The sequence below is a fragment of the Corythoichthys intestinalis genome, chromosome 7 (genome assembly GCF_030265065.1).
Source record: "Corythoichthys intestinalis isolate RoL2023-P3 chromosome 7, ASM3026506v1, whole genome shotgun sequence".
Taxonomy (NCBI): domain Eukaryota; kingdom Metazoa; phylum Chordata; class Actinopteri; order Syngnathiformes; family Syngnathidae; genus Corythoichthys; species Corythoichthys intestinalis.
Genome location: NC_080401.1, coordinates 30,130,558 through 30,612,500, shown reverse-complemented (window position 1 = coordinate 30,612,500; position 481,943 = coordinate 30,130,558). Strand labels below are relative to the sequence as shown.

The 481,943-nt window shown below is 39.3% G+C and overlaps 13 protein-coding genes, 1 long non-coding RNA gene and 1 other non-coding gene across 35 annotated transcripts in view; 7 read left to right on the top strand and 8 right to left on the bottom strand.

Annotated features, from left to right (window-relative positions):
* Nucleotides 1-127,664, top strand: part of fryl (furry homolog, like) — a 135,355-nt gene extending 7,691 nt beyond the window's left edge. Inside the window, exons 1-63 of one of the 8 annotated variants that reach the window (XM_057840272.1) lie at nucleotides 19,087-19,686; nucleotides 24,032-24,097; nucleotides 46,330-46,541; nucleotides 51,965-52,018; nucleotides 53,532-53,671; nucleotides 53,737-53,833; nucleotides 56,274-56,353; nucleotides 58,144-58,224; nucleotides 58,354-58,522; nucleotides 60,947-61,039; nucleotides 61,156-61,254; nucleotides 61,762-61,863; nucleotides 65,516-65,560; nucleotides 67,128-67,231; nucleotides 67,322-67,430; nucleotides 67,502-67,588; nucleotides 67,843-68,014; nucleotides 68,093-68,225; nucleotides 68,303-68,410; nucleotides 70,107-70,344; nucleotides 70,411-70,584; nucleotides 70,696-70,782; nucleotides 72,388-72,656; nucleotides 72,733-72,943; nucleotides 73,033-73,157; nucleotides 73,239-73,296; nucleotides 73,869-73,960; nucleotides 74,143-74,315; nucleotides 74,410-74,570; nucleotides 74,636-74,746; nucleotides 75,214-75,368; nucleotides 75,451-75,550; nucleotides 77,068-77,236; nucleotides 77,319-77,587; nucleotides 77,662-77,802; nucleotides 77,873-78,038; nucleotides 78,113-78,197; nucleotides 81,170-81,282; nucleotides 81,356-81,506; nucleotides 84,298-84,401; nucleotides 84,474-84,656; nucleotides 84,726-84,936; nucleotides 85,142-85,263; nucleotides 86,702-86,889; nucleotides 86,967-87,061; nucleotides 87,131-87,744; nucleotides 89,409-89,677; nucleotides 89,754-89,894; nucleotides 90,868-91,068; nucleotides 91,136-91,297; nucleotides 91,374-91,448; nucleotides 91,552-91,728; nucleotides 93,760-93,960; nucleotides 95,803-96,003; nucleotides 104,559-104,911; nucleotides 111,172-111,379; nucleotides 111,453-111,602; nucleotides 111,671-111,769; nucleotides 118,672-118,740; nucleotides 118,922-118,939; nucleotides 121,786-121,896; nucleotides 124,071-124,264; nucleotides 126,382-127,664. In XM_057840272.1, the coding sequence (XP_057696255.1) occupies nucleotides 19,395-19,686; nucleotides 24,032-24,097; nucleotides 46,330-46,541; nucleotides 51,965-52,018; nucleotides 53,532-53,671; nucleotides 53,737-53,833; nucleotides 56,274-56,353; nucleotides 58,144-58,224; nucleotides 58,354-58,522; nucleotides 60,947-61,039; nucleotides 61,156-61,254; nucleotides 61,762-61,863; nucleotides 65,516-65,560; nucleotides 67,128-67,231; nucleotides 67,322-67,430; nucleotides 67,502-67,588; nucleotides 67,843-68,014; nucleotides 68,093-68,225; nucleotides 68,303-68,410; nucleotides 70,107-70,344; nucleotides 70,411-70,584; nucleotides 70,696-70,782; nucleotides 72,388-72,656; nucleotides 72,733-72,943; nucleotides 73,033-73,157; nucleotides 73,239-73,296; nucleotides 73,869-73,960; nucleotides 74,143-74,315; nucleotides 74,410-74,570; nucleotides 74,636-74,746; nucleotides 75,214-75,368; nucleotides 75,451-75,550; nucleotides 77,068-77,236; nucleotides 77,319-77,587; nucleotides 77,662-77,802; nucleotides 77,873-78,038; nucleotides 78,113-78,197; nucleotides 81,170-81,282; nucleotides 81,356-81,506; nucleotides 84,298-84,401; nucleotides 84,474-84,656; nucleotides 84,726-84,936; nucleotides 85,142-85,263; nucleotides 86,702-86,889; nucleotides 86,967-87,061; nucleotides 87,131-87,744; nucleotides 89,409-89,677; nucleotides 89,754-89,894; nucleotides 90,868-91,068; nucleotides 91,136-91,297; nucleotides 91,374-91,448; nucleotides 91,552-91,728; nucleotides 93,760-93,960; nucleotides 95,803-96,003; nucleotides 104,559-104,911; nucleotides 111,172-111,379; nucleotides 111,453-111,602; nucleotides 111,671-111,769; nucleotides 118,672-118,740; nucleotides 118,922-118,939; nucleotides 121,786-121,896; nucleotides 124,071-124,264; nucleotides 126,382-126,604 (9,660 nt within the window). In that variant the 5' untranslated portion in view covers nucleotides 19,087-19,394 and the 3' untranslated portion in view covers nucleotides 126,605-127,664. Of the gene's footprint in view, nucleotides 1-19,083; nucleotides 19,687-24,031; nucleotides 24,098-35,131; nucleotides 35,601-46,329; nucleotides 46,542-51,964; nucleotides 52,019-53,531; nucleotides 53,672-53,736; nucleotides 53,834-56,273; nucleotides 56,354-58,143; nucleotides 58,225-58,353; nucleotides 58,523-60,946; nucleotides 61,040-61,155; nucleotides 61,255-61,761; nucleotides 61,864-65,515; nucleotides 65,561-67,127; nucleotides 67,232-67,321; nucleotides 67,431-67,501; nucleotides 67,589-67,842; nucleotides 68,015-68,092; nucleotides 68,226-68,302; nucleotides 68,411-70,106; nucleotides 70,585-70,695; nucleotides 70,783-72,387; nucleotides 72,657-72,732; nucleotides 72,944-73,032; nucleotides 73,158-73,238; nucleotides 73,297-73,868; nucleotides 73,961-74,142; nucleotides 74,316-74,409; nucleotides 74,571-74,635; nucleotides 74,747-75,213; nucleotides 75,369-75,450; nucleotides 75,551-77,067; nucleotides 77,237-77,318; nucleotides 77,588-77,661; nucleotides 77,803-77,872; nucleotides 78,039-78,112; nucleotides 78,198-81,169; nucleotides 81,283-81,355; nucleotides 81,507-84,297; nucleotides 84,402-84,473; nucleotides 84,657-84,725; nucleotides 84,937-85,141; nucleotides 85,264-86,701; nucleotides 86,890-86,966; nucleotides 87,062-87,130; nucleotides 87,745-89,408; nucleotides 89,678-89,753; nucleotides 89,895-90,867; nucleotides 91,069-91,135; nucleotides 91,298-91,373; nucleotides 91,449-91,551; nucleotides 91,729-93,759; nucleotides 93,961-95,802; nucleotides 96,004-104,558; nucleotides 104,912-111,171; nucleotides 111,380-111,452; nucleotides 111,603-111,670; nucleotides 111,770-118,671; nucleotides 118,741-118,921; nucleotides 118,940-121,785; nucleotides 121,897-124,070; nucleotides 124,265-126,381 lie in introns of those variants that run through there. The other 7 variants (XM_057840274.1, XM_057840273.1, XM_057840269.1 and 4 more) reach the window with 7 other exon arrangements.
* A 2,795-nt stretch (nucleotides 127,665-130,459) lies between these two features.
* zar1 (zygote arrest 1) lies at nucleotides 130,460-132,386 on the bottom strand. The gene is made up of 4 exons (XM_057841719.1): nucleotides 131,640-132,386; nucleotides 130,892-130,984; nucleotides 130,759-130,833; nucleotides 130,460-130,692 (listed from the first exon to the last, which is right to left on the bottom strand). Exons 1-4 carry the CDS (start codon nucleotides 132,315-132,317, stop codon nucleotides 130,549-130,551), a joined length of 990 nt encoding a protein of 329 aa, XP_057697702.1. The 5' UTR covers nucleotides 132,318-132,386; the 3' UTR covers nucleotides 130,460-130,548.
* Nucleotides 132,387-138,390: 6,004 nt separating this feature from the next.
* slc10a4 (solute carrier family 10 member 4) lies at nucleotides 138,391-143,787 on the bottom strand. The gene is made up of 3 exons (XM_057841678.1): nucleotides 143,286-143,787; nucleotides 139,681-139,891; nucleotides 138,391-139,609 (listed from the first exon to the last, which is right to left on the bottom strand). The coding sequence occupies exons 1-3, from the start codon at nucleotides 143,699-143,701 to the stop codon at nucleotides 139,073-139,075; spliced, it is 1,164 nt and encodes a 387-aa protein (XP_057697661.1). The 5' UTR covers nucleotides 143,702-143,787; the 3' UTR covers nucleotides 138,391-139,072.
* Nucleotides 143,788-158,200: 14,413 nt separating this feature from the next.
* Nucleotides 158,201-185,889, bottom strand: slain2 (SLAIN motif family, member 2). 4 transcript variants are annotated; one of them, XM_057841305.1, is made up of 10 exons: nucleotides 185,098-185,889; nucleotides 180,699-180,841; nucleotides 173,255-173,425; nucleotides 169,786-169,959; nucleotides 168,378-168,710; nucleotides 168,178-168,309; nucleotides 164,722-164,793; nucleotides 163,752-163,790; nucleotides 163,237-163,453; nucleotides 158,201-159,919 (listed from the first exon to the last, which is right to left on the bottom strand). In XM_057841305.1, the coding sequence occupies exons 1-10, from the start codon at nucleotides 185,547-185,549 to the stop codon at nucleotides 159,859-159,861; spliced, it is 1,794 nt and encodes a 597-aa protein (XP_057697288.1). In that variant the 5' UTR covers nucleotides 185,550-185,889; the 3' UTR covers nucleotides 158,201-159,858. The 4 variants fall into 4 exon arrangements, with proteins under 4 accessions (XP_057697288.1, XP_057697290.1, XP_057697289.1 ...); XM_057841307.1 differs by lacking the exon at nucleotides 164,722-164,793; XM_057841306.1 differs by lacking the exon at nucleotides 163,752-163,790 and having other exon boundaries at nucleotides 185,098-185,886.
* Nucleotides 185,890-186,064: 175 nt separating this feature from the next.
* Nucleotides 186,065-200,725, bottom strand: LOC130918973 (gastrula zinc finger protein XlCGF52.1-like). Its single transcript, XM_057841309.1, has 2 exons — nucleotides 200,282-200,725; nucleotides 186,065-189,354 (listed from the first exon to the last, which is right to left on the bottom strand). Exons 1-2 carry the CDS (start codon nucleotides 200,475-200,477, stop codon nucleotides 188,468-188,470), a joined length of 1,083 nt encoding a protein of 360 aa, XP_057697292.1. The 5' UTR covers nucleotides 200,478-200,725; the 3' UTR covers nucleotides 186,065-188,467.
* Nucleotides 200,726-211,902: 11,177 nt separating this feature from the next.
* Nucleotides 211,903-249,545, bottom strand: LOC130919145 (zinc finger protein 600-like). 3 transcript variants are annotated; one of them, XM_057841617.1, is made up of 4 exons: nucleotides 248,291-249,542; nucleotides 230,174-231,769; nucleotides 225,373-225,612; nucleotides 211,903-212,900 (listed from the first exon to the last, which is right to left on the bottom strand). In XM_057841617.1, exons 1-4 carry the CDS (start codon nucleotides 248,733-248,735, stop codon nucleotides 212,176-212,178), a joined length of 3,006 nt encoding a protein of 1,001 aa, XP_057697600.1. In that variant the 5' UTR covers nucleotides 248,736-249,542; the 3' UTR covers nucleotides 211,903-212,175. The 3 variants fall into 3 exon arrangements, with proteins under 3 accessions (XP_057697600.1, XP_057697601.1, XP_057697602.1); XM_057841619.1 differs by lacking the exon at nucleotides 248,291-249,542 and adding an exon at nucleotides 242,726-243,057 and having other exon boundaries at nucleotides 211,904-212,900; XM_057841618.1 differs by lacking the exon at nucleotides 225,373-225,612 and having other exon boundaries at nucleotides 248,291-249,545.
* LOC130919146 (uncharacterized) lies at nucleotides 227,874-232,158 on the top strand. The gene is made up of 2 exons (XR_009063894.1): nucleotides 227,874-228,287; nucleotides 228,767-232,158. It is a non-coding gene; the product is annotated as an uncharacterized LOC130919146 (long non-coding RNA).
* Nucleotides 249,546-251,217: 1,672 nt separating the features above from the next.
* On the bottom strand, nucleotides 251,218-260,897 carry LOC130918429 (gastrula zinc finger protein XlCGF57.1-like). The gene is made up of 3 exons (XM_057840119.1): nucleotides 260,484-260,897; nucleotides 254,423-255,844; nucleotides 251,218-253,395 (listed from the first exon to the last, which is right to left on the bottom strand). The coding sequence occupies exons 1-3, from the start codon at nucleotides 260,659-260,661 to the stop codon at nucleotides 253,373-253,375; spliced, it is 1,623 nt and encodes a 540-aa protein (XP_057696102.1). The 5' UTR covers nucleotides 260,662-260,897; the 3' UTR covers nucleotides 251,218-253,372.
* Nucleotides 260,898-264,212: 3,315 nt separating this feature from the next.
* On the bottom strand, nucleotides 264,213-291,455 carry hdlbpa (high density lipoprotein binding protein a). 2 transcript variants are annotated; one of them, XM_057842142.1, is made up of 28 exons: nucleotides 291,363-291,455; nucleotides 285,370-285,441; nucleotides 282,693-282,808; nucleotides 282,432-282,610; nucleotides 279,997-280,212; nucleotides 279,673-279,879; nucleotides 279,391-279,606; nucleotides 279,107-279,313; nucleotides 277,826-277,933; nucleotides 277,642-277,746; nucleotides 277,489-277,567; nucleotides 277,080-277,219; nucleotides 274,240-274,344; nucleotides 274,053-274,166; nucleotides 273,890-273,976; nucleotides 271,370-271,501; nucleotides 271,064-271,282; nucleotides 270,758-270,979; nucleotides 269,393-269,611; nucleotides 269,173-269,311; nucleotides 268,381-268,520; nucleotides 268,186-268,290; nucleotides 267,984-268,118; nucleotides 267,766-267,909; nucleotides 265,698-265,877; nucleotides 265,502-265,618; nucleotides 265,291-265,431; nucleotides 264,213-264,909 (listed from the first exon to the last, which is right to left on the bottom strand). In XM_057842142.1, exons 3-28 carry the CDS (start codon nucleotides 282,766-282,768, stop codon nucleotides 264,817-264,819), a joined length of 3,825 nt encoding a protein of 1,274 aa, XP_057698125.1. In that variant the 5' UTR covers nucleotides 282,769-282,808; nucleotides 285,370-285,441; nucleotides 291,363-291,455; the 3' UTR covers nucleotides 264,213-264,816. The 2 variants fall into 2 exon arrangements, with proteins under 2 accessions (XP_057698125.1, XP_057698126.1); XM_057842143.1 differs by lacking the exon at nucleotides 291,363-291,455 and adding an exon at nucleotides 290,701-290,871.
* A 5,985-nt stretch (nucleotides 291,456-297,440) lies between these two features.
* Nucleotides 297,441-341,062, top strand: farp2 (FERM, RhoGEF and pleckstrin domain protein 2). Of its 5 annotated transcripts, none has more exons than XR_009063825.1 (29): nucleotides 297,441-297,570; nucleotides 297,693-297,928; nucleotides 299,026-299,242; nucleotides 311,485-311,589; nucleotides 311,939-311,981; nucleotides 312,054-312,132; nucleotides 312,255-312,352; nucleotides 313,151-313,265; nucleotides 316,265-316,412; nucleotides 316,485-316,580; nucleotides 316,650-316,813; nucleotides 316,928-316,996; nucleotides 317,097-317,154; nucleotides 320,098-320,353; nucleotides 327,010-327,206; nucleotides 330,279-330,368; nucleotides 330,457-330,590; nucleotides 331,382-331,463; nucleotides 331,531-331,768; nucleotides 331,889-332,019; nucleotides 332,132-332,200; nucleotides 332,489-332,578; nucleotides 332,664-332,684; nucleotides 332,821-332,903; nucleotides 332,966-333,084; nucleotides 335,171-335,334; nucleotides 335,967-336,100; nucleotides 337,031-337,138; nucleotides 337,227-337,246. XR_009063825.1 is itself a non-coding variant. In XM_057840749.1 (29 exons), the coding sequence occupies exons 3-29, from the start codon at nucleotides 299,045-299,047 to the stop codon at nucleotides 339,860-339,862; spliced, it is 3,180 nt and encodes a 1,059-aa protein (XP_057696732.1). In that variant the 5' UTR covers nucleotides 297,443-297,570; nucleotides 297,693-297,928; nucleotides 299,026-299,044; the 3' UTR covers nucleotides 339,863-341,062. The 5 variants fall into 5 exon arrangements, 4 of the variants coding, with proteins under 4 accessions (XP_057696732.1, XP_057696733.1, XP_057696730.1 ...); XM_057840749.1 differs by lacking the exon at nucleotides 335,171-335,334 and adding an exon at nucleotides 339,760-341,062 and having other exon boundaries at nucleotides 297,443-297,570; nucleotides 337,227-337,378; XM_057840750.1 differs by lacking the exon at nucleotides 335,967-336,100 and adding an exon at nucleotides 339,760-341,062 and having other exon boundaries at nucleotides 297,444-297,570; nucleotides 327,010-327,158; nucleotides 337,227-337,378.
* A 139-nt stretch (nucleotides 341,063-341,201) lies between these two features.
* Nucleotides 341,202-362,652, top strand: boka (BCL2 family apoptosis regulator BOK a). 2 transcript variants are annotated; one of them, XM_057840751.1, is made up of 5 exons: nucleotides 341,202-345,725; nucleotides 356,470-356,598; nucleotides 356,652-356,720; nucleotides 361,317-361,480; nucleotides 361,577-362,652. In XM_057840751.1, exons 1-5 carry the CDS (start codon nucleotides 345,515-345,517, stop codon nucleotides 361,700-361,702), a joined length of 699 nt encoding a protein of 232 aa, XP_057696734.1. In that variant the 5' UTR covers nucleotides 341,202-345,514; the 3' UTR covers nucleotides 361,703-362,652. The 2 variants fall into 2 exon arrangements, with proteins under 2 accessions (XP_057696734.1, XP_057696735.1); XM_057840752.1 differs by lacking the exon at nucleotides 356,652-356,720.
* A 2,195-nt stretch (nucleotides 362,653-364,847) lies between these two features.
* On the top strand, nucleotides 364,848-377,476 carry atg4b (autophagy related 4B, cysteine peptidase). The gene is made up of 13 exons (XM_057840940.1): nucleotides 364,848-364,931; nucleotides 365,935-366,036; nucleotides 366,108-366,179; nucleotides 366,244-366,342; nucleotides 366,412-366,513; nucleotides 366,583-366,655; nucleotides 369,467-369,546; nucleotides 369,611-369,801; nucleotides 370,378-370,456; nucleotides 370,529-370,674; nucleotides 370,748-370,804; nucleotides 370,882-370,975; nucleotides 375,426-377,476. Exons 1-13 carry the CDS (start codon nucleotides 364,922-364,924, stop codon nucleotides 375,497-375,499), a joined length of 1,179 nt encoding a protein of 392 aa, XP_057696923.1. The 5' UTR covers nucleotides 364,848-364,921; the 3' UTR covers nucleotides 375,500-377,476.
* On the bottom strand, nucleotides 373,188-386,238 carry dtymk (deoxythymidylate kinase (thymidylate kinase)). 2 transcript variants are annotated; one of them, XM_057840942.1, is made up of 6 exons: nucleotides 386,120-386,238; nucleotides 385,297-385,427; nucleotides 385,123-385,231; nucleotides 383,534-383,624; nucleotides 378,224-378,421; nucleotides 373,188-378,156 (listed from the first exon to the last, which is right to left on the bottom strand). In XM_057840942.1, exons 2-6 carry the CDS (start codon nucleotides 385,424-385,426, stop codon nucleotides 378,046-378,048), a joined length of 639 nt encoding a protein of 212 aa, XP_057696925.1. In that variant the 5' UTR covers nucleotide 385,427; nucleotides 386,120-386,238; the 3' UTR covers nucleotides 373,188-378,045. The 2 variants fall into 2 exon arrangements, with proteins under 2 accessions (XP_057696925.1, XP_057696924.1); XM_057840941.1 differs by having other exon boundaries at nucleotides 385,297-386,225.
* Nucleotides 386,239-386,311: 73 nt separating this feature from the next.
* Nucleotides 386,312-465,636, top strand: LOC130918832 (glypican-5-like). Of its 2 annotated transcripts, XM_057840939.1 has the most exons (13): nucleotides 386,312-386,381; nucleotides 388,065-388,127; nucleotides 391,870-391,964; nucleotides 402,687-402,848; nucleotides 412,421-412,965; nucleotides 415,997-416,179; nucleotides 419,931-420,109; nucleotides 420,291-420,350; nucleotides 420,435-420,557; nucleotides 429,858-429,978; nucleotides 442,343-442,484; nucleotides 462,126-462,217; nucleotides 462,442-465,636. In XM_057840939.1, exons 3-13 carry the CDS (start codon nucleotides 391,913-391,915, stop codon nucleotides 462,544-462,546), a joined length of 1,764 nt encoding a protein of 587 aa, XP_057696922.1. In that variant the 5' UTR covers nucleotides 386,312-386,381; nucleotides 388,065-388,127; nucleotides 391,870-391,912; the 3' UTR covers nucleotides 462,547-465,636. The 2 variants fall into 2 exon arrangements, with proteins under 2 accessions (XP_057696922.1, XP_057696921.1); XM_057840938.1 differs by lacking the exons at nucleotides 386,312-386,381; nucleotides 388,065-388,127 and having other exon boundaries at nucleotides 391,650-391,964.
* Nucleotides 386,513-386,584, top strand: trnap-cgg (transfer RNA proline (anticodon CGG)). The gene has a single exon. It is a non-coding gene; the product is annotated as a tRNA-Pro (tRNA).
* Nucleotides 465,637-481,943: the final 16,307 nt, after the last annotated feature.

The following is a 481,943-nucleotide window of genomic DNA, read 5'->3' as shown; positions in this document are numbered from 1 at the left end:
TACAGACCGGATTCATATGCAGAGATTAGTGAATTGCAGAAAAAGGTTTGTTTTAATATGATACATTTTCACTGCCAGTCTCTCACAGTCAATATGGTCCTCTAGGTTGAAATTCATTGGATGTCTATCATTGTCAATGGCAACCAATGACTGAACATGACAAATTTAATGTTTTAAAGTGTTAATTTATTCATAATTTGTTTGACTTCCAAATTTGGCAAAACAACGAAGCGCAAATAGGTTAAATTTTCACCATGTTTCAATGATTCATAGAGGTGAAATGGCCATACCATTGCAGTGTGTTTTTCCTTTAATCTGGTAAGACATTAATGGCATTGAAGCGCACACAGTTGAAACATTTAGCTCTGTGAAATGTCCAGACTGTGAGCACTCACCCCACCTCTAAGCTGGCCTGCATGGATTAATAGCAAAGTCAGCACTACAGACGGAGCGTAAAAATCTCTTCAAACGCTCGCGTCAAATCAAAACACATACATTTTTGGTTTTGGCCGGCATTTTCTATGTGCCTTCTAACTTAACAATTAGAAACATCCTGCTCATGCATCTGTTGGTGGCGTTGCGCCACGGCAACTGCGTTGACACTGCTGTCGACTGAGCAAATATTTGGGCTGATGAAGGCCATTTAGCACCTGCTCTGATGGCCGTCACCTTTATTCAGCATACTGGTCACCTGTTTCAACATGGGCAGCAGCTTTTTATTCACGGTTTTTAAGTTTGATTTTGAGGCAGATGGATGATATCCAGATATACTACATCCAATATGAAATCGTAATGGTATATAAAGAGTTAAATTCTTTGTTACCAAAAGAATAACCTGTTCAATCAAACGGATTATCCCCAATAAAATGTTTTTTAATTTTGTTTAAAAAAAAAAAAAAAAAACGCGCTCTTGTGTATAAAAGCATAATAGAACATGAAATAACACGTAAAAAGTAATTAACTGTTTTGAAAAGAGTATTTACAGTTCGTTCTATTTTGTAGCGGTCATGGTTGAGTGTCTTAAAAGGTGTGGCTTTGTGTGTGACCTCAGGAGAGTTGCAGTCCTACAGGAGATCCTTGTACTTCTATTTAGGTCTTTGACTGTGAATGATGGCAATAGACATCCAGTCAATTAAGCTAAGGGGGATTGCAGTGAATGAACATGTTTCATCGCCATTGACAGTGATAGACGTCAGTTCATTTGAACTAGGAGGACCCCCAGTCCAAATAGACTGGATTCTGTCATGGTCAATGGCATCCACTGAGTTCATGAATTTACAGTGCTGCTCGAAAGTTTGTGAACCCCACAGCGATGGTCAGATTTTTTGTAAAAAAAACTAAAATAACCTTATTAAATGTTAAGTTATACCCAAATCCACAATACTGACATTCCAAATAATGGACTGAAACAAAAGAAATAGTTATATTGTCATTCTTTATTTAACAAAAGTGGTTGATTTAAGAAAAACTCAGATATCATGTGTGCAAAAGTATGTGAACCCCTTCAGTTAATAGGATATTGCGCCTCCTTTTGCAGAGATTACCTCAACCAAACGGTTTCTGTAGTGACTAATCAGCCTCTCACATCTACTTTGGGGGATTTTTGCCCATTCTTCCTTGCAGAACGCAGTCAGTTGAGAGAGGTTTGATGGGCGTCTGGCATGAACTGCTCGCTTCAGGTCCCGCCACAGCATTTCAATGGGATTTAGGTCAGGACTTTGACTGGGCCAGTCCAGAACACGAATCTTCTTCTTTTTCAGCCATTCCTTGGTTGTATTGCTGGAATGCTTTGGATAATTATCATGTTGCATGATCCACCTTCTGCCAAGCTTTAACTTCAAAACAGATGGCGTCAGGTTATGTTCTAGGATTTGACAATATTCCTCAGAATTCATGATTCCCTGGACTATGTGGAGTTGTCCAGGTCCTGAGGATGAAAAGCAAGCCCAGATCTTGACATTCCCACCTCCATGCTTCACTGTTGGGAGAAGGTTCTTTTGGTGGTATGCAGTGTTGACTTTTCGCCAGACATGGCGGTTTTGGTTGTGACCAAACAGTTCAATTTTGCACCTACATCAGTTGATGAAAACTCTTTTTAATTTAGTCTCGACAACACAACTGTTAAAAAAACAAAAAAAACTACTGAATTGATTGATTAGGAAATCAGGTTGAAATAATAGAAAATTCCAAAATGTTGAGGGGGTTCACAAACTTTTGAGCAGCACTGTATCATGTACTGATCGTACATGGTATCCCCTACAAAACTATTTTTGTTGCGTCAAGTTGTATACTTTGTGTAGCGTAAAAGTACTCAGAACTTTGTGAGCTCTCGACATGTTTATTTTTTCTTTCACCCAATTGCATAGAGCCGAGCAGGGGAGCTGGAAATAAACTATAATTGAGCCCTGCTGAGGAAGATTATCCCGAGCATCGGGAGCAAGGCTTTCGGATCATAATTGATGTTTGGGAAGGAACGCTCCCTCTTTTTTCTTTGCAAGAGAAACTGTAGAAGTCTAGGAGTGTTTTCACTGTATTGGGTTGCATTGCTACTGAATAAACCATTCCCGCATTTCAACGTGAGCTTGAAAGAAAAATTAAGCGGAATGTCTATGCGATAACGTCCCTGCACTTTGTTCATCCGGTCATGCTGCTGCCGAAGGACGTAGTGATTACACCCGGGCCTAGCCCTTCAGTTTTAGTTGGTTTTAGCCGCATATAAATAAGCCCTTACTGTATTGTTCAACACAATTTTTGAGTTTGTATAGCTGTTACAGCTTCCTATAGATGTAAAAATACCACTGCAGAAATGTGCAGCGTAACCTCAAAAGCTATAGGTCTTGCCTGAACCGCAGCTCTGCCTCGGTTTTGTTTGGAGTTTTTAACTTTGAACACATCTGGTTCAAACCTATGCAATGCAAATAAAGCCCCTTTCAGACTTATATCCCGTGAATTCCCGTGTATGGTGACGCAGAATTTACCATGGGCATGCATGGGCAGATGTCTTGGGTATAACCCGGGTCGGACACTTTCAGACTTGTCCTGTGTTAGCGACTCGGCGCTCTCTCTGCGGGGAGGGTGGGGGACAGGATTTTACAACCCGGACATTACGTCATTTTTGCTCGACATCAGCAACAAAATAAACCACACTTCCAACGATGGATGATGGACTGTGTCTTCCTTGGCTCTACGGTCCAGCAGCAATTTCATTTCGTTATGTTTGCTGTTTAATTTTGCGATCTCCAGGTTGCCATATTGATAATTGCAATGTTTGTTTACCGCTCTTAGTCTTACTGCGAAGAAAGAGGAAATTACAATCGACCCGCCATGATATTTACTTCATTAGCTTTCGCGCTGTGACCCAAGAAATAAATGGCTCCTTTCACAAGTGCAGCTTCCCGGGTTAGTCCCAGACATTTTACTAGGACGCGACCCAGTAAATGTCCGTGTCAGGTGACCTGGGATATTGCTTTCAGACATAAGGGCTCTAGCCATATAAATCCCAGGCATAGACTTCGTAATATTTTGTAATCGTGGGGCCGATTAATAGGGGGCCTATCTCCGTCAAAGCTGACAGTGGAAACGCAAACAAAGAACTTTTTACGTTGAAAATTCTTGTGGATAAATGGTTAATTAAATACCTGAATTCTTTATAGATATGAACTTAAAACAGTCTCGATTCTTGGTTAAAAGCAAAAAACGGGCAGTTAGCATTTATTTTACATAAATATTGCAAATTTCTCCCATTGATTTTTTTTCACAACGTTACAAAATGCATGCATTGTACAAAAAATATAATAATTATCTTGAATCCTCGAACAAATAACTCCTGAGACCATCCTTCCTGTTTGTATGCGGTACAGCTTTCGTATTTTTTCAACCTAAATCTGACGTTGGATGGAGTGTGGGACGGCCCCCTACTTGAAGGTGTGGCGCTGTGTCTGGGGAATGTGTCCCATTAACATCATTATGAAGTCTATGTCCCGGGATTTAAACTGAGTTCAGTATGTCTGAAAGGGGCTTAAATCTGCATAAGTGTGACAAACAGTATTGATGTGTCTTAATTAAGGGTGTAACGGTTTATGTGTATGTATTGAATGTTCGTTTAATTTGAGTGGTGTTGTAATGGTTTAAGTGTTTGCATTTAGTTTGATTGAGTTGGGTGTATATACTGCCCTCTAGTGGCAACAGTGAATATGCCATAACTCGTCTAACATGGCTGAATCCCGCTGCTCCCTGTTAGGACCGACATAAACTAAGTTTCTGTTTGAGCTAATATGTTTGTTTATGTATTCAATATGTACTTTAGAAGTATATTTATCTTTTTTTTAGGGCTGTCAAAATTATTGTGTTAACGAGCGGTAATTAATTTAAAAAATTAATCCCGTTAAAATATTTGACGCAATTAACGCTCAAATGCCCCGTTCAAACAGATTAAACTGAGAGCACAGTGAAAGGTGTACTTGCTGTGTTTTTCGGAGTTTTGCCGCCCTCTGCTGGCGCTTGGGTGCGACTGATTTTATAGGCTTCAGCACCCATGAGCATTGTGTAAGTAATTATTGACATCAACAATGGCGGGCTACTAGTTTATTTTTTGATTGAAAATTTTACAAATTTTATTAAAACGAAAACATGAAGAGGGGTTTTGATATAAATTTTCTATAACTTGTCTTTTAAGAACTACAAGTCTTTCTATCCGTGGATCGCTTTAACAGAATGTTAATAATGGTAATGCCATCTTGTTGATTTATTGTTATAATAAAGAAATACAGTACTTATGTACCGTATGTTGAATGTATATATCCGTCTTGTGTCTTATCTTTCCATTCCAACAATAATTTACAGAAAAATATGGCATATTTTATAGATGGTTTGAATTGCGATTAATTACGATGAATTAATTTTTAAGCTGTAATTAACTCGATTAAAAATTTTAATCATTTGACACCCCTACTTTTTTTTGTGGTAAGATGTGTTTGAACCATTTGTTAAGTGCATTGTTTTTAAAAAAAATAAAATAAAAATAAAAATTTAGCATTTTGTAGCTTTTAAGCCAGCGGAATTTTGCTGTGAATGTTAGCCAATTGTTCTTTTGTTGTACTGAAATCCTCATTTATTTATTTATTTATTTGTATCGTTTGAAGCTAATCTCAGGTATTTTAATGTATTTGTGTGTATTCGTGTGAAATGAAATTTTGAGATTTAATGCTCTTTTGTAAGTGTAATCTTAGCAAGCCAAAATAAATATTATTGCAAGCATAAAGACTTGATTTGCTTTACATATCCTAAAATTGATTCTGCAATGCATTAAATAACATTTAGCGTAACATTGCCTTCTTTCATCGGCTGAATGTAAGCAGAGCTGTATGCACGCCAGCCAAAGTGGGCAAAGCTCATGTGCATTAATTTACAAGTGACAAGACTGTGGGTATAATGAAGGCAGAAGTGCACACAAGCAGTTGTGGGAGAGAAGGTTTGAGGTTAACGGAAGAAATTGGCAATTGGTAACTGGCATTTTTTGTTAAAAACAAGTTACATGGCCAAAATCCATCCCTTGTTAGTGAAAACACGGCTGTTATTTCATTTAGCACCGTGCGTAACCCCTGCAAGATGAAATTGATGGTGTTTCTACCCAAAAGACTGTGACTCTCTGCCTTAGAGAGAGTCTGTTTCAACGCAGGCAGGCTGTTGCTAGTTTTCAGCTGAAAAACATTTGGTTCTGGGTTCAAACGGGTGTCATGATTCTATCTTCTGACACCACAATACTGAATCGTTACTCCAAGTTTCGCGATTTCGGTTTTAATACGCGTATCGTGACCGGCTTAATGCCTGGGAGTAAAAAAAAAATTCAGCCTGCAGAATCAGGAATTGCTCTCCTCAGAATTCAAGATTGTTCTCCACGGAATCAACACTTTTTTGCTGCTGATTCCTGGGGGCGACTAATGAAAGAACAGATTAAGATAGAAGCCAATGTGTTTTTCCTGGTGAAATAAGTAGTCATATTTTTACATAACATAACCGTCTACTGGTCGAAAACTGCTGGAAATACGGAGATCTGCTTTGAAAACACATGGCACTGAATGAGCTCTAGTGCAGTCCACAATGTAAACGCACAGTTATGTGATAACAAATATGAAATTTTCCAATAAACTATAGCGATAGTTTTTTTTTTTGTATTGTATAAAGTAAAAATTCATCCAAAAAGTAAAAATGTTCCTGAGACCTCTGTCCTCTTCAGTGCTTCCCCATTGCTTTGCACTTAAGCAAATTGAAGGTCATATCATTTGAGGTCGAGCTAATGATTGATTAGATACTTTTCGTTCCACTGACCTTTAGCCACCCCTGTCCTGTAATCCCCTAACAGTTGTAGTGGTGCCCAAACACCGTTCAAAGTCATTCATCCGGTTGATGAGTGGAGGACATGGTTAAATATTTTCATGGACATCAGAGAGAGGCTTTGAATGTGATAGCTTTACTCTGACTCACTTTTTGGTCTGAAGTGACTGCATCGTAGCAAGAAGTCTCGTAATGGGTAACTAAAAGGTCTCTCAGTGTGCGAAAGCAGCACATTATGCTTTTTTTTTGTGGTTGAGGCATGGCACGTCACTGTCATGGGACTTCTAGGCCATAGATGTGTTTTTTTTGTAGATATCATTGCACCGGTGACCTTATTCTCACATCCTTTTACTCAGTTCTGTGGGAGAAGTTCTCACATACGAACAACTACTGTCTGTCTGGCTGCCAGGTGACTCAGTGACTGGCCTTCCTTTGCATCTTGATAATGGTTAACCGTAGCTGTTGACTAATACCGTATAAAACCTGAAGGTGGTGTTTATTTGGCAAAAATGAAGAAGTCTACCGTAGTAGAAAATGACAAGTGAATGAGTAAAGTGAAAGTACTGTACTAGGTCTAGTATCCTAAATTGGCTTAACAGAGTAGCTTGAAATATATTATAAAAATCTTGGCAATAAAGACAAAATCCTGCGAAAAATTACGTGGTAAAAATGTCATAAACTTGGATAAAACTATAAGCAATATCTGACCAAAAGATGACAAAAAATTGGAAATGTTGTGTTTCAAAAAAGAACAAACTAAATCTACAAAAATGCTGAATAAAAAATGACACATTGCGCAAACAGATGAAAAACGCTTTCTTTGACTGACATGAACCCAGACAGTAAAAAAATAAAAAAAATAAAAAAATACAGGGGGGAAAAAAAATTAGGGCAGAATATCAGGCCACATCTGAAAAATCTAACACAAACTCGCACAAATTAAATAAAATTTACAAAATGACAAAAAACACTTGCAAAATGTAGTGGTACCTCTACATACGAAATTAACTCATTCCAGGACCTTGTTTCTAAGTCGAAATGTTAGTATGTCAAGCAGGATTTTCCCATAAGAAGACATAATTCCATTAATTCGTTCCGCAGCCCGAAAAGTTACACTAAATCCTTAATAAATACTGCTGTTACTATTGCAAATAGCACTTTCAAAGAGCAAAACAAATGCATTATGAATAAAAATCGGAATAATAGTAATAATAATAATACCTGTAATAATGTAGCAAATCGGGTTCTAGTGTGGCAGATGTATTTTGCGAGTAGCTGAACGCACCGCGGACCAGACGCCAGAGTGAGGGAAAGTGCTGTTGAGATATTACTTTCTCTTTTAACATCCTGTTGTTGCTGGCTGGCGTCAATTTTCGGCGGACAATTGGCGTGTTGTGTTGCACAAGTTCTGAAATAAATGATTAAAAACCTGACGAAGCTGGCGATATTTTTGGCGATGGTGCCACAATTATAATTGTCACTTGGGCTGAACAATATAGGAAAAAACTTACAACGCGACTTTTTGGGGGTTTGCGATATATTGCGATATACACTCACCGGCCACTTTATTAGATACACCTGTCCAACTGCTTGTTAACACTTAATTTCTAATCAGCTAATCACATGGCGGCGACTCAGTGCATTTAGGCATGTAGACATGGTTTCAGACAATCTCTTGCAGTTCAAACTGAGCATCAGTATGGGGAAGAAAGGTGATTTGAGGGACTTTGAACGTGGCATGGTTGTTGGTGCCAGAAGGGGCTGGTCTGAGTATTTCAGAAACTGCTGATCTACTGGGATTTAAACGCACAACCATCTCTAGGGTTTACAGCGAATGGTCCGAAAAAGAAAAAATATCCAGTGAGCGGCAGTTCTGTGGGCGGAAATGCCTTGTTGATGCCAGGGGTCAGAGGAGAATGGCCAGACTGGTTCGAGCTGATAGAAAGGCAACAGTGACTCAAATAACCACCCGTTACAACCAAGGTAGGCAGAAGAGCATCTCTGAACGCACAGTACGTCGAACTTTGAGGCAGATGGGCTACAGCAGCAGAAGACCACGCCGGTGCCACTCCTTTCAGCCAAGAACAGGAAACTGAGGCTACAATTTGCACAAGCTCATCGAAATTGGACAATAGAAGATTGGAAAAACGTTGCCTGGTCTGATGAGTCTCGATTTCTGCTGCGACATTCGGATGGTTGGGTCAGAATTTGGCGTCAACAAAATGAAAGCATGGATCCATCCTGCCTTGTATCAACGGTTCAGGCTGGTGGTGGTGGTGGTGGTGTAATTTTGTGGGGAATACTTTCTTGGCACTCTTTGGGCCCCTTGGTACCAATTGAGCATCGTTGGAACGCCACAGCCTACCTGAGTATTTTTGCTGACCATGTCCATCCCTTTATGACCACAATGTACCCAACTTCTGATGGTTACTTTCAGCAGGATAATGCACCATGTCATAAAGCTGGAATCATCTCAGACTGGTTTCTTGAACATGACAATGAGTTCACTGTACTCAAATGGCCTGCACAGTCACCAGATCTCAATCCAATAGAGCATCTTTGGGATGTGGTGGAATGGGAGATTCGCATCATGGATGTGCAGCCGACAAATCTGCACCAACTGTGTGATGCCATCATGTCAATATGGACCAAACTCTCTGAGGAATGCTTCCAGCACCTTGTTGAATCTATGCCAGGAAGAATTGAGGCATTTCTGAAGGCAAAAGTGGGTCCAACCCGTTACTAGCATGGTGTACCTAATAAAGTGGCCGGTGAGTGAATATTGCAATATCAAAATTAGAATAATTTTCACCAGATGACTTGAATAGCTTTGTTTGGGAAGACATTGATTGACTCACCGTGACCACATTGTATTCATATAACACAGTTTACTCCAGGCTAAGGGGATTCATCTACGAATTAGGAAGAGGCACAGTGGGGAGAAGAAGTATTTGATACCCATTTTCCCATTGACAGTGTATCAAATACTTGTTCTCCCCACTGTATATATATCAAGGAGGCCATGTCTCTGCACAATTGCTCTGCACACTTGATTTTATGAAGCAAAACAAAAATTTACATGCCCCCCCCCCCCCCCCCCCCCCAAAAAAAACAATTGCACCTCCTGCGATAGGACTATTGCGCATGCACATATCGTGATGGCGATCTTCAAACAATATATTGCGCAGGCCTTATTGTCACCTTAATTTATAAAGACTGGTGAACGGAGGTCTGAGGAGTATTGTCAAGCAATTTACAGACGTGCACCCCACGCATCAATGGTAAGCCTCACCTTTTTTGTTTTTTCACCGCCTGCTTTAACATTCTTGGAACTAGAGGCTTTCCGAATTTCCGATTCTTATATTATTCGTGATTCGGCTGTGGACGATTCGAGAAGGATTCACAAACATCCAAATTCCGATTATTGAAATATGTCAAGTAAAGCGAAACTAACAGCGTGGTCTTCGGGTGGCAATGAGGAATGAACCGAGAGTAAAATTCATGCTTGTCATTACCCAGGTAATGACAATGCTCAACTCACAGCTCTGGCTCAACTGATGCAGCTAGATAAAAAACAAAACAATAATACCTGACTGCTGCCAACAGCCGCTACAAACTACGTCCACATAATGCTATAGTAGATATCACATTTATAAAGAACTAGACAGGGATTCCCCTATATTCAACAGATTGTGGCGCACCGCCACACTAAAATGAAAGCCGCCACGCCTGGCAAATGAGATGTATTTTATTTATTTATTTAAATAAAAAAAATTTTTTTAAGGCCGCTTCAAACTAGCGGCAGCCGAGTGGGAGGAGTTCAGCGGACACCTATTCATTGTGTATTGTAGCCTAATGTTCGTAACTATGCAGGCCCCCCCTTAAGAGACGCAAGGGGAACGAGTAGGAAGAATGGGAGAACGAGCGAGATAGCGAGAGATAGCGGTCGCATGTTGTAGCAGCCCGCTGTTATTTTGTTATTGTTTTTCTTTATTATTGTTACCACAATAAAGTGGGTAAGCAAATACAGACTTCTCTCCTTCTTGCCCATATCCGGGGCATTACAATAATTTGGATCGGACTTTTCGGCGAAAGTGAGCGGTGGACGGCCGTCTTGGACGGAAAGCAAACTTTGACTAACTTGCGCTGAGAGACTGCGGAGAGGCGGGGCCCAAAATAAAGCCTTGCTCTATTTTCAGAGCGTTGGTCACTGTAAACGATTTATCAGTTCAAGCAGAGTAAAATGATACATATTCACGGTACAAGAACGTCGTTTCTGTGTCCATCGATTGGTAAGAAAAGGCTGTATGTACGAGTGACGTGTGGGCGCTCCCGTCAGGGGGGACATTTCACGTGGAGTGGCTATTTTTCGGCACAACACCGGCGCGCCAACTTCAGACAATTACGGCTGACGAAACTTTGATAAATGCGGCCCCCCACCCAAATTTCGCGAGCTCTGGGACACTCGAAAAATGACTCTCATACCTCTCCTTGCTAAGTTAATGGTACCTCGACGTGCCTTTGTGTGGAAATTTAGTTTACGAACAACGGGGAAAAAACTATTCACCTTTTCACCGAATCAAGTAAAACTCTTTACACGGCTATTAGAATTCCCCCAGTGCTCTAAATGGGTCAGTTAACAGAAGGACTGTTATTGTTGTGGTAATGTAGTACTTATGAGGGTCAAATAAAAGGAAAAAGGAGGACTACGACGGTGGTCTGCAACCCCCGGCTCTCGGGCCGCATGCGGCTCTTTAGCGATGCTTCGGAGCTTTTTTTTTTTTTTTTTTAATGGAAAAAGATGGGGGAGGGAAATATATTTTTTTGTTTTAATAGGATTTCTAGGAGGACAAACATGACACAAACATTCTTTCAATTCATTAATATTGTAATGAAGTTAAACTTGTGGTGGCATAGTACAACAGAGTAGTCACGTGGTGCGTCATTCTCTATAGGATCCACTGCAGGGAAAACAAACATTTAATCATGAAGGCTAATTACGTATTTCTATAGTAGGCTAATATAGCTAGTATCGATAATTATAAGGCTTGTAAAAGGCTTTTAATTTTTTGTGGCTCCAGACATACTGTATCAGTTTTTTTTGTGTTTTTTTGGGGGTCAAATATGGCTCTTTCAACAGTTTGGGTTGCCAACCCTGAGTCACTACGAGATGTAAGTCGTACTATTGCCACGAGAAAAAAAGTCGCATTAGTACATCGGGTAACGTAGCTGTAATCAGCTACGCATTTTACATACATGTACTGTAGCTGAGAGGTACAACATTAGCCTGGCTAATGAAATATTTCAAATATATCTTTGTTATGGTTCTTCTTGGGGGAAAAAATGAAGAAAAAAAAATTCGCTGTGGCACGACATGGTGAGGCTGTCCGACTCCGATGCAGCCCACCACCACAGCTTCAAAAAATCCTAGGGGAAACACTGCTAGATGCAAATGACAGACTCTGCGGCGTTCGCAGCACATGTATAGAAAACTAGAAATGACAGACTTGCCGGTGTTCTGTCAAAATTTGCTCCCTTAGAAAATTTTGCTCCCAAAGCTTTTGTGGTGGTGAATAAGCCCTCTTTTACATTCAGTTGGACTCTCAATGTTATGCAAAGGTGCCAAATAAATTAGTTACATCATAAACATGCATGTTCAACATGAAAATGGCATAAATTAATGCTTATTGACACGGCGAAGTCGTTAACAGTGAGAGAGCGGGGTTCAGTTGTTGTGTGCAGCTAACATGGTAGGATGTGTCTGAGGTGAACTTATGTACATGTTCTTCCATGATCAAACTTAAGTAAATATTCCTTTCTTTAAAGAAAGTTTGTAGTGTTTCCTTTGGAATCGCTGCATTCGCGGCCATGTTTAATATTACGTGCATGAGAAGAACCGCAAAGTTGCAATTTTTCATGGGTTGAAAAATTTGTCACCACCGGCGTTAGTAAACAGCCGCCTGCGTTAGTGAAAAGCCGCCATCTTAAACTTATCTGGAAGGCTGTTGTAGCAAACCTTCCAAGTGGACCTCATGAACATTTTATCTAAAATACTCCTAAATCAGCAAAATCTTGACTTGGATCTATCTTTAAAACAGTTTTAAAACTTTCACATTTCGAAAGTAGACAGAAGGGAAATTATGGAATAACGGGAGCAATTTTAACAACTTTCACGGTTGATTCATAACATTGAATTCATTGAATGTAGTCTAAAGCTGCTCATACAGAATGGGGACTTGAGTATTTTATTTACTGTTTTGAACTGTTAACTTGATACTGAAATAGTTGTTTAAGCCTGAGAGGCTTTTTGTACAATTTTTGTAAGTAATGTACGAAACATAAAAAGTATCTAATGGCTTGGGGGGTAGGGTGGGGTCATCAATAATCGATTTATAATCGAATCGTAGCCTCTGAATCGTAATCGAATCGTTAGGTGCCCAAAGATTCCGACCTTTACTTGGAACTAGAGCTGAAACGAATACTCGAGCAACTCGAGTAACTCGAGTTTAAAAACTGATCCGAGTAATTTTATTCACCTCGAGTAATCGTTTATTTTGACAGCTCTAAGCATCACGTTTTGCTCGGACTACTTTTAATGCGGGACAACGCGCTGATGTCACGTGCGTAGAGGAAGAAGCAAAAAAAAAAACTTACTGCAGCCGACAACCGCTACAAACGACGCCGACGTTGCTAAATACTAGCCCGCTCATGCTACGTTAGTTGCAGGTGGCGTCCAGTGAGTCTCATAGAGATCACATGTATGTTGAACTAGATGCGCAATGACAGACTAGGCCGCGTCTGGGCAGCGTTAGCAAACAGCCGCCATCTTAAAGCAGTAGAGCGCTAAGCGCTAATAAAGAGCGCTAAACGCTAATATACTGTATAAGATTAACGTTACTGTCACTACTAGCTCACCTTACGTTAGCACTGCGGAGGGCTAGGTTTCAATTAATTAAGACCGCTTTCGATGCGTGGCTAACGTGTCTTACATACAGGCTATAACATAACATAGCGTTGTGGAGTGATGAGCATGTCAAATAAAAACTCAATAATGCTAACTATCAATTTTAGCTCAGTAATCATTGCTGGATAAAACACCAAGTAGCACTAGTCCCTGATGTGCTCCAATACAGCCTGTATCATACATTTATTTTGAACAGTGCAAAAACTTAAATCCTATCAGGACTTACAGTTTAGACTAACTTAAAACTTAACTAGAACTTAAAAATGGCTTGACACAAATAGAAATTTAATTGAAAAACGTAGGAAAAAATCCTAACTTTTAAGTGATGTGTGTTATCAAGCGTAAAGGCATTTTTAGGTGTGTTTATATATATATATATATATAAAAATAAGATCTAAAGTTTTTTTGAGTGAAAGCAGTGAATTAGTCATTTTTTAAAATTCTAGTTACATCTGAGATGCAATTGTTGGCTGTTTTCAACAATATACATCAAAAATAAAGACATTGATTGACTGAAAATGATAAAATGTCTTGTTTTCTCATGTATATCTATAATTGCTCTTCACCTAAAAATATATTTGTTTTATCCGATTACTCGATTAATCGATAGAATTTTCAGTCGATTACTCGATTACTAAAATATTCGATAGCTGCAGCCCTACTTGGAACCCATGTTGATTTCTCTCACAATAAAATCCAACGTGTGTCCGTCCTGCGGGAAAACTATGACATTGCGACGCTGTCATAAATCGTTGTATTTCGAGCATTTCGTCGGATGTAGAAACAAATGGGTCAAATTTTATGTCGGATGTCGAAAACATCATGTGTCGAAGCGATCGTATGTCGAGGTACCACTGTATTACCAAACAAAAAATCATTACCATATTCTATATAAAATGTTAAAAATAAACCTAAAAAAAAAACCTGACAAACTGGCAAGAGTGTCACACCACACTACGGCTCACTCTGTGTTTTTATGAAACCTGCATAATATAATGGCCATAGTGGTAACAGAACTCCGTGGTAAACTGAGAACCCCGTAAATCACAACCTCAGGTAAGTTCTGCTGTGGAGGTTACACGTTGGTTGATATTAGCGCACTGAATTTAATGACTTTATTTATTTTTTAATCAGCCTCGCTGATGCTAAACTAGGAGGAAAGTACTTTTAGGACGCTGGGGATAAGTTATGTAACGGCTTGATGTCGAAGGGTAATCTTCAGATTATTCCGCCGCTTCGGGAGTAGGTTTTAATCCGGTGCCGGCCTAAAGCTAAGCAGAGCACGACCAAACTATCCATTTGCCAAGAGAATGGAGTGATCGTTAGTCAATCGCAGGGTGCATATAGGCAGAGGAAGAGAGAAGAGAACAATTATGAGACTGTGCTAAATGTGTAATGCGGAATTTTCACACGTAAGAGGTTTAAATTTGGAGAAGCCTCCGCTTTTGTGGTCACGACGTCCGTTGTACGTGTGAAACATGTCGTTTCATGGCGTGTGTTGTCGTTGAGGTTTTCGTAGCGGCTGTGAACTAAGTACTGTGGGAACCAAGCGAACTGGGCGTAGGTATTAATCTCTTTGTTTGTTTGGGCCGATTGTAAAAAGTGCTAAGTTGGCTTTTCTTCCTTGCCTTTTGTTTTTCATCCCTCAAAGCTTGTGTAGCTTTTCATTGTGTCGCAACAACACTGGACAGATGACCGATGTGTTTCACAAAGTCATGCACTGGCAGTAGTTCTTCTAATAGGGGCTCTGATAAATGCCGTGCTTCAGTTAATCACCGCCTGCGTCATCTGCTCCTGTTTCGCAGGAAACATCTTGACTGCGAAAGTATTTGAACATTAACCTGACTCAATTACAATACACACTGTATTGAAACATATGTGAAATACAGTGGTACCTTGTCTGAGTACCTGGCAAAGAGTAGATAAAAAGATGACAAAATAACTTTGACATAGGCAGATTAGGGTATTACAAAAACTTGATTAAACTTGAAAAGTATACCACAAAAACTTACAAATGTACAAATATCTCCAAAACTGTTCGAAACACAAAATGAGTATTGCGGATTTCTGGAGAAATTTGTCCAAAAGAACATATCACCAAACTTGCACAAAAATTCAGCAACACCTGCAGGAAACCTAAAAAATGCATAATCTGGATAAAAATATAGCTGTAAAAATATGACTAAGTGTGTACAAAAATTTGGCAACACATGGTAGAAAATTAGAAAAATGTACAAAATCTGAAGAAAATGTACAAAACAAAACAAAGGAATAAATTGGTAAAAAAATAAAAACATCTAGCAAAAGCTAACGAACATAGCAAACATTGCAAAAGCATATACTGTAAATGACCAAAACTTGCAGAAAGATTACAAAAATGGGGGGGACCCTGACAGGAGAATTGTGGTGAAATTCTGAACAAAAGAATAGTCAAAAACAGACAATAATGTGACAAAATGTATGGAATATACTGTAGTTATCAGGCAACACCTGATGAACTTGGGAAAATTTACTCTTTCAGTGTAATTGACAAAAATAGACATCAGTCATGTGGCTCTTTTCATCCTACTAATGGATGTCTATTGTCGTCAGTGGCAGACAATGTGGTAATAATGGTGAAAATCAAACAAAAAGCGAAAAACTGACAAAAAGCTGACAAATATTAAAATGTGACAAAATCATTACAAAACAAAAACAGAAAACCTTAGAAAAGGAAAACAATTGCAAACAAAATGAAGCCATTTATTTACAAATACTATTTTTACCATTTTATACTATTTTCTTTCTTGACTGGCATAGAAAAGAGTTTTGATGAAGGGTCCCGTCCGTCCGGTCAGGTCACATTCTTCAGCCAAGCAAGTTCCCCCCACGGGTCGCCTCACGGCTGTCGTTCTGGCCTGTGACCAAACCAGCCGGACTTCTTTGTCTGCGCGTCTAGAACTTGAACATAGCCTTGCTTGTTCTTGCTCGCTGCGAGTCCCCTACTTGTAAGGCTGCCACACATCTCTGAAAAGTCCAAACGGACAAAACAAAGTGGCAGTGAGCATTTTTGCGACCGCAAGAACAAAGACTGGCTTCCTCATGCGCTGAAGGTCCAAGGGACCAACTGCTGGACGCCAAATGCGGCCCTCAGAAAGTGAGATTTGTTTTCTCCTTATGAATGCCCTTTCAGAAAATACAGTGCTTAGTGCATTTAGTACACCCCCATTTAGCACACATTTTTCTGTCCTGGAATGTGAGTCAAAAACTATAATTTGACTTTTTTTTTTTTTTTTTTTCTTTCTTTTCAGGTGTCCTTTGTAACAGTGTTATGATCTTACTGTTTCACGAGTCCATTACTATTTGATTCCCTAGTTGTTCTATGTTTGCCTAATTTCTAGTTTTTGACACATTTTTAAAAAGTGACAGGTTTGTTTTTCGCATATTTTATTTGTTAAATTCCTTTGACTATCAGTTATGTATATTACTGTCTAATTTTCTATCAAGTTTTTGACAGATTTTTATTTTTGCGACAGGTTTTTGTCGTTTTCTCTTAGATTTTTGTCATGAGTTAAAATTTTGTTCAACAGACTTTTGTGGGGTTTATTTTGTGATTTTATTAGATTTTTGCCCTTTGTCAAATTTCTGTCAGTTTTTCAAAGATGTGAAAAAGTTTCATTTTTCTGAATTTTATATTGTCAAACACCTTTATACAGTCCGTACATCTATATTATTGTTCGTTTTTATTATTTTTTAAAACTTAAATAAATTAATTAAAAACACTAATTTTAGCTTAAGTTGTGATTATGCCTAATTCTGGTCAGGTTTTGTGACAGTTATTTTTGTAACTCAATTCAATACTTTTTTTAATTGGCTTGTCAGATTTTATTTTTTTTCTTCAATTTTGTTAAACTCCTGTCAGATTTTCAAAGATATGCAGCAGTTTTATTGTGTTAAATTTTTTAATTTTGTATTTTCACTGTAAACACATACATAATCCTGTTCGCTTCTTTTGTGGATATTTTTTTTTTCCGGTCAGGTTTTGGGCACATTTTTGTGGGAAGTTTGTTTATTTCTCAGAGATTTTTTGTCATGATTTTGCAATTTTATTCAAAAGACTTGGTATTTTTTTCTTAAATATTAGTATATAGTTTTTCCCCCAAAAAAATTCAAAGGTGTGTAATTGTTTTATTGGCCTAAATTTGTTTATTTTGTACGTCCACAGCCACACTAATAGAGTTCCTTTTCCTTTAACTTTCTTTTACCATCAGGGGGCAGTGTAACTTTGTGTTAAAGCGCAGCTGTGGCTGCCTGGCAGGTCAAATAAGTGCAAAATCTTGCTGCTCAACATGACTGTACAGTATCAACAGTAACCCCCCATCAACACTGACAGAACAGACTTTGGTCTCTGGTCCCAGCCTGTGAGTTTTCCTGTTTTCTTCTGCGTTTGAAAGCAGAACAAGGCAGGGGGGCAGAGGGGTGGGCTGGGTACCCAGAACGACATGGGGAGCGCTGCACATTGTTTCTGGAGCTTCCTCTTTCGCATTCCTTGGCTGATTGGGATCTTGGTCCCCTGTACAATCACCATTGTTCTTGCTTTCCACCGACCATAAGACCAGAACCAACTAAAACTGCCCTCATGGCGGCCGCTGTCACTAAGGTTTATGGACATAAACTAGGCTGAATAGGAAACTTAAATGTACTTTTTATTTTGGTATAGATTAGGGCTGGGAGATTTTAAGATCGAAATCGAAGCTCTAAAATGGAATTATTTAGTTAATTATCCATTTACTTGCATGGTCAATTTTTCTCGCAGACGCCATCGTACCATTTGACCTCACAGATCAAGGTCACATGCATACGTGATTCTCATTTGAAACGAGCTAGAACTATAGACAATGGATAGTAAATGCCTCAATGAATTGGATTTGCCAGACAAACCTACAATCATCATAATCTCGCAATTTTTGTTTTAACTGATTTACACACGGTTGTTATAAAGGTCAAATGTGTAAAATAAACACCACATATAGATGAAATAAACAAAAGAAACAAAACGTTACATTCAAAAAAATGTACATTTGTCCGAAATAAGTAATCAATGAAAGCCTCACCCAAAAAACTGCACTTGGTCGCTATGTATGAGGAATTGTATAGCCTGTAGAGGGCAGAGTTTTGCATTTACAGTATTTGCACGAAGCATGGAATTGAAGTAATGTTAAACAGTGATATCATAGTCATTCTATTTATCCTGTTTAGTGACGACAAACTAAGATAGTAACCATATTGGAACAGTCCCTTTTTTATTTTTTGCCTTTAATCCATTTGGCATGCATAGTGAAGCTGTTACATCACCTCACGTATATGCTGCATTAGAGCAGAATGAGGGGGGGTATGACTGTTTTAGATTATATTTACACTTCATGTCATCAAACATGTTTCAAACATAGGCTGCTATTGACTGTGATGAATGTCCAATTTAGCTGGGAGGGATGGCTGTCATTGCTAGTTAAATGTTAAACCCTTTGGTTTATTGTAAAACTGAATATAAAACCAAACAGTTACACAAGACACTGTAGTGTTTGAGATTTTCTATATCATATTTTCTGTCTGTCCCAAGATGAAGATGGTCTCACTGTGCAAGCTTTGTTTTTGTTGTGTTTACATGGAAGTAGACGACATTTGAGTGAAGTGATAAGGGCTATCAGTTCACACAGGCGGACGAGTTTTGCTCACTTCTTGATGCCTTCCTACTTCTCACGCCTCATGTCAATCTCCCCGCTTGCAGTCTTTTTTGACTGGTCGAGCAGCTCAAGCCAGCCAGGGCGTGGCCTGCCCAGACCTCAGGCATTATCTCCCATGCAACACGTCTGGGTCCCACCCGAGATAGTGCCCACTCGCCGTGACATCATCAGCCTGTTTGCCTTCCGACAGGTAGCAGCACAGCGAATTGCTTTGCTTGGTTCAAGTATGTCAGCAACTAGTCAGTCCAGATAGACAACTTTTAAGGGAGCACAGCATCAAGCCTGCCTTTTTTTTTTTTTAACCACACATGGCCTTCAGCTTTGTGAGCACGGACGCTCCTGGTGGCGTTCTGGTACATTAGGATGGGTTGACGATGGCGTGGCACAAGCTGCTGGACGGTGCATCCGATCGCATGGGCGCCAAGTTGAACACGGAGGTCCTCAAGAACATAGTGCCAGGAGGTGGCCTGTTTTCCAGTGGTCAAGGCATTCCTCTGGAGCATGCGGTCACCTCACTACAGGAAGCAGGCCCGCAGGTCATCCGCATGAGGAGGATGGGCCTGCTGATCATGGGTGACACTATTGTGGAGGAAGACAGCACGGTTGATGGCGAGCAGGCCGCGGCCTTAGCCGGGCCGGTCCGCAATAGAAAAACTCACTTCAAAGGTATGACTGACTTTATCAGATGCTGTAGATTGTACTGATTTTGTTTTTGGAGAGTCACCAGACTTTTTTTTTTTTTTTTTTTAAACCCTTTTTTTTTTTTAACCTGTTTGGCAGCTTTGTCTTGAGGTTTTCATGTAATGATGGATCTGAATGTCTTATTTTTGTTTGTTTGGTTTTTTTGTTTTTGTTCTCGGTTAGCTTTGTTAGTTGAGTTAGAAACTGTACTTAGTGAACCCCCCCCCCCCCATTAATACGTTCCATTCTAGACCCACCCGCATAGGTGAAAAGCCAGGCTTTTGATGGTAAAAGGCCATGTAAATTAATAAACCATTGTTTTACCCCTAACATGCTTCAAACACAATTCACCCTATTAAAGAACATTTCTTTAAGTATTCCTTATTGACTTTTCTCACTCTCACTGTCATCAAAATGCTAAGCTTCAGGCCTTTTTAACACTGGCGAAAGCCTAGTGTGAAAGGGTCCGGTGGCAATGCGGCACGAAAGTGACAACCTACCTGTCAGCATGATCACATTTGGAAATGCTGACGTAGCAGCACTCCTGGAAGTCTAAGCAAAGCTTTCCGTTGATCGGGTCTACAGTCCACAATGTAAAGAGATCCATATTTCATAGGTTACATAAGAAAGCCATGACTTTGCTCATTTTGAGGAAGGGGAGCCTTGAAAAGGAAGGCCCTCTACTATTACACACTCTTGAAAAGGACATCTTTTCTATTGTGTGCCCTCCCCTTCACACAAATGTATGCTTATTCTTTACAAAACAGCGATCCTTTGGGAAAGCACTGCTCCCTCATCACATATACAATGAATCTGTCAACATTACGATGCACTTTACGAAGTACATATTTGCAAAAAATGTCTTTATTGTGTCATTTTGAAGCCCTCGGAATAAAGGCACTATATCAGGGATGTCCCAATCGCATAATAACAGTACGTCCTCTTCCGCTTTTTCCAGGAGTGTTGCGGGGTGTAAAACATATAATTGACAAGCACAGAGGTTGCGCTAGACATTTTCGTTGTCTGTCATTTTGACTGACAGGGTCATAAAAATCCGGTCATAATCTATTTTTACCGGTCACTTAAATTTTTAAAATGATAATGATGACATATTCAGTTTTCATTCATTTGTAATTAATATTGTAACGCTTGCTTGGCGGCGAAAAATTAGACACGGAAGTGGTTGTATTTTTCACCCTCTTTTTACTCTGCTTACCGCCAACAACACCAACAAAACAACAACTCCGCCCCCAAAGAAAAAGAGGCAACTATATAGACCCCAATCACCAACGTCACACAATGATCTTAATTGTGGTTGTCAGCCCAAAATCTTCTAAATATATATTAAATGCATCTTACCAGATATAAAATGACTACTACATAGTCTGTGGTGGTCGTTTGGTGCCCAGATTTCTTGTCGAATTACAGCAGTCCATCTCGCTCTCCTCTTCGGGTCTCTCAGAACACGATAGAACTTCAAGTCTCTCCGTCTATCTTCTCTGTTACTGCAACCAACCGCCACACACGCCTTCACCATTTTGATTATTAATGTTAACGAGCAGAAAAACACGCCGTAATAGGAGGCATGTACGTAGCGGTAATGTGTAAACACGACGAGCTGACGGACAATATGGTGGCTCCAGTCAGGGGGGCGGAGTTGTGACGTCATGTGATTGGGGTCTGTACACAGGCGGCAATCTAGTCCACCAATTGGATGACGCGCTGGCACACCGGGTGCACCAATAAGAACCTCGCGTTGATGTGTCAATCACGGTGCCGCCGCCAGACCCCGGTGACGCTACAATATTCTGACTGAATAGCCAACGACGTCATGCATTAAGAGAGACGATAGCTAATTAATATGCTCACTCGCCACCCTGTGGTCTGGGGTGTGAATTGCAACCTGTCAAAATGACGGACCTACTTCAGTTTTTTCCGTCACCGTTTTAAAAAACTGGTCAACGACGGAAAATATTCGGTTAACACGACCCCTGGACAAGCAATGCCATTGTATTTCTGAATTATATTGTTACTTTTTAGTCTTTAAAAAGTAAAAAAAATATATAAATGAGGCCTGAATGATATCGGAATAAACGATCATTGCGGTTTTTTTCGGGGTGGAGGGTGCTATATATTGCGATATTATATTGCGATAATAAAACTAGAAGACTTTTCACCTTGAATGGCTCTGTTTGGGATAGGCCTGGACGGTATTGGAAAAAATTAACATTGTGATATATATTGCCGAGGCTCCACAAAGCTACAAACCTGTCAAATCATTGTTAACTTTTTAACTTTAAGTACCAAACGCCACCTGCACTGGTAACCAAGAAAATGGTTTGAGGCACTGCTTAGGGAAGGTGAGTAGCTGTGGTGCTAAAATAAAAATAATGAAAAACCCGATCCTATGCACCCGATTCCGATCCTCTGAAAAATGGTGCGATCAGCCCGATTTCTGATCGCATGATTGGATCTCTACACTGTATGCTTACTTCAGATTACTGAAATTCGCAACCAAGCTATATAATGTCCTCTAAAACCATGTAAATCTTAATGCAAACATATGGAAAACAATTAAATATGATCTACTTATAATGTTGGTGACTTTACCACACACAGAGCAGTAATGGTAAATGGTGTTATATAGCAACACATAGCATACAACAAAATGGAATTCTTTGACCACCAAAATGTAAAACTTGGGTGGGGGTGTGCTATGTATGTACTGTACTAGTATATCAGTTGATAAAAATTAGAATAGTTGATATGGAAACTATAAAACTTGAGACAATTGCTACTCTAAAAGAATACTATTTTGCTGTATTTTTACTACACCCCACTGCTGCCTAGCATATTATGTAAAAATGTGGTATCAGACTGAAGGAGTATGAATAAATTCGCAAAGGCGGCTTACTGTACATTCACTGTGGTTATTTTTTGTGATGGATGACTTGAAAATTGCAAATCCCCCCTTTTAAGGAGGGTACAAAAATACTGGTAATGGGAGCATATTTGAGCATTTTCCAAGTCAGCACAGAGGTGCTTATCAGATGTCTGTGAAAGATTATTCTGAGCGATTATCCTGTCTTGAGATGTGTTAAAAGTGATATATTAAAACAAAGTAATTGCACCCATTATTTACATAGAAGTACAGATACCCGACAAGACACACAAAAACAAAACTGGTGAAAATATGGTAGAAGTACTGATTGAACATGTTTGTTCTCCTCTTATTTGTTTTGCTGTGAGTAAAAGTAAAATAAAGTTCAGACACTTGAAAATCAATTTTAACACATTTACAGTGTATTTCCTCATATTCTTTTGACTGAATGAGAGCGAACTACACAATTAACTTTCTCCTCAGCCTTATTTTAAGTTTTGTTCCAAGTTATTAGAGCATGAACACAATTTTAAGGATAAGGGCTCGATGTGGGTATTTTAGTCGTACCTATAGCGGCCCGTATCTGTTGCTATAAAATAGACCTGTTTGAAAGGTCAACAGAGAAAGACCGTTTGTGTTACATCTTTATTTGCTGATAAGACATAGGACACACGGAAGAGGAAGTGGCAGCCCAGATATCCGCTGCTTGCTCATCCTAATGATGACATACTTGACTCTCCGACCTGCCAAATCCAGCCGCAGTCATGTCTGACGGGACTATTCCTGTCGACTGCACTTAGAGAAGCACGCTTCATCTTCACCTCCTGCAATTCCTCAACTCGCCCTTATGTTATGGGTTTAACCTACTGTTTTACAAGCATTAAGAACTATTATAAACCATTTTAGGCAGGTACAGGAGTATTTTGGCCCATGAGTTCCCCCAGTTGAAACCTGCATTTTGAGCAGCCACTTATAGCTGTTATATTAACAGCTAATCTGCTGACCAATGCACACATCAGCCACACCAACATTTTTATACCTCATCAGGTCAGGCCCCACCTTTTAAACCTAAGCGTTATATTATTTAAAATAGATCATGCAGTTATGAAACAGATTTTTTTTTTTAAATAAAAGTGTTTTAATCAATCCCATTTTCAGAGATTTATAATCCAATTAAAAAAAACAAATGGACTTGAATTACCACAGATTTTTTTTTAAACTCTTGTCTGTTTATGCTTTAATTCAAATAAAGAAAGATAAATCCCATGCTAATATGCTAATATTTCGTGAAGATTTTCATCAATCCTCTAATCCAAAAGCCGGAGGTGCAACCCGTTTAGATACATATTGTTTGTTTGTTTTTCTTTCTTTTGTGTATGTTCATGTTCAGACACAATCATTAATTTTAGAGCTAATTTCAAATCACATTTTTTGTGTCTTTCCGACCAGGAAACATCCGCCGATTGCGAAAAACCTCCTTTTTACAGCATGCTCGTCGTGACCGGGACCGTGAGGGTGAGTTATATTTCTATAAAGAAAAAAAAAAGTGATGTTTTGTTTAATTGAAGACACTCTTAGTAATGTTTTGTGTTCATACCAAAGGATAATTTGCCCTGTTGTGATCTGAACGCCACTCCCTTCCACAGAACTGGCTTGGCCTGAGTTGGCTTTTAAATTGGTGCAACCTTCCTGCTGTCATTCGTCTTACTTTGTGAAGACATGCTGCCACAAAATCTTTTCGTTTTTCATTGCTATTGTAGAGTAGACAATGTTTGATGACAGCGTTTAATTAATAGGTAGTACAGAAGCATGCTTTGCTTTTGTGACAGGGGATTTGTTGTACCTTTCTATATGCGATTCCACTCTAAACAGTATCTACATTGTGTTGTCTCAAAAGCCTCGATGTTAAATGACGAATCACTGAAGAATCCCCGCTATGATACATTAAAGTGCGGTCGGTGTGAGAATTTACATTGATCACTGCTAGCCCCTTTCAGTTAAAATGAATTGCCTGTCTTTGTCAATGGCAGCCAATGAGTTAATTGTTTAAACCAGGGATCCCAAAACTATTTTACATCAGGCCGCAGTGGGTGCAGGATTTCTTTCTAACAAAACAGGACGACACCTTTGCACCAATCTGGTGTCTTACAAGTGTAATCAGTTGATTGTAGTCGGGTACTGCTTGTTTTAGCAGAAACCTCATTGGTTAAACGGTCAGTGCTAGATCGGTAGGAACATTGGCAAACCAAATTTGAAGGTGCATTACCGCCACCAACTGATACCAATGTTGATAAATGGCAGCAGTCTGCTGCAGGTTTGTTGACTTCACTTAGATGCTGTGATCAAAAATTTTTCGATGAAAGATAAAAAAATAAAAAAAATTTAAAAAACTTGATTACTTAATGCTCTATTATTTTAAAGGATATTGGTAAACAGTTTAATTCAATGTCTGTAGTAGCCCCGTCAAGATCTGTATGGTGCGTCCTCTGCCAAATGGGCACCACTAGAGCGGAGGTCGAGGATCAAATTGCGGCTCGGATCGATTCTTGTTCCCTGTGCTGCCCGCCAGACAGGAAATACGTCCTCCAGCCTCTGTGGGCTTCTGAAAGGATCATATCCTGCTTTAATTGGGGGTATAAATACTCTCATAATAATGCAATCAAAGTCTACAAAGGCCCACTTGTCACATGTCTTCAAATGATTATCCTGAGGTCCTTTGGTTTCAGCTGTATCATGGATTTTTTGACAATGGCTTGGAGCTGGTTACATCCATGCTGATAATCAGGCCTGATTTGAGCATTTTTCAACCTTCCGGGTTGACTAATTGATGTCTCCAAGAGATTATCAAGACCGGTTATTATAATTATTATTGTAAGACATGTATGGTGTAGTAAGAAATTTATCCTCTGCAGTTTTAACAAGGGCTAAAGTGAGGTACACATATTCTTTTAATGAAACAGAATTTTACAATTTTTAATGTTTTTGATTAGTATGGTCAATGACATTGAATCACCATAGCTTCATAATGTATCACTTCGACATACTTTTTAGACACTAATTCGTGTCTTGACTTTTTAGACACTGATTCCTGTCTTGACAGGGCTTGAACGGTGTCCTGTAGCATCGTATCCTTATTGTGACATAACTGCTGTGATTTTAAAATGTGTGCTCCCTCCAACTGTCAATCACAATCGGTATGCCTGCTTTATGAATGGAACCACGGTCATCAGAGATGTGCATTCACAGAGATGTGCATTCACATGATATATTTGATCTAGTCGTGCAACGATTAATCGATTAAATCAAGTAATTCGATTAGGAAAAAAGCTTCAAATTCAAATTTGCAACTTCGATGATTCATTTGATTAGAGTGTCGTTGTACCGCTTTGTTTTGAAAATTGTGTTTTAATTGTATTGGTTTGCGAGGATACACTGGCCTCTGGTGGCAACAGTGAATACAACAACACTCACATCGAAACTCTTCCTGTGAGCATTTTTGCAATCTCAGCATTAATGGTTGTGCAGGTCAAAATATGTTTTATTGCAAGCAAAAACACTTGTTTCTTTGTTTTACATCTCCTAAAATTATTCTGCAGTGCATTAAATGGTATCCGATGACTCGTTTAATTGTACTAATTAATGGATAGATTAATCAGTTACTTAAATAATCCATAGCTGCAGCCCTAATTTGATCAAGGAGCCTTTTTACCCTCCCACCTCTGCTTCACCAGAAGTCGACACCGCCGAGCTGTAATGTTCCCAGTGAGAGACGATGTTGTCGGTTCCTCCTCTACATTCCTCAAACAAGCGAGCCGAGTTTACACAAAACAGTTCCTCCCGAAGTCTGGCCACTTTGTTGATAACGCCGCTTCTAATGCGATGTCCTGAGTTTCTGGTTCACTTAGAAACACACACATGACATTGCCCTTGTTTTGCTCAAGGAGGGAAGTATTTGCTGGAGTGTTAGTGGTGTCACAATACTGGTATGTTGCAAGAGGGCATTACTTGGCTTCTTTAATTGGACGATAACCAAAAAGAACGTCAAGCCTACAGCGGCTATATAGACAATCGTGGCAAGTTTGGAATTCGAAGCACCCGATTAGTGCGCTGCATGTGCCAAAGTGACAGATTTGAATGCTGGCTATCACTTTTAGCCCTTATCTCATTATCTCTAGCACCTGGAAGCTGTTTTGCATTTTGAATTCTGACAGCAAACGATGTTGATGGTAAAGGTGGAGTCACGGTTTAGATCTCAATTTCCAAACATTTTTTGATCAGTGTAAATATCCTGAAACGCGGCATGGTTTAAACAAGAACAAATTGAACAGTGACATGTTGTCAAAGAACTACATTAAGTCAATGCTTATTTAACTGAAGTATTGCTAAACTGAAGATCTGTTGTTTTTCGGATGTTCTTTTCAAACCAAACTCTTCTTCCTTTCCAAAAAAAAAAAAGACGTTCTAAGCTTCAGCAACTGAACTGCACTTTAAACGCCAAATAATTATGTGACCTAAAATGCATGTTTTCCCACAAAATTGTTTCACTTTGTTCATAATATATGCTTATGGTATAGTTAAAAAGCTTTTTCATGTCAGAGCACATATCTACTCTCATAGCTATTACATAAGGTGTCAAAATTGTAAGATTAAACTTCTTCACTGAGTTCCTCCATTCATGTCCCCCTCCCTCCTCCACCTGCATTTCAAATCCGAGACGGGGTAAGGCGGGTCCTGAATGGAATGCAGGCCTAGCAAATTAATTAGGTGAATAAATCAAGCTAGCTGTCACTCAACAGGAATGTCAGTACCGACATCGCAGGTATGCAGTACTATTGTGTTACATTTTTGTCGAATCGTTGCGTTTTGAAAACTCAACAATAAACTAAAAATTTGCCTTTCATAATGATAAAATATGTGTTGATCCTCCTCCCTCCGCCTCACCCTCCTTTGAGAAGATTCATAACTGTGCAGCTCATAAACTGATACTCAGGAATTAGATTGGAATTTCTCTCCTAGAGTGCATATACTGTATGTCATTGTGTATTGCCACACCTCCAAAGTGAAACACAAATTGATGATCATTTTTAACTGAGTGAGTTGCTAATGAATGATCGTTATTTATTCCATCGCCGGCAATTGAAGCCAATGAGTTAAGGCAGTGGTCCTCAACCTTTTTTGCACCACGGACTGGTGTGATGTGAGCCTTTTTTTCACGGACCGGCAATGTGTGGCAGAACATTACAGTAGATATAAAATAAAACGACGGGGCTAAACAAAAACATTAAGTGCAGGGAAAATGCAACTCACCATACGATGAATCAACCTTTTTTAACTGCGGCCTCTCAAAAAAACTTGACGGCAAATATCTCTGATCGCAGGCATAATGAGTTCTTATCCGATCGTGAAAGATTTTAGCAATACGCTGTGGCATGAGGTATGATGCCCTCGGTGCATTCTCTTTTGTTGCGTCGTTTGCTATCTTTTAGGTGCGTATTGTGCAGAATGGACTTGGTTGTAGGCTCCTCTTCTGGCTCAGCAGGTTGCCTTTTCCACGTCGTCGCCTGCAGCACACAGCTAAGAGCAGCTAACGTTCCTGTTTACATTGACTGATGCTGGGCTGCTATAGGTGTGCAAACACCCCCAGCAATGGCAGCCAACCACTAGAGGGCGACATACACGACTCTCTACTCGGATTAGTCAATAGAGTAGACAGGTATATTGATGTGTGAAGAGGCACAGGCCAGATTGCTGTCGTTAACAAATTATTATTTCCGGTATCGGTCCCTGGCCCGGTGGTTGGGGATCAGTGAGTTAAGGTATTATAATGCCAACATGCTTTAGCAAAGAACTGTACAGCTACTGATTCTATTTTAGCCGATTATTGAAGTGAACAAACAGCTAAACAATTTCCCCAAGACAGTTTTGCTCAACAATTTTACAAAAACATTTTTGCTGATTAAAAAAAAAAAAAAATAGTACGGCGATCAAAAGTTTACGTTTGTGATAATAAAAAAGACAGCATATGATCAGAATGAAATAATAAAAACATTGAAATTCTTGTGAAATGGGAATTGGCACACAACTGCACTCAATTGAAGTGCTAATGAATAATGGCGTACCGCAAGCAACACGTCACTTCCGCTCATTAATATTCATGACATTAGCTACTGTTGCTAAGTAAGGACAAGCCACCGTTTGTCCCTAATAGGAAATGAATGGAAATCGTGTACGAGGAGATGTTTACAGAGCCAAACCTACCAATTCTCTCCGAAAATGATGTGCCTGGTGCCAAATTGACTGGCAAAGATGTTGAAGAACATAAAAATGTTCAGTTAAAGAGATGGCTTCAGTGTCGAAGGCTGAAAAAGACGAAAAAAACGAGCCGACCTAAGCATAGCTTTAGCTTTTTTATCGAGGCAACTGACAATGACATTCTCCTGTTTCAACAAGCTATCCTTTACCATCAGCCCTGCCTTTCTTATATATCCTCTGGTTGTTCTTGGGGGTAATTTAGTTAGCTTTGTGTAGCAATCGCAAATGCTACTCAGTGACGGCCAACGAACGCTTTTAATTTTTTCACACATCTTAATCCTATAATGTATTTACACTTCCGCCTTACTAAAGTTGTTTTTTATATATATACAACAGAAACTGTAACAGTAGCAGCCAGATACCATTGTAATTCTTTTCAGGGCATTCATTGTCAGACAGAAGCACTACGGCACAATGTTACGCTAAAAAAAATAAGTTAAAAATATAAAAATGGCTTACCTCTTTGTCCTCTGAAAGACCATGTGAACCCAACATAATGTTTGCTGCATATGAAACGTGAATGGATTCGCCGGGCTGGTGTTAAAGTCCGCGCAAGTTGATTCGGTCTTCACATTTTTTCCTCCCGAGTGTTTGGTTTCCGGAAACGTATGAAGAAAACATCCTTCATGGTTGTAATGTCTAGAGTCGTTTCTACACGTTCCAAAAAAGCAATGCGTGATCGGCATGTTCGTTTTCGAAAGATTACCGGCGAAAAGTAGCACTAATTGCGTTGTGTCTATGCGAGGGCGGGTCGACAATGTCCAACTTCGGCTTTACTTCCGCTTTACGATGCGACGTCACGGTCTAAAAATAGCCTGCGTGCGGTACGCCATTCCAAACAAGTCCAGATGTTATAGTTGTTTTTTCCTGACATTTCCTCATCTTGTAACATCTAACTCCGCATTTGTAGTGTAGTAAATGTCACAAAGGTCACTAGACAACAAAGCTTCCCTGTTCATCATGTTTTTGTAAGGATTTGTTTTCAGTTTTTTATAACTCATTATAGCCTTGCATAAAAAAATGACAGATTGCCGTTAAATGTCCAAAATCCTGTCTCAGTGGATCTGCTGTCAGCCACAGGATTTGATTTCCCCTCAAGCGGATAATTGTATATTTTCGGCAAACACTTATTTCCTGCGGCGAACCATTTCGACATATTTATCAGTATGTTTAATTGGAAACCCGCCGGCCGTTAGAAGTCACCGTTAATTCAGAAATTTGATTTGTTGCTATTTCCTAAAACGGCCATATCCAGCATATAAAATCATTATGTAATTTGTGGTTAAAGAATCTCTCGCTCGTCCATTGAAATGCACCAGGGTGGCACCACAATGTGACTGCTTGTGTCGATTGTTTACACTGGGCTCTGCCTGGTTTTTGCATAACTTGTGTAGTGGAGGGCATGTGACACAGCGAGCGACCGAGAGATGAGAAATCTACCAAACGGGTGGGGAGCACAAAGACTTTTTGTCTGTCACAGCCCTTCCCCTCCTGTCATTTCCTTGGATATTTTGTTAACAAACATAATCCACTGTTTAACTGCAAAATGACTCGATGTCACGCGGATTTGCTTGGAGTTTCTGGAAAGACAATCATCAACACAACATTAGAATGTTAGATCAATCAACTGTTTTATTATCATTGGATTTAGGATTTTTTCCCATCAATGTAGGGTATGCAGAACAGTCTTATGTTGAGACATGACTAATTTTTTTCATGACCATGCTCGGAACTCAAAACACATGCAATTCTCTCACAGGTTATTTGTATCAGCACTCCTGTATAAAAAATAAATAAATAAAAATAGCTAAAACACCTGCAGTGCATTAAGGGCACCAATGATTCCAGTTGTACCTAATGAAGTGTCCTGTTGCACAACAGGAGACTGACTAGATTTATTAAGAAGCTGTTATTGATTCCTGCAGTAAAATTACAAGAGGAAATGACTGCGCAGGCCTGTGAGCGACGTAAGCGTGCGTAAGCTTTCTGCATCATTCAGTGTGTGTGTGTGTGTGTGTGTGCGAGACAGCGCGAGTGTGCAACTCTGCCTTATTAATGGTGCTTTGGCCAAGCCATCATCAGTGTTGTCAATAACGGCATTAAAGTATAACGCCGTTACTAACGGCATTTTTTTTTTTTTATTAGTGACTAATCTAATTAATTACTTTTCTCATCTTGGCAACGGCGTTAGGCCCGTTAGCGTTACTGAGGATGGAAAGGCGTGCGTTACCATGCGTTACAACGTTGGTTGAATGGCGCAAGAAATGTCAGTGACACGGACTCACGGATACGAGATAGCAGAGCGGGAGTGGGGAGGAGGGAGGGAAGGGAGTTGTGACGCCGTTGCAAATGCGACACTAGATGGCTCCAATTATACCTGACTGTAGCTGATAGCCTAAGAACTACACCCACATGATGCTACGGTAGATATCACATGTATAGACCCTACTCACCAACGTCACAGAATGACGTGTCACTAGCCACGTTTACATGCTGACTTTTATTCATACCGATTCAAATCATTCCGAATGGAAATTTCACATCAGCTGTTTACATGTCACTTCATCTATTCCGATCCAGCGTTTACATGTGACTGCCTTTATTCCGAAAGGACGTTTGACAACTGCCGTCTGACATGCGCAGATTAATCAAAACAAAGCGTCACGTTGCAAAACATGGAGATCGATCGTCAGATCAGCTGCTGTTTTAACTTTTCGAGTGGAAACAAAACTTCAGAATGATACGCCGTTCATTTAAAAAGTTGTGTGGGTGCGCTGTGCGTGTGCTTGGAAGCCATGTTGCAAGTGACGTTACTTACGTCACCAAGTGACGTCACCACGTCAGTACGGAGCATGCGCAGAAAGAACGCAACCAGATACCATTCCGCTTCCCTGTTTACATGATATAATTTTACTTCTAATCGGTTTGGGAAAAGGAATATTCCACCCCTGTGAATCGGAATGAAATTCCATTCGGTTTGGGCCTGTTCATTCCGAATGAGGTGTTTATATGGAACACATTTATTCGGTTTGAACAAATATTCCGATTGTAATTGGAATATTTGGCTCCATGTAAACGTGGCAACTGTATCCGGCCGCCATATTGCCCGTCATTGTTTATCCGTATTCTCAACGGTCAATTTGTCGTGCAATTTATAGTGCAATTCATGGAAGCCCCGGTGCTTTCAGACGCTGTAAACTCATTGGATGCGTTGCATAAAAGGCGTTATGTGGAAAAGTTTCAGTCTATCCATTTGCCACATCCATATTTGATGCCTAAATCGATATTTTTCGACCCACTGTCTTCGCCCTCTCTACCTGACATTTGCTACCCTGATATCTACAACTATCTTGTCCACACAAAATCAGCCTATTCTCACGAAACTTTGAAAAACTGTAAGAGCAGCACTCTAAGCAACATTACCCCGTGTGATCCTTTACTTCCAATTTTCTAAATGGCGACAATCAATAAAAAAAAAGTTGACTGCGATGGCCGACGCTTCAAGAATAGGTGGATATTGGACTATTTCTTCAATAAAACACGCAACAACTGTTTCTGCCTCATTTGCAAAGAGACAGTCGCTGTTTTCAAAGAGTTCGATGTGACGCGATAATGATATTACCGAACAAGACACGCTGACATGTATGACAACATTACAGGGAAGATACGCAGCAAGAAATTATGGCAACTTGAAGCTAGTTTAATTTCACAGCAGCAGTATTTCGCAAGAGCCTGAGTGTCGAAAGAGAACGCCACAAAGACGAGATTGTTATATGGTGTTATACTTATATAGCGCTTTTCCACCTTTCAAGGCGCTCATTGAAATTATGAATTAGAAAAAATAATAAAGCAAATGTGACACACGGAAGGGCTTGCTAAAATTTGTTTAAATATATTGTTCTATGTAAATCAGCCAAGGTAGCCCCCCGCATTTTTACCACACCAAATCTGGCCCCCTTTGCAAAAGGTTTGGACACACCTGTTTAACTGATGATCCGTAGATGAGGCCAGCTTCTTTCACTTGGTACCAGCTAAATATTATACAAAATATAATGATGGTGGAAGAAATAAGCATCTTGAATTTGAAACTGTATGTTGTCCGCGATTAGCCTCGCAGTGATCTTAATTGTGGTTGTCAGCCCAAAACCCGCTAAATATATATTAAATGCATCCTACCAGATATAAAATGACTACTACATAATCTGTGGTGATCGTTTGGTGCCCAGTTTTCTCGTCGAATTGCAGCAGTCCATCTCGCTCTCCTCTCCGGGTCTCTCGGAATACGGTAGAATTTCAAGTCTCTCCGTATATCTTCTCTGTTATTGCAACCAACTGCCACACACGCCTTCACCATTATGATTATTAATGTTAACGAGCAGAAAAATACGCCATAATAGAAGGAATTTACGTAGCGGTAATGCGTAAACACGACGACCTGACGGACAATATGGCGCGGAGGCGTGGTTGTGACGTCATGTGAGTGAGGTCTATATAGAACTCGATGGGAAATGACAGACACAGCGGCGTTAGCACACGTATAGAGAACTAGATGCAAAATGATAGACTTGCCGCCGTTAGTAAACAGCCGTCATCTTAAAGCAGTAGACTTCTCAGGAAGGCTCTGTTGTAGAGAACCTTTCTAGCGAACCTAAGTAACTTTTTATCTAAAATACTCCTAAATCGGAAAAATATTGACTTTAATCTATCTTTAAATGAGTTCAAACAGTTTTAAAACTTTCACATGTCGAAAGTAGACAGAAGGGAACTAATGCAATAACGGGAGCAATTTTAACAACTGAAACGGTTGATTCACAACATTAAATGACTTCCAAACATAGCAAAGGTTACTTTTTTTTTTTTTTTTTTTTTTTGAATGGGAAAAAAAAAAGCATGAAAGGCAACACCAGTTACTTTGCCAAGTAACTATTTACTCTTACATTCAGGTAACTGAGTTACTAACGCAATTACTTTTTGTGAGAAGTAATTTGTAACTGTAATTAATTACATTTTTAAAGCAAGATTAACAACACTAGCAATCATGCGTTAAAAACGGGTTTTTCCATGCTAGAATTCTTTCGGGTGCCAGCCTGTTTTTACCCTGTGTAGTAGGTCCATTAATAAAATTGAGGAAAAAATTCAGAGAGTGTAATATTTTATTTTGTCGGAGAAGTTGTGTCTCTGTCCTGGCTTTGATACAATCCCGGATGGCAATGATCTGCCATTTTCAAGTAGACTACAAAGAAAAAATATATGAAATTGTTCATGAGGCGCTAATTTGCATAATGGCATAAGGATACACACCGCGTTACTGCCTTAATGATTTTGATATGATTGACTTGATCCGCTTCGATTGTTTAAATGGCCCACAATTGTTCTTCAGACCAATATTTACTGTAATTTTGACTTTACTACTGCGCTAGCATAGGCTGACAATAACTGAGTGTTACACAACAATGCGCTCTTTATAAACACAACTCCAGTGCTAGCGCTAGCATAGATTGTCACTTGCCATTTTGTTAGAGAAGTGCTACATCCACGGGTGAAAATGTCATCCATGCTTTTACAAAAGGTGTTTGTGTTTGTTTCCCAACATTTTTGAGAGACTGGACGTGTCGTCATGTGTGCAAAAGCTTTCAGTTAAAGTGGGTGAGGTGAAAAGTGGCTTTTTAACAACTGGCTGATGTGGGTGTTCTGTAGTTCATCTCTTGTTATATTTAGATACCTGAAAACTGCTCTAAATTGTGAACAAAAATGCATGGCGGCTTTTATTAGATGGTTTTGTAATAGCGGAGTTGTATTGTCTCATATATTTATTTTCCAAAGGCGTAGTCCCGCTGGTAATGTTGTGATGGTGCGACCCTCCCATTGTTCCTTTCCCTCCCACAACAGTCAGCAATGACGCATCACTTATTGCCGTGGTGCTTGACAGGAAGTGGCGTTTCATAGGCCAGCAGCCTTGGTGGGGGTTAACTCACACAGTAGCCGTTCTGTCACCGGCAGCATATTGATGACATCACCACCATGGAGCCCACCCTTTCTGTCTCTCTGCTGTCCTGCCTCCTTCTGCTTGCTATCGAAACAAGTTCGCTCTGTCGTTCTCTCGCTCTCATTTGGTGTGTGTGAAAGAACGACGCTCGGGAAGGGGAGGAGGCTGCCCGTGAGCAAATGGGGAGGGAGAGCGCTTCAAGGGGGGTGGGGGTGTGGAGCTGAGGAGGGGGGTTGTACTAGCAGGCTAGTACTGGCACATTCACACACAGGAAGAGCAACGGAGAGGAAATATCACTGTGCGTTGATCATTTTCCCCCTTTGCACTATTTTTGGGGCTTTTTACCTCCTTATTTAGAGACAACAAGTTTCAGCCACTTTCTGGATTTCCATTCCATTCCAAGCATGAAGGAGTCGGTGGATTGGCACTGTGGTGGATTGCTCCACTAGACTAGCACCCACAAAACTTGGAGCCAATGACCAGGTGGCACCTCTTCTAGTATGCTCATCCAAGGGCACGACTTTTGGTTGCTACCTGCAAACGGTTTTATTTGACGAATGGCTTGCGAGACTAGCGGTCAAAGTGAGAGGAACCGTATGAAAATTGTGCCTTGCTGGATCATGCCAAACTTTTGAGTCTGTGTCGCCATGCTGAGTCTGCAGGATTCGGTCTTCTTCGAGATCAGCATCAAATCTCTGCTCAAGTCCTGGAGCAGCAGCTGTGAGTACCTGCTGTTTACATACCAGAATCTTATCGACGCAGCATTGTTGCATTCGGCTTCTCCCAATCTACAACCGGTGTAAGGATTATTAATGGAGTGTCAGGATGACTGATTGTATTCTGTCCACAGTCGAGCTTGTGTGGTGCAGGTGGATGCATCCAACCCAACAACCCAATCTTTCACTCTCACTTCCTCCTGTAAATCCTGGCTGCTGTGCTCACCTACCAATTTAAATACCTTCCAACAATCATTACAAATTCCATTAATCCAAGTTGGCAATTGGCCGTATTATCGGATGGCTTTAAAATATGAATAAATATTTCTTGCTCCTGAATCTGAGCTCTGTGAGTTTGAGTGTGGGCCAATACCGAATCGAATCGGATATCTAATCAAATGCAACCAATAGGGTGCAGGTTTTGTTGACCCCAAATAATTCACACCCATTAATCTTATATTAAAAATTAGTAACGTTACAAGTTGTTGATGTCTTTGTAGTGTTTTCTAACATAAAATGAAATCCGCACTTCAAATGCTTCTAGAATCCTCTTTTACTCATTGCCTGCCATTAACGGCGCTGGACGTCCAATCCATTTGAACTGAGCCAATCAACCACTCCCAGTTCAAATGGATTGAATGTCTACATGATAATTCACGGAAATAACACCCAAGTTAGTAAGTAAATGAGCTGTTCTACTGTTATTCTCACACTCAGATGATGGGCTAACTAGCATCCATCCTTTTGGGCAATGTGAAGTTAATGTTTAATTTTGATGTGTCAACCAGTAGAACACCTTGGGATTTTGGCCCCTAAAAGCTTATTTGTAGTTATTTTAAACTGAATAGTCTGCCAGGTTGAGAAGATGTTATGCGAGGAACATATACAATTTACTTTGTTGAAAAAGAAAAGGGATTTTTTGGGGGGTGGGCGGGTAAAACAGCTTGGTAGAAGAATGATATACTAATGTGCAAACAAACATTTGGTTGCCAATCATTAGCTTGGGAAAATTCAGTGTAATGTTAATATATTACTCCAACACTGTCTTGAAATTAATGTTTGTAACCAGCTAAGAGTGTTGGGGTGAATAGCTTACAGTACATCATCAGTTCAGTATAGCTTACATCAGTTCATTTCTGCTCTGACCATTTTGCCTTTTAGTATAATTTAGAAAAAAATTTATTATTTATATTTTACATTGACTAACGTACTTAGAGAATATTCAATGGTAAAAAAAAAAAAAAACTCGCAAACAATTAATTATTATGTATTATTATTATGTAATTAATTATTACATCTATTATTATCATCTGTGTTAAGTTAAAGCTTATCACACCATCAGAATTTACTTGGCAATGCATACTTACAAGCTAACCGGAAGTACCTGTAATCATTCCGGTTTCAGTCGCTATCAACTGTTTTAGCACCCAAATCTACTTTGTTGACTTCATTTAGCAGCACTCAACGCAATCTCAGTCCCCTCAAGCAACCCCCAACCCCACGCCAGCTTTTATAACCCTGTACTCCATCCCCTCCGGGGCAGCTAATGTTTCCCGACTATCGATCTGTCTTCCGCCTCTGTCCCGTTATTAGATTCCCAACGTTTACTCCAAGAAATCCAAAAAGCACTCGTTCCTCAATCCGGCCTGTAGATTATGGACTAATGGAGACATTGGTGCTGTTTTATTGCTGTAAGCGTGCAACCTCTGGGGCAAATCGGAGATGAATGTTTTTTGCTCTGCCCCACAATCTTTATTGGACCCTGAGCACCAAGTCGGTCCATTATCTCAGCTTTGTTCGTAGACATTGATAGCATGATTCAGGCCATACAGGCAATCATGCGGGGTTCAACATTAATGCATAGCGATACATATACTGCACAATAATGACCTTTGAATGAAGTTTTAAGCACACTGATGACTCATCATTTTTGTGTTGTTACTGCAGAGCGTAGTGTCACGCAATTGTAATTAACATGCAGCCACAGTATGGTATAGATTTACTCTGCCACTTGGAACTTGCTTGCTTATCATTTCACGGGACAGCGCTCAAGAGATGACACAGCTTGTATAACAATAGCAATTTACTGTCCCCTCAAAATATTGCCATCAATGGTCACCAATGAGTTAATGTCTTGTTCGTCTCATAACTTGGTTTTAGGTTACGTTTAATTGATATTTTGTACTGTGAGGGAGTAAAATCTAAATCTAAACCTCTTAATGAAATTTAAAAGTAATAATCCTACTGCGAGTAGTTAGCTGGGATAGCTCCAGCACCTCCGCGACCCTCGTGTGGATAAGCGGCATGAAAAATGAATGAATGAATTAGGGCTGCAGCCATCGAATATTTTAGTAGTCGATTAATCGATAGACTAGTTAGTTCAAATAATCGAGTAATCGGATAAGGAACATGAAAAATTAAAATACCTGAGCTGAACCTCAAACGGTATCAGTTTATTTTAAAAAATGAGGATCTATGTAAAACAAAAGAACAATTGGCTTACTTAAATAGAAAAAGTCAGCTAGCTTAAATGCTACAAAATGCTAAAGTTTTTTTTACAATGCTCTAAACAAATGGTTCAGACACATATTCCCACAATAAACGGCTAACTATACCTATAAACTAAATTATGAATGCATTTAAAAACATTAGCTTAAACAAAAACTTAACTTACGTTGGTCTTAACTGGGAGCAGTTGGATTCAGCCATGTAAAGAAGCAGACCAGAGGGCTTTGTATCCACCCTAATCAATAAAACTAAATGCAAACATTTTCAAAATAAATTTACAAATTACAACGCCACTTTAATTAAACGAATACTCGAGGCAACAAAATTTAATTCGAATATAATCGAGTACTCGAGTTAGTGGATTAATCGTTGCAGCATTAGAATGAATAAGTGAATTACCATACAAAAAGAACTTTATTCTTAATGTTGCATTTATAGTTGTATTTAGCCAAGTAAATGCCCAAAAATCAATAGTTTGTGTCATTTTTGAATTTGTTAGGACAGTGTGAATGATTATACTTTTAATTACACAAATGTTTGTTATTGCTCTTGGTCTATCTAAATGTCCCATTAAAATGCAACTTGTGCTTACATATGCTAAATGCTAATTCATTTTTTGAGCAACACTGCTCATCACGAGTGCAGAATTGTTGGCGTACATACCTGTGTAATCCCAAACAAAACTGCATTGCGATCAATATTGCAACAATCAACCCCCCCACCCTCGAATTCAATGCCACCCCCCACTCTGGTTGACAGTTGGGCCTCCTCCCCAAAAAAAACAACAACAAAAAGGGCACCATCAATTTAAAAAGCCACAGAGCAGCACATTCTCTTTGTAGCCGTTTGGATATCTTTTCCCTTTTTATAAGCACATGAAATGTTTTTTTCTGAGTTAAAAACAGTTTTCCCTTTCATATAATGGTGTATTTGCTAATAGCTCATCACTCATCAACCCAAAATAAGTCCTGGATTATCTCTTATTTAGTTGTAACTCGTCGCACCGTGAGCATGTTAGGACACAAAAGCACATTTGGCACTGCCAAGCCACATAAACATTAGCAGCGGGTCTTTTGTCTGGTTTAAAAAAAAAAGGGACTCTCAGGCAGCCCTGCATTCCAGCCGTATGTGTGATTGTGCTGTTGTTGCTGGTTGTCCTGACAGTGGAAGTGAGCAGGCCGCCGGGAGTTGTTTTTTTTTTCTTTTCAATTTCAACTGTGACAAGGTGGAGTCGCTGAAAGTTGTGTAATCCTATTTCCTAAGTGAAAGCGGGGCTCGTGTACAGTGTATGCCTCAAGCAAGAGTTAATTTTTTTTTTTTTTTTTTTTAGATGAAGATACATTAAAAATAACACATGGTTTCTTGCAGGAAAGTTAACCAGCAGCTTGCCAGCTGGATTGTATAACAACCTTTAAGCAGGCCCAAGATGTTTTGGACTTAAAATTTTTCAATTTATGAGCTAGGTCATTGGTAGATGAGGTAAAAAGTACATTTTCATATATGTAAAATTGTTTTACTATATTCACAAATTATTCAAATACACACAAAATGTTAATAAATTACTCTTGAACTTTGAGTGCTGAGCTGGATGTGTGTAAATCCTGAATTTGTTTTAATGATCATCATGGCTGAACCCCACATTGCTCCTGGTGCTGCGTCACCAGTAGGTAGATGGTGATGTAGTGTAAAGCGCTTTGAGCGCCTTGAAAGGTGGAAAAGCGCTATATACAGTGCCTTGCAAAAGTATTCGGCCCCCTTGAACCTTGCAAACTTTCGCCACATTTCAGGCTTCAAACATAAAGATATAAAATTTTAATTTTTTGTCAAGATTTAACAACAAGTGGGACACACTCGTGAAGTGGAACAAAATTTACTTTTTTAACAAACAAAAAAAACTGAAAAGTGGGGCGTGCAATATTATTCGGCCCCCTTGCGTTAATACTTTGTAGCGCCACCTTTTGCTCCAATTAAAGCTGCAAGTCGCTTGGGGTATGGTTCTATCAGTTTTGCACATCGACAGACTGACATTCTTGCCCATTCTTCCTTGCAAAACAGCTCGAGCTCAGTGAGGTTGGATGGAGAGTGTTTGTGAACAGCAGTCTTCAGCTCTTTCCACAGATTCTCGATTGGATTCAGGTCTGGACTTTGACTTGGCCATTCTAACACCTGGATACGTTTATTTTTGAACCATTCCATTGTAGATTTGGCTTTATGTTTTGGATCATTTTCCTGTTGGAAGATAAATCTCCGTCCCAGTCTCAGGTCTTGTGCAGATACCAACAGGTTTTCTTCCAGAATGTTCCTGTATTTGGCTGCATCCATCTTCCCGTCAATTTTAACCATCTTCCCTGTCCTTGCTGAAGAAAAGCAGGCCCAAACCATGATACTGCCACCACCATGTTTGACAGTGGGGATGGTGTGTTCAGGGTGATGAGCTGTGTTGCTTTTATGCCAAACATATCGTTTTGCATTGTGGCCAAAAAGTTCAATTTTGGTTTCATCTGACTAGAGCACCTTCTTCCACATGTTTGGTGTGTCTCCCAGGTGGCTTGTGGCAAACTTTAAACGAGACTTTTTATGGATATCTTTGAGAAATGGCTTTCTTCTTGCCACTCTTCCATACAGGCCAGATTTGTGCAGTATACGACTGATTGTTGTCCTATGGACAGAACAGACTCTCCCACCTCAGCTGTAGATCTCTGCAGTTCATCCAGAGTGATCATGGGCCTCTTGGCTGCATCTCTGATCAGTTTTCTCCTTGTTTGAGGATAAAGTTTGGAAGGACGGCCGGGTCTTGGTAGATTTGCAGTGGTCTGATGCTCCTTCCATTTCAATATGATGGCTTGCACAGTGCTCCTTGAGATGTTTAAAGCTTGGGAAATCTTTTTGTATCCAAATCCGGCTTTAAACTTCTCCACAACAGTATCTCGGACTTGCCTGGTGTGTTCCTTGGTTTTCATAACGCTCTCTGCACTTTAAACAGAACCCTGAGACTATCACAGAGCAGGTGCATTTATACGGAGACTTGATTACACACAGGTGGATTCTATTTATCATCATCGGTCATTTAGGACAACATTGGATCGTTCAGAGATTCTCACTGAACTTCTGGAGTGAGTTTGCTGCACTGAAAGTAAAGGGGCCGAATAATATTGCACGCCCCACTTTTCAGTTTTTTATTTGTTAAAAAAGTTTAAATTATCCAATAAATGTTGTTCCACTTCACGATTGTGTCCCACTTGTTGCCGATTCTTGACAAAAAAATTAAATTTCATATCTTTATGTTTGAAGCCTGAAATGTGGCGAAAGGTTGCAAGATTCAAGGGGGCCGAATACTTTTGCAAGGCACTGTAAGTATAACACCATTTACCATTTACTACTCTCATGGATTGCCAGCATTTTTCCCAGTTGGAGGTCATGCTTTGGAAAGGAATAAAGGTTTGGAATGCCACAAATGACCGGCATGTCCTAGAGAGAGAAACTCATGAGGGGAGGTGGTATCGGCACGCCGCTTTTATTGTGTTTTCTTCTTTGTTGTTGTTTACAAGTGCAGCACTGGCGCGTTTGTGTCCAGCTGGCCTCAGGCAGAAGAAAGATTAGGATGCCCGAAGCGCTGATTGGTTATTAGGGGAGAGGCCTGCTGCCTGACATCATGGCAGCACAGTAAACAATGAAGGAGATGGCTTGAAAGGCTCTCTGTGCTGCTGGACAGCATGACCGCTGTAAACTAAGACACGCTATAGTACCACATAGTGTGCTCAACATACCAAGAAAATCCAAATAAAATATTCTGAATTATGGAAAATGTGCCCATTATGTCCTTTTTGAGCTGTTTTCCCCAAAACGTCTTTATGAGGAAGCCAGTGTGACGTCACTTTTTGGTTTATTTTGGGCGTTTCGCCATCCATGACTGTCATCTCTTGAGTCATTTCAAGTTTGGATTTGTATAATTAGTGGTCAACCCAAGCAAATGGATGTGCTTCTTTGGTATGAAGTGCAGATGTTTATTCTCATTAAATTTATTCTCTTGACAAAAATATGAACTGTAAATGACTACAAAGCTAAAGGCCAAATTATACCGGCCGCGTCTTTGGTACGAATCCGCCAATCTCCGTGCTCCGCAGTTCATCAAAAAACATACCGGCTGCGCATAACTGCAGTCTAGTAGATCCAAGTCGTCGTGAGCTCTCGTGTGATCGCGCATAATAATGTGGCATTAAACACGACAAACGCGAGTCTGTACTCAACAGAGAAGCAGAGAGAGAGGTGGACTTGATTTGACCAAACATTTTTTTCCGATTTTTTTTTTTTTTTTTTTTGCTTTTACCATGGGTTTGTGAAACTATTTGATTACTGTTTTAAATTACTTACATAACTTGCATAAAAACTCACCGTCCATCCTCAAAGCTTCTGCTATAGCGTTCCATGCAGCTCCCATTTTAATATTGTCCTCTTATAAAAGATCTGCTGCATCATGAATTACTTTGTGACTTTCCACCTCCATGATGAAGCGTTCTTTGTTCATGTTCTCTGGTGTTTAAACCGTGAATAAGAACCTGGCATGTTGACTCCAGGCCTGGCTCCGTCAAAAACAGAAAATAACCAGAAACCATCCAGCGGGCTCCGGCACGTCAGAGATGGTCCGCAGTCCATTCGTAGCGCTGACACGGCCGGTATAATTTGAACAATAGGATAGAATGGACACGGATTGGCTCCGGCGCTATATCTTGCCGGATCCGGACAAAGTGTGACAAAAAAAAAAAACGGATTGTTCAAGAAATGGCAAAAGTGTAATGCCTGATGAAATCAAATCAAAATCAGCAACAACAAAAGAAAATCTAGAAAAAATTAAACGGGGACATTATTAGATAGGAATAAGTTGAGATAGGAATAAGTTGACTGTACAAAAAAGGTTAAAAAAATACTTTTTTTTTTTATTTTTTTAAACCTGAGAAGAATCATCTCGACAAAACCAGAATTCTGATTAAAATGTGCAAAATGCTGACAAAAGTGGAAAAATCAGGACAAAATGACAGAAATACAACAATGAAATATTTTCTTAAGGCATTTTTAGTATGTTATGTCTGTATGCATTCAAACAAAACATGCTGAGAGCGCACGGTAGCACTTTAGGTGTCAAATTTGCCTTTTGTAGGACGTTTCGCCGGTGTATTTTGGCAGAACACAGTTTCTTTTTCCCTACTCTCGTCTCGTCTCAGCCGGTCTATCCTGTTCATTTTGCTTTTGCTGCTCGTTTTGTGCAATATCGACAGTGCTGTCATTCTCATTAATGTTTCTCTCGGGTTCAAATTCAGTGGTTTGAACAAATGACATGTTAATGTCGCTAGAGTCGTACTCTGGAAGCCCGGCAGAATAACCATGTGACGTCACCGCCCTGCGACGTCAACAACAATGGCCACCTACTAGTTAAAGTAATTTTGCAAATTGTATGAAAACGAAAACCTTGAGGGGTTTCAATATTAAATTATTTTTAACTCATTTATCCTTTAAGAGCTGTAAGTCTTTCTATTTGTGGCCACATTCTCCAATAAAGAAAAAAATTCAAGCAAAAATCAGTCTAATGCACCAAAGGAAAAAAACACTCAAAAACCTCAAATAAATTTTTTTTTAAACCCAGATTTATTTAAGTTTTATACAAAAATGGACAAAAAACTGACAAAACATAGAGAAAGAGAGTCTAAAATAAAAATGGAATAAAAGAATTGGCAAAAAGATGACCCAAAAAATTGAGACAAAATGTTTTCAAAAATATTTTTTAAATAACACTTGAGGCAGACATTTACAAAACACCCCCAATACAAGCACTAGGAATTAGCAAAAATGTACCAAAATTGTAGAAAGAAAGAAACAAACACAAAAGACAACCCCACCTCAAAAATCACACACAAACAGAAAAAATACGACAAAACAGCATTGACCTTAAAATCAGGCCAATGATGATCAAAATATTACATTGGCCTGAAAAAGCTTAGGAATACCCACGTTGCCGAAAGTTATCAATGCCACAGAGACGGACAAAAGATTTGTCAAGCTTCACATGTTTGTATGGGAATGTTTTATCCAGAGTTTTTCTGGAACAAGAGGCAAGAAACAGAAAAGCAGAGTTTTCTTGCCAGGGGAAGTACAAGCTTACTCGTTGTTACTGCCATCCGCTCACATTGTGGGTCCTAACTGCAAGTTCTGCCACGGCTGTCACATAATTCTTCACACCATTCAAAGTTATGATTGCGAACTGGCCGCGTGACAATGCGTTTCGTAAGGGTTAGCGCTGTTCTCCCTCCAGTCTATTGAATAGTCAATAGCCGCTGTTGCTGTTCTTGCTCGGGTCAAGTCGCATGTGGGCCTTTGTCAGAGTTTCATCACAATGTTATCGCATATGAATTTGTTTCCCTGTAAATCTTTGACCTTAAAGTTTCCTGCAATGTGATTAGGCCAAATGAGATAATACTTGACAACCACAAACGGTCGCCTGATGTCCTTGATCTTAAAAACATCCAGGTTTTAACGAACAAACTGTTGTCAATTGTTTGCATAAAAGATGGAGGCGACATGCAAAATACGCACATTTGCTCACCTGGTAAGTCCCACTTAAAAGAAATCGATTACTTATTATTTTCCCGACATTTTAATAGGAATTATAAGTGGACGAAATATGGCAACTGCTGACAAAATGACTGCAAAATAAATTACGAAAATGTCTAATCATAAAAAAGGAGACAGAAATATAACAAATAAATGACTCTAAATAATACGTTTTTAAAAAATCAGTCAATGAACAAATAAAACAATATCAAGGACAAAAAATGACTGAGAACATGTTTTGTGCCACTGTAAAAAGGGAACTAAACAGTGAGCAAATACAAATTTGACAAAAAAAACATCCAAACTACTGTAATATAACGTGGCATTAATTGAATATACAAAAATAAACTGCCAAAAATGTTGAGATCAGACAAATATTTTGAAAATAGGAGTTATTTATTTATTTAATCTAGGGCTGTCAAAATTATCGCGTTAACGCGCGGTAATTAATTTTTTAAATTAATCACGTTAAAATATTTGACGCAATTAACGCACATGTCCCGCTCAGAAAGTATTCTGCCTTTTGGTAAGTTTTACAGCAAGGCTTTTTGCGCTGTCCAACAGCGAACTCTTGTGGTCGCTTTGCGACATGGTTTATTGTTTCCTTGCCAGTTCATTATGTCTGCAAGACGTCTCGGGCTGATAATGTTGTGCTTATATGATCCTTGGACAAGATTTGTCCGTAAGTATGTTTGTTGTAAAGAATGTACATATTATGTTAGTAAGCGAAAGGTTATATTTTTTGTATGAGACGCTTTTTGTTTATGTTTAGTGAACCTGTATAGCGTGCTAAGCTAACGTTGTTGCTAATGCAATGCTTGTGTACTTTTTTTTTTGTAGTTTTACGACGGTCTAAAGAGGACAATGGTTTGAGGCCATTTTATTAATAAATCAGATGAAAAAGGAAGAAGTCTAATTATTAAGGTGTCGTTCACTAGCTGTCTAGCTTTGGAAAAAGTAGACGCTTCGGAGTGAGGACAGCATAGACAGATTTAAATGACAGTAGATTGAAATGCCCACTACAGTCCTTATGTACCGTATGTTGAATGTATATATATCCATCTTGTGTCTTATCTTTCCATTCCAACAATTTATTTTACAGAATATATATATAATTTACAGAAAAATATGGCATATTTTATAGATGGTTTGAATTGCGATTAATTGCGATTAATTACGATTAATTAATTTTTAAGCTGTAATTAACTCAATTAAAAATTTTAATCGTTTGACAGCCCTAATTTAATCTTTACAAACCTGAAATAATTTTAAAAAATGTTTTGGTAATAGGGTAAAAACCTGAACTTCAGTCAGACAAAATCAGACATTACTGATGCAGAAAGTAGACAAAAGCAGGCAAAAAAATAAAAATAAAATGGAGCGCAAATATGGGGAAAAATAGAAAATATGACTGAGTGAACAGTGAAGACGTGTGACAAAAATTCCAAATCTTTCAAAACTGACAAACCTGGAAGTAACCAGAGATTAATGTGTTTAGATCAATAGTGTTTTTATAGTTTTCCAGACAAAAAAATGTTGTTTCATATTTTTCTGCCCATGTCTTACATCAGAATCATTTATGTCCTTCCCTGACCCTTGACATCTGCCTTTTTGCCCTGCAGCTTCAGCGCCGGTCAGCAGCAACAGCGTGAATAGACGGCGTGTCCTAGCCTCGGCGACTTCCCCTCCGTGGGAAAAACACAACCTCGCGGCCATGTCAGTCATAACCATCGACCCCGAGCTCAAGCCGGGGGAATTCGTCATCAAAAGTCTGTTCGCCGAGTTCGCCGTACTGGCTGAGAAGAAGATCGAGATGGTGATGGCCGAACCACTGGTAAGTCACCGTTTTGACGACCTCGCCGATGCCTCATAAATGCCCGAGACGTGCGCGGCGATCGTTAGCGGTAGCTCGTTAGGTTTATGTGATAGAATTAATGTTTAACACACTGCATTGATTGTCTTTTAATTTGGTCCCTTTACTTGATGACATTTCTGTCATAAGGTGCAAAACGGTTCATTTTCATAATAAAATAATAATACTCATTTTAAAATGGTATGTTTTATAATTCTTATTGAGTAGTCGGTTATTTGAAAAAATAATTACAAATTTGTTAAAAAATGCAGTGTATTTATTTATTTATTTATTTAATTATATACAATAATTCATTTAACCACTAAAACCTAATTCCTAAAAATAATAATAAATACAAAATTCAGAATTTCAGTTCAGTTTATTCACACATCATTCAAAGTATGCAATACATGTCATTTACAACCAGAAACAGGATATGTTTATACAATTAGATGTGCAAAACAGACACTCCAAGGAAGCTATTTAAAGCTTTTAGTAGGGGCCCGGTATCCACAAATACAGTGCCGTCCATAATTATTGGCACCCGTGAAAAAGATGTGTTTTTTAGCTTCTAATATATTTTTTTAATTGAAATCATATGGGACCTTAATAGAAAAAAAGAGAAAAATCCAACCTTCAATACAATAAGTGCATTCATTCAGTGGGGAAAAATCCCACAATAAGAAAAAATTATTTGACATCAAATAATGTGTGTCACAATTATTAGCACCCCTGGTGTTAATACTTTGTACAACCCCCTTTTGCCAACAAAACAAGGTCTGGGGACTGAGATGGCCATGGGAGGAGCTTGATTTTGTGTCTGGTGAACCATTTCTGTGTAGATATGGCCATGTGTTTAGGGTCATTGTCTTGCATAAAGACCCAGTGATGACCCATCTTCAGCTTTCAGGCAGAGGGCCACAGATTTTGATTTAAAATGTCCTGGTATTTCAAAGCATTCATGATGCCATGCACCCTATAACAAGGTTCCCAGGGCCTTTGGAAGCCAAACAGCCCCACAGCATCACTGACCCACCCCCATACTTCGCATTGGGTATGAGGTGCTTTTCAGCATGCGCATCTTTCGTGGCACGCCAGACCCACTTAGAGTGTTTGTTGCCAAAAAGCTCAATCTTGGTCTCACACAAAAATACACACGGTCCCAGGCTTCAACTGGGACCGTGTGCTTTGGTCAGATGAGACCAGGGTTTGCGATATATTGCGATATACTTAAGCCTGTCGCAATATGCAATAATTCCATTTATCGCGCGATATATAAAAAAGAAGGCGGTAATTTTTCCGCTGCGATTTATCGCCTCGCGTGCACGTGCGTGCGCGCGTGCGGCAGACGTGCTGTTAAAAGTTCGGATTCCTCGTTACCAACTGCGCAAAATGCATCTTCGTTCCAGGTCCGGCAAAAACTAGCGCCGGAGCCAATCGTTCCCATTATATCCTATTGTTCAACGTATACCGGCCACGTCGGTGCTCCGGAGTGACTGTGGACCATCTACCTGTTCTGTTGACGTGTGGCCACTCCCATCAGGAGTGACATTTCACGCGGGGCGGTTATTTTTCAGCACAACGCCGGATATTTACAACAAAGTCCGCCAAAACATTGTTACCGACTTGGCTGCGACGAACAACATCGCTTTGACAACGAACAGCTGCGAGAAATTAAGAGCGCTGTGCTTCCAACGCGTCCTGTTTATGAAAGTCGATTGTCAAATGCTGGTTGTGAGTAGTAATGAGCAGAGGTGACTTCAGCGGCGGTTGCTAACTTTTTCATTGCGCCCACACACTAGATATCATGAAATGGCAAACTAGATGTGCTACTTCCCATGCCATTGGCTACGTGAGCCCAGAGTGATTATGGGACACGTAGTCCATATACTACATCGATGAATTCTAAACTGTCATGACTGAATGGAAGTTAAGAAGGCCAAATCAATCCATACCATTGACTATAGATAATGTCGCAAATATTGTTAATTCAGTACGTGACACAGATGGATTCGGACCACAAATAGGATGTCTTGCTCATGTAGTAAACCTAGCTGCTAAGAGAGCTGTAGCAATCAACAGTGTGCCCTGCCTCACTTTACAAACAGTAAAGATTGTTCTCAGCACTTTTATATAAATTTTTTTCATATCAGTAAAAAGTAAGCACAGAAATATTATGCACTAAAATGCATGTTTATATGATGGCAATTTAATTTTTGCTCGTTAGCAAAAAAAAAAAAAATATATATATATATATATATAATTGTTAGTTTTTTACAGAGCATTAAATGTATTGAATCGGATCCAAAATCGTGTCCCCCGTATCAAAAATCATACCGAACCTTGACTTAACTGTATCGCTGCATCCCTATGGAACACCATTGCAGAAGCTTTGACGGGAAAAGTTTTCATTTGCCTAAATGCTTAAGTTATTAAGTGCAATTTTTTTTTTTTTTTTAAAACACATTTTACTTATTCTGTGTTTCTGTGCGGTATCAATATTGTTGATTTTTACTTAAGAGGGATGGTCTATTGTTTTAGTTGTGATTTCTTTAAGAGTATTTTTGAATTTGAGAGTAAATATTTATCGCATTTAAATTGGTGTACCTAATCTATTAATATATACTGTATTCTCACTCTGTTATTGTAAATTGGTTAAAAAAAATATTGGGGGGGCGCAATAATATCGCATATCGCAATAATTTATGAGAATAATTATCGCACACTAAAATTTGTTATCGCGACAGGCCTAGATATACTGTATATTGCAATATTAAAACTAGAATAATTTTCACCAGATGACTTGAATAGCTTTGTTTGGGAAGACATTGGTTGACTCACCATGACCACATTGTATTCAGATAATACAGTTTACTCCAGGCTAAGGGGATTCATCTACAAATTAGGAAGATTTATGTATATGAAAGGGATCCAGGAGGCCATGTCTCTGCACAATTGCTCTGCACACTTCCTGCTTTTATGAAGCAAAACAAAAGTTTACATGTTCAAAAAAACAATAAAAAAACAACTGCACTTTCTGTGATAGGACTATCGCGCCTGCACATATCGCGATCTTCAAACGATCTATTGTGCAGGCCTATTAGACATACATTGCCTGGCACGGCCAGACTGTTCTCCCTTTATTTTTTAAACACCGGGAGAACAGTCTTGGACCCAGCTCCTTATTGGCCTTTCGAGTCCGAACAAAAGTAACCGTGCAATAAGATTTGTTTATTTGCGTGACGTGTTCTTAACGAGCAACGTCACTCTTGCGCGTCGGAAGTCGTCTCCACAACAACACAGATGGCGAACGGGAGAGCCAAATATATGTTCCAATCCATGAAAACATGTCAACAAAGCACATGGATTACTGGAACCATGTCCTGTGGTCTGATGAGACAGACGGGCTTTCTTGTGTACTTCAGAAGAGGCTTCCTCCTGGGGTGACAGCCATGCACACCAATTTGATGTAGAGTGTGGCGTATGGTCTGAGCACTAACAGGCTGACCCCCCACCTCTTCAATCTCTGCAGCAATCCTGACAGCACTCCTGTAACGAGTCACATGACAATTTGGAGGGAAAATGACAAGCAGTACTCAATTTGGACATTTAGGGATGTACGTAGTTTCTAAGGGGTGTACTCACTTTGGTTGCCAGGGGTTTAGATATTAATGGCTATATTTTCAGTTATTTTGAGGGGAAAATGAATTAACTCTATTATAAAAGCTGCACACAGACTAAAGATATACTTATCTGCAGAAACGTGAGGGGTGTACTCACTTTTGTGATACACTGTGTATATTTATGTTTTTCCCCAAATTATTTAAAGAAAAACATATCTTATATGTACCTCTTGCCACTGCTGTTAAATCCAAATAAATACATTGAGCATACACACACACACAAAAAAAAATGTTAATAAGCGCCGCCTCTACTTTGAGGATTTTTGATTTTCATGTTTTACCTCAATTCTCTTTTTTAATGACCCAAATTTAGTAAAGTCTCACTTATCCAGGAAGTGTTTTGCTTGTACACCAGTATTGTTGGTTATTATTGTATTGTTTAATATATTTTTGGCGGCACAGTGAGAGTGGTTAGCACGTCCGCTAGTTCTGAGATTGATGATTCAATCCCGGCATTGCATGTTCTCTTTCTGTCTGCGCGAGTTTTCTACGGGTCCTCTGGTTTCTTCCCACATCCCAAAAATATGCATGGTAGGCTGGTTGAACAATCCAAACTGTCCATAGGTGCGAGTGTGTGTGGGTGAACGGTTTTCTCCATGTGCCCTGTGACTAGCTGGCAACAAGTTTAGGGTGTCCCCTGCCTCTTGCGCGTTACTACCTGGGATAGTCTCCAGCACCCTCGTAACGATAAGCAATTCAGAAGTTGAATAATATGATTTCATAATAGTTATTATTATGTTATATGTGTTTTATCAATAAAATTTTAACACATACAAAATTAATAAATGAGAGTAGAAATAAACCCTGGTTATGGCCCCAAGTCAGGAAGCTCATATAAAGGGTTCATTGGCTGCCGTTGACTGTGACAGATATCCATCGCAGTCAGTGGCACTGAAACATGATCATTTATGTCAGTCCAATTGAATTGGATGTCTATCACCATCAATGGCAAACAATTGGGCAACATGTATAATGATGTTATATTCAGTGTTTTTAATAACGGCGTTTGAATATAACAGCGTTACTAACGGTGTTATTTTCTTCAGTAGTGAGTAATCTAATTAATTACTTTTCACATCTTGGCAACGCCGTTACCGTTACTGAGGCGGGAAAGGCGTGCGTTACTATGCATTACGATATTGGTTGACTGACGCGAGTAAAGTCTGAAAAAGACGGATTCACGGCGACTACAGAGCAGAGCAGGAGGGGGGAGGAGGCAAGGGAGTGTGATGCCGTTGCAAACGTGATGCTACTATGCTAGGTGGCTCTAATAATACCTGACTGTAGCCGATAGCCTACAAACTACGCCCACATGATGCTTCGGTAGATATCACATATATACAGAACTAGATGCAAATGACAGACACGGCGGCTTTAGCGACATGTATAATAAAGAACTACATGCGTTAGTAAACAGCCGCCATCTTAAAGCAGTAGACTTCTCAGGAAGGCTCTGATGTAGAGAACCTTCCTAGCGAACCTAAGTAACTTTTTGTCTAAAATGCACCTAAATCGGCAAAAACTAATTACTAATTACTCGTACATTCAGGTAACGGAGTTACTAACGCAATTAATTTTTGGGAGAGGTACCGTAATTTGTAACTTTAATTAATTACTTTTTTAAAGTAAGATTAACAACACTAGTTATAATGGTTTACATACAAATTGTGAATTGTATGACTGGACTAGATTGAATTGAATTGTAACTTTTACATGTTCCAGGAGAAACCTCTGTCCCGGTCGCTTCAAAGAGGAGAGGATGCACAATTTGACCAGGTGAGTGTGGCAGTGTGTCTGCTTATGCGTCACTTCGCTCTCCGCCTCCCCTGCTGCCAAGTTCCATACTGTACTTGTGCGCACTATTTGAAGCCCCCCAGTTGCGGCCAATCAATGCTCCATTCAGCGGCCCTTGATGCGTACAATGGGGCCCGCCGCAGAGCTTTGTTCACAGAAGCACAAGGCTGATGAGGAGAATATACAGCCTGGGGAAAGTCAGCCGGCGTGGAAACGCTGTGTCATCCTCGGCGCTAAAGCGGTCACTGGCCAGAGGGCGCAAGCACATGAACGTGCATACTTCCCTGCTTGTGTGGGTGTGAGATTGGGTCTGATGTTTCTGTTTGTGTGTGTCTTTGTTTGCGTGTGGCTGTATGTGTGTTGTTGTTTCTCTTTTTCTGTTTGTATACAGTATGTGTGTGTCTGATTCTCTATTTGTGTGTATTTTTCAGGTAATTTGGGTTGTGGGTGTGTTTTCTTTGTGTGTATTTTTGTTTTTGTGGACACGTTGGGATTTTTTCTTGCAAGTGTGTGTCTGTATTTCCTTTTATTGTGTCATTGTGTTAATCTTTTTGTGTGTGTTTTGCTGTCTGTCACTTTGTATGTGGTTGTGTGTATCTGTTTGCGTGAGTGAATGTGTGTTTGTCTGGTTTTCTCTTTGTGTCATTCTGAGTTGTGTGTATGTGTCTGCCTCATGTTTGTCTTATTATATATTTTTGGTTCTCATTGTGTGTCATTGTTTTTGTTTGATTCTGTTGGTGCACTCGCATGTCTCCATATGTATCTGTGTACGTGTGCATGTGTGTCTGTTTCACTTTCCCTCTGCCTGTGTCTATGTATGTCTTTGTGTATCTGTGTGTGAGTGTGTGCGGACGGTAGCCTGGCGCCACGAGGGGCAGCAGTGGGCGTGACGCTTGCGTAACTCCTCTGGCCGTCATCCACGGTCGACGCCCTTCATGCCCAATGACCGACGCCACGTCCAAGATATTTCAGTGTGTCGTGTGTTTGTTGTCACTGATGTTCCAAACAATGAGGGATGTAGGATTTATGTTTCTCTTTGGAGGTTTTGCTTGTACTGTCTTCTGTTAAAGATTCTTATTATAATCTCTGACAGATTTGATAATTATACAAGCTGGGGTTGATTAAAGAAAAACATCTTGAGATTCTTTCACATTATAAGAGACTTGCATTCAATTGGAAAAAACGAGAATGTTTCTGCTGATAAAAAGTGTGAAATATGTCAGTGCCTTGAGAATGGAATGAAAACATTCAACATTTCAAGAATGTACTTTTAAATCACTTGAGTTTGACCAAAATGTTGATTAGATAAGAATTCATGGTCCCGACCTCAACCCTATTGAGAACCAAGAAACGTGAACCATCTCACTGCAGGTTATTGTATTACCGAAAATATATGTGACTTTTTTTTGTATGATGATATATGAGTGTGGACTTTTTTTGTCTGTATGATGATGTACGAGCGTGTTCATATTGTTTTTGTGCTCCTGTTTTCCAGTTAATAAGCTCTATGAGCTCCATAGCCGAACACTGTTTGCCCTCCCTGCTGCGTACGCTTTTCGACTGGTACCGGCGGCAGAGTGGTACCGAAGACGAGTCATACGAGTACAGGCCTCGTTCCAGCACAAAGTCCAAAGGGTGAGAACTAACAAGTTTATTTTTGTAAATGTTTCCATCTTGTGACTTTTATTTCCTCCCTCCAGAGATGAGCAGCACCGGGATAAGGACTATCTTCTGGAGAGGAGGGACTTAGCCATAGATTTTATGTTTTGCCTTGTGTCCGTGGAAGTTCTCAAACGGGTGAGAATCCTGAATTGTTTTGACTGACTGATTCTGATCATTCCAACTACAAAATATTTGCGTATTCATGTATTTATTAGAGGTGCGCCAACAATTTGGTGGCTAAAAAATAGGCTAAAATGTGACTAAAAATGTTGTTTCGGTATAAAACAATTTTTTCACTAAAATAACATTACCAATACTCAAGGCTGTGTTGGCACAAGCAACTACGTAGCGTGAACTTCTCTCACTACTAAAAAATTGAATGAATGTGTGTTGGCCTGGTGCAGCTATTGGTACTCACAGTGAAAGGGCACGTACACTCATCACACTCACTCGTCGTCCTCTGAGCAAAGAAGTTGAGAGACCAAAAAATTAAAAACAATGAAAACAAAGCTATTGGAGTCTTAGCGCATCTTCCACTGAGGTCTGTTCGGACCCTATGTAATTCGTAATGACTTAACCTGACCCGCGTTATTAAGACAGTTACTTGGATGTGGGTTTTAAGAAAGCCTACCCAGCAAGAGACAGTGCAGTAGCTCATGTTTCGATGAGAGAAGGAACAGATGTCACGTCACTGTGATAAAGCAGCTGAACTAATTTTCATTTAAAAAAAAAAAAAAAAAAAAATCAAGAGGTAAAATTGAATTTTCTGAATGAGTACATAAAGTGGTATGAAAAAGTATCTGATCCTTTTGGAATTTCCCACATTGCTGCAGAAAATCTTTGTCAAAATCACACAGGTGAAAAAACTGTCTGCTTTAACTAAAACCACCCAAACATTTATGGGTTTTCATATTTTAATGAGAATAGTATGCAAACAATGACAGAGGGGGGAAAAATAAGTAAGTGAACCATCCCATTTAATATTTTGTGGCCCCCCCCTTTGGCAGCAATAACTTCAACCAGACGCTTTCTGTAGCTGCAGAGCAGTCTGGCACATCTATCAGTGCTAATCTTGGCCCATTCTTCTCTACAAAACTGCTGTAGTTCAGTAAGATTCATGGGATGTCTGGCATGAATCGCTGTCTTTAGGTCATGCCACAACATCTCAATGAGGTGGCCTGGCCACTCCATAACGTGTATTTTGTTCTTCTGGAACCATTCTAAAGTTGATTTACTTCTGTGTTTTGGATCATTGTCTTGTTGCAGCATCCATCCTCTTTTTAGCTTCAACTGTCTGACAGACGGCCTCAGGTTTTTCCTGCAAAACATCCTGATGAACTTTTGAATTCATTCTTCCTTTATTGATTGCAAGTTGTCCAGGCCCTGAGGTAGCAAAACAGTCTCAAATCATGATGCTCCCTCCACCATGCTTCACGGTGGGGATGAGGTGTTGATGTTGGTTAGTTTTTCCATTTTTTTCTCCACACATGATGTTGTGTGTTACTCCCAAACAATTCAACTTTGATTTCATCAGACCACAAAATATTTTGCCAGAGGCAGAGGGTTCACTTATTTATTTTTCCCTCTTCTGTCATTGTTTGCATACTATCATTATTAAAATATGAAAACCTATAAATGTTTGGGTGGTTTTAGTTAAAGCAGACATGGTTTTTTCCATCTGTTTGATTTTGACAAAGATCAGATCACCTTTGATGGTGATTTCATGCAGAAATGTGAGAAATTCCAAAAGGTTCAAATACTTTTTCATACCACTGTATAGAAATAACATCAAAAAATAAAATTCTGAATTATTATATTTAGCATATCCAAGAAAAGTATAATAATAATAATAATTGTTTTTGGCTTTTGGTTATCAGCCTGGGTTTGCTCATATTCGGTTTTGGCCAACAATTTTTCTTTCGATGTATCCCTAGTATTTATATTGTCAAAAAATCCCAATTTTTTCCAAGATAATCTGCATTTTTTTTTCTATTCTACTGAAATTCCCAGTTTTAGAAGTATTCGAACACGATGATGTAGCTTCAAAATGCCTGTCTCAATTTTTTTAGATTTCGGAAGCTTAACTCATTCACTGCCCTTGACGTCCATTCCTTTTTGACTTGGTGGGTTTGCAGCGATCATTGTGTGAAGATTTTAAGTATCTGTAAAGCAGGAAGTTTCTGACTGAATTTTATCTATCGAGTCAATCTTGTTCATGTCATTAATTATATCTCATTATGAATTTTATCTATCAATAGCTCACATAATAATTGACGTATTCTTATTTCAAAGCTTAATTGTTTTCGAAATAGTCCCTACTGTTTTCACTGAGGCCTTTCCTCAAAGGGGTGCCTCATAAATCAACACTTCCACCATTTCTAGCCTTGGTACGCGGCCAAAGTAGACGGTCCAAATTTTGAAGCAACATTCCCAAAGCCGTACCCCCGGGAGACAGGCTCAAACTTGCCTTTGGCTGTGCTCCCGAAGGAAATGAAATGTCGCAATGCGAAATAAAAAGAAGAGAAAAATGTATTAATGCTGACTAATAAGGGTAATTTTCTTGTGTTTGCCACAGATTCCTCTTCATCCAGTGCCAGACGCTTTAGTACATGAAGTTCTAAACCTGGCATTTAAGCACTTTAAACACAAAGAGGGGTGAGTAAACACAGAGATAAAACAAGTTAGATGAGTTGATTTGATTCAATTGTAAATCAAAGGGCACAATTTTATATTGATGTATAACAGTTATCAAAACATTTACCATTACTTTAATTTTTAGACTTTAGGACACAACCGACTATTATCCCTCTTCATATAGAAACTAAAATGGACTATAAGATGTGGGATATTTACACCAAAAGACACACAGCTCATTACACTGTAAAAATCCATTAATAAACCTCATTGGACTCTAAGCCACAGGGTTCAAAGCTGGGAAAAATGTTAGCCTTTTTAGTCCAATTGCGAATCGATTATCAAATTAATCTTCAACTGTTATTCAATAAATTCTTAAGGGACATAGTTTTACCTAAAAAAGAATGGTCCGTTTCCTCTTCTTTGGGCCTTTTAACTGGTAAATGTAGTCCTCGATGAAAGCGACTGATTATAAATTTGCTGCAGTAATGCAAGCAGTTCTTCATAGGTAGTTTTGGGGTGTTGAATCTGGCCAGGTGATGGATAGAATCTATATAATATATATACACCAGTGTATATATATAATGTGTGTGTGTATATAATATACACATTTTGCAGCATATGGCTGTCACCAACACCCCGGGCCCCTCCCTTCCAAAAATAGCCCCCAAGTAACAATATATAGCAAAACAATACCTGTTGTGCTGTATTTTACAAACTGCAGACAAAGGAGACCAACAAAAATGTGTGACAATCTGACATGTGCAGTACTGCACTCTTTCATAAGGGATCCAATATGTGAAAATTATTCAAACATGACAAGCTAATGTTGACAATAATTCAGAAAGTTGTTTATAACAATGTAAATGAATGAAAAGTCCAACTGTTATGAATAATCTATATGGAAAAAAATACTAGTTATGTATGAAAATAAAAAATGCTTTTTGCTTAAAATTAAAAGCATATAAAATAACATCAGATTTTAAACCAGCAACCAAAAATTGTATAGATTCAGTATTTTAAAAAAAAAAGTTTGTGCAACAGAAAAAAATCTGATTTCTAATCAAAATGAACATGCCAACTCAGAGTCCTTAGGCGTAAGTGACTGTAGATTTTACAAGACTCTATTTGTTTATGTATAAACCACACTGGCCAATAAGCAAGTACATTGCACATTTAGTGCAACAGATGCCAGGCATTGTACATTGCACTCTGGGATATTTACACCAAAATACATGCAGTTTAATAACTTGTAAAAATCCACAAATTAGCCGCACTCAACTACAAACCAAAAGGTTCAAGCGGGGGATGAATAATGGCTTATAGTCTAAAAATTACTGTACGGTTATCATTTGTGTCAGCCCTAATCTCAAATCATCTTTCCACGTTGAAATGAATGGAAATGGAATTGCTCTGTCATCGCGTCAAAAGATTTCTTTTTCCACAAGTTGTATTCAACATTGCATACAAGTAGTGTTTTATTAGTCCTTCTCATTTACTGTGGGGAAAACACACAATATTAGAGGAATACAATCAAATATTTATTAATTTTAAAGAGGACTTTAAGTTAAATGAATTAAATTTAATTTTAGGACTTATTTATTTAACTCATTCCATCAACTAACTTGTAACTAAACCGTTTCTTTTTCCTCGAAAATAAAAACTTACCTATGGCAGTGAAGGCTACACAAGATGTTATGGAAGAGCTTTGGTGTCACTGACATTGCAGGAACATACAGTATGTGAATTATGATTTTTGTGGTAATTATTTTGATTGACGTGATTGTCTGATACTTTTGTGTCAAATGCAGATACTGCGGCCCCAATACAGGCAACGTGCACATCATCGCAGACTTGTATGCCGAGGTCATTGGTGTTCTCACACAGTCAAAGTTAGTCATTGAACTAATTCCCTGCAAAAAAGAACTAAGATGAACGAGAGCTAGACTCAAAAACAGAAACTTATGTAACTTTGCACCTGATTGGGCGTTTTAACTTTTATTTAATGTTTTTTGAAAAAGGTTTTTAGCAGTGACGAAAAAGTTCAACACCGAGCTGGACGAGCTCCGTAAAAAAGAGCAGAGTCCCTACATCGTGCAGAGCATCATCAGCCTCATCATGGGCATGAAGTTCTTCCGGGTCAAAATGTACCCTGTGGAAGATTTTGAGGCTTCCTTCCTCTTCATGCAGGTGAGCAATTGACATCTAGAAAGCTGTTATTTCATAAAAGGCGTACCGCTACATGAATTTTAAGTGAGCTATCAAGGATACCAAAAAAAATGTTCAAACGGTTTTCTCCTTGCACGTTGTAATGTGGCTGATAAGATTGTTTGCTAAATCACACCAGACGTTATTCTTTTTTATTTTTTACGACTTCGCCGCTCTGTTCAAAGCCGGTAGCGCCTCATAAAACGCGATGAATAACAGCCGAAGGTTTTGCCAAGAAGTACGTGCATGTGTCTTCGTAAGATTCCCCATTCATCTCTTCGCAGAGCCTTACTGGTTGCCTCGTAAGCGCCTTTAATGAAGCGTGTGGTGGTTTATGTCCTCATTTCATCCTGCTGCAGTTTTGCAACGGCCTTCAGTTTGAGCTGTGTCGCGAATAAATAGCTATTTTTTTTACACACAGATTATTAAAGAAAGTCAGAACTCACTTTGAGACACTTACCCCTCAATGAATCTATTCAACTCTTAAGTAATTCATGAAGTGAGAAAGGCTTTTTTAGGATTATACAAGCACTGGTATATTGTTAACATTCTTAACCACTGTACAGTTGTAAATCCAGGGTAATGAAAGTGATATAAATGAGTAGGATTACTTATAAAAAGAGAATGTAAAAATAGTTAGGATTATTTAGTTAGGTGTGATGAATGTAGAGTGGGTGATAATTTTCGTCATGTTTTACCATTCTTAGCTGTCGAAATAAAGTTTTATTGCATGAAAATAACTATAAAAAGTAAAATTCAAATAAATACTATTTGACCGCATGACGACGATCGTTTGATACTAAACAGTAAATATAATTTAAATTTGAATAATAACTTTAAACATTTAAAAAATATATTTCTATATCGTATGTCATTTAAAAAAATCCTCCAAGCTCTTGATTGATGGATCTATCCTCATTACATGTAAGGCCGAGACTTGAATGGAACAACACTTCTTTATTCATTGTGCTTCTCAGCACCGAAACATCACAGAGATTCCTTTTATACTGTAATACCACACCCACATGAAGTGCACACTATGGCAACAGCAGTGTGACATAAATATGTCACATCTCCTCCCCCCTTACATAACATGTCCCAGAAATAAACACAAAAATACCTCCTGTTTTTCCCTTATTATTTAAAAATCCAATCTATCAGGCGGGTCGCCTGTCGCGTGCAGGATAACGACGTTCAACAGTCTCTTCCGATTTTCCACTTGTGGAAACAGGTTCCGATACCGTTTGAGGTTCCGTATGTGCATTGGTTGAATATGACACAATTACAGCAGGATTGTTTGGGTTTGGTACATCCGGTAAGCTAGACATTTCTGGTATTTTTGGCACATCCGGTAAGCTAGACATCTCTGGTATAATTACACTGCTAGCATCATCACAATCAATAGACAGTTCTGGAGTAGTGTCTGGTCTTCCCAACAACTGATCCACATGGCGACGCCAAACACCTATAACACCATTTACCATTAATAAAATAGGAAATTTTTAGTATATAATAAATATTAGTATAATAAATTGTAATTTGAATTTATTTTTCTATAGTTTTAGTTGAATATACTGTAATTCAATTGTTTTTTTTATTGGGGGGGGTAATTAAAATAATAAATGAATATCATAAAGAAATCAAAATGATTTTATTTTACATGTGTTTTAAAAGGGGACTAAAGCTCGTCCATCAAAGCACTTAGTGGTCAAAACACTAGGTACACTTGCACTGTTTAGTAGATTGCAAGCCTGGAGGTATATTTAAGTTAGGGCTGTCCCAAACGACAAATTTTCTCCCGATTAGTCAGCCGACCATTTTTATGATTAGTCGACTAATCTAATAATTAAAAAAAAATTTTTTTTTTACTAATTTAGCAATTCAATTTTTGTTGACGCTTACCAATTTACAAAAACCCTATAACACTAGTTAGTTAGATGGACTTACTCCTGTCGTCTTCGAAAATTACATGAAAGGTGTTTATTCACGGCCGACTTGCAGTCAAGCTTGGCATTGAAGAGAACACACAACAGCGTACCCTCCTTTGTTTCTTTGAAATAAGTCAAGATTTCCAGCTTTCCCCGCTTGCATACCGAGCGTCCGACATTCTGAATTTTCCACGCATATATTTTTTTTAACCCTTCATTAACAGTTGGCGGGATGTTGTGCTTGTCGACGGATTTACGTCATCTATGACGTCTACTAGTCGGGACAGCTCTAATTTAAAATATTAAAAAAAAACAACTACTATGCGAAACACAACTCAAGTTTTGAGAGATGTTATTCAAGCATATGGTGAAGAATGGTGTGAAAGTTGGGCCTGCTCAGCATTTGAATGCTGCGTGTTCACATCAATCTCCCTGTGTAGTCATTACTTGTCTTAAGCGTGACCTGCTGTCTTGGTAGGAGTGTGCCCAGTACTTCCTGGAAGTCAAAGACAAGGACATAAAACATGCACTTGCTGGCCTTTTTGTGGAGATCCTCATCCCTGTCGCGGCTGTGAGTAAAGCCAGTTCCTCCCTTTTGTTCTTTACTCTCCATACAAAAGCCTCTCTGAGTGTAATTGTGTTATTTGGATCCACGTCCTGCTTAATATATTTGTCTTTGTCCTCTAGGCAGTGAAAAATGAAGTCAACGTGCCGTGCCTGAAGAACTTTGTGGAGAAGCTCTACCAGACCACGTTTGACCTTAGCTCCAGAAAGAAGCATTCTTTGGTCAGTATGACACCTGACTTTTGTCCAATATGTGATTGCATGTCTATTAGTGCTGCTACAAATGATTATTTGGATAGTCAACTTATCACAACTTATTCTGCGATTAGTTGACTAACAACTTGCATATAAATGTTATTTATTGGTATATTATAGTCATTGTTTCCCACAGCATAAGCAGATGGTTGCGAATATATCATTGTGACTGGTTGTGAAGATACCATTCTGCTGTCATTGAGGACTACAGAAATCCATACTTTTTCTCCCCTGTTTATTTAATTAAAAAAAAAATGAAACACCGCTCATTTGATGGCTGCTAGCCCTCCTGTTCGAATGGATTTGACATTTATTGTTATCGATGGCAACCAATGAGTTAATAACCTATAATAATTAAAGAGTATTCGAACAGTTTGTAGGTCAACAATGTCTTTATCAGAATTGTTGTATATTAATTGAATAGTTGATTCATTTTGAATTATTCGATTAATCGTGTGTTATTGTCACAACCAGGCCCTGTACCCCTTGGTGACCTGCTTGCTATGTGTCAGCCAGAAACAGTTCTTCCTCAACAACTGGCACATCTTCCTGCAAAACTGCCTCTCGCACCTAAAGGTAACGCCCCGAGGTTCGCTATCCTCACACAAAGACCTCATGGTGTTGGGCACTGGGCTCGACAATGTCTAATTCATTTTAGAGTCCTCATGACTGCTGTTACGTAATCCCGCGCTGGTATTTTGGTGATAGAACGCAACAGCGTGACTCTTTTTCTTTCATTGTTGTGATGGTTAACTCGATGCTGCTGATTGGATTAGAGGGTTTCCTTGGTTGTGACTGGTGTGTCCTGTGGTTCTGTCTTGAAGATCATAATGTTCTTACCCTCCCATTGTCAAGCAGTAGATCTGGACAGGAATAGCACTTGATTAAATTGGCTAATAATAAGGTCGTTGTTCATAGAGAGAAAACGCATGATTCAATGCTCTAGGTACTAAAGTCAACTAAATTTAGCACAAGTGGAGTACTCACTCAATGATTTTTAACTCATTTGCAGCCTTTGACAACGATAGGCTTTTATCGCCATCACTGGCACCGAAAAATGAACATTTATTGCTAGTAACAAATAAAATCTTTGCATATTTGCTACTTAAGATTGTATTTTCAAGTGCTGTTTCTCCTGAATGCCACTAAGAAATCAATGAAATCAAGTTTCCTCCCGTCAATATCAGTGACCTTTGTTCCAATCATACCACAGTCGATCCTTGTGGAGATTGTTTAGTTGTGTCAATGTGCCGCCAATTGTGATCTTTGTAGTTGTCTCTAGTTTAAAATCAGTCGATTTGGGTGCTGATTATGGTTTAGGATTTGGGATCATTTCAAGGGTTGTTGTCATTTTATGTCCGATTTTCCCATCTTTTAATTTTTATTTATTCATTTATTTCTCTTTAACTCTGTGGCATCACAATTTGCTTAAAAAAAGATCAAAAAAGGTCTAAGTGACACACACACACCTTTAGCAGTATTTTTTATGTTGAGAATAAGTTGCTAGCCAAAACATGTGGAGTAGCATGCAAAAGGGATACAGTTGCAACAACATACAATGGCTAAAAAAGTTTCTGATCAGTGGTACAGACCCAAAGTATTGTGTTATTGTCGCGATGAAAGCCACACTCGACTTTATAGGTGGAAAGGGCTTCCGTGAATAATCAACAACTTATTGATTATGCTTAATAGCCTATTAACAGATAATCAATTATCATTGAGACATTGTTAACCATAAAATTGTCCAAATTGTCTTTTTTTAAATCTCTTAATGGTAAATATTTTATTTAATTTGATATTTTTTAAATTAAGCAAAAGTGAAAAAAACAGTAAATATCATTCTTTATTATTTCTAGTTTTATGAATTAAAAAAATTGATATACAGTGGCACATCGGCATACGATCGCTTCGACACACGATCTTTTCGACATCCAACGTAAAAATTTGACTCGCCATTTGTTTCTGAATCCAACAACATGCTCAAAATACAACAATTTATGACAGCGCCGCAGCTTCTTTGTTATCCCGCAAGACGGACGCACAGCTGATTTTCTTATGAGAGAAATCAATGTTAGTCCAAGTGGTCAAAAAAGGGAAAAGGTGACGCTTTCCATTGAAATGAAGATGGAAATGATAGCAAAATATGAGCGTGGTGTGTACGTCCGTGAACTGGCTTGACAATATGGCCGTACAATGTCTACGATCTCGACGGTCCCCTTCCGACCTCCGTTCGCCATTCTTGATAAGTTAACGTGACAATTATTATTATTATTATAAGATCGCCAAAGAAATTGCCAGCTTTGTCAGGTTTTTAAACATTTCATAACTTGTGCAAGACAACACGCCGACTGTCTGCCGCAGCTGACGCCCAACAACAGAACATGAAAAGTTACAGTATATCTCTAATGCACTCTCTCTCACTTTGTCGTTAGCCACGCGTTGCCTTCAGGTACACCACGCGAAACACATCCGCACGTTAGAACCCAATTCGTTACAATATTACAGGTATTATTATATTATTATTCCCATTTATATTTATAATTTATTTGTTTTGATCTGTGTAATCGCTATTTGCAATAGTACCAGCAGTATTTATTAAGAATTTAGTGTAGGTTTTTGGGCTGTGGAACGAATTAATGGAATTATAATGTATTCTTTTGGGAAAATCCTGCTCGACAAACGACCGTTTCGACTTACAAACAAGGTCCTGGAACGAATTAACTTCGTATGTAGAAGTACCATGCATTTTGCAAGTGTTTTTTGTCAGATTTTGTAAATTTAATTTAATTTGTGTGAGTTTGTGTTATATTTTTCAGATGTGGCCTGATTTTCTGCCCTAATTTGTTTTTTCCCTGTTTTTTTTTTAATTTTTTTTATACTGTCTAGGTTCATGTCAGTCATAGAAAGCGTTTTTCATCTGTTTGCACAATGTGTCATTTTTGATTCAGCATTTTTGTAGATTTAGTTTGTTCTTTTTTGAAACACATTTCAATTTTTTTGTTGCCCTGTCAAGAAATTTTCAAATAAAGGATTATAATCCAGAAAATATATAAAATTAAATACAGTGATCTATATACGAGCAGATCAGTCGATTAATCGCAAAAATAATTCATGATTAATCGACTGTCATTATATTTGTGGCAGCCCCAGAGGTGGTTGGAGTGAGCAATGGCTTATATGCATGAGATAGGACCACACCTCACCAAACAGGCCAAATCAGCAATTTGCCCCTTTTTTTCAGCAACATGTTAGTTTAGTTTCGTGCCAAACACATGAGGGCATCGGGACTGCCATTGTTTTCTCATGCCAGGATGGAGGGAGGAATTTTGCCTCTGCAAGGAACGGAACGGAATGGAGAACAAAGGCGTCATTTGTCATAAACTCAAGTGCTCCCTATAAAATAACTCATAGGTCAAGTAGTAATTGCCTTTTCACTGCCCCGTCCCACATCCTTATCAGTGTCAGGCAATTGGTCCAGCTTTAAATTTGCCACAGAGTTAAAATGGAACACTTGGACGACTGAAATCTTGTCGCTTTGTGGCTGAACACTTTGCCGATTTTGTTTTGTTGCCTTTCCTTTCCATCAAATCACCCATTTCCGTTTAATTTTTGATGTTGTTTTTTTTTTTTTTTTTTACTGTGGAACCTCAAAGTCTGAAACACAGCACATCAATCAGCCCCTTAGTAGTTAAAAGCCTTTAAAACTTAAAAAGTTATTTTGACTTTTGAGGCTTATTCGACTCCAAAATCGTTCTACTTTGGGTTTTCCACTGTACTTAAAATTCCATCTCCCTGTTGTGTTCACATCACTTCCACTCTGTCTTCTGCCGTCTGTTCATGTGACATATTAAATTGCAGGCCACAGCACATCACCAACTCATTAGTTTTTAAAGCTCTTTGCATTTTTATGTAATATACACTACTCACAAAATGTTAGGAATCTTTGACTTTGGGGTGAAATTTCAGGATGAACTTTAAATGCAATATAAAATGAATAGCCTACAAATGTTCAACTGTATTTTTGGTCCATCCTGAAATCATACCCAAATGCTAAATATCTATCATTTCTGCGAGTATTGTAGCATGCTAAGTTTTATTTTCGTCTCTTTTTTTGTTTTTGTTTGTAACTTGCATGTTTGTGTCTCTGTGCTCACTCTCCCCACCAAACTTCATTCTTTGCCTGCTGTCACGTTATCTTTACCCCTCCTCTCACATCCACCCGCTCCAGATGCCGTCTAACAACAGCATCCGAAAGCAGATTGAGACATTGCAGGTGAGTTGTTTGGCGCCATGCTCTTGTCACGGCTGGTGAAAGCTTGCTTTTACTGGGACGAGAGTGGGGATGGGTTCTAGAACTTATGAATCGAAAAGAACGTTGTTGCTCCTGTCTGCCAAACCAGGTTGACATTTGCATGATGAAAGCGCCCAGTGGAAATATGCGCATGAAAGCACAATGATGAGTGTAGTCATGCGCGGTCCGATCTCGGGTCTGCCGCGGTACGTCCGTCTTGAAAGCTTCTTTCAAGTCGGATTAGCCGAGCTCCTGCCAAGGAGCATTTATTAGGGTTTAGTCCTTTTGATATGTTTGACGCTGATGCTGTCGCTCCTCCTCTTTTTTTTTTTTTTTTTTTACGCTCAAGCCGAGCCGGATGTCTCGCTTGTAAATTCAGCAAAGGGGAGAAGCAAATAAGGTCATTAATTAATACCCCCCAAAAAAAGTTTTTAAGACATAGTGGAGCTTCAAAACCCCATGTTTGGTTTTTGTATTTTGTTAAAAATTTACCCAATTTTTGGGGAGAGTAGGGATAGGTTTTTTGTTCTTTGGCAGATTTTGTATTGGGAGGCACCAGGTTGTATTATTCATGTTATTTCTGAAGTTTTGCAGTTTTTTCCCCCCCACTTCGATCATTTTCTTGGGTTCATTTTTTTATTGCAGATTGTCCTTTTTTTTTGTGCCAGTAGCCTTTTTTTTTTTTTTTTGCAACATAAACCCTATTCGTACACTACATAAGTCAGAGCATGCCATAGTTTAACACTGACCTATATATGTTGTTTTTTGACATATTTTTTGTTCTGCTTTTGTAGATTATGTTGTTGAATTATTGTTCTGCTTTTGTAGATTGTGTTGATGCGTTTTTGCCTCATTTGTATTTTTCCCCCTTATTTATAACTTAACCCCCCACTGTATTTACACCAAACGACATGCAGCTCATTTGGTTGTAAACATCCATATATAAGGACTATAAGGCACAGAGGTCAGAGTTGGGGGGAAAATAGCGGCCTATTGTCCGAAAATTACGGTAATAATTTTGCGAGGTAATGAGATTTTTTCATACAATTCAAACAAGGGCCAGTATTGACATGTGTTGGTTTTTCCTATTTGTACGTATTTTTTTTTTTGGTCCTATTTATGTTTGATTATTGTTTTATTATTTTTCATTCATTTTCATTACCATCATCTTATGCCATTTTTTCTATATATTTTGATATTTGTAATATTATTTAATTTTTATGACTTAACTTGAATTTGTATATGCATCACAGCCTAAATATAAACCTATTGCATTATTTACACACCCCCATCCCCAACATTTGTCACATTTATGTGAGGTTTTATCAGTTTTTGGCTTGATTCTTTTTTTTCAAAATTTTTTTTTTTGTTACTAATAATTGTGTAAAACAACATGACTTTGTGAAATGGAAACTCTAATCGGAAAAAAAAATACAATCCGATTTGGGCATATATTCTGGATAAGGAACTAGGACCCGCTGTGTGACTCCATCCAAAATTTGCACTCTAATTCCCCCGCTCATATGCTTTTCTCTTTTTATTCCTGCAGAACAAAGACCCCAAAATGTCTCGTGTGGCTCTAGAGTCGCTTTACAGGCTGCTGTGGGTTTATATCATCAGGATCAAGTGCGAGAGCAACACTGTTACGCAGAGGTCAGTACTACCCTTTATCCTAACAAGAAAACAATAGTATGAATTATGCATCACGCACGTGTTGTTCTTTTTCCGCCTTTTTCCTCCTAGTCGACTGCTCAGCATCGTTTCAGCACTTTTCCCCAAAGGCTCCCGCAGCGTGGTGCCCCGGGACACACCCCTCAACATCTTTGTCAGAATCATCCAGTTCATTGCTCAGGTAGCTCTGAACTGACAAAAAATATCTAGATTTTTTTTTGTCCCTTTGCTGTAAACTGATTCTGTTTCTAGGAAAGACTGGACTTCGCCATGAAAGAGATCATTTATGACCTCCTGTGCGTGGGGAAGTTTCACAAAACCTTCACGATAAATCCAGAGGTAAAACATCCTCAATAAATTGATTTTTACTCATTGCCTGCCATTGATGCTGATAAACGTCCAATTGTGGCTCTCTTCCTCCTTCTGTGGATTTAAATGAGTTTATCATTAGTAGACGTCCAATATTACTTCATTCACCACCACCCTCCCACTTCAGTTGGATTGAACATCTAGCAGTGTCAATGGCTGCCAATGAGTTTTAAAAGAATGCATCGTCATGTACTTCATTTTCACCCGTTGTCTCCTCCACCCAGAGGATGAATATCGGCTTGCGAGCCTTTCTGGTAATTGCCAACAGCCTTCAGCAGAAGGACAGCGAGCCCCCAATGCCCACCACCAGCATCATCATGCCATCTGGGAACACGTTGCGCGTTAAAAAGATCTTCCTCAACACAACTCTTACTGACGAAGAGGCCAAAGTCATAGGTATGGTTGAACCATGAGAAATTTTTGCCAATTTTGCTCAGATAGAACATTATCAGTGGTTATATTTGGCACTCCCAGGCATGTCCCTATACTACCCGCAAGTAAGAAAGGCCTTGGATAACATCCTGAGACACCTGGACAAAGAGGTGGGACGATCCATGAGCATGACGAGCGTCCAAATGTCTAATAAGGAGCCAGAAGACATGATCACGTATGTTCCACATCCCATGCCAATTTGTGTGTTTTTTTCTTTTTCTTTTTTTTGACTGGACTGTACTTTATCCTCAGGGGAGAAAGAAAGCCAAAGATTGACCTGTTCCGCACGTGCGTTGCTGCCATTCCCAGACTGATACCAGACGGCATGAGCAGACAAGATCTTATAGAGCTGCTTGCCAAGTGGGTCTCATATGACTTATGAGGTTTTCTAGCTTTGAGATGTTGTTCTATTTAAGTTGTTATTCTGGACCAGGTGTCGCCTAACTATTCCACACAGGGCTGCAGTGGTTGCAGCATTTCATTCCAACAAAACAAGACGACACGTTTTCAACAATCTGGTGTCCTACAAGTGTAATCAGTTCAGCATTCAAGTGCTGCTTGTTTTTAGCAGAAACCTCATTGGTTAAACCAGTCCTTCTCATATAGTGCGGCGGGCCCCCCCAGGGGGGCGCAGAGCGATGCCAGAGGGGTGCATTTGACCCCTTGGAACATACTGTTTTGCCATACTAGAAAAAAGTGAAATTGCACATCCACTCAGTGGATGGCAGTGGCGCTCTCACAGCAGGAGCTAATATGAACAGCTAAAACAAAGAAATATGACATATATGGCATTTGGTTTTACTTTTAATGCAGTGACAGACAAGGAAAGACCTATGTTTACTGTGTCTAAAAAATTTGGCAGTGGACAGCATGAAGCCAAATCAATTAAGACCTTACTTAAAAACATTAGACCCCCATCATATTGATAAACCGCTTCATCTTTAGCGATAACGTGCCGAATAATTCTAATAGTCGTCTCGCTTTGTGAGTGTTACATCAGTAAACCAGCGAGCCCTGTTAGCATCATATAAGGTGGCATACCAAGGTGCTCAGTGCAAAAATAACCTCACACCATAGCAAAGCAGCTGATAACAGCCTGCAGGCAAAATGAAAATTCCCTCTGTCCAATGACACTGTCATTTTTGTTCTGTTAATTTTTGTTTTTTCGGTGAAATTGTTTGTTTGTTATATTTCTATGTTGTTATATATATAGTTATTGTTGCTAATCAATGTGAATTTATTTGCTTTTTCAGTATCTAATAGTAAAAAAAATACCTTGAGTGTGTTGAGTTTGTCTTTTTTTTTTTTTTTTAATTCATTTGTAATAATCTAATTATTATTACTAGAGAGAGAGAGAGAGAGAGAGAGAGAGAGAGAGAATGATGTATTTCTCTGTTTACAGTGGCGGCAGAGAGTGGGGTGGGGGGTGCGAAACGTTTGCATCTTCCTGAGGGGGTGTAACAGAAAATAATTGAGAGGGACTGGGTTAAAGTGTCTCTGCTCGATCGGTCGGAACCAGGACCCACAGCGAGAATGAGAATGTTTACACTTTGTTCCATTTTTTTCTGTTATTAAACAATTTACGCTAATTGAAGAATAATATGGATATATTTACCATAAAAGGTTGAACAAAGACAATTCTGACCATTGATGTGCCCTGATTACATTTCTTGCTGAAATGAAATCGAAATTTCTGTAGTCCTCGATCCATTGTTTTTTCCCTATTTTTTAAATTATTTTCTTAAATAGAAACAAAGTGTTGAATATGTAAAAAAATAAAGATAATATTTTGCCTTTTTTCTCCTTTTCTCTTAATTAAAAAAACTAAATGAATTATCCCCTTTTTCTCAAATGCAAGATGTAAATAGATTTTTAAAAATTGAATATTTCCTATCAAAAGCTTGAAAAAAGTGGATTTGGCCAATTTTTAGGCAGACAACGTCCCTCAACAAATTCACTGATCGATGTTTAATCCTTTTTAATTGCCAGAGTTACAATGGCAATTATTTAGTTAAACTCATAAGTGAACAATCACACCTTCTCTACTTTTCCTCAGGTTGACCATCCACATGGACGAGGAGCTCCGCGGCTTGGCCTTCACTTCCCTCCAGGCACTCATGGTGGATTTTCCAGAGTGGCGTGAGGATGTTCTGTCAGGCTTCGTGTACTTCATCATGCGCGAGGTGACCGACGTGCATCCCACTCTGTTGGACAACTCTGTCAAAATGCTCCTTCAGCTCATCAGCCAGTGGAGGCAGGTGGCACAGAGCAACAACAGGAGCCATGATGTGCAGGTCGGTCAACAATTAAAAGTAAATTTTCATAAATATGTTGCTGTTAACGCAAACTTGTGTCCACAGAGTTCAAGCAGCAGCCATTCTCTCTCAATGGAACGTTCGTTGCTGGGTGTGTTGCATGTGGTGGAAGGTTTAGCCATTGTGGTTCTATGCAGTTGTCGCCCTGCCACGCGCAGGCTGGCTGTCAACGTCCTGAAGGAGGTCCGCGCACTGCACACTGCTCTAGGTGTCGGCAAGGTAATAAAAATAGTGCCCTTTTTTCATTTTATTATTATTGTTTTTTTTTTAAATCCCAAAGAAGTTTTGTGATTATTGTTAAACTTTTTTTTCCGTTCCCTTTTTTTTTAGGGTGATGAGGAACTCGCAATCGATGTCATGGACAGATTGAGTGCATCAGTGTTGGAAAGCTTCATTCATCTCACTGGTGCTGATCAGGTAAACACACGGAATATGCACATATTTGAAACCGAAATGGTGAAAAACGGATAAAATCTTTGTTTTTGATTATCAATTGGACCAACAACACTGGTACAGTTTAACGTTGACAATTGTGGTGGGATTTGTAGAGCCAAATATTTCTTGAGTTAGTACTTTGTGTAAAAAAGCATGAACCACTGCTTTCAAAGTCCAGCATGATCATAAAAATCTTTGTGGACATTGTACCAATAATTGCTGCCAGCCCTAGCAGTCAAAATGGATTGGACGTCTAGTGCCGTCAGTGGCATTGAAAGATGAGCATGCACAGCCAGTCCTCCAAGTTGAATTCTTTCACTGCCAGCCCAGGTCACAGAGTACATGTTGTGATGGTTAGTCAAAGAAGGAAATTGATATTGAAAATGCCCATTGATGGCAATGGATGTAACGTCTATTGCCGTCAAAGGCAGCCAAAGAGTTAAATGAATCGGACATCTATCGTTGTCAATGGCAGACTATGTTTTAATAAATTAATTGACAACTAATCCATTCTAAAATTATTTGACAGCTAGTTTGATATTTTATCATCTTTTTGACCCGTTTGCTAACTTAACATGGTGATAAATGCTAATTCTCGCATTTTGGGCTCTCAACAGTACATATTTTTTCAATTTATGTAGTCCTTAATGTGAGCACTTTTGCAAACATCAAGGACAAACACCTGTTTTTTGAGGGGGGAAAACGATAAATAATTTTTTCCCCCTATTTTCTGACATATTACAGACAAACCCGGAACTAAAGCTGCATTAACATAGAAGAGCGTGATGCCCTATTTGGATTTCTTTATCTATTCCGATTTTTTTGGTGTAGCCGCCTACATTGCAAAAACATATACGACTTCCTTGTGAATGTAACACGACAGTGACATTGCATGGATGCGCTCTGTTACATGTCGTCACATGTTACATTGTTTTTGGAAGTACAGCGAGGTCTCCACCATCACGCTTTTATGGCAGTTTTGCGGATTTTATTCTATCAGAGCCAACATTTTTTTCACGTGTTATCTTCCCTAGTGTTTTCAAGAAGGAAAAGGTATTTTCTGCGCCTTTGTCCGCCATTGCTTGTTCCCGTCTGTGTTGTATGGTTTGTCAAACATTGGTATCAACGGATAGCATTCATACTAAAGAAGACTCTGATTGATATACGTCTTGTATCCACATACGATTAGGGGGGAAAAAAATCGAATTGGACTGTTCACACTGTATGAAAACTCTGATACATGTCACATATGGGCAAAGAAATCGGAATTGACCTGCTGTGTGATGTAGCCTTAATCTTCATCACTTCATGAAAAAAATGATAGTCAATCTAATCTTTTGCAATAATCATTCACAGCTGCAGTTTAAATAACCTCTAAATAACATGAACTGTAGTTGAACACCAACCAACCTTAGTGTTATTTGCTTACCTTTCGAGTCTAGTATCTCAGAAATAGCCATCAGTTTCAACAACATTTGCCGAATGAATAGTTATTCGTGATTCTTTAACCAAATAATCTGTAGAATCATTTAAAATATTCGATAGTGACAGCAGAAGTTGATGGTGTTGTCTGGACCTCCTTTCCAGACCAATCTGCTGTACTGCCCTAGTGGCATTGACCTCCAGTCGCTGGCAGAGTGGAGCTCTTCGCCCATAAGCCACCAATTCGACGTGGTGAGCCCATCGCACATCTGGGTGTTTGCGCACGTCACGCAGGGTCAGGACCCCTGGGTCATCAGCTTGTCCAGCTACCTGCGCCAGGAGAACCTCCCTAAGCATTGCCCCACCGCTCTCAACTACGCCTGGATGTTCGCCTACACTCGCCTGCAACTGCTGTCTCCTCAAGTCGACATCAAGTATAGTCGCTGCGAAAGTGATGTCTATCAATTAGACTGATATCATTGTGACGCAACATCTGTTTACCACATGTAGCAGCCCTATTAATGCCAAGAAAGTAAACAGCCTGAGCAGCAGTGACTCCTACGTTAGCCTCTGGCGGAATTACCTGATCCTATGCTGCAGCTCGGCCTCTTCGTCCTCCTCGCCTGCATGCTCCTCCTCTTCCGCCTCAGGCTCCGTCCGCTGCTCCCCATCCGAGACGCTGGCGTCCACGCCGGACAGCGGCTACAGCTACGATTCCAAGGTTTGGAAGAATAGCTTACTGCTCCTGACCTTTTCTGTCCTCAATTTTCCATATCAACATCCTGAGGTCTTGCTTTTTTCTTTTGCCAGATTGTGGGCACACCCTCCCCTTCCTCATTGTTCAAACACATAGTTCCCATGATGCGTTCCGAGAACATGGACATCACAGAGTCTCTTGTTTTGGGGCTTGGCAGGACCAACCCTGTAGCCTTCAGGTACGAGTGACAATCCACAATGAGCACGGTCTGTCTACATTGTTGTGACGCGTGCTAATGCAGCAACTTTCACTTCAACAGAGAGTTGATAGAGGAGCTAAATCCCATCATAAAAGAAGCTCTGGAAAGAAGACCTGAAGTAAGTAAGGGGCAGGGTAACTTGCATATGTGCAAGTCACAAGTGAGATTCAAGCCAAGGTTTTAATATTGGGTATATCATTATAGTTTTATTCTATTGAGAATCGTTTTCTTTTAATTCAATTACGTAGTTTTTAGAGTAGATTTGCAAATTTTTATCAGTTTTCATTTTGGGGGGAAATTATTATAGTTTTATTTTTTTAATGAATTGGGCTTTTGTCAGGTCTAGGATTCAAAAGGAATAAAATAAAAAAATTGAATGGACACTTAAAATAATGTATTCTGCCATTTTGAATTTTGTCGTTTTGACGTGTAAATATTGCTTATGGGTATGAAATACAAGAAAAAAAAAGATTTTGTGTGTTTCAACATGTAGTAGTTTTGTGAATACAAGCATTTTCACTCAGTTATTATTTTTTCATTTAAGTATACTGTAGTTATTTCAGTTAACAACGTAATTGTCTTAGTCGTAGTTTTCGCAATTTTGTTTATTTGTTTTTCAGTTAACGATAATAACCTGGATTCAAGTTACTGGTAAACCTTTCCCGTCTGAAATAATTTTTTGGTTCGCAGAACATGAAACGACGCAGGCGGCGTGACATCCTCAGGGTCCAGCTTGTCCGGATTTTTGAGCTCCTGGCTGATGCTGGTGTCGTCAGTCAGACGTACGGAATTTATAACACAATGCGTAATGCCAGGGGTTCTCAGAAGAAACATTTTTTCTAAGGAAGAAATAAGTTTTTCAAAATTATTTTGTCCATTGACACCATTTGAGAACTCCTGCTCAGCACTAATTGAACATGAGGCTTTCAAGTTATGTTATATACCTGTTCTTCCGCTCTTACAGAGCTAGTGGGGGTTTAGATGGTGAGAGTCACTCTCTGAACGGCACGCTGCTAGAGTACGTGGACCTAACCCGGCAGCTGCTGGAGGCGGAAAACGACAAGGACTCGGACACGCTAAAGGATATCCGTTGTCACTTCAGCGCTTTGGTGGCAAACATCATCCAGAATGTTCCAGGTATCAGTCACCATTTTGGTTTGAGAACCCCATCCTCGTTTTTGTATTTAAAGTTGAAATGAATCAATTATTTATTTCTATTGGTTACTTTTAGTTCACCAGCGACGAAGCATCTTCCCGCAGCAGTCACTACGACACAGCCTCTTCATGCTATTCAGCCACTGGGCCGGTCCGTTTAGCATCATGTTCACGCCGCTGGACCGCTACAGCGATCGGAACATGCAGATCAATCGACATCAGTACTGCGCGTTAAAGGTACACGTGGAGACACAGGGACAAAAAAACTAAAGCTCTAACATCTTATTGCGTCATCCTCCCAGGCTATGTCTGCTGTGTTGTGTTGCGGCCCTGTTGCCGACAACGTTGGCCTGTCTTCTGATGGATACCTCTACAAATGGCTGGACAACATATTGGATTCCCAGGATAAAAAAGTGAGTGAAGTCAAATCCTTCAGCATCACTAATGTTGAACCATTTCCCCACCCTTCCCATAAAGAAAGCAGTTTTCTAACACGAGATGGACAACACAGTGGAAAGTCCTTAATGCTACTGAGACCATAGAAGCAAAACTATCACCGTCGAAATTGAAATAAACAGGCAAAAAAAAAAATTATTTTATTTTTTAAATGTTTTTAACCATATTTTTCTTTTTTTTGTTCATCTCACTCCTCTCTGTACTATATCTTTCAATGAATAGAATTGTCTAAAGAGTAATGTGGTTACATAATGCATTCTAACTGCATAACATAGGTGCTATGTCAATGAGTGTGTCTGTTTTGCTTGGCCTAACCCATGAAGTTGAGGTCATTCCACTGGTAATGTGCAAATAGAGCCCTCTAGTGTTGTACAGGGGTACAGCTAAGTCTTTTCAGCTCAAGATTTCAACCTGACAATTTCAGGTTCATCAATTGGGCTGTGAGGCAGTGATGCTGCTGCTCGAGTTGAACCCAGACCAGAGCAACTTGATGTTCTGGGCCGTGGACCGCTGTTACACAGGTTCACGTCGCGTGGCTTCCGGATGCTTCAGGGCTATCGCCAACGTCTTTCATAACAGGTTCGAGACTTTGCTTATATTTTATAATGTGACTGTTGTTGTGTTTTCTGCCTCAGTTCCACTTTGTTTCTTATGTTTTCAGGGATTATCAATTTGACACTGTGGTGCTGCTAAACCTGATTCTGTTCAAGGCAGCCGACTCCTCCCGAGATATTTACGAAGTGGCCATGCAACTGTTACAGGTATGAAAGAGTTGGTTTGAAATCAAATCTAATTAAAATACAGTGGTACCTCTACATACAAAGTTAATGCGTTCCAGGACCTTGTTTGTAAGTCGAAATAGTTCAGCAGCAAGATCCAGCAAGATTTTCCCATAAGAATACATTGATTCCATTCATTTGTTCCACAGCCTGAAAGCCTACACTAAATCCTTAATAAATGCTGCTTGTATTATTGCAAATAGCAATTACACAGAGCAAAACAAATAGATTATGAATAAAAATCAGAATGATATAATATTAATAATAATACCTGTGCTTGCATTTAGTTGTATTGATTTGTGTGGATACGGTTACACTGGCCTCTAGTGTGCATCATTTCACATGGCTGAATCCAGCTGCTCTCTGTTAACACCAACATAAGCTAAGTTTTTCTTTGAGCGAATGTTTTTTTAATGCATTTCTAATTTAGTTTATAGGTATGTGTTTGAACCATTTGTTAAGAGCGTGGTAAAAAAAAAAAAAAAAAAAAGCATTTTATAGCGTTTAATCTAGCGGACTTTTTGCTATGTAAGTTAGCCTATTGTTCTTTTGTTGTACATAGATCATTTATTTTTTTTTATACCGTTTGAGGCTCAGCTCAGGTATTTTAATTTTTTATGTTCCTTATCCAATTACTCGATTATTCGAACTAAGTAGTTGATCAATTAATCGACTACTAAAATAAATGATAGCTGCAGCCCTAATGGTAAGCCTCACCTTTTCCTTTTTTTCACCACCTGCACTAACATTCTTGTCCACCGTGCGCCCGTCTTGCAGTAAAACAAACTGTGGCGCTGTCATAAATTGTCGTATTTCGAGCATGTCGTCGGCTGTAGAAACAAATGGCGAGTCAAATTTTACATCGGATGTCGAAAAGATCGTGTGTCGAAGCGATCGTATGTCGAGGTATCACTGTATGTATTTTTATTTTCCTATACTTTGGGCCCCAAGTATTTTCATGAACGTTTTAAAAACAAAAAACAAAGAGAAGTATACCTTGTGTGTTCAATCCAACATTACATTTATTCTGCAAAGGTTTGCTAGGTTAATGCTCACATACAATTTAAAATGTGGTAGATGGACTAACAAGTCATATCAATGTTGCAGTATTGACTGACCATAAAGAAATGTATGTTTGAACACAAGTAGCTACACATAAATAAAGAGAATTAAGTACTGACATATATCCTTTAGCTTTTTCAAAAAATAAATAAATAAAGTAAAATTTCATTGTTGAAGTTCAGCTGAGATGTCTTTTTTGTTTCATTATCCATGGTGTATGTCTGTGTTGTTATACTGCCTTCTGGTGGCCTAAGGTATGCTCACAAGAGGGATCACTGTATGGGGCTGTAAAATAAATGTTCTGACAATTTTATCTGCAAAAATAAACTGGGTTGCAAGGGTCTAAAATAGGAATGGCTAAACAACTTTTATTAAAGTAAATTACTGAATTAGTGGTGCCTCTGACCTAATTCTATTTATTTTTTGCACATTTACAGATTCTTGAACCCAAGTTCTTCCGATATGCCCACAAGTTGGAAATCCTGCGAACGGACGGCATCCTGGCGCCACCATCGCCGCTGCCGCACCTCTACTCTGTGTCATACTACCAGCTGTCCGAGGAACTGGCTAGGACATACCCGGAACTCACGCTGCCCATCTTCTCAGGTCACGACACTTAAAAATACTGCTTTAAGTGCGAGACTTGCTGGGATTGACTTCCAAATATTTCCTGTTCATGTGCATGCAGAGGTGAGCCAGCGTATCCAAACGGCGCATCCCGGCGGTCGTCAGGTGATGTTGCACTACCTCCTACCCTGGATGAACAACGTGGAGCTGGTGGATTTCAAGCCCGCCACACGTCGTCCGGACGATCCTGGTAGTGGCGAGGAGGATGAAGACTCGCAGGACGGGGAAATGATGATGGTCAACAGCCGACGCTGGCTGCGTGGGGAAGGATGGGGCTCGCCCCGGGCTACCACCATGGTGCTCAACAACCTCATGTTTATGACGGCGAAGGTAGTTAGGATTCAGAGTACAATTTAAACAGGAGCATTTCCGATTGAACGCCACTATCTTTTGTTCATTGGCAGTACGGGGACGAGTTTGCCTGGTCAGAGATAGAGAACGTGTGGACGACCTTAGCAGACAGCTGGCCAAAGAACCTCAAAATAATACTGCACTTCCTCATAAGCATGTCTGGAGTCAGCAGTGAGCCCAGCCTGCTGCCCTATGTCAGTCTACTTATTGCATCTTGCACTATTTTGGTCACGTGACCCCTGAAACAAGTCCCTTGTGTTATAGGTGAAGCGAGTAGTTGTGTACCTGGGCCGAGACAAGACAATGCAGCTTCTGGAGGAGCTGATGAGTGAGCTGGAGTTGACCGACCCAGTCAGCTCGGCCGTCGCCCACATGGACAACCCACCTTACTATCGTATCAGCTCCAGCTACAAGATCCCCTCGGTCGCAGGTAAGCCACGAGTCTTTGACTTACAGTTCTCAGAAGTCTTTAGGTTAAGTCACGTTATGTCTGTTATTTTGCAGGCACAACGTCCAGCAGCAACACAATAATGCCAGGGCACGACAGTCAACATGACGGAAAGGTCAAAGATTCAAACTTGGAGGAAAGGTATGAAACTTCCATTACAGCTAGATTTTAAACGCACAGCTAACTTGACGTCATTATAATATAGAAAAGCCCCTTTCACATGCTCTGGTGCACATGCGTTGGCCACCTTGGAGAAATGTAATATAGTACATATTTAAGGATCAACTGTACATTTCATTGAGGTGCCTCCTCTTTCAGCTCATTAATTCGGCAGTAATGTTAGTCATTCTGTGTAGTCTATAGAAAGTAGGGGTGTGACAAAATATCGAAATGGTGATATATCGTGATACTTTGTATCCCAAAAGGTTATCGATATGTTCCTGCCAAGAATCGAGATATTGTTTTTTAAAGTGTATGTCAACACCTGGGGAAATGCTAATATTCCATCATTTATCCATAAACGAATTCCTTTTGGATTCATATCATGTCACTTCGTGTAATTACACACATCGCAACACCAAGAAAATGAGAGAAATTTGGGTCAATTTCAAACTAAAAAGACCCGCCCCGAGATCCCGGAAATCTGGCAGATTGTGTGCGTGACATCAAAACAAGGAAACAACCGGCTCAGTGCTTTAGGACTGAATGGCGGCGATGATGGCGGACAATTTACGTTTCTAGTTGCAGCGACGAATCCGACGTAACGAACATTCTTCTAATGGTGACAAGGAGAGTTATGAACCTTTCTTTGGTGTTTTGTGTTATCAATTTGAGCCCAAACGAAAGCCAATGCAGCCTAATGAAAGGATCATTGAGGGGAGCAATCACACTGATAAAACCCCGACAACAGTTCGTGTGGGAAACACCAAATGGTATGTTTTGCATTTCTTTTTGTGAAGCTGATACACCGTGACCGCAAAATAAAGTAATGTATAGAATAATTATCATTTAATATGCTATCATCGGTTTCGCTCTGCCAACCGGCACAAATATGAATGGGATTAGAACAGGGGTCCCCAACCTTTTTTGCACCACGGACCGGTGTGATTTGGGTCTTTTTTTTTTCACGGACCGGTGTCCCTCTTTTATATTCAGTTGGACTCTCAATGTTATTCACTGGTGCTAAAAAACTATTTACATCACAAATATACATGTGCAACACGGCAATGGCGTAAATTAACGCTTAACGACACGGCGAAGTCGTTAAGTGAGAGGGCTACGTGCAGTTGTTGTGTGCGCCAAACATGGCAAACGTAAGTTAATATTCCTTTCTTTAAAGAAAGTTTGTAGTGTGTACTTAGGAATCGCTGCATTCGCGGTCCTTTTTAACGTTATGCGCATGCCAACTTTGTCAGAACACCGGCAATGTGCGGCAGAAAAATACAGCAAATATAAAATAGCATTTGTTTTTAGCCCCGTCGTGTTAAGTGCAGGGAAAAAATACAACTCACCCGCTGAATCAGTGGGAGGGCTGAGTTTGTTTCGTTGAGACGAGATGGGAGAGTGAGAGAAGCTAGCATCAAGCTAGCGATGTTGGAAATTGTAGCACAGTTTTCAGCGCGCTCCAAGCGATGTCGGGATATTCCGAAATGAGTTTAATCCAGAACTTCGGTAGAGTTGTTGTCTCAAATGTACGTTTAAGTCGCCGTGATTTGCGATCTCTACAAGCTGATATTCCTGTTCCACAGACATGCTCGAATCACTCGATTTATTCACATACGGGTCACGAATTCACTCCTTCACAGTTCGTGGGTCTTTAGTGATTGGGAAGTAGCATAAATTTTGTTTTCTTTGAGGTTGTAGGCACATCTTCTGGCTCGTCAGGTTCCCGTTTCCCTGTAAAATTGCAAAATTTGCCCTCTTAGCACTGACGAACTTTACTCATTGTCTGCGTAGTCCAGCTCTTTTTCTCGCGTTCGGGAACTCATGGGTACTACATTGCGACAAATGGCTATTTGTAAACCACATAGCATGACAGGTTTGAACCATTTTAGCGATTTTTTTGATAAAACACGAACGCAACTCTCTCATCGATAAACAACGATGGCACCTGCCTCGACCTTTTGTTTCCTTGATATGACGTCTCCGCCCCATTCGGCTGTTTCCGGAACACTTTCGGAAATGTTCGTCATTTTCGATCTATTTTCGATAATTGCTCATTAATGTGATTGATTTTTTTGTTAACTTTATCAATATTTGTTATCTTGGCACATAACGGTTCTATTGATGTCTCACACCCCCTTTGCGTTTTCATACCCTTTAAAAAGGTGTCAGTGTCTAAAGAAAATGAATAAAAAGGAGCCAACAAGTTGCTACCAAAATCTTCCACCATAATAGTGTCTCAGTCAACTCTAAGGCTGCATTGATGGTGCACGACGCCCAATCCATTTAGAATGGGGGTTTTCAGGGCATTTACAGGTCACTTGCGGTTCATTTTAGGGCATTTATAAGTCATTTCCTGTTGAGTTTGAGTCACTGCCTATTCATTTAGGTGATTCCCAGGTCCCTTCCTGTTATGTAACTCAAAATCAACAGGAAGTGACCCATAAAGTACCCCAATATCAACAGGAACATCAACAGGTTAATGACCTTAAATGGCCCAAAATTACCTCATTGCCTGGCATTGGCTGCCACTGACGGCCATAGACATTCAATCCGTTTGAAGTGGAAGGGATGCCTCCCATTCAAATGGATTGGACGTCATAGATGCTCATGGATTGGACGTCTACTAATGATAAACTCATTCCAATTCACAGCAGAAGTTTGATTTTCTGTTAAATAGTTGTTGGTCAGAAAATCATTCTAGGATATTCTACAAATGTATTGATAACCGTTGTATCGCCATATCATCAGATCATCGTTATTGTGAGCTTTGTATCAAATCGTATCGTGAGGTACCAAGAGGTTCCCACTCCTAATCATGATGGAGTGCCAATTTTTCTGTCTACATTTGTTTAATCCATTAAAGAGTAAAGACCATGTAAAGTTATTTAAGCGGGCACAAATGAGCAGCTTGGTGCCGAAAGGTTTAATGAAGTTTGCACTTACTGCAGTTACACGCACCTTGACATCTACGGTGGTCTGAACACCAACTTGAACCGCCAGCACCACCGCCTGGAGTCTCGTTACAGCAGCAGCTCTGGTGGCTCCTACGAAGAAGAAAAATGTGAGCACAAACTCACAAGACCGTCAACGCAAAAAATTGCCTGATCTCACTTTAATTGCTCATTTGCATCTAGGTGACTCCATGCCGCTTTATGCCAACTGGCGCTTAAAAGTGATGGATCACAGCCGTCCGGAGCCGCTCCCTCTGCCCCCGACGGGTGGTTGCTGGTCCCCGTTAGTGGATTACCTGCCGGAGAACAATGCCCCCGCTGTAGCAATGCACAGGTAGGACAAGAAAATGATCAAAAATAAACAAAGGTGGGGAAAAACTACTATTTTTCTCAGGGGGGGGGGGGGGGGGGGGGGGGGGGAGATAGATTTACAATTTTCCTGATCCTGCCTACTTTTTAAAGGGAACAACAGTAAGTACAAAAAAAAAAAAAAAAAAAAAAATTTTTTTTTTTCAAAATGCGGAACAAGTGTCTCAAATAAAATGTTAATGGCTCTCTTCTCCCCTATTTGTTCTGTCAACCATTTAAATATAAGCGATAACTACAGAAACAAACGAAGGCAAACCCATTCTCATGAAACAATGTATTAATGACTTACTCATTGTTAGATTTCCATTTTCTCACCTGCACTTGAATTTTGTTAGATACACTTGAAAACTTTGTTACTATCAACATCAACTGCCTATTCTTTGTTTTTCACGTGCAGGTTTTTTCTTGCTGTCTATTTACCCTTTTACCCTGACAGTATTGAGTAGAGTTGTCAGAAGTATCGATACTGTAATGCTGTTTCCAGATACGATATTTGATGGCAAAAGTATTTATATTCAGCTCATCTGAACTGTTGTGTAATAATTATTTTTAATCCATCTAACATTGAGTTTGTTGTACAGTATTACCTCTAAATGTTGTTCTAATGGGTGACATTTTATTTGTTTTTGCACTACCAGAAATTCACAAAGTCACCAGAAATTTGTTGTCATCAGAGGCATTAATTTTTGTACTCTTCTTGTTAGTAAATAGTAATGAAGAGTATTTTTGCATTTCCTTTCTAAGTTTAAAAAAAAAAAAAAAAAAAAAAAAAAGTTTTTAATTTTGTATCCTTTATTTATGTAGTATCTAAAATGCTTTAGAGTATCGTTTAGAGCAGGGGTGGGCAAACCGGTCCTCGAGGGCCGCAGTGGGTCCTGGTCTTTGTTGCAACTGACCCAGCACAGATAGTTTAACCAATGTGGTTTCAGCAGAAATGAGAATCGACTGATTGCACTTGTAAAACAGCAGATTGGTGAAAAGGTGTCCTCTTAATGGGTTGCAACAAAAACCCGCACCCACTGCGGCCCTTTGTGGAATTAATTGCCCACCCCTGGTTTAGAGCCAGATTTCTCAATTAGCGGACCGCAGTCCACGACCAGACCACAGCACACCTCTCTGCAGACCCATGGACGAACGAAAAAAATCGAGAAAAAAAAACTTTTCAACATATATCATTTGTATGAATCGCCGCTCTATCGCTATGCGCTACTATTCTATCGCTAAATTCTGTTTTATTTTCAGTCAAATATCTTCCATGCTCTCACTTCTATTGTCAGCTCTATGACAACGATGCACTGATTGGCTGAGAGAGCCTGCGTGTATTAGCTGATTGGCTGAGAGAGCGTGCATGGATGCGCTGATTGGCTGAGGGAGCCTGCATGCTACTAACTAGCGTGGACGGACTGCAGCAGTGTCAGCAACCTCAAACACGAGTTGCACCCGTCACTTTGCAATCTGTTTGTACATGCGGTCGTGTACTTTTTTTTAATTCAAGAACGTGAGTCATACTGTGAGCAAACGTGATTTATTTATTTCCCCATGTTACCCTGGCACTCTCGCTGCATGCGGGAAACGTTCAAGATCACAACGTTAAGCGACATTCACTAACACCACACATGCCACCAGTAGAAGACCAACATGCTCAAAGTTGACCAAGAGAAGAAAAGTGGACAACCAAAATTGCCGTTTCAATGAGGAATGGAATGAATTGAAGATAAGTTTCCTCCTAAATCAGAATCGAGAAGGCAATAAATTAACAGAATGAAGCAGTCATATCAAGAGTCACGCAACAAGGTTATTGTTAAATCTATGACACAACAACAAATTGCAACGTAGTGCTCACTCACAGTGTCGTGGGTTGGCCAAACATAAGAAGCCGTTCTATGACGGAGAAATAATAAAAGAGTGTGTGACTGAAGTGATGACAGCAATGTTCAAAGGGAAAGAAAAGAATTTTTTAAAATTAAACAAATCTCACTCTCAGATTTATCAACCACAAGACGCAGTGAAGTACTGGCTGATGATGTGAGTAAACAGCTTTGTGACCCCCAAATGCCATTTCTCTCATTGAGCAGTTTTTTACAGTTAAAGTTACTCTCAATAATTGTTATGTTTACACCTTAATGACAGAGCTTGTCATTTATGTTCTGAACAAGTGAACATGTACTGTACTACTTGCACATTCTTTTTTGTCCGGCAGTGTTTTACAATTACAAAATGTACTGTCAATATTGTTTTCACCTTAATGAGAGATCTTGTCAATTATTTAGTGTACATGTGTAAACATTGAACTTGCATGGTTTTTTTTTTTTTAAAGTAAAAAAAAAAGTTCATTTATTTTTATTTAATCAGAATCTACATTGTATTTTTGTTTGGTCAAAAGAAAACCACCTTTACCACCTTTGACCTGCCTTGTACTTGACCGACATTAATAAATGGATTCATGCTTGAATGAAAAAAATAATTGTGGACCTTCAAGAATTGTATTTGAGGACCCCTGGTTTAGAGTATCGATATAGGTTCGAAAATTTTAGTATTGTGACAATACCAGTATTAAGTGCCTGCAAAAAAAAAAAAAAAAAAAAAAAACACTATTTATTTGGGGGGGGCAAAAACTATATTGCTCAGACCTAACACTCAGCACCGAATGATTAAAGTTGACCTTTTGCCTCTTTAAGATTTTATGACTAATGTGAAATTGTTGAATAATTATACAAAACGCTTCAAGAAGATCAAGTTTGCTTGCTGTTTTCCAGATGTAACATTGCCGTCATCCTCCTAACCGACCTCATTGTGGACCATGGCGTCAAAGTAGAATGGAGTGCCTATTTACATCTCTTACTGCATGCCATTTTTATTGGTAATTTTCTTGCCACTTTTTGACCTGCCTGGCGTTCCTCACAGGTGCTAACGCTGCTGTTTCCCTCACCAGGGTTCGACCACCAGCACCCGGAGGTTTACGAGCACTGCAAGCGCCTCCTGCTGCACCTCCTCATTGTACAGGGTGCCAACAGCAGCGTTCAGGGTGTGGCTATGGTGCTTCTCCGTAACAGGGAGTTTAACGAACCTAGAGTGCTCACAGTTAAGCCACCGGCACCAGAGTTCCACTTCACAGGTATAAAAATCACTTGAGACTTTGTGTGTATTTATAAATGGAATTAACTTTGCACTTTTGTGGATGTAGGCGTGCAAGAGTTGCTGCCTGATTGTCAGCCATCGCCAGTGACCGACTCAGGCCTGAGCTCTAGTTCCACATCATCCAGCATCAGCCTTGGTGCTGGTGGGTCCTCACTGTCCCACCTGTCCCATACATCCCCCTCATTCCTCAGTGAAGTGGACACCAGTGCCGAAAAGGATGAGAAAGTCAAAGCGCTCATAGACTTCATTACCTCCAGGTGAGATGAGAATGCCAGTTTCATCAATTATGGTGTCCTTGGTTTGCCAATTTTGGTCAAAATTAAGCACTACTGCCCTCTGGCGGCCATGCGGGATTCATAGAACCGTGGTTACATTTCTAATTACAGTTTTCTTTTTTAAAGGGCAAATTTACAAATTTAGCAGACAATCGGACAATGATTACCCCATCTCTTTATCGTACAGGAAACGTGGACCACTCTGGAACCACGAAGACGTGTCGCCCAAGAACCCCAACATCAAGAGCGCTGAGCAGCTGAGCCCATTTGTCAGACATGTCATGACAGTATTTAAACTTTCCCAGCCAGGTGCCTATTCTTTTTTTTTTTTTTTTTTAAACAACATGGTCGTAAAAAGTCTTAAAGCTTAAATTAAGGAAACTTGATAAAGAGTCTTTAAAGAGACTATACAGGATTTTTAGAGTGAATTTAAAAAGCTTTTCTACTCCATGCATGCTCCACCAATGCCCTGATGGGTACACAGAGCCCTGACATTTTAACTGAGACTGCCCAAAAATGTATTTTTTCTTCCTTCAATAAAGAGTGTTTCGGGTCAAACACTGAGCAAACACGCCAATGTGCACGTCCATGCGCATCCCTACGGCAGCAGTGCTGTTTCACTGAGCCTCTGCCTAGTCTCTGCTTGGCAAAAACACTTGCTAAAAACAATAAAAAATCACTTTTGCTGTTTTTACATTTCTGGTGCTCATCTGATAGGCCAAGCACTCGTTGCTTTATGTTCGTACTCGTACAAGCATGCATGCTATGCACACGCTAACACAGGCTGCAGTTACGCTTTAGACTGGAGGTGGCAGTCGCAAGTAAAGTGACAAGCTATTGATAGTCCCTTTAAAACATTTAATTTAGTAAGTTTTACACTTTAATTTGCGCTGCATCATTGCATGACATTCTGGGATTAACTGATTTTTTTGGCCAATGCTGGTTGTGAAATTTTCCCCGGAATTTCCATTAAATATAAGTCGAATTGGCCTTAAAAAGCTCTTTAAAAGTCAATTTCAGTTGATAAATTTGAACCCTGTGTCTATATTTATAGTTTAGAATTTAAGCTTATAACTTAGTAATAATAGTAATTTCATATTGTACTTTTGGTATGAAGTCAACTGCATTATGAAATTATGGTACGAAAGGATTGCCCCTAATTGCAATATAGAAGAATTTCTGTCAACTGTTTTATTTTTTTGTCAGGCTTATGTTATTTGTGATAATTTTTTGTTTTATGTAAGAGTTTTGTCAAATAGTACCCCTTTTGGGCACTTTTAATCATTTTTTTTTTTCAATTCTTTTTCAAATTAAATCCATATTTTTGCTTTTGCTTGATCCTGAATTCTGTCCAGATATTGTCCTTTTGGGGGGGTTGTTTTTTCCCCGATATTTATTTATTTTTTATTTTTTTTATTTATTTTTTAAAATCCAGACTTTGCCATTTTTGTCAGATTCTTGTATTTAGAATTTTTTTTAAAATTCTGAATGTAAACTACTTTAGTTTGGGTCACGGTCTATCCAGGTTTTTCAATGTTTTGCCATTTTACCTTTATTTGGTAGAAGACAGCCTCCAGGAACTAATTCTGAGCCACTTTTGCCCTTTTGTGTCTAATACTGTATACTAGTTTTTTTTTGTTGTTGTTTTTTTTTTTTTTTTTTTTTTTTTTTTTTTTTTTTTTACCATTCTGAACAATAGTTGACAATTGCACAATTTCCTTGAATATCAACTTCCTGTTTTGTTCAGGTTTTCAACTGGACTCTCTGCTTAGCGACGTGGCCCTGCAGACAGCGCTCTCCTGTTCCTCTCGCCACTACGCTGGCCGCTCCTTCCAAATATTCCGGGCGCTCAAGCAGCCACTCACTCCCGCCACCTTGTCTGATATCCTCTCCAGACTGGTGGAGACTGTAGGCGACCCTGGAGAGGAGGCTCAGGTCAGGACTTTTTCTGTGAAAACGCAAGCGTTTTCACTGATTGATCAGGTCAAATAATCTGTTTTTGGTTTCGTCAGGGTTTTGTTATCGAACTTCTTCTCACACTGGAGTCTGGCATTGACACACTGGCAGAAACGGTTAAAAACTACGACCTCCTCACCGCCTTAGTGCAGTACGTCCCGTCGCTCTTGTATATTTTTGTCAGGTGCAATCTTGTAGCTCATTTGTTGGTTTGTTTTAGAACCTCCACTTGCGATCACCTGCTGGGGCCCAAGTTTGCAGCCAACAGGAAGAGCACTGGCCAGTTGAACCTAAGCAGTGGCGGGCTGTTCCACTACGCACACAACCGCAGCAACTCCCTGCGAGCCAGCCTGATGGGCGAGCGCAAGGCAGACCGGCGACGTAGCAACACTCTAGATGTGGCCGACCGCTTGGGCGGCAGCCACGGCAACCTGGCGCGCACCCGCAGCTTATCAGCGCTGGGCGGAGGAGGTGGTGGGAGTGGCGGTAGTGGACCGGGTAGAGACAGCGACCCCCCTGTTGACCCCGCCAACCTCATGGCCACTGTTTTCTGGATCGCTGCCTCATTGCTGGAGTCTGACTATGAATTTGAGTACCTGCTGGCACTGCGGCTGCTCAACAAGCTGCTGGGCCACCTTCCTCTGGAGCGTGAGGACAACAGGGAGCATCTGGAGAGGATACAGGCCAAGCTCAAGTGGTACAGCTTCCCGGGGCTGCTGCAACTCTTCCTCAAGGGCTTCACCTCCACCGCCACACAGGAGCTCACTGTCCAGCTGCTCAGCAAGCTCATCAGCGTCTCCAGGCATGCGCTTGTCGACCCTTCACAACTGGCAGGCAAGTGGCATTGAGCATGTGACCACCCATCTACTTATCTATTCACCAGGTTTATAAAGTGCAGTCTTATTTTGGTCTTGTCATTTTTTAAAACTTTGCAGATAGTTTCTTGGGTGGGCTCAGTTTTTCATCACGCTTTTTATAATTTTTCATGTGTTTTTTTTTTTTCTTCTCTCCAATCTACCAGATGTTTATCTGTCATGTTTTTTCAGTTTCAATTTAGTTAGCGTTATTTTTTTTTTTTTTTGTCCAGAACGTCTTTTTTTTTTTTTTTTGCCTGACATCTTTTTGTGTTTGTCAAACTCTTACCTTTTTCTGTCACATTATGTCAGACTTTAATTTTTTTTAGCCCTATTCCTGTCCAGGTTTTACCATTTTACAGTAAATAACTTCTGCCAGTAATGTCTTCTTTCCAAGTATTAGTAATTCGACAGTTATCGGAACGGAAATCCTACGACAAACCAAATTATTATGCCATGTGGAAGGCATTGTAGTCTTATCACAAACCTTCAATAGCACATTGTTAATTATGATGAATATTAGGGGTGTGCCATCTAAGGCATCCCATGATTTGATTCGATTACGATTCAGGGTGCTACGATTCGATCATTGAATAATGAATGATCGCGGTACTGATGATGATGACGATTATCACGATTAACGATATGTCATACAGTATTATTAAAGTAGCCAAACAAATATATGTCCATTATTTATTTGAAATACCGTAATGATTCAGCAGGAACGATGGAAACGTGGCCATGCGACAAAAAGTTGCCCTTAAGCTGTTTTTTTTTTTTGTACAAGAAAGTGCAAAATCATTAACCATTTCAAAGGCAGTACATATTTCTCAACATGCCTATACAACACAAAGCTGACCTTAAGCTGCTCTTTTTCATAAGAATGTGCAAAAACATTAGCTGTTTAAAAGGCAGTTCTTATTTCTTTCATCAATACAATAAAATTTACAATGGTGGAATGATATCGATATTTTATGGAAACAAACAAAGTGCATTTAGAAATAAGACTTCTTTCAACCAAAATACGGTACTTTGTTTTTACAGATTTCTGTACTGTTTCGCATGTTTTTAGTGTTACCGCTGTACTGAATCGTGGTTTTACAAATTCTGCATCTGGAGTAACTTTTGTACACCACCACATAACGCACAAATAGACATGGAAATACACGTTAGCGAATTCGCTAATTAGCATAGCAATCGGCGCTAACTCGTAACATATTAAAAAACAACAACGATAAAGGCTAAACAGTACAAGAGGGTTCGTGTACTCACCTCTTATTGACGCATAGTATAAGAGGGCTCATGTACTTGCTTCTTATAGACGCACACGGGACTTAGCAACACACTAGGGACATTTTCCAATTAACACGACTTGAACTACTGCTGGACAACTGAAAGGCAAGGAGCAATGAACTCTCTCTCTTCCCCTCTCGCTCTAAAAAATAACTTGCCCACAGAAGAGGACCCAAAGCGCAACCGCCCGGTTCTTGCCTGTCTCATACACAAATTTATTTTCAAGTCTTTTGAACAGGAGTAAATCTGTGGCTCAGTAACTTCCGCTGCAGCCATCCTAACCTTCTGTAGTTCCTATAGCCAAGCCTCAGTATCTGTTTGTAGTAACTACCGATACTGTTCCCATGACAGGCTTCCCGCTGAACATCTTGTGCCTGCTGCCTCACCTCATCCAGCACTTTGACAGCCCCACGGGCTTCTGCAAAGAGACAGCGGACAAAATCGCCAAGCTGTGCGCCGCTGACAAGTCGGCCACGCTCTCCAACCTGGCACATATGATGAGCCTTTACAGCACACACAGCTATTCACGTGACTGTGCCAATTGGATCAATGTGGTCTGCCGCTACGTGCACGACGCCTTCGCAGACATCACCCTCAACCTGGTCACATACTTGGCCGAGGTTTGCTTTGAAAATTTAAGAATCCATCCATCCGTGACTGTGTGGGTTTTCGCTTAACCAAGTTTTTTGTTGACAGCTACTGGAGAAAGGTCTTCCCGGCATGCAGCAGTCCTTGCTGCAGATCATTTATAGCCTGTTGAGTCATATTGACCTGTCAGCTGCTCCAGTCAAGCAGTTCAACCTGGAGATAATGAAGATCATAGGCAAATATGTTCAGGTCAGCTTCTTCTATATGACAGATGACACATGTATTGTCTCAAGGGAAATGTTTCTATTAAGTGTTTAAATCCTTTGTCCCAAATAACAGAAAAACAAGAGTAATTGACACCCCACGCCAATTAATGTTTATAATGGTCTATACTGATAGTTTACATTTTAAACATACCACATACTATGAACCCAAAACAATTTACTGTAATATCATTTCAAAAATCAACTTTTTGTAAGAATCGGTATGAAATTACTGTGTGAAATAATTACTTCCAAATTCAATATAATTTTTTTTTTTGTCCTGTTTTTGCACGTTTTTTTTTTTTAAAAGGGACAGGGGGTTAGATTTCTCATTTTGGCAGATTTAGTCAGGTTATTTGTCAGTATATTGTAATGTTTTTGTCTTAATTTTCCTCAAGATTTTTACCACTTTAGGTCAATTTCTTTCATTTTTATAAGTTTTCCTAGGTATTGTATTTTTTTGTCATGCATTTTGTCCCCACTTAATTTTTCAATGTTTTGGCAGTGAAATTTGTTTTGTTGCCAGTTTTTTTCTGCTTTTGCTATACAATCAACTTTTTGTCAGGCTGTTTTTTTACTTACCGATTCTGTTGGGTTTTGTCCTGATTTTTTTTTTTTTTTTTTTTTTTTTTTTTTTTATAAAGTAATAATTTTAGTAATTTGTCAGCATGACAAATATTTTTAACTTTTTCTTGTCATTATGCCTGATATTTGCTATTTTTCAGCAGCTGTTTTCCAATATTTTTACATTCCTGCACACAGCGATGACCTCCGAAAACTAATTCTGTACTAGTTTTGCCCTACTTTGTCTAATCTGCCAGTTTGCTTTTTTAACAGCTCTGAGCCAGGGGCAGGGATTGGCAAAAATATTTCCCTTTTCATTCCCCCAAATTAAATTCCACCCAAAACTGCTCACCTACCCTTAACTCAACCTTCACTCTCTCACCGTTTTCTAATAGAGCCCTCACTGGAAGGAGGCACAATACATTCTGAAGCTTGTGGTGTCACGCTCGGCCAGCCTGGTGGTGCCCGATGATGTGCAGCGCTCGTATAGCAGCGAGTCTTGTGGTTCGCCAGAGATCGCTTTTACGCGCATATTCAACAATTCCTCTAAGGAGCTTCCTGGGAAGACACTGGACTTCCACTTTGACATCTCGGAGGTGAACAATTTTATCTTACGCGATAATAGTGAGTGCAGGACTTACTGATAACCATGTGACTCTCTAGACGCCCATCATTGGACACAAATATGGTGATCAACGCACAATGGCCGGTCGGAACGGGAAACAGCAGATAAACGCCGTCACTAGGAGTACATCCTCCACGTCTTCCGGATCCAATTCCAACGGCCTAGTACCGGTGAGCTGGAAGAGGCCGCAACTTTCTCAGGTATAACAAAGTGAAAAGTAGATATTTATCTTTCTTGGTATTTGAATTTTAAATGTTTTCCTGTTTTTCTTTGTAGAGAAGAACTAGAGAGAGACTCATGAATGTTCTGTGTCTATGCGGTCCAGAGGCTGGCATTCCCAAAAATCCATCTGTAAGACTTCTCTTTAATTGCCATTGACGGTGATAGACATCTAATCGATTTTGACTGGGGTACTCGCAACGATCATATTCCCAAATTGTCCTTTGTGAAACAGGTGGTGTTCTCGTCCAGCGAGGATCTGGACTCTGCCGACCAGCAGACCAGCCTGATACCGACGGTGGAGGAGGTGGTGAGAGAGGAGGAGGTGCCAGCAGAGGAGATGGGCAGCGAGCAGCAGTTTGGAGTCTTTAAGGACTTTGACTTCTTAGATATTGAGCTGGAGGATGCAGAGGTGAGAAAATGCAAAGTAAAAAAAAAATCTAGGCTCCAAGTGGAATTTTTTTAATGTAGATGACGCTTAGCCTTTTTGTTAAGGTCAAGCTGAGTCGTTTAAATTAAATATTGACGTATTCTTATGATACTGATATACAGGGTGATTCAAAAAGAATGCCAAAATCATCAGGCATTTAATCATTTTCAAATAATTGAAATAGACTGAATCAATTAATGATGATGATGATGAATTAATTAATGATTCATTAATTAATTTGATTAATTAATTTAAAAAATAATTTAAATTAATTAAGTAATCAGAATTGAAATTCTTTTTAACATCTAAGTAATTTTATGAAATATATATATATATATATATATATCTGCTTGATGTACGTGCCGCTGTTTGTGGTCACATTGAGCACTTGTAAAGAATGAAATAAAAACGTGAGGTTACATGCAATACTTGTATCCAGCTAGTATTGTATTTTTTTTAATATGCCGTAATAGTTATGGCACATTCTTTTTGAATCACCCTGTATTTTTGGCATTTTTTGGGTGTAATTTGTATTCATACAAATATTTTTGTTTGTTTTGAACTTAGGTTTATGTTAGATTTTTTAATGTTAATTTTTGTTCTGTTTTTTGTATATTTTTATTATACTATAACTAGGGCTGCAGCTATCGATTATTTTAGTAGTCGATTAATCGATGAACTAGTTTGTTGAATAATAGAGTAATCGGATAAGTAACATGAAAAATTGAAATACCTGAGCTGAGCCTCAAACGGTGTAAAAAATTAAATAAGGATCTATGTACAGCAAAAGAACAATTGGCTAACTTAAATAGCAAAGGTCCGCCAGCTTAAATGCTATAAAACGTTAACTTTTTTATTTTATTTTTTTTACAATGCTCTCAACAAATTGTTAAGACACATATTCCAACAAAAAACGGCTAAATATACCCATAAACTAAATTACGAATACATTAAAAAAAAACATTAGCGCAACATGGAGGAGCTGGATTAAGCCATGTGAAATGAGGCAGACTAGAAGGCAGTGTATCCACTCACATTAATAAAACTGATTGCAAACACTTTCAAAATAAACCATGACATCGCCACAATAATTAAACGAATATTCGAAGCAGCAAAATTTAATTCGAATCTTTTTTTCTAATCGAATACTCGAGTTAATCGAGTAATCGTTGCAGCACTAACTAAAACTGTATTTTACATTTATATTACATACAATTATTATCCCCATTTATTCTTTTAATTGTATTGATTTGAATTGGAATTTATATTAATAACTATAATAATACAGTACATACACACATAAAATAGGAATAAAACCAAAAAGGGTTATACAGAAAGATTTATATTAATTATCTGTCAAATGTTTTGTCTATATTTTAAACCAGAATTGGACATAGACCCGTCCCCCCTACCTGATTTTTTTCAGAAGATTAACATTAAATAAATTAAACTTGTAATACAAATTATACCCAAACTATGACAGTAACGACATCTTCAAAAATGATAGCTGGATGAACAGACAGACAGTCATTATGATTGTAGACAATGGCAAGGAATGAGGTAAATAAAATATAAAAGAATTTCCTTCTATTTTTTTCTCGGAATTCAGTGCATCCAATGACCCTTCATGGTGCCTCACTCCTTGCGTCATTATGTTTAATCTTCTTATCCCACACGAAGAGCGTGTCTACTTGTGTGTCTTAATTGTCCAGAGTGTCTAATAACACCTGTGTTCCTTCTCTTTTATTGCCACAAGGAGTTGCAGGTAAGTCAGGGAGGAGCTTAAGAGTGGTCCATACATGCCTTCTTTAAAATCAGTGTGTGTGTGTATACCCTATTTTTGATGTCTTCTGCACGGCATCTGTGCCTCACAGTTTTGTTCAGAGCCATGCTTCTGTTCATGTTTATTTTGTTAGTTTCTTGTGTTTGTTAGCCTTAGTGAAACACCGATGGTATCCAACCGCTTCCTATTTTCCGCCCGGCCTCACTGTTGTGTCCAACACCTTCCTACAGGGGGAGAGCATGGATAACTTCAACTGGGGCGTCCGGCGGCGCTCCCTAGAGAGCATGGATAAGGGGGACACGCCGTCTCTTCAGGAGTGCCAGTACACCGGCAGCACGCCCAGTCTCAATCTCACCAACCACGAGGACACGGACGAGTCGTCCGAGGAGGAGGTACTGAGCGCTAGCCAGATTCTCAGCCGCTCCGGCCGCGTAAGTCGCACTCTAATTAGGGTCCATAAAAACAATCCTCCTCTACCCCCCGCCGTTCCCCGATCCGCCATGCTCCTCACACAGTCTGCTGTGTATGTGCGTGAGAGTGCTGTGTGGGCGCGAGGGGCTTGGTGCTTGCTTCTTGGCTGGTGCTCCCCCTTCTATCAACCTCTGTCTGCTGCAGCGGTTGTAGCTCGCTACTCTTTAAGCTCTCTTGCACCCTTTGTCCTCGGTAAGTAAAGCTCTGAGAGCTTGAAAGTATGTTAATCAGTCTTTACGTGTGAAAAATTCCGAAATCAAGCACTTATTTATACAGTTATTATCGCTGAAACAAAGTGCAGTCATAAAACAATTCAATATTAATAATAAAAAAAACACATCAATACATCAATAAACAGTTTTGTCAACAACCAGCAGTGTCATCAGTGAGCTTTTTTAAGATATGAGCCTTTGTTGGCCCTTTTTTTAACCGTTATCGTTCATTCAGTTGATTACATAATTCACTAATTATTCAATCTTATGTTTTATTTGGTTTATTTGTGGATCTGTTTTTTTAAATGAAAAAAATATTTTGAGTTAATTTTTATAATTTATCTACAAAGTATGAATCAATAATCTAAAATAGGGACGTCCCGATCGCATATTTTTGCGTCTGAGTCACTTAATTTTGAGAATCTGCCGATTCGATACCGAATTTTTTTTTTTTTTTTTTTGAACAAAAGTTCCATACATGTTACATTACTGTACTGTTTACAGTACTTCCTCTTCCACTTTTCCCGGCAGTATTGCGGATTATCAAACACATATTTTTGGTTCTTTCGGCAATGCAATGGTATTTCTGGATTATTTTGTTAGTTTTTAGCCCTTAAAAAATATACATGTATTTTTAATTAAAACCCCGATCCTTTTCACTCGATTCCCAATAACTGAAAAATGGCCTGATCCGCCTGATTTCTGATCACCTGATTGGATTGGGGACATCCCTAATCAAAAAGATGTATCTTAATTAATAGACTCGTTCATTTTAATGACAATTTAGCAATTCTCATCTTCATCTTTGTTTAGAATTGTTTTTCTTTAAATTGTATGAAAGTGAAAATCTGTAGGTAAACGATATAAAAGGTTCATTTCAGTAAAATATACATTTCAGTGCTATATATAATTACATTAATTCATTGAGCGTTTATCAAATAAAGAAATTTATGTTCATGTGTAATACTACTAGTATGTATATTATTTGCATAATAAAATAGTGAACTGTTATTTTTTTGTAATTAGATTAAAAATTTAACTTTATTTGTCTTTTTTTGTATTGTGTACAATATATGAATGAAATAATTACTTGACTCATTGGCTGCCATTGATCGTAACAGACAAACCAGAGTTGCTGTAAAAATTAATCCCACAGTAAATTTGGCATATTGCCACTTCCAACACTCAAACAAAGGAAACAGATCAACAGCCTTTCTACTGTTCTAACAGCAATAATGATTTTTCATTAATTAGGTAATTGGCTGCCATTGACAGTGATACACGTCCAATCCATTTAGACTTGGAGGATTGGCAGCGATCATTTGCTGCTTGCTTCTCCCAGTCTAAACGGATTGGATCCCTCTATCCGTCAACTGGCACTGAAACGTAACTCTAAATGATATCTCAAATAAATTTTTAATAAAACTTACTGACTTGGTGTCGCAAAGGTCTTCTCTGAAGAGCTTATGTGCCATGTTTCCTTTCCATGACTCCTCCCTGTGGTTAAAAACGCCTTGTTTGAATACCTTTTTGCTCGTTTATAACACAGACAACTAACCTTCCGTTTAAAATGTCCTTTGCTTCGGCCAGCTAAACAGCGACTCTGCCACGGACGACACGGCGTCCAACCACGTGGACTCGCTGCAGCAGTCACAGGAATCATCAGGCAGTGCGGCGGCTGAGGAGGCCTCAGCCTTGGCGCCCCTCCGCCGCCTACCCTCCTTCCCCCGGCCGGATAGCCCCACGTTGGAGACGGCCCGCTCAGACAGCACCGGCAGCCAGCTGCCTGAGGTGCGATCATTGGGGAGCAGTGATAAATTGTGGTGCTCTTGGGGTGCCTTCTAGCTTGGCTGTTTTTTGATTTAGGCCTTCAACTTTTCGCTTTAACTCTTCTCCCTCATGATAGGGCCGGGCGGGAATGTGCTTGGCTACTCATTTCTTTCAGCTTTTACTGCTTTTTAGAACTACTACTTTCTGCTTTGTATGCTTGTGGTTTAGCGCCCCTTCGCTACCTTTTTCCCCCCCCCGTCGGGGTGTTAATGATTGTGGTGGGGCTTTTGCGTTTGATTCGGGAGAGGGATCCAAAAAAAGACTCACCTCAGGTCAGCTGTAACTGCTTACCTCCAATAACCACTAAAAAACAAAAATCCTCCCACTTAAACACTCGTGAACCGGACGCCGCCGCCGTAACCGCCACGGAACGTATGCGTGAGTATGACATGCGGACTCCACAGAGTCCACTCACTTGCTAACAAACATTCAACTGTCATTCACACTGCTAGCCCATGAAATATGGTCACATGTACTAACCATGATGAGATTTTACTCACTGTGTTCTATTTCGGTCTGTCCTACTCTTTGGCTGCCGTTGACTGTGCTAAAGGTCCAATTTTTGACTGGGTGAAGCTGGCAGAGAATGTTTACTGCCAACCGTCCAAGTCAAAATGGATCGGACGTCTAGCAGCGTCCATGGCACTGAAACATAAGCATTCACAGCCATTCCTCACAGTTTAAATGGATGTGATATCAATTATTGACAATGGCAGGCAATGAGTTAATATTTTGTATTGAAGGTTGTAACGTTACTATTACTCTTTGACTGCTGTTGACGATGATAGACGTCCATACCATTTGGACTAGAAGGGTTTCCAACAAGTTCAAATGGACTGATGGTCTATTGCCCTTACTGGCACTTGAGTTAATTGCATTTCATAAAGGAAAACCGGCGTATAAATGTTAGCCAACTGGTTTATTGAAGTGTTGAAATTGAATTTCATTTTAATTTTAAGGCTAATTTTGGAAATTTTCATTAGGCTAATTTTTAATACAATATTTCAAAAAATGTTATTTTGTCTATTGAATATGTAAATCAAAGTGCTAAAAAGAACTCTTAAATTGTCAGCATATTTTTTTGTAAAATATTACATTTTTCCATTGTGTTTATACTCAAATTTATATTTTTTACAAAATAGGTAAATACTAGGGGGGGTGTATTGCCACATATCTGGCAATAAGATTTGTATCACGATTCACTGGTCACGATTCGATCCCAATTAATCCCAATGCTACATTTGAAGATGATAATTACGATATTTCTATTTCACTTTAGAAAAAATACAAATCAAAATGGACATAAAAGCATAGGTGGAGTTTGAATTTTGTGGGTGAGGGGGAGGCATTACATGAAACAAAGAAATTCCAAATATCCTTTTGAGTCCTCGGGTGTAGTTTTGGCTAAGCAAAGCAAAGGACCGTCTATAAGGGGCCCTTTACATGGGGACTCTCCGAGAATACGAAAAATTTCAAATGTGTGTTAAATTTCAAATTAGTGCACGGGAGTAGAAGTGCAACCACTGGATTGTTTTTCACTAAAAATCACACATGTAAGGATCGATACAGACGGATTTTGAATCGATACGTTATATCACAATATATCTCAGAATCGATTTTTTTTTTTAAACACCCCTATTAAATACTTTTAAAAGTAATAATGTTAGAATATAAAATAGCAATTGATTTATTTTCATTTTTAATTCCATTCAATTTTTTTAATCCAATAAAATGGAAAACGTATTTTAAAACTACTTACTGACATTACATAGTTATTTAATGAGAAATTGTGATGAACCAATTCCATTTTCATGAACCAATTTTAGAGCGGGGAAATACTTACAAAAAAACTTATAAATACAAAATTATTATCTCACAATTTGAAATGGGTCACAATAAAATGTCTCCAAGGTCCAAGGTTGGGATACAGTTACATACAGTGCCTTGCAAAAGTATTCGGCCCCCTTGAACCTTGCAACCTTTCGCCACATTTCAGGCTTCAAACATAAAGATATAAAATTTTATTTTTTTGTCAAGAATCAACAACAAGTGGGACACAATCGTGAAGTGGAACAAAATTTATTGGATAATTTAAACTTTTTTAACAAATAAAAAACTGAAAAGTGGGGCGTGCAATATTATTCGGCCCCCTTGCGTTAATACTTTGTAGCGCCACCTTTTGCTCCAATTACAGCTGCAAGTCGCTTGGGGTATGTTTCTATCAGTTTTGCACATCGACAGACTGACATTCTTGCCCATTCTTCCTTGCAAAACAGCTCGAGCTCAGTGAGGTTGGATGGAGAGTGTTTGTGAACAGCAGTCTTCAGCTCTTTCCACAGATTCTCGATTGGATTCAGGTCTGGACTTTGACTTGGCCATTCTAACACCTGGATACGTTTATTTTTTAACCATTCCATTGTAGATTTGGCTTTATGTTTTGGATCATTGTCCTGTTGAAAGATAAATCTCCGTCCCAGTCTCAGGTCTTGTGCAGATACCAACAGGTTTTCTTCCAGAATGTTCCTGTATTTGGCTGCATCCACCTTCCCGTCAATTTTAACCATCTTCCCTGTCCCTGCTGAAGAAGAGCAAGCTCAAACCATGATGCTGCCACCACCATGTTTGACAGTGGGGATGGTGTGTTCAGGGTGATGAGCTGTGTTGCTTTGACGCCAAACATATCGTTTTGCATTGTGGCCAAAAAGTTCAATTTTGGTTTCATCTGACCAGAGCACCTTCTTCCACATGTTTGGTGTGTCTCCCAGGTGGCTTGTGGCAAACTTTAAATGAAACTTTTTATGGATATCTTTGAGAAATGGCTTTCTTCTTGCCACTCTTCCATAAAGGCCAGATTTGTGCAGTGTACGACTGATTGTTGTCCTATGGACAGACTCTCCCACCTCAGCTGTAGATCTCTGCAGTTCATCCAGAGTGATCATGGGGCTCTTGGCTGCATCTCTGATAAGTTTTCTCCTTGTTTGAGAAGAAAGTTTGGAAGGACGGCCGGGTCTTGGTAGATTTGCAGTGGTCTGATGCTCCTTCCATTTCAATATGATGGCTTGCACAGTGCTCCTTGAGATGTTTAAAGCTTGGGAAATCTTTTTGTATCCAAGTCCGGCTTTAAACTTCTCCACAACAGTATCTCGGACCTGCCTGGTGTGTTCCTTGGTTTTCATAATGCTCTCTGCACTTTAAACAGAACCCTGAGACTATCACAGAGCAGGTGCATTTATACGGAGACTTGATTACACACAGGTTGATTCTATTTATCATCATCGGTCATTTAGGACAACATTGGATCATTCAGAGATCCTCACTGAACTTCTGGAGTGAGTTTGCTGCACTGAAAGTAAAGGGGCCGAATAATATTGCACGCCCCACTTTTCAGTTTTTTATTTGTTAAAAAAGTTTAAATTATCCAATAAATGTTGTTCCACTTCACGATTGTGTCCCACTTGTTGTTAATTCTTGACAAAAAAATTAAATTTCATATCTTTATGTTTGAAGCCTGAAATGTGGCGAAAGGTTGCAAGATTCAAGGGGGCCGAATACTTTTGCAAGGCACTGTATGTAAACAAATTAGCATTTTGTATACAAGTTTGGCCTACTTGACTCAAAATGTGATGTCAACATATGTGGGTGCCAGGTCTTAATTATAATGTTATTAATCAACATTTTTATAAAAAACAACATATACACTCCCCGGCCACTTTATTAGGTACACCTGTCCAACTGCTCGTTAACACTTAATTTCTAATCAGCCAATCACATGGCGGCAACTCAGTGCGTTTAGGCATCTAGACATGGTTTAAGACAATCTCCTGCAGTTCAAACCGAGCATCAGTATGGGAAAGAAAGGTGATTTGAGTGACTTTGAACGTGGCATGGTTGTTGGTGCCAGGAGGGCTGGTCTGAGTTTTTCAGAAACTGCTGATCTACTGGGATTTTCACGCACAACCATCTCTAGTGTTTACAGAGAATGGTCCGAAAAAGAAAAAATATCCAGTGAGCGGCAGTTCTGTGGGCGCAAATGCCTTGTTAATGCCAGAGGTCAGAGGAGAATGGCCAGACTGGTTCGAGCTGATAGAAAGGCAACAGTGACTCAAATAACCACCCCTTACAACCAAGGTCGGCAGAAGAGCATTTCTGAACGCACAGTACGTCGAACTTTGAGGCAGATGGGCTACAGCAGCAGAAGACCACGCCGGGTGCCACTTCTTTCAGCTAAGAACAGGAAACTGAGGCTACAATTTGCACAAGCTCATCGGAATTGGACAATAGAAGATTGGACAAACGTTGCTTGGTCTGATGAGTCTCGATTTCTACTGCGACATTCGGATGGTAGGGTCAGAATTTGGCGTCAACAACATGAAAGCATGGATCCATCCTGCCTTGTATCAACCGTTCAGGCTGATGGTGGTGGTGTAATGGTGTGGGGAATATTTTCTTGGCACGCTTTGGGCCCCTTGGTACCAATTGAGCATCGTTGGAACGCCACAGCCTACCTGAGTATTGTTGCTGACCATGTCTATCCCTTTATGACCACAATGTACCCAACGTCTGGTGGCTACTTTCAGCAGGATAATGCGCCATGTCATAAAGCTGGAATCATCTCAGACTGGTTTCTTGAACATGACAATGAGTTCACTGTACTCAAATGGCCTCCACAGTCACCAGATCTCAATCCAATAGAGCATCTTTGGGATGTGGTGGAACGGGAGATTCACATCATGGATGTGCAGCCGACAAATCTGCACCAACTGTGTGATGCCATCATGTCAATATGGACCAGACTCTCTCAGGAATGCTTCCAGCACCTTGTTGAATCTATGCCACGAAGAATTGAGGCAGTTCTGAAGGCAAAAGGGGGTCCAACCCATTACTAGCATGGTGTACCTAATAAATTGGCCGGTGAGTGTATATGATATGTAAAAGTAAAGCTTACACTTAGCTTATCGCCCAAAATAACTATCTAAAGCCGATTTATTTTTTAAAATGTCATATTATTTAACTTGCTGCCTGCCGTTGAAAATGACAGACATCCAATTCATTTAAACTGGGCCGACTGGCTATGAATGCTCGTATTTCAGTGCCATCGACAGCGAATGATCGTCTAATCCATTTGAACTGGGAGCACTACCATCCCTCCCAGTCAAAAAGAATTGGACGTCTAGTGCTGTCAATGGCAGCCAATGAGTAAAATGAGTTCCTGTAAATAAGGTTTTCCTCTTCAAGTAATCTCCATTTTTGAATATGAAGGCTTGAATGAATTTGGAGTACTGGTCTTCCTGGATAGAATCTCAACTTTTTCCTTTTTAATTTTCAATTGAGCCAAGGCTTTCAATGTCACTTGAAGGACATGACAGCTGCAGCTCTTAGTGTAATGAGCCCCTGGATAAAAACCATCAATACTCAGGCTCGTTCCCTTACAAGACGGCCACATTCTAAAAGCTTTTCATAATACAACGGCCCGTCTCTCCTCCGTGATGTACTGGCCGTCTGCCATGTTGGCCCAGCTCAATGCATTAAGACCCCCCCAAAAAAACACTTTAAAACAAGCGCTTTGATTTGATTATTTAAAAGAATTTGCCTTTATTGCCATGTTTGTTAAACAGTCACGGCTTGGAATGGAAATGTGTTGCTTTATCACCATCTTAAATAAGGGACACATGCTGCATAGTCTTGCCATTGACAGCGATAGACATTTAATTCATTTGAACTGGGAGGGCTGGTAGTGCTCCCAGTTCAAATGGATTAGACATCTATCGCTGTCAATGGCATTTAATGATTTGATGGAGCTGTCTTTAAATGCCACTCACTGTCAGCTAAGGACTACCTTTGTCTACCCGAAGCTCTTCAATTCACTTCAACATAGATGACCTATGTTGAAGTAAGTTGATATACAGTGGGGCAAAAACGTATTTAGTCAGCCACCAGTTGTGCCAGTTCTCCCACTTAAAAAGATGACAGAGGCCTGTAATTTTCTTCATAGGGGTACCTCAGCGATGAGAGACGGAATGAGAAAAAATAAATCCAGAAAATCACTTTGTGTGATTTTTAAATAATTTATTTGCAAATTATGGTGGAAAAGAAGTATTTGGTCACTCAAAAACAAGCAAGATTTCTGGCTCTTACAGAGCTGTAACTTCTTTTAGAGGCTCCTCCGTCCTTCACTCGTTACCTCTACTAATGGCACGTGTTTGAACTCATTCTCAGTACAAACGACAACTGTCCACAACCTCAAACAGTCACACTCCAAACTCCACTATGGCCAAGACCAAAGAGCTGTCAAAGGACATACCAAAAACAAAATTCTAGATCTGAATCTTGCTGGAAAGACTTCATCTCTAATAGGTAAGCAATTTGGTGTGAAGAAATAAACTGTGGGAGCAATTATTAGAAAATGGAAAACATGCAAGACCACTGATCATCTGCCTTGATCTGGCGCTCCCTACAAGATGTCACCCTTTGGGGTCAAAATTATCCCAAGAACAGTGGGCAAAAATCACAGAATCACATGGGGGGAGCTCGTAAATGACCTGGGGAGAGCTGGGACCAAAGTAATAAAGGCTACTACCAATACCACACTCCGCCACCAGGAACTCAAATCCTGCAGTGCCAGATGTGTCCCCCTGCTTAAGCCAGTACACGTCCAGGTCCATCTGAAGATTGCTAGAGAGCATTTGGATGATCCAGAAGAGGACTGGGAGAATGTAATATAGTCAGATGAAACAAAAAATGAACTTTTGGTAGAAACACAACTTCTCGTGTTTGAAGGTGAACGAATGCTGAATTGTATCCATACCTACTGTGAAGCATGGGGATGGAAACATAATGCTGTACCTCATTTTTTCTGCAAAGGGACCAGGACACCTAATTCGTGTAAGGGAAAGGATAAATGGGGCCAAATATTGGTGAGATTTTGAGTGAAAACCTCCTTTCATCAGCAAGGACGTTGAAGATGAAACGTGGCTGAGTCTTTCAGCATGACAATGATCCGAAACATATTGCCCAGGAAACAAAGAGTGGCTTCGTAAAGAGCATTTCAAGGTCCTGGAGTGGCCTAGCGGGTCTCCAGAGCTCAACCATATATGAAATCCTTGGGGGGAGTTGAAAGTCCAGGTTGCCCAACGACAGCCCCAAAACATCACTGCTCTCGAAGAAATCTGCATGGAGGAATGGGCCAAAATAACTGCAACAGTGTGTGAAAACCTTTGAAGACCTACAGAAAACGTTTCGACCTCTGTCATTATAAATTAAGGGAATATAACAAAGTATTGAGAGAAACTTTTGTTCTTGACCAAATACTTATTTTCCATCATAATTTGCAAATTCTTTAAAAATCAGACAAAGTGATTTTCTGGATTTTTTTTTCTCATTCTGTTTCATCGTTGAGGTACACCTATGAAGAAAATTACAGGCCTCTGTCATCTTTATAAGTGGGAGAACTGGCACAATTGGTGGCTGACTAAATACTTTTTTGCCCCACTGTAGAAATGGGGAGAACCAGGAGTGGCCCAAATAAATACTGTAAATGTTTTTGTAAATATGTAATTATATTTAAAGATTTATGCTTTTCTGTGTATTTCAATGTTTGAAACTGCCCTAAAATGGTGAAACACCGAACCAGACAAGTATCAAATAAAAATTGCAATAAATAAATAAAAACAGTAAAACAATGTAAATGCATAAAGTGAAATTAAGATGTACAAATTTAAATAAAATATAGAAATACTGTATAATTACAGTGGGAACAATTTGAAAAAAATCTGTTGCGTTAGATATTTATTTTAAAACTAAAATTGGAATGCTAATTCCAAAATTGCTATGTTGTTACTGTTACGGTCATATTTAAAGTTGCCATATAATTTGTAAAATCATAATAGTGTTAAATAAGCAGTAATGCCTGTTTAATATTTCATTGTCATTTGTATGTTAAGTACAGCATTTCGTATTTAAAGAAAAAAGGGGAAAAAGACGTGGATCCTCTCGTTTAAAAATTTGATTTGATTGAGAAAAACCAAGCTCAGCTTTCGATTCTGCACCCAAGAATTAGTTGAAAACAGCTGTCAGACCTAATTCAACAAAAAAAGTTCCCTGTGTTATTCATTTACTCATTTGTATGTATTTATTTAATTTTGGCACAGCACTTTCTCCATATAGATCATAGACCATTATGAGGACTAGAAAATGAAGGGAAGTAATTCAGTAAATCACATAAAAGAGAACCCATTCATCTCTTCTTTCCCGCCGGTCGTTTCCTCATGTGCTTTATTGGCACGAGGGTGCAATTTCTAATGGCGTTTCAGTAATAGATGAATATTGCCTCATGTTTATTGATCCTTATTCGTTTTCTTGAGTTCCCTGTGGGAGACATCAGTGTGCAAAGAAAGTAAAATGGTTACTTTAAGTTCCCTCTTGGATAATAGACATGATACAGTTTCTTAAGTGAAGGCCTTAATGAGGGTACGGAGTGGACCGCCTGTCTGTTGATGTACGATGTGCTGACGTTGCAGGACTGCGTCGGTGCGACTACCGTAGCCGACGAACTGAGCAGCAGCGTCAGTGAGGACACAGGTTTTGGCAGCGCCCCCCCTCATCCCCCTGAGGAGAACCCCGAGCCTCGGGAGGACCCTCCGCCGCCGGCCATAGACTCCCCGCCGGGGTCCCTCTGTGAAGAGGAACCACAAACAGCCCTGCCTCTGCACCCTCAAGCGGAGACTAAACTGGATGCAGAACCAGACCTGTATCCTGACCCGGATCCAGACAGCACTTGCGGTTCCGTGTGGGAGGAGGATGTAACTCAAGCCTTAAAAGAATTGGATGAGCGCTGTGAGGAGGAGGAGGCTGACTACTCTGGTGTTTCAAGGTGAGTCCTTTGGGTCACATTTTATATGTCAAAGGTGTCAAACTCATCTTTGTCACAGGCCACATTGTAATTATGGTTTCATTCAGAAGGCCGTCTGCATATTAGAGCTGCCACAATTAATCGACTAATCAACCACTAACAGTTTATCACATGAATTGAAAACTAATTTGATAGTTGATTAATCGCTAAGAGACATTGTTGACATAACATAGTTCAAATTGAACTTTGATCGCCCGGCTTCCTAAATGTCTCATCTGCCCAGAGACATGATAATCCCACCCGAACACAGCACATGCCCTCTACTGGGTAATTTGGGACATACAGGCAGCAATAGGTCTGCACTTCATCAGCCCTGGGACACAAAAAAATTAAAATGGGGCTCTGAGGAACAACGCACTATACATGCCTAGAATATACCTACCAAATTTCAGTCTGATCTGTCCTCAAATAACAGAGTAGCCATTTTGATAGTGTCCGGACCAAGAAGCCCAGTAAATTGAGTGAGATGTGGGGCATTTCCTTCGAGTGGTTTAATCTAATTCATCTTCGTACCGCCCATCTTCACAAGGGTCGTGGGGGTACTGGAGATTTGAATTGTTGTTGTTTTTAATAGGGAAAGAAACTCACTACTTACTTAATTGAATACTAGAGAAGTCAGAGAATCTTTAATTTTTCATTGAGGACTTTAGAAATTTGAATTTTCTTTTTTTTTTTTTTAATGTGAGAATCTTCATGTTGATGCATCGGCTGACACAGAGATTACGCGGACATTTCGCGGGTTGCAGCTTAGTATCATGTCGGAGACTTTCCCGGGAAGCGGTGTGCATGAAAGCAGGGGTTAAATACCCGGGTCGCAGCACGATGGCTGATGACGTAAATATCATGTCGGGTCGATCGTCACTTCCTTTACTACGATACTTTCGCTGCTGCGGAAACAAGGTTGTAGTTCAAATCAGAAAACAAAGGAGGGATGCGTTCAAGGGTTTATTAAACACATATTTGCAACTCCCACCAAGATCTGCATGTGGCTTCCGTGCGCACCGCGGCCGCCTTCCTACTCGGCGGGGCCTGAGGCGAGGGGAGAGAGCGAGCCTCTTCCCGCCGCTGCCCCGCAGCGTGGAGACGGGATGGAGGGATGCGTTCAATGGTTTATTTAATAAAAAACTACATGCAATCACTGAAAATGGGAAATTACACAATGCGTCCGTGACAGTAAAACCGAGGAAGAGAGTCCATCGTCAGTCTTTGGAAATGTGTGGTTTATTTTGTTCCCGATGTTAGGGTCCGCTACTGCGGAAACAAGGTTGTACTTCAAGCAGAAAACAGAGGGTTGTTTTCAATGGATTATTGAATACAAAAATACACGCCATCACTGAAAAGGGGGGAAAAACACAATGAGTCCATGACAGTAGGTTGACGGGGATAAAATACTAACCTAAGTGGTAGGCAGAGAGCCAATAAGACAACAAAACAAAGCCAGGGGGATTCTTCATTACACTCTTCTCTTGGATGGCCTAGGCTTAAATACAGTCTTGATGAGCTTGAATTGGCTGCAGTTACGACGACACGGGACAAGTGTGTGAAAGTGTCCAACCCGCGTCATTCTCGGGGCATCTCTACATGCGTGAAAGCAATGACCTTACACGGTAATTTGCCTGGGTGTTAAGGATGCAACAATACTCGGTTTTATATTGAACCGATCGATACGCCCTTTTTGATTCAATAGGCAAAAACATTTCGATGTAAATGAAAAACTCCCAAAATGTATTTTCCAAATTTATTTTTGTCTTCTCTCTCGCTAAAATGTCCGCCGCAGCTTTGCCTTGAAAAAACAAACTCTGCCGCTAGCAGCCACCCTCCTCCACACCTCCCCCAAACTGCATAAAAGCTGAGAGCTGTGGCGAACGAGGATCATTGCTTGTGAGGATAGACAGAAATTTACAGATCCGTTGATTGGCCGCATTTTGGGTGAGCTGATATGCTATCCCCACTCGTATATATTAAACAAAGACTGTCTTTACGGATACATACAACAAAGTCCGACAATATATTGCTGCCGACTTGTCTGCTATGAATACCTATCTATGACTACAGACAGGTTAAGACTGTGGGTCACAGAGAGCTAATTCACGGTTACATGATGAAAAATGAGTGGCAAATTAAGAGCGCTGTACTTCAAACTCGTCCTATTTATGAAAGTCGATTGTCAAATGCTGGTGTTGTGCAGTAATGAGCAGACGTGACTTCTGTGGCGTTTGTTAACTTTTTTAATGCCCCGACAACACTCGCGCGCGCACACACTAGATATTATCAAATAGCAACCTAGATGTGCTACGTTAGATCCCCCCCAAATCCCATGCCATTGGCTGCATGAGCCCAGAGTGATCATGGGACGCATAGTCGATATACTACATCGATGAATTAAAAACCGCCATGACTGAATGGAAAATAAACAGGCCAAATCAGTCCATACCAGTGACTATTGATAATGCTGCAAATATTGTTAATTGAGTACGTAACGCAAACACACACCACAAATAGGATTTTTTTCTCATGTGGTAAACATACCTGCTAAGAGAGTAATAGCAATCAACAGGGTACCCCGCCTCACCAAACAGTAAAGATTGTTCTCAGCACTTTTATACAAAAATTCTTCAGATCAGTAAGAAGTAAGTACATAAATTTTATGCACGATAATGCATGTTTATATGATGGCATTGTTATTTTTGCTGGTTAGCAAAATAAAAAAACATAAAAAGAAAAAAAAACACTTGTATTTTTTTCTTTCAGAGCATTAAATGAAAATCGTGTCCCTCGTATCGAAAATCGTATCAAACCGTGACTGCATCCCTACTGGGTATGAGCGTGAAAAGGGCTTATGTGTGCTAAACTTGAGAAGAAAATATTAAAGAATGCTAAAGTTTTTGTAAACAAAATGCATATAAAAACTTGACCCATGACAAAATTGTAATCGTTTCCAACACTTTTCTGGAGTTAGAGCTCCTAACTAAACTGTACCATAGAAGTAAAAATCGAAGAAAAAAAAGTCTATTTTGAAGAAGTGCTCCCTTGAATAATGGAAATTAATGTTTTAAGACTCTGGTTAGAGTTGAGGCTCCCCCGGCTTTTACTGTCATTGTTCTGGCACTGCAACTAATCTCCCCTGGCGTGATTCCATCTCTTGTGGGCCCAAGTGACAAAGGCTCCCTCAAGGTTGGCCAAATCTGCCTGGAGGACGCTCATCCATTTGGGAATTTACACCAATGGTTAACAACACAAATGAGCTGGCGGGACATCCGCGTCGTGTGACGTCTGTCACTAAACCATATATGATTGACGGCCATGCGTGTCGGGTGCACTTTGAGTGATTGTGCGCTGAGCAGGGGCACTAACCGTTGAGCACACGGCCATCTGTGAGGATTAATGCGAGATGCACCGAGCGAACACGCGGAGGCTGTCTGCACTGCGCTAGCGCTACCAGACGAGGGAGGGAGAGAGAGAGAACGAGAGAGAGCGGGGATGAGGACGGAGACGCTGTCTGCGGCGGTGGGCATCAGATACTTGTATTCCGTGTGTTTCTTCAGGCTCTTTGGTCCCACGGGCCTGTGAGTACTGGATATATACTCTGTATTGTAATCTGTGTTGTATGTGAGAGAGAAAGAAGAAGAGAGCAAGAGAGGGAGAGCGATGCTTGATGCTAAGTGGCTAATAGCTCATGTTGTTGTGCTCGGGCACTGCAGCAAATCCATCAGGAAGTGGGCCAGCGTTTGTTTACATTAGAGTTTCCTAATCTTCACAGAGATAAGGCGGCTACTGGACTGGAAGATAAATCTCACGGTCAATAGCAACAACCCAAAGTATAATGCGGCCGTTGCGCAGTTAGCAGCTTGAGTTGTCCTGGGGCGGAGGGTTAGTGGTTCAATTCCGGGCTACGACTGCCCACGATCGAAGCGCCCTTGGGCAAGGCACTGAATCCTAATTTGCGCCCTAGTGGGTTGGCACTTGGCAGTGCCTTACATGGTGTACATTGGTGTGTGATTGGGTAAATTTGAAATTGTTAAAATACCTTGTGACTCTGGTCTGAAAAAGTGATTGGGGAAATTTGAAAATGTTAAAACACCTTGTGACTAGAGCTGGGAATCTTTGGGCACCTAACGATTCGATTACGATTCAGGGGCTTCGATTCAATTATAAAACAATTATTGATGCACCCCCCTCCTTTTTTTTTTTTTTTTTTTTTTTTAATGTTTTGTACATTAGTTCCAAAATTGTTTAAAAATCCTCTCAGGCTAAACCAAACTACTATTTCAGTACCAAGGTAACATATAACAGTAAACAAATATACAAAAATAACAGTAAATAAAAAACTCCAGTCCCCATTCTGTGTCAGCAGCTTTAAACTACATTCAATTAATTTAATGTTGTGAATCAACTGTTACAGTTCTTAAAATTGCTCCCGTTATTCCATAATTTCCCTTCTGTCTACTTTTGTCAAAGTTTTAAAACTATTTCATCATTTAAAGATAGATTCAAGACAAGATTCTGCCGATTTAGGAGTATTTTAGATAAAAAGTTGATTAGGTTCGCTACAACAGCCTTCTAGAGAGGTCTACTGCTTTAAGATGGCGGCTGTTTACTTACGCCGGAAAGTCTGTCATTTCGCATCTCTGTTCAATAATACATGTTCTAACACTGACGTCGTCTGTCATTTTGCTTCTAGTTCTACATATATATGATAGCTACTGTAGCCGTATGTTTGTAGCAACTAGCAACTGGGCGTTGTTTGTAGCGGCTGTCAGCTGCAGTCAGGTACGATTGTTTTTTTTACCTAGCGGCATGAGTTGAACATGATATTTACTCTTGGTCCGTTCCTCATTGCATCCCAAAGACCGTGCTGACTGTGTTTTACTTCCGCTTTACCTGGTATGATTCAATAATCGGAATTTGGGTATTTGTGAATCGTTCTCGATTCTTCCACGGCCGAATCGCGAATAATCTAAGAATCAGAAATTTTGCATGCCTCTACTTGTGACTCTGGTCTGAGAAAGGAGCTGTATACTGTAAATAAAGCTTGCTTGCTTACTTACTTACTAAGTTAGTCAGTTAATGGTTAAAGGTAATTTAATTATAATAACGCATTTATTAATTATCACAATAATCATTTGGAGCAGCCCTCCAGTGAGTCTTTGTTTCAGCCCAAATGACAGCGATATGTGCCTAGTCCATTTTGACTCACTGTCAGTCCCGCGGAGTCAAATGTGTTAACTCAATGGCGGGACATCCAATCCATTTTGACTGTCCAATCCAGCAAAAAAAAAAAAAAAAATCTTTCAAGTGACAGACAGCAGAGGGATTAAATGAGCCACATGCAGCTCTGGAGCCACATGTTGCAGGTCCCTGCTTTTCAATAACATTAGGAGGGTTAACATACCTGCAACCCAACTTTGGAGTAACTCTTTTAGTTTTTTGCTTTGATATTAGAGTTTAAAAAATGCTATTAGTTATGTTTAGTGATAGTGACATCAATTTACATCACAAACAGCATCAGGTCGGCAGATTACAATTAGTGTAAAATACATAAAAAAGAGGAAGACATTTGAATTTAATCCAAAAAATCGCTAAGAAGTTTTACCGAAGGACTGTATTATAGTTTTAATTTAAACTTTAGAATAAACACATTTGCTATTTTTGCTGCAACAGATTAATTGAAATTTCTACTTACTCCAATGAGGGAAAATGTTTTGACTCAGTTACAAGCATGGTCACCAAACATATTTAATCATTTGAAGTGGGGTTGATTAAATACCCGCGTATATGAAATGAGGGATTCTGTCCTGTTATTCACTAGAAATTTCAACTACCCACTATTTTTGTGGTCGAACCAAAGGTAGGCCTAGTTTACAAAATATTCATTTGGAGCTAAGGAATTACATTGAAGAGAAATGGAGCTTCATCTGCTAAAAAGAAAAAAAGGGGGTCTAATTTGTGGCATCCAATAAACAATTTTCTGGTGGAAAATGAGGAACATGAGATTCGTTATTATTATAAATATGTTGAAAAACACAAGGAATTCATGTCTTAGTTTCAGTCCGGGCGAGGAACATTATTACTGATTGTGACACATAAAAGCATGAGGCACTCTCATTTGTTCAATGAGAAAATGGACCACTATAGAGTATAGGGAAAAAAAACAACTCACAGGTATACTCCAATGGGTGGAAGATTTCACAGTATCACTTGTCTTTATCTTGTGGTTCCAGCCAAGATGAAGGCGACGCCGACTGCTTTCCCGAGACCCAGACGTCGCCGCCCCCGTCGCCTTTCCTCTCGGCCATCCTGGCGGCATTTCAGCCCGTGGCCTATGACGACGAGGAGGATGCCTGGCGCTGCCATGTCAACCAGATGTTGTCTGACGCCGACGGATCCTGCGCCGTGTACACCTTTCACGTCTTCTCGCAGCTGTTTCAGGTAGAATTTACGGATTAGCTTAATTACATTTTCCTTTTACCTTTCCTCAACGTGCCCTTTCCTTCATTTCCAGAACATTCAGAGAAAATTTGGTGCCATCACGCACGCGTCCGTCCACTTTCTTGGAGAGAAACTTCAGCGCATGGGCAATCAGTTCCTCAGCTCTCTGGAGGTCATGACTTCACACTCGCGGTGCCCCACCGTGTTATTGGACGCTGAGACGGTACTGCCGCTGCCATCCATGTTTTCTTCTTTCCGATAAGTGTTCACATTTGCATTTCTCTGTCCTAGCTGGTCTCGTGTGGACTGCTGGAGACGCTTAAGTTTAGCGTGCTGGAGTTGCAGGAGCACCTAGACACGTACAACACTAAACGAGAAGCGGCAGAGCTTGTAAGAATACCTGTTTTATCTTGGGGTAAAATATGGATATAGAAGACCATCTATACATATATATATATATATATATATATATATATATATATATGTACATATTAAAGCTGGAAAAAAATATCATCTGGGGGTATATCGCGATCCTTTATATCAGGATCCGAGTATCGATACTAATCAATATTACTTCTATACTTCTAATGTACTGCGCCGGCTACAAGCCAACAAACTAGAGATGTCCCAAACCCATCATGATCCCTCCTGCTGCTTTTCTTGCTCACCTGTTCACTGCCGTTTGTTGTTAAAGTTAACGATGAGTGACAGCCAGTGAGGCTTTGATGTTGCCAGAGAAGCCTGGGAGTGCTATACTTGAAAGACGCTGCATTGTTGAACTTGTTTAAACACTTGTGTTGGTGTCAGTGGCAACTCATTGTGCGTGTATCTTGTTTGAAAAAAAATCAGTGAGACAGTAACATGATTAAAACTTTTTTTTGGAGGGGGGAACAAAATTTTTTTTTTTTTCCGGCTCTGATCGGGACTCTGTACAAAATGTGAAGTGTTTTAAATAGTTCTATTTTGCACAGGAACAGTTAATGCACTTTTCAGTGTAAATAAAAGAATAAACCCTTGTGAGGAAAAAGCGGCATGGAAAATGAATGAATGAATGTCAAATGGCATCTAGGTTTAACGGAGATACATGCCTCTGTGTTTTTATAAATTTTGAAAGATGGTATATGTTGCCATAGTTGAAGTATCGCAATACGTATCGGATCACCACACAGGTATCGGGATACGGATCGGATCGTGACAAAAGCGGATTGTCCCAGCCCTAATATACATCATTTAAAAGTATTTAAACACACACAAAAATGAAGGCAAGAAACTTATAAAAAACGCTGTACGTAATGATTTGTTTGTATTTTCCGTGAATGAATAACAAAAATTGCAAAGTTTTAGAATTTTTTAGTAATCGTGAGCTTTTTGACAGCGGCCACCGCTGTTTGTTGCGACGTGTCTTAAACATTTTTAAGAGTTAAAAAAAAAAAAATCACTCTAATGTACACAAACTCAAGCAGGGCAACGCTTACAAAATTTTCATCGTGATTGATATTACAAATTCAAACCCAAGGGGCGTGATTCGGCCTTTCACATCATTTTTTAGGCTCGTAGAGGCATATGACATGTTTGCATGCTAAAACAAGATTTAAATAACATTGCTGTAGTCCTTCATCACCTTTTTTTATTTAAAATAAATTTTTCAAAAATTGAATATTACATATATGATTGGCCTTATTTTTAACTAAAAAGAAAAAGAAAGTGAATATTTAGATTCCCCCCTTTGTTTTTATCAAAAATAGAAATTGATTTTAAAAATGATTTTTTTTTTTTTTTTTTTTGGGGGGGTAATTATTTGCGGTTTCTTTTTTGAAGAGAATATTTAATCTTTTTTCCCCCTTATTTAAATAAAAAATGTAAGTTAATTAAAAAACAGGACAAGATTAACGCTGTAGTGTTATAAAATTTTGAATTTATAAATCCACCAGCTAACTCATGTTTACGAGTTATAATTTTTATCAACAACATCCACATCGAAGTGTTAAGTCATTCGCTGCCAGCCTGTCCCAGTAAAAATAGGTTGGACGTCTATCGCCGTCAACCATTGAGTTAATAATTTTTTTAAATCATATTTTTGTCAAGACTTATCAACTTATTAGCTTCGCCCCCAGCATTGCACCCCAAAAACAAAAACATCCAATTCGATGTAGCGACGGGCTTTATCTTTAGTAGTGCGTCAGTGCTAACATGACGTCAGCAATGGCGACTTCCCCTTCTGAGTAGCTAAAAATAACTCCCATGGTGCTCCTAAATCAGTTAAGAGCGGGCCAGGCGGGAGGATTTTGCGATGGACGAGGCGCTTGGGAGATGAGATTGCAGGGGTGTTTGGCTCTGGCACACATTGCAGCTAATTGAATGAGAGAACCACACTACCCGCATGGTCGAATATTACACAGCTACTCCTGTTGTCTTGAATAGGAACAGGCTGTTTTTTCTTAATAAGTCAAGCAGAACACACTTATTGAATTTGATCAGCTGTTATGATGTTTGTAGGAAATAAAAGTCCAGTGTCGCCAATGTCCCTCCAGAGGACAGTATTTTTAGGAAAAAATATAGTAAATTTACTACTTTCGTAATTTCATTCTATTGTCACTATCATGATTTATTAGGCATGTAAGTTGCTGTATGTACAGTGGGGAGAACAAGTATTTGATACACTGCCGATTTTGCTGGTTTTCCCACTTGCAAGCCATGTAGAGGTCTGTAATTTGCATCATAAGTTCTCTTCAACTGTGAAGGATGGAATCTAATACAAAAATCCAGAAAATCACATTGTATAATTTTTAAATAGTAAATTTGTACTTAACTGCATGAAATAAGTATTTGATACATTACCAACGAGTAAATATTTCGGCTCTTAGTTCTTTTTTAAGAACCGCTCCTGTTCTCCACTCATTACCGGAAGTAACTGCACCTGTTTGAACATGTTACCTGTATAAAAGACACTTGTTCACATGCTCAAAAAAACAAACTCCAACCTCTCCACAATGGCCAAGACCAAAGAGCTGTGTAAGGAAATCAGGGATATAATAATGGACCTGCACAAGGCTGGGATGGGCTAAAGGAAAATAAGCAAGCAGCTTGGTGAGAAGGTAACAACTGTTGGAGCGATTATTAGAAAATGGAAGAAGTTCAAGTTGACGGTCAATCTGCCTCGTTCTGGGGCTCCATCCAAGATCTCACCATGAGGAAGGTGAGAGATCAACCCAGAACTACATGGCAGGACCTGGTCAATGACCTGAAGAGAGCTGGAACGACAGTCTCGAAGAAAACCATTGGAAACACATTACGCCGTCCTGGATTAAAATCCTACAGCGTACGCAAGGTCCCGCTGCTGAAGCCAGTGCATGTCCAGACATGTCTGAAGTTTGCCACTGACCATCTGGATGATCCAGAGGAGCAATGGGAGAAGGTCATGTGGTCGGATGAGACAAAATGGAATTTTTGGTCTGAACTGGGCTCGTCATGTTTGGAGGAAAAAAAAGGATGAGTACAACCCCAAGAACACCATCCCAACCATGAAACATGGAGGAGGAAACATAATTTTTTGGGGCTGCTTCTCTGCCAAGGGTACAGGACGACTGCACCGTATTGAGGGGAGGATGGATGGGGCTATGTATCACCAGATCTTGGCTGACAACCTCCTTCCTTCAGTGAGAGCCCTGAAGATGGGTCGTGGCTGGGTCTTCCAGCATGACAACGACCCAAAGCGCACAGCCAAGGCAACTAAAGAGTGGCTCTGTAAGAAGCATCTTAAGGTCCTGGAGTGGCCTAGCCAGTCACCAGATCTGAACCCGATAGAAAATCTATGGAGGGACCTGAAAGTCTGTGTTGCCCGGCAGCAGCCCCGAAACCTGAAGGCTCTGGAGAAGATCTGCATGGAGGAGTGGGCCAAAATCCCTGCTGCAGTGTGTGCAAACCTTGTCAAGGACTACAGGAAACGTTTGGTATCTGTAATAGCAAATAAAGGTTTCTGTACCAAATATTAAGTTCGATTTTTGTGATGTATCAAAAACTTATTTCATGCAATTAAATGCAAATTTATTGTTTAAAAAGCATACAACATGATTTTCATTTTTTTTGTATTAGATTCCGTCCCTCACAGTTGAAGAGAACTTATGATACAAATTACAGACATCTACATGCTTTGCAAGTGGGAAAACCAGCAAAATCGGCAGTGTATCAAATTCTTGTTCTCCCCACTGTATGTTGATCTGTGTTGGTTTTGGCAGTCATTGTAGTTCAGTCTTTTGGTCAAAAATACTTATTAGTCTTTAGTTGTTTCTAAACGTTTGTCATAGTCTAATTTTAGTGGACAAATATTCAAAAAGCTTTAGTCAGTAAAAATTTAAAGAATTTACCGATAGTCTAGTTTTTGTCTTTAAAACAACAACAAAAAAATTAAAGGGAAACACAGCCAGAAAGACTTGTAGTTCTTAAAAGATAAATGTTAGTATGAGTGATAATAATCTGATATTCAAAGACTTGTAGTTCTTAAAAGATCAATGTTAGTATGAGTGATAATAATCTGATATTCAATTGCCTCTTAATTTTTTCTTTCTCATAAAATTTGAAAAATTAGTTTAACTAGTAGGTCGCCATTGCTGTTGATGACGCAATGCGGTGACGTCACTCGGCAGCGCTGCCATACTTCCAGAGTGTCACTCGTTAGCTACATAAACATGTCATCTGTTCTGCCCTTCCAATTTGAACCTGAGCAGAAAAGTGATGAGCAGGACAGCACTGTCGATATTTCACAAAACGAGCAGCAAATGCAATTCAATGAAAGTCTCCGACGGGATTGGAACCCGCGTTTTTTGTGCAACAGACGAGCACTTAAGGCTGAGTCATGCTTCTGCGGCAGACCTACGCACTCAAGGCAGACCCGTTTTACCACCCTCCGCGTAGCCTGACGTGCAGCTCCACAAAATTCTGACTACGCATCGCGTCAGCGCGTTGTGACGTGACGCAAAAGGACTGATTGTTCCGCTCTGACTGTTGTTTCCGGTTCAGCGCAAAATCACCGCCATTTACAAACATTCTTGCGCTAACGACCACCTCTGCAACAGTCTTCTGTGTCACCTGTGTCTCAACATTTGTTGTTCAATGTTGATGAGCTGAAGAACCACAATCAAGCGTTCCATCTTCGTTGGCATTGTTGTGTAACTGGAAGAAAACTAGAAGAAGTCGACACGAGTCCCCCAAAACCGTACAAACATAATGCCACACCCCTCTAGTGGCTTGGTGGTGAATTAGAGAGCAACACGTTCCCTTGCCGCAGAACTATCAAATGGTCATAAACGCCGTAGTCGCTACGCCGTCACCGCAATGCAGAAGTATAACTCGGGCTCTAGACCACAGGACTATACTTCCGCGTGATAGTCATGATTTTCCTTAAAAAGCAATGGCAACCCGCATGCTCTGTTTGTTGTAAAACCTAAAGGGGGAATGCAACTGAAAAGAAAGTGCGGCTGGCTTGACCACGGAATTAAAAAACATGGCTATTTCTAGACAGCAAGTAGACAACAAGAACATAGGGATTGCATAAAAGGATCATTGAACACACAAAAAAAACGAGATTGCAAAAAGGGAGACACAAAAAGGATCCGTGTCAGTAGGTCCAAAAAAAAAAAAAAAACGAGGGAAAACAGCCGTGAGAGGCAGACACACGCAGAAAAACAAGGCAATGATACAACTGGCAACAAAGGAATATACAAACTGTCAAATGGCAGCAAGTCAATACAAGCCGCCTATGATCGGTTTAAAGACACTGCTGATGAGCTGGAATTGGATGCAGTTACGACATTGGGAACTCATCCCACAGCTCTGTAACAAAACAATCTGACCAGCAGAAGAATGTGACAAAATCATGCCAGTCGTCATACTAGCTTCGCTTGCAAGCTAACACAGCTTTTCTGCCAGTCCAGGCCAACCATCATCATCACCCCCAGCGTGCATTGCGCGCGTAAAACATGGCGCCCTCCGTAAGTCAAAACATATTCTAAATATCACAGATTTTTAAATCACTGGCAATAATGTTTTCTAAAAACATATTTAGTAAAAGAGAACACTTGTTGCTTATTAGAGCCGAAGTGTCTTTAAGTCCGAGGTTCCCTTTCAAGCATACAGTGGGGCAAATAAGTATTTATTCAACCACCAATTGTGCAAGTTCTCCTACTTGAAAAGATTAGGGAGGCCTTTAATTGTCAACATGGGTAAACCTCAACCATGAGAGACAGAATGTGGAGAAGAAAAAAAAACAGAAAATCACACTGTTTGATTTTTAAAGAATTTATTTCCAAATTAGAGTGGAAAATAAGTATTTGGTCACCTACAAACAGGCAAGATTTCTGGCTGTCAAAGAGGTCTAACTTCTTCTCATGAGGTCTAACTCGTCTAATAAGGCTCCACTCGTTACCTGTATTAATGGCACCTGTTTTAATTCATTATCAGTATAAAAGACACCTGTCCACAACCTGTCAGTCACACTCCAAACTCCACTATGGCCAAGACCAAAGAGCTGCCAAAAGACACCAGAGACAAAATTGTAGACCTGCACCAGGCTGGGAAGATTGAATCTGCAATAGGTGAAATGCTTGGTGTAAAGAAATCAACTGTGGGAGCAATTATTAGAAAATGGAAGACATACAAGACCACTGATACTGGTACATAACAAAGTATGGTGAGGAACTTTTGGTAGTGACCAAATACTTTTTTTTCACCATGATTTGCAAATAAATTCTTTGAAAATCAAAAAAACGTGATTTTTTTTCTGGGGGGGTTTTCCACATTCTGTCTCTCATGGTTGAGGTTTACCCATGTTGACAATTACAGGCCTCTCTAATATTTTCAAGTGGGAGAACTTGCACAATTAGTAGTTGACTAAAAACTTTTTTGCCACACTGTATGAAATGTGACCAAACATGGCTACGTCTGACAAACTAGCAAAGCAATAAGAAAATAATGTCGGACATTTTGGACATCCAACAGAAACTACTTTGCATATTTGTGCTGTCTGGTTATGTTAAAGTAATCCAAGACGTGTTAAGCTCGTTATCGTCCCATCATTATCATGAAAAAAGGGGAAACAATTGTTATTATTTTTCAGATTTTTTTTTTTTTTTTTTTAAATAAAAGACCACTGCAAGTCAACATAGCAATTCCAGCTTCAATTTCAACACAAACCCTCATTTCTATATGGTGACTGATGCATTCAAAACTTTTCAAAATCTTCAGCTGCCATTTACAGTGGTAGTAATGCTACATGTTTCAATATCCTTTATCTGTAGTGGCTGGAAAACTGCAGGAAAACCTTTGGGGACAAAGAGAGCTGCAAGCGGCTCAACACTCACGCGCAGGTAAATCTTTCAAACTGCAGACATATATTCTCTCAATTTGAACTGTCAAACTTGGGTTTTGTGAAGGTGCTGGCCGAAATATCTCATCAACCAAAGGTGTTCAAGCTCAGTTCTTTTCGCAGTGAATTCCAACTAATTCTTTCCTGTTTTCTCTTCTTGTCCTTCTCAATGTCTTGCTTAGCACATGGAGAGTCTGGCAGTAAGTTGTACTCCTGTTTCAATAGACAACATTGACCATCTTCATCCCGCTGCCCTGATTGGCCACGTAACACGGATCACCCTCATCCAATCATATCGTTATCCCCCCCAAATGGCAAAAATAAATCATTTGTTTTCCCTGAATTCCAATGTGCGACGCTCCAAAGGAGAGACAGAGTTATGTTTGTTTTGGTTTTGCATGATTTTTGTACCATCTGCTTTTCAAATGATTTCTGTGCCCTCCCAGATTAATACAGGGGGGCCTCAGTTTTCGTTTCTATAGGGGCCATGTTACCCCAATTTGTAAGTAAGAATGCACCTATTGGTAACCTTTTGCCTGTTTGTTAGGGGTTTTATGGTATGATTATTAGTTTGCGTTGGTTGTTGTTGTTTCAGTGCATTTGACAACTTTTAAAACATTGTCAAATTTATTTGATCCCTTAGTTTTATTTATATTAATTTATTGCCTTGTTTTGTTTGTCGCGGTATTGGTAGTATTTTTGTTCCATTTGGGTTAATTTCAAGTTTTCTTTTTTTTTAAAAGAGCCATTACTGTTTCTGACATGATTTGGTTGATTTGGGTATTTTTGTTAAAGTTTTGTGATATTTTTTAATTTTGTCAGTTTTTGTCATACCGGTAATTTGAAAGTTTTTCTTGGATCAGAAAATTCTCATTCCTGTCCTTTCCTTCATTTGATTTTGGTAGATTTGTATGTTTTTCCTAGATTTATGCCTTAATTTTGTTAGTTCTTTGGAGTTTTGTTCTTATTTGTATCAATTATCTGGGTTTCTTGTCTTTTTGACAGTTTTTCAACCATTTTTTGTTTATGCTTTGTTTACATTTTTTTTTTAATTATCTTTTTTGCCAGGTTTTTTTTTTGTTTGTTTGTTTGTTTGTTTTTTTTTTGCAAAGTTTGCATAAGATTATTTATTTATTTTTGCTTTAGGAAGTCTTGTTTTAACAACAGTAATCAACAGTAATGTATCAAAGTTAGAATGCACCCATGGCCAAAGGTTTTGAGACTGAATGAGAAAGTGTCTAAACTCTAAAGGGTGGACGTACTTTATTACTGAACCTACTACTATATACAGTTGTGGTCAAAAGTTTACATACACTTGTAAAGAACATAATGTAATGGCTCTCTTGAGTTTCCAGTTATTTCTACAATTCTGATTTTTCTCTGATAGAGTGATTGGAACAGATACTGTTTTGTCACAAAAAACATTCATGAAGTTTGGTTCTTTTATGACTTTATCATGGGTGAACAGAAAAAAATTGATCAAATCTGCTGGGTCAAAAATATACATACAGCAGTGCTAATATTTGGTAACATGTCCCTTGGCCATTTTCACCTCAATTAGGCGTTTGTTTTAGCCATCCACAAGCTTCTGGCAAGCTTCTGGTTGAAGCTTTTACCACTCCTCTTGACAGAATTGGTGCAGTTCAATTAAATTTGATGGCTTTCTGACATGGACTTGTTTCTTCAGCATTGTCCACAAGTTCTCAATGGGGTTTAAGTCAAGACTTTGGGAAGGCCATTCGAAAACCTTAATTCCAGCCTGATTTAGCCATTCCATTACCACTTTTGATGTGTGTTTGGGGTCATTGTCCTGTTGGAACACCCAACTTATCTTGAAGAATTTGAGGGTAATCCTCCTCCTTCATTATCCCATTTACTCTCTGTAAAGCACCAGTTCCATTGGCAGGAAAACAGCCCCACAGCATAATACTACCACCACCGTGCTTGACGGTAGGCATGGTGTACTTGGGGTTAAAGGCCTCACCTTTTTTCCTCCAAACATATTGCTGGGCATTGTGGCCAAACAGCTCGATTTTTGTTTCGTCTGACCACAGAACTTTCCTCCAGAAGGTCTTATCTTTGTCCATGTGATCAGCAGCAAACTTCAGTCGAGCCTTAAGGTGCCGCTTTTGGAGCAAGGGCTTCCTTCTTGCACGGCAGCCTCTCAGTCCATGGAGATGCAAAACACGCTTGACTGTGGACACTGACACCTGTGTTCCAGCAGCTTCTAATTCTTGGCAGATCTGCTTTTTGGTGATTTTTGGTTGAATCTTCACCCTCCTGACCAATTTTCTCTCAGCAGCAGGTGATAGCTTGCGTTTTCTTCCTGATCGTGGCAGTGACAAAACAGTGCCATGCACTTTATACTTACAAACAATTGTTTGCACTGTTGCTCTTGGGACCTGCAGCTGCTTTGAAATGGCTCCAAGTGACTTTCCTGACTTGTTCAAGACAATGATTCGCTTTTTCAGATCCATGTATGCATATTTTTGACCCAGCAGATTTGATCACTTTTTCTGTTAACCCATAATAAAGTCATAATAGAACCAAACTTCATGAATGTTTTTTGTGACAAAGAAGTATCTGTTCCAATCACTCTATCGGAGAAGAATCAGAGTTGTAGAAATAACTGGAAACTCAAGAGACCCATGACATTGTTCTTCACAAGTGTATGTAAACTTTTGACCACAACTGTACATACATATAGACATGCCAATTAAAAAAACATAAATACAGTGATAAGCATTCCTCATGTGCTGTACGTCCATACACTCTCACACCAACTTGTAACCTTTCACTTTGGTCCCACGACAAACCGAGGCCCTCCCTGTAATTAGTGACATCGGCCGTGCATCCCGACAGCCACTCTGTGACGGATCCTTTTCTAATCGACTAATTGAGCTAGTGATAGACTCAAGGCCCGACATCCGGATGACTCCGCTCCTGGCCTCGTTAACCCTTTCACCCCGCCCAGTCGTGTCCTGGTTCCATTTACCGTCCTTCTCACCGCCGCCTTTTTCGTTTTTATTTTTTTGTGTGTGCTCAGGAGCTGGAATTGTGTCGCCGCCTGTACAAGCTGCACTTTCAGCTGCTGCTGCTCTTCCAGGCCTACTGCAAACTCATCAGCAGAGTGGACACCATAAAAAGGGAGGCTGAGGTAAGCCACAACCATGGATATGACAGTGCACCTTTCCCCCACAACGTTTAAAACTCTGGATGTGCCGATCACGTTTTTATATGTGAGTCCGACTCACCTGATTTTGAGAATTTGCTTATACCGAGGGGAAATAAGCATATCTAAGCCCGCCCAAAATTTCAGCAAACATTATAGACATATTAATTGGTTATTTTATGCTCGTCACTTATGCAGCACAAAATATGGTTGCCAACAAATTATGTTCAAATATTTTGTTTTTACATAAAGTTGGTCAAAAAAACGTGTTGTACATATTGCTTTTTTTTATTTCTGCCCCCCCCCCCCCCCCCCCCAAATACCCTGATACCTCTGGATTGGAATTTGTTGCTTCTGGCCCTTAAAGGGCAGCTGAATAGGTTTTCGGATTTCAGTGTAATTTTACTAATATAAAGTTTGGGCGAGTTCGTCAAAACAACCATGTCATCTTTAACGCTTTTTTTTACCCGGAAGTGTGACGTAAATTCCAGAACACAACAGAAGACTACACAAACACCAACGATATCAGTGATATTTCCACCAAAAGTAACCATTATCTCGTGACGCTAACGATTGGAAAAGCTCCCAGGAAAGATTATCGACAATTAATCCCTACATGTTTGAACCTGAGGTGTCAGATGACAACGATTTACTCTGCACGGCAGACATTGGTGATGACACTGGTTGGCAGCTCGACACTTCACGAAAGGAATAGTGGTAGTCTTCTAGCAACGTGATTTCTCTCTGACCATTCTTTACCCCAGTCATTCCGTGATATTATCAGTAATTGCAAAAACAAACGAGTGGTTTTATAGATCTTCTAATAAATGTTACGAATCGGGTTGTAATGTAGCAGGTGTATTTGCATGGGTTCCTAAACGCACCGAATGACTTAAAGGAGTGAAGAAGGTACACGGAGCGACTCTTTGTCGACGTTACAGTATCAAATTGATTAGAATAGACAACCTGTCGGCTGTTTTATGACAGGCAAGCAACAACAACAAAAAAATAGGTCACGATGAAGTAATAAACATATCAAATTGCCAGTAAGGTTCTACTTACGTCTTTGAAAAACCAAGGTTGTATGATCCGCCCAGGCTTTCAAAGCTGTCGTCGCTGAAATGTTGAAAACAAAGACTCGATCGTGGAGCCGGGGAGAAGTTCTTCCGCTTGACTCTCCTAAAAGATGTCCAAATCCTTGCAGGTTTTTTGGGCCACTCATATAGTCTCCAGCCTTCGTGTGAGCAATTCATCGCTACACATCGAGATGGCATGACGAATCTCGTGGGTAAAGCCAAGAGAATGTTTGCAATATATGGCGAGGATAATGTGGTCCTATAATTTCGTATTACAGTGCTGGTGAGGTCTTCAGAAATTTACGTCATCAGTTAGCGGCCGGCAGCGAGCTGCGTCCTTTGTTGCTAAGGTGTTGCTATGGCAGTAATTCAAAAACTATGCTTTCAATTTTAAAAAAAAAAAGGTAATGTAAGTTTTAAGACTGCGAATGATGCATTCAGTACAATTTAACCGAGTAAAACGCTATTCAATTGAAGTCTTCGGCTGCCCTTTAACACATTTGACATTCCCTGCCATTCACTAGCATTGAGTGATCATGTTTGACTTGTCAAATTGGATTCGAAGTCTATCACCGTCAGTGGCAGACAAATGAGTCAATACATAAAATGGATAAATACGTTTTTATAAACCTGCTTTTTTTCATCCAATTTCGATCCTCTGAAAAAGATGGGCTTAATTTTCCGATCAGACATCCCACTTGAAAACCAAGGTGTGAATAGAACAGTGTTTTAGTTGGTCCGTTTTTGGCCCCTTTCCCAACTTTTGACAGTAGAAAAGCAACATCATTGGGGGGAAAAAAAGCCTGGCTAATGGAAGTGTCCCACTTGACGAAAAGAGCGCAGAGAGTTGCGTGCTGACTGCAGCACGACTATGCTGCTTCTCTATCCGGGCTGCATCTTAATGCACCTTTAAGTGGATTACACTACTGAATGAAATTGAATGATTTCTTATGGGGATTGATGGGGTCAGCTGCCGTTAGCGTTCAAATTCAATCAAGATGTTTATTGGGCAGCCCTCTCCTGCAGTCTTCTACGCACTCACGTCGTTCCCGTCTATCTGTCTTCCATCTGGCCGTCGCCTAGGTGACCAACATGTCAGATGAGCTCGGCGCCTTGGAGAGCTGCTTGAAGGCGGCCGAGAGGGGAAACGACGGGCGGGAGGACGCGCGCGTGCCGGACACTGCCCACACCGACGCCGAGACGGCCATTCAATCGCTGGTGGAGACGCTGAGAGCGCGAGACTTCTGTTCGGCACTCGCTCAAGTCAAAGTCTTCAGGTAGCACCAGCCCAATGGCCTAATCTTTTGCCCATTATGTCCCCACCGAGCCAACGATTGCTGCCACCCCTCCCAGTCAACATGATTTGGACCTCTTGCCATTAAAGGGAACCTCGAACTTTTAGACTTGTAGGCTCTAATAAGCCACAATTATTCTCTTTTACTAAAATATGTTATTAGAAACACATAAAATATTGCCATTGATTTAAAAATCTGTAATATTTAGTGCATGTTTTGACCTATGGAGGGTGCCATGTTTTATGCGCACAGTGGAAGCTCGGGATGACGACGTAGTCTCTCACAAGAGGAACACTACCGGTCTTCTGCAATTCCTTCTACGCGGCGAGACATCCAACACATGCGCACATCAGTTAAAAGTGGCGAGTTCTTACTATTTGCGTTTTTATTGAGTCTTTTATTACCTTTTCATTTCCTCAAAATACTTTTTGCATGCGTTTTCCTCTCATACTTTTAAGCATTGTGTTTTCTTGTGGTAGCTTTAAAGCAGATTGTTGATCTGTTGACCACATTAGTGACGTAGCGTATTTAAACCACGCTTATTTGATATTACTACATTTAAGATGTTCTGTCTTTATGCATCTAAACAAAACAAGCTTAAAACACACGTCGTACTTTGGGTGTCAAATTCGCCTCTTGTAGAACGTTTCGCCAGTGTAGCACATTTTAGCCGGTTTTGTCATACTCTCTCGTCTCATCCCGTCTTTCCTGTTCATTTTGCTTTTGCTGCTCATTTTGTGAAATATCGACAGTGCTGTCATGCTCATTAATGTTCCTCTCGGGTTCAAAGTAAAAGGGTTGACCAGATGACATGTTTATGTCACTAGTCATACTCTGGAAGCCCGGCAGCGTAACCAAGTGACGACACCGTCCCGTTAACGTCAACAATGATGGCGACCTACTAGTTAAACTAATTTTACAAATTGTATAAAAACGAAAACATCGAGAGTGCTTTTAATATCAAATTATTTTAACACATAATAACATATTTTAGGAACTACAAGTCTATCCTCTAATGGCAGCCAATGAGTGAATGACATTAGGTACTCCTCCACCCCTCAATCAATGACGGTGGACTTCCAATAGAGATTGGCGATACCAGTTATTTTGGATTCGATCAGATACCAAGTAATACCAAGGCCAAATATTGCGATCCCGATGCGATATCGATACCGAAAGTTAATATTATATAATATAAAACAACCCTGCAGTGTTCTCAACCATTCTGATGATATCGAATGTACAACTGCATCAAGCACTCAAAAACTATTAAGTCTCTTTGTGTCAAATATGCTTTGCAATGGAAAACTGCTGCTTTTAATAACGAGCAAAGCAGTTTCCCTCAAACTCACAAACCAATCCATCAACAACAAACTGATTAGTCAGTCTCACTCTGTAACCATAACCCTTAAATTGACAGAACATTTCCCTGCTACATGTTGTATTTAATCAAATTTTAATCTACCTAAATTAAATATTTTTTATCTAATTAAAGAACGAATTAATAGTAGCATGTTACCGCCCTCAAATGGTAGATCACTAAAATCCAATAATCAATAGTCACTTGCCGCTTTTGAATTTTATTTTACTAACACAATTTTCAAACAGATTTTGAAATATTAAAAAAATAATAAAAATAAATAAATTTTTAAAAAAACTGATCTTGAAATAATTGAAACAGACCTTTAACAAAATAAAAATAAGTAGCAGAGTAGCGGAGGAAAAGCATGCTGTTCGACACAGAATAGGGACGTGAATGGGGACGGGAGCACACGCCGGTGCACTGCTTATATGTGTGCACTGCTTACGTGCGTGTAGAATGCGAAAGGGAAAAGTAGTACAAAAAGTGTGCACAAAAATACACCCAAAAATTGACAAAGATAATATATTAATGCCAGATTCGATACTTTTGCTTGGGGATCGATACCTAAAATTTAACGAGCTGGATCGAAATATCAATATTTTGGTATCGATCCGCCCATCCCTAACTTCCAATCCATTTGGGATCGAGTGATGGCTACAAGCCCCCCTTCCCCCAGTTGCATTGGATGTCTATCGCCATCAATGTGCAACTGTTAAACTGTCTCTTTTGTCATCAGGTCACTGTGGCCCAACGACATTTTCGGCAGCGACGGTGATGACGCCGTTCAGACGCTGCTGCACATCTACTTCCGCCACCAAACCCTGGGCCAGACAGGCTGCCTAGCTGTGGTGGGCCCCAGTCGCGACCTCTCCCAGGCCAGTGGACGCCTCATGGAGCTCAACCTTCAGATCCGAGAGGCGCTGAGTCGGGCACAGGCTCCCGGCGATGGAGGACCGTGAGCGGCGACGGGCGCGGCGTACAAAAGGGCTACAAAAGGATGTGTGGGAAGAAGACTTCTAGTATCACGCTGGACGGACGCTCGGAGTTAGATTTTCTTCGTGAAAAGGTTGGAGCGTCGAGGTTTTGGGGTGACATTTTATCCCCTAACGTTACCTCAAATCCCCAAATTCCACCTTTTTTCTTCCCATGCTCTATAAATATTAAAAAAAACTCATGCAAGATTCCGTTTGCAATAAGTCATACACATTGGCGTGCCTGGCAAAGCAGTGGGATGAAAGATTTTGGTTTTATTTGTGCTTTTTTGCATTTTTTTTCTTTCCCTGCACGCCAATTGACAAACGCATGCTTGAAAGAGATGAAAAGCAGAGTATTTTTGGGGGAGAAATGTATTTTTTATGATTCAGAGCTTAACCTCCTCGGTTGTAAATGTTGGGGTATTTAACGCGTGAGCGCCTGTGGGGAAATCCTCAGGGAAGTCAGTGTAAAAAGAGAAACCTATATAGAGATCAGAATATATATATCCGCCCCCTTTCAAGGCGTCCTTACTGGCTATTAATCGCCCGTTTAACCAAATACGCAGCTGCCTTTAGAGGCTGTGTGACGCATAGATATCCACACGCACACAGCTCATAACTTATTTTACTCTGTATATATTTTAAAAAGTATTTTGGCCCTCCATCCTTGTACTTTATGCACTGCAGAGGACGCCACGCTCATGTGATGAGTCATTCACAACCTTTTGTTTTATATTCCCGGTGGGACGAGCTGCCTTTTTTTGTGTGCGTGATGTCATGACCGAGAAGAGGGAGAGGAGGCGAGGGCTTTACTGTAGCATCCATATCCCACCGCACGCATTCCTTCTCGGAATCCAAAGATGAGCGAGCAGAACTCTTCCCTGACAGTCACTGCTTGTCTGGTACATTCTGAATGCTGTTCATTATTTAAAGATTCTTTCTTGACCTGGGAGAGCTTTTATTTTAGAGGTGCATTTCTTTTGTTCACTCACATACCAGCCTTCTCTCTGGATGAATAAAATTAAAATCATATGATCGAGACTTACTGGAATGGTTTGTCCTTTTTTACTCACTGATAGCAATAAACAGGTCAAATGGATTGGACGTCTTTTGCTTTTTATGTAGCGCTGCCACAAATAATTGTTTTAATAGTTGACAAATCACATCTTATATTACAGCTATGTATAAAGACTAAATAAGGACCTTTACAGAAATCAGCCCCCCTTAATGTAACATTTCGATATAAATTTTCAATGAAAAAAATTAAAAATTTACTGTTTTAAGTGATTTGACCTTTAAGATCAGTAAATGAAAAAAAAACATTTTGTCATTGTACTTTGCAAAAACGGTCTCTGCAGGGTTAAAGAAGTTGACTTTAATACCATAATGAATCAAATTTAAGAATTATTTCACATCGAAACTGGCAAAAAGATTTAAAGGAAAATTGGAGGCCCGGAATTACTTGCAAAGTATATAAATTTATTCCCAGATCTTACACACCGATAGAAATTGCTTAACCAAACCAAAAATGTCATTTGCTGCTGGCATTTCATGATCACCATGTGCTTTTCAGATAAGCAATGGGGTTCCAATTTCTTGATACCCAATATTCCAAGTTTTAAATTTTTCTTGCAGAAAGTGCTTCACACGAGTTTTCCTCCACCAGCTTCAACCATGCGCTGAACTGCACTTTCCAGCCAGAAATTAAATTTGCACTAACCTATGTATGTAACTACTGTAAAAGTTTTTTCCGCTATGACTATGCAAACTAAGCTGGCAACGCACATACACGGCAAAACCTGCTTTTGTTCGGTAAAGTCTGACCAGGCAGAAAAGGTAGTTCACTTTGTAGTTACGTTTTAGCATCTTCGAAAATCGAAACATTTCAGACCTCATTAAAACGACATTTTAAGGCCTTAATTCAAGACCCCGCGTTACCCTGGATAAAATCACATTGCTCATAATATACATGTATCAAATGTATATGGCCACAAGGTTAAGGAAATAACCTAAAAAAGGTACTTTTTTTAGGTTAACTTTTCAGGGTCTGAAAAGGTTCCAAGCACAGACTTCAACTCACTGGCTGCCATTCATAGTCCAAGTAGATTGGTAGTCTAGGTGGGAAGGCAACGTCAGTCAAAACCGATTGCCCATCAAAGGCACTGGAACAAGATTCAATGCCAGCCATCCAGGTTTAATCCGATTTGATGCGTATAGATGTCAAAGGCATTGAATGTTGCCTGGAATGTCTTAAAATGCCATCAAGTTTTAATTGTTATGCATTGCATGAAATAAAGTATTTTTTGGACATACTGACATTTTTGCGAGGGCTGCTAAATTGACATCAAATTCTCTTCTACTAGTCCTTCTCAAAAAAATAGCATATTGTGATAAAGTTCATTTTCTGTAATGTGCTCAGTAGCACTTAACTTTCATATATTTTAGATTTATTACACACAACTGAAGTAGTTCAAGCCTTTTTTTGTTTTAATATTGATGATTTTGGCAAAAAAGTCAAGAAAAACCAAAAATCCCTATCTCAAAAACTTGGCATATTTCATCCGACCAATACAAAAGTCAACCTTCAATTAATTATATCAGCTATGCACTTAATACTTGGTCGGGAATCGTTTTGCAGAAATGACTGCTTCAATGTGGCGTGTTATGGAGGCCCAGGGTGCTTCGATAGTGGCCTTAAGCTCATCCACGGTATTGGGTCTGGTGTCTCAACTTCACAATATCCCACAGATTCTCTATAGGGTTCAGGTCAGGAGAGTTGGCAGGCCAATTGAGCACAGTAATGCCACGGTCAGTAAACCAGTGGTTTTGGCACTGCGAGCAGGTACCAGGTCGTGCTGAAAAATGAAATCATCTCCATAAAGCTTTCCAGCAGATGGAAGCATGAATTGCTCCAAAATCTCCTGATAGCTACCTGCATTGACTCTGCCCTTGATAAAACACAGTAGACCAACACCAGCAGCTGACATGGCACCCCAGACCTTCACTGACTGTGGGTACTTGACACTGGACTTCAGGCACTTCGGCATTTCTTTTTTTCCGGTCTTCCTCCAAACTCTGGCACCTTGATTACCGAATGACATGCAAAATTTGCTAACATCTGAAAAAATACTTTTGACCACTGAGCAACAGTCCAGTGCTGCTTCTCTGTAGCCCAGATCAGGCGCTTCTGCCGGTTTCACACACGCCTGTGCACGGTGGCCCTGGATGTTTCACCTCCAGACTCAGTCCACCATTTCTGCAGGTCCCACAAGGTCTGGAATTGGCCCTTAATCTTTCTCAAGGTGCGGTCACCTCTTCTGGTTGTGCAGCGTTTCCTGCAACACTTTTTCCTTCCCACTGTGGTTGCCTTGATACAGCACTCTGGGATCAGCCTATTTGCTCAAATTTCTGTGTAAGCCTCTTGCTTGAGAGTGTCAATGATGGCCTTCTGGACAGCAGTCAGGTCAGCGGTTTTGAGTAATGAACCAGGCTGGGAGTTTTTAAAAGACTCAGGAATCTTTCGCAGGGGTTTTGCGTTAATTCAGATTAGCAGCTTCTTTAGAGTACCTTTTCATGATATGCTAATTTGAGAGGGATTTTTGGTTTTTCTTGACTTTTGCCAAAAAAATAAAAGGCTTGAACTTCTGTTGTGTGTAAAGAATATCAGTAAATTACAGAAAATAATGAACTTTATCACAATATGCTAATTTTTTGAGAAGGACTAGTAGGTAGTCTTAAGTTGAATTTTGCTTGACGAAACTTGGCCACACAACTATCAAAATAATTGCGGTAACCATGGCAGCCCTAATAGTTCACTTGACTGCAGTAAGACAAAAAGCGTGCAAGGTAGACATTTTATTAGTGAACATGCACGGCGATGCCATCACAGCAACAAAACATGAACCAAAATACTGAAACAATACAGTATATCAAATGATATACTTGAAGCTGAAGGTGCTGTCGCAGGAGAGTCGCTTGCCTTTGCAGCGGCCACACAAGTCCTGCCTGTGTGGACGTTTGGGGTCCACGTGGCGTTGGGGTAAAGCACAGCAGCAGCGGGCTTTGTTGCAGGTCTGGAAATTGAACGACAGCTTAGTGAAGACCAACGAGCTTTATAATTGGACTTTTGAGTTGCTCACGTGACATGTGATGTCCTCCACTCTGTATGGGTTGAACTCCTTTTGGCATTTTCTGCAGTATTGCTTGAAGTAAACCTGATGAGAATCAGTAATTAGTTTTTAAAAAGACACCATTCTTTTTTCAAGTCCTTACCTTGTTGGTGCCCTGAACACACCATACATAGGCGCTCTCCCATCTTAGATTGCACTCTCGACAGTGGTAATAGCCATACTTCTGCTCCAGAAACTGAAAGAGTCAAGCGCACCACTGAAATGACATCATGTGTCACGAAACCTAAGTCACACTGGGCCAAATACAGACCACTGACGTGCCATTCCAAATGGCCCAGGAGTTAACTCAGGATCGTCACTATTTGAGACTAGTGCAAATATTGACTTCCAGATTTCACTACAATGGATTGATAACAGACTTAAACCTTAAATTAAGATCCAATTTCACTTTAAAATTACTCTATTGGGAATGAGTGGAAAGATGTCACCCAATATACTAAATGAGCAACTTTTATGAGTCCTAAAGTATAAAAATGGCAAATTTCTTAAACTTCTGACAATGAAGAAAATGTTTTTAAAAATTACACTTCACGGGCAGTCATTTTGTGATGTCAGTTATACCCACTCACGCTCAAGTGCAGGTGCATGCGATAATGACTTACTGAGAAAGTGGTTAATTGAGGGTACTCTTATTTGATAGACGAAAACAGTACGGGAATTGTTAGGTTGCCACTTAGACATTTTTTCTCAGCTATTACACAGAAAGTTGTTCAATTATTAAACACTTTTTCTGGGATGCATTTGATTTTAAAAAAAAAACACTATTACTTACACTAATTACTACATACTAAAAAATTCCCGCCAACACTGAACAAGATTGCAGAACCTACCTGGAACCGCACTCTTGCTTGCCCCTTTGAAGCCTTTTCTATGGCTGCTGCCGTGTCGTTCTTCGGCTTTTTTGACTCGTCCGGCTTATCCCGGCTCTCCTCCCCTTCCTTCTGCGCGTCGTCGTCGTCTTCGTCGACGGTGGCGTCCACCGCAGCGGCCTCATCTTCGACCTCCTCTCGCCCCTTGGCCGGGGGAGTCTCCCCCGGCGGCGACTGCTGATCCTCCGCCACAAAGCAGGTAATGTTACGGTAGGCGACGGGCGAGTAGAGCGCCAGGGTCCGCGGGTACCGCACGATACCCTTGGGGCTTCCACTCTGGCCGGACGCCGCTGAGCTTTCGGAGGTTTTCTTACGCCGGAAGTCTCGCTTCATGGCGACGAGTGTTCGCGGGCCGAGGGAACACTGCGCCGAGGCGTCCTGCTTGGGGTTGACCTGCACGGCTACATCCTTGGTGTTGGCCTTGCGGAGCCTCGGCGTCAGCTTGGGGTTGATCTGGGAAAGGATGGACTTAAGTTGGGCCCGCTGCTGGTTGTTGAAGGCCTCTGAGGCGTCGCCATAGTGAGATAGGTAACTACTTTTGTACTTCCACGGAGCCTCCCTTGGCCGGTATCTGCCCACGTAAGGGTTGTAAGTAGAATAGTAATAGCGATCGACTGGTTCGTCATCGTATGTTGCCATTTTGTTTTTGTTTTTTATCTTTTGTATTGCTCAACCAGCTAAGGCGGGCAAGTGACGTCATTTAAATTGCAAGCTAGCCTGCCAATTAGAACTGATTATACCCAGCTGTGTTCCCGCCAGAAAGCAGTGGGCGTGTCTTTCCAAGTCACTCGGTTTAAAGATTCCATTTTGTTTCTAGTTTTGGTGTTGAGGCTCAACATTGGTAGGGACGATATGGCATAACCTGCATGTACACTTTTTGCTGGGGACGGGGCGTTCTTAATGATCAATGCAAAAGTAAATCTGTATTGGTTTATACTAACTTTTATGTGTATTGGTTCAGCCTACATTCAAACATTTGTTTTCAAAAATTACTAAAGAAACATTTTGACAACTTCCAGGAAAAATGTCCGGATTTTATGAGCAAATTTAAATTGCATTATTTGAACATAAAATATATTAACATACAAAAAAATACAAGCTTTTTAATCTTCTCTTTGCAAAAAAAAAGCATTTCTCTTAAAACCCCTCAACATTGTCTAAATAACGAAATTAAATATAACTGAAAAAAATGTCTTTGTCAGGGAATAACAAAAATAAAAATGAACATAAAAAAAAAAAAAAACATACAGGATGACACCTCTCAGCAGCTACCTACTCGAGTTTTGCAGGTTAGCAAGTTCACACAGTTTAATGTTAAGCTAACTTGGATGCAGGTTGGGCTTTCAGTAGCAAAATTTGTGGTGTGTTTCCCATTTCCATAACATTGACGTCTTTTTACATTTCTTACAGTGGCTGCTGCTGGGCGTAATAAAAATGTCTAATATCCCTGATAGCTAATGTCTGTGTTTGTGTGTGTGTGTGCGTGTGTGTGTGTGTGTGTGTGTGGTGGTAGTGGGGGGCGGGGGGTGTCCAAGTCATCAGCCAATCGTGTGTTTAGGAGGAAAAAATGGACTGGCACATTCAGCAAGTGAAAAGAGGTACATCTAAGTCTGAACATAATGAAAATAATTCTCTTAATAGTTGGTGGGGTCAATTACAACAATTAAAACATATGGGAAGACAATCTAAATGGCCTATATAACTGAAGTCATTATATAATGCACATAAGGTTGCTTAACAGTTGGTGAGGACAATTTGAAGGTCCTGAAAGGTGGTGGTGCTTTGTCCCTACTGTCCCTATGCAAATCTATGCCCTTGTGTTTAGGGACTTTTTTTTTTTACCTTGTTTAACCACGTCAACAGTTTATATGACAAGTGACTAGTTTTGGGCATTTAATAAGAAAACGACTTCATCAAGATTTGGGGTTATGTAAGCCACATTTTTAACATTTGGTGTCATACAAATGTGGCCTACATGGCCCAAAATATGATGTCCACCTATGTGGATGCCAGGTTTCAATTAGAGAAAAGGCTTGTTCAGCAACAACATTTTTTAATATATATTTTTTAGGAATATATAAAATTATAAATTAATGGAAGCAAAATTAAAATGAAATAAGCAACACTCAGGTGATGAACCCCAATAACATTCTATAAGTAGATAAATAACATGTGAAAAAATTCCCTTTTTTGTTTGAAAAAATTATTTAAAAGTTTTTCATTTTTCAACAAGAGATTTTTTCTTTTTTTATTTAAGCTATTTAAAAATAAGTGAACATTTAGATTTTTTTTACATATGAACAAAAAGAGACCATCAATAGCAGCTAATAAGTTAAATGAGTGTCCTATAGCAGTGTTTTTCAACCTTTTCTGAATCACGGAACGTTTTTACATTGGAAAATATTTAATGGCACACCACAAACCAACAATGTTCCAAAATTACTTTCTGTGCAGTACACAGTGCGGAAATTAAGTATTTGAACACCCTGTGATTTTGCAAGTTCTCCCACTTAGAAATGATGGGCAGGTTTGAAATTTCGTGGTAGGTGCTTGTCCACTGTAAGGGACAGAGCCCCGGCCCCCATCATGCTCTCATTCTACAGGGGCACCATCGAGAATAGCCTCACCAGCTGCATCACCGTGTGGTATGGAACCTCTACTGTGGCCTGCCGCAAGACCTTGCAGCGCATCGTGAGAGCAGCTGAGAAGGTCATCGGTGCCCCCCTCACGCCCCTCCTGGATATCTACAACTCCCGCCTCATCCACAAAGCCACCAGGATTGCGGGTGACCCCACCCACCCATCCCACAGCCTCTTCAGCTTGCTGCCGTCGGGGGAGAAGACTGTGGAGTCTTCGGGCCAGAAGCAGCAGGCTCAAGGACAGCTTCTTTCACCAGGCTATCAGGGCTCTGAACTCCCTCCCTACACTACCCCTCCGTACCCCTCAACCTTCTGCCAAATAAGGTAACCCCCCCCTTCCATCAACCCCTGCCGTCCAATGCACTAGCGTACTTTAATATTCACTCAGCACTGTTATATTCAGCTGCTATTTCTTTCTCTCTTGAAAATGCACTACCTAACTTCAAGCCACTTTTGTACACATTTTTGCACCATATTACATATTTAAATTATATTCATTTTGTTTGTACATAGTCCAGTTGTTATTTTATTTATTATTATTTTTATGGATTATTATTATTTCTTTATTTTTTTATGCTCTGTGTTTTTATACGCATGTTTGCACGTGGGCAGAGAGGAAAGCAATTTCATCTGTGCTGTATGTTCTACGTGTATGCATATTTGACAATAAAGCTGAACTTGAACTTGATCTAAAGAAAAAAAAATCCAGAAATCACAGTGTCTGATTTTTAAATAATTTTTTTGTATTATACTGCTGCAAATAAGTATTTGAACACCTGTCTATTAGCTACAATTGTGAGCCTCAAAGACCTGTTAGCCGCCTTTAAAAAGTCCAACGAATGAGTGAAGTTGAGGTGGACTTTTTGAGTCTGACTTTTTGACCTGTCTGAGGCGGTTAGCTGCATATAAACACCTGTCCACCCCATACAATCAGGAAGACTCCAATTCATAACATGGTGAAGACCAAAGAGCTGTCTAAAGACATCAGAGACAGAATTGTAGACCTCTACAAGGCTGGACAGGGTTACGGGACAATTGCCAAGTAGCTTGGTGATATAAGATCCACCGTTGGAGCAATTGTTAGAAAATGAAAGAAGCTAAACATGACTGTCAATCTCCCTCGGACTGGGGCTCCAAGCAAGATGTACGTCGTAGGGTCTCAGTGATCCTAAGAATGGTGAGGAATCAGCCAAGAATTACGCAGGAGTAGCTGGTGAATGACCTGAAAGGAGCCAGGACCACCATTTGCAAGGTTACTGTTGGTAATACACTAGTACGCCTTGGTTTAAAATCATGCATGGCATGGAAGGGTCCCCTGTTTAAACCAGCACATGTCCAGGCCCGTTTTAAGTTTGCCGATGACCATTCGGATGATCCAGAGGAGTCATGGGAGAAAATAATGTGTCAAATAAGATCAATTCCACTCATAATTTTTGGAGGAAGAAGAATGATGAGTACCATCCCAAGAACAGCATCCCGACTGTGAAGCATTAGGGTGGTAGCGTCATGCTTTGGGGCTGTTTTTCTGCATATGGGACTAGACGACTGCACTGTCATAAAGAGAGGATGACCAGGGCCATCTATCGTGAGATTTTGGGGAATAACCTCCTTCCCTCAGTTAGAGCATTGAAAATGGGTCCTGACTGGGTCTTCCACATGACCATGGCCCGAAGTAGACAGCCATAATTACCAAGGAGTGGCTTCGTGAAAAAGCATATCAAAGTTCTGTAGGGGCCTAGCCAGTCTCAAGACCTAAAACCAATAAAAAAATCTTTGGAGGAAGCTCAAACTCCATGTTTCTCATTGACACCCCAGAAACCTGATTGATCTGGAGAAGATCTGTGTGGAGCAGTGGTACAAAATCCCTGCTGAAGTCTGTGCAAACCTGGTGAAAAGTTAAAGGAAACGTTTGACCTCTGTAATTGTAATCAAAGGCTACTGTACCAAATATTGACACTGATTTTCTCAGGTGTTCAAACCCACCCATCATTTCTAAGTGGGAGAACTTAACTGCTCGGATTTCTAGCCATCGGCCACATTGCTGTCAATGTGCTGGAATAAAAAACGGGGAGGATCGACGGTCGTCAAGTTTGGATAAAGTGGAAAGGACACTTTCTTGTATGTCGACACTTGATGAGTCTAATCAAATGATGTTCAGTAGACGACCACGTTGTCGTGGACAGCAAGGTGGCTGTTCAGAATGAGACACGAGCAATGCCTCGCTTATCTGCACACGACCTATACTGAAACCTACCTACTCCTTTCTTCCTACTGCAACCCCGCCCGATGACGTGTGGGGTTGGTCGTGCGTCCCCTCTTGCTACCCCTGAAGGCCGGTTGATGGGTGCGCGGGTGGCCCGGGGGACCACCCTAGATTCCGGGCGGGGGGGGGCTGACGATGGCTCCTTTACTGGGCTGCGGGAGGAGGGTGGGCTGCGCTGCGCTGAACCCCGCCCTCCCTCCTGGCTGGCTGGCTGGGTGGGGGCCGTGGCCCTGGGTTGGCGTCCGCATGGCGTCTCCGCTCGTCGGCGTGGCTGTCGTGCGCTTGGTGGGGCTCGCGTGCGGCTGGATGTGATAGGGTGCGCTCGGGTGGGGGGTCTCGGTGCCGGGAGTGGAGATGGGGCGGCGTAGGGTCGGTCACCAACAGGCTTACACTCACAAGGTATCCACACGATTACTGGGTTCTAGATCCCAGAGTTGATTTGTGTACACTCTACCCCTTTCATTCACTTAGCTTATAGACTCCTCCACCCCTGTCCCCCTCTTTCCCTGGCCAACAGGCCCCCCACATGGTGTCAACCGGAAATACATATATCTATCTGACGATAGCACCAATATATTAGTAGTTAGTGTAGACGTTCAATGTATTTCTTGTATTTGTTTGTGTTTCTTTTCTTTCTTCTCTTGTGTTTCTTTTCCTCTGTTCCCCCATAACCCCTTCCTGTTCACTGCTTTGTCATAATAAACGAGGTATGTTGAATGATCACAATGGGAGTATGTCATACTCTCAATGTGAAACATTAAAACTGTTCAGACCAACCGGGCACTTAGACTTCCATTCTCAGTGTCAAACAGCTGAACAGGACAGTTTAAAAAAAAAAAAAAAAAAAAAAAAAAAGAGAGAACGAGACACGAGCAATACCTTGCTTATCTGCACACGACCTAAATTGAAACCTACCTACTCCCTTCTTCCTACTGCAACTCCACCTGATGACGTTGAAAAAAAAAAAAAAAAAGCGATATTGGATATCTTGCGGCACACCTTACGATCTCTTACGGCACACCGGTTGGAAAACACTGTCCTAAAGAGCAGAACCTTTACACCACGGACTGGTGTGATCTGGGCCTTTTTTTACACGGACCGGCAATGTGTGGCAGGAAATTACTGTAAATATAAAATAACACGACAGAGCTAAACACGAACATTAACAGCAGGGAAAATGTAATTCACCATACGATGAATCAACCTTTTTTTAACAGCGGCCTCTCCTAAAACTTGACGGCAAATATCCCTGATCGCAGGCATAATGAGTTCTTCTCCAGTCATAAAACATTTTAGCAAGACGGTTCGCCAGGAGGTAGGATGCTCTCGGTGCATTAGCTTTTGTTGCTTCGTTTGCTAGCTTTTAGCCACATGTTATGTAGAATGGACTTGGTTTTAGGCTCTTCTGGCTCAGCAGCTGGCCTTTTCCACGTCGCGGCCTGCAGCACACAGCCAACAGCAGCTAGCGTTCCTGTTTACATTGACTGACGCTAGTGTGCAAACACCCCAGTAATGGCGGCTAAACACTAGAGGGCGACATAAACAACTCTCTACTCATATTAGTTAATAGAGTAGACAGGTATATCGATGTGTCAAGAGGCACAGGCCAGATTGCGGTCGTTAACAAGTTGTTCATTATTTCTCTGCTGCCCGTTAGCAAATGCGCCACGGACCGGTACCGTTCCCCGGCCCGGTGGTTGGGGATCATTGCTATAGAGGGTTAAAGTTTTAAAAGATAGGGGAAAATAATCTTGAAAACATGTAAATGACAATTTTAAAACCTCAGCCAAAAAGACATTTTACTCCTGTACAGTTTTATTTTCTCCATACAATTTTTTCATATACACATATTATACATTTGTTCACACACTAAATGGCTGATTGTTACATTCACAGACTGATGTGTTGTCACGCATGTTTTTTTTTTTTTTTAATTGATAAACAGTGAGAATCCACGTTTAGGTTTCGACACCTTCTTCTTAAAATAATCGCTTTTCAGTTTTTTCAGAAAGCACAAAAATGTATCCATTTATATTTTGTTTAATATATGTATTTTCTCACCATTCTTTATAAAAAATGACATAGGCAGTTATTTTAATAGGGTGACATTTTTTTTCCACCTTCAAATGGCAATTGAAAACTGAAAATGCGACTGTTTATTTTGCCACAGAAATAAGCCAGATTTTAAATATTAATTTCACACTCAGAAACAGAATATTGGACTGAATTTCATTTCAATTCAGAGTGTCTGTACTTACCCAACTGAAAGACAAAAATCCCTTACTAATTGCCTATAGATGCCACAAGATGGCAACCAAACATGACTTCTGGATTAGGCAAGGCTGTGGCATGTGTAACAAAGCTTCAACATCGTTCTTCAGCACCAGATGCTCACATTTTCAATTTTCTTTTCACAGTTAAAAATCGAAATTCTTAGATTATTAAGGCCCTCCATGCACCAGCCCATTTTGTTTTCTTATGTTTATCTTTTGTCAGACAGGCGTAGGGTCCGGCGGACAGGGGTCCAACATAATGCTGTTTGGGTCACTGACGGTCACGGCGCCGTACGACCCGTCAAAGTCGTCGTCGTCATCCCGGAAGCGCTGGTAAGTGATGTCCGTGTCCTCACCGTCCCGTCGGTCCGGCGGCTCCTCCTTGCCCAGCACCCGCCGGCGGTAAGTGCGGTACACCAGGATGAAGACTCCGGCCTCAGCCGCCTGGAAGAGGGCGTAGAGCAGGGGGAACATGTACATGCCGCCCATCAGCTGCGGCGGGAATGCCAGCTTGAGGATGGCGGTGCACAGCTGCACGTTCTGGCAGCCTGTCTCCAGTGAGACGGCGCGCCGGCTGTTGGGCGGTAGCTTGAAGAGCGTGGCCAGCCCGTAGCCCGCCGCGTAGCCGCACATGGGCATCAGGAGGGCCACGATGTACACAGACGCCGGTATGGCCGACAGCAACTTGGGGCCCAGCATGGCCGCAGTCAGGATGAATAGCAACACCAGCGTGATGAGCAGAGACCACAGCGAGGCCTGAGGAGACACCAGATGGGTGAATTCACATTTACCGCCGCAATACCAGGGTAGATCAGCAAGCGCCTTACTTTCAACACTTTGTCGGCCACACGGGTGTAGCGGTAGCGCAGCATGACGCCTAGTCCGATGGGGATGAGCGTACTACACAGCGTCAGGATGATGGCACCAAAGGGCAGGAGGCTGACCACGGGCGTGTTTATCCACGCACGGCTGTAGATCCACAGGCACAGCGGCATCAGCACCAGCGCCAGCAGGGTGGACGAGATGGTCATGATAATACTGCAATAGGGGACACCAAACGTACCAGTTTATTAGACCACATAGATTGATTTTGATAATCGATTAATCACAGATTATTCTTGCGATTAATTGACTAATCGAGTCATATACTGTATATATCCCATGTTATGTTACCCTGGACTTAACATTTTTGCTAGAAATGTGCATTGGAATCAAAAATGCGTTGAGAAAAAGTGGATTATGATCATCATGTTTGCAATTATCTCATTTTGGTTAATTACAAAGATAAGCATCTGATGTTATCAAGAAATACAGAAATCAGTGAATATTTTAGCGCCCCCCCCCTTCCATTTTTGTTCAGTAAAAAAGTTGAAAAGTTTAAAATGAAAATTAAAACAAGAATATTACCCTACAAGTTTTTTGCTTATGTTTTTAATTTTAAATGGAATAATAAAAATATTAAATTTGATTGAATTTAATATTATATTAAAAATATTTATTACTAAGGGCTCAAAGAAAAGGATTTGGACAATTTTTAGGTCCAGATATCCAAACGATTACTGTAATTTTCGGACTATAATCCGCTACTTTTTTCCCTTATTTTGAATCCTGTGATTTATAGTCCAGTGCAGCTTCTTTCTTGATTTATTTGGGTCAATAGGTAACACTCTATTTGACAGCGGATGATAGATGCCATGAAGTGTCATCCGGCAAATTTTGTCACTAACTAATTTTTGTCTATATGTCCAGCTTGGATATTTTAGATCCATTCAAAAGTGAGATAAGATGTCTCTCATAAGCATCCAGTAATGCTCTTGTCAGTGTCATTTCATAATTCTGAAGATCTTATGACGCCGCGGTCAAAAAAAGTGTTACTTTTTAATTAGGCCTGTCAAACGATTAAAATTTTTAATTGAGTTAATTACAGCTTAAAAATTAATTAATCGTAATTAATCGCAATTAATCGCAATTCAAACCATCTATAAAATGCCATATTTTTCTGTAAATTATATATATATTCTGTAAAATTGTTTAAGAAAGATAAGACACAAGATGGATATATACATTCAACATTCGGTACATAAGGACTGTATTTGTTTATTATAACAATAAATCAACAAGATGGCATTAACATTATTAACATTCTGTTAAAGCGATCCATGGATAGAAAGACTTGTAGTTCTTAAAAGATAATTGTTAGTACAAGTTATAGAAATTTTATATTAAAACCCCTCTTAATGTTTTTGTTTTAATAAAATTTGTAAAATTTTCAATAAAAAGATATACTAGTAGCCCGCCATTGTTGATGTCAATAATTACTTATACAATGCTCATGGGTGCTGAAGCCTATAAAATCAGTCGCACCCAAGCGCCAGCAGAGGGTGGCAAAACTCCATAAAACACAATTAACAAGTGGGCATTTCACTCTACTGACATTTAAATCTGTGTGAGCGGGACATGTGCGTTAATTGCGTCAAATATTTTAACGTGATTAATTTAAAAAATTAATTACCGCCCGTTAACGCGATCATTTTGACAGCCCTATTTTTAATATCTTTTGGTGTAAATATCCCATAATACATTGAGGAAAGATGCGGCTTATAGTCCGGTGCGGCTTATTTGTGAACAAATGCCGTTTTTTTTGTCAAATTTGGTGGGTGGCGGCTTATAGTCATGTGCGCCTTATAGTCCGAAAATTACGGTAATCGACTGTCAAACTACTTTCCATTAATTTGATCATCGATTTGGTTACCAATTACTCGTAGCAGCCTTGCACTCTGTTTGGCAACTCATGTATCAAATCAAATTTTCTAGGGGTGTAATTAGTGCTGCAACGATTAATCAATTAACTCGAGTATTCGATTAGAAAAAAAGGATTCGAATTAAATTTTGCTGCCTCAAGTATTCGTTTAATTAACGTGGCGTTGTAACGTTTATTTTGAAAGTGTTTGCATTTAGTTTTTTTTCTGACTCCAGCTGCTCCATGTTAAGACCAACATAAGCCAAGTTTTTGTTTGAGCTAATTTTTTTTTAATGCATATGTAATTTAGTTTATTGGTATTTTTTTTTGGGGGGGGGGGGGGTGTCTGAACCACTTGTTAAGAGCATTGTAAAAACAAAAAACGTTAGCGTCTTATAGCATTTAAGCTAGTGGACTTTTGCTATGTAAGTTAGCCATTATTCTTTTGTTGTACATAAAGCCTTATTTATTTTTTTATGCCGTTTGAGGCTCAACTCATGTATTTTAAATTTTCATGTTCCTTATCCGATTACTCGATCATTTGGCCTAACCTGTTCATCGATTAATCGACTACTTAAATAATCGATAGCTGCAGAAAAACATTGTGCTTTTTTTAAAGTATGCTGTTCCTATTTTTTTTTTTTTTAAAGAAATTTTTCATTCAAATTTGTGCAATGTTTCACAACTAAATTGTCAAAAACATCCAAATTACTTTGTATTTTTTATGGCTTTTGGCTGAAATATAACTCAAATGTGCACATAATATAATTCGAAACACATATAGACGAATATCGGCAAATATCGTATCGTCAAAGAATCAAAATCTTATTGTAATGAAATTACTGATTTTCCCTGATTGTGACATAACTGTCCTCCGCCCTTCCCTTCTAATTATTGATGAGCGTAAATCATTCCTCTTTGGTCTTCCGTGCCACCCTTTCCACAGACTTCATCTCCACAAAGGCATCCTCTGCGCAGTAATTACATTATCCAGATCTCTGACATATTTACTGGCTTGTTTCCAGTCCTCTGCCCCTGCATTGATGTTAAAAACGTTTTTTCTTCAAACCAACATGTTCCTTCATTTATCTGAGACTTTCATTATCTTTGGAACCATTAGAGAACTTTGATTTTGTTCGTGGATGATACTTGATCTTGATTTGCAAGAAAAATGCCAATCCTTCTCAGGCTAAATGGATTGGGCGTCTATCGCCGTCAATGGCGGCCAGTAATTTAATATTTGGTTTGGGGGAGGTTGATATTCTGAACGTCCATTAATGATGAATTAATAATCATACAATTAATATGAATTTTAAATATATTTGTAAATGTGACTATATAGATTGTACACTTTTCCAATAGATTTATTTAAAAGTAGATGTTTTAATATTTTCTGTCATCAATTCACCTCATTGACATCGTTAGATGTCTGATCTGTTTGACCTGCTGCATGGGAGAGGCTGCAACTTCAAACGGATTGGGCGTCTATTGCCGTCAATGGCAATTAATGAGTTAATTTGTGAACGTTGATCGTTCAATTCTTTTCTATCTACTCCTGCGATTGGTCGGCGACAAATCCTGGGTGTACCTGGACCTCCAACTCACCTGAGACCAATCCATTAACAGCCCCGCACAACCAACTCTTGCGTAAAAGTGACTTTTCTAAAGGACCAAAAAGCAGACGCCAAGTACCTGAGGTTCATCTCGCCGTGCACCAGCAGCGACATGATGTTGGACAAGTTTCCCCCGGGACAGCATCCACAGAGGAGCACGGCCATGGCTGCCACGTCGTCCAGCGAAAAAGCCAAGGCCAGTAAGAAGGCTACCAGCGGCATGATGACGAATTGGCAGACGACAGCCAGCAGCACCCCGATAGGTCGCCGGACCTGCTCGCCCAACTGGCCGACGTCCACCGTGCAGCCCAGACCCAACATGGTGAAGCACAGCACCAGACCCACGAACACATTGATGCCGTGGCTCAGCGGGGAGTCCCAGAAGGCGGGCACCAAGCGGAGGACGTCGGCGCCAGAGTTGGGGGGCTCCGTCGGGGCCAAAGCCGCCGCCGTCAGCTCCCAGCCTCCCGGCGTGACGCTCGCGTCGGCCGGCATGGCCGCGGTCACAGTCTCCTCCTCGTTTTTACGCACGACTCGCTACGGCGCCATGGTGGGGGTCCACGTCAAGCGACATCCAGAGACGAAACACCGAACCCTCGCGTCCCGGACGCTCGTTTTATAGCGTCCCCGAACCACCGCATGCGTTTGCGTGCGCGCGCAACCGTCACTGCGCCACAGCGTCATCAACAAGTAAATGACGAGTTGGCAGAGATGGGCAACTGTACAATAAATGCACAATTTGTATCAGATCCAGTTGAACTGGTTGAACCTTTTTACATGTGGTACCAGAGTGCCGAAACATTTATGATGAGAGAAGACAAGAACAACCGAGTTTTTTGTTTTTTTAGAACAATTTTTGCGTCATTGTTCAAAGTCAACACTTAATTTCATATGTAGTACCATGGTCTTTACACTCGCAATGACTGGCGTGAAACATTTTGGTATCATTCCCTGAGCTTCTCACCAGTGAAGGCACAGATTACTTGAAAAAGTAATTTAATTACTGATTACTCCTCAAAAAAGTAATCTAGTTACTGTACTCATTACTTTATTATCAAAGTAACTATGTTACTTTAAAAGCAATTTATCGGTTACTTTTCACCAATTTTTCTCTTTGCCGCCTCAACATAATGACAACCAGGGGCGTTACCGGGGGGAAGTGCCCACCCACGGACACGCTTTGCCCACCCAAAGAAAACTGGATGTAGCACTAACGGCAGTCTGGGCACCACGTATGGTATCCCATTCATATAGTACTGATGTGTTCTAAGTTTTAACCTTTGCGTTGTTACCTTCTCTTTCACCTCAAAAAAAAAAAAAGAAAGAAAAAAAACAAAAACAAAAAAAAGAAATGAAATGTTGGTTTTGTTCCTAGGGGGCGCTACACAAATTTACGCGCATATATATATATATATATATATATATATATATATATATATATATATATATATATATATATATATATATATATATATATATATAATATATTTCAAAGTTTTCACCAGTGTTCACCTGGCTGTTGAGTTTGGTGGGTTTTGAAGCATTCTGAGGGGGTCAAAGTAGGGCTCAAAGCGTCGGCGGGACAAAGAATGACTGCTAGGGGGCGCTACATAATGTATGTGGAATTTTGTCTTTACACGGTTATCAAAGAATGCACCTGTCTTGACCTGCCTGCCGATTTTGGTGCATTTTGAAGCATTCTAAGGGAGTCAAATTGAGCTCAAAGGGGCTGCGGAACAAAGAATAACTATAATAATAAAACCGATGAACCACAATAGGTTGCCTAAAACATTGTCTCCTGCATGTCCATACTGTTCAGTTATGGATGTGTTCTAAGTCAAATAAAATAAAATCAACTTTTATTTGTTTAGACCAAATCACAACAATGGTTATTTGTAGGAGAAAACAAAACATGTTTTAAGGTGCAGTAGCCCTACACTGGATTTCAACCTACTTGAGCATTGAAGCTTTTTTTTCCTATTTATTTATTTATTTATTTAGCCCCCCACAGGTAAGACTAATGCCCACCCACACCTGGCATCCTGGTACGACCACTGATGACAGAAATATGTCATCGTATGTAATTGACTTTCCGATAATTGAATTTAAAGGGGAAGATCAGAATTTTTCACATAAAGCTTAATCTGCGAGTTAGCAGGGATTTAATTACTCAATGGAGTTTAAATTCAACCACCTTTGACTTACGCTAGCTTAGCAACTCCGGAGCCCTGGAAATAACAAATAACTGACAAACTGCATGGAATTTGTTGAAATCAACTCCACCGACGAATTAAACCTCTGCTTACTTGAAGATTAAGCCTAATGTCAAAACTTCGGGTTAGGGTTTAGGAGTTAACACATACCAGTGCCAAGTGTGTAAAACAATGCAAATTGACTGCACAATCATCAACAACACACAAATGAATTGCACAGTGCAATAAACACAAAGATGGGGGCGAGCGCGCATGCGTACACACACCCGGTGAATTTGGCCACAAAAGGTGGCGGCAACTAAGCACTTTACACTCATTGGACTTACAACACATCCCAAAGATGCTAAACGAACACGTCACCTCACGGCATAAATGTGCAACACGAATATGATGTAAAAAATGCTTGCCGACTTGGAGTGAATATTACCCGCCGTTGAAACGGCAAAGCTACGAAACGGCCTCATCCTATCGCTGGAACCCTCCAGAGTAAAGGAAAAATAAGTTCATTCAAGGACGCACACAAATCAACATTCCCTCGCACATCTCAACAGGTGGCTGCACTCGGCTCGAATCTGCACTCGCGCTGGCACACACCTTTCTGAGTCCCAAATCACCAAAACAGGAAGTAACAGTGAGCGGTTACCATGGAAACGAACCCATCGTGAGAAGATGCGGATTTCAAACATTTTCTATTCGAAATGTTCTTCATGCATAACTACAATATTCTTCATTCTACATACTGGTTTGGAAAAATGAATGCGTTAGATTGCTCGTTACTGAAAGAAAATAATCAGATTATAACTGACAACACTGCTTCTCACAATAGTTGTCAGGGGGTCTTCCCATTATTCTTCAGTCGGACTGAGATCAGAACTTTGTGATGGTTACTCCAGAACATTTGACCTTGTTCTAAGCCACTTTGTTGTGGCATAACGCTTTAGGTCATCCTCAATTTCTAAGAACCATGCATTTGTTTGAAAAGATGTCACTTCCCAATTGGTGTTTTGAGTTGCTGCTTCAGTGTTTCCATAAAATTGTCTGCCCTCTATTTTGGCAAGTACACCAGTCCACTCTGAAGCAAAACAACCCCACGACCACTGGCAGTGGTTCACTGTCACCAACCTTATTTCACAGGCAGTTAGAAACTTGGTTGTCATGTTTGTAAGCTTGCAAGCATACTAATTTCTTAAGAATAATTATGTTTATCATGGGCAAATTTTTAAAAAATATATGGCGGAAAACACAAACAAGGCTGAAAAAGCAGTTTCTGCTCTTGCACTCCTCTTGAAAATAAACTGTATTTTAAGCCAAAAGAACTGTTGTGTTTGATAGAATCAATATGTCTACATGCTGCCATAGCGGATTCATGGCGCATTAAGTCCCCGAACTATTTTTAATTTGTCCGCTTTACCCTGGAAACCGCCGTTTACACACGTCGCACAACCGCTTTTTCTTTTCAACCTAGCCATAAAAAGACTGTCAGTAATCGTATTTATTATTCGAAAAGTCATCATTTTTAGCTTGGAATCATTAAATGATCTCTAATATTTAGTTTAAAAAAAATAGCAACTTTTAAAAATTATTCACTCGCATATTTTAAACTTTTAAACAAATTACGTAACAGTAAAAAAAAATTGCATCTGTAAAAAAGTCACGGATATCTACATCATAACTATCGCTTTATTGTATTTTTTTTTTTCGTTACTATCGCATTTTCCCCAATATTATAGATGATAATCAATCCAAACAAAGAAAAATTGAAAACTAACGTTTAAAAGGGTAAATATATGAAAATGAAAATCTCAACCACTCCTTGATGTCTGCGATTTCTGCATCGCAACTCTTCTTATATTACCGTGTTTAACCAGTAATATCCCCCAAAAATCCGGCTGTGGCCATTCACATCTGTGTCTTGACACTCACTGATATATGCTACATGGAGTTTTTGGATAGAAACAAGGTAAGTACGCGATAATATCTCGTTAAAATCATGGCATCTTTAATTATACTCTTGTGTGCTCTCACCTACAGTTAGGGTTTTGCTGTTTAAAAAAAACAATTTTTTTAAATGTCCTCATGTTCAAAAATTTTCTTCCCCCAGAAAATTGAAAATTTAAGCTTTCCAATGATGTATCACACATGCATAAAGGACAATATTGAAATGTGGCCAAATTTGGGGTCTCAGAGTGGAACTTCAGGTCACCTGAGTGTTTTCCGCCATTTCAGGCTTCAAACATAAAGATATAAAATTTTAATTTTTTGTCAAGAATCAACAACAAGTGGGACACAATCGTGAAGTGGAACAAAATTTATTGGATAATTTAAACTTTTTTAACAAATAAAAAACTGAAAAGTGGGGCGTGCAATATTATTCGGCCCCCTTGCGTTAATACTTTGTAGCGCCACCTTTTGCTCCAATTACAGCTGCAAGTCGCTTGGGGTATGTTTCTATCAGTTTTGCACATCGAGAGACTGACATTCTTGCCCATTCTTCCTTGCAAAACAGCTCGAGCTCAGTGAGGTTGGATGGAGAGTGTTTGTGAACAGCAGTCTTCAGCTCTTTCCACAGATTCTCGATTGGATTCAGGTCTGTACTTTGACTTGGCCATTCTAACACCTGGATACGTTTATTTTTTAACCATTCCATTGTAGATTTGGCTTTATGTTTTGGATCATTGTCCTGTTGGAAGATAAATCTCTGTCCCAGTCTCAGGTCTTGTGCAGATACCAACAGGTTTTCTTCCAGAATGTTCCTGTATTTGGCTGCATCCATCTTCCCGTCAATTTTAACCATCTTCCCTGTCCCTGCTGAAGAAAAGCAGGCCCAAACCATGATGCTGCCACCACCATGTTTGACAGTGGGGATGGTGTGTTTAGGGTGATGAGCTGTGTTGCTTTTACGCCAAACATATCGTTTTGCATTGTGGCCAAAAATTTCAATTTTGGTTTCATCTGACCAGAGCACCTTCTTCCACATGTTTGGTGTGTCTCCCAGGTGGCTTGTGGCAAACTTTAAACGAGACTTTTTATGGATATCTTTGAGAAATGGCTTTCTTCTTGCCACTCTTCCATAAAGGCCAGATTTGTGCAGTGTACGACTGATTGTTGTCCTATGGACAGACTCTCCCACCTCAGCTGTAGATCTCTGCAGTTCATCCAGAGTGATCATGGGCCTCTTGGCTGCATCTCTGATCAGTTTTCTCCTTGTTTGAGAAGAAAGTTTGGAAGGACGGCTGGGTCTTGGTAGATTTGCAGTGGTCTGATGCTCCTTCCATTTCAATATGATGGCTTGCTGCTCCTTGAGATGTTTAAAGCTTGGGAAATCTTTTTGTATCCAAATCCGGCTTTAAACTTCTCCACAACAGTATCTCGGACCTGCCTGGTGTGTTCCTTGGTTTTCATAATGCTCTCTGCACTTTAAACAGAACCCTGAGACTATCACAGAGCAGGTGCATTTATACGGAGACTTGATTACACACCGGTGGATTCTATTTATCATCATCGGTCATTTAGGACAACATTGGATCATTCAGAGATCCTCACTGAACTTCTGGAGTGAGTTTGCTGCACTGAAAGTAAAGGGGCCGAATAATATTGCACGCCCCACTTTTCAGTTTTTTATTTGTTAAAAAAGTTTAAATTATCCAATAAATGTTGTTCCACTTCACGATTGTGTCCCACTTGTTGTTGATTCTTGACAAAAAAATTAAATTTCATATCTTTATGTTTGAAGCCTGAAATGTGGCGAAAGGTTGCAAGATTCAAGGGGGCCGAATACTTTTGCAAGGCACTGTATATTTGCCAAATCATTGATTGTAAAATTGTAAAAAAATACAGCAAAGTAATGTAAAACCAAAATTGTTCTTTTACCATATTAAAGACACTCTAACTGACAAATTGAAGAACTGTGCAGGAAAACCATGTTTTATTTTTTTTTCCCTCCATGTTTTTTTTTTGTTTTTTTTTTGTTCATTTTAAAGATTTGCAGATAAAGTGATTAAGCGTAAATTTAAAGGGGAAGTTCAGAATTTTTGACATAGGCTTAATCTTCAAGTTTGTGGGGGTATAATTAGTCAGTGGAGTTGATTTCAACCAATTTTGTGCAGTTTATTAGTTATTTGTTAGTTTCAGGGCTGCCGGAGTGGGTAAGATAGCACGAGTCAATGGTGCCTGATTAGCATGCAAATAAAAAACAACATACAGTATGCATGCATGAGAATCACCGATGACCCATGCAATTAATGGTGTCGGCTGTATTTTCAGGATAAAGTTTTTAAAAATTACCATTGCATGTCAATAATTGTAGTATTAACAGCAACATTTGTAATCCAGCAGCTCTGCAGGGAACAGGCTGTGTAGGCAAGCAGGGTGGGGTGACATCACATCGTTTTTTTTTTTCACAGCTGATATATTTGGTATTCAGGGGACTAAAGGGTTAATGCCGACTTACGTGGAAATTCGGGTTATGTCGCCAATGTAGGAACGGAAATCATTCATAACCAGGGGACTACCTGTATCTAGAATCGAGTCATAAAGATTTTTATAACTGAAAATTTCGAAATAAATGAGGAAACCATAGAACAGCACAATAATGGTTAGGTTTACAGTTTTTTTTTTTTTTTTTTTTATAAAAATGGTTTCAAATTAAATTGCTTTTGATATTTATTGCGTAAATTACTGCAAAATGTACAGCATCTTTTTTTTCTTTTTTTTTTTTTTTACAATTGGTGATTAAAAAGTGATTTGTTCATTTCACAGTTAACAGTTTTCCCCCTTTTTTTAAAATAAATTTGACAGGGTCCTATTTCAAGTTCATTTCTTCAAAATCAACTTTGATGTTAACAAAAGGGTGTTTTGTCCAAGCATTGAAATCTCAGCGCCTCATCAGGGTTGCGGCGTATCTGACATGTTTGTTTGTGTGTCCGCAGATGACATCCTGCATTATCAGGTGCTGACATCGCGCACAGGAAATAAAAGTAGCGACGTCTCGCCAGGGAGAAGATGAGGAGGAAGAGGACGAGGGTGACTCAGGCCTGTCATCAGCCTTCTCCAACAAAACCATTCAACTAATGGCCAGCCGACTCATTTCGGGTATGTCGTGAAAGAATGATGTTCTCTGGTGTGCGTCATATACGGGAAGCCATTGGAGAGTTTATTCCTCATCCTTGAGAGGCTGGCTGCCATTGATGGCAATAGACATCCATTCCATTTTGACTGGGAGGGCTGGCAGTCAAAATGAAATGGAAGTATAATGCAGTCAATGACAGTGAATGAGTCAAGTTAATGACTTAAGTACCGTAATTTTCGGACTATAAGGCGCACCTGACAATAAGCCGGCACCTGCCAAATTTGATACAAAAATGGAATTTGTTCATAGATAAGCCGAACTGGACTATAAGCCGCAGCTGCCCTCACTGTTGTATGGTATATTTACACCAAAAGATATTAACCGGTAACACTTTATTTGACAGCGGCATCATAAAACTGTCATAAGACCAAACGAACCACCATGAAGCTTTGAACTAATTAGCTGCAAAGCTTCATTTGGAGTCAACCTCTGCTGCCACCTGCTGTCAACATGGTTGTCGTCCAACATGCCTCCTCGCATGCATTGCAGTGCTACGGATGTAAATTACAATCAAAATTCATGTTCTGTGCTCCAGGGGTTGGACAAAATATTGGAAACACCTTAGAAAAATCAACAAAAACCTATTTAATATGGTAGGTCCACCTTTTGTGGCAATTACCGCTTCAATTCTCCGAGGTTTTGGTTCATGCAACTTGTGAATTGTTTCCGAAGGAATTTTAAGCTATTCTTTAGTTAGAATACCCTTTCTCTCCTTTTCTCTCCTTTAGTCTGGGTGACATGGCATCCCAGTTTTCCATAAAGAACTTGTGAATTGTGATTCGGCCGATCACAGAACAGTTTTCCATTTTGCCACGCTGCCATTTTTAAATGACCCCTCCTGCCCCAGAGAAAACATTCGTTCATTCGCCCCTGCCATTCCAAATGGATTCGACGTCTAGCACCATCATTAGCGACCAAATATGACTATTCACAGCCAGTCCTGCCAGTTTAAAATATATAATTGGAGGTTTATTGTGCAAGCTACAATTAATTCATGAAATTGACACATACACTCACCGGCCACTTTATTAGGTACACAATGCTAGTAACTGGTTGGACCCTCTTTTGCCTTCAGAACTGCATCAATTCTTCGTGGCATAGATTCAACAAGGTGCTAGAAGCATTCCTCAGAGAGTTTGGTCCTTATTGACATGATGGCATCACACAGTTGGTGCAGATTTGTCAGCCGCACATCCATGATGCGAATCTCCCATTCCACCACATCCCAAAGATACTCTATTGGATTGAGATCTGGTGACTGTGGAGGCCATTTGAGTACAGTGAACTCATTGTTGTGTTCAAGAAACCAGTCTGAGATGATTTCAGCTTTATGACATAGCGCATTATCCTGCTGAAAGTAGCCATCAGAAGTTGGGTACATTGTGGTCATAAAGGGATGGACATGGTCAGCAACAATACTCAGGTAGGCTGTGGCGTTCCAAAAATGCTCAATTGGTACCAAGGGGCCCAAAGAGTGCCAAGAAAATATTCCCCACACCGTTTACACCACCACCACCAGCCTGAACCGTTGATACAAGGCAGGATGGATCCATGCTTTCATGTTGTTGACGCCAAATTCTGACCCTACCATCCGAATGTCGCAGCAGAAATCGAGACTCATCAGACCAGGCAACGTTTTTTCAATCTTCTATTGTCCAATTTCGATGAGCTTGTGCAAATTGTAGCCTCGGTTTCCTGTTCTTAGCTGAAAGGAGTGGCACCTGGCGTGGTCTTCTGCTGGTGTAGCCCATCTGCCTCAAAGTTGAACTGTGCGTTCAGAGATGCTCTTCTGCCTACCTTGGTTGTAACGGGTGGTTATTTGAGTCACTGCTGCCTTTCTATCAGCTCGAACCAGTCTGGCCATTCTCCTCTGACCTCTGGCATCAACAAACCTCTGACCTCTGGCATCACTGGATATTTTTTCTTTTTCGGACCATTCTCTGTAAAGCCTAGAGATGGTTGTGTGTGAAAATCCCAGCAGATCAGCAGTTTCTGAAATACTCAGACCAGCCCTTCTGGCAGCAACAACCATGCCACGTTCAAAGTCACTCAAATCCCCTGTCTTCCCCATACTGATGCTTGGTTTGAACTGCAGGAGATTTTCTTAAACCATGTCTACATGCCTAAATGCACTGAGTTGCCGCCATGTGATTGGCTGATTAGAAATTAAGTGTTAACGAGCAGTTGGACTGGTGTACCTAATAAAGTGGCCGGTGGGTGTAGGCCCCAAGGCCTATGTGTAATTCATGAAATTGATTTATCCCCAAAGTCTACTAGTTTCAGCAACAAAATTGTTTAAAAAAATGGCCTTGTAATTTTTATTACTTTATCTGAAATGTAAATGATTATGTGAAATGTGTACAAGATATAGTATTGAATCGACCAAATGCCCTTGAATATATAATCTTGGCACACCTTGTAATATCAGTGAATATTGTATCATTCTAAAGATATCGTATCATCACGAAATTTGTTACGCACCTAGAGCTGTGTGCTCGTTGCATCATAATTTATTCATTTTCATGTAGCTTTTATATATATATATACATATACACATATACATATATTAGGCCTGTCAACAATAACGCGTTAACGACCATGATTAATCTGGAAATATTAACGCATTAAAAAAATAAAAAATAACGCAATTTACCGCTCACACTAAGCTTGGCCACAACTGCCTTCCGTAGTCCCACACGCTGATGTTTACATTCTCCACGTGGCAATGCAGGACATAATGCAGCCAGCCACGATGAGTGAGGATGACGACCAAATTCCCTTTTAAAAAGCTGCCTAATGGAAACCTGGATAAAACCAAAGTTGTGTGCACATACTGCTGTGATGTACTGTCGTTCGATCGAAGCTCAACCAGCCTAAATACCAACTTCGGGCAAAGCTAGTGTTAGCAATGATGCTAACACTGCGGGAAACAAGCCGCAGTCATCAAGCTACACTGGCAGAGTGTGGACTCGGACTTGCCAGCAAAAGACAACAATAGGTTGACTACTGCTATCGCTACATGGGTAGCCAGAGACTGTAGAGTGTAGACCCATTAACATAGTCGAAGACGAGGCCCTTGAAAATCCAATGACAACAAACAACAACAACCAATGACAAACCACTAGACAGGTACAAGGCAGTGCCAGCATGGACTCATGTCCACTACAGTGGTGGTCTGCGCACAATAGTGCCCACAGTAAGCTGGCCCACCTTGCAAAAAAAGTATCTGGTCACACCTGCCTCCTTGCGAGAGACTGTTTTCTTTACGAGGGTACATTGTTCAAAAGAAAAGGTCTGCTCTGTTATCTGAAAATGTCAACAAGCTAGTTTGCCTGAGAAGTTGGTTAAAAAAATAAATAAATAAGAGTATGGCTAACTTAAGCAGTGTTTCTAAACACCTTTACACACAGTTTAGTGTAATGTTTTTCAGTTAAGTGTGTGAATTTTTTCTTCTTCTTTTTTTTATATACCTCACACAGCTTTCTTGCCATTTAGTTTAAAACTGCAAGTGCTGCATTTATTTGTTTTCAAATGTTGAATTTAACAGACAAGTTGTTTCCACATTTTTTGAAACACTAGCTATTGTTACCGTATTGTGCTTGTCTGCTCTTTAAATTGGGAGTCAATTTTGGGTAATATGCCAAACGGTACTTGAGCCACATTGTTAGTCTGAGGCACTTTAATCTGTTAAAACTCTTTGCTGTATAATACAGACATTTTATTTTTTATTTTATACGAGCTGAGTTGTGAAATAAAATTTTAAAACTCTACTTGGTTAATTATTAATCCATTCATTCACACATCATACATTTCATCTTAAAACAAATTTTAAGTCAATTATAGTATTTTCCTAGATTTTTTTTCCTGAAGAGCAACTTTATTCATCCGGAGGGAAATGTGATTAATCATGATTAATCACACAATTGACATATGATTAACTAGATTAATTTTTTTAATCGTTTGACAGCACTAATATATATATATACACATATATATATACCAGGGGTCGCGTTAACCGAATATTTTCCGTCGTTGACCAATTTTTTAAAACGTTGACGGAAAAAACTGAAGTCCATCCGTCATTTTGACAGGTTGCAATTCACACCCCAGACCACAGGGTGGCGAGTGAGCATATTAATTAGCTATTGTCTCTCTTGATGCATGACGTCGTTGGCCTTACTCTGAAAAATGTCAAGGCAACTGAGTGTCCGAAGTTTCTTCAAAAAGCCCCAAAACGACGATGGTGTTGATAAAAGAGGTGAAAAAACAGGGACTGCACAAGCGGGCACGCAATTCAAGTCCATGCGCACCAGGAGGAAGGTGTGAAACTACGTTCAGGCCACAGCAGGTGAACTGTTAATTTCATTGTTCTATATGCTACATATGGTAGGCTACCTACCTACTGGGGCCACAGTCAGCTGTTTTTGTCACTGTGGAGAAAAAGTTACATATTAATCTGCTTGATGTGTGATGGCACGGTGTGGATTCTCTGTTAAGCTTGTTCGGACAGAATATTAATTTAAAATGAATGAAAACTAAATACTATTGAATATGTTGAAGCGGTATGCAATGTTAAGAGTCTTGTTAGCTCGAATTTTCTGTGTCCAGCCGCTGTAGCTCTGCTGCTCTCTGTGAGTGTGAACTCTATTCAAGCCGGAACGCGCGCGGCTCTTAAGTGTCTCTGTCACGTGACTGTGTCGTAGCCGCTAACGCGCTCGGCCAAATGGACACACAAGTACGTAAGGTGAATTATGCCAAACGAAGGGTCACCACAATGTCATTATCATCATTTTAAAAATTTAAGTGACGGGTAAAAATAGATTATGACCGGATTTTTATGACCCTGTCAGTCAAAATGACAGACAACGAAAAAGTCTAGCGCAACCTCTGATATATATACACACACATATATATATATATATATATATATATATATATATATATATATATGGCGGAAAGCACAGAAAAGACTGAAAAAGCAGTTTCTGCTCTTGCACCGCTCTTTAAAATTAACTGCAGTATTTTAAGCCAAAACAACTGTTGTGTTTGGTCGAACAATATTTCTATATGCTGCCATAGCAGATTCATGGCGTACTAAGCTCTGAACTACTCTTTAATTTGTCTGTTTTCCCCTGAAAACCCCCATTTACAGACATTGCACAACCACTTTTGTTTCAACCTGGCCATAAAAAGATTTATGTTATTATTATATTATAAGGTAATTATATTTTTTATATTTAATATTCAAAATGTGTCATTTTTAGCTTCGAATCATTAGTTGATGTCTAATATTTAGTTTAAAAAAAAAAAAAAAAAGACTTTAAAATATTATTCACTCGCATATTTTAAACTTTTAAACAAATTACGTCACAATGAAAAATTTGGCATCTGTAAAAAAGTCACGGATATCTACCTCATAACTATCGCTTAATTGTATTTTTTGTGTTACTGTCACATTTTCCCCGATATGTTAGATGATAAATAATCGATCCAAACAAAAAAAAATTAAAAAATAACGTTTATAAGGGTAACTATATGAAAAAGAAAATCTCAACCACTCCTTGTTGTCTGTGATTTCTGCATCGCGACCCTTGTTATATCACCATGTTTCACCCATAAAATAAAAAACAAATCCGGCTGTGGCCATTCACAGCTGTGTCTTGACACTCGGTGATACATGCTACATGGAGTTTTTGGATTGAAACAAGGTAAGTACGCAAACATATCTCCTTAAAATCGTGGCGTCTTTAATTCTGCTATCGCATGCTCTCGCCTCCAATTAGGGTTTTGCTGTTTACATTATTTATTCTTTTTTTTTTTTAAATGCCCTCCTGTTCAAAATTTTTGTTCCCCCAGAAAATGGAGATTTTAAGCTTTCCAATGATGTATCCCACATGCATATAGGACAATTTTGAAATTTGGCCAAATTGGGGGTCTCAGAGCGGAACTTCATGTCACCTGAGTGTTTTCCGCCATATATATATACAGTGCCCTCCATAATTATTGGCACCCCTGGTTAAGATGTGTTTTTTAGCTTCTAATTTTTTTTTTATTCAAATAATATGGTACCTTAATGGAAAAAATAGAAAAATCCAACCTTCAATACAATTGCATTTATTCAGTGGGGGGGGGAAAATCCCACATAAAGAAATAATTATTTGACATCAAATAATGTGTGTCACAATTATTAGCACCCCTGGTGTTAATACTTTGTACAATCCCCTTTTGCCAACAAAACAAGGTCTGGGGACTCAGATGGCCATGGGAGGAGCTTGATTTTGTGTCTGGTGAACCATTTCTGTGTAGATTTGGCCATATGTTTAGGGTCATTGTCTTGCTGAAAGACCCAGTGACGACCCATCTTCAGCTTTCGGGCAGAGGGCAACAGATTTTGATTTAAAATGTCCTGGTATTTCAAAGCATTCATGATGCCATGCACCCTAACAAGGTTCCCAGGGCCTTTGGAAGCGAAACAGCCCCACTGCATCACTGACCCACCCCCATACTTCACAGTGGGTATGAGGTGCTTTTCAGCATGCGCATCTTTTGTGGCAAGCCAGACCCACTTAGAGTGTTTGGTTCCAAATAGCTCAATCTTGGTCTCATCTGACCAAAGCACACGGTCACCACAAAGAGCTTTTTATGTTGAAAATTTTTGTGAATAAATGCTTAAATCCGTGAATTCTTTATAGATATGGACATACAGCAGTCTCCGTTCTTTGTTAAAAGAGCAAAGAACCGTGCAGTTAGCATTTATTTTCCGTAAATATTGCAAATCATGACGCCAATGCTGTAGCGGTTAATTTCTCCCATTGATTTTTTTTTTTCAGACTGTTTCAAAATGTATGCATGGTACAAAAAATATAATAATTACCTTGAATCCTCAAACAAATCACTCCTGAGAGCATCTTTTCTGTTTGTATATGGTACAACTTTTGTACTTTTTCAACCTAAATCCAGCGTTGGATCGCTAATCGTGTTTGAGAATAACTGCAACCGACTCCGACCAACTGAAGTGGAGTGTGGGACGGCCCCCAACTTGGAGGCGTGGCGCAATGTCTGGGGAATGTGTCCCGTCAACATCATTATGAAGTCTATGATTGTACTTTATATTTATAGCATGTAATTGATATATAACAAAAGAAGGAAACTGACAATAGTTTACTATAATTTATGGAATTATACATTATATTGTCATATCAGCTAGCACTACATTAAAAAATGTTTATGGTTTATCGAACACTAAGTTGTCTCTGATGTGTGTGTATTTTTAAAAACTTGTTGGCATTCTTGCTGCTCTCCATTCTCAAAAATTCCATCATTACTATTCTCGGTACACGTTTCATTAAATAGCAGCGTCCTCACTCACTGGATTCAAAGTCACTCAAAGGACAAAATGTTCACTTTGTTGGGGGCCATTAATATATTATATTACATAAAAGCCAACCCCAATCAAGATTTAAAAAAAAGATAACAATGTCCAGATGAACTTTGACTCATTGTGTTAACTCTTTTACGGTCATTGACAGCTATAGTCGTCCGATTTGACTTGGGGCTTGCAGCGATCCTTCCCATTCAAAATGGATTGGACGTTTGTCACTGTCAGCTAATAAGTTAAAACCCACGAGGGGGAAAAAAAGAAAACCCCAAAAATACGATTTTAGCACTTTTATTTGAAATGTGGCTTGACACAGGAAAACACAACTCATGTCATGTTTGTGGCTTTTAAAAAAGGTCAAATAACAAAAAAAAACTGTTACACAAAAGGTGTGCTCTTTTGCTTTTTTTGCAACATTCTAACTTCACCTTTTCCCCTCTTTTGAATAAATAACTTTTAATTTATACAATAGATATAAATATCAAAGCGCATTCAAACTTTTTTGTCTTCCTCAAAAAAATTATAACAAATGTCATTTCCATTACAAAAATAGGCAGGCAGGCAAATTAAAAGCTTTGCAAAACTAAATTGGCACCAAAAAAAATACAAAATTATAATATGAGACTTTAAAATCAGAGGCACTAGTTGATAAACGAACCACCACACCAATAAGTACCAACACTGGCACACAATAGAATCATTCGGATACATGTTTTTTTCCCCTCTTTCATTAAAAACATATTCACTGCCATCGACAGATATGCACGTAAATTTGAGTTTTACACAGGGAGTGATGGCTCTTGTGTACAGCTTTAGCGACACACAACTGCCACAATTTTGAATTTTTCATGGACTTTGAAAGAAATCACGACATTTTGATGAACTCATGATCTGCTGTGGATTACTAAAAAACGGAAGGTAGAATTATTTTTCCTTAATTGTGAAAGAAGACGATGCTTTCATTTGCTATATAAATCACAGAAGTCTGTGGGTCTTGACATCATTCAAAATTCCCAAAATTGCTGTCTGCGCTGGCAGCGAATTAAATTTCCATAACGTGACTCCTTCTATGTTCATTGGCTAAAATGCAAAAACAAAAATCCAAAATTGGCACAAGCTAACGAAAGGCCTCCTTGCGCTTTTTGTTAGCCAAAATGGCTGACTTTGGCCAATGTCAGTAAAACAATCTAGGCTGTCAAGGAAGGCGCATCGTGGCGTCAGTGCCAGAGTTTGACACCTTCACTGAAACCAACATAATCAAAGCACTTCATGATCTTATTATGAAAAAAAAAAACTGCAAGTAGAGCCTTTGGAAATGTAAAAAATGCTTTGGAGCGTTAGCTATGCAAATTAAGGTTCAAAACATTATAAAACATTCGAACAAAAGAAAATACTGATACGGATATGTCACGTCTTTTTCTAATCGTTTCAATAAATAAATTTGTGCATTTTTTTCTTGGTGCTTTTTTTCTTACATGAGGAAACTTTTTCCACAAACTGTCTGCTGTTAATGGCTATAGACATCCAATCCATGTGGACTGGGAGGTCCACATGGATTGGACATCATGGCCATCAGTGGCAGACAATGAGTTAGTATGGCTTCCATCGCGAAGGATGCTTGCTGACGTTTTTCGCTGAGGTTTCTCGCCGTTTTTTGTTTTGTTTTGCGGAAGCTCACCGAAGTTTCTGACAAAGGACACTCAGTGTTGTCATCAAAGCGAGTTTTCTCTTGCGGTGTCCATTTTAGAGAAGGCCGCATTTGTTCTTTGGCGTTCTCGTCGGCCTCGCTGGACAAATTTTTGAATCGTTTATATATTTTTTTGATTTACTTGTTACAACATTCCTGGTAACAGTTCAGCATCATCCAGGTAGATAAAGTGCCATGCGGTGGGACTCCGAGATTGACGGTTTGAGTGGAGCGCCCTCTGTTGGACTAGTAGCTTTCCCTCAGGTTGTCTCTGGTGCCGCTGTAGACGCGAGGAGCCGGTAGACTTCTGGAAAATGCGAGAGTAATAAAACTGGGTTATAAAAATCATGAAATCAAATTGTAGATGAAAGTATTTTGTTCAAGAAATCACTTTAACAACTGAAGACGTGTGCCTCAGAGCCAAAAATATGCATTTTTGGAGATGGTGAAGCTTTAAAGTACGTTTTGGTTTTCTCATTTTGGAGTTTTTATTCACTCAAAAAAACTAAAACTCAAATGTTGGGCTTGTGATAGTGATTCAGGTCTTGTACATGTCCAACAGTGACGAAGTAGTACGAAGTACTCAACCCAGCTACTAGAATAACTTCCAGATTCTATTTGAATAACTTCAAAAATTACAGGCACTTCTAACTAGGGGCGTCCCTAACTGATTATTTTAATAATGGTAATCGCTTAATATATAAATTCACATGTTTTTACTGTTATATTACACTATTTCATTAGTAAATATGCATTGGAAACCAAAAAACAACAAACTGATTAAATTTTTTTTTTTTACTAAATACTATGTAGCCAGGCTCTATATAATTGTTTTCCAACGTAAAAAAAAAGATGTTTGCAAGCATCTTATTTGGATTCATTAATAAATTAACCTGTGTTGTTAATCTTACTTTAAAAAAGAAATTAGTTACAGTTACAAATTACTTCTCCCAAAAAGCATTTGCGTTAGTTAACTCGGTTAAGTCATTGTAGGAGTAATTAGTTACTTAGCAAAGTAACTGATGTTACTTTTCATGTTCTACACATTATTACATTACACATTCTATAACATCTTTCACAGCAAAGATGTTTATATTAACTGATTGAACAGATTTTTTTTCATTCAAAAAAAATTAAATAAAAAACATGTAGGGCACACTTTATACATATATTTTTTTAATTGCAGTGTAATATGGTATACAGACTAACTTTCAAATGCTGAGGAAAAAAACAACAACTTGTTTTTTCCTGAACCCGCACCGAAACGTGACCCCCGAACCCAAACTACGTACTGAACCGTGACTTGTGTGTATCATCACACCCCTAAGAAATATATATTTTTCAATATGCAGGTGAGGCTCTGAATCTTTTGCCTCTCCTATCTTTGGCTCTAGTCGTTTTAATTCAAAAACATCACACGAGGTTCATGCATACGTTATTCAAGAAAGGTTTAGGGCAAGTGGCTATTTTTGGTAATAAAAAACAAATTATTATACTGTAGCATCTTCAAGGACAACGCTTACTTGGTGATCAGAATGCACACTCAGGAGAAAAAAGGTACATAATAATAAATAGTGGAAAGAAAAAAAAATTGCCCGAGAGTTTAAGATGAGGCTCACCACTCTAAATGCTAATGTTAACGAGAACGTGAATGTCATACTGACGCTCTGAGCCACCTAGCCAATCATCATCTCATTTGCAATGGTGTAACCCCCCCGCCTTCCCGCTCTGCTCTCTCCCAGGAAGCTGTGACAAAATCAGACAGCTCGCGGTTCATTCAACCAAACTGTAGTAACACGCCCCTTCACATCCTTTGTAACGGTTACGGCGTTGTAAAGATGGGAAAAGTAATTAATTAGATTAGTCACCACTGAAAAACATAACGCTGTTAGAAACGCCGTTATACTGCAACACCGTTATTAACAATACTGAAGTTAACACTGGGCAACAATAATTTTAGAAAAATCAGTTGTTTTATGTCGGACATATTTTTTTGGGTGTGGAATACAAAAATGATCTCCATTTTTCTCTATCAGGTCAAATTTTTTTCTCCAAACTTTGCTTATTTAACATGTTGTTAATAAATTTACATAACTACCCATATTTTTTTTTAAAACCATATTATTTTTAAACATTGCAGTCATGCCTGTTTCTTTTATATTCCAATGGACATCAATCTTACATTTTTTAATAAAATAAGCACGTACAGTATGTTAAGTACAGAATTGTTAATTTTTTTTTTTTTTTTTAAGAAAATGGTGAGGCTCTATTTAAAATGAGAGACCCATTTTGTTTTCGTCAGCTAAAAACGTGTCTTGCGAGACTAAAACATAACGAGATGGATGGCAGTTATCGTTTGACGAGACGAGATCGAGATAAAAATTCACCATAGTTTCCGTCATAAGTTCACAATGTGTGATATTTTCTTATCGTATGTGTAGTTAGCACGCATCTTACCAGTGTTTGCTCGTGTGCTCCTGCGCCTAAAACGCCCCCCCCCACACACACACACATGTGCGTGACCATGTGTGCCCATTCCAGGCTCCTTTTGTGAAACGTGTCAGATGCTGCACGGTAAGTTTTTTTTTCTTATCTTGGCTATGCCATGTTGCTTTAGCCTTTAAAGGTCTGTGCTGAGAGACATTAAAATAGCTTGTAGCGCTAGCATAGCGTTTGTGCTAGCATAACATTCGCATTAGCATTAGCACGGTGTCGTCTTACACTCTAGGAAAACTTTTTACATACAGTTCGTGGCGTCCAGGTGATTTTAAATAATTGCAAATAATGTGCGGTTTTCCTGCTGAGTGTGTATTATCATGAAAACGTAGCTGTCATTCGAGACTACAATTATGTGCTCGCCTGTCAATGTTCATTCGAAATTGTTGGAAACCTTTTTTTTTTATTTTTTTTATTATTATTTATTTATTCATTCACGGACTAAAACTTTTGAGAATTATTGACTAAAACTAGACGAAATTTTTCTGAGTTTTCATTAACTTAAACTAGACTAACACATTTTGAAATAACTAAAATATTATTAAGACCAACAAGTATTTTCATCCAAAACACTGAGACAAAAATTGAAAGGGCTGCCAAAAACAACACTGTGAGAGACATTAGTCTTGGCTTCCGAACCCAAAATTTAGTAAGAAACGACAATCACATCTAAAACAATAAAAATTGCTTTGCATAGTGGAATCGGTTTTCATTGAAGACAACACAAATAAGGAGAATATTTACAGTTAAAAGGCTTGAAGGATAATTTGGACCGTTATTAGGTAAATAAAGGTCTCTAAGCAATTATTTGACTATAAGAATAATTAATAACCAATCTGATATTGAATTAGTTGTCGATTAGTCAATAATGGCAGCGGGCAAATCCTAATAAATGGGCACCAAAGATTACACAGAAAAAAAATAAGTGCTGTTGTTCTAGTGCTACATGAAAATACAGCACAGACAACATATAATTTTCAAAATAAATTAGTAGTTTTGACCACCAAGATTTACACAGATGCAACTTGATTCAGAGTGTTAAAGCGTCAACTCGAATTTTAAAAAATGGCACTGGAAAGAAAAGGCCAAAAACTAACAAATGTAAATATTCACAAAGAATTTTCGCACCTTCGCACAGGCTGTGCCAACTTGCTGCGAGGTAAAGGGATGCCCCCTCCTGCTCCACTGCCCGCCGGGGCACTGGGGCGGGGCAGGCCACTACGGGGCGGAACCAGCGAGCGCCCTGGTGTGGCGACGGGGTTGGCGCCCACGGCGGTTTTGACGGGCTGCCTCAAGGCCAGTGGCGAGGGTGCGGCCGGTGTTCGCAGCTTGCTTGATGGCGGAACTGCGAGAAACCGTTGAATAGTCTCAAAAAGGATGTGACATTATTTACGCTAAACATTGGCATGAGAAAAAATAACGGAAATTCAAGATGCAAGCGTGAAAGATGTCGGAAACAAAAAACACCATGTTTACAATGTTGAGCCATGAAAAAAGATTTAACCTATCATTCTAATTTACAATATTTACATGAATTCCTCTCAATTTGCACTCATAGTTCAAATGCGGAGAGAATGAGATGCGTAACACGGTCACACAACAACAGAACAACAAGAGAGGCAAGCCGTCAGTGAAATACTCACTGAAGTCACCTTCATCGCCGAAGCAACACGAGAGCGGTACTGCGCCAGGACAACAAACAAAATAGACAACAAAAGGTCGGTTGAGTTAAAAGCTCCTGAGACGTGCGGTATTGATCCAAAGCAACTCGGTTCCTTTGTGGTGGAAGATTGATTGTTAGTTACAGACACGAACAAAGAAGACTGTTGGTGAGAATCGTTTTGAGTTCAAATCTCCACCAAATCACAATACGGAGCCATAAGCTCATTGTCTGCTATTGACGGCGATTGACCTTTTTAATTTATAATTGGACACACTAACAAACTACCTTCAAGTCAAACTGATTTGCGAGATGAAGTGCAGCCATCAAGACACAATAGAAATTGCCAAAAGTGCTACATACAATTATACCAAAAGTGACAGTTAAATTTTAGTAATCATGATGTAGCTGAAGATATTGATTGTTCTTTGGTTGCACCAGGTTATATGTTACAATATTACCAATAAATTCATATTATTTTAAAAATTGAGTTTTATTTTTGTTTCTAATTGCACGCTATATACAACGCTGTAAGATTAGTCACCAATTTGTAAGGGCATACGTCACTATTTGTAAGATTGCCAACGGCCTCGGGTTGACAGGTATGTATAAATGCCCTTAAAACCTGACAGAATGACCGTTAATGCTCTGGTTTCTAAATGGATTGGGTGTCGAGCACCGTCAAGGCAGCCTTAGAGTTAACTGAGACACTATTATAGCTATTATGGTGGAAGATTTTGGTAGCAATTTGTTGGTTCCTTTTTTTTGTTTGTAGACATTGGCACCTTTTTAAAATGATATCTCGATTCTTGCAGGAGCATATCGATAACCTTTTGGGATACAAAGTATCACGATATATCAACATTTCGATATTTTGTCACACCCCTAATTAGGTTCCTTAATAATGAAACTTCTATGAACCACCATATTGAGTACTGGCTTGAGCCCGTTACCTCGCCGGGCCGTCGGGCTTTGGAGGTGCTGTTGGGTTTTGGGGGTGGAGTGTCTCGGGATCTGAGGTGCTGCTGTAGACACACACACACACACACACATTTGCGTCACTATCACGCTGAGAGGCCGGTTTTGCAATGTGCTCGCATGCCTATAGAGGGCGCCGCAGCCAAGCATTTGCCTGCCCAGGAGGGAATCGGCACCCATGCCAAAGCCAAAGCATTCTAGGATTTGCAGCGTTAAATGAAGGTTTCCACAGGAAGCATTTTGCTCAAGATGAAGCTTTAAAACCCCTGACAAGATAGAAGCATGTTTAATATAGTGCAGCTTGCCCTTTGACCTCTTGCTTTGCCACTTGTAACTGATAGACGGATTAAGAGCGATCGGATTATCAGCGATTCTGTTAACTTCATCCCATGTTTCAGGATTACATTACATGGAGCTCTTATGGGGGGGTGCTGTAATCGCTCCAAGTACTTCCAAAAACCTCACAGAGAAAGATTGTGATAGCATTTCAGTGCCGCAATAGACGCAAAATCCAATTGAACAGCGATAAATACGTCAGGCATGAAAATGGGTCAGGGGTTAAAAAGGTGAGAAGGGTGTGGAGGAAATATGTTCCAGCGTTCTGCCAAAATGTCCTCTGTCAGCGAAACGTCCTACATGAGGCGAATTCACCTATTTTAATTTTTCACATAAGGCTTAATATTCGAGTCAGCGGGGGTTTAATTAGTTGAAGGAGTTGATTTCAACCACCATTGACTCGCGCGAGCTTTGCCACTCCAGAGCCCTGAAACTAACAAATAACTGGCAAACTGCACAGAATTTGTTCAAATCAACTCCAACGACTAATTAAACCCTGGCTAACTCAAAGATTAAGCCTCATGTAAAAAATTCTGAACTTCCCCTTTAAAATAAAGACCATTGAATATGGCCATCAAAATGTTGTCTATAAAAGTTTGAGAGCAATAAAACAAACAACAAAAATGAATGAAATGGACAAGAATCCTTCAAAGTATTTCATCATGGGTCCAAATTATTTTTCGAACAGATCATGTGATTATAACACCTTAGAGACAGCCGTTTGCTTTGCTTAGCCAAAACTACAGCTGAGGAGGCAAGATGGATATTTAGAATTTCTTTAAACCTAAGCTTTCAAAACCTTCAACAACAACTGAGCTTGAACCGAGGATTGAGCACGAGCAGTATCAAAAAGTCCTGGCTGTCTTGTTACATGTTGTGCTGTAATTCCAAGTGGTGCTTGAATTGGATGCTTTGAGCGGGCGACAGTCTTTTTGAGCCAGCGCAAAGTTCGCAGCGCACGGAGATATTTTTGTCATCTTTACTGGACAAAAATGTGAAGTAATGGCTGTGTTTCCAGTGTGCAAATGCAGCCGTTTGTAGTATATCTCCTGCCTATTTCATTTCATCCTGGCGAGGGAGTAAGGCTATGTTGTTTTGGCCGCAAACTCCCAGCACTCACTGCTCACGCAACATGTGACCCGTTTTTTTTCCATCCCCGATTAGAAAATGTGACATATGATGTCACTCCCATGACTACAGTATTCTTCATTCTACATACATTATGGAGCAATAACAAAATAGTAACGCACAGGCATCAAGGAAAGTAACTTTAATCAGATTACTGATTTAGAAAAATGAACGCGTTGGATTGCTCTTTACTGAAAGAAAGTAATCAGATTAGAGTTACGCATTACTCACATAACGCGTTACTGACAACGCTGCTTTTATATTGCCGTTATATACACAAGCTTGACGCTAACTTCAACGGGAGCTATTTTTTCACCGGAGATTTGGCTAGCTCTGGCAGTGTTCAACGCAAGCTGCAACGAACGGCAGTAACTTTGTCATACCGCAAAATATGAAAACGATTGAAACCATTCCTCACCAAATTCAATATGCTGGCATATGCATTCATCTAAAAAAAATTGGGAGTGAGACCTCCCCTTGTCCAGCGAACGTGAATCTGTGCTTAGGACAAGATTATCTGTCGCAATTAGCGATCTCTGACGCTCCCCCCCGCATTCAAACTTGTTTCTCTCTCAGCGGCTGTGATTAACCTCAATGAAGTTGCTCTCCTAGCTAAGCCTTGCCTATCATTCGTCTTTGTAAGTTTTTAGTAACTTTGTGTATTGAATTTGAAAGGAAAATGTGTGTTTTGTTTTTGGCGAACTTTTTTCATGAAGCTAAACTGTTGAAGCTACTCACACGTGGAAAAATACGATTGTACAACGTTTTAAATGTATTCATTTGGTATATTTCAGTTACCACGATTTGAGAGATCAATAAATTGAATGAAAGTACGCCTTGTGTTTGGAGTGTTTGTTTTTGGGTGTGCTGGAATAGCGTCACTGACACACGCAGCATCAAACAAGGGAAGGGGTAAGCGCTGCCGCGCCAAGCCACTTCTGGCTGCATTTTTGACACATGAAAAATAACGAATACGTACTACTGTATGACGGAAATTTTTAGTTTTGTAACCGCGACGTTTTCATAGCATGGTAAACCATGAAGGTAACCGGCACTTGCCTACACCCGACCCCCACCCTCCTTAAAAATGTCCTCCTCTGATCTACACGATTCACGTAGGTCATCCTTTCTGACTTCAAAACGGCGAATTTTGCCGAAAGGTGAGAGATTTTCATGCCTGATACGTGAGTCATAGATCCAGCCCGCCACATCATTTTGTGTAGCCCACGAAAGCAAATTGTGTACATTGACTTATGTTTCTTGCTAAAATAATTTTTCTGTAGCCCTCCATTGCTTTTGTCCCTTCTATCTCAAATAAATATTTTTCAAAAAAGGTACAAAAAAAAAAGATAATTTTTACCTTTGTTTTCCCGATTAAAAAATGAAGCAGTGAATATTTAGTTTTCCCTCTTTTTTTATTAAAAAAATGTAAATGAATAAAAAAAATACATACAGCAAAATATAAAAAGAGAATATTTAATGGTTTTCCTTTTTCACTTAAAAAAATGAAGCAAATATTCAGTTTCCCCCATTTTATTTGTTTATTAAAAAATTAAATGAATAAAAAAGAAAAAAACAATAGAGAATTTTCCTAACCTTTTCTTGATTAAAAAAATATTTTTTTGTTTTAAATATTTACAAAGAGTACATATTTAAAACAAAAATTAAACAGCTGTGGTAAAAAAAAAAAAAATTCTATAAAAAGGCTGAAAAGAGGATTCGTACAAATTTTAGGTTAACAATCTCTCAAATTAAGTTATCAACTATCAAAGTAGTTGACCATCAATTTGATAATTTATTAGTCGGTTAATGGCCGCCCTACTCGGGAAACAATGTGGCCCCTGCTAAAAACAGTTTAACACCAGTGCCCTAAAAGGCTTGAGGTTGCTAAAAGATGTTTAAAGAAGAAAGTTTGCCAGGAAGGAGTTCATACAAACATGCAGGAGTTTTGTGTGTTTGCTACTCACAAGCTGATTGGCTGTAGTGTCTGGGCGAGCCTCCATTTGGCATCTGAATGTTGGATTCGCATCCTCGGTTGTTCTTGATGGTCTCTGTGGCGTTGGAGCGTGTGAGGTTGGGGAGACTACGACGCAGCTTTTCTGCACAGGAAGAAAGAGTTCAGGAAACGGCTAAAGACATGTTTAATGCCACGATCGTGCAAACTAACCTTCGTTTTTGACCGTGTCAGTCTGCCCGGTGTGGCCTTGCAATGAGCGACGCGGCTGCTGAAGGCGTCCGACGGTGGGCTGCGGCGAGGCGCGGCCGTAGTCCGGGGAGCGCGATCGCGGAGAGTCGCGCGGAGATGCTCGCGGCGAATGTCGTGGTGATGGACTGAAGCGGCTGACGGGCAGACGGAAAGCAGGGTGCGCTGCCGCTTCTTCGTCGTCTTCCAAACTGTGCGCGTCCAGCTCCTGGTCGCTGAAGCCGCCGCGACGTAGCGAGTGGCAGGACGAACCCGAGCTACGGCGGGAGGCTGAGGCGGCGTAGTCCTGTCTCAGACCTGAAAATGTGCACGTTAGCTGCTACGGGTGGGAAACAGAGTGCCTCACAATAAGATATGATTTTTGATACAAGGCTCGATAATGAATATCTTACGATATAGCAATACAACAATTATCAATACACGGGTTGGGAAATCAACGTGTGAATGCTCATCTTTTAGTGCCATTCACGGTGCTAGAGGTCCAATCCATTTTCAGTGGGAGTGGCAAAGAATGTTTATTCGCCCTTCCCAGTCCAAATAGATTGGACGTCTAGCATTGCGAATGCCAGCCCAATGAGTTACAAACCCTAAAAATCTAGGATAAACAATTTTGAGGACAACAATATCTCTAAACCAGGGCACTTAACCTGGGTTCAATCGCACCCCTGGGGTTCGGTGAGTCAGTCTAAGGGGTTTGGCGAAGGTTACACACTCTTTGCATACACTGACTAAAGGCAAATAGTTGTTTTTGACTAGGTTTGGACTGGTTTGCCTCCAATTTATAGGCTTTATTCCATATCTTTCAACTGCTAGCTCTCTATCTAATGGGAGGAGAAACTGGTTTGCTCAGTGGAAGGTACTCACGGTATGAGGAATTATAACAGACCTACAGACTGTGCAAATAATTTGTCATTCTACACCATGAAATTAGTATGTGAGGTAAGGATGTGACAATAAAATAAGAATGAAGACATGAAAACAAAAAAGGATCTGTGTGAAAGGAAATGAGTTTCATTCTTCAACGTCAAAGTCAACAGGAAAAGGCAACATTTGAAAGAAATTTGAACGAGAATACACTGGGGGGGGCAGCCTTTCATTCGCCTCTCACACTCTAAATGGATTGGATGTCTAGCGGCGTCAATTGCAGCCAATGAGTTAACTTAGACACTTTTGTCATGCAGAATTTCCGTAGCAATTTGCTGATTCATTTATTAAACAGTGACACCTTCTTAAACGATATATTGATTCTTAGGAGCATATCGATAACCCATAACCCCAAGTATGAGCAGATATCACCCTATCGATGTATTGTCACAACCCAATTAGCCGCTGTTTGGCGGCATCCGTTCAGCGCACGGGTAGCGCCACTTACTCTCTTCCTGCATGCGTGCCAGAATCTGCACGTCATTGACGTTGTTGAGCTTGTAGGTGGTGGAAGAGCCCACCGAGTCGTCGTCCATTTCCGAAGTGCTCAGCTCGCTGTCGGCCGATGACTGTGGGCTGATGGCGGGCGGGTTTCTTTCCGTCGCCATGTTGCGCTGGTGGGCTGAGTGGGAAATATTGAATATGAATTGAATGAAAGCTTCCGTTACTTTATAGTAGCAACAAACAAGGACAAGACACGAACCACGGTTAGAAAAATACTACCGGTATAATAACATACTTTTGAAACCCTAACAATGTCCTTAAAGGGGAAGTTCAAAGTTTTTGACATTAGGCTTAATCTTCGAGTTAGCTGGGGTTGAATTAGTTAATTTATTTATTGAATTAATTAATTGAATTGTTGGTTACAACACATTCCATTCAGTTTGTTAGTTATTTGTTTGTAGTCCTCAAAGACAGCTACTAGGCCCCATCTATTGCCGAAAATTAGCTTAACAAATGAGCATGTTTTTAAGAGAAATTCAATGACGTATAAAACACTCATGACTGCAATGTTAATACGTTTTTACAAAGGACATGGCTAGTTGTGTGCATGTAGTAACAACATAAGTAAGCTGTAGAGAAAAACCGAGGACAGTTTTGGATTCCACACCCAAAAACGAAGCAGTTTTCAAACTTAAACCAAAAGAATTTACCGTAATTTTCACACTATAAGACGCACCTGACTATTAGCCGCTACCCACCAAATTTGACACCAAAACTACATTTGTTGATAGATAAGCCGTGGCTATTCTCACTGTTTTATGGGATATTTACACCAAAAGATATTAATCGGTAACACTTTATTTGACAGTGGCATCATACGACTATCATAAGACCAAATGAACCACCATGACGCTTTGAACTAATTGGCTACAATGCTACATTGCTTCAAGAAGCTTCATTTGGCCATCACTGCTCCCTATGGGGAGACAGTCAACCTCTGCTGCCACCTGCTGTCAACACTGTTGTTGTCCAACATGCCTCCTAGCATGCATTGCAGCGCTACAGATGTAAATAACAATCAGTATTCATGTTGTGTGCTAATTATTTCTTCAGTTGCTGTTCCAGTTGTTTCATTAATTGCTAGTTATGGTATTTGGTAACACTTTATTTGACAGTGGCGCAATAAGACTTATTAGACAATTATAATTATGACACAACACTGTCATGAGCATCAATGAATGTTTATAACAGATGTCATTTAGTGTCATGCGGCAAATTATCTCACTTTTGAATGGATGTAAAAGTCCGAGCTGGACATAAATGGAGTTAGTAACATAATTTGCCGGATGACACTTAATGACATCTGTCATAACTCATAAGCATTTAGTAATGCCCATGATAGTGTCATGTCATAATTTTGATGGTTTTATGACAGTCTTATGACACCAATGTGAAATAAAGCGTTACCTATTAACCCAAAAAAATCAACAAAAAGCCGCACGGGACTGTAAGCCACAGGATTCAAAATGAGGAAAAAAATGTAGCGGCTTATAGTGCGAAAATTATGGTAATCATTTCTTCAGTTACTGTTCCAGTTGTTTCATTAATTGATAGTTATGGTATTTGGTAACACTTTATTTGACAGTGGAGCAATAAGACTGTTATTAGACAATTATTATTATGACAAGACACTGTCATGATCATTAATTTCTAGGGTTGTTCCGATCATGTTTTTTTTGCTCCCTATCGTTTTAGTTTGAGTATCTGCCGATCCCGATATTTCCCAATCCGATTGCTTTTTTTTGCTCCCGATTCAATTCCAATCATTCCCGATAATTTTTCCCGATCATATACATTTTGGCAATGCATTAAGAAAAAAATGAATAAAACTCGGACGAATATATACATTCAACATACAGTACATAAGTACTGTATTTGTTTATTATGACAATAAATCAAGATGGAATTTACATTATTAACATTCTTTCCGTTAGAGGGATCCACAGATAGAAAGATTTGTAATTCTTAAAGGATAAATGTGACTTTGTATATTGTGACTAAATATTGCCATCTAGTGTATTTGTTGAGCTTTCAGTAAATGATACTGTAGCCATTTAACTCTTCTGCCCAAATGCATGATGGGAAGTGCAACCATGACTGTGCGTAGTGGCACCAATTGATATATCTTCTCTGCGTTGGGAATTAACATAGGGTGCTAAGAAAAAGATCAACTACTACCTTTCTTCCCCACATTGCTTCCCACGATATTTGTAACTTTTGAGAGAGGGATTGTTAGGCTTTAACCAATTAAAAAAAGGTTCCAAAGACTGCCAAAATCCACTCTACTCATTTTACGCTGCCTTTAGCCCTATATATAGGTAAAACGGCACCATAATAGATTTAACGCGACAATACGTGAGTGGGTCGTGCAGCGCATACGTTAATTGCGTCAAGTATTTTAACGTGATTGATTTTTTAAAAATTAATTACCGCCGTTAATGCGATAAATTTGATAGCCCTACTTTAAGCAAAAACTAAAGACTCTGGATGAGTGTAAGACATTTTGTCTGTAACGTTAAATACAATTACAAAATGATTTAATTAAAAAGAAAATATATATATATATATATATATATATATATATATATATATATATATATTTAGAAAAGGCATATCCGATATTTTTTTGCCGATTCTGATACTTTGAAAATTACGTGATCTGACCCGATTAATTTCATTTGGTGTCATGCGGTAAATTATCTCATTTTTGAATGGATGTAAAAGATCCGAGCTGGACATAAATGGAATTAGTGACATAATTTGCCGAATGACACTTAATCTCTCACAAGCATTCAGTAATGCCTATTATAGTGTCATGTCATAATAATGACGATCTTATGATGCCCCTGTCAAACACAGTGTTACCTGTTAATTTAAAAAAAAAAAATTTTTTTTTAAATTAAATCAATAAATAAGCCGCATTGGACTATAAGCCGCAGGATTTAAAATGAAGGAAAAAAGTAGCGGCTTAAAGTCCGAAAATTACGGTAATCTTCATGTTTTTGCCCAGTGTAAACAGTCTTCATTTCACAAAGTACTATAGAAATGAGAGATAACTGACTTTAATCGGCTTTTTTTTTTTTTTAAAGAATTTTTGATCATTTTAAGTTAAAAACATTTTGGAAACATTAAACATATTAATTTATACTTGTCAATTTATTTGAAAATCGATTAATGTCCGATTACTGAATTGTATTTTGCATCTCGAACTGTTTTCCAAACAATGCTTTAAAAATAATCTTTCAAGCTAGTGTTAGGACTAGCTAACTAAGACTTCAAAATAATGTTTCTATGTACAGTCCATTTATCATCTAGAGTTCAGGTTTCAAGGTCAGGTCTCCAACAAGGATTTAAGGTCAGTGTTATAGTTTCAAGTTTGTATTAAAAACTTTGTGGCGTTTCTATGGCATTACCTGCGTTACCAGGCATTAGTGGCTGCCTGACGACGGGCACCTTGCTGGGTGTGGAGCATGGGGAGTTGAAACCGCTGCTGTAGGGACTGTTGGCAGCATTGGGGCTGTACGGGCTTCCGTAACTCCCCTGCTGGTTGTAGCAGCTCCCGTACAGGCTGCGGCGCTTGTTTGCTGTAAGTACACGGACACTCAGTTTATTATCATATGGAGCAAATTCCTCAGACACACTCCAACATCTTCACTTCTGTGCGGCGCAACAACAACACGGACAGTGTTTGCTCGCAGTCTGCTGCGGGCTCCATTAAAGCGAATGGTGGGCGCCTTTCAATAGAACGCATTCAAGCGACGACACAATGCGGGCGAGTGTGAGCTCTCCAGTCATAAGGTCGATTGCAGACTATGAGCACGTCCTGTTCTCGTCCTTGCTTTCATGCTCTATACTGAATGAACTGTTGATTTCCTGAAGCGCCATTGAAAGTTATTACTAGTAGAATTAAATCTCGAGATTCACATTTAAAAAGAAAATGAAGAAACATGCACTGATTTAACCTGAAATTCAACAGTAGGTAAGCCATTTGGGATGGATTGTACACTAGAATTTAAGTTTCACAGTAGTAGCTCACAGAGGCAGGGGCGTCCTCATACAAACTGCCAGCCAACAAGACCAGTTGTCCGAGGAATTTACGAATCAGCCGTGATGGGTGTCGCTTCGGAGAACGCGTGGCTGTTTACGCGGTCACGCCACACAAGGACAAGAAACGCCTGAAGCGACTGGACGGAGGAGCTCGGCTCAGTGCTACTTTTGTTGTTAAGTCAGACACAAAGGAAAGGAGGCCACCATTTGTGGATGGGCTTAAGAGTGTAAATCTAGCGGTTTACCTCTTCATGCATTATGATTTTTTAAATATTTTTTATTTTTTTTAACTTTACAGAGCACCCATTTAACACACTGACTGCACCAGACGTCCAATCCATTTGACAGGAAGGTGTGAATGAATAAACCCTCCCAGTCAAAATGGATTGGACATCCAATGCCGTCAATGGCACTGAAACATTAGCATTCAAAGCCAGTCTTCCCGGTTTAAATGAATTGGATGTCTATCACCATCAATGGCATGAACCAAGTTAAATACGATGAAAAAAAAAAAACCTTCAGCGTGTTACTTGCAGTCTTCACCAATGTATATTCATTTGAATTTTATTAATTTAGTTTTTAATAAATTGCGAATTCTTTAGCTTGTATTTTGTGCACTTTTCCAAATTTTGGGGGGGGGGGGCGTGAGCTAACCTGTTATGGAGGGCCAGGAGTACAAAAATTCAATAAATACACAAATCATTAAATGTGTCATTAAAAGTCTTTTATTTCAATATTTATGTATTTCAATTTGTATTATTTCAATTTCCATATATGGCGGAAATCACAGACAAGGCTGAAAAAGCAGTTTCTGCTCTTGCACCCCTCTTTAAAATAAACTGTATTTTAAACCAAAAGAACTGTTGTGTTGGATAGAACAATATGTTTATATGCTGCCATAGAAGTTTCATGGTGCATTTAGCCCCCGAACTATTTTTTATTTGTCCGTTTGACCTTGGTGACCCCCGTTTAACAACCGCTTTTGTTTCAACCCAGCCATGAAAAGAAAGTAATTATATTTATTATTTGAAATGTTTATCATTTTTAGCTTAGAATCATTAATTGATGTCTAATATTTAGTTTAAAAAAACAACTTTTAAAAAATTATTCACTTGCATATTTTTACCTTTTAAACAAATTACGTCACAATGAAAAAAACTATCTCCGTAAATAGGTCACAGATATCTACCTCATAAATATCGCTTAATTGTATTTTTTTTTTTGTTACTGTCGCATTTTCCCCGATATTTTAGATGATAAATAATCGATCCAAGGGTAAATATTTGAAAAAGAAAATCTCGACCACTCCTTGATGTCTGCAATTTCTCCATTGCAACCCTTGTTGTATTACCGTGTTTCACCCATAAAATCCCTAAAAAGTCCTGCTGCGGCCATTCGCAGCTGTGTCTTGACACTCGGTAATACATGATACATGGAGTTTTTGTAAAGGAAATGAAGTTAGTATGCGATAATATCTCGTTAAAATCATGGTTATCTTTAATTATGCTCTCTCATGATCTCACCTTAAGTTAGGGTTTAGGTTTTTTTTTTTTTTTTTTTTTTTAAATGCCCTCCTGTTCAAATTTTTTCTTCCCCCAGAAAATTGAGATTTTAAGCTTTCCCATGATGTATCACACATATGGGACAATTTTGAAATTTAGCTAAATTCAAAATCATGGGAAAGCTTAAAATCTCAATTTTCTGGGGGAAGAAAAATTTTGAACAGGAGGGCATTTAAAAAAAAAAAAAGTTTTTTTAAACAGCATAACCCTATCTGGAGGTGAGAGCACGCGAGAGCAGAATTACAGACGCCATGACTTTAAAAAGATATTATCGCGTACTTACCTTGTTTCGATCCAAAAACTCTTATGTCACATGTATAACTGAGTGTCAAGACTCCGCTGTGAATGGCCACAGCTGGATTTTTGGGGGTTTTTATGGGTGAAACATGGTAATATAACAAGAGTCGCGATGCAGAAATCGCAGACATCAAGGAGTGGTCAAGATTTTCTTTTTCATATATTTACCCTTTTAAACGTTTTTTCATTTTTTTTGTTTGGATCGATTATTTATCATCTAACATATCGGAGAAAATGAGACAGTAATAAAAAAAATTTTTTTTAAAAACAATTAAGTGTTAGTTATTATGAGGTAGATATCCGTGACTTTTTTACAGGCACCATTTCATTGTGAAATAATTTGTTTAAAAGTTAAAAATATGTGAATGAATAATTTTTTAAAGTCGTTTTCTTTTTTTAAAACGAAATATGAGACATCAATTAATGATTCTAAGTTAAAAACGACAGACATTTTGAATCATAAATATAATTAATTACTTTCGTTTTATGGCTGGGTTGAAACAAAAGCGGTTGCGCAACGTCTGCAAACGGGGGTTTTCCGGGTAAAACGGACAAATAAAAAATAGTTAGGGGGCTTTATGCGCCATGAATCTGCTATGGCAGCATATACACATATTGTTCTATCAAACACAACAGTTGCTTTGGCTGAAAATACAGCAGTTTTTTGTAAAGAGGAGTGCAAGAGCAAAAACTGCTTTTTCAGCCTTGTCTGTGTTTTCCGCCAAACATATATTTCAGTTTTTATTCAAGTATTTCACTTTTTATGTATTTATTTCAATTTATATTCATTTATTTCAATTTTTATTTAATTATTTCAACATGTATTTCCATTTTTATTTATTTATGTATTCCAATATAAATTTATTTCAACAAATAATTATTTTAACATTGATTAATTAATTCCAATTTATTTATTTATTTCAACATTTATTTATTTCTTGCACTCTTGTTCCCCTTACACCACATGAAATATTTTATCTGTCATTGGCTCATCAAACTCCGTGGGTGGGCGTGAACTTGGTGGGGTTTGAGTTGAGGGAGTCAAACTACATGGCTCTGAAGTCAAGCTATTGCTCCTTCCTTCCCAACATGGCAGCGTGGCAGCGATTGCTGAGGTTCTGCATGAGCTTTCTTGGGATTTAATAATGGATATGTTATACTTAGCAGAACACGTTGACGCAGGAAATTCGGACCCTGAGCCTGTGGCTTACAAAACACAGCGGTTTATCGCAAGAGACTTCAAGAATGAAATGAATACAAATTTAAATAAATGTTGAAATGAATAAATCATGAAATACATAAAAATTGAAATAAATAAATACATGATGAAATAGTGTTAAAAATAATTAAATAAAAATGGAAATAATTCAATAAAAATTGAAATAAATAAATGTAGAAATAAATTAATGTTCAAATAAATGATAAAATAAATAAAATTGAAATAAATGTTGAAATATTTAAATAAAAACTGAAATAAATATAAATTGAAATAAATAAAAAGTGAAATATATAGATAAAAATTGAAATAAAATATAATTTGGAATAAATAAAAATCGAAATAAATTAATATGGAAATAAATATTGAAATTGAAGCATTTTAATGACACATTTAATAATGTATTTAACTGTGTATTTATTTATTTAATTTTTGCACTCCTGGACTGGTCCTCCATACCTTGTTGCTTCTTTTGTGAAAAAGGTAATTGATGGTCATGATATTTTTTAAGCCCAAAAATTCTTGAATAAAGCAATAAAGCACCATTAGTGGTTGGTTTTCCCTAAAAACAAATATACTGTTTTTTGTTCATTTTACATTTAAAATATATAAAACAAACCACAAATATGTATGCAAGGGTCAACTATATGACCACACTTGATAGTACTTTATTGTATAAAAAGAGCAAAGCAAATAATTCCAATTGTGTGGCTGCCAGGCGTCCTCAAAAGGTAATCAGTATGAGTCTACTTTTATTTAGTTTCATGTTTCAGCACACACCGTATATGACAGTTAGGAATATTAGAGAGAATGTTCGCGCAAAACAAGTATCGACTCACACCCTCGAGGTTCGACTGTGGCAATTATCTCCAACACGTCTCCTCCCTGGAGTTATGCAACTCTGAGGCCTGGCTCTCTGGGTGTGTGCATGTGCCTGGTTTGTGTAGAATAAACAGATCCCGGCTTCCCCACGGCCTCCACATTCCCGTGCCTGACGTGCATAGCAACAGCGTTTCCAGGCGCTTGTTTAAGCTAGCGCATGTGGAGGAGTGTGTGCTTGCGTTTTGTGGAATAGGTGGCGACACGAGGGATGAGTCTCCCTGAGGGTGACGTGAGCTGACTTCCACACCTCTGAGGATGAGCTCATAGGCCGTTATTTGGAGCCTTAGTCATCAGTCAGCAGCATACTGTGTTTAGGCTGATGTCAAGTTTTGTCTTGTAAAATCTAATTTGATACAAATAAGGTAGCATTATTATTTCAAATTTATTGGAGAACTACACATGTGCTTAAAGGTATTAGTGCCCATCTTTAAAAGAAAAGTACTCTGTCCCGACTATGAAGCATGGATGTTATGTTATCTCAAAAGGTAGCTGAATAAATAAAAATACACTGTAGAGCAGAGCGGTAAACCGAAAATTTACCGGTACCGAAATTCTTTACGATGACCGACGTCATTTTGACCATGACGGTAAATTCGGTAATTTAATAAAACAAGAAAATATAGTCTTTTCATCCCGCTTTGACTCTTTGTTGTTCAGCTATGTTCATTCCCCTTTAAGAAAGCAGACAGTGTGCTAACGGATGGAGTCACGTGGTTATCAGGAAGCCAAACAAACGAGCCCGGTAGGCTAACGCTAGCGGCTAACGCTACAAGCAAACGTGATGGAGTGTTGCTTAAGGGAGGTTCGCCAAACTTTCACCTGACATTAAATAGACTCTTGGCGGCACCCAGACGGGCTTTCACCCGCTGTCCTCCCTTGTTCTCACGATTTCCAAACAGGATGCTTTCAATGCTTTCTACTGGTAGCCCAGCCACAGGCTAACGCTAGTGGCTAACGCTAGCGGTTAACGGTACAAATGAACGTGATGGAGTCGGATAGCGGCTCTAAATTTGTCGAAACAGCTGAACTTAATGAGTGGATTGGTCTCGGACTGCATCTAGCAATTATTGCTGCGTTCCAGAAAAGTGGGATGTCGGACTTTTCCGACCTTCGAGTAGGAAAATATCATTGGAACGCCACTCGAACTGGGAGGTCCAAGTCGCGCAGTCGGAGAAAAAATAGCTACCCCAACTTCCAAGTTGTTTCAATCTGACGTCACTGGACAAAATGGCGCTCATGAAAACGTATTGAATGATAACACAATAATGAAGTAAATCAAGTTTATTTGAGACGCCATGTATTTTTTTCTCATACAGTGAATTATCTTTGTTGTGCTATGTTTTTATATTGACGATCAGCAAAGGATGTAACTAAAAAAAAAGGCAGTTTACAGTGTGGGCAATAACGCAGCCGTTGTTTTTCCTCTCCTATTTGATCGCTTATAGAAAGCGATTACATTAATACATTAATCTGTATTTCATGCACTGATTCAGATTTTCAAATTATATAACAGTCTGCTTGGGTGAATTTATCGTCATTTATTGTTATCGAGGTAAATCTGCTCAATTTATCGTGATATGTGCTTAAGGCTGTATCGCCCAGCCCTAATACACTGTATTTCGGACGCGTCTCATTGTAGTGGATGTCCAGGCAATCAAATGCTCCACAGATCATGTGACAGAGAGCCGATCTCAAAATGCGCATTTAGGAATGGAACAGTGCTCAGTCCGACGTTCCACGAGCACATAAGTACGCCCAGCAACGTATATAGAGAAACAGCCTAACCGCCTAACTGGCCGTCTGGTGAAATGAATCGGCTATCGATGAGTTTTTCTTGGTTACCCATTAAGCGGATTTTAAGGGGGGGCAGGCCCCCGCTGGTGGCCAAAAAGTGTCATTGCATGAAATTGACTTTCCTATATATATAAAAGTTGGAAAGCAATAAAACTGCAACAAAAATGAATGAAATGAACAAAAAAATATATTTATAATTGGTCAAAATTATTTTTCGAACAGATCATGTAACGCACCTTAGACGGTCATTTGCTTTGCATATAATTTAAAAAAAAAAAAAAAAAGGTGAGGGCAATTTCATTTTTCAAATGATGTTTTTCTTTGATTGAAAATATTTTTTTTGATTGAAGCAACTTTTTGGGGGATTCAATGATTTAGACACAAATGTCCTACCCATAAATAGCCCAAACACAAAAAGGATTGCTTCAATCAAAGAAAAGTTTTTCAATGAAAAATTAAGTGTTCAAATGCAAATTTTTCAATCTGAAATATTTTTTCGCATTCAAAAACGTATTCATGCTTCACACAGCCGCTGGAAACATAAATGTTGTTTAATCCATCTGCAGGCGACCGGGAGATTGATTTTTGATTGACTGATGATTTTACGACACTTTGCGGGTGTGCGCTGGTTCTCATGGGAAATGCGGCATCGGTCCTCATGGTAACCGCAGTCTTCCTTAAGGCAAAACACTACCGCTTTTGTCCACTGGCGCCGTTAAAATCGCCAAAACTAAAACATTACGAAGTGTTTCTTTGAGTGATTTACTCAGAAGTTCAGAATTCAATTCACCCATACATAAAATGAATGCTAAAACACTTTAACCCAGTGACAGCTAATAACTGTAATAATTCCTTAAATATGGCCACTTGTAATGCAAAGCACCACTGTCGAAACTCCACCACAACAGTCACATGACGCATACCTCCATCAAAATGGAAAGTCTCAGTTTAGCCACTTGTAGGCGTGCCTCCCCCTCCAACCTCCAAGTTGAGGGGCACACTATATTTAGCCCCGGTCAAAGCGCACAATAGTAACGGCGGACACACGCCGAGGCTTACCTGACATCGTGAGATCCAGTCTGTGGATGAGGGAACGCTTAGCTAGCTCCATGTCCGGACTGGGGTTGTCCAGAGCCTGGCGGCACCACACCATGGGGCTCAGCGCCTTTTGAAGGGGGCTGTTCAGCTTGGCCTCATACAGCCTGGAAAACACACAAAAGTTCAACTTGAAGAATGTATAAATGGGAAAATCCTGATTCAAAGACACCCTCCTCAAATAGAAGAGCTTTTTCTTTTTGTTTCAAACACAAAAGGGGTGTCAGGACCCTTTTAAACAACAGCACAAGAAGAAAGGGGAGTCTCCATTCCTAAGACGAATTATAGTCAGCAGCTGTCAGCTCGCAGTCGTTACAGGAAGTCCCTTGTGATGAAAGGCGAGATCTTCCTCAACACGACTTTTCAAGTAAGACGAGGCAGAAGTTGAAGAGATTATCCGAAATTCAATTTGCGGATAATAGCCAGATTAAAGGAGACGGTTAATACCAGATCACACCCAGAAAACAGACCACAGAATATTGACTTAAATAAAGAAACATCCTGTGATGAGATCCCCAGGAAATACATCTACATTCCTTTCTCTATATCATGGATTTTCATCAATTGTGCACGTTTCAGGACAATCCTACATTAATTTGATACTAAGACTCGTATTTAATCACATTTTTTCGCTGGAAAACTCAGCTGACTCGTGAATTTGTTTGGCTAAGGGGAATTTTGAGTAGGAATGTAACCATGGCTGCAGGGCTGGAAAACAGTTCTCGGTCACTGAGGCGCTGCTGGAACAAGCCAAAAGAAGTGATTGTTTAAAACAAGCCGTAATTAGTAAGTCATTTTGTGTTGGGCTAATTTTTTATTTTAGCATGATGATGTCACTTTATGACAGGAAAATTTTAGGACGGCCAATCTATTTTAAGTGAAAGTCCTGGCAGTGAATGATCATGTTTCATGTTCCAGTGACGACGATAGACGTCCAATCCATTTGAACTGGGAGAGCTGCCGTTCGGGGCCTCCGTATTGGCCAAATTCAGGTGACTCGGACTCCAACGAGTGCAAAAACATGTGATTGGGACAACCATTAACATCAATTGGGCGAGCTAAATTCAGATCGGAGTAATATACCATTTACCAATATACTATTCACCAATACGATCACAGGATCGGGAATCCACCCCAATCACATCATTTTTAGAAGATCAGAATCGGGTGAAAATGGTCAGGTTTTATAGTCGTTTTTAAGGGCTATAAAGCAACCAAATAATCAAGCTGTACAAGGTTATCGTGAAAAGAAACAAAAAGTTTGTTTTGTACTAGTCCCTGTGTGTTCCTACAGAGCCTCTAAGAGGACATGGAAGAGGAAAAAAAAGACAGAGAGGGGGAAAAAAAAAGTTGACGTAAAAAAAAAAAAAAGTGACACGGAAGTAAAAAACAAAACAAAAAAAGTTGTTTTTTACCTCGGAGCAAAAAAAACTTTTTCCTTGTAGCAACTTTTTTTTAATCGAAGCATTTTTTTTTTTACTTTGAAGCAAAAAAAAAAAAAAAAAAAAAAAAAAAAAAAAGGAAAGAAAAGAAAAAAATAATTACAAAAAAACCAGAATTCTGCTATTTTAATTGTGGATTGTGTGGTTCAATTTCCAGGCAAACAATGGCAACAATGGAGCGTGTTCACCCGTGGGGCAGGTTAATTGAGTTTTACTTTGAAATAGGCCTAAAATATGATGACATAAGCTCAATTCTTGATATTAAGCACTGTTTCCAAAACAGCAGAAGACATTTGAAGCGAGTCTTAAACTCAACCGAACATTTTCGTCGGAAATACTTAATTAGCAACCAATTGCTATACTTCGGACAGCTACATGGTTACCGATGAATGTCCAGCAAATGCAGAGAACACGGACTCCATGTAAGAAAAGAGGACGTTCGTTTCGTTATTATCTTCCAAGATTTTTTTTTTTTGCTTCGATGTTAACTTTTTTTTTCCCTTTTTTTTTGATTAAAAAAAAATTGCCTCAATGTGACAAAAAAAAAATTTTTTTGTTTCCTTCGATGTAAAGAAATTTTTTTTTTTTTTTTGCTTCGACCTCAAATTTTTTTTTACTTCCGTTTTTTTTTTTTTCCTGCTCATTTCATTTCAGGCAGTTACATTCATCTTCACGAATACAGTTCTTCGGTGCTGATCACAAGAAACGAAATGGGGCCCGATCACATCATTTTCAGAGAATCAAAATTAGGTGAAAAAGATTGTGTTTTCAATATAGTCATGGACAAAATTATTGGCACCCCTGGAATTTTTCCAGGAAATACACAATTTCACCCAGACATTAATGCAATTACAAATGTTTTCAGTATGAATGTATTTATTTTTGGAAGGACACAAAAAAGCTGAAAAGAAGCCAAAATGTACACAATTTTACACAGAATGCAAAAAAATGGGCTGGACAAAATTGTTGTCACCCTCAACTCAATATTTGGTTGCACATCCTTTACAACAAATACCAGAAAGCAATCGCTTCCTATAACCATCAACAAGTTTCATGCACCTCTCAGATGGAATTTTGGACCACTCTTCTTTTGCAAAGTGTTCCAGGTCTCTCAGATTTGAAGGGTGCCTTCTTGCAACAGAAATTTTGAGATCTCTCAATAGGTGTTCAATGGGATTTTGATACGGACTCATCAATGGCCACCTCAGAATTCTCCAGCATTTTGTCTCCAACGATTTCTTGGTGCTATTTGAGGCACGTTTTGGGTCATTGTGCCGTTGGAACACCCATGACCACTGACACAGACTCAGTTTTCTGACACGACATCCTACATTGCGACCCAAAACAGTTTGATAGTCACCGGATTTCATGACCCCTCGTACATTGTCAAGGTACCCAGTGCCAGAGGCAGCAAAACAACCCCAAAACATCATTGGACCTCCACAATGTTTGACTATAGGCACTGTGTTCTTTTCTTTGTAGGCCTCATTCTTTTTTCTGGTACTAGGTGCCTTGACAGTGTGGAAGGAATCATGAAACCTGGAGACTATAAATTGTTTTGGGCCGCAATGTTGGGTGTAGTGTCAGAAAACTGGGTCTGCATCAGAGGTCATGGGTGTTCCAACAGCAAAATGACCAAAACATACCTCAAATAGCACCAAGAAATGGTTGGAGACAAAACGCTGGAGAATCCTGAGGTGGCCATCGATGAGTCCGGATCAAAATTGAACACCTATACAGAAATCTCAAAATTGCTGCTCCATGAAGGCACCCTTTAAATCAGAGAGACCTGGAACAGTTCGAATAAGAAGGTGTCCAAAATTCCATCTCAGAAGTGCACGAAACTTGTTGATTTTTATAGGAAATGATTGCTTTCTGTTATTTTTTCCGAAGGATGTCTAAAACTGAGTTGATTTTAGCTTATCTTTTCAGCTTTTTTTTGTGTGTGTTTCTCCAAAGCACATCCAAGAAATAGACACATTCATACTGAAAACATTTGTAATTGCATTAATTTCTGTGAGAAATTGTGTATTTTCTGGAAAAATTCCAGGAGTGGCAATAATATCGTTCATGACAGTATATTATTTTTTTGTTTACTGCTTTATATCTTTTTAATGGTTACAAAGCAACAACTAAGACATAGGATGATCAAGATGTAAAAGGAAATAAATAATAAAAAACTTCCCAACATAGCTGGAAACAGCGGAAATGGGAATGAACACGTTACTGTTGGTAGAAGTTTACGATTTATAGCATCATGCAAGAGGGATCGTGTCTGAATTATGAAAATATTTTACATTTTGTGCTTTTCTTTCTCCTTAATACATTTCCGAGGTACAGGTCTCCATAACTGGCTATATATTTCAATCTACCTGCTTTCTATTCCTCTTGTGCTTATCTCCATTGCTGATTTCAATTATTATTAGTAGTAGTAGTTTTTGTTTTATTTTTATTTCTGTTTTATTTTTATTTATTTATTTTTATTCTATTTGTGATTAAAGGCGATCTTTTGTCTTGGTTTTTACGTTGTATTGATTTAAATGTGATTTTTATGATCTTCATGTGATGTAAAACACTTTGAATTGCCTTGTGTTGAATTGTGCTATATAAATAAATTTGCCTTGCCTTGCCTACAGATTGGTACTCGATTTTGGCAGATCCTCAAAATCAGGTGACTCAGACTAATATGTGATTGGCACAACCCTATGATTTAAAAATGATAGATTTTATTCATGCTTGGTTTTAAGTGCTTTAATAAAATTCATTTGAAAAGTTTCCCTAAGAAAGAAAAACTTTGGACCCTTACCGGTTTCATCTGATCCAAAAACAACAGGTTTCACAACGGCGGTCGTGTTAAACCAAGGGATGTCAGGCTCACGGTGCGTTCACGGACAGCTGCAACCCACAATCCTTCCACTTACCAGCTGTCGTCGTCTTCGTGCAGACAGTCCATGTCCTCCAGGTTCAGAACGTCCACTTGATCCAGGATGGAGGTCTCGCGGTCGTCGTTGTCGTCTTCCGAACAGCGCGAGTTCCGGGCCGAGCCGGAGGTGGCTGCCGAGGCGCCCTCGCCTTCGAACGGCCTCCGAAAGCTGACGCCGTCGTAGGAGAGCCGTGGGCTCCGGCAGCGACGGTTCTGCAACAGGTCGCTGTAGCCGAACCCCACCCCGGGGGCCATGTCGCCCCCCGATAACAGCGAGGACGACGACGACGACAGGGACTCGTAGCCGGCGCTGTGGGGTCGGTGGTGGGCCGCCGACATCATCGCCGAACGACCTCGGAGCTGCTCGTTCTGCTTCTCCAGCTGCTTGACCAAGTCCTGGAGCTTCCGCACCTCCAAGTCGGCGTTGATATTCGAGTTAATGTCCTCCATGGCGGCTGCCTCTCTCGCTCGCTGGGCGCCCCCTCCCCGGAGGGGGAAGAAAAGGCGCTGGTCCGGCCGGGGCGTTAGGGATTCGCTCGTCGGTTAGTCGGAACTAGCTCAGGGCGACCTTCGAAACTCGTGGTTTGTTCGGCGGAGTTAAAGAGCTTCACATTGTCTTGCGGGTAGGTCCCTCCGTCTCTCCTCGGCCATTTCCACAACACACGTCACAACGTTTGAGAGACACAAGACGAGATCCGGGCAGTTGACGTCATCGCGACGGGAGCGCGCACGTAAACCAACACCTATATGCGCGTCCACGACAGGGAAAGGGGGCGGGGGCTACTGTTTGCGCGACTTTTTACGCGATACAACGCCATTTAAATTATTATTAATAATTACTTGAGTATGAAATAACGGATTACATAATGAAGTGTAAAATAAGTATAAATAAAAATACTAATGTATTATCAATTGTGTATATGTCAGGGTAAAATTGATAAATGCTTTATTTTCATACTGGGGAACAAATTTTTTTGCAATATATTTATTATATTTGCAAACAATGGTTTGATAATCATAATACAGTGCCCCCCAAGTGCTTCAAGGATTTGAGTGAAAAAAATTCATATATTTTATAAAAACTTTTAGTTAAAACTAGAGTTGTCTAATAATGACTTTTTAACCGATATTCTCCAACTCCAAAAATCCAAAATCGACATCAAATCGATACAAATATATGCAGTCGTGGACTTATTCATTACTTAACATTCATTTACTGTTCATTTAATTTTTGCATTATGAATGTAAATGGTCTGCTCACATAACATATCCCAAGCATTTTAGTTTGGAGACATCTAATGGTCAATAAGCGTAACTGCTGTGCTAAATTGTGACCAGCACTCGTACAAAGGCAGAAGGCTTCTATATTTATTATTGGATGCAACATCCATATTGACCAAAAGCCGGCAATTTAAAAAATGTCGATATTACCCAATATCATTTTAAAATGCTTTTATCGGCTAACAAATAATATCGGACAACTTTAGATAAAACTATATTTCCTTATTAATGATTTTTAAAAAACATGATGGGCCTCTGATGGCCATCTCGACCACTAGGATTTGGGTTTTCTGGGGTAAACCTTTCTTGACAACCAAGATTTGAGTTTTCTGAGGAGTACCTTAGAATACAGTGGTGTCTAAACTACGGCCCGTAGCCCAGTTTTTATTGGCCTGCAGCAGATTATTGCTGTACGACAATATACATCGTTATGTTTACCAAATTAACCTTGACGGATTTCAAGTTGGACCTTGCATCTGCAATTTTTCTGAAGCAGCCCTTCGGTAAAGAGGTTGGACACCCAGGCTGTAATATAACCATACATTTATATAATAATAATAATTTATTTTTTAGCTTGGCTTTGCATATTTACCCACTATCAATGACAAAATCACATGCAGTTGCAGTCTAAACAGACAATTTAATAAGACCTAAATGCTAGCAGCAACAGGATCAGAGTTGACATAATCAGAACAGCAAACAAAGTGATCCATTTTGTCAAAATAATATTGTCATCACTTGAAGTATTTTACTTGACAGCCTACAAACAAGGAAAAAAAAAAAAAAAAACCATTGAAAACAAAATTGCTGCTTGCCGTTGCAACTAAATGCAGCGCTTTGGGAAACTTACTGCGCGTTTGCTTCATTTTTTTTTTTTTTGCAGTTTCAAAACTCAGAAGTAACATGTAATGATTGTCATTAACCCAGGTCACAACTACAGTCGACTGGTTAAGCAATGATCTAATTAAATCGATGAAAACACAAAACATTGATCAACATAGTCATCGTTTGGATATGCCTTTTTGTTAAATTCTTTTACATGTCTGAATGGCAAAAAAAACATACCAAAAATTGTTTTTGTATTTTTTTTTTTTTATGGCTTTAAGTGAAATGTGACAGCGTTAAATGCATACATTGACTCGAATCCTAGCAGACTTCATAATATTGGCAAACACCACGTCTGTGTCGAACGTATCTATATATCATATTGTCATAAGATTGGTGATATACACCCTTAGTTTTAACTAAAATGTTTTTTTTTTAATTGTGAACTCAAATATTGAAATGGTAAAAAATTCCCAGTATAATATTCAAGTTATTTAGCACAAGTTTATCTTGCTCTTAAGGAGTCATTTTACTGACTGTAAAAACAGGGTGCTGCATATATTCAAAAGGAAAAAAAAAAAAAAGCTAACTATTTAGAATATGCTTCTACCCTGCAACAAGGATTGCTACTAATGATATCATTTAGTCAGACTTGAAAAAATAATTCATACACCTATTTCATTTTAAATTGACATTGCTGATTATACACAGAATTAAAGTTCAGTTACTACCACAGCTTATACTATGTAAATGCATATACATGGGCTTGCAGTGAATGAGTTAATATGGCAACGACACATTATGTACACAGAATCATCTAATGACAGCCAAAGAAATGCTCAAAATAGAACGCAAAATAATGATTTAAAAATAACACAATGCAAAGAGCACTAATATTAAAGAACGGTCAATTATTATTTTAGTTTCTTTGTTGTTATTGTCGTTTCCATTTTAAAATATTTTTTATGGAATACTTTTAGAACACTTCTTTTTGCATCTTATTTTTTTGTCTTTTAAAATGTATATTATTTATAGGTTGTTGTTTTTTTTAACAATAACTTTAGAATGTAAGGGAAAACATGGGGGGGGGGGGGGGGGGATACATAAAAACCCTACAAAAATATTAATTTACATTCACTGCCAGCCCTGCCCGGTTGAAATAAATTATGACTTCTTTCACATGAAATTTTTTCCCCACTGATTTAAACCAAATCTCAGAGGTTTAATTTATTGTCGACCTATGTTCCCAAAATATATGTCAATTAGCTGTCGATTAATTGGTCGAGTACCACACATTTGTGATCTCGGACGCGTTCTTTGCGTGCGAAGCATTTGTCGCAGACGGCGCATCGGAAGGGTTTCTCGCCCGTGTGCGTTCTCATGTGTCTCTCCAGGTGGGATTTTTTGGCAAATCCTTTGGTGCAAAACAAACACGGCATAGCCTGCTCTGATGAACGGGCTGCCTTAACAGCTTTCACTGGGACATCCACCGTGACAACAGGAGTCCTCTTCATGGCTTCAACGGGGACATCCTTGAAGTTGCCGTGCGTGCCCATGTGTCTCTTCAAATGGTGACTTCGGGAAAATGTGTTACCGCAAACGTAGCACACGAAAGGCCGGACTCCCAGGTGAGTCAGCATGTGTCGGTTCAAGTTTCTTTTGATGCTGAAGGTTTTGTCGCATTTGGGGCAGGAGAACGGCGCCACGCCGGGGCGCGTGTGCGTGCGAATGTGGCGCCTCAGGTTGCGGGTTTTGCCGAAAGCTTTGCCGCACTGAGGGCAGCTCAGAGACTTGCTGTTGACGGGTTCCTCGTCGGGAGGGAGATCGGGGGCGTCCGTCTGGGAGGACTCTGATTCTTCAATGTCGGATATAGGAGCCATGATATTGGAGTCATCGCAGTCTTCTCCCACGGGTTGGTCTTGAAGTCGCGAGGACCAAGCTCCGTCGTCTTCACTTTTTAAGTGGATGTCAGTCAAAGGGAGCAAGTCCATGGGGATCTGTGCCTCCTGGTCAGCCTGAGTAGTCCAAATGTCCTCCACTTCTTCTTTAATGACTGGAGAACCCCTTGTGCAGTTCTCTTGCTGAATCTCCTCCTGCAGCTGCTCAGAGGGAACCTCTACTGGATTCTGCACCAACACCTGCTGCACGTCTGCAAGCAAACACAGACCCAGTAAATAATAATAGCCCCGATCCGCACAAGGCATTAAAATGCAGGCATCTGTATCGGCATGTACTAAGAAATAACAAGCGCATGCTATGCAATACAGTATGCACTCCTCAATATTTACTAGTATTTTACACCTGCCGGTTGCTCCACCGAAAAATGGCCACTCGTTACTAAGGGTGTAACGGTACATGTATTGAACCGTTTCGGTACGTGGTGCTCGGTTCGGAATGGAGGCGTACTGAACGAGTTTTTGACGTAATGTAACCCTTACTTTTCGAGGCTGTGAGTCAATCGGGTTACAGTTTGTGTAAACTACTGTATATTTACTCCGCATTCTCTACTATAATGAGGACCAACACAGTAGGACAGTACAACCCAGAAACGTCAACGGCGCGACAACGTGGCCTCCGCGAGAACGCTGTGAAACGCTGGTGTTTAAAGTCAATCAGCCAATGCCTACCAGTCGCAGTGCGGCCGCGTGTTAGACGCGTCCCAGAAGCGGCTCAAAACGACACACGCGAAAAGAACGGCAGAGTTTATAATTTGACGCGAGACGTGACCCTCTACATCAATACTACTACCGGTAGCTAAGATCGGGCAGACCGGAAGTAACTCGTGTAAAAACGCGGTGGATCCTGTCGATTTTTAAACTAATATGCAATCGTAACCCACTTTTTGAGTCCGTCAGATCTCTTGAGTTGTAGATCGGGGCACAGTTGACTTGTCTTTGTTGATTTACTGCTGTCTTCTCTGCTATAATAATAACCAACACGGCCCTGTGTTCAATACAAAACTCTCCTACCTCTGCTATAATAATAACCAACACGGCCCCGTGTTCAATACAAAACCCTCCTACCTCAACAAAACAAGTAGGAACTAATATTCACATAGGAACTAAAGTTATACAACATAAAATATTCAATATAAATGAATTAGGGGTGCACGATATCCATTTTTTGAAACCGATATCGATAACTTCCTGCTCCTCAAAGCCGATACCGATATCGATAACCGATAATATACAATTTTTTTAATGTATATTCACCCGAGTTTTTGAACACCTGGAGGTTTAAAAAAACAATGGTGGATTCAACATAGATTTGTCTTTGATCTCACCAGAATTTTCATAATGACATGAACATTATTATAATGAACAAAACAAAGACAAGAACAGTCTTGACTTCAAATAAAGCGCCAATATTTATTTTTTCAAATAAATATAATTTGAGTCAATCACAATCAATTAGTCAATATAATTGAAGATGTGTTTCCTGAACAATGAGCACTGAACTAAAACATAAACCCAACAGGTATTGTGCTTTGTCATCAGATAAAAATATTTGGTGCTACAGGAGACTGTTGTGGTCTTGGTCCATGAAACAACTTTCTTAACCTGGGAGACAGGTTAAGACAGCAAGCCTATCAATAACCAAAAGGCCTCTCAATAACTTACTAACTTATAACTAACACTGTCAACATTATATAGTAAGATTTATCACTCATTCCGCATAACAAAAATATGGTAGAACAAAAATGATTAATGGCTTGCCTTATTAAATAATCAATATAAACGGCAGTGAGTGAACTAGACATGTGCCGGTTACCGGTTTCACGGTTTACCGTGGTGTGAAAAAGTCGCGGTTTCAAAACTACTAAAATTTTCCGTCAGACCGTAGTACGGTATTTGCCATTTTTCATGTGTCAAAAATGCAGCCAGAAGTGGCGTGGCGCGGCAGCGCTCACCCCCTCCCATTTGTTGCTGTGTGTGAAAGAGACTATCGGCTAAACAGCCAGCAAACCCTAAACAAATACTCCAAACATAAGGCGTTCTTTTCTTCAATTTATTGAGCTCTCAAATCGTGGTAAGTGGAATATACAAAATGAATACATTTAAAACGTTGTACAATTGTATTTTTCCATGTGTGAGTAGCTAAACAGATTAGCACTATGACAAAGTTCGCCAAAAACAAAATACATATTTTCCTTTGAAATTCGATATACAAACTAACTAAAAGCTTAAAAAAGACGAATTTTAGCCTAGACTTAGCTGAGAGAGCAACTTCGTCGAGTGTTACAGCCGCAGAGTGAGAAAACAAGCTTGATTCGCTTGAATGAAGGAGGGGGGGGAGGCATAGCATCAAAGATTGTTAATTGAGGAAAGATGATCTTGCTCTAAGCACAAATCCACGTTCGCTGGATCAAGGAGAGGTCTCCCTCCCAATAAATTTTTTTTTTTTTTAGATGAAACCTTTCCACAACAATATTTACATTTTATCTAACTTATACATTTTTAACTAACTTATTAACTTTTGAATTCTTTGTTCTTTCTAACACAAAGGCATGACATCATGTAGACTAGAGTTGACACAGTGGCTGAAAATGGCGAAACTTCACTTGAGCTTTTCAATCCTCAAAAAAAAAATTATGCAGTATAAATTTTTAAAAATTTTATTCAGAAGAGTTTTTACTTTTTTTATAGAAATTATTTTGTTCTTGCTCTAAACTTGAGCAACTTGAGCTGTGGGTATAGTCTATATATATTTTTTAAATAAAATTAAAATATAACGTATATTTTTAATGATTATTTATTTTAACAATACATTCATATTCCAATTTGCAACTATGTTCTGAAAAAAAACCCTGTTCAATGGAAATTTTTTTTTTTTTTTTTTTTTTAACCCATACATCTCAAAATAACACATTTTGGACCTATAATTTCAATACCGTGAAACCGCGGTATTTTTGCTCACGGGTATCGTACCGTCAAAATCTCATACCGGCACATGCCTAGAGTGAACCCATATTCAATAAAGTATGAGGTTTATTCTCTGCATAATATAAAATCCTACCAAGCATGCTGACAGGACTAACATTACACGACAACTATTATATGTATGTATAGCATAGCACACTAGCTTGAGCTACTAGCCTTAAGCATTGGCTGGCTTCTATGACACAACAACTTATGAAGTTCTGTACATATGACCTTCACCAACGAAGTAAACATATATTGCACATCCATATGTTATAGTAAACATAAATACTTACATTTATTCCCGAGGCGAAAATATAAGTAACAGAAAGCATTCACGATTGTCAATGCTAACGCTAGACACAGCACTGTGTAAAGTGAATGAGTTTGTGGGCCAAATTATAGATGCAGCGAATTATTCTGACCGGCAGGTGGCAGCAATGCCCCGCAAATGGTCAACTGATTTCCCAGCCGGCGAGCACAGTTCATACTGTATTATCGGTCCTATTAATTATGTTATTGGATTTATTGGGATGACGTCATAATTCCTATTATCTGACCGATAATTATCAGACCAATAATTATCGTGCACCAGTAAAATGAATATATTTTACAAATGTGATGTAGTAAACACATAATAAAATAGCCAATTTAAATAAAATAAATTGAAATGGGCTAACGCACCTGTAATTAAATAATAAGAATAATACACAGATCCTGCTTACACAATTAAAATCCACCAATAAAGCTTCTGAAAATCGTTCATAAGAAAAAAAAATGATGCATTGAGGCATTTCATTTGTAAAATACATGTTAAAATCTGTCATTGGGATTGCTTTTCTCTTTAGCACAGGACTTCTTTTTTCATCTTTCTTCCAGAAAGAAAGCTGACCAATACGCGGGGTCTAAAAGGCAAATTGTTGCTGGATTATCTTTAAATACCCGCTACTTTTTGAGCAGAATTCTAGCTTTGTATAGGCTAAAGTTCCTATTGTTGAAAGCACAAAGGTGTGTAATAAACAACTAGCACATTTATATTTTGCATTTTTGTTTTCTTAATGTAAACGAAAATGAACTGAACAGTGACCTCAAAATCGAGGTACGTACCGAACCAAGATTTTTGTGGACCGTTACACCCCTACTCGTTACAAACACCGCTTTTAAAGAAGCAGCGCTTGTCCTCCTTTCAGTGATGGCCATTGATTACAAGTTTACGCTGCGGAAGAAGCAGCAGCAACAGAAGAGGAGAATTATTAAGTAGTAATGTCCAAATACGATCACATCATCAGAAATCAGGCCGATCACACCATTTTTCAGAGGATCGGAATTGGGTGAAAAGGATGGGTTTTAAAAAAATTTTTTTTTAAAGATTAAAAAAAAAAAATTAATAGCTAAAAAAATAACAAAATAATCCAGAAATACAATTGCATTGCCAAAATAAACAAAAATATATACATTTTATCTAGATGGACGTTTGAGCACCAATTGTTTTGTGTCGGAGTAGTGAGGCACAATGATACATTTCTCAACCGATACAGATAACAGACCGATAACCTCCTCCTTTCAGCCGATAACCATATAATGTCAAGCCGATAATTCGATTAAAAGATACATGTAAAATTTTAAAGTATATACAAGAGCAAATGTTACTGCGCAAAAATACAATTTATTGCTACTTTTTCCCCACATCAAAGGTGAACAAGTAGTAAATTCCAAAATCTAACATTGTCTGACAATGTATAATAGTAAGCTTTTGGCAAATATTACTTAGAGTAAATACCTAAATTGCACAAAAATGCTTTTAAAAGTAAGCCATTTCTAACATATATAACATTACTACGCTACAAAAACACACTTTCTCATGAAGGAATCAGACCTTCCAGCAAGACAGCCAGAATCACGCCAGCCATGGCCGGCGGGACCCAACAATCCGGCCAAAAGGCCAAACTCCGTGCGTTCACCTTAGACTTACCCCTTTGTACTGACTCCATTTTGAAAGGTTTAAAGAAGGCTCGCCGAGAACAAGTTGACAATTTATTCGGGTCGACAGCGATCAAAACGGCAAGGCGAAACAAACACTCAGGCGAGGAGGCAAACTTGTTCCAAGGTCACCATATCAGAAGTCAACAAAAGGTTCCAGAGAAAAATGACAACGCTTAGTTAAACATTCAGTCTTTTGATGGCTCTCGTGGGGCGGGCCGTAGGCAGGAAGAAGTGTGTGTTTGGGATTGTTGTCTATTTTGCGGATTGGACAGGAGGATTCGGGAGTTACTGTCGTCCGGGCAAACAGAGTTGTGGATTTTGCTAACTCAGCGTCAAAGGGGCTCTTGGAGTCTTGTCAGTCATGTTATCAGTTGGATATCGGGTGTTGGTTTTCATTGTGTCGGGACAGGGCGTCCCTTCATTTGTTCTGGACTGTCCGGGAGAACTGATTGCGAGAGTTGGTGCGTCAGTTGCATGACGCACGCGCTGGGCTTCCGTAATAAGAAGGCGTAGGGTATCTTTTATGCCCTATATTCTGCTTTTTATTTTATATTGGGTGTGTTAAAGAGTAATACAAACAGTCAAACAGTAAATACGAGAAATGATACTATTACCTGATTGATTATATTAATTGTGTTAGGGTAATGCAAACAGACTGTGCCTACGAGAAAAGGTACAATTTCCTTCACTTAAAACTAGTTGAATTCCCTTGTTTTCACTGTAAATCTATTAGAAACGAGTGAAATTATCTGCCAGTGCTTCAAGTAAATTTCTCAGATTTCTTGAACTAAGAAAAATAGCTAGCTGAAAATAAGCTTAACAGCCCTATTTTAAGCAATAAATTATTTAATCTTAAAACTTTTTTTTTTGTCAGAAATGTTCTTTATTGAAGAATAGATAAGATATGGTTCAAAACATTTGAAAGCAAATTTTTTCTTGATTTAGGTGAAAAATGACCAATTTTTAAACGTATGAGCTTTATAAGAACAAATAGTAATATTTACTTCAAGTGGAATAATCTGACTCATTCATCTGCTCACTAGTCTTTAACACTCAAAACAAGATGGATAAAATTATTTGACTAAATTTAAGAAAAATAATCTGATTGTTACAAATTTGCAGTGTACCAAGTGCATTACTTGCCTCTGTTGTGTGTGACCCAGGTAGTTCTGAGTGGAGTGTGGTTTGGTGCATGTTGACATTATCACCTAACCACTGTGCAGTCATGTTAACTCATTTGCTCCCAGAAACGTATAAAGACGTTCTATTTTTAAATGCTTAACTTTCCCACAAATGTATTTATACGTCTTTTGCGTTTTTTTGTACAAGAAGCATCTAGAGCTTCCGATCTATCGCCGAAACAAAAAACAAGCCTTAAAACCAATTTTAAAGCAATAAAACTGGCCACTGGAGGGCAGTAGCGCATTTGTTAAGACCTCACAACCCAATTCAAACAATACAACTTTATTAGGGAAGTTAGCAGAGCCCCTACGCAGCTTGCTGCTCAGGTCTACCGCACGCTCGAGTGTCCTGCACGGAAACACGCACGGCCAAACCAGTTCCCCCCCAGGAACATAAGTTCCCCAGGCAAACGAGACAGTGGTCACCACAAAAAAAGACTAAAAAAAAAAATCCATCTTTACGAGACAGTCGGCAATGAGGGAAAAGTTTAACCGCTGTCGCAGCCACCAAACGTCATCTCTCAGTTAGGTAAGTGTGAATAAATTGTTACTTTGCCATCAAAAGCTCTATTTGGCTGGTTGTTCATGTTATTTTGTAAAAGGAAAACATTATTCAGATGTTTGGGATGTCAGTTGCCACGTTTACATGGAGCCAAATATTCCAATTACAATCGGAATATTTGTTCAAACCGAATAAATGTGTTCCATATAAACACCTCATTCGGAATGAACAGGCCCAAACCGAATGGAATTTCATTCCGATTCACAGGGGTGGAATATTCCTTTTCCCAAACCGATTAGAAGTAAAATTATATCATGTAAACAGGGAAGCGGAATGGTGTCTGGTTGCGTTCTTTCTGCGCATGCTCCGTACTGACGCGGTAACGTCACTTGCAACATGGCTTCCAAGCACACGCACAGCGCACCCACACAACTTTTTAAATGAACGGCGTATCATTCTGAAGTTTTGTTTCCACTCGAAACGTTAAAACAGCAGCTGATCTGACGATCGATCTCCATGTTTTGCAACGTGACCCTTTGTTTTGATTAATCTGCGCATGTCAGACGGCAGTTGTCAAACGTCCTTTCGGAATAAAGGCAGTCACATGTAAACGCTGGCTCGGAATAGATGAAGTGACATGTAAACAGCTGATGTGAAATTTCCATTCGGAATGATTTGAATCGGTATGAATAAAAGTCAGCATGTAAACGTAGCTACTGAAGCAAAAAATAGCCGTGTTAAAAGTCAAAGTTATGTTTGAAATTTTTGCGTTTACAAAAAGCTCATTTTCTCTGTTTTTTCATCAGAAATTGGAAAATTGCTCAAACTAAGCAATTTTCTAATGCTGATTTCCAAAGAATGGAAAAAGATATGAACTTACTTTTTTTTCTGCTGAAAGAAGAGAGTCTAATCTTTCTTTTGGTGGGTTCCATGTTTATATAGTAATAGAACAGAATTTTTTGTGGGCCTTGCAAAATCAGTCAAAATCCAGTAAAAAGGCCGGGAGCGAAGGGCCTTGCTCCGGTGAAAATGGCTGGGAGTGAATGAGTTAAGCATGCTTACTTGACTGACATAACTTGTCCAAATGTCAGCATGTATTTCTCGAAGAATTGTGGTCGTATAAGGCAGGTAAGCACGCATCCTAAGACTTGCGGCGGCTCGGTATCTGGTAGCGGGGCTCTAGATGCAGCAAAAGCAGCCAAAACCCCATGTCCTCAACGACTGTAAACAGCTGGTCACCGAAGGCTATAAACTGAATTATATTTCCATCCAAGTCTTTGGCTCTCGGGTCACTTCGGTCAAAACGTCTCTGCCTGTCAAAAGAGACTCCGATCCTCACTAGTCCCGTAAATTCCCATTATTAGCTTTAGCCTCCTATTCTTTCCACAAATCTTTGTGATGCAGCTTTAAGTGGGTTATCAATGAAGTGGTGTTGAATTAGCACGCTTTATAAAGGCTAAATCAGGTGTATGATTATTAGGTTGCATTATCGGTTGATTTTTTTTTTTTTTAAATCTGGATTATCTGTGTGACGACATCATTGCCATTATCGGCAGATAATTATTGGTAACCGATATTATCATGCATCTTTAATTACAAGTTTAAGCTGCCGAGGAAGCAGCAGCAACAGAAGATCCCCAATGCGGTCACTTGATCAGAAATCGGGCCGATCACGCCATTTTTCAGAGGATGGGAATTGGGTGAAAAAAAAAAAAGTTTTTTCCCTTTTTAAAAAAAAAAAAAAAAAAAAAAAAAAAAAAAAGATACTCAAAAAATAATACCTAACAATAACAATCCAGAGATACAATGGCAGTGCCAAAAAAACAACAACAATTTATACTCCGCAACACTGCCGGAAAAGTACGGTAAACGTACACTTCTGTAACATGTTTGGAACTTTTGTTCAAATAAAGAGGGGACAAAAAAAAAAAAAAAACTTTTTATTCGGTATCGGATCGGGACGCTTATCAACAGATTCTCAAAATCAGGTGACTCTGACTTGAGTGCAAAAATATGCGATAGAGACATCTCTAATATAAAGTATTTTTGAGCCGAGTAGAATTTTTTATCTGGTAAGTGTTGTTGAATGTGCTCATTTAGCAGTCATTTTTCAATGTATAGGCCTACACTTTAAACTGTGGATAAATGTACATGTTAAACAGTAATACCAGCCAGGATTTGCTGTTTAAAGAACGCTGACATTGACATGAACATCTATAAAGATGTGAGCTTTGTTACAAGGAGGGAAAACTGGAAAAAAGTAGGTTAGCTAACTTGTGCCCTGAGCGTGCATAAGTGATTAGCACATGAGCTAAGATACGGTGGCATATGGCACTGACTGTGGATTCGAATATCAGGCTTGATACCATATTGAACAAGCATTTAAAAAAAATTTAAAAAGTGATTTAATCTTTAAACTTTACAGTTCATTCATTTATTGTCACCCATACCAGGTGGGCACAAAGGTTGTTAAGCAGTGTCTGACCAAGCCATGACAGCAATTATTTTACATTCAAGCGATGCAGTAATTTGTCCCTAAAATTCAAAATAAAACGTGTTAAGGGTACAGTATCAGCTAGGCGTGTAACGGTACACAACAATCTCGGTTCGGTACGTACCTCAGTTTTGAGGTCACAGTTCGGTTCATTTTCGGTACAGTAAAAAAAAAAAAAAGCAAAATATAAATGTGCTAATTGTTTATTACACACTTTTGTTCTTTCAACATTAGGAACATTAGCCTATACAAAGCTAGAATTCTGCTCAAAAAGTACCGGGTATTTAAAGATAATTCAACAATAATTTGCTTTTCAGCACAGAAAAAAGTCCTGTGCTAAAGAGAAAAGCAATCCCAATGACAAAGATTTTAACATGTATTTTACAAATGAAATGCCTCAATGAATCTGTTTTTTTTCTTATGAACGGTTTTCAAAAGCTTTATTGGTGGATTTTCTCAAGTTGAAGCGCCACACAGAAATTAATAAATGTAATTGTGTAAGCAGGATGTGTGTATTATTCTTATTATTTAATTAGAGGTGTTTTAGCTCATTTCTATTTATTTTATTTAAATGGGCTATTATTTATTTTATTATGTGTTTATATTTTACAAATGTGATGTAGTATTGATTTATATTGTATATTTTATGTTGTATAACTTTAGTTCCTATGTGAATATTAGTTCCTACTTGTTTTGTTGTGGGAGGAAGGCCGTGTTGGTTATTATTATAGCAGAGAAGACAGCAGTAAATCAACAAAGACTAGTCAACTGTGCCCCGATCTACCACTCAAGAGATCTGATGGACTCAAAAAGTAGTTTACGATTGCATATTAGTTTGAAAATCGACCGGATCCACCGTATTATTACACGAGTGACTTCCGGCCCGATCCTAGCTAGTAGTTTTGATTCAGGAGGGCCGCGTCTCGCATCATATAATAAACTCTGCTGTTCTTTTCGCGTACGTCGCGTTGAGCCGCTTCTGGGACGCATCTAACATGCGGCTGCACTGCGACTGGTGTGCATTGGCTGATTGACTCTAACGCCCGCGTTTCACTGCGTTCTCGCGGCGGCCACATTGTCGCGCCGTTGACGTTTCCTTATACTGTCCTACTGTGTTGGTCCTCATTATAGTAGAGAAGACTGAGTAAATATAATCTACACAAAGAAACTGTAACCCGATCGACTCACAGCCTTGAAAAGTAAGGGTTATATTACGTCAGAAACTCGTTCGGTACGCGTCCGTTCCGAACCGACTACCACGTACCGAAATGGTTCAATACTATTACATGTACCGTTACACCCTTAGTCTCGGCATAAGCCGATAACACATAGTGGAATCGGGAGCCAAAAAATGGTATCGGTGCAACACTAGTAAATACTCTCTCATTTTATTTTTCACATCCGAAACAAATTAGAAACTTTAAAAAATGTATAGTACAGAATAGAAGTATAGTATAGAATAATTATTTCTATATTATAAAATGTATTCATTAAAAGCAGTAAACAAAAAACAAAATCAGTAGATGTCCACATGTACTAGTATATTTTGGGTTAATTAAAAAAGAAAACAGAAAATATTCTCTAATTTTTGTAGTCCTCGATGAAAGCAGTTCATTATCGAAATTAAATATTTGCCCACATATTTTTGTTTTAGTGATCAAGACTACAGTTGGATCACAATCATAGCCCACTTGTCTCAGTGGATCGTTTTTGCTTCCAACGAATACTTCAAACTGTAAAGCCCTGAGTAATATAACAGTAAATAACTCTTGATTCATATATGAGCCGATTAGTGGATTTATCGCAAAAATAATCGGTCATTAACTGACAATCAAAATAATCATTTGTGGCAGCCTTACTTGATAATTTTACGATTGCATTACTTACTCATTTGTTGCCAAATAAGGATGATTCTGGTTCAGAACTTAATTCAAGACCAAGATTTCAAATTTTTTAACCTCAGGATAAAAAAAAAAAAAAAAAAAAAGTCCACTAACCTGCTTGTTGTTGTAAATCAGCATGAGACTTTAAAACGGCGTCCAATAGCTCGCCTTGTCGCTCCTTCTCCTCTTTTATACGACGAAGTTCCTCCTCATACTCCAGGATTGTTCTTTCAAAAAGTTCATATATTCCTTCCACGGCGACGTTTAGTCGCTGCTTCATTAGTTCTCTCAACATTGTGACTTTACACATCTCAACACGATTTTGTGCTTAGCGATGTGCAGCTAATTTGAATCGTCTCTGTAGCTCAGGGTCGCTAAACGTTTGCGCTAAAATGAAACGGTCAGAACTAGACTTTTAACCTTTACGTTGAAGCCTTGACAACGATTTTCTTATATCTCACGTCAAACGTTTGATCGTAAAACAAAGACAATAAGAAAACAATAGACTTGACTAGCACGCGCAGTCGCTCCACTGTGACGTGTTGCTAACTTCCGCGCTATTCTTCTCCACTGGCAGCTTTTAGTAGCCAACGTTCACCACGACACATTGCTGCCATCTTGCGGAAATTAAACAAATGAATAAACCGAAGCATGCATTTTCTTTCTTTTTACATTTTATTTGGTCATAGACAATTTTGTACCCTGTCTTTTGCTTATTTTTTTCCCCCTGTTTGTCTAACTTATGTCTCACGAAATTTATTTTCATATTTTGCACCATATATTTGAAGGGTTTCTTTCTGTCAGATTTGTTATTTTCGACATTTTAGGGGTTTGTCTGAAAACAACAACAACTTAATAATTAAGGGAAAAAAATCACATTTTTGTCCAATATTTTTTCCCAATTTCTCTCAGATTATTTGCCTTGTCTAATTTTGACCGTTTTCAACTTATTGACATATTGTTATTGTCATCAATGGAACATTGTGACCAACAAAATTGGACGTGGCACTCCAGTATAAGCATATGTATTTATTAAAATAGAATTTAAAAAAAAAAAAGAAAAATATATGCTCTAGAGCAGTAGTTCTTAACCTTGCTAAAGGTACCATACCCAACAAGTTTCACATGTGGATTCACTGAACCCTTCACACTTAGATAATAAAGCGTTTTTTTCAAATTCAAAACCGATATACAGTGGGTCAAATAAGTATTTAGTCAACCACTAATTGTGCAAGTTCTCCCACTTGAAAATATTAGAGAGGCCTGTAATTGTCAACATGGGTAAACCTCAACCATGAGAGACAGAATGTGGGGGAAAAAAAAAAAAACAGAAAATTACATTGTTTGATTTTTAAAGAATGTATTTGCAAATCATGGTGGAAAATTAGTATTTGGTCAATACCAAAAGTTCATCTCAATACTTTGTTATGTTCTCTTTGTTGGCAATAACGGAGGCCAAACATTTTCTGTAACTCTTCACAAGCTTTTCACACACTGATGCTGGTATTTTGGCCCATTCCTCCATGCAGAGATCCTCTAGAGCAGTGATGTTTTGGGGCTGTCGTTGGGCAACACGGACTTTCAACTCCCTCCACAGATTTTCTATGGAGTTGAGATCTGGAGACTGGCTAAGCCACTCCAGGACCTTGAAATGCTTCTTATGAAGCCCATCCTTTGTTGCCCTGGCTGTGTGTTTGGGATCATTGTCATGCTGAAAGACCCAGCCACGTCTCATCTTCAATGCCCTTGCTGATGGAAGGAGATTTTCACTCAAAACCAATAATGAGTTAAAACAGGTTTCATTAATACAGGTAACGAGTGGAGCCTCGTGAGACCTTGTTAGACCTCGTTAGAAGAAGTTAGATCTCTTTGACAGCCAGAAATCTTACTTGTTTGTAGGTGACCAAATACTTATTTTCCACTCTAATTTGGAAATAAATTCTTTAAAAATCAAACAATTTGATATTCTGTTTTTTTTCCACATTGGGTCTTTCATGGTTGAGGTTTACCCATGCTGACAATTACAGGCCTCTCTAATGTTTTCAAGTAGGATAATTTGCACAATCGGCAGTTGACTAAATACTTATTTGCCCTACTGTATCTAAGCTAGCAAGCTAATAAATTCCCATTCAAAATTTTCATTTTGACAGCAGGTTTTATAATCGTGTCAAAATTTAAGACTACGCTGCCCATTGGTCTGTTGTATACCCTCATACCAAGTGCGAGTCAACCACTGAGCAAACCGGTTCCTCCTCCCATCAGATTAAGGACTAGCAGGTATAAGAAATAAATTAAGCCAGTAAATTGGGAGCAAACCAGTACAAAACCTAGTCTAAAACGCCACTTTACCTAGATTTAATCAGCGTAGGAAAATAGGGCTCTGCGTTTTTTTGCCTTCACCGAACCCGTTGGGTTCGATCGAACCCCAGTTAAGAACCACTGCTCTAAAGCTACAAGTGAATAATTATAGCTTGCTTAGACTGAAATACCCGCAAGACAGAAATAGTGCAATGCGGTTCTGATTTAGCAGCGCCGTTTGCGCAACCCCAAGAATAAAATATAAATTAAAAATGTCTATAAATAGAAAAGTGGTCCAAGTGATGTGCAGGTTCACAGCTTAGTACAAGTTACAAAAACAAGTTCTGAGGAGTTCATAGTTTTGTGTTTAAAGTAGTAATGGCTCTGGGAAAGGAGCTGTCTCTCAGCCTGTTTGTCCATGTTTTGTGGGACCTGTAGCTGGAGGGCAGCAGGTAAAATAGGTGGTGGCCGGGATGAGAAGGGTCCTTAATAATGTGAGCAGCTCTTCTATGATAATGAGAGCCGGCGATGTCCTCCAGAGTGCGGGAGAGGGCAACCGATGATCTTCTGGGCTGTGTTGATGACTCTCTGTAGGGTTCTCCGGTCTGCTGCTGTGCACCCAGCATACTACAGAGTTATGCAGTATGTCAGTATGCTCTCCACAGCAACTCTGTAGAAAGACACCAGCAGCTTCTGTTTGAGTCAAGTTTCCGAGGTACTTCCGCTTTACTTCCGCATTTCTGATCACGCCTTCCGTTTGACACGTTTTTCTCAAACCAAAACAATGGAGCTTGGGTGGCGTCACTCATAAAAATCCCTCAAAAAAATTTGGAAATACCGCATCTATCTACCATCATCACGACATGATGGACGGCTGAATCTGCTAAGAGTCACCACAACCAAAATAATTTGAAATTTTATTGATATAATGGCAGCAATTTAAAAGCTCCAAGGCATCCGCTACATGCACAGCAAGAAAGTTGAATGTGTCCTAACACATGAAGATGGGAATTTAGTCTTCATGAAGGCAGATGTGGAACCAAAACACAAAGCAATATAATGGGTGCTGTTAAAGGGTTCCACAGATAGAAAAACTTGTAGTTCTTAAAAGATATTATGAGTTAAAATAACTTTATATTGAAACCCCTCTTGATGTTTTTGCATTTATACAATTTGTAAAATTAGTTTATCTAGTAGGTCGTCATTGTTGTTGGCAGTGACTTCACATGGTTATGCTGCCTGGCTTCCAGAGTATGAATCTAGCGACATAAACATGTCATCTGTTCAACACTTTCAATTTAAACCCAAGAGGAACATTAATAAGCATGACAGCACTTTCGATAATTCACAAAACGAGAAGCAAAAGCAAAATGAACAGGAAAGATGCAATGAGACGAGAGTAGGGGGGAAAAACCAGTGTCATACCTGTCAACCTGTACGTTTTTGCCGTACAAAGTACGTTTTTTGTGCAATTTAAGATATGTACGGCGTACAAGAAAATCTGTACGGAAAATCGCCAATTTGTCAATTATGGGTACCAGTCAGTATGCATCGAATATCACGTAACGGTAAATCAAAAGAGTTCACCGCGGTAGCCTCCATTCCGTATTATTTTTTCGGCGCAAACGAAGCGAGTGGTTTCATGCTACTGTGTGGATGCGTTTGCCGCCTTGGTTTTTCCCATAGCATCATTCCGATTACGAGTGAACAAAACGAAAGCACAAGTGCAACGTAGTTTTAAACCATTTTTTGGATACAATTATCAAGTCGCAATGTCTGAACCTGAATCAAAACGCTGTAAGGTAAATGGAAGAGGTAAACATTAAAAAGAATGGGAGCAAATGTCAGGACGATACGAGGGACTAATACAAGCTTCGAAGAAAGGTGTGGAATATTCTTATTGTGTCGCTTGCAAAAAGGACGTGAAAGTGGCTGCCTCCGGTTTCTATGATTTAAAGACTCATTTTGATACTAAGAAGCACGCTGAAAACGTAGCCGTCTCGAAAACCTACAGATCAATGGATGTTCATTTTGCTCCTAAAAAAGAACCAGAAGATTCCTCAACAGCTGCAGAAGTGATGTTTTGCCATTTCATCGCAGAGCACAACGTACCTCCAACAGTTGCCGACCACTTCACATTGCTTGTGAAAAACATGTTTCCAAATTACAAGGCTGCAAAGGTTTGTAGGCTTTTCTGTCCCTTTTATGAATTTTTTTTTAAAAATATCAATGATCAATATCAAATAAAAATATCAATGATATTTTACCTTGGATTAATATATAAAAAAAAAAAATGCTAACGATTTTTTAAAATCTCTCTTCTTATTTAAAAATTCAAATTACAAGCATTATGGATTGATATTTTAGTTCAATTTTAAAAAATGTTACAGAATTTTTTTCCGAAATATTTGTTTATAATTTTATAGCGTACTCGTATTAAAGTTTCTTAGTCACAATGAGCTTGGTTAAAATAATCAAATATAAATTTGTACTAATTCATGTTTATTTTTTAATATGTTTTAGGAATTTGCCTGCAGGCGAACCAAGACCACCATGATAGTTAAAGGCTGCCTTGCCCCTGCCTTCACTGATCCGGTTATTGAGAAGTGTAGAACACAGGCTTTCACACTTATGATCGACGAAAGCAATGACCACAACTGCAACAAACGACTAGTTATTCTGGCCCGTTTTGTTGATGGGGAAGCCGTGGTGACCAGGCTTCTTGATCTACCAGCCCTCAAGTTGGGAACTGCCTCAACTATTTTTCAAGTTGTGGAAGATTATGTGACCAGCAAGAACATTCCATGGAGCAACATTGTAGGATTTGCGAGTGATAACTGCAACACCATGGTGGGCTCGAAGGATTCCTTTTTAACAAGACTAAAGGAGAAAAATCCAAACATATTTAGCATTGGCTGAGTTTGCCATCTAGCTAGCCTGTGTGTAAAAGATGGTGTTATGCAGATACCATTTAAGGTGGACGACTTGTTAGTGGACATTTTTTATTTTTTCCATCGCAGCTCAAAACGTATTGAAGAATTTAAGGAATTTCAACAATTTGCTGAGTTCGATGTGGAAAAAATTCTAAAACATTGCCCCACTAGATGGCTCTCCCTTGAAAAAGTGGTTGACAGGAGTATAAACCAACTGCCTGCCCTGAAAAGCTAATTTGCCAGCCACAAGGATGTTGAAAAAGCAGGCAAAGTGAAGACCATCAACGAGAGGCTGCAAGATCCAATGACTGATTTGGTGCTGCACTTCCTGTCCTTTGTCATTCCCCAAATGAACAAATTCAATGTAATTTTCCAGGCAGAGAAATGTGTAATAGGAGACTTACTAACAGAAATGGACAGACTCCTCCATGTCTTCTTAGTAAAGTTTGTGCAAATGCCACACATCAAGAGCTGCACAAAGTTGACAGATGTTGACTTCACAAACATACAGTGCCTTGCAAAAGTATTCGGCCCCCTTGAATCTTGCAACCTTTCGCCACATTTCAGGCTTCAAACAAAGATATGAAATTTAATTTTTTTGTCAAGAATCAACAACAAGTGGGACACAATCGTGAAGTGGAACAACATTTATTGGATAATTTAAACTTTTTTAACAAATAAAAAACTGAAAAGTGGGGCGTGTAATATTATTCGGCCCCTTTACTTTCAGTGCAGCAAACTCACTCCAGAGGTTCAGTGAGGATCTCTGAATGATCCAATTTTGTCCTAAATGACCGATGATGATAAATAGAATCCACCTGTGTGTAATCAAGTCTCCGTATAAATGCACCTGCTCTGTGATAGTCTCAGGGTTCTGTTTAAAGTGCAGAGAGCATTATGAAAACCAAGGAACACACCAGGGAGGTCCGAGATACTGTTGTGGAGAAGTTTAAAGCCGGATTTGGATACAAAAAGATTTCCCAAGCTTTAAACATCTCAAGGAGCACTGTGCAAGCCATCATATTGAAATGGAAGGAGCATCAGACCACTGCAAATCTACCAAGACCCGGCCGTCCTTCCAAACTTTCTTCTCAAACAAGGAGAAAACTGATCAGAGATGCAGCCAAGAGGCCCATGATCACTCTGGATGAACTGCAGAGATCTACAGCTGAGGTGGGAGAGTCTGTCCATAGGACAACAATCAGTCGTACACTGCACATATCTGGCCTTTATGGAAGAGTGGCAAGAAGAAAGCCATTTCTCAAAGATATCCATAAAAAGTCTCGTTTAAAGTTTGCCACAAGCCACCTGGGAGACACACCAAACATGTGGAAGAAGGTGCTCTGGTCAGATGAAACCAAAATTGAACTTTTTGGCCACAATGCAAAACGATATGTTTGGCGTAAAAGCAACACAGCTCATCACCCTGAACACACCATCCCCACTGTCAAACATGGTGGTGGCAGCATCATGGTTTGGGCCTGCTTTTCTTCAGCAGGGACAGGGAAGATGGTTAAAATTGACGGGAAGATGGATGCAGCCAAATACAGGAACATTCTGGAAGAAAACCTGTTGGTATCTGCACAAGACCTGAGACTGGGACGGAGATTTATCTTCCAACAGGACAATGATCCAAAACATAAAGCCAAATCTACAATGGAATGGTTAAAAAATAAACGTATCCAGGTGTTAGAATGGCCAAGTCAAAGTCCAGACCTGAATCCAATCGAGAATCTGTGGAAAGAGCTGAAGACTGCTGTTCACAAACACTCTCCATCCAACCTCACTGAGCTCGAGCTGTTTTGCAAGGAAGAATGGGCAAGAATGTCAGTCTCTCGATGTGCAAAACTGATAGAAACATACCCCAAGCGACTTGCAGCTGTAATTGGAGCAAAAGGTGGCGCTACAAAGTATTAACGCAAGGGGGCCGAATAATATTGCACGCCCCACTTTTCAGTTTTTTATTTGTTAAAAAAGTTTAAATTATCCAAGAAATTTTGTTCCACTTCACGATTGTGTCCCAGTTGTTGTTGATTCTTGACAAAAAATTAAAATTTTATATCTTTATGTTTGAAGCCTGAAATGTGGCGAAAGGTTGCAAGGTTCAAGGGGGCCGAATGCTTTTGCAAGGCACTGTATATACAGCATGCAGATGACAGGCTTGCAGTTGGAATGGCTGTCAAATCCCTCCTAGCCGACTGTGAAAAACATGACATCACACCTTCTATACAAAAGAAGTTCTTTGATTGTGTAAGATCATTCTACGAAGCAACAGTACGAAAAATGCTACCAAAATTTCCATTTGAGGATGAAGTGCTACAGGATTTAGTAGTGCTGGATCCAAAAATGACTGATGCACTGGATTATACTTGTGTTGTCAGGCTGGCAGAAAAGTTTGGATGCAATGTTGATTTTGAACAACTGAAAGAGGAATGGGATGATCTGCAGTTTATGACCAAACCAAATTCCGTGCAAACTGACAGCTACTGGACAGGTATTCTAAAGCAGACCACATCACTGGGAGTGCAGAGATTTCCTGAGTAATGGAAAGTCTTCCATTTTGCTGTGCCTCCCACATAGCAATGCAGATAGTGAGAGGGTGTTCTCACTCGTGAGAAAAATCAACACAGAATACAGAAAGAGCATGTCAGAAGATACACTTGTTGCATATTTTCAAGTGAAGATGAACTACTGTATGATGGCAAATGTTGTGACTTTGTCCCATCAAAAGATATGCTAGTTTCAGCAAAGAAAGCAACAGTAGCATACAACAAACAGCACAGTAGTAGTTAAAGAAACACTTGTTTACGTAATTTATTAAGCAAGTAATTTGTGTGTATAGAAGATCATAATGACGTTAGTGTAAAATAGAAAAATGTTAATCTGGTTGTAATTAATAATGTCCAACTATGTACATAAATAAACGCCTTTGAAAAAAAAAATGGTGTAAGGTTTTTTTGTGTTTTGTAAGGAAAAATACGGCGGTTTGTAAGGCCATGGAGCCTTGGAGGTTGACAGGTATGCAGTGCTCTGCCATAAAATGTCAATGATGGCGACACCCATGTTTCGCTCAGGAAACTTGTCTTCAAATGTGTGTTCTTTTTTCCCCCAAATTTGATTCTTTGCCATTTTTATCTGATTTGTGCACCCCCCAATTTGCTTTAAAATTTCAATTAAAAAAAAAAAAATTGTCAGATTTCAGAAAAGTTTTTAAAATGCTTACGAGTTACTACAGTAACAACCTATAGAATTTACTCAATAAAAAAGAGGTAACAATTTTCACTCAGTTTGATAGTGTAAAATTTAACCAATTTTACTTAGTAAATATTACCTAAATGCGTCAACAATAGTATACTCAAATAATTTGGGTAAGGTTTACTTAAACTTTTGAAACAGATATAACTTAATACCTATTAAAATTGAGTATTATTTACTCACGATTGTAGCGTATTTGTATTGTATATTATACTGAATGTTTTTTTTAATAAATATTGAAATATCAACTTAATTATTACTATTGTAGACAAGATTTGCTTAAGTCTAAAGTCATTGCACACAAGAGAAACTTGATTGGCAACTTGCTCATTAAACATTTAACAAATGGTCTGCCAAATATAAATTGCATGCAATCATTTTTTCCTCATAGTATGAGTTCGAGTACAGTACAGTACAGTATTAACTGATGGATGAAGAAAACAAGCAGAGGTCACCAACTCCAGTCCTCCAGGGCAGTCTACTTTCCAAGTTTCCCTCCTCCAACACATCTGAATCAAATAATCAGGATCATTATCAGGCTGTTTGCATCAGCTTGCTGATGAGTTGTTCCTTAATATTGACTAATCAGAGTTGTGGTGGCCTCTAGTGGTTGCCGCCATTACTGGGCTTACACGCCTCAGTAGCAGCCCAGCATCATTTAATGTAAACAGTAACGTGAGCTGCTGCTAGATGTATGCTGCGGGCGGCACACCTCAGCAAATGGCCGACGAGGTACTTCCAGTCGGGGGCTGCGAGGGGACGTGCCACTCAATTATACCGAAGTGCAAAACATTTGACAATACTGTACAGCGTAAATGAAAAGCTTATTAGAAAATAAGGGTAATGGTTCAAATTGAGCCACATTAATACCAGCAACTCATGTTGCTATGATCTAAAGAACATTCTTCGCTAGCTATCCGGAAAGGCTGTCGAAAGCCAGGAATAAAATATACAAATATTTTAGCTATAGGGGCTTCTTAATTTACACGCTGCATACCAGGCTTGTTAATGTTTTCGCATTGTCAATTTTAAAAGAAACAGTAAGTTCAAACTTACCTGCTACTGTACAATGCCATCCAAGTTGGAGTTTCCCGCCAAATGCAATGGTCTTCCTTTCAGGTTTGTATAAAACTCATTTGCGCATGCGGAACCTTGAGCACACACCTAATATTTTTGGGTAGCTATTATCTTGTTTGTTCAAGTTGAAGTTTTTATTTATGAAAATTAGGTAAAGAGAGTTAATTTTCACCAATTTAATACAGTTCACTTGCTTACCTAAATACTTTTAATATAATTTATACACAATTTATATGGATCATAATTACTACCCACAAAATATATATATTTTTTAATAGTGTTGGAAGTTGTAATGTACTGGCATGCAGAAAACTTTTTTGGTTTAAGGCGTATGGCGGGGTACATCCACACTGGCGCTTTGTAGCTGGTCCGTGATCAAAACATTCCACTTCCATATATACAGTATATAGGCGCATCCAGTTCACACAAACACACACAGGACAGAAAGTGCCGGAGCTTAATCTACGTCGAGATGAATCCATTTTTGGAGATTCCGTGGGTTCCGATGGTGTGATTTTTTTTTTTTTTTTTTTTTTAAACTTTGTCTAGATACAGTTTACTTTAGCTGCACTTGTTTTTCTAAACCAGAAGTTCGTAGCAAAAAATGTCAATGATGGCGCTGCCAGTGTTTCGCCTGGGAAACTTCAAATGAGTTTTTTTAGTTACGTGGTGCTGAATCCATTTTTGGAAATTCCATGGGTTTCGCTGGTTTGATTTTGCTATTCAACTTTGTCTACACCCTGCTTACCCAAGTCGGACTTCATGTTGTTCTAAACCAGAAGTCCGTAGCAAAAAATGTCAAAGATGACGCCAACAATGTTTCGCTTAGGAAACTTGTCTGTTCAAATTTGTTAATTTTTCCCAAATTTGATCGTCATGTTTGTCTATTTTATGCCCCCACTCCTCCAATTTGCATTACAATTTCAATTAAAAAAATGTTGGCGGAAAACACTCAGGTAACATGACGTTCCGCTCTGAGACCCCAAATTTAGCCAACAATCAAAATTGTCCGATATGCACGTGTGATACATCATTGGAAAGCTTAAAATCTCAATTTTCTGGGGGAAGAAAAATTTTAAACAGGAGGGCATTTTAAAAAAATAAATAAAAATTAAGCATCAAAACCCTATCTGGTGGTGAGAGCACGCGAGAGCACAATTACAGACGCCATGACTTTGACGAGATATTATTGCGTACGTACCTTGTTTCGATCCAAAAACTCCATTTAGCATGTCTCACTGAGTGTCAAGACACAGCTGTGAATGGCCACAGCTGGATTTTTGGGGGATTTTATGGGTGGAACATGGTCATATAACAACGGTCGCGATGCAGAAATCGCAGACATCAAGGAGTGGTCGAGATTTTCTTTTTCATATGTTTACCTTTTTAAACGTTTTTTTTCTCTCCAATTTTCCTTTTGTTTGATTATCATCTAACATCAGAAAAAATACAACAGGAACAAAAAAAATACAATTAAGCGATTGTTATGAGGTAGATATCCGTGACTTTTTTAGACACCATTTTTTCATTGTGACGTAATTTTAAAGATTAAAATATGCGAGTGAATAATTTAAAGTCTTTTTTTTTTATATAAAAATATTAGACATCAATTAATGATTCTAAATGACATTTTGAAAAATTAATATAATTAATTAACTTCGTTTTATGGCTGGGTTGAAACAAGCGGTTGCGCGACGTCTGTAAACGGGGGTTTTCAGACTAAAACGGGCAAATTAAAAATAGTTCGGGGGCTTAATGCGCCATGAATCTGATATGGCAGCATACAGACATATTGCTCTATCAAACACAGCAGTTATTTTGGCTTAAAATACAGCAGTTTCTTTTACAGAGGGGGTGCAAGTACAGATACAGCTTTTCCAGTCTTGTCTGTGTTTTCCGCCATCGTCTTTTGTCAGATTTCAGAAAAGTTTTTAAAATGCTTCTCATGTACACGAAAAAATTATCAGTTGCTTGTCATTTTCCCCAATATAATCAAATGTGTAAACCCTTACCAATTCATTCTAACCCAGTAGAAAGTTGCAATTATACTGGCATGCAAAAAACCTTGTATTTCATAGAAAAAAACAAAAAACAAACAATTCAGTCAATAAAGGGAAGGTGCTATATTTCAATTTCTTGCCAATTTTATTTTTTATATCAAACCAACATGGTAAATGCATTTATAAAAACACTTGAAAAGGCCACTTTGGTCAAAACATAAAAGTAAAACTAAGCAAAATGATAGAAGAAAAAAAAAAGTTTTATAATAACAGAAAAAATTCCGTATACCTTTAAAGTTTTTTGGGTTTTTTTGGTAACCAAAATGTTCAGCAGCACATGATATAATCAGTAATGTATTAAAAAAATGTTAGGGGGAAAACTGGGTAATTTTCCCTCAAAACAACAAACGCGTCGGTTTGCCAGCTATCCTATTTTTCCACAGACTCAGTTTTTATCATCGCCGATACATTTGTGTGTTTTAATAGCGGACTTAAAATGGAATCTCTTAGAACAGACACCACACTGGTAAGGTTTCTCCCCAGTGTGCAATCGCATATGCTGTCGGATGTAATATTTGTTGGAAAATTGTTTGGCACAAACAGGACACGAATACATCTTGTGTGGCTCGTCGCATTTTGTCTCTACTTTCTCTGAACCGATTGAGTCATCGCGAGGCGAGTGCCCGGGAAGATCGTCATTTGCATGCGTACTTATGTGCTCCTTGACTTGCGACGGACTCATAAAACACTTCTGACAAACTGGACATTTGCAGCCGCTGTGCGTCAACATGTGTCTGGTTAAACATTCCTTCAAAGTGAAACTTTTGTCGCAGACGTAACAAGCGAAAGGTTTTTCGCCGGTGTGGTTTAACATGTGTCGCCTTAAACCGGAACTCCAGCTGTACGTTTTATTGCATGTCAAGCAACGATAACGGTCTGACTTTGATCCCAGTTGCACTCGACCCTGGAAACTTTTTGGACGGGAAGAGCCTCGAAAAGCTTTCGGGCTTTTTTGGTGTGTTTTCATGTTGCTCCTCTCATTTCCAGTGGAGAATCTTTTCCAACGAGAGGAGGAACAGAAAGATGTCTCCTGTTGGCAATTCGAGTCTGTGTCCATGTCTGATGTTGAAGCATCTTCTGTGACTTGCCTCCCTGCAAGCTGCTTCCTGTCTGCAACACCAAAAGACAGCAAACCATAATAAACGGCATGTTTCATTTCATCTAAGTAGAATAGGAATAAGTATTTTTACATTCCTTGCTTTGGTGTGAATTCAATTAAAAGTGTCTTAGGCAGCTTTACTAATAATTCAAAGCTTTAGGATTAATGATGATTTTGGATCTTTCACTTTGAGAGCAGAAACAATGTGTCCAATAAATTTTCAGTTTCAAATAGAAAAAAATATTTCGACGGAAACGGGAGCTGTTAGCATGTTTTGTTTACAACTTCCTATCAGTGAAACAACGATTCAGAAACTCATCTTGAGTTATTTTCCTGTTTCTGATTGACTGATTGATTTATTTCAGGTGTTAAGACAAAATAATCCACACAAAAAATATTATTTGAAATAACAAAACCATCTGAAAAGGAGTGAGAAGAAGCATAGCTTATAAGGTCCCCACCCCTACACATTCAAAATACAATGAATTTTATACATAAGACGTACCTCCATATAATTCAAAACTGTACACACTGAAAAAAATAACTCATTGCATGAACACAAATAAATTTTGGGCAGGATTTCCATCCATTAAATTTATGTAGCCCCAACTCAAACTAAGTACCTCCTTGTAATATGATAAAATTGAGTTCGTCAAACTCATTTTTATCAAATACAGCCAAAATAAAATTAGTACTTTAACTGGCCTCAACTTATTTACATTTGTTTAACTCAAATTAATATAGTCAAAAAAATTTTTTTTCATACTTTATTCGACCCTCATATCAGACAGAACACAAAATCTGGTTAGTGTTTTTATTTAAAACAAATAAAAACGCATCCCAAGTTACAGTATACCTATCATCAACATGAAACTCATCAAAATAATGATGAAAAACATTCTCTTAAGTTTTTTCCTCTATGATGAAGACAGTGCATGACCTATCACATTTAGAAAAGTAATCTGTTGACTTCAAAAGTGGTTCAAACAAAGTAGCACAAGTACTAGTACAATATTTGCAAAGGCTAAGGCATGATATAACCAGCTCCAATCAAACATGAAACCTTACCATAAAGTGCAATATGTAACGCCTGCAAACACATACTAAATATATATGCACAACACACATGTAGAAGTACAAAACAGAACCTGAATAACATTTAAATTTCTTTGAGTCCAGTCAGCCTATCCATATGCCCTCAATCACAATTCCCACGTCCTCTGGCTCCTCATGTCCATCTCTTCTGATTGTGTAAATCCCCATGACTGTGGTGGCGATGTCCCTTTCTGCATCCTCAGCAGCAGATGACTGAACACAGAAAACAAATTTAAGTAAAACACTAAACAACAAACAGAAAATCATAAACAAAATATAAATGCACAGTTACATTTAGCCCCACGATATAATAGATTATGCAAGGTGCAAGAGTGCCGATGCCATTTGTCGCATTCCACAAGTTATATAAACTCTCCCTCGTGTAGTTTAGCTAGCTAGCTAGCTAGCTAGCAAGCCCGCAATGTCTGACTTCATTAACGGTGAAATTTGTCTCACGGTCTTTTCACAGCAAGCTTTTAAAAATATTACATAATCGCGTACTCACCAATGAGTGGGATTACAGCACCTTTGAGCGTCTCTGTAAAGTATAACTCCGCAGCAGTGCCGAAAGAAGTTGTCGGTGAAAAAGCAAGTCCAGACGGGGATGAACAGAGGCTGAGCGCGCGTTGCTTTGCACATGCGCAATGGGCGGTCCCAATTCAAATGAAACGCATTCATTTTGAGTTCTGAATGTGAAGATAAAATTATTAAGTTGACACTATGAAATGTACATATATTTCGTATTTAATAGATTTGTTTTAGCAAATCAAACACAAATTTGATGTGTTACATCAAATAGGGGCTTGGATCAGTTTTTTGAGTGCATATCAATATAACAAAATAAATCAATAAGTGAATAAACACAAAAAGATAATACAAACTTCAAAACCATCATTGCACAGGCTCACACATGTAACACTGAAATATTGACTGTTTAAACATTCTCTTGAATTGATATTTTGACTTTCTTTTAACTCGACATTCAGAGTATTCCATAGCCTTACTCCACAAACTGATATGCCGAAACCTCTCATTGTTGTTCTGTTCTTAATCCTTTTAAAATTAAATGTCCTTCTTAGATTATAATGCACGTCTTCTAAATTAAACAATTGTTGAATATTACCTGGGAATTTATTATTTTTTGCCTTGAACATAATTTGTACTGTTTGGTAATCAACCAAATCAGCTAATTTTAAAATCTGAATTAAAAAAAGAAGTGAATGAGTATGGTCCACATATCCTTTCTTATGAATAACACGTATTGCTCTTTTTTGAAGAATAGTTAGAGATTGCAGTGAAGTTTTGTCAGTATTTCCCCAGACTTCCACACAGTAAGTTAAATAAGGAAGAACTAAAGAACAGTACAAAATATAGAGAGAATCAAAATCTAAAAACAATTTTGCTTTATTTATTACTGAAATACTCCTTGATATTTTATTTGGCAAATATTTAATATGTGATTTCCAATTTATTTTTTCATCAATGATGACTCCAAGAACTTTGATTTCAGAAATTCTCTCAATGTCCACACCTTCAATAGAAATAAATGCCTGTGAATTACTTTTATTATTACCAAACAACATGAATTTTGTTTTTCCTAAGTGTAATGATAATTTATTATAATCAAACCAAATTTTCAATTTACCCATTTCATTCATAGTATCTCCCTGAAGTTTCTTTAAATTCTCTCCTGAACAAAAAATATTTGTGTCATCTGCAAAAAGAACCAATTTCAATAACTTAGACACATTGCAAATGTCATTAATATACAGAACAAACAATTTGGGCCCCAACACCGACCCTTGTGGTACCCCACACACAATATCCAGGTGAGAAGAACAAGGATCCCCTAGTTTAACAAATTGTCTCCTATTAGATAAATAGCTCCTAACCCAATCTAATACTATTCCCCTAATACCATATTTATCTAATTTGCTGATTAATAGTTGATGATTAATGGTATCAAATGCTTTTTTTAAGTCAATAAATATTCCTATAGCGTGTTGTTTCTCATCTATGGATTTTGTGATTTCTTCTGTTGTTTCTATCAGTGCCATTGTTGTTGATCTATTTGAACGAAAATCATATTGACATTAAGCAAGAATATTGTTTTTATCAAGGAATGCATCCAACCTTTTATTAAAGACTTTTTCAAGTATTTTGGAGAATTGTGACAATAAAGATACAGGCCTGTAATTTGTGAAGTGACGTCTGCTCCCACTCTTGAACAAAGGTATAACTTTAGCTATTTTCATTTTATCAGGAAAAATACCTGTCTGAAATGAAAAGTTACATATATAAATTAATGGTTTAGAGGTTAAAAAATTATTCCTAAACAAAAGTGTAATCCGCAACATGGAAGCACTTGCATGGTTTCTCACACATTACATGATTATTTTTTGGTAATACAGTGATCCCCCATTTTTCGCAGTTAATGGGGACCAGAACCAGCCGCAATAAGTAAAAAACCGCGAAGTAGCGCCGCAAATTTTTTTTTTTTTTTTGGGTGTGTTCAATGTATTTATTCAGATTTAGCATTGGAAAGATATATATATATATATATATATATATATATAAGACATGTTTTTTTCACTTTTGTTCCTGTCAAGGAATATATTTTATTCATACTTATAAAATACATTACTGGTGTGATACTATATTAATATGTTAGGCTATTCATCCAGGTTCATGTGTTAGATTTCTTTGAACATAATACAAAGAGGTTCAGTTAACTGTGTTATCAAGTTTTCCCTCCCTTTTGTTGCCAGCCACAGTCGTATTCTCAAGGTCATAAGCTGTGGAAAAACACCAGAGTTGATACTTCAGTTTCACTCTCATTTCGAAGCATCCAGTTTTGAGAAACAACTCCAAATACTATTGCAAAAACTATTGCTATTCTGAACTTACCAATCACTGCACGCCATGTACTCACTTTCTGCATATTCATGTGTTACCATGCATAGTCAAGTGATATTGTCAATGAAAGGGGTGCACGATGAAAAATAGAGTCGGAGATCGAATCCCCGTGCATGTAAAAGAAACTGGATTTGAATGTGAGCTTTTTCTCCTTGCAGCTATCCTTAGAATAGAATACTGGTTGTGTTTTATTTCCTGACAGTTCCCAAAGTATAATTAAAAAATATATATGGCGGAAAACACTCAGGTGACTAAGTTCCGCTCTGAGACCCCCAATTTGGCTAAATTTAAAAATTGTCCGATATGCATGTGTGATACATCATTGGAAAGCTTAAAATCTCAATTTTCTGGGGGAAGAAAAATTTTGAACAGGAGGGCATTTAAAAAACAAAAAAAAATTTTTCAAACAGCAATTCCCTAACTGGAGGCGAGAGCATGCGAGAGCAGAATTAAAGACGCCACGATTTTAACGAGACATTATCGCGTATTTACCTTGTTTCGATAAAAAAACTATGTAGCATGTATCACCAAGTGTCAAGACACAGCTGTGAATGGCCACAGCCAGATTTTTATTTTGTTTTATGGGTGAAACATGGTTATATAACAAGGGTCGCGATGGAGAAATCGCAGACATCAAGGAGTGGTTGAGATTTTCTTTTTCACATAGTTACCCTTTTAAACGTTATTTTTCCATTTTTCTTTGTTTGGATCGATTATTTATCATCTAACATATCGGAGAAAATGTGAAAAAACAAAAAAAATACAATTAAACGATAGTTATGAGGTAGAAATCCGTGACTTTTTTTACAGACGTCAAATTTTTCATTGTGACGTAATTTGTTTAAAAGTTTAAAATATGCGAGTGAATAATTTTTTTAAGTCGTTTTTTTTTTTTAAACTAAATATTAGACATCAATTAATGATTCTAAGCTCAAAATGACAAACATTTCGAATAATAAATATAATTGTTTACCTTCTTTTTATGGCTAGGTTGAAACAAAAGCGGTTGCGTGACGTCTGTAAACGGGGGTTTTCAGGGTAAAACACAAATTAAAAATAGTTCGGGGGCTTAATGCGCCATGAATCTGCTATGGCAGCATATAGACATATTGTTCTATCGAACACAACAGTTGTTTTGGCTTAAATACAGCAGTTTCTTTTAAAGAGGAGTGCAAGAGCAGAAACTGCTTTTTCAGTCTTGTCTGTGTTTTCCGCCATATATACTGTATATTAGTGCTGTCAAACAATTAAAACATTTAATCTAGTTAATCATATGTCAACTGTGTGATTAATCATGATTAATCACATTTCCCTTGGGATAAATAAAGTATCTCTTCAGGAAAAAAAATCTTGGAAAATACCATAATTGACTTGAAATTTGTTTTAAGATGAAATGTATGATGTGTGAATGAATTAATACTTAACCAAATAGTTTTAAAAATCTAACAACTCAGGTCGTATAGAATAATAAATAAAATAAATTGTCTGTATTATACAGCAAAGAGCTTTAACAGATTAAAGTGCCTCAGACTAACATTGTGGCTCAAGTACCGTTTGGCATATTACCCCAAAAAATTAACTGCCAATTTAAAGAGCAGACAAGCACAATACAGTAACAATAGCTAGTGTTTCAAAAAATGTGTAAACAACTTGTCTGTTAAACTGAACATTTCACACAAATAAATGCAGCATTTGCAGTTTTACACTAAATGGCCTGAAAGCTGTGTGAGATATAAGAAAAAAATTAATTGTCAATTTTCACACACTTAACTGAAAAACATTACACTAAACTGTGTGTAAAGGTGTTTAGAAACACTGCTTAAGTTAGCCAGTCATAATATTTTTTTTTAACCAAAGGCTCAGGCAAACTAGCTTGTTGACATTTTCGGATAACAGAGCAGACCTTTTCTTTTGAACAATGTGCCTTATCAAAGAAAACAGTCTCTCGCAAGGAACGGTTGTGGCAGGTGTGACCAGATACTTTTTTGCATGGGCCAGCTTACTGTGGGCACCACTGTGCACAGACCACCACTGTAGTGGACATGAGTCCATGCTAGCACTGCCTTATACCTGTCTAGTGGTTTGTCGTTGTTGTTTGTTGTCACTGGATTTTCAATGCCCTCGTCTTCGACTATGTTAATGGGTCTACACTCTACAGTCTCTGTCTACCCATGTAGCGATAGCAGTAGTCAACCTATTGTTGTCTTTTGTTGACAAGTCCGAGTCCGCACTCTGCCAGTGTAGCTTGATGACTGCGGCTTGTTTCCCGCAGTGTTAGCATCATTGCTAACACTAGCTTTGCCCGAAGGTGGTATTTAGGTTGGTTGAGCTTCGATCGAACGACAGTTCATCACATGTATGTGCACACAACTTTGGTTTTATCCAGATTTCCATTAGGCAGCTTTTTAAAACGGAATTTGGTCATCATCCTCACTCATCGTGGCTGGCTCCATTTTGTCCTGCATTGCCGCGCGGAGAATGTAAACATCAGCGTGTGTGACTACGGGAGGCAGCTGTGGCCAAACTTAGTGTGAGCGGTAAATTGCGCTATTTTTTTAATGCGTTATTTCCAGATTAATCGTGGTCGTTAATGCGTTATTGTTGACAGGCCTAATATACACTCACCAGCCACTTTATTAGGTACACCATGCTAGTAACGGGTTGGACCCCGTTTTGCCTTCAGAACTGCCTCAATTCTTCGTGGCATAGATTCAACAAGGTGCTGGAAACATTCCTCAGAGAGTTTGGTCCATATTGACATGATGGCATCACACAGTTGGTGCAGATTTGTTGGCTGCACATCCATGATGTGAATCTCCCGTTCCACCACATCCCAAAGATGCTCTATTGGATTGAGATCTGGTGACTGTAGAGGCCATTTGAGTAAAGTGAACTCATTGTCATGTTCAAGAAACCAGTCTGAGATGATTCCAGCTTTATGACATGGCGCATTATCCTGCTGAAAGTAGCCATCAGAAATTGGGTACATTGTGTTCATAAAGGGATGGACATGGTCATCAGCAATACTCAGGTAGGCTGTGGCGTTCCAACGATGCTCAATTGGTACCAAGGGGCCCAAAGAGTGCCAAGAAAATATTCTCCACACTATTACACCACCACCACCAGCCTGAACTGTTGATACAAGGCAGGATGGATCCATGGTTTCATGTTGTTGACGCCAAATTCTGACCCAACTATCCGAATGTCGCAGCAAAAAAATCGAGACTCATCAGACCAGGCAACGTTTTTCCAATCTTCTATTGTCCATTTCGATGAGCTTGTGCAAATTGTAGCCTCAGTTTCCTGTTCTTAGCTGAAAGGAGTGGCACCCGGCGTGGTCTTCTGCTGCTGTAGCCCATCTGCCTCAAAGTTCGACGTACTGTGCGTTCAGAGATGCTCTTCTGCCTACCTTGGTTGTAATGGGTATTTATTTGAGTCACTGTTGCCTTTCTATCAGCTTGAACCAGTCTGGCCATTCTCCTCTGACCTCTGGCATCAACAAGGCATTTCCGCCCACAGAACTGCCGCTCACTGGATATATTTTCTTTTTCGGACCATTCTCTGTAAACCCTAGAGATGGTTGTGCGTGAAAATCCCAGTAGATCAACAGTTTCTGAAATACTCAGACCAGCCCTTCTGGCACCAACAACCATGCCACGTTCAAAGTCACTCAAATCACCTTTCTTCCCCATATTGATGCTCGGTTTGAACTGCAGGAGATTGTCTTAAACAATGTTTACATGCCTAAATGCACTGAGTTGCCGCCACGTGATTGGCTGATTAGAAATTAAGTGTTAACGAGCAGTTGGACAGGTGTACCTAATAAAGTGGCCGGTGAGCATATATATATATATATATATATATATATATATATATATATATATATATTTTTTTTTTATGTTTTTAAGCACTTCAAATGTAATAATTATGCTAAGTTTTAAACATGCTACGTCCTACTAAATCATTTTAAATAAAAATAAAGTACTGTAGTAGAAAAATGCTTGGCTTTATTAAGTGCTTCACTGAGTGACTCAAATCCTCTCACACACAATGAGTTGCCAGAGCAACTGTTTAACAAATTAAACGATGATTGACACATGCGCCGCTTTTGAAGTGCCCCTGCTGGCAAGATCGAACACAAACATCTGTCAACGTCGTTAACTTTAATAAGCAACTCCAGTGCAGTGCCACAGTGGCTGATGAACAAAGAGCAGGGAGAGGGAGGGAGCGACAGGGAGGCTACATCTACACTAGGACAGATAATTTTCTCCAGGGTATTTTGCCGACTTTTTATACCTTCCACACTTATGTTTGAGCACCCACATCAATTCCGGTTCCAAACAATTCTCGATTCAGATTCTTTTAATAGGCAGGGTAAAAAAAAAAATTGCATACTTAAATTAACTTCTCAATTATTTTTTAAAATTATATGAACTTTCAATTAACTATGAATTTCTCACAGGGCTATTTTTAACTTGTATATAAATATCAGTCTTTGAATTTGAATATGACAGTTTCTTTTCCACAAGAGCACCTTCACAAAGATGTTTTTTTTTTCAAAAGCTCACGGAGAAAACATTTACACGTATTCTTTTGCCTATGTTTTGTATACTGCAGCCATTTTTACATGTTATTGAGCTCCCACTAATGGGCTAACCTGGTACAGAATATTAAACAAACAAACAAAAAAAGACAACAATTACTAAGACCCAGTCCAGATTAGCAGCAGGTACATTAAGTTTTTGTTGAGGAAAATGGTCATATCTGCTTTCTCAGGCAGTGTGAGTGTTCTGGACAGATAGTGTCTCCTGCAGTGGAGAACACACGTTCACTGGGTGTAGATGAAGCTTGAACGCATAAATATGAGAACGCGAGAAAAAGTCGCAATTACGTAAGGGTAAGGTAGCTGTAAGCCGCTACGCACCTTACATACAACCTAGGCCTGTCGCAATAACAAATTTTAGTGTGCGATAATTTATCTCATAAATTATTGCGATATTATTGCACCCCCCCAATTTTTTTTCAAACCAATTTACAATAACACAGTGAGAATACAGTATATATTAATAGATCAAGTACACCCATTTAAACGCGATAAGAAATCACAACTAAAAACAATAGACCATGCCTCTTAAGTAAAAGACAACAATATTAATACCGCACAGAAACATAGAATAAATAAAATGTGTTTTTCAAGAAAAAAAAAAAAAAAATACAATTGCAGTTAATAAGTTAAGCATTTAGGCAAATGAAAACTTTCCCCCTCATAGCTTGTGCAATGGTGGTCCATAGGGATGCAACGATACAGTTTAGAGCTGTCCCGACTAGTCGACGTTGTCGACGTCATCGATGACGTAAATGCGTCGACGGGCAAAACATACCGTCGACGGGTAATGACGGGTTAAGAAAAATTACATGCTGATAAAGTTTAGAATGGCAGGCGCTCGCGATACAAGCGGTTGTTACTGGCACCCCCAAGGGGGCCGCTGTTATTTCAATGTGACCGGCGTTGTCAGATTGAGCAAAGAGGAAGAAAGTGGGCGAGCGAGCAAGAGAGAGAGAGCGAGATCGGCGAGTTGGAAAAGTGAGCGGGTAGCGCCGAGTTGAGTGACTTCATCCCCCACGTTTTTGTTTTGGTCAATAAAAGTATCCTTAAAGAGCCATCCGACGCCTCTCGGTGTTTTTATGCACGCCGCCGCCTTCCCGAGGAGGAAATCGGACAAACCCAGACGAACCGACGACAACGAGCCAAGTGAATCGCCGGTAAGTAGTTGAAAACACCGCCAATTTCCAAAAAGGGCAGAGATGGTAACACGTGAAAGCGGCATAAAGCCAAAAAAGCGTACCAGAATAGCCAGAGCCTGGAATTATATCAAGGAAAATATGGAGGGTGCCACTGTGTGTACTCTTTGCTAAGCTAAGCCCGCATACCACGGTAGCACGTCGGCTATAAACGAACACTTGAAGCGCCGTCACCCAAGTATAATTTTCGAAGACAACAAGAAACAACAAACTAGCGGATTGTAAGTCCATACAACTCTCTAACAATTTTTTAAATGGAAGTTGACTTTATGTGCGTCGTATCAACGCGCATTTTTATTTAATAAAATAATTAATATAATTATATATATTTTTTTAAAATTATTATTAAATTTATTAGGATCATGGAAGCTCCCACTTGGGGAAAATATATACATATATCCTGTATATACATAATATAATATAAAAAATATATGGAAACAGCACTGGCCTGCTTACTGTAATCCATGACTGCACTAATGTTAGTTATTTAATATTATGAAGTTTTACATGTAGTAGTATACTATAAAATTAATACTATATACTTCATTTTTGTTACTGTGGGTATGTGTGCCTTTCATTCAAAATAATTGTGGTAATATTTCAGTGTGCCCTCTGCGTTATCTTCAGGTTAAAACAAACAAAAGTTGAACAGTTTTTCCACTCCCCAAAAAATGCGGAATGCACAAAGTATTCTGAAAATGATTGTCCGGGACATTGCAATTCATTTTAACATTTAGAACAATATGGACAATGACATACCGCAAAAAGAGTAAGAATTGTTTTGACTCCTGTTAAAAAGGTGAAGTCACAGTGTTTCCGTTTACATTTTTTTTTCAGCAGTTAATTCCAGCAGCATTTGACCTCATTGTTTGTGATTTATTATTGATATTTATGTTATTTATTTATACATTAATAAAGAATTTAGGTGTTCCAAAATGTTTTTTTGTGAATTAATAAGCTTTAAACACATATTTCATTATTAAATTAGTAAAAAAAAAAAAAAATTATAATTATTATTAGATTAGTCAACTAATCGTAAAAATAGTCAGCTGACTAATCGGGAGGAAATTAGTCGTCTGGGACAGCCCTAATACAGTTAAGTCAGTGTTTGGTATGATTTTCGGTCTGATTCAATACATTGAATGCTCTGGGAAAAAAAATAACTATTTTTTTGTTTCGTTTTTTTTTTTTTTTTTTTTTGCAAACGAGCAAAAATTAAATTGCCATCATATAAACTTGCATTTTAGTGCATAATATCTATGTGCTTACTTCTTACTGATCTGAAGAAATTTAGTATAAAAGTGCTGAGAACAATCTTTACTGTTTATAAAGTGAGGCGGGGCACACTGTTGACTGCTACAGCTCTCTTAGCAGCTAGGTTTACTACATGAGCAAGACATCCTATTTGTGGTCCAAATCCATCTGTGTCATGTACTGAATTGACAATATTTGCAGCATTATCTATAGTCACTGGTATGGATTGATCTGGCCTTCTTAACTTCCATTCAATTATGGCGGTTTATAATTCATCAATGTAGTATACGGACTACGTGTCCTGTAATCACTCTGGGCTAACGTAGCCAAAGGCATGGGACGTAGCACATCTAGTTTGCCATTTCATGATATCTAGTGTGCGCGCGCATTAAAAAAGTTACCAAACGCCACAGAAGTCACATCTGCTCATTACTGCACAACACTAGCATATGACAATCGACTTTCATAAACAGGACGAGTTTGAAGCACAGCGCTCTTAATTTGCCACTTAAATATTCGGTGTTGTGCCGAAAAATAGCCGCCCCGCGTGAAATGTCACCCCTGACAGGTGCGCCCACACGTCAACAACACCGGCACGCCTGAGATGGTCCGCAGTCAATCCGTAACACTGGCGCGGCCGGTATACGTTGAACAATTGGATATAATGGGAACGATTGGCTCCAGCGCTATTTTGCGACCTGGAACGAAGATGCATTTTGCGCAGTTGGTAACAAGGAATCCGAACTTTTAACAACACGTCTGCCGCACGCGCGCACACACGTGCACGCGAGGCGATAAATCGCAGCGGAAAAATTACCGCCTTCATTTTTATTTATCATGCGATAAATGGAATTACTGCATATGGCGACAGGCTTATATGTACCTTAGCTGGGAGTTACGATGAAGCATTAGTACAAATTCTTCTATTGATTATAATTTGATGTAGAATAGGCAAATTAATAAGGTTTCCTTTTATGTAAAGCCGATTCTGTTGTGTTTACCGACACATGCAATGTTTATTTTGTGACAATACCAGTTAGGCCACTGAGTGGCGCTGTAAGTGTGTACGTATAATGCGTTGAAAAAGAGATGAGAGAGTTTGGCTAGGATGTGATGTGATGTCTGCATGTGCCTGCTACGAGTTCATTAAAAAAAGTAATCGAATGCTTCATATGGCTACTTCTTTCGAGACAAGCAACACAACAGATTCTAAAACAAAAGATGCTTTTAATACTGTTGATTTTAACGGAGGCAGCAACGCACTATGTAAAGTACGTAGTTGCTTATATAACTACATAAGCCCAATGTAATATTATGACATTCTCGTACTATTCCATCCATCCATCATCTACCGCTTAATCCGGGGACGGGTCGCGGAGGGAGCAGAAGACAGACGTAATTTGTTGTTTTACTTACCCGGTTCTGACTGGTTAGAAGACCGGCGCGTGTTAAATACGTTGGCACTCGGCACTTCTATTCCATGAAGCTGGAGGTGTCTAATCATATTGGACGTGCAGCCAGTTTTGCGTGATACAGCTGTGTTGCAAATGTTGCATTGAGCTAACTTGTCATTTTTCTTTGTGAAATTGAGCCACACTTTTGAGCGCCGCCGCACCATGTCCATGGTTGAAATGGTTTTTCCGCCAGCAGCAGCCACTGTAAGTAATATAAGAAGATGTCAATGTTGTGAAGGTGGGGAACACATCACTAATTTTGCTACTGAAAGTTCGACCTGCATCCGAGCTAGCATAACATTTATTTAGTTTAACGCACACTGGATTGTAAAACGTAAGATATTACGTTGGAGTCAGATTCTGAAATGTGTGTGGGCCTCTTCATTAAACCTTTTGCTTATTGTTTGACCGCACCCTGAGATTCTCAGTCTTTGTGTGTCGACTCAGTTTTGTCTTAAAGCCGCCAGAAAATAGAATGATCGTGCGGCGTCGTGGGTGAGATGCCAAGAGAAAACGCCAACATAATCAAAAGACAGTACTCACTCGGCCCTATCACACCCCCATCAGTCCTATCTTCCCACTTCCTATTATTATGATCACTACAGCGCCTTGCAAAAGTATTCATCCTCCATTACATTTTATCTTTTATGTTGGATTCCAACCAGTAATTTAAATATTTTTCATCTGAATATTTATCTGAATCCACACAAACTAATCTTAAATTGAAGTAAAATAGAAATTACATTAAAGAATATTTTAAAGAAATAAAAAGTCTAAAATTGGCATGTGTATATGTATTCACCCTCTTTGCTATGAAGCACCTTAAAAAGTGTGGATGCACACTCACAAGTTACATACTGTATATAGTTAAATGAAGTCCAACAGTGTTCAAATGCCGGATGACAAACACAGCTTTTCTGAGAGGCCTCAATGGGCTAAGCATCACATCATGAAAACCAAGCTCTCCAAACATGTGAGGCACAATGTTTTAGAGAAAAACAAGTCAGGGCTGGATTAGAAAAAAATATCCACATTTTTGAATAGTCAAATGTAAACAAAATGAGACCACAGCAAACCTGCCAAAATATGGCCGACCACCACAACTCACAGACAAGGAAGAGGGCATTGATCAGAAAGACAAAAAGCAACTCTGATGGAACTGCTGAGTTCTATAGAAAACACAAGTGTGTCTGTCCATAGTATCACAATTAGCCGTACATGCCAAAGAGCTTGGCTTTATGGAACCGTGGCCAGCAAAAAGCATTTACTTAGTGCAGGGGTGTCCAAACTATTCCACATCGGCTAGGTCTTAATACACAAATGTGAATTTTTCGTGTTTTTCCCGACTCGAGTTAGGCATTAACTTGACGGTCTGGACGTGACAAGTCACATAGAAATGGACCATTTCAAACCACATTTGGGTCACTTTCGTATGTTGTTTAAATCCGATCTGGGCCACATTTTTCAAGAATGTGGGGGCGGTATAAACTGTCACTGTCAAGCCTCCCAAATCGGAATTTAGGCTCAATGGACAAAGGCAGTCTGAACAGGCATGCAAAAAAAAAAAAAAAAAACCATACAGTGGGGCAAATAAGTATTTAGTCAACCACTAATTGTGCAAGTTCTCCCACTTGAAAATATTAGAGAGGCCTGTAATTGTCAACATGGGAAAACCTTAACCATGAGAGACAGAATGTGAAAAAAAAAAAACCCTGAAAATTACATTGTTTGATTTTTAAAGAATTTATTTGCAAATCATGGTGGAAAATAAGTATTTGGTCAATACCAAAAGTTCATCTCAATACTTTGTCATGTATCCTTTGTTGGCAATAACGGAGGCCAAACATTTTCTGTAACTCTTCACAACCTTTTCACACACTGTTGCTGGTATTTTGGCCCATTCCTCCATGCAGATCTCCTCTAGAGCAGTGATGTTTTGGGGCTGTCGTTGGGCAACACGGACTTTCAACTCCCTCCACAAATTTTCTATGGGGTTGAGATCTGGAGACTGGCTAGGCCACTCCAGGACCTTGAAATGCTTCTTACGAAGCCAATCCTTTGTTGCCCTGGCTGCGTGTTTGGGATCATTGGTCATGCTGAAAGACCCAGCCACTTCTCATCTTCAATGCCCTTGCTGATGGAAGAAATTTTTCACTCAAAATCTCCCGATACATGGCCCCATTCATTCTTTCCTTTACACAGATCAGTCGTCCTGGTCCCTTTGCAGAAAAACAGCCCCAAAGGCATGATGTTTCCACCCCCATGCTTCACAGTGGGTATGGTGTTCTTCAGATGCAATTCAGTATTCTTTCTCCTTCAAATACGAGAACTTGTGTTTCTACCAAAAAGTTCTATTTTGGTTTCATCTGACCATAACACATTCTCCCAGTCCTCTTCTAGATCATCCAAATGCTCTCTAGTGAACCGCAGATGGGCCTGAACGTGTACTGGCTTCAGCAGGGGGACACGTCTGGCAGTGCAGGATTTGAGTCCCTGGTGGCGCATTGTGTTCCTGATAGTAGCCTTTGTTACTGTGGTCCCAGCTCTCTGTAGGTCATTCACTAGGTCCCCCCGTGTGGTTCTGGGATTTTTGCTCACCGTTCTTGTTATCATTTTGACGCCACGGGGTGAGATCTTGCTTGGAGCCCCTGATCGAGGGAGATTATCAGTAGTCTTGTATGTCTTCCATTTTCTAATAATTGCTCCCACAGTTGATTTCTTTACACCAAGCGTTTTACCTATTGCAGATTCAGTCTTCCCAGCCTGGTGCAGGTCTACAATATTGTCTCTGGTGTCGTTGAACAGCTCTTTGGTCTTGGCCATAGTGGAGTTTGGAGTGTGACTGACTGAGATTGTGGACAGGTGCCATTAATACAGGTAACGAGTGGAGCCTCGATTGAAGTTAGACCTCTTTGACATTGATAGCCAGAAATCTAGCTTGTTTGTAGATGACTAAATACTTTTCCCCCCCTCTAATTTGGAAATAAATTCTTTAAAAATCAAACAGTGTGATTTTCTGTTTTTTTGCCCCACATTTTGTCTCTCATGGTTGAGGTTTACCCATGTTGACAATTACAGGCCTCTCCAATCTTTTCAAGTAGGAGAACTTGCACAATTGGTGGTTGACTAAATACTTATTTGCCCCACTGCAAGACAAAAATTGGTATTGTGCATTAAGACCTCCAGGCTGAACGTGGCCATAGGGTCGCGGTTGGTGAAGGATTTCATTCCAACACAACAAGATGACCTATTTCACCAATCAGGTGTCTTACAAGTGTAATCAGTTTAATTGCAGTCAGGTGCTGCTTGTTTTACCAGAAACCTCATTGGTTACACTGTCTGTGCTCGATCTGTAGTAACAATAACTAGGACCCACAGCAGCCATTGAGGGCCGGTTTGGAGACCCCTGTTCTGGAGCAAAGCCTTTTTAAATCCGCCTGCGATTTGTGACTGGGACGAAGGTTCGCCTTCCAGCAGGCCAATAACCCGAAGCATACTGATCAAGCTACACTTGAATGGTTTAAGGAAAAGAAGTTAAAAGCATTCATTAGAGTGGCTTCATCAAAGCTCGGACCCCAATCCAATTGAAAATCTCTGGTTTGACTTGAACACATACACTCACAAGTGGATACCATTCAACTCGGACGAGTTGGAGAAGTTTTACCATGAGGCAAAAATCCCAATTGCAAGATGTTGCAATAAAGACTCATCAGACGTGACTTACAGTTGTAATCGCTGCCAAAGATGCCTCTACAAAGTACTGACTTTCAGGGGAGTGAATAATATTGCACATTGAAGTTTTTGTTTGTTGGCCTTGTTGTTTGCTTCACAAAAAAAAAAACAACAACAACAACAAAAAAAACCAATGAATGTTTCTAGTGCTGCAATGATTAATCGATTAACTCGAGTATTCGATTAGGAAAAAAAAAGATTCAAAATGAATTTTGCTGCTTCGAGTATTCGTTTATTTAAATTGGCGTTGTGATGGTTTGTTTTGAAAGTGTTTGCATTTAGTTTTATTGAATTGGGTGGATACACTGCCTCATTTCACATGGTTGAATCCAGCTGCTCCCTATTAAGACCAATATAACCCATAACCTAACCTAAATTTTTGTTTGAGCTAATTTATTTAATGCATTCGTAATTTAGTTTATAGGTATACTTTTCCTTTTTATGCGGGAATATGTGTCCCAACCATTTGTTAAGAGCAGTGTATAAAAAAAAAACAACAACTGCGTTTTATAGCACTTAAACTGGCAGATTTTTGCTATGCAAGTTAGCCAATTGTTCTTTTGCTGTCCATAGATCCTTGTTTATTTATCTTTTTATAGCGTTTGAGGCTCAGCTAAGGTATTTTGATTTTTCATGTTCCTCATCCGATTACTTGCTTATTCGAACTAACTAGTTTCGACTACTAAAATAATCGCTAGCTACAGCCCTAAATGTTTCACATCTAGAGTTGTTGCCATGTTCTGTACATGAAATGCTGCAAATGCTCAAACGATACAATTTAATACCAGTTTCTGATTCTTTTAAACACTTGCTCTTTTTTACATAAATGAAAATAATAATTAAATCAATGGCTGCCATTTATAATGATAGACGTCCAATCCATTTGAACTGGGAGGGCTGGCAGCCATAATGACAAACTATTTAAGAAAGAGCAAAAGAGCCACATGATTGGACATCCACCATTGTCAATGGGTGCCAGTGAGTTAAAAATAAAACTTTTCGGGGTGAACAAGGTTAGTTATTTACTGTACCTTTCCATTTCCTTTTGGTCTTCAAAGGCACTTCATTCTTGTCACCGCCATCCACGTCTGAATCGTTGTCTGTATCTGATTCAGAGCGCCGATTGTCATTGTTTTCTCCTTTGGCAGGGGAGTTGCTTTCATCGTGCACTCTCATGTGAGCTACCAATCGCTCTTGACTAAAGAAGTTTTTCCAACAAAGTTTGCAGGAAAAAAATTTGGGACTCTTGTGCAGTTTCTCGTGTCTCATCATGTTGTGCTTGTAGCTAAATCTTCGATCACAAACGGAGCAAGCGAAGCCTTTGTCTTCCATGTGGATGATCTCGTGATTACTCAAACTCAGCTGAGTGGGAAACACTTTCCCACATTGGGAACAGTTAAACGAGACATCATTGGGATGATTGAACATATTTTTGGTCTCCAAAGATTGAACATGGCGGCCGTTGACGTCAGAAGAGTTTGACTTCTGATCTTGACTGCGCGCGCTGTCAGTTTGTTGTTTGCATGCTTTTTTTAGGGAGCCCCGTAGCACACTCTTCGGTAAGACTTTTCTCTGAACTGAGCTGTCTTGCTTGTTATGTAGTTCCTGGTGTTTCAACATATGACGCTTGAGGGAAAATTTTCTATCGCAAACCTGACAAGCAAAACCTTTGTGCATTACCATGTGGGCAAAAAATTTGCGTCTGGTGAGAAAGATTTTCCCGCAATGAGTACATTTAAACTCTTTTGCATGAATTAGCATGTGTCTCTTCAGGTGATGCTTCCATTTGAATTTCTTATCACAAACTGAACAAGCATTCCCATGTGATAACATGTGACTTTCCAAAAGAGTTTTGCTGTGTAGTATACTCTCACATATGGAGCACTTGAATACAGACCTTTTGACATCTACAGTTTTACTTTTTGGTTCTTTGGCATCGCTTATATTCGACGGCAGAGCTGAGTTGGCGTCAGCTTCGTCATTTTCCTCGTATGTTTGCTTCACAAAATCCTTCAAGGAGTATCTTCTAACAGAGCGAGGAGCAAGTTTTTCTTCCGCCACGTGTGTTAGCATGTGATTTTTCAAACCTTTTTTGCTGTAAAATGTTTTCTCACATTGCAAGCAGTTAAAATCATCGCAGTCTTGGCTTGACCTCTGATCAACATCGAAGTTTTCATCAGTTTCCGCAGGTTTTTTGGCTTTGTCGGAGTGGACAATGTCATCGGTATGCGGTTTTTCACTTCCTGAGTTCTTATTAATCCTCTCAGTGTCGCAGTTTTTATCACTTTCTGCAGGTTTTTTGGCGTCGTCCCTCTTGACCGCTTCATCGGCATATGTCGCACCACCTATGGGGCCCCCTTTTGTCCGCTCTTTGTCATTATCGTCGCTGTCATATGTTTCGGAAGAGTCCGATGTTATATCGTCCGGTTCCGATAACGGCGCAAAGAGGCTCTCTGGTTCCGAATGGACATTTTCACATTCTTCTTTTTTCACATGGAAAACGGCGCTATCATTTTCTTCACTTTGATTGCGCCCTGAGAATGGAGGAAGCTGCTCAGCTTCGTTACTGCATTCCACTTCCTCTTCTTCCTTTTTGATGAACAGCGGTGGCACTTCCTGTTGCATACCTACACCACACAGAAAGAAAATAAAAATTGACACTTTTGAAATGCTGATCCTGTAAACATTGTATACGGAAATTAATAAGGTGACCAAATCTGAACAGGACTTTTTGAACAGGACAAAAATGTTCCTCTTAGATATCTCATGATATCGAGTCCTAATCTGATATCTCGGAAATGTATTATGAGGTAGGAAAATCCCCAAAGATTTGAAGAAAGCTATTTCAACATTATAGCCACATAAAAAGGCTAAGGCTCTTAGACTAGTATAGCATTGTTTTCAACGAAGCGAAAAAAAAAACACAACATCCTTTTTTTTTTTCTCAAATCAGTTATGCAGCACAAAATAGGGTTGCAAACAAACTACGTTTAAATGATATTATTGTAAATATTTTCAACACAATTACCCAATTGCCCCGCCCTTACAGCGCACCCATTGAACAAGAAAAAAACTATTTTAATTTTACTTGAGGCCACAACCAGTATGTATTTGTTTTTATACATTATTGATTTCATTAATTTAGCTTTTACTAACATTGTAATAATATAATACTCAATGATATTAGAAAATAATCTAAAAAATAATGATATTTGAAATAATAATATTTATATATACGCATATTTTTTTTAATGACCAAAAATAGCTCTTTGCCTTTATAGAGTTAAAAATCATAATTGTCAACTTTTGAATAGTTGTCCATAGTAGTGACCACTGTCCCTGAAAGGGTTAAAGTACCATTTAAAATTAAGTCCCGGCTAGGCCTGCACAATATATATCGTTTGAACATCACCATCGCAAAGCGTGCACTGGCAATAGTCCCATCACAGGAAAGGCCTGGGCGATGGGACAAAAACTGTTATCACGATAAAAAAAATTAACAGACGATATCGATAATCATCACGATAATTATCACATATTTTTCTTTCAGATTTTAAATCCAATTTTTCCCCCTGAGTGCAAGTTGACAAAATGAGAGACAAAGATGCATAGTGACAAACTACTACACAACATTTCACACATATGAGAAACATTGCACAAGATTAAAAGTTAGCAAAATGCAGAACATTGCACATGAGGTAATCAAAATGCAAAACGTTGCACAAAATCTGGGGTAGACATGCAATTGCCAAAAATATTAAATAACCATAAATAAACTAATTTTAAATTACACTCAGCAACATGTTAAAGCCTCTGTGCATCAAGTCTTAAGGGGTCTGACAATGTCAACAAAATAGACAAAAGAAAATGTTCAGTTCTAAAAACGTTACAAATAAAAAAGCAATACACTGCTTTAAAGGTTGCGGGCCACAAAAATAAGTATGTCTTTAATGCTGCTCTGTGAGAGGTCACGATCCCGTACTGAATACCTTCTCAAAGAAAATTCTTCTAGTTTTAATATCGCAATATTTCTCGCAAAATATCCCAAACCCCCCAAAAGTTGAAAAAATATATTTTGAGAACACAATGATACATTGTGTTTTGGAACAGATTGGAGCCAAGGCTAAATAATCATTGTTGTCTTGTAAACCAGGTGTTTTGGAAACATTCTGGTCATTCCAACAATTGTTTCATTATGACAGTGGGGCAAGTAAGTATTTAGTCAACCACCAATTGTGCAAGTTCTCCTACTTGAAAAGATTAGAGAGGCCAGTAAATTGTCAACATGGGTAAACCTCAACCGTGAGAGACAGAATGTGGAAAAAACAAAAAACAGAAAATCACATTGTTTGACTTTTAAAGAATTTAATTCCAAATTAGAGTGGAAAATAAGTATTTGGTCACCTACAAACAAGCAAGATTTCTGGCTGTCAGAGGTCTAACTTCTTCTAACGAGGTCAAACGAGGCTCCACTCGTTATCTGTATTAATGGCACCTGTTTTAACTCATTATCGGTATAAAAGACACCTGTCCACAATCTCGGTCAGTCACACCCCAAACTCCACTATGGCAAAGACCAAAGAGCTGTCGAAGGACACCAGAGACAAAATTGTAGACCTGCACCAGGCTTGGAAGACTGAATCTGCAATAGGTAAAACGCTTGGTGTAAAGAAATCAACTGTGGGAGCAATTATTAGAAAATGGAAGACAGACAAGACTACTGATAATCTCCCTCGATCTGGGGCTCAATGCAAGATCTCACCCCGTGGCATCAAAATGATAACAAGAACGGTGAGCAAAAATCCCAGAACCACACGGGGGGACCGAGTGAATGACCTACAGAGAGGTGAGACTCAAATACTGCACTGACGTGTCCCCCTGCTGAAGAAAGTACACGTCCAGGCCTGTCTGCGGTTCGCTAGAGAACATTTGGATGATCCAGAAGAGTGGGACTGAAGACTGGGAGACTGGGAGAATGTGTTATGGTCAGATGAAACCAAAATAGAACCTTTTGGTAGAAACACAGGTTTTCGTGTTTGGAGAAAGAATACTGAATTGCATCCGAAGAACACCATACCCACTGTGAAGCATGGGGGTGGAGACATCATGCTTTGGGGCTGTTTTTCTGCAAAGGGACCAGGACGACTGATCTGTGTAAAGGAAAGAATGAATGGGGCCATGTGTCGAGACATTTTGAGTGAAAATCTCCTTCCATCAGCAAGGGCATTGAAGATGAGACGTGGCTGGGTCTTTCAGCATGACAATGATCCCAAACACACAGGCAGGGCAACAAAGGAGTGGCTTCGTAAGAAGCATTTCAAGGTCCTGGAGTGGCCTAGCCAGTCTCCAGATCTCAGCCCCATAGAAAATCTGTGGAGAAAGTTGAAAGTCCGTGTTGCCCAACGACAGCCCCAAAACATCACTGCTCTAGAGGAGATCTGCATGGAGGAATGGGCCAAAATACCAGCAACAGTGAGTGAAAAGCTTGTGAAGAGCTACAGAAAATGTTTGGCCTCCGTTATTGCCCACAAAGGGTACATAACAAAGTATTGAGATGAACTTTTGGTATTGACCAAATACTTATTTTCCACCATGATTTGCAAATAAATTCTTTAAAAATCAAACAATGTGATTTTCTGTTTTTTTACCCACATTCTGTCTCTCATGGTTGAGTTTTACCCATTTTGACAATTACAGGCCTCTCTAATATTTTCAAGTGGGAGAACTTGCACAATTAGTGGTTGACTAAATACTTATTTGCCCCACTGTAAGTCATTCCTTGTTCCTGTAGTCTTTCCCTTTGGATTAATCAATCAAGAAGGAATAATGCCATGACAGCACACAAAAACAAAACAAAAATATTTCGATGGATCTGCAGATACTCAGAGGCTGTTCCTGGAGTATATTAACCCATTCACTGCCATTAAATTGGTATGACTGACATTGACATCCAATCCACTTTGACTGGGACTGCCAGCCAAATTGGTTGGCCTATCACTGACAATGGCAATTAAGCCTGCAATGACTAATCGGTTAAGTCCATTAATGAATTAGTTGCCAACTAATTTGATAATTGATTTCTGCCGGCAGCTATGAGTAGTCCCATTTGGGTCCTTGTTTCTGTGTAATGTGAGGCTGCTGATAATATTTTTGGCACGGTGTCTGATTGGCATGTGTGCGTTTGTTTCAACTTTGGTATTTTCTAGAGGCCGTATTTTTCCTTTACTGACTTAGAAACTTTACCATGGCAATTAGCAAATGTTTGCATTTTACAGTGTTATGTTTACAAGTTTTTGAGAGGCCTTTTGGTTATTAATAGGCTTGCTGTTCGCTAATTGCCAGGTTAAGAAAGTTGTTTCAAGGACCAAGACGACAAAAGTCTCCTCTCCTGTTGCACCAAATGTTTTACATGCTGACAAACCAAAATACCTGTTGGGTTTATGTTCGCTTTAGATCAGTGCTCATTGTTCAGGGGAACACATCGTCAATGATATTGACTGATTGATTGTGATTGACTCAAATTATATTTATTTGAAAAACTTAATATGGGCACTTTATTTGAAGTCAAAACTGTTCTTTTCTTTGTTTTGTTCATTATAATAATGTTCATGTCATCATGAAAATTCTGGTTCGGTCAAAGGCAAATCTATGCTGAATCAACCATTAGTATTTTTGACCTACAGGTAGGTGTTGAATATTAGGGCTGTCAAACGATTAAAATTTTTAATCGAGTTAATCACAGCTTAAAAATTAATTAATCGTAATTAATCGTAATTCAAACCATCTATAAAATATTCCATATTTTTCTGTAAATTATTGTTGGAATGGAAAGATAAGACACAAGACGGATATATACATTCAATATACTGTCCATAAGTACTGTATTTGTTTATTATAACAATTAATCAACAAGATGGCATTAACATTATTAATATTGTTAAAGCGACCCATGGATAGAAAGACTTGTAGTTCTTAAAAGATAAATGTTAGTACAAGTTATAGAAGTTTAATATTAAAATCCCTCTTAATGTTTTTGTTTCCAGAAAATTTGTAAAATTTTCAAACAAAAAATAAACTAGTAGCTCGCCATTGTTGATGTCAATAATTACACAATGCTCATGGTGCTGAAACCCATAAAATCAGTCGCACCAAGCGCCAGCAGAGGGCGAAAAACACCAAAAGACAAGTAACAAATGGGCATGACACTGTGCTGTCATTTTAATCTGTTTGAGCGGGGCATGTGCGTTAAATGCGTCAAATATTTTAACGTGATTAATTAAAAAAATTATTACCGCCCATTAACGCGATAATTTTGACAGCCCTAGTGAATATACATTGAAAAATTATACATATATATATATATATATATATATATATATATATATATATATATATATATTATCGGTTATCGTATCAGTATCTGCCTTGAGGAGCAGGAAGTTATCGATATCTGAATCAGTTTCAAAAAATGGATATCGTGCAACCCTAATATGAAGCCAATTGTATTGTTTGTATTCTTTGTTGATGCTAATTAGCACGGAGTGCGAAGCCAGTTAGCGATTAGGCGAATTAGTGTCTTAAGTGTCTGTTTGTATTGTGTTCTGGAGGAGCGTATTAGCATTTGAGTTATTGTTAGATAGCAAAGTTGTCTCATTTTTTTATATAAAGAAACCACACACATAAACGCATTCATATAACAGCTTAGTCTCAACACAAACTCAAACTGTAACTTGTCATACGAGACTGTGCTTTGTAACTGGATTTGGATTGTATTCATGAACAACTGTTTGATTAGGGAAAACATTCATTCCAGTCTTATTCGATTTTGTTGTTTCATTTGTAATAAAAAAAATATTACCCACAAGAGGAAAAAAATGTTTTTTTTTTTGTGAATAGGACTTTTGTCTGATTTGTGAACTGAGAAAATATTTTTATGTTTTATACTCAAAACTTGATTTAAAAACTAATAGGTTTTATGTACTTAAAACAGTTGTAGACTATAGCTAAGTCAGGGAGCTGTAATAAAATATTTTTGAAGGAAATATTCATCCATTTGGTCTTCATTGTTACTTAAAACAGGCCTAAAACAACTTCAAGTTTAATTGTGAAGGTAATTGAAAAAAGTGACATTTATCCGATTAATTGTTTAATTACTCCACTATAAAAATAATCGTTAGTTGCAGCCCTAATGGCAATCAATGTTTGACATCACTTCACAAATTACAGGCCTGTATCTTTATTGTCACAATTCTCAAAAATACTTGAAAAAGTCTTTAATAAAAGGTTGGATGCATTCCTTGATAAAAACAATATTCTTGCTGAATGTCAATATGATTTTCGTTCAAATAGATCAACAACAATGGCACTGATAGAAACAACAGAAGAAATCACAAAATCCATAGATGAGAAACAACACGCTATAGGAATATTTATCGACTTTAAAAAAGCATTTGATACCATTAATCATCAACTATTAATCAGCAAATTAGATACATATGGTATTAGGGGAATAGTATTAGATTGGGTTAGGAGCTATTGATCTAATAGGAGACAATTTGTTAAACTAGGGGATCTTTGTTCTTCTCATCTGGATATTGTGTGTGGGGTACCACAAGGGTTGGTGTTGGGGCCCAAATTGTTTATTCTGTATATTAATGACATTTGCAATGTGTCTAAGTTATTGAAATTGGTTCTTTTTGCAGATGACACAAATATTTTTTGTTCAGGAGAGAATTTAAAGAAACTACAGGGAGATATTATGAATGAAATGGGTAAATTGAAAATTTGGTTTGATTATAATAAATTATCATTACACTTAGGAAAAACAAAATTCATGTTGTTTGGTAATAATAAAAGTAATTCACAGGCATTTATTTCTATTGAAGGTGTGGACATTGAGAGAGTTTCTGAAATCAAATTTCTTGGTGTCATCATTGACAAAAAAATAGTTGGAAATCACATATTAAATATTTGCAAAATAAAATATCAAGGAGTATTTCAGTAATAAATAAAGCAAAATTGTTTTTAGGTTTTGATTCTCTCTATATTTTGTACTGTTCTTTAGTTCTTCCTTATTTAACTTACTGTGTGGAAGTCTCGGGAAATACTTACAAAACTTCACTGCAATCTCTAACTATTCTTCCAAAAAGAGCAATACGTGTTATTCAAAAGAAAGGATATGTGGACCATACTCATTCACTTTTTTTTGATTCAAAGATTTTAAAATCGGCTGATTTGGTTGATTACCGAACAGTACAAAATATGTTCAAGGCAAAAAATAATAAATTGCCTGGTAATATTCAACAATTGCTTAATTTAGAAGACGCGCATTATAATCTAAGAAGGACATTTAATTTTAAAAGGATTAAGAACAGAACAACAATGAGAGGTTTCGGCATATCAGTTTGTGGAGTAAGGCTATGGAATACTCTGAATGTCGAGTTAAAAGAATGTCAAAATATTTATCAATTCAAGAGAATGTTTAAACAGTCAATATTTCAGTGTTACATGTGTGAGCCTGTGCAATGATGGTTTTGAAGTTTGTATTATCTTTTTGTGTTTATTCACTTATTGATTTATTTTGTTATATTGATATGCATGTACAGTTTTGAATTATATGGAGGTACGTCTTATGTATAAAATTCATTGTATTTTGAATGTGTAGGGGTGGGGACCTTATAAGCTATGCTTCTTCTCACTCCTCTTCAGATGTTTTTGTTATTTCAAATAATAATTTTTGTGTGGATTATTTTGTCTTAACACCTGAAATAATCCATCACAATCACAATGTTAATTTATGAAATGAACAATTAAGCTGTTGGAACAAAAGAAAGGTGATTGACTGTTTACTGTGTAAATGGAAATACGCCTAAATTACAAGTGGTCAAAGTAAAAAGGTTTCATTTTTAAAGAAAACTTATGTTCGTCTACTGCCTTCGACAAAGTGTTACTGCCACACAAAGAAAGAAAAAAAGCAGGCCCAGGAGAATGAAGTCCTCATACTAAGGAATTGAAATACAGTGGTACCTCTACATACGAAGTTAATCCGTTCCAGGACCTTGTTTGTAAGTCGAAATGGTCGTATGTCGAGCAGGATTTTCCCATAGGAATACATTATAATTCCATTAATTCGTTCCACAGCCCAAAAACCTGCACTAAATCCTTACAAAATACTGCTGGTGCTATTACAAATGGCAATTACACGTAGCAAAACAAATAAATTATAAATCAAAATTGGAATAATATAATAAAAAGAACAATAATAATTCCTGTAATAGTGTAACGAATCGGGTTCTAATAAGGCGGACGTTTTTTTGTGTACCTGAACGCACCGCGGCGCTGACGTGCCAGAGACGGACCGGTGAGCTTGAGTTTCACTTTCACTTTGAATGTTCTCTTGAGAACACCGTCAATTGCGGCAGACAGCAGGCGTTTTGTGTTGAATAAGTTGTGAAAGAAATGATGAAAACGTGGCGAAGCTGGCGATTTCTTTGGAGATGTTACCACAATAAGAATTGTCAGCTTAACTTATAAAGACTGGCGAACGATGGTCGGAGGAGGACCGTGGAGATGTATTGTTGAGCCATTTCACGGATGCCCACCCCACGCTCATATTTTTCTGTCATTTGCATCTTCATTTAGAAGGTAAGCATCAACTTTTTCCTTGTTTCCCCACCTGTATCAACCTTTTCTGAAACCTGTGTTGATTTGTCACACAAGAAAATCCGCCGTGCATTCGTCTGCGGTGCTGCCATTGTCGTCGTATTTCGAGCATGTCGTCGGATGTAGAAACAAATGGCGAGTCAAATTTTACGTCGGATGTCGAAAAGTTCGTGTGTCGAAGCGATCGTATGTAGAGGTACCACTGTATATGAAACTGTAGGATTGTTGAGGAGCTTGAGTTTGCTTTTTTTTTTTTTTTTATTGGTTTATTTATTTACTTTTGTTATATATTTTCTCTACTTACGGTATGTTACTTTATAACTTTCTTTTCACTTACATTTTCTGTGTGATAGTAATTTCAGATGTATGATTTATGGTTATTCATCAGGCTTGTCTGTTATGCTTAAATTTAGACAACAATGTACCATGCCGATTATGTTGTATATGTAAATGTATAATAATAATAATTTAAATTAAAAAAAAAAAAACATCGCAATGGGTTGGATGTAATTATTAGACTGGGTTTTTTTGCTTAAAATTAATTTACAAACTCTTGCATTGCTCCAAATTGAGGAGCACATGCGATGGACGAGATTTCAGACAATTATTTTTCCTGCATTGCCATGAATGCATTTAAAAATGAATCAATGCGGTTGGCCATGGATGCTTTTTTTCTACAAACGTGGTGGTTGGACGTAATTATTTTTTCTGGGTGTATGAGGACAGGATCCTTCGTTGAAAAAAAAAAAAACTTCTAGGTGCCCAGATAGCAGACCGACATTGAATAAACGTTGATTTTCCATCAAAATCATCAGTATGGTTGACATTGAAATTTTCGACGTCAAGTGACGTTGAAACAACATTGTTCTATAGTATGTCATTCGATAGTTAGGTTAACATTGTTTGATAGTTGATGAACTAATGTTGACAAATTGTTGATTTATGATTGACCGGGTAATATGACTGAAAAGTAATTGAATTATGGATGAGCAGGCAATTTGGTAAAAAAAAAATAACATTGATTCAGTGTTGTTCCAATACTATTAATTATCGAAATGACGTTTAGGTTTCGTAAGGATTTCAACGTTGAAACAACATTAAGGGTGCAAAAGTGACGTTAATTTAACGATATAAGTTCAACAGCGGGATGTATATCCAACATCTTTTCAACGTTGGTCTGCAATCTGGGTGTAGACATGGCCATAGATTAAAACAACATTATAAACTACTTTAATGTCACCTTTAGAAAAAAATCCTTATCAAAATTGTGTAATGAAATTTCAATTTAAAAAAAGAAAAACAACATATGTGGTTTAAAATATTAAGAATCCACTATAATTGATCCTAATTTTGATCACAAACATCAATGGACATTTTTATTGGGTCAAAGGGGCAAATAATATTTCACAATCCCCCACTGACCGTCAATGGTTCTACGCCCCCTTGTAGAATTAGAAATGAGAAAATTTATTGAAAAAGATAACTTTACAAAACTTTGTAATTTTTTTTTGTACAATTGCCTATTTTGCATCGTGGGAAGTGGCGTCACAAGTGGGTGGCCAGGGGTGGCCACGGCCACCCCTATAAATTGGTTGGCCACCCCACTGGCCACCCCGCTTGCCAGTATATCGTAAGATTGTTGTAGCATCAGTTATGCATTTCTTCCCAAATGAATGCCTTTGTTTTGTTAAATGTAGGGCTGTCAAATTTATCACGTTAACGGGCGCTAATTAATTTTTTAAAATTAATCACGTGAAAATATTTATCGCAATTAACGCATTCGCGGTTCGACTCATTCACGCATTGCCGCAAACAGCCTACAATGGTGCCGTTTTACTTATATACAGAGATAAAAGAGTGGAGTAGATACAAGCATTCATTGGGGCCGTGCTTTTAATTGGCAAAAGCTTTTTCATCTCTCCCACAGCAGCTATAAATATTGTGAGAAGCAACGTGGGGAAAAATGACAGTTGATGATCTTTTTCTTAACACCCTGTAGTGTACCCAACGCAGAGAAGATATAGCATTTGCAGCCACCACACACAGTCATGGTTGCACCAATTCCCATCATGCATTTGGGCAGAACAGTTAAGTCGCTACAGTATCATTTACTGAAAGCTCAACAAATACACTAGATGGCAATATTTAGTCACAATATACAAACTCACATTTATCCTTTAAGAATTACAAGTCTTTCTATCCGTGGAGCCCTTTCACAGAAATAATGTTAATAAAGTTAATGCCATCTTGTGGACTTATTGTTATAATAAACAAATACAGTACTTATGTACAGTATGTTGAATGTATATATCCGTCTTGTCTTATCTTTCCATTCCAACAATAATTTACAGAAAAATACGGCATATTTTAGAGATGGTTTGAATTGCGATTAATTACGATTATTTAATTTTAAGCTGTGATTAACTCGATTAAAAATTTTAATCGTTTGACAGCCCTAGTTAAATGTACACTTTATGCCTAATATATACATAACACAATAAAACAGAATTGTGAAACTCAAAATGTTGACTGGACAGTTATGGACTATGCACATTAAATCATTAGTAACATCAAATATTTACACAATACGCCAAAGTATATCAGTCGCCGTGTCCTTAAGCCTTTCTGATAGTTTTCCCCTGACCTTTTTACTGCAATTATATAATGAAAACCTGAAATTATGGGTTTTAGTCTTGGCCACCCCAATATTTTAAGTAGCCCCATCTGGCCACCCCTATGAAAAATTTCTGGAGGCGCCACTGATCGTGGAATTTTTAACGTCGGATTCGACGCAGCATGCGGAGGACAGCGAATATTTATGACTTAGCGGGAACAGGCCAGAGAGCGCTCTTACTGGTCTCGAATTTTTCGTCTTGGCCAACTTTATGGAATTAGTTCAAAAGGAAGAAAAGAATACAAACGTTTGTATAGCCGAACTCGAAGCTCTGCGATCGCGTCCACAAGTTCGTTTTGTCGTCTCTCATGATCTTCTTTGCTTCGGCAAAGTTTCTCCTCGTAGTCTGCAATTGTTATCTCGAATAGTTTAAATATCTCCTCGGCGGCGACGTTTAGTCTCTCCTTCATCAAATCCTTCAACATTTTGACTTTGCTCATATCGAAAGTCAAACAAACTTCGTTGACCTGTTTCTAACGGTCTCGAGATGGGTCTGGCTAGTACAGACTGCACTTATCTTGACTGTCCCACCAGTTTTCTCCTTCTGTGTTTACATTGCGGCTTGTAGAAAACATGTACAATACCGCCGTCTACTGGTGTGGGGTATAGCATGCGTCTTCCACAGGACAGCGACAATTTAGAAATTGAATCAACAATTTCATTGTAAACTAAAAGATGACGAAGACTACAACTTTCTGAAGGAATTGATAGTATTAATAATGATAAGAAGAATTTTCAGATTCAATTTATTTTTATTGCTACTTATTTTTTTTCACCCACCTCTGCAGAACTTGTGCTCAGCTGTAGTGCAGCTTCCTAACCAGATTGTCACACAGTTCGTTAGAATGCTTTCTATAGGACAGAAGTAAAAGTTTACCACCACAGCTGAAGACAGCTGGTTCTTCCTAAGTGTCCTCAGGAAGAACAGGCACTGGTGAGCCTTCTTGATTTAGCTGGAGGTTTTACTTTATAACTGTGTACACTAGGTTATTATGCCGGTGTCAAAATAACAGACAAATTGATGGTAAATCTTTAAAAACCTAGTTTCTTACCATTCACAGCTCTTTGTTCGGTCTCTGCCATTTTGAAAGGTAAAATGTAGTTTAATCTCGGAAACTCGGGTGTCAAAATAAGTTCCCAATTCTCCAGTAGATAATACGATTTGACCGGGCAGTCGCTTGCAATTTTTGACTCAACAAACTATTTATCATAATTACAGCACCACATGAAGGCAGCATTAATTAATCAACCTTGAAACAAAAAAAAATAAAAATAGGTCTCCAAGGATCAATATACATACCTACCAACTTTCACTGTGACCTGTCCATGAATAACAGAATAGATAAAAATTGATAGTGTACAATACCCCAAAAACAACAACGACATGAGCAGCGACTTCACAAGCTTTTTATTTCTAATAATGATAATAATAAAATCTTTGAAGATGAATGTAATTCTTTAAGGTTGATTGATTACAGTCTGTCACAGGTGTCAAAATCAAGGCCCGGGGGCCAGATCCGGCCCGACATGCATGGCTTACGAAAAGTAATAAGTGCATCGACTTCTTTAAAACTTTTTTTAAATGACAGCATTTTAATATAAATTTTCAATTAAATAATATTTTTTTCTTTTTCAATTAAACACAATTTAAATATTTTTAAAAATCAAAAACAAAACTTGAGTATTTTCCCCTGCTTTTCAATATTTTAATTAAAAATGAAAATTATATAAAAAGAGAAAATTAACTGTTTTATTACTTTTCATTTTTATATAATTTTTAGATTAACTAATTAACTTATTGGTTGCCATTAACGGCCCTAGACGTCCAATCATGGGCGGCTGCAGACATATTTCACTGGGGCACGTGCCCCAGCATTGATCTGCAGTGGCTAACTAGAAGTTTCACAGGTAAAAAAATAATAATAATACCGGTAATACAAAAATACTTATAGTTTTTAATCTTCAGCGCATTATCTACAGAATGTGTCTATTTAATATGGTAATATTACTCTATTCACTCCATACACACAATCTGCACATGGCTCCTTAATATGGTAATTTATGCAGTTAACTTTGGCTGTGATAGGCATATGTGTTGATACTTCCAGGAAGCAACTTTGGGAGATATCCTGCGTTCATGTGTGCCAGGAGATCTGAGTTGGAAAGTCGTTCTGATGTGTTATAAAGTCATAATGTGGGATAAAAAAATGGTTGGTTACAAAGAAGAGTAACCCATTTTAATGCTCCAACGATACATCACAAGTTGAGTGACTGTTTGGCACTTTTTATAGACAACATTTAATAGAAAATCATTTTTTCAATTACTCCAACAACACGTGAATGAAGCATCAATATTACGGTGAGTGTGCCAATCATTCAGTCGAGAGTGCAAATTACATTTCCCACCCGCTTTACAGGTTAGCGGCAGATAAACTGCCCATCCTTGTTGTTCGTTTTTACTTCCGTGTTGATGTTTGTTTGGTCGCCTATTCCCATGAATTGTGAATTTAAATGGTTCAACTTTACGTATCAGGCAGTTAACTGCGGTAAAATACTCTGGTCACATATTGAAGTATCTGATTAGCTGCCGTCTTTTAGCTAACCGGCTATGAATAGAATGACAATCAAATGCGATTTGAGTGCGAGCCTCTCGCTCAAGAGCTTTGTTTAAGGCCATGTCTACAAGTAGCCGGGTATTTGGCAAAAAGAACAACTTTTTCTACGGTTTGGCCTATCCACACACACACCCACACTCTAACAAGGGTTCTTAAAAACTGCGTCCAAAGTAAAGCTGTGCGAATTCTGCGTTTGTGGCGCCATCATGTGGACACTGATAACCGAAGATTTAACAGCGGAAATGTCACAGACTGTGGCAAACTTTGAAATGTATCAAGACTGATGCTATTTTTTGCTATTTGTTTATAGGACCAAACTGAATATAATCAATCTGTATGAATTAATTGCCTATCTTTGGGATATAACTTTTAACAATTTTGTATGTGTGCTCATCATAATTTCCAGCTGTTTTACAAGCATTTTATTTGTTGCTGCATTCCCTGTAATCCGTAACATGATTACAGTATTACTTTTTATTTCTATTTAACTCAAACGGCATTACTCTTGCATATGGATATTAGAAAGTTATTTGCTCACAGTAAGGATAAATCAAGCAAGGAGGAATGAGAGAGGTAAGTTAGGTAACCCACCTAGGCAACATAAACCACTTCTAGGTCAGTGCCTACTAGTTGAGTAACACTGATTAATTGCATAACACTTCCAGTGATATTTCCCCATTTCTGTCTAGACAAAGTAGAGCGGCATAGTGTAGGAAGAGGTGAAGGACGGATGGAAGTTGATGAGCAAAGTTGAATAGCGTACCGCAAGATGCTATTTTTAGACCTTGACGTCACCATCGTAAACCGGAAGTGGGTCAACATAAAAGCACCCTCGAATACAACCCGTGATAGTACTGCTTGTTTTCTGCCGGTAATCTTTCAAAAAAGAACATGCATAGTAAACAGTGCTGCTATGGAACTTGTAGAAACGACTCTAGACATTACGACATATGAAGGATGTTTTCTTCATACGTTTCCCGAAGCCAAATAAGATAATAAGAAAGACGACATATGGTCGTAAAGAATAGATTTTTGAAACAGGAGAATATCATTTTCAACGGCGTAAGGCAATGCACTCAAGTAAAAGGTGTGGATAAAAAAGCTACCTCTGGATCAGGTCGGCTTTTTCCCGTCTTTTTCAACCTTTGACACTCAAGCCAGCTCTTTAATTGAACATTTGTATGTGAATTTGGCATCAGGAACGTCATTTTCGGACAGAATTGGTAGGTTTACCTCAGTAAACATCTCGTTCGTACACTCTTTGCATGCATTTAGCATTAGAGACAAACGCCAGCTTGACCCTCCTAGCAACAGTTGCTAACATCATGAATAGTAATGAGCAAAAGTGATGTGTTGCGTGCGGTACGCCACCAGTGTTGTTAATAACGGCGTTACAATATAACGGCGTTATTTTTTTCAGTAATGAGTAATCTAATCAATTACTTTTCTCATCTTGGCAACGCCGTTACCGTTACTGAGGCGGGAAAGGCGTGCGTTACTATGCGTTACTAATTTGGTTGAATAAAAAAAAAAGTCTGAGAGAACCGGACTCACGGGGACGAGAGCAGAGCAGGAGTGGGGAAGACGCCGTTGCAACCGCGATGGTAGGTGGCTCCAATAATACCTGACTGCAGCCATAGCCGACAAACTACGCCCACATGACACGGTAGATATCATATTATAGAACTAGATGCAAATGACAGACACTGCTGCATTGCCAACATGTTTTAAGGACTACATGCGTTTGTAAACAGCCGCCATCTTAAAGCAGTAGACCTCTCAGGAACTTAGGAAGGCCCTGATGTAGAGATCCTTCCTAGCGAACCTAAGTATTTTTTTTTAATCTAAAATGCCCCTAAATCGGCAAAATCTTAACTTACATCTATCTTTAAATGATGAAACAGTTTTAAAACTTACACATGTTTAAAGTAGACAGAAGGGAACTAATGCAATAACGGGAGAAATTTTAACAACTTTAACGATTGATTCACAACTTTAAATGACTTCCACATATAGCAAAGGTTACTAGCTAGTTATCGCAATACCCTTGTGTCTAGTTAAGTGGAGGGTAAAGAATTGGGCTAGGGCCAATTGTCCCCCAAACCCTTTAAGCTTCATATTGTGTGACCTGTGTGTTTTTTTTGTTTGTTTTTTTTTGAGGAAAAAAAAAAAAAAATCACTAGTTACTTCGCCAAGTAACTAATTACTCTTACATTCAGGTAACTGAGTTACTAACACAATTACTTTTTGGGAGAAGTAATTTGTATCTGTAATTAATTACTTTTTTAAAGTAAAATTAACAACACTGCATGGCACTAAATGCGTTAGTAGACAGCCGCCATCTTAAAGCAGTAGACTTTTTAGGACGGCTCTGTTGTAGAGAACCTTCCTAGCGAACCTAAGTAACTTTTTATCTAAAATACTTCTAAATCGGCAAAATCTTGACTTGAATCTATCTTTAAATGATGAAACAGTTTTAAAACTTTCATATGTCGAAAGTAGAGAGAAGGGAACAAATGCAATAATGGGAGCAATTTTAACAACTTTTAACAGTTGATTCAGGGTAAAGGGTAAATTTGGGTAAAGAATTGGGCTCGGGCCAATTGTACCAAAAACCTTCACAAAAAACTTCACATAGTGTGGCCAATGTTTTTTTTTTTTTTTTTTTTTTTTTTTGAGGGGGAAAAAAAAAAAAGTAATTATCACCAATTACTTTGCCAAGTAACTAATTACTCTTACATTCAGGTAATTGAGTTACTAACGCAATTACTTTTTGGGAGAAGTAATTTGTAACTATAATTAATTACTTTTTTTCAGTAAGATTAACAACACTGTACGCCACTACCAACAAGGGATGTCCAAATTTTAATTTTGAATACTGATAGCTGAAAAACAACAAAAACTTTTCCTTTTTTTTTTTTTTTTTTACAGAAATTTGTATTTTGGTTTGATTATACATCATTTAAAGCGTTATTTCTGACTTTTTATGATAGATAAGGGCTAAAAAAAAAAAATAATAATAATAAATTTCTCGCTCGCCTTAGGTCTAGTGACGCCCCTGCGTTCAATCCAGTTTGACCAGGAAAACCTGGCAGCGCCCTCTAGTCTGAATGGATTGGACGTCTAGCGACCATTCAATGCCATTCCTTCCAGTTCAAACGAATTGGAAGCCTACTGTTGTCAATGGAAGAACTTACGGAAATTGTGGTCCTCAGTCTTTAATCCTGCTGGTTGATTAGAAGACGGCTTTAACATGGCCCTTTCAAAACAGAGACTGTTCCGTTGCATGAAGCGGTAACACCACGATGCTCCTCCCACAAAGTCCTTTAAATTCATTGCACTGGCAACCTCCGCGGCGTGTAAACGTAACTGCGCTGTCGACAATAATATCCCGACGGCTCGTTGTTCCAGCACCCATACGTAAAGTCGCTTCTCCAGCTGTGGCCATCTTGCCTTTTGCCCACGATTGGCTTTCCTCGTTTTCTCCATTGCAGTAAGGAAAACCTCTGCTTTCCGCCAGTCCCTTACAAGTTTCTCGTTCACTCCAAAAGTCCTTCCTGCAGCTCGGTTACCCTTCTTGGTTGCATATTTCACTACCTGCAGCTTGAAAGCTGCACAGTATGATTTTCTTTTGGGGGGCATTTTTTCGTGTTCAGTCTTTCAGAATTGTCTGTTATGGTAGATTTGTTTTTAGCGGTACAGGAAAAGCAGATACCGGTAGTTAACACAAACCTAGAGCGCCCTCTCGCGGCTCGTTGTAAGTGATGCCGGTTACTGTGAAATAACAGGTACAGTTTTTAATACACTGAAGTCGCACTCGAGTGCAAGTCAAAGAGCCAGTCAAAATATTTAAAAAATAGTCCGAAAAATACAGTACTTGTATTTTAATTTCATGACTGCTAGCTTACCTGCCGTGACTTTGTTATGACCTCATTTCCTGTATTTGTCGTGGCCGATAAAATACTGTGCACTGCGCAGTACTTCCGGCTAGCATCAGAACTGCTTTTCTTTTTATTATTTACCAACGCAACAAGAAAATAAGAGGTGATCTTTTTTTTTTTTAATACTTCTTTTGTCGGTACTTTCCATTCGGAAGTAGTTTCCCCAATCTTTAAACCTCGAATTTTAATCTATGAAAATAATACTTCAAAGAATGTTGTCAGTGTATTTTTTTAAAGGTTTGTTTTATTTTAACCGAATGTAAAAACGTAGGTTCATTTAGTTTATTTACAGTTGTGACCATTTTTTACAGCTAATTCCTAGCATAAATGGTGCGCAGCAGATGTTTGAACGGTACACACAGAAAAACTTAATATTTTGCTTACTTGCAGGCAATATGTCTACTGTTGTGACCATTACTAATGTAACATACTGATTTTCACACATGAATGATGAGAGGTCATCATTCAACATGCAGCCGTGAGGAACAAGGTGTCACTTCATGGCCAGAAATTCAGGTGTTTAAGGCTCCAGGCTCTACCAATGTGATAAAACGACTCCCACCACTCATGAAAGTGTGGGACAGCATTGGTCAAAGCATGTTTTGTAATAAAAAAACAACAACAACAACAACAACAACTTCAAATAAAACTAAACTTATTGTTTTTTTTTTTTTTTTTTTAATAAACCAAACATGTTTTCAACGTACACCACTGGAAAAATGACAAAATGATTTGTATGGAATGAAATTATGGTTTTAGAAATTTGGCAAACGTACTTAGACTACTACTTAGATTATATACAGTGGGGAGAACAAGTATTTGATACCCATTGGCAGTGTATCAAATACTTGTTCTCCCCACTGTATACATACATATATATATATATATATATATATATATATATATATTAGAGCTGGGAATCTTTGGGCACCTAACGATTCGATTGCGATTACGATTCAGAGGCTCCGATTCGATTATAAAACGATTATTGATGCACCCCCCTCCTTTTTTTTTTTTTTTTTTTTTTTTTTTTTTTTTAAATTAAATGTTTTGTACATTAGTTCCAAAATTGTTCAAAAATCCTCTCAGGCTAAACCAAACTACTATTTCAGTATGAAGTTAACATATAGCAGTAAACAAATATACAAAAATAACAGTAAAAAAAAACTCCACTCCCCATTCCTCATTCGATTGTGTATCATATTGCCTCTGCAAAGCCCTTTGAGACAACATTGTTGTGATCTAGGGCTATACAAATAAAACTGAATTGAATTGAATTCTGTAACAGCAGCTTTAAACTACATTCAATTAATTTAATGTTGTGAATCAACCGTTTAAGTTGTTAAAATTGCTCCCGTTATTCCATAATTTCCCTTTTGTCTACTTTCGACGTGTGAAAGTTTTAAAACTATTTTAAAGATAGATTCAAGTCAATATGTTACCGATTTAGGAGTATTTTAGATAAAAACTTAATTAGGTTTGCTTGGAAGGTTCGCTACAACAGCCTTGCAGAGAAGTGTACTGCTCTAAGATGGTGGCTGTTTACTAACGCCCGCATCTAGCTTTTTGTAGATGTGCTGCTAACGCTACCGAATCTAAATTGCATCTAGTCCTATATTAATGATATCTACCGTAACATGTGGATGTACTTTGTAGCAGCTTTTCGGCAGCAGTCAGGTATGTTGTTGTGTTTTTTTATCTCGTGGCATGAGTTGAGCATTGGCATTACCCGAGGGGCCGGGTAATGAGAAGCATGATGTTTAGCTACTCTCGCTCCGTTCTTCCTCATTGCGTCCCGAAGACCGCGCGGCGTGCTGAGTGTGTTGTACTTCTGCTTTACTTGCCATATTTCAATAATCAGAATTTGGATGTTTGTGAATCATTCTCGAATCGGAAATTTTGCACACCTCTAATATACAGGACTGTCTCAGGAAATTAGAATACACAATATTCTAATTTCCTGAGACAGTCAGGAAATTAGAATATTGTGTATTCTAATTTCCTGAGACAGAATACACAATATTCTAATTTCCTGAGACAGTCAGGAAATTAGAATATTGTGTATTCTAATTTCCTGAGACAGTCCTGTATATATACACAGGACTGTCTCAAAAAATTAGAATATTGTGTATTCTAATTTCCTGAGACAGTCCAGTATATAAATATGGTCTTGCACCCTTCATTAAAATAAACTGCTGTATTTGAAGCCAAAAGAACTGTTGTGTTTGATAGAACAATATGTCTATATGCTGCCATAGCAGATTAATGGCGCAATAAGTCCCCGAACGATTTTTAATTAGTCCGTTTTACCCAGGAAACCCCCGTTTACAGATGTCGCGCAACCGCTTTTGTTTCAACCAAGCCATAAAAAGAAGGTAAGTAATTATATTTATTATTCGAAATGTCTTATCATTTTTAGCTTAGAATCATTAATTGATGTCTTATATTCCGTAAAAAAAAAAAAAAAAAACTTTAAAAAATCATTTACTCGCATATTTTAAACTTTTAAAGACATGACGTCACAATGAAAAAAATGGTGTCTGTAAAAAAGTCACGGATATCTACCTCATAACTATCGCTTAATTGTACTTTTTTTGTTACTGTCGCATTTCCTCCGATATGTTAGATGATAAATAATCGATCCAAACAAAGGAAAAATTGAAAAAAACATTTAAAAGGGTAAATGTATGAAAATCTCGACCACTCCTTGATGTCTACGATTTCTGCATCGCGACCCTTGTTATATTACCATGTTTCACCCATAAAATCCCCCAAAAATCCAGCTGTGGCCTTTCACAACAGTGTCTTGACACTCGGTGATACATGCTACACTGAGTTTTTAGATCCAAACAAGGTAAGTCTGCGTTAATATCTCGTTAAAGTCATGGTGTCTGTAATTCTGCTCTCGCCTACAGATAGGGTTTTACTGCTTTAAAAAAAATGTGTTTAAAAAATGCCCTCCTGTTCAAAATTTTTCTTCCCCCAGAAAATTGAGATTTTAAATTTTTCAATGATGTATCACACATGCATAACGGACAATTTGGAAATTTGGCCAAATTGGGGGTCTCAGAACGGAACTTCAAGTCACCTGAGTGTTTTCCGCCATATCATACACATATATACACAGGTATGTATATAAGCTTAACCCTTCCAAGGACAGTCGTCACTGCAGTGGGAAGCTATTCAAACATTAACACGTGATATTGACTTTAATGGGAATGTCGGCTCTACTAACATGGTTGAAATGAGTATCACTAGTCATTTGAAGTGGTTGGGTGGTAGTGAATTGTCCTGGGGGAAGTGGGTGAATGTGATTAATGAAAACCAAGTTCTGTAGATTTGTTGTCAGGATGGATTGGTTTTGAACTACCTGGTGGAAAGCAACGTTGTGCGGCCAAGGAGATACTTCAGGCTTTTTCACAAGTTACAATGTTTATTCAACAAGGCTCTGCTGCAGAAACCTGTGTCCATAAATTTGGGTGACTATACCTAAAATTAAACAAGTAAAAATACTGTATTAAAAAGGCTCAAGTAAAAACTATAAAATCACTAAAACGGAAAGACGCTGAAAGTGGGCGCCACAGTGGTGGAGTCCAAATGTATGTTGTGAGGGCCTGCAGTGACAAAACAGTGACATCAGTCACTACTGTTGCAGTTTTCAGCTCACTCAGCTGCGTGTCATGATTATTTTCCTATATGAACAGCCCAGGCAGAGCTTCTTGCCCTGCCGGTGCTTCGCAATGTGACACTCGTCCGACAAGGCCTCAATGTGGTCCATGATGGGTCTGCCTGACCATTGTTGCTTCTACCCTCTCCTTTGCTTTTTCCTCCCTCTGTATGTTCATCCACCCAGTGTCGCCAACTCTCCAGTAAGAAAAGTAGCTATTGCCCGTCCTAAAACTTGCTAGACGACGCCATCACCTAATTTGCATAATTGGCAATTTGCATGTAATTGTAATGGACGCTGTAGGAGAGAGGAATAATGTCATTGGAGAAGCAAAAAGTGAGTCAGAAAAGCACCCTTAATATGTTTAGAAAATGAACTTTTTTAACATTGCCGAACTAAATGGACCAGAAATACAATACGTACAGTAAAATAGAAAAAAAAAGGATGGTAACTTGCCATTAGCTTTTGACCCAAATAAAGTCGCAAATTTGGCAACACTGCATCCACCTGTGCCTCATCCTGTAGGATCGTTCCACCGTCCCGCCTGTGTCAGCCTCCGATTGGCTTAAATGATCCAGTCCTTGTTTTCCATTGGATTGTTCATCTGCCTGTTTGAAATGGTCCGAGGTTCGAATCCTACAGGTCCGAAGGAATTAGTGCGCTGATTGGAGTCAATTATGAGGGAAGTCGAAAACTAAACACGACAAATGAAGCACAAAAAAAAGCAAATTAACTCAACATCACACAAAACCAAAGAACAATAAAAAATAATATTGCAATACTGCCATAATGTGACAAATAGATGGATTGGACATCTAACGCTGTCAATGACAGCCAATGAGTTAAAATCATCTTTCAGTGCCATTGACTGCGCTAGACGTACAATCCATTTGGACTGGGCGAAGGCGAATGAACGCCCCTCCCATTCCAAATGGATGAGACGTCCAGCACTGTCGATGGCAGTCTATGTCAAGGCAAGGAAAATGCAAAAATATCCTTTTACTATGAAGAGTAGTAAAAAATCAAATTTACTCTATGACAACAACTTACTGGTGACCTGTGGTCATGCAAAAACAAATAAGTGGGTATCGATACTTTCGTAATTAAATATCATATCCGGATACAACATTGCGGTATCTGCACTTCTAGGTTTCGTAACTTTTGACCACCCTACTCCAAAGGCTCTTTGGCTAGCTCACTGCGATCCGTGTCGGAAGAGCATGACATCACGTCATCCATATCAGATAGCGGCGCTAGTTCTGCTCCCGTCACATGTTCGCCAGTACCCAAAGGATTCTCCTCGGCGTGCGAATTCATGTGCGCTATGAGACATTCGACGCTCGTAAAAGAGTTCGTACAAACTGCGCATGTGAACGTCTTCTCCGCTGTGTGCATTCTCATGTGTATCCTCAAATACGAGCGACTGGAGAAACCTTTGGTGCACACGGAACACGTGAACTGCTTCTCTGCCGCGTGTATTCGCATGTGCTGTCGTAGATAAGAGCGATGCGAGAATTTTTTAGGGCAGATCGGACACCCGTACGGTTTCTCCGATGTGTGCGTGCTCATATGCAGCGTCAGATAGTTGCTACAAGAGAAACTTTTAGCGCAAAGCGAACACGCGAAGGGCTTCTCAGAGGTGTGGATTCTCTTGTGTCGTTTCATCTCAAACTCCACGTAGAATCGTCTGTCGCAAACTGGACATGAGTACGGTTTCTCACCCGTGTGGATGGCCATGTGGCGCTTCATGTTTTGCTTGATGGAGAAACATTTAGCGCAAACTGGGCAGGCAAAAGGTTTCTCTCCGGTGTGCGTCAACATGTGAGTTTTTAAACTTCCTTTCTGCGCGAAGGTTTTCGCGCAGACGGAACAGGTGAATTGTTTGTTGTCGGCCGGTTGCGTTGCATCGTTTACAAAGTTTTTGTTGCTTTCCGAAGGTTCATTGGCGTCGTCGGAAGACTCTGTTTCCGACATCAGGATCGGTCCGACATCATCGCCGTCCACTTCCGTTGGTATGAGTTGACCGGAGCTGCTGGAGGTGGAAGGTTTCTCAGCCGAGTGCTTATTCAAGTGCATCCGTAAGTGCGAGCTTCGGGAGAAAGTTTTAGCACAAACCGAACACGAGAAAGGCTTGTCGGCAGTGTGGGTTAACATGTGTCGCTTCATTTCAAATTTATCATAGAATCTTTTGTCACAAAAAGAACAAGAGTGAGGTTTTTCTCCCGTGTGGATGGCCATGTGTCTTCTCATGTTCTGCTTGAAGGAGAATCTTTTGTCACAAACAGAGCAAGCGAAAGGTTTCTCTCCGGTGTGCGTCACCATGTGATTTCGCAAAACGCTTTTGTTAGTGAAGGTTTTGTCGCAACCGGAGCAAATGTAAAGTTTGCTCTCACTGTCATAAGTAGCGTCTACTTTGAATTTCATTTTCTTTCTGGAAGGTTCTTTGCCGTCGTCGCTGTGAGCCGTGTCTGAAGATTGCGTCATAACACATTCCAAATCCGACAAAGGGGCGTCGTCGTCGGCTTGTTCATCTCGGGGTTTTTCTGCGTGAATTTTTTCATGCTCATTCTTAGCTGCCTCGTCTGGGAATCTTCTATCGCAAAAGTAGCAGGTGTAAAACGGTTTCTCTGCGTGCACTCGCATGTGCGTCTTCATGTGATGCTTCAAGGAGAACCTTTTATCGCAAACCGTGCAAACAAACGGTTTCTCTCCGGAGTGTGTCACCAAATGGTTCTTCAAAACGTTTTTGTTGGTAAAGGTTTTGCCGCATTCCGGACAATCAAAGTGTTGCGTCACGCGGTGTTTTGACTTCTTTTTGGTCTTGTGATGTTCTTTGGCACCGTCACTGCGGTCGGTGTCGGAAGAGCGGGACGTTGCGTCGTCCATATCTGACAACTGAGCAATGTTGTCGCAATCTTGATTTAACTTGTCCTTGATTTGACTTGGATAAAGCTGTGCCGACTGACCATCATCTTCACTTTTGACATGGACGCCGGTCCATGTGAATTCGGTCACGTCGGGTTCTCCAAACTGACTGCTCCATAAGTCCTCTTCCTCCTTAATTGGCTTTGTTGGCTCCACTTGATTCTTAAAAGGAACATCCTCTTCTACTTCTCGAGTCTCCACAGACACCTGCTGCAAGTCTGGGGCACACAAGGAAGAAATAGTAAAGCCTTGTGTATTATTACTTCATTATTTTGAGAGTCAATTGAGAGAGAGTCTATTTGAAGCACAGATTATTTTTTCTTCTATACAAATCACATGCTATTTGCTGTTGTATTACTCTTGGCTTTATATTTTAGTTGTACATGTGGAATTAGAACTAAAAATGATACGCTGAGAAAGTTGGACTATAACTATCATGTAACCATCATCGTTTTCAAAAGGAATAGCAGATGCTTTCAAATTAAAAAAAATGCTTTCATCGAAGACTACAGAACTCAAAATTTACTATTTTCTTGTTTTTTTTTTTTTTTATTAATTAAAATAGTTTTCAAAAACATTAAATTAAAAATAACATATATACAATTAAAATACTTTTTTCATTGTTTTATTTCTAAAAATTAATAAAAATGGGACTATTTAATTTTTTTGCTTTAAAAAAAATGTTTTAAGGAATAAAAGTTCTAAAAACAAAAATACATTCAAAAAACACAATATTTTCTGTTTTTTATTTTATTTTGAATATTTTCCTTATTTAAATAATATGTAAAAATGATTACAATTAAATATATAATCCTACCATTTACTTTTAGATTTGGACAATTTTAGATCTATGTCTCGATGATTGACTGACGTAATATCAAAATAGTTGTCAATTAATTTGATAATCAATTAGTCTATTAATCATGGCATCCCTAATAGATGTCCAGTTTAATTGGACGGGAAAGGAGTCCCCCTTCCAATTCAAATGGATTGGACTTTCATTCCTGTCAATGGCAATGAAACACTATCATTTACTGCCAGATCTCCCAGAAGAATAAATTCATTTCCGAACGTTTGAATAGTTGAGATCTTCGATGCGGTTGGTAAAAATTCAAAGCAGGTATGTTTATATTGACAACTGCATTCGGATTAAAAGATTCGTCGGAATAAAAATGCTTCCTTTGGAATATTCTAACCCGATCCAGCCCATTCCAGCCCGATCAATATTCTATTTAAAACGAGAGGGGTGGTTTATGTCGATTGATAATCCAATTGGGGCTTGTAAACATTTTATTCCAAAATTTTGGAACAAACCGTCCTTACCTGTGACATCAGTATATGCGTTTCTGTTATCCCCGGAAGCTAGTAGAAGCCGAGCGAGCGGAAGACAGGATAGCCGCAACTTGCGCAAAGCTAAACTGGTCTATATATGAGACGAACACGCTGCAGATATTAAAACATCTTAAAAATGTTGAAAGACTTTATGGTGGAAAAACAAGTAAAAATATACGAAATAACGCTCACGTTATATGTCTAAATGGACAGAACGAAGTTTTTTTGGCATGGAACTTGGAAGTCAGTAGGGCTTCCTCTTCTTATGCTATTTTTTCTGGTATATTTTGCCTATATTGGCTAAATGCTGCCTTCTCATGTTGTGGGAAAGTTGAACCTAACCACACTGGTAAGTACTCGTACATGCTGTTCATGTGTTTTTGTTGCCATAGCAAAAACACATAGCAGACATGGACTTCATTTTAGGTTGTTGCATTGGGGAAAAAAAGTTTTAGACCTATTAACTCATCCACAACAACAAGAAGCGAATGTATCAAAGTACAAACGGTATATTTTTGTTTGTAACTGAGCATTTTAGTGAACACTTGGTTCAAAACGTGTACACTACGTTATTATGCTGGCATCAAACACAATGTGCAAATTAGCGTTAAATCTTTTTTGAAAACTTAGCTTCTTACCATATTTACCATAATTAAGACAGTACAACATCTAAACTGCATTACCACATTAAACAGGATATGGTTACATGTTAACAGCAATAAATTTGATTGTCTTGGTGACGGGGTAGTTGGCCGAGACGACCCATCCAGCCTGCCAGCTGCTTCTCTAAGCAGATGTGAAATGGATTTTTCCTTAACTCTGGGAGAAAAAAAAAAACAGAACAAAAAAACGCACGTGACGCAGATTTTCCCCCGTCGCTCAGAGACACGTCACCTTCCTCTAGGTCAGGGGTGCCCAAGTCTGGTCTTCGAGAGCCCCTATCCAGCTGTTTTCCATGTCTCCCTCCTTGAACACACCTGAATCAAATGATCAGCTCATCAGCAAGCTCTGCAGGAGCCTGATAATGATCCTGTGGCCTATACTACGAAGCCAGTTTTCTGGCTTAGCAGGGTAACTTCGAGAGTAACTTCATCACGTGCGACCTAAGTTCGCAGCTCAGCGAGACTACGAAAGGTGGATATGTTGGAACCGAGAAGTGTTGCCATGGCAACACACGCCAAACCTGGTCGTCTCAGAGTTAGATCTTGCTTAACCCCAGAATTCTAATTAACCACGCTATAATTAAACAGCACTCCTCCGCGGACGTGTCCTCCTGACAATGACAGCGTACCTGGACGACCCATACGACATTGGCGCGCGGATTGTGAGGGGCTCTCTTCGGAGTGCACGGGTTTTTGGAGACCGCCAGAATCCACTGGCGTATCCGGAAGATGTTCTCCATGAAAGATGTAGATTTTCAGCTGAGGGAATTCTTTACCTGTGCCAACTGATCGAGGCGGACGTCACTATAATGTAACCCGCCGAAGTCAGGCCCTCACAAACGGGCAGATTGTGTGCCTCTCCGTGCGCTCTATGGCCAGGGACAATATATGCATTCCAATGGTGATGCTGAATATCTGCGTAAGAACACTGTATGCCGTGCGATTCGAAGTGGGGTATGGAAACGCTTCAAATTGATCGTTGAAATTGCTGAATGTAAACGAATGCGGAGCTTTGCTCTCATATACAAGAAATATATTTAACGGACTTTTCCAGCGTTATTTCGTTGTGTAAATGAGTTAATAATAATCATAGAAATATGTAGACTATTTAAACATTGAGAAAACTTGCGTTTTTTTCTGCCAACTCGAAGAGATTAAATTAAATGTCAAATCCACTGATAGGACAGACGCACAAATATAAAAGATATAAATGTTTATTGAATACTCATCTTACAGTCTTGTTTAACTGTGAAAATTCGTTACAAAAGACGGGCTTCAATTCACGCAACAACGCATGGCATCCCCGCATTTCCTTCTTCTCCTGAGTCCTCACAAAGATAACATAAAATTTTGGAGGGGGGGGGGGGGGGTTGGGTCGGGCTCGGGCCTGCAAATCAAGTTAATTGATCGGGCTCGGGTCGGGTCGGGCTTGATTTTTTTAGGCCCAAACTAAGGAAAAAAAAAAAAAGGACATACGTATTCATACAGTCAATGGGACTAAACATACAATTATCCTGCTTCATGTGGTGATGCGCGATAAATTATTTCTTACTGTTAACGTACCAAATCTTATTTTATTGTCCTGACAGCAGGCTTTATTTCTTTGCATGGACATAGGTAAACTGGCATATTGACACATTCACAAATCACACGATCTGTAAATTCGCTGTCAACAGACCCGTTGCGCTCTACTCGCTGAAACGGTGTTCGATTTCATGGTGAGGGTGGATTTTAATTCCTCATAACTCCGCATGATCATCGCGCATTCCTCCTCCGTGAAGTAAGGTGCCCGTGCCATCGTCACAAGTAGTGTTTGACTCTGGTCTCCGCCCCCTTTTATGTGAACGCGCAGTAACTCTGACTGGGTTGACACAGGTTCGACTAATCAACCTCATAATCAGCGTCGTAGCACCGACTGACCACAAACTAGACAACCAGGTTTTGTCAACTCTGGTTACCCGCTGGTAAACTGGATTACTTCTGGGGAGGTTGAACTCAGTTCGTGGTATAGGCCACAGGTTATTTGAGTCAGGTCAGGTGTGTTGGAGGAGGGAGAAATGGAAAACAAGCTGGATAGGGGCTCTCGAGGACTGGACTTGATCACCCCTGCTCTAGGTAAACTAGGAGTAATCAGCTATCAACTACTATTGGTGTTTGGAAAGCCCTCCCAACCCAATTTGATTGACAGATCATTCCTTTTAGTAAAAGGAAAGGCACAAACAATTGCGAAAGAGACAATGAAAAGCTAAATAGAAAAGGCGAAGAAAAAGATTGCCATCGTTTTTTCAATGGAAAAAGAAAGTATGCCAATGACAGAAATTGTCAGTTTCTTCCATTTGTGATTTTCAATGACAACAAGCAAAACTCAATGACAAAACATTTAATATTTTCATTTATTTCTTGTTGTACTTATTTATTTATTCTTTCATTCATTTTTATAATTTTGGCACTCCTGTGATTCCATAGAATGCTGCATCAATCTGCGCACGTCAAATTAATTTGTTCCGACTGACAATATGATGCATGAACACGCAAATCCTAATCGGATCAATATTTTTAGTGCCCTGATCGGATTCAAGAATTTTGTCCATGTAAACATACCCAATGACGCCCCTTTCCAACTCCACATTTGAACCAAATGTTTAATTTGAGACAACAAAAATTACCATTTTAGTTAACTCTTTCATTGCCATTAAGATCAATATCCAATCATCCTTCTGCTGTGAATTTTAAAGTTTTTATCACTAGTTCATCACTAGTAAAAGTCCAATTCATTTGAACTGAATGAACATTAACTTATTCGCTGCCAATCCTCTTACTTCAAATAGATTGGATGTCTATCGCAGCCAATAAGTGGACAGACCTGAACTCGGAATATAAGAAGTCCTGAAACCATCTTCCCGTCTCTCGTGTTCTTCTTTGCTCCGACAAAGTTGCTCCTCGTACTCCGCTATGGTTCTCTCGAATATTTCAATGACCTCCTCGACGGCCAAATTGAGTCGCTGCTTCACCAACGTCTTGAACATTTTGACTTTACACATGTTTGTTTTCCTCAAACGATGTATCTCCTCAGTTAGCAAGCGATGCTAACTCGAACAACTCCCAGATTCACTTTCATGAATCGCAACAGAAAGCGTTGGAATTGAATATTTGGCTCTTTAAGACGAAAATAAAATGTAGACAGTAAAGTTAACCCAATTAAAACAAAATTAATGCTTTCAGAGTTTCTTTTTTTGTTAATCAGGGTGCTAGCTAACTTAATCTCTATTCTTCTATGTCTTCCTCGTCTTCTTTAAAAAGCAGTAGCAAACCTTCTTTGGGTGCATTAGCGCCACTCCAGCGGCGCAACACTGATTTTTTTTTATTTATTTATTTATTTTTTTAAATACTTTGTATATTTTTGTAATGTAATTTAGTGTCTAACAAAACTGACCTTCAAATGATTTACTTTAATTGTCGTAGTAACAGCAAATTGCTGCATTATGGTAAGCATACATCGTTATTTATGCACAAAAAAAAAACAAAAAAAAAAACATGACGTTAGAAGTTGAAACAAGTGTTAAAAATGTAGTTTTCATGAAAAAAAAATCTGAAGCTTCATCTACATGATGAGGTCATACAGCACATTTTAGCGTGGTACGCATTCAAAGCCGTTGACGACGATCGATGTCCAACGAGTTCGAAAACACATCATCCATATGGGCTGCTTGTTTTCCATCAGCTTCTGCCGTCGAAAATCCAGAAGGCGCTAGATTCGTCTCTCAATATATCCTCAAGTGTTTTCTTCGATAAATGCTACTTCACAAACTTTTACCACAAACCAGACAAGAGAATGGCTTCTTCCCAACATACGTGATCACGTGTTAAGATGCAGGTAACTTTTAGCACAAAGTGAACATTTTAAAGGTTTCTCCACAGTGACCACGTGTTGTCAAAGACACAAACTTTGCGAGAAACTTTTCACACAAATCGGACATGGGAACAGTTTCTCCCCAGTGTGCATTCTCATGTGAACTCCCACATACGATCGATTAGAGATATTTTTTTTAACAAAACGGAAAAAGTAAACGTTTTCTCTTTGGTGTGCGTCACCATGTGATTTTCAAATAGGACCTATAAGAGAAACCTCGACCACAAACTGAACATGTAAACGGTTTCTCCGAGTTGCGTCTTTTCATGTGTTGCCTGAGATACGATCTATGACAGAAATTGAACTGAGAAACAGCTTTTCATTGGTGTGCGTTAGTTTTTTTTTTTTTTAAACATAATTATCGGTAACACAATTTCATTTCACATTTTTTCAGCTGACCACTCATTTTTATCACCAGCGGTACAAAATGATGTAATAAAATAATTCAATACTTATTTCACTTTTGACGTACAATGTATCTCTATTTCAATATTTATACTTAAATTATTTCCTTAAATGTGTAAGTATCAAGTTATTAAAACATGTAATTATAATATAATTAAATGTGAATTTGTCCAAATAATAGGGTCTAAACAAGGGTGTAGGTTTGCATCGGGACGGTATGGACACAACACTACAAACTTTTCAGGATGCTGAAATTCTCCCCACCAACTTTTCAGGAACCTTATTTGCATTATATAATGGCTTCAGTTATATTGGTCTTTTAGATTGTCTTCCCATATGTTGTAAGGATAGAACTGACCCGACCATTATTAAGTGAAATAGAGTACTTTAATTATATTCAGACTTAAATTAACCCCTTTCCACTTGCTGAATGTGCCAGTCCATTTTTCCCCCTAAAACGCACGTTTGATTGGCTGATGACTTGACCCCACCCCCCACACACGCATTCACAGCCCGATAAAAATACAACATGCCGCCTCCTCCACCCCCTTCGAAGACGAGGGATGTTAGAAGTTTTTTCCCGCCAGCAGCAGCCACTGTAAGTAATGTAATAAGACGTCAATGTTGTGGAGGTGGGGTACACACCACTAATTTTGCTATTGAAAGTTCGACCTCCATCAGAATTCTCAAACTCGAGAAGGAAACAGTGTTGACAAATATTCTCTTGCATGTTTTCTACTGTTAACGTTAAACTGTAAGAAATGTAGTGATGTAAGGATTAACCCTTTGTAAATAATTGATCAACAAGTTTGTATTTTTTTGTGTATGTTAACAGAATTTGTGTTCAAATATTGCAATTTAAATTTGCTAATAAAATCCAGACATTTATTCTGGAAGTTTTCAAAATGTTTTAGTAGTTTTTCAAAACCAAGGTTTCAATCGAACAGTGTATCACCTGAACCAATACACATGAAAGTATAAATCAATAGATTTATTTTGCATTAATTATTTAGCCAATCGATTAGATTCATATTGGTGAAAAATGTAGCCCTGACCCGTTCAACCAGTCTGTTTGGTTTTATAAATGTCCTGTTCCCAGCAAAAAGTGCACATGCAGGTTATGCTGTTATATCGTCCCTACCGATGTTGAGACCAAACATACGCCCTTGAATTATATGGCTTCTCTTTCAACTTGATATCTTAATGACATCAATAAATGTAATCAAAATGACATTTTATTTCAATAAACATTTGTGCATGAAATAATGTCATTCTCCAAACTTGGTGGGAGTGAACTGGGTGCCCCCCCCCCCCCCCCACAGCAGATGCTGTAGCTTTTTCTTTCAATTTTGGCATTCCTGATTTAAGGTTTTAATTTTAGTGAATAATGGCAAATTTCATCAAAACTGAAAACAGTCATTTGTCTTATGAAGTATAATAGCTTAAATTCATTTAGCTGGATTCATTCTAGTGATTAAAAAAATTAAAATCAATTCCACATTTAAAAAAAATTAAAGTCAAAGATACTGTACCTATAGGCCTAGTTGAGGGGAAAATGCAAATATAAAAATATTTTGATTTTGCCTAAACATGTATTTCAGTACTTTCATTAAAACAAAAATTAACCTGAAATAAACACTGATCAGGTAATTTCTTTCACCAGTTAACATTTTAAAGCCTTTCATGCATGAATTATAACCTGAATCAGGATTTAAGTGCTTCTACAACTCTTTATACAAGATCAAAGATTAAAACCTAACTGCCCACTAGAGATTACTATCCCTGAAAGGCATCAAACTTTTAAAGGAAACATTTCAGTAGTTTCATTTAAACCAATATTAACCTGAAATAAACATTGATCAGGTAATTTCTTTCACCAGTTAATATTTAAAGCCTTTCATGCATGAATTATAACCTAAATCAGGATTTTCAAGCACTTCTACAACTCTTTACACAAGATCAAAGATTAAAACCTAACTGACGACTAGAGATTACTGTCCCTGAAAGGCATAAAACAATCCTAAAGGAAAAAAAAACAGGCGGGTACACAAAGATTTTCCATTTTTATTGACATTTTTGGACGATTTCTTCTCCAGTGTCATCCCTAACTCTTCGCACCTCAATTGCATAACTTTCCATGGAAGCTAGGAAGCGACAAACACAGCGGAGACGACATTTGGTGAGTTTGAACTTTTACTCTCTGTAGGAAAGTAAAAGGCACCGACAGACATCACCTCCGGCCAAGTTTGCACCCTCCTAGTCTTTAAGGCTGATGTATTTAAAAAAAAAAAAAAAAAAAAAAGAAAAAAAGGGTCATTGCTGTTGAACAGAAACTCTGCCTTGCAACTGGAAGACAAATGGGACTGGGCACTGACCCCCAAAATGTGGACGAGATGACAGTTGACATGAGGCTTGTTTTTATTTATTCATTTTTTATTTCATTTCATTTTAGTATTTTTTTTTTAAGTGTGTGAGGTTCAATGTGCCAGAGGTGTGGTACTAGTGTTTTCAGGTTTTTTTTTTTTTTTTTTTTGGTTTAAAGGATTTTGCATCATCTCCGAGCATCTGGCAGTTTTGCGTCAACGTGAACAATAAGGCGACAAGGTGTCACGAGCAAATGGACGCACAAATGACAAATACTTGAAAGCAAGTGTACGGGGGGCACAAATAGAGCTGCCCCCCTCCCAAAACTTGCCAAGGCAACTCTGGATTAAAAGGGCAGCTCTACCAAAATATGACAAAACAAAATACCAGGCTTCTCTTTCTTTTCCCCTCTTACTGACGGGTGAATGAGAATTGAAGGATTTTGAAGGGGTCAGCGATCCGGTTTCAGGATGAGGGGGGTGGGGGAGAGATTGTGTCTGGTAGAAGACTTTTTCCTTTAAAAGCGTTTGGGCCCCCAGGGTGAAGCCTTGGCAGCAGACACTGGGGCGCCAAAGCTGGGGAAGTCCTCAGAGCTGCTCATGTCAGGAGCCTAAATTAAAAGAAAAAAAGATACCCAATATATATATATGTTTTAAATGATATTTACCGTTTTTTCCCCCTTCTTCATTTGATTTAAAAATTATATTTCCACTTTCTCCTTTTCAGAAAATGTAAACAATTCTTTTTTTTGGTTTTTGCTTTAAAAATATATATATTTTAAAAACTTTAGAAGATTAATTCGACTTCTCTTTTTACAAATTAAAAAAAATAAAATCAAAACTTAGATATGGAAACATTTTAGGAGGATACCTTTTTTTTAATGCAAAAGAACTCAAAAGAATATTTACCATTAACTCATGCAGTGACATTAACGGTGATAGGCATCAAATTATGAATGCCTCTCTCAGTCAAATTGTGAGCAAAGACTCACCTTCTCGTTACCGGTGGTCCACGGAGCCTCTCGCACTACGAAGCCTTTAGAGGGTCCACGACTTTCGTCAGTGGACGCATGGCTGCCCCCCGAGGGTCTCATGTATGCCATTTTTGCCTCATTCTCCACCACGTCTGCCAGCTGAAACACAAGCTTGATTACCACCTAGTTTCACAGCATAAAAGAATAGGGCAAAATAAAAAGTGCTTACAAATTCTTCCTCGAGATTAAGAAGGTGGTCGATGGCTTCGTCCACTAGCTCAGGGCGACCCGTGACAGTCACCAGGTTGGGGTCGGCGGCTCCGCTCTGAGGAAACCTGAGATCAACCTGGAAAGGGACAAAGAAGCATTTGATACTATTGTAACTGAAAAGTGAGTTGGAACAATCCAATAGAGCTTCTACTTACCTTGAACTCATCCATAATGCGGCGAATGCCCTTTCCGCGTGCGCCAATGATGCGTGCATGAACCCTGCTGTCCAAAGTGATGTCCTCAGAGATCATCTCTTCCAACTCCTCCACGATGGCCTGGATGGCATCGCCAGCAGCTATGGCTTTGTGCTCATACCCTGTAATGGTAATCTGGTCCTATGGATACAATACATTTAAATTAGCAATGTAAAATATGGGCTATCACATTTACTGTCTGGAAAGTACAACCCCTAGCAAAAAGTATGGAATCACCAGTCTCGGACGAGTACTCACTCAGACATTCTATCATGTAAAACAACCTCAGATAAAAAACTTGAAAAAAATAAGTGGAAAGTGGATCTCTTTAGCATTCAGAAACACGAAAAGAAATGAATAAAAACATTGTGGTGGTCAGTAAATGTGACTTTTATAGAGCAAGTGCAGGGAAAAGTATATGGAATCACTCCATTCTGAGGAAAAATATATGGAATCATCATGTGAAACAAATAACAATCAAAATATCTCTAGAAATTAGTAGCACTACCTCTGGCTTTCATGACCGCTTGCAGTCTCTGAGGCGTGGACTTGAGTATTCTTCATTAATTTGGTGCCAACTCTTTGATTGCAGTTGCCAGATCATCCTTGCAGGTCGGAGCCTTGCTGTGGACCATAGTTTTTTTTCCAATTTCCACCACAGGTTTTCAATAGGGTTGAGATCTGTGCTATTTGCTGGCCATGACATTGACTGGATGAGTCTTTCTTCAAGGAATGCTTTAACAGCTTTAGCTCTGTGGCATGATGCATTGCCATCTTGGAAAATAACATTTTCAATTGAAGGGATAAGAAAGCTGTCCCCCAGTGCCTTTGCCTGACATGCAGCCCCATATCATCAAGGGCAGAGGGAATTTTGATGTTTTCTTCAGGCGGTCATCTTTGTAAATCTCACCGGAATGGCAAAAAACAAAAGTTCCAGCATCATCACCTTGTCCAATGCAGATTCTTGACTCTTGACAAGGTGAAATTCCCTCAGTCCTTGATAATATGGGGCTGCATGTCAGGCAAAAGCACTGGGGAGAGGGCTGTGGTTAAATCTTCAATAAATGCACAAGTTTACATTAAAATTTTAGACAGCTTTCTTATCCTTTCAATTGAAAATATGTTTGTCATTTTCCAAGATGACAATGCATCATGCCAGAGCTAAAAACTGAAAGCATTCCTTGGAGAAAGAATCATCCAGTCAATGTAATGGCCTGCAAATAGCCCAGATCTCAACCCAATTGAAAACCTGTGGTGGAAATTGGAAAAAAATGGTCCACAGAAATGATGATCTGGCAACTGGAATCAAAGAGTTGGCACCTAATTGATGAATACTCATCAAGTCCATGCCTCAGAGACTGCAAACGTCATAAAAGCCAGAGGTGGTGCTACTAAATACTAGAGACGTGTTTTGATTGTTATTTGTTTGTTTCTCATGATTCCATATTTTTTCCTCAGAATGGAGTGATTCTATATTTCCCTGCACTTGCTCTATAAAGGTAAAATTTACTGACCACCACAAGGTTTTTTATTAATTTCTTTTAGTGTTTCTGAATGCTAAAGAGTTGCCCTTTTGAACTAAATCATAATTTTTTCTATCTTTTTATCAGAGTTTGTTCTACATGATAAAATGTCTGAGTGAGTGCTTGTCCGAGACTGGCGATTCCATACTTTTTGCTCGAGGTTGTAGTAGTTGCACCAAAAACACAAAAAGACAAGAATTGCTGTTAATGCAAATCTAGGCGATTTTGAAATTGTTTTCTCAATTCATCATATTAACTTTTTTTTTTAATGTTGATGTATGTTAAATAACTCTAGAAAATGACAGCTCTTGATACTTTGTGGGCTACACATGCAAACAAAATATCACGTTAGCATGTTTAACCAGCTTCATGGGCCGAAATGTTAATTCATTCACTGCCATTGACAGTGATAGATGTCCAATCCAGTTCAAATAGATTGGGCATCTTTCACAGTCAATGGCAGCCACAGAGTGACTTACTTGCACAATTAATTTTGGATAAAGTACCTGGTTTTCATCATTCTTTTCCGGAAACTGGATGTTCACATCGTGCAATGTGCGGATGTTGGTAATAATGGCACCCTTGCGACCGATGATCTTGGGGTGATATTTGGGGTCCACAGTGATGGTCAGTTTGAAGCTCCTGAGTGCCTGTAAGTGAAAAATATGAGTGACACGTTTGTTGTACGTTTGCAGCAACATATTTTGAGTGTGGAGACACCGACCCGATCCTCCTGCTCGACCTGCAGCTCCTTTACGCGCTCCAACAGTCCCTCTTTGGCGCGCTCCAGGTGGTTGGCCAAGCCGGTGATGGCGATTTTATCGGACTGCTGCTCAGGAGCAGGCACTTGAATATTAACCTGCCCGGTGCAAAGTATTTAATTACAATACAAGCCCCGTAACAAAACAAGCTAACTGTGTATGAACCTCAAATTCGTCCATCATCTTGCGAATTCCGCTTCCTTTCTGCCCGATGATGTAACGATGAAGCTCAAAAGGCACTTCCACCTCGATGGTGACTGGAACCAAAGCCTGAAAGCAGCAAAGTTTAAAAAAAAATTTTTTTAAATTAAAAAAAAAAAAAAAAAAAAAAAAAGGTTTGTTTGTTTTTCCAACTGAAACCTTCAGTGCTTCTGCAGCAGCCTCGCAACGCTCCTTACGGCCAGAGATCACAATCACGTCACATTTCTTGGGAGCGTTTGGATCGACAGGCTCCTTTAATTCACCGTTGGCTTCACCATTCTCCTGAATGGCCTCCACAGCTGCCAGGGGGAACAAAATATTAAAATATTTTCAAAATTCAATTGAATCACATAAAATCATGATTTTTAAGACATTTATGCCACTTTAACTATGCTAATCTACACAATCTTGAAGGCCAGTGAAAAGAATATTCTAATGTTACATTTAAAAAAAAAAAAAAAGAATAAAAACGTCAGTCATTGATGATTAAGCTTAGAAAATATACCAAATTCTTCAAACCGAGTCACAAATGTTAAAAAAAAATTTTTTTTAAACGCATCGGGAAGAAACAAGTCGCATTTTTGGGGGAAATGTATGTTTTAAAAACAAGACCAAGAACTAAAGGCCTAGCAGCGATCATTTGCCAACAGGCTTTCCCAGTCAAAATGGATTGTACGTCCATCAATGGCAGATTAAAAAAAACAGTGCCCTATGACGGGAGGGAGGCGGTTGTAAAGATAAGTACATTTGAAAGAAAATGTGGATATTTAACAATTGAAAAACTTTACATAGGTGCAATATGCTCTAGGAATTTTGATAAAACTGAAGCACATCCAATGTTAATGACTTCTCAATCCACCACCTAACAAATAATCGTACTGAAAGAACCCTTTATGATGTTAAACACAATAGAGATCTTGCGAGTCGTCCTTCATCATGGTTCTCCCTTACCTTGAGGGTCCTCACGATCAGGGAATTTAATGTGCACATTGTGATCTCTGGTGATCTGCTGGATTCGGGAGCCTTTGGGGCCCATGATGGAACGATGGAACTTCTGAGCAATGGTGCATTCGATGGTCACTTGCGCATCCTGGGGACAATAGGAGCATTTGAGTGGTTTTGGCATTAAAGACAAAATAAAGATAAAAACAAAAACGTGCCGCGTACTCACCAGGTCATCAACAATTTCATGCATGCGCTTTTTGGCCGCCTCCACACACTCTTTGGCTCCCTTAAGGGTGACTTTGTCGCTCTGCGTGCCTGTGCGGGGGAAGCTCACCATCACGCCGCCGTACTCGTCGGCGAGGTCGCGCAAGACTTGGCCGCGACGAGAGACAAAGTAGCGGTGATGCTTGGGGTCCACGCTCATGGTGTCCTCGATGACATTGTCCTGTGAGTAGAGCGCGAGTGGTTAAGATCACGTGCTCAATCGTCAACTAATCGATGATCAGATTTATGAAACATTTTGATTAACCGTTTAGAGACGTTGACCAAATAACTGTCGATATCCTCTTATGAACGTCTTAATAGTCATTTGTAAATATTCTGATTTTTTTTTTAAAGGAAAACCTAAATTCTTTTATCTTAAATACAGTTTAAAAATATAATATTCATCTTTCGTACTAATCATCTCATAAAAAATAGTTTAAAATATTTTGAATTGAAAAAAACCCCGTAGACATTCATTAATGCATCTTTTTCACCGCTTAAGACTCAATTTTTTAGATTTTAAAAACCAAAAATGTGAAAATAAACAGTAAATATTCTATTCAAACAATATGACTTTGAATGCCTCAATCATGACACTTGACATAAAAAATGAATGAATGCTTACGACAGCTCATTTAGTAAATTATGTCACATTAGATGCAAAGTTGACATTGTGTCAAATGTCTTTGGAATAGGGTTTAGAAACTGTTAGGGTTAGAAAACTTAATGACATTCATCATAAGTTATCATGATTATTCATATTAGGTGTTGTGCCATGATTTTGACACCGTCACAGGAGAAATTCCAATAGTGTAACCAAAAAAAATATTAACGCTGACAATCATTGTAATCAATCAAAATGAGATTTGGAAACATTATTTGGGGGAAAATTAATGATAGTTACACAATATTCATAGTCCAACTTTTCTTTGTGCATAGTTTCAGGTTGCAGTGAACATTTCGGACAAAAATCTAAAGCCAAGATTAACATATCGTAAATTATATAGGAGCAAATTAGTCGACCAAACACAAAAACTGATTATTATCACTTTGTGGCCCCTCGTTCACTACCAAAGACATAACAATGTTGTTTATTGTGTTTAACTGCTCATAGCTAAAGAACTAAAAAGATTTTTTTTATGATGAAAGATGAGAATCTCATCTTTCTGTAAGTTCTGTGTTCAAGTAGCCATAGAACACAATTTTCTGTGGTGCTTGAAAGAAGGGGATGTCTTGTGACATGTTTGGTAGTGAATGAGTTAAAGCCTCCTAAATACGGTAAATGAAAACCCAACTTAGGCCTATGGAACCCGTCTTATTGGCTTACCAAGCTCTTGATGAGTTCCTCCAGTTCCTTCTGAGCATCGCGAACGGCCTCCTCAGTGCCGATGACCGTGATGAGCTCCTGGTCTTTATCCTCGGCGGTGGGGAAGATGATCCTGGCACCAGTGCTGTCACGCACCTTACGGATGTTGCTGCCGCCTTTGCCAATTAGGAACTTGTGGTACTCAGGCTTGGCGCGCAGTTCGACTGAATGGCTCTTTGTTTGCTGGTGGGTTTACAAATCAGGAATTTTAACCAAAAATTAAAACAAATCTTGATGTGGTTCTACATGAAAAATTATATAAAGTACCTTTTCCTCAGCTAGGGCCAAAAGTTGTTGCTTGGCTTTCTCCACCTCCTCCACGGGGCCCCGAATGGTGACCTTGTCGATACCCGAGCCTTCACTGGGGAAGTGGATGTGCACGCCACCACACTCCTCCATGATGGAACGCACAAAGCGGCCCTTGGAGCCAATCAAAGAGTTGTGCAGTTTGGAGGGAATGGACAACTCCAGCTCAGTGATATTTGCCTAGGGACAAGACATTAAGTGTTTAGACCACACCATTGCTTCAAAATGCTAAACAACTAAAATCATCTGTATAAAATTGTGTCATACCAATTCTTTTTGAATGGCCAAAATGCGCACTCTTGCAGCTTCACAGTTTGCCTTCTTGCCCGTGATGACTATCATCTCAGAGTTGCTATTCTCAGCAGGAAGGTCAATTTTGGTGTTGGTTTCCTCTCGAATCTAACATGAGAAAGTCAGCAGACAATTATCAATTTATTATCATTATGTTGCATGCTTTAACCCCTTATAAGGCAAAGGACATTTTTTTTGGTACTTTAAAAAAAATCTCATAAACCCTAAAAATATCTGGGGTCCATATGTGGACTAGGGGTGTGACAAAATATCGAAATGGTGATATATCGTGATACTTTGTATCCCAAAAGGTTATCGATATAGTCCTGCCAAGAATCGAGACATCATTTTAAAAAGGTGTCAGTGTCTTAAAAAAAAAAAAAAAATTAACCAACAAGTTGCTACCAAAATCCTCCACCATAATAGTGTCTCAGTTAAATCTAAGGCTGCACTGACGGTGCTCGATGCCCAATCCATTTAGACTGGGAACACTCATTCATTCAAAACCAGAGCATTCACAGTCATTCGGTCCGATTTTCGGGGCATTTACAGGTCACTTGTTTTTCATTTTAGGGCATTTACAGGTCATTTTCTGTTGAGTTTGAGTCACTGCCTATTCATTTGGGTGATTCCCAGGTCATTTCCTGTTCTGCAACTGAAAAACAGGAAGAGACCCAAAAATACCCCAAAATCAACAAGAAGTAACTTAAAATCAACAGGTAAATGAACTTAAATGGCCCAAAATTACCTCACTGCCTGGCGTTGACTGCCACTGACGGCCATAGGCGTTCAATCCGTTTGAAGTTTGAACTGGGAGGGTGGCAGCGAATGAACATTCCCCTCCCAGTTCAAACGGATTGGACGTCAACTAATGATAAACTAATTCCAATTCACAGCAGAAGCTTGTTTTTCTGTTTATTAGTTGTTTGTAGAATATCCTACAATGATTTCCTGACCAATGTATCGATAATCGTTGTATCGTCAGATCATCGTTATCGTGAGCTTTGTATCGCAAATCTTATTGTATCGTGAGGTACCAAGAGGTTCCCACTCCTAATGTGGACATCCCATTTTGTGCGATGTAAGCCACAATATTGGTATACAAGTATGGCCTACATCAGTGATCCCCAACCACAGGTCCGTGGCGCGGAGAAATAATTTGTTACCGACCGCAATCTGGCGTGTGCCTTTTGACACATCAATATGCTAGTCTACTACTGCTACTGACAAATCCAAGTAGATATTTTTGTACGTCGCCCTCTAGTGGTTGGCCACCATTAATGGTGTGTTTGCACACCTATAGCAACCCAGCGCGGCAGTGTTGGCAGTGTAAACAGTAATGTTAGCTGCTGTTGGTTGTGTGCGGTGATGTCTTTGGACATCTTTTTTACAGGGAATAGGCCACATGCTTAGCCAGAAGACGAGCCTACATGAAGTCCATTCTGCATAATATATGGCTAAAAGATAGCAAACGAGTCAACAAAAGCGAATGCACTGAGAGCATTATACCCTTTGACGAACTGGATTGCTTAAAGCCAAGACACCTTTCAAGATTGAAGAAGCATTTATTTTGCCTGCAACCAAGGATATTTGCCATCAAGTTTTAAGAGAGGCCGCTGTTCAAAAAGATTTGATTAAGCGTAAGTCACATTTTGCCTGCACATCACGTTCGTTTTCAGCCCCGTTGTGTTATATTTATATTAATTTTCTGCCACACATTGCCAACATCACACTGGTATGTGGTGCAAAAAAGGTTTCATGACCCAAAATGAGATCAACTAGGTCTCCATTATTATAATGTATTTTCAGTGTATTAATTATTCTTATACACCTTATACACCATAACACTAAAATTGAGCACACACCCTATAGTATTTGACCAACTGTCTGCTGGACGATGGATGTTTAATTAATTTAAACTAGGAGGGCTGCAATGTGAATGTTCATCATTTAATGCAATTGATGGTGATAGGTGTGCAATCCATTTTGACTCGGAGGGTCGATGGACAATCAATTGCTCCACCAAGTCAAAATGGAACAGACGCTAAGTGCTGTCAACAGCAGTCAATGAGTTAAATAATTGAATAGGCTTGACAGACTTTTACACATTTGCTATAATCATTGAATTTTACAAATTGTTATAACCCTTTTTACAGTGTGAGCAATAGTAATTTGATGAAACTTAGAGGCGCGATTATTGCTAGTTAAAACCAAACCTGAGTGGATTTTTTTTTTCATTTTTCCAATTATTTAAAAAAAAATTCTGATATCTGGTTTAATTGTTGTCTGGCCATTTATCAATGTTTATTACGTTCCTGGTTTTATCCAATTTGTGTACTTTCACAGTCTCTAGAATGTATAATTTTGAATAGCTTTGGCTCATGTACCATTTATTAATTAAGAGTTTTAATGATAGCATATATTAGGCTTTATGACAACTACATTCAAGGGGTTTTAAATGCACGACGATCACATAAGTCTTTTAAAACGCACTACCTTCTTGATGTTTGATCCACCTTTCCCGATTATGTTCCTGTGGAACTGCTTGAAGATTGGGACAGAGACGGAATAGCTGTTCTCCAGCTGATAAAGAAACTTAGGGTTAGTGTTAAACAAGACAAAATACTTGACCAGAACCTGAAGTGTTTTTAAGCATTACCATTTCAGCTACAATCTTCTGCATGAACTTGGAGCACTTTTCCACCTCAGTTCGCGGGCCCCTTAGTTGAACAATGTCACTTTTTTGCGCGGGGTCTGGGAAATTGATGATGACCTAAAAAATACATGCCAAAAATGAGATTGTTTGACAAATTGTTTATGTTGACATAACTGAGTAACATGCTCACCTCTGGGAATTTGTCGCGCACTTCTTTAATCTTCTCCCCCTTTTGGCCAATAATGGCTCTATGAAAACGCTGTTCGATGATCAGATCCTTTGTACGCTCGTTCTCCTGTAAGGCAGTGGAGAAATGTTGAGTAACAATGATGTACCAGTTCACTGTACACCGTGACAACTTTAAACCACGCTGACTAGCTACTACTGGCTAAAAATTAATCCAATATGCAGCGTGGGCAAGCTGCACAGCGTGCGAATGCTGCAAAATGCTTGCTAGCTGGATTCTGCATGCTTCATTTCTGCGTGGCTAAGGTTAAAAAGACATTCACAATATATTGATGACACCCTAATGTTATGTAACTAATCGGTAGAGCAGCTGTCTCTGTAAAATGGCCCTCTTTACATAATTTGCTAAATTTATGTATGCTAATGCATAATGTGCAAATACATGAAATAGAGTACATCCAAGATGGCAAAAGAGTTACAGAGGGGTAAAAATAGCGGGAAAAAAAGCCCGAAAGAAATTGAAGGGTCTAAAAATAGCCATTTAAAAAGTGTATTCAGGTACACAAAGAAAAAGACTGCTCAGATAAAGGTCTTTGCAAAATAAAAAAAGCAAGAGAACTGTACTCTAACCACTCCTGAATGTTTGACCATAAGGCGCACACGGTATATGGACAGTAATTGTATCCTTGTCATTGTGGATGTTTTTCTTGTATTTTTCCAAAAAATATTGTTTGTATTGTGTATTTCCACTGTTGTGTTTAAACGGCGGTGGCCACCAGATGTTCAGCAGAGATTGCTGTACAAAATAAAAGCAGCTGGAGCGTAGTTTTATAGTCTCAAACAAAGAAACTTCGGGATAAAAATTTACATGTAATTTTTTTGTTCAAACTAAAAATAAATCCGTTCAAAATAATGAAGAAAAAATTTATTTTATTTCTGGCTCCACTACTGGGGTGTGACGGCCCTGGCCGTTTAATCGTTTTATTCTGAGAAGCCAACAGTGAGCTGATCCTCGTCTCTGCCAGCTGGCTGCTTCCCCTCCCACTGTGACAAAAGCTGATCAACGCCATGCGGGCCGACGATGTCGCCGCCGTTGATTGGTCATGATGAAAGGGCGGCAAGCTTCAAAAACCTGTTGCTGTCAACACTCTGAGAGGTCGCATTTGACAGCATTCGTGCCGCGGTCCTCCTTGCCAGCCGTTTGCTCGCCATTCACTCTGGTGTGCATTTGATCGCTAGTTTGATACACTCCCGCTTTTTCGGTGCGGTCTTTTGTGTTTATTCGTTATTGGATCGTTTTTTGTTCACCACTGTAAATAAGAGCCCTGAACAGGGGTGAAAGTGGGCCAGAACGGTCAGGAACGCAGTTCCGGTATAAGATTCAGGGCCGGAGTGCTGTTCCAGTACACGGTGCTTTGATTTCGAAAATATGACGTCAACTGTAAAAACGCTATGGGGAAAAAAAAAAAAACAATGCTAAGCTGCCACACATGCATTTCATCTCCAAGAAGAAAATCTACCAACATCACATTTACATACACAAGTGTTAACAACAAGCATAATAAAGTTTGTATATCATAATCAGTTTCCACCAATATTTATTATTTATTCTATTCTCCAGCAGCTGCAGTTATCAGAGTCTGACGATGATGAGTCACGTCAATGTGCAAATGCACGCAGCAAAGCAAAACGCCTGGACTCATTTATCCGTTCAATTGGCTGAGATACTGACATGTGATCAGCAGAGATAGTTAGCTCTGATTGGTTCAAATTTGCATGTTTTCTGGAACAGCAAAAAAAAAAAAAAAAGTTGAATTGATGCGACAAAAAAGGGCAATGCAACATAAAATGGATCAAATCTTTAAGAGCAACGAAAGAGTTGAGGTGGCTTAGTTATCATATTTAGTTTTATTTGCTCTGATGGGGATGTTCAGAACATCTTAGCTGTCAATGTACACTTTGGACTTATATTTGTTCATTTATGTTAGGCTACTTAGTCATTTCATTATGATTTTAAAAAGTCAATGTTTGCCTGATCTTCAAAATATATTGCATTTCACTCTGCATAATATAAGTCATTTGTACATATTTTTCTGAATGTTACTTATATCTTAATTATAAAAAAAAAGTTAATGTTTACATTAATTTTAATATACATCCTATGTTCTTAAGTAGTTAAAATTGAGATTTGGCATTTAGTATGTGAGGAAACGAGGGAAAATAAAAATTAGATGGAGGTTGGGGTTATTGCCGTTTTTGTTAACTTTTATTTTGCAAATCATTGAAAAAATAAAATTTTAAATGAAAATCTGTTTTTGTATGTGTTATAGAAATAACTGTGCTAAAACAGTTTTCTTTGCATTTCAGTATAAGAGGTTTGGACCCCCCTCCCCAAAATAAATAAATAAATAAACAAAATTTCTGGCTCCGTGACGACTTTCACGTCGGGGAGTTCCGGCAAGAAATTCTAGCCACTTTCACGCCCGGCCACTGAAGCAGTAGGGGTAAGCTGCCATTTCTGTTCAACCAGTTTTCTCCTGTTTTGTTTAGTGTAAGAAGCTAGGGTAGTGGCTGTCTTTTCCTTATCTTCTTTTTTCACAATCAGGGTTTAGTTAGCAGGTGAGGTATAAGTACAGATTCATTTTGTTTGTTATTTTGGCCTGGGCTTACCCTGAAGCCAGCTTCGTTCGTATTTGTATATTCTGTTCATTGAGAGTTTGCTTATTATAAATAAATAGTGTCCACTCCTACCTTGTGTGGCTCGTTTTATGTTACGCCCTTAGTGAGCTGTCCGTGGGACGTAACAAGGGGAAAAAAATTCTGGTTAAACACTGGTTCACTCACCATGCGTGACGCAAGCTCCAACAGCTCCTTCTTGGCCTCTTGCACTCCCTGGGGGTCCCCTTCGATGCGGATCAGGGTACTCTTCTCGTGATCAGGGGGGATACGGACAGTCACCTTGTGAAGCTCCTTGATGCGGTTGACTGCAAACAATAACCAATACATTTTTGAAGTTACAAAGCAGTTACTAAAGTTGGAAAGTGGTTAATTTATAATACATTAACACATGTACAAAAGTTGAAAGGCTGTTGATCCTTTTCTCTTGTGTCAGTGTTATGAGAGGTAATATGCCAAAGTTATTGTGTGGTCAACGTAAAAACAGTTCACCAGCAGATCTGGTTCATCTATTACCGTCAATGGCAGCCAACGAGTTAAAATAAGGACTAAGAGGCAGAATATTGTATGTGCTTACTGTTAGCGCCAGCTTTCCCAATCAGATGTCTGTGGAATTTGGGATCCACGCTGATCTCAGTGTAGTCCATGCGACTTATCTGTCAAGGTAAAGTAGATAAACTATGAAGACGACTGCACAAAGGACACAAGACCATGCAAAGTCAATACTGACAAGGTCCGCAACAATGGCTTCAATCTGGGTGTGCACCATCTGCACATCTTTGGTGGGACCCTCCAGGGTTATCTTATCTTCTCCCTCGGTGAACTCAATGTGCACCTACATAGAAAACCATTTTAGGAAAGGAAAATAAAAGCAGGAATTTTGAGAAACTTCATGGGTAATCAATTGGACACACCTTAGGCATTTGTTGGGTAATCTTTGCCAAGTTCTGCCCCTTCTTCCCAATTATGAATCGATGGAGCCAAGAGGGAGCTGTTACCGAGGAAACAGTGTAGCTGTTTGCCTGGAAAACACACCATTTATTTTTTTTAAAACAAAAAATCCCAAGTAAAATTTATAACAGCAAGTCAAAGTATTTCTAGATATCGGACTATAATTATAAATATTTCGGACAGCCAAAAATGCACAATGAAGAGGAAACCATAAGTCACACTTTTGGGGGAATTTTGTTTTAGTAGAGATGGATGAAAAAGTACTGCAAAAATAAAATGGTGGACAAGGAAGTCTTAACATAAATTATCCAGATGAGTTGTTTAGGCAATATATTTTTTTACCAAACTCTTAATATCATTCTAAATCATTACCAAATGCTTGAAAGGTTTCATTTTCAGCATCACTCCTGAACAAAGGTTTTGTGATCCGTGCAATGTTGCGTCACAACCCCTACATCACTAAGCGCTGGGTCGTGAAACATCTTAGCCAATGTGGCTAAACAATATAAAAATCTTCTGGCCACATGGGAGCAGTTAGCCACAACAGCATTTTATGACGAAATTTAATTTCCTCGGACGACACCAAAAACATCTAAAATTTGTATTGTTGAACTGATCCATGAATATGAATGGAATGGAATTAAACGTGGTATCCTTTTTGTGAATAAGCAATGTTAAATTAAAACTCTGCAATATTTTTGCATATAGTCTACATTGATATGGTTATTGGAGCTTGTTGTGTTAAATAGTTTATTAACTGCAAGTGCAGTGTTAGGCCCTTCAAACCTTAAAATGATACTGTATAGCATGCATAACTCTGTGTCATCAGCTTTTCACTTTTGTCCTGATTAAAGTCCGTTCACTGAATCCCGTATAATCAATTGATCCTTTTGAATATTCATCATTGCCTTAATTTTTTTTTTTCTTCTTAGAATTATCAACCACATATCATTGAAAGTTGCATTTAAATACCTTTTTAATGGTGTCGGTAATTATAGCATAGCAGCAATTTAAATTACGGTGCGCAACAACATAATTTAGGGAAAATGCCAACAATGAAAAAAATAAAAAATAAATAACAGGTAAGTAAAAATTTTAGGGTCCTCAAACAAGAACAAATAAGTGAGTGACAAACAAACCTAGTATAACAGTCACAGGCCCAAGCAAACTATGGAGGGGAAAAAGGGTGACTTCTAGTCTGAAAAATACAGTATCTAAGTAGAAAACCTTCTTGGCTAAGTCACCTTGGCATAAACTTCGGTGAGAGCCTGACCAAGGCGGTCGGGCTCCCCGCGAAGGATGACTGTTTCCGAGCTGCTGTCAGAAGGTGGGATCTCAACCGAGACGCCGGTTCTGTCCAGGATCTCCTGCAGGGTGTTTCCCTTGGGGCCGATCACATACTTGTGCTGGGATTTCTTCACCTCCACCGCAATGGTGGTGGCGTTCTTCTTCTGAAAAGCAATTTTTAAAAAAGCATGTGAGACTTCAATCAGACTTTAAAGCACCTTTTGAAGTCTTCAAAAGTAACCTTTTCTTCGTAAATCTTCTTGATCATAGCCACAGCAAGGGCCACCTGCTCCTTTTCCCCAGTAATCACGATTTCCGTCTTGTTCACGCTGGGAGGCGGCACATTGATGCGAGCGCCAGTCTCCTGCATCATCTCACTGACAAGCTTGTTGTAGGCGCCCGTGATAAATGGGTGGTACACCTTGTCGATGTTCACCCTCTCCACAGCTCGCTTGTCCTACAGATGGAACCAAAAAATGTTACATATACAAGGAGGGTCAGGGGTTCCCACCCCTGATCGTACCTGCTCGGCTGAGATTAGCAGGATCTCGTGCTTGGCCTTCTCCAAGCCCTCTTTGGTGCCAGAGATTTTGATCTGGTTACTGGGGTCGTCGGGTCTTGGGATCTGGATTTTGGTGGCGGTCTTCAGCTCTAGCTCCTGCAGCTTCTCCCCATTCTTGCCGATAACAAAGCGGTGGTGTTCCTTGGGGATTCCCACAGTAGCTGAAGCCTGTAGGAATTGGGAAAAAAAAATTCACTATTAAAGTGGTCTAAACTGTAAAACCTAATCAAAAATATATATATATATATATATATATATATATATATATATATATTTATTCTGCACCTGAGTCTGCAGTCGAGACACAATCTCCTTGCGAGCCTTCATCACAGCGTCCAGCTTTCCGGACACCATAATCGAGAGACCCTGATCTTTAGCCAAGGAGAGTTCCAGGTGGGCTCCAGTCTTGTGCATGATGTCCACACAGACCTTCCCTTGGTCTCCATCCCCAAACTGGTTGATGTCCTTGTACTTGCGCTCCTCCAGAGGAACATGGAATACCTGTTTCGATGTAAGAGAAATACTGTTTGAAACGGGTGGTTATAACCTTTGAAAATGTCTTAAAAAAATAAATGAATTGAATTGCAACTATAGAGTGGAAAAAAAAAGCCCAGCCTCGTTCTGTGATACAAAGAAAAGTCTGCATATTGATGTGACCGTAAAGCTCCACGATTGTTTAAATTCACATTACATGATTTATAGATGCGATTTTGTGCATCTATTTCCGTCATGTTTCTATTATAGGCCTGTGGTAGACTGATCAGTTTTTGGCATTTTGTAAATTACTTTTTTTGGCTAACAGTTTGCCCTGTGGGTGTAGGCTGCACTAGTCTTTCCGGACAAGCATTCAGATGCGTATTTTCCAGAAACACGATGCCAATGGGAAGTCAGTAAAACAAGAGGGCACGGCAATCTCCCTGAGAAACTTGTTAAATAAGCAGTTTTCAATTTTAGGACCTTCAAACTTAATACTCTCCTTTGACGCTAAACATGCAACTTTCAAGACTTTTCATAATTTGCTATTAACGGTTGGTTAATCTTTGCTGTAATCAGATTTAACCCAAATACTCGTCTGAAGGTTTGCTTTTTTGCTGCAACGGAGGAGAAGATTAATGACTACACAAGTGTGATATGCCAACTACTAGGCATTTTTTTCTCTCAACAGTGTTGCCGACCTCCCTTTTGGTAATACAGTGCCACAATCCAATGTATAAGAGGGAATGGGGTTGGTGGTCACACTTGACATTACCTAAGAGGACATTTTTGCTTATATAAAAAAACTATATTTAGCTACATCGATTCATTGTTAAATTACTGTATGTGCTGAATTTATTCATTTTATACATTACACTAAAGATTGAAATTTGCAGTTTAAATTGAGCGACACAAGATGTGCAGGCAGACAGATTTTAAAAAAAAAAAAAAAAAAAAAAATTATTCATCAGCAATCCAAGATATTAAGTGTCCCTGTGATGAAAGGTTATTCCAAAATATGTTAATGGGAAGATATAGTATATAAGAGTAAATATTTGGACAACTAACTCCGTTCACCCCTATGTCATTGAAGTTTAGATTTTAAAAAAACTTTAGGAGGGTATAAATATTTTTTTAATTTTCTGAAAACACTCAAATTTATAGCATTCAGGAGTCGTGTTTTAAGTTGTTTAGAGTATGCTCACTCACAGATGTTTTCACTTTATTTTGTATGTGACGAGACTGCAGTTTTGGGAAGGCAGCGTAATGAAAGGAATCTTTGATGTCAACTAGAGTGTGACAAAATATCGGCATGGTGATATATCGTGATACTTTGTATCCCAAAAGGTTATCGATATGCTCCTGCAAAGAATCGAAATATCGTTTTAAAAAGGTGTCACGGTTTATATATATATATATATATATATATATATAAATATATTTAAAAAAAAGGGAACCAACGAGTTGCTACCAAAATCATCCACCATAATTGTGTCTCAGTTAACTCTAAGGCTGCATTGATGGTGCTCGACGCCCAATCCATTTAGACTGGGAACGTTTGTTCATTCGAAACCAGAGCATTTACAGCTACCGTCATTTTCGGACTGTAAGCCGCTACTTTTTTCCTTCATTTTGAATCCTGCGGGTTATCGTCCAGTGCGGCTTATTTGTCGATTTATTTGGGTTAATTATAATTGGGTTATTTGACAGCAGTGTCATTACTGTCATAAAACAGTCATGATTAATGACATGACACGATCATGGGCCTTACAGAATGCTCATGTAATAGAATAGAATAGAATAGAAAGTGTCATCCGGCAAATTACGTCACTAACTCTATTTATGTCCAGCTTGATCTTTTACATCCATTCAAAAGTGAGATAATTTGCCGGATAACACTAAATTTCATATGTTATAAGCATTCATTAATGTTCAGGTCAGTCTTATGGCACCACTGTCAAATAAAGTGTTACCAAATACCATAGCAAGTATTGAAACAACTGGAACAGTAACTGAAGAAATAATTAGCACAGAACATTAATTGTGATTCTGTAGCGCTGCAATGCATGCTAGGAGGCATGTTGGACAACAGTGTTGACAGCAGGTGGCAGCAGAGGTTGACTGTCTCCCACAAGGGAGCACTGATGGCCAAATGAAGCTTCTTGAAGCAATGACGCTTTGCAGCCAATTAGTTCAAAGCTTCATGGTGGTTTATTTGGTCTTATGGCTTCCCAAAAATCTGATACCTGGGTGATGACGGAAGACTTCAGAGACCGCATTTTATTGGCCCAGGCGCTGGCAGTCTCCTGGGTGCCGTCGGGTGTGGCTGCCTTCTCAGGCAGTGGAGGGAAGGCATCCTTGTAGGTAGGGAGGGCGTCTTCCTCTTCTCCACCAGTGGCACCAGGTGCTGCCACAGCAGCAGCAGCTGATTCCATAAAACGGACAATTTCACGTGGTGTAGGAATTTAATACATTTGAAGGAAGAAGAGGAGGTGGGGGGCACTTACCACCGCTTTGCTCCGGCAAGAGTCCGATGCGGTGCTCGTTGAAGAGTTCCTGCGTAAGTACAGCGACTGAGCTCATGGTTGAAATCCCACACTTAACACAGAGTCCGAGTGTGCCACTGGAAGGGAGGAATAAATGCTAGTTAAAGTGTTGTTCAAACTAGCAATATTGACAATTTTACTGTGAATCAAACTAGATCAAAGTATTAAAAGACTGGCAGAGCTTCTAAGTAGATGGAAGGATGAATTAAATTTACCCTCTAAAGACCTGCCAAAAAGCCACAAAATTATTATTACTCCATAATGGTCAAAACTGTCGACTTCACCTTTACTGTCGCACCTCCCGAACGATATTTTATGACACCTAAATCGGACATATGTCATTTCCCTTCCCCGGCTTCGGAGAATGTAAACAAACCAGAAGGCGTGACAGCTAGCCGACATGCTAACCCGAATTGAGTGATGTTTCAAAGTCTTCGAAGCGGAAAATCACACATAACTATCCTGGATTATTTGACATGACGACCCGGTTGTCGACTGTCTTTGCGGATCGGCAAACCGCCCGGCGGAGAGCAATTTACAGTTCGTTCCCCGGAGGAGGGTGGCTGGAGTTGTTGTGCAGCTAACGTGCTGCTGCTAATGAGCATTAGGAGAGCTTTTTACATGCCTATCAATGATCAAACGTAAGTAGTCCTTCATTTTAAGGAAGTTTGTAGTGTTTACTTTGTAATCGCTGTATTCGTATTTGACATAATACAAAACAAAATGTTTACTCACTTCCTCGTAAGTCCAATGGTCCCACAGTAAATATCCACGGTGAATGGGAACCTTTTGAAACCCCAAAAAGGCGCATACGCCTCTCCCTCATACAGAATGATTTTTCTGCAGCCGTTTGGCTGGCGTGATGCGAAAAATAAACGTATTAATCCGCAAAATCAGATGAATCCTTCGTCCTCATACACAACAGTACACTGTAGCGTGAAGAGGACGTCTTCTACCGTACACGTCACAGCGCCCTCCTTCTCAATGCAAGACCGAAGCCGGAAGTCACTCATTTGCATGGCACGGGATTAAAAAAACTAAATAAAAATAGCGATCGCTTCCACACACATCCAAGCGGTCCATATCATTCAGGGGCATAAAATACCGCGTGTATTATGAAATAAACATGCTTTTTCGTGTCACCGGCACTTTAAATAGTGAATTCACAAATAAGTTTTTCTTTTTTATTTATTTATTTATTTTTTAAAAAAAAATATTTCAATTTGTGTTGTGACTAGTATGAGTTTATCTTTTGAAATTCAACTACTGTATTGAATAAATTAAGTTTTCATGACATTGACATGGTAAACAAACTTTTTTCTAATGTTGCCTCAAGAGGCAGAAAGATGATCCATTGTGCACGTGTGACGCGTGGCAAAACAGGTTTATCACGGATGGACTTTGGGGTTTTCCTTGATTATCTAATCTGTCATTATCAAATGTCATTGGTGGGTTGTTCAGACCCCGTTTTGGCATTTTACCTTATCTTGTTTATGTACACCAATGCAACTGTTATCCTTCAGCTTTTTTCTTCTGTGCAAGGTGGCGGTTTATACATCTAATATTTGAGAATAGGCACAATCACACCAATAAATAGACATGTACAATGCAATTTATGCAAACAAGCATGTTCCTGTTGACCTCTTAGAATTTGGTGGATGATTTGCTCTGTACTTCTTGTGCCGTTTATTTACACAGTGCGAAACTATCAATGTCCGGTACAAGAGGATTTTTTTTGTCCCTCACCAACACTTCTGACTTTATGAGTTCCATTAACAAGAATCATTTGACTGTCCTAGAGAGGAATGGGAACAAAGCAGTGTTTGTGATAGGAACAGGAACTCTGGCACCATCGCTAGGTAATCTTAATTGTATTATCAGGGGTTAAATCATTCATTCATTCATTCATTCATTCATTCATTCATTTCCCATGCCGCTTTTTCCTCACGAGGGTCGCGGAGGTGCTGGAGCCTATCCCAGCCAACTATGGGCAGTAGGCAGGGGACACCCTGAACTGGTTGCCAGCCAATCGCAGGGCACAAGGAGACGAACAACCATTCACGCACAGTTTTTCTTTTTAATGTAGTAAGTTTCATGAAGAACAGTAGATGTAGGTTGATCCCAAACATTTCCTTCAGTTTGAAGTGACCATTTGGGCCCATACTCCTCTTACATATTTCAGAGCCCCCACTCAGTGGCCTCTTCCTCAAGACTTAATAAACATGAAGGCGGCTCCAACCGCAACTCACGAATGTAGACTTTGGATTTAAAACAGTTTTTTTGCAGTTAAGGGTGGCCCAACAAGTTACTAGGTTAAAAAGAGAATTACTTCGGAACACTGGGCCAGGTTGCTTTAAATAGCATTTTCCGTTAATGAATAAAATTACCATTTAAAACTGCATCTTATGAATACTTAGGTTATCTTAAACATTTACATGGGCAAGCCACACAAAAAAATTAGAATTAGAGAAGGTGACATATGCGCGTTTCAGGGCACTTTAAGTAATTATGGTGAAAAATGTCAATACCAGGCAGGAGCACGTCGACAGTATAAAAAGAAGAAAAGCAGCAAAAGGTCCCCTTTTGTGCCCAACAGTACTAAAAAGGATATAAAAAATATATAAAAATAAGGACTCACCAGCTAAATGGTCAGTTACCAGATAATCCGTCCTGTAAAGATGCAAATTCCCGTCAGCCTGCCAGCTTTTGCCTTTTGACACAAAGAAAAGCAGAGATTAGTATTGTCGGAATGTTTGCCAAATAGAATTACATTAAATGAGTATACTATAAAGTCATATGCTTAATATTGCAGGAGTACACCTGGCCAAATATTCTGTGAAACATGAACTACAGACTCAAACATCCATCCTCACATTCATTTGCATATTTTTGTGTTCTTTTTTAACATCCTTTGATAGTGCTGAAAACCTGTTATGTGTGCCATGATAACAGAAGAGTAGTTTTATGGCAAATATACTGTAACTATAATTAGCTGTTAAAATGAAAGTCACTTCCAATAGATTTTAACCCTTGTGCTCGATTATGGTGTACATGTAACACTTCGGCAGACACCTGCGGTAAGTGACTCATGCAGCTGCAGTGTGCGACGTTTTTTGGCAGAGGATAAAGAACATATGTCTCCATTATTTTTACATCTACATTGGCATGTCCTCAGGTCGCGATTACCTCGACCTACGATGTTTCAACTTCACGACGCTTGCGCTTCATCTGACATTTAGTCCCCAGCACCAGCGTTTCTGCTTAGCTCGTGCATAGTTATTTTCTATGTTTGTGCACAGGGAGTATCTTTTGTTTTTTTTGTTCTCCTTTTTCGCATTATGTCCCCAAAGAAGAAAGCTGGGTATTATAGCAATGCTGCTCCAGCAAAAAGAAAAGCAATATTCATGGAAAAAGATCGGAGAAAGTACAGACACCGGCGGACATCGCTGCACATCCCAAGTCTTCCAGAAGTTCCGGGAGTCTTCCTAGTATTGATCGTGGCTCCTTAATGCCCGCAAGTTGGATAAAACATTCCAGATTTTGCAACTTGCGAGCGCCCCCCCCTCCCCTTTTTTTCCAACAATGCGAGTGAGAGCGTGGAGGCAAAATAACTCGTACATCATGTGTGGAATGGCCTACTTCAATTATTTTCTGCATGTGCGTGAGAAGAGGGAAGGCAAGAAAGGAGTGGAACCTGTTTGTTCAAAGAGAGAGCTTCCTCTGTTCAGAGCGACTGCTTGACAGAGAGCACAGATTGTTTTGTCAGCAAAATTAGCCATTAAGTTTTCAGTCCGACAGTCACCGAAGTTCCAATCAGTGCAGCACGCAAGTTTGCAGAGGGTGAATAATATAATTTATTCATATGAATTATAATCATAATTTATTAATAATAAAACTGATAAAATTAAGTGGCCTTAAGTGTGTATGTATGGAGCACAGTGGGTGTCAGTTGTCGGTCCATTAACATCTCCACGAAATGAGTTTTTGGAACTTGGGATGCATGCCATTGGTAAAGATGTGCTGCGTTAAAAGTTAAACAGTTGTGCAATAATGCCTTGCTCACACGATGCGCGCCGCCCAAAGCAGTTTTGTGTTCTCATAAACCTTACCTCGCCAAACGTCGGTAAGCATGCTTCCTCAGCAATAGCTCTCACAGCCTCCTCCTCCTTTCTCCATTCATCTCTCAGCAGTAATGTTAAGTACAGTAAGTAAGTACATATATTTTAATATTCTGTAGTGTCTACAAGCACAAGTCCAATTTTGTTAGTTTTCAATGGTTTGCTTGCAAAAGGGAGCAAAGAACATTACTACTGTAAGCTGTAGCCGACATCAACAAACTAAAAATGGCCTTTCCGTTCCAGCAAACTTGTTCATTCCTCGCCCTCTCTCGTGTCAGTCACGCTGTGCATTTAGACTTATTAATAAGCAAATAAAACGCTGCATGGACCATGTGTTTATGTCCACATTTCCATCATTTCGTGTCCTATTTCAAAACCGAAAGCACCATTAACGACTACATATCCCAGGAGCAATTGTGAGGTCACGAAGGACGGACATAATGTGAACTAGGCCTGAACGATATTGGAAAAAACTATTGCTGCGATTTTTTGGGGGGTTTGTGATATTATATTGCGATATTAAAAAAATATGTATATATATTTTTTAAAGACATTTTCACTAGATTACTTTAATAGCTGTTTGGAAAGACTTTGGATGACTCACCATGACCACAGTGTACAGTGATCCCTCGTTTTTTGCGGTTAATGGGGACCAAAACCCGCCGCACTAAGTGAAAAACCGCGAAGTTGCGCCCCCCGCCCCCCAAATTTTAATTTTTTGTGTGTGTGCTCAATGTAATTACTCAGATTTAGCATTGGAAAGAGATACATATAAGACATGTTTTTTTCTCTGTTTTCCCCAAAGTATGATTTTAAAAAATCTGTGTGTGTGTGTGTGTGTGTGTATATATATATATATATATATTAATAAATGGTTTTAAGCACTTCAAATGTAATAATTATGATCAGTTTTAAACATAACTGTCCAACCAAATCATTTTTGAACAAGAATAAAGTACTGTAGTAGAAAAATTCTTGGCTTTACTAAATACTTCTGTTTATTTACCTTACCTGTGACATGTAGAAATTACAAACTCCTCATGATCACTTCTGGCATTTATTTTATATGTCTCGAACGTCTCCACACACACGCATTCATTCCAAAGCGACTTCCTTGCAGAAACTGTTTAACAAGTTACACGATGATTGACACTTGCTGCGCTGTGATGTCCGCTTCTTTGGCAAGATCAAAGACAACCAGCATCGTTAACTTTAATAAACAAGTGCTGCAGTGACTGTGAGGTTCAAAGAGCTGGGAGAGGGAGGGTGTGAGGCTGTGTGCAGAGCAGAAAGCAAGGCGTATGTGAATTAAAAAAAAAAAACTATCGCACGTCCTTGCGATGGGACTATCGCGCACATCGCGGTGGCGATGTTTAAACGATATATCGTTCAGGCTTAATGTGAACATTTTTAATAAATTGTCGAGCGAGGAGTTACCTAAGGAAAGGGAGTCGAGGTAGCGAGCAACAGCCGGTTGGACTGAGCGAGCGACTTCGAAACATGCAGAATGAATCGAAAACTAAATTTAGCTCTAGCATAATGTATTATTTCATCAACTCGAGGAAGAGGATGGGCCAGATTTGTCGTTTTCTTTGGATGAGTCGGCGAGTGAGAAGAGTGACAGGCTGACACCACTGCGCAAATAGTGGATGAGTGGGCTGTGTGACGTGTATGACGTGGCACTGTGTATTGTTCGAGAGGAAACTGAGGGGCGTCCCTGAAAAAAATTGAACTTAACTAGTTTATTGTCAATTTTTTTCAAAAGACTTTTTCAATGTTATATTTGATCTTTTTCTCACTATCAATCTTTCCATTTGTACGGTAGATATACATATAATATACAGTAGATGCGTGTGTTCGAGAAGCTTGATTGTATGTATATACTTTTGATAAGGTGATGGAAGCAATACCTAACCTCAAAAAGAGATCTGCCAAACCCTTTTTGTCTTAGATGATATATATGTGTTTATATTTTTTTTTTTCACCATTTTGCACCGTTGTTGACCACAGTATGTGTAGAGGCCAAAAACGTCTATGACCATACCTGCAGTTTGTGTTGAATTATCAAATATAAAACATAGTATAAAATCATTGTTATTTTTTTTTCTGTTAAATGCTTATCTTCACAAGTTGAATAAACATTATCAAGCTACAAAACAGTTGTTCGAGCAGGTTTGGTCGTTATTGGGACATAAATATTACAAATTTTGACAATAGATTTTTTTGTTGTTGTCTTTTTTGGTCCAAAATGTTGATTATAATTGGTCAGTGAAGAAAACAACTGTTTGAACATGAAGGTTATGGTGTCCTGAAAAAAGGGACCCAACCAGGCCATTGTGAACAAGTTTTTCTTTGAAATATAAAGGCAACACCAAAAGCATGCAAATTCGGCCAAAATAGGCTCAGGTGTTAAAGGCTTATAACAACAGTTGATCGAATTAATAACAACTTTTTTTGTTTTTATTACTATACAGTATCTTAAACAATAATAAGCAACAATTAGGTAGTCGCACCTCAGAGGGACTAATTTTTTGGGGCTTACCCAAGTTTTTGAAAAAGCTTTTTTGTACTCCATAACATCTACAGTAGTTTCCTACACAGATTTGAGGCCATTTTAAGTTTTACATGTCACTTGTAGGGTATTCAATCTTCGACTGAAAAAAAGGAATTGCATATTTTTCCATAAATTCATTTTAACTTGGTCTGTAACTTGTTAGAAAAGAACCTTATTACTTATTACTGCCTATTCTGAAGTAAATTATCTTCCACTTGTATCTTAATTTTTGTCCCTCAATCAAAGCCCCCCCTCCTAAAAAAAAAAGTTCTCATCGCTCAATGGAAGGACACATAAATATATAACTACTTTGGAAAGAGAGAAAACAAAATATTTAAGAAAGTGTTGAACTCTGCTCGTCGAGCTGGCTCAACTTGTATTTGTATTTGTATTTGTATTTATTTTGATCTCCATTAGTTGTAACAGGTACATCTACTCTTCCTGGAGTCAATTCAGCCTGCTCCGTTCAAACATTTACACCAGTGCTTGCCTCACCAACCAAAATGCATACGGAAAAAATAACAATAAAAAATCCCACACCCACCCCCTCCCCTCCCTCCCGATCCATACACTCACACACACACCCCTACATATAAATGCACATATAGTACAGACATACACATTACATATATCTCTATACATATCTATATACTACATGCATGTACATGTACAGAAAAGACCCAGTCTTTGTTTTCCTGACGTTCATTGACGTTATTTCGTTTCAGAATTCATTACTAATTAAATGTCTCTTCAGAAGGAACTTAAACTGATTTTTACTGTCTGCAGAAATAATTTCAATTGGCACAGTGTTCCAGCCCAACATCGCTCTATACATGACTGAACTTTTTCCATGGTTTGTTTTGACATGAGGCAAAATGAATCTACCCCCCATGGCATGACGGGTCTCATGTTGATGTTCATCAGAACTTCGATATAATTTTTGGAAAAGTACCTTTGGAATTTTAGTCGTAACTATATTTCTCGTAAAAGTAAGCAATGAAGCCGTAAATCTGTCTTTAACTTTTAACCAGGACAATGTGTTGTGCATCCAGTTTACGTTAGTTCTGAGTGAACAACGAAGCACACACCGAGCTGCTCTATTTTGGACAGTTTGTAAAGTTGTTATATGAGTTATAGCGGCACATGACCAAATATCAGAGCAGTAATCTAAGTGTGACAACACAAGTGTCTTTGTCAACTTGATTTGACCCTTTAGCATTGACGATGCAAACACACTTTAAAAGACAAATGCAAATCCCAGATTAGGGATTTAAGTAGGTGTGTGTATGTCTCTCACCCTCTCTGGACTGATTGACAGCTTCGAAAAGACACGGCTAGCTCGCTTGTTAGCTATCAGGTATACACGTAATACATTGAAGACAATAAACCAAAAATTCAAATTCTTTAAAATAACATTTCGTGTCACCATCCTAGAAATCTTAGTGATCTAAAATGGGCTTCATTATGAGCTTTATTATGGCCGTTTTAGTCTTCCAATTAAGACAAACACTTGCCGTGAAGTGCTAGAAGTGACACGTAGCCGCGAGAGCTAACTCGGCTAACTCTACGCCAACGTTGCGACGACTTCCCCCTTTACGTCATATAAAAATGTCAAAATAAATCGACGCTAATCTCACGGATGCGTGCTCGGGTGTCAATTTAATCGACAAGGTTGATAAAAAGTGCCAAGTTAGGCTAACTTAGCATTAGCTTGGTTAGCTTCCACGACTACACTTGCGAGATGGCTAAGTCCACGTAGGCACACTTGCTAACCAAGTGACACAGAGTCCAGGCCAGAACGCACGCCGAGGTTCAAAAAAATAGAGACGGCGCTTCGGCCTGGTAATGGGTCCCATCTCGCTGTGTTCGTGCAAGTCGACTCAGCCCGCGTTTGCACCAATGCCATGGCTGTTAGCGACGTGCAAAGACAGAAGAAATCGTGAAAATACAACGACTTACTTCTTTTTTGTGTTCTCGTCTGCCCAGAAGGTGCAGAAGCAGAGATGAAATTCCACTGGCGAGGAAGGTGGGAGTGACGCGTGACGAATATATACGAGCGACGCCCACCAATGGCGAGCCATCGACGTCACGCCGGAGTCCTGTTACAAACCTGGCGCACTCCCAAATTTTGAGACCCAACAGACTACGGTGTGATGAATGATCATACTTCAGCAGAGGTGGGTAGAGGAGCCAAAATTTTTACTCAAGTAAGAGTAGTGTTACTTCAAAATAGTATTACTCAATTAAGAGTAAAAGTAGTCTTCCAAAAAATAAAGAAAGAATAAAGAATCATCAAATAATGAGTAATATTGTAGTAACTGCTTACATTTTTTTTAAAACAATGGTATTTTTACATTACCACCATAAGACAAAGAAATACCAAAAAAAAAAAAAAAAAAAATTGAATTCTGGCAAAAGAAAAAAAATCTACAGAACTGAACCATCATTCATCCAAAGAGCATGAGTGCCCTCTAGTGGAGAAAATAGTTCCTAGCTTGAATAGTTGAATAGTGAATAGTCCCTTCATAGTTCCGAGTATGAAATTAAAAGGATCATATCTCCGGTTTTCTGTGGTCAATTGGTGCCAAATAAAAACTGGGAAAGAGGTTAAAACCTGCACTTTCAAGTCATGTTGAGGGCAGTGCTCTATGTAAAATACTTAATTTTTGACTGTGATTTATAGATGCCACGGGATTGAACAGGTTGGTGTGATCATATAACGGCAAGTTTGAGTCTGATTGGTAAAATGGAGTCATGTGATTATTGTTGCTATGTCTCATTGGTGAAACTGGTTGAGCTGCTGTTGGCATCGCTCGCAAAAAAAAGTACAATCTAATATGTAGAATAAAGAGGCAAAATGAAACGATGAGTGTAGCCTAAAGTAGCGGAGGAAGAGTAGCGTTTCCCCTTCACACATCTATTCAAGTAAAAGTTAAAAAGTAGGGCTTAGTGAAACTATTCCTAGAAGTGCATTTTTCTCAAAAAGTTACTCAAGTAAATGTAACTGACTAAACTACAAACCTCTGTACAGTAAATCAGTGCCTACGACGGCGATAGACATCCAATTTATTTGGACTGGTGAGGGTAGCAGTGATCAACATGCAATAAATGACGGATAAAGGCAAATACTTTTATTGAAGAATAATTTTACATCTCTTCAAGCAATTGATGTTTTGAACACAAATGTTGGGGCAACACATAGACAGCGTAAATAACCAAAGCTTAATTTCTCTGTCAACCGAATGTATTTTCTTTTGAAATTCGCCATGACTTCCGTTTGCGCTTTTGTTTAAGTATTTTGCCTGTTCCTTGTTGTTTTGCAATTTTTGTAACTTGGAGGCAGGCGGAAAGGAATTGAGGCGAATGTGCATGCTTTGATCATTTCTAATGGCCCCTGTGGAAGAAGCAAAGCTTTTACAGTGATTGCAGTGATCGTTTTTATTTCCTACGGTGATCGTTTTATTTTCTTATGGTTCTTTGTGGACATTTTGCATGGTTTGAGAATAAAGGGCACCAAATCATCAGTCAAGTCTCACCCTTATTTGGAGCGGACCTGCTACAGACAGACATAAATTACAAGCAAAAACTAATATTAATGTTTTACTGAGGAGTTTTGACTGGCTGACTACAGTGGTATTCACAGTATGGCATTTGCAAATTCCCTTGTCCTCAAAAGTTTGGAGGTAAAACTAAATTATTTTTGTGGAACCCCCTCCCCCTTTTCACATTTTTTCACTCAACCCCTAATTAGTTACGTTTTATTTTCGAACAAATCATAATTGGTGTCAATCATAAAAGGGAGCGTGTTGCAATTTATTCAGGCATATAGTATCATTCTGAAGCACATTCAAGGAACAATTTTACCATGAGTTGATTTGTGGAAAGCTATAGACTTCTTAAACAATATAAACTTGCCTTTCGATCATGGCTGACTTCCCTGATATTCCCCCTTCATGGTACTTGTTGAGTGGGAGGCAGAGCTGTGCAGTAGTGCAGCAGCATACACATAAGAGCAGGGGAGTTGCAATGCATAAAAGGCGGAGCTATGTAGGACCAAGTGTTTCAGCCACTCCCACTGGCAGACAGAAAAGTCTCGATGATTTCTCAAAAATATAGCCGTTTAGGGATACAGATTTCTTTTTAACCAGGGAATGACCACACAGCATGATTGGAAGCCCAAAAATGTCAATTTTGCACTTCAAGTTACTCGAGTTTTTAAACCCCCAAAATGTACTTAATATGTATGTCATATATGCAATGACTTGATCACATAGGGTAACCACATCTCCTCTTTTCCTTGGACAAGTCCACTTTTTACGTTCTGTTCAAATCATCCATTTTTTTATTTTTTGTTTTTATCAAAGATAGTTTCAGTTTTTTCTTCGGTGAGTGTGAAGTTTTCAACTCATGCATTTCAGGACATTTTCACGCCCTACATTGCATTTTTTCACGCAAAAAAGGTAACTCCTTTGTCTGGAGTCAAAAAACAAAATAATTTGTACATTTTATATCCTTTGACAATGGATTTTGTTGAATGAAAATACCGGCAAACTTAAAAAGAAACGGTCCGCCACTTAAAGGTGCGATGAAATATTACAGCAAGTGACTCATCAAATGATAGCAAACCATACTTGGGACACAGATTAATCCAAAATGGAATGGCTTAATAATTAAATTAGATCCTAATTAGTCTTCCTTTCTAAGCTGCCGGTGTCCCGTCCATTAAAAAAATCTCCAAACAAAAGATGTCACACCCAGAATGAGCTGCAGATGTTATCATTCTGCTAGCATGCTATCCAAAGGCTTTCTCTTCTCTTGTTGCTTTGTGACCGTTCTGTCATTCTGTCAGCATGTACTAGCTAACGCCATACTAGAAAGCTAGACATGATCATCGATTCCGGTTGTGACATCACAACCAGAATTGCTGAAAGAAGTGGGCGTTCCTTGATGCATTGTTTTGGATGGAATAACGGTGAAATGGTAAAAAACTGCCAAATTTGAGTGCCAAATGTATTTGCTACATGTAAAATTGTATTATTCATTCATTCATTTCCCAACCCGCTTATCCCCACGAGGGTCGCGGGGGTGCTGGAGCCTATCCCAGCCAACTATGGGCAGTAGTAAAATTATATTTGTGCAGTCATATTCCTTTTTTGACATGGTCACACATTTTATAGCACCTTTAAAGTTGACCAATTTTAAAAATTAAAAAACGAGACAAATTATGGGGAGTTCATCTTCATGTGTATTTTCAATTACGTCTTTGTTCGTAAAAGATCAAAACAAGACAAATAACGGAATTTCCTTATGTGTTTGTGGACTGTCAATCTCCTCCATGTTCACTTGTGATAGTGCAGGAAAATGTACACACACCTATATTTGCATAATATCATCGGGTTTGAAGTGTTTCTTGCAAGTGTGCACTTTTTTTAAAAATTTTGATCTGCTCCCTGAAACCCTGGTCAGTATTCATTACTACTCCTAGCCAGCCTTTAGATAATTTCTAGATTATCTGAAAGGAAAAAAAAAAAAACCTCACAAAGCTCTAAGCAAGGCAACTTGCTACTTGCCACCTGTGTGCCGTCGTCATCACGTGACATGCCATATACCAAAATAAGGAGTTCCTCCTTTTTAAGTCCACCGGGTTTTACATACATCTCCCTCTATAAACTCTGACTTATTTGAATCAATTTAATGACTTAGTTTGCAGACTCAAAAGATTTGGTTCGCTGACTCAAAAAAGTAGAGACACCACACTACAGATGGGTTGAGTTGGCTGATGGACTTAAATTGAATCGAAGTATTATTTCAGTGTATACTCATCAGGAACAGTGGAGAAGATTCAGTTTAATCATTCTATCGACCTATTATAGGTCTATCCTTATCCGAGTTAGTAAAAACAGAAGACTCCGATGATTTGATTCCCTGACACTAGTCAAGTGACACGATGCATTGTATTGATGCAATTACTCAAACTATTAGACCCAAATGAAACATCACATTGTGAAATGATGGATAGTGAAATGATTGAGTTGAATCTGTTGACTAACATGAATTACTCACTGTGTTTCAATGGGTTCTCTGCAGAGGCGTCGCGTCCCATTAGGCAAACCGGGCAATTGCCTAGGGCGCCCAGCCAGCAGGGGCCCCCAGAGGGCCAACAAATTTAGCTCACGCAGCTTTACTGCACTGTCGCTGCAACAAGTGCGACAGTGCCAGTGAAAGCCTTGTGTCTGAGTTCCCTGAAGGGGCCCCTTCACTCGCTCTACACCCCCTCCCCTCCCTCACGTGACTCAGAGTGAGAGTGAGCGGTGATTTGGCTTTTTTTTTAATTGATGTATATCCAAAATAAAGAGAAGTTATCCTTCTGGAAGCGACAAAAGAAAGAAAAAAAGCAGAAGAGGAGAAAAGGAAGCGTAAGTGTGAGTGTACTATGTTACTGTAGTTTTATGTCCTAATGTAGTAGAAGCCGGGCACTTTGAGTGTCCTAAAAAGCGCTCTAGGAGACCGAGGCGTTATTATACTTTTATTAAATATGCTATCGCTCCAAGTCCAACTGTCCCCCTTACTTGCACACGCTCGAAGGGCCCCATGTTGCTTGTTGCCTGGGGCCCCCGGGGACCCTTGCTACGCCTCTGGTTCTCTGACATGCGTCAATGGCCTAATTGTAAACGCTGCAGACTCAGATGATTTGGTTCATTTACTTTTGACAGATAACTCACTGGAAACAGAAGTGGACTCAAATGATTCCCATAAATTGAAGCAGAGATTCCTATGCAGCAGCACTTTGAAACTGTTATCCATACCTTCATCACATCTAGGCTGGATTAAAGTAATAAACTTTACATTGGACTCAGCCAGTCCTTCCTTAAGCACCTTGTTGCTGCTTGCCTCTTAACTGGAATACGTGAAAAGGAGCGAATAACTCCAAGTCAAAACTTTAAATGGTCTGGTTGAACTGCTGCATCCATTGATTTTGTAAACACACTCAAGTAACTGAATGAATCTGGGATTTTTGATTGGACGTTTTACTAGTTAACTATATAAATAGACTATTTAAAATCCCAATGTAGAGACTATTTATTAGAGGCATTTACAGCCCACAATAAAGACTACACAGTGTATATCATTAGGTAGTAAGGAATGAATCCCATTCCTGTTTTCATCACTGTAACATGGATGAGATTATCACTCTCTCTATTCATCAATAGATTATATGGTCAAAGGTCATGACACACAGACACCAATCAATCAGTCGATCAATCAATCAGAGCTCTTAACTGTCTTATCTAAATTCAAGGCATTTTTTTGCTTCCAACTTCAGCATAGACAGTTTGGGGAGGGCCATTTTCTTTTCCCAGCTCATAAAGGAAGGTCCATAAAAAGTTATGCTTGCAAATATTAGGGGCAGAAGAACAACAGAGACGAAAGGAGACTGTGGTTGATATCGCAACCTGACTGAACTGCAGTAAGTCCCATTTCCTGTTCTTTGGTTATGATAAAATTACAAGGAGACCAACAGACACACCAACATCAAATACCTTACATTTTCAACTTTGAAATATAGAATTTAAAATAACCACCAAATAACACACTATTATATAAATAAAAAATGTGTCACTGTAAAAAGTTTGGTTTCATCTTTCTGGAAAAAACAAATTTATTTTATTTTTTACACATACTACAATAGTTGTGGGATTACTTCTACTGCCAACAGGCCAAACCTTCCATTTTTTCTGCTTTAGCATTGAATTATTTTTTGTGTGCATTTTTTTCATTTGATTTCTCATTTTCAAAATCATTAATTTAATTGTGAATTACAAAATAATCACGAATAATATGAATTTACATGTGAATGGCACCTATTGTGCTAGTAGTATACTGTACTGTAATTGTTACGTAGTAATAGCGATACTATTCCTTTAGGGGGCGCTGCTCCCTACTGGTATTTTGGCTACCCCTTGAACTCTTCTTCTGAATTTTTGTAAAGTATCTGCAGTCTAGTTTATGAAATTAATTACAGTATCTCTTTCGAATTTACTTGTATGGCAATAATATACATAATATGCCGCTTTGGGCACATTCCCGGAAAGCGGCTATATCTGTCGTTAAACCTGTTGCATGTCACCGCGAACTTTAACCCAGTTCGAGACAACCGTGACTGGAGGTGAGATTTACGATTTATGACACATTTCGCATTTGTTAGGAAGAGTGATATTCAAGAAAAAAATAACTTTTGAATTGACAAATGTTTTCTTGACTCGTGTTAATCCCTCCTGTCCATCACAGTGCTCACACAGCTAATTTGAGTCGAGGATGATGAGGGAGGCGGTCAAATTTGGCTAGCAATCCAGACGCCACATTTCGGCCAATCAGAAACCGATTTGGCGCGCTGGAACCAATCAGAAAGCGGCGTCGGGTGCGCATTTACTTTGGACGACGGGCTTGAGGCCATGGACGGAATGAGAAGAGCCCTCGTTAAGATCCCAAACTTTTAGCAGTAATTTTCGACGCCAGCCTGCACGGTAAGTGTCTTTTACCTAAAATTAAACCAAATCCCTTGTTTTGCCGCGACACATTGATAAAATTGGCGTTAAACCTCAAGTTGACTAAAAACTCGCGAGCTCGAGCTCACTGCTGGAGCAGAAAAAAAACAACGCCACGTTAAACTTTTTCCCAGTTTTGAGCAACCGTTTAACTTGATAAGTTTATTTTTTAAAACAACTGAGACTCAGTGAACCCCGATTTGAGTCCAATATGTAGTTGTCCATTTTTATAATTTTATTTTTTGTTTTGTTTTAACTAATCAGAAGACATTCATCGTTACTAGGTTCGCATGAATTAGAATTTCAATCTAAACTGCTGATGACTTTAAAAATGGTGTAGTATGACTTCTGTTGGGCCATTTCAACTTCCCCTTTATACCCTTGTAAATGTTTAAAATGTATCTGATATGCAATAGGGTTTTGAGTCATTCTAACTCAGTAACTTTAAGAAGTCAGTGTTTGAACAAACATGTTCAAAGTGAAAGGACACTGGCTTGTATGTTCATGACCAGCAAAAGTATCAGCTAGTACTTTTAGCCATTTTGATGCATTTTTGACTTTGGGCATTGATAATCTTTCAAAAATTCTTATACGGGCAATCTTTGCCAATTCATGTTTTGCCATTCGCAAGCTTTAGTGATGTACAGAACAAAAAGAATACTGGCTGAATAATGCAGTTAAAGTATTTGCGCCTGTTCATATATTTTTGGGCTATTGTATTGCCAAACGATGCTGCCAAAAAGTTGAGCTCTTCCTCTAAGCTTTCAGCACCATAAGTAAAAACATTGGATGGGTTTCACTCAGTATAACACGTTTGATAGTAACAACATACCATTACTGACATTTTAACGTCCAACTGTGTTTTTAAACAGTTTTGCCACAGATTTCACAAATTTTGCTGAACACAATGTATTTGTTATGTGGTGTCTCAGTCTGAACACAAGTAGGACGCTATGTAAAACATAGAGACTATAAAGATATTTCAGAATTTACTTTGGTAACTCTTTGTTTTGCGTCTTTTAAAATTTTATGTTTGTTGCTATCTTTTGTCATTCGGAGACTTTTCTTTTCCTAAGGGCTTGTTCTGGTGCAGTCATGGGGGAAATCGAGGGCTCCTACCGGATCCTCCAGACCCCGGGCACGAGACTGGGTGCTCAGTTCAACGCGGGTATCAGCACATTGGAACCTGGCCAGGGCCTTAACACCAATGTGGTGGTGACCAAGGGTCCTGGACGGGGGCTTCAAGTCCGCGTGCAAGGTCTGGACGAGTCGCTGGAGTTTTTCGATTTAGACGTGAGTGTTTCTTCCACCTTCCTCGCATGCTGGGATAAGTCTGCTGTTAGTTAGCCGTGCACAGCAGGGCTACGTTTGACCCGGTTTGCGTGTTGGTGACAGCTGCAATGTGGCTTTGGTGCGGAAATCCCTTACCCTCTGTCTTATGCCGTCTTATTTACCAACTCCAAACTGTTGAAGTTTGAAAGGATTGTCCTTTGAGTTTGAGGTTTCTCTTCATGAAAGGCATCAGTTCTTTTGACAGGGTGTAGGGCTGGATGATATTGGAAAAAAACCTATTACGACATTTTGGGGGTTTGCAATATTAAAACCAAAAGAATTTGGTAAGACTTTGGTGAGACTAACCATGACCACATTGTATTCCTATAATACAGTTTAATGTAGGCTAAGGGGGTTCATCTGTGACTGACGAGTACTGCTGTATAAAAATCGAGGAGGCCATGTCTCTGAACACAGCAAAATAAGTTTTCGTGTTCAAAAATAACAAAAATAAACAATGGTACGTCCTGCGATGGGACATTGTGCATGTGCACATCGCGATGGCGATGTTGAAACGATCTATTTGTGCAGGCCGAACTGGGTGTGTTGACCTGGGTGTGTTGTCTCAATCTGATGATGGTGGTTAATTAAAGCACTATCTGTGAACTAGGGCTGCAGCTATAATATTTTAGTAATCGAGTAATCGCCTGAAAATTCTATCGAGTAATCGGATAAAACATTTTTTTTTAGGTAAAGAGCAATTATACATATAGATGAGAAAACAAGACATTTCATGTACGGTAATATTGAACCATTTTCAGTCAATCAATGTCTTTATTTTCGATGTACATTGTTGAAAACAGCCAACAATTTAATCTCAAATGTGACCAAAAAAGACTAATTCACTGCTTTCACTCCAAAAACTTCTAGATCTTATTTTAAAAAAAAAAAAAAATATATATATATATTAAAAAAAAAATATTATTAAAATATAATATATATTTCTTACCTAAAAGTGTCATTACGTTTGATAACACACGTTACGAAACCTACGTGTTTCAATTGAATTTTTGCTTGTGTCAAGCTATAAGTTCTAGTTAAGTTTTAAGTTAGTCTAAACTGTAAGTCCTGATAGGATTTTGAGGTTTTGCCGTGTTCAAAATAAATGCTGTGCTGTATTTGAGCACATTAGAGCACATTAGGCACCAGTGCTGCTTGTTTTATCCAGCAATGACTACTGAGCTAAAATTGACAGTTAGCATTATTATGTTTTTATTTTCCACCCTAATCACTCTACAGCGCTGATTTGACAGATTAAATAAAGCCTGTATGTAAGAGTTAGCCACGCATCGACAGTGGTCATAATGAATAGAAACCTAGCCCTCCGCAGGGATAACGTTACGTGAGCGAGTGAAAGTAACGTTAATCTTATTTATGAGCGCCGAGGAGTGTACTGCTTTAAGATGGCGGCTGTTTTATTAACGCCGCCGGGTCGGGACGATTCCTCGAGGTGAATAAAATTACTCGGATCAGTTTTTAAACTTGAGTTGCTCGAGTATTCGTTTCAGCTCTACTGTGAACACAAATGGATAGTGGCCATTCAATATTGACTCCATTGTAATCACTGCTGAGTCATGTTTACATCAAGCTGTGCACTTGGTTTTAAGACGTATTGCATTTTTTTCCACTGATGCTATGATTAAAAAAAAAAGATATATTAAATGTTGATTAATCATTAAAAAAAAAAAAGCTATTGACGATGAGATTTAGATATAATTTTGGATCCCACTCAGCATTAACTCTTTGGCTGCCATTACCAACATTAATTCGCTCAATGCATGCCCTCCCATCCCAAATGGATTGGACGTCTATTCCTGGTAATAAAAAAAAAAAAAAAGATGTGTTTTACTGACCACCACAACACACACTCTGTGAATACTATATAAAGGGTGCTCATTATGTCGATCGCAATGCTTGTGTGGGTAGATCGTGGCATTCCCCCAAATTTTTTTAAGGCCAAAAAGGATTAATTATGTTGTATTGTAAAATATCCCTGCTGACCTTTCTAGGCGCTATACGATGCTATACAAATAAAGCTGAATTATATTGAATAAAAAAAGGACATTACTCATATAAACCACCCCATCATTTGATTGATGTACAGGGCAGCCAGTCAAATGAATTCAGATTTTTTTTTTTTTGTCTTCCAACCCACACTTTGGTCACTGTGCATCCTCAAAGAACGGTGCCACAAAGCTAACAAGCTAGTGGCTTGCAACATGCATTGCTGTTTCGCTTTCTGGCTATGTTCAAATGATATATCGTGCAGGTCTAGTTGACTCCTTAAAGTGGATTTTGGAGCAAATAATTGTGAGCACCCTGCTATATACATACTGTAAATCTGGGCTGGGAGTGAATTGATTAGGAAAATAGATATCAAATACAACAGCAGACTATTGTTTTGCGAGTTGAGAAAAATTAGTTTTCTTTCCTAAATTTGTTTCGTGGTTCGTGCGGCTTTGCAGATTTTTAGTTTGTCATGTCTTTTGTCAGTTCATAGTATATTTTCGCTCCTCCTAGCTCTTTTAAGTATGTAAGCATTTTTCCCCACGCTTATAAATCATTTTCCTTAACGAGCTGTGAAAACTTAAAGCTGTTTTGAAGGAGTTTCCTACTGCAGAGGACTGTAGCTCAATATTAGTGAGCTAGCTCCAAAAAAAAAAAAAAAAAAAAATTAAATGATGATTTAAATAAAGCTGGCTGTTGCAAAAGCTTAGTTACCTTGCTGGGTTCTGTGTGAAGGACAGAAATGGAAAAAATGTTGGGTGTTTTGTAAAATATGTATTAATGATATTTCATCTCATCACTGTTTACATTTGCTAGTTACTGACAAATAATTAACAAAATTAACAATGTAATTCCACATTCATAACTGGAAGTCCTGTCTTTGACCGCTTCAATGAAAATAACTTTAGAGGGAAGTCACCAATGATGTGCTTTTCTCTCAGTACACTCTAGGCCTGCCAACTTACTCACATAGGAAGCAATAAGGAAGTCAATAGAAATGAGCCTCTTTCCTGTCTTTTAAAGTCAGGCCAGTGTTTAATCACCGGCGTGAAGGAAGCATTCAAGACTCACTGATGACTCTGGGTAATTGATTACTGCGCCATAATAAATCCTCAAGTAGTCTCAGCACCAAGGATTCCATGGTGCACTGCTGAGATGGACAGTTTGTAATCTAAGGTGCCATATGTTGTCTCAAAATGAAAAAAGTAGTCAAGTTTACTTTGTATTAAAACATGTGCATGCAGATTTCAAACTAATCTGCCTTCAGACATTTAAGTTTTTTTTTTTTTCTTTCTTTCCCAGGTAATTCCTGAGGTTATATGCTAAAAACCCAAGCAGAAGTCTGAATTGGCATGTTTCATTTGATGTTTGTAGCCCCTTTCACATTACCCTCTTAATCAGGTGTGGGCAAAGTGCGGCCCGGGGTTCACTTCGGGCCTTTGACTGTCCCTCACATTGTTTATAAAGTCTAATAATGTAAAACAAGTGATGCTTGTATCTTCCTGTGCACATATGTGAATGGCACAAGAGAGGACGAGTTGAAGCATTTGGTTGTGTCTACAAAGCTGCCAGCGTAGTCATTTTTAAACCGCCGGAGGAAGGTCTCACTCGCTTTGTTGTTCTTTTTCTTCTTGGTGAGGACACTCACTAATATTGCTCCTCCTCTGTTAATGGGTGTTTGTCATGTCTGAGCTCATGAAATGTTTAGGGAGTGAGCCTTGCGGTTGTAGTTCATTTGAACTTGTTTGTTATCTACTGTTTTTAGCTCTCAAAAGTCCAGAATCGGAACGACTGGTAGAAGTTGCAATTTGTGCTGAAAAATGGTATCACACTTTGGAAATCTATTAATTTACGTAAGAAAAGTAACCCGTTGGACTGTATCACTATGATAACAAAGGGTGTAATGGTACACTAAAGTGTAATTTCTATTAGGTTTTTGAAGTGTTTGGTTAATTTTCGGGACAAAAGCAGGAAAAATGACTTAATTTTATATCATTTTATTTTATTTTTAAAAATGCAAACAATAAAACTTGTGTAAATAAATAAATAAATAAAAATGACCCTTTTTTGGGTGATGTTTCAATTGAAGTACACTGAGTTCATAGAATTAAAACAGAATAATTATAAGTTATAAAATCCTTTACTATATCAATAAACAAATAAAACTGTAAGCTTTAAATCCTTAGCAGCCACAACATGAACATGCACATAATAAGTATTAACTACTTATTCACAGCCCTAACCCTAAGTGTCCGACACTTAAGGCGTCCTTCAAGAAACTCCCACATGACTATGGTTCCGCAAGCAGCGCTTGGCTCGTGCTAATAATAAACTTATGAGGAAAGAAAAAATTATAAAACAAAACTGAAACGATATACAAGCAAACTGAACGCAAAACCAAAACTTTTCAATCCATCTTGGTGAACTGTTCCAACCTTAATGACTGTATAATTTTGTTTAAAATTTCTATTCAATAATTATTACGTCCGATCCGATCCAGCTATCGGATCGGACTCCGATATGGGCAAAAAAATGCGTATCGGTATCGGATCGGCCGACACGGAAAAATTCCGATCCAGACTTCAGATCCAGTTTTTTTGAAAGTCAGGTCCGGGTTTTCCAATGCACCGACTTACATAATCCATTCCAGTTTTTGCTTCGGTTTCCCTAAAATCCGGTCCGCATTTTACGCACGCCTTCAACACACTACATTACCGTCTCCCAAATGACTGAGAGACTATCGGTAAAAATGTCAGCTGTGTGGGATTATTTCACTTTAAAGGACGACAAAGATGAAGAGGCAGAGTGCAACATATGCCACAATAAAGTCAAGCGTGGTGGTAAAGCTGTAAGAAGTGTCAATACAACCAAACTAATCAAGCATTTATCGAAATACCACCACAAACAATACAAGGAGTATGAGGAGTAGAAGGAGAAAACCGAAGACAGAAAGAAAGGTCATACGCAACGAACACTGGCAGAAACTTTTGCTATGCGTGACAAACTGGCACTTGACAGTCCCAAAGCCCAGGGAAGAGTTATTGCCGAAGGAATCATTCTGGATGACGAGCCATTATCTCTCGTGAGTAAAGTGGGATTTAGACGCATCGGGCAGACCTTTTTCAAAAAAAATATATTCATATGTTTATACTAAAACGATGTATGTATGTATGTACTTTTCCAGCGTTATTTCGCTGTGTAAATGTATTTATAATGATAAAATATGTAGACTATTTAAACATTGAGAAAACTTGGTTTTTTTTTTCCTGCCAACTCGAGGAGATTAAAATAAATGTCAAATCCACTATCCACCTGTTAGAACACACATGCAGATATAAAATATATAAATGTTTATTGAATATCCATCTTACAGTCTTGTTTAACTGGGAGAATTTGTTACTAAAGACAGGCTATAATTTGTTATCATTATGCATATATGCACTGGCGTCACCAAACGTGATCACACAAAACGTAACCACGCATCGCTCCTGAGTCCTCACAAATAAAGCATAAAATTTTGTTTTTTTTCGGGCTCGTGCCTACAAATAAAACATAAAATTCTGGGTTTTTTCGGGCTGGGCAAGCAAATCAAAGGGAGTGTGTAATAGTTAATAGTTTGAGGTTGCTTGTGTGTTTTGCTTTTTTAAGACAGTTTACAATAAGCATGTTTTACTGTCTGAATATGTCATTTCTGTTTGTTATTTATAATGTTTTGTGTTTATCATTTAATAAACAGGTCAGTTTCTTGTTACCAACCATTATGTGTTATTCCAACTCACCTAATTCAGCTGGCAAGTTGTTATCAAGACTACTAAAACCCTTTTCAACATGAGTCTGACAACTAAGTAAGGAGGCTAAATAACTTTAAACTTTAATACATGCTCAGAGAGGCCGGTATCGGTATCAGCCAGTATCGGTATCGGATCGGAAGTGCAAAACAATATTGGTATCGGATCGGAAGTGCAAAAACCTGGATCGGGACATCCCTAACGTCTACACTATCACAGATGATTTTCTCAAGGGTATTTTGCAGACTATTTTTATATCTGTCCGCACTTACATTTAAGGTGCGTTTAAGCCCCCCCCCTTCCCCCCCACCTGCTTCTGCAAGGTTTGCCTGCATTTGCGTAAGCTACACATGCGTAGAAAGGAGCAGCCTCATATGTTACGTGATTGCCCGCGCGGTTTACCTCTGAACCGGAAACTCATTACTCGCCGGTGGAAAATTTCGAAATTACTACACCTTCTAGACCAGGGGTCGGGAACTCAGTTTTGTGATCACTGTTTTTTTTTTTCGTGAACGCAATTGAATGCATCACGCGAGAGTTAATGGGAGAGCACGCTCGGCTTTCACGAGCAGTCGTCGAGTTGTGATTGAAATAAATCTTTAGAAAACGACAAACGTCGAAAGTCGTTACGTGGGATGTTACAATCGATGCTCAGTTGCGCTCTCACCTCTTGGAAAATAACAAATAGAAACATATGGTGTGGCGCTGCGTGTATTTCCTGGAAGCGGCAACCAGGAGTGCTTGACAGACAGAAATGTCATGGAAAAAAACTAATCGCGTGCCTCTGTGACTGGGGGCACCACGCAGGTCACTTTTCAGGGTTTCATTTTCCTCTACGCATTTTTATATACTCATGTTTGGTCGGCATTGAGTTGGGAGGGGCCAGCCCTGCAACTGACTGATCGGAGACACCGTGGGAGACCAGCTCTGTAAAATAACGTTCATCTCCGCGTCATCTGCGATGGGAGGACCACAAATGGTCACTGAATTGATGCATTGTATTGGAACGTTTTTTGGAAGGTTAAAAAAATGTGTGGAAAAGCAAAGAGAAGCGGGAATGCCACGTTGTGATCGTCCGCCTCCATTGTTTACGATGCTGTCATGCCGCGCTAAAAATGGCGAAGGCATGATGTCACTTCCTTGGTATCGCATTGTTGTACGGAGACGGCAGTCCATATTAAACAGCGGGTAATAATACCCGCCTACACTATCTGTGTAACAACTAATCCGGATAATGGTCATATTAGTGTAGCCGACATGCCGTATAGTCAAACTAATTACACTTTTATGGCCATAATCCGTCCGTCCTAGTGTAGATGAAGCCTGAAATGGCATGGCACTCAACAATGTTACATTTTTCTCAAACTGCCCTCCAGAAAAATTGATTGCCCACTCCTGCCCTTAACAAATTATTCATCTGTGCTTTTAAACAGAACATTTATGCAGCTGTGTATCCAGCCTAAATGCATGCCAATGTCAGCAAGATGGCTGAAACCCCAACATTAGAGCAGCAAGCTGGGAAAGGATTGGTTTAGATGGCAAGCAGTAGATGAGACGCGGCAGTAAAACAGTGCAGGGTGAGAAGACCAATTTATTAGGTGTGCTTTAAGTGAGGATAACGCACAGTATAATAGCTGAAATGAAATAAGTAGACTGAGTCTGTTTCTGGCTCCGACTTGCAAACAGTAAAAATGTTTGGAAATCAGAATGTACGTGTGACTGTGACCCGATTCGGCAAGTGTTAGCCTGCCAATAAACAAGATGGCCTCTAAGTGCATCCCTTCATTCAGCGCAAGGCGTCGTGGGCCGGCCTTGTCTCTTGTGTAGTTGAGCCAGTAATGTCGTTTCTCATTTATATTTCAGCAAAACGTATTCCAAATGTTTCTTGGTCTGGGGACAGCTGTAGTCCTTTTTTTATTTTCCAAATTCCAGGATTCCGTCCCTTTCCTTCACACTGTAGACAAGAATAGACACTAAATTGCAGTGGAGAATGTTTGAAACGGTTGTGGCCTTTCAAGCGACCGCCCTCTCTCGCACGCTTCCTTGTATCTGACTTGCTGTCTGCACGAACTGAACTAAAAGGACTAAAAGTAGCATGGCCTTTCCCTCTGACAGTCGAGCAATTGCACTGTCATAGTTTCACGTTTCAAAAAACTTGGTAATGGGGATTTTCAGACCTCAGACTGGAAAAAGTGGTATAGAAGGTGGCTCAAGTATTCATTTAAAAAAAACAATCGGAGCTACCATAAAACTGAAAATGGTATCCAAGGGTGTTTTATTTATGCAGCTGCAGATAGTGGGAAGCCGTTGTTGTCTGAAACATTTTTATAACGAAAGAAAACTAATTTTGACACTAATCCTCGAACATCACCTTATTCGTACTGGAGTGTTGCTAGAAGATTAAATGTTCTCATTTTTGCATACCACTAGCGGAAGTGTGGTTTTGTTAAAAACTGCTACTAGTTTTTTATATATATATATATATATATATATATATATATATATATATATATATATTTTTTTTCCGTTTTGCTGACATTTGCTTGCATGGTGGTTCTCACCCTGGTGGCCCCTCCTACCGCCGGCGCAATAGAAAGCCTGGCCTTGTGGTCACTGAAACACAGGCTCCTTTGATGCACCATCTAGCCTTGGCCCTCTGCTGTGCCTCCACTTACATATGGAGCCTCGCTGTGTACAGATGGCACTGCATTAATTAGATGTGGACAGGCTCTGCTTTTAGGCAAATAGGCGCATAAATAGAAATGTCGACAACCACAAGGATGGGGGGCGCAAGGAAAAAAAAGAGAAGGGAATGCAAAGTTGGAGCTAGTCAGGGTGGGCGAAAGTGAAGGTTAGGTCAGGAATTTTACCCATTAGAAGAGTGTGTTCTGTCTGCCGTGGATGATGCAGTAGTTCGTTATCTTAATATGTATAACTTGTGCTTATAATGTGTCAAAGGAGGATGAGGGATAGTAAAGAAAGTTAATTCGTCCCAGGACCTTGTTTGTAAGTCGAAATTGTCGTATGTCGAACAGGATTTCCCCATATGAATACATTATAATTCCATTAATTCCTTCCACTGCCCAAAAACCTACGCTAAATCCTTAATAAATACTACTGGTATGATTACAAATGGCAATTACACATAGCAAAACAAATATTATTATTCTGATTTTTATTTATATTTTATAATAATACTAATAATTCCTGTAATGAATCTGGTTTTAATATGGCGGACGTTTTTGGCTGTACCTGAATGCACCGCGTGGCTGACGCGACAGAGAGAGGGTACGGTTGAGAGTTTACTTTGAATTTTAATGGTTTTTTTTTTTTTGAGAACACTATCAACTGCGGCGGACAGAAGGCATTTTGTGTTGGACAAGTTGCGAAGCTGGCAATTTCTTTGGTGATGTTACAATAATAATAATTGTCACCTTAACCAATAAAGACTGGCGAATGGTGGTCGGAGTTGGACCGTGAAGATCGTAGACATTCTACGGCTGTATTATTGAGCCGGTTCACGGCTGTGCACAACAAGCATCACCTTTTTCCTTGTTTCACTACCTGTACCAACCTTTTTAAAATCTGCCGTGCGTCCATCTGCGGTGTCATGTCGTTGTATTTCGAGAATGTCTTCGGATGTAGAAACAAATGGCGTGTCAAATTTTACGTCTGATGTCGAAAAGATCGTGTGTCGAAGCGATTGTATGTCGAGGTACCACTGTTTTCGTGATTTGGGACTGGCTTATTTTTTGTCAAACAATATAACTATTTTGGCTTTTTATTTTTCACATATTTTTGATATTTTGTGAAAATGCGTAATTTTTTTCACTGTCATTTTCGTTCTCATTAGTAGTATCATCAACCTTGGTGTTTTTATTTTCTATGTTTATTTTTATCGCTTTGGCTCAATAAATTGTACAAACGATGTAGAAGATGGACATCGCTAAGATTGGACATCATCCAGGTTACACAGGTGCACGGAGTAGACTAATATCTGATCCTGATTACTGCGTGTGTTCTTACACGGTCAACTGTTGTCACATGTTTAAACGCCTGTGTATTGTAGATGCTTGCTGTGCTCGCGTTAGCCTGGTAACAATAACTGGTTAGGTACAGTAAGCACTAAACTAGCCTAGTTGTTGATGGAACATCCACCCTGAATAGAAGAAATCATCACAACGTGGCGTCCTTCGGCCGAACATCTGCTTTGTCCTAATCCGTGGCCGGTACTTTCTCTGAACTTGATTGCGTGACCCGCTAACCCTCTTTAACGCATGACCTCAGAGACACGCCACTTGCCGACATTTCATTATGGCGCAATTTTGCGGGAAATTACAAATGCCAGATGTGCTTTTTGGGTTGGACTCTGCACACTCATTTGCATTTTAATTTCAAAACTTAATATAGAATAACAATGCATGTGACGTACCAGTATTTACTGTACACTTGTCCTTGTGTTACAATTCTGTCTTCAGTACATTGGAGTCAATGAATCAGTATAGTTACCTGTGTTGACTCAGAAAAGCGCTGGCTGTTATGTGGCTAACCATTAGTCGGTCTGAATATCTTATTATGCGTTATGACTTGTTTTGTTATTGTTTGTCGAACAAATCAATTAGAAGTTGCTCTGATATAGGAATTCTACAAAAATTAAAGTTACCCTGCCATTGACCACCATACGTTAAATTAAAACTAGGGCTGGCTATGAATGTTCATGTTTTTTTAATTTTAGATGCATATTTTACAAATTAAATGGGGGAGGGGGAGATTTACGGTTTAATTTGAATCAAACAATTAACTTTTTCCCTATCCCATTTTGTTTTAATTGACAAATGTGATAAATGAATAAACCTTTACAAAAGTAAACTATTCACTGCCATTCCTGCAATTCAGGATTGGATATCTAGCACTGTCAATGGCAGCCAATGAGTTAAATGAGTGCCCTGTAAAAAGTTGAAAGACCGAAAAGTGAACTGCAATGTGGCGACAGGACCTTTCACACTTGACATTAACCTAGAAGTGAGCAGCTTTAGTGGCAAAAATGGGGCTAATAGTGTTTTATATATTAAACTGGTCACATTTGGTGTCAAATTTCACATCCCTGTCCGGACAAGGTGGGATTTGGACAACCATGCCACCACATATTTACCTTTCACACAGAAATCTTCTAATAATGTGAGTCGGTCAAACTTTGGTAGATTACATGACATTAGTCTCTCCGTGAACCTTACAGAATGTTGTAATGTGAGACAGGACAGCTCCAAATGTTCCTTCGGTTTGCAGCATGTCTGGATTGTGAGTTCATGGGGGTAAAAAAAATCTGTGGAAAATATTTTAATAAATCTGATTCTTTGGTGTGGGACTGGCTGAACTCTGGGAACTCACTCATGGAATAATGAATTTTACAACACTTATTAACTGTTGTCGGCTGTAATCATTTGTCGTGTTTTTGTTAAACGGGCAAGTTCACTTGGGCTAATTTTACCATACCAGACCAGTTCTTTTTAACTTTTTTTTCCCCAATTTTTTTTAAAAGAAAAAATACTATTTTACATTACAACCAGATGTCTAAGGCTATAATTTTGCCTGCTGCGTGTCCAAACCTCAAGTGACGTTTGCGCTGAGTACGTAGTAATTAGTTAGTTGGCCCAGTGAAAATAAACCCAGAAGTAGGCCGCCAGGAGCCACAGTTGGGCACATTTCCTGCTCGCGTTGATGTGAACGTGCAATCGTTTGTCATTATTTACTCTCTTGTCTAAGTAAAGGGGAAAACCGATGGGAACGGACGCATGGAACATTTACAAATGCAGATAGCATTGATTTTTCTTGTTGCTTTGTATTATGGAAAGTTTGGGTGTTTATTAGCTGACATACATACAGTTGGGTCTTAATGCCTTCAGACACTTCAAGTGTAAAATTACACAACCGAACAAATGAATGACTGAAAAACATGTCTGAATGAGCTGTTAGGAATTTTGCCTGATTCTTATGTCACATGTCTTATGTTTGACATCCGGTAATCCTGCCGCCACATATTTTTCTTGTCCAAGACTTGGCATCTCAGTTTAGCGAAGCTCCAGAGCCACTAAGACTTCAAACAAGAGTTAAAACCGCTTCCAAGGCTTCCCACTAAAGTATACATGTACTGTATGTTCTCTTGAAGTCTTAACTTGAGATGCATTAAAGTGCAGTCACTTTGCATGTTCTATCGGGTGTAGGTCTGATGTAGGCCATTCTAAGATTCTTCTTCCATTTAAGTCTTTGTTGATTTTGGATGTACTATATGCTGATTACCAAACTCTCCTTCATCCACTTATCAGGCATCTTCAAGGTTTGTTATTGTGCTGTTAACACAAGGATGAGCTTATTAATAATAATATTTTCTTTTTCTTTTTCTTTCCCCAGCCAAGAGCTTTGGGGCAGGATCTTCTCTCTGAGGTGTTTCTGCGAGGCAACCTCATCGAGAGCGATTACTTTGGACTGGAGTTTCAGAACATGCAGATGAACTGGGTTTGTAAATCTCTGTCAACAAACATCAACTGAACAAACTCAAACGCAAACGGAATCTGAAAGTCTTGAAAGTTGGCATTTTGGTGACGACGTCAAGAAGTAATATGAAGCATTTATTACAAAAAAAACAATTGTTTTGAATTCCTTGTGTCTCATTGACAATGATGGACATCCAATTCATTTAAACTGGGAGGACTTGCAGCCTCTCCCAGTCAAAATGGATTGGAAGTGTAGTGCACTCAGTGGCTGCCAATGAGATAATGGCGAGCCAAAATCTCACGAGCTGTATAATTGTTTAACCCATACTGGTGGTCATCTGAAAGTCAACCTTCTGTTTGTGTCAATTCAGCTTTGGCTGGAGCCCACCAAACTCATTGTGAAACAAATCAGAAGTAAGTTCGAATAACATTAATATCAATTCAATAACAGCAGAAACGGTGTAATCAAATGTTTTGTTTGTTCAGGACCAGCAAATTCTCTGTTTAGACTGGCTGTGAAATTCTTCCCCCCTGACCCTGGTCAGCTGCAGGAGGAGTTCACCAGGTCCTAAAAAAAACTCAAACCAAATCTGGATTTGGCTTAGCTTTTTACATGCAATCTGACGTTGCTGCAAATGTGTTTTATTAAATTTTTTTAATGATTTTTTTTTTTATATATATATATAGGTACCTGTTCTCCTTACAGATGAAAAGGGATCTGATGGAGGGTCGCTTGATCTGCACAGAAAACACCGGAGCCCTCCTTGCCTCGCACCTTGTCCAGTGTACGCTTCAAACACATTTGCTTATCGTTAAAGTCCTGTTAAATACATCATTCATCAATCATTTCTGTCGGAAGGCTATTGAGCCGAACTGAAATACAAAACTGAATTTTCGGAATGTAATAAGTAGTTCTGTAATGCCTTGAGTTAAAAATTCAAATTGGATTACTTTGAAGGTAAAAGTGGAAAATCTCTTAGAATGGGATTTCAGTGTGAGAGTTCTAGGAAAGTGATAATTCCATCAATGTCCTTCTTATTCACTACCGTGGACTTTAACATTCATAAACTGGAATCCACCTGGCTACGCTAATCTATTCATTTTTCGGTTGGTAGATGTGCACTCATCTTTTTTTAAATTAAGGTTTTAAAAACTAGAATAACATCTGTCATGTCGATGTTGCATCACTTTGGATTTGAGATCAACAGTTTTTGAATAGAAGGCTTGTTTAGGTGACAAACTTCGACTTGTAGCAAAAGCCAACATACAAACTGTATAATGTATACCCTGTCTGGCACAAGCAGTAGAAACTGTCCATTGTAATTGTGACAAATGATGATGCAGTTCATGGATTTAATGTTAAACACATTTATTTAAAAAAACAAAACAAAAACAAACTGATATATAACTCAAGCCATACAGTGGGTTTGTATAAGTATGGGGAACTCTGTTTTGAAAATGATAATGACTTAACCAATTTGTAGATTTTACATGTCTAAACTCTCCCACAATTATTAAAATTACAGGAAATTAAATCACTGCACGAACCAGATGAACGGACTAATCCCATCTTTCGTTTGCAGCTGAGATCGGCGACTACGATGCGGCTGCCGATCAAGATTTCCTTATGAACAACAAGCTGCTGCCTTACCAAGAGAAAGTCCTGGAGGCCATCGTGGACTACCACCGCAGACACTTGTAAGAGTTTGTCTTCCCGCTGGTGATGATTGCATGACGTGGTGATTTTTGTTTTTGGTTGGTGTTGTTTATGCCTTGTTATTTACTGTGAATGTTGAATATACAGTGGGGCAAATAAGTATTTAGTCAACCACTAATTGTGCAAGTTCTCCCACTTGAAAATATTAGAGAGGCCTGTAATTGTCAACGTGAGTAAACCTCAACCATGAGAGACAGAATGTGGGGAAAAAACCCCAAATCAAATTGTTTGATTTTCCACCATGATTTGCAAATAAATTCTTTAAAAATAAGTATTTGGTCAATACCAAAAGTTCATCTCAATACTTTGTTATGCACCCTTCGTTGGCAATAACCGAGGCCAAACGTTTTTTGTAAGTCTTCAGAAGCTTTTCACACACTCTTGCTGGTATTTTGGCCCATTCCTACATGCAGATCTCCTCTAGAGCATTGATGGTTTGGGGCTGTCGTTGGGACCAACAAGGACTTTCAACTCCCTCCACGGATTTTCTATGGGGTTGAGATCTGGAGACTGGCTAAGCCACTCCAAGACCTTGAAATGCTTCTCACGAAGCCACTCCTTTGTTGCCCTTGCTGTGTGTTGGGGATCATTGTCATGCTGAAAGACCCAGCCACGTCTCATCTTCAATGCCCTTGCTGATGGAAGGAGATTTTCCTTTACACAGATCAGTCGTCCTGGTCCCTTTGCAGAAAAACAGCCACAAAGCATGAAGTTTCCATACCCATACTTCACAGTGGGTATGGTGTTCTTTGGATGCAATTCAGTGTTCTTTCTCCTCCAATCACGAGCACCTGTGTTTCTAACAAAAAGTTCTATTTTGGTTTCATATGACCATTTCATATGACCATAACACATTCTCCCAGTCCTATTCTGGATTATCCAAATGCTCTTCAGCAAACTGCAGACGGGCCTGCACGTGTACTTTCTTCAGCAGGGGGACACGTCTGGCAGTGCAGAATTTGAGTCCCTGGCGGCGCATTGTGTTACTGATAGTAGCCTTTGTTACTGTGGTCCCAGCTCTCTGTAGGTCATTCACTAGGTCCTCCCGTATGGTTCTGGGATTTTTGCTCACCGTTCTTATCATTTTGACGCCACGGGGTGAGATCTTGCATGGAGCCCCAGATTGAGGGAGATAATCAGTGGTCTTGTATGTCTTCCGTTTTCTAATAATTGCTCCCACGGTTGATTTCTTTACACCAAGCATTTTACCTATTGCAGATTCAGTCTTCCCAGCCTGGTGCAGGTCTACAATTTTCTCTGGTGTCCTTTTGCAGCTCTTTGGACTTGGCCATAGTGGAGTTTGGCGTGTGACTGACTGAAGTTGTGGACAGGTGTCTTTTATACCGATGAGTTAAAACAGGTGCCATTAATACAGGTAACAAGTGGAGCCTCGTTAGACCTCGTTAGAAGTTGGACCTCTTTGACAGCCAGAAATCTTGCTTGTTTGTAGGTGACCAAATACTTATTTTCCACTCTAATTTGGAAATACTTTAAAAATCAAACAACGTGATCCCCCCCCCCCCCCACACACACACACACATTCTCTCATGGTTGAGGTTTACCCATGTTGACAATTACAGGCCTCTCTAATCTTTTCAAGTAGGAGAACTTGCACAATCGGTGGTTGACTAAATACTTATTTGCCCCACTGTATTTGTACATTACGTATCTTATATTAGTTGTTTAACTTTTTAGATTTTTAAAAATATTTTGTGATTTTGTATGGTAAGTTTAACGGGCGAAGCCAAAAAGTGTATGCGTTGCCATTGGCGGTACCAGCTCCTGCTGGCCGTGGTTCTGTTTCCCGCTACTGCGCCGCTTGAGGCGGGCTGGCCCAACAGTCGTGAAGCAAGAGGGTCTTCTAGCTCAGGCATCTCTCTTGCATTTGGCATTATGCCATTTGTCATGCCTGTAAACACTACTCATTCAGAACCCTGAGTATTCGACACCTAAGGCATCCCTGAGAAAACTCCTACAGGACTTCCGCACTCAGCTTGTGCTAATAATGAATTTTATGAGTAAAAAAAAAAAAAAAAAAATCATAAAACAAAATTAAAACAATATGCGAGCGAACCAACAGAAACGGTTCAATACATTCATGTGAACCTTATATATACTGTATACATAAAATATTTGATGTTTTAGTTTAATAATTTGCATAATTAAACACAAAAATAAGGTTGATAAAGTATGTTATTACATTAGTACATTTTAGGTTTTATTTCTTTAAAATTTTATTAAATTTTTAATGTCTTAAAACCAAGGCAGTGATGTGTGTATTTGTTTTCAATTAGCGGTATTTATAAAAAAACAAACAGATTTAACGTGTTTAATTTGAATGTTCTTTGTTTGGTGACCATTTTTGCACTCTTAGTCTGTAAAGAGTGCATTTTGCACTTTTCCCACCGCCATTCTCCTTCAACAATCTCTTTTCAACACTATGCACTAGTTTTGCTAATCTCTTCCCTGGCTTTCCAGAATGGAAGCGCAAGCGGCCTAATCCCCCTCCCCTCTCCGTCTCGCCCTCTGTTCTTGCTCTATTAGCCTTAAGGCCAGTAGGGCGTCAGGGGAGGGCCTAAGGAGATTTCACCGCTTAGCGGCTCGACCAAATTAGAATGTGGTGATGATTGGACGAATGCCCTCCTAACATGCTATTTGATGGACATTTCTATCATGCTTGATAAAGTATATTGAACTACTCTATCTAGTGTACTTCACAAGTATGTGTCTTTGTTGGATCATTTCAAGGATCTTCAGTGATGAAGGGGGGGGGGGGAAGAACCAGTGACACCTGTTGTAGTAATCAAGATAAAATGGCATGGACACGTGGATCATAACATAATGCACAAAAGTCTTGAAAAGGAAGTTGTCAGTTTTTGTTTCAAGTGGTAGCATGCTGTCCAGAACAAAAGTGGTTTGGGGTCTCATTCCATTTGTTGTCAAAGTCAAGTTGTGTAAACATCGTTGTTGATCCTTTCAGTGGCCAGACCCCTGCCGAATCAGACTTCCAAATCTTGGAGATCGCCCGCAAACTGGAGATGTACGGTGTGCGCTTCCACCCGGCAGCCGACCGGGAAGGAACCAAGATCAACCTGGCCGTAGCTCATATGGGCCTTCAGGTTTTTCAGGTAATCTTCCGCTCACATGTTGTTCATTACTTCCAGAATTCTTGCCTGAATACCTCTGGGTTTATTTTCCAGGGCCACACCAAAATAAACACATTCAACTGGTCCAAGATTCGCAAGCTAAGCTTCAAGAGGAAGCGCTTTCTGATCAAACTCCACCCAGAAGTTCACGTACGTAGGAAAGCTCATAGATGATATCAGGTTAAATTTTAACGCATAGGCTTTCTCCTCTTGTTTTAGGGCCCCCATCAGGACACTCTTGAATTCATGATGGGCAGCAGGGACCAGTGTAAGGTCTTCTGGAAGATCTGTGTGGAGTATCACTCCTTTTTCCGTCTCTTTGACCAACCCCAGCCAAAACCCAAGACCCTACTTTTTACCAGAGGCTCTTCTTTCAGATACAGGTAGTCTTAGATTAGCGTTTTAATTCTATTTTTCACCAAGACCTTAATTTAATAATAACTGCAGGCTTTGGCTGAAGCAAGTTATTACCGGTAATTGTATTTTGTATCTTTCAGTGGGCGGACACAGAAGCAGCTTGTGGAGTATGCGCGGGAGAACGGCGCCAAGAGAACACCATACCAGAGGTGTTTGTTTGTTTGTTTTTTTAAATTAACTTTTTAGTTAACTTTCTTGTGGTCTATCAAGTAATACCACAGTAACTTGAAAACCCCCACTTTTTGGCAGGAGGAACAGTAAAATACAAACGTCATCTCGATCCCTCACCATTGATGTGCCAAAACAGGTCAGTCACGCTTTGATCAAAGTTTGAAGGGGCAGACAACACCTTTGCATCTTTAAAAGATGGTTGCTCTAAGTATTTAAAGAGATCCACGGACATAAAGACTTGTTGTTCTTGAAAGTTAAATGATGATAATGAGTTATAATAATTTGATATTAAAACCCCTCTTGATGTTTTCGTTTTTATAAAATATAAGTAGTAGGTTGCCATTGTTGTTAAAGTCGCAATGCACCCTGCGGATTGACATCAACGGGTGGCGCTGCCGGGCTTTCGGGTTAGGGTTGTGACTCTAGCGACACAAACATGTCATGCGTTCAGCCCTTTCAATTTGAACCCGAGCAGAACAATAAGTAGCAGGACAGCATTGGCAATACAGTGATACCTCAGCTCACGAACGCCTAAGCTCACGAACTTTTCGCCTCAAGAACATTAAATTCGCGAGCATATAGTCTCTGCTGACGAACTAGTTTTCGGCGGACGAGCCAAACCACGCGGTCGAACAGCGCCACGAGAAGCTGACGCACGCTCACGGCGTCCCAGTTCGTCCCCTCCCTTTCGTTGAGTGCGGACGTGGTTTGTGTTTGATAGACATTTTGGACCATATTGAGTGTACTTTTGCTATTATGGGACCGAAAAAGACCCCACCACAGGCTAGTGTTAAGCCTAAGAAGACATTAAATAAAATAAGGTATATTTTTGTGTAGTTTTAAGGCTTATTTAGTAGAAAATTATGTTTTATGGGGACCTGGGAACGGATTATTCTCATTTTAATGGTTTCTTATGGGAAATAAATGTTTGGAAGACGAACTTTTCACCTTACACACACTTTCTGGGAACCAATTATGTTCGTGAGCTGAGGTATCATTGTATATGACAAAACAAGCAGCAAAAGCAAAATTTAACAGGAAAGACTGGATGAGACGAGAGAAGGACAAAACCGGTAGTGTTCACGTGGCAAGTTCGTCTAGTGACAGTGACGGCAAACTCTACTGCTGCAGTGACTGAGCAGGAGAGTGTCAAGAACTCCAGTTTTTGTTTGCAGATCTTCACGGTAAACTATTGTGTGATTAAACCTATTCCAATATAATTATGGAGACTGTTAGCATCAAGAGCTGTTGTGTGCTTTACAAATGATTAGGCTATCCAGTGAATCACGACAGTTTATTTTTGCAGACGTTGATGCAGTTTGCCTCATCCGAGACATCTAATGGGCTCCGCCCCCGTGGCCGAGAGTGCTGTCTTACCCGATCGGAACCGGGTCAAAAACCATATTTTTGTCACGTAAAAGCGCTGTCCAGATTGATGATCGTCCTGCCAGTGTTCAGATTTTGCGCCCTTCTAAAATGTTGCTTTCAAAGCTTTTGTGGCGGTGACTAAGTACTTTTACATTCAGTTGGACTCTCATTATTCAAAGGTGCAAATTAAACAAGTTGCATCATAAACATACATACGCAACATGAATACGGCGTAAATAAATGCTTAAGACAGATAAGCGACACGGAAAACGAACGAATGAGTGTACTAAACTTAGTTTGATTGCTGGCTTTTCGTATCATTTTTTGCCCAACAGATTATAATGACTCCTTATTTTGCACATTGAGATGTAAGAGGACTGTCATCTACTTTATTTGTACTTAAAGCATCTTCGCTGCATGCAGGTAGCGTTCAAGACCACACTGTTTAGTAATATTAAAACTACAAGGACCATGTTCTTTTTTTGTTTTCCCTACATTGATCATATTGTTTATCGATCTGTTAGCTGCAATCAGTAACTCAAGTCCTCAGATGAAAACCAACACATCTGTTGTGGTCCGCGAATGCGGAAGCAAGGTATTGCGTACAAGGGTTTATTGAAAACAAAACAAAACAAAACAAAAAAACGCGATCGCGAAAAGGGAGACCAAAAAAGGGTCCGTAACAGCTGGTCGGGATCATTGCGGTGGGGGGGCTGCGGTGAGTGGCCAAGCTTTGCCGCAGAAGCAAGGCAAATACAAATAATGCACTCAAATACCTGCACAAAGTAAATGATTCAAAAAATTAGTGGGGAAGAAGCATGAAAAAATCAAGGCAAGGATGCAACTAGCAACGAAGGGACAGAGAATACAAATTGTCAAATGGCAGCAAGTAAATATATCTGCAACCTGCGTAGGATTGGTTTAAAAACACTGCTGATAAACTGGAATTGGATGCAGGTATAACGTCAGGAGCTCTGTAACAAAAAATCTGATCAGCAGCAAAATGTGACAAAAATCATGCCAGTCGTCATACTAGCTTCACTAGTCTCCAGCTATTCTCCTGATACCCCGCCAACTGCGTCATCACCCCTAGGGTGCATTGCGCGGATAAAACATGGCGCCATCTGGAGGTCAAAATATGTATTAAATATTTGATTTTTAAATCATTACAATATTTTATGTTTCTAATAACATATTTTAGTACAAGAGAACAATTGTAGCTTATTAGGGCCTACAAGTCTTTATACTCGTGGATCCCAGGAAACTGAAAATTTCTTAATTTTTTTCCCCCATTAACAGAAGTCTAACACAAAAAAATGTCACCGCTTACGAGCGCAGGTAATTTGTGATCAGTTAAACTCTAGCACAAGCATTATTAACGTCATAAAGAAGCCTGGGATTAATCTGAGATTTCTGCATTTGATTGGTTAAAATAGCATAGGCAATGATAAAATGTCTATCTGCACTGAAGATGGTCACTTGTTGGAAGTACTGGATTTTATTTACATTTTTATCTCCTGCTACACATCACAATAATGAAATTCCATGGGTTTTCAATTAAACAAGATTATTTCCAGTGGAATGCACATGATAGTTGTTGGAAGTCCATTTAATTTGCCATTGATGGAGGATACACTGATTTATTTAATGTATCATTGCACACTCTTCCTAATGTACATATTTTTTTTTCATTCTTGTTTTGTGGTTGCAGAGCTTCTCGTTTAACGAGCGTCTCCGCACGCCATGCTCGCCTCCGTCGTCCTACCACCCAACACACATCGCTGTCAGTCCACGGAAAGACCACCCAGCTCTCAATCATCATCACCATCAACAGCAGTCGCCTTCACCTGCCATGCAGCCCATGCCAGAGTCCCCCCAGAAGCAACAGCAGCAGCCTCAGCCTCACATCCCCTCGAAGGAAGAAGCCGTGAACGGCGGCAATCCCCCAACTCCCTACACTTTCCCAGGTGCTCCCACCACCGCTCACTTCAGCCCTGCTTTTGTGTGTGCAGAAGGTGGCACCCTACAGGCGCCCGAGAATGTGGATAGTAAGCATGTTGGTAGAAGGGCGGCCAAGAAAGGTGTTCTAACACCAGAGGCTTTTGAAGCGGAGCTTATGCGTACCAAGCAAAAGTACCCACTGCTGCGTGTCACGGAAGAGTTTATAGATGACGATCCCACGCAAATGTCATTTTTTGGTGGCAGCGTGGAGGCCTATCCTTATGGGCGCAACGACGCGCCAGAGCAGTTCGATTACGAGCACGGTTCAGCTAAGAACGGGCTCTTGGACACTAGTGTCGAAGATCTGAACGGAAGCGTCCACCCCTTCCCTGACAGTGTGTTGGGCCATTCTGAGACCAGCTCCTTACTTAACAACCGTTCTGAATGCAGCTCCCTGGACAACCTGGGCCTCAGTTCGGCAGGGGAGTCCATGTCAGTTGCGCCTGACTCTGCCTCCTCTCTGCGTCTGCCAGGCTCCGATGTCCAGTCGGAGGCCAGCTCCATGGTAAACTTCCCGGCAAGCTCGGTGCGTTCCGAGAGCAGCTCAGCCATCCAGTTCAGCGACCTGGTGGAGCAGTTGGAGCAGCTTAGTTATCCGCCCACGGCCACCGAGGGCTCTGAGAATGATAGCTCCGATTCGGACTGGGGCTTAGACAGCGTCCTGCCGCCTGAGCAGAACCTGTTTTACAGCAACCCGCTAACCGGGAATGCTGAGATTGAGAGCTTCCTCCTTCATTGTCAAAACCTGCAGGCCCTAGCCCTCGCAGACCCACCCGGACCTGGGCAAATTTAGTTGAAAACTGAACAAAATTGTGCTGCCTTGATTAGTTGGAAAATGCAGTCAGCTCTTCAGAGCTACCATTTCAGGGGTTTTTAGTTCTTGGCCCTTGTTTGTGCAACTCAACGGTGTCCGTATGGTTTTGTAGATTACCGGTACTTCTGGAAAGTACTACCCCTCCTTGAATGGACTCCTTATGGCCCCACAACACAATTCTGCTAAATGAGTGGCCCCAAAACAACGTTGCTTTGGTCCTGTATATACATGAAAATTCTGTTATAGATGCTGAGAATGTTAAAGCACCAGTTCTACCTAAAGTTTTCGGCACTTGAACAATGGTTCCCGGGATTCCGGGCTCGGGGATATAGTTTACTGAAAGCACTCGAAGACCTGCCTGGACCAAATTTAGTTCCTTTAGTTGAGAACTAAACAAAACAAATTTTATGTTTTGGTTCTCAAAGCATTTCTACATCAGATACCTGGAACTGTTAATCTAGGCACCTCTGCAATTGTACCTCAGCTATAAAGATTCAATTAATGTTTAATACTGCAGTCCCATGACCTGAAAAGTTCCTGGTTCTCTGGACTTCTTTTGGTTTTGTAGCTAAATTCAGACCAAAATTCTCAGGGGGGCAAACCGAAAACAACAGTTCTCCTGACGTCACTGGTTTTAGTTCTTCCTGGTCTTACCTGGGCCTTACCTAATTTTGGTGCCTTTAATATGGAAACTTAAGTGTCAAACTTCTGGGGAAGATTTCTGACTCCACCAATTGCTGGCCCTCCATTTTTTATCTTTTTTTTTTTTTTTCACTGCGTAAATGAAATTTACGAATGTAACTATGCTTCCAAGAATCCCTTATGACCACCATATCGTTCTGTCACTCAGAATCCTTGTACTCATACCAGTAGGTCCTGTGTGGAATGGACCTGTATGGACACCAGATATTGAACCTGTACCAGATGTCACAGGTGATTTTTTTTTTTTTTTTTTTTTGTATACATGCTAGGAGTGCACATGTGCGAAGGGATCATTGAGTGCTTTCAGCCCCGCCCTCTGGTGGTCAGCAAGGATAAAATAGAACAGTGCCATCTTTGCGTACAACTTGTTTTTGTTTTTTTAGTTGAAGTAACATTTACATGAATACACTGCAGTTCAATACTACAACATGGTGTCCTCAAATCTTTGCTCTCAGATGTCCTTAATCATTATTATACACTAGGTCACAGACAGTTTGAGCATTCAAGAGGGTTCAGATTGGTTTGGAAGATATTTTAATCGGTTAGTGTGTAAAAAGAAATGACAGCTGTACTAGACACTATATTTGTTGGATTTTTTTTTTTTACCATATTTGGGATTGTGAAGTTTCCACTTGACAGCGACGGTATGGCAATAGCAGCATAGAAATGGTATTATTGCGCCAGTTGAAATCTAAAGTTTATTTTGATTGTCTATATTTCAAGACAGGCAGGAAAAAATGGATTTAAAAAGCATATATGTATTATATGTTCCTATTTGTATTACTTCCTGTGGGTTGTAACTTGTAAATCCTGATCAGGGATGGTGCCTTATCTTTGGTGCTTTTTGGTTGTGAATTATGGCGTCTTGGAGTGGAGTTAGAAGTGCAGTTACAGTGTCTTTCGCTGACACCTGCTGGCAACTGTCTTTTGGAGTTTTGTAAAGGCGAATTTATCACTGCTCATTTTGGTGCATTGAAGAATGTCGGCTGTGTGAAGTGAATGCAGCCCCATAGAAAACTCATTGTATACTTGTAAATGTGGTGCATGTGGGTCATCATTACCACTAGTGGGTCACAAGATGTGCTCTTCATGGTGTTTGCATGAGCTCATATCTAAGGTTTTCTTTGCCTTTTGACGACTGCCATTGGTGGTAAATAGTGCCCTCTGCCCATATATTTGCTGCCGTCCTCTGCCGCTGACAACGCCAATCCTTCAGATTTTAATGTCTAGTTTACATGAGGGAATTTTTAGCTGCAAGTGTGCAAATTCTCTTGTTTTTCTGTGAAGGACCTTTGGAAATCGTCCAATGACTCTAAAATGAATACTTCAGATCAAAACAACACATCCTTAGTCAGCTTAACATATCTATAACAAGTTCTTGGTACTCAGTAATTTAATGACCACTATTTGAGGAAATTCTGATGTTAACATTATTTTTTTTTGGTATGTTTAGCACTTGGGCTTCAATGCCTTCAAAGCACTTCTTGATCTCAGGTGTACATATGTTCGCCAGTACATCGTAAGGTAAATGCAGCTAATAACTTCACTGTGACAATTATTGCCACTTTTTGTAAATCATTATACATACGTCACTTTGAAGGAGAAGAGCATACAACGAATTGTCTTCTGTCAGAGCATTTTTGAAATTTTAATTTTTGAGTTTGGTTTCACGTGGTGCCTCTGCATATTCACTTTATTTACAGTGGGTATTGAAAGCTGAACTTTAAGGTACATCAGCTCTTTCTGATGTTTAGACAACCTGTACAATCGAATTTAATAAGGAATAGATACAATTTTTATTTTTTTTTAAAAATCCAAGTACTTTGAAACACTTTTCACTATTTTAATTTTTTTCCTGCAACCTAAAATTTAAGTTAAAAAATTGAAAGAAAAAAATCTTTTCATTAAATCATCAACTTTCTTTCAATTTTATTTTTGTAAAGGACATGTTCATTAACCAAATTCGTATGTTTTCAGTGATTTGTTATTTAAATATTCAAAAAGATGAATCGACCCCCCTCCAAACTCACCGAGCTAAATTTTCTCAAGACATTCTTTTACTAATTGAGATGGTTTTTGATTCTTTTATTTCCTGGAATCTAACAGAAAATGCTTTATGACTTATGTAAAGTTATCTAGATGAAACCTTAAACAATTATATATTTTTTAAAGGACATGATTACTAATCCGCATTTTAAAAAAAAAACATATTCAAAAAATGTTTTTTTTAAAAACTAATTTACATACTCTATAATTGCTGCTCAACTTATTATTTCCTGAAATCTAAATCTTGAATTTGGTATTTTCTGCTAAATGAAATTTAAATTATTGAAAATTAGGGTTTGCCCAATAGTGACTAAATTGTACTGGTTATTTTTCCTAAAAAAGTTTAATGATTCTATTGCAGTCGCTGATTGGGGGGAGGTCGTTTAAGCTCATTCACTCAGTCGATAGACATCCAATCTACTCCGATTTTAGTCCCTTTGATGGTGGTAGATGTCCAATCATATTCTTCAGTGCCCTTGGCGACCGATGTTCAAATGGATTGGACGTTTATCGCCGCCAATGGCAGGCAATCAGGTAAACTCCCTTTCCATACCCACGGTTTTCTTATGCACATCGGTGCTGACAGTTCCGCATTTAGATGTCCGCCCCTCACCGTAACCGCCACCTAATCTCCAACATATGTGTTTCTGAAATGTTTTGTATGTGTCTCCTCTCAAGAAGAATAAAGTCAAGTACCACACATGTTGGACTTCAATATTCTTTCTGGAGATAGAAATCCATTTTTCCACCATGAATTGACCTTCTCACATTTGTTGGGGCTTTAGAAAACATGCCCCTTTGGTTTGCCTGACAGTTAAAGGCAGCAACAGGATTTACTGGATTGTAGTTTCACTTATATATATTTGTGTGTGCGTGCGTGCGTGCGTGCGTGCGTGCGTGCGCGCGCGTGCTATTTGGACAGGCTCCATAGCCAAAGTCATGCCAAAGTAAAAGTGCCCCTCCCTCCCGTCTGTAGATAAACTATAAACAACTCCTCGCCCTCCAGACGGACCACATTCCTGATTAGTTGCGAGCAATTGTTTCCGGGTCACAGACTTTTTTTTTTTCTTTTCTTTTTTTCTCTCCCCTTTCTCCTTCCTCCACTCCCACCCCCTTTTTCCTGTTTTTCTTTTTTTGGGGAATTGTATTTAGATAAGTGGAAGAGCAGCTGTGTGCTGAGCTAAGAGGAGGCAGGGCATTAGGAGTGTTCAGTAATTGTTGTGGTTTGGATTCTGTTTCTGAATCGTTCGTTCTTCTCGCTTAAGCTTGTCTAAACAATAGCAGTGGGGGGAGAAAATGGGAAACATTAGGTGCTTTTCAATCGACCACAGGAACTTTATCCTGGAATTTATGAAGGACTATTTGCACTGCAGAAAGTTATGTATTTTCTCTGCCGAGTTTGGGTCCATCTAATGTGTTATGTGTTTTTAGCCTATGTTTGCTCTAGCGCGGTCACAAACTAATTATTATGATAGTTGATTAATGACCGATTATTTTTGAGAATCATCAACTTAGCCTCTTATACATAAATCACGTAATTTATATTTACCAGTATATGGATCTGGTCTTTACGTTTTAGCTGGAAATTGGATTATGAATTTTATGTAACTATTTGACTGTACCCAAAATATAACCGGATATTTGCAAATATATCATTTTGCTTGATAACAAAGATTCCATTTAGGACTAAAGATATCAGAATATTTACTTTTTTCCCCCCGTTTTTTATCTCCGGGGTAAACTCCAACACAGAGGCAGAGAGTCATGGGGCTATCAAAAACACATGGTAAATGGTGTTATACTTATATAGCGCTTTACACTATCTCGCCATCCACCTACTGGTGACGCAGCACCAGGAGCAATGTGGGGTTCAGTGTCTTGCTCAAGGACACTTAGACGAGTTCATCAGGGCAGAGACTTGAACCCACAACCTCTGGGTTGGGGGACAACTACTCTACCACTGAGCCACGCCACCCCATCATCCCAGCCCTCCGCCTCTACCCCGGAGCAACTCCAGAAAAGGAGAGCGTCCAACCCCTCTCGAGGACTTTGCTTCCAGAGCCAGAGCTATGTGTCGAGGTGAGGTTGAGCCGGTATCGCTCAACCTCTTCCATAAGCTCCCGCTCCACCTGCCACAGAGGTGATGGTCCATGTCCCAAAAGCCAGTTTCCACAACCAGGGATCGGAGCGCCAAGGTCCCTGCCTTGGTCTGTTACCCGGTCCACATTGCACCGGACCCTGCGGTTACATCCTGTGGGTAGTGGGTCCACGGGACGTCAAGCCCATTTACCCAGTTTAGGTTGTGCCCGGTTGGGCCCCATGGGCGAAGGCCTGAACACCAGGCACTCTCACACAGGCCCCAACCCCAGGACTGACTCCAGAGCGGAGCCCTAGTACTCCTCTGGGTCGGTTACTCACTCCTGTTGTTTCCATCCATCAGGGTCTTACGAACCGTTGTTTGTCTGACCCTTTTCCTAGGACCAATCTGTCATTTGAAGACTACCAGGAGCAAAAGCCCCCGACGGCATAACTTTTAGGGTCGTTAGGGCACTCACACTCCACCACGATAAGGTGACGGCTCACAGAGGAGTTTATTTGTATTTTAATAAAATATTTAGTTTTTATCCTTTTTGAAATTTAAATATTAAGAGAATAGTTAAAAAGTTTTTACTATTCAGTGCTTCAAAGAAGATTTGGAGATTTTTATGTCACAATGTCTAAATGACTTTTTGTCATTTTGCTAATCGATTAGTTGTCAATTAATCTTGGCGGCCCTACTTCGTCCTATAAAAATGGCCATCTTGTGCAATAGAAATAAATGAAATGGGGGGTACTGTATAGTGAGTTTGGGCACACCCTTGTATCACTTCTAATTGGTATGCAAAATACAGTACATCACGCTGTTCTGATTTTGACATTTTGTTGAATAAATGGTACTTAAAACTGATCAACATTGCTCGATATTACTAGAATTCAAACGGAAAGTTCTCAGATGGAAGTGAGCTTCATGTTTTGCCTCAGTTTTGACGGCAGTGTCCTAATAGCTGTTCTTGTGTGCAGACATGGCATTGGACAGCCCCCAGTTGTCCCCATTTGACGTCGCTGGCCCCTTCTGCCTGTCGCCCTCCTTCCAGATGTCGACCCTCAGCCTGCCTGGCCAGGCTGCTGCCACTGCCCCCTCGCCGTTGCAGAGCCCCGTCCTGAGCGAGGTGGGCAGCAATGCCAGAGTAGAGGAGGAGGAAGAGGGCAGGAGGAAGGTACACGCCCCCTACCACCTTGCCTCACAGTCCCCCTACACCCAACTTTTTACTGTGTAAAGTTGATATTTAAAAAAAAAAAAAAAAAAGATTGCTGCAAAATTGGTTACTTTTGGTTCCTCCCCCCCTCAAATTGGTTAGTTTTTGTTTATCTAACATTTATTCATCCAATAAATTTTCAGTTAATGCAGTGGTACTTCCCACTGCTTTTCACCAAGGCCAAAGGTTTGGTCTCAACATTGGTCTTATTATAGTCCTGTCCCCAGCAGAAAAAATACATGCAGGTTATGCCGTTATATTGTCCCTACCAAACAGATTGGGTGAATGGGGGTCAGGGCCACATTTCGCATGAATATGAGCCTAATTACTTGATAGATTTATTTTGCATTGATAATTAAGCCTATCGACTGATACTTTTACGTGCATGGTTCAGGTGATGCACTGTTCAATTCAAACCTTTGTTTTTAAAAACTAAAATATCCCAAATTTCCAGAATAAATGTCTAATTTTTATTGGCAGACATAAACATAATGAAAATAATTCACTTCACAATGTTGGGGTCTATTCTATCCTTACAACATATGGGAAGAAAATCTAAATTCCCTATATAACTGAACTCATTATACCGTATAATGAAAATAAGGTTGCTTAAAAGTTGGTGGGGACAATTTTAGCATCCTGAAAAGTTGGTAATGTTATGTCCATACCGTCCCTATGCAAACCTATGCCCTTGCTTTTAACGCAGACGCAAGCATGGTCCTTGAGCAAATTCAACTCTTATCTCAAGGCACCACTGTATAATAACACATTTGATCAGAGATGTTACCCCTTGGCCTGGGTGGAAGATCCAGCCTGCTACATCATTTGAATTAAATACTTTCTGTGGTGCACAATGAATAAGAAATCATAGAATATTATTTTTTTTATTTTTCAGGATTTAAAATGTAAAGTTTTTTTTTTTTTTTTTTTTTAATGCATATTTATTTTTTATTTAAACATTTTTATACAAGAAATTTTAAATGAGAAATGTATAAGAATATTTACTATTTGGAGTCTCAGGAGGATTCGGACATTTTTTAATGTCACTAAAAATTCATACTTTTGAATGAAATAGTTAATTCATTTTATAGCAAATTCATTGCTTTAAATCATGACAGCTCTATTGACATACATAATGGCCATCTGAAGGAAACCATACCAACGATGTGACACCTTTGATTTAGACAAATAAAATGGTTTGTTAATTGGTTGATTTAAGACTAGATAAATTATAACAAAGGCGATTCATGTTATAACTGCAAGCAATGGGTTCCACAAAAATATGAATCAACTTTATGTACAGTATATGGTTATGTAAGTATACATTTAAACACAACACTCCATAATGACATCAAACTTTAGTAATTGGTGAACTCGTTGACTACCTTTGACAACGATAGATGTCCACTCCTTTTAAACTGGGAAGGCGCTGGCAGCGATCACTCGATGCTGCCTACCCTCCGATGTTCAATTGGATTGGACGTCTATCTGCATCAATTGTATTAAAACATGATTATTCACAGTCAGCTCATCCAGTCCAAATAGTCATCGCGTCATGATTTTGACAAATACTTGTCTATATAGGGTCCTACAGGTGCCAGTCCATGTCAGAACACAAACCAAGCATGAATAAAACCTGCGCAAGAGCTCTCATGACCTCGGATGGCACCAGTGGTTCGTCATTCTGACCTGATGGACCTTGAAAGGAATCGACAAAAACTGCCAAAAATTGAAAATATTTATGTGCATGTACATATTTCTCTGCATGTGGCTACCTTTTCGTCAATTTTATTCAATTTTAAAATTTGTCAAAATGTTTTCTGTCTTAATTATGGGGTGTTGTTTTTAGAATAAGAAAAAAGCTCTTCAGAGATATTTAGGCCAAGTCTACACCTAGCTGAGTTTTTTTAAACCAAGGATCCTGCTGTAATATGTCAGGGAAAATAATTACGTCCACACCAGCACGTTTGTAGATTTAAAAAAAAAAAAAAAAAAAAAAAAGCTTCCATAGCTAACCACATGCATTAATACCTTTAAGTACATAACAACGTGGGAAAAATAATTGTCCATAATAGCCCAATCCTTCCCATGAGTTTTTCCAATATGAAGCACTGCAAAAGTTTGTAAATAAATGGAAACAAAAAAGCACCTGTCTAATTTACTCCAAATGTAAACATTGGTCTCATCATGTTTGACGTAGGGACAAAGTTTGTGGCAGGCAATAACGTTTCCACAGGTAAATCTTTGGTTATCAGTGTCCACATGATGGCGCCACAAACTCGGAATTCATAAATCTTCTTTAGACGGCGTTTTTAACAACCCGTGTGCGTGTTGATGATATGCCAAACCTAGAAAAAAAAGTTCCTTTTTGCCAAATACCATGGTACGTGTAGACATGGCCTGAGTATGACCATATGGGGAAATGGAAATTATAACTAGTACTGCACATTCATCATTTTTTTTTTTTTTTTTTTTTTTTTTAAACTTTGTTTCTAATTTCTTTAGTTGCTTTATTGTAAATAATATACAAATAGTCATTTTTTTTCTTTTTAAAAATTTTTTTTTCAGAAATGTAAATGTTTGATTTTGGATTGATTGGACTTCAAACATACAGCACAAAAAAATGAAAAATATAAAATACCTTATACACACAAAAAGAAAATATCCCAGTTTGAAACATTACGGACTGAAAATTTTTAAGGTTAAACTTGTTGCTTTGCTGACTGTTTCAATTTAACTGGTTAATCTATACTTATAAAAATTATAGTGTATAAATAGAAAAAATTCAGAATATATATAAAACCATGTCAAGCAATTTAACAAATGAGTGAATTGTTAAAAACTAAGTATAAAGGACTTCAAGGTCCTTCTGTCAGTTTTCAAAATCAAATGTTTTCCGTTGGCGCGTTTGTCCACCCTTGATCTAATTCCAAAATGACCTCCTAATGGGCGTTCTTTGAGGGTCTACTGTAATATCTGTAATAGCAAAAAGTGTGCACCTTCCTATTGTGAAAAATTATCTTTGCTCCTCAGCGGTATCCTGCTGACAAGGCCTACTTCATTGCCAAAGAGATTTTGACCACGGAGAGAACCTACCTGAAGGACTTGGAAGTCATCACTGTAGTGAGTAATATGTTCTCACGAATATATTTTGTGCTTTGGATGAAAAAATGGTGGCAAACAAAAATGACATCCCTCTGCTGCATTCTAGTGGTTTCGCAGTGCAGTGATCAAGGAAAATGCCATGCCCGACGGATTAATGACGCTGCTCTTCTCCAACATCGATCCCATTTACGAGTTCCACCGCGGTTTCCTCAAGGAGCTGGACCAACGACTAGCTCTCTGGTCGGTTCCAGATTTTGTTCAGTTTTTTCAGAGGGCAGCCAAATTGTGAAAATGCCTTAGTGGATTCACCTAGTCCCAGATTTTTTTGTTTCTAAATCTTTTGGTATATTTTTTTCCCAAGCTTTTTGGACAAACTTGTGCAAATGCTTTGTGTATCCACTTTTTTTTTTCTAAAAAAAAAAAATTCAAAAAAATTTTTTTTGTGGAAACATTTTGAGGGATTTATTTTGTTAAATATTTGAAAAAATTTGAAAAGAAAAAAAAAGTGCTTTTCCCTTCAGGGGTCACCACAACGAATCCGTTGTCTCCATCTAAATGGTAAATGGACAGTACTTGTATAGCGCATTTATCTGCATGGTTACCATGCCCAAAGCGCTTTACATAAGTACACATTTACACACCAATGGGGCTGCTGCCATGCAAGGCGCTGCCAACCCATCTAACCCTGTCCTCTGCAAAAAAGTAAATTCTATATTCTTTTTTGGGGCAACCAACTTGTGGAAAAGGTTTAGTGTGCTGTGGTGCTTTTTGTGGTCAGAATTGGGGGTGGGGTTTAAAAAAACCTCAATTAACAATTTTTACAGAATTTTGCCCGTCACACTACAGTTCAAAAGCAAAAAGGGAGCTCAGAATTATCCAAAACTGGCTCAGTTTAGAAAATTATCCGGCTGAGGAATGATCACTCTCAACCTTCCCGCTTCAAATGGATTGGACAAATGAGTTAACATTCATAGGCAAATAATGCCCTTCCTCAGTTTAAAAAATTTTTTTTTTACCCTCTTACACTGCAGGGAGGGTCGCTCTAATGCACACGTCAAAGGTGACTACCAGAGGATTGGTGACGTGATGCTGAAGAACATGTCTGCTCTCAAGGTAAGATTCCTACAGTTTGCCCTCTTGCCAACCTAAGTATAATTCTTCTTTCAATCCTCCCCCACAGGGCTTCACCAGCTACCTGCAGAAGCACGACGAGGTGTTGACGGAGCTGGAAAAGGCCAGCAAGCGACTGAAGAAGCTGGAGACTGTTTACAAGGAGTTTGAACTGCAGAAGGTGTGCTACCTGCCACTCAACACCTTCCTACTCAAGCCCATCCAGCGCCTCATGCACTACAAGCTCATCCTGGAACGCCTGTGCAAGCACTATGGGTCCGCACACCGCCATCACACAGACTGCAAAGGTGATTGCCACTCAAAAAGTAAAAATGTTACAGACGAGCGATCATTCAATCCCCCCCAGTTCAAAGGTATTTTACGTCGACCATTTCAGTGAATGAGTTTTTTTGTCACCTCGTGTGCAGAGGCGCTAAAGGAGGTGGCAGAGATCGCTGCGCAACTTCAGAGCAGCCTCATCCGCCTTGAGAACTTCCAGAAGCTTACTGAGCTGCAGCGAGACCTCATCGGGATCGACAATTTGACGACGCCTGGCAGGGTGAGTTAGGGTATCAAATACAGCTGGTTGATTTTTATAGTCATTAATTGCGTGCGGTGTCTTAAGGTGGCAGAGAGTGCCAAACCAAATGTGATTGTGTTTCTCTGTGAAGGAATTCATTAGGGAGGGCTGCCTCTACAAGCTGACCAAGAAGGGACTACAGCAAAGAATGTTCTTCCTGGTGAGGACAAATCTGACTCTTTTCTATACTTTTTAACTTGGAATTTAAAATCGGTTATTAACTTTTTAACTCATTGGCATTGACAGCGATAGACATCCAATCCATTTGATCAGGTTTAAATGGATTGGAGATCTGTTGCTGTCAAGTGGCACTCCAACTTCACTGAATACAAGTGGTTGTAAAACCTTTCAAGCAATGAATATTTGATCACCTTGTGTTGAAAGCCTGTATAACACTCTCCCTAGGCATACATTCTTTATTCTCTGCGTTGTTTCCTTCATCCTTCAGTTCACCGACATGCTCCTCTACACCAGCAAAGGAGTTACAGCAACCAATCAGTTCAAAGTGCACGGCCAGCTCCCCCTCCATGGCATGATTGTGAGTATTTTGAGTACGAGGAACGGTGAAGGGCCGGCTCGTGCTGACTTCTTTGCGTGTTTCTGCTTTTACTTGCCGGCTGCAGCTCATAATTTTGGACGCTCCGGTAAGTGATGAGCTGTAGGTCAGATGACTCGGACGACCAGTGAACAAATTTGTTTTCCTTTTCAAAACTTAAGAGTAGAAATGTTTTGGCAACCCAAAATAGATTTTTTTATTTTTTTAATTTTTTGTCTCTACAGGTGGAAGAAAGTGAAAAAGAGTGGGCGGTTCCTCATTGCTTCACCATCTATTCTGCACACAGGACCATAGTGGTGGCGGCCAGGTTAGCGACATCACTTTCTATCCTTTTCGCGACGTCCCATTATTTATTTTTTTGTCATGCAGCTCTAAACTGGAGATGAACAAGTGGATCGAAGATCTCAACATGGCCATCGACTTGGCAAAGAAGTCTCAGGAGAAGTCCAGCATCTTCCTGGACGGAGGCCTTGCCGATCACTCCAATCGTAAGAGAGTGATACAGTCACGTGACTTGTAGATGGACACTTTATTTGGAACACTGGATGCCCAATATCTAATGAATTGGGCTTTTAATTTAGTTGACGAAGATAGATGGTCTATCCATTTTAACACCTAGTCCAAATGTATTGGACGTCTATTACAGTCAATGGCATTGAATGACTTAACGTACGGTGCATAGTGCTGGCTGATATGGCAAAAAATCTTCAATCAGTTTATGAACCATTTTATATAATGAAAACAATATATTTTGACCAGGCATGAAAATGGGTCAGGGGTTAAAAAGGTGAAAACGGTGTGGAGGACATATGTTCCGGCGTTTTGCCAAAATGTCTACATCGGCGAAGCGTCTTACTGTATATGAGGCAAATTTGACAACCAAAGTACTACCGTGTGCTCTCAACTTGTTTTGTTTAAATGCTTACAGGCATAACGTACTAAAAAATGCCTTAAAGACTTAAATGTAGTTATATCAAATAAGGACAGTTTAAATACGCTACGTGACTAATGTGGTCAACTGCTTTAAAGCTACCACAAAAAACACAATGGTTAAAAGCATGGGAGGGGTAATACATGCAAGAAGTATTTTTGAGGGAATGAAAAAGTCCTAAAGGACTCAGTAAAAACAAAAATAGTGAGTACCCGCCGCTTTTAACTGATGTGCGATGCGAGTGTTTGCGCAACTGCGCTGAGCATTGTGCACAGCGATATTAGAAAGAAGCTTGCGTTTCTTTTTATATTACCGTTAAATACACAAGCTTGACGCTAACTTAATGGGAACTATTTTTTCACTGGAGATTTGGCTAGCTCTGGCAGTGTTCGACGCAAGTTGCAACAAACGGCAGTAACTTTGTTATACAGCAAAATATGAAAAGGATTGAAACTCACCAAATCCAATATGCTGGCAAATGCATTCATCTGAAAAAAATATTGGGAGTGAGACCTCTCCTCGTTCAGCGAACGTGAATTTGTGCTTAGGGCAAGATCAGCTGTCGCAATTAGCGATCTTTGACGCTATCCTTTTTTCCACTTCAAGCTTGTTTCTCACTTAGCGGTTGTGAGACTTAAAACCTCGACGAAGTTGCTTTTCCAGCTAAGCCTAGGCTGACATTCGTCTTTGTAAGTTTTTAATTAGTTTGTATTTTGAATTTGAAAGGAAAATGTGTTTTGTTTTTGGCAAACTTTTTCATGGTGCTAATCAGTTGAAGCTACTCACACATGGAAAAATACTATTGTACAATGTTTTAAATGTATTCATTTTGTATATTTCAGTTACTACGATTTAAGAGCTCAATAAATTGAAGAAATGTACGCCTTGTCTTTTGTTTTTGGGTTCGGTGGAATAGCGTCACTGACACACAAAGCAACAAACGGAGGAAGGGGTTAGCGCTGCCGCGCCACTTTTGGCTGCATTTTTGACACATGAAAAATAATAGCGAATCATGTACTACGGTGTGACAGATAATTTTAGTGGTTTTGAAACCGCGACGTTTTCATACCATGGTAAACCGTGACACCGGAAACCGGCACGTGCCTACTCCCGACCCCCCAACCCCCCCTTAAAAAGTTTCTCCTCGGATCTACACGATTCACGTAGGTCACCCTTTTTTTACTTCAAAACTGCGAATTTCGCTGAAAGACGAGAGATTTTCATGCCTGGACACTGGAATTCCCAGTATGCCTCGCAGTGGCCTTTTGTGAAAAGGTATTATGTGTTTACCATCTTTATTAGTAGCTTATTGTATTAGTTATGGCTAAAAGTGTTCACCACCTCATAATGTTTCAATTTTCATTAACTGTTTTATTTTACTCACTATGTTTGTGATTTATCACATCCCAAGATGGTACATTTACTATCGTTTTGACAATTTATGAGGTCATATCAACCAGCACTAGTACCACATATGCTTTGTAATGAGGATTTCACATCAGGGATGGGTTATACCATGCAGGTGTACCGAATGAAGTGTCCAGTGTGTTAGCTTGCCCTTTCACCTCACCCTCCTGCTAGCTCACTTCCCTCCTTCCCCCCACGTCTCCTTCCCTGCATCCGGTCTACCCGCCCGCCCGCAGGCTCTTCGGATGAGGTTTCTCTGGAGCAGGAGTCAGAGGATGACATGAACTCGTCGCGCACGTCGCTGGAAAAGCAGGCGCACCACCGAGCCAACACCACCATGCACGTGTGCTGGCACCGCAACACCAGCGTATCCATGTCAGACCACAGCTTAGCTGTGGAGGTACTGTCATCAGATTCGGACTGCCTTGCGTGTGCTTCTTTCTCAATGCAACAATCTTATGGAGGGCCAGGAGTGCCAAAATAAAAATTTTAATGACACATTATAATTTTTTAAATGATATTTCAGTATTTATTGAGAAATATATATTGGCATATTTTCATTTGGAATGATATATTTAGTTTTACCATGTACATATTGATTCCATTTTTACACATATATATTTTTTTAAAAACTTTGACAGCATTAAATTACCCGCCTCGTGGAGTTTGGGGAAAATTACATGAAATTATTCAGTTGCGCAAGGGAACCACAATGTAAATAAATAAAATGCTAAATAATTAGAAGTTGAAATCTTAAAATTGAGAAAAAAATATAGAAATACAGTATTGTCACACCTGGTCCTCCATTATCCCCTTTAAGTTTTAACATTCTAACACTTTTGTGCCACATGGGACCTTTCCGTGCATTATCCTCACATTCTGTTGTATTCTTCGCTTTCAATTCACCCAAGTGAACTACACCTATCCTCTTTACTTTTAGCATGCCGACTCTTCCCTTAGTTCTGTGTGTCTTTGGTGTAACACACTAACACTTCCTCTTTATTCCTGTCTTTCCTCGCTCGTTGCGTTCAGTCTCTCCCGCCGCTTCACCTGAGCTGCCACCTCGGTACCTTCTGGGTCAGGGCCAGAGACCTAACACCATCACACATGTTTGCTGGTACCGCAACCAGAACCTGTCGCTAACTGATTACCTACGCATGAACCAGGTACAGCTTCTGGAGTAGACAGTCCAAACAGTCTTTACACAAAAATAGGGCTTTTGACTGGGTGGGCTGGCAGCAATCTTTTGATCGCCGGTGAATTGGATTGGACGTCTTATCGCCATCATCGGCAACAAAACAAGTTCACTCAATGCCAGCCATCCCAATCATAATGGATGTGATATCTAACCCTGCCTTGAACTTCATGTAAAATATAGTTGCTCAGAAGTATTTAAGTGTGCAAATGGCAAATTTCTTTGACACTGCTTCTATGCGCAGCCATCTTGTGATGTTAGTTGTACCAACGCATAGACAGTGAAAGATTCAAGCACAGGTGCATGTGATCATAGGTTTCCCCAGAAAGCCTGGTGATATAGAAGCCTGCCGGTTGCCTTGGAATATAGATTAACAAATGCTGACAGGAATTTTTATGTTATGACAATACAAATTACAATAAGTTTGATTAAATTCTTGAAATAGTTTTAACGAACAAACAAAAATACAATGCAATTCAGTACAAAATGAGTGAGCAGGGACAGGTTTGTTCACAAATCGCACTTTCAAACATTATCGACAAAATAAAATATGTACACATTTTTTTTTTAACATGGTTAGAACCTGGAGGGTGAATAAGATTAGCCTGGCAACCTGCCAGGCTTATAAAGCACAGGGAATACCGGGGTATTAATGATCAAGTCGCTTTAATATGAAAATAAATGTCACCATACATAGAAAAGTATTGTCGATTACATTGTTGCATATTCTTTATCCTCTGTATAGACATGATATTAGTGCCATATTGATGAGCTGAGAGGAGCCCGTCTTAATGATGTGTTAAGACTTCTAGGCAGAACACGCCCTGCTTTCCTGTATGATTGGCTGTTGCATCCAGGCAGGACAGAATGTATTAGATGTATGCTACTCTTTGATGTGCAGAACCAGTTGTCGGGGTACCTCCTGAGGAAATTCAAGAATAGTAACGGCTGGCAGAAACTCTGGGTAGTTTTCACCAACTTCTGCCTGTTCTTCTATAAGACTCACCAGGTAGCTACACACGCCTTGTTTTGTTATTTAGGGGGTTGGTATCCAAAAGTATTTTTGTTTTTTTAAACATTTTGACCAATGTGCACAGGATGACTTCCCACTGGCGAGCCTGCCGCTGCTGGGCTACACGGTGAGCACGCCGGAAGAGGCAGACGCCATCCACAAGGATTATGTCTTCAAGCTGCAGTTCAAGTCACACGTCTACTTCTTCCGGGCAGAGAGCGAATACACCTTTGAGAGGTTCGCATCTCATTTCACATGAAAAACGTTACAAGTTTGACTTTGGCATTCAGTTGAACAAAGTGAATGAATGAATTCATCAACTCTCAACCCTTTTTGTTTTGCTGGTGCAAATTTTACACACCAAAAAAAATAAATAAATAAAAAATAAAACAATAAAACAAAAATAAACGGCACATTGAAATTTTTTTTAAGATTTCAGAAGAAATACGGATGTAAACCACGTCTGTCGATAACCCCGGTTTTACACCAAGCGCGTCGGCATCACCGACACCTCAACGCTCCGCTGATGCTCACCCCTGATTTCAACATGATGCTTTTTACAAGCAGAGAGCGTCTTGATAGGTTCACGCGTGGATTGCAAGATCGCGTGAGAGTCCGAGAGTAGCGGGTATTTCAAGATGGCAATACAAAAACCATTTGCCTTTCAGAGCCCGCGTGTTGGTCAGCTTTCTGTCTGAAAGAAAAGTCCTGTGCTAAAGAGAAAAACAATTGCAATGACAAAGATTTTAACATGTATTTTACAAATCAAATGCCTCAATGAATCTTTTCCTATGAAAGGTTTTAAAAAGCTTTCTTGATTAATTTTCCCAAGTTAATTAAATTTATTGCATATTACCGGTATTTTGAAAATCGTCCGGATCCACCGCAGTTTTACACGAGTGACTTCTGGTCTGCCCGATCCTACCTAGTTTGATTGATCCAGGAGAGTTGTGAAAAATACTCTCGCGACAAATAATAAACTCTGCCGTTCGTTTCGGGTGTTATGCGTTTAACCGCTTCTGGGTCGCATCTTAAACTCAGTCGCTCTGCAAACGGTGTGCACTCACTGCTTGACTTTAACAGCTGCATTTTCACTGCGTTGACGTGTCGGCATAGTGTAAAACCGGGGTAAGCCACGTTGTATTATCGGATATTTACATAAAAAGATGCTACAAAGAAATATTTCATTAAAAATGTCTTTCAGGATTCCCTCGGATCCTTGAGAAATCATAAAAGGCATTGAATTCATTATTTTTAAAATCATGCCTTAGTTTTAGAATGTCAAATCATATTCTCAAAATTCTTCAAAATGTGAACACGCAAGTACAATTATTTAATCACACAAATACTTCTAAACATGTTAAATACGATTACTTTCAAAACTCATCCCATCTTTGCATCCTGGTTTTGGTAATGGCGCCAATCTCATTAGTTCTTGCAAGGTTTCACACAAGCATATCTAAACAATGGCACTGTCAAAATGATGACATTTGGCGGGAATCTTGACATTCCAGTTCCTTTGCAAGAAATTATTATTACGTGGTAAGAATAAAATTCATACGATTAAGTAATGGCAATTCCTAATTCTGTGTGTTGTTGAAGTTTTTCCAGTTTTGATCTGTTATCGAGTTAGTAAGTAATTTTAAACGGCATGAATATTTAAAAGTTTTCAATCTAACTTGCCTTGAGCTGCAGCAACCCTGTCTTTACTATTTAAATATTTTATTTTATTTTTTTTAATTAAAACGCAGAAGAGTACTGTTTTCGCCGTTTTTATGTAAATCATAAACATTTAAGAGAATACTTTTTCCATTTTTTAAAAATTAACCTATTCAAAGTTGTGTTGAGTTCATTTTGTCTACACTTATAGATTGGTTGAATTTTTCTTTTATCCCAGAAGGTGGAAGTAGTCGCCGGAACATGCCAAGTAAATAAATCAATTCTCTGGGATAAAAGAAAAATTCAACTAACTTATTAAATGCAACAACAATACCGATTTACCCCTTTGTATTTAAAGTATAGATATTAAAAACAAATACAAATGAAAAATAATTAAAATAAGTGAATTGTTACCGTCTTAAATAAGCTTGAAATAAATGAAAATTACCGTTGCCTCTCCTTTTTTAAATTAAAAATATAAATTAAAACAAAATATGAGAAAATATTGAGGATTGAGAAGCTTAAAAAAGAGGTTTCGGACAATTTAGAGGTCAACAATATCTGTACAGAATTAATCGACTATCAAAATAGTTGTCCATTTGATAGTTGATTAGTTAATCATGGAAGCCCTTGATGGCAGACATAAGGGCTTTCTAAAGGAATCATGACTATATGGCCTGCGACAAAAATGAGTTTCACACTACTGTCTTTAATCCTTCTCTCATTATTCACTCATTGGCTGCCATTGATGGCATAGACATCCAATCCATTTTGACGGGGGGAGGGCTAACGTGATCATTTGATATCGGCAAAGTCAAATTAGATTGGACAACTACCGCAAATAGCAGTGAAACACGATCATTCAGTGAAAGAGTTAAAAGGTTTAAATGGATTGGAAAAAAGGGGCAGCTTTTAGACCGAAAAATACAGTAATTTTTCTCATTGATTTGTGCTCTCAGGTGGATGGAAGTGATCAAGAGCGCGGCCACCGCTACAGGCCGTGTGAACCTGCTGGTCCCCTCCAAAGGAGGAGGCCCCCCAGCCGAGATTAACATAAGATGATGTGAACGAGTCCGCTTCTACCCCTCCCTCCGTTAACCACCTTAACATTGATCTCCCTCGGAGGCTCTTTCAAGATTTATAGGACCAACTTAGCGACAAGGATCAAGAAGGTCTTAACGTTGAAGGAGTTGTGAGATGAAGAGAAAAGACAATGACGAAAAAGGTTCCTGAAGGTGCAAATGAGAGACTTGAACGCATCGGTGCTGATGTTAAATCAGTATTTGTCATTAACTCATTGGCTGACATTGACAGTGATGGACATCCAATCCATTTGTAAATGGATTAGATGTCTATTGCGGTCAGTGAAACTGAGACGTGATCATTCTAACGGTCTATTTATTGTGTAGTGTGCGTGCGTACGGTGTGTGTGGGTGGCTCATTTATTTAGACTACCCCTTGATTCGCAGTCAAATAATATCATTTCAGACTAAACATTGAGCCTGTATTTTTTTTAATCAAAAATGAACCGTCTGAATGCGTAAACTGTGTGTTTTCAGCTGTGGTTATTTATTAGGGCATGAGCACCAACATGGTGCGAAGCCGCTATTGCTCTGCAAAGGATTACTATTATTCTTTCTTCATGGCAAATGAAAATAGCCCATTTGGAGGTCTTAACATGCTCAAAAACTCACCAAAATTTGCACAAACATGCGGAGTCTCGAAAAATTTCGATAATTTGGCAACGAAAATGTCAAAAAATAGCTCAGTGGCGCCCCCTGGAATTTTGTAAAAAGGCCTCTCCATTTAAGTTTTTTTCAACGTAGAGCGATGAAATTTGGGGAGTTGATACCTTGGGCCAAAATGCTTCAAAAAGTCTCTTGCACCCATATTCCAAACCCAACAGGAAATCTGGTATTTTGGATTAAATATTGAAAAACATGACATTTTTGTCGAAAACCAGGGTGCACGTTTTAGACCATTGCGCCGAGGCAGTTGGATCCTCTTCAAAATTGGTGAGACTTTTCATGAGACATATGAGATGTTTTCATTTACGGGCCTGACCTGGACGGAGTACCAAAATCGGGCTTATTTGGGGATTAGGGTAAGGGTTTAGGGTTAGGGCTTCTTCAGGGCAAATGAAAATGGCCAATTTGAAGTTCTGAACATGCTCGAAAAATTCGCACATATCAAAATGGTGAGTTTTCATTCACGGGCTGACCTGTGCGGGGCGTTTTTTTTTTTGTGTTAGGGTTTAGGGTTCACACTCTGCTACTTCTTCTGTGGGAGAAAAAAATACTATGTACTTTTCAATGACACATTAGGGATAAAACTACTTCTGTGGGAGAAAAAAATACTATGTACTTTTCAATTAAATATATTAGGGATAAATTGGTTCATGTGATGACAGCAGTGAACTGCTTTGACTCATTAAGGCTGTTGCTTCACTCTGCTACTTCAGCTGTAGGAGAAAAAAAGATACGATGTATTTTTCATCGTGTCAAAGTCGATGGGGTGCCAAAGTCGGACATTTTGTTGACAAAACACCAAATTCAGAAAATGACTAATAACTCCCGCATACAAAGTTCAATCTTTTTCATATTTGGCATGTACGTGATGTATCCCAGCTTGAACTAGACTTCATTGAAATATCACCCATTAGGCCTGGCGCCCCCTGCTGGGAGCAGGAAATGGCCTTTTTTACGAGACAGACCCCTCCTCGAAGGAAAAAAAACCTAATGAAAAAAAAAATCACGGAAAAGAAATTGGAGAAATCAACACAGGACTCCCGAGGGCCGGTTGAGTCCTGCTTACAGGGCTAGTATTATTATTTTTTTAGTAGAGGTCTGCCAATAGGGGATTTTCAAAGGCTGATGCTGTTACCGATCAAAACGAAACAGCCAATTGCCGATGTCCAAAGTATACTTTTCTCATCAACGAACTGGACGTGTTTTATCCATTTTCCCACGCTTATCCGAGGTCGGGGCGCTAGAGCAGCAGCTTCAGGAGGGAAGCCCAGACTTCCCTCTCCCAAGCCACTTCATCCAGCCCTTCTTGGGGGATCCCAAGGCGTTCCCAGGCTAGCCGGGAGACTGTCCCCCCAGCGTGTCCTGGGTCGGCCCCGCAGCCTCCTTCCAGTGGTACATGCCCGGAATACCTCACCAGGGAGGCGTCCCGGAGGCATCCTAATCTCATGCCCGAGCCACTTCATCTGGCTCATCTTGATGCGAGCCACCTCCCGGATGACCGAGCTTCTCACCTTATCTCTAAGGGGGAGCCTGGACACCCTACGGAGGAAACTCATTTTGGCCGCTTGTATCCGGGATCTTGTTACTTCGGTCACGACCCACAGCTCGTGGCCATAGGTGAGGGTAGGAACGTAGATTGACCGTTAAATAGAGAGCTTCGCTTTTCGACTCGGCTCCCTCTTCACGACAGACCGATGCAGAGTCTGCATCACTGCTGACACAGCACCGATCCGCCTGTCAATCTCCCATTCCATTTTTACGTCACTCGTGAACAAGAGCCCAAGATACTTCAACTCCTCCATTTGGGGAAAGCCCTTATCCCTGACCCGGAGTGGGCATTCCACCTTTTCCCGACTGAGGATAATGGTCTCTGATTTGGAGGTGCTGATTCTCATTCCAACTGCTTCACACTCTGCTGCGAACTTTTCCAGTGAGAGTTGAAGGTCACGGCTTGATGAAGCCAACAACACAACATCATCTGCAAAAAGCAGAGATGCAAAACTGAGGCCACCAGACAGGACCCTCTCAACACCTCGGCCGCGCCTTGATATTCTATCCATGAAAGTTATGTACAGAACCGGTAACATAGGGCAGCCTTGGCAGAGTCCAACCCTCACTGGAAATGGATCCGACTTAAAACTGGCTGCACGGACCAAACTCTGACACCGATCATACAGGGACCGGATCCACCGTATAAGGTTTTCCAATACCCCATACTCCTGGAGCACCCCCCACAGAACGCCTTCAAGTCCACAAAACACATATAGACTGGTTGGGTGAACTCCATGACCCCCTGAGAACCCTCCCGAGGGTATAGAGCTGATCCACTGTTCCGCGACCCAGGACCAGATGAAGCTTCATGAACATCATGAAGACTGACAGCAACATGTTTGTGACCACAAATGCTTTTCATCTCAAACAGGCACCATAGCGATTATTACTATATGGTGCATTTAAATAAAGATTTCTTACTCGATCGTAAAAAAAAAAAAAAAAGCAAGCAGACCTGTTTCTGAAGAATATTACGCATGAACAACGTATCCCGTTTTCGCAGGTTCCGGTTATTTTCAGTCCAGAGACTTGGTTGTGAAAATGTACACATCTCTGAGTGTATGAATATTGCACATTGAGGATGAGTATGTGGGTCTGTGTGTGGCCAAGCTTGGGTTGAAGCCCAACGACCCACTTAGTGATTCACTGTTCCACATCTCACACATATGCTTCACAATATGGGACTACGAAAGCCTGATAACATCCCATGACTTTCCACGCAATTCCCGTATCAAATTCTGGAGTATTGTGCAGGTCAACAAGCACAAGTGCCAAAAGGATGTGTAACCATATTGGTCATTCTGGGATTGGATTGGATTTTGGCTTCTTGAAAAGTAAGACTTTTCTGGTTTTGTTCTACATTCTACATATTCATTAAGGTAATTGTTATGTACGTCCTCAATCTAAGTACATTTAAGGCAGAGACTTGAGTGGAACAATTTATTCAGTGTGTTTCTCATCACATGTGCACACGACTCATCAGAGAGGTTCTTTTTTTACTGTGAACTATGACACAGTCTAATCTGTTTACAGATCCATACAGTGGCGCCTCCAGAAATTTTTCATAGGGGTGGCCAGATGGGGCCACTTAAAATGTTGGGGTGGCCAAAACTAAAAGCCATAATTTTAGCTTTTCATTATATTATTGTAGTAAAAAGGTCAGGGGAAAACTATCAGAAAGACTTAAGGACACGGCTACTGATATACTTTGGTGTATTGTGTAATATTTAATGTGCATAGTCCATAACTGTCCAGTCAACATTTTGAGTTCCACAACAATTGTTTTATTGTGTTATGTATATATTAGGCATAACGTGTAAATTTAACTAGGGCTGTCAAACAATTAAAAATTTTAATCGAGTTCATCACAGCTTAAAAATTAATTAATCGTAATTAATCGCAATTCAAACTATCTCTAAAATATGCCATATTTTTCTGTAAATTATTATTGGAATGGAAAGAAGACATATACATTTAACATACTGTACGTAAGTATTGTATTTGTTTATTATAACAAATCCACAAGATAGCATTCACTTTATTAACATTCTTTCTGTGAAGGGGATCCACGGATAGAAAGACTTGTAATTCTTAAAGGATAAATGTGAGTTTGTATATTGTGACTAAATATTGCCATCTAGTGTATTTGTTGAGCGTTCAGTAAATGATACTGTAGCGACTTAACTGTTCTACCCAAATGCATGATGGGAAGTGGTGCAACCATGACTGTGTTTGGTGGCTGCAAATGCTATATCTTCTCTGCGTTGGGTCCTCTACAGGGTGTTAAGAAAAAGATCAACTCCTGTCATTCTTCCCCATGTCGCTTCCCACAATATTTATATTGCAAAGCTTTTGCCAATTAAAAGCACGGCCCCAATGAATGCTTGTATCTACTCCACTCTGTCTCTTATCTTTGTATATAAGTAAAACGGCGCCATTGTAGGCTGTTTGCGGCAATGCGTGAAGGAGTCGTACCGCGAATGCGTTAATTGCGATAAATATTTTCACGTGATTAATTTTAAAAAATTAATTAGCGCCCGTTAACGTGATACATTTTACAGCCCTACATTTAACAAAACAAAATAAATTCATTAATTTGGGAAGAAATGCAAAACTGATGCTACAACAATCTAACGATATACTGGCAAGCGGGGGGGGCCAGTGGGGTGGCCAACCAATTTATAGGGGTGGCCGTGGCCACCCCTGACCACCCCCTGGTGGCGCCACTGGATCCATAGTAATATCTTTATTATCTCATTTGGTATTTACAATAAGAACTGTAACTGGGTTGCAAATCCGTATTTTAACTTTTCTCAGGAGTAGCTTTTTCTCCTGACAGATGACATAATTAATTGTGCTAAGAAATTGTGACCGTGTCAAAAGATGACAACTGCACTAATGATGCAATTTTACTTGTTAAAAATGAATTTGGGACTCAAATTTCACTGTCTTTGAATGACCGCTGCCAGCCCGTCCAGTTCAAATGGATTTGGACGTCTTTCGCCGTCAACAGCACTGAAACATAATTATTCATCATCTAGCTACCACAGCAGAAATTAGCCTGACACCTGACGAATCATCTGCACTCTGAACGTGTATTCGCTTTTGTTTTGACATCTACACATTACTTCCGGTCTACCAGCTCCTGGCTGCAGCCAGACTTCAAAAAGTGTCCTTAGAAGGAAACTTTGTACCAAGTGCGACAACTTTACCTTTTTTCTCGCACCAAATTCGTGACGAAAAACGGACTAGCACATTTGCATGTCGTTTCATAAAAGACGAACACACAATCACCGACCAAGTTAGGTGGTCACAATTCTCCAAGAACCAGCAGAGGGAGAGCGGCGTCCCCGCGCTGCCGTGGCCGCCCACAGGCACACTGAGGCGGTTCGCATAGCGGTGCTCTCCGGGAGACATGGAGATGTTACGCCGCTCGTCCGTGTTTGCCGCCGAGGTGTTCGACCGCTCACCCACTGACAAGGAGTTGGTGTCCCAAGCCAAGGCGCTTTGCCGGGACTACATTCAATCCAGGTTGGGCCGCGCTGGCATAGGCTGGTCCAAGCCCGAGCAACTCTCCTCTTCGTGGGGGACGCAAGGGGACGTGTCTGCGGTGCTCTTGTGGTTGGGTGAGCATCATCGAGTATTAAACTTTTTGATTTTAATATCTTGTATTTAATATTAAATATTCGAAATGACAATACATGTTTGAGATATATATTATATATATATATATATTAGGGCCGTCAAACGATTAAAATTTTTAATCGAGTTAATTACAGCTTAAAAATTAATTAATCGCAATTCAAACCATCTATAAAATATGCCATATTTTTCTGTAAATTATATATATATTCTGTAAAATAAATTGTTGGAATGGAAAGATAAGACACAATATGGATATATACATTCAACATACGGTACATAAGGACTGTAGTGGGCATTTCACTCTACTGTCATTTAAATCTGTCTATGCTGTCCTCACTCCGAAGCGTCTACTTTTTCCAAAGCTAGACAGCTAGTGAACGACGCCTTAATAATCAGACTTCTTTCTTTTTCATCTGATTAATAAAATGACCTCAAACCATTGTCCTCTTTAGACCGTCGTAAAACTTGTAACGCTTGGCAGGGCAGGATGAGCGTATAGAAGGCAAAAAAAGAAGCAGACGTCCACCCATGCACTTTTAATAGTCAAAAATAACTCCAGCTCTACCACTCGTCACTCGGAGCTCAGCGGTACGCACACACGCGTTCCCAGACGAACTCCCCCAACACAAGTAAGCAATAACAGAAGAAGAACATATACAACATAAATAAAGCAGCGCCACCGCGCGGTGGACGTCGGGAGGAAGACCACTCAAGGAGGTGACTGTTACATAGTCCCCCCTGGTAAGAAAAAGGCTGTCCACAGCCGCACACAGCTGAAGAGGAACCATGAAAGCACCTTAACAGCATCCTATACATAGGCAACAGTAAAGGCAAGTACGGCAAAGAGCACATAAAAAAACAAAAGTGCATAGTGATTTTTTTTTTTGTTTTTTTTTTTGTTTTTGTTTTTTTTTGAACAGTAAAAGTATGAACCTCAATAACAATCGCTAACATGGGCAAACACGATAAACAATAACAAACAGCAAATACAAAGAAGCAAGCATAACAAAATAGTGCTAACAGTCAGAAAATGGCTCACTTCAGGTCGAGTCTGTCCGTGTGAAATGCATTAGTCCATTTGCAATCAGCCCAACCAGACGTTACTCTGGGGCAACGCCTGGGCCTGAGGACGTAAGGCCCTACGGGAACTGGGTTGATGTCACCAACAGAGTCCACATCAGTAGCAGAATCAATGTCCCACAAACTAGGTTCATCACCTGCAGGCGGGGCAGCAGCACCAGAGTCTAAAAGCTCCGCGCCCCCAGTCACAGCAAGAGAGGAACCCGAACGAACATCAGAAGTGAGAGAGTCCCAAGTATGGAACGGTTGCATATTAACAACATGAAAAACACCAGCGTCAGTACCAGAGTCCACCCACGTGAGTCTGTAGTTAACATCGCTGAGTTTCTGAGACACACGAAGCGGACCTTCAAACAAAGGTGCAAGTTTGGCTGTAAAATTGTTTAGAGCGTCTGACCTGGGGTGCGTCTTAACTCTGACAAGGTCACCAACACAAAATGAGGCTTGTCGATGTCTCAAGTCATAGTAGCGCTTTTGTCTCTCATGACTAAGGTCTAAAGCTGCTCTGGCATGATCATGAGCATCCAGCAAGGAGGCTCTGAGAGACTCAGGGTAAGGTACCCCTGGGTCATCAACACCGTCTGAGGAGGGCTGAGTGATGAGGTCAAGAGGGGTGTCCAGCTCACGACCATAAAGCATCATAGAGGGACTAAGTCCAGTACTATCATGAGGGGCTGTACGTAGGGCAAAGCAAATGTGAGGGAGGTATTTGTCCCATGAAGTGTGTTTGTCACCTACATAAGCGCGAATGGCAGTTTTCAGAGTCCGGTTGACACGTTCAGTCGCGTTTGTCTGAGGGTGATACGCAGTGGTGAGTCTGTGTACAGAGCCTAAAGCAGAAACGACATGTTCAAACAGTTCACTCACAAAAGGAGACCCTCTGTCGGAAATCAGGTAAGTAGGTGTGCCATGACGAGCAAAAATGTCGGAAACAAATTTACCTGCTGCCACCTGAGATGTGGCTTCTCTAACTGCACTGACTTCAATCCATTTAGTCAGATAGTCAACGAACACAATCACATAAGCATTACCAGCTGGGGTACGGGGTAAAGGACCAACAAAATCAACACCCACGTACTCCCAAGGTTTTTGAGGTACAATCGGAACCATGAGACCTGCAGGTTTGCGTTGACTAGGCTTAGTGAACTGGCAGACTGAGCATGAAGACACATAGCGTTTGACATCAGCGGCCATTTTGGGCCAGAAAAACCTCAAACGAAGTCTAGTCAGAGTTTTAGAAACACCAAGGTGACCTGCTGTAGGGTGGTCATGATAATAACTCAGCAAAGTGCTTCTCATAGAAGTGGGTGCAAACAGTCTCAGTTCTTTCAAAGGATGCAAACCACATCTGTATTTAGAATCTTTGTAATACAACAGAGAATCGTAAACGACATACTGTGAACGATCGACACTGTCCAGGTTAGTCTGCAAGTCTTCCTCAATACTTCGAAGAAGAGGACCCGCGACCGGATCATCCACTTGAAGTTGCCTTAGTTGAGGACGATCTGCCAGCAAAACAAGGGGCAGAGCACGAATGTCCAAGCTGCCAATGACAGCATGTGCAGGCAATAGATCAGTCGGACTGACACAAGGAAGAGGCAAAGGATTCCGAGACAGTGCATCAGGCACCTTGTTGTGTGCGCCAGGCTTGTGCACAATTGAAAAGTCAAAGTCCTGGAGACGAAGTGACCAGCGGGCAAGCCGGCCAGTGGGGTTTTGGCGAGACCTAAGCCATTTGAGACTGTTGTGGTCAGTAATAATTGTGACATGGACACCTTCGACATACGGACGAAAGTGCTCCAGGGCCCATATCACAGCAAGGCATTCCTTCTCCGAAGTACAATATGGCAGTTCAGATTTGTGAAGGGAGCGACTAGCAAAGGCCACGACATACTCACGCCCCTTGAGATCTTTCTGCATCAGAGCTGCACCGAGGCCGACGTCACAAGCATCGGTATGAATGAAAAAAGGCTCCTCAAAATTGGGAAATGACAGGACAGGTGCAGATGTAATACGATCCTTCAAGAGATCCATGGCTTTTTGACAGTCGCCGTCCCAGAGGAAAGCGGCGTCCTTTCTTGTGAGAGCATGAAGCGGTTCGGCGTGTCGGGCATAATCCTGAATGAAACGACGATAATATCCAGTCAAGCCGAGGAACTGCCGGACCTGCTTCACTGTAGTGGGGGCGGCGAACTCCATGACTGCCTTGACCTTGTCCACATCCGGTTCGATGCCTGATGAAGTGATGCGGTAACCGAGGAAGGTGAAATCTTTGAGACAGAACTGGCACTTTTTGAGCTTTAGAGTTAGGCCAGCCGCTCGCAGCCTGTCCAGCACTTCCTGAAGATCCAACAAATGCTGATCAAACGTAGGCGAAGCAATGACGATGTCGTCGAGGTAGACAGCACATGTTTTGTAAGTGAGGCCGGCAAGCACAGAGTTCATGAGCCTTTGAAAAGTCGCGGGTGCGTTGCAGAGCCCGAACGGTAATACCCGAAACTGAAAAAGGCCACAATGAGAGATGAAAGCAGTTTTGTGCCTAGAGTCATCAGACACTGCAACTTGCCAATAGCCTCGTGCTAAGTCCAAGGTCGAAACAAATTTCCCCCGTGCCAAAAAGTCCAAGGACTCATCCACCCGGGGTAAGGGGTAGGAGTCCTTTTGAGTCACTTGGTTGAGACCCCTGAAGTCCACACAGAATCTCGGCTCCGCGCCTGCTCTGTTGACGATAACCACCGGAGCCGCCCAAGGACTGGTGGAAGGCTCGATGATGTTGTCTTTTAACATTTGTTGAACTTGTTCTTCGATCACACGTTTCTTAGCAGGTGACGTGCGATAAGGTGGAAGGTTCACGGGTTTTGCATCACCCGTCTCAATTTCATGCTCAGTGGGAGTTGTTCTGCCAAGATGGCCATCAAACATGGAACCATACTTAGAGATCACACCAAGCAGAGTGTCCTTGTTATTATCTGAGAGATTTGCCTCAGACACTTTAGCAGCCAAGTCCACGTCAAAAGATCCCACCGACATCGCAGCCACCGTTGAATGGGAATGGAAATCCTGATAGTCCTCATCCTCTGACAGAGGGTAGGGAATTTCATCCATGTACACAGTCCTAGTGGGAACGTGTATGGACACGGAAGCTCTTGTCATAAAATCCATTCCCAGGACAAAAGGAGACGACAACTGAGGAATCACTGCAAACCGCTGGTAAAAGTCCTTATTCATGAATCCAATATGTAGCCATGCGACACCTTCTGGGATGCACGGAGCATTATTGGCAAGGTTGACAGCCGGGCCGTCCCATGAACGTGTCTTGACATTGCTATTTTTAACAAGATCCGCACATACGGCCGAAAGCGAAGCACCTGTGTCTAGAGTAGCATCCACAGAAGAGGCATGGAAGTTCACTTTGGCCCTCAGAGGAGTATTCCAATGTACGTCGGAAAAATGGTCTTCCAAGTGACCAAGAATTTGTCCATCACGAGGTTGAGGCGGAGGATGAGGCTCGGTCAGCGACAGGGGGGAGGTTGGCCTCTGCGAAACGACCTCCCCCCTCTGCAGTTTCCCAACTGTCTGCTGAGTTGTGGCGACGGGGTGCTGAGTCCATCGGTCCCTTGACTGTCGGAGCCAGGGGGACCAGGCGCTGAAGAGGACTGAGAAGAGCCAGGCTCCGTAACGTCGGCAGCACGTCGCCTAGAGGAAGGTTGGCCATAACAGTTCGGGCACGTTCGTACTGTGAATCCCGGACGTGAGCATCTGAAGCAGTAGGGTTCCGATTCACGTTGCACTTTAAGACATGAAGAAGACGGAGGTCCACTAGGTCCGAGCACTGAGTGGAGCTCATGAGCATGCAGCAAAAGTTCCATAACAGAATTGATGTTGGCACCATACAGAGCAACTCTGTATTTCTCGAGACAGTGCTTACCAATAAGGTCGATCTGTTCTCTCTCAGGCGGAGGAGTTTTAAGTTTATTAAATTCACTCAGCATGTGCGCAACAAAGGTTGGAAGAGGTTCATCCTGAGCTTGAACACGATCCAAAAGTCCTCACAGAATGCGTTCTTGGTTGTCAGAGGGCAAAAAAACAGAGCTGAAGAGCTGACAAAACTGAGCCCATGAGGTTATGTGAGAGCTCAGTGCCTTGAACCATTTCTTGGGTTCCCTCGCAAGGAAGTGAGGCAGTTCATACAGAATCTGGTCATCTGACAGGCTCAACGAACATTTATAAGAACCGACAGCTTGTAACCAGTCCTCAGGATTCACTTTGCCATCCCCAGAAAACACAGGAGGCTCCAGTTTGGCGTGGTGCAAAGCTGCAGCAATTGCTCTTGAGGTGTTGCTCAGCTCACGTGCATGCGACTGAAGAAAAGGCCTCACCGGCGAAAATGGATTGGAAGGCAGGAAGGGATTAGTTGGCAAAAATGGGTTGCTATTCGTCGCCATGACTGTGGGTTCCGCTGTGGCCCCAGCAGTTATATGAGGAGTGGACGCAGCAATAGGCGAAACATCAAACTGTTGGATTGCGGGAGAAATAGGGTTTTCCCTGGCAAGGCGGTCCCACTGACCAAGCAAACTCTGCTGTATGTTCAGCGAGTCACGTAAACAGTCACTAATTTTGCCAACTTCAGCTCTCAAGTCCATTATTTCTTGCCTAAGATTTTGGTCACAATTTTCAAAAATGCAGCACGCTGGTAATGGAGTAAGTTCCATGTCAGGCTCACTGTTGTCACTGTAGTGAGCCATTGTGCTTAAATTATTAGTTATGATTTGGAGAAAACTCCCACGAAGAATAAAGTCCAAAAAAGATAGAAAAAATAATCCAAATCCGCCCAGCTTTCACACGGTGATCCAAGAATTAGACGGATCCCATTGCAATGCTGCAGCCGCGATGAGACCGTCAAATCCAAAAAATAGACGGATCCGAAAGGTCGCGGTGGGACCGTCGAATCCAGATAATAGACAGATCCGAAAACAATATCGCACCGGCGGCGGGACCGTCGGATCCAGAAAATAGACGGATACCAACTCGACTGAGGATCCAGGAAAAAAAATGTTCGGGCGCCACTTGTAACGCTTGGCAGGGCAGGATGAGCGTATAGAAGGCAAAAAAAGAAGCAGACGTCCACCCATGCACTTTTAATAGTCAAAAATAACTCCAGCTCTACCACTCGTCACTCGGAGCTCAGCGGTACGCACACACGCGTTCCCAGACGAACTCCCCCAACACAAGTAAGCAATAACAGAAGAAGAACATATACAACATAAATAAAGCAGCGCCACCGCGCGGTGGACGTCGGGAGGAAGACCACTCAAGGAGGTGACTGTTACAAACTACAAAAAAAAAGTACACAAGCATTGCATTAGCAAAAACGTTAGCTTAGCACGCTATACAGGTTCACTAAACATAAACAAAAAGCGTCTCATACAAAAAATATAACATTTCGCTTACTAACATAATATGTACATTCTTTACAACAACCATACTTACGGACAAATCTTGTCCAAGGATCATATAAGCACAACATTACAACGTAGGCGTCAGCCCGAGACGTCGTGCAGCCATATTGTACTGGCAAGAAAACAATAAACCATGTCGCAAAGCGACCACAAGAGTTCGCTGTTAGACAGCACAAAAAGCCTTGCTGTAAAACTTACCAAAAGGCAGAATACTGTCTGAGCGGGACATGTGCGTTAATTGCGTCAAATATTTTAACGTGATTAATTTAAAAAATTAATTACCGCGCGTTAACGCGATAATTTTGACAGCCCTAATATATATATATGTTTTAATAGTTTTAATCCTGCTCCCTACAAATACTAACCCATTATAAATAATAAAAACGTATTTATTGGTATTACACTTAAAGTAACACTAATAATTTCAAGAAAAACGAAAACTTTTGTGAGCTAGCAAATGCACTCTTAAAAACTGAAGCTAAATGAATTAGGGAGAATAAAATCCAAACTAAATAAAATTAAGCTATAATGAAAAATATAACATTGGTTCGTATGTGCCTTGACATCAAGTCGTGTCTAATCTTTAAAAAAAAAATTTTTTTTATACCCCTTCACGGATCTGGAAATTGACCAGCGACAAGTCCATTGTTTGTATTTGACTTGACAATGACTGCTGATCGGTCATTTTCAATTCATACCATCATTTGGAAGTTGACTAGCGGTCTTTTTTTTTTTTTTTTTTTGTGTCAGCCCTATAAAACCATAATTTATCAAATAAAAAATGACTAATAACTTTGAAATTATCAAATATGTGTGTGTGTATGTAATATATATGAGGTGTGATAACATAATTAATAGGCCCGATAATATACTGTATAATATCTTTGGCATGGTGTCGGTGGATTGGGTTGTGTGCTTTTGTTTCCACTCCTGTTTTGCCAATATGCAGTTTTTCTTTTTTTTTTTTTTTTACTATTCGAGAGGCCGTATTTTTCATCACTGAGTGAGAAACCTTACAGTGGCAATTAACAAATGTTTTCATTTTACAGCGTTATGTTTACAAGCTCTTAAGAGGCCTATTGGTTATTAATAGGCTTGCTGTCCTATAACTGCCAAGTTAAGAAAATTGTTTCATGGACCAAGACTACAAAAGTCTCCTCTCCTGTTGCACCAAATGTTCTATCTGCAGACAAAACACAATACCTGTTGGGTTTATGTTTTAGTTCAGTGCTCGTTGTATGGGGGAACACATTGTCAATGACATTGACTGATTGATTGTGATTGACTCAAATTATATTTATTTAAAAATAAATATGAGCACTTTTTTGAAGTAAAAACTGTTCTTGTCTTTGTTTTGTTAATTTGTTCATTATAATAATGTTAATGTCATCATGAAAATTCTGGTTAGGTCAAAGGCAAATCTATGCTGAACCCACCACTAGTGACGAGATTTGTCGTTCACTTGAGTAAACGAATCCATTCCGGTTCGTTCAATAAAAAGATTCGTTCAAACAAATCGTTCAACGAATCGTTCGCCCCCCTCATCTCCCTCCCCGCCCAAACGAATCGTTCGGTTACTGAACGGGAAGTGACGTTGTCGAACGAATCACCAAAGACCGCTTCGCAGTATAACTGAACGGGAAGTGACATTGCTTTGTCCCTCCCTCTCTTCCACATTGACCACTCGTCGTAGTTTCAGAAATGAGTGACAGGCGGTATCATTCTGCTTTCACAGACAGCCTCGTCTCCCTCCCGCTGCTGCAAAAGCGAGGGAGAACTTCCGCGTCGTCTGTCCTAGTTCTATGGGCTCAAAGTCATGGCTCGTGCTTGCATTTCGATTTAGGACACGGTTAAACATTTTCCTTTTGTGAGGGGAGTAGGGGGCGGGGGCGCACGGACTTTCTTTAGCAGGTTCTTGATCACACATACAATCACATATACAGCATGTTTGCTGTCACGAAAATAAAAATACATTGAAAGTTTAATTTCTGAATATGGAACGACCAACACATCATATTTACATCTCGCTCTGTTGTATTTTTGTTTTTTAGTATTAAGATGATCGTGTTGAATTTTTGCACTGGTATTAATAAATAAAATAATCCGGTCAGCTCCCCTGTCGTCCCCGCATCTCAGATCGTCAAATGCTGACGAGAAATAATTGTTTGCTCTTTACGATGTCGCCTTTCTACTCTCATTAGTCTGTTAAGAAAAATGTAGACATATTGCGACATCTCCCGTGTCCGCGTGCTTTGTTTTTGGGCGCTTGAGTAGCACATGATGGACGGATTGATATAATTTGTCAAACCAACCAACACCTGACACGAAAAAAAAAAAAAAAAACACTCGGAAAAAAATTACATGTATATACAGTTTCATTGCAAATCAGTATTATGGTGATCATATTGTTTTTTTGCACTGGTATTAATAAATAAAATAATGCACATGCACATGATGGACGGATTGACATAATTTGTCAAACCAACCAACACCCGACACGCTGACACGAAAAAAAAAAATAAAACACTCGGGAAAAAATTGACATGTATATACAGTTTCATTGCAAATCAGTATTATGGTGATCATACTAAATATTTTTTTCTGTGCACATATGAGGTAAATATCGCTGCCATGAAGCCTCCATATAGTGACAGTTCTCTGCCCGCTTCACTGCCGTCACGCGACCGCAGCTCAGCTTTTGCTCGCCTCGTAGCTACCCGTGTTTTAAATTACTGTAAATTTGATAGTATGTCGTCATAGGCAGTCACGAGTTTGTTGAGAAAAATACTACTCTAAACAATGCTCGCTAGATTTGTGTGGTGTTTTTGTCTGTTTGAGCAGCATTTGATAGGCTCCACGTTAACAAATATGTGACAAAGTCATTTCCTTTCATTTTCTGATTCGTTCACCGCATAGTCATTACTGGAAAATCAAGTTAGCAGCAAGCTAGGTCAGGAACCGGAGGACCGAGTCACTGAACGGGAAGTAACAAAACTCAGTCTTGCCCCCCTGCCTGCACGCTGGCTGCTTATTGGCCACACGTGGACGTGAGTGACAAACGCCGATTCTGTTTCCGCTCCCTCCCCTGCCCGCGATGAGGCTGGCGTCTGATTGGTCGTGTGCGATGTCAGAAGACGCTGCCGCTTGCTCAACGCCCTCCCACGCAGCGAACAAGCACCACCTTCATAGAACGAATCAGTGCAGTGATGATTAGTTCGGTCTCGTTCACCAAAACAATTCGTTCAAAAAGAACGAATCGTTCGCGACCGATACAACACTGCCCACCACTAGTATTTTTGACCTACAGGTGTCCAAAACAAAGGTGATTATACATTTGAAAATTATATACATGTACTGTATTATCGGTTACTGTATCGGTATCGGCCTTGAGCAGGAAGTTATCGATATCGGTTTCAAAAAATGGATAGCGTGCACCCCAATATATATAAGTGACTAAAATTAGATATAAAGGTCTTAAGTGTCAACTGTTGAATTGAGGTCCATTGTAGTGACCACTGTTCCTGAAAAGGTTAACAACAAACGACTCCAAAAAGACCTACATTTTAACTGTCGTTTTACAGCAAATAGCAGTAAAAAGTATGCATGTGTTGTAAGTATGCAACCAGTCTAATAACTTTTGTGACATCACTGGTCTCGTTTACCTCACCAACCCGGGTATGAATCTGTTTTCACTTTGGCATTTGAGCAAAGTATAGTTTAAGCTATTAGTACGTTTTTGCTAGTTCTCTGGGAGTAAGGTTTTTTTCTAACCTTAAACACGCATCACTTCCTCCAAATGGTGTTCATTAGCTCGGTAGTCGGCACGCTAGACTGCCAAGATGACTGCAGAATCCCGATCAAATATAAATAACAGTAAAAAATTAATTAGAAAGTTATTTTTTTTCTTCCTGGATTTCCAATTAAAAATATCTATCTAAAAATGTATGATGACCGAAGCACTACACTGTTTTATGTATGCAGTACTGTATTTTATGGTTTTCCCAATTTTTTTTTTTTTTTTTTTTTTGTGATCGGTATTGTTCTGACAAACACAGCTGCCAGTATTTTAAGTTTTTTTTTTCTTCCTAGTGTTAACGACAGTATTTGCTTCCATTCGATTCAATTTATCTTAAAAACTGGCTTCATTTCAGTCGAAGTCATTAATTTATCCTGTTTACGTTTTGAGGTGACGAGCTGGAGTATCTTCGTCCCAGCGTTTATCGCAACGTGGCTCGACAGCTCAACATCACGGTCGCCTCAGAAAGCGTGGTTACGGATGCGTTCCTGGCCGTGGCAGCAGACATCTTTTCTACAGGTGAGCCTGCAATTTAGGATTTGTGACTAGTCCATTGTTGTTCATTTTTGCAGTTAAACTGGCTGGCGTACACATTTTCTTTTGGGGAAGTGGAGTTGACAATAAGAGGAACTTGTTATCAGGTTAGTGACATCATGAAGTTTTTATCTACCAAGATGAATGAAGTGGGAGAGTCATTGGGTAATCTCAGTGAAGACTAACAATGGCGTACCGCACGTATGCTGTTTTTAGACCGTGACGTCGTATCATAAAGCGGAAGTAAAGCCGAAGCGGGACATTATAGACCCGCCCTCGCATAGAAACAACGTAATTTGTGCTACTTTTCGCCGGTAATCTTTCAAAAACGAACATGCTGATCACACATTGCTTTTTTGGAACTTGTAGAAACGACTCTAGACATTACGACACATGAAGGATGTTTTCTTCATACGTTTCCGGAAACCAAAAACTCGGGAGGAAAAAATGTGAAGACTGAATCAACTTGCGCGTACTTTAACACCAGCTCGGTGAATCCATTCACATTTCATATGCAGTAAACATTTTGTTGGGTTGGCATGGTCTTTCAGACGACAAAGAGGTAAGCCATTTTTATATTTTTAACTTATTTTTGTAGCGTAACGTTGTGCCGTACTGATTCTGTCTGACAATGAATGACCTGAAAAGAATTACAATGGTATCTGACTGCCACTGTTACAGTTTCTGTTATATATATATATATATATATATATATATATATAAAACAACTTTAGTAAGGGGGAAGTGTTAATAAATTACAGAATTAAGATTTGTTATCAATGAAAAAATTAAAAGTGATCGTTGGATGTCACTGAGTATCATATGCGATCGCTACACAAAGTTAACTAAATTACCCCCAAGAACGGTAAGAGACATAGGACAACCAGAGGATATATAAGAAAGACAGGGCTGATGGTAAAGGATAGCTTGTTGAAACAGGACAATGTCATTGTCAGTCGCGTCGATAAAAAAGCTAAGGCTATGCTTGGGTCGGCTCGTTTTTTTTGTCTTTTTCAGCCTTCGACAGTCAAGCCATCTCTTTAACTGAACATGTTTATGTTCTTCCACATCTTTGCCAGTGAATTTGGCACCAGGCACATCATTTTCGGAGAGAATTGGTAGGTTTAGCTCTGTAAACATCTCCTTCGTACACGATTTTCATTCATTTCCTATTAGGGACGAACGGTTGCTTGTCCCTACTTAGCAACAGTAGCTAATGTCATGAATATTAACGAGCGGAAGTGACGTGTTGCTTGCGGTACGCAATTGGGGCTGCAGGTATCGATTTAGGTAATCGATTAATCTATCGAATCGCTAGTTCGACTAATCGGATTACAAACATTTAATGCGTTGCGGAATACATTTTAGGAGATGTAAAACTAGTGTTTCTGCATGCAATTACTTATTTTTGCATGCCAAGATTGCACTTTTAAAAGAGCATTTCATGCGAATACAAAAATGTTTCTTCAAATTGTGCAGAATTGCACTTTCATTTTGCAAGACCAATAAATGTATTTAAAAATAAATTAAAATACCTGATCTTAGCCTCAAACGTTATAAAAAATAACTAAAATGCTAAATGCGGATCTAACAACAATACAACAATAGACTAACTTGTATAGCAAAAGTCCACTAGCTTAAATACTATAAAATGCTAACTGTTTTGACAATGCTTTTAACAAATCGTTCAAACACATATTCCCACAAAAAACTGAACTAAACTAAATAACGAATGCATAAACATAGTAGCTCAAACAAACAGAAACTTACCTTATGTTGGTCTTAAAACCCAGCAGCTGGAAGGATTCAAGCGTGTTCGTGAGTTATGTCATATTCACTGTTGCCACTAAATGGTAGTGTATCAACCCTAATCAATAAAACTAAATTCAAACACTTTCAAAACAAACCTGTATTACAACGCCACTATAATTAACAAATCCCCGAAGCAGCAAAATTTGAATCAAAGCTTTTTTCTTATCAAATTACTCGAGTTAATCGATTCATTGTTGCAGCACTACTAATAATACTCAATTCTAATTGAAACAATTTAGCACATTCGGTGCCATTGACAGGAATAGACGTCCAAACCATTTGAATGAGGAAATGGACTGAAATTGAAGATGAAGGTAAAATGTTTTACACTCTAAAGTATTTGCTTTCATCTTTAAAAGCTACACCGTCTGCTCATAAAAATTTAGCAGAGAAAAGTGGCGTCATCCTGGATTTAAACAGGCAGACAGAGTCAAGTGTGTTTATGGGAAGCTAAATTCTGGATGTCTAAACATAGCAAAGATGGTCCACAGAGGTTTCTGTATGAAAGACATTCACTCTGCCCTTTTTTGAGTAAATTTCCCCATCTCAGCAGGATTTTTAACACTGCTCATCCATCCGATAAAATGCAGATAGAGGCATTTTGTTCCGCCCCAGAAACCTCTGGCATCAGAAGAGTGCAGGACCTCTGCCAAGACTCGGCTGAGAGAAGAAATAAAAGAAAATCATCCTTGTTTTAGGGAATTTACTTCCTGGTTCTCTGAAAATGATGTAAGATGACAGGAATGTGTCACTTTTCATTTGAGGCCAGGCAACAACAATTCTTGCATGACAAAAACAAAGTATGATTTCTCTAACGAAAGTGGGGTAAAAAAAAAAATTGTGATCCAATATTTATTAATTGTCAACTAGTGTTTTTGGCTATTCGACTGTTTATGGAAAGGTTTCTCGGGTAACTGAAATCTATGTGTGCGCGCACTTTGTGCACTTACCCTGCTCTGTCACATTCTCGTCTTTCCTGTCCTCCCTCATCCTTCCGTATCTGTTAGCTGGTGTATCCCTTCTTCACAGGGTGTCCCCGCAGTAAGTTAAGTCATGACTAATTTGTTACGCCACTTATAATTGGGTAGCATGTTGAATTGTGCTTTTGTATCCCTGTTCATTGTTTCTGTCCGTCCTCTTAAACCATAGGTGTCAAACTCAAGGCACAGGGGCCAGATATGGCCTGCCACATTTTGTGTGGTCCGGGAAAGTAAATCATGTGTCAAAATCAACTTGTTTCGCACTAAAACACAATTCAGTAAATTTTCATTAAGGACTACAGAAATCAGGAAATATTTATTTATGTATTTATTTATTTGCTTTTTTACTTTAAGATATAATTTAAATAAAAAATAATGAGAATATTATTTTTTTCCAGTTTTTTATCCAACAAAAAAGTAAAACTAAATTAGAAAATAATGTTTACAGTTTCCCCCCCTTTTTAAAAAAAAAAATTTTTTTTTTAAAGTAAACAAAAAAAAAAATCTTTTTTTTCCCAGCAGGGCACCGGGGAGAATAGGGCTGCAGGCAGCTATCGATTATTTCAGTTGTCAATTAATTAGTCCGAAAATTCGGGTAATCGGATTAAAAACATTTAATGCGTTGCAGAATCAATTCTAAGAGATGCAAAACCAAGGCTTGCCAAGATTGCAATTTCAAAAGAGCATTAAATGCGAATACCAAATAAAATTCACAAGTGTTTCTTCAAACTATGCAGAATTGCACTTTCATTTAAAAATAAATTAAAATACCCGAGCTTAAAATAAATGAGGATCTAAGTACAAAAAAAAACAACAATTGGCTAACTTGCATGGCAATAGTCCACTAGCTTAAATGCTATAAAATGCTAACTTTTTTTTTTTTTTTTTTAAACAATGCTCTTAACAAATCATTTAAACACCCCCACCCCAAATGACTAACTATACCTATAGATTAAATTATAAATGCATAAAACAACATATTGGTGCAAACAAAACCTTACTTTATGTTGGTCTTAACAGGGAGCAGCTGGATTCAGCCACGTTAAATGAGTTGGCATATTCACTGTTCCCACTAGAGGACAGTGTATACACCCAAATCAATAAAACTAAATGCAAACACTTTCCAAACAAACAATTACAATGTCACTCGAATTAAACAAATACTCAAAGCAGCAAAATTTGATTTGAAGCTTTTTTCTAATCGAATTACTCTAGTTCAATGGTGTCCAAACTATTCCACATGGGGGGGTGGGTGCTGGATTTCATTCCTACAAAACAAGATGACATCTTTTCACCAATCTGGTTTCTCACAAGTGTAATCAGTTGATTGCAGCCAGGTGCTGCTTGTTTTAGCACAAACTTCATTGGTTAAACTGTCTGTGCTCGATTGGTAGGAACAAAAACCAGGACCCACAGCGGCCCTTGCGGACAGGTTTGGACACCCATGCTCTAGTTAATTAATCGTTTCAGCACTAAGGGAGAAATGTAAATAAATAAACATTTTCTTTTAAGAGGCTCAAAAAAGGTTTTGGACAGTTTTTAGGTCGACAATCTCTCAACAATTGATAATCATCAAAATTGTTTATTTATTTGCTAATCCATATTTTGTATATTAACTCTTTCAGTGCCACTGACGATGATGTGGCTCTTTTCATCCTTCTGTGTTAAATTTAAAGGAGTTGATTACTAGTTTATCACTTGTAGATGTCCAATCCATTTGAAGTGGGAGGGTTCAATTGTTCACTGAATGAACAAACCCTCCCACTTCAAATGGATTGGACATATTGCGGCGTCAATGGCAGTCAAGGAATTTATTGTGGTAGCCCTAGATGGCCCTCCAAATTAAATCAGAATTAGGATGTGGCCTCAAATCCAGTATTCCAAAATTTCCTCTTGTGTTTGTGTGTGCAGGTGTGACATGGGGAAAGGTGGTGTCTTTGTACGCGGTTGCTGGCTCTCTTGCCGTGGATTGTGTTCGCCATGGCCACCCTGCTATGGTCCACACCATCGTGGACTGCATGGGGGAGTTTGTCCGCAAAAGTCTGTCAACGTGGCTGAAACGCAGAGGAGGATGGGTAAGTTTCCCTTTGTAATGTTGTGTTTGATTTAAGGTTTATTAGGGCTATGGTTTGAAATCAGAGTTTCAGAGTGTTGCTTTCCTTGTTGTTTAGGTGGACCTGACCAAATGTGTGGTGAGCACGGAGGTTGGTTTGCGTTCCCACTGGCTGGTGTTGTCTCTGTGCACCTTTGGACACTACGTCAAGGCTGGGGTGCTTTACCTCCTCAGGGACAAGTGACGGACCCCATTTTTAAAACTGCATTGCCCAACATGCACTCTCAATCACTTACAAAGTCATAAGAGACTATGCGTATGCAATATACATTTCATAGAACTAAGATAGACGTCCAATCCTTTTTTTAAATGCATTGGACTTCTATCACCGTCAATGGCACTGAAACATGATTCACTGCACTTTCTGCACCTTTTTTATTTATTGTATATTGTTACAGCACATGTTTAGTGAGAAAGTTTTTTTAAAAGCATTTCACAAAACTGCGTATTAAGCATGTTTGAAAAAATAAACTAAGTGGCCTTTCTTTTCTGTGCTGTAGTTGTAGATTTGATCAAACGATAAGCACATTTCATTTTATTGTGATTTTATACATTAGGACACTAGCGACAGAAATGTTTGTCAAATAAGTCGTTAATAAATGACCAATTCCTGCCATTTGTTGTTTAATGTATTAGCTTATTTAGGGATGTGTTTTTTTTCACCAGGTTGACAAAGGGCCGTAACTGCCCAAAATGCCATTCCTGTAAAAGATTCGGGGCCGGAACGGTGCTTTGATCCCGTATGACAACTGCCAAAACCCCATGTAAAAAACAAAAACAAAAAAACAAACAGCGTAATCCGTTTCCACCGATGTTTATTATTTATTCCACTGAGGTCTCCAAGCTGCAGCAGTTTATCTGAGTCTGACGACTCAGTGATGAGTCGAGTCGATGTGCGCATGCGTGCAGCAAACCACCCTGGACTCTGTTGTCTGTTCAATTGGCTGACAGACTGACATGTGAGCAGCATGAATAATTGGCTCTGATTGTTTCAAATGTAAATGCTATCTGAAACAAGAAAAAAAGAACACGCTTGTTGAATTAATGCAATAAAATAGGGCAATGCAGCAGAAAATTGGTCAGACCTTTAAGAGAAAGGAATGAGTGGAAGAGGCTTATTTTATGTTTGCTCTGATGGGGAGGTTCAGAACAGCTTTCATGTTAATGTGCACTTTGGACTTATTTTTGTTAATTTATGTTGGGCTTGCCTTATAATGAAAAGTCCATGTGTGCGTGATCTTCAAAATACAGTGGGGCAAATAAGTATTTAGTCAACCACTAATTGTGCAAGTTCTGCTTGAAAAGATTAGAGAGGCCTGTAATTGTCAACATGGGTAAACCTCAACCATGAAAGACAGAATGTGGGGAAAAAACTTGTTTGATTTTTAAAGAATATATTTCCAAATTAGAGTGGAAGATAAGTATTTGGTCACCTAGAAAAAAAGATTTCTGGCTGTCAAAGAGCTCTAACGTCTTCTAACGAGGCTCCACTTGTTACCTGTATTAACGGCACCTGTTTTAACTCATTATCGGTATAAAAGACACTTGTCCACAATCTCAGTCAGTCACACTCCAAACTCCACTAAGGCCAAGACCAAAGAACTGTCGAAGGACACCAGAGACGAAATTGTAGACCTGCACCAGGCTGGGAAGACTGAATCTGCAATAGGTAAAACGCTTGGTGTAAAGAAATCAACTGTGGGAGCAATTATTAGAAAATGGAAGACATACAAGACCACTGATAATCTCCCTCGATCTGGGGCTCCATGCAAGATCTCACCCCGTGGTGTCAAAATGATAACAAGAACTGTGAGCAAAAATCCCAGAACCCTCACGGGGGGACCTAGTGAATGACCTACAGAGAGCTGGGACCACAGTAACAAAGCCTACTATCAGTAACACAATGCGCTGCCAGGGACTCAAATCCTGCACTGCCAGACGTGTCCCCCTGCTGAAGCCAGTACACGTCCAGGCCCGTCTGCGTTTTGCTAGAGAGCATTTGGATGATCCAGAAGAGGACTGGGAGAATTGTGTTATGGTCAGATGAAACCAAAATAGAACTCTTTGGTAAAAACACAGGTTCTTGTGTTTGGAGGAGAAAGAATACTGAATTGCATCCAGAGAACACCATACCCACTGTGAAACGTGGGTGGAAACATCATGTTTTAGGGCTGTTTTTCTGCAAAGGGACCAAGACGACTGATCTGTGTAAAGGAAAGAATGAATGGGGCCATGTATCGAGAGATTTTGAGTGAAAATCTCCTTCCATCCGCAAGGGCATTGAAGATGAGACGTGGCTGGGTCTTTGAGCATGACAATGATCCCAAACACACAGCCAGGGTAACAAAGGATTGGCTTCGTAAGAAGCATTTCAAGATCCTGGAGTGGCCTAGCCAGTCTCCAGATCTGAACCCCATAGAAAATCTGGGGAGGGAGTTGAAAGTCCGTATTGCCCAATGACAGCCCCAAAACATCATTACTCTCGAGGAGATCTGCATGGAGGAATGGGCCAAAATACCAGCAACAGTGTGTGAACAGCTTGTTAAGAGTTACAGAAAATGTTTGGCCTCCGTTATTGCCAACAAAGGGTACATAACAAAGTATTGAGATGAACTTTTGGTATTGACCAAATACTTATTTTCCACCATGATTTGCAAATAAATTCTTTAAAAATCAAACAATGTGATTTTCTGTTTTTTTTTTTCCACATTCTGTCTCTCATGGTTGAGTTTTACCCATGTTGACAATTACAGGCCTCTCTAATATTTTCAAATGGGAGAACTTGCACAATTAGTGGTTGACTAAATACGTATTTGCTCCACTGTATATTCCATTACACTGAATAATGTAAGTCATATGTACTTACAAGCACTGTACATTAACAAATATATCTTTACATTATCTTCAATTTTAATGTACATCCTATGTTAAGTCGTTTAAATTGAGGTTTTGCATTTAAATGCGAGGAAATGAGGGGAAAATAAAAATTATGAGAGGGCATAACTGGTTTTCTTGTTAACTGTTATTTTGCAAATCATTGAAAACTAACCGTCATCAATTGTTGAACGGATAGATAAAAGTCACTACAATATAATTCAGTGTGGTTAAAAGAACACAAATACCCGGTGAATTAATAAAAATAAAAAATAGATTTCTGATATTTACAAACGTTGAAAAATCACGTTGTGTTCCACTCAACAGCGCCGTCCTGTGTTTGACGGCGTTCTCTAGCCGTCCCACGTCAACAGTTTTTGATTGGTCATTGCTGGCCTTGTGTCCAATCTTATTGGTTGCTCGTGCTACGTCCAGCCTTTCTCGGGACTTCCGCACGACTCCTCTCTCGCTATTGGTCGAGCGGGCCAGAGTGGCCCGAGAACAACAAACAAGTCCATAGCTCGTCGGGATGGACGCAGGTAAGACGATATTTTGGAGCAACAATTACGGTAATTGTTGTCAAAACAATACAACAACAGCAACGAGTAACGAACAAAAGTTCACTGCGGACCACCGTATTTTTGGAATCCGAACCCACTCTGGAAGTAACATTCCTCCTGATCATCGTTGGCGTTAGCCTTGCTAAAGTGATGACCAAAGCTAACTGCTAGTTTGTGCTAGCCTGCTGTTTCGATTTTATTTTTGGCGACTTTTTTGTTTTTTAATTAAATAAAACTCTTACGTTGTGTGTCGATGGCATGTGCAATTCGTACATGTCAAGTCGTAATAAGTCGTTCCTGCTTGGTTTGATAATGCAAATATTTGAGTGTTTGCTCAGTCATCATTACCAAAAGGTAAATGACAACTCTCATATGGTACTAGAAAAGTGCTAAATATCTTTCCCTATGACTCGGGTTTGACAAATGACAGCTTATTGTGGATGTTAAGTGGTCGAATGAGAAAATCCTGGGAAGAAAAGCTCAAATTAGTGTACCTCTTATTGTGACTTTATGGTACTGTCGTTTCTGACGTCCTCAGTGAACCAGGAAGTATCTTGCTAGCTAACATACAAATCATAACAAATGCTTGTTCACTTAAATATATATGACCTTTTCGATTTTTTCACTTCATTTAATTTTTCGATACAATTGGAATTAGATTCATTAATAATTTAAATGCTTTGCTGGTACAGTAAGAGGCAGATATACACTAATGAACACCTGTTTATTTTTTTAAAAGTTTTATTTTCATGGTCATGTGAAAGTATATGATACGTCAACTCACATTTCTCAGCAATAAATAACACGAGAATAGCGACTTTCCATGTGCTACAGTAAAAATATGGTACAATCCTGTTATCTTAGATCATTGTCAGTGAATAAGAAAGCAGTCTATTAATTAGCCTGCTAGCTAATAAACATGGACAATTAAAAAACGTAAAGTGAATGATAATGTTTCACTGCTGTCTTCTTTCTTTGACAGCGACTTTAACGTACGACACGCTTCGTTTTGGTGAGTTTGAGGATTTCCCCGAGACCTCAGACCCTGTTTGGATCTTAGGGAGAGAATATAGCGGTCTCACAGGTACACGCCAGATTTAGACTACAAATATAAACCCAATGATTAACCGTACCAAGTTGTCGTTTCCCTAACAGAGAAAGATGACATTCTATCAGACGTCACCTCGCGGCTTTGGTTCACATACAGAAAAAACTTCCCACCCATAGGTAAGTGTCGTGGGAGCGTCCAAAGATTTCTGCCAAAGGTTTCAACGCGTATGTCGGTTTTCAGGCGGCACGGGGCCCACATCGGACACAGGCTGGGGGTGCATGCTGCGGTGTGGGCAGATGATCCTTGGCGAGGCGCTGATGTGTCGACACTTGGGCCGAGGTAGCGTATTTTATCATATAAACGCCTACGTGCCATTTATACAAGACCGACTGTTTATGATGTTTGCAGACTGGCGATGGTCATCAGGACAAAAGCAGAGAGAAGAGTACGTCAGCATTCTCAACGCCTTCATCGATAAAAAGGACAGTTACTATTCCATACATCAGATCGGTGAGTGCCGTCAGCTATTAATTCAACTCAGCACTCGTCTTATTCTGTTTTTTGGACTCAATCCCGCAGCTCAAATGGGAGTCGGCGAAGGCAAACCCATTGGACAGTGGTACGGACCAAACACAGTTGCGCAAGTTCTCAAGTAAGTCACTTTTTGGGAATTGCAGGCCTTAATAAGCCACAATTGTTCTCTTTTACTAAAATATGTTATTAGAAATACATAAAATATTGCCATTGATTAAAAAATCTATAATATTTAGTGCGTTTTGACCTACGGAGGGCGCCATGTTTTAAGTGCGCAGTGGACGCCGAGGTGATGACGTAGATTGTCAGTGTCACTCAACGAATACTTACTAACCCTAATACTATATGGCGAGACATCCAACACATGCCCACATTGGTTAAAAGCGGCGAGTACTTACTATTTGTGTTTTATTGAGTCTTTCATTACCTTTTCATTGCCTCAAAATACATTTTGCGTGTACCGTAATTTCCGGACTACAAGCTGCTACTTTTTCCCCTCATTTTGGATCCTGCGGCGTGTGCAGTGATGCGGCCAATTTGTGCATATTTCTGACGGCCGCCAGAGGCGCTCGAGCATGGAATGTGGGAGTGAGACACGTGGAATATAAGTGTCGAGGAAGACGCTAGTTTGCACTATTACTGGTGGTTTAACTTTGTACGTTGTGCTTGAATAGAGGTGGCGGACTGTCGTCTTTGTGCATGAGTAGAATTGGCAGATCTGCATCATGGAAAACGCTAGAAAAAATTAAATTGGCCATCCGAGTTGTATGGGAGGTTTTGATGACTCGCGGCAGAGATCGTTTGCCAAGACTCGCCTCATGCGAAGAGCAGCTATTGCACAGGTATGCCGGGGGAGCCTGGCAGCGTGAAATACAGAAGTCCGCCATCACCAACGGGTTTTGAGGGGCCAGTCTGCTGCGTGACGAGGAGGACGGCACGGGCTCAGGAGTGAATTTGCCTCATTATGGGAGACATTGAAGGCGACAGCGAAGAAGAGACTGAGTAGGTGCGTGGCGTGTGTATCTGAGCGTCTTCATATCCGACGCTGAGGGTGAAGACTTCCATGGTTTGAGTGCACAAGAGGAAGATGAAGATGGCTAACAAAGACTTTTATATTTTTAATAACCAGCCCAATTACTGCTGTACCGCCGTGCTGATGCTATGTAACTTCCGTGCCGCTGCTATATAACTGCCGTGCTTGCTGGCGTTGTTTGGAACGAAAAGTTAAGATGTGTTCTTAAAATTTTGAAAACTGTGTATTTCTTTGTCAATATCTCATGTTACTAAATGGGCACACGCGGCTTATAGGCAGGAGAGGCTTATGTATGTACAAATGTTTTTTCCTTTAAAAATGTACTGGGTGATGTCAGGCCGAGATGATGAGGCGGACTCAGTTGCGGAGGTTCAGGCAAAAACTTTATTTTGAAAACAGAGGTTCTTCCGCTGACATGCGGGGATGAGAAAAAAGTACAAACAAAAAGCTCTCCAACGGAGGAATAAGTCAGGGCACCCACAATCACAGTTCAAACAAAAATGCACTCCAAAAGGGAGGAAAGGCAAAAACAAACACTCCAAATGGAGGAAAAAGTCAAGATGGCGAAGATCAAAAGGCTCAAACACAAAGCGCTCCAAGGGGAGGATAACATTCAGTATCACTATGACAGGCTATGGCGAGAGGCTGACGTGACTGACCTTGGAAGAAAGACACTTCTGCACAAAACTAGGGGAACTAGGGCATTATATACACACAAGGTAATGGGGAGCAGGTGGAAACAATAGGTAATTAGATGACACGAGGAAGGGCAAGTACGCAACGATGAAGAGGGTGAAGCCTTCAAAATAAAACGGGAAGCGACGTGGCATGACAGGTGAGGCTTGTAATCAGGGGCGCCCAATAGTCCAGAAATCACGGTATTTCCTTCTCATACTTTTAAGCATTGTGTTGCAGTAGCTTTAGAGCAGATTGTTGATCTGTTGACCACATTAGTCACGTAGTGTATTTAAACTACCCTTATTTGATATTACTGCGTTTAAGAATTTTCTTAAGGCATCTTTAGTATGTTCTGTCTGTCTTCGGGTGTCAAATTAGCTTCTTGTAGGACGTTTCGCCGGTGTATCACATTTTGGCAGAACACCGTCTTTTCCCCCTTACTCTCGTTTCGTCTCATCCCGTCTTTCCTCTTCATTTTGCTTTTGCTGCTCGTTTTGTGAAATATCCAGTTTTGTCATACTCATTAATGTTCCTCTCGATGACATGTTCATGTTGCTAGAGTCATACTCTGGAAGCCCTGCAGTGTAACCATGTGATGTCACCGCCCTGCAGCGTAACCATGTGATGTCTCTGCTCTGCGACATCAACAACAATGGCGACATACTCGTTAAACTAATTTTACAAATTGTACAAAAACGAAAAGAAAAAAAAAAAAGAGGGGTTTCAATATCAAATCATTTTAACTCATAATGTTTATCTTTTAAGAACTACAAGACATAGACATTCAGTACCTTTTGTTGTCTGTTTGATTTTCAATCACAAAATGAAATAAATGTCAAATATCTGGTATACGTCAATAGGTCTATAAATGTTTTATCTACTGTTGTCAAAATCCTTATGAATTAAAAAAAAAAATCCCTGCTTCAATCTGAAGGTAGTGAAAAAAATGTAAGAACTGCTTTATAACCCCTACGAAAAATAACATTTTCAATAAAAACACCCATTGATAACGACAGACGTCCAGTTCATTTTGTGGGGCTAGCAGCTGTCACACATTATAGATAATTAAAACTAGAAGGTAGTACCAATTGAAGAATGACAATTTGATCTAAGTATTGTTTTGGCTATATAATATACAGTATATTATCATATTGTCCAGCATAAGTACAGAAAGCCATTTACCAATAAAGGCCACCGTTTCTTGTTGTTCTTGTGCAGAAAGCTGGTGGTGTTCGACACGTGGAGCAAGTTGGTGGTGCACGTGGCTATGGACAACACAGTGGTCATCGAAGAGATCAGTGAGTGGGTGTTGATCGGTTTTGAAAAGACGGCAAAAGTGATGACAACTGATGTTAATCGCAGAACGTCTGTGTATGCCGTGGCTGGACGCGTGCGGCGATTCGACGGAGGCGAGCGGCGACGTGAACGGCTGCGTGGAGGGCGCCTGCGCTCTGGCCGGGGAGGACGTGGAACTCTGGAGACCGCTCGTCCTGCTCATTCCGCTCAGGCTGGGACTTAGCGATATCAACGACGCCTATATTCAAACGCTCAAGGTGACGCTCTTGTGTTCACTCATTCTCAACCAGCCCAGGGATGTGTTTAGTACAAATATTCACAGAATATTTGTTGTGATAGTTAGTAAAAGAATATTTAAATATAATTATCAGCAAAAGAGAGTCCAATCCATTTTTCTGGGAGGGATAGCGCCGATGGAATGATAGTTTATCGCTGTCAACGGCAGCTCGTGAGTTCAGACGAAATGTAGGCAAAAGTATTTGGACACAAAGGCAAGTTGACACCTGAAGGAAGTGGAAAACGTGTGGTCAAAAGTATTAGGACACCTGAAGGAAGTGGAAAGAGTGTATCCAAAACTATTGGGATAAGTGAAAGACATTGAAACAGTCTATGCAAAAGTTTTGGGACAACGGAAAGCAGTTGAAACAGTGAAGGAATTTCAAAATGTGGACAAAAGTCTGCTAAAGTATCAGGAGAGCTACACAAACAAACCTTTTGGAATTGTCTGAATACTTTTGCACAATTTTTGACTTCCTGTGGGTGTCCAGATTGTGTGTTACTATGTCAGTTAGTCAAACACCCAATATTTCAACTGTGTTGTTATGCTCCTACAGCAATGCTTCATGCTGCCTCAGTCGCTGGGCGTTATTGGTGGCAAACCAAACAGCGCTCACTTCTTCATCGGTTACGTCGGTATGTCTCTCCCTATTTGTCTTGTCAACTGTTTGCCATCTCGCTAACCTCTCTTGGGTTCCCGCTTTCCAGGTGAGGAGCTGATCTATTTGGACCCTCACACCACACAGCCCGCCGTGGAACCCTGCGATGATGGCCAGGTGCCCGACGACACGTACCACTGCCAGCACCCGCCCTGCCGCATGCACATCTGCGAACTGGACCCGTCCATCGCTGCCGTAATTAACCTTCCTGCTCCGTGGCAGCCATTTTGTGCTGTGTCAACTTAATAACACAACATATGTCCTTCAGGGTTTCTTCTGCAGAACAGAGGACGACTTTGATGACTGGTGCATGCGAATAAGGAGGGTCAGGCAAATTCCGCTTTTTCGACCGGATGCATATTTAGGACAAAAATCACTCATTTTACACGTGTTTTTGTCTAGTTATCGTGCAACAGAGGAGGCTTACCCATGTTTGAGCTTGTGGACAGTCAGCCATCACACATGGTCAGCGTGGACGCCCTCAACCTTACTCCGGGTAAATTTCTCAAATTTTAGAACAAATGACGATAAAAGTCATTAATTAGATTTCAATTGATGAGTGTCATAGTTATTGTTGACTAGAGGCGTGCGAAATTTCCGATTCTTAGATTATTCGCCGTGGAAGATTCGAGAACGATTCACAAATATCCAAAATTCCGATTATTGAATTATACCAGGTAAAGCGGAAGTAAAACACAGTCAGCGTGGTCTTTGGGACGCAATGAGGAACGGACCGAGAGTAAATATTAGGGATGGGAATCTCTGGCATGAAGCCGATTCGATATGTATCTAGATACACAGGTTACGATTCGATTAAAAAACGATACGTTTTTAAGGTCGACCGATTCGATACGATTCGATACAGTTTAAGAACGATACGGTTCAATACAGAGTGAAAACGATACGATAGTAAACATTTGTTGTGTGTGTTCGAACCGTATTTTAAACATATAAAAAAGACCACATTTCTAATAGCAAAATTAAACAGCAAAATTTCATACCAATGTTATGTTTTATTTTTTTATGAAAAAAATAAAAATAAGGCTTACTATATGACCGTCATTTTGTTGGATGGGATTTATAATAAAATAAAACTCCAGTGACAGACAACAATAAAGTGCAGTCAATCAATTAGTGTATTTCCTGGTGTTTGGAACACAAGAGGTAAGCAATTTAAGTGCAAACTTTCAACGTAAACATCTTACCAACAAAAAATATTAATTATATGCAGCAGCTCTAGAAAAAAAAGAATTAAACCTGCAATGTTATCATAAATAAATAATAAATTATGCTTTACCACTGGTATAATTGGGGGAATAAAAACATGGCATTTTAGACAGACAGGTTAATAATCATTACTTTTAACTTATACACAGCAGAGTCTTTCACTTATTCCTGTGCTTCCACATTTTTTTTATTCCTCATCACTGTCCATATCTTTTTTGAAGGGCAGATTTTTTCTTGAGGAAGATAAACTAATCCACGTGTTAATGTTTAAGTAGACTGCGTTTCGTGGGAAAAAAAATCTCCAAAGGAGCGTGCTGCCCTTTCCACCATTGTAGTGGGTTATTTTTCCAGGGTTAAAAACTCACGATCCCTGTACCGCTCCTCACTTCACACTAGCTCTGTCTCATGCGAACAGATCTGGCTGCCTTCCTCACTTCAAAGTCCGACTTTTGTATTTCCTGGGTGCGTTGAAAATCAATCGCTGCACGTCGCTGGCGTCGGTGCGCAAACTGCCCATTGTTTTAGCATGTTGCTTCGTTGCCACTAAAGGTTTCGTTTTCGTTTTGGGCTGTGAAGAAAAAGCTATGGAGTGTGCGTTACAGTGGTTTTGTTAGCTCTTGCGTTGTGACACGCCCGTGACGATCGGGCAATGACGGCGACTAGTAGCGGTTCTGCCGAAATGCATGGGAAGTAGAGGCAACCATACCGTGAGTTGTGCTTGTCCATATTATAGCATGCGTGCGGTCTCAATCTAAGCACGCTGTGTGGTGAATGACACAAGCGCAGCAAGTGAAGTAAAAGCTAAATTATCATTCCATTAAGCAATGCATTGAATTAGGCATTAGAAGCCGATTCTTGTGCTCGCGATAGCCGAATTATAGCTCTACTATTGGTTCGTTGAATATTTAATGGCAAATTACTGTCGAATGGTAACTTTACAATCGATACAGCTGTATCTCTCACCTGTAAAACCGGATATCCGGTCGTATCGGTTTATCGTTCTCAAGCTTAGTAAATATCATGTTCAACTCATGCCGCTAGATAAAAAAAACAATCATACCTGACTGCGGCTGACAGCCGCTACAAACAACGCCCAGGTGCTAGTTGCTATAAACATACGGCTACAGTAGATATCATATATATGTAGAAGTAGATGCAAAAGACAGACGACGTCGGTGTTAGAACATGTATTATTGAACAGAGATGCGAAATGACAGACTTTCCGGCGTAAGTAAACAGCCGCCATCAGTAGCGGTCCTGGCTACTTTCGCGCCCTGGGCGAACCACCCCATCAGCCCCCCCCCCCCCCCCCCCCCCGCCGACATCAAACTCAAGAATGTGTTACGTTTTTTACGTTATTTTATTAAAATAGTCTCTCCCCGCCCCCCTCCTTGCTTTTCCTCTGAGAGTGAGTGAGACTCGTCCTGCTCACTCACTCTGCAGTTGCGAGCAGCTGATCCCCCTCCCGTCTCCCCCTGCCTTTTCTTCTGACTAGAGCCTAGTTCGGGCCTAAAAAATCCAGCCCGACACGGCCCGAACCCGATCAAATAACTAGATTTGCAGGCCCGAGCCCGAAAAAAACCCGATTAAAAAAAAAAAATGTTGGAGTGACGCGAAAAAAAACCGCATCAACTTATTTTCATTTCTTCGAGTTGGCAGAAAAAAACGCAAGTTTTCTTAATGTTTAAATAGTCTACATATTTTTATATCATTATAAAAACATTTACACAACGAAATAACGCTGGGAAAGTTTAATATTTTAAAAAAAAAAATGCGGTTTTGCAGACACAGAGGAGAAGATTCAAAAGGATCACATTTCTGTTGCCTTTGTGTGCATAAATAAGTGTCTTTCGTAACAAATTCACAGTTGTCAGAAAAAAAATGCAAGTTTACTCAATATCTAAATAGTCTACATATTTTTATGAGAATTATAAAATCATTTATACAACGAAATAACACTGGGAAAGTTTGTTAAATATATTTCTGAGTGTGTGGGATGTCTCACATGGACGCGCCTCATTGACGAGAGGGAACAGCAGCAAAAAAAAAAAAAAAAAAAAAAAACTACAAATGCTTTGAAATAACATTCTTTATTGTAATGACAACGATACCAAAAATAAATTATTAAAAAAAATTCAAATGAAATAAAAGCTTTTAAACTGCGGGCTGGCCTTGATTGCAGTCTGCAACTTGTGGCCTCATGTCCTGCTCTTTTTTTCCTGTGAAATAAGGGAAATAACTAGACCGGCTCGGGCTAAAAACGGCGATTTGAACAGCAGGATATTATGGCTTACTACACTGTTTATATTTTTTGGTCATCGTCGTGCAGGAATAAGATTCGTCCACTGGCAGGTTTCAGTGACGTTCTCCACTGATCTATTGTGCGGCCTGCAGCGCTGAAAACTCTCTCGCAGCTGCTGCGGCTGGTGCTTGCAGGGATGCAAAACACTTTTTCTTGCCAACTTGGAAAGTTTTGGGTATATATTTGTTGCATTCGACGAAGCCGACACAGTTTTTTGTTGCATCTTCCACGATCAATTGAAATTCTTTCCACACCTCACTCCTACTGGTGCATTCTTGCCTCTTCCATTCGCCCGTCTTCAGTTTGTTTTTAACTTCTCGCTGCTCCATATTGAAAAAGAAGTACCACGAGGATGAGGAGTTGTGGAGTTGTGTACACGCGCAAGGCGCCAGAACAGGAGAAAATGAAAAAGAGGGCGGTGCCTCGGCCGTGCGCAAGTGCTACAGCGGGAGGACAAGAAGAAAAAGCAGGTGGCGCCACGGCATTCATGTGCGTGCATGCACAAGCAAAAGCGCAATACAGAGAGCCTGCTCTCTATATATTTTTTTAATATATATAATTTATTAGTCCGGCACGGCACGACCACATTGCCCATAGCAAAAACAGCCTGTGGCCGCCATCTTAAAGCAGTAGACCTCTCTAGAAGGCTCTGTTGTAGCGCACCTAATTAACTTTTTATCTAAAATACTCCTACATCGGCAGAATCTTGTCTTGACTCTATCTATAAATGATGAAATAGTTTTAAAACTTTTTTAAAATTATGGAATAACAGGAGCAATTTGAACAACTGTAACAGTTGATTCACAACATTAAATTAATTGAATGTAGTTTAAAGCTTCTGATACAGAATGGGGACTGGAGTTCTTTATTAACTGTTATTTTTGTATATTTGTCTACCGTTATATGTTAACTTGATACTGAAATAGTAGTTTGGTTTAGCCTGGGAGGATTTTTGAACAATTTTGGAACTAATGTACAAAACAAAAACAAAAAAACAAAAAAAAAGGAGGGGGGTGCATCAATAATCGTTTTATAACCGAATCGGAGCCTCTGAATCGTAATCGAATTGTTAGGTGCCCAAAGATTCCCAGCTCTATTGTTGACATGTAAAATTTTTATAGGAATATTTGGAGCCTTAGGTTGCTAAAGCAAAAAAAGAAAAAAGTCAGTCACTGTTTTTGTCTTTTTTTTTTTTCCTAAAGGTAAAGTTTCTTGGGCATTACCGACAAATATTCCACTGCCTAATAAAGGGAAAAAAAACCTTTTATAATCATTAGCATTTATGCTCTCATTGGCTACGTAGACAATAGACATCCAACCATTACTGAGCTGGGAGGGCCTCTCCTAATTCAAATTACTTGGACGTCTATCGTCATCAATGGCACTGAAACCCAAACCCTTCTGTTTGTGCTTCCAGATTTCTCCGATTCCGACCGCCTAGAGCGCTTCTTTGATTCCGAGGACGAAGAATTCGAGATTCTTTCTTTGTGAGGACTGCGCCAACCATCCAATACGGTTAAACACCTCAATGAAGAAACCAAAAAAAGATTCGTCTTTTTCCGCATTTCAAGACGGGAAAAAAATGCGCTCCGGGTCAGGAACGCTGACCCCGAATAGGCGGGATGCAACTGGTATGTGCATCCTCACCTCCAAACTTGTTTCCATGGGAGTCTTAACTGCAAAACTAACGTTTATAAGATCAGAACGGTGCCTTGCCTTCCCCTGCTGTTAACTCCAAATCCGTCCCTTAACCTGCTTCAACTGATGCTACATGACCACTCTGTAAAAAGTATCCTTGGCCACCAGATTATTTATTCACTCACCACTCTCAGAAGCAAAGAGAGCAAGGCGAGGCCATGTGACTAAAAAGGACAAGAAACTTCAGGCATGTTCTCAGAGGGCCAATGAGCCAAGAGTATCACAAAGTTTCCTCAGCAGGTTGTCACAGAAATGCATACAAGTGGACTTCCTGTACATTGCACCGTTTAGGTTCATTCTTAAATTCCCCCCTATCCCTAACATTCTGGGACTGACATGAGGGAAGTGAGAAATAAACTCTAACTGAAAAGATTTCACAAAAAAATGTGTCCAGTCACTTTCAACTGTTTGCCAAGCATAATGTTGGGAAGAAACAGAACAGGAATTGAGGTCTTTATTTGAGAAAAAAAAAAGGACAATGAACCTGGATATTATTCATTCAATCCATTTTCAATTTCAAATCAAAAACCAACTTGGCCAGAAACATGAGCTGTTAGCATTTTCCGTGTCATTACACAAAAACAATTTTTATCCAGAAATGGGAGCTGTTTACCATTGTTCATCGCATGTAATATCACCCAAAATTGCTTCCATTTACTTTATTCTGATATTTATATCAATCTCTTTGAAAATCTGTAGTGGAAATGAAAGAAAACGGTCCATGACAAGGCTACAACTTGCAAAACATATCTGCGAACAGCATTCAGCCAGATTGCTTAAAATCAGTTTGGCACTCAGGTAAATGTCTCAGACTGCAAGCTGTCACAGAAAAGCACACGTGGTTAATTTTTTTATATAAATTACCAGAAGCATGATCTGTAAGCATTTGTTATCATGATATGAAGTCACCCAAAATTTTTCATTTAAACGTTTTTCGATCTGATACTTATCGCAAACCAGTGGGACAACTTGAAGAAAAATGTCCATGACAAGGCTCCAACTTACAAAGCTGATCTGGCATGAGCAATCAGCTAGTATGATAAAAAAGTACTTTTTATCAGACTGCATATGCAGTTATAAAAGCCAGAATTATTGCAACAGTTAATCCAATTGAAAATTTGAGGTGGAAGATGAATGGTCTATGACAAGGCTCCAACCTGCAAAACTGGACTGGCAACAGCAGCCAAAGTTGGAGCCGGAATGATGAACACTGTCACACAGGAAGTCTATACTGCAGAGCTAATTGTTTGATCACGATTTCTTTGTTTCTTGAAGCCAGACGTTGCCATTTATTTCAAAGTCATTAAAATTTGGCATCACGTCTATAAATTTGCGTATTTTCTTAACAGTCAAACAACTGAGGGAACATCCACAGAGAATGCGGAATACACTTTTTTTTTTAAAAATTGGCTAAATAATTAGCGTCCTATTAGATGTTGAAATTCAATTGGTAATTTTTTAATTGAAAATTGATTGAACAAATTATACAGATAATAAAGAATAGCTGTCATTTTATGAGAAAAATACAATTTTAGGAAAGAGAATACTTATATAAGTGATGGTTTAATAAGAATAAAGGTTGATTTTGAACTTGTAAAGCTGAACAAGAAGTTTTTGAATGAAATAAGGTTCATTCGTCACTCCCAGTAAAATGGTTTAGACGTCCTGGGCCGTCAATGGCATTGAAAGACAAGCATTCAAGGTCATCCTCCCCATCAATGGCTTGCAATGAGTTAAGTACAGTACTTTGAAAAACAAACAAACTTTAAAGCGTTACTGAACATTGTATTTATAAGTGTATTTTGTATTAATTATATAAATATGAATACAATAATGAATTACGATATTTCTATTTTTTTAATGATCAAAAATAGTCACCCTCAAAGGGTTGAAGTTCTGAAGTGTCAGCTTTTGGTTAGCTGTCAACTGTCGCAACCACTAACGCTGTAAGGCAGGGGTGGGCAAACCGGTCCTCGAAGGCCGCAGTGGGTCCTGGTCTTTGTTCCAATTGGTCCAGCACAGACAGTTCAACCAATGAGGTTTCAGCAGAAACAAAAAGCACCTGCCTGCAATCAACTGAATGCACTTAATTGTAATACACCAGATTGTGAAAAGGTGTACTCTTAATGGGTATGAACAAAAACCCGCACCCACTGCGGCCCTTTGCTCACACATACTGTAACGGTTAATCTTATGTGAAGGCGCTACCATTATCCAATTTTTGTTCTTTATAAATTGACCTTTTTGTAAAAGAAAATAATGACTATAAAAAGTTGTTCGACTATTTTGCAGGGCAATTCTAATTTATATGCAACAATGTTGTTTGCAACACCAGCCGTTCATTTCCAAAGCTCGCCCAGAGGTTGCGTCTGCGCCGCGTCGACGGCGTCCAAGCTTTTCTGGACGATGTTGTCATGAACGTCATTAATACTGCCGGATGCGTCCACCACCTGACAAACGCACCACATCAAAGATGGAAGCGGATCGCGTGCTAATTTAGGTTTTTGGTGTCCTCACCTCCCAGTTGACAGACGGGTCCTCCATGAGCTGTGTGAAGCGGTCCAGCACTGCGCTCTGGAAAGCGGCGTCCTCATAGCGCTCCTCTCCGTAATGACCTCGTGAAGCTGCTTCGGCCGGGCTCAAGCGCAGGAACAAAACCACGTCCGGCTTGGGAAGACCCACGTCCGATTTGGTGCACCAGTCTAGACTGAAACCCTAAAATGATCACCACAATATTCTGTGTTTAGACTACCCAAAAGGGCTCCAGTGCTGCTTAAAAAGATGTTGAAAAAGAAAGTACAATGTTACAGCCATTACCATTGATGGTGACATGTCTGTGCAGTAGGGCTGTCCCAAACGATAATTTTTCTACTGATTAGTCTGCAGACTTTTTTAACGATTAGTCGACTAGTCTAATAATTTTTTTATGAACTTTTTTTTTTTTTTAACTTATCTTGCAATTTTTGTTGACGATTATTAATTCACAATAACATCTTAGAACACTTAAATTCTTTATTAAAGTACAAATAAACTAGGGCTGCAGCTACGGATAGTTTGAATAATCAAGTAATCTGATAAGGAACATAAAAAATTAAAATACCTGAACTTAGCCTCAAATGATATAGAAAAATAAATGAGGAATAAGTACAACAAAAGAACAGTTGGCTAACTTACATAGCAAAAGTCTTCTAGCTTAAATGCTATTAAACGCTGACATCTTTTTTACAATGCTCTTAACAAATGGTTCGGACGCATAACCCCCCTCCCCCCCAAAAAACGGCAAAATATACCTAAACTAAATTATGAATGCATTCAAAAACCATTAGCTCAAACAAAATCTTAGCTGATGCTGGTCTTACCATGGAGCAGCTGGATTCAGCCATGTGAAATGTGGCAGACTAGAGGGCAGTGTATCCACCTAAATCAATAAAACTAAATGCAAACACTTTCAAAATAAACCATTACAACGCCACTTTAAACGAATACTCGAAGCAGCCAAATTTAATCCGAATCTTTTTTTCCTAATCGAATACTTGAGTTAATAGATTAATCGTAGCAGCACTAAAATAAACAAAGAACAATAATAAATCACAAATAAACAATGAGGTCAAAGAATGGAATGGAAACACATTCAGAACACTGACTTTACTTTTCACACAAGTTTCAAAACAATTCTTTTGTGGTATGCCTATGCTGTTCTCAGCATTAGTGTGCGCACCAGCAGAGTAGATAAACAAATGTCACCTATCACAGAAGCTTAATGATGCACGTTGATACGACACAACGATGGAGTATAAGGGCCAAATACACTACCGTTCAAAAGTTTGGGGTCTAGCGACCGAGAAACAAAAGTCACACTATTACGTAGGGGTAATGTAGCTGTGAGCCGCTACGCACATTACATACATGTACCTTTGCTGGGTGCTACGACGAACCATTAGTACAATATTGATGTAGATGAAGCAAAATAATAGGGATTTCCTTATTTGTAAAACCGATTCTAAAACACAAGATGCTTCCAATATTGTTGATTTTAATAACGTAGGCGGCAACGCTCTATGTAAAGTACACAGCTGCTTATTAGCAGTGCAACGGTTTGCGGTTCAAAGCCAAACCGTACGGTTCGCCCTGTACGGTTCAATACGCCTTTATGAACCGCGCCTTTTCGGTTTTGAAATTAATTTATTCCGAACGCGTGTGGAATGAATTGGTCGAGCTCTGTGTGCCTGTGTACACAGAAGAACAGTGAAGCGCAGCTGTGGAGAAATTCCCGCCCCGCGAGTAAATGTCCAATCGCTGTCAAGCGCCTGTGTAATAAGAGGCAAGGCAAGGCAAGGCAAATTTATTTATATAGCACAATTCAACACAAGGCAATTCAAAGTGCTTTACATCACATGAAGATCATAAAAATCACATTTAACACAACGTAGAAACGAAGACAAAGATCGCATTTAATCACAGAATAAAAATAAATAAAATAAAAATAAAACAAAAAGTACTACTACTAATAATAATTGAAATCAGCAATGGAGATAAAAACAAGAGGAATAGAAAGCAGGTAGACTGAAATATATAGACAGTTATAGATATGCAGTGCTAAACAAAAGCGTTTTTAGCCCTGATTTAAAAGAGCTAACAGTTTGAGCATACTTCAGACGTTCGGGTAACTTGTTCCAGAGGTCAGGAGCATAATAACTAAATGCTGCCTCACCCTGCTTGGTTCTTGTTCTTGGAACATGCAGAAGACCGGTTCCAGACGACCTTAGGGGTCTAGATGTCTCATAGGACTCTAACAAGTCAAGCATGTATTTTGGTCCAAGGCCATTGTTTTGTAGACGAGCAGTAGTATTTTATAGTCTATCCTTTGACTTACTGGAAGCCAGTGTAGCGATTTCAAAACTGGTGTAATGTGGTCCAGCTTCCTTGTATTTGTGAGGACTCTGGCTGCAGCATTCTGTACCAGTTGCAACTTCCTGACTGATTTTTTATCAAGACCTGTAAATATACCGTTGCAATAGTCCAATCTGCTGAAAATGAATGCATGCAGTTTTTCCATGTCTTGTTGAGTCAGAAGCCCCTTAATTCTAGTTATATTTTTTAGGTGGTAATAAGCGGATTTAGTGACGGACTTTAAAAGGCTATCAAATTTTAGGTCTGAGTCAATAATTACGCCAAGGTTTCTGACTTGATTTGTAGCTGTAAGTGACATTGTGCTAAGTTGGCTGCTTATCTTTGACCTTTCCTTTTTTGGCCCAAAAATGATCACCTCGGTCTTCTGCACATTTAACTGGAGAAAATTCTGGCACATCCATTCATTGATTTGATGAATGCATTTGCTCAGGGTGACTAAGGGACTATAATCATGTGGGGACACAGAAATGTACAGTTGTGTGTCATCTGCATAGGCGTGATAGGAGATGTCATACTGTTCCATTATCTGAGCTAACGGAAGCATATAGATGTTAAATAAGAGTGGTCCAAGAATTGACCCTTGAGGGACTCCACACGTGAATTTGGTTCGTTCTGACTGATGGTTTCCGACTGACACAAAGAAATCCCTATCATGTAAATAGGATGTGAACCACTGAAGAATAGTGTCAGTAAGCCCTACCCACTGTTCCAATCTGCTGAGTAGTATGTTGTGATCAACCGTGTCAAATGCGGCGATGAGATCCAATAGTAGCAGAACAGATGATTTGCCTGCATCGGTATTCCGACGAATATCATTTAGGACTTTGATAAGCACAGTCTCGGTGCTGTGTTGTGGTCGAAATCCAGACTGAAATGAGTTAAAAAGATTGTTTTGCATCATATAATTCTGGATCTGTTCGAATACAACCCTTTCGATAATTTTCCCCAGGAATGTCAGATTTGATATTGGCCTGTAATTACTAATGGTTGAGGCATCCAGATTAGGTTTTTTTAGGAGAGGTTTTATTACTGCAGTTTTTAAAGTCTGAGGAAACTCTCCTGTTTGGAGAGAAGTATTTATAATCTGAAGTATGTCTGGGGCTATGCAATGAAAAACAGTTTTGAAAAAGTTTGATGGAAGGAGCCGAGTAACGCCCTCTCTCACTTACGAGCGAAGTGAAAGTGAAACGAGAGAAAACAGAAAAAGCTATGGCGAGCAGAGGAGTGGAGGGACCGAATTTTGAGGAAACACCGGCTTCTTTTAAATCTGCGGTGTGGCAACATTTTGGTTTCCCCGTGGACAACAATGCAGAAGGAGAGGAAAATATAACACAGCAGGAACAGGTCAGCCCCCTTCACTTGCAAGTTGAGGAGGAAGTCACCCTGTACATTTCAAAAGACTGTCTCGATGTGGATGGCACTCTTTTTAAATGGTGGGAGAAGGAAGAGGGCAAGTTCCCCTATTTGGCAAAAGTTGCTCAAAGGCACTTCTGTGTCCCAGGAACCTCTGTTCCAAGCGAAAGAGTTTTCTCCACTGCAGGGGACATTGTCAGTGCATGCCGCTCTCGCCTTGCTCCAGAGAATGTCGACGGGCTTGTGTTTTTGCATAAGAATCTCAAACTTGAAAAAAAGAAATAATAAAAATCTAAATAATAGCTATTATCTATTAACAGTAACTGTAACTGATGTTGCACTTTTGACTTTACTGTACAGAACAATGTTACTTGAAAACGGTCAGTATTTTTTTTTATTTTTTGCTGTTGCAAGCATTTATTTTCGTTATTCTTTGTTTCCCCTGAACTGTCGTTTATATTCAGTCAGTTCACTCAGTAGTTCAAGCTAATGTGCAATTGTTCGTTTGAAGTTATTTTTACTACTGTGTGCGTATTTCAGTAGTCAGTCACTACACTAGCCAAAGAGCTAAGAGGCATTTTAACAGTTAAAAATGTTTACATTTTAAGTGTTTATTTCATTTTCTTAAAAGCAAAATAAAGGCAGTCTTTTGGAAAGTCAGACATTGCAAACGCAAACCGAAACCGAACCGAAACCGTGATTTCAAAACCGAGGTTCAAACCGAACCGTGGGCTAACTGAACCGTTGCACCCCTACAGCTTATTCAGCAACATTAGCCCGACATTAGCCCCTAATACTGTCGTACGACCCACATAAAGGGAACTTCAATATAAAATGTCGTTATTTGGACTTACGATCCGCCAGCTTCTTGTCTCCTGTCGTCTTCCAAAATTATACCTGGGTGACGGCGCTTCAGGTGTTTATTCACGACCGACGTGCTGCCGTGGTGTGTAAGCTTGGCATTACATAGACTGCAGTGTACCCTCCTTTGTTTCGTTGAAATAAGTCAATGCTTTGGTCACCCTGGTGCTCTTTTTTTGGCTTTGAGCCGCTTTCCCTGCTTGAATCCCGAGCGTCTGCCATTCTCAACTTTCCAAGGATATATTTTTTTTACCCTTTATTAACGGTCGGCAAGATGGTGTGCTCGTCGATGAATTTATGTCATCTATGACGACGACTAGTCTGGAGCGCTCGACCGTGCATGCTCATGTTTCAGGGCCATTGACGGCACTAGACGTCCCATCTATTTCGACTGTGAGTTCTTCCATACGCTGCTCCCAGTCTAAATTGATCCTCAGAGGCCGAGTAAAATTTTTTTTTTTTTTTTTCTGAGGGCGATTAATTACATTAAACAATTGCGGACTTATTGTTGCAGGTAGTTTCCCAGTTAGCCAGTAGAGAGCATGCATGCTTATGCTTTTAATGACATTTGGGGAACAAGCCCGGGGGCTTCGTAGTTTATCTTGAACTTGATTTACAAAACATCACTGCTTCTTGTATTTTCTGACTTGTTTCACAAGATTTTCCCCACTAGTTTCATTAAATGTTGACATTTGGCCTCACCGGTTTGGCGCTGGTGAAGGCGGCCCCTGAGAAGGCGTATCGGTCCACCACCAACGTGGTTCCTCGTTCCAGCTTTCTTTTCATTTCAGGCCTGAAAAACATGAAAAAAACGAAGAACAAAGTATTGATACACCAGAAAAGTCACAAAATTTGATGAAAATAAGTATGTACAACTTTGTCATTTTAAAAAATTACAAGTTTTGTATTAGAACAGCTATTTTCAATGGAGAAAATTACCTTTATTCACAAATTTTTCACAAGATATTCTCAATTTTCTGACTTTTTGAAAAAGGACTTGGAATTGGAGTTTGTCTCCCAGTTTTTAAGAAATGTATTGGAATTGGATTAAGTTTTGTTCTTTTGCTCGCAAAATTCAATGTTATTCTTTAAAGAAACACTTGGTAATTTTTCAGTTTTGGTCGATTTTAGTGACACAGCCGGTGGACAAAAGCTGTAGTGTTTTGCCTTAAGGAAGACTGCGTTTTCCATGAGGACCAGCACACACCCGCAAAGTGTTGTAAAATAATCAATCAAAAATCAATCTCCCGGTTGCCTGCAGATGGATTAAACAACATTTCTGTTTCCAGTGGCTGAGTGAAGGACGAATACTAATAAGGTAATGAATCCAGTTGTGGCTAAACAATAGCATATGCTACCCCCCCGTCCTCCCCACCCATACTCGTCAGAACCGGGGTTCTATTATTATTATCTGCGGTATCCAGGCGACCGGGCCTGCTCTGAACACTGTCATTTTTTCAAAGAAAACACTTTGGGCCCCGAGTGAAATCCGGGCTTTTTTTCCCCTCCTCAGACAAATTTTTTTTGTCTGTTTTGTTGCTCTGCCATCTTTGCAAAATTCGCGCAAAATCATTCGCATCGACTTCTGTCTTTATTACGAATAGGAAAGGGGTAAGTGACGTATGCCGTAAAGCAGTCAGCAAATTTGTAGTTTTTTTTTGTGTGGTAAAGTTAATGTCGGTGACAGCGATACAGACCCCCTCAAGATATAAAAGAGGTGTTATTCAACTAGTTGTCAGTTGACATATCATAAATATTATGAAAATATTTTATAAAGGTTTAAAAATTACATAGTGTTGCTTTGAGACTAGAAGTTTGAATTAAAAATTTTTTTTTTTTTGTAAATCAGCTATTTTCAGAGGCAAAATTGTTTTTGCAAAACACAAGTTATACTCAATTTCTGAAATAAGACTTCATTTTGCTCACAAAATTCAATTTCATTCTTTAAGACTATCAGGAAAAAAAATTGTGCTACAAATACTTTGGCGTTTTAGCCAAAAAAACAACAACTTTTGTTATATATATATATATATATATATTTTTTTTTTAACTGAAAACGTTTTCCCAAGGTGTTCTTTTTTTATAAAAAATATTTTTTTAATCAAAATAAATGTCTTCGTTTTTCCGACTGGCAGAGAATGATCACGTTTTAGTGCCATTGACGGTGACAGACGTCTAATTTATTTGGAGTGACGGCCAATGTTAACTTATTTTCTGCCATTGACGGCAAAGGACGTCCGATTCAGTTTGACAAGGAGAGGGCAAATGAATGAATGTTAATGAAAACTTACACCTTCTCCCAGCGGTTGGCAGAGAAAAGAAGGTGCACCGTGTGGTCCTCCAGCTCACTCTTCTTCTCCAGGTAAGCACTTATTAACTTTCCAATAGTTGTGCTTCTGTCTACCAACAAACATTAAACACAGTTAAAGCAGCGGAAGTTAGGCGAAGTCAGCGTCGAGCCTTACCAGGGAACCTCATCATTTCCGCTGGGTGGCCGATCTGTTGCAACGCCTGCACTAGCTTCTTGCATTGGGTGGTCTTACCGGCTTTATCCACCCCTTCCAGTACGATGAGAGCCCCTCTCTTCGCCGCCATGCTGGCCGACATGAATGTTAATGCCAAGAGATTTATTATGAAATTCCCGCCCAAGAGAATACGAGGAGAAGGGGTATCGCATAGGTAATGCATGCAAAATCTAAACGCATGGCCCTGCACTACAGCGCTGCTTGTGGTTGGAACTTGGAAGTGAACTACCCACGCCCAACATGAACCACGTGACCACCCGCGGCTAGATCAAAGAGTGTCGTAACCCTCTTTACATGGCCCTGGCTGGATCAGAGTGTACCTCACATGCACAACCGATTTAAAAATATTGATTAAATGTATTTAAATCGTTTAATCTACCCTATATCTCCCGTCATCCCTCGGGAAAAAAATGGCGTCGATGTACCCGTGCGCAGTAGCAATCCGTCGCAATGAGGTCGCAGTCACGATCGGGTAATGAGAAGGGGGAGTCTCTTTATCTGCGTTGGGCATTTGGCCTTGAAAGTACTCTACCTCTCACTACTGTTTTGGAGAGGAGTTGAACACACTATGAAGCCTATACAGTATTTTCTTTATCAATCCCGTTTGTTTGGGAAAAACAGGAACAGAGCGTTTTACAGCTTTCGAATGCCGATTATTTAACTCTTATTTTGATCGCAACAAAGTGCCAAACTTAGTCAAATTCCCTAAAAGCATATCGAACAACACAAATTTTAACGGTTTGTACATAATAAACCATTATACTTATTTTAGAATATTCCTTGCTGGGGTAAGCGCTACTCCTTGTCGAAAATGTGTATTAAAAATTGTGTCGTGTTTTCCGCCGAATGACGTTCCCTAGATACCGTCCAAAGATGGCGACTAGTATGCACGCATACGCTTGTAAACAAGGTTCCCCTTGAACGTCAGTGCAACGTCATCACGTCGTTCGAAGGCTATTGTTGTCGAGTGTGGTACGAGACGACGCACTCATACAGTCGGCGAAGCTAGAAGAGAAGTTCGCATGGTGTGTGGCCGTGTACAAATTGGTACACATATCTTGAAGCGATTTCGTTTGGGTGATGTAAAATATATCCAATGTACATGATGTGTTTTTGTTGACTTTAAATTTTAAGATGACGGCATATGTAGACACGTGGCTCGTTGGTCTAGGGGTATGATTCTCGCTTCGGGTGCGAGAGGTCCCGGGTTCAAATCCCGGACGAGCCCGAGTTTTTTGGTTCCTAATCGAGTCGAATCGTCAATAGCGATCGTTCTATGAATCGCTCTTTAATTCAATATGAATAATTACAGTGACGATTGAAGTTGGTCTTGCTGGCGGAATTAATATATTTTCTTAATATTCAAACAATTTAAAATTTGAATTCCCGCATAAAATTAGAAACATGCTAACAAATGCTGTTAGCATTTCTTGTTTTGTGTAATGAAATTAAATCATCCAAAATTGTTTTGCCCTTTTTAATCTGATTTCAATTTTCATTCTGATGCTTATATTGGAAACTGAAATCTGGAAGCATGTATGGAGGACCAGGAGTGCAAAAATTAAATACATAAATACACAATTAAATTAATTATTAATTGTGCCATTAAAATGCTTCAATTTCAATATCCATTTATTTATTCATTTATTTATTTAGCTCAGAGCTGGGAACTAAAATGTTTACAGCTCACGTTTCACATTTCACGCTTTTTTTCTTCTTCTAAAACTTCTTAGGGGAAAAAAAAGGAACTTTAATGAAAACATTTCAGTAAAATCTGGACTGCAAATCAGAAATGCACCAAATTTACAGGAATGAATCATCTTGTTATCAACGCATTATAATATTCACAAATAAAATCTTTTTAAAAAGATTAGAATGAAACGTTTTCACCTGTCATTATTTATTTTAATCATTTTGAATATATTTGATGTTCAATGGAAACCGGAGCCTTAAGTCACAAAATCACAAAATCATGAATGAAAAAGACAATATTAAACAGAGGTTAATGGAAAATTAAAAGGAAAATATTATAAATCCTGTGGAATCAATTCATAAAATTACAAGGGTAAATTTTGTAACCATACATGTTATTGTAATGTTAAAAAATTATTTGTAATCATACATGTCATTGTATGTCATCTATTTTCCAAGCAAGTTTGAGCACCAATCATCGCAAAGCAGGTTCAACGTCACTCCCCAGGTTGCCAGATTGTAATGACAAGAAAATGGATGTTTGCATAGATAAACGGCAATGCGCGCCACATTATTCACGATTCTCTATTAACAGCGTATATAATGAGGTTGCCAGATTGGGGGTCCCCTAGTGGTGGCCCTAAGCAGCTGCATAGTTTGCGTATAGGCTGGGCCGGCCTTGATCTCACCGATGTCATGAAAACCAAGTGCAGCATATTTATACATCAAATTGTTTGCGTTCGTGCAACACACTTTTTGTAAAGTATATTTTGCAGAAGTGTCACGTTCCAGCAGGCAGTGCATCAGTCTAATAATCTTTAGGTCGTGAATTCGATGCCCACTCGTGGCAAGCCTTTAAGCGTTTTTTTTTTTTTAAATGGTAAATTTAACAGTTTACTTCTCACAATTAATGCATTACACAATACTGGACTATATTCTTCCGTTCTTACTCAACCTAGCCATTTTAAAAAAGTGCACCAGTAAAAATAACCTTGATTTTAATACTGTATTTTCAGATGATAATTTATTCCTGCTTCAATTGGAATGCTTGCTGTTGTGTAGAGTCGAGAGTCATAAAGGTAAGATATTTATCATTCAGTATTCGCCTGAGATCCAATGAAAATGGAGTGAAAGCTATTGCTTCTGTGTCGGGCTCATCACCTGTACCGTGTGATTCTGCCTCCGGTTGAACCTGTTTAGTAGAATCCCTCTGGAATCATGTTCATCAGGACTTAGATCCTCCTTTGACCCACTTTGAATTTCGTATTCTGACTCGTTACACAGTAAACTCAACCAGTCTTGACTACTCTTTTCACTGACTCATATTCCTCCAGCTGGAATCGTTCCCTTTTGACACATCATTGGTGTCAACTATGATGTGGCAAACTGCTACAAAAGCTAATTAATTATTTAATCATTGTTATCATGATAATTATTATTTTTACACATTTTCAATAGTTATGTGTGTAAGTCTTTATAATTGATTTTCAATACTTTTAGATAAGATTCAATCATTTAATTAGTCTGAAAGACATGGTAGCAGTGGGACTTTAAATGTTGTCTTGTCGTCTCTGATTCAAACAATAATACAGTTTATTTCAAAGACTACAATGCGTACTTCATCCATTTGGGCATTTGAGACACAAATAAACAAATATTTAAAAAGTGGTGGTTGCAGGAGAATAGTGCGAAACCACAGATAATACAGTAGGTGGTGCCAATGCTCAAATGTCTCTTAATGTGTTTTTTAGGTTTCACCTCTTCACTTGTAAAGCATTCTAGTAAAACAGAAGAACCTGGGGTGATAATTACGTTTTAATGTGCATGCGTTATTAAAAGAAATTCAGTCTTTTTTCCTAATAAAAAGGAAATAGACAATGATAGTGTTTATTATTATTAGACAAACAATTGCGTTTTCTGTGGGATAAATTTCTGTGGGATGCACTGCCAAAAAATATGGAATGTGAATGTCAATTAGGCACTATGGGCAGAGGTGGGTAGTAACGCGTTACAATTACTCTTTACTTGAGTAACTTTTTGAGAAAAATGTACTTCTAAGCATAGTTTTACCAAGCCATACTTTTTACTTTTACGTGAGTAGATTTGTGAAGTACAAACGCTACTCTCACTCCGCTACTTTGGGCTACACTAGTCGTTACATTTTTCCTTTTTATTCTACATATCAGATTTTGCTTTTTCTTTGCCATACACGCTAACAGTGGCTTTACCAGTTTCACCAAAGAGACTTTGCAACAATAATCACATGACTCCATTATACCAATCAGACTCAAGCTTGCATTTCTATGATCATGCCAGCCTGTTCAATCATGTGGCGGCTTTAAAGCACCGTAAAAAATGAAGTATTTGACATAGCGCGCTACCACCAACATGACTCGGAAGCGCCGATTTTAACCTCTCTCACTGTTTGTAATTGGCACGATTGACCACGGAAACCCGGAGAGATGATCCTTTAAGTTTCATAATAGGAAATATGTTTCCTTTACTAGAGGACACTCATGCTCTTTAGACGAAAAATACTTCATTTTTGTACATTTTTTTCTCTTGCCGTATTTCTTTGGCTTAATAATAACATTTCATATTGAAAACTTTGTGCTGAGTAAAAAAATTCCATCCATTCATCAATCCATCATCTTCCGCTTGTTCCGGGGTCGGGTTGCGGGGGCAGCAGCTTTAACAGGGAAGCCCAGACTTCCCTCTCCCCAGCCACTTCAACCAGCTCCTCCCGCGAGATCCCAAGGCGTTCCCAGGCCAGCTGAGAGACATAGCCTCTCTGGGGAGGCGTCCAGGAGGCATCTGAACCAGATGCCCGAGCCACCTCAGCTGGCTCTTAACACGGAGGAGTAGCGGCTTGACACCGAGTCCCTCCCGGATGACCGAGCTTCTCACCCCATCTCGAAGGGAGAGCCCGGACACCCTGCGCAGGAAAGTCATTTCGGCCGCTTATATCTGGGATCTTGTTCTTTCGGTCACGACCCACAGCTCGTGACCATAGGTGATGGTAGAAACTCCAAAAAGGGTGGGTACTCTGAGCTGCTGTTCGGTGCACAAGCGCAAACAACAGTCAGAACCCGTCCTCCCACCCGAAGGCGGAGGGAGGCTACCCTCTCGTCTACCGGGGTAAACCCCGACGTACAGGCACCAAGCCAGGGGGCAAAAAGTATGCCCACACCTGCTCGGCGCCTCTCACCGTGGGCAACTCCAGAGTGGATGAGAGTCCAACCCCTCTCGAGAGAATTGGTACCAGAACCCAAGCTGTGTGTGGAAGAGAGTCCGACTATATCTAGTCGGAACTTCTCTGCCTCACACACCAGTTCGGGCTCCTTCCCTGCCAGAGAGGGGACATTCCATGTCCCAAGAGTTAGCTTCTTCAGCTGGGGGCTGGACCGCCTGTGGCTGCTGCCCAAATCCCTACGCACCCGACCCCTTTGGCCCATCCCACAGGTGGTGAGCCCATGGGAAGGGGAACCCACGTTGCCTTTTCTGGCTGTGCCCGGCCGGGCCCGATGGGGACTGGCCCGGCCACCAGTCGCTCACCTTCGAGCCCCACCTCCAGGCCTGGCTCCAGAGGGGGGGGGGCCTGGTAACCCGCGTCCGGGCAAGGGAAACTTGAGTCCATTTATTTTATTTGTCATAAGGGGTCATTTTGAGCCATGCTTTGTCTGGCCCCTCACCCCCCCATGGGTGACCGTGCCAGGGGCTTAAAGCCCCAGACAACATAGCTCCTAGGATCATTGGGACACGCAAACCCCCCCACCACGATAAGGTGATGACTCGGGGTGGGGGTGGGGTGGTTGGAGGGGGGGGGGAATATTGTTTCCATTGTTTAGAAAAAAAAAAAAAAATCAAACATTTAAAGCTAGGGGTCCCCAAACTTTTTCCTGTGAGGGCCACATAACCTTTCCCTTCTCTGATGGGTCAGTTTGTAACAGAAAAAGTGTGATGATTGCAGGAGTGCCTAAATGTAAAAATTTATAGTTTTTCAGAAAGCCACAATCAAATAACCCTTTCTGGATTCTTCACGGAACAAAAGTTAAATGAAATAAAAATAATAATATAATATAATATGATATAATATAATATAATATAATATAATATAATATAATATAATATAATATAATATAATATAATATAATATAATATTAATTAAATAGATAATAACCAAATAACCCTCTCTGGGTTCTTCACAGAAAAAATAAAAAAACAGGAAATAAATAACACTATTGAAAAAAATAATAATAATAAAAAAAAAATCATTGGACCAAATGTGAAGGCGGGCCGTACTTGGCCCGCGGGTTGTAGTTTGGGGACCTCTGTTCTAAGCATTTCCTCACAATGTTACTCATTACTTTTCTTTTCACCAAATACTTTTTTTTAACTTGTACTTGAGTACATTTTTTGGATGACTACATTTAATCTTACTTGAGTAATATTATTTTGAAGTAACGCTACTCTTAATTGAGTCAATTTTTTGGCTATTCTGCCCACCTCTGACTATGGGAGTGAGTAAATCCAAGAGTGTGAGCGAGAGCGAGGGAGAGAAAGAGAGAGGGGTGGTGATTGGGGGCGAGGAGGGCAATGAAGCTGACAGTGAGCGCCAGACAGTCTCAAGCTTCACATGCAGTTTTCAATCAGTGTGCAGAGTGGAACCCTTTTTAGGACTCACATGTCACATGTGCACCATTCTCTTGCTTGTTTTTATTTTTATTCTAACTGAGATGTTGCAATGTTCCGTGCCGCCTTACAAAACGTGGATTTGTGTTGGGTTATTTTATTCTACTTATTTTTTACACTTGGCTGTAGATCAGCAAATGCAGACAGCTGTCATGAGGTGAAGACAGCATACATGATGCGTCAGATTGGCCAGGTGGATCTCGTGCCAGACAGTCCCCAAACAGGTCAGTGAAACAATTTTCTTTTTAATCATCATGGGAGATCACAGCCTGATCACTGAAAAGGTTACACAGTCCTACAAATTAGATGCATCATAATTATTGGAAAGATTGCAGTCTTGTGTCAACCTAAATTGTATTAGCTTTTCAAATGTTAACCATTCATTTTCTTTTGCAACAGTTTGACCGTTAACTTTTGCAACTTAAGGCAAAATTTCATATTTTACGATATCATCACTGCTCATGCAGTAGGCTAACATTTCAGAGTGAGAGACTTTATCTGTTGAAAAATAATAAAAATCAACCTTGGATGCAAAGAAAGCATACATAACTGGGGTGGTGTTAAAAGTGGTTGTTTTCAAAATCCAAGAGCTTTGCATTTTTTTTCTCATAAAAATCAATTTCTTAATCAGGATATTATATGTGTGATATATGAATGTGTGTGGGTGGAGGGAGGGTTGTATAGTTTACGTGTGTCAGGTCATACATTGTCATAAAGTCCTTTCCACTCATCTCACTCTTCTTTGATCTTAGTCAGCTGCTTGACACTCATGCAAACACATGCCCCCCCACACACACACAATCCACAAATCACGCAAATGGATGCATATTCAGACATATCCAAAAGTTCTGTTACCATCACATTTGAGTACATAGCTTATTTACTGTACTCTGTAGACCTCCATTGAATGTAACTAATTTAAGACCATGCTAACAATACCTTTACCTTCGGTCTTCACGTAGGAATTGGGTCATGAATGTGCATCCCGAAAAGGAGGCTGAATCCATATGCAGAAATGTGATTGTGTTAACAACAGCTAGATGTCACTTTAATATGTAATGCATGTGATGCATGTACAATATTCCAATGGGTCCCAGCAGGCTCATTTTAGAATTTTGGACAGGTCATGTTGTCATGTGCATGTACTGTAATTCCCTTAGATATTGTTTTTGATATGACAGCAAACTATTTTAATTAACTCTATAATAAGGAGCAATGAGCCAACGATAAAGAGGAATTAAAGAACTTAAATGCTGTACTTCTATGGGGCACCGTTTGTAAAGCAGCACATGCTCAAAATTACGACAACATTTTCTCACATTTAGCGCCACACATTGTTTAAAATGGTGTGAAATTTTTAGAGTCACTTTTTTGCACACTTACATTATTTAGCAACTTAAATATTTATTTTTAAAAAACAAGTTTTGGACCTGATTGTTTAAATCCAGAACTAAATATTTAATTTAAATCTTGAATCAGGAAATGGTCGGAACTAAATATTTAGCTTAATATGCAAATTCGTTACAAAACAAAAGTAACAAGTAACAAAATAAAAGCTGGTGGAGCAGCTCAGACTGTCTGTTTACGTTGCTTGAAAATGAATAAAACCTACTCAACGGTGGCAGTCTGCTCTTGGACATGAGTCATTGTGATAATAACAATATAAAGGTAAAATACATATTTAGGAGAAACTATTTAAAGAGTATTATGTGTGCTCCAGCTTTTATTTTGTTACTTCCGGTCTCCAGGCCTGTACTTGTGGTACAGCTTGGAGAAAAAAATGTGGTCCCTTCCCATGGCTAACCACCCGTGGGAGGGGCAAGTGGAGTCAGGTGCAATGTTGCTGCTAGGCAACTCTTGGTACCCTTAGATGTCTGGCAGGTAAGGAGCCTCAGTTGGAGTTGAGTGGTTTCGAGCAGCTATGGTTGGAATTACCTCGACACACAACTATCACTTAAGAGGAGTGAGGTTCCATTCCATTTTGGAGTTGTCCTGGGGAAGAGGTGTTAAGGAAGTGTCGGGATACACATTGCCTACTGGTCTGTACAATTTGGTTACATGCACCTGTTCCTTGACGACGCAGGTTCTAAAGTGGTGGTTCTTAACTAGGGTTGCCACCTTTCAGAAATAAGAAATATGGGAACCCCCCTTCGCGCCCAAAGCTTTTACAGGCAAAGGGATATCCCAAAAACTCCTAAAATGCATAGAAATGTATCTATTCATTTATATTCTGTATTAGTTCAATACAGAACGCAACATTTAATTCCCAATTTCGGATTGTTCCTTATTTTAAGGGACAGGTGGCAACCCTATTCTTAACCTTGCTAAAGGTACCCAACCCCACGAGTTTCACACGTGCATTCACCGAACCCGTCTAAATTAGATAAGAAAGCAATTTTCTTTCAATTCAAAACTGATATGTCTGAGCTAGCAAGCTAATAATTGAGCAAATTCCTGTTCAAAATTCTTCTTATTTTGACAGCATGTTTTATAAGCAGGTCAAAATTTGAGACCACATTGCCCATTGGTCTGTTTTGCCATAGGTCGTACCATGTACGAGTAAACCTTCTACTGAGCAAACCAGTTCCTTCTCCCATCAGATCGAGGACTAGCAGTTAAATGAAATGGAATTGAAGCCTGAGTTATGCTTCTGCTTTGCGGTGACGACGTAGCGAATACGGCGTCAATGAGCATTCCATAGTTCTGCAGCAAGGGAACGCGTTGCTCTGTAATTCACCGCCAAGCCACTAGAGGGGTGTGGCGTTGTGTTTGTACGGTTTTGGTTGCCTTATATACCAGACTCACCGCTGTTCCAGCGATTGAGTCTGGCGACCGTCCGGCGGATCAAATTCCGAGGGCGGAGCAAGCCACAGCAAACAGACAGCGGAGTGGACCAATCAGCGACGGGCAGACGTGACGTTGTTAAAGCGACAAGTAATTAGCGTGAGCGGAGAATGGAGAAGTTTATTCAACATGGGTAGCGCGAGCCATGTTGACTGTTGTCAATGACTTGTTTCGATGTGTTTTTGGTAATTTAAAACTGGTTTTACCGCGGATTGGAACATATTCTCGGCTCTCTCGTTCGCCATCTGTGTTGTTGTAGGGAGAGACGACTTTCGGCGCGCAAGAGTGACGTTACTCGTTAAGAACACGTCATGCAAATAAACGAATCTGATTAAACGGTTGATTTTGTACCTTGCTCGAGAGGCCGTTAATGGGCTGGGTCCCAGACTATTTCTCACAGTGTTTGAAAAATACAGGGAGAATAGTCTGGCTGTGCCAGGCAACGGTTTTGGGGGACTCATGTCAACTTCCTCTTGTTTTCTTCTGATTACACAACAATGCCAACGGAGATGGAAAACTTCATTGTGGATCTTCAGTTCATCAACATTGAACAACAAATGTTGATCATACAAATGTTGAGGCGCAGGCGACGCAGAAGACTGTTGCGGAGTTGGTCGTTAGCGCAAGAATGTTTGTAAATGGCGGTGATTTTGCGCTGAGACCAATCACAGTCCATTTGCGTCACGTCACCACGCGTTGACGCGACGCGTAATCAGAATTTTGTGGAGCTACACGTCAGGCTGCAGCGCAGGGTCGTAAATCGGGTCTGCCTTGACGGCGTAGGTCTGCCGCAGAAGTATAACTCAGCCTTAAGCCTTTATATTGGGAGCAAACTAGTCCTAAACCTGGTCTAAAAACTATTTGGCCTAGGTTTAATCAGCATACGAAAATAGGGATCAGTTTTTCTTTACCTTTGCCAAAACCCCTGAGACTTACTGGCCAAACCCCAGGGGTTCGATCAAACCCAGGTTAAGAACCACTGTTCTAAAGAGACTGAGGTAGGCGTATCTGTGTAATGGGGCCCAGGTTTCTAAGATGGTTAAAAAGAGCTCTGTGTCTGGGCCTCGGAGGTGGAGGAAATCTCTCTGAACTTCCCAGAGGCTCTGGATATTGGTGGCCTGTTGACAAATTTCTGCGACATTGCATGGACATATAACAGTGCCTCTGTCTTGGTCTAAGGATAAAAAGGGGATCGGGGTATGTTTTCCAGTTACAATGGTATCACACCCTTAAGCTTCTCTGACAAGGTCTATTCAGGGATTCTGGAGAAAAAGGTTCGTTGGGAAGTTGAACCTTGGATTAAGGGAGGGCAATACATTCAGTGTCAGAGTTTTACAAATCGGCAGTAAATCGGATTTGTTTCCAGTGAGGGTTCAAAAAACTGCAAAGGCTAATTTTCATTTAAATAGCATAGCTGGTATAAACAGGCATGCACAGGGGTTCCAGTGTAGCACGATTTAAATTTGAGAAATCCCGGAAACAAAAATGATTGCGACATCACATCTATTCAGCAATCAATCTTTGCTTTTTCTTAATGATCTTTGGGTTGACTTTGCATCATTAACAGAAGGACTTTTGCATGAACAAACTCCATTCAACTCTTCATTGTCTTGCGTCTGGGTCATTTCAGCACACAGTGATAATTAGTGCTGGCCTCTGCTTGAACAGTTTTCAGATATGCTGTCTCAATTTTGATCAGATAGTTGAATTATTAATTCATACGAAATCAGATAAACTTTCTTGCAGTTGCTGACCTCCCCTACATCTTTTGAGCAACCAATTTGTTTTCTATGACTTAGTAAATAATTATGTTTGTTTGTTTCTTTCAATAATGTTTCCAATTCCATCACTATACTGTACCTTATTTTAACCTGATGGTGCTCTTTAGTTTTCAATGGTGAAAACCATCAAAATTACCCAACGCACAAACCTCTTTATAAATATGATTTATATACACACCTGTTGCCCATATCACACACAGATCTCAATCTTGATCATGTGGAGAATTCCCCTAACTGCAAATAAGAGTGAACAAACAATTTTGGGATCATATTACCGTATTTTCGGACTACAAGTCATGCATGAGTATAAGTCGCACCAGCCATAAAATGCCCAACGAAGAGGAAAAAAACATATATAAGTCGCACCGGAGTATAAGTCACATATTTGGGGGAAATTTACTTGATAAAATCCAACACATAGAACTTCACATTGAAATTCAGTTTAATAAAAAATACAATAGAGAACAACATGATGAATAAGTGTACAGTATGATAATGTTACATGATGCATGAACAACGAAATGCGAATATACTTTCCTCACCAGGACGCTACGGCTCGGTCCTGGCTATACAGCGAGCTAAACTCCCAAATGACGATGCTGGATGTCCGTATAATTTGCTGACTTTATTTTGGCCGTCGTTATGAAACCATCATTTGAAGAGTGAAACTAAAAATAGAAATAATACAAATCAATTTCGCCCTCGATACCAAACAGGTTCGCATCAACCTAAATAAATGATAATTAGTTGCTATTACAGCAATGACACAAACGGTTAGCATGCGTTCGCTAGCATTAGCACATCATTCAAACATCCACACAACTCCAAAACACCAAAATAACATGTGAAATGGTATTTTAATGTGTTAATAATTTCACACATAAGTCGCTCCTGAGTATAAGTCGCATCCCCAGCCAAACTATAAAAAAAACTGCGACTTATAGTCAGAAAAATATAGGTATATACTGGAGTGAGATCAACCACATACCTCCTTAGAAAAGCTAGACAAAGTAACTGAAGAGAGGGAAGTTTGTGATTTTCTGCTTAGGTTGCCACCCCCGTGACCTGACCCCACAGAAGCGGAAGATCATAGAATGATGGATTACATTCATTCATTATCCATACTGCTTATCCTCACAATGGTTGCAGGGTTACTGGAGCCTTTCCCAGCTGACAATGAGCAGGAGGCGGAGTACACCCTGAATTGGTTCCCAGCCAATCACAGGGCACAGAAACAACCATTTACGCTCACATTTACACCTATGGATGGTCGGGACTGTTCCGCCAACCTATAATGCATGTTTTGGAATGTGAGAGGAAACCTCAGTACGTGGTGAAAAAAATGAATGCAGGCCCTATGTGAGTCAGACAACAGACAGTGCACAGATCGACAATAAATGTATCTCAGGATTACTGGCGGGCTTTGTATCGCTTGAGGAGTCTGCTATCAATACGTTTGTATTTCCTGCCTTAACGAATGCATACCCGATTAAATGTTTTTTTTCCCGTTACAGCTCTAACGCCATACGACCGAATAATTGTCATGTTCACAGTGCATTATTATTTTAATTTATAGTGGAGACTGGTGTTCATTTCTCCATAAACAGTTTGCTATGTCACTTTTTCAAGAGGTAAAACATGTCAACCATTGTAGCTGTAGCAAAAAATATTGATCATTCATTCATTCATTTTCCGAGCCGCTTATCCTCTCGAGGGTCACGGGGATGCTGGAGCCAATCCCAGCTAACTGTGGGCATTAGATGGGGTTAACCCTGAATTGGTTGCCAGCCAATCGCAGGGCACAAGGAGACGAACAACCATCTGTGCACACACTCATACCTAGGGACTATTTAGAGTGTTCGATCATCCTACAATGCATGTTTTTGGGATTTGAGGGGAAACTGGAGTACCCGGAAAAAACCCACTCAAGCACGGGAAGAACATGCAACTCCACACAGGAAGGCCGGAGCCCGGGATTGAACCCTTAATGCTAACCACGCTGTGCTCCGTGCTGTTAATAAACGAAATAAAAAAAATCCTACTTGAGAAATGGTAGTAAAAGTAAAGGAATTAATCAGAAGTTAAAGATTTATTAGGAAAATACTGAATTTTACGGATTTTAAGTTGCACTTTTTTCAGCTTGGCTGGGCGTCCGACCCCCCCCCCCCCCCCCCCCACACACACACACTTTGATCGCTGATAGCCTGTTATTGTTGTGTATGTTAGGCTATCGTTACCCAAAAACTTAATATTGTTAACAGCTGCCTATTTAGCCTGTTGTCCTCCATTTCAATATTATTTCAATGTAAACGGTTTGTTCTTGGTTTATAAAAATTACTCCTCAAAATGCGACTTATACTACAGTGTGACTCATGCCCCCCCCCTCTCTTGAGTGTGCATTTTTTAGCTGGTCCAACTTATACTCGGGTGCGACTTATAGTCCGAATAATACAGTACAATGGAAGGAATTTATGAATTCCTTTTTTACTTTTGAAATGTTTTATTTATTATTTTTTAAATATATTCATAGACTTCATAATATATTGGCGGAACACGGGGTGCGGGGTCGATTAATAGAGGGCCTGCATTGTTGGCGTCAAAGCTAACCGAGTGGAATCACAGACAAAGCGCTTTTTTCGTTGAAAATTCTTGTGAATTAATGCTTGGATCCCTGAATTCTTTATAGATATGGACACAAAACAGTCTCGAGTCATGGTTAAACGCATAAAAAAACAAAACAAAAAAAAGTGGCGTTTGCGTAAATATTGCGGACTATGATCCTAGTCAGTAAGCAAATGTAGCGGCCGCCTTATGTAAACAGAGCTTTTCCAGTAAAAATTCCTGTGAATAAATGCTTAAATCCCTGAATTCTTTATAGATATGGATGTAAAACAGTCTCGATTCGTGGTTAAAAGCAAAAAAACAAACAAAAACAAACTAGGCCTGCAAGCAGGACTGAACGGGCCCTCGCAATCTAGCGCAACTCGGACGTCACGCAACTCGGACAGTGTGCAGGTCAGGGTGGTGGCAGATCGTCCTCTCTAATCATTGCATTGGAACCTAACATGCTCGAAAGTCGCCCATTTACATTCACACACCTAAGAGATAAAAACCCCTATTGGAGAGAGTTCTACAAAAAAGGATCGAATAAAGGGTTGTCACGGCAAAAGACAGAGACATGTGGGCATGGGCCGCAAAATAAGTATTTCAAAAGGTCTTGAAACTACAATGACCAACCTGAAAAGAACTGGACATGTATTGGAAAAACGACTGACTTTCTATTGCCACTAGTTGGCGCTGTAGGGTTGATGCAAATGACCCCTACAGGACCCTTCAGAGTATGACTCAACAAGCACGAGATGTTTGGTGCAGATATGTTATAGAAGTTATGACTGTTTAAAACTTGTGGTGGGACGAAATGGCTTCAGTCATTTTCACTTCTCCTTTTGGACTCTTCTGCTTCAACCAAACCTCAGTATTTTTCATTAGGCACCTGAACACATGTCTTATGGCTCCCCTGATGCAGGTTTCAGGTGAATATATTTTTTTTCCTTGGAGGAGGAGCCTGTTTAGTAAAAAAAGACATTTCCTGTTCCCAATAGGGGGCGCTAGGCCTAATGGGTAATGTTTCAATGCACTCGTGTTAAAGGTGGGATCCCGCAAATACATGCCAGATATGAAAAAGATTGAACGTTGTGTCAAGGAGCTATTAGTCTTTTACCGAATTTGTCATTTTGCCGAAAAAATGGCCGACTTTGGCACCACGCCCAGGTCAGACACATGAATGAAAACACACCATTTTGAAAATTTTAGATCTCCTATGTCTCCTGAATAGTCTCACGAATTTTGAAGATGATCCAACTAACTCCTTCTGTGACAAGGTCTCAAATGTGCACCCTGTTAATTGATAAAAATTTAACATCCGATCCAAAGTACCCAATTTCCGGTTGGGTTTGGAATATGGGTTCAAGAGACTTTTTGGAGCAGTTTTGCACATGGTATCGACTCCCCAAATTTCATTGCTCTACGTTTAAAAAACCTAATCGGAAACGCCTTTTTGAAAAATTCAAGGGGGCGCCACTGAGCCATTTTGTTACATTTTTTTGTAACGTCGCAACATTATCGAAATCCACGCAAAGCCGCATGTATGTGCAAAATTTGGTTTTCGTGCATGTTCAGGCCTCCAAATGTAAACTATACTACAAATGGATAAAAATTTCACATTCGATCCAAAATACCCGATTTTCTGTTGGATTTGGAAAATGGGTGCAAGAGACTTTTTGGAGCAGTTTTGCATAACGTATGGGCTCCCCAAATTTCATTGCTCTACGTTGAAAAAACCCAATAGGAAAGGCCTTTTTTAAAACTCCTTTCTGTCGCCACTAGTTGGCACTGTAGAGTTGATGCAAATGACCCCTACAAGACCCTTCAGGGTATGACTCTCAACAAGCACGGAAAGTTTGGCGCAGATATGTTGTATATCTGCCGAGTTATGACTGTTCAAAGTATTTTGGAGACAAATTGTTGACGGTTATTTTCACTTTCATGTTTGGACCCCTCCGCTTCAACGAAACCTCAATATTTTTCATCAGGCACCTGAACACAGGTCTTAAGGCTCCCCTGATGCAGGTTTGAGGTCAACAGATTTTTTTCCCTTGGAGAAGGAACCTGTCTCGTAAAAAAAGGCATTTCCTGTTCTCACTAGGGGGCGCTAGGCCTAATGGGTAATATTTCAATGCACTCGTGTTAAGGGTGGGATACCGCACATACATGCCAGATATGAAAAAGATTGAACGTTGTGTCAAGGAACTTTTAGTCATTTACTGAATTTGTCATTTTGCCGAAAAAATGGCCGCCTTTGGCACTACGCCCAGGTCAGACCCGTGAATGAAAACGCACCATTTTAAAAACTTAAGATTTCATATGTCTCCTGAACAGTCTCACCAATTTTGAAGATGATCCAACTAACTCCCTCGGCGGAAAGGCCTCAAATGTGCACCCTGTAAATCGATAAAAATGTCATATTTGATCCAAAATAACCGATTTCCTGTTGGGTTTGGAATATGGGTGCCAATGCTTTTTGGAGCGGTTTTGGTCGACTCCCCAAATTTCATTGCTCTACGCTGACAGACCCTAATGTTTTAGGCCAATTTTAAAATTTCAAGGGGGCGCCACTGAGCTATTTTGTTACATTTTTTTTCAACGTTGTAAAATTATCGAAATTTACAATTTTCCGCACGTAGGTGCAAATTTTGGTGACTTTTCGTGCATGTTCAGGCCTCCAAATTTGCCGTTTTCATTTGCCATGAAAAAAAAAAAAAAAATCCTTTGCAAAACAATAGGGCCTTCGCACGCTTAGTGCTCGGGCCCTAAAAAATGTGCCGTTAGCATTCATTTTAAATAAAAATTGCGAACTATTATGCTAGTCAGCAAATTTCGTGGCCACCTTATGTAAACATAGCTTTTCCGGTGAAAATTCTTGTGAATAAATGCTTAAATCCCAGAATTCTTTATAGATATGGACATAAAAGAGTCTCCATTCTTTGTTAAAAGAGCAAAAAAAAAAAAAAACAGGCAGTTAGCATTTATTTTACGTAAATATGTCGAAGAATGATGCTAATCTGTTAGGCAATGTGGCGGCAGCCTTACAACAAGGAGCTTTTTACATTGAAAATTCTTGTGAAAAGACAAAAACTATAATAATGACCTTGAATTCTTGAACAAATCACTCCTGAGACAACCCTTCCTGTTTGTATGCGGTACAGCTTTCGTACTGTTTCAACCTAAATCTGGCGTTGGATCGCTGCATGTGTTGCTGCGACCGACTGCGAATAACTGAAGTGGATTTTGGGATGGCCGCCTACTTGAAGGCGTGGCTCAGTGAAGGTAGAATCTGACCAGTCAATAAAATTATTAAGTCTATGATATATTTTTAAAATATTTTTTGATAACAAAATATAGTATATAGTAGAAATAACTGCCAAATGTCCCAAAACCCTTAATAGTCTTGAAAATACGGTACATGGAAAAATCTTTGAAAAACATTTCAGTCTTCTCTTTTCTAGCAAAAAATAACAACAAAAATCACAAATGACAATTTCAAACCTAACATGCATTTATACAGAATAAAAGCTGAAGTTATCAGTTGAAATCACACATTTTTTAGGATGATGATCTGCAGCTTGGCACTATTCTGTACTTAGAAGAATAAAAACACCACACACATTTATCCCCCATGGGCCTTTGCCTTCTTGTATAACAACCTCGTTGTAAGAAGAAGAAAAAAACAAAAATTCTAAATTTGTTTCCTCATCCTCTTAGATGACTCTCTTCGAGTGTGTGTCCACTCTGGGCCAGGGTGCTGCACCAGTAAGATGGAGGACAGTTACATGGCTGCGGTTCGTAGCGAGACTCAGCAGAAGATGCGATCCTTCAGCTTTGAGCTCAAGTACCTTATTGCTGGACACAGCAAAGCCTACCAAGGTGAGAAAAAGTTTGAAACAGTGACTAATATGTAAAACAAAATATCCATCAATTTCTGTACTGTGGCACTTGTCTTCTGTACTCCAAGGATGAGTTAGAGCCTTTCCCAGCTGATGCAGGATAGACGCTGGACTGGTTACCAGCCAATCAGTGTACAAATATATACAAATAACGATTCATAATTACATCAACTGACAGGAGTTTTCAATTTCATGTATATTGTGGCATTGTGGTCGGAATGCAGCATACCTAGGCAAGCACAGGGACAAATTCTAACTGCGCATGGAAGGTCACAGCTGAAATTTGAACAACCAGGCTTAGAAATGTGAGGCAAACATGCTAAGGACTATACTATGATGAATAGAGAAAACATTTACAATAAATAAACAGTTCTTTCAATTTTCATTTGTTTTTTTTAATAATTTGAATGCACTTAAACATATTTTGGGTTAAAGTGATGATAGTTGACAAGCATAAATAATGTGTCAAGTGATTGGGGATTTTAGTGCTTAAACAATTCTGTCAAGTGCTTAGAGGACCCTATGTCATTCCCACTTTGTGTGTCTATCATGAAATAGCTAGTTTGTGTCAGGTTTATGGTGTGAGGCCAGTTTATTTAGTGAGGCACCACAGTGGCTAGCCAAACAAACAACTGATGTCCGATGGTCTATGAGTAGGCAAACTCTCATAGAGAATGGAAGTGGAAAACTTTGTTACTATCTTTCTCTTCGCTTTCTGTGCCAATCCGCATCTGAGGCTGTGATAATCGGGTTTTGTTTGTGACCAATGAGAGTGCGAGAGCCGAAGAATGTTTACATTCAGTACGTATCCCTACCAAAGTGTTGTTGTCACGGGCAACAGCCGGTCTCTAACGGCTTTCTTTGAATAGGAGGGAGAATACTCTTCTTGTCCACATGTCTCTCAGCTCTATTCACCAGTAAGTGTGTGTGTATGTTTGTGAAAGAGAGAGATACGCATAGGGTGCACACAATTTTAGAGGGTTGGAGTTGACGAGACCCGAACAGATATAGAACATATTAGGTGTCTTGTTTTTTCTTGCCTGCTTGCCTGGTATTCAAACATTTTTGATAACTACACTAGCGATCGAAAATGGTCAGACATAATTGTCTTATTTAGTCTTGTTTTCTTTGAAGGAGACGAGAATGAGTTATATCTGAGACTTTGATGAGACAAATTCGAGACATGAGCCTTAGAGAAAAAAAACAAACAAACAAAAAAAACGATGACTCGTTACACTCGCACCCCGAAACCTTCACTGATGATCTTGGCTTCCGACAATGTAATGCCGAGTGTTTCTGAGTTGCCTGTGTTATCCTTTCTGGGTTTTTTTTTTCTGGTTGCCTGACAACCTGGGGCAGGGACTAACCAGACCAGTACCCTATTTGAGAAGTAAACATGCATGCAATGTTTGTTGTGTGAAATTAGTTTGTTGTGTAAAGTGTAATCTTGACAAACATAAAATTCAACATAAACATGACACTTGGCAAAAAGCTACATGCGAGCCAGGCCTGTTTAAAACTGCCTCTGAAATGACAATCCACCTGGTGGAGCCTTCTGGACACACTCTTGGCACGCAGATACGCCCACTTTTGTGCAGAACGGACTTTCAAATTCCCAAATAGGTACAACGACACTTGTGCTGATGAAAAAAAATCAAAACGTGGTGTTATTACTTGAGTGCAACTGCGTTGCTTATGAAGCTGGAGCCTGAGAGCTGAGATAAATGGTCTGGTATAAAGCAGGAAGGGTTATTTACCTTAATACCAAGGGCGTAGGTTTGCATAGGAACGGTAGGGACATAACACTACCAACTTTTTAGGATGCTTAAATTGTCCCCACCAACTTTTAAGCAACCTTATTTGCATTATATAATGACTTCAGTTATATAGGTAATTTACATTGTCTCCCCATATGTTGTAAGGATAGAATTGACCCTACCATTATTAAGTGACTTATTTTCATTATGTTCAAACTTACATTTACCCCTTTTCACTGCTGAGTGTCCCAGTCCATTTTTTCCCCTCAAATGGACCTATGATTGGCCGGCTTGACACCCACACACACACTCACAGCCCCAGCCCCATGCCAAATCCTCTACCACCTTCGAAGAAGAGGGATATTACAAGTTTTTTTTTTTTTTTTCCGGTCAGCAGCACTTGCAGCCACTGTATTTAATGTAAAAAGACGTTAATGTTGTGAAGGTGGCGAAAACACCACTAATTTTGCTACTGAAAGTCCGACCTGTATCATTGTTAGCATAACATTAAACTGTGTGAATTTGCTAACCTGCAAAACTTGAGTAGGAAGCTGCTTAGAGAGAAGTATCCTCCTGTATGTATTTTGTACTGTTAACGTTAATTAAACGGTGAGAAATGTAGTGAACTGAGGATTATCCCTATCTCCCCCCCAACTTTAATCTTTATTTGATTTATGTGGTTTTAAAGCAGCCCAAAGGAGCTTTCATTCTTTTGTTGAGTTTGGCTGTGTTTGTGGACAAAATCAGTAGTGTCTTACCTGAAGGAAGGCTGAATTTTTATTTATTTTTGTTATTCCTAAACTAAGAGTTTTTTTCCTGTTATATTTAATTTATATATTTATAGGTTATACAATATATACGTTGTATTAATTTCTCAACAATGTTGAGTGGTCTTAAGACAAATGTTTATTTTTTTGCATTCCTGGATAGTTAAGAGATTATTAACAAGTTCGTATTTATTATTTTAATTTAAATTTGAATTATGTTCCGACACTGAAATATAAATTTGCTAATTAAATCCACACATTTATTCTGGAAGTTTTCAAACTGTTTTAGTAGTTTTTTAAAACAAAGGTTTGAACGGAACAGTGAATCACCAAAACCAATACATATGAAAGTTAGTATAAGTCAATACAGATGTATTTCGCATTGATGATTTAGCCTATCAATTAATTAATAAGGTTTACATTCATGAGAAATGTAGCCCTGACCCCATTTAGCGAATCTGTTTGGTCTTATTAATGTCTCGTCCCCAGCAAAAAGTGTACATGCAGGTTATGCTGTTATATCATCCCTATCAATGTTGAGACCAAACTTACGCCCTTGCTTATTATTACCATTTCAGATCTGCTCATTTGCAGAGAAGGTCGGCAAACAAAGATAATTGGAAGATATTAACAAACAGCGTAGATAACAACATTCAATCAAGCTCCGTTTATGCGACAATGGCAACGCTGGTAACAATGCAAAAACAAAATTTGAATACGCCTTCAAGAGTGGAATTCTTGAAAACATTCCCCCATGTCTTCGTCGACTAAACTGTTGACAATGTAAAAGTAGGTTTGGGGTGACAACTGTCTTCTGTACTCCAAAGAGTAGGTGGCGATAATGCGCCAATATATTTGCCAGTGAAGGGGGTGAAGATACTTTTGATGTCAGTTTTAGATACGTTGAGCAACAGCTCAACCTCCTCGTCAGTCCACACAAAAATTACTCTGGTTTATGCGCTTCGCCAAGTTGTTATTTGACCAGACAAAAGAGGAAATAGCTGAGGGAAGGTTTACACGGAAGAATCAGGTTTTGGTGGTGCTGCCACCAACACATTGGCAATGCATACTACATTGGTGAATTGGAGTTTTCATGCACTTTTTCGCTTTCAATTACACAGAGTTTTCCCCATACATGATAGTCGTGTAAACGCGTGATTAAAATAATGGCAAAATGCCACTTTTGTGTTATTTTTTTAAATTTATTTTTACCTTGTTTATTCGGAGAAAGCAGCAAACAGGTAGGGGTTTTGGGGGAACAGAAGAAAAGAAGGAGAGAGACAGAAGCACAAACAACAACAAGAAATACATTGAACGCCTACACTAACTAAATATGAATATGTTGGTGCTATCGTTAGCTAGTTGTAATTCCGGTTGACACCATGTGGGGGGCCTGATAACCAATGAAAGGGGGGGGGGTCTGAGAGATAAGTGATTGGGAGGGGTGATGTGTACACAAATCAGCCATGTGGTCTGGAACCCATTAATTGTGTGAATCCCTTGTGAGTGTGAGTATGTTGGCATCCTATTCTATGCTGTCTCATCACTAATCCTGACTCCGGGGTTTTGAACTAGAGTATGTCTAATTTCTCATAGTTGTGTGTGAGCCAGTTTTGCGTTATCGCGTAAGATCATTGTCGTCTCAACGTGGCCTTAGTATTGAATTGGACAGCTGGAAATAAATTTAAATTCCACGATCTGTCCCTTTATCACAAATATTGTATTATATATTATACTGTGAAGCCAAACGGGCCGCTATTTGACCATGTCTGCTTTAGACAAGGGGTGTGTAAGTACTCTAACCTAATTATAAAATTTAATACAATATTTAATGTTTGCTTTGAAATATAGGCTTTGAAATATGATTCATTTTATTAACATGGCTAAATGCCTTTTTGTTCTGACTGTATGTGCGTTGTCCTAAATGCACTTTTGTCTTGGAGGCTTAATTGTTGTAATACTGGAGTGTCTCTGCATACTGGAGACAAATTTCATGTGTGTTTCTAACATACTTGGTCAATCAAGATCAATCAAAATTGTCGCCCTAATGGATTGAACTGATGGTGAGCGACCCTGATTTTCTTCAACAGATTAGCTGACTCTCAAAGGATCCCTCTCCTAAACACCTTCATTATAGACCACTAAGTAACTGAGACATGTCCAGAGAGTGGTTGTCGTCAGGCTCTGTTTTACACCCTGTCCACTTCCCTGGTGTGTGTTGGTATTTGTGTGTGTGCTTGTAAATATGCTGTCTGCATATTTCATCTAGCACTATAAGATCCCATTGCCCTATTCCCCACATCACAGCTGTCATCCAATCACCTCAACTGGAGAGAAGGTCACATGAACCAAGGAGTTTTAGCCTTGTCACTTGATGCTGTTTGTTTTTGAGTAGCCATTGCCAGGACATGGGCATGCAAATCTAAAAGGCAAGACGTTCACACCCAGTACTTAAGAGTGTTTGATCCTGACATATTCAGACTTAGTTTTATTTGAATTAATATACTGTGGTATGAAAAACTATCTGAACCTTTTGGAATTTCTCACATCTCTGCATAAAATCATCATCAAATGTGATCTGATTTTTGACAAAATCACACAGATGAAAAACACAGTGTCTGCTTGAACAAAAACCACCCAAACATTTATAGGTTTTCATATTTTATTGAGGATAGTATGCAAACAATGACAGGAAGGGGAAAAATAAGTAAGTGAACATCACATTTAATATTTTGTGCCCCCCCCCCCCCCTTTGGCAGCAATAACTTCAACCAGACACTTCCTGTAGCTTCAGATCAGTCTGGCACATCAATCAGGTCTAATCTTGGCACATTTTTCTCTACAAAACGGCTGTCGTTTCGTCAGATTCCTGGGCTGTCTGGCATGAATAGCTTTCTTTAGGTCATACCACAGCATCTCAATGGGGTTCATGTCTGGACTTTGACTTTGCCACTCCAGAACATGTATTTTGTTCTTCTGATACCATTCTTCAGTTGATTTACGTCTGTGTTTTGGATCATTGTCTTGTCGTAGCATCCATCCTCTTTTTAGCTTCAACAGTCTGACAGACAGCCTCAGGTTTTCCTGCAAAACATCCTGATTAACTTTTGAATTCATTCTTTCATTCATGATTGCAAGTTGTCCAGGCCCTGAGGCAGCAAAACAGCCCCAAATTATGATGCTCCCTCCACCATGCTTCACGGTGGGGATGAGGTGTTGATGTTTGTGAGCTGTTCCATTTTTCCTCCACACATGACGTTGTGTGTTACTCCCAAATAATTCAACTTTGGTTTCATCAGTCCACAAAATATTTCGCCAAAATTTCTGTGGAGTGTCCAAGTGCCTTTTTGCGAACATTAAACGAGCAACAATATTTTTTTTAGACAGCAGTGGCTTCCTCCATGGAGTCTTCCCATGAACACCATTCTTGGCCATAGTTTTACATATAGTTGATGTGTGCAGAGATATTGGACTGTGCCAGTGATTTCTGTAAGTCTTTAGCAGACACTCTAGGGTTCTTTTTTACATCTCTGAGTATTCTGCGCTGAACTATTGGGGTCATCTTTGTTGGACAGCCACTCCTTGGGAGAGAAGAAACAGTGCCAAACTCTCCAATTGTAGACAACTTCTCTGTCTATTGATGAACATCCAGACTTTTAGAGATGGTTTTGTATCCTTTCCCAGCTTTATACAAATCAACAATCCTTAATCGCAGGTCTTCAGACAGCTCTTTTGACCGAGCCATGATGCACATCAGACAATGCTCCTCATCAAGACAATTCTTACCTGGTGTGTGTTTTATAGTGGGCAGGGCAGCTTTAAATCACTCATCAGTGATTTGGCACACACCTGACTTAAAATCTTTGGTAAGAATTGGTTTCAGTTGCTCTTTGAGTCTCCTCAGGCAGAGGGTTCACTTATTTTCCCCCCTTCTGTCATTGTTTGCATGCTATCCTCATTAAAATATCAAAACCTATAAATGTTTGGGTGGTTTTAGTTAAAGCAGACACTGTATTTTCATCTGTGTGATTTTGACAAAGATCAGATCACATTTGATGGTGATTCTATGCAGAAATAGGACAAATTCCAAAAGGTTCAGATAGTCTTTCATACCACTGTGCAACTTTTTGAGATAAGCCCACCTGTCAAGTAGTTCATGTTAGACTGGAAAAGCTAATATGCCAACAGATTTAATATGCTGCTGTTGAAATTTGAAAATTTACTCTACGTTGATACATAACATATTGCTATTATGTGGACCGCCAGGTGGCCACAGCTGTGCAAATTTGTTTAAGCACACGCAGACATTTATGTTAACTGACCCATGAGGTGGTAAAAGTCACAGATAAAAAGGTGTCCCCTCTCTCTCTCTTTCGTTCTCTTGTACCCAGTTGTGTGTGTGTGAGGGAGGTGCGCGTGTGCACATTTATGTGTGTAAGAATGCCATTAGATTGACATCAGCATGTTCAAATGGCAAGTTTCAAACATAGACACGCATTACAGGCATAGTCACTGCAGATGGTATGGACCCGTGTACTGTAAACTCACTGGCCACTTGATTAGGCACACCTGTTCAACCGCTTGTAATGCAAATTTCTAATCAGCCAATCACATGGCTGGAACACAATGCATTTAGGTATGTAGACTCGAAATGTTCAAGAGAATATGCTGCTTTTCAAAGTGAGCATCAGGATGGGGAAGCAAGGTGATTTACAGTAATTGAGTTTGATCATGGTATGTTTTTTAGTGCCAGACGAACAGGTCTGAATATTCCAGAAACTGCTGGGATTCTCCCCCACAACCATCTCTGGGGTTTACAGAGATGTACTCAAATAGCCTCCACAGTCACCAGATTACAATTCAATAGAGCACATTTGGGATGTGGTGGAATGGGAGATTTGCATCATGGATGTGCAGCAATTGAATAACTGCTCTAAATTGAACCTCAGTTTGTGGAAAAACATTTAAAGCACATTGCATATTTTTACAGATGTAATATTGCCTAAAACTACCCACCTAACTAACTACTGTATATACAGTACGTACATACATTTAATGCCGTAACAGTTTTCCTGTGCCACGGTGGAGTTTGAAATACTTCCATTGGCGTTGATTATACAGTATTGTTGTGTTAAAAAATGAAGTAGTGTTACAAAGTAGGGCTGTAGCTATCGATTATTTTAGTAGTCGATTAATCAATGAACTAGTTAGTTCGAATAATGGAGTAATCAGATGAGGAACATAAAAAATCAAAACACCTGAGCTGAGCCTCAAATGCTATAAAAAGATAAATAAACGAGGATCTATGTACAGCAAAAGAACAATTGGCTAACTTGCATAGCAAAAACCTTCTAGCTTAAATGCTATAAAACGCAAAAAAATGTTTTAATTAAAAACATTTTTATTTTTATACAATGATCTTAACAAACGGTTCGGACACATATTCCCACTAAAAAAGGAAAAATATACCTATAAACTAAATTACGAATGCATTAAAAAAATTAGCTCAAACAAAAACTTAGCTTATATTGGTTTTAACAGGGAGCAGCTGGATTCAACCATGTGAAATGAGGCAGTGTATCCACCCAAATCAATAAAACTAAATGCAAACACTTTCAAAACAAACCATCACAACTCCAATTTAAATAAATGAATACTCAAAATTTTATGTCTAATCTTTTTTTCCGAATTGAATACTCGAGTTAATCGATTAATCGTTGCAGCACTATTACAAAGTGTATAATGACTACATTTTCTGACTGTGAAAATCCCATTTTATGCATACTACATTGTTTCAAGTGTGATTAATGGGGATCTACGCAGGATCTACACAGGATTAGTTGCAAATTGCTGTTCTTAGTCATTGAGAATTTATTTTTACAAATTTGCATCCAATCTTTGTTGTCTTGTGTCATTGAGTGAACATTTCCTTACTTTTTCACTGGTAAGTGAATGATAATTCCAACTGTTACAATCCTTTATACATACATGCATATATACTGTATACTGTATGTGTGATGACTATAAACCAATACAGTGGTACCTCGACATACAGTCACTTCGACACACGATCTTTTCGACATCCGACGTAAAATTTGACTCGCCATTTGTTTCTACGTCCGACGACATGCTCGAAATACGACGATTTATGACAGCGCCGCAGTTTTTTTGTTTTCTCGCATGACGGACGCACGACTGATTTTCATGTGAGATAAATCAACATGGGTTCCAAGAATGTTAGTGTCGGTGTTGAACAAAGGAAAAAGGTGAGGCTTACCATTGAAATGTAGATGGAAATGATTGAAAAATATGAGCGGGGTGCGTGCGTCCGTGAACTGGCTCAACAATACGGTCATAGAATGTCTATTGACCACTACGGTCCTCCTCCGACCTCCGTTCACCAGTCTTTATAAGTTTAAGGTAACAATTATTATTGTGGTAACATCGCCAAAAAATTGCCAGCTTCGTCAGGTTTTTTGATCATTTATTAAAGAACTTGTGCAACACAACATTCCTGTTGTTCGTCTCAGATGAACAAAGTGAAAGTAAAAAGTCCCTCACTCTGTCAAGTCAGCCACGCAGTGCTTTCAGGTACATTACACAAAAATCTGCCACATTGTAACCCGATTTGTTATATTATTACAGGTATTATTATTATTATTCTGATTTGATCTGTTTTGCTCTGTGTAATTGTATTTTCAATAGTATCAGCAGCATATACAGTATTAAGGATTTAGTGTACGTTTTTTGGCTGTGGAACGAATTAATGGAATTATAATGTATTCTTATGGGAAAATCCTGCTCGACATACGACCATTTCGACTTACAAACAAGGTCCTGGAACGAATTAACTTTGTATGTAGAGGTACCACTGTACGAGCTCGACAACAGAATACTTGTATATTTAAATACTGTACTTTACCCACTGTGCTGTATATGCAATTTGTACACTGGGGAGTTGATAAATGATTTAACCAATACTGTATGTTTTCTAAAAGGCTGTAATTTTCCTGTCTTCTGTTTTCCAGACACCTTTGAGTCACTCGTGTCCTTCACATCTAATTTGACCAGCTCCTTGTTTGATAGTGCCTACGCCAGCCTCGCAACAGACTGTCGGCCACATGTTCTTCAGCTTTTCAATGACCTTAATCGTCATCTTTCGGGGAACCCTAATTCCTCATTGGAATACGCAGTTGGGAATTTCTTCAACGAGCTCTTCCCACTGGTCTACCGTCGACTTCTTAACCCTGGTTTTGGCCAAACGTCATCCTGGTCTTTTTCCTCCTCAGCCAGTTATGAAGCATGCTTGCAGATGACACGGCAGGATATAAATCCATTTGGACCACATCCCCAACTCCTGGTTTCCAGTCTTTCTCGTGCACTTGGAGTAGGACGAACATTGAGTCAATTGCTAAGATTGGCCGGGGATGTTGTAGATGCAACGGAAAAGGCAACATTATCCAGAGAGTGTGGACGTGGCTTAGTAAGGATGCAGTATTGCTCCCATTGTAGGGGTCTAACATTAATCAGGCCCTGTACCGGACTCTGTGTTAATGTTATGAGAGGATGCCTGGTAAGTTTACCCTTTTTGTCTTTGAAGCTGATTTCAATAGGGCATAGTAGGGCTGTGCTAAGTAGCTGGTGAATGAGTGGGTCGGACATGCTGCCATCAGGGAGAGGTTGGTGTAACTCATACTGTCTATTCAATTGCAAATGCAATTCAAAAACTAGTATCAAATTATAAACTTTTAGTAACCTTAAATCCAAGGGCGTAGGTTAGCATAGGGACGGTATGGACACAACACTACCAACTTTTCAGGATGCTGAAATTGTCCCCACCAACTTTTAAGCAACCTTATTTGTATTATATAATGGCTTCACTTATATAGGTCATTTAGATTGTCTTCCCATATGTTGTAAGGATAGAACTGACCCAACCATTATTAAGTGAACTACAGCACTTTAATTATATTCAGACTTACATGAACCCCTTTTCACTTGCTGATTGTTCCATTCCATTTTTTCACCTCAAACGCACGTTTGTTTGGCTGATGACTTGACCCCCCCCCCCCCCCCCCCACGCATTCACAGCCCGATAAAAATACAACATGCCGCCTTCTCCACCCCCTTCGAAGACAAGGGATATTAGAAGTTTTTTTCCGCCAGCAGCAGCCGCTGTAAGTAATGTAATAAGACATCAATGTTTTGGAAATGGGAAACACACCACTAATTTTGCTATTGAAAGTTCGACCTCAATCAGAATTTCTCGAACTCGAGGAGGAAACGGTGTTGACAAATATCTTCTTGCATCTTTTCTACTGTTAATGTTAAACTGTAAGAAATGTAGTGAACTAAGGAGTAACCTCTTATAGATAATTGATGATTAACAAGTTTGCATTTCTTGTGTATGTTAATATAATTTGTGTTCAAACATTGCAATTTAAATTTGCTAATAAAATCCAAACATTTATTCTGGAAGTTTTCAAAATGTTTCTTTAGTAGTTTTTGAAAACCAAGGCTTGAATCGAACGGTGTATCACCTGAACCAATACACATGAAAGTTTAAATCAATATAGATTTATTTTGCATTAATTATTTAGCCTATCATTTAATTAGATTCATATTGGTGAGAAATGTAGCCCTGACCCCCGTTCAACCAGTCTGTTTGGTTTTATAAATGTCCCGTCCCCAGCAAAAAGTGTACATGTAGGTTATGCTGTTATAGCGTCCCTACCAATTTTGAAACCAAACATACGCCCTTGCTTAAATCTTTTATTGATTATTATCAAGGTACTGTTGTGAAATTGGTCAAGTCAAGGCCAGAGGTTGCGCTAGACATTTTCGTTGTCTGTCATTTTGACTGACAGGGTCATAAAAATCCGGTCATAATCTATTTTTACCCGTTACTTAAATTTTTAAAATGATAATGCTGACATATTCAATAGTATTTAGTTTTCATTCATTTTTAATTAACATTGTAACGCTTGCTTGGCGGCAAAAAATTAGACACGGAAGTCGTGGTATTTTTCTCCCTCTTTTTACTCTGCTTACCGCCAACAACACCAACAAAACAACAACTCCGCCCCCAAAGAAAAAGAGGCAACTATAAAGACCCCAATCACCAACGTCACACAATGATCTTAATTGTGGTTGTCAGCCCAAAATCTTCTAAATATATATTAAATGCATCTTACCAGATATAAAATGACTACTACATAATCTGTGGTGATCGTTTGGTGCCCAGATTTCTTGTCGAATTACAGCAGTCCATCGCGCTCTCCTCTTCGGGTCTCTCAGAATACGGTAGAACTTCAAGTCTCACCGTCTATCTTCTCTGTTACTGCAACCAACCGCCACACACGCCTTCACCATTTTGATGATTAATGTTAACGAGCAGAAAAACACGCCGTAATAGGAGGCATGTACGTAGCGGTAATGTGTAAACACAACGAGCTGACACACAAATGGCGGCTCCAGTCAGGGGGGCGGAGTTGTGACGTCATGTGATTGGGGTCTATACACAGGCGGCAATCTAGTCCACCAATTGGATGACGTGCTGGCACACCGGGTGCACCAATAAGCACCTCGCGTTGATGTGTCAATCACGGTGCCGCCGCCAGACCCCGGTGACGCTACAATATTCTGACAGAATAGCCAACGACGACATGCATTAAGAGAGACAATAGCTAATTAATATGCTCACTCGCCACCCTGTGGTCTGGGGTGTGAATTGCAACCTGTCAAAATGACGGACGGACTTCAGTTTTTTCCGTCACCGTTTTAAAAAACCGGTCAACGACGGAAAATATTTGGTTAACGCGACCCCTGGTCAAGGCATACAATGAATGACATGATAGTTGCAAGGGAGATCTTCTTAAAATAGTTGCCTATGTAATTTTTATTTTAAAAAAAAATAATTAAAATTATTAGTAAATGTAAAAAATCCTACAAAAGGGTCAATTTTTTGTGTTCCCTAAAAAATTTGGAAAATAAATATTTTAAGAAAGTGTCCATATGTCGGATAGATCAAAGAATACTATCTACTGTCATAGTCAAGTCTCATACAATATATGCACTTGGTGGATTTCTGCTTTTTAAATATACAACTTGTGCACCTAACCTAGTTCAGGGAGAATTTAAATTAATAGTCCAGGCTTGTTTTCAGTAGCACAAGACGAATGTGAAAGGGTCTTGGAGCCCTTACCATATTTGAAAGTTCTAACCCTGTAGCAATTCTGTAGTTAAACAGCAAGGCTTTTAACAGATGAGACCCAAAGTCTCCAAAGTGTGACAAATTGACACTGATTAACTTTATGTTATAAATGTGTATATCAAATTGTTTTAATGGTAAAGACCTGCATTTATATGTAAAATGGTGTTAAGAGTTCTATCATTTCTAACGGTTTGTAAAGCTGTGAACTTGACTTTAAATGACAAATCCAGATCTGTGATTGCATGAGACCGTTAGGTGGAAGTGAAAGGAAGGTGTCTATTGTAGGCCAATGCAGGGTAGTCTTGTTGTCAGCCTACACTTTTTGTCTTTCTTTTAATTTTGAATGATGATGATGATGAATCTCTATTTCTCAATGTCATTTGTATATTAGGTGGGGATATCAGAGCTTGCTGCACCCTGGAGAAGTTTAGTCGTATTGCTCCAACGTTTAGCTGCTATGTTAGCAACCAGCAGCAACCACAACAGCATGGAGCTCGCACTGTTGGCGGTCCGAAATCATGTGAATGATGCCATCCTGCACGCCCAGCTGCACGGTCCACGCATCACTGCTATTGTAAGGAGAACAGAGACAACAGGGCTTGGCGGCATGGGAATTAGAGAGCATTCCCACAGATTGCCGCACCAACGTTTTTCATATCTAAAATAGCTATCCACACACGCATCCCTCCAACAGGGCTTTAGTGTAAATGAGAATAAGAACAATTATTTTCTTCTCCATTTATAACCCAATCATTAGAATTTCGGACAGAGTCACAAAGGCTCAGTTTTTTTTTTCAACCTGTCAGTTGCACCTCCTTACAAAAGCCTCACACCTAGATATTCTAAAAACAGATTCACTCTTTAGAGAATCTAGGCTTTCCTTCAGTCTTTGTGTGAATGAGCATGTGAATTCAAATCCAGAGTTAAACAAAGACTCTGGTTGGCAGGACAACCCATACCCAGAATGCTGCTTGGTTCTGAGTGATGAGAACGTTTCTGTGGCTAATCTCTGGACAAACAGACGGCACACAAATAGCCCGCACACACTGTTGTAGGAAGCGATAGAGAAGCCGGCCAACATTTGGGAGAACACTTTGGACTCAGCATAGTAGATTCCTGGGAAATAAACAAACACGCCGACATGTAATCGCGCTAATAAGAGAATACCACTTCATTAAGTGTTTGAGTGGGTCTTCTATTCATTACACATCAAGACGGTGCTAACAAGCAATCTGTTGAACAGTTTACATTGTCTTAGTGTGAAATTAAAGGCAGAATTTTATTACCATTCAAAGATAGCTAATTACAGTATTCTAAAAAGAAAGGACTTACAATTTTTTTTTAATGTTACGCTCTGAGCGAGGAGCCCACTGGCAATTCAGTCTTCAGTTATGCATATTTTTGGACAATAAGGGGATACCCACGGTATCCAGTGACAACCCCACACAGACCCTGAACCAAGATATAAGGGACTCTTGACCTTAAAGCAGAAATTCAAAATTCTAAGATACAGTGCGTCATATTATTATCCAATCCAAGCTACAGTGCCTTCGATTATTTTCTAATATATTATCATAATTACATAGCAATGTGTATTTTTGGATACTTAGAATCATTATAAAGACATTTGTATAAAGCTGTTAAATACAGTATAATTTTCAATCCTCAAACGAAAACGTTGTACTCTATACAAATAAACAGTTTGAGAAGGTAGGGACCCAACTGAGGGTTCGGAAATCTAAACTGGTTAGAATAAACACACACACACAAAAAAATCAAACAATGGCTCAATTGAAAAAATATTGGCTAATCAATCACACCTAAAATTTTACAGTTTATACAATGTGAAATTTATTTTATTTTCAATTTAGTAAAATTTTTGGTGGGATTCCAATAAATAATACAATGTAAACAAACTAATTTATTTACATAATGTAAATAAATAAACTAGTGTTGTCAAATTTATCGCAATAACGGGCGGTAATTAATTTTTAAAATTAATCACGTTAAAATATTTGACGCATTTAACGCATTGCCTCAAACAGATTAGAATGACGCCATTTTTTGCACATTGAGAGCTAAGAGGCAGAGAAAGGTAGTGTACACAGGCGTTCATTGAACCGCGCCGTTTATTGGTTTAAGCTTGGGCGACTCCTTCACAACAAACATAAGTATAATTTAGTGAAAGCGAAACAAAAATAATATTCCTATCTCTCCCAAAAAATAATGTTCACAAAAAGAAAAGCTGGCATTCCCAATCAAAATATCTATACAAAATACATATAAAACTTACTCAGACTTTGGTCAAACTTCATTCAAGCATTTCGTTTAGCTCAACAAATACACTGGATAGCAATATTTAGTCACAATATACAAACTATCAGTGGTCTTGTACGTTGTGAAGCCAGCACTCAAATGAACGTAAATCACAATAGGGACCCAGTCTAAAAAAAAAAAAAAAACAGGGAGCTACGGCGTCAGTCGAAGGAGAAAACACACTCATTTGCTTGATTTCCAAGTAATTTAAATCTCGCCATTGACACCTTGTGTTGTATTTCAATCACTATCTTATGTAGTTGAAGACACTGTGGAAGAACGGCTGCGACGTCACGGCTCGACGACGTCAACAATGGGAAGCTACTAGTTTATTTTTTTGATTGAAAATTTTACAAATTTGATTAAAACGAAAACATTAAGAGGGGTTTTAATATAAAATATCTATAACTTGTACTAACATTTATCTTTTAAGAACTACAAGTCTTTCTATCCATGGATCGCTTTAACAGAAAGAATGTTAATAAATTATTGTTATGATAAACAAATACAGTACTTATGTACAGTATGTTGAATGTATATATCCGTCTTGTCTCTTATCTGTCCATTCCAACAATAATTTACAGAAAAATATGGCATATTTATATTAATTATGATTACTTTTTAAGCTGTGATTAACTCGATTAAAAACTTTGTTTGACAGTTTGACAAGTTTGACAGCCCTAAAATAAACATAATGTAAATTAATTTGTAAAATGTAATACAATGTAAAATTAAATAAAAAAATTAAATTTAGTAAAATTTTAGGTGTGATTGCAATAAATAATCAAATACAATGTAAACAAAATTAATTTACATTGTTTATTTATTTACATTATGTTTATTTTCATTATGTAAATAAATTAATTTAATCTGTTAATTTGTTTAATTTATTTACATAATGTAAATAAATAAACATAATATAAACTATTTCGTTTACATTGAATTAGATTTATTGCAAATTGATTAACAAATTAATTCATTTACATAATGTAAATAAACATAATATAAATTAATTTGTTTACACTGTATTAGATTTATTGCAATCACACCTAAAATTTACAATGTAAACAAAGTAATGTATTTATTTACATAATGTAAACAAATAAACATAATGTAAATTAATTTGTTTACATTGTATTAGATCATTTATTGCAATCACACCTAACATTTTACTAATGTTTTTTTATTTTTTTTATTTTACATTGTATTTGCTGTAAAATTGTAGGTGTGATTCATTAGCCAATATCTTTTAAATGTTTACCCTTTTCAGTGCACTTGTGAACCTTAGGGTGAATCCCATTTCACCCCTTGGCCCTACCCCTTACCCCTTCCCCTCCGTTTTGCGCGTTCACGTGTAGGGGTAGGGCTGTCCCAATTCACGCTAATGTGCAGGGGTAGGGGTAAGGGGGAGGGCTTTCCACCCCTCCAAACGGAGGGCCATGACTACCCTCACTCCAAACGGAGGGTTACGCGAAATTTCCCAGGGTGCAAAGCGATTACCCCGAGAATCATTTCCAAAATGGCGGAGCCAAGGAAAGAAGTACACAAATGTAAGTAGCTCTGTTTATCCCTAATTTAACTATTTTAACAGTTTTAAGTTGTGATAACTGATGTAGGCGTGTCTGTTTGGTTCTGTCGCTTTTTGATGACGTCATAACTGGCGGAATGGACTTATGACGTACGTGAGTGTGAAGGGGTGTCCCAATTCGTAGGGCTAACGTTTCAAGCCCCTACCCCTTATTGCTCCGTTTGAAGGGCCAAGTGGTAGGGGGAAGGGGTAAGGGGGAGGGCCAAGGGATGAAATGGGATTCACCCTTATTGTCAACAGGTTAGAGTACATTGTGGGCTGGATTGTTAAAGTTCTGTTGGTATTACTGGCATGAAACACATAATGTATGGTATGTAGTTCATTGTGGCTATTGTATAAACTAGTACTCTATATGCTTCCCTAAACTGGAAAATTATCCACTGCATCATCAACCTTTTTCCAATCTTGTTGGTCTTCTCAGGTAGAGAAGGTGTGTGGTTTACAGTTAGTTGGTTCTGCGATGATAAGTGGACATCCTAGTAGCTCACATGTTACAACACCTACTGCCCGGATGACACAAAGAACCTCAAAGAGGGTGTCCATGACTTCCCTCTCAACGGACTCTGGTGCTTTTCCAAGTCTTCAGCTACAGTCACAGAGGTGAGGTGCAAGGAGTAAAACTGTATATTGGTCATAGTTTTATCAATATCTGAGGAACAATGAGTCAAGATATTACTGCAAGAATCAAAGGGAACAGGGAAGAAAATTAAATAACCAGATAGCAGCATATTGTGGTCATACAGAGGTTATTACCTCAAAACTTCCAAGTGGTTCTCTGCAGGTCATTTCCCCTCAAAGGATCCAGAGGTGACAAGAGCCGTAGTCTTAAAAAATTATCAAGGTAAATTCCCTTTCATAAATTGAATTCTATTTAATAAAATGTAAGGGTTTATTTGTTTCAAACACAAATCTGCATATGTTTCAGGGAGTTTGAGGGCTCCATTCAACGATACCAGTTGTTTTTCTCAGAGTTACCCGAGATGCTTTGTGAAAGTGAGATGGAGGTTGAGCAGCACACCTGCTGGAGTGGTCAAGACGTTGTAGAGAGGTGAGTATGTGGCTCAACTAACACATGATTGCGACTGTTGAGACAGCACTGTACAGTAAGTGATGTGTGACAACCTCAAAAGGTTAATACAGTTGGTGAGTTAATTTTGCTTGGTGTGTTTTCTTTTGAGGCCTGCAATTACTGAGGATTAAGATTGTTTTTAATACTGTACAGTAGTAGATAGCTTAACCTCAACATTTGTATTGTTCATTCAAGAAAGAATTTTACTTATTGGATCTAATCACCCCCTTAAAAAAATGTCAAAGTCATTTTTAGACAGCGTTTTCATCGTCTTTCAAATGGCAATGACTTTGGCATGCTAAACTTGTAAACAAACCGAATGGGCAAACACACCCACTGTCAGAACAGTCATGCTACATCATTACATAAATAAGGACATATATGAAGAGGGTCTTTATCCATGATGCTATTTAGAGGGGAAAAAAGAGGTGGGTGAAACACAACAAATCACTATGAGCATTTAGTAGTGACAAAATTGTTGAGACTATTTTAATAACCTTAATTTTATGCTTTCACATTAACATATCAACTCAATCCGAACACATTTAACATTAATTCGCAAATTCCACAGAGTAGTTGAATACCCAGCCCCCCCCCCCCAAAAAACAAAACAAGTATATGATTTTGTTCGAAACTGTACTGTACATTCAGAAATCAATTTTTAATGTTATACTATACAACAGTACATGCAGTTTGTTTACTAATTAATGCTTAAAGTGCCTGTTACACCATAAAAAAATCTTAAATAGCATTATTATGTGAATTAGAATCATATTTTGAGGCGATTCGACTATATACAATAATTTGGCAAAATGCAGATGACGAGAAATTAGTTATATAATCTGCGGTTTAGCCCCGCCTGTCATTATAGCGCTCTAGCGTCCCTAGCTAGAGGATGACGTTGGCAGCGACACGATTTCATCTGATTTAGAAATCATCCCATTGAGGGGGAATTATTCAGAACGAGGAAAATGTAACGAAGAGAGCAGCAAAATGTCATTGTTTCAATCTCTCTACTCCAATATTTCTACAGGATATTCTTTTTATATAAGTATTTTTCCCCAATTGCTAAATAAAAGGTATGGTCATGACAAATAACTGTGTTGTGCAAAATGGAATATGAAATATTCAAATGCATTTATTCTGTATGACATGGCGAAATTACTCCATAATGGTCAAAACTGTCGACTTCTTGCACCTCCCGAACGATATTTTATTCCACCGGAGTTAGTCCGGCTTTTGTCATTTCCATGCCCCGGCTTCGGAGACGGAGGAAAAAGCGTAAACAAAACAGGAGGCGTGACAGCTAGCTGACATGCTAACCCGAACCGAGCGGTGTTTCAAAGTCTTAGTCCCGCCTTTCGAAGCGGAAAATTATACAAAACTAACCAGGATCATAATCACACAGTGGCGGGGTTGTCGATTGTCTTCACCAATCGCAACCCCCCCCAGTGGCGAGCAAGTTACAGCTCGTCGTTCCCCTGCTGTGGGAAAGAGAGCTTGTTTGTCGGGGAAGCAGTTGGAGAATGACCGCCGGACAAACCGGCCAACGTCAGAGGAGTGCGTAGCTGCCCGAGCCCAACCCGAGGATAGTGGTCTATTGCCGGGCACATGAAGAGGGCAGAGGGAGCTGGAAGTCTGAACTACAATGGGGAGAACAAGTATTTGATACACTGCCAATGGGTTTTCCCATTGGCAGTGTATCAAATACTTGTTCTCCCCAATGTATATGGTGAACCACACGAGCATAAGCTGAGTATAGCGCTCTCCCAGCGGGCACGCGAATAGGACCAAGGGTGGTGTGCGACAAGCCATCGGTCATCGGCCTAGTGGCATTCTCGGTAGAAAAGGAGAATTGTCAGCCACAAAATGCAAGCCACCTCCTTATTAAAACGTGTGCCATGATCCCAGTATTTGACATAATACAAAACAGGATCTTTGCTCACTTCCTCGTAAATCCAATGGTCCCACAGTTGTTGGATTTGTTTTGGCTAATCTCGGGGTGAACAGAAACATTTTGAAACCCAAAAAGGCTCACACGCCTCTCCCTGGTGCAGCAACAAAACACTGCAGCACATTTGGCTGGCGTGATGCGAAAAAAACCCCGAATTAATCTGCAAAATCAGCTGAATCCACAGTCCATCTGCATGCTATAAAGCAATGCTGTATTGCGAGATGCTGACCTGGGTGACGTCACATTCGCATTCCTCCTCAATCCAGGAAGTCACTCATTTTCATGGCACAGGATTCAAAAAATTGAATATATAAATCAATCGCTTCCACACACATGCAAGCAGTCCATTTCATTCAGGAGCATGAAATACTGCGTGAAATATGAAATAAACATGCTTTTTGCTCTCATAGGCACTTTAATATATCATATCATTAAAAATTACGTTATACACCAAATATATAAATACACCAAAATATACAAATAGTCGGGCTGGTCAGAACAATTCCTGTTAGCTTACAATATGCTTAGGCTTTCAAGTTGCAGGATCCTATCTAAATTGCACTGCATAGCATTTACAAGTCAATTTTATTACACTTTTTATCACACTTTGAGTGCACATGCCAAACTGTTCACTTTTTCTATCCTTAATATTTGAAGCTCTATTATAACAAGAAGCTGAAGAGCAAAATTTTCAACAGGTGTTAGATCTATGAAGTGAGCAGTATATTTATTTGATTTGATGTTCAAATAGTCCTCTACCTTGTGCTTTTCACATGTTCACATTCTGACACCAGCAAGACACCTAACCATTCATCCTGCAATTACAAGGTTTCAAATAGGACTTTCTTAAAAGGAAAGTGGTCATTGACCTTAGAATGTCAAAGTGTCTCATCAGCAAGTCGCAACAGAAATACTGACAGACTGAGAGAATCACAGAATGGCTTGCTAAACTGCGGTACCAATCGCTCACTTTAGATTTTGCTCAGTTAATGAAGCGTACAAACTTGGATGTTTCAAAAAGGTTTTAGATTGAGATCTCTGTACTGTCAGCGCCTACAGAAAGGTTATTGGGAAGCATCCTGTTACGATCTCCGTGACCTCTTTACATCTTCTGTCTTTCATCTACTAATCTACCCATTCATCCGTGGATTCAACTAACAATTCCTCTTTCCACCCTTCCATTAAGACCTACATTCTTCTTCTCGAGCCCCTGACCCAATTCACTTTTGTCAGGGGGTTGTCAAGAGAGCACAGCGAAAATAAACCAGCTGTCACACAGATAGTTTGATGAGAAAGTATGTAAGCACAAGATGTAAAGGTTTTTGCGCCCCTCTTTATTTGGGTTAAACAAAGAAAGAAATAAATAAAGAAAGAAACAAACAAATAAAACCACCTCAGCCAAATGACCGACCGACCGATCGACCAATCAATCAATCAATCAATCAATCAATCAATCAATCAATCAATCAATCAATCAATCAATCAATCAATCAATCAATCAATCAATCAATCAATCAATCAATCAATCAATCAATCAATCAATCAATCAAACACACTGTACCTAAAACGTGCTGAGTTGAGCAGATAATCCACTTTTAGCGCAATAGCAACAGGGGAAAAAAGAGGCGCAATAGCACATTTACTCCACAAGAGGGAAGCCTCGTCAAGATTTTTATTAGAACAAACCATTCACCCCATTTGGGCTGTTGACATGCCACACCCAATGGTTTATTTTGTGGCACCCCTCACGTGTTATTTGGCACTGCTGTGTACCTACATTGCAACACTAATTATCACATTACCTTGGAGACAATATTTATCTCTATTGAAATCCTTTTCACTCTACTGTAGGCTACTTGTGCTTTCACATAAGTCCATCCATGTGTTTTAGCAACTTGTCAAATACTTGCTGCAGGATGTGTGACAGACGAGTGATGGCAAAAACACACCCTTGAACAAGGTTGGCTTCTCTCGAGAGGTAGGTGGTTGACACATTCAAAGCAAAGGGCAAATATAAACAACTCCCTAAAACAGCACACACACTCGCAAGCCCGCAATCATCTGAGTTGCACTGATGCAAGGTGGATAAGTGCCCTGCATCTTAAACCCTGATGAGTTCACATTTCAAATTTTACGAGTAATTAATGGAATTGGTGTCGTCACCCAGATTGGTATCAGGGGTGTGCCAGCTTAGGCACCCCACGATTCGATTCGATTATGATTCAGGGCACTATGATTTGTTTATTGAACGATGATTGAGGTATTGACGATGATCGTGATTATCGCGATTATCACGAGTATCGATGCATCGTACATTACTAATTACCGTATTAGCCCGAATATAAGACGGCCCTGATTATAAGACGACCCCCTCTTTTTCAAGACTCAAGTTTTAAAAAATACTTTTTGAACACCAAAAATAATTTTTATACAGAAAGAGGATCCAGGGTGGTCCGCCGGGCCACCCGCGCACCAATCAACCGGCCTTGGTATTTTTCCCCAATTGCTCTTGTGCTAAATGGAATATCAAATAATAAAAAATGCATTTATTCAGTACGACATAGAAAAATCACTCCATAATGATCAAAACTGTCGACTTCACCTTTACTGTCGCACCCCGAACGATATTTTATGCCACCATAGTTAGTCAGGCTTTTGTCATTTCCCTGCCTCAGCTTCAGAGAATGTAAACATACCAAGAGGCGTGACAGCTAGCCGACATGCTAACCCGAACCGAGTGAGGTCTCAACATCTTATTTTCGCTTTTCCATGCGAAAAATCACACAAAACTAGCCCAGATCAATTCACACGGTTGTCAATTGTCTTCGCCGATCGGCAATCCGTCCGGTGGCGAGCAAGTTAAAGCTTGTTCCCCTGCTACGGACAGGAGAAATTGTTTGCGGGGAAGTAGCTGGAGAGTACCGCCGGACAAACAGGCCAACGTCGAAGGAGCGCGTAGCTGCCACATGGTCAACACGAATATGGCGTAAATTAATGCTTTACTACACGGCGAAGATGTAAGCAGAGAGCGGTGTGCCGTTGTTGTGCAGCTAACATGACAGAATGTGTCTGAGGAGAACTTTTCTACATTCCCGTCCATAATCAAACGTAAGTAAATAGTGCTTTATTTAAAGAAAGTTTGTAGTGTTTACTTTGTAATTGCTGTGTTTGCGGCCATTTTTAACACAAAGTTAAAATTTCTGACGGGGTTGAAATTATGACAGAACACTGGGCACACAAAGAGGGCAATAAGCAGAGTATAGCGCTCTCCCGGCGGGGGTGTATGCAACAAGCCGCCGGTCGTCGGCTGAGTGGCATTTTCGGTGGACAATCATCCACAAAATGCAAGCCACCTCCGTACTAAAACGTGTGTCATGATCTCAGTATTTGACATAATACAAAATACTTACTCACTTCCTCGTAAGTCCAATGGTCCCACAGTAGTAGGGCTTGTTTTGACCAACATCCGCGGCAAACGGGAACCTTTTGACACCCAAAAAGGCCAACACGCCTCTCCCTGGTTCAGCAACAATTTTCTGCAGCCGTTTGGCTGGGGTGATGTGAAAAATAAACGAATTAATCCGCAAAATCAGCAGAATCCGCAGTCCATCTGCACGCTATAAAGCAATGCTGTATTATGCAAGGGCGTAGGTTTGGTCTCAAAATTGGTACGGACGATAGAACAGAATAATCTGCATATACACTTTTTGCTGGGGACAGGACATTAATAAGACCAAACTGATTGGGTGAATCCGGGTCAGGGCTACATTTCTCACGACTATCAACCTAACTAATTGATAGGCTAAATGATCAATACAAAATAAGTCTGTATTGACTTAACTTTCATATGTATTGGTTCAGGTGATAAACCATTTGATTCAAACCTTTCTTTTCAACAACTACTAAAGAAACATTTTGAAAACATAAATGTCTGGATTTAATTAGCAAATTTAAATTGCGATATTTGAACATAACTTGATTTACATTAACATACTCAATAAATACAGGAATGCAAAAAAAAAAAAAAAAACATTTGTCTCGAGACCACTCATCATTTTTTGTCCAAATGAATTAGTTTAATATAACTGAAAAAAACTTCTTAGTTAGGGAATGACAAAAATCAATAAAAATGGAGCCTTCCTTCAGATAAAACACTACTGCTTTTGTCTACAAGTTCAGCCAAACTCAACAGAAAATGAAAGCTCCTTTGGGCTGCTTTAAAGAGCATACGACACGAGAAAAAAGGTCTTAAATGGCATTATTATGTGAATTAGAATCATATTTTGAGACGATTCGACTATATACAACAATTTGGCAAAGTGCAGATGACGAGAAATTAGTCTTTTAATCTGCCGGTTAGCCACGCCTACCATTATAGGGTTTTTAGCGTCCCCAACAGGTGGATGACGTCAGCGGTAGACTGGGCTCATCGGTTTTACTATTCAGCCCATTGAGGGGGAATTATTCAGAACGAGGAAAATGCGACGAAGAGAGCCGCAAAATGTCATTGTTTCAGTCTTTCTACTCCAATATTTTTACAGGATATTCTTTTTATCCAAGTATTTTTCCCCAATAGCTATATAAATGGCTTGAGAAGGACCAGTCAGCCCGTCGAGGGGGAACTATTCACAACGAGGAGAACGCGACGTTGAGAGCGGCAAAATGTCATTGTTTCTGTCTCTTTACTTCAATATTTTTACAGGATATTCTTTTTATCCAAGTATTTTCCCCAATTGCTAAATAAATGGCATGGTCATGACAAATAACAGTCTTGTGCTGAATGGAATATGAAATAATAAAAATGCATTTATTCAGGATGACATGGCAAAATTACTCCATAATGGTCAAAACTGTCGACTTCACCTTTACTGTCGCACCTCCCGAACGATATTTTATGACACCCAAATCAGACATATGTCATTTCCCTTCCCCGTCTTCGGAGAATGTAAACAAACCAGAAGGCGTGACAGCTAGCTGACATGCTAACCCGAACCGAGTGACGTTTCAAAGTCCTCAAAGCGGAAAATCACACATTACTAGCCTGGATTATTTGACATGACGACCCGGTTGTCGATTGTCTTTGCGGATCGGCAAACCGCCCGGCGGAGAGCAATTTACAGTTCGTTCCCCGGAGGAGGGTGGCTGGAGTTGTTGTGCAGCTAACGTGCTGCTAATGAGCAGAGGAGAGCTTTTTACATGCCTATCAATGATCAAATGTAAGTAGTCCTTTATTTAAAGGAAGTTTGTAGTGTTTACTTTGTAATCGCTGTATTCATATTTGACATAATACAAAACAAGATGTTTACTCACTTCCTCGTAAGTCCAATGGTCCCACAGTAAATATCCACGGTGAATGGGAACCTTTTGAAACTCCAAAAAGGCGCATACACCTCTCCCTCATACAGAATGATTTGTCTGCAGCCGTTTGGTTGGCGTGATGCGAAAAATAAACGTATTAATCCGCAAAATCAGATGAATCCTTCGTCCTCATACACAACAGTACACTGTATAGTGAAGAGGACGTCTTCTACCGTACACGTCACAGCGCCCTCCTCCTCAATGCAAGACTGAAGCCGGAAGTCACTCATTTTCATGGCGCGGGATTAAAAAAACTAAATATAGCGATCGCTTCCACACACATCCAAGCGGTCCATATCATTCAGGGGCATAAAATAACGCTTGTATTATGAAATAAACATGCTTTTTCGTGTAACATGCACTTTAAGGCCACATAAATAAAATAAAAATGACAATTGGGGAGAAGCCAGTAAACCTAGGTTCACTACATTTCTAACAGTTTAAGGAGAAAACACATACAGGAGGACACTTATCTAAGCAGCTTCCTACTCGAGTTTTGCAGGTTTGCAAAGTTTAATGTTAAACTAACTCAGATCGAATTTTCAGTAGCAACATTTGTGGTGTGTTCCCCGCCTCCAGAACATTGACGTCTTTTTACATTACTTAAAGTAGCTGCAGGTGCTGTTGGCTGGAAAAAAAATTTAACATCCCTCCTCTTTGGGGTGGAGGAGGCGGCATGTTGTCAACATATTGTTTTAGTGATCAACCAATCAAACGTATTTGAAGGGGAAAAAATGGACTGGCACATTCAGCAAGTGAAAAGGGGTAAATGTAAGTCAGAACATAATGAAAATAATTCTCTTAATAATAGTAGGGTCAATTCTACCCTTACGGCATATGGGAATACAATCTAAATGACCTATATAACTGAAGTCATTATATAATGCAAATAAGGTTGCTTAAATATTGGTGGGGACAAACTGATCATCCTAAAAAGTTGGTAGTGTTATGTCCCTACCGTACATATGCAAACCTACGCCCTTGGTATTATGAGATGCTAACCCGGGTGACTTCACATTCGCATTCGTCCTAAACCCGAGACTGAAGTCACTGATTTTCATGGCGCGGGATTCAAAAATTTAATATATAAAACAATCGCTTCCACACACATCCAAGCGGTCCATTTCATTCAGGAGCATAAAACACCACGTGAAATATGAAATAAACATGCTTTTGGTGTGATATGCACTTTAACTATTTATTTGTTATATACATCTAACATTTTGACGTACATGGAAAAAATGTAGGCAGAGAGCATATGAGTTTGTGCAGTGTGCCTCCTTTTCTGTCATGAATTTGCTGACAGCAGTAAAAGACATGTAATCTACTCAAAGAAGAAATTATGCAACATCCACTCCTGCAAACATCAACACGAGTCAAGCCAAATCCCCTTTGTAATTCAGCTTTTCATTATTGCTGGTCTCCCTTAGGCCTTTCAAGTCATACAGCACCTGATAAGAGAACAATTTGAAATCTTACTTTTTCACGCTTGGTTGCATAAATGATTTATCCTTCCATTACATCTGTCATACTGAAACTCATGGAAATGGATTGTAGTTCCTTTGCTTTAAAGTGAAGATTGCGTTGACCCTGGTAACTGTCCTGCAATTTGCAGGCTGCCTACCTGTCACTTTCAGTGAATTGCTAATCAATAATAGCTGATGGCATTCATTTTGGAGTACTGCATAGCTTTCTTATTTTGGAGCCAACTAACTTGACCATTATGACTTCCATGGATTGATTGAATTGTTAAATGGTAACACGTAGCTATTTCTTTAAAGTTGTTTTTCTGGTTTCTTCAGAAAGAATGCCAATTTGAAAACAAACAAAAAAATGAATTCTTTAGTAATAGAACAACATGACCAAGTATCTTGGTCAACTGTGCAACTGTTGTTGCTATTCCTATTCTTAAGCCATGATACAAGAAACATAATATAACACTGTAATATCTATTTCATGTTCTGCAGTTATGGAAGTCGTGTGGTTGGCAGCACTTTAAAAGCCCAAAGGGACAACCCGGAAATTACCGTCCGGAACACAGATCCTGTCCTAAGAGCAGCAAAACAAAGATTGGAACAGTTAACAAAGGTAAACACAAAATCCCTGCCGTGCATGTAAAGCAGGATATGTGATGATATAAATCATCCTTCCATATAATGACAGACAAACCATTCATACTGACTGAATGTGAAAATCCTCACTGTCTGCATGTACTGTACGTATCAAAAATCAAAAAGATTTACCACATTTTTTTTTTTGTAAATGAATAAAACTGTTTCAAAATATTGTTAGCGGTAGTTTTCTTGAAAAACTTGTAGCATATTCCTTGGCCACTTCTGCAGTCTTACATTAGTAAAGAAACACTACTTAAATTTAACTGGTGAGAGCAGCATTTCACCTCCGGCACATTCCATTAACTTGCTTTTACCGCTGTAACAGCACTTTGAAATAGAGATAATTTTCCCATAACACCATAGACTACTTGGTTTTATTTTGGGAGGAATCATAAATGGACCTTTAGGTTTCATTAGTGTGATTCCAGAAATGCTTAATGTCAACAAAGTCCTCACAACTTTAGAAGGACAAATGTGTGTGTCTGCGAGTGTGTAATGTGTCTTCCTGTTTTACCCTCACTTGGCTTTCAATCATGTGTTATCACCACTTGAGTGAAGTGCTGCTTAATGCAATACATTTAAATGTCACCATTCCAAGCATATGTTGATAATGAAGCTCAGTAATACATTAATTCAGCAATTACAACAGATTTATGTGGCACTCTCAAAGCTTTTGACAGGTTGGTAATATGCTGACAGGATTTGCAGTGATTATTCGTAAATCATCCATCAAGGTCATTTGCAATGATACCGGTTGTGTTCAAGACTCTTAATTGACAGTGACACTGGTGAACAATTGTCAAACTGATGAGGAGCCTTGCCTTGCTAGTTTATTTCTTTTCATGACCATGGTCATAACTCAAATCACTCGTATCTCAAACCAACTTTCCCTGTTGGAAAAAATCTGTCGGATAGCTCAATTTCTCCCAGAAAATGATTGCAATTACAAATGCTTTGGTAGTAATATCTTGAATTATTTTGCTTGCAATGGAAAAACACAAAAGAGAATGGGAAAAAAAATCATTATCATTTTCCACAAAACTTTTAAAACTGGGCCGGAGAAAAATATTGGCACCCTCAGCCTAATACTTGGTCGCAGAACCTTTAAACAAAATAACAGGGAACAACCGCTTCTGTTATTCATCAGTGAGATTCTTACAATGCTCTGCTATAATTTTAGACCATTCTTCTTTGGCCAACTGCTCCAGGTCTCTGAGATTTGAAGTTGAAGTTGAAGATCTGAGAAAAGTTGAATTCAACAGAGGTTCTAAAAGAAAATTTGCCAGTGAATGTCCACGCTGCAAATGTTCCTGCATACTTTACATTCAGTTTTTTTAGGTGGTGCTTGAACCCAAAACCTTTACAATGCAATAGGACCAGGGGTGAAAGTGGCAAGAATTTCTTGCCGGAACTCCCCAACGTGAAGGTCGCCACGGAGCCAGAAATGTTATAATTTATTTATTTATTTATTTATTTTTCTTTAATTTGGGGGGGGTCAAACCTCTTAAACTACTGAAATGCAAAGAAAACTGTTTTAGCACAGTTATTTCTACACACACACAAACACATACAAAACTGATTTTCATTTAAAATTGTATTTTTTCAATGATTTGCAAAATAAAAGTTAAACAGCAATAACCCCAACCTCCATCTCCTAATTTTTATTTTCCCTCATTTCCTCACATACTAAATGCCAAATCTCAATTTTAACTACTTAAGAACATAGGATGTATATTAAAATTGAAGTTAATATAAACATTTACTTTTTTTTATGAGAAACATACGTATAAGTAACATAGATTCAGAAAAATAAGTACAAATGACTTATATTATGCAGAATGAAATGGAATATATTTTGAAGATCACGCAAACATTGACTTTTGTAAATCATAACGGAATGAATAAGTAGCCTAACATAAATGAACAAATATAAGTCCAAAGTGCACATTGACAGCTAAGATGTTCTGAACTTCCCCATCAGAGCAAATAAAACTAAATATGATAAATAAGCTTCCTCAACTCTTTCGTTGCTCTTAAGGATTTGATCCATTTTATGTTTCATTGCCCTTTTTTTGTCGTATCAATTCAACAACTTGTTTTTTTTAGCTGTTCCAGAAAACATGCACGTTTGAATCAATCAGTGCTAACTATCTCTTCTGATCACATGTTAGTATGTCAGCCAATGGAAATGATGAAAGAGTCCAGGCTTTGCTGCGTGCATTCGCACATTGACGTGACTCATCATCATCAGACACAGATAACTGCAGCAGCTTGGGATACCTCCATGCCGTCCGTGGAATAAAATATATAATAAATATTGGTGGAAAGGAATTACGCTACACAAGCACTTTATTATGCTTGCTATTAACACTTGTGTATGTAAATCTGCTGTTGGTAGATTGTTTTCTTCTTGGAGATGAAATGCATGTGTGGCAGCTTAGCATTTTTTTTTTTTTTACATAGTGTTTTGACAGTTGCCGTCATATTTTCGGAATCAAACCACCGTGTACCAGATCAGCATTCCGGCCCAGAATCTTATACCGGAATTTGCGTTCTGGCCCTGAATCTCATACCGGAACTGCATTCCTGACCGTTCTGGACCACTTTCAACCCTGAAGAGGACTCATACATACACTGCTGGCCAAAAGTGTGCAATTCTGTCAGATAATGCTCAATTTCTCCCAGAAAATGATTGCAATTACAAATGCTTTGGTAGTTATATCTTCATTTATTTTGCTCGCAATGAAAAAACACAACAGAGAATGATTAAAAAAAAAATCATTATCATTTTACACAAACCTTCAAAAATGGGCCAGACAAAAGTATTGGCACCCTCAGCCTAATACTTGGTAGCACAACCTTTAGCCAAAATAACTGCGTAGAACCACTTCTAGTATCCATCAATGAGTTTCTTACATTGCTTCTTTGGCCAACTGCTACAGGTCTCCGAGATTTGAAGGGTTCCTTGTCCAAACTGCCATTTTCAGATCTCTCCAAAGGTGTTCTATGGGATTCAGGTCTGGACTCATTGCTGGCCACTTCAGAAGTCTCCAGTGCTTTCTCTCAAACCAGTTTCCAGTGGTTTTTGAAGTGTGTTTTGGGTCATAGGCCTGCCGGGGGACACATGACCTCTGAGGGAGACGCAGTTTTCCCCGCACACATTATGCCGCAAAATTTGTTGGTAGTTTTCAGACTTCATAATGCCATGCACATGGTCAAGCAGTCCAGTGCCAGAGGCAGCAAAGCAACCCCAAAACATCAAGGAACCTCCGCCATGTTTGTCTGTGGGGACCGTGTTCTTTTCTTTGAAGGTCTTTTTTCCCCTGTAAACTCTATGTTGATGCCTTTCCTAAAAAGCTCTACTTTTGTCTCATCTGATCAGAGAACATCCTTCCAAAACGTTTGTGACTTTCTCAGGTATGTTTGGCAAACTCCAACCTGTTTTTTTTTTTTTTATGTCTCTGGGTCATAAGTGGGGTCTTCTTGGGTATCCCACCATAGTGTCCCTTTTCATTCAGACGCCGACGGAAAGTACGGGTTGACACTGTTGTACCCTTGGACTGTGGGACAGCTTGAACTTGTTTGGATGTTAGTTGAGGTGGTTTATCCACCATCCGCACAATCTTTCATTGAAATCTCTTGTCAATTTTCTTTTTCGTCCACATCTAGGGAGGTTAGCCACAGTGCCGTGAGCTTTACACTTATTGATGACGCTACGTACGGTAGACACATAAACATTCAGAGAGAGAGTCTTTAGAGATGGACTTGTAGCCTTAATATTGAACCTTGCTTCCTCACAATTTTGCTCCTCAAGTCCTCAGACAGTTCTTTGGTCTTATTTCTTTCCTCCCAATGCTCAGTGTGGTACACACAAGGACACAGGACAGAGGTTGAGTCAACTTTAATCCATTTTAACTGACTGCAAGTGTGATTTAGTTACTGTCACCACCTGTTATGTGCCACAGGTAAGTAACAGGTGCTGTTAATTACGCAAATTAAAGAAGCATCACATGATTTTCCAAAGGGTGCCAATACTTTTGTCCTGTCATATTTGTATGCCTTCTCAGTTCTTTTTTTCATTCCAGCATGGATGGGCGGGGCCGTTGTAACACACCTGTGGCCTACTAGGAGTGCTCATTATTTAAGGACTCCTGTCACCGTATTATACTCGCAATTTTGGCGTGCTCCCTTTGTTGTACTTATTAAATACAAAAATTCACTAAATCTGTTCTCTTAGTCTGTGATTTGGATGCACATCAACGGCTTTCTGTTCACAACATGTCTGACCCATTTATGGAGTTTTGTGTATAATCATAATGATTTAATTTTATTTTCCCATTCTCTTTTGTGTTTTTTCATTGCAAGCAAAAATAAATGAAAATACTACTACCAAAGCATTTGTAATTGCAATCATTTTCATGGAGAAATTGAACATTAGTTTACAGAATTGCAGGGGTGCCAATACTTTTGGCCAGCAGTGCATGTTCCACAGTCCTTTGTGTCCTTTGAGTAAAATTCAATAAAAAAAAAAAAAAAAGACTACTACTTTAAAAAATCGTTCAGTAATTCAATTATTAAATACTGTACAATGACAAGAATTGCAACAATTACATTGAATGAAAAGAATGAAGCAGCACAGTTCTAAGAATGGCTGTTTTAATACACGTCCTTCTTGTGTGGAGTTTCCATCCTCTTTCTCTGTTCTTACGCATGCATAGTGGTATCTTCAGATTATTTGACTTCCTCCAAAGTCGCGAAAACATGTTAGTGTGAATGATAGTTCGATTATAGACCCTACTCACATGACATCACAACCACGCCTCCGCGCCATGTTGTCCGTCTACTTGACGTGTATACGCATTACCGCTACGTAAATTCCTCCTATTATGGCGTGTTTTTCTGCTCGTTAACATTAATAATCATAATGGTGAAGGCGTGTGTGGCGGTTGGTTGAAGTAATGGAGAAGATAGACGGAGAGACTTGAAGTTTTACCGTATTCCGAGAGACCCGGAGAGTAGAGCGAGATGGACTGCTGCAATTCGACGAGAAAACTGGGCTCCAAACGATTACCACGGATTATGTAGTAGTCATTTTATATCTGGTAAGATGCATTTAATATATATTTAGAGGGTTTTGGGCTGACAACCACAATTAAGATCATTGCGAGGCTAATCGCCGACAACATACAGTTTCAAATTCAAGATGCTTATTTCTTCCACCATCATTACATTTTGAATAATATTTAGCTGGTACCAAGTGAAAGAAGCTGGCCTTGTCTACGGATCATCAGTTAAACAGGTGTGTCCAAACCTTTTGCAAAGGGGGCCAGATTTGGTGTGGTAAAAATGCAGGGGGCTACCTTGGCTGATTTACACAGAACAATAAACAAATTTTAGCAAGCTCTTCTGTGTGTCACATTTACTTTGTTGAAATTATGAATAAAAGAAAAAAAATCTCGCCTTTGTGGCGTTCTCTTTCGACACTCGGGCTCTTGCGAAATACTGCTGCTGTGAAATTAAACTAGCTTCTAGTTGCTATAATTTGTCGCTGCGTATCTTCCCAGTAATGTTGTCGTACATGTCAGCGTGTCTTGTTCGGTAATATTATCGCGTCACATCGAACTCTTTGAAAACAGCGACTGTCTCTTTGCAAATGAGGCAGACACAGTTGTTGCGTGTTTTATTGAAGAAATAGTCCAATATCCACCTATCCTTGCAGCGTCGGCCATCGCAGTCAACTTTTTTTTTTTGATTGTTGCCATTTTAGAAATCACACAGGGTAATGTTGCTTAGAGTGCTGCTCTTAAAGTTTTTCAAACTTTTGTGAGAATAGGCTGTGATTTTGTGTGGACAAGATAGTTGTAGATATCAGGGTAGCAGATGTCAGGCAGAGAGGGCGAAGACAGCGGGTCGAAAAATATCGATTTAGGCCTCAAATATGGATCTGGCGAATGGATAGACTGAAGCTTTTCCACATAACGCCTTTTATGCAACGCATCCAATGAGTTTACAGCGTCTGAAAGCACTGGGGCTTCCATGAATTGCTCTATAAACTGAACGACTAATTGAAACCATTGAGAATAGGGCTAAACAGAGACGGACATGGCCGGATACAGCGACACATCATTCTGTGACGTCGGTGAGTAGGGTCTATAGATGCCTCTGGCTGGTCACTGGTCTGTTTTACTTTTTCTCTTGCCTCAAAGCGACACTAGGTAACTTTTCGAAATTATTTAATTATTTTTATAACATTTGTGATTATATGTTGACAGACAACTAGTTGAATGACACTTCTTTTATATTTTTAGGGTGTCTGTATCGCTTTCACTGGCACTAAGTTAAAGTTAATCTAACTTTGAGGAACCCTGCCACACAAAAAACTACAACTGTGCTGACTACTTTACAACATATGTCACTTTCCCCTTTCCCCATTCATTATAAAGACGGAAGTTGATACGAACGCTTTCGCGCGAATTCTGCAAAAGTGGCAGAGCAACAAGAAACAAAAAGTTTTGTCTGAGGAGGAAAACAAAGAGAGGCTACAAGGTTATACAGAGTAAACACTGACTGGTGTGACACACCCCCACATGAGTTCGGATGGGGGGCGGGAGTTAGCCCCTTTCAGCCACAAGGTTGCTAACCGTCATATGCTATTGTTTAGCCACAACTGGATTTATTACCTTATTACTATTTTTCCTACACACAGCCGCTGGAAACACAAATGTTTTTTAATCCATCTGCAGGCGACTGGGAGAGGCAGTGATTTTTTATTTATTCATGATTTTACGACACTGTTCGGGTGTGCGCTGGTCCACATGGGAAACGCAGCGCTGATCCTCTTGGGAAACGCAGTCTTCCTTAAGGCAAAACATTTCTGCATTTGTCCACCAGCGTCGCTAAAATCCACCAAACTGAAAGTTGCAAAGTGTTGCTTTAAGTCAGCTGGGCAAAGCTCGAGCTCACCTGTGAGACTAAAAAGAATAAGCAATGTCAAAAATTGATGAAAGAGTGTAAATGGACGTTTATATAAAAGCAGGGCTTTGTATAACAATCATGCATACAATATATGGACATTGTTGCATAATGTGTAATTTTTTAATGTACTTTTTTCCCCCCTAACTATGGCCATTACATTGCAGAGGCAAAAAACGCAAAAGCCACCCCTACTTTTCACCTGCACTCACTTGTAACAAATATTTCCTTACAAGAAAAGACATCGACGGCCATAAGTTTCAATTTGTTCATTAGAGAGTATGTTTGTAAAAGTGAATGCAACATCTCTCCTTCTGATTGGGTGAGAATTGCTGCACATTTGTAACTCTTACATGAATGGCAAGTGACAGGAATGAATTGCACACGCAGTGGAAAGCCTGATAGTGAGCATTCGAAATGCAGAGACTTCTGTTGTGATTGAGGGCTATACAAATAAAATTGAATTGAATTGAATTCAGAACGTGTGCGGAAAATAAAGTCTTCACAAAATATAATTGTGAACAACACATTTTCGTGCACACAAAACATATTCTTGTGTTCTAAAAATACACTTTTGTGCTTGGTTCTTTATGTTGTGTTCTTTGTATTTTCCGTTACGTTTCATGGAATTGTGGCACAATTTTAGCACCATATGATAGCATATATATTGTCCAATTTGTATTTATTTCTATAAAAGCTGTTTTATACATTGGCAACATAAAAAGTGCACACAATGCTTGTGCGCGTAACCAACTTTGAGGTCACCTTTGAAACTAGACTCCACCTAAAGTACTTTCCCATTCAAGAGACTGCCATTAATTCACAGCTTTAATTCATTATTATTCATGACTGTCATTTCTACTGTTCACACACCCACATTGTAAGGATGAGTGGAGGAACTAAATATGACAAAGATGCATTCGTGGAATATTAATTTTCTTATTAGCCTTACTTAAGAGGGGCGGTATTCTCACTGTCTTTGCCTCGCCTTCCTCATAGTCCACTGGCCCCATTCTCTTGTAGGTGTAAATTAGACCTTGAAGCAGTGGGCTTCTTTTTTATGCAAGCATTGCAGTCTAACGGGATTCTGTTGGCTCAGTCATTCATTATTTGAGCAATTAAAGTTTCTATGTACATGCTCAGCCAGTCAGGACAAGCATAATCAACATTGTGATAACCATGCTTACATAGAAAAGGGCAGAGGCCTTACTGCTCTGCATCCATCCATCTTTATTTTTTTTTTTTTTGATGACATCTAATGTCAATGGCCAATGATAGCTTAATTAAAAGTCACACATAAATTTGTTCTGGGTGCATAGGTCCTAACACTTGGGCAGGGACGACGACACATTTGTCCATCCACAGAAGTGTCTGAATCAGAATGGAAGAGATTGGTATCAGCCCCTCAAGCCATTCTTTCTTATTTTTGATACCTTTCCAGGCATCGTTGCCTGTTCGTGGAACAATTTCCACATTTGAAAATAACAGCACTGAATCAGATGATCAATCATTTTCAGATTGTTGAATCATTAATTTATTTATTAAACCTGTTTGGACTTGTGTTTGAAAATTTTTTTGATTAAAGTTTTTGAGATTTAGATTTAGAGAGTTTTAGAAAGTGAATATCGCTATAAGATACTGCTAAATTTTAAAGAGTTGGGTTTCCCAAAAACACACACAAAAAACACCTACAAAAACCTATCCAGGTGAGTGGTAAAAAGTCTTCTTAAATTAGGTTCATACCGCAGGTCTTAATGCACAGTTCCGATTTTTTGTCATATTTTGACATATTTTTTGTCATTTTTTGGCGTGCCCGTTCAGACTGCCTTTGTCCATTGAGCCCGTTCAAGTATCACACATGCGCACTAATTCGCAGTCCGAGACGCGCTCAGCAAACTGACCCGCATGCACAGGAGCATCAAAACAAATGACTACACATGACGCACACACACACATACGGACAGTTTGCCCTGACTCCCAGGCGTGTAAGCAATCTTGAAATATTGCTCATGTTGGAAGACCCAGTCACGACCCATTTTCAATGCTCTAACTGAGGGAAGGATGTTATTCCCCATAATCTCACAATACATGGCCCTGGTCATCCTCTCCTTAATACAGTGCAGTCTTCCAGTCCGATGTGCAGAAAAACACCCCCAAAGCATGATGCTACTACCCCCAAGCTTCATAGTAGGGATGGTGTTCTTGGGATGGTACTCATCATTCTTCTTCCTCCAAACACTATAAATGGAATTAAGACCAAAAAGTTCCATTTTGATCTCATATGACCACATGACTTTCTCCCATGACTCTTCTGGATAATCCAAATAATCATTGGCAAACTTAAAACGGGCCTGGACATGTGCTGGTTTTAGCAAGGGAACCTTCCGTGCCATGCATGATTTCAAACCATGAAGTACTAGTGTACTACCAACTAAAGATGCACCGATACCGGTACTAGTATCGGCAGGGGGCGCCGATCCGGCCCAAAATGGTGGTATCGGTATTGGCGAGTACCAACAAAGACGGCGCCGATACCATTTACCGGTCCATTATTATAACATTTAACCGCAGCCTTTTTTTTTCTCCTGGCGCTCACTACACTTTGTCTCTGTGTTGTGTGATGACACGTGAACACCAAGCAGCTATCGCTATTGGCCTGCTCCAGACCAATGAAAACGGGCCAATAGCCACTCCTGACCAATGACAAGGACGCTTTTTCATATGGAGGAAAAGCAAACCAGGAGAAATGGCGGCAATCGGGAAATATTTCCAAAATAGAAATCCCGTCGATTAAAATCAATGGCTGCATGCAAGATTTGCGGCCTGAAAGTTTCGAGATGTGGAGTTAAATCGGCCAGTTTCAATACCTCGAACCTGATAAATTTGAAGACGAAACGTGAACGAACACAACGAGTTTGAGCCTGCAAGAGCAGGACTGCTCTCCAGAGGAAGGGCGCAGGACCGGAGCAACAATCTCTGGTCAGTTTACTACGTCTACTATACTTTTATTGTCTTTTACTGAAAGAAATGCCGCAGTAATTTGGGACCTGTTTCCAAAGTAGGGTTGCCACCTTTTAGAAATAGAAATAAGGGAGCCCCCCCCCCCCCTCCCGAAAAAAGGAGGCTAATAGAGAGACGGGATGCTGTGGTCAATTATTATTACTTATAATTGTTAGCGTCCGCAAATGCGGAAACAAGGGTGGACCTCGAAGCGGACAACAAGCGGGGGATACGTACAAGGGTTTAATTGCAAACAAAAAATTACACGCGATCGCGGGATAGTAGAAATAACAAAAGGAGTCCGTGACAGCAGGTCGATGGAGCTCAATACTACAAACTCGAAGGTTAACTAAGACGATAGGCAGCGAGCCAAAAAGTCAAAATAAAAACACTCAAATACCTGCACAGGGTAGAGGTTACAAATGAGTGCAGCACACTAACAGAAAAAACCCAATGCAGGGGCGTAACAAGCAAATGTAGCGAGACTATAGTGCGAGATGTCAGATGGCGGTCAGCAAAGCAAATATCTCGGCAGCCTTCTCTGAGCTCACCCGTGCTTAAATGCTGTGTTGATGAGCCCGCATTGGATTCAGGTGCGACATCAGGAACGCCCCCACTAACAGCCCAGCAACAAAACACAATCTAACCAGCAGCAGAATGTGACAATAATTTCATGAAAGTTGCACTGTTTGGCCTTTGAGAGGTTTAAAAAAAGTTTACTCAGTTCATTCAGAGTTTATTATTATGAACTTATTTTTACTTTCTTAGTGTTGGACTAGTGTTATACTTTGTACTAGTCTTTTTCCTATTTTGCAAAGGTAAGCAACAGCCTGACAAAGACTTGATAGCAATGATTTCACATCCAATTATGTAGCTCTTTGGGGAGGAAAAAAAAAAAAAAAAAAAAAATATATATATATATATATATATATATATATATATATATATATAAACGGGGTGGTATCGGTATGGTATCGGTATCGGCCGATACTGCACAGCCAGGTATCGGTATCGGGGCCAAAAAATGGTATCGGTGCAACACTACTACCAACAGTAACCTTGGAAATGGTGGTCCCAGCTCCTTTCAAGTCATTCACCAGCTCCTCCTGTGAAGTTCCTGGCTGATTCCTCACCATTCTTAGGATCATTGAGACCCTACGAGTTAGATTTTGCATGGAGGCCCGATCTGAGGGAGATTGACAGTCATGTTTAGCTTCTTCCATTTTCTAATAATTGCACCAACGGTGGATCTTATATCACCAAGCTGCTTGGCAATTGCCCCGTAAACCTGTGCAGCCTTGTAGAGCTCTATAATTCAGTCTCTGGTGTCTTTGGGCAGCTCTTTGGTCTTGATCATGTTAGGAATTTGAGTTTTCCAGATTGTATGTGGTGAACAAGTGTTTATATGCAGCTAACCCTCTCAAACAGGTCAAAAAGTCAGACTCAAAAAGTCCACCTCCACTCCCTATATTTGTTGGACTTTTTGAAGGCAGGTCTTTGAGGCTCACAATTCTTGCTAACAGACATGTGTTCAAATACTTATTTGCAGCAGTAGGCTATAGTACAAATAAATTGTTAAGAACCATACAGTGTGACTTCTGGATTTTTTTTCTTTAGATTTTCTCTCACAGTAGACAAGCACCTTGCATGAAAATTTCAAACCCGCCCATGATATCTAAGTGGGAAAACTTGCAAAAATCGCAGGGTGTTCAAATACTTATTTTCCTCAATGTACCATCTAGTCTCCAGGCCCCTAGCTGTCAGACAAGCTGTCAAATAATAACCTTGCTCCCAATGTCTTGTACCCTGTGATTGTATGTGGCAGGCATATGTCTCCAGATGTATGCTGCCGACTGATACAGGTGCAAACTTTGTTAGGTATACTGGATGCACTATCCTAAAATATTGCAACCATTACATCTGCGAGCATTAATCAGGAAATAAAAAGGAATTTGTCGGGAAAAGATAATACCAATAGTGTCGATAGACTGCAGGTGTCAAACTCTTGGCCCTGGAGCTGGCCTGATGTCATGTGGCCTTTAAAAACATATCATGTGCATCGACTTCATATTTCTTGGTTTGCAGTCATGATGGCTGTGCAAAGGAAAAGGAAACCATTACTATGATGAGCAGTCCATCTTTAGGCAGAGCACCACACGACCCTGACCAGGATAAAAATGTGTTGAAAATGGGTGGATGAATATATGTAAACATAAATAAGTAGGTGTGGTTAAATAACAGAACAATATTCAACACATTTAAAATTTCACTATCACTGATGTTGTTGTTATACTCTGTTTTTCTTGGCGGACTGTCAGTAAATGATTCAAATGAAAACATTTATAAAATGAAATTTTTGTGTTTAGGAACTTTTAGTGGAACTTGGCTGGGTGAGCGAAGCCACAAGAAAGAGTGTGGAAGAGGAGGGAGGAAGTGCAGAAACAAACATGGGAAGTGGGGACGAATGTGATGACGAAGACGGCTGTGAAGCATCTGGTGAGGTGAACGGTGAGTCTCATCAAGCAGTTAGTTTTTACATAGAGCCATTAGTAAACACATTAAAAAAAACTACTGAATGCATATTTATAACTTGATAGGTAAATACAGTGTATCACAAAAGTGAGTACACACCTCGCATTTCTGCAGATATATATATTTTTTCATCGGACAGCACTGACAAAATGACACTTTGACACAATGAAAAGTAGTCTGTGTGCAGCCTGTATAATAGAGTTCATTAATTTCCGCGCCCCCTCAAAATAACTCAAAATATAGCCATTAATATCTAAACCCCTGGCAACAAAAGTGAGTTCACCTCATAGGAACTACGTACATCCCTAAATGTCCAAAGTTCATGTCCAAATGTCATTTTCCCTCCAAAATGTCATGTAACTCGTTACAGGAGTGCTGTCAGCATTGCTGCAGAGATTGAAGAGGTGGGGGGTCAGCCTGTTAGTGCTCAGACCATACACCATACTATACATCAAATTGGTGTGCTTGGCTGTCACCCCAGGAGGAAGCCTTTTCTGAAGACTGTACACAAGAAAGCCCACAAACAGTTTGCTGAAGACATGTCAACAAAGCACATGGATTACTGGAACCATGTCCTATGGTCTGATGAGACGAAGATTAATTTGTTTAGTTCCGATGGTCTCAAACGTGTGGCGGCGACCAGGTAAAGAGTACAAAGATAAGTGTGTCGCGCCTACAGTCAAGCGTGGTAGTGGGAATGACCCCCCCCCCCCCCCCCCCCCCACCTCTTCAATCTCTGCAGCAATGCTGAAAGCACTCCTGTAACGAGTCACATGACATTTTGGAGGGAAAATGACATTATTAAATAATTTATTCTTTCCGTAGTTGAATGTGCTGACAAAGAAGTCACACAAAAACGATCAATGTGCCCTGGTCCAGATCTGCGAGGAGATCCCCCAGGACACCCTCCATCATCTCATTAGGTCCATGCCAAGGCATTGTAGGGAGGTCATACAGGCATGTGGAGGCCATACACACACTACTGAGCCTCATTTTGACATTACATATTGGATCAGCCTGAGTTTGTGTTTTTCCACTTTAATTTTGAGAATAACACCAAATTCAGACCTCCTTGGGTTGATACATTTGATTTTCATTGATATTTTTGTGTGATTTTGTTGACAGCACATTCAGCTATAATAAAAAGTGTTTAATAAAAATATTTCATTCATTCAGATCAACAATGCTGTACTTTAGTGTTCCCTTTCTTTTTTTAAGCGGTGTATTTATAAGCTTTAATTTACAGAGTATTCAACAATATCCTATTACTAATTCTGGAATGGTACATGAGGCAAATGACAAAGGAGAACAAAGCAATACAATAAAATAAAAACACAGTTGATTGAAAATAATTTATTACCTTCCATTGAGAATTGCTTCTTGTGTGAGAATTTTGAATCAAGAGCCCATTGCATTTTTAGAATGCTTCATTTATCACTGCAGCCTTTTCTTCTTGACTTGGGGGAAGCTCTACCGTGTCCAGTTGGGGCTGAAATACCACCCTCCCGCCCCTCACCTTGTAATGTGCGAAATGCACCCATCATACTAATCAGGGCCTGCTCTCCATTTGTCATCATGATGACATGGGGAAGTCACATTTGGTATTACCCACAGAGCAGCAGTTATGTATATGAGAGGAGAGTCCCTTTCACTCGCGTTCTGTCTTCATTTTGTCATTTCTAATTTCCCTCACCTCAGAAATTCACAGAGATTAAACTGATTGATTCCCCCACCCCTACTGAGACCAGCATGATCGTCCTCTCAATCCTTCTGCCTCCTCAGACATGTTCTATAAGTCAATAATGCAAATGTAATCACAGCTTTATATCTCCTCTCTACTTTGTGACATGACAGCAATTGACAATATTTTATACTAGAAAGTAATACTTTATTATATTCTACAAGTATAAGATAATCCTGTATACAGTATTTTCTGTATATCATTTACCGCAACAATTCTGTTTTTTAACATTCAGAAGACATGTTTGTGTGTGCAAAGGTTAGGCATTGTCACTATGGTTACAGATAGGGTTGTTCCGATCATGTTTTTTTGCTCCCGATCCGATCCCGATCGTTTGAGTATCTGCCGATCCTGATATTTCCCGATCCGATTGCTTTTTTTCCTCCCGATTCAATTCCAATCATCCCGATAATTTTTCCCGATCATATACATTTTGGCAATGCATTAAGAAATTGATTTTTTTTTTGCTCCCGATTAAATTCCAATCATTCCCGATAATTTTTCCCAATCATATAGATTTTGGCAATGCATTAAGAAAAAAATGAATAAAACTCGGACGAATATATACATTCAACACACAGTACATAAGTACTGTATTTGTTTATTATGACAATAAATCCTCAAGATGGCATTTACATTATTAACATTCTTTCTGTGAGAGGGATCCACGGATAGAAAGACTCGTAATTCTTAAAGGATAAATGTGACTTTGTATATTGTGACTAAATATTGCCATCTTGTGTATTTGTTGAACTTTCAGTAAATGATACTGTAGCCATTTAACTGTTCTGCCCAAATGCATGATGGGAAGTGCAACCATGACAGTGCAAAGTGGCACCAATTGATATATCTTCTTTGCGTTGGGAAACAACATAGGATGTTAAGAAAAAGATCAACCACTACCTTTCTTCCCCACATTGCTTCCCATGATATTTCTAATTGTTGAGAGAGGGATTGTAAGGCTTAAGCCAATTAAAAAAAGGCTCTAAAGGCTGCCAAAATTCACTCTACCCATTTTACGCTGCCTATTAGCTCTATATATAGGTAAAACAGCGCCATTATAGATTGAACGCGACATTGCGTGAGTGGGTCGTGCAGTGCATGCGTCGATCGCATTAAATACTTTAACGTAATTAATTAAAAAAAAAATTACTTACCGCCGTTAATGCGATAAATTTGATAACCCTACTTTAAACCAAAACTAAAGACTCTGGATGAGTGTAAGACATTTCGTCTGCAATGTTAATACAATTAGAAAACGATTTAATTAAAAAATATACATATTTAAAAAAGGCATGTCCGATATTTTTTTGCCGATTCCGATACTTTGAAAATGACGTGATCGGACCTGATCGATCGGCGTTCTATAGTTACAGATGGTCTTTACTCTTGTGAGTAGGTATTTAATGACCATAAAAAAGAGAAAGGGGAAGAAAAGTGCATTTTGCATCATTTTAATATAGTAACATTTTTTACGCCCATATTTGATGTTTAAATGACGTTAATCTTAGTGATGTACACAAGAATATCTTGGATTACCATTTTCGTTTTTTTGTTGTTGTTGTTGTTGTCAGATTTAATGCATCTTCCCTCTGTTTTCAATTATTGACTTACAGTACAGGTCCATGGGCAAAGCTTTACAAAACATAAATGATCTATTTCAAAAGAAATGCCAATATATTCCAATGCTTCATGCTAAATTTGATCTACATTTGTAAGTATCTAGGGCTTTTAAAATGGCAGCAGAAATAACAATGAAATATAGAAAGATTTAATCTCCTCTAGTGATGATAAAACTTCCCAGCCTTTGGTTCAAATTGATCAGCGCTATAAAACGAAACTACCTTTTGCTCAATCCATACACTTTGTAAAATTGAGTTTGAAAATATGCTCAGAATAATATTAGTAATCATTTTTTTAGTAAGCCGTATCCAGAGCAAGGGCAAGGTAGTCGGGGGGGAAAGTACCCAGAGTCCAAGGCAGGGGGGCAGGAAAATCCCGATTTTTAAAAAAACGTTTTTAATTTCAAATAATTTGGGACCTCCTAAATTAAATTCGCTCACTATCAAATACATATTTTTAGGACTTTTGGAATACTTGTGTTTGCTGCCAAAAATGTGGCAATATGTTGTTTTTGTTTTGTGTTGTGTTTTTGTTTGGGTGTTTATGTGTGTGTGTTGGGGGCACATAAATACAGTGGTACCTCCACACAGGATCGCTTCGACTCACAATTTTTCCGACATCCGACGCAAAATTTGACTCGCCATTTGTGTCTACATCCGACGACATGCTCGAAATACGAGGATTTATGATAGTGCAGGTGGAGAAAAAAAGGAAAGGCGACGCTTGTCATTGAAATGAAGATGTAAATGATCGCAAAATATAAGCATGGCGTCTGCATCCATGAACTGGGTCGACAATAGGGCCGTAATGTCAATCTCGGCCGGCGGTCCTCCTCGGTTGGCCAGTCTTTATAAGTTAACGTGACAATTCTTATTATGGTAATATCGCCAAAGAAATCACCAGCTTCGTCAGGTGTCTAATCATGTATTCCATCAACTTTTGCAACATTGAAGGCAGCATCAAAACAGAAAGTAGCTCTCTTGCTCACCGTCACGTCAGCCCCGCGTTGCTTTCAGGTACAGCAAACAAAGTCCGCCATATTAGAACCAGATTTTTTTTACATTATTACAGGTATTATTATTATTACGATTTTTATTCATAATTCATTTGTTTTGCTCTTTGTAATTGCTATTTGTGTTAGGTTTTGTTTGTTTTCCCTGAGTGCAGGGGTCGGGAACCTATGGCTCGCGAGCCAGATATGGCTCTTTTGACGGCTGCAACTGGCTCGCAGAAAAATCTTCAGTCAGTAATTAAAAATAAATAAATAAATAAATAAATAAATAAATAAATAAAGTTTCGTTATGTGGAAAAGCGCTATATAAGTATATCACCATTTACCATTTACCATGTAATTGGAAGGGCGCTAGGACCTTGGGGGAAACCTGGCTGGCGTAAGAGCCACAGGGGAAGCGTTAAAAATAGCAACCAGTAAGGGGCGCTCACATATTTTCCATTAGCAAACTAGTGATCAGGCGACATTTGGGACACTACAGGTGCGGCAGTGGAGAATGTCTGAAGTCTGAAGATGCGTGTGGCAGTCGGTTAAAATAATAGCTATGGATCTGTAGCGTGGTGCAGACAGGGATTAAATGCTTCAGTCTGTTGCTACACATTTAATTATGCTTTATTTTCATTTTTCTTGTACAGCTGAAACAAGAAAAAAACAACGTCCGTCTCGCATTGCTGCACACACACGGCTCATTTCTTATTCGCTCTGAAATGTGGATTCTTACATAATTATATTAATAAACAAATACAAGTTTTTGTGACAAAACATTTAACTTCTGCATTTTAGACACTACTAGCATTCACTCGTCGTCCGCTCTCCATTACGAACACATCTGCAGTCACACATAAACATACTGTACAGTAATAGCCCAGAACGGGGAAACAGGAAGAAGAGGAGTCGGTGATGACTTTCCCACTTTATTGTGGCAACTATAGAAATAATAACAAACAAACAAATAATAACAAAATAACAGCGGCATCCGCAACATGCTAACTTCGCTCTCACGCCGTACGCTCTCTCCTCCTTGCTTCCCGCTACGACACTACTCTGCCGTCTGATAGCCTCTTCAAGGGCCCACAAATAGTTACGGACATTACAATACTTAACGATTAACATATTTCTGAATATTGACACACAGCACACATCACAATTGTCATAAAATAAAGCAATCCGCTAATATACACAGTCAAATTATACTCTTTTTCACATCTCAAACAAGAAAAAAATACTAGTTTGCAACGTCCGTCTCACATTGCTCTAAAATGCGAACATTTATTGGCCATGCACGCCACGTAGCGAACGCCTCCCCCCTACTGGTTTAAAACCCTAAGTACAACAGTCTATCTGTGGACACAAAATATTAAAATAACTATTTTAATATTACTTAATAATTGTTATTTAATTTATTATCATTTATAAAAGTTATTAAAAAGAATTCAGAGACTTATTGTACTTTAAAAGTGTAGAAATTACATAAAATGCTCAAATTACTTGTATTTTTTAGTTTTAAACATATTGTATGGCTCTCACAGAATTACATTTAAAAATATGTGGTGTTCATGACTCTCTCAGCCAAAAAGGTTCCCGACCCCTGCCCTAGTGTGACTTGTCCCAGTGATTGCCCATTGATTTCACCTGTAGTTCCTGCGACTAGTGTATCCTCCAACCTGGATCCTCCTGTGTCACCCACCTGTTCCTTGTTGACTCGTTATCCTGTCTCTGTGTCTATATAAGCTCCCCGTTTTTGTTGAGTCTTGTCACGACATTGTCAATGTTCATGTCCACGTTCTGGTCAGCATTATTCTCGTTTATCCAAGGCCCGGTGTTCCATGTAAGTTTTTTGAAAACCAGTCTTTTGTTAGTGACAGTTTTGTTTGCATCTGCATTTTCTTTGGATCACCACAGCCTTTATTTTGTACTTTGTTTTTTGTGGGCTTTAATTAAATCATTTTTGCACCCTTCATCTGCCCCGCCTCCCTTTCCCTGCATTTGGGTCCACACACCACCTGCCTGCCAGCAAACCTGACAGTTTACAATAGTAACAGCACTATTTATTAAGTATTTAGTGTAGGTTTTTGGGCTGGTGAACGAATTAATGGAATTATAATGTATTCTTATGGGAAAATCGTGCTCGACATATGACTATTTCGACTTACAAACAAGGTCCTGGAACGAATTAACTTCATATGTAGAGGTACCACTGTATGTCTAATTTGTAACTTCAATCTTCGCAACTCTTCACTAAAGGATTAATCTGAAGCACAAATTTATTGCCCCCAAAACGGCCAGCAGGTGGCAGAAAATAAAACACCATGAAAAAGTATAAAGTGGTACCTCGACATACGATCGCTTCGACACGATCTTTTTAACATTCAACGTAAAATTTGACGCGCCATTTGTTTCTACATCCGACGACATGTTCGAAATACGACGACATGACAGCGCCGCAGATGGACGCACCGCGGATTTTCTTGTGAGAAAAATCAACACAGGTTCCTAAAAGGTTAGTGCAGATGGTGAAACAAGGAAAAAGGTGACGCTTACTATTGAAATGAAGATTGAAATGATAGAAAAATATGAGCGTGGGGTGCGTGTCCGTGAACTGGCTCAAGAATATGGCTGTAGAATCTCCACGGACCTCCTCTGACCTCCGTTCGGTTAAGGTTAAGGTGACAATTATTATTGTGGTAACATCGCCAAAGAAATTGCCAGCTTCTAGGGTTGTTCCGATCATGTTTTTTTGCTCCCGATCCAAACCCCGTTCGTTTTAGTTTGAGTATCTGCCGATCCCGATATTTCCCGATCCGATTGCTTTTTTTTTGTTGTTGCTCCCGATTCAATTCCAATAATTCCCGATAATTTTCCCCGATCATATACATTTTGGCAATGCATTAAGAAAAAAATGAATAAAACTCGGACGAATATATACATTCAACATACAGTACATAAGTACTGTATTTGTTTATTATGACAATAAATCCTCAAGATGGCATTTACATTATTAACATTCTTTCTGTGAGAGGGATCCACGGATAGAAAGACTTGTAATTCTTAAAGGATAAATGTGACTTTGTATATTGTGACTAAATATTGCCATCTAGTGTATTTGTTGAGCTTTCAGTAAATGATACTGTAGCCATTTAACTTCTGACCAAATGCATGATGGGAAGTGCAACCATGATTGTGCGTCGTGGTACCAATTGATATATCTTCTCTGCATTGGGAAATAACATAGGCTGTTAAGAAAAAGATCAACTACTACCTTTCTTCCCCACATTGCTTCCCATGAGTTTTCTAATCATTAGAGAGGGATTGTAAGGCTTTAGCCATTTAAAAAAAGGCTCCAAAGGCTGCCAAAATTCACTCTACCCATTTTACGCTGCCTTTTAGCTCTATATACTGTATGGGTAAAACGGCGCCATTATAGATTGAACGCGACAATGCGTGAGTGGGTCGTGTAGCGCATGCGTTAATTGCGTTAAATATTGTAACGTGATAAATGTAAAAAATATTAATTCTCGCCGTTAACGCGATAAATTTGATAACCCTACCTTAAGCTTAAACTAAAGACTCTGGAAGAGTGTAACACATTATGTCTTTAACGTTAAATACAATTATATATATATACTGTATACATATTAAAAAAAGGCATGTCCGATATTTTTTTGCCGATTCCGATACTTTGAAAATGACGTGATCGGACCCGATCGATCAGCAATCGATCGGGACATCTCTACCAGCTTCAGCAGGTTTTTATCATATATTTTAAACTTGTGCAACACAGCACGCCTGCTGTCTTCCGCAGTAGACGGTGTTCTCAACAAAACAATAAAAGAGAAAGTAAAATCTCAACCGCAACTCTCCCTCTTTCTGTCACGTCAGCCACGCGGGGCGTTCAGGTACAGCACGCAAAATACGTCCGCCGCATTAGAACCCAATCCGTTACATTATTACAGGAATTATTATTATTATTACTATTTTTCCGTTTTTTTTTTTTTTTAATAATTTATTTGTTTTGCTGTGTGTAATTGCCATTTGATATAGTAATAGCAGTATTAGGTTAGTAGGTTTTCTGGCTATAATTCATTGAATTATAATGTATTTCTATAGGAAAATCATGCTCGATATATGACTATTTCGACTTACAAACATGGAATTAACTTTGTTTGTAGAGGCACCACCGTAATTTATATCTATCAGGCTGTGGGGATTAATCCTACACAATGCTTTCAAAATTTGCACTGAATGGACTTAATTTTTTGTCCTTCACCTTTCCCTGTCTCATGTTACTCCATGTAAATAGTGTTATGAAAAACTAAAAAAAAAAAAAAAAAAATCACCCACCCTCGATGCCAGATACCATCGAGGGTGAGTGATAAGCTAACGGGGGCTCTGAGATTGGTTCCCCTGACAAAACCTGACTGATTTATCTTTATGTCAATCAGAGAAAAATCTGAGGTGTCAGATAAGGTGGATCGGCATTTGATTAGGATGCCCTCTGGGAACCTTCCTGGTCAGCTGCTCCACTGGGAGGATACACCGGGGGTAACCCAGGACACAATGGGGAGACTATGTCTCACGGTTTGTCTGGGAACGTCTCAGGACCCCCCTGGAGGAGCTAGATGAAGTTGATGAGGGGAGGGAACTCTGGGCTTCCACTCTGAATTTGCTGCCCTCGCAACCCGACCTAGGATAAAGCAATAGAAGATGGATGGATGGATGGATGAATGGTATTAGTATTAGCATTTGAAGAATTTCTCGTGAGACTAATTAGTTTGCTTGAATTATTTTCCATTTGAAGAACAACTAGACAACATGTCAAAACAACCACGATCGTGCCTGACATTGAAATTCAGAGCCAATTTCATATCTAAAGTCCAAGCACTATCGTAATAGATTTACTTAACGTTCGTACATTTCAGTTTTCTTTCTTCGTTCTTTTGCACCTCTCTCTTATCTGGCGCTTTTAAATCCTCTGATTCTGACCATGACTTAAATGTGAAAGATGGGGTATCATCTGTAGCTACCGCCTTCTCTATTTGTGTGTGTGCGTTTGTGTGTGTGTATTTCCTCCCAGGGGAACTGAGGCTGAAGTAATGAAATGCTCATTACTGATTCAGCTTGAAATGCTAGGGGATACATTTACAAAACTACACACACTACACAAGAGCGCGTGCGCTCACACATACACTTATGCAGCTACACACAAACCACCACAAACCCGCTATCCTATCCAGACACCTTTCAAGGTCATCTTTTCAGTGTGTGTTTGTAAGCATTGTGTGTGTATGTTTGAGGGATGGCAGCAGACGACTAATGTTTTCATACAGCCTAGGATAGCGGACATACAGTGGGGCAAATAAGTATTTAGTCAACCACCAATTGTGCAAGTTCTCCTACTTGAAAAGATTAGAGAGGCCTGTAATTGTCAACATGGGTAAACCTCAACCATGAGAGACAGAATGTGGGGAAAAAAAACAGGAAATCACATTGTTTGATTTTTAAAGAATGTATTTGCAAATCATGATGGAAAATAAGTATATGGTCAATACCAAAAGTTCATCTCAATATTTTGTTATGTATCCTTTGTTGGCAATAACGGAGGCCAAACGTTTTCTGTGACTCTTCACAAGCTTTTCACACACTGTTGCTGGTATTTTGCCCATTCCTCCATGCAGATCTCCTCTAGAGCAGTGATGTTTTGCGGCTGTCGTTGGGCAACACAGACTTTCAACTCCCTCCGCAGATTTTCAAATTAGAGTGGAAAATAAGTATTTGGTCACCACAAACAAGCAAGATTTCTTGCTGTCAAAGAGGTTTAACTTCTTCTAACGAGGTCTAACGAGGCTCCACTCGTTACCTGTATTAATGGCACCTGTTTCAACCCATTATACATATACATATACACATACATATACAATGGGGAGAACAAGTATTTGATACACTGCCAATGGGAAAAACCATTGGCAGTGTATCAAATACTTGTTCTCCCCACTGTACATACAGTGCCTTGCAAAAGTATTCAGCCCCCTTGAATCTTGCAACCTTTCGCCACATTTCAGGCTTCAAACATAAAGATATGAAATTTAATTTTTTTGTCAAGAATCAACAACAAGTGGGACACATTCGTGAAGTGGAACAACATTTATTGGATAATTTAAACTTTTTTAACAAATAAAAAACTGAAAAGTGGGGCGTGCAATATTATTCGGCCCATTTACTTTCAGTGCAGCAAACTCACTCCAGAAGTTCAGTGAGGATCTCTGAATGATCCAATGTTGTCCTAAATGACCGATGATGATAAATAGAATCCACCTGTGTGTAATCAAGTCTCCGTATAAATGCACCTGCTCTGTGATAGTCTCAGGGTTCTGTTTAAAGTGCAGAGAGCATTATGAAAACCAAGGAACACACCAGGCAGGTCCGAGATACTGTTGTGGAGAAGTTTAAAGCCGGATTTGGATACAAAAAGATTTCCCAAGCTTTAAACATCTCAAGGAGCACTGTGCAAGCCATCATATTGAAATGGAAGGAGCCTCAGACCACTGCAAATCTACCAAGACCCGGCCGTCCTTCCAAACTTTCTTCTCAAACAAGGAGAAAACTGATCAGAGATGCAGCCAAGAGGCCCATGATCACTCTGGATGAACTGCAGAGATCTGCAGCTGAGGTGGGAGAGTCTGTCCATAGGACAACAATCAGTCGTACACTGCACAAATCTGGCCTTTATGGAAGAGTGGCAAGAAGAAAGCCATTTCTCAAAGATATCCATAAAAAGTCTCGTTTAAAGTTTGCCACAAGCCACCTGGGAGACACACCAAACATGTGGAAGAAGGTGCTCTGGTCAGATGAAACCAAAATTGAACTTTTTGGCCACAATGCAAAACGATATGTTTGGCGTGAAAGCAACACAGCTCATCACCCTGAACACACCATCCCCACTGTCAAGCATGGTGGTGGCAGCATCATGGTTTGGGCCTGCTTTTCTTCAGCAGGGACAGGGAAGATGGTTAAAATTGACGGGAAGATGGATGCAGCCAAATGCAGGAACATTCTGGAAGAAAACCTGTTGGGATCTGCACAAGACCTGAGACTGGGACAGAGATTTATCTTCCAACAGGACAAAGATCCAAAACATAAAGCCAAATCTACAATGGAATGGTTAAAAAATAAACGTATCCAGGTGTTAGAATGGCCAAGTCAAAGTCCAGACCTGAATCCAATCGAGAATCTGTGGAAAGAGCTGAAGACTGCTGTTCACAAACACTCTCCATCCAACCTCACTGAGCTCGAGCTGTTTTGCAAGGAAGAACGGGCAAGAATGTCAGTCTCTCAATGTGCAAAACTGATAGAAACATACCCCAAGCGACTTGCAGCTGTAATTGGAGCAAAAGGTGGCGTTACAAAGTATAAACGCAAGGGGGCCGAATAATATTGCACGCCCCACTTTTCAGTTTTTTATTTGTTAAAAAAGTTTAAATTATCCAATAAATTTTGTTCCACTTCACGATTGTGTCCCACTTGTTGTTGATTCTTGACAAAAAATTAAAATTTTATATCTTTATGTTTGAAGCCTGAAATGTGGCGAAAGGTTGCAAGGTTCAAGGGGGCTGAATACTTTTGCAAGGCACTGTATATACAGAGAGCTGGGACCACAGTAACAAAGTATACTATCAGTAACAAAATGCTCCACCAGGGACTCAAATCCTGCACTACCAGACGTGTCCCCCTGCTGAAGAAAGTACACGTCCAGGCCTGTCTGCGGTTCGCTAGAGAGCATTTGGATGATCCAGAAGAGGACTGGGAGAATGTGTTATGGTCAGATGAAGCCAAAATAGAACTTTTTGGTAGAAACACAGGTTCTCGTGTTTGGAGGAGAAAGAATACTGAATTGCATGCGAAGAACACCATACCCACTGTGAAGCATGGGGGTGGAAACATCATGCCTTGGGGCTGTTTTTCTACAAAAGGACCAGGACGACTGATCTGTGTAAAGGAAAGAATGAATGGGGCCATGTATCGAGAGATTTTGAATGAAAATCTCCTTCCATCAGCAAGGGCATTGAAGATGAGACGTAGGTGGGTCTTTCAGCATGACAATGATCCGAAACACACAGCCAGGGCAACAAAGGAGTGGCTTCGTAAGAAGCATTTCAAGGTCCTGGAGTGGCCTAGCCAGTCTCCAGATCTCGACCCCATAGAAAATCTGCGGAGGGAGTTGAAAGTCTGTGTTGCCCAACGACAGCCGCAAAACATCACTGCTCTAGAGGAGATCTGCATGGAGGAATGGGCAAAATACCAGCAACAGTGTGTGAAAAGCTTGTGAAGAGTCACAGAAAACGTTTGGCCTCCGTTATTGCCAACAAAGGATACATAACAAAATATTGAGATGAACTTTTGGTATTGACCATATACTTATTTTCCATCATGATTTGCAAATACATTCTTTAAAAATCAAACAATGTGATTTCCTGTTTTTTTTCCCCACATTCTGTCTCTCATGGTTGAGATTTACCCATGTTGACAATTACAGGCCTCTCTAATATTTTCAAGTGGGAGAACTTGCACAATTAGTGGTTGACTAAATACTTATTTGCCCCACTGTTATTAGGCGTCATTTGTCAGTTTTGTACAAAATGCCACATTCATTTGATATAAGACATTAAAGGGGCAGTCAAACCCCTTCCCCCTTTCCCCTGTCAAGTTTCTATCAAATGTTTAATCAGTCAATCAAAACTTTTAGTAACCAGAAATGAAAACCCATTGAGACCAAGGTCTCTTTGTAATGTATAATGGCCAAAGACCCCAAGTATACGTTAATAGTATTATGTATTAGTGTTGTCCCAATACAGAAGTTCTGCATGTTTGATTGGCTGATGACTTCACCCCCCCCAACAGACATGCATTCACCCCCCCGACAGAAATACAACATGCCCCCCCCCCCCCCCCGAAGACGAGGGATATTAGTTTTTTTTCCGCCAGCAGCAACCACTGTAAGAAATGTAAAAATGTACTGTAAATATTGTGTAGGTGGGCAGCACAACGCTAATTTTGCTACTGAAAGTCCGACCTGCATCAGAGTTAGCATAACATTAATCTGTGCAAATTTCTGGAACTCGAGGAGAAAGCTGCTTTGAGAGAAATATCCTCCTGGATGTTTTCTACTGTTAACGTTAATTAAACTGTAAGAAATGCAGTGAACCAAGGTTTACTCCCTTCTCCCCAGTTTATATTTGTATTTTATTTATGTAGTTTTAAGGCAGTCCAAAGCAGCTTTCATTTTTTGTTGAGTTTGGCTATGCTTTTGGAGAAAAAGAAGTAGTTTTTTACTTGAGGGAAAGCTGCATTTTTATTTATTGTTGTTATTGCCTGACTAATAAGTTGTTTTGTTATGTTTATTTAGACAGAAGATTTTGAGAGGTATTAAGACAAATGTATATTGTTTTTGAAGTCCTGGATACTTAAGAAGTTTGTATTTCTTGTGTATGTTAGTAGATTTGGGTTCAAATAATGCAATTTAAATGTTCTAATAAAATGTAGACAGTTCTTCTGGAAGTTTTCAAAATGTTTCTTTAGTAGTTTTTGAAAACAAAGGTTTGAATCACCTGAAGGAATACATATGCACTGCAAAAACCCACCTTAAACTGTAAAGAAAATATAAAAATCTTAAATTCCCTTATTCTCAGTGAAAATCTACTAGAAATAAGTGAAATTATCTGCCAGTGATTCAAATAAATTTTACTCAGATTTCTTGAAATAAAAATAGCTCAAAATAAGCTTAACAGACTTATATTAAGCAAAACATTTGTCTATTGAATCTTTAAAAAAAATTGTTTCTCAGAAATGTTCTTAATTAAAGAATAGATAAGTTCAAAACGTTATTTGAAAGCATTTCTTTCTTGAATTTGGAGAAAAATGACTGACTTTTAGATGTATGGGCTTAATAAGAACAAATAGTAATATTTTCTAAAAGTAAGTGGAAGAATCTTACACATTAAACTGTTACCTAGCCTTTAACACTCAAAACAAGATGAAGAAAATTATTCGACTAGATTTAAGAAAAATGATCAGATCAAGACGTTATACTGTAAATTTGCAGTGTGAAAGTTAGTATAAGTCAATACAGATTTATTTTGCATTCATCATTTAGCCTATCAATAATTAGGTTTTTATTGGTGAGAAATGTAGCCCTGACTGCTGTTTACCCAATCTGTTTGGTCTTGTTAATGTCCCGTCCCCAGCAAAAAGTGTACATAGAGGTTATGCTGTTATATCATCCCTACCAATATTGAGACCAAACCTACGCCCTTGCTCAATACCATACCTCAGAAAGGCGGGAAAAAAAAAAGAAAAAAAAAAAAAAATATATATATATATATATATATATATAACTAAATAAATCTGTGAACTCAAAATAGACACAACCATTTTGATCACTTGTATTTATTTTTAACCTGTCCTGTTCAGTTGCTTAGACACAGAGTATAGGAATCTGAGTTTCCTTAAGGTCTGAACAGTTTTAATGTATCACATGAGAGTTTGATATATTTATTATGTTTTATTTATTTGGAGAAAGCTGCATGCAGGAAAGGGTGATGGTGGGACAGAGAGGGAAGGAAGCAGACAGAAGAGGAGAAGAACAAACAACAACCTAAGCTACCTATGAACATAGTGGTGCTATCATTAGCTAATTATATTTACCCATGGACACTGTAAAGTGGGCTTGATAACTGAGGAGAAAAGAGGAGGGGAGGGGAGTCAAAAGGAGACGTGTTTAGGCGGGGTGGAGCACGATTACTTTTAATTTATTTTATGTTATAAATTTATCATTAGTTTTCAATTATATTTATTATTTTTGTTTCTATTATATGTGCGTTTGTTAAGTTTGTATTTTTTGTGGCTTAAACTATTAATATGCAAACTGCATTTTGTATTTTTTTTGGGGTTGTCCTTGTTTGATTTTAAAATTGGTTGATGAACTGAAACCTTTGTATTTGATTGCAAAAATCTTTCACCAAAAGGGGGCAAAATTTTTTTCAATTTATGGCACTAATTCATTAGGATAGTCTTGGTAAGAAAATAACACTTAAATTTTTTTTTTTAATCAATTCAACTCAGTAATACAGTATGTATAAAATTTGAGCATTTGCATAGAATTATGCATGCACTACGGCTTAAACAATTTGTTGTGTCAAGAGATATAATCAATTCTGACACAAATTACAAACACGTACTCTGTGTTTGATGCACATACTAAACAAGTGTACATATGCTTATATGCATCACTGTAATACCGCATGCATATTCTATCACCAAGCGGGACTGTTTATGAGCATATTGTCAACCAATGTAAATCGAGTGCAAGTTCAGCAAGAAAGTTCACAACAATGAACTAACCTTACTTAAATTTTCAAGTTTGAAAGAGGATGCGTACATCTTAAAACCCTTCATTAAATTGTCACTCGGTGCAAAGGACGAAGTTTTACAAAGACTATGCATGTTTTATGTATGATCTGTATGGTTAGACTGGGCAAGTCCTGTAAACATATAGCATTGGAATAACGTAATTGTTTTTAGACTAGAAAAGACAAAGCACCTATTAGACAGAGCAGGCGTTTTCTTGCAAATAGCCCATGTTTTTAATTTCTCATAATTTCCACCCACCCTCCTGGATAGTATGCAGCCTGAATGTTGTGCAGAAAAGAGTGCAAGTTCCTGCAGTAAGTGGTAGAAGATAAATGGTTTTACGTATTTTATTGAGTACATAGATTTGTAAATCAAATATTATTTTTTTCTGAATAGAACACAATGCTTACACTCTTAAACAGCTATTATTTAAGGGTATCAAAATATTGTGTAAGTGCACACAAACTGATTATATTGGTGTCTCTGAGCGCTGAATCGATTGCAACTGAAAAACACTGGTTCTGTTTCAGCAACTAGGCATAGTTCTCAGGACTAATGGTTTGAGAAGTGTGTGCGTGTGGGTATGTGTGTGCCTTTGTTAGGGATTTCCTCACTGCATAGCAATCAGCATATTCTGTGTGGGTCACTGAAGTTCTGATTTATGGCTGTGCTCCGCTCCACCTGCCCGGAAGTCTTGCTGTCACCCTTAGGAATAGGCTTCTCTTCCTTTTTTATTTCATTATTTTGGAAGCAGCCTTTAATTAGAATTACTATTGAACAGTGGAGTTGCTGCATTGGGGTTTTCTTCTTAACACCATCTGTCCTCTTAAGCCAGTTTGGAGTATGTGGCAAGTACCCCTGTCCTTCATTTGAACCTTCATGTCAGCTCCTCTGGGGATGCCAGCTGTGCTAGAATGTAGGTGTGAAATAATATTTGAGGCACAAACTTTTTTCTGGAATGAACCAAAAGTGACCTGGAAGTTGCAGTTTACAAATCAAAAGTAGTCTACAGTGATCCCTCGTTTTTCGCAGTTAATGGGGACCAGAACAGGCCGTGATAAGTGAAAAAGAGTGACTTTGATATAATCCAACATCGCTTTTTTTTTGGTGTTGACATGCATTCCATTTATATTTCCTTAAATAGGTCACGGATGATGATGAGATCACTGATCTAGCGCGACAGTCGTTACAAAAGAAAAAATTGCCCAAGGTTTATCATATTTCATGCCATAGCTATATGAAGGAAGGCCTTTGGTTATTCAATTGAGTATTTCTTAAGGGTATGGTTTTGTTTTTTTTTGTCAGAATGCAACATATAGGCAGCAGTGTTCTATTGAATTGGAAAGTGGTATGAAAACGTATCTGAACCTTTTGGAATTTCTCACATTTTGCATAAAATCACCATTAAATGTGATCTGATCTTTATCAAAATCACACAGATGTAAAAACAGTGTCACTAAAACCACCCAAACATTTATAGGTTTTCATATTTTAATGAGGATAGCATGAAAACAATGACAGAAGGGGGAAAATAAGTAAGTGAACAATGTGTAAGTGAGCAATTGAAACCATTTTTACCAAACAATTTAAGTCAGGTGTGTGCCCAGTCACTGATGAGTGGTTTAAAGTGCCCACTATAAAACACACACCTGGTAATAATTGTCCTAATGAGAAGAATTGTCTGATGTGCATCATGGCTCGATCAAATGAGCTGAATAAAGACCTGCGATCAAGGATTGTTGATTTGTATAAAGTAGGCAAAGGATACAAAACCATCTCTAAAAGTCTGGATGTTCATCAATCAATAGTCAGAGAAGTTGTTTACAAATGGAGAGAGCTTGGCACTGTTGCATCTCTCCTAAGGAGTGGCCGTCCACCAAAGATGACGCCAAGAGTTCAGCGCAGAATACTCAGAGAAGTAAAAAAGAACCATAGAGTGTCTGCTAAAGACTTACAAAAATCACTGGTACAGTCCAATTTCTCTGAGCACACATCAACTATATGTAAAACTATGGCCAAGAATGGTGTTCATGGGAGGACTCCACGGAGCATTTTTGCTCGTTTAATGTTCGCAAAAAGGCACTCGGACACTCCACAGACGTTTTGGCAAAATATTTTGTGGACTGATGAAACCAAAGTTGAATTGTTTGGGAGTAACCCACAACCTCATGTGTGGAGAAAAAAAGGAACAGCTCACCAACATCAACCCCTCATCCCCACCGTGAAGCATGGTGGAGGGAGCATCATGAGTTGGGGCTGTTTGCTGCCTCAGGGCCTGGACAACTTGCAATCATGAATGGAAGAATGAATTCAAAAGTTTATCAGGATATTTTGCAAAAAAAACCTGAGGCCTTCTGTCAGACAGTTGAAGCTAAAAAGAGGATAAATGCTGCAACAAGACAATGATCCAAAACACAGAAGTAAATCAACTTCAGAATGGTTTCAGAAGAACAAAATACACATTCTGGAGTGGCCAAGTCAAAGCCCAGACTTGAACCCCATTGAGATGCTGTGGCATGACCTGAAGACAACATGTCATGCCAGACATCCTAAGAATCTGACTGAACTACAGCAGTTATGTAGAGATGAATGAGCCAAGATTAGTCCTGATTGATGTGCCAGACTGATTTGCAGCTACAGGAAGCGTCTGCTGAAGTTATTGCTGCCAAAGGAGGAGCCACAAAATATTAAATGTGATTGTTCACTTGCATATTTTTCCCTGTTCTGTCATTTTTTGCATACTATCCTCATTAAAATATGAAAACCTATAAATGTTTGGGTGGTTTTAGCTAAAGCAGACACTGTTTTTTCATCTGTGTGAATTTGACAACGATCAGATCATATTTGAGATTTCAGATACTTTTTCATACCACTACCACTGTGTATAAAAGATCAAATATACATGCAGTATGTGCAGTTGTGTTTTACTTTGACACAAGCAATAATAACCAGTAGATGAGTGACAACTGAGCATGAATTAACAATATTGGACTCTTTTGTCCCACTGCAATTGTGTAGCTAACCTTGTCCTAAACGTTGTTTTTCAACTTTATGTACTTTACGTTATGTTTAATATATGTACAGTATATATTGGAGGTAGGAACTGAAGAGGAATATATTTTCATATAATCATGTATAACTATACACATTGCTCTTCTGTCACTGTCTTCAGGCTTGTTGACAAAGTGCCTGTTCTTTCTGTAAACATGTGAATGGTCGTCCTAAAGGATATGATAAGGGGGACAAAGGAATTAATTGTCTGCACTCTTTTTTTCATTGTCAACATTTTCCCACAGCGTATAATTTAATGGTTCAGCCCGGAGTCTGGAATGACTCATCTTTTTTTTTTTTTTTTTAAACATTATAATGATCATGCCATTCATTGCAAAGAATAATCACGATAAGAAGATATTTATTCATTCATTCATACATCTTCTGAACCGCTTATCCCAACGAATGTTGCCGGAGCCTGTCCCAGCTAACAACAGGCAGTAGGCAGAGTACACCCTGAACTGGTTGCCAGCCAGTCATTTCAATTCATCCATCCTGCCAGTCAAAACTAACTACCGTACTCTTTTAGAATGATCCAGTAGCATATTTAAGAGGAAATGATTGTAACCGGCTGACGTTGGCTTCTTTGGATCAGCTTATGCTCCTGTTTTCAGCTGAGTTGACTTTCCTGCAAGTCTGAACTTAAATGCTTATGCTCAGTAATTTTCTTATCACTGTGGTATGTTTGAGTGCACAAACAAAATTAAAAATGCGGCTATGAAGTTGCTTGAACATACAGATAATGTATTCTCTTTGGCTATTTATTGTTTGTTTGGTATTTACACAGATGATTTATCCAGTGGTCACAGTCCAGTGACGGAGGATAGGGCTCCCCCTCCTCGCAACCGTCTTCCTCCTCACCTCAACTCTTCTCCACTGGTAAGCCATACCTATCCTCACAATAGAGGAATTGCAACTATGGATTTCAACCTTAAACTATATCACAACAACCAGTCATACTGGCTCCTTTAAAATTGTGCGCTTGATCATTTTGGTTAAGCTATAAATTACAATTACTTTCTTGTATTAGTTTTTTTTAATGGCATTTATTCATTCTTTTGACACTGCTTTCATCCATTATCCATTTACGTCTACTCCTTCAGGAGCCTGTCACAGGTTCAGCCAGCATGTCGACTCTTGAACTGCTACATTTGAGCCTGGCGATGTTCCTTTTGCTGCTGCTGGCATCCCCGTTGAGTTTTGAGTGACAGGATCGGGGGCTGACAAACAATCGCACTCCGTGTGTGTGGTTGCTTAGTATTTGCAATGTTTTTGAGCACAGTTCGGCCACTCACTGTTTCTTTGTGGGCGACAACGATAATTGATGATAATGATGGTGATGATTGTTGAAATTTTGATTCATGTGAGCATTTTACCTGCTCTGACCTCTGTGTGTGCTCACTTGTATTTACCTTTCATAGCATAGATGGCATCACACCACATTTTTTAAGAGGTGTAAATACAAATATTATATTATATATTTATATAAAGAGTTTATGTAGATGGCTTTTTGTGTATATAGTCCTTAATATAGAAGTCATCAGACTGATTTGTGGATTTTTAATTGCACATTTTTTTAATACATTGACATGATTAATACCAGCCGTAGGCACAGTGCTATGTAGTGCAGTTAACATTAGTTTATGAATCCTGAGAGGACAGAGATACAAGCATTCTATGTAAATATGTATTACAAAACAGGCAAAAAAAAAGCCATTTATTTGCACTTTTGCCTAGCAGTTTAAATCGACAGTATGCCTTTCTGGGGAATTCCAAAAAACTGCTCCTTAGTACTTCATTAAAAATACTCTAAAATACTCTATTAAGTTTCACGTTTCTTGTCATGCACAAGAAAATACCATTAATATTTTCCTCTCGGTTTACATAACCCTCTAGGGCAGACATGACCAAAGTCTGGCCCGGGGGCCAAATGCGGCCCGTGGTCAAATTTCATCCGGCCCCCAGGCTCCGTCATAAAAACAGTAACGTCTGGCCCGCACACAGACTTAATAAATTGGTCATCAGTACTGCTACCAGCGTATGAAGTAGCTTACACACTAAATGCTGCTCCTCATTTACACACTAAAAGGCAGCAGCACTCCAAGCAACATTACCTCGTGTGGCCCTTCACTCCCATTTTTCTAAAATGGTGACAATCAACAACAAAAAAAAATTGACTGCGACAGCCGACGCATCAAGGATAGGTGGAAAATGGATTATTTCTTCACTAAAATACGCAACAACTGTGTCTGCCTCATTTGCAAAGAGACAGTCGCTGTTTTTAAAGAGTTCAATGTAAGGCAGTATTACTAAACAAGACACGCTGACATGTACGGTAAGATTACAGGGTAGATACGTTGCGAGAAATTGAAGCAACTTGAAGCTAGTGTAATTTCACAGCAGCAGTATTTCGCAAGAGCCCGAGAGTCGAAAGAGAGCACCACAAAGGCTAGTTGCAAAATTGTTGAAATTATTAATTAAAAAAAAAAAAAAAAAAAGTAGTGCTGCAACGATTAATCGATTAGTATTCGATTAGAAAAAAATATTCTAACTAAATTTTGTTGCTTCGAGTATTCGTTTAATTGAAGTGGCATTGTAATGATTGATTTTAAAAGTGTTTATTGTATTTAATTTTCCTGATGAGGGTGGATACAATGCCCTCTAGTCTGCCTCTTTTCACATGCCTGAATCCAACCGCTCCCTGTTAAGACCAACATAACCTAAGTTTTTGTTTGAGCGAATGTTTTTTTTTTTTTTTTTTAAACGAATTCTTAATTTATAGGTATATTTAGTCATTTTTTGTGGGAATATGTGTCTGAAACACTTGTTAAGAACATTGTAAAAAAAAAAAAACAACATTTTATAGTTTTTAGGCGAGCAGACTTTTTCTATCCAAGTTAGCCAATTGTTCTTTTGTTGTACACAGATCATTTTAAAAAAATTATATCGTTTGAGGCTCAGCTCAGGTGTTTTAATTTTTCATGTTCCTTATCCGATTACTCGATTATTCGAACAAACTAGTCCATCGATTAATCAACTACTAAAATATTCGATAGCTGCAGCCCTATAATAAAGCAAATGTGACACACAGAACGGCTTGCTAAAATTTGCATAAAAATATTGTTCTACGTAAAGGACGTCAGCCAAGGTTGGCCCCCCACATTTTCACCACACCAAATCTGGCCCCCTTTGCAAAAGGTTTGGACACCCCTGCTCTGGGATAACATCCCCTCTTCATCAAGAAATGAAAAATAAGCATACTGAGAAAAGAAGAATGTGCAAATAGAAGAAAGGACATTAATACACTTATTACTTATTGATAACCATTCATGGAGCCATCTGTCCGACAAATGTGCCTTAATCTCAGCCCTGTTTCCCTGATTTCAATGGCTGGCTTGTTTCCAAAATGAATTAATAAAGAACCGTTGAGAGATTATATTTGCCGTCTAATACAATAGAGCTTTTCCCAAATTTGATCAAATTTATGTGCTTGTCCTAGTTTTCCAAAATACAATAGAACATGATTGAAGTCACACGGAAACCCTGATAATATACAGAGAATGTAATCCACATTAATTAGGATTATCCCAGCCTGGCAGCTCTTTGCTGAGTTTCCAGCCCCTCCCCAGACTGTGCCCAGCATCAATGTAGACAAGTGGAATACTGATGAATATATTCAAAAGGCTGCAAGTTAACCGGCTAAAGGACACTTTGCATATCTGTCAGTAGGTGACTGACTTGCTGCTTAAAGGAACCACACTGTTCTGCATCTATTAATGTCCTGGGGTTTCACTAACATGATGTTGAAACAAAAAAAAAAAAACAAACAAAAAAAAACAACGAAATACCAATTCTGCTCCTAAAGATTTGTTGGCCTGAAAATCCACCTGCTAAGATGCTAAAGAACAAAATAAAATAACATGTCTAATCTATACAATTTCATCACACAATAGTCAATTAAAACTATTTAAGAAAAAAAAAATGGGTGAGGAGGGTCTTGGTTTGCCACATATCCAGGCCCTTCATGGATAAAACACTTCACAAACACTCATCTGGACACAACACTCTATGTTAAACTTTTGTTGCTTTTGTTTGTTTCTGATGTTCTTGTCATCTTGCTGGTGATGTAAAACACAAATGACAGAACATGCATAGTAAATACAAGCAAACAACACCTACCGCAGGTATTGACATGACTGGTCTCTCATTCCATAAATGCAATAAATACATTACTTTGTCTGTCATTTAATATCAATGTAATGTTCTTCATTAATAAACTTTTTTTCAAAGAAACAATTGCACTTTGGCATTTATATATGCAATATATTCGACAAAAACTGACAAAGATATTTTAAAACTGATTTCAAAGCTTCCATCGATGATGCAGCGCTAAATATCAGTGTGATGTGTTTTAGTGTCTGAATTTTCTTTTGAATAGTGTTTTGTTCTACTGTTTTATTGTTGTTTTCATCCGGAGTGCCTTTTTGTTTCATCATAGAGTTTCAACCCAGCCTATCAGCTCCCTCCATCCAGTCGTCTCATGTCTATAGATACTTTGGTGTCCTGCCCTCTCTCTGTTTTTATAGTCATATAGCTCTCAAAGGCCAAAATAGTGCTTTATTCAGGCCTGGGTCTAGGTTTACCCACCAGAGTGGGCACTAAGAAATCTTGAGGGGGCATCCCCAATGCAGGCTTTTTTTTGACTCCTGCATTTCTCCGGGCTTGGGACCGGCGCAAGTAGGACACTGGCTTGTGTCCCGTTGAGGCTGCATTAATTTTTGGGGGTTTATTTAAAAAAATGTTTTTTTTTTCATTCATCTATCTACTTATTCCGCAGTCGGCGTGATGTCACTATGACGTCATCCCGCATAGCAACCTGTCGCCATTTTGAGATGGGGGCACGCACAGATAAACATCCATAGACAAACGTCTGACATTTATGTATTTCAGCTGTGTTTTGCGTCTTTTTTTCATAAAAACGTCTTAAAAATGGCTTATTATTATCACGAATCACTGCCGACAGACGCGAGGAGGCAATACAACTTAAAATTAGCATGTATTGGCCTGCAAATCTGCCCATACAAAGTCGCAGCTGATAGCTGGATAAACAATCCAAAGGAATTGCCTGCAGTGGAGTTCGGAAACATCTACAACTACCTCATAAAGTCACCCAGTAAGTTGACATTTATCATTTACGTGGAATATGTACTGTGTGGAACTAAGAAAACTGGTAGTATATAGGGAGTGATTTTTTCTGCCGTAAACGGTAATTCGCCTCCAAGCGTTAAGGGATTATTTTGTTATTTTGCCGTGAACACGTCACGGCAAAATAACCAATTCCCACCAGGCCAGTAATATACCAATTGATCGATCAGAGCAGTTTAAGGCAAAAGAAAATGCTTTGCGAGTTGTCGGTTACGGTAATAATGACCACTGCTTTGTCTATTGAATCATAGCAGCTAATTGGGGCAAAAAAAAAAAAAATCGATTAAAGTTTACGCACCAGTAATAAAATGTCAGCTGCAAACGTATATGTGCCTGGATTTAGGTTCCCACTGGCGAGAATGATCCACTGGACCGTCTTCTTTTACTGTTCCTCGATTGATTGAATTCAGCCATTTCCTTGTCCTTTTCTTCTCATGAGGAAGAATGAAGAACTTCAAATGCAGCTCCGAACTCTTCCTTGTGTTACAACCCGCAACACGGCAACTTTTTGTCATTCTGACAGAAAAAAAAGACCGCAAATAAGACAAAAATTCAACACATTTGTACTACAATGCACGACAGAGCAACTGCTTGTGACTGGTGTTTTGCCCCCGTTTCAATATGGCGATGCTTTGTTGTGGCTGGTGATGTCATTAATGCCCGGATGTTCGACTGTGTCTGGAGGAGAGGGAGGAAGCGCGCGGATAACAAACGAGGTTGGAAAAACATCTTGTTTTGGTGATTGCTTGTTCGGCGTGGTTGCAGCCAACAGTAACCGTTAATCCTGCAATAAAAAGTTGGTGTGACTGTTGAGTTAATTATTGAGGGTTGATTGAATATTTGCTTGATTGAATGAATATTTGCTTGTGCTCATATATACCTAATACATACATAATACATATTGCCATATTTTTTCTTATTTGATATAACCAGTAAATGATTATTGCTTGCTATACTAGGCTGTTGAAGTTAATGTTTAAGTGTTACAAAGTGTTAAAGAGGGTCGGGGTGACAACTGCCTTGCTTCATGGCTGCAACATTGCGTAACTAGACCTTCTAGGACATCTTCAGCATCTTACGTCTGGACTTTCGTCTAGACTTTCGAGGACAATCTTCCATTCGAGGACATCTTCCATGGCCGCAGCGTTGCATAACTGAAGTGTCTGGGTCATTGTGACCACTTTACCTAAGTGCCCTTGTGCCCTTGCTTACACACGTGTATTTAGTTATTTCCACCTACATGCTCACACATAGCCAACCAAAATCACATGGGTGTCTCCAGCTTGCTTTCCCCCTCCCTTTAGGGCGGCACCCTTCTGTGTTAGGACAAACCCCTAATAAAAAGAGCAAGGAGGTTTTTTTCCTTAGATCAATTTTGGTGACTATACAGCGTAATATAGCATTTCTCTGTCTAGTCCCTCCTTGCTCTCCTCGGCCAAGAAAACTGAGTGTCTTCTCTCCTTATTTTTGGGTAATTTTACAAATGTCTACCTAAGGGTCTATTTTTGAACTTGACAGTGACCAACTCTCCGTGCGTTCTCTATATCCAGCGCAACGCTATAATAGATACTGTATTCCCGACATTTTGATTGGGTGGGCAGGACTCCTGTCTGGGTGGGCCGTGCCCACCCCGGCCACCCCATACATCCTGCCCTGGCTTAATTCGTGAATGTATAATACATGTATAATACTAGCCCAACAGTAAGAAAGTGAAAATATAGTGAATGAATGGAATAAACTTTTTAAAACCTTGAGTTTTAGCTTTCAAAGGCCAAACAGTGCACCGTTCATGAAATTAAAAGTAATAATGCTGGTTACTTTGTCCTCCATATAAAAAAACTGCCCCGGCATCGGTTAAGAGCGGCTATTGGCCTGCTCTCATTAGTCTGGAGCAGGCCAAATGCGATAGCTGCTTGGCATGCAAAGTGATCACGTGTCATCACACAAAACAGAGACAGAGTGTGGTGAGTGTAACGGGGGAAAAAAGGCTGCGGTCCTTTGTTATAATACTGGACCGGTAAATGGCATCGGCGCCCTGTTTGTTGTTACTCGGCAATACCGATACCACCATTTCGTGCCGGATCGCCCCCCGCCCCTGCCGATACTGGTATCGGTGCATCAGTGGTCACGACCCTCTATGTAATTTCATGAAAAGCATGGATTTTTAGTACTTAATTCCAAATGATAATAAGGATTTTTTTTTTTTTTTTTAAATTTGAATTTATTGTCATTGTCATCATCATCATCATCATCAACATTAACATTAAAATCAACGTCACAAGAAAGAAAGGAAAGAAAGAAAGAGGGAAATCATCGCGTATGTTTGTTTATCCAAAGAAGATGAGAACAGACATGACAAAGGAGACAGAAAAAAGCAGAAGCTTATCGGGACCCGTCCCCCTGCCACCAAGGTCGCACAAGCAGCATGCTCTGGATCAGTCCAATGACAGTCTAACACATTTCGATCAAAAGTCATTAATTGCCATGGAGATTTCACATATAGTAATTTAAGGATTAATGTACATAATTGAAACCAAGTGCAGAATAGAAACTTAGGCGGAGTTTGACAATTGGGGCAGGGGGGGCACAACATGTTGATGACCCCGAAACGCAGTGTCAGCAATAACATTAACTTACTAAAATATTTATAATAAAAAGTTGAGAATTAGCCCCCCCAATCATTCTTGAGCGGAATTCTAAATCAGGCTGCATAGGACACCTATACTTTTCGCCAAGATCGTTATCCATTGAATATGGTACGCCCGCTGGTGTCGTGCTAATGTGGTTACCCCTGTCGAAAATTGTATCCCCTGGGCGGAGCCACTGCGCTGCATTGATTTGCTTGATTTCTGTGTTTTTGTGATGTAGTTATCTACGAGGTTTTAAAACATGGCCCAACGATAAAAAAAAAAAAACAACTTTTTTTTCTGTCGTATAACGTAACATACGTACTGAACGTAAAAAAAGGCAATGTTTTGCCGTTTTACTGAGAGGATGACCTATAACTGTTATTAATGTAATTCAAGTTTCTCCCATTTAATAAACATCGATGTTCAACATACTGTATATAACAGTGGTTCTTTTCTGGCTTCAGTTAATTGTTTAAGTCGACATAACTCATAACTAATGTGTGTGTGTACTGTATCGCGGCCAGGGGATACAATTTTTGACGGGGGTAACTACACTGGCAAGACACCGGTGGTGGCTCTGTTGTACAATTAGGGTCTTTAGTGGGGCCAACTGAAACTCCTCTCACCATTTTGGTGGTGATTTGGCGTTTCATGGTCAACATTTTCAATCCTCGGTTCTTTCTCAGAAGTTGTCGCTTTTGAAAGGTTAGGTTTGAAAAAATGTCGTATATCCATCTTGCCTCTTCAGTCCTCGGGTGGTTTTGGCTAAGCAAAGCAAATGACGGTCTAACGTGCTAGTCTCATGATCTGTTTGAAAAATAATTTTGACCCATTAAAAAATATTTTTTGTTCATTTCATTCATTTTTGTTGTTTGCTTTATTGCTTTACAATTTTTATAGACAATATTTTACCGGAAAACTCTTAATTTTAAAATCATATATAGGAAAGTAAATTCCATGTAATGACACTTGTCGGCCACCAGAGGGGAACTGGGGCCAGGGGGGACATGGCCCCCCAGCTCCCCCTAAACTCCGTGTATGAATAGAATAAGAGGACAATTTATTTAGAAAGTGTGAATCCTGGAATATGGAACAGGTGTTGAATGATATGGTTTAATATTAAAATAATGTAAAACATTCAAATGATGTGGAACATTTTAGAATGCTGTTAAATGAAATGTAAGAAGTGGAATATTGTTAAATTATGTTGAATAAAGTAGAATAATTTCAATTGATGTAAAATAAAAGTAATTTTACTAGATTAAGTGACCTAGGCATGGGGCTCCCTATACGTTTTTTATTTATACAATGCTAGTATTTTCCGATTTACATATTGAGAGGCATGATAGATTATATTCCCATGTTGCAAATATTGTGTTGTCACAGTAGCGCTCACTTTTACTTGTTAGACTTCTTTGAAAAACCTTAAAAGAACAATTGTGCAAAACTCGTAGGTGAACGTGGCCCGATCTAAAAAGAACCCTGTTACTGTATTTATCTCTTTATTCATGACAGTGCTTTCAGGAAAAGCCCTAAAAGGAAAGCAGCTGATGCAAGAGGACAAGGGAACGCAATCCTGCTGAATAACAAAAACAAAGTCTGTTGGGAAAGAGGATTAGAGTTGTCAAGGGTGTACAACAAACAGGGTTGATTGCATTTATAATGGGTAATAAATGCATCACTGTTCGTTCACAAGAATGGTACTCTAAGCTTGACATTTTAAAACATTTACGAAATCAAAACCATTTGGAAGATCGTTGTGATATGTCCAGTTCTTGGAAGTAACCATGGGTAGTTGTGTAATGTTTGCAAGCCAAAGACTACTTGTTGATGCTTTTAAAATCCCATTGTCATTGGGGTTCTGGATTATTTATTTTTTTCTGAGCCCAAGGCTGCAGGGACCAAAGGACCCTGTAGTTTCTACAGGAGGAAATAGTCCTGGTCCCTTTTCTTTCAGTCGTTTTTTAATTTATACGTGTGTTGATAGTTGAATTAAAATTTTTTTTAATTAACTTTCTCATCAAGTAAATACAAGTTTTTGTCGACACGTCCCTGTCCACACAAAACAATGCAACTTCTCCTGAAACCGCAACAAGTCTGCTATGCATGCCAGTGACACTTGCCATAGACGAGCAATGAACTGCTAAGCTTTGCTCAAGTTGGTACTTGTTAATATCTTTTTTTAAAACCACTAGACCAAAACACTGAGCTGTAATTAAAAATAGACCATGTCAGACCTTTCGTAATCTGCAGTTTGATGTTCATTTATGAAATATGCGAAACGCTTAAGGACAGACTCTGCGTGACTTATTTTAATCACTATATTGCCAGTGTGTTGTCCATAAGAGTTTATCTAAAATTTGATCCCATAGTTTTCCAGTGAAGAACTAGTCCTAGCTCTGTGGACGTCATTGTTGCATGAGTTGCAATCCCTACTTGTTGCGCACAGATGTATAAAAAGATACATGTGTTGAGTTTTTGCATTGTTATAAATACAGAATAACTGATTGGCTGGTTCGTCTTGCACATGCCGGTAATCAGTTTTAAAATGAGTAACCCTTTTTAAAGACAAATTACCGTATTGGCCCGAAAATAAGACGGCCCTGATTTTAAGACGACCCTCTCTTTTTCAAGACTCAAGTTTGAAAAAAGACTTTTTGAACACCAAATTAATTTTTATACAGAAAATAATTACATTACATTCGAAACAAATGAGTATAGCAATATATTTAAGAGAAAAAAGCATGTTATTTTGCCTCATTTAAATCTTAATATCTGAACATTTAAATATGTAAACTAAAGTGCACTCACACTTGTAAATGAAAGTCTTCTGGTTTTTCAAATGTAAATAAACCAATCTATTGTGATAAAACAACAAAATTGCAATAACTGCATTAACCATCAAAGTGAAGTCTAACTGTAACTGTAGTCTTGAAACAAATCTAAATAAGGACAAACAGTGCAATAAAATAATGCAAACTGGTTAAATTTGAGAGTTGCTGAGATCTGTCATGACAGAACATCGCTTCAATGATATCTGGCGCCATCTAGCGTCGCGAATGGGCGCATAGCTGAGATATGTCATGACAGATTATCGCTTCAATGATATCTGGCGCCATCTAGCGTCGTGAATGGGTATGACGTCTAGACCGCGAATATAAGACGACCCCCTCTTTTTCATTCTTATTTCAATGCAAAAAACACCGTCTTACATTCGGGCCAATACGGTATAATTTCGCCCCCCCTTATAGGGCACGAATTTAACTCATTTTGACTCAATCAAAATGGATTGGACAGCTTGCGCCGTCCATGGCAATTAGCAGTTACTGCAAGTCTTTCTGGTTTAAATGAACTGGACATCTATTGCCATCAATGGCATACAATGAGTTAAATACAGTGGTACCTCGACATACGATCGCTTCGCCACTCAATGTTTTCGACATCCGACGTAAAATTTCATCCGCCATTTGTTTCTACATCCAAGTGGTGAAAAAAAAGGTGAGGCTTACCATTGAAATGAAGATTGAAGTGATTGAAAAATATGAGCGTGGGGTGCGAGCCTGTGAACTTCTTCCATTCGCCAGTATTCATAAGTTGAGGTGACAATTATTATTGTGGTACCATCGCCAAAGAGATCGCCAGCTTCTTCAGGTTTTATTCATTTATTTCAGAACTTGTGCAACCCAACACACCAACTGTCCACTGCAGTTGACGCCAGCAACAACAGGGCGTTAAATGATTCGACAGTCTTTTTCATCCAGTGCAAAGTTCGCAACGCATGGGCATATTTTTGTCATCTTTACTGGACAATAATGTGAAGTAATTGCTGTGTTTCCAGTGAGCAAATGTGGCCGTTTGTAGTATATCTCCTGCCTCTTTTATTGCATCCTGGCGAGGTAGCAAGTCTATGTTACTTAGGCCGCAAACTCCCAGCACTCACGGCCCACGCAGCATGGTAATATACGTGACCCGTTTTTTTCCCATCTCCGATTAGAAAATGTGACATGTGATGTCATTCCCATGACTACAGTATTCTTCATTCTGCATACATTATGAGGCAATAACAAAATAGTAATACACAGTCATCAAGGAAAGTAACTTTAATCAGATTACTGATTTAGAAAAATGAACGCATTAGATTGCTCATTACTGAAAGAAAGTAATCAGATTACAGTAACGCGTTACTGACAAAACTGGAGGTACTATGAAAGAATATCAACTTTAGAGTGTTACTTGAGGCCATAGTCTGTGTGTGTTTTTATCTGTTTAATTTAATTACATTAAGCTAGTTTGTATTGACATTGTATTTATGCATAAATGTATTTAAAACTATAAAACATGATAGAAAAACATACAATAATGATGAATAACAAAACAATGATGTTATAATAATTGTAATAATATATAATAATTTGTAGTTTTTTCTTTTTTTTTTTTTTTCTATGATCAGAAATATTCACTTGCGACCATGTAAGTAGTTAAAGGTCTTTATTACCAACTTTTGAAAAGTTGTCCACTGTACTGACTATTGTCCCTGAAAGGGTTGAAGGGTTTCTTACGATAAAATGAGTTTTTTTTGTTCGTTTGTTTGGTTTTGTTGATGTATATATATAAATCAAATATTAATTACAAGGCACCAAATTTTTGGCTTAATTGCTTCAAGTGAGAGACTGCATGCAGTGCTTACTACTGTATTTTTGGGACCATAAATTGCACCAGACTATATAAGGGCCACCTTAAATGAATATACAATATACCTTTTAATGAGGCAGGATAGTACACCAATGTAAGGCATTTGTCTTTTGTTCTTAATCTTTTAACATTGAAATCATTGTTTTATTTTTTAAATTTATTTATTATTTGTCCATTGTTTTATTTTTAGGTTTGATGAATGATGAATGTGTGTGTTGAGCACATTGGTGAAACCTCATGATACAGTCATGCAGCAACATAATAGGTCAAAGGTCATTAAGCACAACCAGATTTCATACATAAGGCTCACTGGGTTGAAAGACGCACTGTAAATTTTGGGGAAAAAGAATGGATTTTAAGTGTGCCTTATAGTTCACAAAATACAGTAAAAGTATCTAAGTAAGTAATTTTGTATGTTCATGTTGCTGAACAGAATCCATACCAAACCATTATCACAAAATCATTCAAATAATATATTTAAGGAAAACCCCTCTTTAATTCAATATTTCACTTTATTTTTTTGCATGTTTTCTTTGTGCCTGCATGGGTTTTCTCTGGTTACTCGGGTTTCCCTCCACAGGCCTAAAACATGCATGGTAGGTTAATTGACAATTCTAAATTGTCTATGGGTGTGAATGCTTTTTTAAAAATTGTACCCTGCTATGCTTGATTCAACTGGAATAGACTCCAGCCTGCCATACAGATAACGGATGGATGGATGCATAAAATCATTGTAAAACATAACAATAGAGAGGTAAATGGGTTACAATTGCTTTATGTACTGTACAGTGTTAAACATTGGGTTTTACCAGATAAAGGAGTATTATTCTCAAGTACTCTAAATTGTAAAACAAGAGCTGCGTGACTACAGCACAGGAAATACGGCCATTGTTAAATGTGAAAGCTAATTTAAGTCATTTAGGATTTTTACTATCATTATCATTCGTCTCTTACATTTACAATAATTGACTGTATAGGCACCTGAATTATGGTATGATTTTCTAAATTGGAGCTCTTGGCTTGGACACCAGCCAGTAATTCACTTCAATGCCATTATGTCAATGTCTATTGGTTGTGACTTGGTGATTTTATCTTGAGTGGCAAATAGTTTGCAGTGAGAGTGACAGATAAGCTAATTAAAGGGACATGTCTGCATGAATCATATGATTTATTATTTATAGGTGTGTGTGCTTTTATGCCAGCTAATCATTATTTCTGCTGTCACTGCAGTGATTGTTAAGTATACGTATATCGCTGGTGTTTACCATCCTCTTTACCTATGCCAGATGCTAACAAAAATGACTGATGAAAGTTTTTGAAATAGATATTTGTATTTTGACCATCAAGCTAGATAGAAGAACAACTACTTACCACTGGAAGCATGCATGGCAGGTTCCAGCAGGCTTTCCAATTTTCTTTCTCGTTCTGACATCTTCATGGTTTGGTGCTTTATTGGCATGCACTTGGCCCATTATGTACAGTATGAATTATAATTATGTGTGAGAACTTGTTGGGAGCAAGGTGTCAAGTATGATGCATTGAGACTGGATTTTATGTCTTGTGGTTTTAATTTATGAGGTATCAATTTATAATTTATTGACTCTGATATGATAGCCTGTGCCAACATTGAGTTGATTTCTCACGGTTGGAAGCCACAATAGATGATATTCACATTGTTACAAGAACATTAACCAACAGGTAACGTTAGAGATTCTTTTTCAGTGAGGTTTCCATCTCACCTGGCTCATATTGAATTTTGGTTGATGAGGAAAACAGCCAAATCTTCTAGCTGTTAATGGATTAAATTACGTTTTTTTCCCACCCCATGGCAGTAAATCAAGATGTTCATTTCATCAAAACTGGCAGGCCAGTGAGAATGTGATTTAGTTTCAAAATGTCCTCATTAAACTAGAGCTAAGATGATATATAACAAGTTATGCTACTACCTGTAAAAATACATAATCAAAATTTGATGAGACAATGTGTTTTTTTACAATCCAACAAATAATCAACGTGTTACTTTTACTACTTAGAAAGTCCATTTTAAAGTGCTGATATCTAAAAATAGATATCTAAAAATCCAAACCTAAAACATAGTTAATAAGTTATAATTGCTCATTGAAAAAAAAAGATTAAAAAATCAGTTTTTGTGGTAGTTAACACAGTTGTTGAATAAAATAGGATTTTTAGAGCATTTTTAGGGATGCATATTTTGTCTACCTTGCTTCTTATGCCTACACAACTCATCTTACTAGTCTTCGAGGATTCGTGAGAGCGTGTGTGGGCAGAAACCTCTCTTTTAGCCACATTTTATGCACACCTCACTACTACCACCAGGCACTCTGTGCGCACACATGATGAAAAAAAAAAAAAAAATCGTTGACTTAACACCCAAATAAGTAAGCGGAAATTCTAAAAATTAAATTGATGTAATCCAAATTTAAACTAAACACCTCCTCGAAACATAAACTTATCTTCATCAAATACAACCCAAAAAAACTAAATACTTGAAATGGCCTAAGGTTATTTATATTAGTTTATATCATGGTATTATATCAGTAAGAAAAATAAATTTCTATCATTATTTCATGTGACACACATTTCAAACACACACAATATTAAGATTAACGTTTTTATTCGGGATAAATAAAAACTCATCTGAATATAACATTCATCACTGGCCATAAACATTTTTACTTGAATGCCCTCAATCACAAATCACACGTCCTCTGGTTTGCTCAGGTCCAAAATTGATCTCAGTCTTATCACTTATTTTCACTTATCGTCACTTATCTTTAAACATATTTTATGTACAGTGGTATGAAAAAGTATCTGAACCTTTTGGAATTTCTCATATTTCTGCATAAAATCACAATCAAGTGTGATTTGATCAAAATCACACAGATAAAAAAAACTGTGTCTGCTTTAAATAAAGCCACCTAAACATTCATAGGTTTTCATATTTTAATGAGGTTAGTATGCAAACAATGACAGAAAAGGGAAAATAAGTAAGTGAACTCCCTGCCTAAGCAGATTTAAAGGGCAATTGAAATTTTACCAAACAATTGAAGTCAGGTGTGTGCCCAATCACTGATGAGTGGTTTAAAGCTGTTGTGCCCAATATAAAACACACACCTGGTAAGAATTGTCTTGATGAGATGCATTGTCTGATGTGCGTCATGGCTCGGTCCAAAGAGCTGTTTGAAGACCTGGGATCAAGGATTGTTGATTTGTATAAAGCTAGGAAAGGATACAAACCCATCTCTAAAAGTCTGGATGTTCATCAACCGACAATCAGAGAAGTTGTCTACAAATGGAGAGAGTTTGGCACGGTTGCTTCTGTCCCAAGGATTGGCCGTCCACCAAAGATGACGCCAAGAGTTAAGCGCAGAATACTCGGAGAGGTAAAAAAAGAACCCTGGCTAATGACTTATAGAAATCACTGGCACAGTCTAATATCCATGTGCACACAACAACTATATGTAAAAACTATGGCCAAGAATGGTGTTCATGGGAGGACTCCACGGAGGAAGCTACTGTTGTTGAAAAAAAACATTGTTGCTCGTTTAATGTTCGCAAAAAGGCACTTGGACACACCACAGATGTTTTGGCAAAATATTTTGTGGACTGATGAAACCAAAGTTGAATTGTTTGGGAGTAACACACGTCATGTCTGGTCGAAAAATTGAACAGCTCACCAACATCAACACCTCATCCCCACCGTCAAGCATGGTCGAGGGAGAATCATGATTTGGGGCTGTTTTTCTGCCTCAGGGCCTGGACAACTTGCAATCATTAATAGAAGAATGAATTCAAACGTTTATCAGGATGTTTTGCAGGAAAACCTGAGGCCGTCTGTCAGACAGTTGAAGCTAAAAAGAGGATGGAAGCTGCAACATGACAATAATCCAAAACACAGAAGTTAAACTTCAAAATGGTTCCACAAGAACAAAATACACGTTCTGAAGTGTGTAAGTCAAAGTCTAGACTTGAACCCCATTGAGATGCTGTGGCATGACCTAAAGACAGCGATTCATGCCAGACATCCCAGGAGTCTGACTGAACTACAGCAGTTTTGTAGAGAAGAATGGGCCAAGATTAGTCCTGATCGATGTGCCAGACTGATCTGCAGCTACAGGAAGCATCTGGTTGAAGTTATTACTGCCAAAGAGGGGGCTGACAAAATATCAAATGTGATGGTTAACTTATTTTTCCAGCTTCTGTCATTGTTTGCATACCATCCTCATTAAAAGTGTCAAAGTATCATTCTATCAGTGTTGTCCCATGAAAAGATATACTTAAATTTCTGCAGAAATGCGAGGGGTGTACTCACATTTGTAATACACATGCATATTGGCAAAAGCCGATAATGACAAACCGACGTCTATATTATCCGATATCATTTTAAAATGCTTTTATCAGTCTATAGTATATCATCGGCTATCCGATAATATCGGACAAGTTTTGTTAAATCTACACAATCCTATGGACGAAATGTTGGAATTTAGGATGATAATGTCATTTAGAGCTTCTGCTAGTTTTTAGGCCAGCGGAGAAGCCTTGCTGCCCCTGATCAATCACCCCTTCCCTGGGGTAAAGCTAAAATATTATTTACTGGACACAAAGACTATTGCCAATTTCAAGGTAAAATTATAAAGAAACAGGAGTTTCCTCTCTACCAAGTCTCCGTAAATGTGACCTTGTTCATATCTTTTTGCTATCAAGGTTGGATCAGCTTATTGATTTGTGAGAGTTCCTGTCTGTCCTTCATCCCTTTGCATGGGTGATACAAAGATGTTGAAAATGTGATGATGTTCAAAGTAAATGCCTTACATATTTATTTTCACCGAAGGAGCTGAACAAAATACTGTTCAGAATATGGTCTGACCCCATTGTTGTCTGACGTATCACAAAAACATAAATCAATGGAAATATAAAAGTGTGAGATTAATCATGGGACAGTGCTTCTGTATGTCAGCAAACAGCAAAAGACATTTTAGTTGTCGTTGACATCTGTTAAAAACTGTATTTCTATACATACCATTTATTCACCTCCACTCATCTTGGATGTAATAACAAATTCTAGCAAAGTACATGTAGCTTCAATATTATTTGTAGATTGTTGAGATTCCTCCATTTCTAAGGTGTCAGTCAGACTTCAGGATTGCTAGCATTGACCTTTCCAGGCTGTGCCACGGAAAGGATGTTGGATGTGGCGAAAGACTGCTGGGTGTCAGGCAGCTCATCCATCAAGTCCACTGGTGCTCTCAGAGTGAGAATGAGAACATACTAACCCCTCCATCAATGACAGAACCCCTCAAAGAAATGCATGCTTGGCTTGCATGGAACATCATTTTGCTATACAGTACCTACGTCACGTGAAAGTGATCATACACTCACACTGTACACGTCTTACAAAAAAGCAAAAAAATGCTTTTGATTGACAATGTGACAATGTCAGAGAAATGTGATATTTTTCCCCACCACTGCCTTCCACAACTACTGTACTAGTATATGACATTTCTGTGCATTGCTTTCTCTAATTAATGAGGGCAAAGAACATAATAAGTTGAATATCAGGGAAGCTGTTTGAACATGTATTCGATATGAAGAACATTATATATATATGTATATATATAAATACAGTGCCTTGCAAAAGTATTCGGCCCCCTTGAACCTTGCAGCATTTCGCCACATTTCAGGCTTCAAACATAAAGATATAAAATTTTAATTTTTTGTCAAGAATCAACAACATGTGGGACACAATCGTGAAGTGGAACAAAATTTATTGGATAATTTAAACTTTTTTAACAAATAAAAAACTGAAAAGTGGGGCGTGCAATATTATTCGGCCCCCTTGCGTTAATACTTTGTAGCGCCACCTTTTGCTCCAGTTACAGCTGCAAGTCGCTTGGGGTATGTTTCTATCAGTTTTGCACATCGAGAGACTGACATTCTTGCCCATTCTTCCTTGCAAAACAGCTCGAGCTCAGTGAGGTTGGATGGAGAGTGTTTGTGAACAGCAGTCTTCAGCTCTTTCCACAGATTCTCAATTGGATTCAGGTCTGGACTTTGACTTGGCCATTCTAACACCTGGATACGTTTATTTTTGAACCATTCCATTGTAGATTTGGCTTTATGTTTTGGATCATTGTCCTGTTGGAAGATAAATCTCCGTCCCAGTCTCAGGTCTTGTGCAGATACCAACTGGTTTTCTTCCAGAATGTTCCTGTATTTGGCTGCATCCATCTTCCCGTCAATTTTAACCATCTTCCCTGTCCCTGCTGAAGAAAAGCAGGCCCAAACCATGATGCTGCCACCACCATGTTTGACAGTGGGGATGGTGTGTTCAGGGTGATGAGCTGTGTTGCTTTTACGCCAAACATATCATTTTGCATTGTGGCCAAAAAGTTCCATTTTGGTTTCATCTGAGCAGAGCACCTTCTTCCACATGTTTGGTGTGTCTCCCAGGTGGCTTGTGGCAAACTTTAAACGAGACTTTTTATGGATATCTTTGAGAAATGGCTTTCTTCTTGCCACTCTTCCATAAAGGCCAGATTTGTGCAGTGTACGACTGATTGTTGTCCTATGGACAGACTCTCCCACCTCAGCTGTAGATCTCTGCAGTTCATCCAGAGTGATCATGGGCCTCTTGGCTGCATCTCTGATCAGTTTTCTCCTTGTTTGAGAAGAAAGTTTGGAAGGACGGCCGGGTCTTGGTAGATTTGCAGTGGTCTGATGCTCCTTCCATTTCAATATGATGGCTTGCACAGTGCTCCTTGAGATGTTTAAAGCTTGGGAAATCTTTTTGTATCCAAATCCGGCTTTAAACTTCTCCACAACAGTATCTCGGACCTGCCTGGTGTGTTCCTTGGTTTTCATAATGCTCTCTGCACTTCAAACAGAACCCTGAGACTATCACAGAACAGGTGCATTTATACGGAGACTTGATTACACACATTTGGATTCTATTTATCATCATCGGTCATTTAGGACAACATTGGATCATTCAGAGATCCTCACTGAACTTCTGGAGTGAGTTTGCTGCACTGAAAGTAAAGGGGCCGAATAATATTGCACGCCCCACTTTTCAGTTTTTTATTTGTTAAAAAAGTTTAAATTATCCAATAAATGTTGTTCCACTTCACGATTGTGTGCCACTTGTTGTTGATTCTTGACAAAAAAATTAAATTTCATATCTTTATGTTTGAAGCCTGAAATGTGGCGAAAGGTTGCAAGATTCAGGGGGGCCGAATACTTTTGCAAGGCACTGTATATATGTGTGTGTGTGTATATATATATATATATATATATATATATATATATATATATATATATATATATATATATATATATATATATATATATATATATATATATACACACATATATATATATATGTATATATATAATATATATATGGCGGAAAACACAAAGCTGAAAAAGCAGTTTCTGCTCTTGCACCCCTCTTTAAAATAAACTGCTATATTTTAAGCCAAAAGAACTGTTGTGTTTGATAGAACAGTATACTGGACTGTCTCAGAAAATTAGAATACACAATATTCTAATTTTTTGAGACAGTCCTGTGTATATATACAGGACTGTCTCAGGAAATTAGAATACACAATATTCTAATTTCCTGACTGTCTCAGGAAATTAGAATATTGTGTATTCTAATTTCTTGAGACAGTCCTGTATATATACACAGGACTGTCTCAAAAAATTAGAATATTGTTGTTCTAATTTTCTGAGACAGTCCTGTACATTAATCCACCATTTAAAGCAGGGGTGTCCAAACTTTTTGCAAAGGGGACCAGATTTGGCGTGGTAAAAATGTGGGGGGCCGACCTTGGCTGACGTCCTTTACATAGAACAATATACAGGACTGTCTCAGAAAATTAGAATATTGTGTATTCTAATTTTCTGAGACAGTCCAGTATATATATATATATATATATATATATATATATATATATATATATATATATATATATATATATATATATATATATATATATATATATATATATACACACATACGTGTGTGTGTATCCTTAAAAAAATTTTTTAAAATTGTA

What these genes read in the sequence shown, in the direction of transcription:
- farp2 (XM_057840747.1), top strand. Translation starts at nt 299,045, where the DNA reads ATGGGGGAAATCGAGGGCTCCTACCGGATCCTCCAGACCCCGGGCACG. An exon ending in AGAACATGCAGATGAACTGG is followed by an intron (nt 311,590 to 311,938) that starts GTTTGTAAATCT and finishes GTGTCAATTCAG; the next exon opens with CTTTGGCTGGAGCCCACCAA. An exon ending in CCATCACACAGACTGCAAAG is followed by an intron (nt 331,769 to 331,888) that starts GTGATTGCCACT and finishes CCTCGTGTGCAG; the next exon opens with AGGCGCTAAAGGAGGTGGCA.
- LOC130918973 (XM_057841309.1), bottom strand. Translation starts at nt 200,477, where the DNA reads ATGTGTAAAGTCACAATGTTGAGAGAACTAATGAAGCAGCGACTAAAC. An exon ending in TGATTTACAACAACAAGCAG is followed by an intron (nt 189,355 to 200,281) that starts GTTAGTGGACTT and finishes GTTTGCTTGCAG; the next exon opens with ACGTGCAGCAGGTGTTGGTG.
- zar1 (XM_057841719.1), bottom strand. Translation starts at nt 132,317, where the DNA reads ATGGCAACATACGATGACGAACCAGTCGATCGCTATTACTATTCTACT. An exon ending in AAGCAAGAGTGCGGTTCCAG is followed by an intron (nt 130,985 to 131,639) that starts GTAGGTTCTGCA and finishes TGACTCTTTCAG; the next exon opens with TTTCTGGAGCAGAAGTATGG. An exon ending in TGGAGGACATCACATGTCAC is followed by an intron (nt 130,693 to 130,758) that starts GTGAGCAACTCA and finishes TTCAATTTCCAG; the next exon opens with ACCTGCAACAAAGCCCGCTG.
- hdlbpa (XM_057842142.1), bottom strand. Translation starts at nt 282,768, where the DNA reads ATGAGCTCAGTCGCTGTACTTACGCAGGAACTCTTCAACGAGCACCGC. An exon ending in TGGAGCTTGCGTCACGCATG is followed by an intron (nt 274,345 to 277,079) that starts GTGAGTGAACCA and finishes ACTGCCTTACAG; the next exon opens with GAGAACGAGCGTACAAAGGA. An exon ending in AGATGATGGACGAATTTGAG is followed by an intron (nt 268,119 to 268,185) that starts GTTCATACACAG and finishes TGCACCGGGCAG; the next exon opens with GTTAATATTCAAGTGCCTGC.
- LOC130918429 (XM_057840119.1), bottom strand. Translation starts at nt 260,661, where the DNA reads ATGTGTAAAGTCAAAATGTTCAAGACGTTGGTGAAGCAGCGACTCAAT. An exon ending in TTCTTATATTCCGAGTTCAG is followed by an intron (nt 255,845 to 260,483) that starts GTCTGTCCACTT and finishes TGTGTGCCCCAG; the next exon opens with ACTTGCAGCAGGTGTCTGTG. An exon ending in CCACATGGCCATCCACACGG is followed by an intron (nt 253,396 to 254,422) that starts GTGAGAAACCGT and finishes TGTCGTGTTTAG; the next exon opens with TTTTCGACTTCCCTCATAAT.
- boka (XM_057840751.1), top strand. Translation starts at nt 345,515, where the DNA reads ATGGAGATGTTACGCCGCTCGTCCGTGTTTGCCGCCGAGGTGTTCGAC. An exon ending in TGCGGTGCTCTTGTGGTTGG is followed by an intron (nt 345,726 to 356,469) that starts GTGAGCATCATC and finishes TTACGTTTTGAG; the next exon opens with GTGACGAGCTGGAGTATCTT. An exon ending in TAAGAGGAACTTGTTATCAG is followed by an intron (nt 356,721 to 361,316) that starts GTTAGTGACATC and finishes TTGTGTGTGCAG; the next exon opens with GTGTGACATGGGGAAAGGTG.
- dtymk (XM_057840941.1), bottom strand. Translation starts at nt 385,519, where the DNA reads ATGCATTACCTATGCGATACCCCTTCTCCTCGTATTCTCTTGGGCGGG. An exon ending in CCTTCACCAGCGCCAAACCG is followed by an intron (nt 378,422 to 383,533) that starts GTGAGGCCAAAT and finishes TGATCATTTTAG; the next exon opens with GGTTTCAGTCTAGACTGGTG. An exon ending in ACCCGTCTGTCAACTGGGAG is followed by an intron (nt 378,157 to 378,223) that starts GTGAGGACACCA and finishes TGCGTTTGTCAG; the next exon opens with GTGGTGGACGCATCCGGCAG.
- slain2 (XM_057841305.1), bottom strand. Translation starts at nt 185,549, where the DNA reads ATGGAGGACATTAACTCGAATATCAACGCCGACTTGGAGGTGCGGAAG. An exon ending in GGCACGCATGCAGGAAGAGA is followed by an intron (nt 168,711 to 169,785) that starts GTAAGTGGCGCT and finishes GCACATTTTCAG; the next exon opens with GTCTGAGACAGGACTACGCC. An exon ending in AAGCCCGACGGCCCGGCGAG is followed by an intron (nt 163,791 to 164,721) that starts GTAACGGGCTCA and finishes GTCCTGGCGCAG; the next exon opens with TACCGCTCTCGTGTTGCTTC.
- LOC130918832 (XM_057840938.1), top strand. Translation starts at nt 391,793, where the DNA reads ATGTTCCGTGCCGCCTTACAAAACGTGGATTTGTGTTGGGTTATTTTA. An exon ending in GTCCACGCATCACTGCTATT is followed by an intron (nt 416,180 to 419,930) that starts GTAAGGAGAACA and finishes TGGTCTTCTCAG; the next exon opens with GTAGAGAAGGTGTGTGGTTT. An exon ending in AGCATCTGGTGAGGTGAACG is followed by an intron (nt 442,485 to 462,125) that starts GTGAGTCTCATC and finishes GTATTTACACAG; the next exon opens with ATGATTTATCCAGTGGTCAC.
- LOC130919145 (XM_057841617.1), bottom strand. Translation starts at nt 248,735, where the DNA reads ATGCCCCCCAAAAGAAAATCATACTGTGCAGCTTTCAAGCTGCAGGTA. An exon ending in GACTGAGGACCACAATTTCC is followed by an intron (nt 231,770 to 248,290) that starts GTAAGTTCTTCC and finishes TGTGTGGTGTAG; the next exon opens with GTATGCAACAGGAAGTGCCA. An exon ending in TTCTAACCAGTCAGAACCGG is followed by an intron (nt 212,901 to 225,372) that starts GTAAGTAAAACA and finishes TTGGTGTTGCAG; the next exon opens with ACAGGAAGCAGCTTGCAGGG.
- atg4b (XM_057840940.1), top strand. An exon ending in CTTCTTCATCGGTTACGTCG is followed by an intron (nt 370,457 to 370,528) that starts GTATGTCTCTCC and finishes CCCGCTTTCCAG; the next exon opens with GTGAGGAGCTGATCTATTTG. An exon ending in GGTGCATGCGAATAAGGAGG is followed by an intron (nt 370,805 to 370,881) that starts GTCAGGCAAATT and finishes GTTTTTGTCTAG; the next exon opens with TTATCGTGCAACAGAGGAGG.
- slc10a4 (XM_057841678.1), bottom strand. Translation starts at nt 143,701, where the DNA reads ATGCCGGCCGACGCGAGCGTCACGCCGGGAGGCTGGGAGCTGACGGCG. An exon ending in CACGGCGAGATGAACCTCAG is followed by an intron (nt 139,892 to 143,285) that starts GTACTTGGCGTC and finishes CCCCTATTGCAG; the next exon opens with TATTATCATGACCATCTCGT. An exon ending in TGGCCGACAAAGTGTTGAAA is followed by an intron (nt 139,610 to 139,680) that starts GTAAGGCGCTTG and finishes GTGTCTCCTCAG; the next exon opens with GCCTCGCTGTGGTCTCTGCT.